Below are 495204 nucleotides of genomic sequence, written 5' to 3'. Positions count from 1 at the left end.
GCGGGCCAGGGCGCTGGAGCACCCGGCGCCCCCCTCGGCTTAAGCGGCTTAAGCGCCCTGGCCAGCCCCATCCTCCAGCTTCCCCCACCTTTTTTGGAGGAGACAAGTCCTCTCTGACACCCAGGAGGTGAGGCGCTTCCTGGCTCAGCCCCTGTGAACATCTTGCTTAGAATCTTAAGTGGGAGAGGCAGGACCCTTCAAGGGCACCCCTTTGGCTTCAGGGTTCTGGGGATCCATGGGGAATCAGTTCCCAAAAGGTTGGACTGGGGTGAGGTGCTCCCTCTCCCTAAAGGGCTAAGCCCTGGTCTGTTCTCCCTGCCTCCCTCTCAGCCCCGGGGCCCCCACAGGTTGGTAGGACTGGGCATAGGGCAAAGCACAAAGGAGGATCTCAGGTCCTCGCCCGTTCTGCAGCTGCCGTGACATCCAAAGCCTCCTACTTGCAAGAAAGGGCCTCTGCTTACCTCTGATCCCACCTCTCAACCTCCCTCTTACACTTTATCCCCAGAGTCTTCCTTAACCTGCCTTTTTTTTTCAGTTCACATGGGCCAGATTCCAGCTTGCCTCAGAGCCTTTGCCCATGCTGTTCCTCACCTTGTACTACTGCCCCCAACCCCCACCCCTCTGTCCCAGCTTCATCCTCCACTCATTTTTCTGCTCCTGCTCAATCATCATGTACTACTAACATTACCACTCATAGAGTGTCTTGAAAATTCTCAGGCCATGACTCTTCTACATGAAGTTTAGGATCAGCTTGCCAACTTCCTCTAGAAAACTTGGAATATTGGTTAGAATTATATTGAATCTAAAGAGTTATCTAGAGGGCATATCGGTGGCTCAGTCAGTTAAGCATCTGTCTTCATCATTAGTTGTGATCCCAGGACCCTGGGATAGAGCCTCACATTAGGCTCCTGCTCAGAGGGGAGCCTGCTTCTCCCTCTCTGCCTGCTGCTGCCTGCTTGTGTTCTCTCTCTCTGTGTTAAATAAATAAATACGATCTTTAAAAAGAAATAAAAATTAATCTGGTGAGAACTGACAACACACCCAAGTTCACTAATAATGATGTGATGTGTTGGAGTCACTGAAGATAGAGACACAAATCATACAGCTCCTTCCCTCAAAGAGCATATTTGCTCATTGTCTTCCTTTTTATTTCATTTCATTTCATTTCATTTCATTTCATTTCATTTCATTTCATTTCATGAGAATAGATCTCATTGGGCCCATTTTGCAGATGAGGAGACTGAGGCTCAGAGGCATTAGATGGCTCGCTTCAGGTCCTATGGTGAGGAAATGGAGTCTGTCTGACTCACAAAATCTACTCATTGAGTCAGTTTGGTCTATGGGTTTGGCTTATGTGTGTCTCTGTTTGTGTGTTTGCATGGAGGGTGTGTTTCCATGCACCCAGAGTGGAAAAACATCTATATTTGAAGATGGATGTGCTGTAAGGTTGAGTGGGAATCCAGACGTGTCTGCTCTGTTGGATGATGATTTCTGTTTGCGTTGATGTTGGGGTCTTAGGCTACGTGTGTAGTGTTGGGGGTTTTGGTGGGTGTATGGGGGAGGAAGTATGTGTTGTTGGGGAGACAAGAATGGGATATTTCTGTTCGCCTGTGTTTTTTTCTTATGTAGGATTTTATTTTATACTTGTGGAAATAACTCTTTTAAATTAAACAAAGGTTTTTTAAACCACATATAACTAAATTTTTTATCAAGTGCCAAAATCTCCAGTTTGCAAGGTGAATTTTTGCACATATTGATGCTGTGCCCACTACTTGGATGACAATATAAGGCAGATATAGCCCCTCATAGGGAGTTGCCTCGTGCCCCTGAGTGTAGCCACTGATCTGACTTCCGTTACCTTAAATTAGTTTTACCTGTTCTTGAGAAGTCTATCAAAGGAATCACAGTGTTTCTGCTTGGGGAGGTTAACAGCTAACATTGAATAAACTTTGCTTTGTTCACATATCTCACCTAATTCCTCATAATTGCCAAATAAGCTAGTACCTATTTATTGTTCCCATTTTACAGAAGAGGAGACTGAGGTTCCGAGAGCACTCAGAGCCAGGTCACCTGTCTGAAACCATAGCTCTGCTCCTTGCTCACTACTAGACCATCCTGCCTCCTCCTAGGTAACCTGCCAAAGAGGTGACGCTGCCATCTGGGTGCAGAGAGAGCAAAAGACAGATCTGGGAGCCCAGAGGTGCTTCTGAGTGTGCTTTATCTTTTGAGGACTCAGTTTCTCTGCATCTGTCATGAGGCCTCTCTGGTGCTGGAGAGGGCCAGGATCTACCACTGGCAGCCCAACCACCGCTGTGCTGCAGAGACACACCAAGCCTCATGGGCGGAGGCCTGGCTCCCAGGCTTTTTCACTGCGTGACTGTGGGCAAGTTGCCTCCCTCTTTGAACCTCACATCCTCAACTATGAAAAGGAGATTAAAATCCTAATGCATAGGTTAAGGTGGTAACAGATGGAAGATGTCACTGTATAAATGACTACTGTTATTTCTTAAAAAGCCTTTGTGAAATTTAAAAAGTACAGAAAGTCACACAAAACAAATGGGGACCCCATAAGTCAAATCACTTGTAACCACATCAGATCAAGAAATAGGAGCCTCTTGGGGTGCCTGGGTGCCTCAGTCTGTTAAGCAATTGATTCTTGATTTCAGCTTGGGTCATGATCTCAGGTTTGTGAGATGGGGCTCTGTACCCAGAGGCTCTGCATTGGGGGTGGGGGGCTTTGCATCAGGGGGCTCTGCATGGGCGGTGGGGGGCGGCTCTACCTCAGACATGGAGCCTGCTTAAGATTCTCTCTCTGCCCCTCCCCACCACTCTTCCTCTCTAAAAAAAAAAAAAAAAAAAAAAAAAAGGAGCCGCTCAGATGTCCCACCCTGATCACAGCCTGACTTTTACAGTATTTCTTTGTATTTCTTTAGTTTTATTGCCCAAGTACACATCCCTGAACCCTATAGTTTAGTCTTCTCTGTATAAAAAAAAAATATGTGTCTTTTAAGTCTCTACTGATTCCCTCTTCATTTCTTGCATTTTCCTAGTTTAACTTTTGGAAGAATCTGGAACATTTGAGGTTTTGAAAAGTCTGGGCGCCATCACTTATTTTTCATTTGTGCTCCCCCACCCCCAGCTCCCTCTCTCTCCTCCTTGGATTTGGAGTGATGCAGATCTGGGTTCCAGTCCCCAGTCTGCCAGTTGCTATGTGACCTTAGACAAGTCACTCTTTTTTTTTTAATTTTAAGATTTTATTTATTCATTCATGAGAGACACAAAGAGAGGCAGAGACACAGGCAGAGGGAGGAGAAGCAGGCTCCATGCAAGGAGCCGGATGTGGGACTCAATCCTGGGAATTGATGGGAATCGGGGATCAGGCCCTGAGCCAAAGGCAGATGCTTAACCGCTGAGCCACCCAAGCATCCCGACAAATCACTCTTTGAGTTTGTTTCTTCAATTGGCAGAGAGGGTGACCCAGACACTCTTTAAAGTTTCCAGCTTTCTCAGTCTCCTCCTTCAAACACCAGGCTTTTGTCCTACAGTCTCTGCTGAAAAGCAACTTGACAGTGTGAAGATCAGAGAGACCGGGCTCTGGGATCCAGCTTCCACTGGGACTAGCCCTGTGAACGTGGGCAACTTAATTAACCTCTCTGAGTTTTCACTTCCTCATCTACAGGATGGGGATTCTGGTACCCAATGCAGGAAACCAGACCAAGGCTTACATACGATCATGCCCTTGAATCATTTAGTGCCTGGCACCTAGCATGTGCTAAACAATCGCTGACTGTTACTGCTATTGTTGTTGGCTCTTGTTAAGGCTAACATATATTGACTGCTTACTCTGTGTCAGGCACCGTGTCAAATGTCTTAAGATGTATTAACTCATTTAAGCCTCCCAACAATGCCATGAGGCAGCCTCATTTTCTAGATGAGGAAATTAAGGTACAGAATGGTTAGGTGACTTGCCCAGAGTCACACAGATAGTCATGAACCTAGGCTGTCTAGATCCAAAGCTACTCTGCTAGCCACTGAGCTATCTTGCCTCAAATATTACTACTCTCTAGAAGAATTCCCCTTTGCTTGCCCAAGTCCAGAGGGAATTCCAAGAGGGGTGAGGATAGCTGAATCCAGCGTGATAAAATCCAGAAGGGAGGAGGTATTCTTACTCTAAAATGAGATCCCGGCTCAGGGCATTAATCTGAACCATCCCTGGTTATTTCCTGCCTCACCCCTACCATTTTGAATTTGCCAAAGTGAACCTGGGAACAGGTTTAGACAATGAGGACAGCAGAGAAGGTCCCACCTGGGGCCTTCACCCAGGGCAATCACCTGGGTCTCTGTGGATGTGTGGACATGTGCAGTAGGAGATGAGGATTTTGTGTGTGGAGCTGTCTGTCTGTCTCTGGGCAGAGGCAGCATGGCCAGCCTGCTTGGGAACCCATCCCATCTGTGCCACCCACTGGACATGTGACCCCACCAAACGACTCACTGTTTTGTTCCTTATTTTCCTCCTGTATATAAAAATTGGTATGATGACAGTAATGATACCAACCTGATAGGCTTTTCCTGAAGATTCAATGAGCTTATCCAGGTAAGTGCTTAAAATAGTGCTGGGCACCGAGATAGGAGCAGATATGTCCAACATATGTGTTTTATAGGATTAAAGATGTAAAGGGATGAGTGCCTATATATGCATGTGAGGGCACCTAAGGGTACACAGTGGAAGGGATCTAAGGTGCCAGGGGAATGAGCTTCTCTTTGGTTTGTAGGAGAAGGACGTGCTCGTGGGAGTGTGTGCGTGCAGGTGTGTGTGATGTGTGTACACTGGAGGCATATGCATTCTCTAAACATGCGAGGGTGTTCACTGCAGACCCCAGTTACCACACAAAGAAGCTCCTGGCCCCAAGACAAGTCATTGAGGCTCTGTGCACCTCAATATCCCCAGCTGTGCAATGGGTGGGGTTATTACCTCAAAGGCAGGCATGAAAACCATGGAGTCATGGATGTTGAAGCTCCACACCCGTGCAAGGGCCTGTGACACGGGAGAAGTTCCATGGAGCATGCTGACAGAGTAGGGTGCAATTGCTGGCACTCCTGGGTAAGTGCCAAGACTGCATGTGCCTCCCGGCGGTTGCAGAGTTCCCTCTGGGTGCCACAGACCCCAGCCTGCCACAGGCACACAAGCCCTTAGTCCAGTTTCTCTCATGGGACATCTGAGGCCCAGAGAAGGACAGGGCCTTACCTCAGGACACCCAGCACTCTGGAGGCAGGGACGGGGCTAGATTGGAGCCAAGCTCCCTCGTCCTTCTGGCATAGTGGTAAGGGCCTGTCCAGGTCAGGGTCAGCACCCCCGTCCCTCTCTGCCTCTGCCTGCCCCACTCCCCCGGCATCCAGCAGGAAGGTGTGTGCTTTGGCAGCAGGCACTGTCTGGGCCGGGAGTCTGAGGCCGGGTGGCTGCCTAGGCTGGGAATTCCATGTGTCTGGGGAGAACCCCAGCCCACAGCCCTTCGCTGCCACCTGGCTCAGCCTGGCACCCGGAGACCGCCTGGGAATTCTCAGAAGTCCCTGAAAGAGAAGGCTGAAGGCTTCAAATGCTTTGACTTTGTTTTTTTTCTATAACATCTTTCTTGTAAGTCTACCCCCTCTATTACGGAAATATTGCTTGTTCTTTGTGAGGAATACAAGTAATCAGAGAAGAGAAATTAAATTCTTTCTTTCTTTCTTTCTTTTTTTAACTCTTTCTTAACCTATAATTACAGCAGCTTGGAGACCAAAGGGGCTTTGATAATACACACACACACACACACACACACACACACACACGTATAGACATCTGCTTGCTTATGCATGTATCTGTACGAGAACACACACACACACACACACACACACACACACACTCATACACACTTAATGGAGAACACACTTGTGTGCCAGGCACAGTTCTAAGTGCTCCACAAGAGTTGTGCAATCCTCATGACAATGCTCTAAGGTAAGTACCATCACTACCCCTATTTTACAGATGAAGTACAAAATGACTGACTTGCTCAAGGACAGCCAGTTAGTGAGTGAAACAATGAGGACTTGAACCCAGAGCCATCACTTAATAAATGAAGCTGCCTAATGCTATGTTAGAGCAGCATGGTGGTCAATACCTTCCTAGGCTTTTCCCCTTTGCATTGATATTGGTTTGGTTACAAAAGTAGCATCCTTTTTACGTACTAACATGGACCTGGGGTCACACTTGAATTTGAATCGCAGACACCCTGGCTTGACTTGGGGTGTGTCCCTTCACCTCTCAGGCTCAGTTTCTTCATCTGTGAAATGGGGAGCTATAGCATCTGCTTCTCAGGGCTGGCTGAGCTTGTATGCACAAAGAGCTCAGCCCAGGCCTGGCACATAGTAGGTGCTCATCAGGCGGGGTCAAGTTAATTGCCTGCTCTGAGGCTGGACGGCTTTGTAGGGAAAGCAGTCCGAGAATACCCTCCCCAGTGCTGGGGTCTGGAAGGCAAAGAAAAGCCTCCGCATCTGGGGTGTCCGAGGTGAGGGGTGGCATTGCCCCCCGGAGTCCCTACCACTGTCCCATCCCTACCCGGAGCAGCAGCTCGGCCCCAGCCCCCGACACCCCGACACCCCGGTGGAAGCAGGAGCAGCCCAGGCACCAGAAGGAGGGAGGGAAAAGCCCACAACCAGGCAGGCGGAGCCTCCTGTCCCAGTCTGGCCCGGCTGGAAGGGGAGGGGGCTGCGGGGCCCGGACGTCAGATGCCATCAGCTCCCAGGGGACCATTAAAGTCGCCGAGCTGCCAGGCGGGCCAGGGTGTCTACAGAGGTCCCTGCGTCCTCGGCGCCTGCTGCCACCCGCCTGGGCTGCCCGGCCTGGGTACGCGCCCCTGGGAGGCTGCCGCCCGGTCTCCCGCACTCCCCTCTCTGGCTCTCTTCTCCTTAACTCCATCTCTCCCTCTGTCTTCTCTGTTCTTCCTTCCCCTGTCTTTTCCCCTGTCTTTCTCTCTCCTTCCCTCTGCTTCTGTCTCTCCCATGCTCTTTCTCTTTCCCTCCTCACTGTCTCCCATCCCCGCCTTATCTTTCCACCTTCCAATGTCCTTCATCCCTGTTCTCTGTACCTTTTTTTTTTTCCAGATGCTTTTTTGGTCTCTCTCATTTTCTTCCTCTCTGCTTCTCTTTTTCTCTTCCTCTCTCATCCTCTGCCATCTGGTTCTTCCTGTGTCTCACTCTCAACCTCAAAAATGCAGCACCTCAAAGACGAGAGGGTCCTGCCGCATGATGCCCCGGGGACTGTTGGCCCTGCGCTGCTGAGGGCATCGATGGAGCCCACTTGGGCAGGATTGGTGAAGAGGGTGTCCAGGCTGGAGAGGACTGGTGTCCGTCTCCTGGACTGGTGGGATGGAGCCCTGGCTTTGAAGTGGTAGTGCCATCTGCATCACATGGCCCGATCAGGATTAGCTACCATCCGGGCATTTCCTTCCATCCCTCAATACACTGAGTCCACTGGGGCAGGAAGGACAGTGTGTTGGGCACCAGGACTAGAGCTGAGTCGGGAGATCTTTGCCAAGTTCCCAGGGGTTGGCATCCTCGGGGTGGCAGTGCTGGAGAACACTCAGGGTTTGGTGCCCTCATGCCCACCCCCTCCAGGCAGCTGACTCTGACTGCACCAGGTGACGTGTGACCCTTCCAGCCAGCTATGCCCCTGCTGCCCAGCACCTTGGGCCTGGCAGGCCTACTCTTCTGGGCAGGCCAGACAGTGAATGCCTTGATGCCCAATGCCACCCTGGCACTGGCCCAGACCGAGGGCACAGCTGTGTGGCCTCTGAGTGGCCTGGGGGTGCCCCGGTACCGGCGGAAGCGCCACATCTCTGCTGGGGACATGAGTGCCTTACTGGATTATCACAACCACATCCGGGCCAGTGTGCACCCACCTGCGGCCAACATGGAGTATATGGTGAGTTCCCATGCCCTCCCCCGCACCCTTTCCAGCAACTGCCAGTCAACCCAGTGTGTTCTGGAAGGGCTGGACCATTTGCCAGCCTGGCCCCACTGGCCAGCATCTGGGGGTCTGTGTCCTGAGGAAAGGGCAGGAATTGATCTACCCATTTAATGGATGAGAAAACTAAAGCAGTTGCACAGGTCCTCTTGGGAAGCAGGGTCAGCTAACTGCTACGTGCGGAGCACCTACTGTGTGCCTACCCATAACCTACACACAACCCTGAGGGGACTCCTCTTCCTTTAAGATGGGGATTATCATCTCTATTTTCCAATAAAGAAATTGAGATACAGAGAATTAATTTGCCAAAGGTCATCCAACTGGGATTCTAACCCAGGTCTGCCTACTGCTAATGATTGTGGTCTTAGTGCTTGCTTCAGCAGCACATACACTAAGATTGTGGTCTTAACAGAAACAATACTCCACCCCAGGATTTTGGCTTCCTGCTAGAGACCTGCAGGGTGGGTGGCTGGAGCTTTCTGTGCAATTGTCTCTTTGCTTTAGGGTCTGATGGACACACAGACAGGAAGAGGATGCCAGTTATCACAGTGATGATTGCCGCTAGGAGGCAGAGTTTGGGGACTGGTGGTGGGGACTGGCACCTGAAGGTCTCAAGCAGAGGAAAACCTGCAAGTGACCAGCTGAAAAAGCTGAGATGTGTTTCCTTAAAGAGGCAGGGCCAGTGGCTGTCACCCCAATCCCCCAGAAGTCAGACTCTGGCATGGAGGAGGGGACCTTTCTCTTTATCGCAGTTCCTCCCCTAGGACCTTTGTCCCAGACCAACCTGGAGAGATAGGCTTCTAGCCCACCCACAGATTTCTTTAGGGAAAGAGGTTGCCAGTCCACCCCCCTCCAAGACAAATACATGCTACAGCCTGAAAATTCCTATGCTTTTACAATGTGTCTATTCACTTGTGTGCTAGCTGCTGCTCAGAGCCAGGTACCATGCTAAGCCTTGTGGACACTGCTGAGAACAGGATGGACAAGTGTCTTCCTTCAGGGACACGATAGAAAACAAATATCCACAACACAAGATATGGGTAATATAATGTCAAACAGGAATAAGGTGTTAAGATATGGGTAACATAATGTCAAGTAGGAATTAGATGTTGGAGAGGGGTGGGGATAGGAGCCAGAATGGCAGGCAGCTGGAGGTGGGGGTTATTAATTTGTTCATTGAAAGACTCATTCATTTATTAGCACAGTGACTGGCACGTGGAAGGTCCTTCATTTTTCAAACAGTGACACATTTACTGTGCATGCAAGTCACTCATCCTAGTAAGTGTTTAATTATCACATGTGTGGTAGAACAGAGAGAGTTAAATATCTCACCATGGATCCCAGTAGGGTCAATGAATGTGGATTTGATGTTAGCAGACCCCTTGCCTCAGTTTACCCCTTTGTTGCATAAAGAAAATATTCCTTCGCTTTTCCTAAGACTGTGAATCGGACAACCCTGAGGACATGTTTGGACCTGTGGCTTGGTATCCCTGTGTCTTCTTGGCTAGCTGGCTTCTGCCTGCAGGACAGGCATCTGACTAAGTACCCTTTGCTCAAGGAGCCCTTTTTCTCCCACAGCGTCCTCAAAAGTTCCAGTCCCCTGTTTCACATTTTCACACCCACCAGGATTGTAATGATTGCTTAATGTCTCATCTTTACTAGACTGTGAGTCCTGGGTGCCTAGAAATATTGTTCAATATTTGCTGAATGAACAAATAAAATGAATGCATGACTCATATCTCTGAAAATCCCAGGAAGTCAGAGTGGAAGGAAATTGGTATTTTTTTAAAGTGATGCTTTTTCAAATTATAAAACTTGGGGCATTCACACATTGGAAAATTATGAAGCTGTTAGAATGAGGAGGGCATTCTCTATGTGCTGATGTGGGATAACCACTAAGATAAGATAACCTGTTTGATTGAGCGAAAACAGCAAGGGGTCAGATAGACAGTTTGGCCAGCTGTCATTTGTGTGTGTGTGTGTGTGTGTGTGTGTAATATAAATATTATAAATATATAAATATTTTATATACTTATATACAATTATATATATTTATTAATTATATATATATACACACACTTGTGTGTGTATATATACTTGTACAGGTATAGAATATTTCTGGAAGAGGATGCCAGGAATCACAGTGATGGTTGCCTCTAAGGAGCAGGATGGCTGGAGGAACAAGTATAGGATTGAGATGAGAGACTTTCCACTTTTCCTCCTTTGGGCATCTCATATATTATATTTGTGCATGTTTTCACTATGCAGAAAAAAATATTTTGAATTTGAATATTTAATGTTAAAATAAATATGTTTTAAGAATACAATAAATAAAATAAAAAGCCAGTTCCGTCCCCATCACCCTGGGCTCAGCCACTTGTAGGGACTGCTAACTCCTGGACAAATAGCCCCGGACCTGCTCAGAGCAGAGAACCTCCAGCTTGAAGTCCAGTTGTGGAGGGGGAAGGTTGCTGGAAAAGGAGTCAGAGGTCTGGGTGTGGGTCTTGGCTCTGGTGAGGACTTGCTGTCTCCGACTCAGTTTCCTAATTTGTCGAGTGGATTTGGTGCAGGGTTCCGAAGAGATGGAGTTAGTGGCACCGGGGAAATGCGCATCTTTGGATACTGCTGGGATGTTGGTGATGTCCCTCCTGGGGAATTTCATGGCCTTTCTTTCCCCAGGTCTGGGACGAGCGGCTGGCCAGGTCTGCCGAGGCCTGGGCCACCCAGTGCATCTGGGCCCATGGGCCCTCACAGCTGATGAGATACGTGGGCCAGAACCTCTCCATCCATTCTGGCCGGTGAGTGACCTTCTGCCCTTCCTTCTCTTGGTCACTCAACAAAGTCCCCAAGCAAGGTGGTGGCAGAGCAGCTTCTCCATTCCCCAGCCAGCGTCTTCCATCTTCTCTGCCTCCCCAGGTACCGCTCGGTGGTGGATCTCGTGAAGTCTTGGTCTGAGGAAAGGCGCCATTACTCATTTCCGGCCCCCAGAGACTGTCAGCCTCACTGCCCCTGGCGGTGCAGTGGCCCTGTCTGCTCCCACTATACCCAGGTACCGCTTTGTCGGGACTGAGGGCTGAGGGAGAACAAATCCTGGTAGCTTAGAAGAAAAAGAATGTGATGGAACAGAAATTATAGAACATACAGGCCCTATGGACTTCCTTCCATATGATAAGTGTATTCCTGGAAAGTTGTGTGTATATTGAGTTGAGCTGACCAGATCTTGTTCTGAGTGTCTTGGGTGGGCTCACCAGATTGTTTGACCACCAAAATGGAGATGTGTGATCTGACAAGTTCAAGAATGCTTTTGAATTCAGTAGGCCCAAACCTATTTTCTAGTATTTTCTGTCTTCTAAGGATCCTACTATCTTCTCCTCCTTATTATCATTTTTAAATAGGTTCTACACCTAGCGTGGAGCCCAACACAGGGCCTGAACTCACAACCCTGAGATCAAGATCTGAGCTGAGATCAAGACTCAAACACTTGAGTGCCTGGGTGGCTCAGTCAGCTAGGCACCTGTTTTTGGCTTAGGCTGGGATCCTGGGATCCTGGGATCAAGCCCCACAGGGGCTCAGCGGGGAGTCTGCTTCTCCCTTTGCCCCTCACCACTGCATGTGTGCTCTCTCACTCTCACTCCCTCAAATAAATAAATAAAATATAAAATCTTAAAGAAAAAAAGAGTTGAATGCTTAATCAGCTGAGTCACCCAGGTACCCCTAGGATCCCAGTATCTTAAAAAAAAAAAAAAAAGAAGAAGAAAAGAAATGCTAAAATAAGAGAACAAAAAGTATAGTATATTTTGAGTACTAATATTGAATATGTTACCACTTGTTACACATAAAAATATAATGCGATATAATGTTGCAGGAAATGGGACCAAACCTTCCCATTGTAGGACAAATATTTTCTTTTGGTCTGTCCATCTCTCTGTGATTCATTCAGAGTTAATGTCAGAAATCTACTTTGGAGACCCTCTAGGAAATGTGAGGCCTAAACCAAATGTTCTTCCTGAAATTATTACCTTCGTTTTACCAAAGAAGAAACTGAGGCATGGCATGGTTAAGTGATTTGGCCAAAGTCACACACTAGTGATATTGAGGTTCTGACCCAAGCCTGTTTAACTCCAAAGTTTGTGTTTTAACCTCTAACACAATAATGATCTTCAAATGGTAGTTGCTAGGGAAAAAAGAAAGAAAGAAAATGAATAGAACAGTACAGAAAATAAGAGCATAGATCACATGTGAAAAGATAAATGTTGGTTCACAAAACTTTTGTCCCAAGTGCCTACGTGTTGTATGCTGAGCAACAATTCAAAATTTATTCCTTACTGGTGGGTTGTAGTAAAATAAATAAATAAATAAATAAATAAATAAATAAACAAACAAATAAATAAATCTTGAGAAACATTATAGCACAATGTGTCTCCAGGAACATTGGGACAGGCAGATTGCTTCCCCAGGAAGACCTCACCTAATGCATCCACCCTGAACCATGTCCAGGAGCCTCTCAGCCCCAAGGAACCTGGACCCCCACCCCGAGTCCATCTCAAAGCCTCCCCTGTCATTGTCCTTCCTCAGATGGTGTGGGCTTCCTCCAATCGGCTAGGCTGTGCCATCCACACCTGTGGCAGTATCAACGTCTGGGGCAACACCTGGCATCAGGCGGTGTACTTGGTCTGCAACTATGCCATTAAGTAAGTACAGCACTGAGATGGGGCTGAGGGGCAGGGGTGGACCCTGAGTGCAATGAACAGAATTCCAAGAGAAGGAAAAAAGCCCAGGACACCCTGCCTTCTTCCCTTCTAAGTAAACTTGATACCATACAATCTGTTTTATTTATTTATTTATTTATTTATTTATTTATTTATTTATTTATTTATTTATTCACGAGAGACACAGAGAGAGAGAGAGAGGCAGAGACACAGGCAGAGGGAGAAGCAGGCTCCATGCAAGGAGCCCAATGTGGGACTCGAATCCGGGATCACGCCCTGAGTCAAAGGCAGGTGCTCACAGGTGTCCCACAGTCTGGTAGTTTTAGAGTCAATGAATAATTCTTTTTCTTTACCGCCCCCCCCCCAAATTCTCTAATTTCCTTTTCTATTGCCAAAAGTGACTGGAAGATAGACAGGACCAGGTCAGGTGGACACGTAGCCTCGCTGATGAAGTTAACAGTAGAGAATGTGGTTTAGGGATCCCTGGGTGGCGCAGCGGTTTGGCGCCTGCCTTTGGCCCAGGGCGCGATCCTGGAGACCCGGGATCGAATCCCACATCGGGCTCCCGGTGCATGGAGCCTGCTTCTCCCTCTGCCTGTGTCTCTGCCTCTCTCTCTCTCTCTGTGACTATCATAAATAAATAAAGATTAAAAAAAAAAAAAAAAAAGAGAATGTGGTTTAGATGTGCTAGACAAGTGAGTTGGCAAATATCTTGCTCTCGAATTAGAGCTGCACACCCGTTGACTGGCAACACCTGACAACCACAGTCCTCTCCCAAAAAGTGTAGGTAGTTCCTCTAAGCTCATCACAGGAAGTAGGGCAACCAAGAACACAGGCTCCCTGCAGCCAGGCACATCCCAAAGGAAAGAAAGGAAGGTCAGAATGAGTGTGCTCAGCTCCTCCCTCCAGGCTCCCCAATCAGCTTGGTGGGAGAGAGGTCATGAGTGGCCTTTGTATGCAAGTCTCTTGGAAACATGAAGAAAGAGGGATGGGAGTTCCCATCCAACGTACAACACACAAATTTGCCAACATTACTGATTCTCATATAAAAATAAGAAAAGTTCTATGTAAACATGATATTAAGAATTTCAAGATTACATACTGATAACCACCTTTTACTCTCAAGTAGCCTTTCAGCACTTACAAAATATTTTTGCCTCCTTATCTCATTGAAGAGATGAAAGAGAAAGAAGGAAGGAAAGAAGGAGGGGTACTGGGAAAATGTTTTCTTTTTTTAAGAGCAAGAAACTGACGATCAGAGAGGTTAGGTAATATATAAAAGTCACAGAGCCAGGAGGTAGCAGAGCTGTTTGAAACACAAGTCTTGATTTCTAGTCTATGTTCTGTCTACTATACTATTTGGATGCTCTAGAAGTCACTGGTAGCTTGAACACAAATTCTCAAGCTATTTATTTATTTATTTATTTATTTATTTATTTATTTATGATAGTCACACAGAGAGAGAGAGAGGCAGAGACATAGGAAGAGGGAGAAGCAGGCTCCATGCACCGGGAGCCCTACGTGGGATTCGATCCCGGGTCTCCAGGATGGCGCCCTGGGCCAAAGGCAGGCGCCAAACCGCTGCGCCACCCAGGGATCCCTATTTATTTGTTAATGGTGATATCTATTAAAAAGTATCAGTCCAGCTTTATCAGATACAAAAATACAAAGCAAACTTTGTTACAAATAGCTTAGGAGGCTGTTCCAATTTGAGGATACATTGAATTTTTGCAGCATTGAGTATCAACACTACAGTTGTTAAGATTTTCATGCTCTGGAGCAAGACTATTAAGGTTCAAATTTGTGATTTAAATTCTCCATGCCTGTTTCTTCATTTGCAAAATGGGAATAAAATAGTAATAGTAAAAAATAGTAATAGTAAAAATAGTAATACTCACTGAATTGTTAAGAGAAGTGATCTGACCCAGGTAACACTCCCAGGCTCATGATAACATGCTGTTGCTTACTGCTATGACCAGATATGGGTGTGATGTCCAGCTCTCCCATGTGTGTATAAGGACTTTGGATAAGACGTTTCATCTCTCTGGACCTCGGTTTCCTCTTTTAAAATAGGGCTAATCCTACCTGTCTCACAGAGGATCACTGTACATAGTCACTGTACATTTATTCAGCCCATAGTACATGCTGAATAAATGGTGGCTGTTGTTATAACTGGGTTAGGAACTATTTAAGGGTGGGAAATAGATCTGATTCATTCCTATATCTTTTTACTACAGGGATCTCCCCACCCCTTTTTAAGCAAAACTTTTTTCCAAGTGGTTAAGTTGAACAAAAAAAGAATGGCTTTTATTCCATTACCCCCCAGATATTTCCACTTCCCATCTTCTCTGCCCTCAAATTTCTGGGAGCACCTTTTGAAAACTGCACTCACAGCATCTGGCACAAATCCTGAAGCCCAAAAGATGCTCTGGAAGTGTTTGTTGAATGAATGAGTGAATGAACCCCATATAAAACCAGAAATGCATACTTTTCTAAGGACTTTGGCTGAGTTTACTTACAATCATTCAACAACCACTTTTAGAGAAAAAAAAAGATTCCATATCTGCCCATAAAGAGTGTTCATATGAAGTGTGAGAAAAGAAGACCCTGGACTTGCAAAGATAACACTACAGGCTGGTGTGAGATTACCAGGCAGCCATGAACATGAGTTTGGGGGATGATTTTAGGCCTTGAGAAGAGGAGGGAGAAAAAGAAAAATCTGTGCACTGGGACAGAGAAGAGAGATGTGGAAAGGTGGGCTATGTGAACAGGATCCACGGCTGCTAGAACAGTCTAGAATGTCTGACCAAAAGCTACAGATGTGCTTCTGTAAGTGAGGAGATCAGCAAACTAGGACCCATGGCCAAAACTTCACCAGCTGCTTGTTTTAGTAAATAAAGTTTTATTGAAACACAGCCATGCCATTCATTTACATGTTATCCGATGCTGCTTTCAATGCAATAGAGATATCCGGCTCACAAAACCAAACATGTTTGCTATCTGGCCCTTTACCTGAAGAAATTTGCCAATCCTTGCACAGGTAAGGGGAAGTCACTAAAAGTTTTTGAGCAGGAGAATGTGATGAAGGTGGTTTGTTTGTTTTTAATAGCTTTCTTGAGGTGTAATTCACATCCCATACCACTCACCCATTTGATGTGTACAACTCAATGGGTTTGGGTATATTAGATTATTGATATGTTTTCATTATGCATATAGATATGAAATATTTATAACATAAAATTTGCCACTTTAATCATTTAGAAGGGTACACCTCGGTGGCAATTCATCATTTTGTGCAACCATTACTACTACCTACTTCCAGAACTATTCCATCACCCCAAAGAGAAGGTCTGTAACTATTAAGCCATCCCTCTCTACCCTACTTCCCCTAAAAGGCCACGGTCTGTTGAGACGACTAACTCAGGAGCAGGGAGGATGGAATTGGGATCTGGCCATCAAGAAAATGGGCAGTGGTGGCCATGACAAGTCTTCATGAGCATGTGCCCCCATGATCGGATTATACTCAGCATCTGATTATTCTAACTCCTATTTGCATAACACTTCTGTGAGGTCTAAAAAGTGCACATCATTTTTGTGGATACCATTTCATTTATTTTATTCAGAAGAAATAAGGTGGCTTATTTTGTCACCAGCTGGCTGGTGGCAAAACCTAGGACCAGATCTCAGAGCTGCCTGGGTCGGGGATGGGAGGGAGGGTGGAGGGAATAAGAAGATCAATACTTACTGAAGAGTCAGGTATTTGCCAGGCATGGTGCTAGGTGCCCACACACATGGCTCCATTATTTGATCTTTGCCTCCTCCCTGTGAGGCAGGGGAGTCTTCTCATGGTTTTACAGCTGAAGAAACCAAGGCTTGCAGATGTGACTTGCCCAAGGTCACATAAGCCAGTCAGCGGCGGTGCTAAGATTTGGAAACCTATATGAAGGTTGCCCACATTAACTCTCCTCTGTCCCTGTCTCCTTGGCATCTTTTCTCTTCCAGGGGGAACTGGATCGGCGAGGCACCGTACAAGATGGGGAGGCCATGTTCTGCTTGCCCTCCGAGTTACCAAGGTACCTGCAGTAGCAACATGTGCTTCTCTGGACTCAAATCCAATAGGCTTCTGTGGTTTTAAATTTTCCCTGGGCCCCGGTGGTGCCTCTGGCCCTCCCCCAAAGACTTCTTCCCCAAAGACCAGGTGAAAGAATAATTGTTTTTTTAAAGGACTTTATTGGGCTCACACCACCGATCTGAATTTTTCCTTCCTGGTTCCTTCCATTCCCGAAATGTCCAGCATGTGCCAGAAGAAAATAACCTCCTGGCCTTCTGTCTTTCTTCTTACAGCTTTCTTCTCTCTGGCTTCCGGGAAAGAGGCTTGTCTCTTTCGTTGACTAGGTGCTCAGAGAGTCAGAGCTGGATGGAGCTGTAGGGTGACAGCAGTTTTATGACTCTCAGGTCCCAAACCCACAAGTCTTTGTCCAACCAGTGAAGGGTATTTATTAAGCAATCTTTAGCCTGAAACCCACTTTCCTTCATCCACTAACAGCCAAACGTGGAGGACTTGTGGTTTGCTCCCTGGGTTGAGAACATTTCAGGTCCAAGCTTTTAAAAAAAAAAAAAATAATTGAAATTGACTTGTAGACAGACCATTCCCATTGCATGTTACTGGGGCTACTCCAGGGCTCAGGTTCCCCTTTTACAGATGGGTATATTGAGGCTCAGCAGAGGGGTGTGACCTACTGATTGCTACACAGCTTGTGCCAGCAGCACCCAGGTCAGAGCTCAGGCCCAGACATACCCTCTCTGAGGGCCAGGACTACGAGTGCAAAATCAAAGTTGGCCCGAGGGAAATGTCTTCTGGGCCTGTCTTTTTCTCTTTTTATCACTCCATTGAGCCTATCCATCTCTCTCTCCTCCACATCCCTGGAGGATCTCATTCTCATTCCCATAAACCATTTCCTCTCTCTCCACCCCACCACACCCAGATATCATGACACACAAAAGTCCTTTTGTTTCCAGAGATAGTAAAATCTCCCCCTCAGACCTTGCCCTCCAGCTGGGGCCCACTCCCTGCCTGGCCAGAGAGCACACCATTCAAAGACCTGGATGGAAAACCAGCCCCTTTCCCTGGAGTCCCTACACCAAGCTGGATGGAGTGAATTTCTCTTCCCTCTCAGTCATTCCCACCTAGGCCATAACCTGAGCATGTCAACAACCACCCCCTCCTCCCCGTTCCCCAATAAAGTCCTTTGAGATCTGATGCAGTGGCTCTTTCTGGTCCCTCCCTCTCTCAGCTCCCAGAGGGGGTCAAAAAAGGAAGGAAGGAAACTGAGTAGGGGGAGATGGAGTAAAGGCAAAACCAGCTCCAGAGAAAGGCCAGGAGAGGGGGCTCATGGCCCCTACTCTGTGCCAAGCGTGACAACTAGTTCAGTGCACACATGCATATGTGTGTATTACTATTCCATTTTATTGCTGGGATAAATGAGGCTTAGGGTGCCCACCCATTTCCAAATGCTGGAAATGAGTGAAAAGAAACAAGGATGCTGTTGTGAGTTTATTATTTGCAGATTATATCCTTCCTACTCTTTTTTTTTTTTGAGGGAGTATTTTCATTCATAAAACAATAGTGATAACACATGTTAGATTTTTTAAAAAATTAATAATGTCCTTATATTGGGGGGGGAAAAAGCTTGCTATCCGTGTGCCAATTTTCTAAAATTTTCTGGAGATTTAAGTAGCATGTGACCCCTTGAATTAAATGGTATACATAAGGTTATGTAGCTGGTAGGGAGCAGGCATAAAGTTTGAATTTAGCTTCATCTGACCTCGTAATCTTATTTTGACTGCCCACATTGCCTTCCTGTGTCTCGAGTACCAGAAGAATGACAATGACAACCACTGGCATCTATGAACTGCTTAGTACACTCTTAAACTCTTTGAATTATCACAGCCATCTTAAGAGATAGGTACCGTTCCTATCTGCCTTTTACAGGCATAAAAACTGAGGCTAAAGAAGTCAGATTTGAATATGTACTATGTGACTCAAAAGCCCAATGTCTTAAGCCCATTTACTTTCTGCCTCTCAACAAGGAAAGGAGAAATTCAGAGCTAGGACAAAGGTAAGGATGATTAAGCAAAAAGTGCATTTGTAGGGGTGGATGACTTCCCAGGTTCCCCACTTTTGAAACTGCCCCTGAGAAGAGAACATGTCAACAGAGAAATGAGCAGGTTGGGCTTGCTCATGGTAGTCAAGGCCTGGACGCTGCAGACCTGGGGGTGAGGGCTCAGGGGGAGGGGGGTTGCTCATAGCATCCTGCTTTGTTAAGCTGCTGTTCTAACTGAAGGAGAACATTTGCTGCAAGAAATCGGAAACAACATTCAAGCCTCTGTAGTATTTTACACTTTCTGAAGATCTTCATAGCCCAATCTCATTTTATGGTTTATTTGTTCATACATTCATTCACCAAGTAAGAAGTTTTAGAGCATAGACTCTGGAGCCAGATTGCCTAGGTACAAATTTAACTTAGTGGCTAAGTGTGCTTGGGTAGGTTACCGTGAACTCTCAGTGCCTGTCTCATCTGTAAGTGGACATAATGATAGTACCTGCCTCATGAGATCATACAAAACATTAAATAAATGGGTACATAGAAAGCACTTAGAGCAGTTTCTGGCATATAGTAAGTGCTATAAAAGTGTCAGCTCTGAGCACAGTGGTCACTAATATATATATCAAGGTGGATTCACAAGCCAAATCTGGCCCACTGACTGTTTTTTATGAATAAAGTTTTATTAGAACACAGCCATGCTCATTTGTTTATGTATTGTCAATAGCTGATTTCAGGCTTCCACAATAGACATGAGTAGTTGCAAGAGATCACATATCTAAAGCCCCAAATATTTACTATCTGGCCCTTTATAGAAAACGTTTATTGACCCCTGAGACCTATAATGTTCCTATGCTCCTGGAGCTTTTAATTCTAGTGTAATGGTCAGCATGAAACAGAAGATGAATATGAATAACTTACTGTAATGGCAGTAAGTGCCATCGGGGAGAAGAACCAGGAATTACAAGAGTGTGATCTAAACTAGAATGGATAGTCACGTGGGTCTCTTGCAGCTAGATGTGTGTTTGTGTGTGTGTGTGGTTTTTTAAGATTTTATTTATTTATGGGATGCCTGGGTGGCTCAGCAGTTGGGCACCTGCCTTTGATTCAGGTCATGGTCCCGGGATCTGGGATCGAGTCCCACATCAGGCCCCTTGCGGGGAGCCTGCTTCTCCCTCTGCCTATGTCTCTCCCTCTCTCTCCCAGTCTGTGTCTCTCATGAATAAATAAATAAATCTTTTAAAATTAATTAATTAATTGTTTGTTTGTTTATTTATGTGAGAGAGGGAGAGACTCCCAAGCACATTCTGTGCTGAGCAGAGCCCTATGCGGGGCTCAATTCCACAACCCTGAGATCATGATGCAGTGAAAATCAAGAGTTGGATGCTCAACTGACTGAGCCACCCAGGCTCCCTGCAAGATATGTTTTGATGAAGAAGAGAAGCTGGTCAGGCTCTGAGGCATTGATGATAATGAGGGCAAAAAAGCTGGGGGAAACAGCACAGGGCAGGGTCAGGTTCCAAAAGTGTACTGTGTGAGAAGGAAAGGGAGTGAACTGACCCTAGGAGGGGAGGCAGGGGCCAAGTCAGGAATAATCTTGGAGTTCACTCAAGGACAATGAGGAGGCATAGCAGGATTATAACAGTGGGATGACGTGTCAGATTTACATTTGAAAAGGTAATTCTGGCTGCATTCAAGCGGAATAGATTTGACAGGGTCAGAGTAGATGCTGCGATCCAAGTAAAAGGCTATTTCAGTCATCCAGGTAGGAATGAGGATGGCAGGGCACTGCGTGGCTCAGTCAGTTGAGCATCAGACTCTTGATGTTGGCTCAGGTCCTGATCTTGAGTTTGTGAGATAGAGCCCCGAGTTGGGCTCTGTGCTCAGTGGGGAGTCTGCTTGAGATTCTTTCCCTCTCCCTGTCTTGTGCTCTCTCTCTCAAAACAAACAAACAAACAAACAAACAAACAAATAAATAGAAATGAGGATGGTTTGAACCAAGATGGTGGCACTGAAGACAGGGAGAAGTAGATACATCTGTGACATGTTTAAGAAGTGGAATTTGAGGGGCGTGTGGGTGGCTCAGTTGGTTAAGTGTCAGCCTTTGGCTGGGGTCATATTCCCAGGGTTTTGGGATCCAGCCCATTGGGATCCAGACCTGAGTCATTGGGCTCCCTGCTCAGTGGGGAGCCTGCTTCTCCCTCTCTCTCTGCCTGCTACACCCCCTGCTTACGTTCTCTTTTTCTCTCTTTGTGTCAAATAAGTAAATAAAATCTTAAAAAAAAAAAAAGAAGTGGAAGTTAAGGGGTGCCTGGATGGTTCAGTCAGTTGAGCATCTGCCTTCAGCTCAGGTCATGATCCTGGGGTCCTGGGATAGAGCCCAGAATTGGACTCCCTACTCAGCCGGGAGCCTGCTTCCCATCCCCACCCCCCACCCCCACCCCTGCAGGCCTCTACCCCTCCCCCTCATCTCCTCTCTCTCCACTTGCACTTGCTCACTCTTGTGCTCTCGCTCTCTCTCTCTCAAATAGATAAATAAAATCTTTTTTTAAAAAAGAAGTGGAATTCAAGGGGACTTTGTAGTGGTTGGCTGTGGGTGTGAAGTAAGTGGAGTAGATGAGGCTGCCATTTTATCAAATGGGGAACGTAGGGGAAGGAGTTTCAATGGAAGTGAGGAGCAAGAGTGCAATTAGGGGCATATTATATTCGAGATAGCCGTGAAACACAAGTGGAGGTATCTAGGACGCTGCTGGATATATGAATCTGGCCTCCAGAGGAGAAATTTAGATTGGAGATACACAATTGGGAATCGCGAGTGTACAGTTGGCTATTGAAACCATGGTAATGAATGTGATTATGGGAGGAGATATAACAGAATGGAAAAAAAAAAGTAAATCTAGAATTCAGCTCTAAGGAAGTTTAGTATTTAGAGACAGATAGAGAAGCATGAAATGTCAAGAGACAGAGAAGAAGAAAAAAAGCAGTCAAGAAGGAAGAAATCCAGAAGACGATAGTAGTATGGATGCTAAAGGAAGATGAGTCAACTGTCAAATGTAGTTGCGGGTCCAGTAAAATGTCCTTTGAATGTTCAGGCATGGAGCCATTCTATTTCACTAATGAAGACTCAGTGGTGTGTGTGATGGCAGTGGGGAGGGGTGGAACAGAAACCAGACTGAAGAGGGAAGTGTCATAGGTGGGAGATGGGAAAAAGAGAGCCCTGGGTGTAGACAGCTATTTTGAAAGTTTGTCAGTAGAGGGAGGAGAGAGGTGATGTAGTGGCAGAGATGGGGAAGGAAGTTATTAGGGAAGGATTATTTTTAAATAAAAGAGATACTATAGCATATTTAAATATTGATACGGTTCCCCTTGTAGAAATTTGTCCTACAGATATACTTCCCACATGAGGGTCAGGACATGTGTAGGAAGGCATTCAACTGCTTGTAGTGACAAGAGCCTGGAAACATCTTAAATGTCTAGCAAGAGGGGATCCCTGGATGGCTCAGCGGTTAAGCATCTGCCTTTGGCCAGGGTGTAGTCCTGGAGTCCCACATCGGGTTCCCTGCATGGAGCCTGCTTCTCCCTCTGCCTGTGTCTCTGCCTCTCTCTCTGTGTCTCTCATGAATAAATAAATAAAATCTTAAAAAAAATATATCTAGCAACAGGACACTAGTCAAATCACTTATGGGACAGTCACACAGCTGGGTCAGTACTCAAGAGAACGAGGCAGATATGCTGGTATAGAAATAGCCCTTGGATACTAAGGGGGAAAGAGCAAGTGGCAGGAGAGCATGTTTAGCATGTTCCCTTCCCGTGTGTTTTGTGCATTTACATTTGTGTGTATTAGTCAGCTTGGGCTGCCATCACAAAATACCATAGACCAAATGGCTTAAATAACAGAAAATGATTTTCTCATGGTTCTGGAAGAGGGAAGTCCGAGATCTGGGAGCCAGAATGGTTGGGTTCTGGTGAGAGCTCTCTTCCTGCCTTGCAGATAGCCACTTTCTCACTGTGTTCCCACATGAGGGGGAGAGAGTAAGTTCTTTGTGCCACCGCTCCTAAGGACACTTATCCTATCAAATCAAGACCCCACCCTTATGACCTCATTTAGCCTTAATTGCTCCTTAGAGGTCCTATCTTCAAATGCAGTCACCTTGAGAGGTTAGGACTTCAACATATGAATTCGGTGAGGACACCATTTAGTCCATAGCAGTGTGTATGTGAGTATTATGTTTAAGTGCTGGAAATATATACATATACAAGAATTTGTTTAAAATTTCCTTAGAGTGAGATGTGGGAACTAAGGTAGCAGGAAGGCTAATTTTTCATTATATACTGTTTGTGCAATTTTCATTTTTAACATGTGAATGTATTACTTTTTTCATTAAAAAAAACTAATACAAATGAAAGCAAAAGGAAAGATCACATCACATGGTTAAGGCTAAAAAGAGAGACACTAATAAATAGTGATAGGGATGCAGAGAAAACGAGTTCTCTTACCCCATTGGCAGGAATGCAAAATGGCATGACCACTTTGGACAACCATTTGAGAGTTTCTTATAAATTAAACATATACATACCATATCAAGTGGCGATTCCTTTCCTAGGAATTTAATCAAGGGAATGAAAACTTATGTCTCCATGAAGCCTTGTTCATGACCATACATACCTGCTTGATTCATAATAGACCCAAACTGGCAACCCCAATGACTGTGACCAGGTGAATGGGTGAACAAATTAGTGTATCCATCCATTCAGTAGGCTACAATTTAGCAAAATGGGACATGAATGTAGATGAATCTCACCAACCTGCTAAGCAAAAGAAGCCAGACACAAAAGAGTAAATATTGTCTGATTCTATTTCTGGGATATTCTAGAAAAGGCAAATTAAATCTAGAGTGACAGAAAGCAGGTCAGTGTTGCCCAGAGAGGGAGGTGCTGGAGGATTAATGGCAGAGGAATAAAGAGAATTTCTGGGGGGTCATGGAAATGTTCTGTATCTCGATTAAGGTTATAGTTACATGAGTATATGTATTTTGCAAACTCTTTAAACTGTATACCTAAAAATGGTACATTTGATTATATGTTACATATACCTCAAGAAAGTTGATTTTAAAAGTCTAAAGAGGTTGAATATATAGGAGAAATCAGCCCCACGTGCTCACGCAGGGCTCCTGAGCAGGGGGAAGAGGCAGGTGCAGACCGGGTGGATCTGGATGAAAGGAGGTGAGTAAATTCTGGTGGGGGATTCAGGCAGGACCAGGTTTAAGGCTTCTTTCTTCTCTGCTGAGGATGAGAATGGAAAAGGTGTGAGGAGTGAAAATACTGGAAATAAACTGGAAAAGCCAGGAGACGGGAAACAGGGTAGAAGTTCTGGGCAGCATGGAGGGCTCAATCGGAGCAGGTGACTTCAGAATCCAAGTCAAGCTGCCAGACCCAACACTGGGATGAAAGGAATGGGACTGCTCCAAAAGAAGTCAAAGAGCAGGTGTACAGTAAGTATGCAAGAGGGCTGAGATGCGGAGAGGGGGGCTCTGCAGTCGGAGGGCAGGATGCGGATTTCAGCAGTAGGTTGCCTTCTGAATGGGAAGGAGGCAATGGACCAGGGGAGGGGGTGGGCAGAGTGCCTTTGGTGCATGGGCCTGGAGGTCAGGCCTGTGTCTCTCCATCATTCATAGCCCTCCCCAGTTTGTAATCATATCTGTGTCATAAGGTCTTTGAATAATCTTTAATATAGTCTGACAAATTCCCATCTCCCCCATTAGTCCACAGTTCCATGGGTGCGGGGATGATGCCTACTTTGCCCATTTCTCTATCTCTGGAGCCTAGGACATGGCCTGGCATACACAGTGGGTGCTCAGTAAATAGATATTAGATGCGGGGGAGATTGTAGTTTGTAATGCTAACTCATCTCCTCTGTTACCAGCTGTGAGACTGCAGGCAAGCAACTTCTCTCTGTGGCTCAATTTCCTCCTTGAGGTTTAATTTAAACGTGGTGATGCCTGTGTACAGCTCCCAGCATCGAGTAGGTGTTCAGTATGTATGGTCTTCCACCCCCTCCTTTTCTCTGCTACCCCTCCCTCCTGCCACTCGACACACCCATTATGTGGAGCCATAAAACCCAACCCAGGTTGGACTCTCACCTCCTCATCCCCTCCTGGCCAGTCCCCTTACCTCAAGTTGGGGTGAGGGGCTGGTGTCCTTTCTATCTGGCTCCAGGTGTCTTCAACCCCAGAGTGCAGAACTGGGGCCCAAGTGGACCTCGGCTCTGGCCAGGTTGCCGTTGTCATGGTAACAGTGACAGTCCTCAGCCGCAGGTTCCCTAAGTGACTGGTTACTCTTTAACGTATCCACCCACCTTGGGTGATTAGAAGAATCAATAAGATAACCAGGCGGTGGCAGCTGGCTGTGCTCACTGCCTTCCTGGTGGACTGGCTCCCGGTGGCCCTGCTGCCGTTGTGTGTGGAGCCCGGCTCCTCCATGCCCCCGCGTCTCTGGCTGGGTGGGCTCGGCCATGGTCAGTGTGAACGCGCCCCTCGGGGCTCCAGTGGAGAGTCCCTATGGTGAGTGGGACCAGTGGTGGGGCTGGGGGAGGACTGGACAGGGCAGGACCATGGTCAAATTTGGGAGGCCATGGGACGCCCCATTATGCATTTCTAAGAAGCCCAAAGACTACAGTCCCCTGGAGAATAGCAGGAAGCCCAGGGGATGCATGTGACTTGCTTCACTAAAGTCCCAAACAGGAGCATGCATTTTTGGTTTGGGAAGTGCTGGGAGGGGCTGTAGGAGCCCCGGAGCAGGGGCTTGCTCATTTTGCCTGCCAAGAGCCTGTTTTCCTGGGGCTAAATCCCAGGGGTCTTTCCAAAATTCCACAGAGGTTTGGGCTGGAACTGCCAACCCCAGGTTATCAAGGCAAGTCCAAGCCGACGGGGAGCTCGGCTGGGCCTAGCATAGAGCTGGCTCATGGTCTAGGCGGGATGGGACCCAAGAGGAGAGTTGGCCGATCCCTCTGATGAGGGCCGTTGGCTCTGGATGATTCACCAAAGGGAAGCAGCTCCAAGCAGCACACAGCATGGGGCGTCGGGAAAGGGCAATGATCTCGCGCTAGATGTTTGAAACTGAGGTGCAAGGCTAAGGAAGAGTGTGTTACTGAGGGTGAAAGCCCAGGCTCTGCTGCTGGGGTGACCCCACAATTGGAAGTAACCCAAGTGTCCCACAGTAAAGGATAGGTAAACAAAGCATGATGCATCTTTAGCAAGGAATGCTATCCTATTGTTGAAGGTTAAAAAATGCAGATCTGTGTGCAGATAGGGAAGGGCCTCCAGGTTACACTTAGTGAAAAAAATAAACTGAACTAACGTGTGTAGCATTTTACATCTCTGATAACAGAACGGATATACGCATGTGTATGTATACACATATTTGTATTTGCATAGAAAACCAGTAAAAGGACAGAAAGACCAGAAACAGAGTTTTGTTGCTGAGGAGGGAGGTTCAAGAAATCTTTTTAACCTTTTTTTTTTTTTTTAAACCTCAGGTGCATTTTATAAATTGATTTAAATCGCACGAACACACACAGTGCTTGGCCTCTGGAAGCCAGGATCTAGTTTTGTGACTTTAGACAAATTATTCAACATTTGTATACCTTGGTTGCCTTCTCTTTGCGGTGGAGAGAAGGTGTCTTATGGACCCTCACAAAGGATGAAAGAAGGCCAAGTGCTCTTGGCACTAGGGACATAATAAGGACTCAAGAAATATTATTTAACATTGTCATTAGCTGAGGATGGATGGCCTTAAGGAATCAGGGTCTGGTCTCTTGACTGGTCCAGGGGATCTTTTCTTTGATCTGCCATCAAGAAAAAGTATGTGATCGGGGAGAGTAATAGCAGCGGAGGCTGACCAACCAATAATAGCCTGGGGATGCACCCCCATACACCCCCTATATGACCTTGGGCAAGTCACTTCCCCTCTCTGCATCTATTTCCTCACCTGCAAAATAGAGAGACCTGACGGGACCTATCTCACAGAGATAGGAGAGGAGGGGAGAGGAGAGGAGAGGAGAGGAGAGGAGATAGCATAGCTGGAGGGCTAGGTATGTCTTAGTTGTTTCATCCAAGGTTAAAACACAATTAAGATTTGGTTGACCTGTAGCCAGAGGAAGACGCTGTCTGCATAGGGACCAGAAAGTCAGCTTCTGAGGACGGAGAGCCCCAGGCCACAAACCTACACTAAAGATGAATAGAAGGCGCCCCACATTCCTCCCAGGGGATACTGTTATAATCTAACCTGATAGCCTCTCACTGTCTCCCAGGTCTATGTACTTTGTAGTGTCCTTACGCCCCTTCATCCCGACCTCTCGGTGGTGCTCATCACAAAGCAAGCATGCAAAACATATTTGTTGGATGGTTGGGTGGATAGATGGTTAGATGGATGGATGTTCTATGCCTATTACTTCATTTAATTCTTGCAACAGTTGTTCCAGATAAACAATATTGCTATCTCCAAAGATAGGAGAAAAACTAAAGCTCAGGATTGTTAAAAAAAAAAAAAAAAAATCTGACTTTAGTCCATTTGTGACTCTCTTGACTAAAGCTACAGACCTGGCTGGGCAGAGAAAGGAGAGCTCCTATGGCCAGATTTGCAGCAAACGTCAACAGAACATTGTTCGCGTGGGACAGTTGGGCGTTTGTTGGTGTGTGTGTGTGTGTGTGTGTGTGTGTGAGAGAGAGAGAGAGAGAGAAACAGAGTGAGAGAGAGGCTAAAAGACCTTACTTTTTAAAGAAAATAAATCTAGGTTAGCATCCCCTTCCCTTTAAAACTGTGTGGCCTACCCTTCTCTGAGTCCTCATGTTTCACCTATAAAATGAACTAGGGAAGAGTACTAGGAAGTTCTAGGAAAGAAACAAGTGCCTTGAGGAGCACCCCTTCTCCTGGAGTTCTCTAATGGGGATAATACCAAACCCCCTAAGGCTGCAATTGCAGAGGTAAGTTGCAGGGTAAGGGATGTAGTACATAGCAGAGCCTCAGGAGAGGCACTGACAGGCAAGGTCGTGGTTAGGATCATGCGAGTTAAAACACAAGTACTCAGAATAGTGCCGGACACAGAGTAAGCATGTAATAAATCTCAGTTGCCATCTCACATTTTTTGAACCCTAGTAGGACAGTCTTTGAGGGGCTGATCTTTGGCGTGGTGATGCTGGGTGAACTTGACCCTTCCTTGGACTTGCAATGGGCTCATGGTACACTGGCTTCTTTATAGTTCTCATCATGACTGATCAGATAGCATTGATGTGCGTTGTAGAGTCTGTATCCCCCACTCAACTATAAACTCCACGAGGTCAGGGACTATCAGTGGTTTGTTCAGCCTTGCCCGTCTCACACAGTGGCTGGCACAGAATAAATGCTCAATAAGCATTTGTTGGATGAGTGAACTGAAGGGGGTTTTAAGAAACAACCCTATGATAATAGTCAATAATGTCAGCCAGAGCATGCTCTTCCCTCCTCCCTCTCTCTGTGCTCACTGTGGTGGCTTTACAGACCCAACATGGCTGGCACAGTAGCAGGCATCACATCTACCCTCAAGTGCCTGAAGCTGGAAGGGATACTCCTTGAAGCATTTGTTTCTTTTATCAAAAAGCAAATCTCCCCCAGAAACCTCCCAGCAGACTTCCCTGGTTCAAGGAAAGCTGAGATTAAGTATCCAGCAGAAAGAAATTTGAAAGCCAAGATTGGCTTAGATCAACGATATTCTTTTCTTGGAGTCTGGCACAATGCTGCTCCAAACAAAATCAGGGTTCTCTCAGAGTGGGTTTCTCAGCTTCAGCACTAGTGACATTTTGGCTTGGATGATTCTTTATTGCGGCGACTGCCCTATGCATTGTAGGATATTTAGCAGCTTTCCTGGCTTTGACTCACTAGAAGCCAGTAGCAACCCTCCCCATCAGTTGTGCCAACCATAAATGTCTCCAGACATTTCTAAATGTGCCCTGGGCATGTACAACACTACTGTGTTATGAGGAAGCAGGAATAGGTGCTGCATGGTGTCTGCCACAACTGAATATACTGTGACTCTTATGTGGTAGTGTTTGCTTTGGGTGCCAGGAACTAGCTCAGAGGCAAATCTGGAGCTGCCCTTAGCAATTATGAGTATAAGATGCACTGGTGTGCTTATCTGTGTGCTAACCAGACTCCTGGCTCCACTATTTTCCTACCCTTTCCTATCCTTTTTCTTTTAACATGCTTTTCTTACCTTCCCTTAATTATTTGTTTTGGTCCTTTGGGAGTTTGTCATTTTTCCAAGCATTTCAAATCTCTTGAGGGCAAGGTCTGTATTTTTCTGATCCTTGTTGTTTTACTACAGGCTACCCCAGGACCTGGCCCTATGTTGATTTTGATGGAGGTTTATTGAATGAATAAATGAATGAATGAGAAGATGGTTGGATGAATGAACAGATGTGATGGGTGGGTGGGTAGATGGGCAGATGGGTAGTTATGGTGGATGATGGATAAATGAATAAAGAAATAGGTGGGATGGATGAAGAGATATGTGGATGATGTATAAGTGGATGAATAAGTAACTGGATAGATGAGTGGATGGATGGATGGATGGTTGGATAGATAGGTAGATAGATAGGTAGATGGATAGGTGGGTGAATGGATAGATAGATGGATGGATGAGATATGCTGGGCTGGGCTGGCAGCACCTGCAAGTGCTTAGGACCAAACAAATGAGAAGACGGGGTGATTTGGCCACTGGTCAACATTCTTCCAGCAGGGTAGCATATCTAAGTGACAGATGAGCCTGGTTTTTCCTGGAGAGGTAGGTCTAGTTCCTTGACCAATAGTATCAGTCTCAAGCCAGTTCAGAGCTGTTGTCAGAGGCAGTTTGAGTATGTGGCTCTCCCATTGAAAGCTGTACAATGGTTAGTTAACACTTTGCTTCAGCCCTCTGATTCTGAGTTTCTTCATCCATCAAATGAAACTTGGTTGTTGAGAGGATTCTATGAGCTAATGAAGGAGAAAGTATCATAAACTATAAAATGCTCCATTTCCCTGAAGGGTTGATGGGCCCAAAGTTGGGCTGGGGTCAGATGCTGGCCAGCTACAGGACTGTGTTGGATGTCAGGCATGGCTGCTTCCACTCCTCGCTCCCCAAGAGAGTTCCCTCTCTTATCACCTCTTCCCATTTCACCTCAACTCAATTTCAGCCTCTATGATTCACTGGTTCACAAACCTATCTGCAAATAAAAGCCTCCTTAGAATGATTTGTTTTGAGGCTCCACCCTAGACCTGGTGAATTAGAATCTTTTGGGGTGAGTTTTAAGAATCCTTAATTTTTTTTATTAAGTTGCTTCTGTGATTTTGGGTCCAGATGAGCTGAAGTACAGAAACCATCATCTTATTTCATCCCATTTTATAAAGGGAGGATCTCAATGCCCAGAGTGGGTCCTATCTCCACCTGGGAGGCTCCTGTATTCGTTAAGTCACTGTTCCCTAGTTCATTTTTTCAATAAACCTCTACCTAGGGCTTATGGAATACAGGCACTCTGGTAGGCACTGTGGGGATGGAAGAGAATAAAATATGGCTTCAGATCTTGGGGATCACCTCATCTGGTGGGGAAGACACATGGCCCAGCCATCATCAAAGACAGAGCAACAAGATATACATAGATATGAAACTGTGGGGACACAAAGGGACTTAGGAGGAGGGCAAGGAATCAGGGACCTCTTGACCCTGGAGGAGTCGACTGATATCTAAATTAAAACCCAAAGGTTTCACAGGAATCAGCCAAGAGAGGGGAGGGAAGGAAATACCATATGCAAAGGCCTAGAGCCTGGCATAACACGCACAGATTTTACTTGCACTTGACTGCAATTGATTCTGTCCTTTATTGAAAATATCTTGGGAGTTTTCTGATTGTTCTGGGAATGATTTATTTTGTTCCTAAAATATTAGGAGATACTTACGTGTAGGAACTATGCCTTCCATTTCTTTCTGACTGACTCACATGCCTCTAGCATGAGGGTGGACCTGAGAAGAAGAAAGGAATCTGTTCCCATTGAAGCCCTTCCTATGTGACAGGCAGGACTCTGGCTTTACTTTAGAGATTTTATCCCCCTCCTTTTTTTTTTTTAAGTTTTATTTACTTATTTATTTATTCAAGTAATCTCTACACCTAGTGTGGGGCTCAAACTCATGACCTCGAGATCAAGAGTCGCATGCTCCACTGACTGAGCCAGCCAGGCACCCTTGTTTCTTCCCTTTTAATCCTTGCAATGACCCATCAGGTGAGAAGCATCATCCTCATTTTATAAACAGGGAAATTGAGATTCAGAGTCACTAAGTTTTGCTGCATCACACAGCAAACAAGTGATGAAAACCTAGTCAGTCTGACACCAAATCTTCATTCTTTTAGCTACAACTATCACCCTACAATAACATCTGAGGAGCTACCATGATTAGCAGCTCAGACCCCAGGGTCAGGCTGCCTGGGTTCAAATTGCAACCTTCTTCATCTGTCAAATGAGGTGATAATAGTGCTACCCACTTTGTAGGGTTGTTGTGAGAATCAAATGAGGTTTATATCTGGAAAGTGTTGAGTGTCAGGCGCAAGGAAACTGCTAGACAAGTTTTAATGATTATTACAATACCTATAGAGTGTGTACCTACTATGAGAAAAAAACTGAATGCTTACTGTGTGCTGGGCATCTTCTAGAAGCTGTGGAACACACTGAAATGAAGGAGGGCTATGTAACTGGTTTACAGGACTTGATTGTCCGGGTGGAGAGTCAGAACAAAGTTTACTTCCAAGCCTTCAGATGCCCTCTGAAGTCTGTCAGAGGGGTCTGTTCTCAGGGGCCTGGTTCATGAGCCTGGGGCTGTGGGAAGTAGATGGGAGGCATGAACATAATTGGAACAGAGTTGCCCTGGCCGCAGATGTGGGAAAAGGCTCTGGCCCCAGAGAGCTGTTTGTGATCCCACTCGCGTCCTTCTGCTGGCTCTCTACCTCCTCTTCTGAGAAAAGGGGGTGTGTTCCTTATTCAGGAGTCATCATGCAGTATTCACTAGACCTTGAGGAGTCAAGAGGGATGCCCCAGGGCTCACTTTTGAGGCCAATTTGGGTGTTCACATGGACCAGACTCCTAGCCTCCCCCACTCACCACCTCTGGTTCAACCAGAGAAGCTGCATGTTGTCTTTGCACAGAACATTTGATGAAAGGACTCCATGTTTCAACAGTGTTGGGAAAGACAGAGGACCAGTTAGTGTGTCAAGCTGCAATCTTGACCCGTTAATGGTTCATGCAATTTATTAGGTTTATTATTTAGGGCAGCACTAGGTGATGCAACCAAAAAAACCAAAATGGAAATTAGAAGTTTACCTCTGTCACATAGTCATCCAGGAACCCCAGAAGTGGCCCTCTCTTGGAATGGCATTTGCTATTTCTGCTCACATTCCATCGGTCAGAACTAGTCATATGACATTGGCCAAAAGCAGAGGAATCTGGCATGTGTGGTCTCTATAGGCCAGCTATTTTCCAGGAATAGCTCTAAATTATGGAAGGGGAAATATGAATTTGTTGCTACCCAGTTGACCATCTCTATCTTGGGGTCATGCACACACACACACACACACACACACGTGCACCTACACACACACACACACACACACAGTCAAATATATATAGCAAATGTGAAGATATGAGTTTTTTATTTTTTATTTTTTGAATATACAGTTTTTAACATCAAATATTTCAATAAAAATGTGCACAGACAGAAACATAGATGGTGATAAAGCAAATGTGAGAGATTGCTACCTACTGATTGGTGAATCTTGGTGAGGGATACGTCAGCTCACTGTGCTATTCTTTCAATCTTTAGTAGGTTTGAAATTTTTCAAAGTAAAATGTTGTGGAAAATATAATTGTTAAAATTTGCTAGACCTTTGGATAGAATAGAACAAGCTATACATAGAAAAAGATTTAGTTTAAGCTCAGGGGCTTTGAATTGTAACTTAAATACAGGAGCCGGCTAAGTTTTTCTGTAATGGGCCAGATGGTAAATATTTGGGGCTTCGCAGGCCAGATAGAACTGTGGCAATGACTCAGTTCTGTTGTTGGACGACTTGACTGCATGAAAGTAGCCATAGGCAACGTGTAAATGAATGAATGTGGCTGTGTTCCAATAAAACCTTATTTACAAAAATAGGCAGTGGGCCAGATTTGGCCAAGAGGTTTTAGTTTGATGACTCTTGCTTTAATATATGATTTTTAAAAAGCCTTTGAAGCACTATTTTTTAAAATTTTAAGCAGATATATTATTCCTGCTTAAAATATAATTAATTTAATTAAACAATCTTTATTAGAAATTATAGATCAGCATGTCCCAGCTACCCGGGACCCTGAGTCTATTAATGTTCCCTTACTATGCTAGACAAAATAATTTTAGCACATTTGCTGTTCATATAATCAGCTTTTTTTTTTTTTTTTAAGATTTTATTTATTTATTCATGAGAGACAGAGAGAGAGAGGCAGAGACATAGGCAGAGGGAGAAGCAGGCTCCCTACAGGGAGCCTGATGCAGGACTCCATCCTAGGATCCCGGGATTATGCCCTGAGCCGAAAGCAGACACTCAACCACGGAGCCACCCAGGCATCCTTAATCAGCTGGGTTTTTTTTTTTTTCATTTCTTGCCTTTTCTTTGAATAAAAATGTACTATCTGGGGCCCCTGGGTGGCTCAGCTGTTTGAGCATCCGACTCTTGATTTCCGCTGAGGTCGTGATCTCAGGGTTGTGAGATCAAGCCCCATGTCCTCTGTATCAGGGCTCCACACTCAGCAGGGAGTCTGCTTGAGATTCTCTTTCTCCCTCCCCCTCTGCCCTCCCCCCATGTGTGCTCTCTCTCAAAATAAATAAATAAAGTCTTTAAGAAAAACATACCATTTAAAAAAAGAGTTTCACTGAAGTATAACATTCACACAGACAAGAACATGAATTATAAATCACAATGGATAAGTGAAATTTCACAATGATCACATTTTAAAAATGAAGTAGTCGAATAGACAACATCCTACCTTGTCTGTCTCCTGCAGCTAGAGTAAATTCTGCCTATGTGAAACTTTGGTTTCATTTATACATGTTTATGGATGTGTGCGTGGGGTTGTGATCATAGCAAAATTCTATAAAGTACTTATGGAGCTTTACACACACTAACTCCTTATCTTTGCAATGACCCCCTGATGTACATGTTATTACTGATGTCCCTGTTTTATAAATGAGGGAATGGAGACACAGAGAGGTTGAATCACTCAGTGGAAGTGACACAGGTATTAAGAGGAAATGTTGAAGTTCCAAATCAGGCAGGCAGGCTTCAGAGTCTCTATTTTATAGGGTCATGGTCAAAATGGTTTCAAAGCCATGGACAGAATGTTCCCAAAGGTTCTTTATAGACCTAAAAATAGCGTCCTTCTCCTTAGGTGTACCCACAGGGTAGGGCTGATTTTAGGAGGACATGGACAAACATTTTAAAATCTTACTTACTTTATATTACTGTGTGTTAGAAAATTTTATAACCAGCATATTAAAGCACTAATATAAAATATACTTTTAAAGATTCATATATGTCTCTGGGCCATACATGGCCCATATCTGGGTCCATGTTCATTCATCCTCTAGTTCTGATTTATCACTTCAATAGTACTTACAATGGGCCAGGCATTGTTCTAAACAATTTTTTTAAAGGTTTTTATTGATTTATTCATTACATACACACAGAGAGAGAGGCAGAGACATAGGCAGAGGGAGAAGCAAGCTCCCTGCTGGAACCTGATTTGGGACTCGATCCCAGGATCCTGGGATTATGCTCTGAGCTGAAGGCAGATGGTCAACCACAGAGCCACCCAGGCATCTCTGAACTAAATAATTTATAACAATTACTTCCTTTAATTCTCACAACTGCCAATTGAGGTAGGTCCTGCTATCATACCCATTTCTCAGAAGGGCTAACCAAAGCCCAGAGATAAGACTTACCCCAAACCACACGGACTACAAAGAGTCAGAGCTGGGATTCAAACCCAGGCATTGTATTAGTAAGGGCAACGCTAGCTGGTGTAATGAGCAAACCCAAAATGTAAGATAGAATAGTTTATCTCCTTCACTCAGGGATGTCAGCTCTTTCTCTTGTGGCTGGAAGAGGAGTTTTATTTTAACCACTGCACTCCACGATGATAGGTTGCACTTTCTTTGTCATTTTGAGCTCCATGAATAATGCCAGTTCTGCTTACCTCTCAGGATACCTCTGCAGGTACAACCAATGTTGTTGGATGTAAAGTGTTAGTATTATTGTTATGTTGACCAACACATACCTGATAGTGTTATTGTGAAGATTAACTGAGAGAATGCAGGGAAAGCTCTTGGTTCATATACAGGACATTAGCCCTGGATAGCAGTAATGACAGCAATGTGGTTATATACAGGAAAACAGTGAATATTGACTTACCTCCAAACTGGGACATAGTTACCTAGGATCTCTCCTATTAGCTAGTTAACATGTTACGTCTAAGACTGAAAAATCAAGAAGTAGTGGTATAACCATGATATGTAGAAAAAGAGAGGAAAACTAGCTAAAGGAGTTGCAAGTGGTTGCCTCTGGGTAGTGGGAATTAGATTCAGGAGAGAGAAGGTGGACAACTCCTGTTACTGATTATCAGCTTTGTAAAAGTAGTTGCTTTTTTCCAACCATACACCTGCACCTATGCAGCTTTGATTAAACTTTTGAAAAGAAAATTTAAATTAAAAAGGAAAAGAGAATAATGAAATGCTATTTCAAACACCCTTGAGTGTACCTGAATAACAGAAAGCCCCAGAGGGAAAAAGCAGAGTTAAAGTTATAGGAGAAATTTATTTTTGTTCAAAATTGTGTGTTCAAAATCCCTGCTGAACACGTTTTGGTACCTTTGTGTCACCCAAGTCTTTTTCCCTAACCTAAGAGGCTCCATGCACTCCGATTCTTGTCTGCCCCTCTGCTGGTCTCTCCTGTCTTTGTCCCTTTGCTTACTCTATTTCAGCCACAGTGACCCTTTAACTATCTTTAAATCACGCTGAACATATTCCTGCCCCAGGGCCTTGATACTTGTCATTCCCTCTGCCTGGAACACCCTTTTCCCAGTTCTTCTCATAATGGATTTCTTCTTATAATCTGGGTCTGAGCTCAAAAGTTTCCCACTTCGAGTGGCCAGCCTTCCTTGACTGCCCAAATCTAAGACAGCCCCACCTCCACCCATCACTATCAATCCTCTTATCTTCTACAGTTCTGGAATTACAAATCTATCTCCTCCACTACAATGTAAGTTCCATTAGAGCAGGAAATCTGGCCTCTCGTTGCCTTGCTAAATCCTCAGCATGTAGAAGAGTGCTTGGCACACAGTAGGAGCTCCATAAAAATTCATGGAATGAGCAAATACAGCCAGGGACAGCTGAGTTAGTATGCTGAGGGGCTGGATGGGCCAGTGGCATGGGGTGGAAGCTGCAGCCCCTGCCTGGGCTCTGCCCTGGGTAAACAGGCCTCCCTCTGCCCAGACAGCCACTGTTTGACAACTGTCTGCTGTGGGACCAGCCAAGCCTGGGCCGCCACACTGCCAAGGCCCCAGGATTCCCTGGGACAAGCAACCGAGGCAGCCACACCTCAGGCAGAGCTTGTGAAGGAACAGGTTGAAAAGTTATCCAAACAGGCATAAGGAAGGGCGGAGTCTGTGGTGAGACACAGAGAGAACGGTTGGGCCCTTCCCTGGGCAGAGCCCAGAGAGGCTGGAGGAAGGCCCTGGCATACTCAGGGGGCAGTTTTCCCGGCAGGGCCTGGCCTCCAGACCGGGCCTCCAGGACCACTTCTAGTACCAGCTCGGGTGCTGACTTGCAGATGGACCACAGGCACTTGCTACCTCTGGGTCTCAGTTTCCTCCTCTGTAAATCAAGGCACTGTGGCAGGTCAGTGGTTTCCAAATTTAAACAAACAAACAAAAAATGGTGGCAGTCTCTCTTCAAACAGAATTTTACCCCAAAGTCAATTCATAGGAAAGATACGATGGAGACACTCGGTTTAAACCAAGTGTGGAGGTGCAAAAAGCCGCCCACACTGTAGCCCCCAGCCCCTTTGGAGTAGCTCTAGGGTAAAAACCACCAGGCTCCTTGGTCTCTGAGTTTCCTCAGTGCTGGGGAGTGGAAGAAGTATTGCCAGAGGCAACATCTAGACTCTTCTAATCAGAGACCCGAGCTTCAAAGCCCCACAGTGTGATCTCAGGCAATCTAATTCCACCTTTCTGAGACTTGGTTCCCCGTCTCCAAATCTGGTATCATAAACGGTACCTCCTTCACGGTTTCCTGGTTCAGCATAGAACCGGGCACCTAGTCCATTTCTCAGTAAGGATAGTAAAAAAAAAAAAACAAAAAAACAAAAAAAAAAAAACAATGTTGGTCAGTAGGAGAAGTAGCAGAAATGACCAGAAGAGCCAGTTCTTTGTCTTTGCTATATGAGTAGGGAAAATATTTAACCACTCCGAACTTAGTTTGCTTCTCTGTAAAACATGGTCAAGGGTTTCATGGAGATCAGAGGTTGCAATCCAGCCCACCCAGTTTGGGGTTTTTTGAATATGATTTGAATTGACCTCTCACCTTTAAAAATCCCAACTTTCTGCTCCTTTCAAAAAACAAAAAACAAAAAACAAACCAAAAAAAACAAAAAACGGGAGGCTCTAGTAACACTGGTCCCCCAGAGCCATGAGGCAAGAGTCGACTGGAAGAAGTTGGCCTGGGTGTGCTTTCTCTAACTTGCTGCAGTCCCCACCATTCCTTAATACCCCTACACTAAAGTTATGCTAATGAACATAAACCATTGTCCGCTGCCCTGGTCATCTTGCAGGGAAGTGTGAGATTGGCATATGTGCCATCTGCTCCATATACCATTGAGGGCAGTTGAGTTGGGGACCCCCGATTGCGAAGACCAAGGGAAAGCTCATTATTTATGAGAGCACTCTCCTATTTCATAGATTTGTCATTTTTTTACCGTGGCTGTTGAAACTTTTCAAATTACATACGTGGCTCCCATTGTACTCCTGTTGAACAGTTGCTCTAGCCCCCTGGATGCCACAGCAGTGACCGAGGTCACTGCTAACTCATTGTCTCCGTGTCCCATGGTGAAGAGACTGGTCCTAGCCAAACCTCTTGGGCTCCTGTCCCTGGCTGGCTCTTCTCTCCTCCCCACAATTATCTCCGGTGTCCCCACCCCTTGCTGCCTGCTTGTCCGTCTGGAGGACCCAGGCTCCAGGACTCCAGTCCTGTCTTGTGTAAGTCTCCACTTGGGAAATCTCACCTCCCAGCCCTCATCTGGCAGCCATTGTGTTTTCTTTATCAGACATTCACATAAAACAATAGTCAATTTGAAACTTAATTACACACCCATTCTTCTGTCTCCAGCCTGCCCAATTTACCCCAAATCCAGTGATTTTGGGGGTGGAGCTGGGGTGGGGAGAGGCTTATTTTTTCCCCTTTCTCCAGGGCAAGTCATAGTTTTCCCAGAGATAAGGGGGACCGGGTTGAGGGGGAGAGACATAGGTCCTTCTATGGCAAAGGCACAGACTTTGTTTTTGGAAGAGATAACATCCCAGCTCCCCTGGGGGGATGAGAGAATCCTGAAGGACTCAGGGAGTAAGAGGGAAAAGGAATCTTGGCAGGAATGAAGAACCCCCTTCCAATGGAGAGGCTTTGTCTGGTATTGGCTTTTGAACCTGTCATAGAGTCAGGAAGACTTGGGTTAGAGCTATGCAAGCTTTATGCTTTGGATAGGTGACCTCCATGACCCTCAGTGTCCTCTGTAAAATGGGGATAAGGACACACCTATCCTAGCACAGTGCTTTTGCACATCAGTGCTCCATAAATGCGGGGCTATCATCACACTTTTTGGGAAAAAGTCCACAGGGGCAAGGTGGGATCATTTTAATCATTTTTTATTTTGCATTTTCATAATTTTCCTACCATGAGTCTCCTTAAAACAAACAAACAAACAAACAAACAAACAAACAAACAAACAAAAAGTTAGTAGAGAGAGGAGGAATAAAATTAAGTGGAAATGTCATCCTAACACGGAGCTCCAATACAAGGTATTAGATCTGGAAATCGGTAAGATATCTTAGAGTCTAAACTTCACACATACCCATGTTATATCTTAAACCAAAGCTCCAAGAGGAAAAGTGATTTGGCCAGAGTCTACAGCAAGTTAGTGGCAGAGCCAGAAATAGAATGGAGACCAGGGAGGTCACCAGGTCAGACTTTCCCAAGGCCACTCAGACAAGACAGATTCTATTGTTAGTTGTTTGAAAAAGCTGGATTTTTCATTGGATTCATTTTTTTGTTTTAATGAGAAGTGAGATATTGTTCTTAGTGCTGAAAGAAAGTTGCACTGATTTCATTACTGAGCACTTCTCAGAGCCCTTAACACATGACAGTGCCTTGGGCACTCCAAGAGAGGCCTCTAGAGTGCCCACAATGGTTCATCACAGAGCCCCTTAAAAAACATTAACACCCATAAAAGCTCTCCCTGCCCACAAGCAGAGAAATGCAATAGCTTAGATACACTCCTAGATTTAAAAAATAATAACTTTTTAGGTAGTTTTTAAAAGGATTTTATTTATTTATTCATGAGAGATACAGAGAGAGAGGGGCAGAGACATAGGCAGAGGGAGAAGCAGGCTCCCAATAGGGAGCCCAATGTGGGACTCAATCCCAGGACCCTGGGATCAGGACCTGAGCCAAAGGCAGACACTCAACTGCTGAGCCACCCAGGTGTCCCAGCTTTTTAGGTATTTTAAATAGTATGATTTTAAAAAATTACATTCAAATCGTCTGTCGCTAGTAGATAGAAAGCTATTTTTTTCATAATATCCTTCCTTTCTTTTAAGTTGGAAATATTGCAAACATGCAGAAAAGCATAGAGAATGACATTGTGAAACCGACATGCCCATCACTCAGTTTTGTGAAATCTTACTGCATGACCATTTTTTCATTGGATTCACTTTTTTGTTTTAATGAGAAGTGAGATATTATTCTTAGTGTTGAAGGCTCCCTTGTACCTTTCCCTAATCCCATCACCCTGTCACCCTTCTATTTATTTATTTATTTATTTATTTATTTATTTATTTATTTATTTATTATTTATTTATTTATTTTTCCTGTCACCCTTCTTGGAGGTGACCACTGTCAACTTGTGCTGTTTAGCATTGCCAGACATGTTTTTATACTTCTACTGTATGTGGCTACATAAACAATATATACTATTATTCTGTAAATCCAAAAAATGTATTCCAATGGTATGTTGTCCGTATTCTTCAGCACGTTCCTTTTGTTCCCTCCTATAATAGCTTTTTGGATCTTCCCATGCATACACAAGTAGCACTGGGTCACTCACTGAAAATGCTGTGTCTGAACGTCCCAAGTATTGATTCTGGGTTTTGACAATGGAGTTGTTTCCATTTCTCGCTATTTTGAACAATGCTACAAAGAACATTCTTATACCCGTGGCTGTGGGTTTCTCTAGGATAACACGTAGGAGTGGAATTTCTGGATCTCCGGCCTTGGGCGTTTTCACTTTGATGAGAGATTCGTAAACTGCTCCATCTTGCCCACCAACTAAACACTTCAATAATGGGCAGCGTCTAGGGGCACCTGGGTGGCTCAGTGGTTGAGCATCTGCCTGTGGCTCAGGTTGTGACCCCAGGGCCCTGGGATCGAGTCCCACATCAGGATGCCTGCAGGAGCCTACTTCTCCCTCTGCCTGTGTCTCTGCCTCTCATGAATAAATTAATAAAATCTTAATAAAGAAAACAAAACGCGGCATCTAGGGTTTCTGGATGCTCCACATTCTCACTAGCACTTGATTCTGAGAGATGATGAATGTAATATGAGAATTTGAATTTACCCTTTAGAGAAGGAAAGGCTCTTTTTGTCATTTGAGTTTGTATTGGGAGTGTACTTGTTCATATCCTTTGCCCATTTTTCTGTTACATTATTCAACTTTTCTTATCATCTGAAGGAACTATCTATCTATCTATTTATCTATCTATCTATCTATCTATCTATCTATGATTTTCTTTTTAAGTAATCCCTTCACCCAATATGGGGCTCAAACTTACAACCCAGAGGTGGAAAGTCTCACGCTCCAGCCAGGGGCCCCAGGCACTGTTTATTCTTGATCCAAATCCTGTTTCAGTTATATTAGCTGAAAATATCTTTGATAAGATTGCAGCTTGTCTTTTCACTTTCTTTAGAGTCTCTTTTGTTGTACAGAAGTTTAGAGTTATGCGGAAGTTACATTCTGGTTAAACTACAAATCAGGTCGTTAAATTTCCTAATCTTTTACTTTATGGTTTGTGCTTATTGCATCTTGTCCATAAAATCTTGCAGTACCCTGAGACCATAAAGTTATTATACTAAATATTTTCTTCAAGTTCTAAAGTTTTCTTTTTCTTTTTTAAATTTAAAAAAAAATGATTTTATTTATTTATTCATGAGAGACACAAAGAGAGAGAGAGTCAGAGACACAGGCAGAGGGAGAAGCAGGCTCCATGCAGGGAGCCCGACATGGGACTCCATCTCCAGGATCAGGCCCTGGGCTGAAGGCGGCACTAAACCACTGAGCCACCAGGGCTGCCCCCTAAAGTTTTATTTTTCACATTTAGATGCTTATTCATAGGAATTGATTTTTGTGTGTGGTATGAAATAGAGACACCATTATATTTTTCTTCAGTTGGATAACTAATTGGTCCCACACCATTTATTAAATAAGACTTTCTCTCTCTCTCTCTTTCTTTCTTTCTTTCTTTCTTTCTTCTCCTTTTCTTTCTTTCTTTCTTTTTCTTTCTTTCCAGACATCCTTTCTTGATTGGCATGCAATGCCATTTCTTTTTGTCTCCCATTTCCAAATACACGTAGATCTGTTTCTAGGCTCTGTATACTGTTCCACTTACCTGTCTCTAATAGCCACAGTTAAACAATAAAGAAAAATTTTTTTAACCCAAGTGAGTGAATCCACAATTTACTAAAATAAAAAGTTTAATTTTTAAAAAAGCCCCCAAAAGAAATGGTTGGACTTATTGATTAATATATTTCATTTAATCCAATACAATCCAATATTGGGTTATATATATATATATTGAATTATATATATATTGGATTTTACATATGTATAATTTCAGTAATCATTTCAACATCTAGTCAGTAAAAAACAATGAGATATTTCTTGTTCTTTTTTAATACATAGTTTTCAAAATATGATGTGTATTTTATACATACAATGCATCTTAATTTGAACCAGTCACATTTCCAATGCTCAGTGGTCACATGTGGCTGGTGGGTAGCTACCATGTTTGACAGTGTACCTACAGCTTTATATATTGTACAGCATGTCTTTCTCATAGTATAGTTCTTTAAAAACTGTCTTGTCTATTCTCATTATTCACTTATATAAATTTTAGGATAATGCTGAATAGGACAGGAAAAAGGTTTGGGACCAATGGTATATTTGTCTCCTTCACTGGATTTTAGTAAAAGCAACTACCATATTTTGAGTACTTGCAATTTGCCAAGTACTGTGCTAAGTGGCTTTGTACTATTGAGCTTTTAATTGAAACTCCATTGAATTTATTGATTAATTTGGGAAGAACTGACATCTCTACATAATAAATCCTTCTGCTATGGATATGACACACTGATTATATCGGTCTGCTTTTATGTTTTTCAATAAAGTTAGATCATTTCAATAATCCAAAGTCTTTTGTTAGATTCATTCTTAGATAATTTATAATCGTTACTGTAATTTTTAAAACGGAATCTTCTCATTTCTTGATGTTAGTGTACACAAACTAAATGCTTTTAATGTATTGAAAATGCTAAATTCTCTTTTTGCATGTTTTTAATTTGTTTTATTGCATTGTAAGGGCCTCCAGTATAATATCATATAGAAGCAGTAATAATGTGCATATCAGATAGGGTTTTAGTTTGTCAGTGAGTAGCTGAGGCACAAAATAATAGTAGCTTGAACAAGATAGATTATTCCTCAGTTCTGTGGAAGTCCAGATGTAGAGTATCTAAGGTTAGGATGGCAGCTCTTCCCCACAGCAGCCCTCAGGAATCTAGGCCCTTCAGCTTCTGCTCTCTCATCTCTGTGAGGTCTTCACCCTCATGGTCCAAGATGGTTGCCACAGCTCCAGCCATAAGTCCTCGTTACAGAAAGACCAAGCAAGGGGACAAAGGAGAAAAGGGAGTAAAAGTCCTGGTGCAGCTGTCCTTTAAGAAAAGATCCTGGAAGCTGCCACATTACATTTCTGATTGTATTTCATTTACCAAAACATATGTGTGTGGTTTCACCTAAGTTGACGTTAATCTTTTGGGAGGGCATCTATGTGAAATAGATGGAGGGCATCAAATGAAAATGGAAGTTCTATTACAAAGGAAGATCAGGAGACTAGATGATATTGGACAATTCACAGCCTCTGCCAGTGGACAACCTTGTTTATTCTTCACTTTAAAGGGATTCTTTGACCTCTTTAAGCATGATATCTGCTTTGGATTTTTGGTAGGTAGCTTTTACGAGGTTTTAATTTTTTTTTTTTTAAGTAAGCTAGAAATTTTGTCTGTTTTTTAAGTGGTGTTGAGTATCTTTTTTTTTTTGTATTTATTTATGATAGTCACAGAGAGATAGAGAGAGAGGCAGAGACACAGGCAGAGGGAGAAGCAGGCTCCATGCACCGGGAGCCCGATGTGGGATTCGATCCCGGGTCTCCAGGATCGCGCCCTGGGCCAAAGGCAGGCGCTAAACCGCTGCGCCACCCAGGGATCCCATTGTGTTGAGTATCTTTAATTGCTTTTTGTGCACCTACTGAGAAAGTCACATTTTTCTCTCCCCAAATCTGCTAATTCATAAATAAATATTCTCAGGTTAAACCATTCTTGCATTCCTAGGATAAACCTAACTTGGTCATGATGCAATAGATATATATTTTATACATTGCTGAGACTTTAAAAATTGTGGTAAAATAAAAAAAAAAAACATAAAATTTGCCACTTTAGCCATTTTTTAATGTACAATTCAGAGGCATTAAGTATATTCATACTGTTATGCAACCATCCCTTGAATTCTTTCATATTCCCCTACTGAGTGTCTGTACCCGTTAGAAAATAACCTTCCACACCTCTCTTCTCCCCAGTTCTGGTAACCACCATTTTACTTTTTGTCTCTACAAATTTGGCTGTTCTAGGTTCCTCATTTAAATGGAACTTGTCATTTTGTGATTGGCTTACTTCATTTAGCATGAAGTCCTGAAGGTTCCTTCATGTTACAGCATATCAGAATTCCCTTCTTTTTAAAAGCTGAATAAGATTCCATTATATGTATATATCACATTTTTGGTTTGTGTGTACATCACATTTTGTATGTTTTTCACAAACACATATTTGTTTGCCATCGGTCAATTGACACTTGGGTTGCTTCTACCTTTTGGCTGTTGTGAATAACATTGCTATGAAATGGGTATAAAACATCTTTCAGACCATGTTCTTAATTTTTTTGGGTGTATGCTGAGAAGTGGAATTACTGAATCATATGATAATTCTATTTTTAATTTTTTAAGGAATTGCTATATTGCTTTCCATGGTAGTTGAGTTATTTTATATTCCTACCAGCTGATCAAAAGGGTCCTATTTCTCCCTATCTCTGCCAACACTTGTTATTATCTGTTTTTTTTTTTTATACTATCCATTCTAACGGGTATGAAGTGGTATCTCATTGTGGTTTTGCATTGATTTACATTTCACTAATGATTAGTAGTGGTACGGAGCATCTTTTCATGTGTTTCTTGGTCATTTGTATATCTTTGAAGAAATGTCTATTCACATCTTTTGCCCACTTTAAAATCTGGTATTTGTTATTGTTGTTGAGTTGTAGGAATTTACATACTCTGGATATGAACCCCTTATCAGACACATGATTTGCAAAGACTTTCTCCCATTCCAGCTATTGCCTTCTTGCATTGTTATAGTGTTCTTTGGTGCACAAAGGTTGTTAATTTCAATGCAGTCCAATTAATCTATTTTTTCTTTTGTTTCCTGTGCTTTTGGTGTGATATCCAAAGAAATCACTCCCAGATCCAGTGTCTGAATATTTTCTCCTATGTTTTCTTCTAAGAGTTTTAGAATTTATGTTTAGGTCTTGATCCATTTTGTGTTAGCATTTGCATATGGTGTAAGCTGAGAGTCCAGTTTCATTTGTTTGCAGGTGGATCTCCAGTTTTTCCAACACGAATTTGGTTTTGTTCAAATTTTATTTAAGACTTCTGTACCTGGGAGATGCTACTGTGATTTAACCTTTGGTTGATTGCTGGAATCCTTTCATTATCCTTCCTGACAGGTGGTTACTTAGCTTGGGCTTGATGCTTCCAGTGACAAGATGCTCACAACTTAATAAAGCAGCTTCTCTCCTGGTAGAACTACTGTATCTAGCAGAAAAATCTTAATTTGTGGCAAAAACCTTCCTCTCTGGAGCATTCATTTGTTGGTCCTGGCCTGTTTTCTGGGGCTATAAGAAGAGATAAGCATTCTTTCCCAAAGCAAAGTATTTTGACTTAAGTAACAGAAGTATATGATAGGGAACTATATGCCAGGTTATAATGTTTATCACATTTATTCCATGAAGTAATTGATTAACAAGTCCTATCACTGATTCCCATTTTGCAGATGAAGCGAATAAGGCTTAAAGAGCATATGATTTTCACAAGTCAGTTATGTAAATGGTAGCACTGATATTTCAAAAGCAGTGGCCTTGATCATTCTGTCATGCTTCCCCATTCCTCATCCCCAACAGCCAGCCCAGAACTCCTTTGGTTCTTTATTTATTTATTCATGAGAGATGCAGAGACAGAAGCAGAGACAGAGGCAGAGGGAGAAGCAGGCTCCCTTTGGGGAGCCCGATGGGGGACTGGATCCCTGGACCTGGGATCACGCCCTGAGCCCAAGGCAGATGCTCAACCACTGAGTCACCCAGGCGCCCCTCCTTTGTTTCTTTAATTATTCTTCAAGAGACATGGTTTTCTCATCCTGTTTCATCCTATGACACAGGAGGTCTTCATATATTTTGCATATTAATTCCTTATCAGATATATGATTTGCAAATATTTTCTTCCATTCCATAAGTTGCCTTTTCATTTTGTTGATGGCTTCCTTTTATGGACAGAAGCTTTTTCGTTTGACATAGTCCCACCTGTTTATTTTTGTTGTCTTTGCTTTTGGTGTCACATGTATGGTCTTTAAGGGGAGGATACAGAGGACTTCTTAGCTCCTTTGACCTGAGCACTACCTCCTCCCTGATGTCACATGAAACCAGGTGAGGTGTGGGCAGCTGCTGCCGAGTGAAACCTCTAGAACTTAGTCACGTCATCTGCCACTAAGGCAGCTCTCCCCAGCCACAGATGATTTATTTTCAACCAATGTGGAGGATTTCTTATTCCTCTTCATGGAGTTCAAACATTTCTCAAATCCATGTGGATCTTGATCCTGTCATTATTTGATAGCTCACACCTGTGCAGAACTCACTGTGTGCCAGGCATAGTTCTAAGTCTTTTCTGTATATTAGCATGGATAATCCCCATAATATCCCAATGACATACATATCATTATCATCCCTATTTTGCCAATTAAAAATTAGTCACAGAGCAGTTAAGCAACTCACCTAAGGTCACACAGCCAGTCTGTGGCAGAACCAGAATTCAAGCTCAGAAAGCCAGGCTCCAGATTTTGTGCTCTCAGCCTCTATACTGTGCTGCCTCCAAGCATTTGACAGTCTCAGCCAGCTTTTGGGGGGGGGTGTGTGTCCAAAAGGTTGCCACACACCTAGGGACCTCCTTTTTTTTTTTTTTTTTTTTAAACAAAGAGACAATAGACCAAGGGCCAAAAGTCTTGAAAGGCAACAGTATTATATAATATAATGGTTTATTTCATTCTTATTTCCCCATTGCTTTCTACTTATGATGCTAGTGTTTCATTTGGAAATAATCATTTCCTCTGAAAATAAATTTGAATTAAAGCAAGTGAGTTGATGTAAGAAAAATATTAAGTAATAGTACAGGTGGTTTTCAGATATGACAACAATCATAATGATCACAGGAAAATCAGTGATCTTTGAAAAGATCAGAGTCAGTCAAGTTAGATGAGGCTGGGTTGCAGTGACAAAAAGTTCCAGTCTCAGTGGCTTAACACTGCTGAGCATATCAATCACCTACAGTACCTGCCCATCAGAGGCCCACAGAGTGCACTCCTCATTCTGGTGACTCCATATCCACACTTGCTTCCACTATGACCCCGGCGCTGGCTCTTCAAGCTCCTGCCCAAGTGTGACACACCTCTTTCTGCTCTTGTTTCATCGGCCAGAACAAGCCATGTGGTCACATCTAACTTCAAAGGAAGCAAGAAAGTGGTCATGTGCCTGAGATGAGAGAAGTAGAACTGTTGAGAACAGCCCACAGATAGGCTATGAATAAAGGAGCAGGTCTAGAAAGGTAGACTGAGTCACCTGATTAGTCTGTCTTTGACCACTATGACCAGCCTCCCCAAGTGGCCTTCATATCTGTTCTCAGACAAGGGACTCCAGTCTGACAAGACTGTTCTGTTAAGCCAATACTGCTCCGAGGCAGAACTCAAGCTTTCTTTCAGATGGGAGTGCTGTTGTTTCATAAGCAGTGTGGGCTGAACTGTGTGGTCCGGTTTTCTTTGTTCCCTGAAGGTAGATGCAGCAGTGTGGGCTTCGGCAGGGATAGGATTTGGTTTTGTCACTACTTTGAAAAGCTATGCAGAGAAGGGAATTGGAAAGGAGAGGATTTCAAGGATAGGGTCCAAAGAACTATTTTCCAGGCAAAGAAAAAAGAATGTGCTACGATCCCGAGATGGAAACACGAGCAAATGAAAGGCCATTGTGGCAGCAGCCGCTGGGATTGGAGTGAGTGGGATAAAATGGAGTTGGAGATGTAAGGATAGAGACACAAGGTCATCAAGACCTCACAGTCTAGAGGAGTTTTGAATTGTACGAGTCTTATTATGAGTGCATGAGAAACCACAGAAGTTTCAGTAAGGGAGGGATCTGATCAGACCTGTGAGGATCATCCCTGGCCCTTGGGTGAAGAGTGGGTGATAGGGGAGCCAGCACCTGCGAGAACAGAAGTGCAGAGACTTTTGCAGACCCACAGAGATTATATTGACGTGGACCAGGTTGGCTGTGTGGGGATGACAACACGATGGAAATCTGAGATCCATTTGGAGGTGGCAAGAACTGGATTTCCTGATGATCCAGAAGGGATGGGAGGAAGAACACAAAGACAGTGACTCCCAGGGTTTGGGTTTGAATATCGGAGATGGGGATGGGGTGATGAACCATGACAACTGTAGGTGGGATTGCTATTGTTCTCTTTCAAAGACTGAGGAAAGGGGCGTGAGCGAACTGGCCTTCAAACCCTAGTGACTAAACTCCCAATTCAGGTGTGTCGACTCCAAAGAGCATACTTTCCCCACTCTCCCAGACAACTACCTTAATTTTTAGACTGGGGGGGGGGGGGGTATTGAATGCTTTTTAAATTTTTATTTATTTTTTTATTTAATGCTTTTACTATCATTCAATATTAAAATACATAAACGCCCCTGAATGTAAATGCAGACTTCCAATGGAGCCGGTACAAAGCTTGGGAGCCTGCTTAAAGACGCCGGCGCGTGGGGAATACACATTTCCTAGCTGATGAGACGTGGGGAGTGTTAAAGCCCGACTCCCGGGTCGGGGCGGTCGCCCAGTGCGGGTGTGATGGGCGGGACGCGAGCGGGCTCGGCAGCAAACCTCAGCGAGTCGTGATTGGTCGTCGGGCCTCCTCGGCCTGTGATTGGTGGGGTTGTGACGCTACTTCCCCTCTGATTGGCTGAGCCCGCGAGGGAGCTGAGAAGTTGCCGAGCGCCAGTCCAGCATTGGCCACTAGGTGGAGCCCGGGATGCGCAAAGCGAGGCGCTGCCGCGAGTCGGGGCCGCTTCCTCCCGGAGGCCCTCCGGTTCTGCGGCGGCGCTGCTCCTGGCGCTGTGCCCTCAGGCCACCGCGGGGCGGGCTGGGGGACCGTGTTAGGACTCCCAGCTCCAGCGCGGGTGGCCGCGCTCCTCCGCATGGCCCCTCTGACCCCTTCGTCTGGCTCCCAGCTCCGCAGAGGACTGTGGCTGAGCGAGGGTTGGGGTAGCGAGTTTGCGAAGGTTTGTGAAGGGCCGGATCCAAAATGCAAAATTGTGGGGTCTATGGGAGGAGACGCGGCCTCGCCCCTTCCGTCCACGGCGCCCTCGGGCCCCCGGAGCCCCCCTCTCTAGAACAGCCTCCACCGCGCCCTTTCGGATCCTTAAAGGACTTTTGCAAAGGAGGGTCTCGCTGGAGCTTAGGACTGTGCCCTGCGGCTCGGGGCCACTAGCTCTCGTCCCCAGGCCCTGGCGCGACCTGCTGTTTGATGGTCTTGCTACTGCACTGCATCACCATTTGAAATTCGAGTCTTTTAAAAAAATGTATTTCCTTGCTTACTATCTGGCTATCACGCCTCCACACCAAACTCCGAGCTCTGTGACGGAGGGAGGAGGGAGGCCCAGAGACACTCCACGTGCCCAGTGACATGTGCATTTGAGATAAACAACTTATTTTTTAAGTGTAAGTATGCTTCCTGCCTTATTTGGTACGTATTTATACTAAAAATGCATTGTTTATCTTCAGTGTCATTGGCCACCCTGTATTCTTATTTGCTAAAACCGCAACCGAGCAGGGGCTGGCTCTTGCCTGTTGGCTTCACAGCTGTGGCTCCACACCAGCAGGGCAATGGGAGGTGGTGAATACATGGTAAATGATGGCGTGGATGAGTTCCTGCCTTTCTTCCCTCATCCGACTCGCCCATTATGTGAAGTTCCAGCTGGGTCCTGGGAATCGCACAGTAAATGGGACAGTCTGATGGAGGAGGCAGGAGCCACCATTTGGTTACACTGTGATGATCTAAGGTGTTGGGGGCTGTGTGGGCACAGAGGAGGAGCCTGCAGGCCTGCGAGAGGAAGATGATGAAGATGGGACTTGGTGGGGGGAAGGGGAGAAAAGAAAGGTGTGACAGCTGTTCTGGGCAGAAGGCCTGGCATGTGCAAAGGCCAGAGCCAAGGGGAGGCTGTGGGATTCTGAAAGCTGCCAGTGGCTGGGGGGGGGGGGGGGCTGTCAGAAAGAGCTGAGGAGGGACACTTGTTCACTGAGCATCCCTACCCACCGATCAGGCACAGTGGCAATGCTTGGTTGGTATTATTGTGCCCATTGCACAGATGAGGGGACTGAGACTCAGAGAAATGAAATGCCTGGTCTGAGTTTACAGTCAGAATGAGAAAAGCTGAGCTTCAAGCTCATGTTTGACAGACTCTGAAGCCTGTACTGTTCTGGAAAAGCTCCTGGGTTAAGGATTGGAACCCTAATTGGAGGATGAAGAAACAGCCTCAGAAAGGTGACAGGGCCATCGCTGTGACTATGGCTCCTCCAACTTAATAGGAGAACACTGAGGTGGGATGAAGGGTATGGCTTGTCTCGAGCCCTCTGAGACGACGGGAGGGCTGGGGAGGACCCAGGAGTCGAGGCTGCTGTATTTCCTACTCCTGTTTGGGTTGGGTCTCCGGGACCCCCTTGCTGAGCCCTGTGGCTAATTCCTTGCATGGGTCCTGGGCGGGTCCACCGTTTCCATGGAGACCGCCTCCTCTCCTCCCTGAAATCTCATTGTGACCAGTATTAAGAGATTAACATTGCCTGGCAGCCCTCAAAGGGTACTGGGTGCCAGGGTGGCGGCAGGAGCCCCCTCAAGGATGAAGAGGTTGCTCACTGTGCGGGACCCCATAGCACCAGGAGGAGGATGTCAGACTGGGGCCAGGGCTTCCCCCAGCACCCCCCAGGTATGGTCCCTACTCCACTTCTACCTGGAGAGGAGGACAGGGTGGCAGAAGAGAGACATGGGACCGAGGGGAGGAGTCCAGATTTTGGAGCAATTAGAGGCCTGGCACCCTTCGCCCCCAACCCAGGAAGGCCCAGGGTCCTTGATGCCATTCTGATGGTGGCAGATCCAGGTGAGGGGAGCCTCACAGAGTCTTACAGCTAAAGACCAACTACCTAATCTTTGTTTTGCAGTTTAGGAAACTGAGGCACAGAGAAGGGAAGTGAGTGCTTGGCCAAAGTCAAGGAGTTAGTGAACAGAAGCAGGTGGACAATCCAGAGGCAGCCCTGAGTTTGCCTGAGCAGAAAACACTGGCGAAGACAGCACTGCTCCCTCCTCCTTGAATTCTAAATGTTCCTCCCTGACCTCCAGGAAGGGGGTCCCCTCAGTCTCTTTCCCCTGGGCCTGTCCCATTGGCCATGCTTCCCTCCCCTCCCTCCCGCTCCTCCTCCTGATTCTCCCTGCCTCTCCTGCACAGCCTGACTCTGGCACAGAGTTCCTGATAGGCTCCACTCCAAAGGAGGACATGGCCACCAGGTCCTAACTGTCCCCATCCAGGGGACATTTCCCGGCTGGGTCACCATCTGGATGACTTTAGACATTCTTTTGTTCCCCTCTGTTTCTTTGGGGTCCGACACAGTGAGGGCCCTGACAACCCACTCCCACCCCACCTGTTGCCAGGCCAGCTCCGGAGAGATTTAGGTCAGGCTCCAAAGCTCACTGGGCCAGGTTTCCTGGAAGGCCACATTGGGGCAGGGGATAAACACGGCTCCAGAGCCAGGTAGAGATAACTCAAACACTCAGCAATCTGGGCCTCAGTGTCCTCGCTGGTGAAGGGAGACAATAACTCTTCCTTCCTCAAAGCTTGTTCTCAACTGCTGCGGAAGAGTGTGCAGCCTGCTATGAAAGACCAAAGCAAAGTGCAGAACAGTGCGTGGGGCAAGGGTGCTAAGACACGGCCTCCTATGCTGCTGGGTTGGCAGGAAATGAGTGTGCAAGAGGCTAAGGAAGCAAGAGAAGTGGTGGCCTGTGGTGAGGAGGGGCAGTGGCCTGGTGGGCAGTGTGGGAGGGGACCAAGACCTCTCAACGTGCACCTTTTTGTTTTGTTTTGTTTTGCTTTTTGAGCCACGTGAATGTAGTACGGATTCAAAAAATAATAATTCAAAAATTTTAACGAAATAGGTAAAACATCAAGTGGTAATAATAATAATAATTGCACCTGCCTCAATAATATGAAAGGCATTCGGCCAAAGCTGAGAACAAAGTACGAGGACTTGACACAAAGAACAGAGAAAGCCTGCCCTCGAGTCTGAATTTTTGACCTGGAAAGGCCCTTTATTTTAAGTCAATCTCGTTTTATCGGTAGCAAAATAATGGTCCTTGGTACCAAGAATCAGGAGCTCCCTGCATCCGGCCACAGTGCCAGGTGCTGTCTGAATCAGGATTCAGTCTACCAGGGAATCGGAAATCTCACTGAATCGGGATTCTGTCTACCAGGAAGCTATCATCGTTCCCATGGGGGATGTTGGGGAAACTGAGCCTCATTGAAGTTGCAACTAGTGAGTCGCAGAACAGGGATGCATATCTAGGCCTTTCTAGCTCCCATAGTGTGTCTCAATCTTGGCTGCACATCAGAATCGCCTAGAGACTTTAAAAAATATGGATGCCTAGCACCCAGCCACCCCAATCCCAAGATTTGATCATTGGTCTGTGATGGAGCCTGAGCATCAGTATTTTTTTTAAAGGTCCCAGGTGATTCTGATTCACTGTCAGATTTGAATCTCTGCTTTATGCTAGACAACTTTTCTTTCTTTCTTTTTTTTTTTTTTTGAAGATTTATTTATTTATTCATGATAGACATAGAGAAAGAGAGAGGCAGAGACACAGAAGGAGAAGCAGGCTCCATGCCGGGAGCCCGACGCGGGACTCGATCCCAGGACTCCAGGATCGTGCCCTGGGCCAAAGGCAGGCACCAAACTGCTGAGCCACCCAGGGATCCCCGCTAGACAATTTTTCAAACAGGAGACCAAAGCCAAGGAGGGAAATGACTTTGCCTAAGGTCGCACAGTGGCTGGAAGCAATGCTGAGGCAGGGCTCTCATGGAGCCTTTGTGAAAATAAATTTAAGAGGCGCTCTCTTCTGGGCAGATAAATCTCCATAGACACTTGCTTTGGTAAATGGAACAGATTTCCACACTGATTCACTTTCTTGCACAAAGAACTTTTGTGCAGTGAGCAACCTGTACAACTAACTGTATGCAGCAACCCTAGCCTGAGTCTCAGGACTCCCAAACACTATATCTCAGTGACCTTCAGGCAAATCCCTGGGGCCCTTCAGTACAAGGGGCAGGGGGAGGGAAGGGTGGGCAGGGAGACCCAGGTGGTTCCTGGGATAGGGGTTCATTCCTTACACCATGACCAAGGTCTGGGCCAGGCAGGGGCTTGCTATCATCCTTCAGGCCCCATAGGGGCTGAGTAGGCCCCATCTAACTCCGAAGGTCACTTGTGCAGATAAAGTCAGGAACATAACCAGGAGGGAGGAGGGACATAAACAGGGGGATGACAACAGCCTCAGCCCAGAAGTCACAAGCCACCTGGCAGGAGGCAGCCCTCAGGGAGGCCCTGCCCACACAGACCCAAGTCCTCCTGGCTTCCCTCCTGATCATTCTCCAGACCATCCACTCTTCCCTAACTCTTGAGCCTTGTGGTCAGCGTCTCCCACAATGCCCTGCTCTCTGGCCAGAGCGGCTTCCCTGTCCTCCTGTCATCACCCACCACGTTGTCCCCTTCTGGATGTTCCCTCTGCCCAAGGATCCATCCCTGACCACCCCTGCCCAGAGACGTGCCCTCCTTCTCAGGGCCTCTCCAGCCCTCACAGTCCATGCACAAAGCCCACATGGGCCTCAGGATGGAGCCTATTTTGTCATCATCCTGGCCAACTTGCCTTGGGCATCGAGTGTCAGCCCTGGAAAGCCAGGGTGGCCCCGGGGTTGGGAGCACAGACTCTGGAGCCAGACCACTCAGGTTGGAATCCTCGCTCCTGTTCCTTATATGTTGAATGAGCTCAGACACATGGCCCAAACCTCTGTGCCTCGGGTCTGTAAAATGGTGATAAAACTATTGCCTGCTTTGTTGATTGGTTGTAAGGATAATGCACTGACCCGTGTAAAGCCCCCCAAACAGCTGCATCAACCCCAGTCGTGGCTGTCCGCGCTCCGCTTCATCCTCACAACCAGCCTGGGAGGTAGGTATTATTTTTCCCAATCACAGGTGAGGGAACAGATTCACGAGAGGTCCCAACTCAGGGAAGGGCCCTGCGTCTCTCTCTCTGTGGCCTGAGGCTTCCAGAGAGAGGACGTGGAGAGGAGGTTCTAACCTGGAGCCTCTGGTTTACAGCTCAGGGCTGCTCCTCAGAGGGCCCGCAGGCCCCGGGCCGGGTGGATTCCCCAGGCTCTAGGTGGCTCTGGGCCACCCTGCTTCCAGCCAGCCACGGGAAGGGGGTGCACGGCAGAGCAGGGCGGCTTGCTTACTCCTGTCCAGAACACACCACTGAGTCCGGAGACGGCCCCTGTCTTCCTCAGGCTAGCTGGAGACGCTAAACACCTGGGCAACCTCCTGTCCCTGGACCATCCTGCCCCCCTCCCCCCATCTGCATCGGGAGTGAGGGGCAGAGGCTGGCCCGGCACCCTTCCTGTCCTGTCATCAGCTCTGGCTCTACCTTTCAAAGGAAATGTTAAAAGGAGGACAGCAAAGAGGCACCAGTGTGAGGTGGGTCCTGGGCATTAGTCCCTCAGCTCCTGGGAGCCTCGAATCTCATTTATCTCATTTAAAGGCCGTGGGTGCACATCCTCCTAAGCACTCCTGGGCTCTGACCATGCAGGATTCTAGAATCCCGTGCTCAAAGCTGCCGCTCTGCATCTCTGTTGTAAAGCGCCCCCCCCCCCCGGCCCCCCCAGCTACCTTTATCTCTCTTTGGTAACAGAGCAAATTTGCTCAGGACCTAGAGCAGGGGCAACAAGCAGACTGTTGACTCTTGAGCAAAACCTACCCTTTGGAGAGCAGGAGAGGAGGCGCTGGATGTGCGTGGGGAGGCCAGCAGCCTCTTGCATAACCCGGGTGGCCTCCTGCCCACCCAGGCCTTTTCAGGGTTAGGGGTGAGGCAAACCGCAAACTCATGCCCAGTTAATTTTTTAAGGCAAAATCAACAGGCTCAGCAATGATTAGCAGGCAAGTAAGTTCGTCTTAATCGTGCTGAGGACAGGGAGGAAGGAGGCTTCTGGGGGCCCAAGGATGGGGCTGGGTTATCAGTTAACCACATGAATGTTGTTTCCTTCCAAATCCACTGGCCTTCAGCCCCGAGCTCCCTCATCTTCCTCTCGGAAGTCCTCCCGTGGCAACCCAGGGGCCATCAGCGACTGAGAGAACTAACGGTCTACCGTGCCGGGTCCCCAGGAGGCACCTGCCAGGGCTGGGATGAAGAACAGGAGTCCTCACAGAGCTTGAGGTCTTCTTTTGAAGGCAAAGCCCCCCTCCACCCAGCCCTCTACCGCTGTGCGGCCTTGAGAAGGTCCCTTCCACTCTCTGGGGCTCAGGGAGGGGCCTGAGGTCTGTGGCTCAACCTACAGCCAGCTGCCACTACCCTGGGGGCCTCAGTGTTTCCATCCACCGAATGGGTGGGTTGGTTGAGACACCCTTTCCAGTCTTGAGGTTCTGGGAGGTCATGACTGGATTAAGCCAATGTAGCCTTATCCAGGCAAGGAGGGTGGTATGGGCAGTGTTTTAGGAATTCAAGGGGGAAGAGAAGATGCCCAGAACAGGGAAGGGGCCTACCTGTTTTCTGCTGTTGCCACCAGCAAGCGACAGATCCCAGCTCCAGGAAGAGAGCTGTCTTCTCAGATGGGAGGCAGGGGTCCCTGTGGGGTGAGGCTGCAACCGGCAAACCCCGGTTGGCCCAGGACCCTTCCCCTGGACTCCAGCACTGCCAAGGGAAGCAGCAGGGCCACACCAGCCCTGGGGCCTGCTGGCTGCCTGGACTGGAGTTTGGTCAGTGGTTGGGGACCTATATTGTGAGAAAGTTTAGGACTTTGTCCACAAACTGGAATTTGAAATTTCAAAGGGGCGAAACTGGAGGGCCCTACCCCAGAGTGGAGATGGCTCTTGGCTTCTTTCCCCCACGACTTTTGTTCTTTGTCTTGATAAGTCCGGGTTCCCTGCACCACTCCCCAGGCGGTGGGGGCGGGGTGGGGAGAGACCAGAGATAGTGGGGTGGTAAGAGCCCAGAGGAAGCTGAGATGCCAGGCAGCCTGGGGTGGCCAGTGTCCGGAGGATGCCTCTGAACTTGCAGGTGACCAGGGGTAGGCTCCTTGGCTCCTCAGATCCCTGAGCTCCGGACAGTAATGTGATGGAGTCCCCAGCTCCAGCGCTCCAGAACTCTGGTGTTCTTTCTGGAATTCCCAGAGGGAGGCAGTACATAGGGGGTGAAGCCCTTATTAAGCTCTGGAGTCAGCCTTGGGCTCAGATCACAGTCCCCCTTGTGTGGGCTTAGGCAAGTCCCTTCTTTCTCTGGGCCTTAGTTTTGTCATCTGTAAAGCAGAGTGGATAAGATGGGAAGAGTGGAAGGTTCTTAGCACCGGGCCTAGCACAGGCTCTCTCCAGAAACATTAGCCATTACTATAGTTTAAAAGGAAAATGAAGTGGTCCAGAGTGGCAGTGCTCTTAACCACTGTCCACACCAGAGGCCTGAGCACCCTGCCCACAGCTGGGTCTGTGGCAACCCCTCCCCACTGGCTGCCCTAAATGAGCCCTCCTGCCCTTCTAGAGGCCTCCGTCTCTCCATCTATGATATGAAGGAGCTGGACCTCTCCATGAGCTCTGAAATCCTCTGTTATCTGCTAAGAGCCACCACATGTCAAGTGGGGTCAGATAGCCCACGGGGCAGGGCAGAGAGCAAAAGTGGCTGCTGAGCCGATGGCACCGAGGCCAGGGTTTGTCCACGGCTGGGCAGGCCATCCCCAGGAGTTCTCCTGAGCAGGGGTCCTGATTGCCACCAATTGTATGACTAGTGGGTCAAGGAGTCAACCACCAGCGATGATAATTGCCCCTGTTGCACCAGATGCCTACACTTGGTCATTTAATGTCTACACCATCCCTGCAAAGAAGGTATCAACCCATTTATCTAATGCCAAAACTAAGGCTAGGAGGAGTGGGACTTGATGTCAGTTTTGGGAAGTTGGCAGCACCTGGATTTTGACCTAGCTCCTTCTGATTTCAAGGCCTGTGGTTTACCCTCTTGAGTGGTGGAGGGGAGAGGGAAGGAGGGCTAACAACCCTTATATTATTTTATTTAACCTTCACGATAAACTACAAGTTAGGTTCATTTTGCAGAAGGAGAAACCAAGGCTTCAATAGAGTGACTTACTTGAGATCACAGAGCTAGTAGATCTTACAGGCAGTGTGTTGTTCATATGAGGGAATGTATCTAGAAGATACAGTTTGGGGTCGGCTGAGGGTGAAATAAATCATGTATGTAATCAATTATGGAAGCTCATGTGTCAGTAGTTATAGTCCAAGAGTGGATAGATTTGCATACAGAGGAGGTTGTGATGTGTGGGACGTGGGCGGGGTATGGAACAGGTTTCCAGACTGTAACTCAGAAGCAGGGGATCATGCGTGTTGTGTGTTTGGTGAAGTGTTCATGTCATGCTTTGTGTAGGTAGCTTGTCACATATGGACTGTCTACCTTGGTGGTTCTTATGTGTAATGGGTCCTGTGTGTGGCATGACATGACTCACCCCAGTTGACCATAGACTTTATTTAATTCAATCTAAAATGTCATCGATAGAGATTGAAAACTTGCTATTTTTGTTACCAGCGAAACTCTGACACACCAATAATCACATCTCACTTTTGGTAACGAGAGCGTGTGCCTCTGAGAACTGACGAGACTCTAGGTGTGTAGGCCAAATATTGCTGGCTTGTGAGAGGAGTAGCTGTGTCTGGCCTATCACAGGTGCCAGACAGGTGGCAGGACCTGGGGCCAGCCCCCAGAGCTATCCTTCCTCCTCTGTGTTTATCCCTTAGTCAGGTCTCTTGCCCAGCTGAGCTCTGTCTTGGCTACTGGAGCCAGAGTCAGATGTCCCCGAGTGGGCACAGGAGGGACCTGCCAGGAATTGAAGTCTCCGTCGGGCCTTTATCAAATCTCTAGATGCAGATTATGTGTGGAGGGGCTCTGTCTTCCTCCCTCTCTGGGTTCTCCCTCCCTGGGGGGTCTTGTTCTGACCAACAGACAAGTGGGCTAAGATCTCCCCATCTTACAGATGTAGCACTTGAGGCCCTGAGAGAGATGTGATTTGAACAAAGTCATCCGAATAGTGACGGAGCTAGCTCCTAAGCCTGAGTCTCCTGACACCAAATCGAGTCTCTCTTCTCTTCCAGAACGATCACTTCCCTATCTCAGCCCTGGAGGGGAAGATGGAAGGGGACAGAACAAGGCTACCCAGGGCAGAGAAGGGACTTCTAATAATTGGAAGAATGAGGAGGATGCCTCTGCCCACCCTTGAACACACACCACCTCTCCCCCTGATTTACCCACAGAGAAACCCTGCCACCTATTTACTCATTCACTGATTCATTTCCTTTCACTAATTCACTGGCTCATTCCTCCGTCCCCTCCATCACTAGCTCACCCCCTCGCCGCTTGCTAACCCGCTCACCCTAATTCATCCCCTCTTGCTCCAGCTGGCAGAGGAGGACAGGCTCCCAGGATCCCGAGTCTAGGCCCTTCTGCCCTTGCCCATGCTTTCTATGTCCTGCATTGCGACCTCACCTCCCAGGAACGCTCGTAGAAGGCAAGCAGGACCAGTAGCAGAACTTGCAGAAATCCTGAAGAATTGATTGCAGAACATTAAACCAAACATGGGGACCTAAGTGTGGGGCCCCGTGCGACCGCTCAGGTGACAGGCCCACAAGGAAAGGCTCCTCTGAAGGAGGCGATGGGTGGAGAGAAGAGGGAGATAGAGACAGAATGGTGGGGGGAGGAGGCTTGGATGCTTGATAAGTGCTGCCTGATACCATCTCCTTTAATACTCGAGCCATCCTTTGAGGTCGATTATGCCTTTTACAGGGGAGGAAACTGAGTCTCTGAGAGGAGAATCATTGACCCAAAGTCACGATTTGGTAGGGGGTAGGCGCCTGAGTGTAATCCAGGTCTCTGGCTGTTGAGGGGGGCGGGGGAAGGAAGCAGGAGTCGGGATGGCAATGGGAGATGGTATCTGGTGGGCCCTGAGAAGCAGGCTGCCGTGGGGGGGCAGGGGAGGAGAACCCCAGGTGAGTCCGTGCTGCCCCCCCCCCCCCCTGCCCGAAGGTGGGCAACTGGGAGTTCCCGGAAGGAGGATCTAGAAGATTGGTGTCTGGGGCCTGGGATTTAGGTCTTTAATTCATGTGCCACAAGGCAGCTTTATCTCTTCAAGAGATTGAGGGTAGAAGTCAATGATTTGGGAAGTTACTGAGTCAGGGCATCTAGGCGGTGGGCTGTCAGTGTCTGAGCGCATCAGTGAGGATGCCTGACTTGGGGTGACCGTGACTCGACGGGGGTGGCTGAGTCAGGGGCCAAGGGAGTGGCGGCGAGTTCGTGTGCCTGTCTTACAGAAATCCATAACTGGATGTCAGGGAATCGGGGCCCCAAGTGCTGTAATAGCACCCCCGTGTCCACCAGAAACCAACAAACAGCCAAATCCCGGCAGCCCCGCCCAGCCTATCCACCAGTGGGGGAGCCGATTAACCATTAACCCCCACCCCTCCCAGCAGAGCCTCCACCCCTCCGCAGGGGCTAGGCCAGGACTCCCGGCAGATCCTCCCAGAGGACGGTTTGAAACGCAGGAAGGCAGAGAGGGCCCCTGGGAGGAGGCGGTGGGAGGGCGGAGGGCGGGGGCCAGGGCTCTGCCCGAGCCTTTGGGGTGGTCATCCTGGGCAGGGCGAGCGGCTGAGGTGTGGAAGGGGAGGATGCGCCTCTCCAAAACCCTCGTCGACATGGACATGGCTGACTACAGTGCCGCGCTGGACCCAGCCTACACCACCCTTGAGTTCGAGAACGTGCAGGTGTTGACGATGGGCAATGGTAGGTGGGGGCGAGTGTGCCCAGGTGCGCCGCTCGGGAACAGGTATGCCCAGACATGGGAGCGGATCTGCGGCACTCAGTGTTGGGCTGGGAGAAGAGTGATCGAAAACGGCAGGTCGGGCCTGTAGGCCAGTACAGGTGTCTCCAGGTGAGACAGGTGTGCCCAGGTACAGTGACCAGAGGCATTCTGGGTGAGGGGAGGCCTGCGTGGGCAGCTCTCCAGCTAAAGTTGATCCCAGGTATTCTCCTGTCTGGCCGGGCTGGTCCCTGTTACCCCAAGGCTATTTCTGCTCAGCCTGTCCCTGGGAGCGGGCGGTGACATGATGGTGAACTCCCTCTTGGTGTCTGGCTCCAATAATTGGGCCCGACTAAGGCCCCTTCTTGAACCCTTTGGGCTTAGGTCCAGAGAGGTAGAAGGGTATGTTATGTCCTTAGAGATGCTGGATGGGGGCACAACTGGGTGTCTTTGGGACTTTCCTGGGGTGAACGCCCCACTTAGGATAAAATGGAATTCTTAGGGAAGTTTTGTTCAATGAGATGCCAATCAGCAGTGTGCGCTGTGGTGTCCCCATGGCCTCTCCTTGGAGTGCGCGCATGAGTTTTTGGGCACTAGTGTGTGGGTGGGGGGTGCTGTGTTGGCAAACACGTATGTACCTTTGGGGACCATTTGCACGTCTGTGTTAGTTTGTCTGGGTGTGCCTGTTCTGTGTCAGTTTCTACGCGTATTTGATTACCGTGTCTGTGATGGTCGGTGTCCCCGGGGGTGCCTGTGTGTTGGTCTTGCTTATGTATGTGAGCAGCAGTGAGCGTGTGTACGTGTATCTGTGGATGTTTGCACACATGTGCTGTGCTGCGGAGGTGGATCTGTGTTGGTGCGCCCTCTGCCTTTTGGACATGTGTCCTAGATGGGCATTCTGTCCTGGGCCCCGTTTATAGCTGCTTGTGTATAGGCGTGCGTTCCCGGACTGGGGAGTGATCAGTACTGTCCGGTAAACACGGTCATGAACACATGACGTGCAGGGGTTTGATACTGCCGTTTGCCAAAGGAGATTCACAGGAGCCGCACGTCCATTTCTCTCTGTGCAGATTTTGTTGCCCACGTTGTGTCTCTCCCCAGGTTTATATATTTGCTCCCACATCACCAAGAGCTCATCGGAAGCAGGGGTGGGAGGTTCTTCTCCCCAAGGAGGTAGGGGCAGGGAGGAAGCCTGGAAGCCAGGTAGCTTCCAGAGGCCAGCCTCAGAGGAGAGGTGGGGGCAGGTGGCCGAGGTCACCCTGCCGCCTGCCTTCCTTCTGTGGCTCAGCCAAGGTCTGTAATGCTTGTGGTTAGTTTGGCTTAGTCAGAAAGATGTGACTGCCCTGCCCATGTCAGCCTCCTCACCAGGTGCTAACCTGCCCTTGCCACCTACTCACTGTGTGACCTTGGACACGTCATATCCCTTTTCTTAGCCTCTCTATCTTCTGTAGAATGGGTTTAATCACTTCAGGCCTGCTGGCTGGCCAGCTTTTTGGGGTGTCCATGTAAGGGAATTGAGGGGAAAAGAAACAGGAAATGGTACACAAGATGCTTCTGTACTAGGCAGGGTGTTGTGTGACCCCACAGGGACATTATGTACTGTCACACTCCTGGCCACTGCCCAGCCCCAGACTACTCCCTGGGACCAGCCCCATCACCCCTGCAGAGCCTGCACCTCCCAGGAGTTGTGTGCGCCTGAGGTGGAGGCCACCGCTGGGCGTCCCGTAGATAGGACAGCCTCCAACTCAGGAGCCAGAAAGATCTGGGCTCAGATTCTGGCATGGACCCTTCCTTCCTGTGTGAACTCCACAAGAGGTTTTCCTCTCTGAGCTTCTGTTTCCTTATCTGTCAAATGGGAATGAATAATAGCACCTGCCTCCCAGAGCTCACCAGAGGATTAAGTAAGATGAAGCACCTGGTACTCAGCCCTGGTAACTGGTCCTGGCCCCACATGGGTCGTCTCCAGAACACTGGGCATCTGTAAGAAAGGTCTGCATTCTCCACTGGCATTGCCACCCCAGGAAGGGCAGCATGGGCCAGAATCATCCAGCGCACCTGGGCTGTAAACCTGGCACCTCTACTCAAGAGGAGTATGATGACCCTGGGCACATCACTGGTCCTCTCTGAGCTTTGGCATTCTCTCCTGGAGAATGGGACCTATCTGCTGAACACAGCAGTGAGGTGACACACTTGGCAGCACCCAGCCCCTTCTGTGCAGGATGTAGGAACGCCTGCCCCCAGCCTCCACCTGAATGGCCAGGAGTTGTGGGGTCATATCTCCCCCGGGGTTGAGGGAGGTGAGGCTGAGGGAGAAAGGGCACCAACATGGCTTAACAATTATCCCCATCTCCGGGAATAATTCACCAAGTGGAGGGGGCTGAGCTCTGGGCACCCTTAGGAATCCAGGAGATGTCAGCCAGGCGACAGCAGAGATGAGATGCGATGGTGTCTGTTTATTCCTGGAAGCTGAACATCATCTGCTCCAGGGGTTTGATTCTGCAGAAAAGATTTTCTTTCGTGAATGTTGATACTGTGCTTTTTATGTACCGAGCATGTCATATACATTGATTCAGTGAATCCTCATAACAGTCTTAGGGGATTATCATGCTTCCTATTTCACATGCAAGGAAGCAAAGACATGGAGAAGTAAACTCATACAGCTAACATCACACGGCTAAGATGTGGGCAAACTCAGACTTAAGCTTGGCGGAAGGACTACAGAGTGTGTGCTCTTGACTGCAGCATGATGCCCCCTCCAGTTCTCAGTGGGGTGTTCCCTAGGAATTCAAGGTCGGATTCATAGATATATGAAAACATGTGTGCATATGACTGCATGGTGTGCATATGCATATGCACGCATTTTTCTGAGGAGATGGTCCATGGTGTTTATCATCTTCTCCAAGAGGTCTATCCTTACTATGCTTACAAAAGTATGGTTCAGCTACTGAAAGTTAAAAAAAAAAAAAAAAGTCAAAAGGCAAACAACCAGACTAGTTGAACTGGTTGCCTTTTACAGGTAGGGATACTGAGGCCTAGGGGGACTTGAAGCAAGGAAAAGGAACTTGCCCAAGGTCACAGGTGAGTTAGGGGCAGCATCTGGACTAGCACCCAGGACCCTAAGCACCTCATCCACGATCTTTGCCACCTGCCTCTTATCACCCTTCTCATACAGATGCAAGCTTTTGCCTCTGAGACAGGTGGTATTTGAAAGATGCCCAGAACCTTGCCATGACCCTCCCAGGAGGACAAATGGGCCATTATGTGCGTCTTCCCATTCCCTGGGAGAGTTTTTGAGGCCTCTGGGTACATTGAGAAATGAGGGACAGGACCTGAGCAGGTTCTGAGCAGAGTATTTGTCCCTTCCACGGGACAAATAGGGGAGTATTTGTCCCTTCCACGGCACCCTCTGCCCAGTCAGTTGGGGTCCCTAAGAGTCAGATGCATCCTAGTGGGTGGCCAGGTTCTCATTACTTCCCAGAGGAAACGGCCTTGCAGCCTCTACCATGGAGAAGCACACCCTCGCAAGTGACTCTGAAGCCATGTCACAACCATCACTAAGTAATAGATGCAAAATAGGAGTTCCGAAATGCCAAGGGACTTGCTCAAGGTCATTGAGGGAGTGGGAACAGCACCTGGGTCTGGATGAGGCTGAAGCCCTGTGGTGGAGATCCCCACAATGCTCATATTGGCTTCTGGATCTAAGCCATCAGGGGAGCAGAGCCTCTGGGAAGTGAATTCCTGCCTGTCCTAAGGTGTTACTCTTGTTTCCTCTGGTGCAGACACATCCCCATCAGAAGGTGCCAACCTCAACGCACCCAACAGCCTGGGGGTCAGCGCTCTGTGTGCCATCTGTGGGGACCGGGCCACAGGGAAACACTACGGTGCCTCGAGCTGTGACGGTTGCAAGGGCTTCTTCCGGAGGAGCGTGAGAAAGAACCATATGTACTCCTGCAGGTGAGGAGCCCCTGCTTGGAGCCCGATTTCTCTAGCTGGGAAATGGGTGCACTGAGGCTAATGATGTTCCCCAGAATCTATCTTCTCCCTGACTGGGTCCCAGAAGCATCTGCCTTCTGAGGCCTTTAAGCTTCCTCTGCTTTCTTGTGCCGCAGGGATCCTGATGGGAACATCCTCTCTAGGAACCTCACTCATAAAGCTACCAACTGCCCTTTATTGAGCACTTACTATATGCCAGATATACTGAGTCTTTGCATGTATTTAACTGGCCCTACAAGCCCATCATTATTCCTCCTATTTATTTTTTTAAGATTTTATTTATTTATTCATGAGAGAGAGAGAGAGGGAGGCAGAGACACAGGCAGAGGGAGAAGCAGGCTCCATGTAGGGAGCCTGATGTGGGACTCGATCCTGGGACTCCAGGATCATGCTCTAGGCCGAAGGCAGGCGCTAAACCGCTGAGCCACCCAGGGATCCCTATTTTTCCTATTTAGCAAATGAGGGTCCATTTGGGATCAAGCTTCCTCTGAAGCTTCAGAGGATGGGGCCCATCCCCCTAACCTGGAGCTTTTCCTGGGGCCAATCTCTGATTCTTAGAGTCCATTGGGCCTTTCTACCTATCCCAAGGACTTTCCAAGGCTTCCTTTGACAACACCTCCCATTCTGAGTAACAACAATAATAAAATAATAGCACTCAGTTATGAGTAGTTGTCATTTACAGAATGATGCTGTGCCAAGTCCCATCCACATATTATCTCATTTCTACCCATCAACACGCCTCTGACATGGTTGCTATAGATGAGGAAGCTGTGGCTTGGAAAGGGCCAGGAATCTGTCCAAGGTCATCCAACTTGAGTCAATGGCAGACCCATGTTGACGCTCAGGGTGCCACCCTTAACCACTGTGGGGTACTACTACTGCTTACAGTCCCCTCCAGAGAGTCACTTCTGTGGACCAAGTATGGACTCTGAGCCATAACCAGGAGCCTGCTATGGGCCTCGCACTTTCCTAGAATGTCATAGAAAGAGTTGTCCCTGGTTCTCAAGGGGCTAGAGGTTCCAGCTCAGTTTTGCCATCAGGTTGCCATCCCAGACTTCATGTCACCTCTCCGAGCCTCAGCAGGACAGGGCTAGAATTTAGAGTCCATTGGGCCTTTCTCATGGTTAGCATAAGTCCTAAGGCAAGGAGGCAAGGAGGCTGGGAGTCAAGGCTGGGATGGCCAGGATTCCGTTCAGGCGGGCTGTCCCTTCTCCATCCAACCATCCACGCCCTCCCCAGGTTTAGTCGGCAATGCGTGGTGGACAAAGACAAGAGGAACCAGTGTCGTTACTGCAGGCTAAAGAAGTGCTTCCGGGCTGGCATGAAGAAGGAAGGTGAGCCCCGACCCCCCTTCCACCTCACTGCCCCACCCCCACCCATAGTCTGAGGACGTTTACAACTGGGGCCACACACTTTATGACTCGGTGACAGGCCCCAGGGTGAATGGCTAATGGCTGAGAGGAGGGAGGGCCTGGCAATCTGACCACAGGGAGGGGCTGGGCTTGGTCTTGAGAAAGAGATAAGCTCTCACTCTGGGCTACTCAGGTTCCCAGCCGCCACCACCACCATGGGCAGCCCAGTTGGGCGTTTGCTCTAATATACTATTTCAAACAGGAAGAGAGCCGAGGATGACATCGCCGATGCCCCTGTGCCCACCACCTACACTCAGCCAATGTGCACAGTGAGGTGTGGGTGGGGGGAGCTCTCTTCCTGAGCTTCCAGTCCCAGGGATAAGCGCCCCCCCCTTCCGTAGTCTTCACTCTTGAGTATCGGGTGACCCCAAGTTTTCACATTCTATGGCGTGGGAACGACGTGTCAGACTTGCCCTGGGTGGAGGCAGAGGGGAAGACCAGAGCTCAATAGTTGTGAAGGTCTCCCCAGGCCTCCCTTCTTCTACCAGCAGATGCCAGCCACTGGGCTGGGCTTTGATACCAGTGACCAGTGACGTGGCACCCTATGTGGCCACCACTATTGTCATTCCCCTTTTTCCTGGATGAGAGGACTGAGGTCCAGAGTAGTTCAGCAGCTTGCCTGAGGCCCCACAGCTGGTCAAGCCTGAGGTCTGCACCCAGTGCCTCGGACTAGAGTTCACAACCATCTGGCACTACCTCAGCACTGCCTCCTTTATGACCTCCAGACCTCAGGAGATTTAAAATGTTTGCAGCCTGAGCTCAAGAAGCAGGAATCCTCCAACTACTCCATCTCCTGCTCCCCTCTGCTCACCTTCCCCGCTCTGGCCCCAGACCTTCACTCCTCACCCACAGCTGTGGCACACCAGCCCAGCCCTTGGTCTAGTCCTGTTCAAACACCACCCCCACACACCCCACCCCATTTTGCCCAGCCCATCCCTAGGAATGTGTCTGTGGGTCATGCCTGCAGGGCCTTGCTTTGAGCTCCCAAGTCCTGTAGGGGACTTGGACTTGACTTCAATGAAGTGCTGGGTGGGCTCCAAGGCCCCCTCCTGCTGCCAACCTCACAATGGTAGCGCCCAGATCATGGGGGGGGGGGGGGGGGGAGGGCGGGGGCGGTGAGAAGCCTCAGATGAAGAAGGGGCTTTTTCAAAGCACAAAGTCCCCTCCTCCCCAGTTTTCAGTGGGGTCGAGTCTCTCTCCTCCAAACTGGGTACCACTTTGCAGAATGAGGAAGGTGAGAAATGGGACTGTGACACATGTCTGAGCCACTGGAGGCAAGGAAGAGACTGAGAACCAGGGGCCTCACACTCTGTGGGTCTCCCAGCCAGTGGTTTTATTCCCCAACAGGCTACAGTTTTGGATTCGAGAGCTGAATCTTCCGTGGTAAAATTTCAGGCCTTGTGACAGACAGGCAGGAAAAGGATTGGCCGCCTTCCTAGGCTGTTCGTGGCCTGGTGCCCGCATGTGGTCAGTCTTTATATACGTCTCTTGCTTAACATCCAGAGTCATTGACACGAGGGTCAGTCACTTGGAAGACATTTCTTCTGGGCTCCAGTGTTCCTGTCTATAAAATGAGGAGGAGACAATGGTGCCTTCCAGCTCTGAGTCCAGCTATGCACTCACAGATTTACCTGACCCCACGGGGACATGTGTGTCTGTTCCCTGGTCCTGCCCCCGAGCTGCCAAGGAGGCAGCAGACCCATATCCTGGCCCCTGCAAGGGGACAGAGAGCCCCAGGCCAGTCTGCCTTAGTGTAGCCTTGAAAATAGCCCGCGTTTCTTGGCTCAGGGAAGGAGGCTTTATGCCAGGAGGATAGGAGCATTGGCTGATGGTGAGTGAGTGTGAGCTAGTAAGTGTTAGTAATTTGCATGCCTCAGGCAACCTGAAGATCATGGCACCAGCAGTCACTTGGTTGCTTCCAGAATAGGTCAGGGCGGCAGAGTGTTCGGTTGTCATGGGGGCCAAGCTCTGGGAAGAAAGAATATTACCAGTTCTGCGGAAGTCTTGTAGTCTCAACACCCCTCATCAGCCTGGTGGCAAGTCCCCAAAGCCAAGAGAGATTTCTCGGTGGAAGCCTCTATGATCGGGGGAGTTGAGACAAGTTTCCATTTCTCTTCTTTGACAGCCTTAGGATTCAGGAATTGAAACCAAGAAGTGGTCCCCAACGACAGGAAGGCCTGTGCTGCCAGCAGGATTTATGGGCTGGCCGGGTGGAGGCAAGGTCACCAAATCGACCCCCTCCCTACTTTACAGATGGGGAAATTGAAGCCAGACAGGCGACATGATTGGGTGGAGTCAGGACTAGGACTCAGGCTCCCCCGAGCTGGGCACACACCAGTTGAAACTGGGAGGGCTCGGCCTGGAGTCATCTTTTCCTGGTCTAGATTCCTGAAACTTCCTCCTGACCACGGGAAAGGGCTCCAGGTCCCACAGGCCTGTGAGTCTCAGCCAGGGGACTCCACAGTGGCCCGGAGTGGGTTCCCTGGAAGGAAAGACTCTGGGGGTCAGTGGGCCCAACTGCGGGTCTTGAGTTCTCTCCTCTAACCTGAGATGACATTTACCTGGGGCTTGGCTGGCAGACCCAGGACAAATGCCCAGCCCCTGGACAGAAGCCTACCCAGGAAGCAGAGCCCAAGGGTGCAGCAGGTACAGGCTGGCGGTGGGCCAGGGACAGTCTGATGGGCCCTTCCTCAGAACCCTGGCCCACCCCGCCATGGGCCCCGTCCAGGGGTTCTCTGGGAAGACAGGCTTGTCCTCCTCTCTGCCTCTGGCCAGGTCGGTTAATATTCAATAGAAGTTACATTAGGTCCCCGACCCTGCTAATACTGAGCAAACATTTGGAAAACATCATTCCGTGACTGAGCTCGCGCTGGGCACTGATAACACCGGCTAACCTTGGGGAAGCCCAATCCGCAGCTGCTGACAGCAGCCCTTTTATTGGGCCCGCCTCCCCTCGGCGCCCTGGTGGGTGCGGGCCCTGGCAACCAGGGAGGGGTGTCGGCGGGCAGGGCTGCCACGTGCACCGGGGAGCGGTCGGGGGCTGGCCCTGTCCCGGCTGGTGGGTCTCAGGAGAGATCCCTGACCTCGGGACCCACTCACGCCGGGGCTCGGTTTAGACTGTCTGGCTTTCATTCTCTGATTTCAGCAAGGTGTGAAATCATGAGAAAGCTGAGTGGCTGCCCTGTGGATGTGCCATCGAGAAACAGGGCCTCAGGCCCACCTGGGAATCAGAGCTTCTTTCATGTGCACAGCAGACATTTCTTGAGCACCTACTGTGTGCCCAGCTCCCTTCTAGTCGCTGGGGCTACAGCAGTGAGCAGAAACGGAGTTCTAGGTTTCCGGAGCATTCCTTCCCATCAGGAGACAGAGAGGAAAGGAATGAACAAGAGATTCCATGATAAGGGCCCAGAAGAAAAGGAAAGCAGGATAAATCGGGGGCAGAGCACAAGGGAGGGAATGCTGCATCAGGCAGGGTGGTCAGAGGGCCTGACTGAGCAGGTGCCGTCTGCGTGGAGCCAGGCCGAGTGAGAAGCAGCTAAGCCGTGGGGGGAGCAGACCTCCCAGCAGTGGAGCAGTGGTAGTTTGGGGGACAGAGTGGGATGAGACAGGAAGGCCCATGGTGAGGGGTTGTGATGTCACTCAGCACGAGATGGGGCCTCCCTGGTCTTGAGCAGTGGGGGGATGTGACTTCAATCCGTTTTAGCAGGTCCTGTTGTCTTCGGAGAGCTGCCCAGATGGTCAGGGCGAGGCCAGAAGCAAAGAACCTGGCGGCTCCTGCGAAGAGGCAGCGGGCCCAGCCCGGAGTTGGGGGGGGATTCCAGACAACAGGTGGACATGAGCAGGGGTGGCCCCTGAGAGAGAGAGGGGCATGCTTGTAGGCGGGAAACAGGCCCTGAGAGAGGGTGTGATTCGTACCAGCACACAGAGAGTGAGTGGCCAGTTCCAGACAGGTACCCCGGGCTCGTGCTGCCTCGCCCTCCCTCCTACCAGCCTCAGCAAAGCCTCGTCCCACAGTGAGGCCTCTTGGACTCCAGGAGACAGGGCCAGGGCAGCAGAAGGTCCATCTTATATCTTAGGCCAGGACTGATGTGGACGGGGATGCACAAGCAGGAGTGGGGCCCTAGTAGGTGGAGGCCTGCGGCTCTGAGCTCCTGGGGGAGAGCCTGCAGCAGGGCAGGAGGGAGCCGGGGCTTTTTCTTGCTGTCTCTGAGAGGGTTGGCCTGGAGCAGATGCAGCTCCTGCTGATGGATGAGTGTCAGGGCAGGTGGGACCTCCAGATGCCCTTCTCCGGGCCTTCTGTCTCCTGTTCAGGAACACCCGGGCCAGATCTGTGTCACCCAGAGCAGTTCATTTTGCTTGTTTTACACACTTTCATCTGGAACAAAAGGGACCCTTTTCCAAAACAGAACTTAAGAATCTGTCATCTAGACAGATCTCTTACTCAATACTTAAGACCCATCTTGAACCCTCTGCCAAGGCATCACTGTGTTGTGTCCCTCCAGGGCCAGGTGGATCACTCCTGCTGCACCCCACTGTGTTGGGGGCAGTTCTGGTGCTTAGAAGTTTCCTCCATGCGCTGGGTTGTAATCCATCTCCCCTTAGTCCTACGTCCAGGCTCTGCCCCCCTGAACTGTACCCTCCCACACTCCCACCTCCAAATGTGTTTCCTTTACTCCAGATCAGCCCTGCAGTATTCCTTGTGGGTCAGACTCTCTCCCCTCACACCTCATCCACTCCTCAGCAGTCAGGAAGGGAGCAGTCTCCCCTCCCTTCCACTCCATCCCTGTCCTCCCTCCTCACCTCTCTCTGCCTCCTCGCAGCTGTGCAAAATGAGCGGGACCGGATCAGCACTCGCCGGTCAAGCTATGAGGACAGCAGCCTGCCCTCCATCAATGCATTGCTGCAGGCCGAGGTCCTGTCCCAGCAGGTATCGGGATGACCCTCTACCCAGAGAGGGGTCTCACCTCCACCCCTGTCCTCCCTAGCCAGGCCCTGGAGCAACAGCTGGAAGGGCCCTGGGATATCACAGAAGGGAAACTGAGCCAGTTTAGTACAAAGACAAATCTCGAACCCAGGTCTAGCACTCTGTGGCACTTTCTAGTTCATCCTTTTGCATGCATCTGCAGGCCCAGCACAGCTTGCTTCCATTGAGGGCCTGAGATCAGTTTAGCCCCGAGAGAACAGATTAGTGGACAAGCAGACAGATTGTCCCCATAAAGTGGAGACTGTCCCACAAAGAGCGGCTCAGGCTATCCCTTGCTATGTGATCTTGGGCGAGTCACAGCACCTCTCTGGGTTGTGGTTTCTTCACCTGTCAGATAAGAATGATGATTTATCCCCTGCTTCTCCTATAAGGCTGAGGGGTTCTTGGGGTTCTAAGGAGCTAGGAGAGGAGGAGGTGGGTGCAGAAAGCAGGTGGAGGCCCAGGGGGAGCCTTCTTTCCTCATATCTGCCTTCTTTGGCATCATTTCTTCTCTTCATTGGCCCCTGAGCTTCCTCCTGAAGTGGGAGGCATCCACAGTCCCTCTCCCCTTTTCCAGACAGGGAAACTATTGGGGGGGGGGGCGCTGTGCAGGGGACAGAGACTGTAGGGAGTGCCTGGCCATCCCCAAGCATTATCCTTCACTCCCCCCAGATCACCTCTCCCGTCTCCGGGATCAACGGAGATATTCGGGCGAAGAAGATCGCCAGCATCGCAGACGTGTGTGAGTCCATGAAGGAGCAGCTGCTGGTGCTCGTTGAGTGGGCCAAGTACATTCCTGCTTTCTGTGAGCTCCCTCTGGATGACCAGGTGAGAGAAGACATGGTCTGCAGGCAGGGGGAGCACTGGGCAGGTGGGTCCTGAGGCCCACTTAGGGTACAGCCTTGGATTGATTTGATTTTATTTAACAGAACACACATGGAGCTCATGTGTGCCCAGAGATTTTTAAATCACTATTCAAATATTAACTCATTTAATCCAGCCAGCAGCCTTATGAGTTAGGTGCTATTGTCATTCCCATCTTACAGGTGATGCAATTGGGGCACAGAGAGGTTAAGTAACTTGCTCAAGGTCACACAGCTAGTATCCAGCACAGCTGGGATTAGAACACTGTGCATGCAAGTGTACTTTGGTCGGCAAGCTCCAAAGTCCAGGCACCCAGCCACTGCACTCCTGCACCACACAGCTCTCCTTGGGGCATGTTGACAGGGACCCCCGAGCCAGGGATCATTAGATTTGAGCTTGAGCCTTGGTTCTGAGACTGAAATTGCTTCCTCTCTCCGAGCCTCAGTTTTCTTCTCTGTAAAGTGGGAATTAAAATATCTGTTTCAGAAAAAATGAAGGGCATCACCATTTGAAATGCATTAATCATCTAATAGAGCACTGACATTGTGACCCAGGCCACAGCTGGCCTCCCTAAATGTCATTTTCACTCTTGTATCCCACCAAGATGGTTTGATTCAGTGTTTTATTTCCAAAAGTATCTTCTTTGGAATAAAAAAATGTCCTGGGGATAGGGAAAGAGACTGGGGCAATGGAGGTGCACGTCTGAGGACAGATGAGTTTCCAAGATACTGCAAATGATCACTCCTGACCAGGCACCTCGTAGGCCTCTCCTGCCTGGTGAAGAGTTGCTGGACTGGGTCACCCTCTCAGCTCAGATGAAAGCTCGGGGGCGCTGATGGACAGCACCCCAGACCCATCAGTGCCTTTGCACATGTACACAACACCCTGGTGATGTATATTAGACAATTCAGGTTTCTGAGAAGTCCTTCAGGCCAGGAAGCTGCTGAACTTTGTGGGACCCAGGGCTTCTCAAACTCCGGTAACCCCCAGACTCTCTTGGAACACCTGTTGGCAGCCTATGGTGGTACATGCTGTGGAAATGCTGGTTTGGTTGGTCCCTCTCACTGGTTTGGCTGGTCCCTGGATCAGAGGCTTTGTCCTATGGATCCTTCCCTGCTTTGGGAGGGATAACAGGCCGGGGATGTCAGCCAAGCTGCCCTTGCCTTTCCCCTTGCTCCTGGTGTCCTGGCCCTGGTCTCCTCTGCTGGAGAGTCTGTATTAATATTTAATCCCTTCTGTTCCTTCCCAGGGGCTCAGCAGGGCAATAAGATACCCCCAAGCTGAGCAATTGTTAACCTCAATTTCCCACCCAAACCTCCCTGGCTGGGGCTCAGAGCATTCTTAGAGAGCAGTGATGGGTGGCCAGCAACACAGGACAATCATTAACACCCCCACCCCGCCTGTCCACCCCTGGAATAGCCGCCATGTCAGGAGGGTTCCCAGCTCCCCATTCATGGTGTATAAGGAGCCCATCTTGCCCAAGATAGTTGCCCCAGAAACCATCTTCCAGGTTTGTTCGATTCTTGATTTGTTTTGGGCCTCACCTCCATCCATGGAAACCTAGGAGGCTGAGTAGCATCGAATAAAAGGGCTGAGGTCTAGAGAGGGAAAGGGATCCACCCCAGGTGGCAGAGCAAGACAGCCACAGGTGGGGATTTGGTTCCCAGGCTTCTGCCCCTGGGTTTGAGATGAAAGCCCTCCCACAGTGCCTGGTGAGTGGGAAGTGCTCAGCATTAAGTGTCCTTGGCCTCGCTTGTCCTGGTCATGGAAAGTGGTCTCTCATCTGCAAGGCTCTTTGCCATTCTCCTCTTTCTTGTCATCCTCACAAGGTATAACCTGGGGAGAATAGATGAAGGGCTGGTGACTGCCCAGGAGGGGCTGGATCTGGAGAGGGAGTTAATGAGTTTGTCCATTCATTCATTTATCTTTTTTTTCATTCATTTATCTATTCACCCATTCCTTCCTTTCTTCATTCAAATAAATATTTATTGAATGTTTACTATGTGCCAACTACCTTTCGTGCCCTCGACAATGTCTCCTCCTTAGAGAGACATCTAATGTAGCCCCTCTTGTCCCGTTGCTCTTTATTCCATGACTCTCATCCCCCTCTTTCCCTCTCTCCATCCCTCCTTCTCATGCTTCCTTCCTAAGAAGTGTCTGTCACCTAGTAGCCGCTTAACATTTGACGACCAAAAGAATGAACAATCAGATGAATAGAATGAACAAAAGCACTTCTACTTCCTAGGTTAGCCTGCCAAAAGATCTCCAAAATTCTCTCACCCGATGTTGCAGACAGGATCCTTGAGGCTACCAGTCTGCTACTACTTTTCACCAGCTGCTATGTTTGCCTTCCTTTGGCCTGATGCAAGCACCAAAGATGATGGTTCAGAAAGGACAGACAGTGTCATCCTGGCTGGGCCCCTGCCTCGGACTTCAGGCTGCCAAAGCCACTTTGTCTTCTCTGCAGGGAAGGGATACGTCAGGCTCATCCCTTGCCAAGGACCAGCGCTCACACCTTGGCCTTGGAAACCAACATCCATGTCCAAATTCTTGGAATTAGCTCTCCAAACCCTAGAATCTTAAAATGTCAAGTGAGCAGGTGCCCTGGAGACCTTCCAGAGCAATGATTTCCCAGACCCAACTGCACATCAGAATCAACTGGGGAGCTTGTAAAATGCAGATCCTTGGGCCCGCCTCTGTACACACAGACTCAGAATCTCTCGGAGCAGGGCCTAAGAATCTGCATTTTATAAAGTACTCTTCATAATCTTCTGTAGCTGGTGGCCCATGGGTAGGAATTCAAGGCCACAGTTATATTTATTTATTTATTTTTAAGATTTTATTTATTTATTCATGAAAGACACACAGAGAGAGGTAGAGACACAGGCAGAGGGAGAAGCAGGCTCCCTGTCGGGAGCCTGATGTGGGACTTGATCCCGGGTCTCCAGGATCTTGCTCCAGGCTGAAGGTGGCGCTAAACCAATTGGCCACCAGGGCTGCCCAAGGCCACAGATTTAGAACTTTCTGGCTTATAGACCCTTTTGAGAGTCTGATGAAAGGCGTTGAACCTCTGCTGAAAAAAATACACTGAGAATGTTAAGTTTCATTAGGTGCAGAAATGAGGCCCAGAGGGAAGAAGCAACTTGCCCAAGGATGTAGCAGTTCACAGATAAAGTGAGCTCTGAGTACATGTTCTTTGCCCTTCCAGGTTCCTGCTGAATCTTTTCCAGGTTTTATTGGTTATGGGAGGAAGGCAGCAGTTTTCTGATGCCCATTTTATTGATCAGGCAGGTAAAGGCAAGGGAGGCATTAAGCCGACTTGTCCAGGGTTGGCTAGGAGCAACTTCCCAGGGGGTGCAGACACCTTTGCAGGGATGCAGCTGCCGGACACCATCCCTTCTCTATTCCAGGTGGCCCTGCTCAGAGCCCATGCCGGTGAGCACCTGCTACTTGGAGCCACCAAGCGATCCATGGTGTTCAAGGATGTTCTGCTTCTAGGTAAGGAGGCTGCCTGCCCCAGCCAGGGCTCCGAGGAGGGCATGCCCTGGGGGAGATGCACCCAGGCACAGGAGATTTCCAAGGTGGCATGCCGGGAAGAGGGAGAGAGATCAAGAATAGCCATTCTCAGTGCTCCCAACTGGATCCTCCCCTCAGATGCAAGGAAATGTGGATGCAAGGAATGGAAGTTCTCTAGCATTACAGTTAGAGCACAGTTGGGGTTATCCATGGAATTGTCCGTGCACTCTAGTCTGCTTTCTGGAGCAGGGGCAAGAGGCCACTAGGAGAGGCACAACCCCCCTGGCCTATGTCATTTATGCTTCCATGGCATGTTTATGTATTATTTTAAATGCTTATAGATGGGCAGCCCGGGTTGCTCAGCGGTTTGCGCCGCCTTCAGCCCAGGGTGTGGTCTTGGAGACCTGGGATTGAGTCCCACATCAGGCTCTCAGGCTCCCTGCTTGGAATGGAGCCTGCTTCTCCCTCTGCCTGTCTCGCTCTCTCTCTCTCCTCTCATGAATAAATAAGTAAAAATCTTTAAAAAAAATAAATGCTTATAGAGATCACACTACGGGCCAGATACTAGTCTGAGTACTTTGCAAACATTACTCTTTTAATATAACAACCCTATGAGGTAAGCTCTATTATTTATCCCCATTTTACAGATGAAAAGATTAAGGCACAGAAAGTAATTTATCCAAATATATATGGTTAGTTATGGTAGAACTGGATTTCTTTTCTTTCTTTCTTTCTTTTTTTTAGAACTGGATTTCAACCCCAGGCAGTCTAGTTCTAGAATCTGAGCCTTTAACCTTGATGCACTGGTGCCTCCCAAGTGGCCCTTGAATGTCACTAGTCTTACAGGTTGTATTAGAGAACGGAGTGTGAAAGGTTCCTAGAAAACCAGACTCCAGGCCCAGTCCAATGACTTCAAGCAACTCATTCCTTTAGTCTGGGCTCCATTTCCTCATCTGTAAAATGGGCATGACAATCCCCATGGGGCCCTCTCCCATGGGCACCAGTGGCATTGCAACTGCAAAGGGCAGGGCCTGTCCAAAGCTGGGGAGAAGAGTACATCCAAGATGGCATTGTCATCCCCTTTCCTTCCCAACCCACCCAGGCAATGACTACATCGTCCCTCGCCACTGCCCAGAGCTGGCCGAAATGAGCCGGGTGTCCATGCGCATCCTCGACGAGTTGGTGCTGCCCTTCCAGGAGCTACAGATCGATGACAATGAGTACGCCTGCCTCAAAGCCATCATCTTCTTTGACCCAGGTACAGTCCACACCCCTCACCCACCCCTGATGCTCCAGACCCTCTGTCAAACTTCTCCTACTGGGTTAAGTACCCAGCATTCCCAGGATCAACTGGGAGAGGCCGTTTGTGTGAGCTACTTAACAGATGAGGAAGACCTAGGTTCAGAGGGATGATGTGACTCAACAAGGCACACAGACTCCAAAGGCTTTGTTCTGTTCTTTCCCCCCTTTACCTTTTGTCCCCTCCTCCTTCCTATTCTCTCCTTACCTCCTATCTTCTTTCTTTTCTTTCCTTTCATCTTTTCTTCTTACTCCCAAAACATTTTTATCAAAATAAGATCTGCACATACTTAAAATGCAAACTGTCCCCCCACCCCACTTTCCCTGCTAAAGCCTACTCCCCCATGGGGGAGCCATTTCTGAGTCTTCTAAGTGTTTCTTCGGGCTCTACATAAAATGCTAAGTCTTCTCTTTCTGGATTTAGCTATTCTCAATCATATTTTTCCTCCTGCCTTGGTTGAGGATTTCCCTTTTCTCTGTCACGATTCCCATCTTTTCTCTCCCATCTTCTTCCTGTATTTGCACTGATTTCTACTGATTGTCTATGTTGTTGCCTCTCCTCTCTCCATTCCATCTACTGACTCTCCACCCGCATTTTTACAGAATGCCTTTTTAGCTATGTCTTTGTGCAAAGCCTGATTTCATTTCACAATATCAAGATGGCTGGACTCCAAAGCCTTGCTTGGTTACTTCCTTTCCTCCTGACATATCAGAGGGGACCTACTTGGTTGGTTGGTTGGTTGCTTCCTTTCCTCCTGACATATTAGAGGGGACCTACATGTGCCAGGCGCTGCCCTCCCTTAGTACTAGTCTCCATTTATGTGGAGAGGACCTCCGGTAATTATAGTAATGAAGAGGGAGATGACCATAGTTTATGGAACACTCACTAAGGCACCATTCTAAATGCATTATGTGGATTATGTCACTTACAGCATGGTACCTATGAGGTAGGAATCGTTACTATCTCCATTTCGCAGATAGGAAAGCAGGCACAGGGAAATTGATTAATTTGCCCAAGGTCACACAACCAGGAAATGGCAGAGCTTGGATTTGAACTTCAGACTATCTAGCTCCCAAGCCTATATTCTTACCTACCACACACTGTTCTCCATTTCTTGAAGAATAAGATTTCTGTTTCCAGTTTCCTTGAGAGCCTGACCCATGCTGTATCCCCTGTAGTGCTCAGCATGGAGCTGGACAGATACTAATTGTTCAGTAAGATGGGGAGAATTATTGATGCTGAGTCAGGGTCAGCAACCTGGCTTGGAACGGCAGGTGACCCAGTATAGGGCCTGGCATGTAGATGATGCTCCATACATGTTTGTTGACAGAATGAAGGCATGCACAAATGTGGCTCAGTGCAGGGAGCCCTGGACTGGAAGTGTGGGTGAAATTCTTCTTCTACCACTTACTTTGTCCATAAAAGAGGAAGTAAATGCATTACCTCGATGAAGACTGAGTTGAACTATTGGACAATCACTTGAATCCCCTTCTAGGTTAAGGATCTATGTATTGATTATGTATTGATTTTTCCCCATTGATTCCTCTTTCTATCCATCTAACCATCCCAGCATGTAGTTAGCTACTCAACAAATATTGATCATGCATGGTGGTAGGTGGTGGGTTTAAAATGACAATAAGACATGCCTGTCCATCCAGAGCTCACAGTCTAGTGGAAGAGACAGTTACATCCTGTGTGGCCAGTAGTGACAGAAGAGCTGCAGAAATCTAGGACATGATGGACACTCATAAAGCAGGCATGAGAGGATGGAACAGAGAAGGCTTCCTGGAGGAGGTGAAACCTGCTGAGACCCCAAGATGACACAGGCAAGGGAGGAGGGAAATGGGGAGACTCTTCTAAACCAGCAGAAGCAGGTGTGCTGAGGTCTGGTCAGTGGGATCTCAATTGTGATCAGGAGCCCCAAATCCCCATCACAGATCTGCCAACAACTGGATGTATGACCTGGGCCAAATCCTTTCCCTGCTCCCTGCCTCATCTTCCCTGTGGGTAATGAGGAGGCTGCCCGTGCCCTCCCGTTGCAGATGCCAAGGGGCTGAGCGACCCGGGCAAGATCAAGCGGCTGCGCTCGCAGGTGCAGGTGAGCCTGGAGGACTACATCAACGACCGCCAGTACGACTCCCGAGGCCGCTTCGGTGAGCTGCTGCTCCTGCTGCCCACCCTGCAAAGCATCACCTGGCAGATGATCGAGCAAATCCAGTTCATCAAGCTCTTCGGCATGGCCAAGATCGACAACCTGCTGCAGGAGATGTTGCTGGGAGGTCCGTGCCAGGCCCAGGAGGGGCTGAGAGGTGGGCGGGGCTCCCCGGCAAGAGAGAAGCCTCACACCTAGGCTCACCTCTCAGCCTCTGTCACCTCCTTCCTCTGTGGCTTTGGCCAGATCCCTTAACCTATCTGAACCTCAGTTTCTTCATCAAGAATGGGGACGATGGTCCATTTATTCAGGCACTGAGATCCTCATGTGTGCCAGTCACGGCTCTAAGTGCTGCAGATTGAGCAGAGAATAAGAACTCCGCCTTCCTGGAGGTTTCATGTGAGTGTGTGTGCATGTGTGTGTGTGTGCATGTGTATGTGTGTGTGCGTGCGCATGTGCATAGGGCTTATGGGAACCAGCAGTAACTAAGTATACAATAAAGGGAATAACTACAGTTTTGAAATAAGCAGGTAATAGGATAGAATGTAACTCTATTTTACACTATTTTAGTAAAAAGGGGCCTATTTTAATAGTTTGGCCAACAGAGACAGGCCTCCCTGAAGTGGTGGCTTTTGTGCTGGGTGAAAGAGAATAGAACATTTAAAAACCAAGAGAAAAATGGTCCAGGCACAGTCAGAAGTAACTCACGCAAAAGCCCTGAGGCAGGAGAGGTTTGTGTATTCAAGAAAAAAGGATAAGGTCGTGAGATGGGGCTGGCTTGAGATGAAGGTGGATCTGGGCAGGCACTAAAATCATGAGCGGAAAGCCTTGTAGGCCACGGTCAGAAATCTGGATTTCATTTTCATTGCAACCTTCATAAGAAGACTGAAAATCAGACTCCTGTTTTCAACAAACTACTCTGATTGTTAGCTAGAAAGTAAATTTCAGAGGACCACAGGAGAGGCAGGAGACCCCTGAGAATGTTATTGGCACCAGGCGGGATAGGACAGTGGAGGCATGCCTAGATAAACTGGATCATCTGTGCAGAGGAAGAACACGCAGGATTTGGTGATAGATCTGATATGGGGAGCGGGTAAGGGAAGAGTCAGGGATGAAACCCACTTTTTTGCTTTGAGTGACAGGCATGATCACAGAGTAACTTACTGAACTGAGGAAGACAGAGGGAAAACAGGTTGAGGCTGAGATGGTGGTGGCCGTGGAGATGAACCAAGGACCATTTAGACTTTGGCAAAGCTCGAGATGACTGTAGATATCCCCCTGGATATCTTTCATGTGTGAGTCTGTTGCTTGAGCACAAGCTCGAAGCTCAGGAGAGAAGGCAGCTCTGTGGTGCTCTAGCAATTAGGGACCATGGTGATAGACATTCAGAAATGGGGGTCAGTGAATTGAAGCGGCAGTAGGGTGGAAGAATTTTTACAGTGATAGTACTAGATGAAGTAGGCTGGAAGGATATGAGTCAGGATCTCAGTGAACATACTTGAACTCAGGATTTTGGAGGTGATGTGGTCACTGGTGATGGTATGGCCAAGGCCCCTCTCAGCAGATATTTGGGACTGGATAATCCTTTTATTGTGGGGGCTTTTGTGTACACTGTTTAGCCCCATCCCTGGCCTTTACCCATGTGATGCCACTACCACTCCCATAGGAGTGACAGCCGAAATTGCCTTCGGATACTGTCAAATGTCCCCTGACAGCCCCACATCTCCCCCAGTTGAGAACTACTAACTCACTTCACTTTTACTTTGACTCTGAATTATGAATCAAATGTCATTGAGATCAAGATCAGGACATGAGTGCCTGGCTGGCTCAGTCGGAAGAGCGTGTGACTCTTGATCTCAGGGTTGTGAGTTCAAGCCCCACAGTGGGTGTGCAGATTACTTTAAAGTAAGCTCTTTAAAAAGAAAAAAAAGTATGGAGCTTGTGCTCTGTTACCAGTAAACTTGGGTAAAATAATTAATCTCTCTGGGCCCTGTAATCTCATCTGTAGAATGGGACAATAATGATAACAATACCCACCTTATAGGACTGTTAAGAGAATTCAATTATTTCAAATGGGAAAAGTGTTGTAAAACAGTACCCAGCACATATTAGATGCTCAATAATTGATAGCTGTCATTGAAACTTTAGAGGCCTCTTGGAAGCCTTAAAATCCCATCATGGCACACCAGTGACCATGGCTATTACCAAACTATACTTTATATGGTGTTATTATTCTGATGCTTTTTTGAAGTAGTTACTGAGTTCTAGACACTTTGCTAGGCCCTCAAAAGGAAGAAAAGTACATCTGTAATTTTAATATTCATGGACAGAAAAGTAGATGTTCCCAAAAGATGGGTTAGGGATAAATTACAATAGGAATTCCAAGGAAGAAGAGGTTTATTTCCTCCTGGAGAATCAGGAAAGATTTCCCAGAGGTGGAACTCTCTGAGCTGGAATTTGGACTGGTGGACATGGGGGTGTGGAGAAAGCATCTCTTGTGGAAGGAACATATGAGCAAAAGCAGAGAAATAGGCAAGGACAGGGAACACTGAGGGGCTATGAATAGGTTAGTTTGACTGAAGCAGAGGTGTGGGGAGGGGGACGAGGCTAAAGGTGAGTTGGCACCAAATGCTTGAAGGACATACATGCCAAGGAGCTTTGAGAGCCATTGATTAAATCCATTATGTTAATATTTAATTGATACATTACTCATTTTTATATTTAGATCTCACAGCTTTTACATACTCCTTCTTTCTTTAAACTTTTGTTCTTTTGGTTTGTCTCAATACCCTCATAAAACCTATGGATAGGAATGGTAAGCCCCAGTTTACCAACCCAGAAATAGGTAGCCAACAAGCACTGTCAATATTGGATGCACAGGTTGATTGGCTACACCTGAGGAAGATGTGCCCCCAGGCCCGTGGTCTTTATCTTAGACTCTCCATCCTGATTGACTCCTTCTCTATCTACAGGGTCCTCCAGTGATGCACCTCATGCCCATCATCCCCTGCATCCTCATCTGATGCAGGAACACATGGGCACAAATGTCATTGTTGCCAACACGATGCCCTCTCACCTCAGCAATGGACAGATGTGTGAGTGGCCCCGACCCAGGGGGCAGGCAGGTGGGCAATTTGAACTCTACTCAGCAAAGGATGAGATTGGGGCCCAAGAGAGGAGCCAGGATAAGGATGGATCTAGAAGATGGGACCTGGGATATAACAGGCCTCTGTACTCCAGGGAGGATAAGGAAGAGGAGTGAGATTGTCCATTTGATAAGGCTATTTGTTCAGTGAGGCCATTTATTCAGTGAGGTAATTAACAGCCTCTACTGAATGAAGCTGTCCTTGGGATAAGGGATCCATTGGGTGAAGATGTCCATTGGGATAAGAATTTCAATTGGTGATGTTGCCTATCAGGTAAAATTGTTCTTTGAAGTAAGACTGCCAGATTAGGTAAGACTATCCGTTAGACAATTGGGTGAGACTACTCACTGGGTGAGGATGGCCACTGGTCAAGATAGTCCTCTGAGGTGAAATCTCACAAGAGTGAGTTTGGCATTGGGCAAAGTTCTCTAAAAAGTAGGATTATCATTGAGATAAGGTGATCCACTAAAAAGAGATTGTGTTTCATTAAGATTTTTCTTTGGAGAAGTTGTCCATCGAATAAAGTTGGCCAAGTGGGTCATGGTCAAAGTTAACTTTCAAATACGTGATGCTGTGAGGCCAATTAGTTTCTATTATTCATCTACCTAAATATCAAAGGAATGATATTTTTGGAGCCAGTTGGCCAGATCCTTGAGTCTCATCAGCTGCTGCTCCTTCTCTCCAAGAAAGGATATTGTTGTCACATGTCCCATTGTCCTTGAAGAGAGTCAGAATTGGGCCCTGGTTTGGGAGAAGCAGTCCAGATCTCCATGTTACATGGTGGGGGAGGTAGGGGTTGGTAGGACCTGGGCAGAAGTCTCTGACCACACCTGGCCCAGCCACAGCCTTCTAGACCTCACCAAACTTAGATTTCCTGATCTGGGACTCAGAAGGTTTGAGCCGTAGGAGACCTTAGACCTTGTCTAGTTTAATTCTCTCATTTTACAGAAAAGGAAACTAAGTCAGAGGTGGGGAAAGAAACTTACTCCCCAAAGTGCTGGAATTCTCAGTGGTCTCTGTCTGTCTCTCTGTCCCTCCAGCCACCCCTGAGACTCCACAGCCCTCGCCGCCAGGTGGCTCAGGGTCTGAGCCCTACAAGCTCCTGCCAGGAGCCATTGCCACAATCGTCAAGCCCCCCTCCGCCATCCCCCAGCCGACCATCACCAAGCAGGAAGTCATCTAGCAAGCCGCTGGGGGTCAGGGGCTCTGCTTGCCCTAGCCCCCTCCGAGAGCCCCAGTGGTCACTTGTTCACAGTGAAGGAAGCCATGACAACAAGGCCAGTCTCAGGGCAGCAGTGGAAAGGCCAGGAGACCAAGAACTTGGGCTGTGGGCCGCATCACATTGCTGTCCTCCACCCCCTGCTCTGGATGATGGGGCTTTGACTTGCAGAGACCCCAGCTGGAAAATCTTCTGGACAACTTCTCTCACTGAAGCCACTGCCTTCCCCTTCATCATACCTACTGCCAATTGCTTCAGCCCCGAAGGACAGCTGTCTGGAGACAACAGGGGACCTCACTTAAACCTTCCCCTTCAGACCGGTACTCCTTTTTCCAAGTACTGTCCTAGTCCCCAACACAGACCCCTTCCAGGCTGGGTCAGACCAGGGCATCGGACCCTTCCCTGTTCTGCTGCCAACCCTCTCCAATGCTCCCTGTACCTGCCACCTCACCTTCCTCTCAGCCATCCTAATTTCTCCATAGCCACCTCTCCAGAGGCTGACGAAGACTTGCAAACAATCCCCCAGTCATTCCAGAAGCATTCTTACAGCACTAGCTGGATGAGGCACCACGTGGGAGATTGTTGAGAAGGAAGACACCATTCCTCCTCTGACGCGTGGCTCCTCCCTTCTTAGGGAATTAGGCGGGGTCCTTGGGGGTGATGCTCCCCACAGGCTATCAACGAGAGGACGATCCCAGGTGGACAGCTGAACTTGGAGGGGCTGAGGTGGTCAGAGAAACCACTGGGAAAGGGGCAGAGTCTGCACTAGGCCTTTCAGAAAGGGCCGATTCCAGCTGGTAGAGCAGGTGACAAAGGACTTTCCAACGAAGGGCAAACAGTCTGGTAAGGCCTCAGGTTGGAAGAAGGGCCTGGGAGGGAGGCGATGGAAAGACCAGGCTGGCTGGAACAGCACAGAGGTCTTGAACGCCAGACTGAGGCACTGAGGTTTGGGCTCTGAGGCCGAGAGCAGCTGGGAGGACATGCAGGGGGTGGGGGTGGGGGGATCGGGGAGGACAGATGGGGGCTGAGGATGTGATCCAGGTGAGAGTGAGGAGACCTGGAGATGAGAATGGATGGGTGCATGCTCAGCTCAGAAGGAGGTTAGGGAGGAGGTACCCCCACATCTGTCCTCTACCCCCACCCCAGGGCCGATCTCAAACTCCGCCTCTTTTCTGGCGTTGTGTTAAGGCACTTGACAAGCAACATCTTCTTTGTCCTCTCTATTACCCAGAGACTGTTGCGGAAGAGGGAATTGAAATCCAAGTGGTTACGCGTTTTCCTGCAACTAGCACAGCTGATAAGGGGCTGAGTCAGGATTTGATCCTGGGGTGCCTGGGTCAGAACAGGAGCTCTTAACCTTGGGGGCTAAAAAAAGGGCCCCTCTGTCTTCCCTGTGATCCAGTTGAGGGACTTCCTGCCCCCGTCACCAGCCTCAGAAGCCAAAGTCTTATTCTTCCCAGGGCTCTGCCAACATCTTGGACTAAGATTGGGTTGGAGCTATACTAATGTCCAAGTAGGGTCCAGCATCCTGTCTGCTGAAAAGTAGGAGAATTCATAACTGCTGGACCCCTTTTCCCTCCTCACCCCCCAAGCCTGGGGGAGGGGCCGCAGGGGTCTCATTTTTGGGCGATGTGTGCTGGCAGTCCAGAAGTGGGATAGTTCTGGTGGGCCAGGGAGAGATGAGGCCTGGGTTTGAGCACTGCTCTGGAAATACTAAGCCCCAAGATGTAACAGCTAGTACATCATCCATGCAGAATTTTGGTGGCTTTGGGAAAATTCTGGAAAATGCCGCTAACCAGTGGGAATGAAAGAGATGTGTCCTAGGGCCAAAGCTGTGCTTAGGGAGGAGAATGAACAGTTAGACTGGCTGCCTATCCCTACCCCAGGCTGACCCTTTTGAGTGGACAGGGGCAAGACCCAGTACCCCCAAATTCCACTATTAGTGATCGCTCCTTTTTGTGAAAGAGGCACATAAGGCGGTTTGAGGGCAGTATGTCCAAGAGAGACCTCTCCATGTCCAGTGGTCCCAGGAGCAGCCTGGCCATGCTGCTTCACCAAGTCCCCAGGCCCAGGAGGGACTTTCCTGCTCAGAGCTCCCAAGCCTTCCCCAGTCATCCCTTACTCCAAGTCCCCAGAAATCCCAGTCAGGGAGACCAGACTCATCTGGGGCAAGGTGAGGAAGCTGGAATCATTCTGTCATTTTGGTCATTTCCTCTCTTTGCTCCTCCAGCCTCCAGTGTTGCTCAGCCCTCTGTTGTGAGAGTGAAGTTGAATAAGAATTTTCCGGAGGTTGGAGTAGGGTGGGGTGGCTTTTAATGGTAGCAGCCTTCTGGGTCAGGGGCTCAGTCCTCAACCCCAAATTAACCCATCCAGGAGGAGAAATCCATTCGATTTTAGTAATTTTATTGTAATGTACAAAGCACAAAACAAAGAGCAATTTAGTTTTCTAATTCTGAGGACATGGCATTGGAAAGTCTCTCTCTCTCTCTCTCTCTCTCTCTCTCTCTCTCTCTCTCTCCTCCCTCCCTCTCTCTCTTTCTCTCTTTCTCTTACAGCACATGAGTTCTGGTCCTAAAATATAAAATCTGGAGAACTAAACAAGGATTGGGAGGGTGAGCATGGACCCTACAGTTCTTCCCCGAGACAGCCTCTTCTTTGGGCAGCTCTCAGGAGCTTCCAGAATCCATATGACTCCCTGCAGCATGGACGGAGAAGGCTAGGAAACAGATGCTCCTGGGTTTTTTGTGATGACCAAGCCAATTACTTTTGCCAAATTGTTCTGTGATTTTCCCTGATTGGGATGAATTGTGAAATTTATACCAAGCAATTCTGGAAGCAGGCTGCTTCCTGCAGGTGTGAATGCACCGGCTCCTGTGCTAACCCCCGAGCCCGTCACTGCTACCCAATGGGGCAAGGAAGCAAAACAAAACAAAAAAACAAAAAAAAAACAAAAAAAACATTTCTTACTCTTGTGTGTTTTAACAAAAGTTTATAAAGCAAAATAAATGGCACATATGTTTTCTAAGTCCTTGGATGGGTGTCCTTTCTTCCTTGTCAGGTGTTGGAAATAAGAATGAGAATAGTCAGCTGGTCCTTGACAGTGTGCAAAATTATTACTTTTTAATCTCACATCAAGAGGTAAGCAGGTTAGACATTATTTTCCTTGCCTCCTGCCCACTTTTAAAGTCAAGAAAACAGGCTCAGAGTAGAGGTAGAAGCGGGACTCTAACTCTGATCCCTGATTCCAAGGACTCACTATGTAGAGAGCCAAGTCAATCCTCCCTCTTGAAGAGTGGAGGGATGTGGTGGGAGAGTGATGGAAAGATCTGGGAGACTGGCAAGAGGGTCCAAGATGGAGCCCTATCCTGGATCATTTCCAGGGACCTGAACCAACTGCCAGCAATACGGGATGAGTAGGCATGGGGAAATTTCATAAAGGCAAGTGTTGTCTTTTAATTTTTTTTTTAATTTTATTTATTTGAAAGAGAGAGACAGAAATAGCGGGGAGAGCATGAGCAGGGAGGAGAGGGAGAAGTAGGCTTCCCAATGAGTTGGGAGCCTGAGGTTCAGGGCTCAATCCCAGGACTCTGGGACCATGACCTGAGCTGAAGGCAGTTGTTTGACTGAGCCACCTAGGCACCCCATAAAGGCAAGTGTTTTAAAAATGAACAGAGGCAAGAACGCACTCAAGAATTTCTAGCCAGGTCTATAGCCACCTTGGTCCTTTCCCCTGATAAACTAGATAGATGGGCTCATGCCATGGGCACCCCACACCACAACCTCGTATTCACTCAGGGCTATACTGGAGAGCCAATTGTTAGGTTCCCTTCTTAGCCTCAAGTGTGGCAATGTGACACTGATGGTGGCGGTGGGAGCGTTTCCACCACAAGAACAGGTGAGAGCTACAAATCAAGGCATTTCCCCTGGTGAAAGCACACCGCGGCATTCAGTGATGGGGGGTAGGGCCTGCTGGGTGGCTGGACTCTGGATGCCAGAGTGGGGGCACTCAAGGATGAAGGTGGAGCAGGGCAGCCCTTTCAGCTGCCCCAAGGGAAGGGACAGCAGTTCTGGTCTGGGAGTCGCAGATCAGATCAGTGTGACCTTGATCAGATCCCTTACTCCTCTGAGCCTCATCTGTAAACTGGGAATGATAACTCCCTCCGGGAGTGTTGTCAGGATTAAATTGAATGAGTCCACAGTAACTGTTTAAGGCTGTTGGGTATGAGGTGCCCACCACCAGGGGCTCAGTGTGAACTCTCCAGACCATTTCTGATGAGAAGCTAATCAAGTTCTCCAGCCTCAAGAGCACCCCTTAGCTGCCGGCAGATCCCTGGGGCCCGCTCCTGCCTTCCCCTCATCTCCTCCCTCACCTCCTGAGCTCCAGGAAATGTTTTCCATAATGTTGCAACAGAAGTCTTGTCCATGTGGCAGCCAGCATGGACAAGGGGGTTAGAGGCCAGAGGAGGCTACTGCAGCCCCAGACTGTGCTTAATAAATCCATATCAAAACCATAAACCCTGGGCTGCCATAAATCCCTCTGGCCTTGGCTCCTCCACCTCATCAGCCCTTTGCCCCAGTTAATCTCAAATCTCAGTGTGGGCGGCCAGAGCTTCCAGTTTGATTTCCATTTCAGTTGCAAAACAACATCAGCTTGGGTGACAAACAGCAAATCCCATCATTCTCGATTTAGAGTTGATGAAACCAAGATTCAGGGAGGTGAAGGAACTTGTCCTAAGGTGCAGAGCTAGGGAGCAGTTGAGCCAGAACTGGAATCCATGGGGCTTCTACCAACCCATGTGGCCTCACTGAGAATTGGGAACTGCCCACCCCCACCTGCAGAGGTTGCTTCCAAAGCCATGACGCTCAAAGCTTTTTATCCCATTGTTCCAAATGGCACCCCACTGCTCAGAGTGGGGATGAGAAGTGGAAGGTGATAGGCTGCGTGAGGATCCATAGGGAGTTCCATGAAGTGTGAATGACCCATCACCCCAAATTGATGGGGATGCCCCACTCCCTCTTTCATAGAACCCAGATCACCTTTGATCTACATTTCTCAAATCAGAGTGTCATATGTAAATTCCAAGATGTGACCTAAGAGACCAGAATCCCAGGATCCTGGGATTGATGATGGTGGAACTAAAAACCAAATCCCGATTCCAAGGACAACATTTGACTCCTTCCTCTTCACCAGACTTTGCTGGACAGGACTTAATCCTCACAATAACCCCCTGAATTGGGCACCTTGTCGTTCTATTTTAGAAATGAGGAAAGGACTTGCCCAAGGTCCATAACTGATGCGACAGCTTTGATTCAAACTGCCAGTTGTCTGACACCAGGGGCCACCGTGACGGAATCCGGAGGACATCGATGACTCGGTCACTGCATGGTGGACACAGAATAGTCAATGGGCAAAGCCTCGTGCCAAAGCATCCTCGGGGTTATGATGAAGCAATACCACAAGGTGCCTAGCTCTTGGAACTTACAATTTTCCTTTGTAGAGGGGAAAAAACAAGTGAATACTAAGAACCAAAGGAGAGAGACTGATGGGCAGTGAGATGGTAGTTTGCGGGAGTGACTGCTGTGGTGGGGAAAGGGGTTGGCATGCTCTTGCAGGAGAAGGCTTCAGGGGCTGGAAGGCAGAGGAAAGACGGAAGGAAGCACATTCAAGGTTAGGAGACAGAGCTTAGCTGGCAGCAGGAAGTGCAGCCTGTAGGTGGGAGGAAGGGCAGGGACCACTTTACCCACCACAGGCATCATACACACCCCCTAATGTTGTCCCTATGTATCCCTAAAATCACTCAGCAGGCCACTGAAGTCCTCATCCCACACTGCGATGTGCATGTGCACTATGGTCGCTCACCCGCTGGCAAACAGAATTTCTTCTGGGGAAACAGGAAACCACTGGAGACTGGCGATCAGAAGAAGGCTGTGGCCAGATCTGTATTTTTTAAAGAAGTTTTATTTATTTATATATTTGAGAGAGTGAGGGGAGGGAGGTGTGGAGGGAGCAGAGGGAGAAAGACCAGCAAACTCCAGGCTGAGTGCAGAGCCTGATGCGGTGTTCAATCCCACAATCCTGAGATCATGACCTGAGCTGAAATCAAGAGTCGGACACCTAATCACCTGAGCCATACAGGCACCCCAAATCTGTATTTTTATTTTTTTTAAATTTAAAAAGATTTTATTTATTTATTCCTGAGAGACACACAGGGAGAGGTAGAGACATATAGGCAGAGGGAGAAGCAGGATCCCCAAGGGGAGCCCAATGTGGGACTCGATCCAGGGACCATAGGATCATGACCTAAGCTGAAGGCAGATGCTCAACCACTGAGCCACCCAGGCATCCCAGATCTGTATTTTTAAAGGATCATTCTGGCAGCTTCATGGAGGACAGATTGGAAGAGACGCAAGTATAGGCAGGGAGATCAGTGAAGGTGGGAGGGACCAGAGGACAGAGGGTGATGGAGAGCAGAGATGGAGGGGAGGGAGCCAATCCAGAAAGCACTCACGTCCTTTCATTCACTCACTCAACACATACTTAGTGGGTGCCTACCGTGTGCTGTGCACACGTGAGCAAGATGGAGCCCCCGACTCCATGAAGTTAGCTTTCTGCGGGGAACAGAGTTCCAGTGAATAGATACATGAAGCTGATTTCAGACAGTCGAGTGTCAGACCGTCAGTGAAACAGCCCAGTTCTTTAAAAGTGAAGTAAGGTAACATGAAAGTGTGCATATAAAATAAAGATCTCAAAACAGGGCAGTTTGACAGGACTGGGGATGGGATCGTATCAGGCTGGGAGGGGATTCTGGACTGAGGTCTGGAGGGTGAGAAGGGGCCAACCACACAGAGCTGGGGATGGGCAGGGAAGGCCTGCCAGGTGCAGGGACTGCAGGTGTGTAAGCCCAAGTGGGAAGCAGCTGAGCACACTGGAGGATGAGCAAAAGGGTCAATGCAGCTGGAGAGAATTAGGAGATGAAGTCTGAGAGGTGGGAAGAGCAGGACCAGGTGGGGCCTTCTAGGCCATGAGAAAGATCTTGGATTTTATTTTAGGTACAATGGGAAGCTCTTAAAACTTTTTAAACAGGGAGGTGAGGGGGATCCCTGGGTGGCGCAGCGGTTTGGCGCCTGCCTTTGGCCCAGGGCGCGATCCTGGAGACCCGGGATCGAGTCCCACGTCGGGCTCCCGGTGCATGGAGCCTGCTTCTCCCTCTCCCTCTGCCTGTGTCTCTGCCCCTCTCTCTCTCTCTCTCTCTCTCTCTCTCTCTCTCTCTCTCTCTCCCCGACTCTCATAAATAAATAAATAAATAAACAGGGAGGTGATGCAATCTGACTGTGTTCCTAAAAGGTAGAACACAGAGAACAGACAATATGGAGCAACAGTGGAAGCAGCGAGGCCCAGAGGTGGTGTGTGCAGTGGTCCAGGGGAGTGAGAATGGCAGCTTGGACAAGCACGGGGTGGTGGGCAGCATTCTAAGGGGATCCCAAGACTCCTGCCCCCTGGTCTATATACACTGTTTCTCAATGATTCAATCAGGAACTAATCCAGGTTCTTCTATGCAGAGATTCTGCAGATGTAATGAAGGTCCCAAACTAGTTGATTTTGTGACAAGTAGATTATCCCTGGTGGGTCTGCCCTAAACAGCTGAGGCCTTAAAAGCAGCTGCTGTCTTTCTGGCAAATGAAATGAGGATTGTGAGAGGGATTTGAGGTAGGGGAGATTCTCCATGGAGGGGGCCCCCCACCATGGCAAAGAATGCAGACAGACTCTAGAAATTGAGAGCGATGCCCAGCTGACAGCCAGCTGGGTTATGGTGACCTCAATCCTATAGCCACGAGGAACCGAATTCAGGCAACAACGTGAATGAGCCTAGAAGTGGATCCTTCCCCAAACCCTTCAGGTAGGAACACAATCTCATAAGACCTCGGGCAGAGAACCCTGTCCTGCCATGCCTGGACTCTTGGCTGGATACTGAGATAGTGAGGGTTGTTTCAAGCCACTAAATCTGGTATAATGCATTATATGACACTGAAGAGGAGTACAGGTGGTGGGAGGGCTGAGTTGGCCAGATTGGGATTCAGGGAAATAGCACTGCCAAGAGCTTGCTAATGGGTGGAATGTGTGAAACAAAGAAGAGAAGTAGCTTGGTGGACGGGCGGTCCTGATTATTGAAATGAGGAAGACTGGGAGAGCTGCGGTTTGAGTAGCTGTAGAGTTGGGGGCTACAGATTTGGGGGTCTAACATTTGGGGAGTCTGTAGATTTGAGGAGCTACAGATTTGAGAGGGGCTACAGATTTGGGGGCTATACATTTCAGCAGCTGTAGATTTGGGGGGATTGTAGATTTAGGGAGCTGTAGGTCTGGGCATCTGTAGATTTAGGGACTATAGATTTGGGGGAGCTATAGATATGAGGAAGCTGCAGATTTGCAGAGGTGTAGGTTTGGGTGTCTGTAAATTTGAGGGGCTGCAGCCCCGGTGGTGCAGTGGTTTAGCGCCGCCTGCAGCCCAGGGTGTGATCCTGGAGACCCGGGATTGAGTCCCACGTTGGGCTCCCTGCATGGAGCCTGCTTCTCCCTCTGCCACTCCTGCCTCTCTCTCTCTCCCTCCCTCTCTCTCTCTCTCTCTGTGTCTGTGTCTCTCATGAATAAATTAAAAAAATCTTTAAAAATTTTTGAGGGGCTGTAGTTTTGGGGCTATAGATTTGGAGGAGCTGTAGATTAAGGGAAACTATAGACCTGGGGGCTGCAGATTTAGGGACCTGTAGAACTGGGGGCCTATAGACTTGGAGAACTATAGATTTAGGTAGCTGTAGATTTGGGGAACTATAGATTTGGGGAGCTGTACATCTGGGACAGTATAGACTTGGGGGGATGTAGATCTGAGTTTGAAAGAGTACGTTGGGGATGTTTTGTTTGAGATGCCAATAAAACATCTGAGAAATCATTGGATATATAAGCCTAGAGCTCAAGGCAAAGTTGGGCTGGAGAGAAGAAGTCCAAGTCATAAGCATAAATGGAATTTAAAAGCCAAATAGAAATATTGCTCAGCAAGAAAAAGGAGCAAACTGCCGATTCGAGCAAACTGGATCTCAAATGCATTATTCTGAGAGTGACATGTAGGACCCCAAAGGCTACATGCAAGAGGATTCCATCTATACGATATGCTGGAAAAGACAAAATTGTTGAGTCAGGTACTGTGGTTGCCAGGGGTAGGGCAGGGGTGGAGTGTCTAATACAAAAGAGCTTAGAGAAGGGACACCTGTGTGGCTCAGTAGTTAAGGGTCTGCCTTTGGCTCAGGTCGTGATCCTGGGGTCCTGAGATAGAGTCTAGCATTGGGCTCCCCACAGGGAGCCTGCTTCTCTCTCTGTTTATATCTCTGCCTCTCTGTGTCTCTCATGAATAAGTAAATAAAATCTTCAAAAAAAGAAAAAAGCTTCCTAGAGGAGGGGGCTTGGGTCATAGAAATGTGCTGTATCTTGACTCTTGTGGTGGTTACATGGCCATATACACTTGTCAAAAGTTGCAGAACCCTGCATTAAAGGAGTTAAGTTTTAGAATACGGAAATTTATACCTTAATATAAAAAAATGAAAGGAAAAAAAAAAGCCAAGTAGTTGATGGATCTCATTTAAAGAGGGAGTGCAGCCAGCAGGGAAGCAGGTGAGGATGTCACCCTGGACCACACCCATCATCCAGGCCGGAAAGAAGAAGAGGCACAAAAAACTAGTGTGATGGAAATCTGATGGTGAGAGAAGAGGTTACAAGCAATGGTCCTTGCAGGCCTACTCCATGCCAAGTGCTGTGGGACACATTTGTCGTCTGGTGTAACCCCGTCACTGAGGCTGCAAGGCAGGTTACATCAGCTGTCCTTGTGGTACCCCGAGAGGAAGTGACCTGCCCTGGGGCCACACAGAGTGTAATAGTGGCAAAATCAGGAGATCCACACTGGGGTGTCCTGCAGTCAATTCCCTGTTTGTTGAATGACTGAGTGAACAAATAAATATCACCATGCCCCAGGTGCTGGAGGTTTCACCACTAGGTTCACATTGAGGATATGAGAACACGGTATTTTTAGAGAAGTTGGAGTCATAAAATTTGTTCCATTTCCTGACTGGTGCAATGCCCAGCCCTGCCCCCTGCAGCTCTGAAATTGCCTCCCGGCCTTGGGAAGGGCTCCCAGGCTTATCTCAGGGGGAGAGTGAAACTGTAAAAGCCTTTATAGCTTGAGATCACGTCTGGCAGGGACAGTGATTGTCGCCATAAACCTGAGCAGCCCTGTGAGGGCGATGTCCCAGGCCAGGAGATTCAGGGGACAGTTGAGCAATACCAAGGAACAGCCTCTGCTGAGCCCGGTGCCCAGCGCCCATGGTCAGGGCCTGTCACACGCTTATCACGTTTTGTCCTCACCTAAACCACAGGAGGCTTGTTAAACCCCAGTGGCTATTGTGATAGATTTCTTGGAAGCACCTTTCTTCACATTTTGTCTCTGAAGTTGGGATGTGTCCATGAGTCAATGGCATCTTGCAATCGCTGTTGGTGAGACCAGGTGGCAGTCATGATCTGGTTGGCTCTGGTCATGACTTGTGGTGGCCGGACTGGACAACTTTACACCCTGTGTATTTCATCCCAAATGATTTAGGGAACATTGAGAGAAGGATCCGTGTCCTGGTTGTTTTCTGAAAACCTGTTGACAACTTCTGATGAGAGCAAAGAAAGCACCAGCATCAAACTTGCAGAAGAGGAGCAAGCAGTTGGAAGAAAATCCTGGAGACCATATAGTGGAGCATTCTTTCAAGAAAGGCTGTGTGAGCCGAGCTTCCCATGGTACGGAGGACAGCACTGTGTGAAAAACAGGGACAAGGAAGATTCCGAGTTATCTAGATGAGCTGCATGCTGACTATGAGGAAGTTTTCAGAGTTCCCTAATTTATGTCACTTACATTTTTCCTTTGTATTTATGCACAAGGGTGACATGTGATTTTAAAAACACCGTCTACGGGTGACTGGGTGGCTCAGTTGGTTAAGTGTCTGCCTTTGACTGAGGTCATGATCCGGAAGTCCTAGGATTGAGCCCTGCATCCTGCATCCCTGCTCAGCAGGGAGCCTGCTTCTCCTTCTCCCTCTGGTATTCCCCTGCTTGCGCGTGCTCTCTCTCTCTCTCTCTCTCTCTCTCTGCCAAATAAATAAATAAATAAATTCTTTTTAAAATTAAAAAAATTAAAACACTAAGACTCTGAGCTCTCTACTAAATATAAAACAAAAATTTTAAATCACAAGACAGTATTATGCCATAATTTGTCAGTGCGCTTCCTTCCTTTCCTTTTTTTTTTTTTTTTTTTTTAAGATTTTATTTATTCATGAGAGACAGAGAGAGAGAGAGGCAGAGACACAGGCAGAGGGAGAAGCAGGCTCCATGCAGGGAGCCTGACATGGGACTTGATCCCAGGACTCCAGGATCACGCCCTGGGCCAAAGGTGGATGCTCAACTGCTGAGCTACCCGGGCGTCCCAGTGTGCTTCCTTTCTTAATGGTACCAAATGCTAGCGCCTCCTACAACTGAAGCATCTTAGGTTAGATTATACTCATTTCATAGATGAGAAAACTGAGAACACAGGGCACAGGTCAAACAGGTGGTGTGGCCAGGATTCTCTCTGACAACAGATTGTGTGCTCTTTCTGATACCCAATGCTGTCTTGGATACGGACATTGACTTCCCCTTCTCCCTCAAAGCCCTTGCCCCCAGCCAAACAACTCCAGCCTACCATCCCACAGGGTCTCTGGGAGGCAGCAAGCTGCCCTGTTGTTCAACATTCAAGCAGGAGACAGTTTGCAGGGAGCCTTCCACCCTGCGGACCAACCATCCCTGTGACCCATCATCCAAGTCAGCAACTCCAGTGTGGCCAAGCCCAGGACCCCAATCTTCGGGCTTTCCCTACAACTGTGGCACACATGCCCAATACAACCCCACTTCTAATCACCTGGTCTTGCGCTAAGCAGACTGCAGTCTCACCTCATTTTACAGATGAGGAAACTAAGGCCCAGAGAGGTTACATGCTCTTTCAAGATCGCACACTAGACTGTGTCAGGGAAGAGTCTGAAATCCAGGGCTCAAAATCCAGTGTTCTTTCCAACTTCACAGATTTCCTAGGTCCAGAAGAGACAGGCAGAAATGGGAGAGCAAGGGACCCAAAGTGAGTCAAAAGAAAGGACATTAAAACAAGAAGGATTGCTGAGTCCTGAACACAAAGCAAAATAATGCAAAATGTCATTACCTGGGTCTCCTTAATACCAACAAGTTCGGGACGTCTGGGTGGCTCAGCGGTTTAGAGCCTGCCTTCGGCCCAGGGTGTGATCCTGGAGTCCTGGGATCAAGTCCCACATCCGGCTCCCTGCATGGAGTCTGCTTCTCCCTCTGCCTGTGTCTCTGTCTCTGTCTCTGTCTCTCTCTTTCTCTCTTTGTGTGTGTGTGTGTATCTCTCATGAATAAATAAATAAAAAATCATAAAAAAAAAAGAAAAAATACCAACAAGTTCTAGGACAGCTGAGCTTAGAGGGGCAGCAGAAGCTTTGTCTTGCTTGGAGGATGGGACCAAACTACACCAGGCATATCTCCCATCCTTGCCAGATCCCACCTCTCCTTCCAATGGCTACCCACCATCCCTAGAGCAAGATTCAAACCCTTTACTGGAGCCCCCAGACCCTATGGGCCATGGCTCTGACTACTTCTCCAAAATCATCTCCTACTACTCTGTCCCTCAGTCACTCCATTGCAGCCCCCTTGACCTCCTCCTTGTTCTTCAATACACCAAACCTGTTCTCCTCTACCCTTATGTCCCTTTTTTCTGGAGCATTCACTCTTTCCCCAGCTCTTCCCATGGCTGCTTCCTTCTAACCATTTCAGGTCTCTGCTCAAATGTCACCTCTTGAAAAGGCCTTCCCTGACCAACCTAGCAAAACATATGAGGCTTTGCAGGCTATATGGTCTCTGGTGCAGCTGCCTAAATCTTCTGTTGCATAGTGAAAGCAGCCATAAACAATACATGAGTGAATGGGCGTGACTGAGTTCCAATGAAACTTTATTACAAAAGCAGGCAGCAGGCCAGATTCGGCCAATGACCGTCATTTGCTGACCCCTATTTTAATTTATTTTCTTGGTGATTTCCTTCATTGTGCTTATAATGATCTGAAAGTATCTATTTATTTGTATATTGATTTATTGTCTTCCTCCACCCTTCCCCCTAGACTGTTAACTCCAAGAGCGGGACTTTGTCAGTCTTATTCAACATGACTCCATGATGGCCCCCAATGAACCCCACTTCCTGGTATTCACAGATTGTGAGCTCCTCTCCCAAACTGACTAGAACTGCCCTGTATAATCCCCAGGATACTGTGGAAATGAAGGAGTGTGACTTTTAAGCCCAAGTTAGAAAAAGCATTGAGATTTTCCATTTGGCCATCCTGGATCACTTGCTCTGAGGAAGCCAGCAGCCTTGCTGTAAGGACGTCAAGCAGCCTTGTGGTGAAGTCCACGTGCAGAGGGGCTGAGGCCTCCTATCAACGGCCAGCCATGTGGATGAGCCATCTTGGCATGGACCTTCCAGCCACAGTCAAGCCTTCAGGTGACCATGGCCCTGGCACAGTGTGAGATACTTTAGAGTGCCAGACTTTCCAGCTCACCACTCCTGAAGTCCTACCACACAAAAACTGTGAGATAATACATTTTTTATTTCTTTAAATCATGATGATTTAGGGGTACCTGGGTGGCTCAGTTGGTTAAGCATCTGTCTTTGGCTCAAGTCATAATCCTAGGGTCTTGGGATAGAGCCCCACATTGGGATCCCTGCTCAAAAGGGAGTCTGCTTCTCCCTCTGCCCCTACCCCACTCATGCACATGCACTCTCTCTCTCTCAAATAAATAAATAAATAAAATATTTAAAAATAAATAAATAAATCATGATGATTTGTTATGTAGCCATAGACAAAATACAGTCACCAGCACTAGTATCTGTATATAGTATGTGTTTAATAAATATTGGCTAATAAATAAGTTTGGTGCTTAATACATATTATAGAAGAATACATTACAAAAATTAATATTTGAAAGACATGAATGTAATATTATATAAATATATGTAAAAATATAAATTAAATACATAGAAGAGCATAACTGAGACTTTCCTAATCCACTAACAGTCCTTGGACAAGTTATCTATACAAGAATTCTTTCAACCTTGAGATTCTGTTTTGGGGATTCTCCGTTTGTGTTTCTAATACTTTCTAAATTGCTGTTTATATGATTCTGAGATTTCAGGTTTTTGTTCCACCAAATCCATGATTCTCAAATTTTGTGACTTGGTGATTCTAACATACTATGATTTACTTAACAGTACATATCTTTGTTCAGCAACTGTTCTCTGTAGGCACAATGCCAGAAGCTAGGAGTTCAGTAGAGAAAAGATGACCCCTGTCTTTGCCCTCTTGTAGCTTACACAGGTAAACCCATGGGCATATGTGATACATAGTGAGTAGTCATATGGGTACTGGGGGTGGGAGGTGGAAGTGGAGAAGGAGGCAACCTCCTTCAGAAGGGTGTGAGTAGACCTGGCTTCCCAGAGGAGACAGGAAGAGAGAGGGAGGAGTCCAACCAGAGAAGAGGGCGCTAATGCACACTGAGGTCCAAGTGGAGGGAACAGCACGTGCAAAGGTCCAGGGGTTAGGAAGTGGGAAAGAGAGTGGATATCTGGTAAGATGAGGTCGCTGTGAGTTTGTGTAGAGTTGGTGAAGCAGTGCTGGAGAACAGCAGAGTAGCAAGAGTCTATGGCCAGGTGACAGAGGACCTAGTAAACCATGTCAAGGAGTTTGAACTTTATCCTGAGGGCAAAAGGGGAGCCAGTGGAGGGTTTTAAGGGGAAGAGTGGCATAGTGTACCTAGAGTTTGGAAAGTTACCTCAGCTGCTGCATGCAAGTTTGGAAAGAGGAGAGACCAGAGAGAAGGCTGAAACAAGACCCCAGGTGAGAGAAGAAGAGGCCTAAGCAGATGGGAGATGGGCCAGAGAGAGCTGTTTTATCCGTGGTGTGGTGAAAGGATGGGGGTGTGTGGATTTTACTGGTAACCTGTGAGTCTGGGACTTCTGGACTTCATGATTCTCTGATTCTTGGATTCTGTGCTCAACACTCCATAATTCTTTGTCATAAAATGCCTGTTGATATCACTGTACACTTACAATCCCTGACTTCACACTGCCCTGCATACCCCCCTTTTGAGCCTGTTTTCCCTGTTTGCAAAGTGGGGATCATCTACACCTTCCTTGCGGAGCAGCCAGGGGAGTGAGAGCTGGTGTGTGGTCAGCACACACACGAAGCAGGCATTTGGTCCATGGTAGGCACGTTTGAGCTAAGTGCTTGATATGCAGACATTGCCAGGAAAGAAGCGCTTCTTGAGAGAATAAGAGAGATAAGAATGGAAGAACAGAGGTAAGGAAGAGGCCTATTTTCATCTGCTCCTAGTGACCTGGGTTGTTCTGGCTTCTGGGCTTCTGGCTCAGCATCTGGCTCCCAGATTTGGTTATTTGCTCCCAGGCACTGGCAGGTGGACCAGTTGGCTGTGGGACGCCTCATATCTGTAGCCTGCTGGCCCTCCCAGCCCCTCCTTCTGGTCCTAAACTCCCCCCAAGGGCTGCAGACACCAGCTGGAGGTGGCCAAGTGGGATCTGGTGTTTCCTGGGCAGGTCTAAGCCAGGTCAAGTACCACTTAGCTTTCTTCCAACCCAGCCCATCCTGGAGGCCATACTCTAGTATTCCTCTCTTAGGCAACTGTTCTGTTTACTCCAACTAGAGTAGGGTTTTGGAGACAGAAACCTCACTTGTGTCCTCAGAACAAGAACATGTGGTCTCTGGAACCAGACCCAAGGGTATGTGTGCTCCTGTGTTACAACGTGCATCTTGCCAGTGGTTCAACTTTAATTCAGTTTGATCCATAAATCATCAGGTGAACAACACAACTGTGGGCAAACCCCACAGGGCTGGCAAGACCTGCGGAGACTCACTCCTTGCTTGGAGGAGGAAGAAATGGGAAACCACACAGTACTTAGTGAAGGGTTGAGCTAGAGTCCATAGCCAGAACTCCCAGTCCATTTCTCTGCACACAGTAGGAAGTCCACAAGCATCAGTGAAATTAAGTCTAATTAGGAGCTTAAGTGACACACATCCTATACATTTCCCAGCTAGCACCTGCCTTGACTCTTTCTAGAAAGCGCTAAAAGACTGGAGAGAAAGGTGGCCTCTGGGGAGGGAAGCTGGATAGCTGAGGTCAGGGGTGGGGGGAAAACCTACTTTTCATTTTATGCCCTTTTGTACTGTTCGAATGTTTTATTTTCACCCAGTGCTGATAGATCAAAGTCAATCAATCAAACAAACAATCATAATTAAATAAACATTTAAGTGAGCCAGGCTCTTTTGTAACTCCATGGCTTTTTGTACATGCCGTTCCCTCTGGTTGAAATGCCCTTTCCTGGTCTGCTCCACCCAGAAAACTGCACAAGTTGCAAGACTGAGCTCGGATGCCCAGCGTCAGGGGCCTGCGGCCAGCTCCCTGCGATGGCTATCTTCCATTTGCCCATCACCTCTGCGTGTCCTCATCTGCCCCCCCTCTGTGCCCCAGGAGGCATCCACATCTCCTGACTTCTCACTGGATCCCAGCAGAGGGAGGAGTCGGTGGTAGATTAAAAGGACGGGCGCCTGGGTGGCTCAGTCATGATCCCAGGGTCCTGGGATGGAGCCCCGCATCGGGGCTTCTCCTTCTCCACTAGGTCCTCTGCTTCTCCCTCTTCCTCTGCAGCTACCCCTGTATGTTCTCTCTCTCTCTCTGTCAAATAAATAAATAAAATCTTTAAAAAAAAAAAGGCAGGATGAGAAAGCAGTCGGGGTGTTAATGCCATCCATCTCCTTCCTGCTCTGCCTTCATCTTCACGGGTGCTACATTTCTCCAAGACCTCCACTCCTGTTTCCACGCCTTGTTTCCACAGTTCCAGCTCTCCCTGGAGTCCTGTTTCCTTTCTTGCCCCTTCAAGCCTTGGGGTGATAACAGCTTCCTGCTGTTTCTAGTCCCTGGCCGCCTCCATATCCCTTAAAGCTTTCCTGAGCCCCACGCCTCTGTAAATACTTCCTTCAAAATTTGCTTCAGTTAAGCCAGTGATTCTCTACCTGGAATAATTTTGCCCCTCAGTTGGAACAGTTGGCAATGTCTGGAGGCATTTTTGGCTGTCGTTGCTAGGGTGGGGGTGCTACTCTTGGCATCTAGTGGGTGGAGACCAGGGATGCTGCTAAACATCCTCTGGCGCACAGGATGGCCCCTCCTCCAAGAGAGAATTGTTTGGCCCCAAATATTAATGGTGCCGAGTTGAGAAACCCTGATTTACACCTTTGAGTTGCCAACCTCTCCCAGTTTGGAGCTGGAAAGTTCAAGGCTGGGGGTTCTGGACACCTGCAGCCCTCTCTGCACTGTGATCTATCTATTCTTTTACAGGCCTGCTGTTGGCTTGCTCTAAATGGCAGAGATGAAGAGACCCAGTCTTTGTCCTCAAGCTACCCCCTGTACTGTGGGGAGAGAACCTGGGGAGCTGAGTCTGAGTCCCTCGCCAGACTTGAGTCCTTGAGGGTAGGGTCCTGTGTCATTCACCACATAGCCCCAGGGGTAGGAGACATTTGCTCTTTGAATCAAAGAATACTTCTATAATGTCTTAAAACAGGCTACAGCAGACAAGGGTCTAGACTCACTAAACAAGACCCAGAGAACCTGGGTGGGGTTTTTTTCCCCTGTGACAGAAGTTTCAGGGAAACCACAGTTAGACAAATATGTACAGAATGAATGAGGAATGAATGGATGATAGTTCCAGAGATATGAGTGGGTGGGCAGGAGGGAAGGCAAGACAGCAAGAAGGTGTCTCACCTCTTAAATGGGTGTTGCAGCAAAAACAACTCCTAGGATTACTGTCAGAATCAAATTAAGGGAAAGCACTTAGTATGGTACTTAGTGATCAGTGAGCACAAAAAAAAACAATATCTATCAGCTATCCGGAGGAAGTGATGGAGGAGAATTGCCAAGGGGGCGCTGGGGAGGAGCTCTGCCACTAAGAAGAGGGGCTCCTTTGCATCTCTGGGCATCTGTAAAATGGGCAAAATGTAGGCAAGATTAGTGCTTTGCAGAAACTATCATAAGGGATGCTTTAGCTCCACAACAGGTGATTCAAATACTATTTTCAAAATCAAATCTATAATTTAATAAAAGTAAAAGCCAGGTCTGTTAAGTAACATTAAGGTAGAACTGTCAGGTAGGTTTCAAGTGACCAATTCATCTTTTTTTTTTTTTTGCCTGAGACTTGGCCAGTTTTAGCAGTGAAAGTCGTGTGTCCTGAAAATCCCCAGGCTTGGGCAGACTGAGATGGCTGGTCACTCGAGCAGGTCAGATGATCAGTCTGACCTTGTGATTTTTTTTTTTTAAGATTTTATTATTTTTTTCATGAGAGACAGAGAGAATGGCAGGGACACAGGCAGAGGGAGAAGCAGGCTGCCCTCAAGGAGCCCTATGTGGGACTCGATCCCAGGACCCTGGGGTCATGACCTGAGCCAAAGACAGATGCTCAATTACCGAGCTACCCAGGTGCCTCTGCCTATGTGATTTTTAAAAAGATTTTATTTATTTATTCATGAGAGACACAGAGAGAGAGGCAGAGACAGAGGCAGAGGGAGAAGCAGGCGCCATGCAGGGAGCCGGATGTGGGACTAGATCCCAGGACCCTGGGATCACACCCTGGGCTGAAGGCAGATGCTCAACCACTGAGCCACCCAGACGTCCTGTGATTTTTAAAATAAGTAGCTAACGTATATTGAACACTTATTCTGTGCCAGGTGCCTTTCTAATGACCTTATAAGTATTATCTTATTTAATCTTCATAATCCCAGTAAGATAAATATTACTAGCATCCCTCTTTGTACAGTGGCACAGCGAGGTTCTGTCATTGGCCGAGGCTACCCAGCTCCTGAGTAATAGAGTCATGACTTGATTCCAGGTTGTCTGGGTCCAGAGTTACCCATATATAACCATGACCTCTATGACACATCTAAACACATTTTAAGGGACGCCTGGGTGGCTCAGTGGTTGAGCTCTGCCTTCAGCCCAGGGCGTGATCCCACGGTCCCAGGATCAAGTCCCGCATCGGGCTCCCTGCATGGAGCCTGCTTCTCCCTCTGCCTGTGTCTGCCTCTCTCTCTGTGTCTCTCATGAATAAATAAAGTCTTTAAAAATAAATAAATAAATAAATACATTAAAAAATCTTTGAGATGCTAATGGTAATAGTAATAATGATGGTGGTGGTGGTGGTGGTGGTGGAAATCTACTTTTTAAACGTTTTTTGAAATAGTCATAACGATAATACATTTTTTGAGCACTCACATATTCTTTCCGAAGTTTAACCTGGTAGAGGCCGCTTCTTTTCTAACTTGGGCTGCTTATCTACAACTTGTGTAGACCTCAGAATAAAGGGCCACCTGTGCTGGATTATAGCTGGAGTGGAAGACTCAAATATTTACAGGACCAGGTGGGCAATGCTGGCGTGCGAAGTGGGCCTGGTTGTAATGCAACAGGGGGACAGGGCGTGGTGGGGACCGTGGCGGAATGGGACTGGAATGCACGTACTGACTGGGAGAAGTCAGGACTCAGCTCTGGGCCCGTGAAATTGAGGGTCCGGTAATAGCAGATCTTGCAAGAGAAGATCACCCACCTTTAACAACACGCACCTTCAACAACAACTAACCTAGAGAAGCCAAAACAAATACACTAGGTGCATGAAACAAAACCCGTCTGTGGATCAAACCTAACCCCTGCCCCCTATGCCCCATGAGCTGTTGAAAGAAAAAGACTACTTGCAATGATGTCATATTCATGTAATGGAACATAATACAGCAATGAAAATGAATGAACTCTAGGCATAAAAATATGGGTGAATCTCACAAACATAAGCCAGACATAAACAAATGCACGCTATGTCTTCCATTTCTATAAAGTTCAACAACAGACCAAATTAATAGAAGATGTTCGGAGTCAGGACTGTGGTTACTCTTGTCCAGAGCTAGCAGGGAGTAGCTGAAAGAGGACCCAAGCAGAGCTTCTAGAGGGCTGGCCGGGGGCTAGCTCTTCATCTGGGAGCAGTGACGCAGCGGTGATGATGCTCCCTTTGTGATGGTCATTGAAGCTGTCCACGTAGGCTTTGTGTACTTTTAAAATGTGTATCTTTAAAAAAAAATGTGTATCTTTAAAATTATATAAAACTTTCGAAGCACACATACAACACAGATTGTTACCATTTGGAAATATTTCTCTGGATGAAGCAGGATTGCTTTCGGATGGGAAGGAAACCAAATACCGAAGTAAGATTTTGGAGCCTGGCTTCCCTGCAGGAGGCATCTGATGGCTCTTTGATGGATAAATGCAAATAGAGCAATTATCAGGTATGCCCTGATTTGAAACTGAGGTGTTGAATAAAACAGCTTTGTTTTTCTTGAAGATTTCTTCAAATAAGAATATCTGTGTTGAGAATCGTGTCTGTTTAGTTCACCTCATTTATCGAAGTTCTCAGGTGTTTGAAGTGACAAAAAATAACTTTCCATACATTTTATATGTTGGACTTTCATGGGAAAAGGGTTTTGTGGCTAAAATTTTAAATGTGAGAACCTGGGGTGCCTGGGTGGCTCAGTGGTCGAGCATCTGCCTTTGGCTCAGGTCGTGATCCAGGGGTCCTGGGATGGAGTCCCACATCAGGATCCCTACTGGGAGCCTGCTTCTCCCTCTGCCTATGTCTCTTCCTCTCTCATGAATAAATAAATAAAATCTTAAAAAGAAAATGTGGGAACCTTCAGGTTCTAAAATTCTGCCTCTTAGAACCAGGCTCCACATGGTGGGTTGGGCTCAAGGGTGATTCACCAACGGGGATGGGTAGCAGGGGAGTGCTCTTGGGGGTGGAGGGAGCACCCAGGAGCCACTGTAGCCACTTCTCAAAGGGTGTGTCTCCATTTACAAAGGGCCTTTTCATCTTTAGTCATCCCTTCCGCAAACATGTCCAAGTGCCCACTCTGTGCCAGGTTATAGGGTGTAACGTTCATCCAACAATCACAAAGACGGAACTACCCACAGCAGCAAGTCACAAGAGCACATGGCCGAGGACCCTCGCTGGTCTGCACCCTGCCTCCCAAACTACCCAAACCCGCCTCTTCTCACAGCCCCACTCGGCCACCCTGGCCTAGTCTGCACCAACCCCAACTCCACAGTCATTAACTCACTGGCCTCCCTGTCCCAGTCAGACCCCTAAATCCAATCTCCAGAGTGATATTGCACCACCCACCGGCCCTACATGGGCCCCGATCACCTCTGCTCTCCTTTCTTCCACTGTCCAGTCATTGGGGTCCTGCCTCAGGGCCTTTGCTTTTGCCCTTCCCTCTGCCTGGACACTTCTCCCACATCTCCAAGAGGCTGCTGTTTCTCATGATTCAGTTGTTGCCACAAATGTCACCCGTCCTCGAGAAGCTGGCAATACAGGGACCTCTTTGGCCGGATGATGTGTAGTGCCTGAATTTTGTACCAAGGGCCTATTCACATAAATTGTTAGTTCAAACACAAGTGTCTCCTTAGAGAGGCCTTTCTGGAAAGCAACCTTCCCTGCTTACTTCCTCTTATGGCACTGTAATTTTCCCTTATGAAGTATATAATACAGTCTGTAATTGCCTTGGAGTTGGGTTTTTTTTTTTTTTGGTTTTGTTTTGTATTTAATTTCTTTTTATTGTCTATCTCCCCCTCATGAAGACACGGACTTTGCCTTGTCTTATCTACCACCTACTACAGTCCTGGCACATAGTAGGTGCTCAATAAATATTTATTGACCCAGTGATGAAAAGAAGGGAGTGGGGAAGGAAGAATGCCTGTGTTGATAGTGGAGAGTTAGCCTGCAAAGCTGGGGATGGGAGGGATGGGCTCAGTTCCAAGCATAAGGGACGGTCAGTAGTTTGAGGGCTTTGACAATACTAGGCTGATGGGACCAAAGACAAGAAAGCTGGGATGTGAGACAGGCAAGATTATATCCATTTTGGGCAGCCCAGGTGGCTCAGCGGTTTAGTGCTGTCTTCAGTGCAGGGGGTGATCCTGGAGACCCGGGATCGAGTCCCACATCGGGCTCCCTGCATGGAGCCTGTTTTTCTCTCTCTGCCTCTCTCTCTCTCTCTCTCTCTGTGTCTCATGAATAAACAAAATCTTAAAAAAAAAAGATTATATTCATTTTACACATGAGGAATCTGAGACTCAGAAGGGGAAGCGACTTACCCGAGCCACCCAGTATATACTGAGCACGTATATGCAGTAACTTATGAGATGGGTACTATTACTACATCCTCACTTGACTGATGAAGAAACTGAAGCACAGAAAGGTTAAGTGACTTGCTCTAGGTTGTACAGCTTGGAGGTAGTCAAGCCTCAGGCCTTTCTCCGGCTCTCAGTGGTTCCCAGTTTTCACCTCCCAGTTCTCCCACAGCCTCCGGCCTGACACAGAGTTCCGGCTTGGACTTGGAGGGGTTGTGACTTTAAACACTGACCCTCTCTGGAGTTTGGGGCAAAGCCAGAAAATTCTCTAAAATCTTCCAGGACTTGGGTTCTCCTAACTCCAAACCAAAAGAGAACAAAACTAACCCTACTTGCAAGGCTGCTGTGAGAAAAAAAAAAAAAGTGATAAAAAATAATTATAGGACTCATAAGTGATAAAAATAATTGTAGGGCTCCTGGCAAACAGCCTGGACTATAGAGATACTGAGTAACGACAAGCAAGAATTTATGGCCCTGTGGGCCCAGTCTTTTAGAGGCTGGGGTGATAGGAGCTGGGGTCATAAGTGGGGTCACAGGCAGAAACTCCCAGCAGCCCCTTCCTATCCTATCAGCCTGGGCAGGGCTCTCAGATGGCCATGCCCTCTGAGCTCAATGGGCCACCATGTGTCATCCATCTGGTTGGGTCTTATGTCTCTTGCTACTTCTAAAACCTGTAAACTCTTAGCAAGTTATGGTGATTTGGTTCATTCATTAATTATCAGGGTTCCAGGGGAAGGCCTGGAGCAGATCTGGGTGGTGGAGGTAGATCAAGCTCTAGGCACAGTTGGGTCGCAGAGCTGGGACTTGAGCCTCTAACATCTGGACTCCAGAGGCAGAGCTCAAGGCTGAGAAACAAGCACTGAGAAATTCAAAAGGGTTTGGAGTCAGGTGGACATGACTTTGAATCCCTGTTCTGCCAATACTAACTGTGTCACCTTGGGCCAGTGCCTTAATCTCCTTAAGCATCAGTTTTCACATGTATAAAATGGGACTGCTGATATGCATCACACAGCGATGTCACAGAGATTGCTCCAATCTGGCTAATAGCTGCTGTTTCTGGAACAGTAATGCAGGTGAGGCTCCATGTTAAGTGCTTTTCAGACAATATTTCATTTAACTAATAAGCACAGGTAAAGCACCTCACAGACAAACAGCAATATTAGCTCCCCTAGAATGTATGTTTCATAAGTGCTGGGGTTTTGGTTGTTTTACTGGCTTCAGGTCTCAAATAGTACCAGGTACATAGTAGACGTTAAACAAAAATTGTTGCATGAATAAATGACTCTAATTTCACCCATATCAGTAACAAGAGAGCTCTGTTACTTACTAGGTATGTGACTTTGAGCAAGCCTCTGTCTCTGAACTTCAGTTTTCTTCTCAGTCTAATGGGTACAATGATGCTGGCAACATTTATTGAGTGCCAACTGTGTGCTGGGCCCTATTCTAAATGGTTTATATCTCCCAACATTAATGTCTCCTTTAAACCTTACATCTCCCTTTGAGGTACTATTATCAGCCCACATTAAGGTTAAACTAGCTGAGGCACAGGGAGATTGTCACCTGGCTAAGGTCTCATGAGCAGTAAGAGGTGGAACTGGATTCAAATTCCCCAGGCATCTGACAGACCTGCAGACTGCAGCTGCTAAACATTACTCTAGAGTGTCTTTCAAAGACCCCCTTTCCTCATCAATAGTAGAAGTAGTAAATATATTGAGGTCTATCTATAGAGTGGAATGCTAAATAGTGATGAAAAAAGAGTAAATTACCAATAACTATAACAACATGGGTGAAGCTCACAATTATGTTGAAAGGAGCCAGGTGCAAAAAACACTAGAGTTGCCATATAAAATACAAGATATTCAGGTGAATTTGAATTTCAGGTAAACAGTGAATTTCTTTTTAGCATATTTCCCAAGGGAAATTCAAATTCAACTGGCATCCTCGGTTTTTATGTGCTAAACCTGACAATCCTAAATATTATATATGTATGATTCAATTTATACAAAGTTCAAAGATAGTAAAAGGAATAAATGATGATAGATGTTATAGGATAGTGGTGGCCAAGGGTGGGGGTGGGTGGAAAGGCTTCAAGAAAAGTCATATAACTTGATCTGGATGTGTTGTTACCTGTATACACACTTGTAACAATTCACCAAGCTGTACACTTAATATCTGCCCATTTTACAAGATTTGTGAATTGTGACTCCTTAAAAAATGTTTAAAAATTCTAAAGAGCAATACACCCTTTTTACAAAATCTTTAGTAAATGGTGTCTGATGGGGTGCTCGAAAGGATACAATGAGATAAAGGCTGTGGGTCTCTTAGCACATTTGAGGAGCTCCTAGTAAGAACTCAATAAATGGAAGCCATTGTTAAATGTAACTGTAGCATTCTTTCTTCTTCTGCTTCTTTTCTTCTTCTTCTTCTTCTTCTTCTTCTTCTTCTTCTTCTTCTTCTTCTTCTTCTTCTTCTTCTTCTTCCTCCTCCTCCTCCTCCTCCTCTTCCTCCTCCTTCTTCTTCTTCTTCTTCTTCTTCTTCTTCTTCTTCTTCTTCTTCTTCTTCTTCCTTCTCCTTCTCCTTCTCCTTCTCCTTCTCCTTCTCCTTCTCCTTCTTCTTCTTCTTCTTCTTCTTCTTCTTTCTCCTCCTTCTTCACTCCCTTTTGTGATTTTCTCTATTGCAGATTGATTAGAGTGCCCTCAAGTGTCTACATTTTGTCATAGCACCTCAGTTACTGCAAAGAATACCCTTTATCCAAGCTTGGAGTCTCAATTATAAAGGCCAGTGCTTTGCTTTTCCTTTGCTTCTGGACACAGAAGAAAGTACTCAAGTCCACTTCAGACTAATGAGTCCCAAGTCCAGCTCTAGCCCTGCCCACAGTAGCCCCCTGAAGTTCGTGAGAAGGCAGGCAGAAGGGGACGCACAGGTCTCTGTGTTTCGCTGGCCCAGCATTAACTGCAAACATCTTGTTCCCAGGAACTCACATGATCATATTTGAAAGTAACATTGGACAGGCTACAGAATGCTTTCACATAAACAATAATCGCAGCTAGCTTTCAATGAGTGCTTCCTGTGTGCCACACACCAGGTCAAGAGATAAATGTCCCCTTTCTCCCCCTCCCTTTTCATCCTTAAAATGACCTGTGAGGTATATATTGTTTGTAGCCTGCTTCCCATCCCGACCCCCCCCCGCCAAGAGTATGGGCATCTTTCCATGTCAATAAATATAGCTGGGGCGGTAAGTACTTGATTCAAAGGCTGAGAAACTTAAACAATCAGCAGCCACTGCCCAGGTGAAGATCAATAATAGTTAACATTTATTGAGTGTTTTATTACACACCAGGCCCTATGCTAATTATTTAACATGAACTATCTCTCATTTGATCCTTGAGGCAATCTCGAGGTAGCTTCTATTATTATTCAGATGAGGAATTTGAAGCTCAAAGAAGTAAAGGAGCCAATCCAAGGCTAGACAAACAGCTGGTTTGCAAATGGCAGAGCTGGGATTCAAACCCAGGTGGTCTGATTCTGGTCCTGAGCTCTCCACCAGCACATTTGAAGGACAATATGGGGGAGAATTCAAGGGGAGGCCCCCAAGGGGAGAAGGAGCCATGGATAAAATCCTGAAGGCATGTAGAAGGGCAGTGTGGTCATGGGAGAGGCAATATCTGAAAAGCCAGGTTTACCATGGTGGGGATGGAAGGCTTCCTGGAGGTGATGCCATTTGGACTCACTTTATGTCTCCAGCCAAGAAAGGAAGGCTTCTAATAACTCACCAATTCCCAAGAGGTTTCACATCAGACTCACATGGCTTCAAGTACTAATTGTGCCACTCTCTACTTTAAAAACAAAAAACACAGCATTATTGAGTCATAATTGATGTACAATGAACAATTCCTATTTAAATTGCATAATTTGATGAGTTTTGACATATGTACATACCCATGAACCATCACCACAATCAAGATGATGAACATCTTCACCATCCCAAAAGTTTCCTAGTGCCCCTGTGTAAGCCATCTCCTTATCACACTACACTCCCATCCCCACACCGCCATGGTCACTGTGGATTAGAATTTCACTATATATAGATTACACTATAGATTAGAATTTCATTTTACTTTATTTTGTTTTTAAAGATTTTATTGAGCTTATTAAGATTTTATTTATTTTATTTTAGAGAGAGAGAGCAAGAGTGGATGGGGAGGGGCAGATGGAGAGGGAGAAGCAGACTCCTTGCTGAGCAGAAAGCCCAATGTGGGGCTTGATCCCAGGACTCTAGTATCATGACCTGAACTGAAGGCAGATGCTTAACCGACTGAACCACCCAGGCACCCCTGGAATTTTATAGAAATGGAATCGTACAAGGTGTACCCATTTTGCCTGGCTTCTTTCATTGGGCATAATTATTTTGAGATTCGCCCTCATTGTTGTACATATCAATAGTTTGTTCCTTTTAATTGATCATTTATTTTTTATATGTATACCAGTTCATATACCACACTCCCCTGGGGATAGACATTTTCCCCTAGTTTTGAGCCATTAAAAATAAAGCTGCAAAGCACATTTACAAGCACACCTTCATGGACAGACGCTCTCATTACCTGAGGGCAAGCGTTGAGGAGTGGCTTTGCTGAGTCATGCAAGTGTATGTTTAACCTTGAAAAAGCCACTGCAAACCATTCTCCGAAGTAGTTGTGCTATCTGGTGTCCCCACCAGCAGTGTAGGAAAGTCTCAGGTGCTGGGGCATGTCTTTTTACTTTTAGCCATTCGGGCCAGATGCACTGGAGTCTCTTAACCTGTGGCCCCTACTGGTGGTCCCTTAGCCTTTTCTGGAGCCCAGTTTTCTCATGGGTAAAGTGGAAGTAATCATAACAGCCTTGAAAGGTAGTGAGCTCGCACAGAGGCAACATAGAGTATCGGGACAAGCAGATCATAGAAGTTTCTAAAAGATGGCTATTTTATTACAGTGGACCCCCAGCCATCCCATGGTCTGGGAGCCCCCAGTGCACCCCAGGACACACCTTCAAACCAGGTGGTAAAAGCTGCCTTCTTTGTGTGGAGTCAGTGCTCTGAACCTGGAGGAGTAACAGGACTACTGGTGACTGTGCCGGGCACTGTGCTAGGTGTTGTAAATGGTTCCTCCTTATAAAGCCTTGAAGAGAGTGGTTGGTTTTTTTTTTTCCCCCTCTGTTTTACATACAGGAAAACTGAGGTGTGGTAAGCAGTCATTGGCCACGTTGGCCACGGTCACACAGCAGTTAAGTGATTGTGTTGGGATTTGAACCTTGGTCCATCTGATTTGGGATCCAGAAGAATTGCTAGTAGAGTACTGGCTCAGGGTTAGCAAAATGGCCCAGTTACAAAATGCCTCCTGAGGCTCAGGGCTAACTTCACTCAGGTTCCCTGGAAACAGAGTCTGCCAGGGATGAAGTACATGTGATTTATTAAGGGTGGAACCCATAGGGAGGAAAGCAGGATAGGAAGGAACCCAGCAAAATGTGCTCTCAAGTGAAGTCCTACAGGGGCGCTGGCCTTTTGTATCACTTTGGGTCATTGGCCATGAACCACTCTGTGGATGAGGAGGATAACCTCTTAGGTGAGGTGACTTCTGAGGTCACAGTGCTTAGGACAAGGAGACACAATAAGCCATCAGACGCCAACCACTGAAGCATCTGGAGGGTGGAGGGTCCAGGCCCCATACAGGAAGGACTCAAGAGGTTCTCAGAGGTACCCACACTTCTTGCCTTCCTAATGCAGCAAGCTCTAGGGCATTCGGGAACATTCATTTCTAGGCTTGTTTTGGAGAATCGTCCATCCTGCTGCAACCAGCATGTTGAACAAACTAGACTTGTGACATAATCAACACACACCTTTATTTTTGTCTCCTAGCATCCCTTTTAAAATTTATTCAGTGCAGAGACATTTTCTCTGCCACGAGGTGAAAACTCATCGTGTTACTTTTTTGCTCATTCTCAAGAAACAGTTCCATAATTACATTAGGTCATAAACACAGTATCGATTTATAAATTGAATGTCCAGTAAAGCTACTGATCACAACTCCAAGCTTGATTTGGGTTTAAAGCTTCTCCCCGTAGCCTACTTGGTGTTGCTTTAGGCTGATAGCCTGCTGCAGTGGGGGAGGCGGTGTAGGAGGCTCCATTCTTTCTCCTCCCCTTTCCCACAGGTGGGGCTGAGGGGGCTGGGTAGAGATGGAGTGGGGAGAGGAAGGGTCTCACTTGACCTGCCACCAACCTGGCCAGAGCTCTCTGGATCTAGGAAACATTTTAAGTTGCCCCTTTCTGTCATGGGATGCTGCCGTGGGCTCATGGAGATGGCCAATGCCATAGGCCCTTCCCAAACTTGATGTTGGTGGATGCACCTCTCTAAGGGTGTCTAGAAACTCCTTTCTCAGCCCTAAGAATCTGACATCCAACTCTAGATTTTTGCTGCTACCAACCCTCTGCCCCTCCATGAGGTCCTGGGGGACACGACTGCACTATCCCAAGTGACCAAAGGGGAGGCTTGGATGCCTTGTAGATGCTATCAGCTCATGCTGGTCCATGGGAAACACTGAAAGAGCCTTTGCCTTGGAGCATCTGAGAGTGTGGACTGACCTCAGGACATGCACACACTCTAGCTCCTTCACCAGTGCAGCTGGGCAGCCCATTTCTCCCAACTTCTAGACATCCCTACCCACACAGGGGTCACATATTAACTCTTCACATTGGTTCCCCCCTCCCTCCTCAAGAAGCCTCCACCATTCTATTCCACTCTTCCAAGAAGGTGACCACCAAAGGAATGTTGCCCTCTCTCCCCACCATAGAACTATGGGTGAACGTAGGGGTAATAATACATATTGTGGTCATACAACTTTAGCACTTGTGGGCTTTTGGATTATGCTCTTGAAAAGTTATCGCTGACTGTCACAGCAGAGCTTTAGAGCAACATTGTACGAGTTACATCCACCTCCCCCAGACTCTGTTTTCTCATATCTTCATGAAGGCGATAATACCCACCCAGTGGGGCCATTGTGAGGGCCACATGACACAGATAGAGTATTGCCAGATCTGACTTTCTAAGATCCCACAATCACACACCTGCAACTCCATCTCTGTGTGATCACTGACAAGTGATTTCCTGACCTGGTCTTAGGTTTCCTACTGTCCAATGGTACTCAGAAGAGCCCCTACCTGATAGCATCTCCACGAGGTTAGTGGGGTGAATATATAGAGAGTGTGTAGCCCAGGGCCTAGCATTTGGTAAGGATTTAGTACTGCTGGATGTTAATATGATGAGGGCAGTCTGGGTGGGCTTTAAAGCTGGTCCTGGTGGGATAGGGGGTGCAGAGTCTACCCCTCTTGGTCCACTAGCATTCCAGGCCCTGTTTTGGAAATGCTTCAGCCCAGCTGGGATCCAGGGCCCCTGGGAACAGAGAGGACAGTCTGTACCTCCAAACAGTCATGCTGACTCAGATTTAAAAATCAATGTGTGACCAGAAAAACACAGCTGGGCTCTCACCTCGTGTGGGAAATCCACACAGCCAGCCCCACTCATGTCTTTATCTCAAGCTCGGAGAGGTGGCCGGCCCTATTCTGGGCCCTGATACTAAGGCTTATAAACAAAAAAAGGCTGGCACACGGAGTAACAGAAATCTCTGGCTTCTTGAGGAACACCAGGCCCATGGGTCACAAGCTTCGCATGACCCCCTGGTTGGGGTCAGGCATGTCTGGTGCTTGCCAAACCCTTGACTCTCCCAGCCCTAGTCTGGACACTTCTCAAGCCAAGTCAGGCTCTGGACGGCTGGTTGGGCAACCCATGACCTCAGACTGGGTCAGATCCATCAGATGAGCATCTGTTTAAGAGTATGGAACATTTTGTTCTTTAGAATCCCAAGGGCCAAAGAGTATGAACCCTCCCCAGCCACAATTTACCTTCCCCCACCCCCAACTGCCATTTATTTTGGGCAAGTTCTTTTGCCTCTCTGAGTCTGGTTTTCCCATCTGTCAAATGCAAACTAACAAGCACCTCCACCCACCAGGATTCTGAGATTCAGGTAATAAGGATAGAGGGATGGCACACACATTGACAGGCACTCAGTAGGGGGAAGTAATTCCTACAAACAGGGCACTGGACACTAAATGAAAACCGGTAAGTTATATATACAGTGGTTAGACTGTGGAGGCAGACTGCCTGGGTTCAAAACCAAGCTGCTTTGCCACCTTCTATGTGGTCACAGGTGACCTCTCTGACTCAATTTTCTTCTCTATAAAATGGGAATGATAATAATAATAGAATTATGAGGATGCTGTTAAATTAGATGCACTGGGAATGGTGCCTGGCACCTAATAATCACTTACTGAGAATTAACTATTTTTGATTGGTCACACAAGTTAGTGATGTTAGCAATGGTGCTGAAATCACACCAGTAAGGCTGTTCGACAGGATTAACGGTAAAGAGAACTCATAGGTATTGAGAACCTACTATGTATCAGAAGCCATATATTCAAACGTGTATATGCACATACACGTACACAGTGAGGTAGGCCGTTCTGTTTTCATCTTTTTTTTTTTTAATTTTAATTTTAATTTTTATTTATTTATGATAGTCACAGAGAGAGAGAGAGGCAGAGACACAGGCAGAGGGAGAAGCAGGCTCCATGCACCGGGAGCCCGATGTGGGATTCGATCCTGGGTCTCCAGGATCGCGCCCTGGGCTAAAGGCAGGCGCCAAACCGCTGCGCCACTCAGGGATCCCGTGTTTTCATCTTTTAAAAACTTTGTATTATAATACAAATCACAGATGTGGAAAATCATACAATTAAATGTGTGGCTTAGTGATTATTTGGGGGGCAAACATCCCAGTAACCACCACCCAGGTCAAGAAATAAAACTTTGCCAGTGACCCCAGGAGCCCCTCTATGTACCCCAACTCAATCAAACCCCTCCCCCCAAAGTAATTACTAGCCTGACTTTAATAGTAATTATTTCTTTGCTTAATCATTTGCATGTGCATCCCTAGATATTATAGTTCTATTTTGCCCATTTAAAAAAATCTTAATATGTGTTTTAAGCCATAGATTCCCCCTGTATTTCTTTCTTTTCCTTGTAGTTTATCTGTTACGCTTTTTGACCCATAGAGTTTCTCAAAGTCTGGATTTTGTCTACTGCATCCTTACAGTTCAATTCAACATGGCCCTTGCCTTCTGTGTTTCCTGCATATTAGCAGCTAAGTCAGCCAGTTTCCATCCCTCTGACATGATTATAGGTGGTTCTGTGTTCTTTTATCAAGAAACACATATGTGGTTAGAGTTTGCTCTTTTTTTTGTTATTAGCTGCTATTGTGTACAACAGCTATAAACAGTAAATTCATAGGAGGTTGCAAAATGGCAGTATTGTATAATTTTGTTTTCCTGTACCAATTTTAATAATTTTATAAGATGTTTTTCTTAATCTATTATTTGGTCACCCAATGGTACAGTTCATATAGGAAAGATGGGACAAATACTTGATTCTCCTGTTTTATTTACATAGTTTTAAGAATATAATTTGTTTCTATGCCATCCTCAGAAGGAGATCAGTTGGTGTTTTTGCTAAATATCATTATGAACTTATTGAAACATATTTGATGCACTTCAATCAATTGCAGTTATAATCTTTGTTACAACAGAAATTGTACCATCATTAGGTTGGTTTCTAAGTCCACTTGATAGCCTGGATGGCTTCCTTGTTATCTAGTTATGACAAGATGTTCCAGGCTCATTTCCTGCCACATCTTTAGAATCAGAAATTTCTCCAAGAAGTCCTTCTAGAAAAGGGCATTTCAAGACTATAAACTGAGGCTATGTACACTCACTGCTACTAGATTGATCATTGTTTTTAGTGAATAGAATTAATATTTTATATAAATATAGACATAGATTTTATTATATATTTGTTAATATAGATTATAGGGTATATATATACACACACCTCAATGTAACTTTGGTTTTCAAGGACACAAGAGATGAAAAATTTGAAAGATTCTGCAATAACTGATTTGCCACTTTATACTTACAACAGAATAGCAATGGTAAAACTGCCACTATTAACTAGAATACTGAAAATGGATAAAAAAATGTTTGCATCCACTAGGCCTATTCCCCACCACTTCGGGGGAATTGTATTATAGCTACATTGTTAGAGCATATAGGCTCTACAAACTTTGTTTCTTTATTTTTATTATTAAAGATTTTATTTATTTATTCATGAGAGACACACACACACACACACACAGAGAGGCAGAGACACAGGCAGAGGGAGAAGCAGGCTCCATGCAGGGAGCCCAACATGGGACTCAATCCTGGGTCTCCAGGATCACGCCCTGGGCTGAAGGCGACGCTAAACCACCGAGCCACCTGGGGTGCCCCTTTGTTTCTCTTTTAGCTATCTTTCAGTAAATATGCAATGCAATATTACCACCAGTCCTCATGGCAAAGTCTCTCCAGGCATGTTGTTGGGCTGGAGCTCATTCTCAGTAGACAACTCAGGAAAGGCTCAGAGAAAAAACACTGAGTGTTTGCGAGATAATAATGGGTCTTTATAGAAGATCAGTTTTGCTGGATTTAAATTCTTGGTTCGTACTTCCTTTGAGTGTCTTACATATATTATAGCATTTCCTCCCTGCTTAAAGCATTGCTGTTGAAGAGTCTGATGAGAATCTCATTTTATTTCCTTTTTGCCTATGTGCTCAGGGCACCTAAAAATTATTTTTCTTTATCTTTAAAAACCAGTAATTTTACAAAAGTGTGCCTTGGTATTGGTTGTTCTGAGACAATGATGTATTGCTGGCTTTGTTTGGGGGCTTTGTTGTTGTTGTTGTTACGTTGTTTTATTTTTCCCTTTAGTGACTCCTCTTATTCCTAGGTTAGATGATCATTTCCGAACTTTGATTTGTCCCTTTCCCTCAAGTTTTTTTATGTCCTCATTTACCTTTAATTTTTAAAAATTGCCCCTTCACTTTCTATTTATCTCAATTATCTGTTGATTTTATTTTTTTCATTTGCTCTTATATTCCATTTAGTTCACTTTTCATTTTAAAAATAATTATTTTTACCTCTGATTCTTTCATGACTTGACACCTGGTTTCTGAATTTCTATAATTCTGATTTATGTTGTTTTTTTTTGTTTAATGTCATGTTGTTCATGTTTTTAGCTTGCTTTCCTTTTCTTCTTTTTTAAAGAAGAAAATTTAAAAAATTTTTTTTCAAAAAAAAATTTTTTTTCTTCTTCTTTTTTAAATGTCTTTCTGGGCAAGCTATCATTGTCTATAGGGCTGCTATTTTACTCCTTCTACTTCTCTCTCCTGGTGTCTGTCTGTCTGTCTGTCTGTCTCTCTCTCCTCTCTCTCTCCCTCCCTCTCCTCTTCTTCCTCCTTCTCCTCCTTCTTCAAGCCATCTTGCTTTCCTAGGATTTGACTTCGGTACTTTTCCATTGCTCATTTTTATGTGAGATAGTTTTTCTGAACATTTGGAGGAGGCTTGGTTAAGAAAACTTTTGTATTTTCACAGAGCTCCCCCTTCTGTTGTTTCTGCATATTGTTAACAAAAATCTGGCTTTACCTCTGAGGTTTTCTGGCTCTGCTCTCCTCCCCTACATTCATCTAACCCACTTTTTCCCTTGATTTCTGCTTTCCCTATCCTACTCCATTGAAATTTCCCAGGAGTTTCTCAGCATGAGGCCTGTCCTGGAAGGAGGGTTCGGTGGTCATTTCTGGAAGTCATGGCCATTAAACTCCATTAGCCCTGAGGCTTCGTGGCAGACTCCTTGCACTCCTCTAGTTGGAGTTGGGAAAACCCTTCCCAGTTTTAGCTGCTGTTTTCAAATAGCCCTGCCATGCTTTCCATAGATGTTGCAGTCTGGGGACTCCAGTTTTAAGGTTTGTTAGACAGGTTGTTGCTTCCCTTTTATGTCTCCTCCACAGAGGCCCTGGTGGCACTCAGGCCTCAGAGCTGCTGCTGATGTGTCCTCATTCATTTGTTCAGGGAGTTCCTGAAAATACCTTGTTACCTAGGTCTGTTGTAAACATGGGTATCGGGGATCCCTGGGTGGCGCAGCGGTTTGGCGCCTGCCTTTGGCCCAGGGCGCGATCCTGGAGACCCGGGATTGAATCCCACATCAGGCTCCCGGTGCATGGAGCCTGCTTCTCCCTCCGCCTGTGTCTCTGCCTCTCTCTCTCTCTGTGACTATCATAAATAAATAAAAAATTTAAAAAAAAATAAAAAATAAACATGGGTATCGATTTTATTTTTGTTTTTATGTGGGGACTTGGGAGGATTTAAATCTGTGCTTGGCATCACTGCCATCATCTTCCCAGAACTCCCCTGCTGCTATCATTTTATAGATAAGGAAACTGAGCCCCAGGGTGGTTTGCTCAAAATCACATAGCTAACAAGAAGGGATAAATGTATGTGAGAGCACCTGCCATCCTGCATGGTACAAAGATGCTTAATACAGATGACTTTCTCCCTTACTTTTCCTCCCTGCTTTTACCAGTCAGTGTCCCTTCAGGATTCGTTATTGACAATTCAGTGAGATTATTCAGGCAAAGAGCTCATGGCACTGCCAAAAAAAAAATGGTGTTCAATCAGAGGTACCTGTTAGTAAAGAATTTATGATTAAAGAAACCAAGGTAAGTAATTGTTCCAAGGTTGCACAGCTGACTCATGTCTATTCAACCAGAAGCCAGTTTTCTTTCTTCTATACTAGTGGTTCTCAATGGGCGCAATTTTGTTCCCTAGTACATATTTGTCAATGTTTGAAGGCATTTTTGTTTTTCACCATTGTAAGTGTGGGGTGCTACTCTCATCTAGTGATTAGAGGCCAGGAATACCATTAAGCATCCTACAATGTACAGGTTGACATAAACCCCCACCCCTCAAAAAGACTCACCCAGCCCCAAAGGTCAATAGTATTGTGCATGAGTAACTAAGCCCTATATCATGGTGGTATCCTAAATAAGCCCTCCCTTAGAATCAATACTAAAACTGGTTCTAGCAGATTGTCTGAGGTCAGAATCACATGCTTTGAAAACAGTGACAGGTCAGGCATTTCTGGCCTCCTCTAGCAAATACCCAACAGCCAGATTTCTTTCTTCAGATACTGGATGAAGCTAGGAGGACGGATGCTAGGAGTCCTCCAAACCAAGATGCAGGGCAAGCTGCCCTCCCTCCAGCGACCTTTCTGCTCTCAAGTGGGGTGGTCATCACGAGTTAACAGACATGTCATGATCCAATGTACCAGAACTCTGCACACACCATTCTACTGAATCCTTCTAAGGACCCCCTAGACAATGAGACACATACCCCCATTTTGCCCACAAGGAAATGGATGTTTTGAGGGGTAGTTCTGAGTGTGTTACTTCTGAGTATCCAGTGCAGAAAGGCAAAAGACAGAAGTTCAAACTGCAGCTCAATCTTGGAGTCATCATGTGACTATGGGCAATTTCTTTTCCTCCTCTGAGCCTGCTTCTCAACCTGTAAGAACAAAGAGGCAAAGTAACCTCTAAACCAAAGTAAAAGTTGGGGCCGTGTTGTCATACAGACTTGGGTTCAAATTCAAAGCCAGCTCTTTCTTTGACTATCTTGAGCCTGTAGGTAAGTGACTTTCCCTTTTTGGGTTTCAGTTTTCCCATCTGTACATGAGACAATCCTAGCTTCCTGTTCACAGGGTTGTAGCAAGGTATAAATGAAATCATACAAACAAATTATTTAGCATAGTACCTGGTATATATAATCCCTCAAAAAATGAAAACTTTTTTGATTATCTGAGACTCTTCTAATCCTAAGATAACTTAGTTCCATGATCTGGGTGAAGTTTATTCAAGTAACTAGGACACCATGGTCTGTAAAGGATCATTCCTTGCCCTTTGCCATGAGAGCTGCCGTTTGTAAAAATATGGTTTGCCTGGCAAGGGGCAAGGTGTTTCCTCTTATGAGCTTATTTAATCAGCTTTTTGCTCATGGGGAACTAGAGGCTTTGGAAATTTGAATGATTTGGCTATGGTCACATAGTTGGACATAGGGTTGCCAGATTGTGGTAGGTGGAATAATGGCACCCCAAAGATATCCCTGTGGTAATCTCCGGAGCCTGTTACTATCTTATCGTATATGATAAAAAGAACTTTGAAGATGTGATTAAGTTAAGGATCTTGATATGGGGGAGATAATCCTAGATTATCTGGGCAGATCTAATGTAATCACAAGAGTCCTTATAATAAGAGGGAGGCAGGACATGTTGTATCTGTAGTCAACAATAATGTATTGTACACTTAAAAATTTGTTAAGAGGGTAGATCTCATGTTAAGTGCTCTTGCCACAAGAAAAAAAAATTTTTAATATAAAAGAGGGACACAGGAAGATCGGAGTCAGTAGTAGATATGCCAACAAAAGTAAGAGGTTGAAGTGATTTGAGGAATGAGCTATGAGCTGTGGAATGCGAGTGGCCTCTAGAAGCTGGAAAGGCAAAGGAACAAATCCCCTCTTTAAGTCCCCAGAGAGAATACATCTTTGTCAACACCTTGATTTTAGACTTCTGACCTGCAGAACTATAAGATAATAAATCTGTATTGTTTCAAGTCATTACATTTGTACTAATTTGTTACAGCAGCAATAGGAAACTAATACGTAGATAGACTGGGGGGGGAGGGGGACTCAAACAAACAAAACACAGGGTGTCCAGTTAAATTTGAATTTCTGGGGATGCCTGGGTGGCTCAGTGGTTGAGAGTCTACCTTTGGCTCAGGTCATGATCCTGGGGTCCTGGGAATGAGTCCTGCATAAATAAAATTAAAAAAAAAATTAAAAAAGATACGGTTTTTAGTATAAGTCTATCCCAAATGTCGCAGGAGACATACTTACACTTAAAAAGAAATTGTTGTTTATTTGAAATTCAGATTTAACTGAGTGCTCCGTATTTTATCCTAGAAATGGTGGAGCCAGAGCAGGAGTCAAAACTTATAGACTTCATGGCTCTTCCACTTTTCCCCAACAATCTGGGATCCAGCAGAAATTGCCATGTTCTCATGGCCTCCGTGGGTCAGTTCCCATCCTCCAGAGCTCCTCTTGCCCTCTGGGGTTGGGAAAGGAAGGGGTTGTTTAAAGTCATCTCTTGCATGCACCTTTGGGCTCTCGGTCCTCCCAGACCACAGAATTTCTCTCTACAGATTTGTGTCTTTGCTCTGCTTGAAAGAGCCACCCAGGGGCTTTGTCTCAAAGTCATGGTTGCGTAATAATAGGTATGTTGGGGCGGGAGGTGTGGGGCTGATGGCGCTGGGGGTGGGGGTGGGGGTGGGGGTGGGGCAGGAACACCTTTTTCAAGCTACCACTTTCCGAAGGGGACTTTATGAGCCCCAAAGCAGGACACAAGTCATTACTCAAGAGGGTGATTTTCAAAGCCAGAATCGCGGTGCATGCGAGGACCCTGAGGCCTGCGGCCACTGAGCCGGAGACAGACCGAAGTCCGCTGGATGGGCATCTCCCATGTGCTGATCCCGAAGTCCAGGTTGGAAGCCCCTTATATACTTCACTGCTTGCCAATTTCCCTTCCATGACCTAGGGGGGCTCCATAAATAGGATCGAGTGAGGCAGTGGATGTAAAGCCGCGGGCGCACGGTGGGATGTCCTGAAGCCGCAGTTTCCTGCCTTCTTCCTCGGGGTCTCATTTCCCGCCTCTGTACCGCCCGAAGCCTCCCGGGCTCCCGGATCCGGCCAACTCCCCTCTCCGCAGGCCCGACCCCGCCAGCGCGCAGGCCCGGCCGCTAGGTGGGGCCCGAGGGCCGGCACTGCGGCGGGAAGGTGCACATGCGCACTCGCGGGCGGCGCCGCGCCTTCCCACGCCCCGCGCACGTCACTTCCGGCGCGAGGGGCCGGGCCGGCCGGGCCGGGAGTGCGGGTCGGCTCTGTGCGCGCTGCCGGACGAGGCTCCCACTGCCGCTAGACCCGCGCTCCGCCCCGTATAGCCGGGCCGGTGAGTGCCCGCGAGGCCGCCCCTGTGTCAGGGGGGTCGGGGAGAGGGACCCCCGAGAGGGAGGGATCACCGGAAGTTGGAGGACTCAAGGAGAGAGACCCCAGGAAATGGGGACGCTGGGGAAGGGGTGACAGCCGGAAGTGGGGGGCCTCAGAAGGTGGTCGGCGGGACGCGGGGGCTCGGGGCTCCGGGGGGCCGGCTTCCTGGCCTCGGCGAGGCGGGGCGGGGAGGAGGGCGATGCCCGCGACGTGATGGGCTCCAGGCGGGGGAGGTTCCAGGCTTCACCGTAACAAACGGTGTTTGCACCGTCCCTACGCCCCCCATCACCTGACGCTCCAGACTGTCCTGCCCTGGGCTTGACGCTGCCGAGGCCCTGGAGATTACACAGGAGGCTCCAGGCGGAGGGTGAAGCCCAGTGTGGGGCCACGCACATCCACGCGGTGCCGCCCTAGGTGTGCACCCTCCGGCCCGTCACTTAACCTCCCATCGTCCGCTAATATTCACAGCACCGTCATGTGCCAGGCTAGGCCTATAGCCAATGGACACTACAGTCTGTTTCCCAGGTAAGCACTGGATTGGGATTACAGGCATCTGTCGGTGCCTCCCGTGGAAACAGCCCAGGGTGGGTCCCTGAACCGTGATCGTGGTTTCATGCCTCGCTTAGCATTCCTCCGCCAGGCAGATCCAACTCATTCAGCAAATATTCATGGAGTGCAGTCTACCCGTCTGACACTGGGTTAGGCACTGGGTTTAAGGCGACGAACGAGACATAAAGATGCTGCCGGCAGATTGCCTACAGACAATTAGAACAGAGGGAGCGTGCTATGCCAAGGAGCTTCTGGTGGGGAGGCTCCTACCCCTGGCCTGGAGTTGGAGAAGGCGTCCTGCGTCAAGCACCATCATCTCTTACCTGGCTTACTGCAGCACCCTCTGAATAGTCTCTTTACTTCTGTCCTTAACCCCTTAATCCATTTGCAAGACAGACGAGCAATCCTGTAAAATAGAAATCAGATCGTGTCACTCTTCTCAGATGGCTCCCACCAAACTCAGTAAAAGGGTTCTTACTGGCCTACAAAGCCCTGTATCAATGGGGCTCCCGGTATCTCTATCAACTCATCTGCTAATATTCTCCACCTTGTTCATTTGGCTGTAGCCACACACTGGCCTCCATACTGGCGGGTGTGTTCTTGCCTCTGGCTTTGCCCTTGTTCTCCCAGATATCTGCATGGCCTTACTCCCTCATCTCCTTCATCTTTCCTCAAATGTCATTTGGGTAAACAAATCATCCCTGACTACCCTATTTAAAATTTCAATCCCTATTCCCTGGTACCTCCAAACTCTACCCTGCTTTATTTCTCCCCCTAGCACTTTCATCTGGTAGACTATAGTTTTTTTCTTGCTTATAGTCTGGCTCTCCCATGAATCTAAGTTCAACACAGGCACAATTTTTTTGTTGTTGTTCACTGATGTATATCTTTAGTGCCTGGAAGAGGACCTGGTACATAGTAAGTCCTCCATGTTTGTTGAATGCATGAAGTGGCATCTAATTGGGACTTTCAGATGAATCAGTATTGGTCAGGTGAAGAACAAGCTTGCTAGAGGAAACAGGATGTGAACAAGACAAGAAAACACAGCTTTGGGAGGAACTGAAAGCAGCTGGGTGGGGCTGGAGGTTAGAATGCAAGGAACGGAGTGGGCAAGATGACGGTTTTGGGGGAGTGACCTGGTCACCAGCTACATGCAGAGACCCCTGAGATGGTCCCTGCTCTCCTTGAGCTCAGAGTCAGGGACCAGTGGTAGTCTGTGGACAGGAGCTTGGGCTTTGGGACTGGACAGCTGCTACTGCCTTACTCCTGGAATATCTAAAGCAGCTGTTTTTGGTTTTGTTTTTTTATTCAATAAATGTGTTCTGCTCTTCCAAGAAACAGACACGAGGTTGAGATGAGACATGCAAGGAATGAATTGGAGGCAGCATCTGTGAAGCATAAAATGAGAGGAAGCTGCAGAAGTCAGGGAGAGCCTTCAGACTCCAATAGGAGCTCAGCTCTCCAGGGAAGGAGGTTTGGGCAGGGAGTTGTGGACGGTAGGGCAGTTCCATGGCAGGTTCAGGCTGAACCTCGAGGCAAAGTTGCCTGTTAGTGGAGGCCCACATTTCACTCAGTCATTGACTGGGGAAAGGGTGACATCCACTGGATGGTGGATCCAGAGGGATGGCAGCTGGGGCCATCCTGTCAGTTATGCTCCATTCCCATGTGAGCGTCAATCAGCCTTGTTTCACAGCCATCATAAGTCCTATATGTATATAGTAAAAAGTCTCCCTACTTAAATGTCCAGTTATCCAGTACTCTTCCCTAGAGGGAACCACTGGTAACGATTTTCTTATATTTCCTTCCAGAAATTTTAGGTGCGCTCAATATATAGGTATAGATTTTAAAAATATAAATAAGGTTATTCTGTGCCCACTGTCCTGCAACTTGCTTTCTTTTTCTTAGTGTGTCAGTTCATAAAAATCTTCCCCTAGTATCCCATTGTTAGGATAATATCATTTAACCAGTCTCCAGCTGGTATGCAGTTAAAGTGTTCCCTGTCTTTTCCCATCATAACCAATACTTGAAGTAATTGTCCTTGTGTGTATATTTTGTGCACATGTACAAGTATATGCCCTTGAAATGAGATGCTGAGCCACGGGGTGTGTGGTTTTAAAGTTTGATAGATAGCGACAAACTGCCCTCCGATGAGGCTATGCCAGTTTATTCTCTGCCCAACAGAAAGCACATCACCCATCTTGTATTTTTGCCAATATGTTTCTTTAATTACAAGTAGGTCGAGCAGCCTATCTCTGTACAGAAGGCCACGGCGTTGCCTGAGGAGTGTGTGCATGTCCCACTGCAGTTGCCTGGGTGCCTTGGTGGGGATTTTCACTTCATTCGGTCGGGGGTAGGACCTGGCCCTATGGTCCAGATCCACTTCATTCCCCCAGCTGAGAACCGCCGCTCTGACAAAAGTGCACCTGCCCACCACCCCCACCCCTCCACATCATGCTGCCCTTGAGAGGAGCAGTGCCGGGCTTCGTTCACTTGGCTCGGGGTTTGTGTGTTGGCAGGGATCCTGGTAGCTAATGTCAGAAGAAAGTGACTCTCTGCGAACCAGCCCCTCTGCGGCCTCACTCTCGGAAAATGAGCTGCCGCCCCCGCCCGAGCCTCCCGGCTACGTGTGCTCGCTGACAGAGGAGCTGGTCACCAAAGCCAGGGAAGAGCTGCAGGAGAAGCCGGAATGGAGGCTCCGAGACGTGCAGGCCCTCCGTGACATGGTGCGGAAGGAGTGCCCGACCCTGAGCACCTCTCTGGACGATGCCTTCCTCCTGCGCTTCCTCCGCGCCCGCAAGTTTGATTACGACCGGGCCCTACAGCTGCTGGTCAACTACCACAGCTGCAGGAGAAGCTGGCCCGAAGTCTTCAACAACCTGAAGCCCTCGGCCTTAAAGGATGTCCTCGCTTCCGGATTCCTCACTGTGCTACCCCACACCGACCCCCGAGGCTGCCACATCCTGTGCATCCGCCCAGGTATTGCCCTGGCTGGGCCGCAGGTACCTGCCTGCGTGCCCACCTATGTGTGGGATGCACGTGCCCAGCACCCCGTCTGTCCCTTGCCTTTCCCTTTCAGCCCCCTCCCCATTGGAGTCAAAGCTCTTCTGGTTACAAATGACAAAAAGCCACTCAGCCTGGCCTAGGAGAAAAGGAAGGAGTTAAAGAAACAGGAGCATCCCTCAGAAGCAGCGAGCTCAAAGTGTAGCAGCTTTCCTGGGGCTCCCGGGCCCCAAAACCAGCATCCACTTCGTCCCCCCATCAGGAACTAAGCCAGCCATTCTCCCTGTCTCTGCTTCTGTCTGCGTATCTGCTTAGGCCACACGTTTCTGCTGTCCTGTGTATATCTTCCTTGCTCTTTTTCCTGGAGACTGGCTTTTGCCACTGCTTTGCACCTGTCAAGATCTTGTACTCCTTAGTGTGTAGGCTTCCTGGGCTACCCAGCCAAGTTCCTCTGTGCATAGTCCTGCCCTGGTCAGAGGGTACAAGCAAGCTCCCTCCTTTGTGAGGAGGTGAGGCAGGCATCTGGGGGGGCTGGGCAGATGACCAGAAAGGTGACAATTCACTGTGTGTCTCTTCCTCCTCTCCCTCCTTTCCTCTACTTTGTTAAGCCACTGATTCACTTTAGATTCACTTTTCCATCTCAGCACTTACTGTTGGTAATGAGGACATCTTACATTTCCTTGGCAGTGCTTTTAATAGGGGCACCAAATATGCTATAAACTCAAGAGTGTTGTCCACTAGAGTCCAACCCCCACGGCCTTAAAAATCTGTCAGGCCAGAGCAGAGACAAAATTTGAAAGTAAGATCTCAGTGTTCTTCCCAGCCAAGCCAGGAGCAGGAGAGGGCCCGCTGGCAGCCCTCCTTTGCTCACATACTCCTCTTGAAGTGATGTCTGTCAGGCAGTGGACACCTCCCTGCACTTTCCTCTCTGTCTTTAAGGTTCGCACTGCCATGTGCTTTGGTCAATTGCCAAACCCTTTTTGGAGACTAAACCATCCTCCTGAGCCTTTCCTGTGTACCAGGCACAATGTTAACTAACTGATTTACCTGCTGTTTTAGGCACTTTCCAAAATTAGGGTTGTTTATTTTAAAACAGGCAATGTGGTGGAGATTTTAGGGCACCAGGAGACCTAGGAACCAATCAGCAGGTTTTTTTCTGCTACTTCTCTGTACTGGACTCATAAGGATTTACAAAACAGACTAGCACCCTGGTTTCACCTCTTTGCCTGCACAGTTTCAGCCTTTCGCTTGTGAGATGAAATTTTTCCCCCATGTGTCTGGAGCAGCTAGACCCCTCCCTACCAATGCAACTTAGGAGGAAGCATACTGAGATGGTTTTGTTCTCAACTGGGTATTAGCTTTGCCTCTTTTGGGACATATGTTATTGAAAAGGAAGACATCCGGTTATGTAGAAGCAGGTTTGGTTGGCAGCAACATTCAGTAGCAAGCTGGCACAGCTCTTGGACAAAGATTATTTTTCATAGGAATTTTGCACATATTACATATCCCCTTGGTGACGGCAGTCATGTGGAATTTTATCGTCCTAAGAAAAGGACACACAGGTTGGTGGAATTTTCTTGAGAACAGCGGTTAACAGTCAAAAGTTGTCATTTCCATCTTCTTCCCAGAGAAAGGAAGGACTCCTTTAAACATATGGGCAATACTAAGAGAACGTCTGGCCCGGAAAGGGGATATAGCACAAAGCACAGACTGGAAAGCCATCTCCATCCCTGCCTTCCTTGACACATGCTTCATTTTCAGGCCAGCTCTTGTCACTTGGGCCCCAGAGTCTCAGGCTCCTAGCCTCACCACTACAAGAGGGGAGAGGGATCTCTTCTCTCCAAAGGGCCATGGTCGAAGAATTGAGTCCCCTTGGCTCTGTTTGATCTGGCTTGGATCACACAGTAGCCAGGATGATGTCGACCCCCACTGACCACGCCCATCTCTGCAGCTAGGAGGCAGGTCAGTGGTACCCAAAGTGTGAGGCTAACGTGGGAAGAGGTGGCTCAGGGCGGTGGTATGAAAATCTGATGTAATTAGATGTCCATTAAGGTATTACTAGCTTATTCTTCTTCTGAGGAGATGTGGGCTCAGAGTGAGGAGGTAACTCACACAGCTAGTAAGATTCAACACACACACACCCCTTCCGTGTGTGTCTGACTTCAGAGCTCAGGCTTTTAACTCCAGCACTCGCTTGCATTCCCATTTCCAAATGTGCTGCTACATTTAGAATTAACATCAGCTGCTGCTAAGGTGTCCCATTTACTAACCTAAATAGAGCCATGCCAGTAGAGTAGCTTTCTTTCCATTTTTTAAATAAGAGTTCGAGCAAGGAGATAAATCTTAGCCTGTGATTACTTGTTTTGTATTCATCTCTGTAACATTCTGTCCATTTCTTATGACCTCAGACAGATGGATACCGAGCAACTATCCAATTACTGAAAACATCCGAGCCATATACTTGACATTAGAAAAACTCATTCAGTCTGAAGAAACCCAGGTGAATGGAATTGTAATTCTTGCAGACTACAAGGGAGTGAGCTTATCAAAAGCATCTCACTTTGGCCCTTTTATAGCCAAAAAGGTGATTGGCATCCTTCAGGTATGGCCCTTGTTTGTCGTGTGCCTGTTTTGTGGTGGTTTTGGCTTTCCCCCAGGGGCCCTGCCTGTTTACCGCAGGTCCCACATGATACACAAACCTCACTTCTCATGCCTACAGTCTGAAAGATACAACAGCATTATGGGAAGAAACGCAAATGTCCTATTTACCATTCATTCTCAGCAGGTTCTCCAGTAGTTTCTAAGGTCCCTTCAGTCTGGACAAGATCAGCTTTAGGGCAAGAGCTCAAACAACCAGAGAAATACTTTCTGCTCATTTTTGTTGTTTACTTCTCCAGAAGACAGGGGAACAATTCTAACAAATGAAACTGAGAATTTGTGTTTCTGACGTGTTAGATAGACCCTGCCCTCTGGGACCTCAGGATGGGGATCCTGTCGGACTATCTTGGACAGATGCTTTCGTATCTCGTGTGTTATGTATTTATTACTATTTTTAGAGAGAGAGAAAGAGAGTGTACATATGTGCATGGGGGTAGGACAGAGGGGGAGAGAATCTGAGGTAGACTCCACCCCTAGTGTGGAGCCTGAAGCAGCGCTCAGTCTCACAACCCTGAGATAATGATCTGAGCTGAAATCAAGAGTCAGATGCTTAACTGAGTCAGCTACCCAGGTACCCCGTGTTCTGTGTTTTAGAACATAGTTGGGGGCAACCCTCTTGGGTCCCCTCCCTCTTCAGGAGCTTTGTACTATCACTTTGCTATTGCTCAGTAAACCTTGCTTTGCTGCCCCCCCCAAACAAAAAACAAAAAAAACCCACCACAAGTGCAGGGAACCAGAAAGTTCCATATGTGCACAATGTTCAACAGTTTGAGAAGTGCTTTTATAGTCGTCATAACTCATTCAATCCTACAAGGCAAAATTTATTTTTCCTTTTTAGTATATGTGCTGCTGAAGTGAGCATGAATCCTTTTTCCTTTTTGGTGGCTGGGGACACAGCCCTTGCAGGGGTAGCATGGCCTCAGTCTCAGGTCTCTAACAGTTTCAGCTCCCTGTTCCCTCTGACCAGCCCACAGGTACTGTCCCTTGCGAGCTGTAGGGCACCAAAGAAAAGTTTCCTCTGTGAATCCCACAACGTGTTTGAGCCCGCACTGGGTGCCAGGTTGATTAAACATCAGCGTCACATTTGGTCATTATCAGAAATGTGGAGCTAATACTCTGGCTTTCCTTTGCTTCCACTCTTCTTTTACTACCCTGCTAAGTACTGCATAGATTAAAGTGTTAGGATAGTGAGTTTGGATCAGTGTTTTCTAGTCTTCTAAGGTGATCTGAGGGGAAAAATCTCCAGGGTTAGATAGGTCTGGGAGATGTGGCATAGTATGTCCCTTTCTTGAGAATGTGACTGTAAACATTTGCATATGACAGTCCTGTGGTTAAGGACACCTGTATATACAGCGTGCTGTTCTCAAACTTATTTACCTACCATGGAACCTTTTTTGCATCACACCTAGTACAATCCTGAGAAATACCATTTGGCAACACCAGTCCTGAAGGTCCGATGTTTGTAAGATGCGTCCACACAGGCTCCAACCTTTTTTTTTTTTCCTTTGCCACAAGAGGAGCAGCTCTCCACTTGTTTGCCCCAAGAAAGACCCTCTCTCTGAGTCTTGTTTTCCAGGTTAGCCCCCACTTGAGCTGTCTTGGAGGAGGCCATGAGAATCAGACCAAACTGATATGGAGGCCTAAAGAAGATTTAAAGGAGGGAGGCAGACTGTGGAAACAGCCTGCGAGTGCCTCCCACATGTTCTAACATCTCCTTCCCTTCTCCTACAGGATGGCTTCCCCATTCGGATAAAAGCAGTCCATGTAGTGAATGAACCTCGAATATTTAAAGGCATTTTTGCCATCATAAAACCATTTCTGAAGGAGAAAATAGCAAACAGAGTAAGTGATGATTCTAACTTGATACTTCTTTTTTTACTCCCCTGTGACATCAATAAACTTCTCTTAGTTTATTATTTTTGCCCTGGGATGATTAATTTGGAAAGAACAGATTTACAGATAAAATAAATGATCTTTTCTGTGAAAGGAAAATAAAATTAATAGGACCATAATATGTGACAGTGGAGAGAGCAGGGAGGCAGGCAGTTCTAAGAGTTAAAATGCTATGTAGTCATTTTGGCTCTTCAATATCCTGGCCTGGGCACTGTGAACCAACATTGTATTTCCTATATAAGAGGACAGGGAGAAGGGTAGTATTGGGCAGGTAGTTAAAAAGTTATAGTGATTTCTTACCACAGCTCCTTGGGGCTTAAAAACGCAATTTTTAAGCTCTTCTATTTACCTAGTTTATTGTCTCGTGTATCAGGTTTGTGGAATATTTCAAGGTTTATGAGATAAGTGAGTTTTAGCCTACCCGTTATTTAAGAAAGGACAGATGGCCCTTGAAGGATGATCTTCCTCTGTGACCTAGAAGAGCCATTTCTCATTCAGCCTTTGCTAGGTACCATGGTTGCATGTAATGGATAGTATTTTTCTCCTCCTCCTCTAGGCCTAGGAACATCGTGGTCCCTCCAAAGACCGGGTCTTGAATTTTGTACTCTTTTTCAAAGAGGAAACAGAATCTCAAGGTTGCAAGGGAAGGAATTTAAAATACAGAGAGGTGCCTGGGTGGCTCAGTTGGTGGAACATGCCATTCTTGATCTCAGGGCTGTAAGTTCAAGCCCCATGTTGGGTAGAGAGATTACTTAAAATCTTAAAAAAAAAAAAAAAAAAAAAAAAAAATCAAATTTAGATTCCCAGGCCCTTTCCCTGAAAATTTTAACTCCAGTCCAGGGGTGGAGCCCAAGAGTGTGATTTTAAAATCTTAAAATCAGAATCTGTGATTCTGATGCACAGTCAGGTTTGAGAATTGCTAAGTTAGTGGCATCCCTGCCTGGGTTTGAACCTATCTTAGTACCTGAAGATCCTGTTTGGAACCTGCTCTTAAAGCCAAAGCAGTCTTTGGAACAGGCCTCATTATATCTATGACCTTATTTGTGGTCCATAATCTTGTTCATTTCATCCTTCATATGTTCATTCATTTGTTCAAAAATATCCATTAAAGGGCAGCCCCAGTGGCGCAGCGGTTTAGCGCCGCCTGCAGCCCGGGGTGTGATCCTGGAGTCCTGGGATCGAGTCCCACATCAGGCTCCCTGCATGGAGCCTGCTTCTCCCTCTGCCTATGTCTCTGCCTCTCTCTTTCTGAATAAATAAATAAATCTTTAAGTACAAACTTTCCATTAAGAAAAATATATATATCCATTAAACTGCTGTGTTTACAGTACGTTCTAGATGAGCAATATAGACCAAAATCTCTGCCCCCAGGGGAGCTTACATTCTAGAGAGAAACAGACAGTGGATATATGTGATCTAGTATTAAGATATGCTAAGGGCTGTGCAGAAAAATTAAGCAGAGAAAGGGGACAGTACAGAGCAGGGGCACAGGACTGTAGCACAGGATTAAAGCTGGGGCGTCGCTGAGAAGCTGGCCTTTAAGTAAAGACTGGAAAGAGGCGAGAGCATGAGCTCTCAGATATCTGAGACCAGCAGCTACGGTACTGGCCTGAGGTGGGAGCACATTGGACATGCTGGAGCAGCAGCAGAGGGAAGTGGGAGGAGGGGAAGAGAGGAGCAGCGGGGCCAGACTGTGACAGGCCCTATGGCCCAGTGTGCGGACTTGGCTCCTAGTGTGTGTGAGGTGGGAGCACTGGCAGGCCGTACAGAAAGGAGCTGGCACGACCTGAGCGTGAAACAGGCTGTGAGCAGGGAGGCCAGTGTGAGGCTGTCGTGAGAACCCAGGGGAGAAGTGGCAGCGGCGGCATGGTTCCAGGGTTCCGTGAGGCAGGCAGCAGAGTGACTGCATCTGGCTGTATTCTGAAGGACCAGCCAACAGCACGGGAAGGGAATTAAGGATCCTCAAGGTCTTCGAGGAACTGGAAGGGTCAGGTTGTCATCAGCTGCTCCTTCATTCATTCAGCAGGTGTTTGAGCACCTGCCTGCCTTGCAGGTTACTGATCCTGATTAACCTGAGGACACGTGTTTCCATTTCCCCTTCAGTTTTTCCTTCATGGGTCTGACCTGAACTCTCTCCACACAAACCTTCCAAGAAGCATTCTCCCCAAGGAGTATGGTGGCACGGCTGGAGAGCTGGACATCACCGCCTGGAATGCCGTGCTCCTGGCCTCAGAGGAGGACTTTGTGAGGGAGTTCTGCCCACCTGTCTCCGTCTGCGACAGCATCCTGGGCCAGGCCCTGCCGCCGGAGGGGCTAGCCTCAGATGCACAGTGTGATGATTCCCTGCGGGCCGTGAAATCACAGCTGTACTCCTGCTACTAACCAGTCCCCTGTGAGTGCCACCATCTTTAAATCCTTTCCTTTTTCTCTGGAGAGGCGCAAGGAGAATCTGAGGTGCCCGTGAGTCAGTCTTGCTCCTTGTAATTAAATTGCAGCCTGTACAGCTCTGAAAGTGAGCCATGGAGTAAGGCCTTCGTTATTGGAATTAATCCTTGGAAGACATGGAAAATGGTCCCAGTGATTCTCAAACATTTGGAATCCCAGTTGGCAACCATCAATCTGGAAGCTATGTCTGGTTCTTAGAGATCTTGGAACAAGAAAAATCAGGACCAAAGTCACTTTTGTCCCACATTCCAGAAGAAAACCACCAGTCAGCACACTCCTAAGAAAGAACCTGGCCGAGTCTCCAAGGTGGCCTCAGAGGAGACTTCTGGAGTTTGTGTCTTTCACCTGATTCCTAACTACAGACCTCTGTTGCTCATCAGGAAATTTCTAGTTTGAGGACCAGGCCCCAGCTGCCATCACTGGGTTTGGAAAGCACCTTAATTGAATCATGGGAGCATCAGGACATAAGTAGCACTTCCTTATCAAATTTGGGAGCCAGAGACTTAAAAGCACTTCTGAGATTCATTGGTTGACTCTTGCAATAGAAACTGAAGGTTTCCCAAACCCATAAAGCCTTAGCCCTGGTTCTCAATAAAATTATAAAGGATCCTAGAGGTATGTGATTTTACTCAACCTAAAACGCCACATGCCAGGCCTGAGTAGCTAAAAGAATTCTGGCCCAAGAATGAAGAGACCAGGACTCCAGCTCCAGAAGTGTGACTGTGGATAAGACCTGGGCCTCTGTGGGCCTCTCCTTTCTCATCTGTAAAATGAAGCTGGATGAAATGATGCCGGGGGCTTTGGCTGCTGCTGTTTGAGAATTTGGTTTAGTTACTAAATGCCAGACATTGGTTTTCTGCCCAGAAGAATGGCTCTCTAGAGGCAAGTGGGATCCTACTTTTTTTGTGGTACATCTGGGCCTTTCCAAGAGGCACATGTCACCATCTGGCCTACCTTTAAAAAGGAAAGTAGTATCTATATTCTTGGGACCTGCTGATAACCAACTTCCTTTTTGTAGGGAGAGTTGAACTGGACAATGGCAGGTGAGATGACCAGGGTTCGTGTGAATTCCTTCTATCCCTGAGGCTCTGGCGGGACACTGGAAACCCAGCAGCGGGGAATGGCTAAATTACTTGGGATTCTTAAATTTTGGTCTCTAGAAACAAATGCAAGAGTGTTTGCTGGATCACTTCTGGGACCCTAGTCCTCCCAGACATGCTTGTTTCTTTCTCTGATGTGGGTGGACAGACTTTAGCCAGCAAGTCCGAACGTTAGTTCTGCGTTTCAGCACTTTAGACCCTTCCTGTCAAAACGTTAGCCTTAGCCCAAGCATCTAACTAGGTGGTTCATCTGGTGGCATTTGACCTGTTTCCTTTCGTATTCATTCCTTGAAAATTACAGTGATAAAAAGCAACAAGTACAGTGTGTTGTGTAAGTACGTTCTCCGTGCATTTATGAGACCACCAGGCAAGGGAACAAAAAACAGCTCAGTTAGGAAGAGGACGGTGCTCTGAAATGCAAAGGCCAGTCTATTGTTAATAAGCTCTGCGTCTTCATAGTACTGTTTCAAATATCTGGAGAAGTTGGTGGTGGAAACGATTCACCTCATTAGTGCCAATTCCAGGGAAGGCTCTTCACCGTAGATACTAACCCTGGATCCCCTCTAGGGACCTGGCAGAGCTGGAAGTGCCAACACGCAGACCCCTGGCAGCCTCCAGGTCCATCTGCCAATGACAGCGTGACCAGCAATGCTGGAAAGATCTAAATAGCACAAGTAGGACAGCTATAGTAGAAGGTTCAGAACCCAACTGCTTGGATGTGGGAACTGATTAGAAGCATTCTTAGGCCTCAAAGAGAAAACAGACTGAAAGACAACCACTGCTGCCAAGCTAGATGGAGGGAGGCATGAACTGTTCAGCCCCACAGACTTTCCCCAGTTTACACTCTGCACTGCATTCCTGGCTGGTTTTGCCCATGTCTGTTGGACTTTAAAGCTTATGTATGTTTAAGCTCACCGAGACAAGTATCTCCCAAGACCAGGATGTTGCCCACTTCCTAGGACTTTCCAGTTGGCCCAAGGAGCTGATGCATTCAGCTTCTGAAAGGAGTCGGAGCCAAGATGTGTCTGCCTTCTGTAGCCACTGTGCTTTATTTTGGTTCCAAAGAGAGATCAAATAGTTCTGACACCTCAGGAGGTTTGAATCAAGCTGTGAAAGCAGGACCTCCCTGGGTGAAAATCAAGGCCATTTCCGTGTGGCTTCACCGGATCTCTGTACAGTCACCACAGCGGGGTGGGGGAATGACCAAAGGAGCACACAGTGAGCCTCAGTAGTGGGGGTACAGTGACGGGGCAAACAAGTGAACATTACAACTGGGAGGGTCTTCCTTCAGGGGAAAGTTCTGGCCCATTTCACAAAAATCTAAAAAGTAACTTCCTTAAATTCAGAGTACTGTGGTATAGGAAAGGGAAAGGGATAGTATCCAGGGGACCTGAGTTCTGGCTTTACACTGCTATGTGACCTTGGATGAGCCACTGAACCCCCCCCGAATCGCATGATAAAAGGGTCTCTGCTCTGAGTTCTGAACCCTGTATTTTAGGCATCATTTGGCTTCCTTGCCACAGGGACATTGTACTCTACCATTTAGAGGCCTTCTTCCTTCCCCCACCCCCAATCTGGGTTATTTTACAGAAAATGTAAGTCTGAATTGACATCCGAAGCTCCCAAATGAAATCTGTAAGCTTAGGTAATATGGGGATTTTCTTCCTCCTCTGCTCTTTACACAGAATCTGGAAAATTGTGCCTCTTCCTGGAATTCTATTCTTCCTTCACAGAGGAGAGGCTGGGAGAAACGTACAGAAGCACCTATGCAACTCTGGCATCCTCTCTGGAGTTTATGTGCTTTTTGGCAGAAGTGGCTTTAGCTTCCCCATACTTCATCTTGCTTTCACAAGGAGCCACTTGTCCTTAGAGGTTTACAAACACTTCAGCTTGTAAGATACATTTTTGCCAGAAAGGATAAGAAGAGGTATTTTCCCAGAATTCTGGAGAGATACTGAGTCTTTCTGAATTCTCCCAGAGTGGGCAGTTTCTCTTAAATGCCACCAGATTGTCAGATCAGTTGTGGGATTACTTTCCCATTTGGGTAGGCAAAAGCTGTGGCACAGTGGTGGTGTTATTATAATACTTAATTTTCAAGTATTTTAAGGTTTTTAAGTTTTTTAAGGTTTTTCCTTTGAAGCCTCTTTCATTTGGGAAGTGAAGTGTTAGCTTAGGTCATGATGCAAGTATGGCTGTTCTGTGGCATGAGATAATGTGCATATACCAAACAGAAACATCTCAACTGTTCAGGAAAGAGGGCTGTCTGGTGAGGTCTCTCAGTATTGGGATCTGTTATTTCTGTAAATCTAAAGTAAATTCCTTTCTGCTCTCCTGACTCAGTATTGGTTTGCTTGAAACGCAAGTGACAGGCATTGTCAGAGTCAAATATTCCTCCTTATAAGACTTGCTCCACTGGAAGGCCCAGTGTGACTCGTGGATGGAGAAGCTAGTGATGAATCTGTTTGCCAAGTGGCTGCTCGTCCTTGGTCGCACTGGGCAGCACATTAAGCTGGGGAGAAAGCTGCCATTGGGGTTCTTGTGGATATGCCTCCAGGTCTTGGCACATCAGGTGGTAACCTGTTATGGGTGGAATGCTTAAAGCCTCTGATCCTGCTCTGACAGGGTAGGAGGTGGGCTAATGTTCTGACCGGATTGGTTCCTCATTTCAGCCACTGGTCACATTCCTCACTTCAAACTGAAATTCAGTTTAGCTTTGAGTAGACCAACACGTGGTGGTGGATTCATCTACTTCAGTGTTTGTTTTGACCAAAAGTTTATTTTTCTAGTGCATTTTCTACGTCAAAGTGGTGAAAACATGTAATTTTAGTATGCATGACTGGGTCTTAAACAATAAAAATTCCTGTAAGGTTATGTGTGGAGTTCTTTTGTGACCATGACAACTTGGATAAAGGTACTGAAGTTTTATTATTTGTGGTACATCACAGCCTGTGCAGAGCCTCCCTCCAGGTCCGGGAGAGAGAGGCGCTGTCGCAACACCGTGTACCTATAGATTTGGGGCTGGCTACCTCTGAAGATCGTGTGCAATTAGAAGATACCAGTGTGGGGGATCCCTGGGTGGCACAGCGGTTTGGCGCCTGCCTTTGGCCCAGGGCGCGATCCTGGAGACCCAGGATCGAATCCCACATCGGGCTCCCGGTGCATGGGGCCTGCTTCTCCCTCTGCCTGTGTCTCTGCCTCTCTCTCTCTCTCTGTGACTATCATAAATAAATAAAAATTAAAAAAAAAAAAAAGAAGATACCAATGTGTACAAAGAATGGCACTTGATGTACACAGTGGTAGAGATGACATGCAAATTTTTCAGTTCTTAAGGCCCAGCTGTACATTCTGGACTGGCCTCGAATTCCTGAGTGCTTGTATGGGCTGGGCACCCACTACATTAAGTGCTTCACATAGATAACCTCATTTAATCTTTAAGCACACTTAAGTAATATTACTACCCCTGTGGGACAAATGAGGCTCAGAGAAGTTAAGCAGCTTGCCCAAGGACACACAGCTAGTCAAACAGTAGAGTTGGGCTTCAAAGCCAGGTAGCTGACTAAAGCCGCTCTCCTGATGGTTAGAGCCAGGTTGTGTTTGCCTTTTACTGTTGTTCACTCTCGGACAGAACACAGAAGAAAGGAAAGGCGGTTCCAGATTGTTTTCTGGCTTCTTGTAAAATATAAAGTGGAGGTTCTTAACCTCTGAGACCCAGGCTATACCTCAGGCTTTATTCTGGAAGCACTTGGAAGTAAACCCAGACTCCTTTCAGGGATTACTAGGTGTTGCTTGATCAACTCTGGTCCCATGCATCTTTGGCTTTTCTCTACATGCTCCCTTTTGGTTTCGATGCAGGAGCATGTAGTCTGCCCCAAAGGAGACAACGTAGGCCCCGCCGTGGGTGTGGTGCGCTGGTGATGGGTCAGCTGGGAAACAGTCTTGTGTAGGATGTCTGTACACTTACCAATGACCTCCCATGATGCAACAGGTAAATTCTTATACTGCAGCACACCAGCTCTTCAGGTGAACCCTCCTAAGGAAGCTGTGGCTCTAAACTCAGTACATTTCTCACATCTGGAAAAAAATGGACTAATGGCCCCAACCAGTGCAGTCAAGTTACAAGGATCAGCAGGTGCTTTTTACAAACTGTGGGAGTTACTTCCCATTAGGAGTCCACACTTTCTGGTTTGTTGTCTAAGATAACTCTCCCTGTTTTCCCCAAAGCCCACTCCTCACAGAGCATGGATGTGGCCCCACCTAGAATGATGCAGCAAATGTGTCATGCTACCGCATTTAAAGCTGGTGAGGAAGAAAATCCTTTAGGGTTGCCATTTTTCTGGAAACAAATTGTTTTAACCAAATGTTTACCTGATACGGTGGCCAGCCATCAGAGATATAGTGACCTAGTCAGATGCTGGTTACTGCCTTCAGGGGATTACTAATCTTCCCTCTTTGGTGGTGGGTAGTTTGACAGCCAGGTGACTCCTCTACACGTCTCTAAGCAGTCTCTGGTTATCTTGGTGCCTACAACCTTATGCTAAGAGACAGTAGGGTCTAACTGAAAAAAGAACTCAAAGCCTAGTTTCTATCTATGTTTTGCCTCTTAGTAACTACGGGCAAGTCCCTCCTTCTCAGCCTCAGCCTGATCTGTCAAAGAGGGAGAAGAATCACCACCTTCCAGGGGCGTGGACAGTGTCTATTCACAGCTGGGCATGTGCACTGTCTCATGGTAGCTATTCTTCACCTGAGGAGATGGCTGTGTGCAGCTTGCACCTCTCAGCAGGAATTAGGACACCACTCAGAAGGCTGCCTAGTTTGGGCTCCTAGGTAACAGGGTGGATAGAACTACACGAAAGAAGAAAACAATGAGCAGCTCTCGGTAAGATAAGCCTGGTACCCACCATCAATCTGCAGAGCTCAAGGGCATGACTCATGTTACCAAATACTCTCGCTTGACTATGTAAAAAGAAAAAGGACTTGTAATGGACAAAACCATGTGCTGGTGGTTTAAGTGAGGCCTGAGTTCTGGCTTGGTCCAGAACACCAAAAGCAGGAATAACCAGGCCCGTGGCCACTCTCTGGCAGGTAAGAGAAACTTTTATTTCCCAACCAAGTACCTTCCAAGATCAATCTAGAGAGTAAACATCCAGCAGGGGCCACGTGGGCCTACAAGCCTCCTCCCAGCTCGAACCCAGGAAAAGTGGCAGCCACTGCTGTTGCCTCTGAGGAATTCCTGACCTCAAAGCCAGGGCCATCACTCTGCAATCCTGAGGGACAGATGGGCCTGCTCATGGTGATGACACACCAGGTCACTTATCTGGAATGAGATGACATGACCATGAGGTCTGATAAGTCCAAATACTCTCCTGATTTTAAGTATGATTCTGGTCTTACTCGACCTGCTGATGTTATTTACGCTTGTGTATAACTCAGCACACTTGCTAGTACTTGCTAGTACGGTTCCCTTGAGTCTTGAGTGATCCTGGGTTTCCTGCCACCAGGCCAGCTTAACTTACAGTCAAGCAAACAGGGATACTGCTCCCTAATTTTCAAATCTGTCCTTTCAAATTAATATCAAAGTTATGAGAAAAAATAAAAACTTTATTGGATGGTGTTACACTTATTTTACAGTTTAGTATTGCTTTATTTTGCAAAACATAAGGTAGGGGATGGCACACCCTCATGTTTCTGAAGTTTAGGACCTTTAAAGGTCTTAATCTGGCTACCCCTGCTATTAAGGAAAGTAGGGTGGCTGCCTTACACTGGCAAAGTAAGAGGCTAAACTTCCCCTATTTGCCCTTCCACCTCCCTTGCAACTTTACCTCTGTACCCTGACATAAAGCACTGTTTTATCTTTTTTTTTTTTTTTTAATTTATTTATGATAGTCAGAGAGAGAGAGAGAGGCAGAGACACAGGCGGAGGAAGAAGCAGGCTCCGTGCACCGGGAGCCCGATGTGGGATTCGATCCCGGGTCTCCAGGATCGCGCCCTGGGCCAAAGGCAGGCGCCAAACCGCTGCGCCACCCAGGGATCCCTAAAGCACTGTTTTAAAACATGGTGGTTCCAACGACTCCTATCAAGCCCTGCTTCTCCCCCCTCCCCCCTCCCTCCATCCCAACTGAAACTGTCCCGTGTCCCATCTGTTTCATTTTGTAAGAACACTTCAAATCTAGCCTCCATCAGACTGTGGCTGAACATCTCTGACCTATGAATACTGTCTAGTCTCATTTTAGCCCATAGAGAGATTAGCAGCTACCTCCAGAGTGTTTAAATGGGTTCATAAGCATTTTGCAAAGCAACTTTACTCTGTAAACAAGAACATGGACTAGGTACTAGCTTTTATTTAAACAAGGAAAACACTAAGGCTCAGACAGGTGGTCACACCGTCATTCGCCCAAAGTAAGTCATAAAGCATACTATGTACTCAATAAATATTAGCCCACCAGTCTTGACGGAAACAGCAAAGCTGGATACAAACCCAGTCTGACTTCCAAGCCTATGTTCTTAGCCATTCTTAAGGGACGAACTCCATCATTCTGGCACAATGTTTCTCTTCCTGTCTCACCATATAAGCAGAACCTCCATCAACCCAGGTAATTAAACCAGCATCATTCAGGAACCTGCCTCTTCCTGATAGCTAATCAATTTCCAGTTTTTAAATTTTAATTACTATGTGGCTCTCAGCTGTCAATTTCCCCCCATCCTCATTTTCACTTCTCTGAAATGGTATATGGCCCACCCCCGTCTCCTTTCTAGATGCCCTGTCAGTGGCAGTGACTGAAGACCGTCTGATAATGTCACTATGCGCACGCTCCCCACTGCTCTCAACATTAATGTTCAAACTCTTCAGTGTGGTTTACAAATCCCTTCATGACCTAGTCTCTGCCCTCTTCTCCCCATGCCAGCTCTTCTGAACAAGTTTTCATCTCCCTTTTTGAACATGCGGTTTTGCTACCCTACTTCCCTATATCTCTCTCTCGGCTAACTCCTACTAAGTCCTAGCCCTCAATTCCACATTTTCCAGGGAGCCTACCAGGACAATCCCCAATTCATGACCCCAGGCAACTCTCCTTTGAGTTCTCTGCAATTCCTCAATCACAGCAGTCATCACACCAGGTGTGATGTACACCTGTCAGCTCATTTTTACCCTCTAAACTAGAAGTCCAGGATGGCAGAACTGGTGTCTCTTATGTTTAAAGCTGGATCCCCGAACCTGAGAGAGACTCAGTAAATGATTGTTGGAAGAACTGTTCTATTCTACCTCCTTGTGTGCTACCTCTCCTGATGAAGTTTCCTGATAGCACCTGCTTTTTCTCTCATTGGCACCAAGTGTCTTGCCCAAGGAAGATATTATTAGTACAATTTTTGGATGAGTTCAAGACTACTTACTAGCCAGACCTCAAATTTTAGAAGAGACAGGTGCACTCTGCTCGATGCTTGATAAACCTGACTACCCATGTAGGTCTAAAAATTACAGGATGGCTGTTAACTCATAAAAGCTGTAAAAGAACGGGCCTTAAAAGCTTAATAAGTCTCTATTTTAATCAAATACCTTTATAGTGCAAATATAATAAACTCACATGCATTTTACTTTTACATACTCATAACAAGGTAATTACATAGGCTGAAGTCACACTGTTTTCCCAAGTGAATCTTCATTATAACCAAACCTACAGAGCACTTATGGAAACAAACTTCTGGCAAAGCTGGAACTGCACGGCATCACTGCTGTAGTGTAGAACATTAAGTGGACAAACTCAAGCTGTAGAAGCAGTAGCCAAATCAGCCACCCTGCTCTTCTGGGGAAGGACCCATATGCACACACCCTTTCCCCCAAGTACTATGATGCTACACCTGGTAGGGGATTAAGGACTGAACACAGTGCTTCCATCACACGAAGATTTTCACAAAGGAAACCCATCACAGAAATGGTGGGGTTTTTTTTGTTTGTTTTTGTTTGCTTTTTAAGGATACTGCAATAGAAATATATTAATAATTGGCCTCAAATATCCAACATTTTCTTACACTTTAAATCAAAGTTGTAGGATCCTACACGTCAATAAAGAACTCTCTTCACAGCACAGCTGTAATTCACTTTAAAACGCAAAATGTTCCCTTTGCACTATATCCTTACAAATAAACATAATATACATATATATGAAAAGTTCAGATCCTGCATCAAGCATTACTTAATTTTGCCCTCTGATATAAACCTGGATATAGTCAAATTGGCAAAGTGTTCACTTAATATTTTAGTTGAAGCAAAAGTAAAATAGATAATGGGCTTTCAGCAAAGCAGACCTTTATGAATTCTCAGAGGTTCAGTTGAAGTCACGATTGGTGAGGACAAGTGGAGCCACAAGGGTCCAGACATAGAGGAGGAGGCAGACCCAGCTGGAGCTGATCTTGACCCACACAGCTGGCCACTTGCTGGTCATGCTCTGGAACTCTGCGTCAGGGCTAAGAAAACAAAGAGGTAAAGAACTGGTTATCTGCACCCACCAGCCCCCTGAGCCAAAGCCAAGAAAACTGGCTGACATTACACTCTAGTAAGGTTCTAGAAGGAACTTGTGAAAGCTGCTATTATTAGAGGCAAGGGACTCTGCCTCTCAAATAACTCTTATCTTGTCAGCACGAAGAACTGACTACTGCGTTCACTGGGCAAAGTTCTTCAGGAACACCTACCTGTTCTAGATATTGGGAAAGTCTAGATTAAAATGGCATCCCTGAAACTTTCCGTATCACATCATCACTTTGATCAGAATACTCTATATGGCCATCTCAAGACACAGAGGAAAATTAGTGAAGATGGATAAGACTGCTTTATGATTTTCTCTCTTAAGTAACTCAAGTCTGGAAGAACCCTCCATGGTTTGTACTGTAAGAATTCCAACTGGATTTTAAATCCAAGAGGAGAAAAAGTCAAAAGTATTTCAGAAAAGAGCACTGAACACAATTTCATTACATAGTTAAGAGAAGGGGATTCTGAGGTTAAGCATTGGATAGAGATTTTATAGACAGCCCAAGGGGGCCAAGTGGTCTTCCATCTGATTTGTCTGTGCCTCCTACCTGTACCAGCTGGTCAGGGTCATCATGATGTACAAAGAAGCCAAGGAAAGCATGAAGTGGAATAAGAAGTAGCTGTACTGCACTCCTTCTTTCTCATTGTCCACAGCCCGCCGAGGCTGTCCATCCTCTTCATCATTGCCACCATTGGCAGCTGTATCACGGAGGATCACACTGTCACTTCCTGACAAGGTCAGCTTACTTACTTGGCTATTGTTGGAAGTGCGGATGCTGGAAGGTGATCCAAAAGAAGACAAATCAGAAAAGAGGAATGAATTGATGAGATGAATTGCTGCCTTTGGCCTATATACATGAAGGTTATTTCTTTTTCTTTTTATAAATTTATTTTTTATTGGTGTTCAATTTGCCAACCTATAGAATAACACCCAATGCTCATCCCGTCAAGTGCCCACCTCAGTGCCTGTCACCCAGTCACCCCCACCCCCCACCCACCTCCCCTTCCACCACCCCTAGTTTGTTTCCCAGAGTTAGGAGACTTTCATGTTCTCCCTTTCTGATATTTCCCACTAATTTTTTCTCCTTTCTGCTTTATTCCCTTTCACTATTTTTTTTATATTCCCCAAATGAATGAGACCATAAAATGTTTGTCCTTCTCTGATTGACTTATTTCACTCAGCATAATACCCTCCAGTTCCATCCACGTCGAAGCAAATGGTGGGTATTTGTCATTTCTAATGGCTGAGTAATATTCCATTGTAAACATAAACCACATCTTCTTTATCCATTCATCTTTTGATGGACATCGAGGGTCCTCATGAAGGTTATTTCTGAACTGCCCCTATATGGGAACTGAAGGCCTTCTGAAGGGCTCTCCTTAAAAGTTCTCAACTGCTGCCTGTCATCACAAGACAGAGAGCACTCTCATCGGTTACCACTTAAAGTTTAACTGCTTAGGAGTTTCATTAGGTTTTCAATGTCTGCTTCCATGACTTCACAAGTGCCTCTTCCATGCTTAGAATGTACCACCTACCAACATTCTCCCAGCTATACTCATTCAATTCTCCATGTGCCATGTCTTCTAGAAAGCCTTCCCTGACACCAAGTCATCATGAGGCTGGGTTAAAGTCCTACAGCTCCTTATGCTTCCCTCTGTCATAGCACTTACCATTCCTGTCTTTCTTCCTAGTCCTAGAACTCCTCAACAATAATGACCGTAGTCATCTATGCATTTCCAGCACACGGCAGATGCTCACTGCAAGCTTATTAAATGACTGAATAAAAAAGTACACACAACTAAAGGACAAGAACCACATGATCATCTCAACAGACACACAAAAAGCAACCTGACCAAAATCTAATACCCTTTCCTGATAAAAAACACTCAACTTAAGAATAGAGGAGAAATTCTTCAAACTTATAAAGGGGCATCTATGAACAACCCAGAGCTGATATCATACTTAATATTAATAGTACAAGACTAAAAGATCTTCCCCTGAGATCAGGAACAAGACAAGTAGTCCACTGTCACCATTTCTATTTACTGTACTGGAGGTTCAAGCCAGAGCAATTAGGAAACGAAAAGATAAAAGGCACTTAGATTGGAAAAGTAAAATGATCTCTATTTGCAGGTGACTTGACCTTGTACATGGAAGATCTTAAGGAATATACACACTATTAGAATCAATAAATGATCTAGCAAAATACAAAATCAATATATGAAAATTCTATGTCTATACAGTAACAATGAAAAACCTAAAACATATGTTTGTTTTTTTTTTTTTTTAACCTAAAACATATATTAAGAAAACTATCTCGGGATCCCTGGGTGGCGCAGCGGTTTGGCACCTGCCTTTGGCCCAGGGCGCGATCCTGGAGACCCGGGATCGAATCCCACGTCGGGCTCCCGGTGCATGGAGCCTGCTTCTCCCTCTGCCTGTGTCTCTGCCTCTCTCTCTCTCTCTATGTGACTATCATAAGTAAATAAAAATTAAAAAAAAAAAAAAAAAAAAAAAGAAAACTATCTCACTTTTGGGCAGCCCGGGTGGCTCAGTGGTTTAGCACCGCCTTCAGCCCAGGGTGTGATCCTGGAGACCTGGGATTGAGTCCTGCATCGGGCTCCCTGCATGGAGCCTGCTTCTCCCTCTGCCTATGTCTGTGCCTCTCTATGTCTCTCATGAATAAAATCTTAAAACAAAAACAAAAACACCATCTCACTTCTAATACTGTCAAAGGGATCCCTGGGTGGCGCAGCGGTTTGGCGTTTGTCTTTGGCCCAGGGCGCGATCCTGGAGACTCGGGATCGAATCCCACATCAGGCTCCCGGTGCATGGAGCCTGCTTCTCCCTCTGCCTGTGTCTCTGCCTCTCTCTCTCTCTGTGTGACTATCATAAATAAATAAAAATTAAAAAAAAAAAAAAAAAATTTAATACTGTCAAAAATAACACTTAGAATTATTAATAAAACATGTTTAAGACTTGTACACTAAAAACCATAAACCACTGAAAAAAACTGAAGACCTAAATGAAACATCCCATGTTACAAACTAGAAACCTTATTAACAGTGTTGAGATAGTAATACTCTCTAAGTTGGTGAACAGATTCAATGTAATCCTTATCAAAATCTCAAACTGACAAGCTAAACCTAAAATTTACACAGAAATGCAAGGCCTTCTGAATAACCAAAACAATCTTGAAAAAGAACAAATCTGGACAAATTTGGAATAGGGTTATGAGTCCAGAAATAAACCATTACATTTATGGTCAAATGATTTTTGACAAGGATGCCAGGTCAACTCAACACAGTAAAGAATAGTCTTTTCAACAAATGGTGCTGAGACAACTAGATAGCCACACACAACAAAATGAAGGTGGACCCCTTACCACAAGCCATATACAAAAACAATAATAAGACAACCCAACTTAAAAATAGGCAAAAAATTTAAATACACATTTCTTCAAGATATACAAATGGCTAACCAGCGCATGAAAAGGTTCAACATCATTAGTCATTGAGAATATGGAAATCAAGACCATAATGAAATGCCACTTCACATCCTCTAGAAAGGCTACAATAAAAAAGACAATTACAATGTAATGATTAAAAAATTATCAAATTGGAAGTCTTGTACAGTGGGACTGTTAAGATGATGTAGCCACGTCGGAAAACACTGGCAGTTCTCAAAAAAGTAAACAAAGAGGTACCACATAGCCTAGCAATTCTACAACTAGGTATAGATAAAAGAGAACTGAAAATGTACATCCACACAAAAAACCTGTACACAAATATTCACAGCAGCATTATTCATTATAGTCCCATTATAGTCCCATAGTTGATTATGATTCCATGGTGGAATCAACTCAAATAAACATCCATCAACTGACGATGGATTAACAAGATGTAGTATATATATCCACACAATGGAGTATCATTTCCAACAATTAAGTCCTATATAACATGGATGAACCTTGAAAACATCCTAAGTGAAATGAAAGCAGCCAGTCACCAAAGACCATATATTTCATGATTCCACATAAACGAAACATTCAAATAAACACATTTACAGAAACAAAAGGAGATTAGTTTCTGCCACTGCTGGAGCGGTAAGGAATAGGGAAGTGACTGCTAATGACCATGAAGTTTCTTTTTGGTAAAATAAAATGTTCTAAAATGGATGGTGGTGATGGCTGCACGATCCTGAAAACACAGACTAAACTACTCAACTGTATACTTTAAAAGTGTGAATTCTATAGTATGGAAATTGTATCTCAAAAACAAAACAAAACACATTAGGCCAAAAGCAAAACAAACGAAAGTCACAGACAACTTAAAAACACATAAGTATAGCTGTGTTCCAGTACAACTTTACAAGAATAGACAGCCCAAGAGCTGTAGTTTGCCAACCCTTAAACAATCATTAAGAAAAAAAAAATCTACATATACTTGGAAAGTTGTCCAAATTATGACAAATTCATATTTGAGAATACTATATGTATTTATAATATGTCCCTAACTTATTTTTAAAAATTATTTTTATCAAGTAATATAAATACAATATTATATGTAACTACATATAGAATTAAAATTACATATAATTATAAGAAAATAAATAAATTGATAGATAAGTAGAAGCACAGGGGAAAAAAGTATGAAGTAATACGCACCAAAATGTTAACCATAGAAGAGGTAAATTTGGAGGGAGGATACTTTCATTTCCCACTTTACCCTTATCTCACTTATGTTTTTAATTTGTATAAATATATTCTTGCCCATTTTTAGCTCATATTTTAAAACTACATGCTATTATATACAAAATATCAATAAAAAAATGGGTAAGAGGATGAACGCAAAGTGCTAACACATATTATATCTGAGCTCTTGTATTAGAGATTTTAAAATTAGATGTATACAATTCTACAGTTCTAGAAATATTTTTTACAACAATCAGAAAATTAAGATTTTCTTACCAAAAGGGGAAACCAACCAATTTTCAGAGCCACTACCCTAGCAGATTTATGGTCAGGTGAAGACTTTATCTTCCTATCCAGGGAGAAGGTATCTCTATGTCAGTTTGGAAGAACTTATTTGATGAGAGAATTTACTAGGCTTTAAGAAATATATGTGGCTAGGTAACTGAAGTTGAGGACTTTCAATAAAAAAGAGTTAAGTTGTTTTTCTTACTTCCTCACACTTACTTCCTTTGAAAGCAAAATAGCTTCTTTGCTCTGCCATTAAACTTGATGAGATTCTTGTCCCAAGTACTTTTTAACTTACCTAGAATACAAAAGGCAGAGAACGAAGCCTGTCAGCCCAATAAAATTCTCTAGATCTATAAAATGCCCACCCTTTGAGGGTGGTGCAGAGGTAGGGACTATGGCAGTTGAATTTCCAGGAGCCAAGGTTGGTGCGGTCATATGCGTCACAATGGTCCATAGGCCAGGGTTGCAGGAACGATCTGAAAGTGGAAGACTTTTTATTATCTTTAGTTAGAGATTCTCTTGTTCCAGGAAGGGATGTGAGGGATGTGCTCACACATCATTCAGTCATGATGTAAAACATGGGAATGCTAGACTTAAAAGAACCTGCAAATTCAGCAATTAGTTACCTACTTGTGTTGCAATCAGGGACTTAGTTTTAGAAAAAAAAAGAAAAGATACAACAAAGCATTTGTCAAATTTCATAAATGTCTATCTTGACTTTACGGATTTTGACGTTTAACTGGCGAATCTTTTTGGGTCTGTTGTACAAAGGCTTTAAAGCACCGGGAGTTTTTCTGCTAGCTTTGTTTTTACAAGGTTATTAAAGAGGAGTACAATAGCAGTAAGTTGAGTCATCATTGAAGGGTCTGCTGTATAACCATTTTCCTTTAAAACAAGTCCATAGAATGCACTATTGAGACACAATGCAGTAACTACAGAAGGAGGTTTCTACAGCCATTTCCTCTAGAGCCTGTAACACCACAGTGAAATTCAATTACAACAATGCTACAAAGGGCCAAAACAATGGTGCCTTGTCCAACTCTTGACTAGTTGACTTATTCCAGGGAAAAGCCTAGACTGTGTAAGGACTGCGGTCCTTTAGGCTGTCGGCTATGAACAGCTACAGACAGACATGGAGAATAAAACTTGAAATGTGAGTATCTGCATCATCATACAGTGAACACAGTCCATTTAAGTGAAGCTTTTTGTTTGTTCGCCTGTTTGGTATTTGCTCCACCTCTAGTTTTTGCACCTGCCAAAGGAGTCATTTCCTACTTTCTCTCCATCAAATGAATGTGCTATTGACATTCCCTTACCGGGTTCATTTGACATGGCTGACCAGGTGAGGTACATGGTGTAGAGGGTGATGAGAGAGGACTGCAGGAGACCAGACCGAGGCTGGTGTTCCTATGGAATCAAAAAGAAAACAATGCCACAGGAACTGCAAGGGCTGACTTTCTAAAACCCAGTGGAATTCCCTGGGCCCCCCATGAAATGTTATTAACTGAGAACCTTCTTATTCTATTTGACAGTTGAAAGAGAACAAATAACCTTTCAGTCTGAGTTGGCCTGAAAAAGAACCAAGAAAGAGGAACCGTGTACTATTGGTTCCCAAGGCATTTGATAGCCCTGGAATGCCTGTGTATTCCGCAGAGGCTTTGATTTTAGTCCCTTGGTGGCATAGAGGCTAAGCTCAACGGCGGTGCTAACCAGCTAGGTGACCCATCATCTCTCTGGACCTTCAGTTTTCTCATTTTTGGAAGGAGAGGTGATGTGTACATCTCTTTTTCCTATTTCTTATATAAAGCTCCATGAATTTTTTTAAGGTATGGTATTTAAATGATGAAACTTGCACACATGAGTTTTGTTTTTAAATATTAAAAGCAACGATTCTCTAGTTTAATCTCCCTAAAACAGCTTGGTTATTGATTCATAAAAATCATTCTCATGACATAAACTATTTTGTAAGAGCTATAAAATTCTCAGGTTACCTAGGTGTTTTCTTTTCTTTTTTTTAATACACTAGGGAAATTATTCACTTAATTATGATACAGGCACTCAATGGCACATTTTACAGCTACTAAATTAGAATTATGAAGAATTTATCATAATATGGGAAAATGTTTAAGTAGATAAACATAAACTCATATAAAGGTTACATCGGTTCAAGTTTAGCATTCATTAAAAATCTTTCATAGGAGGAAGGAGCATAAAACCATACCTGAATTTTTGGGTGGATGGATATAATAGACACCACAAAACAAAGGATCAAGTTAATACTGATGAAGAACTTGTTCTCTGTGCAGCCATCTGGTTTGGTGTAGTACGTGTAGAGCAAGCCGACAAAGACGACAGACAGAATGTAGCAGATGCTTGTGACGGAGAGCAAAGCTGGAAAATGGGAAACCAACATGAACGCACGTGACTGTGGCAAACATTTCTAACAAAGAATTCTCTTCTTCATATAAAAATAAAGACACATTATTTTACTGTGATGGTGGTCCACATTTTACAGGGAAATTACAGAAGGGCCCAAGGTTGACGTTTCCGATCATGTTAGAGGTGGCTGGATTTACTTTATAGATCACCTACCTCAATTCCATGGGTTCAAATACCAGATATTTGATCATTCCAGCTAGAGTAAACTCTAACTGTATGCTACATAATGTGCATTATAAGCTTTTCTAGGAACTTGCACACCTTGTGGGCCCTCAAATTGGCCCAGTTCTAGCAAGCTAAATGCCAGGGATGGAGTCAGCAGAAAACAATGGACAGGCATCTTTTATGAAATTTGTCCTCTGCAGCCACTGGCTACATAAACCCGCTTCCTGCCATGATGAAACCACATCACTGTGGGAAAGTGGCATATTTGCTATTTTCAAAAACCTAAAATAATATTCCTTTATGTTCACATAATCAAGTTAGCTATATAACTCTGAAAATTAGAAAACATAAAAAAATAACAGTATGCCCAGCCAACTGTAGCAGTGGTGAGCTCAATTAACTTGTGCTTAATTCACAGCGTGGACTTATTTGAGAAAACCGGTTTCTATAAATTATCTCCATGGGTTCTGCATATTTAAAATTAAGCAATGTATATGATGTTACTATAAAATGATAATGTATGTTAAAGTACTAGCACAGTTCTTAATATTTTTCCATATGAATATGCAAGACGTATCTACTCTTTAGTTACTCCAAAATGACAAATCTGTAACTCATTATTAAATTCTTTTAGAGTTGAGTAATTCAAATGAATTATAAAAATTCATTTTTTATAGTAACTAAACAGAAGTAAATAGATAAAAAATTAATACATTTCTATCAGAAATGGGGAGGTGTTTCGGGATTTCCAACTCATTATGAGAAAACAATTTTTTTAAAAAAATATTCTATTTATTTATTTATTTATTTATTTATTTATTTATTTATTTGAGAGAGAGAGAGACAGCATGAGCAGGGGGAGGGTAAGAGGCAGAGGAAGATGGAGGGAGAACTGTACTCCATGCTGAGTGTGGTGCCTGATGTGGGGCTCTATCTCAGAACCCTGAGATCATGGCCTGAAGCAAAGTCAGATGCTTAACCAACTGAGCCACCCAGGCACCCTAATAAAACAATTTCTTAAATTTCATGCTAAAATAAATAGTTATCAACAACTGAAGTGACCAACAAAATAGGGCAATGGTTAAATAAATTATGGTCTACCATGCCACAGAACACCATGGAACCATATACCATTAAGTAAGATGTATCTAAACTCACTGATATGTCAGAAGATACTCATCATATAGTTGGTGAGAAGAGTAAGTCATGGAGAATATATAATGCGAACCTATTTACATTTAAGAAACAAAAACATGTGTACATGTGCACAAATACATACAGATCCAGTAATCGTGGTCACATCTAGAGACGAAAGTGGGTTGCAAGTGAGTGGAGATTGGCATTTGTATTTTTTATTAAGTTCCACCATCTTTGTATTCGTTTTGGGGTGTTGTTTTTCTTTGGTTTTGCTTTTGTTATTTAAAATGCAAGCTAGGAAAAAAAAATGCAAGCTAGGGGGCGCCTGGGTGGCTCAGCTGGTTAAGCGGCTGCCTTTGGGTCAGGTTGTGAGTTCAGCAGGAGTCCTGTTTTTCCCTCTGCCTCTCCCCCTCCTTATGTGCTCTATCTCAATAATATTTTTAAAAATTAATAAATAAATAAAAAAGCAAGCTAGATAAATAAGATGAAAAGATAACTGGGCAGTTTGATAATGTGTACTAAAATCCCTAATATATCCATATTCTTCCACTCTTCTACTTCTAGGATTTTTTTTTTTTTTTAAGATTTTTTATTTATTCATGAGAGACAGAGAGAGAGAGAGACAGAGAGGCAGAGACACAGGCAGTGAGAGAAGCAGGCTCCATGCAGGGCGCCTGATGTGGGACTCCATCCCGGATCTTCAGGATCACACCCTGGGCCGAAGGCAGGCGCTAAACCACTGAGCCACCCAGGGATCCCCTAGGAATTTATTCTAAGGAAAAAACCAAGTATGTGCTCAGAAATATATTATTAGGTATTTATTGTTACACAGTAGTCACATAGTCACAGGCTAGTTCTCTGAGTCAACTGTAAGCTATTCGAATGTATAATATACGTAAAAATTAAATAAGATACAAATATACATCTTTTTCAGTGACTCTTCAGGTACATATGCAAGAAAGAAGACTGGAAGGATACAGAGTAATATGTTAACAGTGAGTATAAATTACTATAGATTTGCATTACAGGTAATCTGTTTTCTTCTGTAATTCCTGGCTTTTCATTCTTCACACAAGAGCAGCTGTTATGTTAATAATTGGGTGGGGTGCAGAGGCTAGGGATCTCAACACTATTTTTTTAAATGGCTAGGTCGTTGCCCCTAATAAGTAGAGAACTCCAAAGTCCTTCCCCATTATTACAAGCTAGAAATCCTATTCCCACCCTAGAAATTTTAAGTGCCCTTTTTCCACCAGAAAGCTTTTACAAGGGATGTGGGCTATACTTTGAATAAAGCAGTAAAGATTGTTCACTTCTACCTGCCTGAGGGATGTGGGCAGATGACCCCTATGTATAACCTACCTGAGTACCCTGTCTGTGGAAACAAGGAAATCAAAACCAGAACTGTATCACTAAATATACAGATGTTTTTCCTTATCTGAACACATCTAGTTACATTACAAATTTCAAAATAAGTGAATTGAGAGAGCCAATGATTTCTATCACCTGTGCTTCCCCTTTCCAGTTATATGTATAATTCGGAATTGACTCAACTGGGAAACTAGTTTTTAAAAAGTCAGCTCTAATTTGGAAGTTTACACATTTAAATCAATGGAGATTTTTACTGTACATCCTGTTTAATATAGCATAATGCAATATGGCTCTTATAGGGGAGTTTAGATACTTACCGGCATACCAGCACCTTGGATTTCCTTCTTCCATTCGACTTACCCATGATTCATTCCAAGAGTGAGCAAAGTCTACCAACAGCACTAGCTGGATGAGGATGAACAAAAAGGCCCCAATCATGCCAACAATAAACCAGGCTACAAACCAAAAGAACAAAGTTATGCTTTACCACAAGAGTAACATTTCAGAATGTTACTATCCAATTTTAAAACGATTTCGATTCAAGAGAGAGGTGAGTAAAGACATATTCTGTCTCCAGCAGTATAAGATTATTCCAATTCCAAACTCAAAGGCTATTCTCTGAGAAGTGTTTTGCTGGGTTTCAGACCTTTTAAAACTTGTTCTGGCTGTGCCAAGGGCAGTCTGGGATCTGACATTCCAAATGGTATAATAAGCCTTTTACTTTAGAAGGGGAAAAAAAAATCACAGTGGAAATCCACAGCTATTTGACAGTGTATCTCTGTCTCTCATGAATAAATAAAAAATTCTTACCTGATATTATGGTAAGAAAGCATATTAAGATAGGGATAGTAGGACACATATGAGTACAGGTCCCCATGTTGACAAACTCTCAGATTAACTTAGTATTGCCAAGTGAGAAGGTAAGCGATTAAAATATTGGCAACATACGGTTCCAGAACAGCTGAGAAATGGGCTGAATACCTCCTGAGTATTCAGCCCATTTCAATTAATTGCTACCTTAATGGTAGTACCAAGTCATATAATTGAACGCCACCTCATTTAATTGCCAGTTCTGCAAAACCAGTAACGAAAATGTAACTTCAACTCTTATCATTTGTAAAGTTTGTATATATAATATAATTAACTCTCAGCAGTGAGCCATACCTGTGGTGAAATGGCCCCCAGGGATGTAGAAAGAGCCAACCATGATACCAACAATGGCAGCAATTTTGAAGAACCAAAACCTATTAAAATACAAAAGTGCATTTATGAAATGTTAACTTTCGTCCTTCCACTGAGAAAAGTGAATTCCTGAAATGCAAAAGACTCAGTAGCATTTTCAATATGATTTTCTGGGCTTATTTCTTCATTTGATATGAAGTTGCTTCACTGAATTTTTCAGACAATTTCAGGACAAACATTAACCCAGAGAACAAATCATTGATAGACATAATAAGAGATAAACCTACAACTTAAGAATTTCCCTACATTTAGCAACTGAAGATAGGAATTTTTCTAGAAGTCTGGAGCATTCAACTAACAATGTTAGCTAAATATAAAGCAATTCACTATTAGATGTAGGGAAAAGTTATCACCTAATCCTTCTTTCACATATAGGACATAAGTGCCTTGTGCCCACAGTCACACAGTTCATCACTGGCAAAGCTAGGACCAAACGTGGCTTTTAGTCCATGATCTTTAAAGGCTTGTATGGCAAAGTGGAAGGAATCAGGCTTTGGAGCTAGACAGACCCAAGTTTTAATCCCAACCCCAACTCTCACTGGCTCAGAGATCTCAGGCACTTTATTTAATCTTTCTGAAATTCAGTTACTACATCTACAAAAATGAGATTAAAATACATATAAAGTGTATAAAACTTCCTTCAGTCTCCAAATAAGAATTATATGTCAAAGGAGAACGGAGGCGGGGGCAGTCAGGAATGGGAAACAACAGATTTATAAATCAGTGGCCCATGTATAACTAGTTTATCTTTCTGTATGATGTTCAATAGATCAAGTCTATTTCTTTTATTTTTTATTTTTTTCATTTATATCTTTTACCAGTAAAAAGCATATGTGTTTGCGTGTGCATACAGTGCCTAGCACAATCCTTGAACTGTTTCACAGGTGTTTGAAAAAATCTAGGAACTTGAAACAAAGGTATTGAAAAAAAGACAAAACTTTGCTCTTCCCCCTCTACGCTACAGAACTCCAACTGAAAATGACACTGAAACAACTTCACATGTACAATAGGTCAGAAATATATGTGGGCCACTGATCCATATACTCTACTGCTTCCATGAGAATGGCAACATTAACTGCCCAAGGGGGGGATCCACACAATATAATATGGTAAGTAAATAATAAAATAAATTTACATACCCATTGTGTACTGCTGCTCTGGGATCTTTACTTGTTTTTACTTTTAACATGAGCAGAGAGAAGACAAAGAAAAAGATGGCCAAGGCAAAGTTGATCCTATATACAGCCTTATAACCAACCAGAACATCACAATCTTTATCCACCTTCCTATCAGCCATGTTGATTTTAAATCCCCCTTCACAGAATCCAGGAATCTGGAAAAAGCAATTTCAATGTTATGGGAATATCCACATTTAAACAAAGACTGTATCCTGTCATAAGAAGGCCTGAATTTATAAAACTGACTACTTCAACTGCAAGACTGTTTTGTGGGACTTTTCTCTTTGTCTTCCTTTTTTTTTTTTTTTTTTAATTTTTATTTATTTATGATAGTCACACAGAGAGAGAGAGATGCAGAGACACAGGCAGAGGGAGAAGCAGGCTCCATGCACCGGGAGCCCGATGTGGGACTCGATCCCGGGTCTCCAGGATCGCGCCCTGGGCCAAAGGCAGGCGCCAAACCGCTGCGCCACCGAGGGATCCCTTTCTCTTTGTCTTCCAATTCACTTACAATCTTATCCCCAAAGAGTAGAAACAATTTGCATTTCACAAATAAAAGTGTTCTTTTCTTTGCTCTTCTTGCTGATGAGGTTATCTCCCATTTTGACATGAATTTTCATGCTACAACCGTCTCTTTCCACAGGTGAAGGGCTATCCTAGTTAAATGTTTAACTCTAAAACATATGTGGAAAGAATTTTCTCGTGCCACTCTTGTAATATCTTTCTTTCAAATGCTAGAGTAGAGCCTGAAGACGTTATTCTGAGTACCCTGATTTCTGGAAAAGGACTAATACTTTTATAGTCTATGTCCTGACCGTACCCAAAAGTAATTTAAAAACCCAACAATCACAATGAATTTGACTGAGTTTTATAACAGTAAAGAAACAAGAACGTTAATTACAACTACAATTATGCAAAATAGAAAATACAAATAACCAGTCCATTAAGGCTACCGTTACTTCTACTCACCTTCTTCAGCTGCGTTTCCATCCCTTCCGTCAACATGATACAGGACAAAGCAGCACCCAGGAAGAGAATGAAAGCATAGATGAGGCGAGTCACCGTGGAATTCTTGCTATTGGGACAGCAACTACACAGCAGACATGAGGCACCGCTGCAAAGGCAGGGAACCTGTAACAAGCACACCACGGCTATTTGAGACCTCTTTCAGTGGACTCCTTCATGTCATAAAGGTCACAGAGTAGAAGATGAGGCAAACCAGACTTTAACAGCTTTAACTGAAAGAGTTATGGCTAGGGGATCCCGGGGTGGCTCAGTGGTTTAGCGCCTGACTTCAGCCCGGGGCGTGATGTTGGAGTCCCGGGATTGAGTCCCACGTTGGGCTCCCTGCACGGAGCCTGCTTTTCCCTCTGCTTGTGTCTCTATCTCTCTCTCCCTGTGTTATCACGAATAATTAAGTAAAATCTTAAAAAAAAAAAAAAGGTATGGTTTGGAGGAAGTGGTTAAAAGCAGGGGTCCTGGGGCGCCTGGGTGGCTCAGTCAACTGAATATGTGACTCCTGATCTCGGCTCAGGTCTTCATCTCACAGTCATGAGTTTGAGCCCCATGCTGGGCTCTGTGCTGGGCATGGAGCCTAGTTAAGAAAAAAAAAAGCATGGGTTCTAGAGTCAATATTATTTGTTTCTAACTCAGCAAGTTATATAAGCTAAGCTTATTTCTCCATCTGCAACTGAATAACGGAATCTTCCTCCCTCAGACATTCCTGTATTAAGTACTCAACACATGCCTAAAACATACTAAGACCCCAACAAATGTTACTTATACTCACACAGGATCCTACTTTATTTAAAAACAATATAAAAATCTAACTCCACTTGCTATTTAAGGGATCTTAGTTACCAAATTGGTATTATAGCATCAAGCACCATTACATGGAAACCCTTATACATAAAGATAACAAGAGCCATTTAGCTCAATTTAAAAATAACGTGGAGATTCCTCAAAAAAGTTAAACACAGGATCACCACTTGGCCCAGCAATTCCTCTCCTAAACATACACTTAAAAGAACTGAAATAGGTATTCAAACATAAGCTTGTACATGAATGTTCAAAGCAGCACTACTGACAGTTGCCAAAAGGCAGAAACAACCCAGATGTCCATTAATTGACAAATGGATACATAAAATGTGGTAAATCCACACAATGGAACATTATTCAATCACAAAAACAAATGAAGTACCGATACATGGTGCAACATGGGTGAACCTAAAAAAAAAACATCAGGCTAAGTGAAAGAAGCCAGATCTAAAATGTCACACATTGTATTTCATTTATATGAAATATACAGAGTAAGTAAATCCAAAGACAGAAAGCATTAGTAGTTTCAAAGGCTAGAAAAGGAGGGACACAGGCTGGGGAGTGACTGCTTAATGGGAATCAGGTTTTCTCTCTGGGGGGATAAATATGTTCTGGAACTACACAGATATGATGACAGCATAACACCGTGAATATACTAAATGCCACTGAACTATACATTTTAAAATGGTTAATTTTATGTTATGGAATTTTATCTCAATTGAAAAAAAAAAGAGTAACCTGGATCTCTGGTGAGCATTCTGGATGAAGGCATATTTGGAGCCATTTTTACTTGTAATTGCAACAGCCATGGGAAAATGATCACCCAGCTTCAGTTTCCAATTCTTAACTACAGTCTGGGCCAAAAGACCATATAGAGGTGAATAGCTGATTGCAGACAGAAACAGAAGTTTTACAGCCAAAAACAATGACACTAATTGCTTCATGTTTACTTTATCTGCATTCTCACACTCTTGACTCTCTTTAGCTACTTATTTTCTGCCCTATTAAATAACCTCATAATAATTGCCTAGTGTTTGTTATGGGCTGAACTGTGTCCCCTTACCCCCACAAACTCATATATTGAAGTCCTGTTTCCCAATACCTGAAAGTGTGACCTTATTTGGAAATAAAATAATTGCAGATGTAATTAGCTAAAATGATGTTATAGTGGAGAAGAGTGAGCACCTAATTAAACATGACTGGTATCATAAGAAGGAGAAATTTGGGCAAAAACATGAAGCACAGGGAAAACACCAAGTGAAGACAAAAGCAGAGATCTACGAGCCAAGGAATATTAAAGACTGCTAGCAAACCACCAGGAGCTGGGGAAGAAGCATGGAATAGATTCTCCTTCACCACTCTCAGGAGCCAACCCTGCTGACACCTTCAACTTGGGACTGCTAGCCTCCAGAAACTGAGACAAGTTTCTGTTGCTTAAACCACCCAGTTTGTGGTTTTTGTTTTTGTTTTATTTAGCCCTAGAAACCTTATACCCACTAACTTGTTTTTAAACATCATGAAAATATAAGTGCTTTTAAGAAGGGCCACCTACTGTTGTATCTCTTGTACCTTTAAAGTAGGCACTCAATCTGTATAACTGACCTACTATGTTAAGTCACTTCCCTATCTCAGTAAATGACAACTCTATTCTTCTGTTACTCAGGCCAAAAACCCTGGAGTCACCCTTGATGTTTTATTTTTCCAAAACCCTCGTCCAATCTGTCAGCACATTAGCTTTATCCTCAAAATATATCCAGAATCTGGGGCACCTGGCTGGCTCAGTTGGTAGAGCAGGGACTCTTGATCTCAAGGTTGTGAGTTCAACCCTCAGGGTGGGTATGGAGCCTACTTAATTTTTAAATAAATAAATAAAATAAATAAATATATCCAGAATCTGACTACTTTCTTAGCATCCTTAGCAATCATGTTGGTCCAAGCCACTACTATCATCTTTCACCCGGATAAAATGCAATGGCTCCAATTTCACTGCAGTAGCCACCCGATCAGAAACCAGAGTTGGTATGAAGATTATTTTAAGATGAAGACACTTGAAATTCAACAGATATGGTGAAGAAAAGGTTCTTGGAGCTTTCCTCATCTGACTAAAAGCAGCAACCTCTGGGATAGAAGGCTGCCATAAATTCTCTCTCCAAGGGAGTTTTATGGCCATCAAGAAGGCAAAAGCCCTTTGTACCTACATAAACAAGTATTACCACAAACTTTCTCATCTCCTGTTTGTTCTCCTAAAAACCCATTTGTCTTTCCTAAAGAAATCTATTTGTTCTTCCTATAGAAGCTCTTTTCTTTTCCTCTATTAAGTAAGGTATACAATAAGCCCTATTTTCTAACCATCCTTTGAGTTATTCATCACTGAACGATGAATAACATCCTGTGTGTGTGTGTGTTGCATGTGTACATAGTGCTTTTTTTTCTCTCGCTAATCTTTCAGCACTTTAATTTGCAGGCCCCCAACCACCAACCCCATAGAGGATGCAAGCAAAGTTTTTCCTCCTCTACACTGGTTTACCCTTTCTTTTCCACAATCTGTTCTCCAACACAGGTCAGATCACATCATTTCTCTTTTCTACAATGGATCCGCATATCTCTTGAGTTAAAGTCCTTAAATTGGCCTGTTAAGACCACACAATGGGTATCCACATGATTTGGCTCCCTGCTACTTTTCCGACCTCATTTCCCATTATTCTTTCCCTCCCTCATTCCATTCTCTGGTACACTGCACTCCTTGCTATTCCTGCTGAACAAGAGATTAATAAAATAGAAAAGCAGTTTACAGATAGAAATGCTTCGATGGCATTAAGTCAAATATTAGTTTTACATCAAGGGCAAATGCGTTTCAGGTTATTAGGATGAGCAAGACATCTTTGTTTCAATTTACAAATTTACTCAGTTACCCTAACTATATATTTCTTCTAAATCTACTTTGCAAGTAGTCTGACCCACTACTAGGCTGTAAAATTCAATTTACTGGGATTTATTCTGTGATAGAAAAATTGTACAGCAGATGCTAAAGGTAAAAATCTCACAAAACTTGTGTCTAAACGCGCGTATTAAGTAAACTATGTAAAATCTTTTTTTTTTTTTTTTTTTTTAAATTTCGGGTCAAGGTCAAAAAATTGGAAAGCCACTGCTCTCAAGGAACCTGTAAATGACCAAACGCCCTTTTGATTTGGGGCCAACAACCTTCAAGAACGGAAAATACACTTTGTCCCTAAGAAGTGGTAGTGCAATGAGCTGAGATCGAGTCTTTGGTCAAGGAAAATCAGTTGGGAAGTAATGAAACATATAAGTGATTTTAAAAAATCCTACTCCTCGGGAGGGAGAACGTGAGGAAACTCACCATAGTCTCTTCCACAGATCCTAAAATTTCCTTGCAAAATATGGCGTTTACAATCTACCGAGCGATTCCACCCATTTATTCACTCTATCCTCACAGCAGCTCTCAGGGCGATGAATGCTGGGGTGATTATCCCCATATTACGGGAAGGGCCAAGGCCTTCTTCTGTTCCTTTGCACAACTGCAAACTGGCCTCGGTTAAAATCCCAGCTCCGCCACACACTCAGTAGCCCGGGTAAATCCGCGCTATGCGATAACGATATCCCGTAAGCCACCCCAAATTAAACGACGCCACTTGAAGAAGGCCCCTGGAGATGAAGCAGAGCGCCCTCGCCCCGGAACTCTCATTCCCCGGTGCGGGTTCCAGCGCCCGAGGAACCCAGAGGCCGGAAACCCCGCGGGGGCGGGGCAATCGAAATTGTAAACAATGACGGCCTGGCCTCCTGCGTTCCCCCCACAAACCCGGAAGGCGAGCCGCCCGATCCCGACCCGGGGGCGGCGAGCAGCGGGCATCACGGATTTGGGTCTGCGCCCCCGGATACGCTCTGCAGCCCAGGGCCCGTCCCCACAAGCCCCCAGCCGAGGCCCGATCGGGTCAGAGCTTGGGACGCCCTATCGCCCTCTCCAAAACGACACGTCCCGCAGAGACACCAGACCCCGAACTCACCCAGCTGGCGAGAGAGAAGACGCCCAGCACAGCCCCCATGGTGACGCTGGTGATGCCGGCGGCCGCCCGGGAGGATCCTAGCGCGGTGGTAACTGCCAGTCGAGGCGTCGCCTCAGAAACGCGGCGTTTTCTCAGGCCGGAAACGCGCGGGTGGCGTCATTGCGTGGCCCCGCCCACCGCCCTCGGCCGCCGCTGCCGAGAGAGCCTCTGTCATTGGTAGAGGGAGAAGGCGGGGCTAAATCAGCGTGGCGCAGAGGGAGAAGGTGGAGCCAAATCGACCCGGCGCTAAGGGGGAGGCGGAGCCAAACCGGCCCAGAGGGGAGGGAGGAGGCGGGGCTAATGCGGCCGGCTCGGGGGAGGGGAGGAGGCGGGGCTAATGCGGCCGGCTCGGGGGGGGGGGGGAGGCGGGGCTAATGCGGCCGGCTCGGGGGGAGGAGGCGGGGCTAATGAGGCCGGCTGGGGGGAGGAGGCGGGGCTAATGAGGCCGGCTGGGGAGGAGGCGGGGCTAATGCGGCCGGCGGGGGGAGGAGGCGGAGCTAATGTGGCCGGCGGGGGGGAGGAGGCGGGGCTAGGCCGGCTCGGCGGGGGGGGGAGGCGGGGCTAATGCGGCCGGAGGGGGGAGGAGGCGGGGCTAATGCTGCCGGCGGGGGAGGAGGCGGGGCTAATGAGGCCGGCTGGGGGAAGGAGGCGGGGCTAATGCGGCCGGCGGGGGGAGGAGACGGGGCTAATGCGGCCGGCTGGGGGAGGAGGCGGGGCTAGGCCGGCTCGGCGGGGGGAGGAGGCGGGGCTAGGCCGGCTCGGCGGGGGGAGGAGGCGGGGCTAATGTGGCCGGCTGGGGGAGGAGGCGGGGCGAGGCCGGCTCGTGGGGAGGAGGCGGGGCTAACCCGGCCTGGCGCGGAGGAAGGAGGCTGGTCTCAGCCGGCTTGGAGAATGGGGCGAAAGCGACCCACAGCTGCAGGAGCTGTGAAGGCTTTATTCCTTCACCTCACCTGCATTTACTGGGAACCCACTATATGTCGAGATCGGAGGTACAGAAGTGCACAGAAATGTATGAAAAGAGTCTGAACATACATGCACCACGACACATTGTGATGGGTACCCTAAAGTAGTACGAGGGAGTACTCTTCAATAAAAGTTTATATAATGCTTACGATGTGAGGGGAAGGTAATGTAGTTGGGGGGGAGCTAGTCCCAGAAGGGTGTTCTGAGACGTTTATATTTAATCTGAGAACTGAAAAGACCAGTTTCAAGCAGCGAAGGATGGGCGTTGTTTCTGAAAATGTGAGGTGTAGACGCCACTCAGGGTACGTGAAAGGGCCTCGCGGTGCATGACACGTTAGGCAGAGAAAAGTCCTGCTTCAAACCTAAGAGAGTTTGACACCAGTACTTAGTTAACGTGTTCCTAACCTTTGCTTATCTCCCTTTTTGACAGGGCGAGGGCTTCATTTTCCAAATCTCTCCAGAAGGTAAGCCCATCTTAAACAACATTGTTTTGTCTTAGGGTTTGTGTGTGTGCTTGCAGAAATTCTTTCATTTCTACCAAGCGGTGTTGCTGAACCCCAAGGTGGGCTGTCTGTCGCACTCCAGGCCAATACGCAAGAGACTGAGTTTTGCTTGGAAAGGAATAAGGAGCTTTATTCAAAAGGCTGGCCACCTGGAGAGAAGGCACACTATTTTTTTTTCTAAATTTTATTTATTCATTCATGAGAGACACAGAGAGAGGCAGAGACATAGGCAGAGGGAGAAGCAGACTCCCTGTGGGGAGCCCTATGTGGGACTCCATCCCAGGGCCCGGGGTCACGACCTGAGCCGAAGGCAGGCTCTCAACCAAGAGCCACCCAGGGGGAGTGCTGAGAAGGCACACTCTTGTCCAAGGCCAGCTCTGAGGTTTCTGCCTGACTCAGGGATTTAGAAAGGGGTTTAGGGCAGTTAACCAGTAAAGGGAATGCAGTGGCCCTAACACTTTTTGGTTACGTGCCAGCTTTACCAACATTATCACAGGGCTGGAAGGTTGTGCAAGGGGGCCTGGTTCCTTAGTGCCTGGGGTTTGTGGAAGGGGGTCTGGTTTCTGTTTTGTGAGGTGCAGAAGTGCTATGTTACTTCTAGGAAAGAATGCACAATCTATAGATACACAAAGAAAGGTTAGTTCATCAGTCTTTGGGCTCTGAGTGTTTCTGAAGTTTAGATTATGAGGTTGGCCTGAGGGGCCAAGGCGGCTTCAGCTACGCTGGTTTTCCATTTAAGAAGTGATGTAAATTTCACTCTGGAAATTTAAGTAAAAACAGAAGGTCTATTTAAAGAAAAAATTTTGAGAAATGATTCACATAGATACATAAAAGTGCAGGTGGTATGCAGATATGGCAACAGTAATGAGTGTTGTACAGAGAACGAAGAAGGGAACATTTACCTCGGAATATAAGAACCTCTAGAGTTTGGAATCCTAGAATATTAAGATTAGAAGAAGCTTAGAAATATATTTCAATCTGTTTTTTGTTTTTTGTTTTTTTTTTACAGAAATGGAAAAAGGCTCATAGTGAAATGGTTTACCCCAGGCCACAGAAAGGGCTGATGGCAGTGGAAGGAGAATTATTCAAACTTTCCCAATTCCCACCTGAGCCCTTCACCCCACCCCCATAACCCCTACCACTGAATACCTGCTCAAGTCGGGTTGCTTCTCTATCACTGAAAGTAACCCTTCCAAGTAACCCTTAAAATTCTTATGTCTTCCTATTTGGGTACTGCTGGACTGGGCTGAAGAAAGCTAAGACTGCGATAAAGTCCACAATCAAATCCCATCAGGAGCGTACCTGTACTCAAAAAAGAATCAGATTTATTTATCTTGTTCAGCAAGGGAGAATTCACATCAGAGAAAACATGAGGTACCTTGCTAAGAGGGAATTGGGAAGCGCTTATTGTAGGATTTGGGTTTGTGGTGGGTAACTAGAAGGAGGGTTTAAGCAAGTGGGGAACAGTTTTGAATTGGATTACAGTCGCAGGGGCAATTCAATGGTTAAGTATCTTATTAATAATTTTACCCAGGAGGTGGGAGGATTGAAGTGGGCCAGAATTATTATTGAGGTGGAAGCAGGACTTACTCATGTTAGGAGGAAATTGTCATTATTTGTGGTTCCACAGTGGCCTTGTCCTTGCCTTGTTCCAACTACAAAGTGGCCTTGTCTGAGATTTGTTTATCTTCCTTGAGTGCTATATACGTTCAATAAGGAACATTGGGTCTGATAAAGTTTCATTTTCTCATCTGCCCAACTGTGGGATCCTGCCCATCTCTCAGTGTTTCTCACGCCAAGTGGTCGAGTGTACCTCCTCTAGGTGGCAAAAGTGGGGAAGCAGATCATCTGCTCCAATTTCCCACCTCATGCAGAAACCTCTCAGCAGCATCTCCTGTGGGTGAGGAGCCCCCTGCCAACCAACGCAGCCCCTCCTATCTTTACAAGTTGATTGTCAAAACTGGGTTGTTTTTTCCTTTGTAAGGGAGGAAATTTTTCTCTACCCCCTAGGTTCAGAGATGGGACAGGGGAGGCCTGGAGGCTTTTTTTTTTTAATTTAAATTCAATTAATTAACATATAGTATATTATTAGTTTCGGAGGTAGAGTTCAGTGATTCATCAGTCTTATGTAATACCCAGTACTCATTACATCACATGTCCTCCTTAATGTTCATCACCCAGTTGCCCCATCCCTCACCCTTTTCCCCTCTAGCGGCCCTCAGTTTGTTTCCTATGATTAAGAGTCTCTTATGGTTTGTCTCCCTCTCTGATTTTGTCTTGTTTTATTTTTCCCTCCCTTCCCCTATGATCCTGTTGTATTTCTTAAATTCCACATGAGTGAGATCATATGAGAATTATATTTCTCTGACTGACTTATTCCTCTTAGCATAATACCCTTCAGTTCCATCTACCTGCTTGCAAATGGCAAGATTTCATTTTTTGGTTGGCTGAGTAGTATTCCATTGTGTGTGTGTGTATATATATATATATATATATATATATATATATATATATCACATCTTCTTTATCCATTGATCTGTCTGTCCATCTGTCGATGGACATCTCAGTTCCTTCCATAGTTTGGCTATTGTGGACATTGGTGCTATAAACATTGGGGTGCAAGTGCCCCCTCGGATCACTACATTTGTATCTTTGGGGTAAAGACCTAGTAATGCAATTGTTGGGCTCTATTTTCGACTTTTTGAGGAACCTCCATACTGTTTTCCAGAGTGGCTGCACCAGCTTGCATTCCCACCAACAGTGTAAGGGGGTGCCCCTTTCTCTACATCCTTGCCAACATCTCGTGTTTCCTGACTTGTTCATTTTAGCCATTCTGTCCGGTGTAAGATGGTATCTCATTGTGGTTTTGATTTATATTTCCCTGATGCCAAGTGATGTTGAACATTTTTTTCATGTGTCTGTTGGCTGTATGTCGTCTTTGAAGAAATGTCTGTTCATGTCTTCTGCCCATTTCCTGATTGGATTATTTGTTCTTTGAGTGTTGAAAATCTATAAGTTCTATATAGATTTTGGATCCTAGTCATTTATCTAATAAGACATTTGCAAGTATCTTCTCCCATTCTGTCAGTTGTCTTTTGGTTTTGTCAACTGTTTGCTGTGCAAAAGCTTTATATTTTGATGCAGTCCCAAGAATTCATTTTGCCTTTGTTTCCGTGTCTAGCAAGAAGTTGCTGCAGTTGAGGTCAGAGAGGTTGCTGCCTGTGTTCTCCTCTAGGACTTTGATGGATTCCCTTTTTTTTTTTTTATTCCTTTTTCTATAAATTTTTCTTTTTTTTTTAAGATTTTATTTATTTATTCATGAGAGACACAGAGAGAGACAGGGAGAAGCAGGTTCCACGCAGGGAGCCCGACATGGGACTCGATCCCGGGTCTCCAGGATCAGGCCCTGGGCTGAAGGCAGGCGCTAAACTGCTGAGCCACCCGGGCTGCCCCTTTGATGGATTCCTGTCTCACATTTAGGTTTTTCAACCATTTTGAGTGTTTTTGTGTATGGTGTGAGGAAATGGTCCAGTTTCATTCTTCGGCATGTAGCTGTCCAATTTTCCCAACACCATTTGTTGAAGAGACTGTCTTTTTTCCATTGGATATTCTTTCCTGGTTTGTCGAAGATTAGTTGAGCATAGAGTTGAGGGTCCATTTCTGGGTTCTCTATTCTTTTTCATTGATCTATGTGTCTGTTTTTGTGCTAGTACCTTACTGTTTGATGATTATAGGCCTGGAGGCTTTTATATCATTCTGACAAAGGATGGTACATTTTAAACTTGCAGAGAAGCGATAAGATGATGAAAAGTTTAGGCTATGAGGGTGGCAGACTATGGGAAGGTAAATATGGGAGAAATTAATGGAAGATAAGGATTGTTTTACAAGGTTTGTTATATATAGATTCCTCTCACTGATAAAAGTCTAGAGTTGCTGCTTGTGATTAACTTCTGCTCTTCCTAAGTGGGAGAGGAGGGGGGCAACACCTTCGCACACAGAAATTTATAAGGGTGCAGGCAGAGAACTTTTCTGTCTCTACTTCTCAATTGCTTTCAGCTCAAAATAATCTTTATGCCAAAGTGGCATATTCTGATTCGTTACATTCTTATATATTGTTTGAAAAGATAACACATGTACTTGGTTTTTAAAAACACTGCATAGGGAATCCCTGAGTGGCTCAGCGGTTTGGCGCCTGCCTTCAGCCCAGGGCCTGACCCTGGAGGCCCCCCCCCCAGGATGAGTCCGCATGGGGTTCCCAGCATGGAGCCTGCTTCTCCCTCCTCCTGTGTCTCTGCCTCTCTCTGTGTGTCTCTCATGAATGAATAAATAAAATATTTAAATAAATAAATAAAAATAAAAACACTGCATAAAAGTATAGTGAAAATGTATTATCTTACTCGGTCACCTCCCAGATCTCTTTACAAAGCTCATATATGCATATGCCAGCATTACATGTATTATGTCATTCCCTTTCTACACGTGGTAGCATTCCAACCACATAGTGGTGCATATTGCTTTATTCACTTAATTTTTTTCATTTATTCAATAAATATTTACCAAGCTCTTACTATGTGCCGGGCAGTTCCCAGTGATGAGAAAACATCAGGGAACAAAACAAAATGCCTGCCCTTAAAAGAGCTTCTGCTGTGGTGAAAAGAGACAAGCAATAAACAAATATAAAATGTCAGATACCTGACAAGAGCTGTGAAGAAAATAAAACAGGTGAGAACAGAGTTGGTGGGCGTCTACTATCTTGAGTAGGCGGGGCAGGTGTTTTTGAAGACTTGGTGTTTAAACAGAGATACCAAAGAAATGACAAAGCAAGCTGCTCCAATATCTGGAGGAAGTGTGGTCCTAACGTGGAAGGAACAGTGAGCAGAAAGGCCACAAAACAGAAGCATGTGTTAAGTAACAAAATTCAACCAAGTAAATTTGAAGATCTAATTGGCTTTATTAAGTGATTCATCAATCTAGTAGCGCCCATCTAGCAGGTGGAGAAGCACTCCAAGGAATTACACAAAATGCAAGCTTTTATACAAGGAAAAGAGGAGCAAGAAAAGTCATTAGCAAAGGAAAGGGATTGTTCTAGGCCGGCCACTTTCTGAGGAAAAGCAAGTTTTCTTATCATGCAAATTACCTTGTTCTTTGGGGGATGGAGTGGTCCCAAGCCGCTTACTCTTTGGTGAGGATTGAAAAAATGAGGTTGAAACTGCAATTAGATTATATGTTGAGCACCCATTTGGGAATTCTGTCTAAGTGACACCATTTTGGGCCTGTGTTGTTGTTTTTCAAACACATGCTTTACTTAAAAACACAGCCAGTGTGACTAGAGCATGAACGAGAGGGAAAATGGTAAGAGATGAAGCTGAACATGGTAACAACTCTAGATTTTATTCTAAATGTGATGGAAAAACTGTTGAAAGGTTTTTTGTTGTTGTTGTTGCAAGGTTTTGAGCAGGGAAAGGACATGATCATACTTACATTTTATTTTTTTAGATTTTATTTGAGAGAAAAGGGAGGGGGGGGAGATAGAAGAGAGAGAGAAGCCCCATGTGGGGCTCTATCCCAGGCGCCAGGGATCATGACCTGAGCCACCCAGGCGGTCCCACACTTATATTTTAAAAAGGACATTTTGGCTGCAGGGTGGAGAATAGACTGGGGCAGGGTTGGGTAAGGTGGGAAGTAAGAGTAGAAGCACAGAGGGGACTCCTTAGCAGACCACTGGTGTAAGCACAGCTTGCAGATAGGTCTTGATCCAAACTGTATCCACATCTACTTCTGTCTCTCTTAATTCTTGCTGTAAGTAATTCATTTCATGGGAGCAATGGATATCCTTTGTGCTCGCGTTCCAGTATATCTGCTGCAGGATTATTTCAAGAAATATAATTGCCGGTCAGAAGCTAAAGTAGACTTGCCATATTGAAATGAAATCTGATGATTTAATTGTCACGTTGAGCCCAAAGAAACAAGTTTATTCATTCTTTGCCACACAGCCCCTTCTGAGATTAAAGGGAAACGCATCTGCCACTCCTCCCACATCAGTTTTCTCGACTTTAAATATTCCCAGTCTAGCAAGCTTCTGCCTATGGCCCGGTTCCCTCCTGGAACCGTCCCTGTATCTGATGACAGAGAGAGAAACTGAGGCAAAGACCGGCTCGGAGGTACAAGTCCCCACCCCTCCCCCGCCTTACTGTCTCCTTTTTCCTCACCGTTCCTTTCCTTTCCCCTCCTCCCGGGGCCCAGTTCCAGGCGGCCAAACCCCACGCTGGTCCCCGGGGGCCCAGGACCGCAACTCGCACCCCTTTTCCCTCCCCTGGCCGCTCGGGGGCCGCGGAAGAGGACGCGAACCTGCCCGGTCCCTTCCGAGCCGCCGTAGCTCCCGCCGCGGGTGTTCGGCAGCTCCGGTCGCCAAGGCAACGCGCTCCGCTGCGCGCTGCGGGCGCCGAGCAGCCCGGCGGAGGCGCTGCGGGCCGGCGGCCCGGGCTCGGCGAGGCGGCGGGGCGGCAGGTGAGCAGGGCCGGGCGGCAGTCGCGACCCAGACGCGCCCGCACCGGCGTCGGCTCGTCGGGCAGGCCGGGGGCTGGGGCGCGGGGGACCCCCGGGAAGGAGGCTGGGGTCAGACCTTTATCCCCCTCCGCCGCGCCGGGGCGGCGCCCCCTCCTGCCCTTTAGCCCTGCTTGGCTTTGGCTTGGAGCGCGCTCTAGACTGTTTTCTGTATCGGGAGCGCATTGCGTGGCCTGACCTCAAAGTTTCTTTTCTTTTTTTTTTTTTTTTTTAAAGCCCCTTTAGTTTGGGGCTCGGGGAATAACTCAAAACTGAACAAAATGTATGTCTGTGTGACTCTCCTGGGGCCAGAGAGGATTGACTTCATTGTGCATCAGTTTTCCCATCTGCTAAATGGGCATAATACTAGTCTCATAAGGCACACGAAATTCATATTTAAAACTCTCGCAGGTAAGTCCTCAATATCTTGGAGCTTTTTATAATTTCTACTACCACTACAAAGAAGTCCATCATTGAGCCTGTATTGTGTCATGGCCTGGGCAGATCGCCAGGGGTAAAGTGAATGAGACATCTTGTCCTCAGGGAACTCCGCAGTTCTAAGGTATAAATAAGAATTCCTTGCAATTTGAGCTATGGTTTTGGACATACAAGGGACTGTGAATGCACAGAGAAGGCAGTTAACCTAGATTTCAGGAAATGAGGCTAGAGAGGGTGGTCAAAGGGAGATTCTAAAAGAAGATGATTTCCAAAATGAGACATGAAGGCTGTCTGTGAAGGCCAGATGAGGCTGGTGAAGTGCAGTGTGTTCCAGGCAGGCAGAGAGAGCTGCTTGTGCAAAGCTCAGAGGATAAGACTGCATGCAGGCTTATGGGGCCTCTGCAAGGATTTCGTAGGCTGGGTTAGAGACGGGATTCCAGGAAGCCAAAGTGTTCTGGCCAAAGGATGTTTGAAAGATAAGCAGGTGTCCCTTCTGAAAGACTTTCTTGTATCTCCTTGTAAGTTTTGAAGAGTTTGGATTTTAGCTTGGGGGCATTGAGGAGCCCCCAAGCTTAAAATCAAAGGATTTTAAGCAGCCAGGCAGTGTGTGTTGCATGTGTTTGATCAGAGGTACGGTTTCAGAAAGATCAGGGTTTTTTTCTTGTCTCTTGGTCTTCATTACTTCAATCTGGTTTTCATTATGCAGCCATTCATTTATGGTGATTCAAAAAAATATTTATTAAAAGATTTATTTATTTACTGAGTGCTGTGTGCCAGGGATTGTTGGGGGGGGGGGGGGCGTAAGGACTCAGATCCTTGCCCTTATGGCATATATTCCAGACACGTTCCAGGGTATTTTTGTGGGGTACAGATATAAATCCAGTACCACTGGAACTTAATATTGGAAGAGAATCATCAAGAGAGATTGAAAAAAAAAAAAGAAAAAAGGGAGACCTAGGCCACTGTGTTGCACACTCTTGGATGAAGAGTTCACTTAGTCTATACTAAGAAGGAATGGCCAGAGAAGTAGGAGGAAAACTAGGAGGATGTAGTAATGAAAGCCAAAGGAAGATTTTAATTTTGGATTTTAATTTTGCTGGATGCTGCTTAGGTTTCAAGTAAAATAAGTTAAACATTAAAATGTGTCCTTTGGATAAATAAATATGGAGGTCACTGGAGACCTAATTGAGCAGATTTGGTGAAATGGTGGGGGCGGAATCTAGAATATCGGCAGCTTCCAAAGGTTCAATGTAATGTATCAGTGGGATGAGGAGAGAGTGGGATGTGAGAAAGTAAAGACAAAGTGTAGGCAGCTCACAGGAGTTTGGCTGTGAAGGGAGAGAGAGAGAAGGCTGGAGAGTGACTGGGGAATAAGGTGAAGTCTTAAGCATGAGAGAGATGTGAGCAGATTTAAATGCTGATGGCAAAGAGCCAGTAGTGAGGGGAGAGACTGAGAAAATACGCATGAAAGGGGGGAATCGATGACACTACTTTCCTGAGAAGGGAAGAGTGGATGACATCCACGGCACAGATCCTTTAGAAGGAGTCTATGGCTTCTCCGGAAGCAAGGCAGTCGCCAACAAGGAGTGCATCCCATGTAATGCAACAACAACTGCAAAATAAATAAATAAAAGGTCTGAGCGTGGAGAGAAAGTTGTATTTTCACTATCGTGAGATACTAGACATTTATTGAACTAATACATGTGTTAAGCACTTTTCATGCACTAGTCTCAATTAGCAATGTGATCTTGACAACAGTCCTGTGAGATAGCCTCTAGTATGATTCCTAGTCTATGCATGAGAAAATTGAGGGGTAAAATGCTTACTCCAGATCATACAGGATTTGAACACAAGTCTGCCTGAACCCAGAGCTTTTACTTTTAATCACAATGATATGAGGATCTGCTGAGAAGATTCAAGAGAATTAATTTAAAAATAATTAGATATAATAAGGTTAAGTAAACAAGCTGGTAGGACATAGACAAAAAGCAAGAGCTTTATACAAGCAGTAATAGAAGACGTATTGTAGATGACATGAAAATACCAACATGAAAAATAAATATCTGGGAACAAACTTTCAAATAAATGTGCCCAGGCTAGCCACATAGAACAAGAGTGGCTGGAGGGGAGGGTGCTGGGTACTGATGGGTCTTTGGATAAGGAGGAAATATTTTTCCTTTTGTAAACTTGGGGTATTGATATCAGAAACTGGTCACATAAAATGAATGTCTATAATAAGGTATAATGAGAAAATACGCAAGATGTTGACTGTGATGTTTATATTATACAAAAAGCTGAAGACTGGTTAAATTATGGTGCAATCATATGATATATACTGTAAGCCATTAAAAAAGAATGAGGTGGGAGCTATATATATGAGAAAGATGTTTGCATCATATGGTTCAGTGTGAAAAGCTCATTACAGTACAGTGTGTTCCTATTTTTGTTTTTTTAAGTATATACATATATACCTATGGGGAATAATGTCTAGAAAGATTAGTTCTTTTTAAAAATTTTGAATTGTGGCAAAATACCCATACCATAAAATTTGCCACTTAAACATTTTTAAGTGTATAGTTCAGTACTTTTAAGGATGTTCACATTGTTGTGCAACAGATCTCTAGAATTCTTTCTTCCTGTAAAACTGAAACTCTATTTCCATTTAACCTTTTCCTCATTTCCCCCCTCCCCAACCTCTGACAACCACCCTTCAACTTTCTGTTTCTATGAATTTGACTAACTTTACATAAATGGAATCATACAGTATTAGTCTTTGTACAACTGACTTATTTCAGTTAGCATAATGTCATCAAAGTTCATCCGTGTTGTATCCTGTGTCAGATTTCCTTCCTTTTTAAGGCTGAATAATATTTTATTGTAGGTACATATGCATTTTGTATATACACTGTACATATAAACATTTTGTGTATCCGTTCCACAGATGGGCACTTGGGTTGCTTCCACCTTTTGGCTGTTGTCAGTAATGGGGCTATGAACAGGAGAGTACTAGAAAGATAAGTTCTGTGTGTCAGGAGATCATGGGGAGACTTTTATTCCTTTCCTTATTGCCTCCTTTTTCTTTTTTTATGAGCATGGATTGCTTTTATAATCAGAAAAAGCAATAAGGATATGTCCTGTTTGGGGAGATGGGGGGAGTAAAGGTTAAAAAAAAAAAAAAAGGCCTGATCTTGGGCAGTGGCAGCAGATTTGGGAGACATTTCAGGAGAATTAACAGGACTTGACCACTAAAAGGTAAGATAAGGGAGAGGAGAGTGGAAGACTGGCTATGCCAGTGGTGAGAAGGGACATTAGTCCTGGCTGGGCTTAGACTAGGGGAAAAGAGAGGATGCAAGGCTGGAGAGCCACCTGAGTCTTTGTCCGGGAATTTGGACTTTTTCCTGAAAGCAGAGGGAAGCCATTGAAAGGAAGGAAAATGACTTACCCAGAAATTGCGTTATAGAAAGATCACCCTGATTCCCTCCAACTCATTCTGCAAACTGAAGCCAGCCAGTGCCAAGTTTCCCTTTGTGTTACTTAGGCTTGGACCTCTGCTAATTTCCTTTTATTTGAGATGAAGCATTCGTGTTGAAAGATATATATCCACTCTCCTAAAAGCTCCTGGAATATTTATTCAAAGTCCTGTTTAGATGACATTGATTTCTAATTGTGTTCAGTTTTATCTCAATAACACAGTCTCCTGTAAATTTACTTTCTACCTTTAGCAGAGGAAGTATGAATAATTGGTAAAGTAAACAAGAGGTATAATTAACTCAAGTTAGAGGACTTCAATTTATTGCTAATAAATTTTGACACTCTCCTTTTGGAAGAAAAGGGCCAATGTACAGTAAACATTGTCATATTAAGGAGATATGTACTAACAAATTTTTGTTTTGTAATAACAAAAAAAAATTCTGGAAAATTCTAATAGACTTGTCTCTTTACCTATTTCTACTCTGACAAAACTGATCTCTGCTTCCAGAGCATCACAGAGAGAGGGAACTATTATGCTAACATATGTAAGAATTTTGCAGTTTATAAGGGCTGGATTTTCAAAAGATGTGAATCCATGATCTCATTTCATTCCTCCTCACAGTTGTGTGAGGCAGGGATTATCATTCTCATTTTCAGATGAGAAAATTAGAGATCAGAGGATTCAGGAGACCTCCAAAGTCCTACATCTGCTAAACTCTGGAGTTTCAATCTGGTTTTTTTTTTTTATATTATAGTTTCTTAATATGGAAATTTTTAAATATATTCAAAAGTATATAGTTAATACCAGTATACCCATACCCCCGCTTCAGTAGTTATCAGCATATGGTCAATTTTATTCTATCTGTAACCTTCACTCCCTCCCCACCTTGGATCGTTTTTTTGCACCTTGTATTATTTTAAAGCAAATCTTAGCCAATTTATCATTTTGTCCGTAAATGCTTCAATAGTCAGCTAAGAGAGGACTCCCCCCTCCCCTGCTCCTTTCCCCCTATCTTCGTAAACCATTATCACACCTGAAAAACGAATAGTTGTAACTCCTAAAAAATACTAATACTTACTTGGCATTCAGATTTTCTCAACTATTTCATAAAAGTCTTTTTACAATTGGTTTGTTTAAATTGGGATCCACCTATTAAATCTGTTTGATAGTCTCTTAAGTCTTTTAATTTCTCCTCTCCTTTTTTTTCCTATTTCCCTTTTATTCGTTGAAAAAGGAGGTCATTTGTCCCGTACAACTTCTCTTTCACATTCTGAATTTGGCTGATTGCCACCTCTTTTTTAATGTGTCCCTCCCTTCCCTTTATTTTTGTGGCTGTTATACTTTATAGGTGGTGCTATGCATCTCATCAGCAGACAGTAAAGTCTAGTTTTCTCACTGGATGTGATTTTATGATTGATCATGGGGTTCAGGTGTTGTTAGCATGGTCCATTTGTTATGTTTCTCATCAGTCTTTTGCAGAATGGTTTTAGCAGCTATCCGTGGTCATCGTCCAGATCTGTTATTTCTTTGGGGGTCAGAAAATGAATCTAGGTTTTCTGATGCCAAGTCATATACTCTGTTAAATCCCACTGTCTCCTTAATAAGGGAATGTTTTGCACACTGACCTATATTCTCTGCTCTGATAGGTGGAGAAAAATCACTCAATTAATAATTCAGCTTAATATATATATGTGTGTGTGTGTGTATATATATATATATATGTGTGTATGTATTTAAATAGAGCCCATGTGCTGTGTCCAGTACTCATGGCTCACAACATTGCTTTCCTGGGCTGGTCTTATGTATTAGCAAAACCACTGATTGCCTACATCAGTGGTTTTCAAACTGCATGTTGTTCCACATGAATATGTTAAAGAATTATTTGGGGGATTTCTTCTTTTTTCAATTTTTTTAATTTTTTATTTATGATAGTCACAGAGAGAGAGAGAGAGAGAGAGAGAGAGAGGCAAAGACATAGGCAGAGGGAGAAGCAGGCTCCATGCACCGGGAGCCCAACGTGGGATTCGATCCCAGGTCTCCAGGATTGCGCCCTGGGCCAAAGTCAGGCGCTAAACTGCTGCGCCATCCAGGGATCCCGGGGGGATTTCTTTTTTAATGAAAAACCAGAACAGAAAGAACAGAAAAAAAAAATCAGAGTACATCTCATATAGTAAAAATAAGCTTTGGTTTGTAAAGTTTTTGTTTCAGCTCTTTTTAGGTATCTCTGAGGCATGATGTAGAATGTATTTCTTATTAAGGTCTTGGTCAAACCAAATTGTTCCAGTGTTCAGATGACTATCCTGAGTTATAGCAAGTTTCTCAGTCAAGGGTTGAGTTATGTTCAAATGTGTTACTTGTGAAATAGTACAGTATGTTGATCAATTTTAGAATTTCCTTTAAAGGCTTTTTTGGGGGATCCCTGGGTGGTGCAGCGGTTTGACGCCTGCCTTTGGCCCAGGGCGCGATCCTGGAGACCCAGGATCGAATCCCACGTCGGGCTCCCGGTGCATGGAGCCTGCTTCTCCCTCTGCCTATGTCTCTGCCTCTCTCTCTCTCCCTGTGTGACTATCATAAATAAAAATAAAAAAATTAAAAAAAAAATAAAGGCTTTTTGGGTGACTGCCAGTTAGCCAAAGTTACATTACCCCAGTGACCCAATCCTCTAGTATTGAGGTTGAAGAAATGTGAATTCTTCAGAGATTATTTTTTTTCTTAAGATTTAATTTTTTTTTTTTTATTTGAGAGAGAGCACAAGCAGGGTGGAGAGGGAGAAGCAGACTCCCCGTTGGGCAGGGAGCTGGATGCGGGGGCCTGGATTCCAGGACTCTCTGATCATGACAGTAAACCAAAGGCAGATGTTTAACTGATTGAACCACCCAGGTGCCCCTACAGTTAACATTTTAAAGCTGTGGAGATAGAGATGGAGTGAGTAAGTAGCTCAGAATTAGCCAGTAAGTGGAGGAGCAAAATTTCAAGGGTTTATCAAATCCTGGAAATATTCTGAATAAATGCGTAATGCTGAGTAGGTTCCTTAATAATAGTACCTACTGCATGGGATTGTTATAAGGTTTGAATATGTAGTTAAAGCAATGAGCATAGTACATAGTAAAAGCACTTAGCATAGCTTTCCACAAGAACCACTCAGTAAATATGAGCTATTATTATTTCTTTTTTAAAATAATGAACCCAGGATGCCTGGGTGGCTCAGCGGTTGAGCATCTGCCTTCAGCCGTAGTCCTGGGATCGAGTCCTGCATCCGGCTCCCTGCATGGAGCCTGCTTCTCCCTCTATCTCTGCCTCTCTCTCTCTGTCTCTCATGAATAAATAAATAAAATATTAAAAAAAAAAACCATTTTCCTTTATGTCTCTCTTTTTTTTAAAGATTTTATTTATTTATTCATGAGAGACAGAGAGAGAGAGAGACTGGCAGAGACACAGGCGGAGGGAGAAGCAGGCTCCATGCAGGGAACCTCATGTGGGACTATCCTGGGTCTCCAGGATCATGCCCTGGGCTGAAAGCAACGCTAAACTGCTGAGCCACCCAGGCTGCCCTATGTCTGTTTTTAACCTTTCCTTATTCCAGAAATGATTAAAGCTGTATGACAAGGATTCTTTTTTATTATTGTTTAGATTTCATTGATGTATATTGTTGTATTAGTTTTAGGTAGGCAACATAATGATTTGGCTAATATTATGAAATGATTACCACAATAAATTTAGTTAACATCCATCAACACACACAGTTACAAATTTTTGTTTTTCTTGTGATGAGAATTTTTTTTTTTTGTGATGAGAATTTTTAAGATTTACTCTCTTAGCAACTTTCAGATCTACAATACAGTATTGCTAACTATAGTCCTCATGCTGTACATTACATTTCTAGGATTTATCTTATAACTGGAAATTTGTGCTTTGACTACCTTTACCTGTTTTGCCATCCCTACTCCGTATGTCTGGCAACCACCAATTTGTTCTCTTTATCTATAGTTGTTTGTTGTTTTTTTTTTTAAGAAGGAAAGTGTTCTCCATATATAAGTGAGAATACATGGTTTTGTTCTATGGCTTATTTCGCTTAGCATTATGCCCTCAGGGTCCATCCGTGTCGTTGCCAATGATAGGAATTCTTTCTATTTTATGGTTGAATAATAGTGCATTGTGTATATATACCATATTTTCTTTATTCTTAGGTCAGTGAACACTTAGGTTGCTTCCATGTCTTGGATATTATAAATAATATTGCAGTGAACATGGAAGTGCAGATATCTTTTCAAAATAGAGATTTCATTTCCTTCAGATCAATACTTAGAATTCCTGGATCATATGGTAGTTCTATTTTTAAGTTTTTGAGAAACCTTTATAGTGCTTCCATAGTGGATGTACTGATTTACATTCCCACCAACTGCATAAAGCATTTTTTCTTCTCCATATTTTTGCCAAGATTTGTTATCTGTTGTCTTTTTGAGAAAAGGCATTCTAACAGGTATAAGATGATACCTCATTGTGGTTTTGATTTGCATTTCCCTGATGATTAATGATATTGAGCACCTTTTTATGTATGTGTGGGCCATCTATATGTCTTCTTTGAAAAAACATGTATTCAGATCCTCTGCCCATTTTTTAATTGTATTGAGTTTTTTTCTATTTAGTTGTGTGAGTTACTTGTATATTTTGCGTATTAACCCTTTATCAGATATGAAATTTGCAAATATTTTCTCCTGTAGGTTGCCTTTTAGTTGTGTTGATGGTTTTCTTTGCTGTGTAGAAACCTTTTAATTTGATATAGTCCTACATGTTTATTTTTGCTTTTGTTCCCTTTGCTTTTGGCGTTACATCCAAAAAAATCATCATCAAAGACCAGTGTCAAGGAGCTCACCTGCTATGTGTTAGGAGTTGTATGGTTTTAGGTCTTACGTTCAAATCTTTAATCCATTTTAAGTTGATTCTTGTGTGTAGTGTAAGTGGCCCAGTTTTATTATTTTATATGTGGCTGCCCAATTTTCCCAAAACCATTTATTAAAGAAACCATCCTTTCCATTGGCTCCTGGTTCAGCAGGGAGTCTGCTACACCCTCTTCTTGTGCTCGCGCTCTCTCTCTCTCTCTCTCTCTCTCTCTCTCTCTTTCATGTGAATAAATAAAATCTTTTAAAAATATATAACTCCTAAGTTTTCTTTTTTTTAAATTTTTTAAAAAAAAATGTATTTATGATAGTCGCACAGAGAGAGAGAGAGAGAGAGAGAGAGGCAGAGACACAGGCAGAAGGAGAAGCAGGCTCCATGCACTGGGAGCCCAACCTGGGACTCGATCCCGGGTCTCCAGGATCGCGCCCTGGGCCAAAGGCAGGCGCCAAACTGCTGCACCACCCAGGGATCCCAACTCCTAAGTTTTCATAAACCATTTAATATGATAACATTAGTTGCAAATGAGGTGGATTTGGGTGTTTTTTTTGTTTTGTTTTGTTTTGTTTTTAAGATTTGTTTTAGAGAAAGAGAGTGCACATGAGGTTGGGGAGCAGAGGGAGGAGTAGAGAGAATCTTAAGCAGACCCTGTGCTGAGTGGGGATTCCCACACAGGGCTCAGTCTCACAACCCTGAGATCATCACCTGAGCCAAAATCAAGAGTTGGATGCTTAATCAATTGTGTTACCCAGATGCCCATTGGCTGAGTCTTTTTTTTTTTTTTTAATTTTATTTTTATTGGAATGCCTGGGTGGCTCAGCAATTAAGCTGCCTGTGGTTTAGGATGTGATCCTAGAGTCCCAGGGTCAAGTCCCGCATCGGGCTCCCTGCATGGAGCCTGTTTCTCCCTCTGCCTGTGTCTCAGCCTCTCTCTCTGTCTCTCATGAATAAATTAAAAAAAAAGATTTTATTTTTATTTACTAGAGAGAGAGCGGAGAACATGAGAAGGGGAGGAGCAGAGGGAAGACTAGCATGCTCCACTGAGTGTGGAGCCTGATGCAGGGCCCCATCCCTCAACCCTGAGATCTCAACCTGAGCCAAAATCAATAATTGGGGACGCCCGGGTGGCTCAGCGGTTGAGCATCTGCCTTTGGCCCAAGTCACGATCCCGGAATCCTGGGATCGAGTCCCACATCGGGCTCCTCACAAGGAGCCTGCTTCTCCCTCTCCCTGTGTCTCTGCCTCTCTCTACGTCTCTCATGAATAAATAAATAAAATCATTAAAAAAAAAAAATCAATAATTGGATGCTTAACCAGCTGAACCACTCAGGTGTCCCTAAGGTGAGATGGGGTTTGTTTGTTTGTTTTGAGAGATTGTCTGTGGCCAGTGTAGTTTTGAGACTAGACTGTGTTTGTATTTAAATATTTATACCACAACTTAGCAATTTTACTGCTTTCTGATTGTATTTTACTGCCTAGTAAAATAAATACTATATGTGTAATTTTAAATCCATTTTTTCTGAAACACAATACCTGTTCCTTGTTTAAAACTTGAGGTATTAGGTCTTTTCAACTTAGGTTCTTTTGTAATGGATAATCTATTAAAGCCAAAGGTACCATGATTGAAAGTCACTGAAACTTAATTAAAATAATATTTCCAGGGAGAGGCCAATAAAATGGCGTAAGTTTCCTGTAGGCGTAGAGTCACTGTTCTCTTCTAGCCAACGTTTGAGAAATGCTTGACCTCATAGGAATGCAGAGTTATATATGAGAAGAAAAAGAACTTGGGTTTCAGGCAGATCAGGGTAACCTTGGGCAAAGTCTTTGAGTCTTGATCTCTTATCAGTGAAATAGCTCATAAGATCTTTTGAGAGTTAACCATTATATAAAACCTGGCCACTAGAAAGAGCTTAGAATGAGTTATGTTATCTTCTGTTCTTCTATTCCCATTTCCACAAACCTGCCTACTGTGTGCTTCTGCTTACCACCAAAAGGAAATTTGAAAAAAGGAAAAGTTGGTGGCCCCATCCTACTTTCAACATTAGTTAAACATGTGCAATTATATTGTTTTTTTGTGTGTATGAGGTTTAACATTCAGTGGTTCTTAATGATCTCTGCTTGTTTACATGTGGTCCATATGGCCACATTTTCGAACCAAAAATTGGCTTGAGTATAGTATACTCAGGATCGAGAAAACTTATATATTACTTATATTACTTAAACTTATATTTATATATATAAATATATATATATATATTTTAAGATTAATCTTCAAGAAAACTTATATATTACTTAAACTTATATTTATATATATAAATATATATATATATATATTTTAAGATTAAGTAATCTTTACACCCAACATGGGGCTCAAACTCACAACCCTAACATCAAGAGTGGCATGCTCTACCAACTGATCCAGTCAGGCACCCCTAAAGAACAGCATATTTTAAAATAGTGTAGTCTCAGAGAAATCCTAGATGTGTATTTACTGTATCCTAAGGAAGCAGTACAAAGTCATAGTGAGGCATTGGAATCCTTTGGACATGACTTCAGATCTTGGCCTGGGTACTTTTCTACTATCGTGCATGAGTTACTTAGCCTTTCTTTCTAAGGCTAAGCTTCTTTCTAAGCTCCAGCATTTCTTTGTTTGTAAAATGGATATAATGAGAGTTCCTTGTCTCATGAGGATTGCAGGAGATAAACGTCTCAGCACAAGGCCTGGCAAGTAGTACTTGACATGTAAATGTTAAATGTTGTCATTATTATGAGGTCTTTGAAACAGGTACACTTATTCAGTAACCTTTTTTTGCAAAAGCCTGTAGAAGAACAAAAATTTCTAAAGTAACTCAGTATTTGGGAACTTACTATATAATAGCAGGCTTTATCAGGCCTGCTATGGAAAAGGTATAGAAATATTTTGAAGACCTAGTGCCCAACTTGGCATGCCCCTGGGGAAGACCTGATTTTCTCACAGTATTTGAATAACTCTAAGCACCTATTCCATTGCCTCTAAGATGCTCTTGGGAATGTGGATATTTTTTGGCTCATATAACTTGTATTTGTTCCAGGTAGGACAGATTTCAACATTAACTTAATCCAGCTGAGCTTCTTTCCCTGAGATTGTCTTGGTTGTGCCCTCCCCAGTTTGTTGGCTTCATCCTCAGGCCAGCAGCAAAATAGTTGTGGCAGTGCTGGGTCCCAGGTCCGCATATGGCACCCAGCAAAGGAATTGAAAGATTCTCTCCTCCTCTGTTCTCCTAAGTGAGAATTTTTCTCAGAAGTTCTCAGAATACTAATCCTAGAGTCTCAGTGGCCTGAATTGGGTCATTTGCCCATTCTTGAACCAGGTCCTGTCAGCATTGTCATGCAATGCCTTTGGCATAGGCTTTGTTCTTGAATAGGTTATGAGGAGGATGAAATTATCTTTAGGCCAATCAGGAATAGAATTGTGTTTCTATTAAGGTGTTTTTCTGTGAGCATGAGGAATGGCCTCTGAATAGATTGGGTAGCTAGGAATTATCGTTGGCTGCTGACCACAGTGCTTTAAAGAAGACAAATTATTCTTCTTTCAAAAAACATTAAGTCCAAAGTAGGCAGTCTGTTGCTCGCATGGTGGTTCTACAGTGCCCTCAGGCCGTCTACATCATTCTCTCTTTCAGCTTCACCATCTTTATCACATGGCTGTCACTTTCAGTGGTCACCTGTGGTCACCAGTGGGCTTCTGGCTCTAACCAGACAGTCCGTCCTCAAGGCAGGAAGAAGCAGGAAAGGAGAAGGCAAAAGACATGCTTTAAAGTACTGGAAGTCCCGCGAACACATTCAGTTACATCTTGTCCTTTCTTATGGGTGAGGGATGCTGGTAAATGTAGTTTCTCAGCTGACACATTGCTATTCCCAACAATCCAGGGATTGTGTTGCTGTGGAAGGAGGAAGGGCTGTAGGCCTGGCAATGTGCAATGCCCACCACAGAAGGCAGACGACAACCTCCACTATACCCTTCATTTGGAGGAAACCACAGTTTTTTGTTTAAAGATTTTTATTTATTTATTCATGAGACACACAGAGACATAGGCAGAGGGAGAAGTAGATTTCCCACAGGGAGCCCGATGTGGGACTTGATCCCAGGACTCTGAGATCAAGACCTGAGCCAAAGGCAGATGCTCAACTGCTGAGCAAACCAGGTGTCCCAAAACCACAGTTTTGTATGTGTTTACTGTCCATGATTTTTTTTTTTTAGATTTTACTTATTTATTCATGAGAGATACAGAGAGAGAGAGGCAGAGACACAGGCAGAGGGAGAAGCAGGCTCTCTCCAGGGAGCCTGACGTGGGACCCGATACCGGGACTCCAGGACCACGCTGTGGGCTGAAGGCAGGTGCTAAACCGCTGAGCCACCCAGGGATCTCCTGTCCATGATTTTTTAATCAAATAATGAGATCAGGGCAACCCTGGTGGCACAGGGGTTTAGCGCCGCCTGCAGCCTAGGGTGTGATCCTGGAGACCCTGGATCGAGTCCCACGTCGGGCTCCCTGCATGGAGCCTGCTTCTCCCTCTGCCTGCATCTCTGCGCCTCTCTCACTCTCTCTGTGTCTCTATGAATAAATAAATTAAAAATCTTTAAAAAATAATGAGATCATATTCTACATGTGTTATAATTCATATTTTCCCTTTGATGGCATCTTTAGTATTTTTTCACATCAGTTAATATACAGTAGAAGCTTCTTTATCTCCACTTAACAGATGCTAGATTAATAGACCCTCTTCATTTTCATTGTAAAATTTAGTGTTTAATTCCCACAGCCCTCTAAATGTTCTTGGCCAATAAATAACTCTGTAGTATGCTGTCCACTAGGCACATGTGGCTGTTTAAATTTTAGTTAATTTAAATTAAATTAAAGATTCAGTTTCTCTATTTCAAGAGCTACATGTGACTAATAATTACTGTGTTGAACAGCCCAGATATATATAGAACATTTCCATCATTTCAGAAACTTCCGTTGGACAGCCCTGTCCACAGCACCAGCACCCTGCAGTTCTCGCCTGTTTGGGTTTAGGGAGTTTAAGTGTAGTGATTAGAATCACCAACTTAGAACCAGACCACCTGTGTTTGAATTCTCATTCTGCCATTTACCAGTTTTGTGACTGCAGTAAGTTCCTTAGCTTCACTGTGCCTCAGTTTCCTTATTTGTAAAATGTTGGTTACAGTGGTACCTAGACTGTGACGGGTAAAGGATTCAGTGTATGTAGAGTGCTTAGAGTAGTGCTTGGCACATAGTAAACAATTATACATATTTGCTATGATGAGGATGTTATGATGATGGTGGTGGTGGTGGCGGTGATGACCATCAAGGTTAGCTGGGTTTGTTCCCAAATCTGTTCATGCCAGTTTGACTTACTCTTATAATTTCAAAATAAGTGTTATGTTGGCTAATGAGATTTGGGTACATAAAGGGAAAAAAGGACATTGTTCTTGTGAAAAATAAGCTTAATATGTCTGAAAGACTTGATAAAGGACAAAAAGAAAGTTCTTGTCAAATTAGAGGTGGAAGAGACCTCTGAAGAGACTGAGAAAAAGAGTTCATCAAAAGATAGGATTTTACCCTGAATAGCCAGGGGAATATTGAAAAAGAAAACCAGAGCTGGGGCATCACAATGTCAGATTTCAGGTTGTACTACAAAGCTGTGATCATCAAGACAGTATGGTACTGGCACAAAAACAGACACACAGATCAATGGAACAGAACAGAGAATCCAGAAATGGGCCCTCAACTCTATGGTCAACTAATATTCGACAAAGCAGGAAAGACTATCCAGCAGGAAAAATGATGGTCTCAATAAATGGTGCTGGGAAAGTTGGACAGCCACATACAGAAGAATGAAATTAGACCATTCTTTTACACCATACACCAAGATAAACTCAAAATGGATGAAAGATCTAAATGTGAGACAAGAATCCATCAAAACCCTAGAGGAGAACACAGGTAACACCCTTTCTGCACTTGGCCACAGCAACTTCTTGCAAGATACATCTATGAAGGCAAGGGAAACAAAAGCAAAAGTGAATTATTGGGACTTAATCAAGATAAAAAGCTTCTGCGTAGCAAAAGAAACAGTCAACAAAACTAAAAGACAACCTACAGAATGGGAGAGGATATTTGCAAATGACATATCAGATAAAGTATCCAAGATTATAAAGAACTTATTAAACTCAACAGCAAAGAAACAATCCAATCATGAAATGGGCGAAAGACATGAAGAGAAATCTCACAGAGGAAGACATAGACATGGCCAACAAGCACATGAGAAAATGCTCCGCATCCCTGGCCATCAGGGAAATACAAATCAAAACCATAATGAGATACCACCTCACACCAGTGAGAATGGGGAAAATTAACAAGACAGGAAACCACAGATGTTGGAGACCATGTGGAGAAAGGGGAACCCTCTGGTACTGCTGGTGCACTCTGGAAAACTATGTGGAGGTTCCTCAAAGAGTTAAAAATAGACCTGCCCTACGACCCAGCAATTGCACTGCTGGGGATTTACCCCAAAGATACAGATGCAGTGAAACGCCGGGACACCTGCACCCCGATGTTTATAGCAGCAATGTCCACAATAGCCAAACTGTGGAAGGAGCCTCGGTGTCCATCGAAAGATGAATGGATAAAGAAGATGTGGTCTATGTATACAATGGGATATTACTCAGCCATTAGAAATGACAAATACCCACCCTTTGCTTCAACGTGGATGGAACTGGAGGGTATTATGCTGAGTGAAGTAAGTCAATCGGAGAAGGACAAACATTATATGGTCTCATTCATTTGGGGAATATAAAAAATAGTGAAAGGGAATAAAGGGGAAAGGAGAGAAAATGAGTGGGAAATATCAGAGAGGGTGACAAAACATGAGAGACTCCTAACTCTGGGAAATGAACAAGGGGTAGTGGAAGGGGAGGTGGGTGGGTTGGGGTGATAGTGACGGGCAGTGAGTGGGGCACTTGACGGGATGAGTACTGGGTGATATGCTATATGTTGGCAAATTGAACTCCAATAAAAAATATACAAAAAAAAAAAAGATAGGATTTTGCTTTCAGACTATTTCATGTGGTTGTGGTTCATGTAGGGACTTTTTTTTTTTTTTAATTTTATTTATTCATGAGAGAAACAGAGAAGCAGAGACATAGGCAGAGGGAGCAGCAGACTCCCTGCAGGGAGCCTGATGCAGAACTTGATCCCAGGACCCCGGGATCACTCCCTTAGCCAAAGGCAGACGTTAAACCACTGAGCCACCCAGGTGTCCCTTATATAGGAACTTTAATTACTAGAATTTATTTCAAAGAAACAGCCTTAAAAAAAAAGTTTTGGTCCCTTATCAAGTATTAGGCAGATGGACATACATTTTTATTGATTCTTTAACTGACTATTTCTGGTTTTGTTTTGTTTTGTTTTGTTTTGTTTTGTTTTTTAATGATTTTTACCATGATTAGTCCTGATCTCATCGGGCAGAGAGTGGCTGTTTTATTTTTTAAATTGTTTTTTAAGGATTACTCTGCAACAATTGAAATGAAACTGAACCCTATTGTTGGACATTTTACGTGCTTCCTTGGTTTTTAGTGTTGGTGCTCTGGTGAGCTTCTTTACAGATAAATCTTCTCCAATCAGCATGTTTTGATCTCAGGATTTCAGAGGAATCCTGCCCTTTTCACTGAGAGGCCTGAGTCTTAATCTAGGAACGATTAGAATACCATAAAAGAGGGCATGTGGGCATTCCAGCCCTAATTTTGCTTTTGGATTTAGCTCCATTTGTCCTTTTGGGCCACTTGCTGATTTTAGATAATGTTTAGTGTTTGATACACCAAGAAGTTTGGACTCCCCCAGAAAGTTCAGTGTAATGGAATACATCCTGATGTGACTTCTTTTTCCAATTCACATGGTACTTTGTTTGAACTTTGCTTTTTATAGCTTTTCTCATAAACAGTCTTCCTCTGTAATTATTTTTGCATTTGTGTTGTATTTGCTACTAAACTCTTGTAGGGGACAAGAGTACTTTGTTGGACCTTTATATATCCTAACATAGTTGGCCTCCACTTTGTGTTCAAGGAAAGAATGGATGAATCAACGTCAGTTTCTTGTATTATGATATAGTCATCTACCATAACACTGCCTTTGCATTCCTTGTTGTTGGAGGCTAGTCTTCTAGGCTCTTTAATAGGTCAGATTCCACATTAGAGCAAAACATGATAAATGTAAGGTAATTTTAAGATGTAAACAAAGGTGGAATAGCAGAAAAAGAAACTGCCATTACCCATCATCCATCTAGGTTATCAACATTTTAGAATCAGTTTTGATTTGGACATGAGGACCCTGGTGTGCCCATTTTGATTTTGTGGGGAAAGACACAGGCCAAGTATGATGGGCAGAGTGGAAAAAGGAGGTGATAGCCTAGGAAAACCTGCCTACCTCCCTCCTAGGATTGTTGTGAGGGTTATGTGAGTTGACAAATGAACAGTGCAAAGAACAGGGCGTAGCACAAGATGAATGCAACTCAGTGCTGCCATTGCCACACCAGTACTGTCACTGCTGCATAACTTGAGGGAGCAGAGTTTGTTGGCTGAGGCACTTATTAACTTGGTGACCGTGGACATCAGCCTTTCCAAGCTGTGGTTTCTTCATGTGAAAAATGAGAATGATAGTAACATCTTATATACCACATAAGGCAGTGCAATGAGGCATGTAAATGTGTTGTGGATCGATTAACATTAATCACAATTTTCTAGAGTGATGTTCTGTCCTAGAGGTACCATGCTTCTGGAATTTGGGGGGAGTCAAGCCTATTACTTGTATGAACTCTTGTTCTGAGACTATATGATATTAACAGGCCCCAGAGTCATTCGTCAGCCTAGCAGATAAATACTATAGCACAGAAAGCTTCATTTCCATTTGCAGAATAGTTGTTTCTAAAGCATGGAAATAATTTTACTTTATATAACTTGTCCATATATGCAGTGGAAATGAAATACTTATCAACCAAGTGGATAAAGGGATAAAAATAGTTTTCCTAAGGAACAGTTTGCTGGGAATTAGTGTTGGAAAAATATTGTGGCAGAATCGGTTTCATCATCTTTGAAATATAAACAGTATTTTCATTTGTCTTTATTTTTCTTATAACACTTTGCTCAATCCCTAATTAAAAATAGCTTTCCCGAATTCCTCCAGGATTCCTCTTTTAAAAAAATCAGTTTTCTTTTCTTTTAAACGAAGTCTAAGTTTGAAACACTTTGCTTTCTCCTTAGTACTGCAAAGAATTCTGTTTATGCAGAACATTCATCAAAATCACATGCCTATCTGTCTGAGATAAGAATTAGTAAGATACTGTGGGAAGAGAAGTGCAATATCCCTGGTGGTTATAATAAATTTCTGCAATGTTTGTTTGGATGGGACAATCAGCTGTCTTGTCTCCTGGGCATGAGAGTTATATAAATCCCAGTCCAAAGGTCAGTGTCCTGAACTTACATTCTCAAGAAGATTTTTCTTTTTTCAAACTACTACTTGCCATAGGTTTGACTTTTTAAAAGTTTGGTTTTTGTTGTTTTAGTTAGTAAAATTTGACCTGGTTACCATTTGTGATTTATAGCATCTTGTACTTTTTTAAACTTCTTCATTCAAACAAACTAAACTCCCATTCTGTACTCCCAAATAACAACATAAATAAATACAAAATGCAGTTTTGTCTCAAAAAGAGCAATATCCTAATTGCCAGTATTTGACCCCAGTGACATATGACCTCTCTTAGCTTTATTTCCCACAGACTGTTCTATTTAAATGTTTTATTACACGGCTTCTTTTCTTGGTGCTTTTCCCTGGGTTTCTAGTATATTTTGTTGATATTTCTTTTGAAAGGATATAACTTGGGGCACCTGGGTGGCTCAGTGGTTGAGCATCTGCCTTTGGCTCAGGTCATGATTCCCGGGGTCCTGGGATCCAGTCCCACATCGGGCTCACTTCAGGGAGCCTGCTTCTCCCTCTGCCTATGTCTCTGCCTCTTTCTGTGTCTCTCATTAATAAATAAATAAAATCTTTAAAAAAATATGAAAGTCCTTAAAAAAAAAAATCTACCTCACATCATCTCAGTAGTCATCTAGCCAATGTTTTTTTTTTTAAATATATTTTTTTAATTTTTATTTATTTATGACAGTCACACACAGAGAGAGAGAGAGAGGCAGAGACATAGGCAGAGGGAGAAGCAGGCTCCATGCACTGGGAGCCCGATGTGGGATTCGATCCCGGGTCTCCAGGATCGTGCCCTGGGCCAAAGGCAGGCGCCAAACCGCTGCACCACCCAGGGATCCCTAGCCAATGTTATACTAGAAGATATGCTTCTTCTAATTTTTACTTTTTTTTTTTTTTTTTTTAGGATTTCATTTATTTATTTGAGAGAGAGAGCACAAGCAGCCCGGGAGGTGGGGTACGGACAGAGGGAGAGGGAGCAACAGGCTACGCACTGAGCAGGGAGCCCAATATCTTAGGACCCTGTGATCATGACCTGAGGGGAGGGCGGACACTTAACTGACTGAGCCACCCAGGCTTCCCAGTGCGTCTTCTAATTTAAATCTAATTTAACCTTCTAGATTGGTTCTAGAGATGTTGACCAGGGAAAACGTTGGATTTTTATAATTATGGGAATGCTTCCTTCTCTGTAATATGTGTTTACATCTCCTTGAGTGAAAAGGAAGTTAGAAAGGGGCTGAATATACTCCTTGATCTAACTTGTTAATCACTGAAAAATGAAATTTGGAACTAGTTTTAACTTCTGAAGGGTTTGGAAGATTTCTATCCAGTTTATGAGGTGTACCTTCTTTTTTTTTTATGTAATAGAACTATGGGATCAATTTTTCCTTTCATTTCAACATATATTTAGCATCTACTATTGTGTTGAGCGGTGGTTTTTTTTTTTTTTTTTTTTTTTTAAGATTTTATTTATTCATGAGAGACACACAGAGAGAGAGGCAGAGACACAGGCAGAGGGAGAAGCAGGCTCCATGCAGGGAGCCCGACGTGGGACTCGATCCCGGGACTCCAGGATCAGGCCCTGGGCTGGCGGCCGCGCTAAACCGCTGAGCCACCTGGGCTGCCCTGTGTTGAGTGCTTTACATATACTAGTTCATTTAATTCTCAGAGAATCCCTGGGTAGGTAGATAGGATTTACATACCCAGTTGCTTAAGCAGAAAATCTTCCTTGATCCCTTATACTGTCCTGTCCATACCCAGTCCATTTGGCTACATTGCCATAAGAGCAAAACCCTCTGCTCACTCTGCAACCCGTGAGCATTGGCTGACTCTTCACATGTTTCCCTGATTCCCTTTTACTTTTTTTTTATTTAAATTCAATTAATACATAGTGTATTATTAGTTTTGGAGGTAGAGTTGAGTGATTCATCAGTCTTCTCTAACACCCAGTGTTCATCACATCACATGTCCTCCTTAGTGTTCATCACCCAGTTGCCCCATCCCCCACCTCTCTCCCCTCCAGCGGCCCTCAGTTTGTTTCCTATGATTAAGAGTCTCTTATGGTTTGTCTCCCTCTCTGATTTCGTCTTGTTTTATTTTTCCCTCCCTTCCCCTATGATCCTGTTGTATTTCTTAAATTCCACATGAATGAGATCATATGAGAATTATCTTTCTCTGACTGATTTCTCTTAGCATAATACCCTTCAGTTCCATCTACCTGCTTGCAAATGGCAAGATTTCATTTTTTGGTTGGCTGAGTAGTATTCCATTATATATATATATTACATCTTCTTTATCCATTGATCTGTCCATCTGTCGATGGACATCTCAGCTCCTTCCATAGTTTGGCTATTGTGGACATTGGTACTATAAACATTGGGGTGCAAGTGCCCCCTCGGATCACTACATTTGTATCTTTGGGGTAAAGACCTAGTAATGCAATTGTTGGGCTCTATTTTCGACTTTTTGAGGAACCTCCATACTGTTTTCCAGAGTGGCTGTACCAGCTTGCATTCCCACCAACAGTGTAAGGGGGGTGCCCCTTTCTCTACATCCTTGCCAACATCTCGTGTTTCCTGACCATTCTGTCTGGTGTAAGATGGTATCTCATTGAGGTTTTGATTTTTATTTCCCTGATGCCAAGTGATGTTGAACATTTTTTTTTCATGTGTCTGTTGGCTGTATGTCGTCTTTGAAGAAATGTCTGTTCATGTCTTCTGCCCATTTCCTGATTGGATTATTTGTTCTTTGGGTGTTTAATTTGATAAGTTCTTTATAGATTTTGGATCCTAGCCCTTTATCTGATAAGACATTTGCAAGTATCTTCTCCCATTCTGTCAGTTGTCTTTTGGTTTTGTCAACTGTTTCCTTTGCTGTGCAAAAGCTTTATATTTTGATGCAGTCCCAAGAATTCATTTTTGCCTTTGTTTCCCTTGTCTTTGGAGACATGTCTAGCAAAAAGTTGCTGCAGCTGATGTCAGAGAGGTTGCTGCCTGTGTTCTCCTCTAGGACTGTGATGGATTCCTGTCTCACATTTAGGTCTTTCATGCATTTTGAGTCTATTTTTGTGTATGGTGTGAGGAAATGGTCCAGTTTCATTCTTCTGCATGTGGCTGTCCAATTTTCCCAACACCATGTGTTGAAGAGACTGTCTTTTTTTCCATTAGATATCCTTTCCTGGTTTGTCGAAGATTAGTTGAGCATACAGTTGAGGGTCCATTTCTGGGTTCTCTATTCTGTTTCGTTGATCTATGTGTCTTTATATCCTTCGACTATACTAAATTCCTGTATGAGTTATAGCAATTTGGGGTGGGGTCTTTTGGGTTTTCCACCTAGAGTATCATGTCATGTGTGAAGAATGAGAGTTTGACTTCTTTGCCAATTCAGATACCATTTATTTTTTGTTGTTGTTGTCTGATTGCTGAGGCCAAGACTTACCTGATTCCCTTTTTGACTACTATAAAATTTATGGTTGTACACCTAAAACTAGTCCAATGTTATATATCAATTGTATCTCAATAAAACTGCAGGGGAGAGTGAGTATAGAGAGAAATGAGGGTCAATGTTAAATGCCCATGATCCAAGGCTTTAGGTATAGAACTCTATAGTTGTATTGTCTAGTATGATAGCCATTAGCCATATGTGACTATTTTTTAAAAAATATTTTATTTATTTATTCATGAGAGCCACAGAGAGAGAGAGGCAGAGACACAGGCAGAGAGAGAAGCAAGCTCCATGCAGGAAGCCCGATGCAGGATTCGACCCTGGGACTCCAGGATCATGCCTTGGGTTGAAGGCAGGCACTCAACTGCTGAGCCACCCAAGTGTCCCTACCACATGTTACTATTGAACACCTGAGATGTGGCTAGACTAAATTGAGATATGTTGCATATAAAATGGATTTCAAAAACTTAGCACAAAGATAAAAAAATATTAATAATTTGAGATTGATTACATGTTGAAATGATAATGTTTTAAAAATACTGGGTTAGGGACGCCTGGGTGGCTCAGTGGTTGAGCGTCTGCCTTCAGCTCAGTAAGTGATCCTGGAGTTCCGGGATCTAGTCCCGCATCAGGCTCCCTGCGTGGAGCCTGCTTCTCCCCACTCTATGTCTCTGCCTCTCTCTGTGTCTCTCATAAATCAATAAATAAAAATAATAAGAAATGATCTAAAACTCTTAAAAAAATACTGGGTTAAATAAAACAATAAAATTTTAAGAAACTATTTTATACATATATTACATATTATGTATATACATCTCCATATGGCAACCAGAGTGATTTTTTAAAAAAACTTTTGAGCTAACTGCAGATTCATATGCAGTTGTAAGAAATAATACTGAGATCCCATGTGCTGTTTACCTGTTCCCTTAGTTATTACTTAGCTCACCTGTGACCTCTTCAAGGCCTCTTTGACCACTCTGATACAGCCTGCTCTCCCCACTTTCATTACCCTGCCCTATTACTCTTAATTTTTTTCATAGAATTTGATAATGTCTGAAATTATTTATTTACTTAGTTGCCTTCTGTCCAGTAGAAGGTGAGGTAAAGAGAATGGAAATCTTATATGTTCTGTTCATTGCTTTATTACCAGTGCCTAGGAAAGGACATGTACATAGTAGGTGCTTGATAAGTATTTCCCGAATGACTGAACTTTAGGGAGGCAGAAACTAAGTTTCAAAGTGATTGAGTAACTTAACTATGATCACACAGCTAATAAATAGTGGAACCATGACTTGAAGCTACAGGCACAAAGACCCTAAAAGAGGGTTGGATTTGTCCTGTTCAAAGAACAGGTAGGACCATGATGCTGGAGGATAGGCAATGAGAGGGAGAGTACAGATTACAGTAGAGAAATAGTCCACGTGCAGGTCACCTCAGGCTTTGTAGACTGCTATGAGTAGAGTAGATCTCATTCTGAGTACAATGGGAGGCACTGGAAGGTTCTAACAAGGCAACAGTATGAAGAACATGGTCCAGCTTAGCTCATGGGAGTTCTGGGACCAAAGTCCTGGTCTAGAATGAAGCTTTCCTATTCCTTACTTTGCCCCTGTGTGCATACATTTCTCTTGGAGACCACTTCAGGAAAAGGACTATATCACCCAGTAATCACATTGGTCCTCCCAATAGAGAGTTCACGTAGAATGATGGATTTGCTGGGAGGGAAAGGATGACATGGCTCATGATGGCCTTTGGTGTGTTCAGGGAGGAGGCACCAGGTGACACCCAATCAGTTCGTCAGTGTACTCTGTCGTCTGTAGGTGTGGCATATGCAGCTTGGAATGCTTTGGGATCACCCTTGGTGTGATATCTTACGTTAGCACAGAAGGTATTGTTAACTGAAGTATTCTGTTTGGGGCAAACCCTTTGGATCCAGTTTTTATCTGAGACAGCATTAAAAACAAGGGCAGTTCTTCAGAACAAATGCAGCAGCTGAGATGGAAGAAAAATTTCCTCATGCATTTGTGGCGAGGGACTATGAGAAGTCCAAGAAAATAGGGTAGCAAAGAAAGATGTAGCCCTTGTTCAAAGAACTTAAAATCTGTTTGGAGAGACACCTGCAAATTGAAAGGTTGTTGACACTTCAAAGCAGTTTTCTACTACTTGCCTGGGAGGACTCAGAGGAGGTCAGCCAAATATGGCTGAGCCTGGTAAGGCTCACAGAGGAGCTGGTACTTGGCCAGCATCCTGAAGGGTGAGTAAGAATTTAGGAGGGACAAAGGAGGATAGGTGTTCAGGTGGGGTGTGAGAGAACAAGGTCAGGAGGCATCTGAGAAAAGAAGAGCACTAGAGTAGCCTAAGGAGGATCCATCTGGTGGGAACAGGTTCAAGAAGGGAAAGAGAGGGAAAGGATCTAATTGGAAGGAAGTAGTATGACAATGACTTTTGGTCAAGAATTTCCAGCCTTTTACTGTTTGAGCAAATAATTCAGAATGGAGAGATGGGCAGATGCATGGGTGGGTGACTATTCACTGAGGTATGATGAGAATAGCTGTCACTTCGGTAGCATCTACTCTGTGCCAGGCTCTGTTCTAAGCAGCTTCCATTTATTAACCTGTTTTATCCTTAAAACAGCTCTGGGAAGTAGTTACTGTTATGATCTGCTTGTTACAGATGGGGAAACTGAGGCAGTAGTCTACCTAAGGTCACAGAGCTCTAGAGTCTGTACTCTTAGCCTCTATTATGGCTTCCCACTTAGTGGGGGCCAGGTAGATTCCCCCCCTAGCTTTGTGTAATAAAACATTTCAAACATACAGGAAATAAATTTTTTTGAGGTACAGTGAGCGTCTGCATCAGATACCTAGATGAAACATGGAACAGTGCTAACATTTTGCTGATATTTATAGATATTTATCTATTATAAGTGTGTATTTTTCAGTTTTTTACTGGACTATTTAAAGGTATGGCACAGATGTGATAATTCACCCCTGAATACAAAACAGCATCATCTTCCTTTTAAATGGCATTTATATCCTTCCTTTTCCATGCATTCTTGGAAAATACATTGCCTCTAAAACCATGTGAAAGTATGCTGTTACAAGTGAAAAGGATTTAAGTTCTAGGCTCAGATCATTGTATTTTTTTCTTTTTTTAATTTATTTTATTTTTTTTATAATAAATTTATTTTTTATTGGTGTTCAATTTGCCAACATACAGAATAACACCCAGTGCTCATCCCGTCGTGTCCCCCTCAGTGCCCGTCACCCATTCACCCCCACCCTCCGCCCTCCTCCCCTTCCACCACCCCCAGTTCGTTTCCCAGAGTTAGGAGTCTTTATGTTCTGACTCCCTTTCTGATATTTCCCACACATTTCTTCTCCCTTCCCTTATATTCCTTTTCACTATTATTTATATTCCCCAAATGAATGAGACCATATAATGTTTGTCCTTCTCCGATTGACTTACTTCACTCAGCATAATACCCTCCAGTTCCATCCACGTTGAAGCAAAGGGTGGGTATTTGTCATTTCTAATGGCTGAGTAATATCCCATTGTATACATAGACCACATCTTCTTTATCCATTCATCTTTCGATGGACACCGAGGCTCCTTCCACAGTTTGGCTATTGTGGACATTGCTGCTATAAACATCGGGGTGCAGGTGTCCCGGCGTTTCACTGCATCTGAATCTTTGGGGTAAATCCCCAGCAGTGCAATTGCTGGGTCGTAGGGCAGGTCTATCTTTAACTCTTTGAGGAACCTCCACACAGTTTTCCAGAGTGGCTGCACCAGTTCACATTCCCACCAACAGTGTAAGAGGGTTCCCTTTTCTCCACATCCTCTCCAACATTTGTGTTTGGCTCAGATAATTATAAACAGGTTTTCCCCTTACATGAATGTCTTGGTATTTGCAAGTTAGGCAGGGTAATGGCAATTTTGTTTCTGTAAGACTACCTCACAGTTTGCTGGACATTTACTATCCTTGTCCCCACCTTCTAAATACCCATTTGAATGAGTAGGCAGTCAAATACTGTGAAACCAAAGATGCCCTTTCTTCTTCCCCCAATTCCCAAAGCCCTCTAGTGACTGAGCCTGAGAGCATTGACGTAACTGGTCTTCTAATGATGGGGCTGTAGGTTAAATTAAAAGAAAATGTACACTCACAGAACCCATACTTCTGTGGGTAATGATTCAGTGTTAAAGTAATGGAAGTTGTAGAACTTACCTGTAGTGTTACCACATATGTTCTATATTTGTGTAGATATATTAATTTAGTCATTTCTGTCCCCCACTACTGCCACCACCACCACTTTGTTCCAGAAAGGCTATATGACGTTCTTGATTCATTTAACCAATAAGAGTGTCTCCTCATGTATTGATCTGAATCAACTTAGGAAATATCTATAACTCTTGTGCTTTTCTGTATAAAAGGACTTGAATTAGACTCGGGGCCCACTCAGTTTGCTTTTCCAGATTTATTTTCCCTGTTTTGGTAGAGATAGAGATGCTGAAGGATTTATCTCAACTGTAGTGCTCCCTGGACTCCACCATTTCTTTACTTTTCACCGTTGCCTGTCAAAAAGTCCCATTTGTCAAGCTTATCTCAAATGCCATCTTACTCATGGATCTTCCTCAGAGCCCTGCATCAGATATAATCTAAACCTCATAGCACATTCTTACTCATGATGCTAACCACAGACTGCCTGTGTTACGTTTGTGTTGTTTCCCTTACCTTCCACATATATTTCAGTAATAATTCCCTAGGCCAGTTGAATGTGGCAAGCCTTGTACAAGGTTCATGAAATAGAGATGCATCTCCCATAGATGATCTCACTTTCATCTTTACTTTATTGATCATTGGAAGAGCCTCTTGTTGGTATCCCTTGTGATACCTGGTACCTTGTTTTGTACCTGGTGATTTATATGCATTCCTGAACTGAGTTTGGGATATAGGGAGACAAGCACTTCCAAGTTAGATCTGAGTTAAAATCATGGCACTGCCACTTAAATCACTTAACTTCCACGAGCTCCAGATTTTTTTTATCTATAAAATGCTGATAATAATAGGCATCTTACAGGATTGTTGCAAGTTTAAAGATGAATTATCTGAAGTGCAGGCACAGTTGAGCACAAAATAGGTGCTCATTCAGTGGTAGCTCTTGTAAGGGAGGCTCAGTCGTTCCTTTAGGTCAGTTGAGTGAGCAGTAGAAGTATTTAGGATCTCAATTGTCTTAAAGGAAATGCTTACTTAGTCTTGGGGCTTCTCCAAGAAGAAACAGGCCTTGGAGAAGGTCTGGCCAATCGCTGATTAACTGTTCCCTTTTTAGAGTCAGTGATCTGAGTCTCTGTTTTGGAACTACTTATATAATGTATACCACCTGTTATTTGTGTATTTTTAGCAATGGGAGTCGGGTAATCCTAATCCTGTCTGTAAAAGAGCAAACTGTTTACCAGAAGCAGAGCTTTTTTCTTAACACTGACTCACACTGACTCATCCTTCTCATTTTCCTTCCCACCGCTCATAACAACCTTGCAAGGGAGAGAATTTTTAGGGAAATCAGTCGGGTTACTTTTTTTTTTTAACTTTCCAAAGTTGAAAGCTTGAAGGTATCGTGTCATTAATTCCATCTCAGGAGAGGCTACTGCTTTAGAATGGCTGTAATGACCAATGCCATGTAGCTGAATGTTTCACATAAAACCTTGTCTAGACAAGCCAATTCTGTTGGCTGAGGGATTAGACAAGTGCCTGAAATGTACATGTTAATCGACTAAACACATGTTGGCACCTTAACTTGCATTCTGTTGAACCTAGAAAATTTCTTCTGAGATAGAAAACCTGAGCAGAATCAGAGTCAGACCTATGATACCTTAACAGTTGGCTTTGAGATGACAGACACATAAGTCAGGCAGCACAGTGGGGAGAGAAGGTTATAGATCAGATGACTAATACCCTCATGCCTTCATTTGATATACACTAAATGAATATTTACTGATCATCTGTGATATGGTAGGCGCTAATGCTGTAACAGTGAATAATAAAGACATGGAGCTTGCTGCCATGGACCTTATAATCTGACACATTTGCAATGAGTTCTATGGTGGTGGAAGTAGAGGATGCTAAGGGAACAGAGAGGTGCCTTGTCCTGTACGTGTGAGCATGTGTTTGTGTGTGAAGGTGAAAGAAGGAAAAGGTGCCCAGGCTGAGACTGGCAGAAGTAGGCATTAACTGAGGGGAAAGCAGGTAGAGTGGGGCAGGGGCAGCTGAAGACATTCCAGGCAGAGGGAGCTCCATGTGTAAGGCTTTGAAGAGGGAAAGAGCTTGCTCATGGAGGAACCAAAATAAGTTCCATGGGGACCCAAGGACAGTTGATGGCGGGGGAAGTTTGGCACAAGAAACATTTGGAGAAGTAGCAGAGTCAGATCATGCAGAGCATTGTGGATCAGCTTATTAATTTAAAAAATTTTTTAAATTGAGGTAGATTTTCCGTACAGTGCTCATGACAAGTGCATATACTTTTGTAACAATACTCTATTATTAGAGTAAGGATTTTTAGCTTGATGGTGAGGCAGTGAGAGGAATGGGTTTTGGGCAGGGCCCAGACTTGCTGCTAATTGCTAGCTTAGAACCCTCTGGGTAGCAAGGGCACCAGTAGGACAGGACTGGAATAGGTGGTTGTGTGCAGGTGGGTGGGGAAACCCAGCTTGGGAATGTACCAGGATCTCAGATTTCCTAAAATGTTTTTAGCAGAGGACAAACCCCTAAGTGCTTTTGTAGGATCCAAAGTATCTACACAGAGTACAGAATACTGTTGTTTTGCAAGGTCTTCCTGGAAAGACTCCCAGGCTGCCTGCAGTTTGGAGAAAGCCTCGCTAACTACAGAGGCAGTGTTTCTCCCGACTCCATTGAAATAAGAAAATAATCACCTTTTTGGTGTATTTTTGTTACCTACAATACATGTGACATTTTTCTTTTCTAAGAGTAGGGTATTAAAAATATTGTTAAGTTTTGGCTTTTAGGGATTTACTGAAGCTTTTATCATTTAAATGTTCTATTTCAATATCTGGATTTTTGATATGGTGCCAGAAATCATTTAATGTGTTGCTGTGCTGTTTTTGTTATTGTTGTTTTAAGAAAAAAAGATACCATGTATAGAACTAATTATCCTCAGTGTTTCCGATTAGGAATTTTTTTTCTATTTAAAACAAATAAGCAAACATAAAAATGTATTGGGAGATTTGGGTGTGTTCTCTACCTCCCTTTTTTTTCTTTTTTAAAAATTGTAAAGAACAGTGTGTAAAAAAATTTACTGCCCGGGCACTATGAAATATATCTTCAAGAAATTTGTTTCTCACCAGGTTTTATTTCTCCAGTGCTCAACAAGCTCTGCAGGTTTTATAGAAGTTTACTAAATATTTTTGTACGCATTGGGCTTAACCTAAATTGATCTAATTATCCATTCTGCCTTGTATCTCTCTGTGTCTAAATTCAGAGATACCATCTTGTTGGTTTGGGGTAGATTATGGAGTAGTTAAGGTCCACAGGGTTTAAGCTCACCCATAGTTCCTTAGTATATTTGAGGGCTTCCTCTGAAAAGCATCCTGCTCTAACTCTGAAACTATTTCTTTTGTTTTAGTGTGCCCACTTGTTTTGTATGTGTGTCTGTGTAGATTATTTTATTATTCCTTATATTTGTTATTGTTCCTCATGTTTAAATTTTTTTCATTTTTATTGAGGCATGATTGACAAATCAAATTGTATATGTTTAAAGTACACAATGTGATAATTTAACATATGTATATTTAGTGATTACTACAATCAAGTTAATTAACACATCCATCACCTCAAATAGTTCCCTTTTTGTGTATATATGTGTGGTAAGAATGTTTAAGGTCTTAGCGAATTTCAAACAGTGTTATTAACTATAGTCATCATGCTGTTCATTGGATTGTTAGAGCTTAATCATATTATATCCGAAGGTTTGTCTCCCCATCTCCAGCCCCTGATAACTATCCTTCTACCCTGTTGGTTTCTATGAATTCAAAATTAATGTCCTCTGCATTCATACATGCTGTTTCAAATGGCAGTCTTTACTTCTTTCTCATGACTGAATAATATTCCACTGTGTGTGTACACACATACATATATATATATATACATACATATATATATATACATACATATATATACACATATACATACCATCTCCTTTATCCATTCATCCATTGACAAAACCTTGGTTTGTTTCTGTGTCTTGGCTATTGTGAATAATGCTGCAGTGAACATGGAAGTATAGATATTTCTTTGAGTGTAGTGATTTCTTTGGATATATACACAGAAGTGGAATTATCATAGAGTAGTTCTATTTTTAATTTTTTGAAGAATCTCCATATTATTATCCAGTGTGGTTTTGATTTGTAAATTTCTGTGATGATCAGTGGTGTTGGTATCTTCTTCTATACCTGTTGGGCATTTTTTGTCTTCTTTGGAAAAATGTGTAGTCAAGTCCATTGTCTGTCTTTAAATTGGATTATTATTATTTTGATATTGAATTGAGTTCCTTATGTATTTTGGATATTAGCTCCTTATCAGATATATGTTTTACAAATATTTTCTTTAATTACACACGTTGTCTTTTCACTCTGTGGGTGGTGTACTTTGCTGTGCAGAAGCTTTTTAGTTTGATATGGTGTTACTTGTTTTGCTTTTGCTTTTGTTATCATGTCCAAAAAGGCATTGCCAAGACTAATGTCAAGGAGCTTTTTCCCTAGGCTTTCTTCGAGAAGCTTTATAGTTTCAGGTTTTACATTGAAGTCTTTAATCCATTTTGAGTTCATTTTCATAAGTGATATAAGGTAGGTTTAGTTTCATTATTTTGCGTATGGATATCCAGTTTTCCCAATACTACTTATTGAAGAAATTATCTTTTCCCCATAGTATGTTCTTGGTGCTTTGTCAAAGATTAGTTGACTGTATATGCCTATGTTTGTATCTGGGCTCTCTGCTCTGTTCCATTAGATTATGTGTCTCTTTTTCTGTAAGTACCATACTATTTTGACTACCGTAGCTCTCTATTATAGTTTGAAGTCAGGAAGTGTGATGCTTCAAGCTTTGTTTTTCTTTCTTAAGAGGATGTTGTTTATTTGTGATCTTTTGTGGTTTCATATGAATTTTAGGGTTGTTTTTTCTGTTTTTCTATTTCTGTGAAAAATACCAATGGAATTTTTTTGTAAGATTTTATTTAATAGTGAGAGACAGAGAGAGGCAGAGACATAGGCAGAGGAAGAAGCAGGTTCCCTGTGGAGAGCCTGATGCAGAACTCGATCCCAGGACCCCAGAATCATGACTTGAGCCAAAGGCAGATGCTCAACCACTGAGCTACCCAGGTGCCCCATACCAATGGAATTTTGATAGGGATTGTGTTGAATCTGTAGATCACTTTAGGTCATATGGACATTTTAATAACATTAATTCTTCCAAACCATTAACATGGGATATCTTTCCTTTCACTTGTGTCTTTCTCAATCTTATCAATTTCTTAGTTTTCAGTGTATAAATCTTATACTTCTTCAGTTAAATTTATTCCTAAATATTATTTTTGATGCTATTATAAATGAGGTTTTCTTAATTTCTCTTTCAGATAATTCATTATCATTATAAAAATTACTGATTTTTGTATGTTGATTTGATATTCTACAACTTTATTGAATTCGTTTTTTAGTTCTAAGTTTTTTGGTGGCTCTTTAGAGTTTTCTGTATATAAAATCATGTCGTCTGCAAACAGACAGTTTTACTTTCTCCTTTCCAAGTTAGATACTTTTCATTTCTTATCTAATTGCTCTGACTGGGCCTTCCGGTACTACGGTTAAATAGGGATGGCAAGAGTGGAGCGTCCTTGTCTTATTCCTGATCTTAGGGGAAAAGTTTCCAGATTTTCACTGATGAGTATGATATTAGTTCTGGGTATGTCTTATATGGCCTTTATTATGTGAAGGCAGCATTTCTTCTATACTAAATTGGTTGAGAGCTTTAATCATGAAAGGAGGAATTTTGTCAAACATTTTCTCTGTATCTACTGAAATAATCATACGATTATATCCTTCATTTTTATTAATGTGGTGTATCACATTCATTGATTTGTATATGCTGAACCATTCTGGCATCCCACAGATAAATTCAACTTGATCAGAATGTATAACTTTTTATTGTGCTGTTGAATTCAGTTTGCTCATAGTTTGTTAAAGAGCTTTGCATCTATATTCATCAGGCTTATCAGCCTGTAACTTTCTTTTCTTCTAGTGTCTTTGGATGGCTTTGATATACTGGCCTTGTAAATAAATTGGAAACCTTCCTTCCTCTTCAGTTTTCTTAAGAGTTTGAGAAGGATTTGAATTAATTCCTCTTTAAAGCGTGTGGTAGAAGTCTCCAGAAAGGAGGAATTCTTCTTCTTTCATTTCTGATTTTGAGTCTTCTCTCTTTTTTTTTCTTGGTTTCTATAAAGGTTTGTCGATTTTATCTTTTCAAAAAAAGCAGCTCTTAGTTTTGTTGAACTTTCCTGTTGTTTTTCTCGTCTCTCTCTCAATTATTTCTGCTCTGATCTTTGTTATTTCCTTCCTTCTGTTAACCTTGGGCTTACTTTGTTCTTCTTTTTCTAGTTCCTCAAGGTATATAAAAATAGATTAATTGAGATTTTTCTTTTTTTTCCTTAATGTATGCGTTTATTGCTTTGACTGTACTATCCTGCCCTGACCTAGCCTCTAAGTTTTCTGTGGAGAAATCTACTGATAGCTTTATGGAGATTCCCTTGTATGTGAGGAATTTTTTTCCGCCTGCTACTTTTAAAATTCTTTCTCTGCCTTTGATTCTCGAGGGTTTTAGAATGTATCTTGGAGAAGATCTTCTGTTAAACCTTTTTTGGGGCCTATGAGCTTCATTAACTTGGACATCCAAATCTCTCCCTAGATTATTTCCTCAAATAAGCTTTCTGCCCTTTTCTCCCTTTTCTCCTTCTGTGACTCCAGTAGTACATAGTTTGTCTTTTTTTCTCTTGATGGCATCTCAGAAGTCACAAAGGCTTTCTTCACTCTTCTCATTCTTTGTTCTTCTCTGGCAACCTAGTTTCAAATTGTCTTTGACTTCACAGATCCTTTCCTTTGCTTTAATTAAGTCTGCTGATGATGTTTTCCATTGCATTTTATATTTCATTCATTATGCTCTTCAGCTGCAGAATTTCTCTTTGGTTCTTTTTAATGATTTCTGTCTCTGTTAAAATATTCATTTTGTTCATGTATTGTTTTCCTAATTTCATTGAATTGTCTTTCTGTGGTTTTTTTTGCAGCTCACTGAGCTGCCTTAAAACAACTATTTTGAAGTCTCTATTGGGCAGATCACAAACCTTCATTTCTTTGGGGTCGATGATTAGAATGTTACTATGTTCTTTTGGTGATGTCATGTTACCTTGATTTTCCGTGTTCCTTGAAGTCTTGTGTTGCTCTCTTCACATTTGAAGAAGCAGTCACCTCCTCTAGTGTTTAGTGACTGGACTCAAGAAAGAAACATCTTCTGTCCACCCTACTAGGGATTCTGACTTTTTCTATGGATACATCTGCTCTGTACTCTTGTTGCCTTTTGAGGAGGAATTCTGAAAATTTATGCCTTCTCTTAATAGTGTAAAGCCAGGTGGGGTACTGATAGCCTCTCATTTGTTTTCCTTTGGGTGGTCTGAATACTTAAGTTTGTGTGCTTTTTCTCAATCCCATATTGTCAAGCTAGCTTTCTCTGCATGTGCTTACTAGCCATCTGTAAAGGCTTGTCCTCCCTGCCCTCAGGGTGTGTGTGCACTTGGAGCCAGCCATGGAATGGTATGTGTGTGAATGAGGCTCACAGGATTTGGTGGGTGCCCATGGGCTAGTTTGGAGGTCTTCAGGTAAGGTGTTGTCAGGGGCTTGTGGGCAGGCTTTCTGATGGAGTCCATGAAGGAGTAGTGTGATCTGTGTCCCTTTGATGCCTTCCCAGAGTCCTAGCTGCTGTTCTCTCAGCCCTTCCCCATCCTATGGTCATGTGAACACCTTAGTCTTCCGGATGGAACGAGAAAGAATTGGACCTTTTGACAGCATCTTGCACAGCTGGGGATCTGGGCACTCACTCACACACATTCTCTTTTCCTCATGGGAGAAATCATGGGCTGAAAAGGTCTCTCTGGGGATCCCTGGGTGGCTCAGTGGTTTAGCGCCTGCCTTCGGCCCAGGGCGTGATCCTGGAGTCCCCGGATTAAGTCCCATGTCCGGCTCCCTGCATGGAGCCTGCTTCTCCCTCTGCCTGTGTCTCTGTCGCTCTCTCTTTCCATGTGTCTCTCATGAATAAATAAATAAAATCTTAAAAAAAAAGAAAGAAAGAAAGAAAAGGTCTCTCTGGGCTCTGAGCTGTGCTGTGGTAGAGGAGGGATGATTCAGATAAAGCAGAACTGTTCCTCTTACCCTCTTCAGTGAGTCCAGTCTTTGGTTTTTGTTTTTTTTTTTCTCTAACAATATGCTGAAAAATTTCCACCAGATTCCTGGACTTCTACAAAGATAATCTCTTGTCCATGAGTGTATTGCCAAAATTATTATCGTTTGGGGAAAAGATGATACAACACTCCTTTTCTCCTATTTTGCTAATGTCATTCCCATACATTTTTTTAACAAAATATTTTTTGCATGATGAAATTCATCTCACAGAACCCAAGGTTAGAAGGAATATTAGAGACTTCCACCAGTTTCAAAATTTATTGTTGATTAATTACTATTAACAATTAAATCCTTTACTGCCAAAAATAAAAGATTTTTTTTTTTTTGGTCCTCATTTAATTAAATTTCCAAGTTTTTTTTTTAATTTTTTTTATTTTTTATTTTTTAATTTATTTATGATAGTCACAGAGAGAGAGAGAGAGAGAGAGAGAGAGAGGCAGAGACACAGGCAGAGGGAGAAGCAGGCTCCATGCACCGGGAGCCTGACGTGGGATTCGATCCCGGGTCTCCAGGATCGCGCCCTGGGCCAAAGGCAGGCGCCAAACCGCTGCGCCACCCAGGGATCCCCAAGTTTTTTTTTTTTTTTTAAATGTTTGTCACATATATTTCAGTTGATAAATACCTTGTCCCTCATATGTGACAATCAAAAGTTAAGTATTAGTCATAATTATACATTTTGGCTAGTAATAGTATTAAGTTTGTAAAGATCTGTACTAAATTTGGATTCCAAGTATATAACATTTTCATTTACAGGAGAGTATAGATTTGAAAGATAGGTATATTTTTATTAATTGTCTTAAGTTGGGATGTGAAATCATAATGGAAGTATAGGTTTAAGTCTCTTGTGTGTTTCCTTTCCACAAGTCTAAATACTCCCTATTATTCAAAAAGTCCCACTCACTATTTTTATGATAGTGTAATAAAAGTCTCTGGCTTCTCCAAGCTTGTTTGTCCTCAAGCCTTCAAGGATTGTTTGCACTTCCAAAATAAATTCAGGGGTTGTATCTATCTTGCAGTATCTTAGTTCATTAAAATTAAAGGGATCATTAATTTTATTTGTCTTGTTAGGGTCAGATATAAACAAATGATTTTATTGGGATTTTCAGTGTATTTAGACTAATCAATTCTTAATGAAATTGACTTTTTCATTTATTTATACTATTTTACCAGTCAACTTCCTCACCTGAATAGTAAATGTTTAAAAGAGGCTACACATGTATACCTTGGTCTCAAAGAACTTTAGCAGAATATAGAATATAAACATGAGATGTGGTGCTGCTTTGGATTTCCAAGACCTTCCATGTCTGAGACTGAAAGAGAATTAGGAGGACCCTTTGTGTAACAAAGGGCCTAGAAACTTCTCTATTTTTTTTAAAAGTTGACCAGCTTTCTGCAAGAGACCCCTGTAAAGCCGTGAGCCATTAGAAATAAAACTTTCAGTCTTTAAAGGAACCACAGTATCTTAATACAGCAAAATGAATATATGAGACCCATATTCCATTACGTAGATATGTTTCTGAAATATACACCACTTTGTATTATTTTTGCTATTTAAATTGTCATCTTCTCCATTGTATTAGTTCTAATAATAGTGCTAGTAGTAATTCACATTTCTGGAAGACTTAGTATATTTTATATGCATAATTTCTTTTAATCCTTATACCACTCCAATAAATTAGGTATTCTCTCCATTTTACAAGAGAACTGAGACCTAAATAGACTACATATAATTTAGTTGGTTGGCTGATTTGGTAAAGTTCAGATTCTTTTTGCCCTCTGTTAGGCACTCAATAGTAGGCATTCAGTAAGTTCTTGAGAAATAATTGTGTGAGATGTAAAACCATCTTGTCTTTTGCACGATTCCCTTCTATTTCAATCTTACTGCCAGCTCTCTAGTCTGAGCTCATATTTCTTCCAGTTTAATCAGTTTGCCTTTTTCTAGCCTCTCTTTACTTTAATGCATCCTCCTGCCAAAGTTATATCTGAATCCTACTTTGTACATGTCAATCTGCCACTTAAAATAATTCAATCATTTTTTATCGCCTATTACCTAAGGAATGATAATGGGCTTTGGCTTTGAATGGCCCTCAGTAAGAAGAATAAGCACCTAGAGATTTCAGTGTATCCCAACTTCAGAACAGTCATCTCCTCTGGCTTTTGTTTTCCTTTTTAAAATAAGCTGTTTCTTAAAATAAAAATTTGTAAGTGGATAATTTTTAGAAATAACTATTATAAATTGCCTGGATAATCTTTCCAGAAACTGTGCATCTCCCAGCAGAAATATTAGATCTGTTGGTTGCTTTAAAATTACATCAATTAGCTCATATTGAACATACTGTTCTGCCACTAGTGTTCACATAGATCCAGTTTTTTCTTTTAAAAACTTCATAATTGTGTCAGTTACAAACCTTTGGCTTCAAGTAACAAAAAACAAAGAATGTACCAGAGAGATGTAGGACAAAGTTTGGAAAATGGTCAGGACCGAGGCAGGCCTGAGAATCATGAAGTAATAGGCTCAATGAGCCTCTTTCAGCTGAAGCAGCCAGGCCAGAATGTTGCCATTACTGCCCTAGGACTCTGTCAGGAATGAATTCCAACTGTCCCTTTGTCTTTGTGTCACTGGCTTATGATTCAGAGTCCAAGTGGTGGGAAGTACGTTCAAATAGGAGGTAGCAGTTAGATGCCGGACAGCTTAAAAAATGATGAATTTCCATTTCAGTGGTATTCTGTTGTATAAATATGCCATAATCTATTTAACTAGCAACCCCTTGGTAGAGTTTCAAGTTGTCATGTTCATTTTTTTCACTAGCAAAAAACGGTTGCAAAGAAAATTAGTTTACATCTTTGTGAATTTTTGTTTAAGTGTATCTCTGGAATTAATTTCTAGTGGAAGATTGTGCTGTATCAGAGGGTATGTACGTTTTAAAATTTGTTGAATATTGCCAATTTATCCTTAGAAGTTTGCACTAGTTTACATTCTAGAGAGGGAACTAGCTTTCTTTTAATTTATAAGGTACAAAGTTATTTATAACCAAATACTCCATAAAAACCACAAGTGTCAGAACAGGTGGAAAACCAAATCTAAGTGGCTGGAGTATAGAATTTCAACATTAACCAAGCAATAAGTATATTAAGAGAAGCTTTTGATTAGCTAATTATATTTTTCCATGTAGAGGCTAATGTGTTCATCAATATACCCAAGGTATTCCAGCAGGCATTTTATGAAATACTGAAAGGTAAGTTGACTTCCCTTATTTTTTCTCCATTCCGTCTTTTTGTTTTCCTCAATATTGGATTATTTCCTCATTTTACTTCTTTCAAGGTTTGTTGTACTTACTGATTTGAACAGTCAATACCATTATATGGTACAGAATTCCCAAGTTACTTGAAAGATATGTGGTGGGAATTCTACTTCCAGTAATGTCAGACGAGGTCACTTGAATCAGCCCTGCTGATGACAATTTAGAAAGCTGTACAAGATACAGGGACATTTTCCTGAAAGCTATAAGAAGTTTAGAAAATATTGAACAATTGTAAGAGAGATAAGCCTAGCTAAGAGAGGTAAAAAGGTAAGAGTGGTAAGCCTAGATGCCAAAGCCATTTTTGTTCTGAAGGCATTTGTTTATCCTGAGAAAGCATCCATGAAGTTTAAGTGATAATTTTAGTGGCCTCATCTGTGAGGACAGAATTCACAGCTTGTTGCCTGCAAAAGATAGGGACTCCATTAAACCACCTTTCCAATTTGAATGGGACCCTTAAGGACATGAGGGGGGGAATCTTGAACTAAACCAGCCCTCATATAGCTTTGCAACCAAAGCTTTCAGGGAACATTTAACCTTGATGGTCTTAAATGAATAGCATCCTAAGGAAACTAGAAGCAAGCAAAAATCTTCTTTAAAGGAAGGTGTTATCCTGTATATCAAAATAGTCCTTTAGGGATGCCTCGATGGCTCAGTGGTTGAGTGTGTCTGCCTTTGGCTCAGGACATGATCCCAGAGTCCCAGGGATTGAGTCCTACATCGGGCTTCCTACAGGGAGCCTGCTTCTCCCCCTGCCTATGTCTCTGCCTCTCTGTGTGTCTCTCATGAATAAACAAAATGTTTAAAAAAATAGTCCTCTAAATAATTTGTTATATAATGATCAGCACAGAAGAAAACCAGGTTTACAAGGAAACAAGATACCCATGAAAAGAACTAGAAAAAACAATATACAGCAAAAGCAACCTCAAAGCTATGAGATATTGGAATTTAAGACAGGGGCTATAAAACAACTTATTTATTATGTAAAAAGAAATAGAAGCTAAGAATGAAAATATCAGGAGGTAACGACACTATCAAAAACAACAACAGATTTGAAAAAGAAAACAACATTGTAGAACTGAAAATATAGCCAGAAACAAGAACGCAGTGGATTTGAAATCACCAAAGAGAGAATGAGCGAACTAGAAGGTAGGTTAGTTAAGAGAAAATGATCCAGAGAAAACCATTAAGAGACAAAAATGTACAGACTATCAAAGAGATGGTAAGAGAATTAAGAGGATCCAGTGAGGGACGCCTAGGTGGCTCAGCAGTTGAGCGTCTGCCTTTGACTCAAGGCGTAATCCCGGGATCCAAGATCGAGTCCCGCATCAGGGTCCTTGCAGAGAGCCTGCTTCTCCCTCTGCCTGTGTCTCTGCCTCTCTCTCTGTCTGGGTGTCTCATGAATAAATAAATAAAATCTTAAAAAAAAAAACTTAAAAAAAAAAGATCCAGTGAGAACATCAAATGTATTAACTGGAATCCCAGAAAGAGAAGAGCAAGAATGGTGCAGAGGCAGTATTTGAAGAGGTAATAGCAGAGTATTTCTCAGAACTGTTGAAAGACATGAATTCAGATATCCAAAAGTATATAGCTCAGAATGCGTGTATTAGGAAATAAAAAGGCTAAAAAGTGATCAAGGATCTATCTTAAGTCAGAAAAAGCACAGCAAAATAATTCTAAAGAAAAAACAAATCAATGAAATATAAAGCAAATATATAATATAGTTTATCAATGAGAGTTTGGTTCTTGGAAAATATTAATTAAAAATGATAGACCCTGGTGAGGCTGATTAAAAAAAGGAAGGCAGGGAGGGAGGGAAGGAGAAAGGAGGAATGGTACAGATAACCAATATCAAGAGTGAAAAGTGAGGGGGATCATGTAGTCATTAGCAAGATAATGATATTGTGAACAATTTTATGCCAAAAATTTTGAAAATTTAGGTGAATGGGTAAATTTATTAGTAATATAACTATAAATAAAAATTGAATCAGCAATTTAAAAACCTTTCCACAATGAAAACTGCAGGTCTGAATGACTTCACTACAAAGTTATATAAAGCATTTGAGAAAGAATTAATATTACACAAACTCTTCCTGAGGATAGAGAAAGAGATTATCAAAACAAAAAAAAAAATGTGACAGTAACACTGTGAGGAAGGAAAATTCACAGGCTTTTTTACTCATGGCTATGGAAAATCCTAAACTAAACATTAGCAAAGCAAAATCCAGTTTTTCACTTACTATTGTGGTGTAAGAAACAAACCAGAATGTGGCTTAAAATAGCAATTTTCTAAACCAGAGTTTCTGTGGATCAGGAATTTGATCAGGGCACAACTGGGGTGGCTTGTGTCTGCTCCATTTTGTTTGGGCACCCAGCTGAGAAGACTCAAATTAGCTTGGAATCATCTGGAGATGTTTTTATTTCCATGTCCTACAGTCGATACTAGCTGTTGTGTAGACTGTCAGCTCATGTCGTGTAGGATCTCTCCTTGTGTAGGATCTCTCCTTGTGTTCTGTCTGCACTGGACTATTTTGAGCTTCCTGACAACATGGCAGCTGGGTTCTAAGTACAGGTGCTAAGTCAGTGAATTGGAAGTACTTAACATTTTTATGGTCTAATCTTGAAGTTCACATACTGCCACCCTGACAATACTCTCTTGGTTGAGATAGTTACAGAGGTCAGTCCAGATTTCAGGGAATGTGTCCCAGACCCTATACCCACTTGGAGGAGTGTCACAGTCACACTGTAAGAAAAACATGCAGGATAGAGTAGTATTGCTGAGGCCATCTTTGGAAAACATAGTTACCCTGTCTAGCAGTATGTGAGAAGGATAATAGATCGTGACTAAGTCGGTTTTATACCCAAAATGCAAGGTTGATTTAAAACCATAGACTCAATTAGTGTCATTTGCTAACATTAAAAGAGAAAAATGATGATCATGTGATAAAATGCAGCATCCATTCCTGATTAAAATAGCAGCAACAATGTCAGCCCCCTAGAAATAGGTAGAAAATAGGAAGGGAGCTTCCTTAATCTGGTGGCAAGAACTATAAAATATGTACAGCAAACATCATACTTAATGGTGAATTTTCAGTTTGACAAAGTTTTCACTTGGAGATCAGGAACGAGTTATTAATGTTATTACATCTATTCAATATTTGTTGGAGGTTCTAGCGATTGCAATGAGGCAAGAAAAATGAAAGAATTGGAAAGGATGAATTAATAACTTCTTATTTACATGATGATATGATTGTTTATATAGAAATTATAAAAGATTTCTACAAATAAATTATCAAAGTTAATAACAGTTTTTCAAGTTTGCTGGATACTAAATCAATACACAAAATCAATTCTGTTTCCACATATCAGTACAAATAGAAAATTAAATTTTAAAGGATACTCTGTAAAGCAACATCAAGAATCGCAAGCCTCTATGGAGAAAATTATAAAATTTTATTGGGAGATATTAAAGAAAACCACTAAAAGGAGATAGATCTTGTTGCAAATATTAGAAAACTCACTGCTACAGAGATACCAGTTCTTCATAAGACATGGGTGTTATTCTAGATTAGAAGGGATTTAAGAAATAAAACAATCAGATTCTAAGTGGGTTCTAGATTGGATCCTAAAAAGAAAAATCTTCCTGTCATCCTTATCCTTCAGCTACCCTGGAGAGACCATTTCCAGTTTCTCATGCATTCTAAAGATATTCCATGCATATAAAAGTAAATATGCATATTTGTTTCTTTTCTTATTATAACGTAGATAGTATACTGCTCATATTTTTCTTTTTTTTTTTTTAAATTTTTTATTTATTTATGATAGTCACAGAGAGAGAGAGAGAGGCAGAGACACACACAGGCAGAGGGAGAAGCAGGCTCCATGCACCGGGAGCCCGACGTGGGATTCGATCCCGGGTCTCCAGGATCGCGCCCTGGGCCAAAGGCAGGCGCCAAACCGCTGCGCCACCCAGGGATCCCTGCTCATATTTTTCTGCATCAGGCTTTGTAAAGTATATATTTTGGAATCTTTTTGCATCACTAAATTATCATTGTTTGTGTATCTGAATTATGGCTGCATAGGCTTCTATTTGGAAGTACCTTGAATTTATTTAACCTACCTCTTATGAATAGATATTTAGGTGATTTCTAAACTTTCGCTGCAGTGAATACGTATATCATATTTTTGGAAGTACATTTCTTTTTTTTAATCTTTTTTATTTTTTATTTATTTATGATAGTCACGGAGAGAGAGAGAGAGAGAGAGGCAGAGACATAGGCAGAGGGAGAAACAGGCTCCATGCACCCGGAGCCCGACGTGGGATTCGATCCCGGGTCTCCAGGATCACGCCCTGGGCCAAGGGCAGGCGCTAAACCGCTGCGCCACCCAGGGATCCCTGGAAGTACATTTCTGATACATTCCTAAAAGTGGATTTCCCAAGGCAGAGGATATGTGACATTTTTTATATTGATTGCCAAATGATACTACACTAATGTATGATTGTATCAGCGATGGATGAGAATTCCTGTCTTCGAACACCAGTGTGTTGGACTTTTTGATCCTCCTGAATGGTGGATGAAAAATAGAATATTAACTAAAGTGGAATACGTTTTATATATTCAGAGCCATATGTATATACATTTCTCTAAATTCCCTGTTTATATTCTAAGCTTATTTCCCTCTTAGATTATTGTTCTTTATCTTACCAATTTCTAAAAACTCTTTGTAGACTAAGGAAATTGGCTATTCATACTATGATATATAATTTTTCCCAGTATGACTTATGATTTTTACTTTGCTGATCATGACTTTTGCCATGCAGAATGTTTTTATTTATATACAATAAAATTTAGCAATCTTTTCTTTAATGACTTCTGGATTTTATTTCATACTTGGAATGGCCCTCCCCATTGTGAGGCTATAAAATGTTGTGCCGTGTATTTTTCTAGGACTTATGTGGTTTGATATTTTTGCATTTAAATCTGTAGATCCATTGGGAATTATTTTCTGTGTGAAGTCTAAGACTCTGCTATTAATCTTACCTTTCTCAGGCAGATGGAGAGATGAATTTTGACCTTTGGAGAGGGGATCTGATAGAGTCTTGATCATCTTTTAGAGTATGGAATTCCCTTCACTCAGAAAACCTGGAATGAGCATACAAAATCAGAGCTCCTCTTTCCCACAGCAGGTGGGAAAAATAGTTTTGTTTTGTTTTTTAAACTAAATCCTTTTTAAGTATTCCATTTCATTTATCAAAACTTTGAATTATTACAATAGCAATAGGCTTCATGATATGTTACAATTTTGATCTCGTTTTTGTTACATTTTAAAGTGGCTGTTTTCTGACATCACAAAAAGGCACAGCTTCATTTCATTTTTAAGCTCTCTCTAAATTGTGATGTAGCATGAGTTACAGTGAATTCTAGTCATTATTTTTATGATCATTGTTTCCAAGGGCTTTCCTTTCTGAATGCGTTTGCCTAATCCCAACTCCATCTCATCCAGTGATCTTTCTGTAACTCTCCATCCATGTATCACTTTATAAGACAGGTTATGAGCACAACCATAATGGGCCTCTTGCTCTTGCAGCTTCCTGAGTTAGGTGATGTTCTCAACAAGGTTCCTTTCAGACATTCCAGACCTTTCAGTCAAAAGCCCCAGCTGGTGTGCAGATATTTATTAGTGCAGCGCTTAGTGCTGCCAGCCTGTCTTTGTTGTTAGAGTCCAAAGGGCCTATTGGCTCTACTTCTGTAATTAAATCTTATTTTATTTTATTTGTTTTTTTGCCTTTTGCTCTGTTAAGGTCCCCCTCTATTTCTTAGCTTCAGACAATGGTATCTCCAGCTCACAGAGTATTCTGTTGTTAGAAGTCCAGTAAACTCTCTGCCATAACATATGAATCATTTTTGGATATGGCCAGAAACTAATGGATAATGACGGGTGCTTGGAAGATCAGTCTTCCCTGTATGTTAAGCCAGGTTAAATCAGAATTACCCTTGGTGATATTTGCACATATAGAGTTAGTAGTTGGGTGTAGACGAATTGTAGGGACTGTGATTCAGGTCTAACTTTTTTCTCTTCTTTGACCCCATGTAATATATTTCACCTACACTGAAGTCTTCTGTTTTTTGTTTTTTGTTTTTTATTTTTTTATTTTTTTATTTATTTATGATAGAGAGAGGGAGAGAGAGAGGCAGAGACACAGGCAGAGGGAGAAGCAGGCTCCATGCACCAGGAGCCCGACGTGGGACTCGATCCTGGGTCTCCAGGATCGCGCCCTGGGCCAAAGGCAGGTGCCAAACCACTGCACCACCCAGGGATCCCGAAGTCTTCTGTTTTTATGCCCCATCTTACAAGGCAGTAGCCTGATTCTCCTATCATGGGATCCACAGAATGGAAAAGTTCCAGTGTTACTGTGCCATCTGATTTTCTTCTTTCAAATTCACACTATTAATGAGCTTTTTGGTCAGTTTCCTCTAGTTTCTGTCTAATTTGTTGTTTAAATTACTCTTCAAGCACATCACCTTTCTTTTTGTTTTCCTTATTGGGACTTCTAAAAGCTTCAGCGTAAGTATCTACAGAGTCTTGTTATCTCTGGGCCAACAGCCCCAGTCCTCTCTGAAAGGGAGGAGAGAATCCCTTTTATCTTCTGTAAGCCTGCTCTCTCTTAAAGACTGCTCTGCTTCAGGCCTGGAATCTTCTCCCAGCTAAGAATTTTCATCTGTGGACACAATAGCTTATTCGCAGCTCTTCAATAAATAGCCTCTGTTTGCTGTAAATCATGGCATTGGTGCAGATTAGTTTGAAGTTACCTTTAGTTCTGTGGACTAACAGCCTTGTTCTTGATCTAATCTTTAGTTGTACTGAAATCCAGTGGATGTGTAATTACCATCAACATGCCAGGAGCAATGCAGTCAGTCATGGAAAATGAGAAGAAAGCTCTGGGGTCCTTTCTCTGTGATTTTCCCATCAAAGCTTTGGAAGCAGGATTCTGGCTGAGGAACTCAGAGACTTGCCCAGGGCACTTCCATCTCACAGATCCTGGCCCCTTCTCTCTCCTTATCATCTTGCTTTTTTAAAGTTCCTCCATTTTCTTCCATATTTTATTTTCTCTTTTCTTGGTATGCGTTGTCCAAGGAACTTAAAAACAACTTTTTATATTTTTTCTTTTTATAAAATACTGTATTTTTATTACAAAAAGCAACATTTAAAGTGCCAACAAACTGGGGCTCCTGGGTGGCTCAGATCATGATCTTGGGGTCCTGGGATTGAGCCCTGTGTCAGGTTCCACACTCAGTGGGGAGTCTGCTTCTCCCTCTATATGCTTTCTCTCACTCTTACTCTCTCTCAAATAAATAAAATCTTTTAAAAAACAAAATAAAATGCCAACATACTAAAAGAAGATAATAAAAGTTAACTGGAGTGTTACTTTTTTATGCAAAATACTGTTTTCCCTTATACAACCATGAGCCTCTATTATATACATCTTAACATTAAAATAAGATGATTTTTCTCATGTCATGAGATATTCTTCTGTAGATCGCATTGTAACTGCATAATATGCCATTCTGCAGGTGTACCAAAAGTGCACTTTGCAGTTCCTAATTATGACTTCTAGAATTATTTTCAGTTTTTCAGTCTTATCAGCATCGCTGAAGTCAACAACCTGTGTCCAGTCTTTGCACTCATCCTCTAATGATCTCTCCCAGGATAAAGTCTTAGAAGTCAAATGACCTGGCATGCATATATATATTTCTTAATTAGTATACTTTATTTTTTAGACTAGTTTTAGGTTCAAGCAAGATTAAGCAGAAAGTACAGAAAGTTCCCATATACCTCTGTGCATGTAGGATCTTAAGGATTTCAGCATGTGTTGTCAAATTGCTTTTTAGGACTGTTGCACCATTTTCCATTCTTAACCTATATTTTCCCATATCTCCACAGCACTGGGTGTTATCATTCAAAAGAAATCATTGGGGATCCCTGGGTGGCGCAGCGGTTTGGCGCCTGCCTTTGGCCCAGGGCGCGATCCTGGAGACCCGGGATCGAATCCCACGTCGGGCTCCCGGTGCATGGAGCCTGCTTCTCCCTCTGCCTGTGTCTCTGCCTCTCTCTCTCTCTCTCTGTGTGACTATCATAAATAAATAAAAAATTAAAAAAAAAAAAAAACAAAAGAAATCATTGATAAGGTACATTTATTTTTATTTTTTTTTTAATTTTTATTTATTTATGATAGTCACACAGAGAGAGAAAGAGGCAGAGACACAGGCAGGGGGAGAAGCAGGCTCCATGCACCGGGAGCCTGACGTGGGATTTGATCCCGGGTCTCCAGGATCGCGCCCTGGGCCAAAGGCAGGCGCCAAACCGCTGCACCACCCAGGGATCCCGATAAGGTACATTTAAAGTAGAATACCTATGCCAGTCATCATAAGGCTGATTTTTTTCCTTCTGAAATTCAAATTTATGTTATTCATCCCATTACTCTTCTCTATGGTTGGTGATGGCAGAGTTCCACCAACCTTCTTTCCTTTGCCAGTTTAACAAAAATTAGAAAAGTATTGCTTGTACATAAAAATAAACACTTCCATAGAACAGAAAGATACACAGAGAAAAAAAGGGAGGGGGAAGTCTCCCTCTTCACTTAGCCAGCTTCCTCTTGAAAGCCACTACTTCCTTACTTTAATGGTTTTTAGTGATTGTGGTTGTTACCTCCAAAATTATAAATAAGATTCCTACACACACATACGTATTTTTTCTTTATTTGTGTTTTTAGACAGTTAACTTTATAAGTAGCTTTGTATCATTATTTTTTTTTTTTTTTGCTTTTTTTTGCTTTGTATCATTAAACAGCAGATGTCTTTAAACGTTCCAGTGCTTATCTCATCTTGCTAAACTTGTGCTTCTTATTTGACCTCAGAAAACTTCCCATGCTGGCTTTTAAGCTCAGGATTACATTTGACATATTTGCTAGGGTGATGGCACCCATCATTTGAGGTGTTTTGGCAAGACGGTTTTGGGATCCCTTGTGTTGGCTGAAATGGTAGTCAGTATTGATGCCTTCGCTATTGTCTCTTGAGTCCCCTCTGTAAAAAAGTAGTTAGCACCCCTCCACTACACTCTACCTCCTGTTCTTCCCTCTAGCTTCCTTCATTCGGATGAGATAGATGCTATTATTTTCTTCATTTTACAAATGAGATCTCAGAATTGAGAGAGATCAAGTGATTTGCCTGAGGTTACATAGCTCCTAAGTGGAGGAGGGAGCCAGGATTTTTTCCCAAGTACATCTGATTTCTTTCTCTTTTTTTTTTTTCCTGAAGATTTTATTTATTTGAGAGTTAGTGACAGAGCTCATGAGCAGGATGAGGGGCAGAGGGAGAAGCAGACTCCTGGCTGGGCAGGGAGCCCAATATGGGACTCGATCCTGGGACTCCAAGATTATGACTGGAGCTGAAGATAGATGCTTAACCAACTGATACACCCTGGCACCCCTCAAGTGCATCTGATTTCAACACCCAGGCTTATCCTGGTGCCACATTAACATGTCCTCTCCACTCTAACTCTCAAGACTGTTACCTCCCCTGCCCTTCCTGTATCTGGCATTGCTGTCATTTTCCCTGCGAGTTTAGGAAAAGGTAAAAAGGTAGGTAGGTCTGTATTTTGATTTTGGCTGCAGGATTTACAACCTGCAAATTATCGAGTCACTATGCCCTTGAATATAAGCATTTACAAGATATTTTACAGAAAAAATGAGATAATCTTGTGTAAAAGGTCCCATGTAATGCAAACATCAGACATGATTATTTCAGAGCTCAATAAATATTTGCTGATTTAACAATGCAAACCAGCAATGTGGATTGTAGGCTTCTCTTCGCATAGATTTTTCAGAACAATCTTAGTTTGTCAATTACTTTTTCTTAAAGTGGCATTTTAAAAAATCTGTGGTTACTGTTAAAGAGAAAAGCTCTCGTTTTTGTTTTTTGTTTTTTGGAGATATTTTTACGTAGACGCAGAGAAATCGAAGTCCACAAAATAGCAGGCTGGCTATTTAAAATGGCCCCAGTGCCTTGGCATCTTGTTGCTTTCCTCTGCTTGTGCTCCATATTCATGTCACTCGTTTCCACCTGTTGTTCCATTTGTAGTTAGGGAGTCAGTCCTGGGGCCAAAAAGGAAGTTGAGGGGTGAGGTTAGTCTGAAATATACAGTCTGGCTTATCATACCCTATCATAACAGTCTATAGTCTTTCCTTCCCTTAGTAGATTATACCTTTGTGAGTAGACGTATCACTTTGCGTTTATGTTTATACCTTTAGGATTATGTGTATTAGGTTTCCAACAAATGTTTATAAATCAATAGATGTCAGCGGTGTTCTAGTACTTTCTGCATAAACTACAAGGTGGCTTGGAGTATCCATTGTCAACAACAAGCAATGTCAGTCAGTGCTGTTGCAGTTTTCCTACAGTGAGCATCCCAGAAATGGCCTCCACAGGTTCCACAGACCTCTTGAAATGATATGCATTTAAAGGTGTGCATTATCTAAAGAGCAGGATCTTTGTTTTCATCACCTTCTCAAAGGAATATGTGACCTAAAATGAGTTAGCAACACCACACAAATTGTGAAAAGCTTTTCAGTGGTGTGGAAGGGTAGATGAGTTAATTTATTTTTGTGCCCAAACACTATCAGTCTGTTCCTTGATCCCTTTTGATAGGTAAACCATATATACCTCTGATACGTTAGCACCTTAAGATGTAGATAAGATCAGCTTGACTCCTTGTTTACAGTCCTGTGGAAGTCTGAAGTTTCCCCCAAGATTCTGCAGATTCCTTGGGGGTGAAGGTGTTTTCTCAGTCATCTCTTCCTCCTCTCTTTCCTGTTTCTTAACCTGTCAGTTCAGAATTGAAACTCAGTCCTTTCTTGGTTTCCATCAATAACAAAGAATACACTCACAGAAAGCATTTGTCAGTGTTGTTACCAGCTTTGCTGGTGATTTGGGAGCCCCAGACCCTGGACCTCTGGCATCTCCCTGGCTCCTTTCTCCTTCCCCTTCCTTTATTCCTTACAGATTTCCCTTGGAATTCAGTTATCCTTTCTTTATTGTGCAGAGCTACTTGGCAACCTTGAGCTTTTGTTATTTTTTGCATGGCTGAACTCAGAAAGGTGACCAGTAGCTAAAAAGGCCTCCCATTTGACAGCCTTTCTCTTCAGAAGGCAGATGTGGATATAAATATTTTTTTTTCCTTTTGTATATATATTTTAACATCTTTTCAGATTTCTTGAATCCATCTGAATAATTCTGTAGGTCTATGTTCTTAATAAGAATCTCCCTGACTTACTCCACTGTGAATGTAGGCCTTTGCAGTGGGGTAGGACCTATAAGCCCACTGAAGATCTTGTTCTTAGATAGAACAAAAGTGGAGGAACATTTTTAGTTTGAGATCTACTAAACTGGCTTCCCTCACTGTCCCATAAACTAAGTTTCCTCCTCCACATTTCTTTAACTTTTTCTTCATATTCTTTTTTTGAAAAATAGTTATATATTTATTTTTTTATGACTGTGACATCAGTATGAATTTTATAAAAATTAGAACAACATGGAAGTACACAATTTAGTTAATGAAATAAAACAAAACAAATAAAAAAACACCCCTCCTGCCATAATCCTGCTGTCCAGAGATAGCCTCTGGTAACAATTTGTTATATTGTACATCATTTTAGAGATGTAAATGCATATAACAACAATAGTAAAAGACTGATTATGAGCCATGTGCTGGGCTTTGTCTCATTAAATCTTCACTGTGTCTCTGAGATGGGGCCCCTTGTTTACCAAAAAGTAAACTTGAGGCTTATAACTGAAGACTTGCTAAACATATTTCCAATATTTGCTTCTATAGGTAGCCTGCAGTAAGTAAACATGTGTTTAACCATTGTTCTTGTCTGATTACCTCCACCTAACAAATTTCCAGAACTATAATGCTTGGTCAAAAACTATGCACATTGAAACTTACGGTTTATTTTGAGGGAGGTAGTTAAGAGCATGGACTTTGTGTTCATGCATAGCAGTGTTTATATTCCTACTGCCACTTGCTAGTCACTCACTAGACTTAAACTGTGCCTCAGTTTGCTCATCTGTAAAATGGGATAAGAACAGAAACCTCTTGTGGCTGTGAGGATTAAATGAGATGATGAGTGAAGGCGAACAGTACACAGATAAATGAACAAGAAAAATAGCAGTACTGTGCAGGCAATTAAAGTAATGTGGGGCATCTGTCTTCAGCTCAGGACATGATCTCGGGGTCCTGGGATCGAGCTCTGTCAGGCCCTGTGCTCAGTGGCACAGAGTCTGCTTCTCTGTCTCCCTCTGACCCTTCCCCCACTTGGTGCTCTCTTTCTCTCTCAAATAAATAATTTTTTTTTAAGTGATGTGATAGGTAGATGGGTGGTTACCTGAGGTTGAGTGGGTTGGGGAAGTCCCCAAAAGGTGGCATTTTAGCTAAGGTCTGAATGATGAGGATATTCTTTCAATTCCTAGAAGTAGAGTCATGGGATCAAAATTGCATGCATTAAAGTCTTTGGTCAATATTGACCAGCTGACCAGCAAAAAATTTCTCAAATAATTTACATTTCCTCCATATTACAAACATACTTCATTCCTTCACCCTTACCACCCTTTTCTCCTGTGTGATTTTAAAAAGTGGGATTAATCTAAAGATTATCTTGGAGACCTTTCTATTTGCCTTCTAAAGAGCTTCCCTAGCGGGGAGCAAAAATAAGGAAACAAGTTAGTCTCTTGGAGGAATCCCTTAATTGTCCAGCATCACCCCCTATACTATAAACTTTTCTTCTCACTCAGTGCCCTTTCCTCTCTGCCAGTTCCTGCCTGCATCATGTGATAGGACTGGAAGCTGCCAGCATGTTAGCCAGTATACATGTTGATTAACAACCACGTTTCCCCTTTGGAATTAGCCAGTGCCTGGCTCAGGGGAGGTGGCTGATCAGCATTGCCTTTGCTATAAAAATCTAGGCAGCTTTTAGAGGTAGGCTGGTTTTTCCAAACAAATGTGTTGGCAAGGGTGTAATAATAACCTTCTGTGAGTTAAAACCATGCAGAAGGCTCTGCACGTCTTTTTGTTCCCGTCAGACCCCTCTCCTGTGTGGCATGTGCCAGGGGCAGGGTCATTGGGAGCACTGTCCCTGCAGCTGCAGCTGCCACGGAAGCGGTGTGTAGGACCTCTTTTGTTTGTTTGTAGTGTGTATATGATTACATATTGTTGGTGGATCTGTTCTGTAACAGCCTTTTATCGTTCTAAACCTGTGTCGTAAGAAATATTCTTTTTGCAGGTCTCAAGTGGGGCTCAGCATCATTATGGTGATAAAATACCTGTTAAATTACAAAGCTCATTCAGATATTGTTTTAATTTTAGTGATTTTTTTATAGAATACACATATATTAGAATTTAATTTCTGATTCAAGGCCTAAAGAAAATGATATAATGTGGTTTAAGTTCATAAGCAAAAGGATTAAAAGTCGCTTGTTCTTAAAATGTGATTTCTTTTTATGATCTTGATCTTTTTAAACTCAGCAACTTAAATAAAACATCCCGAGGGCAACATGTGTGAGCGAAGGGGTCCGGGGGCGGCGTGGGGAGGGAATGTGTTTGATGAAATTATCCAGGAGCAAAGCACCGCTCACTTGAAACCCAGAGATTTGTCATCCAAATATGTGCAGATTGCTGGTACTATAAATAGTTTGAACTCGAGTAAACAGCTTCTTCCCTCTAGCTGCTGCTTGGCCATTGTTCAGATGCCAGAACAGCCAGGGAGCAGCTTCTCTAGCCAAGCTCATGGCACTTGTGCCCAACTCTTAATCTCCTTCTTTGCCAGGCAGAGCCATCAGCTACCCAGGGTTTGAGATGACCAGAGGGCAGACATTCAGGCCCTTCCATTCCCCACTTTGGGCTCCCACCCTGACCCAGCCTGTCCTACGGCTTTATAAACTCACTCTGCTCTAGACTAGCACCAATCTGAGGTTCCTGGCAACTATAAAAAACCCTGGGGCCACATGGCCATTGACTTAAGTAGATTTAGGAGAACACAGACTTTTTTTTTTTCCAGGGCCGAAGCATGCATGGCTCATTCCTTTCTTTTGGAGCCAAGAAGAGTGGCACTAGCTGTCAGAACTGCTGCGGGCTGCCTATGCCAGCAGCTGATCTGCTTTATGCCAGGAAGACAGGCTGCTGACATTTTCAGAACCCCTTTGAGGGCTCAAGTAAAATGCTGACATTAGAGCAACTAAGGACATTCCATGGTTTATTACTATATTTCCTTTGGAAAAAATAAGTCTCTTTTTAAAATTCCTGCTTCAGCTGCATTCATTTACAGTGACTCTTATGTCATATGCCTCTGAGGAGGTTACGAATAACATTTTGTTTTTTGGGGGCAGATGGTAGGGTTGATACAAAAGTACTGAATTAAGGATCAGAAAACCTGGATACTCAGGCAAGTTACCTTTCTGCCAAGTATAGATAATTCTGTCTCTCCTGCTTCATGGATTGGATGACAGGGTAGATATTAAAGTACTTTCTGGACTATCCCAAACTAGTAGAGTATAAAGGAGAGATGGGGTAGTGGAAGGAGTCTCAACAAGCCTGCCCTTCTACTCTGTAATCTCAAGCACATGGTTGATGTGTCTCTCAACCTTAACCTTACCATCTGTAAAATGGGAATATGATATTGGCCTCCAAGAGTGTTGTAAAGTTTAGAGATAACATATAAAGCACTGACAAGTGGTAGATAATTATTAAATCACAGTAATGATTATTATTACATTTAGTGTGGAGATACTTACTCTGGGTTATTCAGGATTCTTGACCTGGAGAAACAGATTCAGTTTGTAGATGTCAAGATTAGCAAAAGGCCCAGCTAAAAGTTGATGGCAATAACTAATAAAAATAGATAACATTTTTTTAAAAATCATAGTAATATATTAACATCATTTCTTTAAAAATCTGCCAGGTCCAGAAAGGCACCAGCTTCTTGCTTGCCCCCTCACCTGAGGCAACGTCTGCTTTTAGCCCTTCCGTGGTTCCCTCCATTTCTTTCTTTCTTTTTTTCCCCAGTAATCTCTAAATCCAATGTGGGGCTTGAACTCACAACCCCAAGAGCAAGAGTGCATGCTGCACTAACCAAGCCAGCCAGACACACTCCTCCCACCTCCCATTTCTTTTTTAAAGTTAATTGTGTTGGATGCCTGGGTGCTCAGTTGGTTAAGTGTCTGATTTAGGCTCAGGTAATGATCTCAGGGACCGGGGATTGAGCCCTATGTCAGGTTCTATACTCAGAGGGGGGTCTGCTTATCCTGTCCCTTCCCCTGCTTGTGCTCTCTCTCTCAAATAAGTAAAATCTTTAAAAAAAAATTAAATTAATTGTGTTTTGGGACACTTGGGTGGCTCAGTGGGTTAAGTGTCTGACTCTTGATTTTTGGGTCGGGTCATGATCTGGGTGGTGGGATCAAGCTCTGCATCAGGCTCCGCACTCAGTGGGGAGCCTGTTTGAGATTCTCTCTCTCCCTTTCTCTCTCTCTCTCTCTCTCTCTCCCCCCTCCCCCCATTCTTTATCTCTCTCTCTCTCTCTCAAATAAATAATCTTTATTTTTTTTTTCAAATAAATAATCTTTAAAAAAATTGTTTTTGTCAAAATGGCACATTCTCATAGGTTTGCTTTATTCTTTTTAAGATCAAATACCATTATAAACTTGTACCGAAAAGAGCTATCTCCTGCCCCCAGCCTTTTCCCCGGCCTCCTGCCCTGCTCCCAAAGGGATACCCTTTTGATCCTGCTGGCTGTTTGTTCTAATATTACTTCCATATATCCAAATAATATGCTTATTCAGCTATCTCTCTCTGTGAACATTCTTTATTATGGAAATTTTCAGACGTATACAATATTAGGATAATAAATTGAGGTGTCATGTACCGCTCATTAACCAGCTTTAAGAATCATGACCTTTTGTTTCATGTATGCCTGTAGCCACTTTTCCTCCTGCTATTGGATAATTTTGGAATAAATTTTAGACATCATGTCATTTCATCAATAGCTACTTCAGCATGTATCTCTAAGAGAACAAGGGCTGCTTTTTTAAAAAACAACTACACTACCATTATTACACATAAAATAATCCCTTATTACTTGCAAAGATTGCTGATTAACAAATTCTAAGTATTTGTTCAAATCAGATTCAAACAAGGACCACATACCACCATACTGCTTTTTCTTTATCAATTTTATGTGTCACCTAATGACCCCCTAGGATGGTTCATGAGGCTTTAGCTTTTTTACATGCACCAGAGCCCCCTTTACACTTCTTTTCCTTTTTCTCCAGATATCACAGTTTTTTGCTTAAATCAGTATTCAGTGATTTATAGCATTATGGCATTATAAATATTGTTTACTGCTGAGCCAGTAACTTTTTGGTTGTTTTTCTTTTCTGTAGACTTTTCCTGGACTTAATAACAGCTTCTTAAAAATGGTCAGTTTTCCTTGTTTCTTACTGCAGAGGCTTCCCACACTTTCCTGTGGACTCTCAGTACAGTTTCCGGCAGGCCTGTCAGGGGGCCCCACAACTCTGGTTTCCTGGAGCCTCCTACCCTCCTGCTCTAGTCAGACTGGTGCCCTCCGGGTCTGTAGATCAGTTGGGGGTCTGGAGCTGTCCTCCTCTTCATCCTTGGTGTTCCTTACATCTCTTGTTAGATCCCTGCTTTCAAATCCTACTTTGTAGTTTAAACCCTCATTTAGATTAAAGTATATTCTCCAGAAGTTTATTGAGAAAACAGTACCCAAGGGAGAAACAGTTCTAAGTCCTTGCATGTCTCAAAAATGTCTTTATTTTGTCTAGCTGAGGATAAATTCTGGGTTCCAAGTCATTTTCCTTTAGAACTTTCCCCTTCGAAAGCATTGTTCCGTTGTCTTCAGGCAGCCAGTGTGGCTCGGAAGGAGTCTGATTCTTTTCTTTTGACACAGTTTGTATCTCTAGAAACATGTGAGATTTTTTTTTCCTTTTGAATTCTGAAAGGTTAGAAGACTACATGTAGGCATGATAGACTCTCCTCCTCAGCACTTGATACACTTTTCAGTTTAAAGATGTAACTTTAAACTCTGGGAAAGTTTCCTCATGGTTTCTTTCTTTCTTTCTTTCTTTCTTTCTTTCTTTCTTTCTTTCTTTCTTTCTTTCTTTCTTTTCTTTCTTCCTTTTTTTAAGATTTATTTATTTATTCATGAGAGACAGAGAGAGGAAGAGACAGGCAGAGGGAGAAGCAAGCTCCCTACAGGGAGCCTGATGGGGGACTCAGTCCCAGGACCCAGGGATCAATGACCTGAGCCAAAGGCAGATGCTCAACCACTGAGCCACCCAATTGCCACCCCCCCACCTGCCACCGCCATCCCCCCCCCCTTTTTAAGACTTCATAGTTTCTTAGATGACTTCCTATTGTACATTATATTCTTTCTCTGGAATTCCTCTTTTTTTTTTTTAAGATTTTATTTATTTATTCATGAGAGACACAGAGAGAGAGGCAGAGACACAGGCAGAGGGACAAGCAGGCACCTTGCAGGGAGCCCAATGTGGGACTCAGTCCCAGGACCCCAGGATCAAGACCTGAGCCAAAGCCAGATGCTTAACTATGGAGTCACCCAGGTGCCTCTCTTTCTCTAGAATTCCTATTTCAGTCTGTTGTTGAGCTTCCTGGATTATTGTTCTATATCAAAACTCCTTTTTATCCTGTAAATATTTTTTCCCTGTACTGTGTTTTGAAAGATTTTATTTTCCAGTTTTTCTACTGAACTGTTAATTTCAGTATTTATATTATTAATTTCCAAGAGCCTGGTTTTGTCAGCTTGTTTTGTGGACGTGGTATCTTCAGAATCTCTCTGATGACATAGAATTTTTTTAAAAGATTTTTATTTATTTATTTATTTATTTATTTATTTATTTATTTATTTATTTATTTATTTATGAGAGAGAGAGAGAGGCAGAGACACAGGCAGACAGAGAAGCACCATGCAGGGAGCCCGACATGGGACTGGATTCCGGGTCTCCAGGATCACACCCAGAGCTGAAGGCGGCGCTAAACCACTGAGCCACCCAGGCTGCCCGAATTTTTTTTTAAGGGTTTTCACTTGTCAGAATTTTCTTTCCCATAAGGGTCCATTTTCTCTGTATTTTAGTTTCTTTTCTTTCTTTCTTTCTTTCTTTTTTTTTTTTTTTTTTAGTTTCTGTCATGCTGTTGGTTTTCCTCAAATGCCCTGTGATACTTTTTCTTCCCCTCACTTGTAAACAGTAATAAAAACCTCCTTTTAGGAGATAGGCCCTTATTTCCTCTGGAATTGGTTGTCTCTTTGCCATCTAGGCCTCAGCCTTATGTGGAAAGCTGCTAGAAGCTCCATGTACCACACTGAACAGTACACTTTGATTTGGGACATCTGACTAGCAGTTAGACTGGGGGTCCTTCAAAGGATAAGAATGCCCAGTCTCATACTAGAAGGGAAGTATCCTGTGAACCTACCCATTTTTTAGGTACATACTTTCTGGGATCAAGCTTCTCTTCTCCTGCCATCCCTCCACTGGGCTTAGTGGCTGCATCAGCAGCTGTCCTAGGGGGCTAGGAGGTGGCCCCTCAGAACCGCAAACCCTGCAGAGAAAGCAGCCAAGTGTCCTCTAAAACCAGAAAAAAAAGTCAAATATTTCTTTTTCATCTTTTATGGTATTGACTTCTCTCTACCCCCAAATGACTTAAGTGTCTGATTTTATTTTATTTTATTTTATTTTTTTTTTAAATTTTTTTTTTTTTATTTATGATAGTCACACACAGAGAGAGAGAGAGAGAGGCAGAGACACAGGCAGAGGGAGAAGCAGGCTCCATGCACCGGGAGCCCGACGTGGGACTCGATCCCGGGTCTCCAGGATCGCGCCCTGGGCCAAAGGCAGGCGCCAAACCGCTGTGCCACCCAGGGATCCCAAGTGTCTGATTTTAAAACGTTGTTGTTGTTTTTCTAAGTAGGCTCCACGTATAATGCAGGACTTGAAGTAACCACCCTGGGATCAAGACGTGAGCTGAAATCAAGTCAGTTAACCAGCTGAACCACCCAAGCACCCCAAAACATTGTTTTCAGTGTAGATACGGTTCTTTTTTGGGTCCATATGCCAGCAGGTTAACTGGTTACTTCTGGGTGGTAAGATTATGGAGGATTTTCCTCCCTTCTTTCCTTTTTTATTTCCTTTTTCTTTTTTTTTTTTAACAATAAGCAATTATAATTGGAAAGAAAACAAAATCTATATTTACAACTGTAAGTCTCAATCAGTATACTTCTCACTTAGTCTAGAAAAAAATGGGGATCTTCTAGCTGTGTGACAGTGAATAAGTGAGTTTGAAATGGCATGACAACTGAAATCTACCTTTGATACAGTGAAAAGCTAAGTGCATTTTGCAGCAGTTGTTTGGACTAGAAGGTCAGCTGTGGTGCCCAAAATTTATCATGTACTCCTTTCAACAGATACCAGTCAGTTGCCAGCTGAACAAGTTACATGACTGATCTATGTCTAGAATTTCCTCATTGGTCAGGTGGAGATAGTAATGCCTACCTCATAGGACCGTCATGGGGGTTAAATGAGAATTTATGTAGAGTAATTAGAATATTATCTGGCATATGGTAAACGTCTGTTAGAAGTTTTCATTATTTATAGATTTCCTTATTTTAATCAGTGTCTCATATGTACAAAATGCTCATAAATTAAACACAGCTTTTCCATAAGAAGCTCAAATTCTAGCAGCTGAATGAAGTCTGCTCAGAAATAAATATGTCTCATAGAGGAAAAAAGGTTAAGTTTCTTGAGAGAGGAACAGATAAAGTACTAAGGAAATTTAGAGAGAGAGAGAGACCCCTTCCAGGCTAAGGGTGAGGGGTCAGAATTAAGGGCAGCTTTGTGGCAAAAGGGGTTCTCTGAGCCCTTCAGACCGGCTGTGTGCTCAGAAGCAGCTGGAGTTTCCTTTATCCTCAGGTGGAGCTGATACTGCTGGCTGTGAAGAACTCCAGCTTTCCTGGAGGGCAACTCTTTCAAGAGCAGTAGAGGAAGGGACTCAGAATACAGGCCTGGCCCCAGGCAGCCTGCTAGGAGCCCAGGCTCTGTCACTCACTCCCATGAGCCTTGTGCAGGTTGGTCAGCCTCAGCAGCACTGGTCTCCGTAGCTTTAAGAGGAGGGCATAGGGGGATCCCTGGGTGGCGCAGCGGTTTGGCGCCTGCCTTTGGCCCAGGGCGCGATCCTGGAGACCCGGGATCGAATCCCACGTCAGGCTCCCGGTGCATGGAGCCTGCTTCTCCCTCTGCCTGTGTCTCTGCCTCTCTCTCTCTCTCTGTGACTATCATAAATAAATAAAAAATTAAAAAAAAAAAAAAAAAAAGAGGAGGGCATAGTAAACCTCCTGCTCCTGATAGTTGTAAGGGTCATAGAAGGTGGTGTTTATAGAGTACTCAGCACAGAGCGTGACCCCAGTCCACAGAGTGTATCTGCCATTGTCAGAAGGCAGAATGACGTGCTGGTGTTGTCTGTTCTCTCCATGGATTCTGACATAGATGTACGTTATTCAGTCAGCAATGCAAGTGTTACAAAATATATGTGGTCAAAGAAAACAACATCTTTGTTTTTATTTTAATTTTTTATTTTATTTTTAAGATTTTATTTATTTAGTTATTCATTTATTTTTTAAGATTTTATTTATTTTTTCGTGAGAGACACAGAGAGGCAGAGACAGAGGGAGAAGCAGGCTCCATTCAAGGAGCCCGATGTGGGGACTGGATTCTAGGACCCCCGGGATCACGACCTGAGCCAAAGGCAGATGCTCAACCACTGAACCACCCAGGTGCCCCAATATATTTGTTTTTATGAATGGGCTCCCTACCTATTATTTTTGTTCAAATAACAAAACATGATTTCAAAGCATTGAGAGTGATTTTGGCAAACTGACCTGTCCAGGGCCCAGCTCATTTCCTGATGCCCACTTGAGCCTTTGGAGTAAAGGCTCGGCCAGACAATGGCCCCAGCCTCCACCTCCAGGCCTTCCAAGCTGAGTGTTGCTGCTGAGAACACGCCTGACAGTTCTCGGTGTCCTTATTCATTCTGACCTTCTAGAGAAATAATGGGTCCTTCTTCTGGTTTCCTAACATTCTTGACCTTACTCATTTACTGTTACATCAGTCTCAGGGTAGAGGATGGTGACACTGAGTCAGAATTAGAAAATAATGTCTTTACTTTAGGATGTCGTAGCTTATTTTTTTTGCAAGTTTTTTTTTTCCAAATATTTTTGAACCTGTATTATGTGCCAGGCACTTAATCCACACAAGAGCCTTGTAGGGTAAGTGCTGTTACTGTTTGCACTTTACACAGAAGTTGATTTGCCCAAGACCATCCACTGCTAGAAGGTCCAGAGACGGGAAGGAAACCCAGGTCTCTCTGAGCTGCTAACTGCTGTTCTCTATGACTTAACAGGCTGGAGTTCTTTTCATTCCACCACAGCCCCACACCAACTTGTGGGAAAGCCTTCAGATTGGCAAACTCCCTCCTAACATATAGTCTGTTTGCTTGGTCCTCCATTACAGCATCAAAGATTTTGAGAATTAAAATTTTTGTTGGGGATCCCACCGCTCAGCGGTTTAGCTCCTGCCTTCAACCCAGGATGTGATCTTGGAGTCCCGGGATCAAGTCCCACGTCGGGCTCCCTGCATGGAGCCTGCTTCTCCCTCTGCCTGTGTCTCTGCTTCTCTCTATATATTATCTCTCATGAATAAATAAATAAAATCTTTAAAAAAATAAATAAATAAAATAAAATTTTTGTTAAGTCACAAACTCCCACAGCCTTACCCCCATCTATAAATAGCTTCTTCTTTCCCAAGAGTTCCAATCCCAACTTCCCATCCAAGTAGGTTTAAGACAAATCAGATCTGCCCTTTGGAGGGAGGGGTGACTAATGCCCAGACTTCCTTCAAGTCATATGGTGTTTTGGGTAGCAATGCAAGCAAGTACCCCCTCTTACCTACTGGCCTCTAGTGTTTCCTTTAGGCAATAGATTGACTGCCTCAGTTCTCCACTGACCTGGCTGAACCCACCCCTTCCCCATTTGTTTGAATAAGTTTAGCTCATTTTTCTAAGTAGAAATGATCCCAATTAGAAATAAGGGCCATGCTCAGAGAAGTAACCATTTTGAGAAGTATCATTGGCATGTGTGTGGCACGTGTGCTGGCCTAAGTAGGAGTTAAAGACTCAGTTTCTAGGTCTGGGCCTTTAATCTTGAGCTTTGTTACCTTGGGCATATTACTTTACTTCTCTGTGTTTCATTTTCCTATCCAGGAAAAGCAGATTAAATAATTCAGCTCCTGGGTACTAATTCTCCTAAAACAAAAATCAGATGAGATTATATATGAAAACAAAGCTACCATCTATCAACACTTAGTATGTGCAGATACGTTCAGTTCCCTTGCATGTTTTCTTCAATTCTTACAGTCCTAAAAGGGAGCTCCTATTACCCTATTTTATAGTTTAAAAAAAATTCAGAGAAGTTAAGTCAAACAGGACTCAGATCCATATCTCTGGTTCCCAAATTGATGCCTATAAGCAATATACATGTAACACTGCTTCCCTCTGTATAAGAAGTACAGAGGTTTCTGTTTGTCTTCCCCTGGAAGCCTGTACAAATGCAAGAGATTATTATGGTCTCTTCTAATCATTGCCGTTCCATGTTAATCCCTAAGGACAGTTCTCATGCTCCTTTATCTTATCTGGTAGTTTATGCTGCCTCTTTCCATGTCTCCCAGGGCTTGTGCAGTGAATTCTCTGGGGTTTTCTCCCAGAGAAACAGTTCAGCTCCACCGCAAAGGGGGTCGAGGAGCCAGGCCAAACCTGGCATCATGGGCATTGGCCTCTGACCTGTCACAGGTTCTTCCCTCCCTCAAGCGTGTAGTCAGCCAGCTTGTAGTAAAATTTTTTATGTTGCATTTGTTGGTAAGCTCCTTAGTCACTGAATTTCAGAAGTGGGAGACCCCAAAACCATCATTTTATAGATGGGGAAACTGAGGTCCAGGGAGAGAGGTGACTTGCTTGAGGTCATTCATTCAGTTAGGAGTGCAATTGAGACCAGAACCCGAGTTCTCCAGGCAATAAACCAGCGCTCCTTCTGAGCCTTGCACTTGGATATGTGTCATCTCCCCTATGTGAGGGACAAACCTAACACTGTGCCCAGCATGCACCTAGGAAACTTGGTGGAGAAATTGAACAACTTGGAAAATTGAGCAGAAGGAAATGAGGGTGAGGTGGAGTGGGGATGCAGATCTCCACCCTAATGAGGGTATTACACACCAAAGAAGTGAATTAAAACCCAGCAAAGCAAACTAGATCGCCCTCCGTCAGCAGTGACTACAAGGCAAAGGGACTTAGGCCAGGAGCCCTGGCCCAGTGAGTGGATAGGAAGCCTTTTGTCACTAAGGCTGCGCTGTTGAAAATTGAAGGAAGGATGTTAGGCAAATGTGACGGCCTGGGATGCAGTTACAGCCCCCTGGCTCATTGTCCAGAGGAAATGGATCTCCCCCGTTGACAGAGAGGTGGAAACTGAGCAAGGGAGTTGAGTGGTTGACATCATCAGGCTGAGCATTGGGTTACAACAAATGGGGACTTACTTGGCTGGAGACGTGGGAAACACCCACTAAAACCTCGAAGTGCATTTCATTTAGAGACGCGGAGAGACAGAGTGAGAGAGGGAAGAAAGAATCCAGACTGCACTGCCCTGCCGGCTTGGTCTGCTAATCTCTAACCCTTAAAAGGGGAGGCATTTTGAATCCTGGTTTCTTAAATTCTCCCTTCGCTTGTGACTGAGGAGCCCTGGACTTTGGAGAAACTCTTTGGTCTTGTAAGTAGAACTTTATTCTCCACTGCCACCTCCACCCCCAGGGAGAGCAGGGCTTGGAGGCAGAGCTCTCTGGAGAACTTGGCTTGCTTTACAGCCTGTTGGTCACAAAGTGTCTATTTTTATATTGTGATATATTATTGCTCTGAAAATTATGGCTTTGTCTGAAATTGCCTGGGGCAAGAGTCTGAACTCAAGTTTCACAGATGGGCTCCATTCAATCGCTGTTTGACTTTTTTTACCCAGAGAACGATGACAGATTGGCTAAAGCTTTAAAAGCAGCTCCTTGCATCAAGATAGGTGAAGAATTAAGTCCTTCCTTAGACACTGGGATTTGTAAAACTTTTAGTTTTTTCTCTGATTATGAAGGTGCTACAAACAATTTTAAACGCTGTAGAGAAAAATGTCTCTGGAAGTGACAATTCCCTGAAATCTTCCCCTCCCAAATACAAGATTGGTATTCTAAATGTAAGATACAGGAGTGTTCGGGTTTCTGAAGTTAACTTATCACATGAGCCCCACTGCCACAGCAGCTGTGCGGACTCCCAAGATGGAAAGAAGTGTTGGAAGGCTTTAACTTTGGCTTTGTGGTCTTTTTATTCCTTCCTTTTTAAAATTTGCCATTGATGTCTAGAAAGTAAACAGAACAAACGTGAGTAAGCACTTCAGCATTTTATTTTTTGGGGTCTGTGTTCAGGATTTTCAACCAGGTGAGCCATTCTATGCAGAGGCCTTGTTGCTCCAGGCCCCTCACCGGTGGGCGCCGGAGCTGACCACCTGAGCTGACAGTTCTCTGGTGGTTGGAGGTACATGTCCTGCAGCTGCTGCGAGCGACCCACCTCCCCTGCTAGCTGGTAGAGATAGTTGGGAAATCACGGTTAAAGAAGAAAGCCTTCAGCTTTAAGAACCAAGGGGCCACCCACACAGGCTTTGTGGCCCTGAGCAAGTGTTCTACACTACCTGGGCCCTGGTTTCCTCTTTTCTACCTAAATGAGGGGACAAAACTAGATGATAGCTATATTTTGGAATTCAGCTTGAAATGAACCATCCTTATCTCTTGCTTTGAGGAGAATCTTTAGGGCTTGAGGAGCAAACTGCCCTTTATTTTCAGTATGCCAGAGTGGGTAAAAACTAGCACCTATAAGGACAATTAAAAGAGGCCATAAAATAGGTAACAGTAAGTTACTTTCTGAGTTTTTATAGTTTTGTAAGTTTGTTGTTCCTGAAGAAAGAAAATCTCAGTGTGATGTGTGTGCATGTTTGCACTCTCACACAATAGGGAGGGAGGAGAAATAACACTATTGAGTGTCTCTTAGGTGCTCAGCCTTTTGCATAACCTGAGGTGGTTAGTGTCTCATTCCCTGACTCCACTGATTGAGGATTAACCTCCAGGGTATGTTCTCAGATTATCCTGAAGGTGTGTTCACCTGAACCGTGCTTACATAGTTAGGGCAGGACTTCCTTCCATTCACCCCATTCATCCTCTCTCCTAACCACAGGTTCCCTCTCCTGAGTCTGTCTCTTCCATTACCATAATCCTGTTACCTGGTAGAAAGCCTGGCTCACAGGTCCAGAGGAGGCCTAACATATTCCATTTTATGGAGAGCCCGCCATCCTAGTCCCTAGCCTGGCTAAAAAGAGGGAGAAAAGGAAGGAAAATCTCTCTGCTGCTCTTCCACCGAGACATGGCCTCTGCTGCTTCAGGACAGCATGGCTGGAGCCAAAGGGCAAAGAAAAGCCAATGATGTTGTCAAATCTTGGATTTTTGAGTTGCCAGGGTTCTAGATGTTGGCAGTTTAAGGGACTTTTATCTTTACGGCTATTAGAGGCTCCAGCCCTTAGGAAGATGCAGTATTTAAAAACTGCTTGAATTGGGGTGCCTAAGTGACTCAGTCGGTTAAGTGTCTGCTTTCAGTCCAGGTCATGATCCTAGAGTCCAGAGATCAGGCCCAACGTTGGGCTCCCTGCTCAGCCAGGAGTTTGCTTCTCTCTCTGTCCCTTACCCCCTCATGCTCTCTCTCTCCCTCTTTCATAAATAAATAAAATCTTTTAAAAATAAAATAATTTTTAAAAAACTGCTTGAATTAAGATCATGGTTACTAGGAGGGTTCTCAAAGCCCCTTTGCATATCTGAGAGTTTTGGTCTTCACCAGCATCTCAACCCTTTGAAAGTGGACCATTGTTGCCATGTGCCATCTGCCTATGGTCATGGGCAGTGGGCTTCTGCCTCCGCCTCCGCCTCCGTCTCTGTCTCTCTCTCTGTCTCTGCCTCAGCCCCAGCCCAGCTACTCAAGATCTCTACACTTTGGCTAATTAAAAAAATGATCCCAGGGGTACCTGGTTGGCTCAGTTGGTTAAATATCCGACCCTTGATTTCAACTCAGGTCTTATTTTTTTATTTTGTTTTTATTTATTTTTAATTTTTTTTGGAGATTTTATTTATTCATGAGAGACACAGAGAGGGCAGAGACACAGGCAGAGGGAGAAGCAGGCTCCCTGAGGGGAGCCCAGTGCAGGACTTGATCCAGGATCCGAGTTCATGGACCTGAGCCAAAGGCAGATGCTCAACCACTGAACCACCCAGGTGCCCCAATATATTTGTTTTTATGAATGGGCTCCCTACCTATTATTTTTGTTCAAATAACAAAACATGATTTCAAAGCATTGAGAGTGATTTTGGCAAACTGACCTGTCCAGGGCCCAGCTCATTTCCTGATGCCCACTTGAGCCTTTGGAGTAAAGGCTCGGCCAGACAATGGCCCCAGCCTCCACCTCCAGGCCTTCCAAGCTGAGTGTTGCTGCTGAGAACACGCCTGACAGTTCTCGGTGTCCTTATTCATTCTGACCTTCTAGAGAAATAATGGGTCCTTCTTCTGGTTTCCTAACATTCTTGACCTTACTCATTTACTGTTACATCAGTCTCAGGGTAGAGGATGGTGACACTGAGTCAGAATTAGAAAATAATGTCTTTACTTTAGGATGTCGTAGCTTATTTTTTTTGCAAGTTTTTTTTTTCCAAATATTTTTGAACCTGTATTATGTGCCAGGCACTTAATCCACACAAGAGCCTTGTAGGGTAAGTGCTGTTACTGTTTGCACTTTACACAGAAGTTGATTTGCCCAAGACCATCCACTGCTAGAAGGTCCAGAGACGGGAAGGAAACCCAGGTCTCTCTGAGCTGCTAACTGCTGTTCTCTATGACTTAACAGGCTGGAGTTCTTTTCATTCCACCACAGCCCCACACCAACTTGTGGGAAAGCCTTCAGATTGGCAAACTCCCTCCTAACATATAGTCTGTTTGCTTGGTCCTCCATTACAGCATCAAAGATTTTGAGAATTAAAATTTTTGTTGGGGATCCCACCGCTCAGCGGTTTAGCTCCTGCCTTCAACCCAGGATGTGATCTTGGAGTCCCGGGATCAAGTCCCACGTCGGGCTCCCTGCATGGAGCCTGCTTCTCCCTCTGCCTGTGTCTCTGCTTCTCTCTATATATTATCTCTCATGAATAAATAAATAAAATCTTTAAAAAAATAAATAAATAAAATAAAATTTTTGTTAAGTCACAAACTCCCACAGCCTTACCCCCATCTATAAATAGCTTCTTCTTTCCCAAGAGTTCCAATCCCAACTTCCCATCCAAGTAGGTTTAAGACAAATCAGATCTGCCCTTTGGAGGGAGGGGTGACTAATGCCCAGACTTCCTTCAAGTCATATGGTGTTTTGGGTAGCAATGCAAGCAAGTACCCCCTCTTACCTACTGGCCTCTAGTGTTTCCTTTAGGCAATAGATTGACTGCCTCAGTTCTCCACTGACCTGGCTGAACCCACCCCTTCCCCATTTGTTTGAATAAGTTTAGCTCATTTTTCTAAGTAGAAATGATCCCAATTAGAAATAAGGGCCATGCTCAGAGAAGTAACCATTTTGAGAAGTATCATTGGCATGTGTGTGGCACGTGTGCTGGCCTAAGTAGGAGTTAAAGACTCAGTTTCTAGGTCTGGGCCTTTAATCTTGAGCTTTGTTACCTTGGGCATATTACTTACTTCTCTGTGTTTCATTTTCCTATCCAGGAAAAGCAGATTAAATAATTCAGCCCCTGGGTACTAATTCTCCTAAAACAAAAATCAGATGAGATTATATATGAAAACAAAGCTACCATCTATCAACACTTAGTATGTGCAGATACGTTCAGTTCCCTTGCATGTTTTCTTCAATTCTTACAGTCCTAAAAGGGAGCTCCTATTACCCTATTTTATAGTTTAAAAAAAATTCAGAGAAGTTAAGTCAAACAGGACTCAGATCCATATCTCTGGTTCCCAAATTGATGCCTATAAGCAATATACATGTAACACTGCTTCCCTCTGTATAAGAAGTACAGAGGTTTCTGTTTGTCTTCCCCTGGAAGCCTGTACAAATGCAAGAGATTATTATGGTCTCTTCTAATCATTGCCGTTCCATGTTAATCCCTAAGGACAGTTCTCATGCTCCTTTATCTTATCTGGTAGTTTATGCTGCCTCTTTCCATGTCTCCCAGGGCTTGTGCAGTGAATTCTCTGGGGTTTTCTCCCAGAGAAACAGTTCAGCTCCACCGCAAAGGGGGTCGAGGAGCCAGGCCAAACCTGGCATCATGGGCATTGGCCTCTGACCTGTCACAGGTTCTTCCCTCCCTCAAGCGTGTAGTCAGCCAGCTTGTAGTAAAATTTTTTATGTTGCATTTGTTGGTAAGCTCCTTAGTCACTGAATTTCAGAAGTGGGAGACCCCAAAACCATCATTTTATAGATGGGGAAACTGAGGTCCAGGGAGAGAGGTGACTTGCTTGAGGTCATTCATTCAGTTAGGAGTGCAATTGAGACCAGAACCCGAGTTCTCCAGGCAATAAACCAGCGCTCCTTCTGAGCCTTGCACTTGGATATGTGTCATCTCCCCTATGTGAGGGACAAACCTAACACTGTGCCCAGCATGCACCTAGGAAACTTGGTGGAGAAATTGAACAACTTGGAAAATTGAGCAGAAGGAAATGAGGGTGAGGTGGAGTGGGGATGCAGATCTCCACCCTAATGAGGGTATTACACACCAAAGAAGTGAATTAAAACCCAGCAAAGCAAACTAGATCGCCCTCCGTCAGCAGTGACTACAAGGCAAAGGGACTTAGGCCAGGAGCCCTGGCCCAGTGAGTGGATAGGAAGCCTTTTGTCACTAAGGCTGCGCTGTTGAAAATTGAAGGAAGGATGTTAGGCAAATGTGACGGCCTGGGATGCAGTTACAGCCCCCTGGCTCATTGTCCAGAGGAAATGGATCTCCCCCGTTGACAGAGAGGTGGAAACTGAGCAAGGGAGTTGAGTGGTTGACATCATCAGGCTGAGCATTGGGTTACAACAAATGGGGACTTACTTGGCTGGAGACGTGGGAAACACCCACTAAAACCTCGAAGTGCATTTCATTTAGAGACGCGGAGAGACAGAGTGAGAGAGGGAAGAAAGAATCCAGACTGCACTGCCCTGCCGGCTTGGTCTGCTAATCTCTAACCCTTAAAAGGGGAGGCATTTTGAATCCTGGTTTCTTAAATTCTCCCTTCGCTTGTGACTGAGGAGCCCTGGACTTTGGAGAAACTCTTTGGTCTTGTAAGTAGAACTTTATTCTCCACTGCCACCTCCACCCCCAGGGAGAGCAGGGCTTGGAGGCAGAGCTCTCTGGAGAACTTGGCTTGCTTTACAGCCTGTTGGTCACAAAGTGTCTATTTTTATATTGTGATATATTATTGCTCTGAAAATTATGGCTTTGTCTGAAATTGCCTGGGGCAAGAGTCTGAACTCAAGTTTCACAGATGGGCTCCATTCAATCGCTGTTTGACTTTTTTTACCCAGAGAACGATGACAGATTGGCTAAAGCTTTAAAAGCAGCTCCTTGCATCAAGATAGGTGAAGAATTAAGTCCTTCCTTAGACACTGGGATTTGTAAAACTTTTAGTTTTTTCTCTGATTATGAAGGTGCTACAAACAATTTTAAACGCTGTAGAGAAAAATGTCTCTGGAAGTGACAATTCCCTGAAATCTTCCCCTCCCAAATACAAGATTGGTATTCTAAATGTAAGATACAGGAGTGTTCGGGTTTCTGAAGTTAACTTATCACATGAGCCCCACTGCCACAGCAGCTGTGCGGACTCCCAAGATGGAAAGAAGTGTTGGAAGGCTTTAACTTTGGCTTTGTGGTCTTTTTATTCCTTCCTTTTTAAAATTTGCCATTGATGTCTAGAAAGTAAACAGAACAAACGTGAGTAAGCACTTCAGCATTTTATTTTTTGGGGTCTGTGTTCAGGATTTTCAACCAGGTGAGCCATTCTATGCAGAGGCCTTGTTGCTCCAGGCCCCTCACCGGTGGGCGCCGGAGCTGACCACCTGAGCTGACAGTTCTCTGGTGGTTGGAGGTACATGTCCTGCAGCTGCTGCGAGCGACCCACCTCCCCTGCTAGCTGGTAGAGATAGTTGGGAAATCACGGTTAAAGAAGAAAGCCTTCAGCTTTAAGAACCAAGGGGCCACCCACACAGGCTTTGTGGCCCTGAGCAAGTGTTCTACACTACCTGGGCCCTGGTTTCCTCTTTTCTACCTAAATGAGGGGACAAAACTAGATGATAGCTATATTTTGGAATTCAGCTTGAAATGAACCATCCTTATCTCTTGCTTTGAGGAGAATCTTTAGGGCTTGAGGAGCAAACTGCCCTTTATTTTCAGTATGCCAGAGTGGGTAAAAACTAGCACCTATAAGGACAATTAAAAGAGGCCATAAAATAGGTAACAGTAAGTTACTTTCTGAGTTTTTATAGTTTTGTAAGTTTGTTGTTCCTGAAGAAAGAAAATCTCAGTGTGATGTGTGTGCATGTTTGCACTCTCACACAATAGGGAGGGAGGAGAAATAACACTATTGAGTGTCTCTTAGGTGCTCAGCCTTTTGCATAACCTGAGGTGGTTAGTGTCTCATTCCCTGACTCCACTGATTGAGGATTAACCTCCAGGGTATGTTCTCAGATTATCCTGAAGGTGTGTTCACCTGAACCGTGCTTACATAGTTAGGGCAGGACTTCCTTCCATTCACCCCATTCATCCTCTCTCCTAACCACAGGTTCCCTCTCCTGAGTCTGTCTCTTCCATTACCATAATCCTGTTACCTGGTAGAAAGCCTGGCTCACAGGTCCAGAGGAGGCCTAACATATTCCATTTTATGGAGAGCCCGCCATCCTAGTCCCTAGCCTGGCTAAAAAGAGGGAGAAAAGGAAGGAAAATCTCTCTGCTGCTCTTCCACCGAGACATGGCCTCTGCTGCTTCAGGACAGCATGGCTGGAGCCAAAGGGCAAAGAAAAGCCAATGATGTTGTCAAATCTTGGATTTTTGAGTTGCCAGGGTTCTAGATGTTGGCAGTTTAAGGGACTTTTATCTTTACGGCTATTAGAGGCTCCAGCCCTTAGGAAGATGCAGTATTTAAAAACTGCTTGAATTGGGGTGCCTAAGTGACTCAGTCGGTTAAGTGTCTGCTTTCAGTCCAGGTCATGATCCTAGAGTCCAGAGATCAGGCCCAACGTTGGGCTCCCTGCTCAGCCAGGAGTTTGCTTCTCTCTCTGTCCCTTACCCCCTCATGCTCTCTCTCTCCCTCTTTCATAAATAAATAAAATCTTTTAAAAATAAAATAATTTTTAAAAAACTGCTTGAATTAAGATCATGGTTACTAGGAGGGTTCTCAAAGCCCCTTTGCATATCTGAGAGTTTTGGTCTTCACCAGCATCTCAACCCTTTGAAAGTGGACCATTGTTGCCATGGAATCACCCATGGTCATGGGCAGTGGGCTTCTGCCTCCGCCTCCGCCTCCGTCTCTGTCTCTCTCTCTGTCTCTGCCTCAGCCCCAGCCCAGCTACTCAAGATCTCTACACTTTGGCTAATTAAAAAAATGATCCCAGGGGTACCTGGTTGGCTCAGTTGGTTAAATATCCGACCCTTGATTTCAACTCAGGTCTTATTTTTTTATTTTGTTTTTATTTATTTTTAATTTTTTTGGAGATTTTATTTATTCATGAGAGACACAGAGAGGGGCAGAGACACAGGCAGAGGGAGAAGCAGGCTCCCTGAGGGGAGCCCAGTGCAGGACTTGATCCCAGGATCCCGAGTTCATGACCTGAGCCAAAGGCAGATGCTCAACCACTGAGCCACCAGGGTGTCCCTTTATTGCTTTTTTAAAATATTTTATTTTTATCTATTTGAGAGAGAGTGCATGAGCAGGTGGAGGGGCAGAGAGAAAGGGAGAAGCAGACTCCCTGCTGAGCCGGGAGCCCAACATGGGCCTCTCCCCCAGGACCCTAGAATCATGACCTGAGCTGAAGGCAGACTCTTGACTGACTGAACCACCCACGTGCCCCTCGGCTCAGGTCTTGATCTCAGGGTCATGAGTTCAAGCCCTGTGTTGGGTTCCACACTATGCATGGCACCTACTTAAAGAAAGGGTGGTCCCTCTTCCAAAGATGGTGGTGAGGAGTTGATACTCTGGAATGACAGTACCTGCCTTTGATTTTTATTTTTGTATGAATTTGAATGTCTTTAGCAGGTGTGTTCTCCAGTTCATTACTATATTTGCCATTTGCTTGCCGGTCTGTCACCATCTCTAGTCTCTCCCCTGCCCCTTGGCCCCTATGGACATTTACGTTTGCGCCCCTAGGCTGGTGGATGTCTGTAGTCCCTGTCACTCAGGCTATCTAGAGTTCAGTAAGAAGCTGGGGAGAGTAGCAGTAAGAGCTCTGCCCTCACCACCTCCTAGGGGAGACATCTTGAACAGATTACCTTGTAGAGCCTGTTTCTCTAAGTAAGGGGTTGCAGTTATACCTACCTCCACGGGTACCACGAGGATGAAACAAAGCTCATAGCACATTAGTTGACACAAAAATACATGCTTGGATTAGCTATTTTATGGTTTCCAGAAGGAGAATGTTAGCCAGTGTATACAGGCCCTGGTCCCCTTGGTCGTAGCATGGCATTTATATGAGGGACATGAGGTCATCTCTGAACTGATAACTGTCGAAATCCCTTGGAGCTGCTATCCTGGCTCTTTCAGCCAAGCCTTAGCACTGTTTCCTATCACTCAGTCAGGTGCTAAGACCAAAAACAAAAGTGGATCCTCTTCTGCTGGGACCAGAGGATGCTGGCCCGGCCACTTAAGGAAGAAACTGGTGGCAGGTGTTATTTTCTGTGTGACAAGAAGCTGAGTTCACCCAATTAACTCTGCTGAGTGTTTTCACAAGGGGCCAGAAGTGATTCCTAAGTGGAGAGAGATGTGGAAAATCTAAAGTTCTTGGAAACAAGTCATTAATCACAACTCAAGGCTGAGCTCACTACCTCCTGGAAATCTCTCAGAAATGCCTTGTGAAAACTGTGAGCACTACTCCTTCAAAGAGTGGTTCCTTTGGAAGCTGCAAGTCAGCTGCAATGCTGAATGATTCTGAACTGCAGATGAAAATGCATTCACTCTTACTTGAGGAGGCCAGCATTTCCTAACTTTATTTTAAAGAAGTCTCTTTAATCTTCCAAGAAATTATTATTCTTCAACTTGGCTTTTCCAAAATGAATAATGACCTTCAGGACACTATAGAAATAACGTATTGGTAGCTGATGTGTTCTTATCATGTCCCAGGGACCTAGGTCAGTCATTATGTTTAGTATGTTATAAATGTGGCCTCTGCCTTTCAGTAAATTACACTGAAGACAGACTAATACTGAGCACAAGGGTGGAGGAACAGGGCCATGAGGAGACAGCCTGTGGCCTTGTGAAGTTCTTGGTGCATCAGGAAAGACAGGATGGTGAATGTAAATGAACAGTTGCAGTGGTTTGGCTTCTAGTGGGTGGGGGTCCTGGTCTTGAGCTGGTTGTTTATTCCCACACTTCCCCTCCATTTCCTGATTCTCAGAGCTTTGCCAGTGTTTGCATTAGGGAGAAACGAGAGCTGCGCCCTACTAAAGCTTTCACTCCTGGCACCTTCCCATCCAAGGCTTCAGATGAAAGGCGGGAACTCTCCCTCACTCATTGCAGGGGCTCCACCTGGAGGACTCTGAATCTGCAATCCCAGGTTTAGTAAGGAGACATAAGGATGGGTAATTCTTCAGTCTAAGATCACTACTGGATTTTCTGTTGGCTTGTTTTTATAACATTTATTATGGTGGGTTTTTTTTTTTTTCCAGATTACAAAATTAGAACATGTTCATGGAAGGAAAGCTAGACAGTATAGAAAAACACTTAAATCATCACCCAGTGGTTTCACATCTCCAATTTTTAAATAAGGCATGTCTAGGTCAGAGGTGAACTTTGTTGGATCTCTTACACACATTCCACTTGGGTATCAGAAAGTTTCTGCCAGTGTAAGAAACTCCCATTTAGCAGTACATGCTTGTCCTGTCCTCCACTCCTCTATCTTCTCACCCATATACTACCACTGCTTTTCAGGTTTCACTTCTGATTCTCTTCGCCTGTCTCAGAAGTGCTCATGCCTTATGCTGCAGTCCCCCAGGTAGGAGAAATCATTGTCTATAGTTGGTGAGAGGCTGGAGCCTTCCTTTGTACTTTCCTGTGCGTGTACAAGAATCCATCCACTGTGCAGAAGAACCCTTGTGTTTAGGCATTATGCAAGGCGCTATGGGGAATACCAAGATAAATTAGACTTCTAAGTAGCTTGTAGTCTGATAGGGGAAAAAAGACTCAGATAACTCTCACACATGTCATTATGTGCCCCAAGAGAGGGACGGTGCCATGGAAAGCTTGAGAAAGAGGAACAGTTCAATACAGTCTTCATGTTTTCAGATAATACTCATTGAGCCCCTAATTATCTTCTAGGCACTAGGCAAGGTGATAGGTAGACAGTATTTCATAAAACAGGCATGATCCTTCTGCACATGGTCCTTCACGGCCACAGATGAATGGTGGTGTTATAAAGTGAATACACAGGAATGTGGTCAGGGCAGGCTTGCTTGAAGAGGCAGAGGTTAAACTGAGGTGAGGTGTCCATTAGGCCAAGAGCTAAGGCAGGAGGTGGGGAAGTAGGGCATTGTGGGAAGGTATAATCCAGGTAGGGACAGTTACATGTGTGCAAGAGCCCATGGCAGGAAAGCATATGCAATATCAGAGAGAATAAAGGGAAGCCAGTGTGGCCAAAGCATAGAGGAAAAGGAAACTGAGAAAGAGGTGGAGATTAGAGTTCAGAGAATTAGTCAGGGGCTGCCTGATGATGATGATGATGGTGGTGGTGGTGGTGGTAGTGATGCGTCAGTAAGGCCTTTGTGGGTGGTGGTTGCTGTGTGGGGGATGGGTTGAAGGGAAGTCACAGTAGTCATGGGGAGTGAGGATTGGCATTGGGTAGGACCATTGGGAGCCAGGGGTGGGTGGGATGAATGGAAGGAAGAGGTAGATGGATTTGAAACTATTAAAGGTAGAAATTTAGTGGCTTCTAGTCTGTGCCAGACCCAGGGCTAGACCCTGAGGGCATAGAGATGAAAGAGATACATCCTCTGTCCCCTGGGCTTTAGAGGTCTAATGGCATTGAAGGTTGGGTACAATGTGAGTGGGCAGACACAGGAATATGGGATTTCCTTTCTATATTTAGCAGCTCTATTCCAGTATATGAACAAAGTTTCTCTCTGAGATGGCGTAGGATATTACTCCAAGACTATAATTTTTTTCCTAAGGTACAGGAAAAACTGTTAGTCCCAAGAGCCTGCTTTTATTCATCGGCTTGTCTGTAATTCCCCCTTCTCCCTGTGATTTCATACCTCAGCTCCCTACTGGACTTGGATTTGGAGACTCAAATTTGAGTTGCAGCTCTGTTTCCAACTTGCCATGTGACTTAGAAAGATTCTTAACTTCTCTGAGTCATTTTCACCTGTTAGTGGGAATGATACTCATCTGATGCCCAGTCATTGTGAAGGTGAAATAAGAAAGGTACTTTAAAGTGCTCGGTAAACAATAAAGTGTTGTAGAAATGTGAGGTATCATTATTATTTCAAGGCAAAATTTATTGTCAGTGAAATAAAATAACAGTTAAAAACAAAGCACTTCACCAGGGAAGGCCAGAATGTACCTTGCACGTAACTGAAATGCATATTTGGTATAGTCGCTGTTCTTCAGGAGCTTGTTGGGAACACTGTTCCTCATCTCTTCTATTTCATCTGCTGGTATAAACCCTTTCCTCTCCTCCTTCCATCAGAATGGTTTGCAAAGCCATTTCACTTCTTTGGATTCCAGAACCCATTTGATGTAGAAGCCAAAGCATCTGCTTGGAGACCAAGAGAGCCTGTGAGCAGAGATGAGGGATTTACAGGGCTTTGGTTCCCAGCAGCCAGTTCACTCCCAGGAGTGTATTTAATTGGTTTGGGGGAGGAAGGCAGTCAAGGGCACTGAGCCATGGAAAACAGTCAACAGCACAGAACAAGCCGACACACCACCTAAACGGGGCAATTTCAAGCCAAAGGTTTAGGCTTTCTTTTGGGGTTTAATAGGGAAAATACTATTTTTTCTTAGAAAATATTTTGCCCCTTCTTAAATAAAAAGCATAAATGCTTAGGAATTAAAATACCTTTTTTCCCCTCTATGAAGCTTTATTTTTTTTTTTAATTGTTTTCCAGCTATTAAGATGTTCTATTTCGGACAAAAAAGAAAGTGACAGTAAATGAAGTTAACTATCCCATGTAAAGATAATACACGTAGTGTATAACATGCTTATCAGCGTTTTTCTCTGCTCTGATATGCTTGTCATTGTTTTTATTTTCATTAATTTTCCCAAAAATAATACATGTGCTCCTTGTAACTAAAGAATTTGAAGATGTTATAAAGAAAAAGTTATAGTTTCTCCCTTCCCCCTGCTTCCCATTTCCGTCCTTCTGAAATGAGTTTGGTGCATATCCTTTCACACCTTTCTCCCGTCTTCTGTTGAAATGGATGTAGGGTTGGGTAGATGTGTGGTTATTTGTTTTGTCAGAAGTGGGATCATACTTTTATTTTGCACTTTATTTTTCCCACTAAACAATACGTCCTGGGTAGGTATAAATCTAATGCATCCTTTTAAGTAGCTTCAGGGCTTTTAGACCTAGAGGTCCACAATATATTCAGCATTTCTCCTTTGATAGATTTTAAATCTGTTATGTTTTGTTTTCACTAGAAATATTGTTGCGTTAAATATCTTTATATACATATCCTTCTCTGCTGGTGCTTTTATTTTAGTTGAAGTATAGCTGACACATAATGTTACATTAGTTTCAGATGTGTGACATAGTGATTAGACAAGTCATAGGTGATGCTGTGTCACTATAGCCATAGCCGCCATCTGTCACCATACAACACTATTATAATACCATTGACTATACTGGTGCTTTTATCTCTATAGGTTACATTTTCAAAAACAGTATCGTACTTTAATAATAACGTACATGTTGTATATGTATTTGACATTTTAATAGAGTATCATCCAACTTTATAAAGAGTTTAATAAATTACATCCTTCCCAGAAATATGAGTACTTCCATTTCCCTACATCCTTGCCAATATTATTATTTTTTTCATCCTTGCCAATATTAGATATTCCTTCCTTTTTTCCCTCCTACCTTCTGTCCCCGCTCCCCCTTCCCCTCCTCCCTCCATCCCTTCCTCTATCTGTACTGTTTTTTTCTGTGACCAAGCTGATGTCAGAAAATGGTGTCCTGCCTTGTATTTTCTTTACTATTAGTGAGATTGAACATTGTTTCATGTTAGTTGGCCATTTTATTTTCCTCTTCTGTACATTGCCTTTACCTTTTTTTCTTAGGAATTGTTTACTTTTTTCTCAAGTTACAGGAGCTCTTTTTATATTTATGTATTAAGGATTCTATATGTATTGCAAATATTTTTTCTAATCTATTATTTGTTTACGAAACTTTTTCTATTTTTTTCTTCACAGTGTCTGGATTTTTTTGCCTTGTTTAGTAATAATTTCCCCACCTCAGAGTTATATAAATATTTTTCCTAAACGTTCTTCCAATTCTTTTATGGTTTTAATTATTTAATCCTGAACCTTTAATCCCTTTGGAATTATGTTTAACGTAGCAAAGAGGTAGTGGTGAAGCTTTGTTCAAGATATGTCAGCACTATTTCTTAAATAAGCCTTCTTTTCTGTTTTGCATTGAAATTCCATCTTTGTGATAAATAAGTTCCTTTCTTGTATCCATTTCTGAACTTGCTGCTTTAGTCCACAGACCTATTTGTGTATCCCTGCGTTACAACCATATCTTTTTCTTCAGTCTTTATAAAGTAAATTTTTATTATCTCTTAAGACAGATCCTCTGTTTACATTTAAAAAATAATTTCCTTTCTTATTTCTTGGCTAAATTTTGGGGAATTTATTATTCCATATGAACTTTAAAGTAATTTTACTTTAAAACCCCCCAAAAACTTTATATTCTTATTAAAGTTTAATTAAAACTAGTAATTTGGAGATGATTAATGTTTTTGGATAATTAGACCTCTCTACCCAGGAACATGCTAACTGCTTTGAAACTTAAATGTTCTATTTCTATGTTTTGTCATTTGACCTTAAAAGTTTTTAATATGCATCATGGATATATTGTCTCAATTAAACAGTATTTCTGTTTGTCCTGAAGTTTTTGTTCTGATCTCTCTTCCATCCTTGATGCTCTTATTGTCAAATATGTTATCATCAAATTTGTGTTTATGTCCCCACTTAGCTTTATTTCACTCAGTGTTTTAGATTTACCAACACGTTGTACTTACTAACTTTGCTCACTGTTGATTCCAAAAATCTCACTTTCTGTGTTTGGTTTCCCTTCTGTTGGAGAACATTCTTGGAGTCTGAAGGGCAAACTTGCTCAGTCTTTGTCTGAAAATGTCTTTTGCACTCACTCTTGATTTTTTAGAACTCTAGATAGGCAGCATGTATAATGATTGTGAAAGTTATGTGTGCCTCTTACAAAGTTTTTAACCAAAACAAAAATTATTCATGGAAAAAGTAAAAGTCTTTCACTCCTTTTCCCATAGTTCCTGAGTCCCAGAGAGACTGTTTATGGTTTGCTGCTGTGTAGATATAAAAAACTGTGTATGTATACAAATGTTGTAGTTTTCTAAGCATAAACAATCGTGTTCATATTTTTTATTAAATATGATGACATATACAGTTTGTAGTACTTTTTTAACAGAGCATGTACATTTTTCCTTGTCAGTACAACAAAATCTGTCTCATTCGTTGTAATGGCCACCTACTTTCTTGCTGTATTAATACACTGTAACTTAATTCTTCCTCTTAACATTTAACTTGTTTCCTATTTTCTTTGCTGTTACACAGTATATGTTACTGAGCATCCTTTTACTTGTGGGATCATACCTATAGCATAAACTCCTAGATATTTGACCCAAAGGATGTGTACTTTTAACATGTTACTAGATGTTAACTAGTAGTAGCTTAACTTGTCTTCCCAAAAGATTGTTTTAGTTTATAGCCATAGAGTGTGTCTGGCTCTAATTTTTGTTTTTCTTCTGGTCCCTTAGAATTTCCACACTGATTAGTCAACAGTGGAAAATCTGAAGAGATGCAAGTAGGAAAAAGAAACTAAACCAGGTGGGTAGTCACAGTGCTCATACCACTGTACTGTAGTATCCCAAATGTTTGTCTAAATACCTTTATTTCTATTTGAACAAATAGATTCCAAGTGAAATTAGAAAGGAATTTTGGTCCCATGAAGAAAAAAGCAGGATGGCCCTTTACGGAAGTTCTACAATAACACACTGCAGTTTACAGACCATTTTTTAAATAGCATCAGAAAAACAATTTGCTTCTAGTGGCTCCAAAAAGAATGAGTTTCTCTAGCCATCTACTTATGCTGATGGAATCATACACAGGAGTTATTAGCAGATTTGGGCATGATGCCAACTTTCCTGTCCACCAATTGTTGCAAAGCTATTTTCATAAAGTCTAGGGCACATTATGGGAATTTTAATACTGTGATAGAGGAGCAAAAGCAAGAAAAACCCAGCCTGGAGAAACAAGCACAGCCCACTAGTTTGATGCAGAGAGCTGGTGCAGGTCCCTTCTAGTCGGAAGAGAATTGTAGTTCATGAAATACGAATGGCCTGCTTGGAAGTATGGCTACTCTGGGCCTGTGTTCACATTGAAGCATTTCTGGCATCAGTTAATCATTTTTAACAGCCTCTGATCCATTTTTCAGTCCCCTCCCTTCCCCACAACCTGCCCACCATCTTTCAGCTGTGTCTCCCTGCAGTTAGAGCAGAATCTCCAGCCTTTATTTCTCTGTCCAAGACCTAGTAGTCCCAGGAGCTTGGGGGATTTCCACCTCCTTTGAATTCCTTCTCTTGGTCTAGCCTGCCTCTAGCTCCTAAGATTCCTTTTTGTTGGTGGCAGTGAAAGTGTAGTCTATCTGGCAGCTGCCCTAGGGCTGGGGCTCCCCAGCTGTTTATCAGCAAGGCTTTTGTCCTGTTCTTACTGACTGTCCCTGGGAATCCCCTGGATGCAGTTATTTGCAGTGACTAAGATGCAGCAATCAGCTCCCAGGACTGTTTATCTGGCTAAGGCCAGTTCGGGAGGGCATGCCTCTAGAAGGTCTCTGTTGCAGTTGCTGTGGGAGTACTGGGGCTCACAGCCACAGAATCTTGAGGATGCCAGGGTTATAGGAAGTCTGGGGTTGCAGTTTTGTTTTTTGTTTTTAAAGATTTCATTTATTCATGAGAGACATAGAAAGAGGCAGAGACTGGGGACCCCGATGAGGATTTGATCCCAGGACCCTGTGATCTGAGCTGAAGGCAGATGCTCAACCACTGAGCCACCCAAGCTCCCCTAGAGCTACAATTTTCAACCAGGGGTTTATGGTTAGTTTCTGGGATTCAGGATTCCTCTGTACTCATGGGTACAGTATTTACAAATATACTTTTCTGGGCCAAATGTCCATAGCTTTGCTCAGATTCTCAAAGGGATCTGTGACCTCTGAATTTTAGAAACCATTAGTCTAGAGAAAGCCTGCTGTATCCCCTGGGCACTAGCCTCCCAGATGCCAGGATCTTTTTTTTTTTTTTTAAGATTTTATTTATTAATGAGAGACAGAGAGAGAAAGAGAGAGAGAGAGAGAGAAGCAGAGACACAGGCAGAGGGAGAAGCAGGCTCCACGCAGGGAGCCCGACATAGGACTTCATCCCAGGTCTCCAGGATCACGCCCTGGGCTGAAGGTGGTGCTAAACCGCTGAGCCACCCGGGCTGCCCAGATGCCAGGATCTTGAGAAACCTTACCAGGTCTCTGGTATTTCTGTTTAAGGGTGAACTGGGACAAATTACCTAGTGTCACTGAAGCTGAAAGCCTTCCAATGGGATGTCCCAAAGTCCAATCCTGAAATTATACTCCCAGTGCCTGTTTCATCTTATTGAACACATCAGGTATTGAATACTCTAGGTAGTTTTTCTGGTTTCTAGCCCATAGCTCAGAAGGGTCCCTTTAGGGCAGCTGTACTAACAGTGGTGAGAATAGTGTTGATGACTGAAATTCAGTCTGGCTTCCCATTGCCAGAAACAGCAAAAATTCTTTATCCACATCATCTTTAACTCACACAACCCTCCAGTGAGGTAAGTACTGCTGTTTTACAAATGGAGAAACAGAGGCACAGAGAGATCTAGTAATTCACCAGAGATCATGTAAGTCAGTAAGTGATACATGACCCATGCACGTGAGCTTAACCACCAAGCTTTATGATGAAAGTAGAGTGCGTTGGCAGAAAAACTAAAGTAAACAAAATAAAGATGGTCTGGACGTCTGGGTGGCTAAGTGGTTGAGCTTCTGCCTTTGGCTCAGGTCATGATCCTGGGGTCCTGGGATCAAGCCCCTCATCAGGCTCCTCTCAGGGAGCCTGCTTTTCCCTCTGTCTATGTCTCTGCATCTCTCTCTGTGTCTCTCATGAATAAATAAAATCTTTAAAAAAAGAAAAGAAAAAATATGGGGCCATTTAGTGTAGATCAAACTGTCCTGTATATTGTAATAGAGCATTGCTGTATTATAGCAGATACACAGCTATGATCTCCAATCATTTAGAAAAGGTTGGTAACACATTAATGCATTATATGAGAAAAATTTCTGTCTGTTATAATTCAGATAAGGGCTTTTTTATAGCTTTATTGAGATATAATTCATATACTGTACAATTCACTCATTTAAAGTGTACAAGTCAGTGGCCTTCAGTGTATTTATGAAGTTGTTAGTCTATCACCATAATCAGTTTTAGAACATTTTCATTACCCGTCACCTTCCCAACCCCCCATCCCTCCCCAGTCCTAGGCAACGCCACTATTCAACTTTCTGTCTCCAGACGAGGTTTTGATACTTACAAGAGTAACAGTGGGAATCTTGGTGATCTGGAGTGAGTCATTCCCTGAAGGATAATTAGACAAATGAAATTTGACTCCAACGTATTTTATAAATGGCTTAATGGCTGAGAAGCTACAAGCGTGTCTTTGATATGCCCAAATTTGGGGTTGACGTAGGCAAGAAACAAGTTTTTTCTGAGTCATTTCCACTTGTCAACATTCCCTGTCAAGTAGGCTCTTCTTGGTGAGCAGCTGTAAAACAGTGGCTTCATGGGGCCACTCTTTCCCACTGGCATCAGAATCAGAGGCAATTCAGCACAGGATCTTTTTTTCTGTCATCCGAATCCCTGGTGTGGTTTCTCTCTTTGCCTTACTATAGTTGTCATTGTGAAGGCTGCTCATGTAGATGCCTGTCACTCTTTGAAATTCAGGAGACAGCATGCACAGGATCCTGCCAGGCCCTCGGAGGACACCCAGCTGCATGGCTCTCTCCAGCTTTTTCATGGTAGCGACTCCATTGTATTCTTTCCTGACTCATTCGTTTATTCATTCTTTCTTTGAGAAAACCTTTAGTAGGCACTGTGCAGCAGGCTCGTGGTAGGTGCTCAGGAAATCTGGGCTCTGAAAGGCTCCTCCTGCCCCTTGTTAGAGCGGGTGCCTTGTTTCACCCAGGTGGGGGCAGCCGTTTATGTAGAGAGAAGCCAGAGGGACAGCGAGTTTTGATAACAGAACAGTTCGGTGATGGGGATGAGACAGATGCGCTCTCAGCCACATCAGGACAAAGCCCCCATCACTGGCAGGCAGCATCCCAAAGAATGTGCACTGAATTAGGAGTGAGGAAGAATGGGTTCAATCCCGATTTGCTGACTAATCGGATGGGGGCCTTAGGTGGCTCTGTGAGTCCTGGTCTCTCCATTGTGAGGGTTAGATAATGCAGTGCCTCTGAGGTACTTTCAGGACCGTTGCTGGGAAGAGTATGCACTTAGTAAGTATTGAATGAATGACGGAAGGAATGAGGGAACGTTCTATGATTCTCAGTGCTAGAAGAGAACTTGAGCAGGTCAGGTGGCTAGGTAGACACAAATGTACATGAAGACAAAGGAGACCCTCCCTTTCCTCTCCTTGGCAGCCCACTCCTGCCACTGCCGCAGCCTCACCTATTCTGGGGGAATGGGGGCTCTCACGTCCTCTGCTTCCCTGAGGCCTAGGAGCCAACCAGTCCTGGGTGAGAATGCAGTCTCCAGTACATCCCAGTATATTTATTTATTTATTTATTTTCATCCCACTATATTTAAAAGGGATCTAGTTATACAGGGCTACCATGAAGGAACTAAGAGGTTATATGGAAAGCACCTGTTACCGTGTCCTGATGCACAGTATATATACCCCATATGTAAGAGCCATTTTAATTTTATTCTTATCGTTGTTATTTGGTCAGGAGCCAGGGCTCAGATTGTTATTTCAATCACTGGCTTGACAGTGTAGATGTTCTTAAGTTTCTATTTTGTTTACCAATTCATTCACATGACTATATTTATTGAGCCTCTTCCATATATCAGGAGCTATGCTGTGTGCTGGTGATACAGTGACAAACATGGAAAGTCAGGGTACTTGTCCTCTTGGAACCAGTTGGGAAGACAGATAGTGAACAGATATATCAACACTTGCATCATGAAAAAATAGAGAGCTTTTATCTTTTCTGCTGGGTCAGGGAAGAGGATGCTCTGGCTGAAGGGTATCTGTCCTGAGCCACTAGGAGTTACACAGGACACTTGGGCTGGGGGCCAGCCATCTCATGAAGACTCCATTCCTGGAAGTGGAGGGTGGAGGGCTGCAATACTGAATCCAGGGACTGGGAATCTGTGCAGACTGCTATTGTGGGCCGAGGACACAGGGGAATCCATATTCCCTGCCTTATTTTTCCAGGTTCCAAGGGAGGCCATTTTAGTTAGTATTTACCTATGTTGTGTCTTGCGGATTCTGATCTGACTTCTATCCAGACAGAGGCAGAAAGAATAGAATGAGAACTTTGTTTCTCTTTTAGCTTAAGACAAGAGGCTCCAAGTCCTGCTGGCACTACCTTCAGGCATACAGTGTCTGTGTTCTGTGAGCCCTGCGTGATGAGGTGGCCTCACTCACCCAAAGCTTCCCTCACCCCACACTAGCCAGAAAGCTCTGAAAATTGGTATGGAAGGGAACTATTAAAGCATCCAATTGGAAATGCCTGTGAAAGAGTAAAATCAAAATCACAGCGCAATCTAGAGGCACCTTTGTCCTCCAGGACCCCAGAAGGGGTCAGCCACCCTCAGGGTTCCTGCACTCCAGCTTTGTGACCTCCTGCCAATCTTTCTGCACACCAGGCAAGCCCCCACCTCTTGCATCTCCTCCCTCCACCTGGCACAGTTTCCCCAGGTATTTGCCTGCTTCCCTCCCTGCCTTCGGCTCTCTGCACCAGGGTCCCACCTATCAGAGGCTCCCTGTCCACTCTATAAAAAAATCCCATACCTCTTGCCCTGCTTTGGTTTTCTCCTTAGTACTTTTGCCACCTGCTGTTTATTCTGTTTGCTCGTTAGTATGAGTTGCTCCACTAGAATGTCAGCTTCATGAGAGCAGAGAGTCTGTTTTGTTCACAGCCAAATCCCCAGTGCCCAGTGAGGGATAGATATAAAGGAAGGAGGGCGAGTAACTTCCTTAAAATTAGTGACTGTGTATAAATGACTGAGCTTCCCCTGAGCCCCCCACTCTGCCTTACACATCTTTTCATTACAGGTCTTAACTACCAAGTTCTTTAAAGATTCTGAAAAATTTTAAAGGTTTGTATACAGAAATAATCCCTAAACTCTGTTCTGTCCCCTCACCTGTGTGGGCTCTGACACCCTCCTGGCAGTAGCAGAAGCCCATGCCCTGTGTCCCCATGTGGCACTACTAGAATCCCTGTGATAGGCAAGGGGTGCAGCTTGAAACCATCTCCCAGCGATCCTGGTAATTGTGCTATGTGCCCCCCACACTGTTTATAAGTATCGAGGTGTGAGTCAATCTCCCCAACTAGGCCATGAACTCCCCTCAAGAGCAGTGATGTCGTACTGTTCTTGCATTCATGGCGTCTGGTCCCAAGCCTAGTATACACTGAATAACAAGTAAAATTTTGTTGAACCAACAGATGGATACGTTAATATTATAGAAATCATATCTTGCTGCTTTTTATCCTCCACAGTGGATTTAGGGTATGTTTTTTATAGACTTCTGGAGGGGGGGGGCACATAGGCAGCTCAGTGGTTGAGATCTGCCTTCGGCTCAAGTCATGATCCCAGGGTTCAGGGATCGAGTCCCGCATCAGGTTCACCACAGGGAGCCTGCCTCTCCCTCTGTCTGTGTCTCTGCTTCTCTCTGTGTGTCTCTCATGAATAAATAAATAAATAAATAAAATGTTTAAAAAAAAAAAAGACACCTGGAGAGGGACCCCAGAGCTGACAGTAGCATGCTAGGGACCACTCTGGCTATCCATTGCTGAATAACACTGCAGCTCTGGTACTTAGTGGTTTGAAATAACAGTAATAATTTGATATCTCTCATGATTTCTGTGGGTCAGAAATTGGGGAACACCTTGGCTGAGTACTTGTGTCTTGGGTCTCTCATGCAAGAACAGCTAAGGGCCAGTGCATCTAGCAGCTGCCGGCTGCATCTTTTCACATGCCCTAGCAGGATTTCTCCATGTGGACACTTCTTTGGGCTGGTTTGAGCTTCCTCAGACCGTGGCAGCCTCGGATTCCTTATGTGCAGCTCAAAGCTCCAAAGACAAAAGTGTCCCGAGAGAGCCAGGGGGAGGCTGTGTCTCCTCCCCTTACCCCATTTTGGTGGTCACACAGCATCACTCCTGTTGCATCCATTAGTTAGGCCACATCATTCAAAGGATTCAAATTAAATTCCACCTCTTGATAGGAGGAGCATCAAAGTACTTATAGATATGTGTCAGAACCACCACAAAGACCCCAGCTTACCCACTTCATTCTACATTTGAGACACCCAAGGTCTGAGGGGAGAAGAACCTTACCCAGAGGTACTTAGCAGAGGTGGAGCTCAGGTCAGCCTCTGGACCTTTGGCTGGCCTGCATGGAAGTGATAGTACTTTCCTTTCCTGCCCTCCCTCCACAGTATGCTGGGGACTGCCAGTCTCTGGGAACTGTTTTAGCCAAGCCATCAGCAAGCTCAGATAGTGTAAACAGCAGAAGGCCTGGGGAGACCCAGTATGCCTGGTCCCCAAGTGGTAATCCAGTGGGACTTTCTGCCTCTTTCCAGAGACCTCTACAGAAGCACAGATGTTCATGGATTGAAGAGCTTGTATCACTGTCTCAATCCCCAGGCCCAACCCTCGCCCTGCCCTAGAGAGAGATGTGGCTGCTGAGGGAATGCGAGTTTCAAAATTTGTACCCCAAATAATTATTTTTCCATTGCTGTGAAGCTAGATGACAAAAAATAGGACTTGGTGGCTGAATTCAGAGAATCAACCTAACATCACCAAAAAAGATTCTGAAGATTTTTACCTCCAGCTGAAAATTCTAAATAGAACTTCGCTTAAGTGGGGGGAAAGTACATGTAGGTATATGTTTTAGCCAGCGGTGTAGAATATTTTCTTGGGACTTCATTGCTTTCTTGCTCTTCCCTCAGAAGTGCCTTACTCTGAGGTTGGAGACAGGAGAAAAGGGAATGGACAGCAGCATTTAGCAAACCCTTACTAAGTTCCAGGTAGATGCTGATTCATTTCTGTGCCTTCTAGCCAAATACCACAGGCTCAGTCCCACCCCACACTCGGTGGATATATCACTCTGGGGAAGCTACTTAACTTCTCTGCACTTCAGCTTTCACTTCCGTAGAACAAGACTAAGAACACTTTCCACCTCATAGAGCTGCTATAAAATTTAATGAGATAATGCCTATAAGATGCTTAGTGCACAGTCTGGCATGTAGTAAGGGCTCTTTAAATGCTGGCTCTAATTATTCCCCACAACCACCTTTTGAGGCAGTTGTCATACCCACCCAGCAACCCCCATCTTCCAGAAGAGGAATCTGTGGTCAGGTGAGTCTCCCAGCTGTAGGGGCAGAAGCCAATGACTCTGTAGCCCCTGTCACATCCACCACACTACACAGGACTACAGGTGGCTCAGCCAGGACTTACAGAAGCGATGAGCCCTGGAGGCTGCTGTGCCCTGTAGGTCCCTCTGGTCAGAGTCCCAGAGCAACAAAATCTGAAAAGGCAGGGCCAGGAATCCATGTACAAGGTGCTGTAAGGGGAGCAGAGAAACAGAGAATATTCCATGCAGAGAGAACAGTCTCGTGAAGGCCTAAGGTCAGGAAGAACTTAGTTGGTTTGAGGAATTAAAGAGTAAATGGACCACAAGATAGCGGGAATGTGAAGAAAGATCACAGAGGAAGGCAAGGCCAGGTCAATGCAGGACTTCAGAGTCTGGTGGGATGAGTTTGGATTTTGTCAGATGTCGAATGGAAACGCTTCCAAGGTTGAATGAAGCAAGGGAATGATCCAAAGTCTGATTTGCAGACCTCACCCCTGCTGCTCATGTAGAATATAGACCTTAGGCCAAGGGCAAGGGCAAGGGCAAGGGCAGAGCGAGGATCCAGTGAGGAAGCTCCACCAAAGGTGCAGGTGAGGCATGATGGAGACCATGGAGGGGGAAGGAGGGCATATTCAAGCTGAGCTTTGCAAGTGGAAATGACAGGACCTGGTGATTTTTGATGTATATGAGTGGAGGATGAGGAGGAATCCAGGATGACTTCAGGCTTCCAGCTTGAGCAGTCTGGAGAGATGGTGCCTTCACTGAGCTGGAGAAGGCTAGAGGGAGCAGGCTTATGACTTGACACATTGAAGTAGACAGATTGGCAAATCTGGAGCTCTGGAGAGATGCCTTAGGCTATGTGGGAAGTCCTCAATTTACTGTTAAGGGAAAGGATTAAGAACTTCCAGGGACCAATAAAGAGGAGAACCCAAGTCTGGTCCTGATCCCAGTCCTAGGCAGCCTGGCCTGTAACACAAAAGTCCCTAACAGAGGAGGCATCTGTGTGGAAGGGGTTACGACACGGCCCAAGAGGTTAGGGGAGGCCTCTGGAGGACAGTGATCCTAGTAAAAGGATGTCTACAGGGACTGGCAACCAGGAGGTCGCTGAGGACTTTGTGTGACTCAGCTCCCTGCCCTATCCTCCTTACTGAGCGGACTCCCAAAGCTTGTGTCTCCACCACCTGGCCCTCTGGGTGCAGAGGCCAAGGCCCTGTCTGACTGCCTCCAAGTGAAGCCTCCCTGGAGGCTCCTCCCGTAAGGCCTTGCCCTGGCAGGAGACTTCTCTCTGGTGGGCCAATCTGGGTGTGCCCCCAAGGCCCCTGGTTAGAATCTGCTGCCCTGCCCTTTCTCAGGTTCTGGCATGTGCTCTGTTTGGGCCCTTGACTTTCCTGCTGCTGGCCTCAGTGCCTCTTCTGGCCGTCCATCAGAGTTCAGAAGAGTCGCTTCCCTTTGAAGTTGAGGAATGCCAGCTCAGTAGGCCCTGGTATTTCTATCAGGTTTCCACAGCCCGTTCTTCCCTCAGAGAAGCCTTTAAGAACATTCTCCCCTGAGGAGGCCTCTCCCACGAGACCAAGTCTCACTCCGTGCCCTGTGTCTTTTGCAAAAGGGTCTGCTTTCTTTTTGTATGGTCTCTGCAAATATTTAATTTTTGAAAAAGAAAAGGAAAACAGGAAGTGACCTTTCTGGTATATTTGGAAAACAGTTTGGAGTTGTGCTGGAATCTGCCTGAGCAATGAGGGCTAGTAGCTGCAGTCTTGGAACAGACCATGGAGTTCTTGGCAGAGCCCAGGGCCTCTTCTGTTTATGGAGGGGGGGTGGGTGCTTAGAAACCGAAAGGAAAGGCAGCTTCCTGTGGGGAGCTTGACAGTGCCCAGAGCAAGCACCTGCAAGAGTCTCCGACCCTGGGTCACCAGGGCTCTGTGTCTAGGTCTGGGAAGCTGTTTACAAGAGTCTTCCCTTTCGTCCTGGGCATTTGGAGTCAAATGTCTTACAAGTGACCAGATCCCAAGAAGGCCCTTGAATCTCCTGAGGCTGTGGAAGAGTGAGGAATGTCACTCTTGAGTACTTCATGGGGCTGGAGAGCTGAGATGGGAGGTCTTAGATCACTAGACCCAGAGTGGCTGTTGGCTTTGCCTGGATCACACTCTGTCCAACTTTCCTGTTGATCTCAGGACAGGGTCACCTGCGTAAAGAGGCTTTCCCTGACCATACAACCCTTAACTAAATATCCACACACAGAACCCTGTTCTCTTCTTCCTTTGCACTTACCACTGTCTGTGATGATCATTAACCTGTGCATTGCCTTTCTCTCTTATCAGATGGTAAATGCCTTTTAAGTCTCCAATGTACAGTCTATACTGGCACAGTGCCTGGCATATAGAAGGCGTTTGGTAAACAATGAATGAACAAGAGGAAGGAGGGAATGAGAGGGAAGGAGGAAGGAAAGAATGTCAGGACTGGAAGACATGTAGAGAGCATATTTCAACCTTTGTTATATTCATATGGGAGAAAAGGAAGCTGGGAGAGAGGATGGGGATCACCCTTCAGCATGGAGATTGAGCCAGGCCTTTGGCCCCTTTTATGATCAGGGCAGCACACCCCTCGATCTTTCTGCCCTGGAATCTGGAACATCTTCTATTATTTACTCATTCATCAAATATTCATTGAACTTCAACCGTGTGCTAGGCCTTTCAGATATAGCAGGATACATGCCAGCCACGGCTGCCTCTTGTGCGGAACTTACATTCCCTTCATAAAGAACAAGAGAAGGGGGATCCCTGGGTGGCGCAGCTGGGATCCCTGGGTGGCGCAGCGGTTTGGCGCTTGTCTTTGGCCCAGGGCGCGATCCTGGAGACCCGGGATCGAATCCCACATCAGGCTCCCGGTGCATGGAGCCTGCTTCTCCCTCTGCCTGTGTCTCTGCCTCTCTCTCTCTCTCTCTGTGACTATCATAAATAAATAAAAATTAAAAAAAAAAAAAAACAAGAGAAGGAAGTATAAGTTTTTGGCCTTCTACATACCTACGAACTATGTTTTATCAAACATAAAGTAAAAACAAAGGATTTGAATGAAAATGTCAAGAAGACAGTTTTACTGATAAGACACCCAATTGAAACAGGCCATACTAACGACTTATTAATTGTGTGCTTCTTATATTCCACATACCTTGTAAGACTCTTTACACACATCGTCTCTGTCAGTCTTCGCAGTAGACCCCTGATCAGCAGGGTGTTACTGTCATCCCCACACTGCTGAGGAGGAAGCAAGTCCAGAGAGGTGAGGGGAATGGTCTAAGGTCTCCAAGCTAGTGAATAGGGATGCCGGACGGCATGTTTATACTGAGATGCCTACCAAAACATACACCACCACCCCCCCTGGGGCTCCTGAAGGGGCAGATTGGTATGGAAGAAAGAGCTCTGGACCAAGAGTTAGGACTCCTTGATGCAAGAAATTTGGGCAAGTGGCTTTTTCTGAGCCTCAGTTTTCCCAGCTATTAATGAGAGACTTCTCAAGATGGAGTCTGGGATCTCCTTCAGTTTAATTATTCCACAAATGGTTTTGAGGTCAGTGGAGAAAGTAATTAAGGTAGATCTCTAGCTCATACCTTAAACTCCAGATCAGAGACTTCAGTGTGAAAAATAAAGTCATGAAAAAATTAAAAAACAAAAACCCAAACCTCAAAAGGTACAAAGGAAAAGGCATAAGCACCCAGACACTGTCCCCAGGGCAAGCACTTTCTCTGTTTTTCCAGATATACCGTATGCAATATATATATTCCCTCCCTCCCTTCTTCCTTTTTCCTTTATATCAAACAGAAAGTTTGGCCTTCTATGCACATGAAAGTGTAAGAAATAAACGAGGGAGAATTCTTTACTAATCTCAGAATGGGAAAAACTTTTCTGAGCATGATCTTCTGAGAGTGATCCAGAACCTAGAAGCCATAAAATAAAATATGGATCAGCTTGATCACGTGAATAGAAAAATTGTGTGCATGGGGAAAAAATGCCAAAAATAAAGTCAAAGAACAAATGACAAGTAAAAAATACTTGTAATTCCTCATACAGTAAAAAGACTAATTTCCTTTATATGTAAATTCCTACAAATCAATTTTAAAAAAAGCTATAATCCAGTAGAAAAATAGGCAAAGGGATTTGAATAAACAGTGTACAGAAAAAGAAATAGACATGGAAAGATGGTCAGCTTTGCTCACAGGAACAGTATAAGCTAAAGAACCAGTTACTGTTTCATTCACCCTTCAGACAGAGGGCGGAGAAATGAGGATGTTGATGAGAGTGTATTGAAACAAAGTTTGGGCAGTCCCGGTGGCGCAGTGGTTTGGCGCCTCCTGCAGCCTGGGGTGTGATCCTGGAGACCCAGGATCAAGTCCCGCATCGGGCTCCCTGCATGGAGCCTGCTTCTCCCTCTGCCTACGTCTCTGCCTCTCTCTCTCTCTCTCTGTGTCTCTCATGAATAAATAAATAAAATCTTAAAAAAAAAAAAAAAAAGAAAGTGTTCCTCATATATATCCAATGGGAAATAACCTTTGTAGAGGCAGATTTTGGTGGTGTCTATTCACCACCCCTTTCCCATCCACAGATCCTTTAATGTGGCAATTCTCTTATGGAAGCAACCCCAGGAGTACCTGGCTGGGTCAGTCTGTAGAGCATGTGACTCTTGATCTTGAGGTTGTGGGTTCAAGCCCCACACTGGGTATAGAGATTATTTTTAAAAAATTAAATCTTAAAAAAAAGAAACAACCCCAAAGTCCATCAAGAGGGAAGTAATTGGTCTACAGCAGAGACAGCAGTATACCATACAGTCAATGAAAAAAAGAAAAAAAAGTTTTAGCTATAAAGAATTTTGGGTTTCTCACATTTTGATTGGTAATCAGTGCTGTGGCTTCAGGGTGATCTGGAATTGTTTCCAGGATACATTTTTAAATGAAAAAAAAAACAATAAAAAACAACTTTTGAGGTTTGGGTTTTTGTTTTTGTTTTTTAATTTTTTAAGCTTTATGTTACATGTTACACTTTTCAGAGTATTTTCACATGGGTATTACGTGCATTTTAAAATCTCTTTCCATGGTACTGACTTCAATATGAAATCTGAACTTAGTTTTAATTTGAATTTGTAACTATATTTGAGATTTAAGTGGAAGATGAAACCAGGAAGCCTTTGTCTTCACATGGTGAAGACATGACTTTAGAGGACAGTATATTGGGTCTTATTATTTTCTGGATATGGAATTTAAGTGTGTATATTTAATTATACATCTTTGAAGCAGAAATAATTGTCTAACAATATAATACACACAAGGTTTTGCTGGTCTAATTTTGAGCTCTACCTCTGGACCCTTAAAGTTACCTATACCAGTTTTTTTCTTATTGAACAACTTGTCTCTACATTGTTACCAGCCTCTCTCTCTGAAGTGACTGCCTCTGTGGACATTATTAAAGTCCATTATTGAAGTCCAGGCAAATGAGACAGGAATGAACCCACAGTTGCAATATATGCAAAAGCACTGCACCAGGAGTAGCCCCACTTTCTAGCTTTGTTGCCTTTTGCAAGTTTGTTCGTTCTTTCACTCTCTCCCTTTCTTATCTGAAGTATAGTTGACATGCAGTGTTACATTAGTTTCACATGTACAGTATAGTGATTTGACAAGTTTATACCTTGCACTGTGTTCACTGCAATGCTGTCATTGACTGTATTCCCTATGCTGTACCTTTTATCCCCATGACTTAATCATTCTGTAACTGGAAGCCTGTGTGTTCCATTTCCCTTCACCCATTGTGCCCATCCACTGCCCCCCTCCCCTGGGGCAACCATCAGTTTGTTCTTTGTATTTATAGGCCTGTTTCTGCTTTTGGTTTGTTTGTTTATTCACTTGTTTTATTTTTTAGATTCTACATGTGAAATTATAGGGTATTTGTCTTTCCCCTCTCTGACTTATTTCATTTAGTATGACACCTTCTAGGTCCATCCATGTTGTCTCAAATAGCAAGATATCCTTATTTATGATGAAAGAATACTCCATTGTATACATATACCACATCTTTATCCATTCACCCATGCAGACACTTGGGTTGCTTCCATATCTCGGCTATTGTAAATAATCCTGCAATAAACAGGGTACCTGGTTGGCTCAGTTGGTTAAGCATCTGCTTAACCATTCAGCTCAGATCAAGGTCTTGGGGTCATGGGATCAAGCCCTGCATTGTGCTCCCTGTTCAGTGGAGAGCCTGCTTCTCCCTCTGCTGTTCCCCCTGCTTCTTCGCTTACTCTCTCAAATGCACAAATAAAATCTTTAAAAAAAAATAATGCTGCAACAAACTTAGGAGGGCGTGTATTTTTTCAAATTAGTGTTTTCATTTTCTTTGGGTAAATACTCAGTAGTGGAATTGCTGGATCATATGGTAATTCTATTTCTAATTTTTTGTGGAACCCCTATAACTGTTTCCCACAGTGGCTATACCAATTTATATTCCCACTGACAGTGCATAAAGGTTCCTTTTTCTCCACATCCTCACTAATACTTATTATTTCTTGTCTTTTATACTAGCCATTCTGACAGATTTAAGGTGATATTTCATTGTGGTTTTGATTTGTATTTCCCTGATAATGAGTGGTATTGAGCACCCGTTTCATGTGCCTGTTGGCCATCTGTATGTCTTCTTTGGAAAAAATATCTATGCAGCTCCTCTGTCCATTTTTTTTTTGTTTTTTTTTTTTTCCTCTGTCCATTTTAATCAGATTATTTATGGGTTTTTTTTTGTGTGTTGGGCTATATAAATTCTTTTTGTATTTTGGATATTAGTCCCTTATCAGATATATCATTTGCAAATATCTTCTCCCATTCAGTAGGTTTGCCTTTTTATTTCATTGATGGTTTCCTTCTCTGTGCAAAAGCTTTTTATTTTGATGTAGTCCCAATAGTTTTTGTTTTTGTTTCTCTTGCCTTAAAAAGAAACATGCCTAGAAAAATGTCGCTTATGGTTAGTGTTAAAGAGATTACTGCCTGTTTTCTTCTAGGAGTTTCATGATTTTAGATCATACATTTAGGTCTTTAATCTATCTTGAATTTATTTTGGTGTATGGTATAAGAAAGTAGCCCAGTTTTCCCAGCACAATTTATTGAAGAGACTGTTTTCCCCAGTGTATATTCTTGCCTTCTTTGTTGTAGATTAATTGACCACGTGAGCATGGGTTTATTTCTCGGCTCATTATTCTGTTCCATTAGGATCTAGGTGTCTGTTTTATGTGTCAGTACCATACTGTTTTGATACTACAGCTTTGTTGTCTATCTTGAAGTGTGATACCTCCAGCTTTGTTCTTATTTCTCAAGATCGCTTTGGCTATTTGGGGCCTTTTGTTGGTTCCATATAAATTTTAGTATTATTTCTTACAGTTCTGTGAAAAATGCTGTTGGTATTTTGATAGAGATTCCATTGAAGCTATAGATTGCTTTGGGTAGTATGGAATTTTAACAATTAACAATAACAATTTAATTCTTCCATTAATGGAAGGAAATACCTTTCCATTTGTTTGTGTCATCTTCAGTTTCTTTCATTAATATTTTATAATTTTCAGTACGAGTCTTTCACTGCCTGGCTGTTCCTAAGGATTTTATTCTTTTTGATGCATGGTTGTTTTTTTTTTTTTTTGAGTTTTATATTACATGCACACATACTCAAAAATGAAATAATTTAAAAATAAAGTGAATGTTTTCACTATGAAGAATACAGAAAAAATTTTAATTGTAATTTAAATATGTGATGCTATCATTGAGATTTTTCTCTATTTAACAGTTGTGAACATTTTCCCATGTCTTTTAAAAATATTCAGAAACATGGGGCACCTGGGTGGCTCAGTCAGTTAAGCGGCTCAGTCAGTTAAGCGTCCAAATCTTGATTTCAGCTCAGGTCATGATCTCAGGGTCTTGGGACTGAACCTCACCTCAGGCTCCACACTCAGCAGAGAGAAGCCTGCCTAAGATTTTCTCTCTCTTTCTCTCTAAAATAAAATAATAAAATAAAATAAATAAAATAAAAATCACAAATGTTTTAATGCCTGAAGTATACTTCATTTGGCTGTAAATTAGTTAGATATGTATATATTTCTCTGTTTTCCATATAGGAGCTCATTTTGATATCTTAGTTTTTGACTATTGTAAGTAATGTAATGAATATCTTTGTACATTTATCCTCATGCACAACTTGGATTCTTAGAATCAATTATTATGAGTTGAGCTGCTCAAGGATATGAAAAAAGTTGAAGTTTCTTAATGCATCTGAGCAAATCACTCCCCAGAGAGGCTCTGGCAGTTTATACTGTCGTTAGCAGTCTGATAATGACCATTTTCTGATGCAGTTTCCAACTCTAAGGATTCATTTCCCCATTGCTATTGACTTTAAAGAACATAGAGCAAACATTCAAATGTTGAAGATAAATGAAATTGTGTGCTTGTGCTGCGGATCAGGGGGCTCCCCAGACTAAATCCTAAGACAGCTTTAGAATCCCTCTTCCCCAAGAGGATGAGGATGGGGCAGAGGCAGCCAGAGCACGCTGGCTGCATTGGTGTTTTCTAGGATTGGGCTTTGCACTTGGCACATTTCCCTCTCTGAGCTAGGAGGATCAGCTGTTTGCACAGGGTAACTTTGTTAGGCAAGTGCAGGAGCCAAAGCCCTAGGGTGTCTCTTCCAATGGGAAGCTGACCTTTTAGATGGAGCTTATAACTCCATCCCACAGTGTCAGACCCTAGAGATAATGGACAAGAATATCAGTAGTCTGCAATGGACAGAGACCTTTCCTGGCAGCAATTGGGAGTTGCCACAGATAGGGAAAGAGAGATGGAGGGAAGATAGATAAGTAGACAGAAATTTGAGAACTATTTATTGAGCACATAGTCTTTGCTTGGCACTGGTCGAGAATCTAAGGATGCAGCAGCCAGAGTGTGTTGGCTCTGCTGCCTGGATTAGGCCTTTTGGTCTGGCATAGTGAAACCCCTGTTCTATGGAACCAACATCCTAGTTGGAAAGAAGTTGAGGAGACAGAGCTTGGGAGGTGGTGTGGCCTTCCCAGGGCCTGTCCCTTGTGCTTGGCAGCAGATGTAACACAGAGGATGAGCCTGGGCCCAGGAGCCAGATAGATCCCCCTACCACCTTTCTGAGTCATGGTTATAAGCTCACCTCGATGACCTCAGAAGGCTATTGTGGCAATTTAGTAAGCGAGGTACAGAAAGTGTAGAATGACTTGGTAACTGTTACCTTTATTATTACTATTAGAATTGTCAGAAATTTTATTATTACTGTTACTGCAACAGGCCAGTCCCCTGTTCTGAAGCTTTGAGCCATTTCCCAAGAGGGAGAGTGCAGAAGTAAAACTTCTGTGACCTGCAGAAGGAACCACATCTGGGACTTCAGAGAGTTTGTTGTTTTGTTTTTTGCTGAGAAAACCAAGCACTGGGGCAACTTCTTTCTCTCAAGGCAGCCAAGAAAAGTAGTCTGAGCACACCCTCTATTGGAGCTTGGGGGGATTGCCTTAGACAAGCCCTGCCTTTATTTTACGGATGGGGTAACAGAGGCCCAGAGAGGGGCAGAGCATTCTCATATTCTCCCATGCTATATTCTGTAGTTGTGTCTTGATCTAGATGTTGTGGGGAGATGTGGGGCCAGCCCTCCATACTGGCAGACCAGCCCGTCCTTCCACGCTCACTCCCTCTCCACACTTACTAAGCCCCCTACGCCAGGCACCTTCTGCCAGTGTCAGTCACCTAATGAAAGCATCATGCAGTTGGGCTGATAAGAACTTCCACCATTATAGAAATAGTCTTAGAAGTAAAAGTTCCACTTAGTTACAAAGAACCACACTTGACAAAGTTTTTTTCCTCATATCTGCTCTTTCCCTACAGAAACTAGTTTCTATCTTAGGTGTTGTTTTGCAATTAACAGTTTATCTCAGAAACCTTGCTATATCAGTACAGGTCCATCTGGTATAATTTGAATGCCTTCAGAAAATCAGAGGTGCTCAGTGAGAAATGTTCATGTCCCTCTAGCAGATGAACATTTTTTATATAATCGCAATACTGATCGTTGGCAAGGGTGCAGATAAATGGGCAATCTTATGTGTCGCAAATGGGAATATAAATAGGAATAGTGCAGAATTTAAAATATTTTTCCCTCATTTTTTGTCATCATAAGTACCTATGCTATTCACAAAGGCAGCTTGGCAATGTGTCTAAACAATGTGCTTAAAAATCATCTCATCCTTCTCTTTAGCCCAGCAATTCTGCTTCTAGAGATGTACTCTAAGAAAATAACTAGAGCTAGGCACAGAGATTTACATAAAGATCTTGTACTGTCTATAATGGTAGAAAATTGGAAACACCTCTATGTTCATTTCTAGAGGACTGATCAAATCTTGGTACATCCAAGTACCTGTGTACAAAACTCATCTAGAGGGAACCTTAATGACATGTTCTAGAATATTCTACGGAGGAGGCTATAAAATACAGTATGAACCCCGATTTTTTTTTAAAAGATTGAGAGCGCAACCGAGTCACCCAGGCGCCCCGTCCCCGATGTTTTCAAATATATATGGCTCTTCTTTATATATGTGGTTTTCTTCTCTCTGTAGGCTGTATTATCAACCAGTAGAGCTCTTAATCATCTCTGTAGCAGTAACTTCTAATTTCCTTTCTTCCCCATACCATCCCCCATCTCTCTGTGAGTTCTAGGCCGTTAACTCCACGCACCTACTCTGCATCTCCCCCTACAGGGCTCACAAGCATCTCCAAGTTGGTGTGGTCAGATAGAACTCTTAATCTTCACCTCACCATCATGCCCCAAAATTTTCCTCTGCTGTTCATCTTAGTAAACTACACTTCAGCTTAGTTGGATCAGAAAGTTCACTTCCCCACCAGTCAGATACCAGGTCCTATTGATTTAACCTCCAAGGTAATCTAGAATCTGCACCACTACCTCCTCCTTCCTCCACTGACCATCTTCTTACACCTGACCTTCAGGAGCCCACAACTTGCCCACTTCTGGGCCCTGTTCAACCCAGGTGCCAGAGTCATCTTTGAAAGTGCAGATATGATCTTTCGTGACCTTTACAGATGTGATCTGGCCCCTTCCTATCTCAGCAGCATCCTTGGTGTCCCTGCGCCCTCGGTCAGCATATCCAGCCCATGGCTCTTTTGGTTCTTGCATCCCACAATACCCTTCACTCTCCTTAGCCTTCGTAGATGCTCTTCCCCTCAACTTCTTGTCTAGATAACAAGTCTTCTTGGAGCTCATCTAAAATGTTGCTTCCTGATCCCCAGCCTTGGTCAGACCCAGGTAAGTCACTCCAGCACCCTGCCTTCCTCCTGAATCCCTGAACACTGGTAGTCCCTTGGGTGATTTAGGCAATTTGTTATGGCCCCCAGAAGACTGCTGGCTCCTTGAGGGCTGAGACTGGCTGATATGTTCACGGCTGCATCTACAGCACGTAGCCAGTACTAGATATTTATCAGTAACTTTAGAGGAAAGACAAAGGATGTTTTTTAAACTATTGATAGTAGTTTCTTGGCTGTGAAATTATGGGTGATTTATTTTGTTCTTCATACTCTTCTGTATTTTGTCTTCAATGATCAAAGCAAAAACTATCGTTTTGTCAAAAGACATCCATGCTGGGGGCCAAAGCGGAGTCTTTGCTTTGGGATGCACTTGGACTCACCTGTCCCTCTGCCCCTGTTCCCACAGGTCTGAGGAGCAATGCGACAGGCATGATGGAGGTTGAGTCCTCCTACTCAGATTTCATTTCCTGTGACCGGACAGGCCGTCGAAACGCGGTCCCTGACATCCAGGGGGATTCCGAGGCTGTGAGCGTGAGGAAGCTGGCTGGAGACATGGGCGAGCTGACACTTGAGGGAGCAGGTCAGAATGCATGGGTCTTCATTCTTGCTCACGAGTCCCTCTTCCAGGCTCTGGGGCTGCCCTTCAAGTCCTAGACTGCTCACTTTAAATCAGGCCCCAGTCTCATGGTCAATGGCCAAGAGGCTAACCAGTTTCTAGGCTGGAGGGCACCAGTGTCTCAGGCCCTGAGAACTGTCTGGCCAGGCATCCTGGGCCCCTCCCTTTCCTCCCCACCACCTCCATCCACAGCATCCACAGGTACTGCCAGTTCCCTTCCCAGACATATCCCAGGTCCCTCTACCCTCAGCACCCAGAACCCCCACCTGGCTCACTCATGGCCCACACACTTGGCCTCCCTGTACCACTCCCCACCAGCTAGCCAGCTGCCAGCAGGCTTCTTCAAACCATCCTGTCCTATCATGCCTCTACCCCAAGCCCCGTCACACTCATATTGAAGCAGGAGTTGTCACAGCACCCTACGGTGTGACCAAGCCCTGCCCTCCTCTCAGATTTAACTGGGGGGCTCTCTACCCTCACCCCATTCCCACCATTGGTCTGTCAAGGCACAGGCATGCTCTCCCCAGAGCCATCTGTGTCATGGTTTCCTCTTCTGAAACCTTCCCACCTGTCCTATGGCTGAATTCCTACTAGGTGCTCAGAGGGGCCTGCCCTGACACTGATTGAATGACAAGATTTCATGAGTTTGAATGTGAGCTCCAGGAGAGCAGCTGCTTGGAAGCCACAGGCTGCCTGAACAAATGAGGGAAATAGCAGCCAGCAACCCCCATAGTGCCTGGGGAATTTGTCCTTCCCTTCCTGTCCTAGTGGACCTCCTCTGCTCAGTGCACTGGTCAGCCCTGGGACTTTGTTCTGGGCAGCCTTCCCTGACCCTCCTGCACTGGGTAGAGCCCTCTCCTCCCTGTCCCCATAGCTCCTCAGGGGTGATGTCTGTGTCACTTCTCACAGCAGACTGCAACTATAGGGTTCCAGGTATCTCCCACAGAGCTGTCCTGGAGGGCCACTGTCTAATCCTGCACCCCACCCCCAATGTAGTCTCCAATCTAGTGCCCTTGGTGCTTATTGGCCAGAACGAAGTATAGAGCACACTGTGGAGAAATGGACTCAACCCACTACTGTTATAGATGGACCAACAGGCCCAAGAGGCTGGGTGGCTTGCTCAGGATCACCAGTAAGTTAACACAGAACAGCACCCTGCCGAAGGAAGCACACCCCATATCCCTTCCCTTGTCCAGTGATAATGTCAACCCTCCCTCCTGTGGCCTGTACTCCTCACGGCTTACCTCAGCCTGCTGCCTCTGACCCAGCCAGAGGAGAGCACATGTGTTTCTCAACCCCTGTGGACCTTAACACACTGCTCCCTCGGGCTCCCCTCACCTGGCTCACCTGTCTCATTCTTAGAGACCAGACTGTTCTCTGCTGAGAAACCTTCCCTGACCACAAGCAGGAGGTGGCACCTCTGCTACCAGCCACCCCCATCATCCCATTTAGCATAGCACCCCTCCCCCAAGCTGTGGGCTTCTCTCACCTGGATCTTTGTCTTATGCACATGGTACATGGCATTTGGCAGGTTGGAGAAGTTGCCTAGTCAATGGCTACTCACTGACCAGCCTGCCTCACTTCCACACTGGGCGTGCAGCCAGAGGCCTTGCTCAGAGCTTCTGCACCCTTATCCTCAGCTCTGCTAAACTTTTCTGTCCCCCTCTACCTCTGCAGTGGTAGCCACTCTTCCATGGACCCAGGCCTTTTGAATACCTATTTTCTCTAATTTGGAATCCCTCAAGTCTCTGGGTCCTCTGGGTCTAGGACATTTGCCTGCTGGGATGACAGACATTTAAAAAGGGGACCTGGGGAAGGAACAATGTTCACTGCAAGGAAGTGAAGCACTCATGCTAGAGTTGTAAGCTGCCTTGGGCCCTGCACCGAGTGATTTCCACAGGCAGACCTGGGGGCTGTGCTCAGTCCCCCAGACTCACTGAGGGAGTGAGCCTATGGGCTTATAGAGGCCCGGCTTAGAATCTGTTTGCTTAATACAGCCCAGGAGGCAGATGCCTACCCAGATGGAAGGCGAGGCATGGCTTTGGCCTGTCCTAAAGGCTTGGCTGCCCAGTCCTCCCAAGTCTGTGGCCTGCTGGTGTTTGTTAACGCTAAGCAGAGCATACACCAACCTTTGCCTTCCCTGGTATCTCTTATGTGGGGAGCGCAAAGGTTTCCTTACTTTGCCTAATAATGAAACAGATAAGTCATAAAAGGAGTACACTGCCCAGCAGTACGTAATAATGAAACAACAGATAAGACATAAAAGGAGTACACTGCCCAGCAGTAGTAACCATGAAACATTTTAAGGTGTGCCCTGAAACTAGCTCAAGGGAGTGAGTCCCAAGGGTACTGGTTGGTGACGAAAGTGCTCAAGAACCTTCTCTTCCACGGCCCCTGGGTGGCTCAGTTGGTTAGCATCCAACTTGATTTTGGCTCGGGTCATGATCTCAAGGCCGTGAGATCTAGCCCTGCATTGGTTTCCACGCTGAGTGTGGAGCCGCTTAAAGTTCTCCCTCTCCACCTCCTTCCCCACTCACTCTCGTGCTCTCTAAAAAACAAAACAAAACACTTCCCTCTACTGAGAGAGAGCTGGGACTGGCACAGAGGAAGTGTTACCATTGGTGAAGACCTTCTACATGCCAGATGACCACCTGCAGGCCCTATACCCCCATCACATGTGGGCGGAGGTTTCACCATCCTCACTTTATAGGTCAGGAATCAAAGGCTCAGAGAGATGAAACAAATTGCCTGGGGTCCCACAGCAAAGAAATGGCAGAGTAGAAATTACCAGGGAATCTAACAAGAATGTTCCAGCTTGCCAGGACAAGAAGCTCAGGGTCAAATAGAACATCACAAGTTGGGAAATTTGCCCAAAGTGCAGACTAGTTTATCAGGCTTCTGGAGGGCCAGAAGGCCTCTCTGGGCCCAAGCTTTTGCTACAGGTGCCACCCCAGGGTAGGGAGTCGTGATGGGGGCAGGCGCCAGGTATCCGGTTCTGGCTGCACCACTCACTACCAGCTGCTCGCACTGCTACAGGGGCAGAACGAGGCAGTGTCGAGGACAGCTGGCCCTTAGAAACCCTGGAGTGTGCTGCTTTGTGGCCGAAGTTAAAGTCAGTGAAAAAGACATTGGCTCCTTCCACTGCTTCTCTCTGAGCCTGCTCTTCTCATCCATGTCATGACCCTAATCACTCCAGGCTGTGTGGACTGCATGGTAAAGTGCCTGCCAGTCCACAGCCTCTGGAGCTCAGGACAGGGTGTGGTCCTCGGCCTCAGTCAGTGTAGGGCTCAGTCTGAGGATGCAAGACAGAGGCCCTAGCAGGAGGGTGGGGATAGTCTGGTAAGGACACAGCAAAGTGAAACAGCCCTGGGCCCTGCCTCAGCCACACCTTGGTTCCCCACTGAGCAACCTTCACATTTGCCCTCTCCTTTTGGAGAACCCGCACAAACCTAACGCTCAACAGCCCTTCACTGAGGCTGTAGCTATCCTCCTCCGTGATCCTGGCCTTGCATTGACCTTAGTAGCACCACACGCATTTTCTTTGTAAACAGTAACGTGTTAGAGGCCAGGCTAAAGGCCCCTTTGGCCACCACCACCTGTACTCCAGCTCCTGTCCTGCGCCCCAGGGCTCATCCACTGTTACCACTTTGGTTGGGCCCTTCCAGATGGCCTTCTATCCTTTACGTTTGTGTATATGCTCCTCTTCTCTCCTCTCCAGAAGGACAGACAGAAGTGGGCACCCCAGACAAGGAAGCTAGCAACCAGCCCGAGAGCAGCGATGGGACCACCTCGTCTTGAGTCGGACTTTGCCCATGGAGGATGGAAAAGAGACCTGCTGTCCTCACCAGGACAGGGAGCCCTGGCACTGGCCTGGCAGTCTCTTCTCTGAGCCCCTGTCCCAAGCAGGCCAGGCCAGAGTGAAAAGGCACCCCCAGAGGCCACCGTGGCCCCTGCCCTGGGCAAGCCCTCCACCTGCACCCTCAGGCTGCACTGGCCCACCTCCTCCTCACTGTGCCCAGGTACACTTTCGAGGCCCTGTAACTGTGGGGTGTTATTTATTCAGCAGGCACCTGAGTGAGCAGCCCCCTCAAGAACGCATCTCCACAGGTGGCCTAGGCAACAGCCACAATCCAGCTCTGCCCCCCTTTCCAAGCCCAACCTTCTGGGTCAAGATCTTCACATCCCTTTTTTAAAAAACACTTTTAAACTTTTTAAAAACTTTAAACCTTTTTTCAGCAGAGAGGGAGAGAGCTGGCTTTTTTGGGGGGGTGGGGGGCGGGGGAGGCATTATAAGCTAAACCGACCTTCTATGCAGCTCTGCGTCCCCTCATGGAGCTCCACAGATCCATTTCTAGGGAAGGGGTTTTGTGCTCATATCTGTCTGACCAACTCTTTGCCCTTTCTACCAAGATAAGTGACACTTAGGACCCAGGAAATAAATGCTGATGATTTGTGTGACTGGTTTACAATTTCTCCTTTAAACAGCAAAAGTAGGGGTGGGCCTGGTTTTCCCAAGTCTGCAGTTAGCTGGGATCCCTCACTGCCCTGGGCTTCAGTGCAGGAAGTACCTGAGAAGAGGTCAGTCTTCCAGAGCCTGGCACTCTTCTTGGCCTGGTGCCTGATGAGTCTTCTTCCAGCTGTCCCTCTCACTCACCCCAGTCCACAACTTAATTTGCCCACATGGACAGGCCCAGCCCTTAAAACCTACAGTGGGAGGGGGCTAAGAGGGAGCATTTAAGCAGATTCACTCTTCAAGAGAAGCTTTGTTTCTTCTGGAGGGAGGGCAGACTATGGTCCCGTCTTTGCCCCCAGCCTTAGAAGCTCTAGCCTCCCCGTCATAGCCCCCACACCAGATCTCAGGACCCGCCACTGAGGAGGCTGCCCAAGTCTGGGAGCCCAGAGACTCCTTTTGTTCTCACTCTGCCCAAAAACCACAGTTGTTGCACAATACCAGCCATTGGCTTCTTTATTGAGCACCACATTTTCAGCATGCGTCACTATAGGAGGGAGGCTTCAGATTCAACCAGACTCTGGCCCGTAGTCAGGAGAGATGTGGTGTGCCGAGGTATTCCTGTGTAGAGAAAGGCACATGGCTTCAAGAGCAGCAGAAGTTGACTATGGTCATCATCGTCCTCCTTGAAAGAGTAAAGGTGAGTGTCGTTCAACCCCAGAGAATTGAGGCTCCATCCACAGGGGGAGGGCTTGGAGAGGTGGCCATATGTCTTCAGGGATGCTGCCCTGCTTGACAGGTAGAGACACAAAGGTTAGCACCTACCAATACCCAGGATGTAGAAGATTCCCAGAACATCAGAGCAAGAGAGGAACCCCTTTCTGCAGATGGGAAGACTAAGGCTTAGAGCAAGGGAATGTTTTGCCAGCATCACACAGGAAGGCAGGAGAGGAACTGAGCACCTGGGCCCAGCTCCCCCACCCTTGGCTTTAGACAGACATGGAGATGACCCAGGTTGCCAAGACCTTTGAGACTGAGCTTTGGAAAGTCTCCCCCGAGACCAGCCTAAAGATGGCATTAGAAGGTAAGGGGATCTAGTGAGGCACCATCAGCTAGAGCCACACAGCAAGGGAGGCCTCACACATCCTTAGTGCTGTCTGAGAGAAAGGGAGGGCTTCTTGTAGGAAATTCCACAGAAAGCCAGGCTGCAGCCCAGGCAAATCAACAGCCCAGAAGCTCAGCCAGGAACATACCTGCAGCATCCAAAGATGGCATCCCATAGGCTTTATAGAGCAGATCAAGAAGCTGCTTCTTTTCATCTTCTGGGAGGAAACTAGACTTTGCCGCATTGATGTTCTAGAAGGGCCAGAATGGCAGATAATATGAAACCAGAGAGCATGGAGGAAAGCCCTTGGCAATCGAGTGATGAGCCATCCTCTTCAATGAGCATGAGCAATTGATTAAGCTTAGAGTGGGGACGGACGTGTCCGGTGTCACATGGCAGCAAGTGCCAGAGCAGAGACCATGAGGTTCAGTGTTCTTAAAGTGACGACACACTTTAAGACATGACACCGTGATGGGAGAAGGAAGTTGGAGAAATTGGGAGACTGGGTGGGATATGTAGGGCCAGAGATTCCTGCAGGGATAGATTTGGGGTATCAAAACTCCTAAAATCAAGGGCTCAGCCTGGCATCTGTGAATGGCCTGAGAAGTGTGTATAGAATTTTATAGCTGAGCACACCTTTCCGGAGAAAGAGTCGACAGCTTTTAAAGGAATCTTTGCAGGCACTCCATGCAAGCAAAGCCAGAAAAACCTGGTCCTAGCTCGGCATGCCAGTCTGAGAGCTTGTCCATAGAAGCCACCTGACTCTAGGTCTGGCTTGGCTTGGCCCAGTGAGGCAAACTCCCCCCTGATCTCCAGAGGTTGCAGGCCTTAACCAAGGCCTGCAGGCCTCACACACAGGTCCGGGTCAAGGCCCTCAGGACTCACGGCCACTCACCAGTCTCTTAAACTCCTCCTCGGTAAAGTCCATGCTCTGTTTGGTCATCTGGTAATCCGTTTCCAGGGTGGACTTGAAGATGAGTGGGTCATCCGTGTTGAGTGAGTAGTTAGCCTGGTCATTTTTGAGCCTGGGGGTGAGGGAAGAGCCACCTGTGTTCACTTACTCCAGTGAATAGTCACCGCAGCCTTAAGCCTTGCAGCACCCCGCCCCCCACCCCGCGCCGCTTGCTGTACAGGGGAAGAAAATTCACAGAACTCGGGTGACTTGCACGATGCCACGTAACTAGCATCTTCAGACTCGAACCCATCTGAGTGGGCCAGAGCCAGGCAAAGGCAGAAGAGGAACAGGTGGAATGGGGGCCTGGGGAGGCCAAACAAGCAGCCCCTCCTCAGTTACCTCCCTCTCTAGCCTTCACCTTCACAGCCGACATCCTGGGAGAGTCATCTGTTCCCCTTTCACCCTCAATCCCACTGGGATGGACTCTTCAACCACCACCCCATGGAAAGGGCTCCTGGCACAAGCCCAGATCACCACCCTCTGTTGAAGTACAGTGGCTCTTACTCGACTTGTGTCCCAGGATTTTATACTGTCAGCTATTCTTAAAACCCTTTCTCTGGATTTCTCAGGCCAGTATCTTCTGTCTGTCCCCTTCAGTGTCACTGTCCTGGGTTCTCTCCTAGGCCGCCTCGCTCCATCCACCATCTCCTGAGGCTGTCACTTCTCCAACCACCATATCTGTGTAGCTGATTTGTGAATCTTTCTCCAGCCCACAGGCTGTATCCTCATGTGCCGGGCTCTGCAGGTACTACACACTTCCCCTCCCGAAGCTGACCTCAGGAACCCCGTAATTACAACACCAGAGCCCTTGTTCCTTATCCTGTGTCAGGGAAGGGTGGCTTTGCCCTCCTGAGGCTGAGGCCACTCCCAGGGCTCAGTCACAAAACAGCTGGAAGAAGGACCAAGGCCTCTAGTTTGATGGTGGATCAGGAGCAGAGTGGAGCACCCAGAGGTGCCAGGAGAAGGGACCACATGAACTAGAGAGACTCCTCTTCCAGATGCCCAGGAGACGGAATCTAGAAGCGTGGAAGCCCCCCCTTCTGACCAAAGAGTGCACGAGTGAGAGGCCCCCAGTCCTGCCATTTAGGAGCTGGGCTACCTCATGTCACAACACATCAAGCTTTGGCCTCCTTGTTTGTAAGTGGAGGACAACGGCACCTGCTTCCCAAGGACTTGAAGAGATTTCCTAGCAAGAGGCCCCGCCCAGGCCAGTGCCAGTCCCTGTACTTCCCTCCTGCCCTTGGCTTTGCTGGTACAGAACTGAACGGGCCCCAGGGACTGGGCCTCACCGAACCACCGCGTGCTCCGTGTCCGACTTCCAGGCGCCTGTGAGGTAGCTGGACCAGGGGCAGATCTGGAAGAGCAGGTGGGTGGCTGGCACGGGTACCCCCGCCCCTCTGTGCCCCAGGCCGGAGCCACCTACTCTGACATTGTTCTTGCTGCAGCCACACTGGCCTCCCAGCTGCTGAGTCCTGTGAACCCCCTCCTGGCATCTCCACCACCTGGCTGCTCTAACGCCCCCTGCCCATTCCTACCACGCTGGCCCCGCTTCTTCAGCTCCCGGGGCCCTCTGGGCTCTCTACTCTCTTCCTCCTGCTCCCTGGCCACTCACCTCGAAGTGCATGTTTTCCTGCCGCAGCCTGGCATAAAGGGCCTCGTCCTCCAGCGTGCGGTAGCCATGGCCCAGCCTCTCCGTCTTGAGCGTGTCCACAGCCTGCAGAGAAGTGGAGTAGAGCCCAGTACGAGGTGGGGACGAAGTGGGGAGGGGCCCCAGGCCAGCCCAGCAACCTCACCTCTTTGACCACCTCCGCTGAGCCCACCTCCCCTGCGTGCACAGTGCGGTGGATGCCTCTCCTCACAGCCTCCTGGAAGGGCAAGAGCTGGTCACAGGCGGCCTGGGGGGCCCCCCCAACAGGCCCGGCCTTCACCACACTTTGGGTCTAAGCTTTGGCAGGCTTGAACCATGCCCAGTCAGCTGGCCTGCTTCAAGATGGGGAAGTGAGGTTTTTGTTTGTGTCATCCTAATGCAAGTGGTAGCTACCAATTTTTTAGTTTTATGGGTCAATCATCATATGAAAGGGCTTGCATGTGTTACCTAATATCCACAAATATTCTAATACCCATTTCACAAGAGGAGAAACAGGCCCAGGAAAGTAAGAAGACAAACAGCTGGGAAGAGGGGAGTCAAGCTCTGAGACTCCAGAGCCCCATTCTAAAGCCTGTGCTTTGGCCACAGGAAGCACATTGTGAGGCTTTGAGATGTCTGCTCCGATTCCGTCATCCCAATAGATGAAAGAGAAGCCCAGAGAAGGGATAGTCTCCCCAAGGTCACACAGCAAGTTACAGGCAGAAACGGGCTCAGAACTCCCACCACCAAGGGGGATCTCCTGTGTATACCAAATCTCCAATTTTCAGCACCGCCAGGACTCAACTATGTTGCACTTGAGAATGGAGGCGGCCTCCCTCTCCCCGGGGCTCTCCCTCCAGGGTGGAAAGGCGCTCCTGTGGCTCACGCAGGGGCAGCCCCTCCTGCCTCCTCCACACTGGACCTACCTCATAGGCCTTCACGTGTCCCGGGAAGAGACTGCTCCCTTTAATGGTCTCGTCTCCTGCCAGGTCGATGGCCACCACAGTCTGCTGGTACTTCTGACACAGCTCCACCACCTCCAGGGACCAGTCTGTGGGCAAGACGCCCACCGGCCTCTGTTGGCAGCTCTGAGGAGAGAAGCCCCCCAACCTCCCCTGCTCACTGTCCCCTGACCTGAGGCCAGTGCAAGGCGAGGGGCCCAGATGTCTTCACATCCTAATGGCCGTGGCCTAAGCACATGGCCTTCAGCAAACTGTTCCATCGGGGCCTCAGAGTTTCCTCACTTGATCCCACAGCAGCCCTCAAGCGGGGCATAACCCCACTTGGCAGGGAGGAGACAGAGGCCCCCTGCCGTTTCACATTTAAGCCCCCAGTAGAACTCACGCTACAGTTACTGAACGTATTGCTAATGTACTCTGTCCTCTTAACCAATCAAGTCATCACGAAGTGTTTAAGAACGGACGGTCATAGGCTTTGGAACCAGAGGCCGCACCTCCCTCAGCCTCAGCTCCCCCACCCAGCAATGGCAGGCCCGCCTCACACAGGCTGCGGCCAGGATCGGAGGAGAGACCCAAAGTCACCCAGGTAGGCCCCGAGGTGGCGTGAACCCTGTGGCTCGCACTGCCCCCCAGAGCAGGGAACAAGTGCCATCACTGCCTGCGACGTGTATCTGGGGTCTGAAGAGGGGAGGGGCCTTGTCCAGTCACACCTTGGAAGCTGGGGCCCTGGACATCTGATCAGTGTCAGCCACAGGCGAGACTCCTTAGAAGCCCCGGATATCAGGCTACTCAGAGGCCCGTGGCCGAGACAGGAGGAGGCCTGGCCCACAGGGTCTCAAGGGAAGACGGGCTCATCAGAACGTGGCTTAGATGGGGGTTTTTCTACTGTTCAGTTTCCTTTGTTTTTATGCTTCCTGCATGCAGGTCACACGGCTGTCAGGCCTGGTCTCCCCGGGTAGAAGGGTCTCTCTGTCGCCAGGAGTTCTGAGCTTGCCCAGGGGAAGCTCCAAAGACTTCCGGAAGCCCCAAGCCTGCTGGTGGGCTCCACAAAGACCATGGGGTTGGGGGCATGGGGAGACCAGATGTGGCTCCGGTGCCAGACCGGGAGGCCGGGGCCAGTGTCAGAGGGCAGCCTGGGGCAGGGCTGAAGGTGTACTCACTGGGCTGGTGGCGCAGGCAGCACAGGATGGACCTCACTTTCACCTTGAAGTCCTGTTCTCCCTCCTGCAGGCTCTGGCTCACCAGGGCCACCACCTCGTCCGGGGTGAGGTCCCCTCTGTGTAGGGAGAGGAGTAGGGAATGGGCCAGGGATAAAGGAAGGGCTGAAGGACAGCCCTGGGCCTGGGACGTGGGCTTTGGGGAGGGGCAGAGAAAGAAGATGCTTCCAGAAGCAGCTCCACCCCCTACCAACCCACTGCCTCTGAGAAAAGACATGGTCCCAGGTCCCAGCACACCCCCTTCCAGCTGGGGAGGCCAGACACAGCCCTGGCCCTCGGATGGAGGGCACTGCTAAGCCCGCCTGGCCTGCTTCCGGCTCATCCACCGCTATCAGAGTCCTAGCGGCAAGGGGGCAGGGGGCCGAGTGACACCACTGCGAGATCTCTGCGGGCCAGGCAGAGGGCGGGAATGGGCTGCCCTCCCCTCAGCTACAGGGTTAGAACGGGACACACAGAAGTCCCTGGACAAGGGGACCCCTAAACTGTGGGCTCGTGTCCAGGACAAGGGGGGCAGGTAAGACATTGCCACACATGTTTTCCAAAGGTAAAAAAACTAAAAAAAAAAAAAAAAAAAATAAGCCCAGCTGAGGGCTGAGAACCAGGTCTCTTGTGACGGAATTAAACCCATCTTTCTGAGGCCACAGTCAGGACCAGGGAGCAAGATTAGGTCAGAGGCTCCCAAAAGTCCGCCCAGGGGGTCTCGGGTCAGGCCACCCCACCACAGCCCTGGAACGGCCCCCTCCAGGCAGCACGCACTCAGGCTGGTTCCAGGGGATCGGCTCCACTTTACAGTTGGCCAGCAGGTGCGGGCTGTAGCGCACCTCCACGTACACCACGCCCTCCTTGGCCTTCATCTCGACGAACTCGTAGGCGATCCTTTTGATGGCCTCCCGGGAGCCCCTGGGAAGGGAAGACGGGTTGGGGACAAGCTTCCCCGAGTCCCTTGGGAGCTCCGGGAGCAACAAGGCTGCCCCAACCCTTGGCAGATCAAACCCACTTCTGGCCCCCCAGCCCCAAGTTCCAGGTATCTGCTGGAGAAGATCCTAGAAACATGGCAGGTCCTGTCGGCTCTACCTCCAAACTACATGCCAATTCTTGCCCCCTCCACTCCAACCGCCGCCTACACGGACCTCCCGGGCCATGCTTGCCCCTGCAACTCTGTTTTCCACACAGCAGTACAGCAGTCTTTTTAAAATGTGAATCAAACCACAGTGCTCCTGCGCTCTGAACCCTAGTGGCTTCCTACCTCACAGAGTGACATCTCAGTTCCGTGGCCCCTGTCACTCTCCCCTAACCTTCCTTCTGACTCATTCCATGAGGCCACCAGAGCCTTCTTTCTGTTCAAGGAACAATCCAAGCTCCTTCCCATGTCAGGGCCTTTGTGTTTGCAGCTCCAGCCTGCACGGCTCTTCCTCTCTGGGTCATCCTAGGCTCCTTCTCTCCATTTAGGTCCAGCTCACCTGGCCTCCTCAGAGAGCCCTTCGGACCACCTTGCCTTGAAAGGACTCCTCTGCCATGGCCTACCTGTTCCCCGAGGCTTCACCGCCAGGGCACTTACCCCGACTTGACGTTCTTACCGCATGGCTTGTCAGTTATTTTGTATCCCCCCTGCTAGAATGTAGTTTCTGTGAGACAAGGGTCCTGTCATGGTCTGGTCATGGCTAGGACCCCTCAGCCCAGGACAGAGCCTAGGATGCAGCGGCCACTTAGATGTTTGTTGAGTGATGGGTGTAGGTCAGCAGGGGAGAGAAATCAAAGAACACACACAGGCAACACACACACAAAAAGATAAGTGGGATTGCATCAAACACAAAAGCATACGACAAGGGGGACCTTCAATAGGGTGAAAAGGCAACCTACTGAGTGGGGAGAAAATATCTGCAAATCCTCCCTGATGAGGGGCTAACATCAAAGCTACAAGGAACTTCTCCTGCTCAATAGCAAAAATACCAAATAATCTAATTTTTCAAATGGGCAAAGGACCAGAATCAACATTTCTCAAAAGGCATGCAAACGGCTAACAGTTTTATGTAAAGATGCTCAACATCACTACTCATCAGGGAAATGAAAATCGGAACCACAGGGACAGATCACCTCACACCTGTCAGGGTGGCTGCTATCAACAAGTGTGGGTGAGGATGCAGAGAAAGGGGGCCCCTCGTGCGCTGTTGGCGGGAATGCAAATGTGGGCAGCCACTCTAGATGACAGTGGTGGTGGCTCAAGAAAACTTTTAAAAAGTTACCTGAGGATCCAGCCATCCTATTTCCAGACCTTTATCCAAAGGAAACGAAGTCAGCATCTCAAAGAGATACCTGCACCATGATGTTCACTGCGGCATTATTTACAATTGCCAAGACATGGTTACAACCTAAAGGTCCATCGACAGATGAATGGATAAAGAAAATGTGCTACACACACACACACACACACACACACACACACACACAGTAAATATCGTTCCGCCTTAAGGCAATTCAGGCATGTGCAACATAGATGAACCTGGATGACACTATGCTAAGTGAAATAAGCCAGACACAGAAAAACAAATACATGATCTCACTTGCATGTGGAATCTAAAACAGCCCAACTCATAAAAGCAGAGAGTAGAACAGTAGTTGTCAGGAGCATGTTGAACAGGGAAGGGGGGAATGGGAGATGTTGGTCAAAAGGCACAAAGTGTCAGTTCTACAAGATGAGGTAAGTTCTGGAGATCTAATGTTCAGCACGGTGAACACAGTTCACCATACTGTAACATATACTTGAGATTTGCTAGGAGGGGAGATCTCAAGTGTTCCCACTAATTCTACCCCAATAAAATTAAAAGAGAGAGAGAGGAAAGGACACAGATGGACAAATCCAGAGAGTACCTGGGGTGGTGGAGAAACCAGCGACTTGTGAATCCTGATTCCCACACTTACCTGTTGCATGACTCTGGTTAGTCACCCTGACATTTACCGTCATATGTGACTGTGAGGACAAATATGTTAAACTTCATAAAACTCACCTAGGCCAGGGCTTGGAATAGAACAGACAGATACTTGAAGTATTTTAGTTGTTGAGTGTTGGCTCTAGACGCAAGGCACACATTCACCTGCCAGGGCTGCTCTAAGTGGTGATCAAGTGACAGTGAACTATACCTAGCTGGAAGTTTCCACCATGAAGAGTGAACACAGAATGGTCACCAGAATGCACCAGAAATTGGCCACCCTGGGAAAAGGGTCATTGCAAGTACCATGCTTTTAAAAAGAAAGAAAACAAAAGCTACTGGAGGGGGAGGAGTGGGGAGAAAGTACCATGCTTTTGAGGATGAGGATGGGCAGCCACTACCTTTCCCAGTGGGCAGGGGCAGGGCCTGGATCTAGGACCTCGGACCTGCTGCAGGGGAGCTGGCCACCCAGGAGGAGGGTGCCCTATCTCCCCGATGGCTGTTGGAACACATTCATTCCACACTATGACCAGCACTGGGGATACAGCAAACAAGGAAGACAAAATCCCTGTCCTCACGGAGCCTACAGTTTAGTAGGAGAGCCAGGTAAGTGAGTAAAACATACCATCTATAGTAGGTAGTTGGTGAAATGGTCTAAGGATACACATAAAACGGGAGGGGACTACGGTTTTCAGCAGTACAGCCAGGGAGGGCCTCACTGAAAAAACTTGAGCAGCCCTGAGGAGGAGGCGAGGAAGCTAGCCACAGGGCATCTATGGGGAACAACATTCCAGGCAGAGGGAACAGCATGCACAGAGGACCTGAGGTTGGGAACGTGCTTGTTGCCCCAGGTGCCACAGGAGGCCTGCGTGCTGGGAGACAAGTGAGAAGTGTAAGGGCAGAAGATGAAGGTTCTCATCTAACACCTGTGGATGGTGACAAGTGGTGGGGACATTAGTTTTGTGGGCCCCAGCCCCAGAGGCGAAGCAACTTGGAAGGAGATGGTGCCAAACAGCCTGGTCATCTTGGGCCTTCAGGGAGCTAGGCATATTCTGTTTTGTGGCCGAGGACAGGAGCTGCCTTGGGGGTGATGTGGGAGAGGTGTCTGGGCCTGCTCAGGAGCTCCACCCATCCGTATGTTCTGGTGTGAGGGTGCCGGGGGAGATATGACAGGTGCCTCCAGAAGGCACACGCCTCGGTGCATCTACTGACCAGGACCAGGATGGGGCCAGTCGGTGTTTCCCAGGCTGAGTCCACAAGCTTCCAGCAAGCAGCCTTGGCACACATCTTTCTTCCTCAGAATTCCTCACGCCTGCCCATCTATTTATCTACTCAAGGGCCTCCATCCGCCTCACAGACCTCCTTCACTGGTCTCCCAACAACCCATACTTGGAATGTGCTCCAAACTTTTCTTAGGTCTAGCCCTCTGGACGACATCATACCTTCTCCATCCCAAAGTCTGGGCCACGCTTCCTCCTCCAGGCAGCTTTCCCTAACTGCCTCCAGCCCATTTGCCTCTTCTCCTCCCAAGCTCTGGCAGCACAGACTGCAGAGGCCTGCCCCACCTGGCCTGGGGAACATTGCCTGGGAGGGACAGCGCCAGGAAGCCCAAGGTGGCCTCAGGGCGGGATGTGGGCTTCACCCCTTGCAGCTGTGTGGTCCTGGGCACGCTCCTACAATCCCCTGAGCTTGCATATCCTCTCTGCAAATGGGGAGCATGTCCCATAACAGGACTGTTGACAACTACAAAGTATAGTTGTGTGAGCTGCACACGTATTCTAGATCTGAGATATTGTTACAAGAAAAAGAAGGAACAGGGATCCCTGGGTAGCGCAGCGGTTTGGCGCCTGCCTTTGGCCCAGGGCGCGATCCTGGAGACCCGGGATCGAATCCCACATCCGGCTCCCGGTGCATGGAGCCCGCTTCTCCCTCTGCCTGTGTCTCTGCCTCTCTCTCTCTCTCTGTGACTGTCATAAGTAAATAAAAATTAAAAAAAAAAAAAAAAAAAAAAAGAAAAAGAAGGAACAGAAGGTAATATAGAAACACCTGGGCCTGGCTATCAATAAAGAGGGAGCCTGTGGAGGACAGAGCTGTGTCCAGGCCAAGCTCCAGCCCCAGGAGGTAGATAGGATCACAAGCCCCATTGTCTAGATGAGGGAACAGAGTCGCAGAGAAGCTAAGTTTTCCCAACGTGACAGTTATTTCCTGAAAGAATTGGGCACTAGGATGTGGGCTCTTGACCTCATACTCTGTCGCTTTCCTGTAGAAGTTGAAGAAATTTCAAGACGTTATACCCACTTTCCAGAAGGAGAAAATGAAGACCCAAAAGGTATGGGAAGAGTCAGCACACGTATACACGAGGATGAGCAGCAGAGCTGGGGTCTCAGAGCACCTTCTCCCACCCCACAGGGGGAGGTGCAGGCACAGGTCGCCGGCACAGGGTCTGGGGCCAGGGGTCGGGGGTCGGAGGTTGACTCACGCGATGGCGGGCATGTAGTAGTTAAACTTGGCCAGGAAGCCGGGGAAGCTGAGCGGCTTGTCCATGCAGATGATGTCCTGCAGCTCCTCTACGGTCTCAGCAGGGAGGGCAATCCCCCTCTTCCTGCGAACAAAGCAGTGAGGGCAGCTGAGGACGGGATCCGACTAACTCCTCACCGGGACCAGAGCAGGACACCCGGGATCGCTTCATCCAGCTCCTCCCATTGAACAGACAGGAAGACGGAGGCCTGGGGCATAGAGACCCCAGACTGGAAACCTTCCAGCATCTCCTGTCCCCAAGGCCGTGACCAGCCAGGGACTGTTGAGGAGGGGGGGTAACTGTGGTTAAAGTCTGCGATGTACGCACGCGTGCACACGCACACCCCTGCTCCTGGGAACAGGGAAGCTGCCAGGGAAGCCCACAGTTTCCAGCAGCGGGCAGGGCCAGCTGGTCGGCCAGGTCAGGGGTTACCAGGGCAGTTACTGCAGCACAATGCCCGGGGCAGGGGCAGGCACCAGACTTCCCTCCTCCGCCCTCCGGCCAGCACATCAGGGAGGGAGAGGGTGGGCGCGGGCTCCTGGGAGGGTGCTCCCCGGCCATCACCTCGGGGCTTCTGCTGCCCCCCAGGCCGGCCCCCCTGGCCCGGAGCCTCCTCGCAGCCGGGGCAACAGGGGCGACACCCGGCCTGCCTCCTCTGCCACCACCCGCAGGTCACCCAGGGCCTCGGGCTTCCCACTTTGAAGGTAAAAGGGGCAGGCGAGGAACACCAGACAGGCAAGAAAGGCTTCCCCCAGAAAGAACTCTCAGGAAACCACGCCGGGAACAGAAGAAAACCCGAAACCCCTACCGCGGGGCGCCTCACGGACCGGAGAACAGGTTACATCCCTGAAGTAGAACACCCCTTTCAGAAAGGGGGTCCCCGAGACGAAGAAATCGAAACCTAAAAGAATACGGTGCCTTCATCAGGATGTAATAAAATGAACGGACAATCTAGTCCTCCAGCAAGTAGAACAAAAGAAGATAAAAAAAATAGCAAATGATTAAGGAAATTGGGCGATTAAATCAGGTTCCAACATCTGGTTTTCTACAAAGCAAGAACAGAAGATGGAAGGGAGGGGTCGCCAGGGAGATGGAAGTTTGACTAGTGTGTTTAAGTCTTTAATGACTTCAGTGGCCCAAACACTAAAATGTTTCCCTCCATAAATGCCTGTCCCCAAGCCCCCGACACAGGCCCTCCTCCCCTTCTGGTGGCCCAAGTCCCTAGGAGGGCCCTCAGCCTGCAGGACACGGCTGGGGGGAGATGGCACCCCAGGGCGGTCCTCGCGCTCCGTGCCCCCTGAGCGTCCAGTTGCTGGGCAGCCCGCCCCACGGCCCTCAGGAGGCCACCCCCCCCCCCGCCCCCGCAGAGCCTCTCTGGCAAGGGCTGTGCTCTGGAGAGCTTTCGGGAGCTGGCGGTAGAAGCAGACGAGGGCTCTGGTGCCCTCATCGTCCCCGCAGGGGCCACAGGGGGTGGGCCTGCTGCACCTGCTGCGTGCCAGCCTCCTGGAGGTCCCCCGCCAGCGACCTCCACCACCGCTGCTGGCGGGGCTCTTCTTCCTGGCCATTCTTTCAGACTCTCCCCCTTACACCCCTGCCCAAGGAACTCCTCCCCTTTCGTGGTTTTCAGCCCAAAATCCAGAGGCCTCTACCGCTACACACCACCGCATGAGGACCCACGATGTGCTGGCTACTGGAGAGGGCAGTGACCAAGACAGACCCCGACCCCCCCCACCTCCTGCCACTTCTCCCCTCTGCCCCCATGTTTCCAAATCTAGCCCCACCATCCCCCCCAGCTCCCCAACCCATGGAAGGGCCTCCCCCCCCACACACACACACACACTGAAACCCCCAGCTCCAACGGCCTCGCCCACCACCAGCCAGTCGCCAAGTCCCACTTATTCTACTTCCCAAATGTCTGTCCCACTGGTCCCACCTTCTCCAGCCTCTCTCCTCGACAGCCGCCCAGAGATCTTTCGCCACCCAGAGCGGTCTGGGAAGGCTGGGCCGAGGAGCGGATATGTAGAGCAGAAATAAGAGAGAGGAGGGAACAGAGGAGGCTCCAGGCAGAAGCCAAGAGAGGAGGAGAGGGCAGGGCAGCCGGAGTTCCCGGGGGGTCAGTGGTAGGTGATGAGCCAGAGGGCAGGTGGGGATTTATCCCCCATAGCACCAGGAAGCCACTGAAGGATTTCAAGCAGGGAGCGGCGTGAAGAGATTTACTTCAAGAGCTTCTGGCTGCCAGAAGCTTCTGGGTAACAGATCCAAGAGCTGCTGTAGGGGTCCCGGCCCAAAACAAGCAGATGCTCTTCTGGATCTCACGCAGGCCTGGGCCTCCGGAAGCCGCTCAGACGGAGCTGTAAAGCTCTTGTCTGGGACCCACAGTTGAGGCAAGGAGTTTTCCCTAGGGCCCCCTGCCACCCCAGCCACGGGGCAGCAGAGCTGGGACAGCGCTTGCTTCTCGGATGCTCCCTACGCCCCCGGTCAGCCAGGCCCTGGCCAGTCCTCCTCTTGCCGCGGTGGCTGATGTGCCTACAGGGAGCCCGCCGCAGAGAACCCGGGTTCGGGAGCTCGAGGTCCATCTCCCTCCTGCGTGTATGGACGCCCAGGAGCCGTCCCACCCGAGGACCTTCACGTCCTCGTCAGTAGCACAGATAGTGCTTTCTTTGGAGCATCCAGAGAAGAAGAAATGAGGTGGTTTACATGCCCAGGGTAAGGCCGCCAACTCCAAAGCCTGACGGACTGGTTTTGAAAAGGCGCAAGATGTGTATGATCTAAAAAGAAAACAGAGTATTGGACTGATTTCGAATCCCAGCTGCATTTCTTTTTTTTTTTTTTTTATAAGATTTATTTATTTATTTATTTATTCATGATAGACGTAGAGAGAAAGAGAGAGAGAGGCAGAAACACAGGCAGAGAGAGAAGCAGGCTCCATGCAGGGAGCCTGATGCGGGACTCGATCCCGGGTCTCCAGGATCATGCCCTGGGCTGAAGGCAGGTGCTAAACCACTGAGCCACCCAGGGATCCGCCCCCCCCAGCTGCGTTTCTCAAAGGCTGTGTGACCTTGAGAGACTGACTCACCTTCTCTGTTTACTAGGTCTGGCAGGATTGAGAAACCTCCAGTGCAGACTAAGGAGAAGGGGGCAGAGAGGCAACACAGCCTTTGCACGTCTTTAAGGGGCATGGATGGACTTTGGCTTTGGCACGGAGCAAGCTAGGAGCGTGGGGAGAGTTTGAGCAGGGGAGGGACCAGTCAGACTAGGTTTTGACTACAGTACTGTGGGGACAGGAGATGGGGGGAGGCCAATCAGGAAGCCACTGCCATAGTCCAGGTGAAGGATGCTGGTGGCTCAGGCCAGAGTGGTGAAGGGAACGAGTGCCAAATCTAGAATGTTCTGTGGCCAAAGAGTTGACAGGCTCCTGAAGGAGATCGAGAGAGGCGCAGAAGCCCCGAGAGGACTGAATCCTAGGAGCAGACAGAAGAAGTGAGTAGGTAAGAACACAGGCAACAGAGGCCCAAATCACAGAGGCAGAAGAGGGGTGACTGGATTTGGCCGACGGGGAGAGGGTCTTCCTTCCTTCTCTCAGCCCATCTCCACCAGGAAGTCCTCCAGTATGGTTAGGGCATCCATAGCTGAGTCTGACCAACTCCCTGGTCCCCTGCCCACTGACTTTGGGCTCAAACTCTACCTGGCATTCGTAATACCCCTGCCCTGAGGCCCGTCCAGGGCTCCGGAGGTGCCAAGGTCATGTGGGAAACAGAAAATGGACCAGCCTCCCCACAGGGGTGATTTCCCTCCCTCCTCTCTCCACCCTCTCCCGGACTCCGGCCTTCTTCCTCCACTAATAAGTGCTCTCTGACCCCTTAATGAGTACCCAAGATGAGATGCCATCATGGTGCTGATAACCCGCCCCAACAGCCTCATTTGGGACTCTGAGACAGTCGCTGGCACTCAGCACAGGCAAAGGACAGGCAGAGATAAGCCAAGCAAGCTTCACCCCACTTTGCCAGAGCCATAGCTTATAATTAATAGCATTATTAAGTGCCCTTATGGACACTGTGCCTAGCCCTGAGCTAAGTGTTCTCCAAACTGCTTCAGCTAAGCCTCTAGCTGGCAGTAGTAATGGGCAGGGGTGTGGACTCGGGCTCACACCCATGCTTAGGAGATAAGTCCCTTCCTGGCGCCTGGGTGGCTAAGCGGCTGACCATCTGTTTTTGGCTCAGGTCCTGATCTCAGGGTCCTGGGATGGAGTCCTGCATTGGGCTCCCGGCTCTGCAGGAAGCTTGCTTCTCCCTCTGCCTCTCTGTCTCTCTGCCTCTAACGAATAAATAAAATCTTAAAAAAAAAAAAAAAAAAAAAAAGCAAGAGTTAAGTCCCCTCCTCCATAAAACAGAGGCGACAATAGTACCCCCTTGCAAGTTGTCTTGAGGGGTCAGTGCGGCAGCCCCAGTGCAGCGCCTTGTGGCACAAGGCACACAGTAAATGCTAACAGATGACTTAGGAGAGATTGGAGAATTAAATCAGTAGCAACTTCCCAAGGAGAGTGAGGTCTGCAGAAGCAGGACAAAGTGGAGGACAGTGTTCTTGTCAGAACTCAGACTCGGGGTTGGGAGAGATGCTCCTGAGGACTGAGGACAGACTGCCCAGCCTCACCAGTTCTGCAGAGTCGCAGTGTCTGGAGAACCCAGGGGACTCTGGCTTAGGGAGCAGGGTGCTCACATTCGGGTCTGGAGCTCAACTGCTCCAGGTGATGTGAGAGGTGGAGTCCTTCCAGCTCCAAGTGAGTGTCCAGCAAACACATGAGGAGCATAGTCTGTGGGGGCAGAAGGGGCCCCATCTCCTAGGTCAGCTCTGGGGGGAGGCCCTGTTTTTGCCCTCAAGCTACAGCCAAGGTGGCAGCCAGGAGACAGTGCGCCCGTATTTGAATATCTAGACCCGCTGACCTCTTAAGCCACCTGAGCAAGGGGCCGCCATGAGCTCTGGGGTGGGGAGGGAGGGGCCGGTGTCCCTCACTGGGGGGCACCGGGGGCCCTACAACCCCCTCGCATGCATGCAAGCCAAGCGGAAGGCACACTGTCCTGTGGAAGACGAAGACCGGCCCCCAGAGGGGGCGCTGCCTGTCTACCTCCCCCAGTGGGCTATTGGCATGCAACACAGGGAAGGCCTTGGAGATCCCGATGGCTCTGGGTCAGCTCTAGACTCTGCTGTTTATGGTCATGTGGCCTCAAGCAACTGCCTTCACTTTTTTTTGAGCCCCCAGCTGTCCTCAGTGGGATGGGCATCGCAATGCTCTTCTCTGGGGAGGTATTAAATTTGCTGAGTCAAGGAGAGGGCTCAGCCCAGCAGCCCAGCACCAGGAGATGCGCAGCAAATAGTCCTGGAATCCCATGTAGGGGCACCGCCTCTGCCTAGGCTCTCTGCGGAGTCAAAACACAGCGATGGGTGCAGCCCTGAGGACTGCCTCCTCTTGTATGTGCGTGTGCATGTGTGTGCTGTGAGCATGTATGCATGCAGAGACACCTGCATATAAGGGGGGTAAGCTCCTCCTGGCTCACTCAGCAGCAGGAGGACATGAGTCGGAAGCATAGAAAGCAGAGGACGTGGGCTGTGGATCTCCAGCTCAGAGCTGAGGGGCCACTATTTCCCCACAGACCACCTTCTTCTGGCCGGGGGGCTGGCTTCATTCCATGAGGATACTGGAAGGAACAAACACCCTGGAATTCTCTGAAGACCTCTGGGTTGAACTGTGGACCCCCAAATGTCCCCAAACGGGAGGAAGGTCTCTTATCTGTGGACTTACCGGCTGAAGTATAAGATTGTTTCAGGCTTGATGGCCCCATCGAGGTGGACATGCAGCTCCACCTGCAAGAGGGCAGGGAGAGGAAATGGGGGGTTGGGTAGAGAACAAACAGCCATCAATGTCTGCAGGACCTTCCAGAGGGTTCGTGTTCACAATGACCATGATAACCATTAGCCCCACTGACTGGACACTTAACCACATCCGCTCCCCAAACACACATCATCTTATTCCATCCTCATCTGTGGGGTGGGTTTAATGGCCCTCTCCTGCTCTCTCACGGTTAAGACCACAGAGGTTCAACCATAGTTGAGTTTCAGGGAGGTTAAGTAACTCGCCCCAGTTCACACACAAGCCACAGAGGCAGGAACCTAGCCCAATACCTCGGTTCTTAACCACAGCTGGTACACAGCAGAACCAGAACTCGAGCCTGAGGCTGGGGTTCTAACACACAAGGCCAGCCTGGGTGCCGTAGGAGCCCCGGCCACCACCCGAGCAGAGTCTGCTCTCTGCCAAATCACTGAACAAAATCCAACCTTCACAAAAAAGTATCGACCGCAGACTTCCCAGACCCGTGAATATCCACAGTGGCTTTCAAAAACCCAGGGTTCATTTTCAAAAGCAGGTGTTACTTAAACACAGTTACCAGGAATCACTAGGAGACAACGCAAGATCTTTCCAGTACTCCAGAAGGGTCCAAGTTACTTGGCCATCTGTGTGATCATCACATACACATACACACACACACACACACACAGCCCCCACAAACAAAGCCAGGAGATTAAGGACATGGGCTTTGGAGACAGTCCATCGGACAGACTCCCAGCTCTGTCCCTTCACTGGCTGTGTGATCTCAGCCAAGATGCTTGATCTCTCAGATCCTCTGTTTCCTCAGCTGCAAAGCAACAGGGTATTTCTGCCTCTTTGTCCAAGAACAATTGTAAGGATCACAAAAACAAAAAACAAAAACAAAAACCCCCAAACCCCACAATGTAGGTGGACATGTGTGGTTTACAGAAAGCAGGCCTGGCCTCTCAGCCAGTGCATCTTCCAGGAGCTGTAAAGCACAACAGGTGCTGGGAGAAAGAGGAAAAGGGACTTTTCCTGGGCCAGGAGGAGATTTAGAAAACTCCAGGGACATCTGCCCAATTGGGGTCTTCTCTGGAATTTGGGGACCTGGACAAGAAAGTAGTAGCTGTCCTGGCTAGGGATGGAGCAATGGGCCCATCCACTGAGGCCAGCAGGCAAAGAGCTACCAAGCTTGCCTCCCAGTAGGAGGTCCAAGTAATCAGACCTCTCCAGAAGTCGCCCAGCCTACAAAGGACCCAGGGGCACTCAGCCCAGGCTCAGAGGCAAGCGAGTTGGATTCCCTGACAAAGTAAGTTCAATGCCCACTAGCTAAAAGTTCATTGCCTTGAAAACATTGAAGCTTCCAGCCCACGGAACTGCCAAGGAACCTTGTGTGACCCTGGACAGGGGCCCTCCCCTCTCTGAGCCTATGGTTTTTTTGTTTGTTTGTTTGTTTTTTTTGTTTTTTTATTTATTCATTCATGAAAGAGAGGCGGGGGGGCAGAGACACAGGCAGAGGGAGAAGCAGGCTCCATGCAGGAAGCCTGATGTGGGACTTGATCCCAGGACTCCAGGATCACGCCCTGGGCTGAAGGCAGTGCTAAACTGCTGAGCCACCCAGGGATCCCCTTCTTTCTTTTTTTTAATCCTTAACCCACACATGGCCGTGCTAAGAATCTGGCCAGAGAGGGAGGATACTTTGTGGTTAGATCTGGAATCCCGGCTCCTCCACTCACTCATTGCTGACCTGTAGAAAATTACTTCAGGTTCAGTACCTTGGCACCCTCAAAGGATAACATGCCTTTCTCCTAGGGCTTTGTGAGGTTTGACCACGTTCATTCATGTTGTGTGCCAGCCCAGTACTTAGCACGGGGCAAAAGCTAAAACAGCATCAGTCAAGGGTCCTGCATTCACCAAACTGTGAAGGCCCTGCTGAGTAGTAGGAGTTGGAAAGGAGAGCTCAAGGGATAGAGTCTCAGTCCTGGGATGCGTACGGGCCAGCAAGGGAAGAGGCAGTAAATAAATGTCACAGTGACAAATGTGCAATCACAAGCCAAGACCACTCCTTGAGAGACAAAAACAGTCCTACAAAAGAGAACAAACAAAAGACCTTGCCCAGCTAGAGGACCAACAGTGGCTTCCTGGAAAAAACGGAGCTTGAACCAAGATCCAAAAGATGAAGAGGAACCAACGAGGCAGAGGCAGGGTGAGAAGGAAGGCAGGAAGAGCATTCCAGGCAGAGGGAACAGAATGTGCAAAGGCCATGTGGTAGGAGAACAGGAGATACAGGAGAGGAACTGAAACAGGACTCTGAGAAGGAAGGGGTCACGGAGCTGGAGAGGCTGCAGGCCTGCCCAGACCACAAGGAATCCAGTTTTAGCAGAGCACAGAGAAGCCACGGCAGGCTTTGAAGCCGGCTGGAGGGTGAGGCTGACTCAGACCACAACCAGCTGGAGGCTACTGCAGTCAAATTTATGAGAGATGATGGTGCTTTGGACCAGGGTGCAAGACAGATATGGAAAAGCAGGGGGACAGAAAGAGGGACCAAGGATAATACCTCAGGTTAGGCCTGGGTGGGTGTGGGCAGTGATTCCCACACTCTGGACGCTGTCAAGGAAGAAGCCCAAGTGCTATGAGGGAAGAATGGGCAGGGGTGCAGGGAGGGAGACACGGTCAGTTTGATCTTAGTGAGGTGAAGCTGGGAGCCCTCCAAACGTAACTGGACAGAGCCAGTGGATGGGCAGTTCTAGAGTGCTCAGACACCCAGGCTGGCAATGCAAGTAGGAATATGGGCAACTGAAGCCGAGGTCTTGAGTGAGCTCACCCGGAGAGAGCGGGTCAACCGAGGCGCTGAGGCGGAAGCCTTCACACAAGTGCCAGCACCCAGTGGCTCTACAGGAGACGGGGAGCCCAGAGAAGAGCTGCCAGAGAGGCTGGGGGCAACCCAGGAATGTGGTGTGCCCAAGGCAAGGGGCGATCAGATTGTAAGGAGGAGTGGCCCATTGGGTCAGCAGAATGGCAGCTCCCCAAACAGGTCTACATCTGAATCCCCAGAAGTTGTATTACCCCCCATGGCAAAAAAAGAGAGAGATGGTTTAAAGTCTTGAGGACTCTATCCTGGATTATCTGGATAATGCAATTACCCATTCCTTACGAGGGAGGGAGAGTTTTGAGCGAAACTCCTGTAAGAGGCAGCAGCGACGTGACCACTGAGGCAGATGGGAGCCACATGGTCACAAGCCAAGGGCAGCCTGGAACCACTTGAAGCTGGAAGAGGCCACAAATGGATCTCTCAGAGGGCGTGTGACCCTACGGAGAGCTTGATATCGGACTTCTGACCTCCAGAATGAGGAGAAAATTGTTGGTGTTCTAAGCTACACACGTTGGACTTCTGACCTCCAGAATAGGGAGAAAACTGCTGATGTTCTAAGCGACCCGGCGTGTGTGACAACTTGTTACAGCAGCTACATGAAACAAGTAGGTCCTGCCAGCGGCCAAGCACTAGGCGAACAGAAACACGTCCCTGGGGCTGAGGCCACAGGGCCCCGGGGCCCAGAAGAGAGGTGCTTGGCCCCGGCTGCCTGTTAGGAGCCCCTGGGAAGCTCTGGAAAGTCGCCTTGGCCTGAGCCCACCCGGGTCCATGAAGTCACAGTCCTCAGGCCCCGGGCCTGCGCGGGGAAGGGGGAAGTTGGGGGGTGTTGCTGGTTTTCAATACACGGAGCCAAGGCTGAGAACCCCTGTCTTACAGGAAATGTTCTGGGAGCCTATGGGGGGCAGAAACCATGCTGGAATAGGGCAAGAAGGAGGTAATGAAACAGAGAAAGTGCAGATTCTTCTTCCCAGAATTTCACCCCTCAAGGGGAAGAAAGCGCTGGAGAAAGGACTAGAAGTCAATGTGGGTGAAGAGTGGCTTCTCCGTGCGGTGGGAGTGACGGGCAAGTTGCAAGAGTGCTGGAGAAGAGGGGGTGCAGGAGAAGGTAGGAGGGAGCCCTCTGACAAGGGACAAATGGGGGAGGAGCCTGGAGGGGCAGCCAGGCAAGGGAAAGAGAGAGGACCAAGAAGGGCCCCGGGGAAGAGGAACCGCAAGTGCAGACATCTGATTGAGGTCCAGGGGGGAAAGTGGCCTGATGTGGAGAAGGAGCTTAGTGGGGGAGAGAGGAGGCCACCGAAGGCGAGGGGGTGGAAGGCAGGGACTGCTCGCAGGTCACAGTCCAGGGGGGTCCACTGAAGGGTTTGGGATCAGGAGGCACCATTTCAAAGCTCTTTCTGGCTGCCATATGCAAAATAGGGGAAAAGGAAGCCAGGACAGAAGACAAGGCTCCCCTGTCCCATAAGAGATAAGCACCCACGGGGAGTATCTGCCCGCAGCTCCGGACATGCTCCCTGCACATGGGCTACCCAGTGCAGCAGTGCAGGGGAAGAGGGTCTTAGATTGCTAGCCGCAGGAGGCAAGAGCACCCCTGGGGACAAAGAAAGGAGAGCCTGCTGCCCCATGTGCCCTACATGCCCCACCCCTCCCAGGGCTTCCTGGGAAGCTGCCCAGACACATTTTAGGGAAGAAGCAGAGGTAGCAACCACCCCTTAGGCAGCCCAAGCTCCCCAGGCAGCCCCAGCTACTCAGGCAGGCCTCCCACGGAACTTTCTGGAAAACTGCCCCTACCCATGAAGATGTCTGTCAGCATACCCCAGGTGATACTGGGGTGTAAGCTCAGGGACTGGGGTGGGGACCCTGCTCTACTGTCCCCATTCAGGGAAAAGGAACAGCAGTGGCCTCTGATCATTGAGCTGGACCATGTACATATATTAACTGATTTCATCCTCACAACCAGTAAGGCAGGAACTTCACTACCATCTTACAGCACAGAAACCAGAAAGCTCCAAGAAGGATCCAAAGACACAGACAGGCAGTGATGGATTCGAACCCAGGTCTGAGTCCCCAGCTCTTACTAGGCTTTCCCCACAGGCCTAGCCTCGAGAGGCTGTCATTAGCAATTCAGCAATAAAGGCAGCAGCCTTCTGTTATCAGGTCCTTTATCTCAGTTCAACTTGACCCCCAGGCAAGGTACACATTAGCCAGGGTGCTGCGGAAGGAGGAGAAACAGGCCTGCCAAGCTAAACTGGGAGGAACACAGCCACCTGCCCTGTGCTGCCCAGGCTGATAGCAACAGAGCTGGGTTAGAACCCGTCTAAGTCCAGGTCCTGCCCAGGCCCCCCACCCCATGCCCAGCCTCCTGGCCTCTCTGGCAGGGAGTCGCGCCCCTCCTCGCGTGCACATGCTCTCCGTGGGGCTGACTCAGCAAGCCTCTGACCGAACTGCAGGAAATCCCAGAGAGGAATAGCAAGCATCCAAGCATCCCCAGTTACTAAATCTTTACAAAGCCCCCACGAGGTGCTGGGCACAGGAAAACATGTTAAATCCTGCCCTCAGGTGATGCCAGCCAGCCAGCCGGCCCAGGGAGGTACACTCACCGACGGGTCAGAAGCAGAGCCAGGACAGGGACACGGGTCATGGACTCCTGGGCCAGACGCTCCCAGACGGAACTCCTGCTCATCCCTGGCAGGCTCTGTGCCTTCGAGGCACACCCAAACACCCCAGTCAAGCTACTTCTCCCCAGGCTCCCCAGACACACCATTCGGGTTTGTTTTCATCCCGCTGACTTTTTATATTCACTTACCACAGCTGTCTCCCTATTAGTTCCCTCAAAGTGGGGACCTTGCATCATGCTGCTGTGTCTTCGGGGCTTAGGACTGTGCCCAGCACAGCAAAAAGTGCTCAGGACACACCAAATAACCAAGTAATTGTTTTCTCCTCCCCTGTCCTAGGTCAGCAGTACAGTGTCCTCTCCTGGGGGGCAAGGAAGGGACAGACCCACCCCCTTGGGCCTGGAAGAGAACCCAGACAGGGCAGAGTGGCCCGGGTTGCTTGACTGGCCCCCAGAACCCGCATGAGCCACAGGTGGCCTCCACCCGCCAACCAGCCACCCTCTCCCTTCTTAGCCCTGCTCTTGGCAGTGATGCCCAGGGAGTCAGGGTCCACCGTGGCCTCTGAGCAGACTCTGGGGTAAAGCCAGGAGACAGGGCAGCCCTGGGCTGACAGGTTTTTTTTTTTTTTTTTTTCAATCACACTTCCACCAGGAAGTCCTCCGAGCTCAGCCCCATCTGAGCTGCTGCAGAGCTCAGGTACAGAGCTGAAGGGGCTGAGGATCTCTCTCGGTGCCTCTTGCTGCCTTTGGGCCTGACCGAGCTCTCACCTGCTGCGGTGAGCCTCCCCAGAGGTTTCAAAAGACGGGAAGGCAGGCAACAGCCCAGGAATGGCAGTACAGTTATTCCTCATTTTATAGGTGAGGAGACAGAGACACAAGAGATTAAGGAACCAGCCTGAGGCCAGACTAGTTAAGTACCACAGCCGGAAGCTGTGTGAGTCAAAGCCAGAGGTTGTAACGGCCACAATGCGCTCCCTTCATCCTGCCCATCAGTGCTGAGTCAATGCTGGTAAAATCTAAGCAGAAGGATTGAGAACCATGTTCCATAGCAGGTAACATTGGGTGTCCCCACCCCACCCCCGAGCCAGGCTTGTGCTTGGTGTTTTATGTAGGCTGGACACGAATCTGATTCCTCTGGTACAGACTGGAAAACTCACTGTTTTGCCTCCATGGCCACAAGGACCCCAGGGCTGGTTTCTTCCCTCACCTTGCTGCTCTGGGGCCTCAGAAAGCTAAGGGGTGAGAGCGAGCCTGACCCCAAAACGCTGAGCAAATATAGGCTGGAAGCTCACTCTGGCCCCCCCGGCCTGCTCTTCTCCCCTGTCCAAAGCCAGGTCCAGTGCTATCCTTCCCTGCCTGGGAGGGGCACCCCTCCTAGGGCAACCAGGGTAGGTATACAAGTTCCTCACAGGGCCCCTTCCCATATAGGCCAGGCCAACCCAAGGCCTGATGTAGCATCAGGAGTGTGACCACATTTCCCCTCTCTGGTCCTTGCTGCTTCTGTCAAACAAAAGGCTTCCTTGAAACCCAAGCTCATTTATTCCCTTCCCTCCCAAGTGCCACGTGTGTTATAATGGATAAGGAAAGCACGCTGAGGGGCTTTTTAAAAACAGGTGGCTCGGTGGGTTAAGCATCTGCCTTCAGCTCAGGTTCCTGATCTCAGGGTCCTGGGATGGAGTCCCAGGGGAATCTGCTGCTCCCTCTGCCCCGCTCCCTGGCTCATGCTTGCCTACATGCTCTGAAATAAAATCTTTTAAAAATAAATAAGTAAAATATTTTTAAAAATTAGAACAGGTGGCTCTGGTAACCAAAAACACCAGAAGCCCGAATCAGTGCCAATGGTGGCTTTCAGTGCCAATCAGGGCTTTACGGTGGCTTTGAAGCAGGAAGTCAAGAGGTAAGGCAGGGGAAAGGGGCTTCCCAGAGGGCACCAGGACCCCCACTACAGTCCCAGGGGAAGAAAAGCATACTTAAGGACCTGCTGCTCATCAGCCAGGGGCTTCACAGGTGCCACTCAGCACAACTTCCCCAAGAACCCATGACCTTGGTCTTAATGCATCCTATAAGAGAAGGAAGTGGAGTTGCAGAGAAACGTGAGCTCTTGTGGCCGCCAAGCACCAAGGCAGGGACCCACTCTCAATCTACCTGAGGCCCCAGGTGACTCTGAGTCCACTCCCTCCCCTCAAAGTGGGAATGGCAAATCGCCAAGACAACTGACAGCGTCCATTTCAGTTTTAGGTAGAACTGGGTTCAAGTCTAGCTCTGCTTTCTGGCTATGTGACTTTGGAAAATTCCTCTCTCTGAGCCATTCCCTCATACAGAATTGAGGATAAGAGGATCTACCTTAAAGCGATACTGTGAGCATTAAATGAATATATACAAAGCAGTGAGAACAGTGCCTGGTATGGAGTGAACATTCAAAAAGGAGAAATAAAAAAGTGATGTGGGTGGGTCGCCTGGCTGGTTTGGTCCGTAGAGAATGTGACTCTTACAACTTTTTAAAGTCATAAGTTCAAGCCCCACACTGGCTACAGAGCCTACTTAAAAAATTATGTGGGAGATTTAGCCCCAGTTCTCTGCATCAGGGAGGGACAATCTAGAAACTGTGCTCTTCCAAAATGGGCCAGTCCACTTGCTGGTCTACAGCTTTGAGATGTGCTCATTTTGTGTGGCCTTGGGCAAGTCACTTCACCCCTCAGCTTCCTGGTCTGTTAGACGAGGAAGAGATCTACCTTGTCCAAGTGTCCAGAGATTTGTGATGTAAATCACAGAAGGTGCCAGGTACCCACTGTTACTACAAAAACAGGCATGTGATCCGTGACGAAGAACTCCTGAGCACCATGGGATTTTCCAGCCTTGCCTCGTGTAGAAATACACTGATAAGGGCCACCTACCCCTCCACCTCCTCCACACCTCCTTGAGTGCCCAACAGGTGCTCAGAAAGCATTGGTTAGAATAACACAATCAAACCAGGGAGGCAGCCACCTAGGGCCTTGGTACTCAAAGTGTAGTCCGTGGTCCAGCAGTGTTGGTACTGCCTGTGAGCCTGTTAGAAGGGATCATATCAAGTCCCACCCCAAACCTCCCAATTCAGTGTCTGAATGTTAACCAGGCACTCAGGGGATGGGGTACACATTAAAGTTTAGAAAGCCTTGTTCTGCTTTCTTAAAACTGGCAGGTCCTGGGCCTCACCTAGTGGTAGCCAGAAGAAGTCAAACAGCCCAGCAGAGGCTCCTGTCCCAGAGGGGCCTACACCAGGGCCACAGGCACCTATACCCCAAAGGCTTCTGCAAAGGCAATTTTAGGAAAGCTGGCTATGGGATTTTTGATGCTAGCTCCCTGGGCTCTACCCTAGCCTGGCTGCTTCCTTGCTGTGTAACCACAGACCAATGATCTCTCTGCTCCTCTAGTCATCTGTTGAATGGGGTGCTACCCGCTACCTCAGAGTCATTGCTAGAATCAAATGAATTAATGAAAGTAACGCGTTCAGAATAGTAATAACGACTGTTATTAGCTCAGCACAGGGCAATAACGACTTAATTAGCTCCAGCTACTAATACTACTACTCATTATGATCTGTTCCAACCCACATGAAGGCAGAGAGCTGGCTCCGGTCACAGTGGCTGAGACACGCTCCTTTTTGCTTCTCCTGCCAGCTCAGGCATGTTCCCTCCTTGCAATATAAAATTTAATCACCTCATTACATCGTGGAGAATCTTTTCCCTCTCAAGCATCTTTTAATCTCTGGACATCTCTCCCCAAACAGGTGGAGCCCATTTCCCAGGTGTGGAAACTGAGGCCCAGAAAGGGAGAATAACCTGCCAGCTTGAAGCAGAGAAGATTGGGTGAGGCCCAAAAAGGGTAAAAGAGTCTCTTCCTCAGGGGGCTATTACAAGTGTTGCAAGGACAGATTTGGTGCACATCAGTTCTACAGAAGCGTTGCCTACCACTTATCTGGAAAATGACAATTTCAAGGGGCTTCCCAGTCAAGAGGCTTTGTTTACCGCCTCAGGATTCAGATCAGGGCAAGTGGTTTCCCCAGGCCAAGGGCCGAGGGAATCCAAAAGTATTTTAAAAAGAAAAAAGAAAAAAAAGCCTTCACAAGGAAAGCAGCACCAGTGATGGGGCATCCAGACAAGGCGTGAAGGAGGCATAAGGTGGGGTCCAGCAGGAGTGCTCCCCCGCTCACATCAAACAACGTCTGGAAGGGGGTAGCTGAGCATTTACCCTAGATGAGGGTATCAGCGGTGGGGGCCAGGCCTTACCTCCTCCGGTGCTGCCCACCCCTCCTCCAGCACTCCCACACACACGGGATTCTCACCAACACTTTTGTGATACCTGCCATCATCACTCACACCTATTTCTCAGAGAGGTAAATGGAGTCTGATTACAACTCACTCCTTCCCATCACCACCACCCTCCAGCAGTCTCAAACCCTGCTGACAGACCCCCGGACCCCTCCCGCCTGTGGACTGAACCTCCGTGCTCCAAACCTGATCCAGCCTTTCCCGGGAGGCCACAGCTGGTGGGAGGAGGGACCACGGAGTTATCCCTCCAGGCCAGTGGCTGTGTCTTGGCCCTAAATGAACCCAGGGCCTAAGGCCCACTCAGCCCCTAGCAGGGAGAGGGGTCGCCCTGCTGCCCGCCCTCCGCTCTACGGCACGGTCCTTCCGACTGGCACATCCACAAACCTGAGCTCCTGGGCGCTCCCAAAACCATCACAGTGTTGGGGTATACAACACAGTGTTTCCGCAACACTTGAGGTGCCTATGGGTGTAGACACCCGGCCCCATTTTACGGCCGAGGTTCCAGGGGTCGAGCCCCCTGCCTGGGCTCACACGGCGACCCAGCGCCGGCGGCGCCCCAGGCCCATTTGACAGGTAGTGAAACTGAGACTCAGAGAGGCCAAGTCAGGGGCAGAGGCAGAACACGGAAGCCAGCCGGGCGCCCGGGGATTCGGGACCCTCCCGGCCTCATTGTCTCTCACTCAAGGGCCAGGAGGCAGCGAGGGCCCGAGCCGAGGGAAGGAAGCGGCTGCAGGGGCCCCGATTCACTCCCGGGGCGGGGACGCCCCTAAGGCCTCCAGCCAGACCAGGCGGCGGCCCCCCCGGACCCCGAGCCCCGCCCGCTCTCACTTTGGGCTTGTCGAAGGCGGGCGTCTGGGTCATGGTGCCAAGCGTGCGCCCCTGCGCGGCTCCCTCCGCCGGTCGGTGCTCACCCCAGGACCTGCGGGGACCGCGGCGCGCCACGATCCTCTTAACGAGGCCCGGGGCAGGGCCCGCGCCGCCCCGCCCCGCCCCGCCCCCGCCGGGCCCGGCCCCGCCCCCGGCCCCCGCCCGGGTCCCGGCCTCGGCCCCGGCCCCGCCCCCGCCCTCGCCGAAGCCCCGCCCCCGCCCGGCCCCGCCCCCTCGTCGAAGCCCCCGCCTCGCCCCTCCCCTCCCTCGCGGACCTCAGTTGTGCGTTTCCCGGATCCGTGACCCGCGCGCCAGCGCCAGGCCCGGGACGCCGGGTTGGAGCCACCTGTGGGCTCAGGCTCCAGCCGCCCGGCCCCTGGCCTCCCGCCCGGCCCATCGGGCAGCCTTCAAGCCACCGCCGGGGCGCCCGCAGCGTGCCAGGCCCCCGCTGGAAGCTGGGAACCGTGAGCGTCCAGACTCCGTGGGACTTGCACTCTACTGGGCGAGACACACGTTCATCACAGAATCGCTCGACATGAATGTATAGTTGGGGGACCAGCGTGGCTTGCAGGTCGGGGAAGGGTTCTCTGAGTTTCCTAGGTGAAGGGTTGGGGTGGAAGAGAGCAGCCCAGGGGAGGAGGACGGCTCTGCGTGAGACCCCAGGAGCTGGGAAATGAAAGGCGAGGAGGGGGCCAGAGCAAATACCCTCCTAGGCATTCACCCTCCAGAAGCCTGCCTGTGTGCCGTCAGGGAACATTTCGAGGATGTTCACACCAGCACTGTTCCTAACAACAAAAGTATTGGAAACACCCCCAAGTGCTCATCCACAGGGAATGGGCAAATAAACTGGAATACTCACACCATAGAATGTTACACAACCGGGAAATGGAATGAATTTCTGCACGGCAGAGAAGCGAGATCTCAGAAACAATTTTTTTTTTTCCCAGAAACAATTTTAAATGAAAAAACAAGTTGCAGAACATATACACTATGGTGCAACTTTTAGAATGTATAGTGAAAGCAAAACCAAAAATATGCATGTTTAGATACATGCATGGGTAGAAAAAACTTTTTAAAAAAATATTTTATTTATTTCTTCATGAGAGACACAGAAAGAGAAGCAGAGACAAAGGCAGAGAGAGAGAAGCAGACTCCCTGTGGGGAGCCGGGTGCAGGACTCCATCCAGAGACGGTGGGATCACGCCCTGGGCCAAAGGCAGATGCTCAACCACTGAGCCACTCAGGTGCCCCCCAAAAAACTTTTAAAGGGAAAGACAAACACATATTTGAGAAGAATGGTCTATCTCGGGAGAATGGGGAAGGGGGAGGAGAGGAGCTTACATTTACATTCCAGTTATTGGTAATGTTCCAGTACTTGGGTAGTATGGTGGTTTTAGTTTATTTCATAATATTATAAATTAATTAACAAGTAAGGGGAAAAGAGAATGAGGAAATGGGAATGGAGTTAAATAGTCAAGTGAGAGCTAGGTCACACAGCGGTGCGTGTGGGACATGGTGAGCGATTGCTTGGTCTTTTTCCCCTGAAAACACTGGAACACTGGAAAATCAGTGGACAATGTAAATAGAGGCAAAACGAAATCAAACTTTTATTTGGGGGGAAAAGTAGTCTCCAGCTACTCAGAGGATGGTCTGGGAATCATTGGCATCGATATCACCTGGGACCAATCAGAACTGCAGACTATTAGACCCCTTCCCAGCCCATCTTTACAGATAAGGACACTGAGGCTCAGACAAAGGAAGAGTTTGCTAAGCAAGTGTTGGAAGTGGCAGAGACGGAATTTGAGTTTGAATCCAATTCTAGGGCCTTCACTCTCTGCCTTATTACTATCTCCCCAGCCCCTGTCATGACTTTCAAGTCTCTCTCCAACCTCTGTTCCTTGACTTCCTGGCACATGCCCCAAACACTAGTCAACCTGGATGACTGGCTGGGCAAGTAAAGGTGACCACAAGTTCTTTGCTATTCCTCCCATTGCAAGAGTTTCCTCATGTTGTATCTGGGCTCCATGGAGGGACTTGTTTGATACAACGCAGTGGAAATGTCATTCCTGGACTTTAAGCCTAGGTCATAAGCAACCTTGCAGTTTCCACTGGGGCATCTTGAACATTCTCCCTGGGAACCCCGAGTCACTCTAGTCTTGGTGAGCCGGGCTTTTCCGCCCCTCCCACCAAGAAACTAAACATATTCGTGAAGCCATGCTGGACTCGCCAGACCAGAATGGTTGCCAGCTGAATATGTGACTTCAGTCACACCATGTGGAACAGAAGAATTACCCAGCTGACCCCAACCCAAACTCTTGACTTACAGAATTGTATGTAGTAAAATTGTTATTTGAAGCCACTGAGTCTTGGGGGTAGACCATTCTGCACAAAGTAACAGGAATGCTGGTGCCTACTCACCCCATTCCTTCCAGTCTCTGCACCAAAGTTTACTCCATCCTGACACCTGGAAAAGCCTTTTTCAGATCCTGCACTACCGAAATTCTGCAGGTCAAAGACAAACAATCAGGCTGTATGCTGCATATCTGTTTGCCCCTCCAAATGCACACTCCCTACCCTCTTCCACGCTGCTGTGTGCCAGGCAACCTGACCACTGTGGAAACACCAGCAAGTTCTCTTGACCTCTGGCTTCTGGCTGCTTTGGTCAATAGGGGGCACCAGCAGGAGATCAGAAATTGCCGGGAGGGAGAAGTCAGGATGTTTATTCTTTCTCTCCCCCTGCCCTCATGTATAGTCACTTGGTCAGTTGTGTCTCTCCACCAAGGCCACAGATCCTGGCAGGTGGTCTTGTCCTCACCATCCTGGTCCCTCTGCCCATCTTCAAGGCAATGATTTCCTTTTGTTACTACCCCCAGGCTACTGCAATACTCCTTATTGCTCCCTGTAAACTTTGCTCTGGGTTAGGGTGCCCAAGAAGCAGAGCCTGGGGCAAAGATTCGAGTGCAAGTAGTATATTTAGGAAGAGATCCCAGGAAACAGTGGCAAGGCAGTGCAGAGAAAGACCGAAAGTGAGCCTGTGGAGGCAGGCTATGGGCCAAGGCACCTAGAGCCCAGTCCTCCGGGGAGCTCTGGGAGGCAACAGGTCTCTCAGACTTAACCCAGCTGAGGAGTGAGGAACCTGGGAGGTTCATCTGCCAACCTGCCCTTTGCCTTTGTTTGAGGGCTGCTTCCAGGACATTGGCCCTAGCACTCTGGGCTTGCTCAACGCACTGGCTAAGCTTGCATCCCTGGCCAGAAAACACACCTGCAGCAGAGAGTGAACGAGATTAGCAGTAAAGCTCCATGCAGAGATGATGCTAAGGGCATGTGGGGTGGACCCACCCACGGCTTTGTAAATCATTTATTTTTTCCACCTTTATTGAGGTATAATTGACAAATAAAACTGTAAATAATTAAAGCATACAATGTGATGATTTGATAGACGTATACATGTGAAGAGATTTCCCCCATCAAGTTAACGAACATACTTATCACATATTTACCTCTCTCTCTCATTCTCTCTCTCTCTCTCTCTCTCTCTCTTTTTTTTTTTTTGGTGAGGCCATTTATGTTCTACTCTCCTAGCACATTTCAACATTTCAGTTATGCACCGGTTATACATTAGATCCTCGGACCTTATTCATTTCATAACTGAATGTACATAATGCAATTCCCCTCAGTTATTCAGTCTGCATGTTTACCTGGTTCCTGCCAGGCTCCTGAGTGATATAGACAGGTCTGAAACTTCTCCACATCAATCAAGGGTGAGCCAGTGTCTACACAGTTGGAAGAGGGGTAGAGAGATAAAAATCTCACTCACAATCTAATTCCAGGGACGCCTGGGTGGCTCAGTGATTGAGTGTCTGCCTTCATCCCAGGGCGTGATCCTGGGGTCCTGGAATCGAGTCCTGCATCAGGCTCTCCACAGGGAGCCGGCTTCTCCCTCTGCCTATGTCTCTGCCTCTCTCTCTCTCTCTCTCTCTGTGTGTCTCTCATGAATAAATAAATAAAATCTTAAAAAAAAAATCTAGTTCTAGCCAACAATAACAATAAATGCACGAAAACAGAGAACTAAGGAATAAGAGTATCCCAATTGGAAACAACTGGTCAGGAGTATCATCTCCAGCTAGACAAAGAACTAAGCTGGGACCATAGCTTTGGTAACAGTACTACAGAGCCAAATGTAATTGTTCGAGCCGTGAAGCAGAAACGTTACATAACAGAGAATATCAGGCTTTAGTGGCAGATTATCAGTCAGGGTGATCCTAGCTACTATTACACACAGGGTGTTACAGATATCCAGCAGATATGCTAGAAATAGCGTTCCTGCTTATATAACAATTCTGAGCAAGTGTCAACTCTCTAACTGGTCCTTCTGGGATTCAGGTTGAATCTTCAATAGGTGGGTCTCAAGTGGCCCTGGGGGTCATCACTACTCCAGCCATTCACTGGGCAAAGAGAGTATTAAGGAGTGTTGGGGGTTTGAGGGGCAGGGCTCTGAAGTGGCACATCATTGCAGCCCATGCTCAATCATCAGCTGGATAACGTGCCCCATTGAGCTGGGGGAGAGCCTGGGAAATGTAGTCCAGCAGCACACCTGGGAAGGTGAGAAGACTACAGGTGTGGGTGAGTGTTAGCAGTCTCGGCTGGAGTGGGAATACATCTTCCTCCAGGTAGGTCTTCTCCTCCCCTTCCCATAAGAGTTGTCATCAACTGTGTGTCAGAGAATCCTGTAACCTCATCTAACCTTAACAGCCAGGTGGAGAATCTCCAAAGGCAGGACAAGGTCAACTTATCCTGGATCCCCAGCCCTACCCCAGGGCCTGGTGGAAAGTAGGAACTCACTACCTGTTGGCGGAGTCATAGAATGTGAGTGATAGAATGGAAGTCATTGTTCTCTAGCTCCTGAGATATATGGGATGCCCTTACCTGAGCGTGACCTTGTGTCCAGCCCTGTGCATGACTTTTTGTCCAGCCCTGTGGGGGGATCAGGCTGCCTTGGATTAAGGAAGGGCAAGATAATGCCTAAGGAAAGAATTTTAAGACGTAGGCAAAATCCCTCCCTACCTCACACACTCATACCAAACTTGTGTCACAATGATAACTACTGTTTAGTGAGCGCCTATTTTGTGCTGGTCACTTATTCACATGCAGATGCCTTCATCTAGAGATTCCCCCCTCCCCCAGTGGCCCGATGATGTAGGTTCTGTGATTAGCCCCATTCACTGGTGAAGAAATCAAGGCTCAAGGTGATAATAGGTGGGGGTGCCTGGGTAGTTTGGTTGGGTGTCTGCCTTCGGCTCAGGTCATGATCACAGGGTCTTGGGATGGAGCCGCACGTCAAGCTCCTGGCTTGGCGGGAAGCCTGCTTCTCCCTCTCCCCACTGCCCATGCTCTCTCCCCACCCTTCTCAAATCAATAAATAAAAATGAAATCTTAAAAAAAAGAAGTGGTAAAAGGTGAAGCTGGAATTTGAGTGTGAAGATATTAGATGCAGAGCCTGTGCTCTTGACTTCTGTTAGTATTCAAGAGAAAGCAGGATAGATTGGACAACAGCCAGGCCTGGGGGAAGAGCCCGGGACAGGCAGGCGGGAGCCCTGGGTTCATATCCGGCTCAACGGCTGGCTCTGTGTGACTGAGGATGGGCCACCTCACTTGTTTAACACGTAGTTCCCTAGGCTGGCTCTGTGCCAGGCATGAAGGATATGCCGAAAAAAAAAATCCATTCTCCCAATGCAGCAGAGGAACTAGCAGTATCAATTTGATAATGGTATGACAAGGGTCATTAAGTATTTCTTCTCCTTGGCTCTATTGTCTTCTGTGAAACTTTAAGCAAGGAGTTGGAAAGTCAAGGGTTGCAAACTCAAAGACTGACAGAGCAAGCATGGAATGCAGACAGACTGGAGTCTTGGCTCTACCACTTCCAGCTCTGTGACTTGGGGCCAGTCTTCTCTGGGCCTCAAATTCCTCATCTGTTGAGTGGAGATAACACATAATACATACCGAGCTCATGGGATAATGCATGGACATCCCTAATTCATAGGATAACCTACATAGATACCTAACTCCTAGGATAACCCATAGAATACCTAGTTTGTAGGAAAACCCATATACAAATCTAGCTCATAGGCAACCTATATACATACCGAACTCATAGGATATCATGAGCTAACATATACGTACACAAGCCTAGCTCATGGGATAGTACATAGACGTGCCTAGCTCATGCGAGAGCAGGGGAAGGACCATGCCACGGGACAGCAGATGTCCCATATGAATGCTACCGTGCTGAAGTACGGATCCAGTGACACCGGATGCCCCACTTATTCAAGAAAATCCAGAAACCACAATTTTAATGTTTAAAATGTGTTCAGACAGATGGAGATTATACTTATCATGGTGAGCACTGAGTGATTTATAGAATTGTCAAATCACTATGTTGTATCCCTAAACCTAATATAACATTGCGGGAGAAGTATACGTCAATAATAAAATTTAAAATTAATCAAAACCAAGAGGTATATTTCTAAAAATATTAATAAAAAAGCAACACTGGAAAAGAAAATGTATTCGGGGCACCTGGGTGGCTCAGTTGGTTGAGCACCTGCTTTCAGCTCTGGTTGTGATCCTGAACTCCTGGGACTGAGCCCTTCATGGGGCTCCCTGCTTGGTGGGGAGCCTGCTTCTCCCTCCCCTCCCTCCTCCTGCTCTCTTTCGCTACCTCTGTCACTATCTCCGTTTCTCTCTCTCAAATAAATAAATAAAAGGTTTTTAAAAATGTATTCAAATATCTCCTAATTTTAAAAACTTTGTATGAGCTAAGAAAAACATCAATGGACTAAATTTTGCTCCTGGCTCTGTGGACTTCATAACAACCAAAATCTTTGCTTATTCTGACCTCTGAATAGGAAAGAGGACAAGGGAGGTGTTGTCCTCAACTCAAATTTAAACAGACAGAATTAAGATCCATTGCACAGGACAGAAAAATTCTTAAAAAAAAAAGATTCTATTTATTTATTCATGAGAGACAGAGAGACCGAGTTATAGGCAGAGGGAGAAGCAGGCTGCCTCTGGGGAGCCTGATGTGGGACTCGATCCCAGGACCCCAGGATCATGCCCTGAGCCAAAGGCAGATGCTCAACCACTCAGCCACCCAGGCGCCCCAGGATAGAAAATTCTAAAACAGTAGCCAAAACAAGAACGAAGTTCATTTCTGTCATGTAAAAGAAGTCCAAAGGTAGGCAGTGCAGGCTGCTATGGCAACTCGGTGAAGATGGTTCCTTCCACCTCTCTGCTTTGCCATCCCTGGCATGTGGCCTTTATCCTCATTGCCCAGCATGGCTGCTGGAGCACTAGCCATCACATCTGCAGCCCAGAGAGCAGAGAGGAGGAAGAGCTCTCTTCCTTCAAAGATAATTCCTGATTTCCTCACAACATTCCCACTCCTAGAGTCAAATGGCCACACCTGAGTGAAAAGGAGACTGAAAAATGCCCGTAGCTGGGAGGCAAGGTAGCTAACTAGAAAGCGAGCTCTGGTTACTCAAGAAGAGGGTGGTAGAAATTGGGAGGCAACGAGCTGTCGGAGCCACAACGCAGCGTCTGATGCGTCAGGAGGGTATGTGGAGAGGCGAGGGCTGTGGCCAGGTGGCCAGGCCCTGCTGTCCACTTCCCCTCTCCCGCCCCCGCCTCTTTGAGGCTCTCACTGACCAACAGAAGGAAATAGGAGAACAAGACTGAAGGAGACCAGCCGAATATAACCACGAGAGCAGCAACTTACCAAGGGCCGGTGCTAGTCCAGGCCTTGTGCAGAGCCCGTGCGAACGTGACCTCAGATGAGCATCTGCCGGGCTCTCTCGTGGGTGAGCCTCCAGCCATGGTGGGGATGTGCCAGCCGGTCAGGGAGACCTGGAAGTCCCCTGGGATCACCCCCCCCCCCCCCCCCGCCTTTCTGCTTCCAGTCCTGTCCCTCACCTCCGTCTTTGGAGGTTCCTGGTGTCTCTCAGCCCTGAGCCTTCCTGAGGATCTTCAATTGTCTCATGTCCTGATGGCTCCCCGCCCCCCCCCAACAAAGAGTCAGGTTTCAGCTTTCTGAGTTTCTTCAGTCAGCCCCCACTCACCATCTGTTCCAGCTTCTAGAATTTGGTTGACGCCTCTCATCTGCTGTTAGTTCCTCACGTGGTCTCTTTCTCCCAGTGGATAGGTGTGCATTAAAAAAAAAAAAAAAAAGCTTTTATGTCATTTTATTCGACTTTCAGAGAACAGCAGAGGTAAAGAAATGTGTTTAGTCTACCAGGTTTAGCTAGCAGCCTCCAGCCTGCATTCTTGACCAGGGACACCCTTAACACGTGGGATGATCCCCCACGCCCACCCCACCAGCCCAGGCATGTTCCTCTCCTACCTCCATAGCCCAGACCTGCTCGTCAAGGGCAGGCACCTTGGCTCCCTTTACTTTGCACTTAGACAGAACTGGGCAGCCGATGGCAGGTGGTTAGAAGTCCCCGATGCGGCTCATTCCTAAGAAGTCAGGTGTGGGCTTTAACAGGTTAAAATTCCAAGGTAGGGATGAGAGCCAGTCATTTTCTGAATTGGAATATCAGAGTAAATGTCCCTCTGGAGGAATAGTCTCACTGTGTTTACAATGGATTCCAAAGTCAATGTTCAAGGCGTAGGCCACATAGAGTCACACTTGTCCTCATAAGCCCTCAGGCAGGTGCCAGCTTGCACACACACACACACACACACACACACACTGCCTCTCGGTGAGTCTGACGCAGCCAGCATTCGCTCTCGAGTTTTCTCCCGGTGTCTTGGTTAAGTACCTGCAGGAGATCCTGGTTTGGGTTGAGAAGCCATGTTATGTGACAATATGCATCTTCAGACCCTGGGATCCCCCTCAGTGGATCGTGATGTTCGTGACACTTATAAGAGAACAGGCACATGGTCCCCAAGAACTAAGGCGACCAACCATCCCAGTTTGGTGGGACTGAGGGATTTCCTGGGACACAGGACAATTCCAGGGAAGACTGGATGGTTGGCCACCCCTCGAGAACACCTATAATACAGATTTACTCCTCACACTCTCTCCTGGGCATACACTTGTTGCACATGGAGCTGAAAATGCTTATTCTCTGCTCTTTACCACCATACCCCAGGCAGAGAGTAGGGCAGTTCAGAGAGTAGGCTCCGGAACCAGGATGCTGGGGTCCAAACCCCAGCTCCAACACTCACCAGCTTTGAAGCAAGTCATTTCATCTCCCTCTGTCTCAGATTCCTCAGCTATAAAATGGGAACAATAGTAATAATGAGTTCTCCTCCACAACGTTATTGTAAGGATGAAATGAGTAAATAGATATAAAGCACTTGGAATGTATAAAGTCCACAACCTCTTATCTCAAACCCTGATGTCTCAGGGCCCTCACATGCTTTGGAGTTTGGGAAGTTTTTGGGTTTTAAGAAGCACATACCAGGGATGCCTGGCTGGTTCAGTTAGTGGACCCTTTGACCCTTGATCTCAGGGTTGTAAATTCAAGGGTAGAGATTACTTAACAATAACAGAAAGAAGAAAGAAGGAAAGAAAGGAAGGAAGGAAGGAAGGAAGGAAGGAAGGAAGGAAGGAAGGAAGGAAGGAAGGAAGGAAGGAAGAAAGAAAAGAAAGAAAGAAAGAAAGAAAGAAAGAAAGAAAGAAAGAAAGAAAGAAAGAAAGAAAGAAAGAAAACACCGTATGTCATATAACACATCAGTGGGGTCTGGGGTAGCATCCCATAGTTATAAACACGTTAATACTTCTGCAGAAAATAACGTGAATATTTATCTGTTCAGGGTAGGTTTTTCCACCAAATGAGTTTAGTGCTAACCTTATTTTGTTCAGAATTTCTTGGATTCAGAAGTGTGGGGAAGGGATTGTAGACACGTGTACAGGTTTGCTGTGTCATTGTTTAATGCACATCTAGTCTAAGTGCCACGTAATTGCCCCTTAAGGACAACTCAGGCTTTTGTGCCCAAGTTCCCCATGGGTTCATGAAGCTTCCTAGTAGGGCCTTTGCACCAGCAGCTCTGAGGGGACACTCTCTTTCCTTCTTTCTCTACTCAGACCCTCAAATGTAGTCATTTCTTTCTGTTCCTGTCAATATGCTGATGGTGGGTGGTGGTGGCAGTGGGGTGGTTGGTGGTCAGTGGTGGTTGTTGTTGGGGGGTGTGGGGGTGTTTGTTGGTGGTAGTGGTTGGCAGGTGGGGTATTTGGTGACTGATGATGTTTGGTGGTGGGGTATTTGGTGATTGGTGGTGGTTGGTAGTGAGGTATTTGGTGGTCGGTGGTGGTTGGCGGTGGGGTATTTGGTGGTTTGGGTGGTGGGATGCAAAATCAAGTCTCCAAGCACCTTTCCTGGTCTGAGCTGGGGAGTCAGCTGGGCCCCAGTGGCCAGCATCAGGGTTAGGGGTGGAGGGTGGTCATAAGCTATGGAGAAGTGATGAACAAGCTGAGCTTCTGGCAAAGCTGCCATGGGTTCTAGGCAGTGGCCTGGTCTGGGCAGGTGAGAGAGTAAAGCCAAAGGATTCCTAACAGCCTCTGGGCATCCACAAACACCTCCACAGCAGATGCTACTTTACTTACAGAAAAGTGTCAGAGGGGACTCTGGGAAGGTCCCTGGTTGGGATATGTTTTGGGCACTCCAGAAATGCATGCCTGGCAGGTGCTCGAGGTACTAGGGAGTTGCAGTGGCTGCAAGGGGGCAGGCGAAGCTCCCCAGCATAGCCACTGGGAGAGGGCTCACCTGGAATGTCCCTGCACACTTCACAGAGCACCCTCCCCACCCTCCTGACGGTGACATTCCTGGCACAACAACCTTGACATGGGATTGTTTTGCAAATCATTTCTTTCTGGAGTTGATTGTCTGGAAAGGAAAACTGGCTTCTGCTTCTTTGCAGTGGAGCTTTGGCAACCAAGGGCATGGGTCCTTGGGGCGGGGGGCGGGGGGAGAGAAAGAGAGAGAGAGAGAAAGAGAGAGAGAGAGAGAGAGAAAGGGAGGATTGAAGTCAGGCCTCCACACCAGACACAGGTCTACCCCTTGGGGAAAGCACCTGATTTCACCTGCTGAACATTTCTAAGCCTTCTGCAAACTGGAATCATAGAGCAATCATGGCTCCCTTGTTTTTTCACCCCCTCCACCATCTGGGGTGCCCCTTCCTCTCTTGGGCACTTAGCTCTCCTTTTACCCCAAAAGTGCCCTAGACTTTGAACCTCTCCCTCTTCTCACTTCCTAATCAAACCTCCTCTCTGCTCAGAAGTGAGAAAGATCTTGAGAAAGAACCCTGGAGTAGGAGCTGGGAGACTTCAGGCCAAGTTCAGCTCTGCCCCCTAATACACCGTGAATTTGAGGTGGTCCCCTGTCTTCCGTGTGCCTCAATTTCCCTGTTTACTGAGTTAGGCAGATTGAGGTCAGGGATCAGGTGAGCTGGAAAATCCAGGCTGGGCTACAGGGGGCAGCAGCTGCAAAATTCCAGCTCATGGTTGTCACATGGGAAAGTGAACCCCATTTCTGACTTTTCTGAAGAAGCTGCATTAGTCAGAAGAAGCTGCTGTAACGAGCAGCCCCAAAGTGCAAAGCTTTAATACTGCAAAGGTTTATATCCTGGTACTGTGGTCCAATGTGGGCCAGCCGTGGAAGGACCCTGCTCCTTTTATGTGATGGCTCTGTCCTCTCCTCAGGCCTGGGAGTCCTCCTCAACACCCACCTCCCCAGATCTTCTGTATCTGGTCAGCAGACAGGGAAGAGAGTGTGCAGGACCCGGGGAGGGGGGCAGGATTGGGGACCAGGCAGGAAGTGGTGCATATTACTTCCCCCCACAATCCGGTGACTGGACTATTGCCACGTGGTCCCAACTAACTGCAAGGGAGGCCATGTGCCGGGAAGAACAGGGCACAGGTTGGGTGACAGCTAGCCAGTTTCTGCTATAAGCTGGACACCTGGATTCTATGCAAAACCTTCTCATCTTTAAATGTTAGCAAATGATTCCAACTTGTAAAAGGAATTGTGCGGAATAAAGAAAATCTGCTTAGAAGCCAGAGAGCCTGCATGGTGTGGGTCTGTGACCTGTGGGTGGGGCAGCCTCCTCTTACCTGCCTGGGCCGAGATTCCACACTGGTGAGGCAGTGGCCTTCGCCTGGTTGTGCGCTCACACCCTCCTGCCACAAACGCCTGCTGCACTCCTACTCCACGCTGGGCCCCACTATCGGGAGGGAGGACGTGAGAACAAGGCAAAAAAAAAAAAAAAAAAAAAAACATTCCTTCCCTGGAGGAGCTCACAGCTGTTTTTATCTCTGGGTAGAAAATAGCATTCGATTTAAAAAACTAAATGTTAGAGTTATTTGCCATAGTGCTACATTTTAGCAGAGGAGCATTCCTTAATGGAAAAGAATGATTCCCAGAGGGGGAGATGCTAGGCCCGAGGACTGCCAGGGAGAGCAGGGGCGCGGTCAGCGGCCCTGGCCGCGGAGTCCCCTCATCATTCTGCAGCTTGGGGCGGGGGGGGGGGGGCACTCAGGCAAGCGGTTCGTCCTGCTGAGCCTCAGCCTTCACCTCTGCAAAATAGGGGTAATACCATCTATCTTACAAGGCTGTGAAGAAAGAGGAGGAGGAGGTAGAAATGCCGAGCATGGTATATGGAACACTCTGGGTACACGCTCTGTGGTCCCAGTGGCCACTGGGGTGACTCAGGGGTGACTACTCCGGGGCAGGTGTTGTGTCAGCAACACCTTAATTCCCAACTAGCATGTACAGCCTGTGACCCCAGGGCAGGCCCCGGGCTGAGTGCTGGGGACATGTGTGGGGAGGTCTGGCCCTGCTGAGAGGCACTCAGTCCAGGGGTGCTGCCTTCCCATCTCTGTGGGTGTGAGCCAGGCCCTCACCTGACCTGTGATGGAGGTGAGCCAGCCCTCGCCCTCCAAGCAGGAGGCGGGGGGAGGAATGCATGCTGATCCCAGAGTCACTTGACTGTAACAAGCAGGTTGGTCATCTTGGTTGACATCAGCAGGGCAGCATGAGGTCTAGCGTAGGGAGGACCACTGGGCTGGGGGTGGGGGTGGGGGGTGAGATGGTGGGGAGGAGGAAAAGCCTCCCGCTTAGGCCTCACCTCACAAAAATAAAGCCACCACTTGCTGCTGCAGCTCCAGGGCCAGAGCACGTCCGCTCAGCAAACATGATCGACAGTCCCCTCACCCCGTGGGAGGAGGTACGGCCATAAAACCCATTTTACAGAGAAGCACATCGAGGTGCAGAATGGCGAGGCTAACTTGCTCCAGGCCACGCGGCTGCTAAGGAATGGTCAGGAAGTTCAAACCCAGGTCCACACTCTTATCTCAGCCCTCACAACAGTGCCTGGGAGGGAGAGGTCTGTTGAGGGGCTCAGAGGACCTCCTCTCTGGGTTCCTGATCAGCTATTCAGGATGGAGGAAGAGAAGCAGGCCAGCTAGGGCTCTGAAGGCATCTGGCAGGAAGTGTACTCCTCTGTCTGCAGTTCATCTGGGAAGCTGGGGTCACTCCCTCCCTCCCTTGCTCCCTCCCTCCTTCCCTCTGTCCTTCCTTCCAGGTTGATTCCCAGCTCTGGCAGTTACTATCCGGGTGATGCTGGCAGGTGGTCACTTCAGCCTTCGGGGCCTGTGATTGTACTGTGTACCAGGCGCTGCTCAAAGTCTACTAAGGGCTCAGTGAGCTTTAGACGGACTTGGCCTCCAGCCTCCTGGGCCAGCTAACCTCCTGGGAGGCTCTGGAGGCCTCCTAGAAGCTGCGATGCTGCAGAAGAGGGAGACAAGACCAGCTGCATGCAGTTCACTGAGGTGGGTAGGGTGGGGATTTCGTGCTGGCGGAGGGGTGGGGTGGGAGGGGTGGATTTCCCAGGCTTACTGTAAAACTCACAAAGCTTAACTCTAGAGCCCTTCACTTCCCGAGTGTCTTCCTGTGACCTGGGAGGGGCCCCAGCAAGACACAGGATCACATGCTACCCTAGAGTTGGCCACAGTAGGCCAGTTAGGCAGTTAGGCCTTCTCTGCCTCCTCCCTGTCACATTTCCTGTGACCTCGGATATTGCTGGAGCTGCTGTGGCACTCGGGGGAAACTAGCAAGGGGAAGTTGTCACGGCACACGATGTCAATGAGGCTTGAAAACAAAACTCAAAACACACCAAGGCAAACAGGATGTTGGCAACAAACTGGTTGGTGGGTGGCATCAGTTCAAATACTTTTTAAGTTTAGTAATCAAGGAAAACAAGAAGAATCCTGAAGTCCTCTATGTTAAACCCTGGACCTTGATTGAAGTTTTTCTAAATTTGACAACAATTCTAAAACTTTTGATGCTACCAATAATGAGTTGTGAAGTTGAAAGAAACCTTTTGAAACTACTGACAAAGGGGGAAGGGCGTGGATAAGACATATCCACCTCCCTTTTGATCAACTGTGCTAGAGAAAATGAAGATAAAGAAAATGACATTATTAAATCAATGTCAAGTGAAGAGGTTATCCTGAAAGTAGATGACCAAATGTAGGAATAAAAATATTCTGGAAGCGTATCAGGTGGCCAATATAAATCTTACATTCTTTTTTCTGGACATTTCTGTATAGTGTTTATCACCTTTTTAAATGCTATGGTTTTGTTTCTCATTCTAAATATTCACATGTTTATCTGGTTGTGCGTTCTTTTTTTTTTTTCTCAAAAAGAGTTTCTCAGCTTTCTAAGTTTTAGACCCACAAGACCTGGATGCAATTCTATGGAGAGGATGTGGCATGTGCAAAGGCCCAGTGGTAGTGGGGTAGGAACATGGCTATGTTTGAGGAATAGAAGCATAGAAGCACAGAGAGGACAGACAGAGGAGAGGGTGAGAGGGTATTGCCCGTGAACCTGACGAGAACTCTCACTGGCTGTGTGGCCAAATAGGGGAAGGAATCTTGGGATCCTTATCCAGAAAGATCAAGGCCAAAGAAAGGACCTCCTAAGTCTTTCTTCAAACCTCCTACCCGTGTAGGAATCCTCTCCTTGCTGCCCGCTGATGCTGGCTCTGTGTACCTCCTGGGAGGCAGAGCTTATCTCCTCCCCCAAATCTTATGCTATCAGAAGGCAAAACTCTGACTATGGGAAGTTCTTCTGTCAAGCTGACCACTAACCATCTTCAGTTCTTCCTTGGGTCCTCATCTTCCCTTGGGCTCAGAAATAACTGGTTGCTACCTACTTCTGCCTGTCTCATTATAGCTCTGCAGACACTTGGGGGCAGGGTTCAGGTGCTGTTCTTAATCAGGATAACGTGGCTTCCTTCAAAGATTTCTCTTATAACATGACTTCCAAAGTCTTCCTTATCCATTATCTCAATGATTTCTTAACCACTCATACATAGATGATGATGATGATGATGATGATGATGAGAGTTGAGTGCTTAGCTGTGTATAGGCTCTGTGCTGGGTGTCGTTTATGCTTCATCATTAAAGCAATCCTACAAAATAGGTACAATTATGAAGCCCACCTCACATACAAGGAAACCAAGGTTCAAAGAGACTGAATAAGCAGCTGAGATTACAGAGCATACAGGTGGTATAATCGGACTCTGTGATTTTAGAGCTCATGCTTTGAACCACCACATTAAATGAGTGGAATTAGGAGGCTCCAGTCTGTGCAGATGAGAATTCTCCTTCAAGACTGTCACATTGGGGCGCCTGGGTGGCTCAGTCGGTTAAGCATCTGCCTTCAGCTCAGGTCATAATCTTGAGGTCCTGGGATCCAGCCCTGCATCGGGCTCCCTGCTCAGCCGGGGTCTGCTTCTTCCTCTTCCTCTGCCCCTTCAACGACTCGCGCCCTCTCTCTCTCTCTCTCTCTCTCTCTCTCTCTCTCTCTCTCTAACAAATAAATAAAATCTTAAGAAAAAAAGACTGTAACATAGACATCCTAAATTTCTAGTGTGACTGACCTGTCCAGTGGATTGTGGGTAACTTGTCTTATAATTGTATGAGCCAAGCCTTAAAATCAATCTCCTTCCTCTCTCTATATATACACACCCACATAAACACACACATAGACACACACCCACATGCACACATACACACACATACCTTCTATTGGTCCTGTCTCTACACCTCCAGTCTGTATGTGTCTTAACAGGCACCTAAGATCATCAGGCCCTATCAGCATATTATTATCAATAAACTGGACCAATGTGATCCTTGTGGGATGGCGAGATGATCATGCAGAGCTGGAGAACTGACCTGTTGAAGGAAGGTGGTGACAGTGAGCTACTGTCCCTGCCAGGAACATCAAACTGATGTAGGAAAAACATTGGGGTTCAGAGCTGATGGCTAAGAAAGATTTCTTGAGCTGTTTTTGGTGCAAACAGGTGGTTTTATTAGAACACAGGGACGGGACCCATGGGCAGAGAGAGCTGCACCGGTTATGAGGAGTGGCCCATTATGTACTCTCAAGCTGGGAGCAGGTAAAGGATAGAGTAAGTCTCTAAGGAATTTTGGAAGCCAGGTTTCCAGGACTTTGAGGGGCTTAGCTATCGTTAGGGAAATGTCATTTATTACTGTCTAAAAAACATGAGTCCTGAGACCCTTCAGATACATATCAGTGGGTCAAATGCTTGGGGGATGATTGCTAACGGGTATCTTGGGGAGTTTAGAGATAAAGGAAGCAAAGGATTAACTTCGAGGCAGCTGAGTCCCCAGGGGAAGGTTACTCTGCCTGTTTCAAGGACTTGTCAATGGTCTGTACAAAGTAAGGAAATTTAATTTTTTAATTTTTTCTTTGGCCTTTGCTCCTCACATCAAAACTACTCTGGTGTGGGAGTATTATTCTGCTAACCATGGGACATGGGGCAAGCATGAGACTCGCTTCCCTTTTCTGGGTGTCCGTTTTCTCTGTTAGAATGAGAGAGCTGGGTTAGATGACCTTCCAAGACCTTGTGATTCCTTCTAATCCTGAACTGGTGTGAATGACCAGACCGCTCTGTCCTGCCGGCTGTGGGATCTTGACAGCCCATCAACTTCTCTGAGGTTTTCTTCCATGAGAGATCCAGCCGGTAACCTACCTCTTAGTCTGCTGTGCAGCTAAAATGCAGCAGAGAGGCGGCATAAGCACTGTGATTAAGGGCACTGGCGTGGGATCCCTGGGTGGCTCAGTGGTTTAGCACCTGCCTTCAGCCCGGGGCGTGATCCTGGAGTCCTGGGATCGAGTCCCACATTAGGCTTCCTGCATGGAGCCTGCTTCTTCTCTATGTCTCTGCCCCTCTCTCTCATGAATAAATAAATAAAATCTTTAAAAAAAATAAGGGCACTGGCGCTAGCAGGTGGCTGGACTTTGAGTCTGAGATCCACCAGCACTTGGCTTTGGGGATACCTTGACCAATTCACTTCACCTCCCTCAGTCTATGTCCTCATCTGCTAAATGAAGACCAATGTCCCTACCTTGAAGGACTTTGCCAAACTAGATCCTGATTATTAAGTGCCTATCCCATCTTAGCTACCTGAGGAGTTTCTAGACCTCCTTTCTCCCTGAATCCATATGTTCACAATCTTTCAAAGCTTCGTGTCTTTACATATCAAGTGGGAATAAGGAACCCTACCCGCTACAGAGCTAGTAACCTCACCATATTGCTTTAATTTCCTGAAAGTTACCTACTAGACAAACAGGAATGAAAGGATTCTGTAGGGCAGCCAGTGAGTCTAGGGGAAGGACACACACTCCATTCTCTTAAGCACTGATCAGGGGGTCATGGTTGTAGGGGCAAAAGAACAGAGGGGAGCCCCCAAAAACTGATTATCTGGGGCCTCTGGAACCCTGTTGTTTCTTGGGGTCCCTTCTGGGAGGAGAGAATTTAAGTTTGTGGCAAAGGGAGACTCACTATAGGAAAGGCGCCGGGGCTGGTGGTGCCCTGCAGCCTGCCCCAAGCCCTCCTGGTTCAGGAAGGGGAGGAAGATCCACTCAGCAGACACCCGACCCCATGGACGCCCCTCCCAGCCTCAGCTGGGACCTGTCAGAGGCCAGGCTGCAGCTGGTGGCGATGAGCTCAGAGCAGGGTATGCGGAACCTACCCAGGTGCAGCCTAGGGCCAAGTGGGACCAGCCTGGTTGTGTTCCCTCCTTCCCTGCCCTACCCCTCCTGATGGCCAGGGAGCTAAGCACCGCCCTCAGCCCATTATAACAACAACCATTCGCACCTGCTCTGCCCTGCATGCTGCCCCAAACAGGCACCGCCCTGACCCCATGGGATCCTCTAATGGCCTGCAAGGGAGGAGACTGGCAGATGGCCACCTTCATTTTATAGTCGGGGAGGACAAGGCCCAGAGCAGGGCCAGTTTATGTATTTGCCTCGTCCAGCAGACCAATAGCAACTTGAGGAGGACTAGATCTCCATCACTGGGTCATTCATCCCAGGCAGATGAAACAGCAGATGCAAAGGTCCTGAGGCGAGAATGCACCTGATATGTTGGAGAACTATCTTGGCCAGTGAGCAGAGTAGTGAGAAGAGCCACAGATGAGTTGAAGAAGTGGGCCTTAGCCAGATCACATGAGGCCTTGCAGACCATGAAAACAAGTTCTGGCTTTTATTCTAGTTGCCGAGGAATTCACTGGAAGGTGCCCACTCTGAGAGTAGATACTGAGAAGACAATAGCCAGGAAGGCAATAAATAGCCTCCTGTTCCGGCCTCCAATGTAGGAGGCAGACAGTCCTCGAGAGGGTGACCACACTCCGAGGGGGTGCTCACAGGGGCTGCGGGAGCACAGAGGGGGTGCTGCCCCAGCCAGGGAGCCGGGGAGTACTTTCTGGGGGCAGTTTCTGCTGAGACTCAGGGCTGAACCAGAGTCAGCCAGCTGGAAAGAGAATTACAGGGAGGGACCAGAAGTGGTACTGCAGGCAGAGGGAGGAGCAAGTGCCAAGGACACCCACCCAACACCCCAAGCCTGAAGAAGAGAGGAAGCGGGGAGGAGGACTAGGGGGTGGGGTTGGGAGTGAGGACCTTAAGGAGTTTAGTGTGGCTAGCCGCTAAGAAGCAGCCAGGGGCTGTCTGGGGGGCGGCGGGGACAGAGCCGGCAGCTGGCAGGGGGCTGCTTCTCTCACTGTACTGTGAACCGTTCTCTATGCCCATCAGCTTTTTCCTGCTGGGGCTCTAAGGGCTGCCTCCGATCCTTCCTCTGCACGTCCTGTTGCATAGTAACCAGTCCTTAAATGTTGGGCATTTGGGTTCTTTCTAGTTTTCTCCTGTTTTAAACAATGCTGGGGGGGGGGAAATAAATAAATAAAAACACCAATGCTGAAATGGGGCGCCTGGGTGGCTCAGTCAGGTGGCCAACTCTTGGTTTCAGCTCAGGGCATGATCTCAGGGTCCTGGGATGGAGCTCAGTGGGGAGTCTGTGTGAGGATTCTCTCTCACTCCCCCTGCTCCCTTGCACACACGCATGCTCTCTCAAATAAATCTTTAAAAAAAAAATGCTGTGATGAACATCTTGTCCATATATTTTAGGGCACATGTATAATTATCTCCATACAGTAAAGATGGGAAGTCTTGGGGGCTGCCCAGTAGACTGGTTTGAGCTGGATCTTTTTGCCAAACCAGTCTCGGGGTTTCTCGGGCAGCACTTTGATGGGTGTCTGCTTGAAGGGCCCTGGACAGGGAGATGCTTCGAGAAGACTTGAGAGAGTGATAAAGAGCCCTGACCATGACTGACCACTCACTGCCCAGGCCAGATAAAAGGCAGGGAGGAGCCCCCGATCCTGGCCCCACATTTCCTGCTGCTGTACGTTTGTCTGTCCAGCTGGCCTGGTGCACCAGCTCCTGGCCTCTCCCAAGGAGGCAACAAAAGTACTCTAGGTGCAGGTCTTAAAAGTTGGGGTACCACATGTGGGGTTCACACCCTTCACTCTTCAGGGAAAAGCTCGGAGGTCCTGAGTTCCCTCATTTGTAAGTCTACCCACTAGGAGTAAGGTTTGTGGTGAGACTGTGTCTTAGCCTCTCCTACCTGCTCCGGTGCGGGTTCTCCTTCGCCCGATGTGTAGGAGTCCTTCAGCGAATTGTTCTGTATGTAGCTGTAGACCCAGCGTCCACGGGAGGAAGAGAGTTCAGAATCTTCTACGTTGCCATCTCGAACCAGAACTACAACAAAAGTACTTCACACTGAGCACGCATCTGGGTTCAAATCACGGTCATACCACTAATGAGCTGAGTGACCCTAGACCAATTACTCAAACTCTCTGAACCTCAGTGTCCTCATCTGTATAATAGAGAAAATAACCTAACAGGGTTGTCCTGGAAGTTAAGTGCCATTAACAAGTACCTGGCTCGCAGTGAACGACAGCGTATATTCCCATTGTCATCTTGGGTCTCCAGTCTTTTTGAAAAACCTGCAACAGTTCTATAAAGAGAAAATTCACATGCCTTACAATGTACTCATTTAAAGTGTGCAGTTCAATGGTTTTTCATATATTTATTGCAGTCGCTTTTGGAACTTTTTCATCATCTCCCAGAGAAAAAATTTACCCATTTATAGTCATCCCTAGGCCCCTGCCTATCTCTCTCCCCGAGCAGCCCTAGGCAATCCTAGTTTACTTTCTGTTTCTGTGTATTTGCCTATTCCAGACATTTCAAATAAATGGAATCATACAAAGGGAATCTTACAAAGTCTATTGTGCCTGGCTTCTTTTACTTAACATGAGATTTCCATGGTTCATCTATGTTGTAGCATGAATCCATACTTCATTCCTTGGTATTGTTGGACAATATTCCGTTGTATGAATAATGCTGCTGTGAACATTTATGCATGGACATGTTTTCATTTCTCTTGGATATAGGCTTAAGAGTAGGAATTGCTGGGTCATATGGTAACTCTATTTTTAACCTTTTGGGGAACTGCCAGACTGTTTTCCAAAGCAGCTGCATCATCTCACATTCCCACCGGCAGTGCATGAAGGTTGCAATTTCTCCATATCTTTACCAGCACTTGTTATTGTTTTTTTTATTATAGCCATCCTAGCAGGTGTGTAGTGGGATCTCATTGGGGTTTGGGTGTGCATTTCCCTGGTGGCTCATGTCTCCATCTTTTTCAATGGAATCCGCTTTGTTTCTAGAGACGGATAAATCCTGGGACATCCCTTTCCCAATATGGAAACACTAACTTTTTCCCAAAAAGGAAAAAGAATCTTATATGGAAAAAGTGTCCATTATTACTTCATAACATACTTTAATCTGGCTCTTCCATAAATGGATATTTCCCTGTTTGGGCACCTTGGATAGTTTCCAATTTTCTTCTGTTATCTCCAATAGTTATAAAGACGTTGTCACATGGGAAGTGTTCATGATAAGTAAATAAAAGCAGAATAAAAAAATACTCAATTTAGTCATCTTATCTTAGCTGAAAACAATATATACTTGTTAATTCATCCAAATGTGTTTTGACCAACATGCTGAGTTCCAAGCCCTGAGCCAGCTGACTGATGGACAAAGCCCAGAAAGGAGCAGTAAAGATGCAGATACTACTTGTGTGGGGGTGGCGGGGCCCTGAGTAATACATTCCCCACACTTCCCCACCTCTTTTTCCAAACTCTCTTGGCTGTTGTTATGGTCCCCTTGTAATGAGAAAACTGAGGGAAAGAAGAAAAAATTACTGATCTGGGAGTAATATTTCTTGATCCAGATATCCTGCAAAGCTATTGTTTTACGGACTCTCCACGCAACTTGGGAGGTTGATAATACAGTAGCTATTATTATGACACCATGTGTCTGGTGCTGTTCTACCAATGACATGATATGTTACACAGGTAATTGTCCCCATGTTATACAGGAGGAAGCCAAGGCAAGGCAAGGAGGTGCCCTTCCACTTTGGTGGTCTGTCTTTCCACATTACCCACACATGTGCAGAGCGGCACACAAACTCATGTTCACACTCAGATCTGCATCAGCATCCTTGGACACACCCAGGAGCGTATGTGCCACACCCAGACTCACATGCGTGCTCTCCTGCAGGACTGCTCATATCCGCAGGCATGCGCAGGGCACGTGCATCCATGTGAGCTCCATGCACATATATATCCATGTGCATAGAGGCTGTATACATTTGGACTCACATCTAAGAGTGGGAAAATGCATACAGATAAAGCAGCCAAAGTCCAACTCCTGCCTCCTCCCTGCACCCTCAAAGCACCTTCTGGTGTGTGTACAGCACAGCACTGGGTGAGGTGTAGACAGATGTCTATAGGCTCAAAGAGCAGAGATGACTTTGCACTAGAAACCAAGGGTCACCCACTAACTCTAGATGAGACTACAGCAACTAGAAGGCCTTATCTGCTGGGGGGCTGCAGGGCCTGACCTGAGAGCCCACATACAGTGTGCCCAACCCTGTACCAGGAGCTCCAAGGGCTGTACAAAAGAAGACATGATCCAGGTCCTCCAGGGGTGCCCAAGGGATCGAGAAGACAAGATTCACACCTAGGGGTGGCTTCACATAGTGGTCAATGGCAAGCATTCTAGTGACAGACTGCCTGGCTTAGAAATCTTGATTCTATCATTTACTCGCTGTGTGACCTGGGCAAGTTAGTTAACTGATGGGTGCCTCAGTCTTCCCATCTATAAAATGGGGGGAAATTCTAATGCTTACCCCTTAGGATTGTTGCCTAACAAGTACTACATAAGTACATATTTGCAAAATAAGCCGTTTGGGGCAAAGGGGGTTTAGGGATGAAGGACAGGCACTGAGTAGAAATTCCTCAGGATCCTGGCCCTGGGTCCTACTGGCTGGGTAACCATAGACAAGTCACAAAACCTCTCTGAACTTTAGTTTCTCATTTGTAAACTTTGCACAAATCATTGTTGATCACTAAACAAATATTTATTGAGGCCCTACTATGTGCCACACCCAGGGCTAGGCACAGAGAATATAGAAGTGAGCAAGCCAGACTGTCCCTGCCTGCAGGGAGCCTTCAGAGTTGGAGGGAGGATAAAGTAAAAACATCCAGTGCATAGTAGGTGCCCACTATCCCTTCTTTTCTCCCTTGTCTACCATTGTGAAGACAATGCATCAACAGTGTAGAGAGTTTGGAGAATACAGAGGGTGGGGGGACCTATCACCCAGAATCTATTCACCCCCAACAAAACTACTAATTTCATTTTTTGCTAATCAAGCCAGTACACGGCTTGCCTCATACTGAGACACTTTAAAAACCATTTGGATTAATCAATCCATTGCTTTTGTGATCAGCAGAAAACAGTTAATTCCTCTGCAGCCTATTTGTTGGAAAGAAACACAATCAATCATGGCCAGCCCTCGGCACACAGATGCCTTTCCCTTCTTGGGACCTGTAACATTTCCATCTCATGGAAAATGAAATTGAGGCTTAGAGAGGTCAAGTCACTTGCCAAAGGTCACACAGTCAGAAATGTGAAGAGCCAGCTTCAGAAGCTAGAGATCTTTGGCCTACATTGTCTCGGGCTGTGGGATGCAGCCAGGGATGGACAGTAGGGCTTTGGTCATGGTGAGCGGGCTGCCTTTCCAATTGCTGAAGTTCGGGGTTTGGAGAGTCTTTGTGGGCCAGACCTAAGAACATAGGATAATTGTCAGGCTCTTAAATGGTCTTGGGGGTCTCTTCTGAGCTCAGAAACCTCTCCCTCTTACCTCTTTGGGAGCTTAGGGGCCTGCTTAGCCAGGGTCCAGCACTGGAAACGTTTGTGATATCTGGTTCCCTCTAGTGGGCAAAAAGCACAAACCTCTGGATCCCCCAGGGACCTGGGATCTGCTTCCACCTTCATCCTCCAGCCCCAGCCTTGCCGGGTGGAAGTCAGCTACCCTTGCTTCTGCTAATGGTGGTTGGCACACAAGTGCTTACCGTGCGCAGGCACTCTGACACCTAATCTCATGTAATTCCTGCAATAACTCTCTCAAAGTAGGAATCATTACTACCAATCATAAATAATCTGAGACTTGGGAAAATGACTTACCAAGGGCACATAGCTGGTAGGCGGCAGAGTCAGGAGGTGAGCCCTTGGCACTCATAGGAGAGAGCATCGTCAAGGAAGTCTTCTTCTTCTTCTTTCTTCTTCCTCTTCCTCTTCTTCTTCTTCTTCTTCTTCTTCTTTTAGATTATTTATTTATTTATTTGAGAGAGAGAGAGCATAGGAGCAAGAGGGAGGAGCAGAAGGAGAGAGAGAAGCAGATACCCTGCTGAGCAGAGAGCCCCACGAGGGGGTCAATCCAGGACCCTGAGATCATGACCTGAGCTGAAGGCAGATGCTCAACAGACTGAGCCACCCAGGTGCCCCCAAGGAAGTCTTCCTGCACCAGGCAACAGCCCTGTGTGGTTGCACACGAAGTGTATGTGTGTGTTGGGGATTGGGGGGGAATTAACACTCCCCCACAAGGCCTTTGTGGGGAAAGGTGGGAGCCCAGGTGAGGCATGGGGTCATAGAGGTGTGAAGGTCCCAGGCATGGTGGCTTGTCACCCCTGCCGTGAAGTGAGGTGGCCATTCCTCAGGACAGGAAATAGAAGTGGTTGGCTGGACAGTGGTGCACCTGTGGATAGCCAGCTGCTCCTCTGTCTCCTTTACTAGCCTCTACGCCACCCTTTTCTCTTTCCTCCAGGAGTAAAAATCAACAGTCCCCCAACACCCTGCAGCTACCTTTAACTTAGCACTTGCTGTGCGCCACACCCGTGAAGCTCCTTCATGTCCCATCACTTGATTATTCCTCCAGGAAACCCGGGATCAGAGGAATGGCTGATGATTTCCATTTTACGCATAGAGGGTAGAGATCCCAGAGAGCTGATTGCTGACCAGGTCACACAGCAGTAAATGGTTAGAAGTGAGATCAAACCAGGCTCCAGGGGCCCGTCCTCCTCTCCTGGCCCAAGCTGCGGTGACGAAACTCAGTGCTGCCAGCAGAGGGAGGCATACCCTCAAACACAAGCCCCACTTCCCAGAATCCTGGCCAACAGAATTCTCCAGGCAGCAGCAGCCCCACTGCAGCCACTCCTGATTCTGGAACACCTGGTTCAGGTGGGGCCCAGGGAGCACAGGGATGTGTTGGAGGAATAGCAAACAGCCCTCAAACGAGGCCGGCCCAAGGTTCACAGAAAAGGAAACACAGTAGTTTTTAATGCATAAAAAGATTGAGCTCACTTCTTATCACTGAAACCTGAGTTAAATCTGAGTTAAATCCACAGCAAGCAGGGCCTTCTGATCTATCAAGTCGGCAATTGTGCAGGTGATGGCATGGCCAAACACGCCCTCACACTTTGTTGATGGGATTTATTATTTATTTATTTATTTATTTATTTATTTATTTATTGCCGATGGGATTTAAACTTGGTTTAACACGTTACAGTAGGTGACTTGATAGATCTATCAAAACTGCAAGTTTGCGTGCATCCGAACAGGAATGCATGATACATGGCTACACGGACTTGTACTCGACCTGTGTTATTCAGTATGTGGCCACCAGCCACACTGAGGTCTCAGTGTGTTGAGTCTGGATTGAGATGTGCTGTAAGTATAAAAATACACACCAGATGTTGTTAGCATGAAAAGGCAAAATAACTCTTTCATAGCTTTTTTTATATTGATGCTGTATTGAAATGATATTTTTGATAGGTTGGGTTAAATGATTTTTCAAGTTAATTATACTTGGTTTTTTTTTCTTATGCTTTTTACTTTTAAAATGCATCCGCTAGAAAATTTTAAGTTACACAGGTGGTCTACATTTGTGGCTTGACTTTTTTTTTTGTAGTGAAATACACATAACATCAAAGTTCTCATTGTAGCCATTTCTAAGGATACAGCTTAGTGGCATCAAGCACATTCACACTTTTGTGCAACCATTACCACCATCCACGTCCAGAACTTTTTCATCATCCTGTGCAGAAACTCTGTCCCATTAAACAACTCCCCATTCCTTCCTCCTCCCAGGCCCCGGAAGCCACCTTTCTGGTCTCCGCCTCCATAAATCTGACTGCTCTCGGTGAGTGAAACATGCAGTATTTGTCTTTTTTTTTTTTTTTTTTGTATTTGTCCTTTTGAGTCGGGCTCATTTCACCCAGCATAATGTCTTCATGGTTCATGGTGCAGCAGGTGTCAGAATTTCCTTCTAAGGCAGAGCAATATTTCATTGTATTTATGTACCACATTTTTTAAAAAAGATTTTATTTGTTTATTCATGAAAGACATAAAGAGAGAGAGAGGCAGAGACATAGGCAGAGGGAGAAGCAGGCTCCCTGCAGAAAGCCCAATGTGGGACTTGATCCCAGGACCCCGGGATCACGACCTGAGCCAAAGGCTGACACTCAACCACTGAGCCACACAGGTGCCCTACGTACCACATTTTATCTATTCATCAGTTGATGGACCTTTGGGTTGCTTCCACCTATTGGCTGTTGTCAATAATGCTGTGATGAACATTTATGCACAGATATCTAGTTGAGCCCCTGTTTTCAATTCCTTTTTTCTAAAGACTATTTATTATTTATTTATTTATTTATTTATCCAACTAAGAGAGAGCGAGCACAAGCAGGTAGAGTGGAGGGAGAGGGAGAAGCAGGCTCCCCTCTGAGCAGAGAGCCTGACTCGGGGCTCTATCCCAGGACCCTGGGATCATGACCTGAGCCAAAGGCAGAGGGCCAACCGACTGAGCCACCTAGGCGTCCCACCTGTTTTCAATTCTTTTTTTTTTAATTTTAAAAAAAATTTTTTTTATTTATTATTTATGATAGTCACAGAGAGAGAGAGAGAGAGAGGCAGAGACACAGGCAGTGGGAGAAGCAGGCTCCATGCACCGGGAGCCTGACATGGGATTCGATCCCGGGTCTCCAGGATCGCGCCCTGGGCCAAAGGCAGGTGCCAAACCGCTGCGCCACCCAGGGATCCCCCGGTTTTCAATTCTTGAGTGTATATTGTAGGATATGTTACTGAACAGCACTATACTAATAATTTCCATAGCAGCACTGTTTGAAATGTCCCCAAACTGGGAACAGCCCAAATGCCCATCAATGGCAGGATGGATAAATAAATTTTGGTATATTCACACGGAGCAGTGCAGTAAGAACGAATGACTAAGTGCCTGCCACAGTGTGGACGAAGCAGACGCACAATGCAGTACGTGTGGTGTGAGTCCACGTACATAAAGTTTAAGTGAGGCAGAGCTAACCCTGTGATGTTAGAGGTCAGGGTGACAGCTCCAGGGGGCTTCTGCGGGGCTGGTGGGGTTCTGCTAATCAGGCACAGGTGGCAGGAATGCAACTGCTTTGTGAAAATTCACCAAGCTAAACAGTTAGGATTGGTGCTCAGTTTTGTGTATACGTTAGGCTTCCATAAGAAGTTCCAAAAAGGGGCCCCTGGGTGGCTCAGTGGTTGAGTGTCTGCCTTTGGCTCAGGTCATGATCCCGGGGTCCTGGGATGGAGTCCCACGTCGGGCTCCCTGCATGGAGCCTGCTTCTCCCTCTGCCTGTGTCTCTGCCTCTCTCTATGCCTGTCGTGAGTAAATAAATAAAATCTTTAAAAAAAAAAAAAAAGCTCCAAAAAATGCACAAGCCCTTTGATCCAGCGATTCTAGTTTTAGGACTTAAACTACAGATATATTTTCACATGTGTGAAATAAAGCATGTACGAGGTTTTCCACCGCAGTTTCTTATCATAGCAAACAATTAGAGACATACCAACTCACACCGCTAGGATGACTACTGTCAACGAAAATACCAAGTACTGGCGAGGATGTGGAGAAATGCGAACGTTTGTAGCTGCTGTGGAAAACAGAATGGCAGTTCCTCAAAAAATTAAAAATAGAATCACCATGTATCATTCAGCAATTCCACTTCTGGTGACTCCCCAAAAGAATTGGAAGCAGAGTCTTAAGCAGATATTTGTACATCCATGTTCTTTCTTTTCCTACTTTCTTTCTTTTCCTCCTTTCTTTCTTATTTTTAAAGATTTTATTTATTTATTCATGACAGACACACACACACACAGAGGCAGAGACACAGGCAGAGGGAGAAGCAGGCTCCATGCAGGGAGCCCGACATGGGACTCGATCCCAGGTCTCCAGGATCACACCCTGGGCTGAAAGCGGCGCTAAACCTCTGGGCCACCTGGGCTGCCCAACATCCATGTTCTTAACAGCATTACTCCTAGGTGCCACATAGACACGGCCCAGGTGTTCGTTCATGGATAGATGAACAACATGTTTATATAATAACAGAATACTATTCAGCCGTACAAAAGAAGAAAATTCTGACACAGGCTGCAACGTGGATGGAGCTCGAGTTCACATTGTGCTCAATGAAATGAGCCAGTCATAGGAGGACAGGTGATCCCACTAGAAGAGTCCCCCCCAAGTGATGAAAGTCATGGGGACAGCAAGCAGAAGTGTGGGTGCCAGGGCCTGGGGGAGGCAGTGGAGCAAGTTGTTTAAATGCTACAGCTTCAGTTTTACCAGATGAGAAGAGTTCTGGGGATGGTGGTGGGGATGGTGGCACAGCAACGTGAATATACTCAGTACCACGGAACTGTACACTTAAAATGGTTGAAATGGCAAATTTTATATTATGCATGCATATTTTACCACAATTAAAATTTCTAAAAAGGGAGGTGTCTATAAGAAAAGGTGAGAAAATTATTTAAGATACAGCGGATCATAAAAGTCAAGGGGGAACAGAGTGTAAGGAATGTTTGCATTTGTTTAAATATATCAAAATGTTAAACAGAAGACACAGTGACAGGATAGAAGTGACCTTCCAGACTAGGTTACCATGTACAAAGGAGTCACAAAGGAAGAGGCCAGGGATACATCACCCCAGTCTTCACCCCTCATCGCTTAGAGAAAGGGGGAGGAGACTGTACAGGAGGAGGGGCAGCTCCAGCCTGAGGGACCCCCCCCCTCCCCGAACCCTGAGATGGCCAAACAGAGATGGCACGGGGTGGCCCGGGTGGCTCAGTGGTTTAGCGCTGTCTTCAACCCAGGGTGTGATCCTGGAGACCCGGGATCGAGTCCCATGTCAGGCTCCCTGCATGGAGCATGCTTCTCCCTCTGCCTGTGTCTCTGTCTCTTTCTCTCACTGTATCTCTCATGAATAAATAAATGAAATCTTAAAAAAAAAAAAAAAAACAGAGATGGCACATCCAGACGTTGGCCCCAGGGACCTGAGAGGGTTTCTGGAACAGATGGGGCTGGGGTAGGGGTTGCTGGCAGGAGTCATCTTGGGTCCTGTTCCAAGAAGTTGGAGATGGACGTGGGATTCCTAGCGCTGAGCATGGAGTGGCAAGTGACCCCAGGAGGAGAGTTGCATCCACCAAGGTCAAGGATGAGAGGAGCCTTCAGCAATGGCCAAATTCATGGAGCCCACACCACCTCCTATGATGGGAAAGGCAGCTTGAAATGTCTGCTGGTTACAGCGTTGGAAGTCAGCCAGGCCAGGGGAGCCTCTGGTAAGACCTTCCCTCTCCCGGTTCCACCTCTGCGCAGCCCCCTCAGCCCCACCCACAGGGGAGGAGATGAGGAATGGAGAAGGAGCTCCCCACCCTGCCCTCTGCCTGCCCCCCTGCAGGGAAGAAGCAGGGGAGAAGCTCTAATCCTAAATCCAATTGGGAGTTCCCCGGAGTATCTTGACTTGACATTGAAAATTTGAGTGCAGACCATGTTTGCATCTGAAAATGATAGTAGAACTGTTACCTAAGAGCTGTCGAGATAACATGGCTCCATTCCACATGCTCTCGGATTCTCCAGGGGGTTGGCAGAGGAAGGAGAGGAAGCAGAGAGAGAGGGAGAGAGAGAGAGAGAGAGAGAGAGAGGAGCTGGGAAGGTCTCTTAAGGCCACGCCCAGGACTAGCACAAAGTTTCTTCTGCTATGTTCTATTGACCAAAGAGAGACTCAAGGCCAACCCATATATGAGGGGATAAAGAATCCACCTTTTAAACAGAGGAACTAGGTCAAAGTCACATTGTAAAGGGGTGTGGGAACAGTGAGGAATGGAGAATTGGGTCCACTTTCATGACCAGTCTACCAAAAAGGCCTTGCGTCCCTTGCAAGGGAGGCTGGGAAATGTAGGCCAGCTGCATGTCCAGAAAGAAGAGGACGTGTGTCTCTGCCACACCTGCCCCCTCTCTTGCTGGTGCACATTTAGGCACAAGCCTCCTGTGCTCTCAGCCCAGCCAGGTGGCTTAGCAGGAGTCTCTCTTCTCAGGGATTGAGGTCCAGACTCCCCATCTGTGCCACCATTCACTTCTGCTCCCAGGAACTCCATTTTCTCATCTGTAAAACAGGGATATAACAATAATAATTGCCTCCCCTTGACGTGGTGGTGATGAAAGCACTCTTCAGTTCACGAAAGCCTCAGATTTTGCAAAGAACTAGATGACACTGTGCCGTCAAAAACATTAGGTAACTAAGGGACGCAAGAAATCAAGACATATGTGCAGACCTGGGGAGATGTGTTAACAGGGGCCAGGGGAGCAATCAGAAGGGCTGTTGCAGGAGAGATTCCTGCAGCCAAACCTTGACAGGTGATGAGCAGAATCGGAACAGAGCCAGGAGACAGGGAAAGGCATGGCCGGGAGCAGGAACAGCACATGTGAAGGTTTGGAGGCCAGAACACGCGTGGTGTGTTAAAAGGTCCCATGCCCTACTATTTAAAACAGAAATTCCCAAAGGGTGGGATGAATGCTGGCTGGCCTAGGGGCTGACGCATGCTTATGTGCTTGTTCCTTGGCAAGATGGGTTTGAAAAAGGGGGGAAAAAGAATGAGAGATTGAAAACAGATTATTGGGGAGAAAAGTACTTCAGGCTCGAGACAACTGTCTCTGCAGTCTCTGGCTCCTGTCCCGCCCATTCCCCAGCCCTGACGCAAGGCTGGCTGGAAGAAGGTGTTTCTCCTGGGATTGTTCAAGCTGAGGGCCTAGCTGGCAGGAGACTAAAGCCTACCCCATTCCTGCCTGGATGCCAAACTCTGCTTAATATACCCACGGCCTGACAGCATGCGTTAAGCCATGTGAAATGCTCCTCAAGATACATTCTGTTATTGCCCCCATTTCCCAGATGAACAAACTGAGGCTTAGAGAGGTTAACTGGCTTAGCCACAACCACATAGCCAGCCAAGGGTGAGTCTGACCAATTCCATTGCCTTTCCTGGGCCTGGAGTCCAGACAGAGCAGGGAATGTTTAGAACAGCAAGGAAGAGTGTTCCAGGGGGTACAAGGTTTAGTGTGTGAGGCGGTATGGTGCAGTGAGTAAGTGTTTGACTCAAAAGTCAGATTTGGGGGCTGTTTGTTACAGCAGCATGACCTAGCCTATCCTGACTGGTACAAGACATGATAAACTAAGTTACATGTCCTTTAAAAGGTTAGGACTTCCCATCTTCCTCTCAGAGGCAGCATATTTTCAAAAACTGTAATTTTAAAATATTTTCAAAGAGATTTGTTTATTCATTAGAGAGAGAGAGAGAGGTGGGGGAGGGGCAGAGGGAGAGGGAGACCAGAAGACTCCCCACAGAGCAGAGGGCCTATCCCAGGGCTCAATCCCACAACCCCAAAATCATGACTTGAGCTGAAATCAAGAGTCAGACACTCAACTGACTGAGTCAACCAGATGCCCCTAAAAACTGTAACTTCTAAATTTCGACAAACCACAGGTGACATAAAGTCTTCCATCTTAATATTGGAACAGTTCCGAGGCGTTAAGTGCATTCCCACGGTTAGGCTCCCATCGCCACCATCCGTCCCCAGAGCTCCTTTCACGCCGTGACGCTCAGACTCTGTTCCCATCTAACAGGGACTTCTCCTGCCCCTGCTCCGGGCCACCACCCGTGTACTTTCTGCCTCTGAATCTGACGGCTCTAGGTGCCTCGGGTACGTGGACTCACGCGCTACCGGGCCGAACGTGGCTGGCTTCCTTCACTCAGCGTAACGTCCTCAAGGCCCAACCACGTCGTAGCCTGGGTCAGAATGTCCTTCCTTTTTAAGGCTGAATACTATCCCACTGCACGTGTAGACCCCATCCTGCTTGTTCATTCATGGGCACCTGGGCTGCTACCACCTTTTGGCCGGTGGGAATAATGCTACAAATGTGGGTGCACAGGTATTTGGAGCAGCATTTTTAAGCAAGGTTGTTGGGGTTGTACCTGCACTGACCAAGAAGCCAGGAGACTCCAGGACTCCGGACTCCACCACGAACTTGCTGTGTCGCTTTGGACACATTACTTCATGCATCTGATTCAAACTTTGCTCACTTCGCTGCCTACCTCCCGGTAGCGTGCTGAGACCCACGAGACCGTGGAGTGTGGACGCTTTCTGTGAAGAGAAGCCACGAGGGACTGTTACTGCTATTACTCAGTGGGGGTGAGGGCAGTGATTTCCCAAAGGCATGAGTCACTAATGGTGGAATTCCAGGCATCAGGAGATGCAGTTCTGGGCACCAGAGCCCAGATTCCGCACAGAACAGGGATCCTGACCCTGCGAGGGAGCCACACCCTCTCTCCTTGGCCACTGGCTGTTGTGAGGAAGGAGTCGGTGAATGGCGTAACATATGGTCTTTAGGGTAGAGCCTGCAGTCTCATCACCTCACAATTGTTAAGGAGGCTCAGAAAGGGTGATACACTTGCCCAGGGCCACACAGCCAGTGAGCAGCAGAAGCCAAACTAGAACTCGAAGCTCCAGACTCCCAGCCCTGCACCACACTGCCTCCCACGTGGTTCTGGTTCTAGGAAGAGCAGTTGGGGCAGGGGGCGGGGAGTAACCAAAAGGCCTCAAGGGGGAAGTAGAACTTTGTTCTCTGGTGTCTCATGGAGATTGACCTGAGAAACTTCCATCCTACAGCCCTCTCTGTACTTTGCAAAATCCTGAGACCACTAGTGATACAATATTTGCTACTATTAACTGAACCCTTCCTAAGTCCCAGGCTTAGAGCTGAGCACGTCACATGCCCGGTCCCCTTTCATCCCTCCCATAAGCTAAGAACCAGCGTTTTACCATTTGAAAGCCCCCAAACCTTAATTCAACGGCATCCCCAAGGTCATAAAATGGGAAGAGGCCAGAGCTGGCTTTGAACCCAGGGCAAGGTGCCTGTGGACTCTGTGTACCGAAGTGCCCTGATTGATGGCTTCAGCTGAATTCGGTTACAGCTGTAAGGTAGAGGTGGTGGGGGCAGAGTGGAGGGGCTGACTGTACCCATTGTTTAAGTGGGAAAACTGAGGCTTAGAGCAGATTAGTGGCACGTGGGCAAGAGGTGGAATCAGGCTAGGCCTTGGGCAGGCTTGAGTCCAGCATGTCTGCTCCGGGCAAGAGAAAGCTCTTCCAGGAGGGCACCGGCCCCTTTCAGACCTCAGCAGGATGGGGAGGGGGTGGTGATGGAACCCACATGTGGTCCCCTCCACCCAGCTATAACCGCGGCTGCCAGCACTTAAGGAGTGCTAGCTGGCTTCGCGGTCTTGAGCTTGACACATCTTCACCCATGTTGAAGGCATCCACTTTCCTCCTCTGCTTTGCAGATGAAAACATTCAGGTTCAGGAGGGGGAGCTCACTTGTCCAGCTGACCAGGCTAGAAAGTTGTGGAATTGAGATGCTAAAGTCTGGCCTCTTCATCCACCATGCAAGTTCCCCTCCCCTTGGGAGGCGACAGCAGCGGCCTGAGCGAACCCTGCCCAGCCCACCACACCTGAGGCTCATGAGATTCCATTTGCCAAGGGTCCCCAAACACACGGTTCTCAGAAACCCACATTCCTCAAGTGGAGCCACCCCCACCTAGGTTCTCTGCGGTCCACAAGATCATCCGCAGGGTGTGGGCCAGAGGGCTGAGCCAACAGAGGGGGGCTGGTGACCCCACAGACGGCTGCTCAGCCGGGACAGATTTGGCGGCTCGCTACAGAAGCCTTCCCCTTCCTGTATGTGCTCCTCTTAGCAGAGGCCTGGGAGGGAGGCAGTGTCTCCTGGGCCTCATCCTTCTGGGGTGCTCAATCCAGCTCCAGTCTAGAACCCATTGCCCACTCTCTCTCCGGCCTCCAAACTTCTCTCTAGAGCTTGCCTTTGTTCTAGTATGGGGTGGGCAGTGTGTTCGAGAAATCTCTTCCCCAGCCCCAGGGGCTGAGCCATTCACAGTTCTCCAGTCCCCTTGGCTGGCTTTCAGGGATGGGCATGCGTTTTGGCTGGGTTAAGTCATTTTAGCAGCCGTAACAGATACCTCCAAGATTTCAGTGGCTTTCTGCCACAAAAGTCTGATTTTTTTTCTCACGTGCCGGGATAAGGAGTCTTGGCAGGAGGACTGTGCTCTGTGTGGCCATTCAGGGCCTGAGACTCTTCCTGTCTTGTGACTGGGCCTTCCTCATCCTCATAGTCCTCTCCATTCAACGGGCAGATGGGGAAAGACAGCAAGGACCCTAGGCCAGACCTGAAAAGGAAGCATTTATTTTTGCTCATATCCCATTGGTCAGCCACACCTAACTGCAAAAGAGGCCGGGAACTGTAGCCTTTCTGTGCACCCAGAAGGAAGATGGCTATTGGTGAGTGCTAGCGGGCTTCCATGGGTGGGTGACTCAGTTCTCACCAAGGAGACACAAAGTCTGCTGGGAGGGCTCTGAGGAGGGCTTGCCTTGTGTATGAGAAGCTCCAGAGGGAGCAGTTCCTCTGTTCTTTCCCTTCAGGTGGTTGTGTGAGGATATGATGTCTGAAACTTTGGCAGCCATGCTGAGACCATGAGGCGCTGAAGCCAGCACACTGAGGATGCTGGAGCTGCCGTATGCATCCTGGGTGCCATCACTGAGCCTCCGAACTAACCACTCCTGGCACTACCCAACCTGCGCATTTCTTGACCACAAAGGTCCTTACTGTTGAAGTCAGGAGTATCAGGAGATTCTATTACTTGCAGCCTAAAACCCCCTAACTGACCGATACTCGATAGTGAATGCCGAAAACACTCAAGCCAATGCACGTGGTGTTGTGCTTATTTTGGGGGGAAGAGGTGGGGAGGGTATAGCAGTTCAAACACAAAATGAGCATCTACCACATGTCAGGCCCTTGACATACATAGTGTCTATGTGGGGGCAAGCTGCCTGGGTTCAAATCTTGGTTCCATCACCTCACCAGCCCATGACCTTGGACAAGTCACTCAATCCAACTTCTCTGTGCCACAGTCTCTCCATTACTAACATTGGGGTGCTTATCAATACTCCACCTATTCAGTGGAAGATTAAATGTCCGATTCAGGTAAAGAGTTTAGCACGTTATCAGTGAATGTGAGCTACAAAATCCTGACCAGACCCTGGGAGGTGTGAGGAATATCAACCCCATTGGAGGGATGGGGAATCTGAAGTTCACGGAAATGAAGCCCAAGGGCATACAGATACAAAGAGGCAGAACCTGGATTGGAACCCAGGCCTAGTTGAGCACCTACTACGTGCTGGGCGTTGTGGCAGGTGTTTAGTTACGTTTTCCCATTGGATGTGCACGGCAGTCCTGCATGGGAGGTGGCGCTCTGGTTGCTGTGCCTGTTCCTGCTGAACAGAGGGGAAAACCGTGGCTCAGGGAGGTGAGGAAACTGGCCTACAGGCAGGCTCACGATGCCAGCACTTGAACCTAGGCCTGGGTCCAAGGCTTTATGCTTTCTGCTATTTAGAAGCCTTTCTCACGGGGACCCGCAGACTATGACAGCGGAGCCTCAGACATCGGAGGAATAATACAACTGGCCCCCAGGGCTCTTCAGGTTCTCCTGGACTTGTTCCCTAGTGCTGGCTGCCAGTTCAGCCTGTCTCCAAGGTTGTCCTGGTGATGGCTGCGCACCTTTGCTCTGCCAGGAAAATAACCAGGACCTGGAGTAGAAGAGCCTGAGAGAGGGAAAGTTGACTCATTTTATAAAGCAGAGCTTTTTTTTAAAAAAAGATTTTTATTTATTCATGAGAGAGAGAGAGAGAGAGAGAGAGAGAGACAGAGGCAGAGGGAGAAGCAGGCTCCATGCAGGGAGCCCAACGTGGGACTCGATCCCGTGACTCCAGGATCAGGCCCTGGGCTGAAGGCAGGGGCTAAACCGCTGAGCCACCCAGGGATCCCCTAAAGCAGAGCTTTTTAGGCTGATCCAGAACCGGGCAGGCTGTCTTGAGATGCGATGAGCTCCCCTGTCCTGGGAGAGTACAAGCAAAGCCTGGTGCCCTGTCTTCTTCTGTGAAGAAGGTTACAGAAGTAACTCCCGTTTGGAAAATGATACTGGATTCAAAGAGCTTTTTGGTTTTGAAAATCTGTGATTGTAAGGTTCTCAGCCTCCGGTCTAGGATTGCACAATACTCAAAATCTAGGAGTCTGGGATTGTAGGCATTGTTCCCACTCCGTGTTTTTTGCTCCCCTCTTGGTGATTGGACTGTGGAACACCTACTGACTCAGGGAAGGGACATTTCAGTGAAAGCAGAGAGTCACTTTTTAGGTTTCAAAAGCCCCCCTTTCTCCCCAGAAGACCATTCCTGAAGGGACTGGGGGCAGAGTGAAGACATCATGAGTCAGAGGAAGACATGCTTCGCTGCTTTCTCTGTCCCTCCACTCTACAACCTTCGGGACAGTGGCTGTTCCGTCGCTCCGGATCCTGGGGTGAGGGGACATGAAGCCGGGCTGCAGAGGCCTGAGAGGCCACGCAGCATGAGTAACTGAGAAATGAGACTCGGGGGTGGTTGTTACTGCACCATGACCTAGCTGACCCTGACGGATACACACCTCCCCCCCACCACACCCCCTGCTTCTCCTCCTCCCAAATAAGAAAGCTGGGAAGGGAGCCAGAGAAGCTCTGAGTGAACATTTTTTTTGAATTGTGTGGGTCAACATGACCCCAGACGGCTCTGAGGAATCCAAAAGTAGAGTGAGGAAGGCATCGAAAGATGAAACGGTCATGTGGTGTGTCTAAGCCTCGGGAGCCCGAGACGCCTTCACACCAAGACACAGCCTCAGGGAAAATGCTCACACACACGTGTGCAAATGCATACCTCTGTGTGTGTGTGTGTGTGTGTGTGTGTGTGAGAGAGAGAGAGAGAGAGAGAGAGAGAGAGGGAAAGAAATTGATCAGGATTGATTTTCTGCCACGTGTGAAGAGGGAGATCACAACAAAAATGCCAAATAGAGGGACACCTGGGTGGCTCAGCAGTTGAGCGTCTGCCTTCAGCTCAGGGCGTGATCCCGGGGTTCTGGGATCGAGTCCCACCTCGGGCTCCCCTGCATGGAGCCTGCTTCTCCCTCTGCCTGTATCTCTGCCTCTCTCTCTGTGTGTCTCTCATGAATAAATAAAATCTTTAAAAATAAATGCCAAATAGATTACATATCCTGCTCACCTGAATTTTGAACTGAGATTTGCAGCTGCTACACATAATTCTAAGATTTCACAATCCCCAGAGTCTTGGGTTCTGGACTTTTCCCACGACTCTTTCCTTGAGTGGAAAGAAGATTGTATGTGGACATGGCAGCACCATGGTCTGGGAACCAGAACTGAGCTCTACACCCAAATGTCACCTGCCCAGGGATGCCCCCCGCAGGCCACACGAACAAAAATGTGACTCCTACCATCTGGGCATTCTCCATCCCTTTTGTTTTTCTCCAAAGTCCTTAGTATCAACTGATATACTTCATATTTCACTTATTCCTTTATTATCTGTTTCCCCCACTTGATCATAAGTTTCAGAAGGGCGGAGATTCCTTTCTTCTTTCCTCCTTCCTCCTTTTCTTCCTTCTGTTCTTTTTCTATCTCACTTATTTTTCTTTCTATTAATAAAATATTTCAAACATACAGAAAGCATAGAAAACATATAATGAACACCCATTTGCTATTTGCCCATCCCCTAGATTTTATTACTGTTAATATTTTACCATATTTGCTTCATTTTGGGGGGGTACCAGCATTTTCTTTTCTTTTTTATTCTTTTTTTTTAAAAGATTTTTTAAAATTTATTTGACACAGAGAGAGAGAGAGAGAGAGAGAGAGAGAGAGCACAAGCAGGAGGAGTGGTAGGCAGAGGGAGAGGAAGAAGCAGGCTCCCCACTGAGCAGAGAGCCAGAAGCGGGGTTTGATCCCAGAGCTGGGATCATGACCTGGGCTGAAGGCAGATGCTTCAACAACTGAGCCACCCAGGCACCACCCACCCCGCTTTTTTTAAAGCAGCGTTTTCTAAAGTAAATAATATTCGTCATGTTATTTCCTCTTTAAAAGCTTAAAGGCAGAGAGTTTTGTCTCTTCTATTCTTGCTTTATTATTCACTGCCTAGAGGTTGGTAGGCCTTCAATAAAATAGCTGTTGAGTGACTGGATCTCATTTAATTAATCCTCATGCAAGAAGGGATTATTATCATTCCCATTTCTGGAAAAGGAAACAGGCACAGAGAGGTAAAGTAAGGTGCCCAAGGCCACACAGCTAGAAGGCAGTGAAAGGGGTCCTTGAGCTTGGGCGGGCTGAGTCCAGAGCCCAGGCATTTCCTGCACTAGAGCTCTCTAGGTGGCTTCTACTGGGATGTTCCTTCATCCTCTCTGTCCACCTGTCCCATCTAACCACCATCCACAGAGGACACCACAGAGGACACCAAGGGAGGGGGTTTCACAGGCCAGCCAGAAGCCCCTCATCCCCCTCTGGGCACCTGGGTGTTCTCCATAAAAGCTGGGGCCCTCTCTCTTGCCCAGGGGTGGAGACAGAAGGCTCCCTCCCAGATGAGTGACCTTTGGGGTTTGTTATTAGTAGAGATTCTTTCTGGGGAACGTGATGGCTGATGCTGGGAGCCTGGGTCCCCAGACTTAACCCACAGGAATGTGGGGAGGAATCTCCAGGCCTCTGCCCTGCAGGCCAGCTCTCTGGGCCGCCTTGGGCCAGCCAGAGGAGGGCGGTTCTAGGCAGCTCTCCCGGTTGCTGGGCCTTCTGGGGAGGTGGATCGGGACCTTTTATTCCTAGGCTGGGAGGCAGCTCCCCAGAGTAAAAAGAGGTCTAGGCTTCAAAATCTAAGAATCTGGAGATCTGCTTCTTCCTAGTGCCTCTTCCATGTGACACTGCACAGGTGCCCCACCTGGTGAAGGCTTGGCTTTCACATCTATCAAATGGGGATAATTATTATCCCAACTCACAGCAGATCTGGGACTAGGATGAGGCAAGCTGGGTGCCCAGGACACATGTAAGGAGGCGTTGGCTCTCAGGCAAGAGAGTCCTACACCCCTTAAATTAGGCCTGTCATCTGACTGCCAACTCTCGTCCTAGCCCTTCCTCTCAGAGCTGTCTTGAGAAAGAAATGGGATTCTGTGCAGAGCACATTAACACAGGGCCTAGCACACGCCTCAGGCTTGCTCTTTGGGAAATGCTGCTGCTTGTTTGTTATTCTTACTGTTCTTCAGAAGGAGGCTGGGCCCTTTCCCAGGCCCGGCCCTGTTTCCCGGCTCTCTCACTGGCCTGCATCTCCGTCCACCTGGGCATACTGCACGGTTTGCACAACTTAATGGTCCCTTTCTCTCGGTATTTAATTCCTGCCAATCTCATGACCTTCCTTGTCCTGTAGCTCCTGCTCCACGATAATTGTTAATATTTCCCAGGTGCTTTGCATATGCTGGGCCCTGTGCTAAGCATGTATATGCCACCTCTCTCCTAATCTTTACTGTGACCCTGTGACTAGGAACCATGATATGGCCATTTTACAAACAAGGAGCCAAGGCACTAGAACATGAAGTAACTTGTCCTGTGATGGGCCGTGAGGGAGGGCTAGAGCTCGGGGTAGGCCCAGGTGGTCTAACCGAAAACCCCGCGTGTTGGAGCCCAGACATGGTTCCTTCGGTCTTCCACCAGCCTGGCCCACGAGGTATAGACACATGACTCAAGCCAGGGGCCCCCACGCCCACTGGGGGAGACTGACCTCCCAGAGCTAAGTCAGGCACCAGGTGCTTAGGGGACAAGGGGGATGGCCTAGATGCCCTCGGAGGATTTCCAGGCCACAGCAGGTGGTCTCTGAGTTCTTCCCCAATCAGACAGCAGCTTCTGCCTTCAGGCTGCCATGGTAATGACCCTGAGCTCATATTTATAGAACATTCACCCTGAACCAGTGCAGTGCTCCATTCCCCATATTCAAGACCCCCATCAAGCCTCACAACATTCCTCTCATTCATGATTGTCCATGTTATGAATGGAAGAGACCCCAAGGCAGATGGCTGGGGGCAGAGCCCAAGTATATGGCAGGTCCAAGATCTGAACTCCCATTCAGCCACTGAATGCCAAGTGGGCTGGGGGCTGAAGGCTTGGCTGCTGAGGGCCTTGTGGGCACTTGCCCCCAGACAACTGCTACCTTCTGTGCCTCTTCCTGCTGCTGGCAGCCACTGTGGGCAACATGGGGTTAACCTTCAAAGTAGGTCATTGCTGGGGCTCTGGCTGAGGCTGGGCTGGGGACAGAGGAGGCAGTTTCTGGGCTGCAAGGAGTCCCAGCTCGGCCACTCCCTGCCCCAGGCCCTGGGCCCCAAATGCACGTACACATGGCTCCAGATCAAGTGGAACATAGGGCAGGTAAGCTTTGATCTGGGGGAGACAGCTTATCACCAGGAACAATGCTGAGGTTTGTCACTTGTACAAACCTCAGCCAACTCCTAACTCTTTCATTTGTAATTCATCTTTGATCCTGGTCACCAGAATGGTCATACGTCGGGCACATGCAAACTCTGCTCGGGACTGTCCAGGGGTTTATACCCCACAGGACAGTTTAGATCTTTCCCTGGCATTCCAGGCTGTTTGCAGACATCCCTCACTCCTGCCCCCTGGTGCTATCATCACTCACACACCTCAGCCCCACACACCACAGTCTTTGCTAGTCCACAAACAGCCTGTGCTGCAGAGACTAGTAGTACAGTGGCTTGACCCTGCCTCTTTCTCTCTCCACAGGCGAGTCCCTCTGCCTAGAGTGTCCTCCCTCCCCCTAGATCCTCAGGCCTGGCTAAACACAGCCCTGAACTCCCAGGCCTGAGGGCTGCTGTGCAATTTAATCCCACACTGACGATGGGGATCTTAGTGGTTAGAAACGCAGGCTCTGAACTTCGGCGTGGGTTCAGGCCTGGCTTTGCCACTTACCAGCTGTGGGGCCTTGGGCTGGCCTCTCTGAACCTCAGTTTGCTTCTCTGAACACATAAAGAATGACACAAGCAACTCCATCTGAGTGCTGAGGATCTGGAAGGATGTCATGCAGGCGAAGTGCTGAGCTCAGTGCCTGTAGCCTCTCAGGGCTCAGAAAGGATTAGGTGTCCTTCTACTCCTTCTGCAGCCAGGTTTACACACCAAGTGGGTGCTGGTCTCCATGCTGGGTGCTGGGATAGAGCGGTGACTGTAGTCATGTGGCCCCTGCTCTCACAGAGACACCGGACAGATGTTCACCAGTTCATTTCCATTGTGACAACAGTAGTTGAATGTATCACCCTAGACCTACTAACCCCCCAAACGCTCACCTTGATCAGATTTATCTCCATAATTGCAGCTCCTCAGTCACAGTGTGGATCTCAGCAAATATTTAAGTTGAAAAGATTTCTTTTCTTTAAGATTTTATTTATTTATTCATGAGAGAAAGAGAGAGAGAGAGAGACAGAGACACAGGCAGAGGGAGAAGAAGGCTCCATGCAGGGGAGCCCGACGTGGGACTCGATCCCCGGTCTCCAGGATCACGCCCTGGGCTGAAGGCAGTGCTAAACCGCTGAGCCACGTGGGCTGCCGGAAAAGATTTCCATAATAAACATCGCACTCGAGATGCGATAGCGACTGGTGTGGTGCACTGCGCACATATGAGATCATTTAATTGTACCAACATCTCCATGAAGTGTGTACTATTATCATTGCCCACATTTTGTAGGTGGGGAAACCGAGGCACAGAAAAGTTGAGCAAGCTGTCCAGAGTGATACAGCCAGTGAGGGGCAAGGTCAGGATTCGAACCCAGGCAGCCTCACTCCAGAGCCCACTGGGTGCTACATGCTTCTTTTAAATTGAGGCCATTTTCTAGGGGTGTCCAGAAAGGGCCTGGTCCCCTGACCCAGCTCAGGAAGCTGGACCGGGAGGCCTGAAGACCTCCCCCATCTCTGCCACCCCCTGTTCCCTGGGGGGGGGGGGCTCTTCAGCACTACACTCCCCAGGTGGGCCGGGAGGACAAGGCCTCAGCTCAGCCTTTCATGTCCTCTGCCAAGCTGGCACTTTGAGGCCTGGGGGTGCCTCAGGGGATCCCAGCCCAGCAGCTGCGCTGGCCTCAGGGCCAGTGTTTCCGTAAACACCCCAGTGAGCCAGCCCCACGTGGCCATCCGTGGGCTGCCGGCCCTGGGGGCCGAGGTTTGGCTGACCCTGTGAGGTTTCCTCCAGCATGGCCACTTCCACCCCTCCGCCTGGCTGGGCTTCCAGTAATGAAGTGTTTTCTCCAGGGCTGGTGGGGCTGGATGGCTGGGCCACCGGGGGCCCTGCTGCCCCACTTCCTGCACTGGGATCCTGGACGCTGGCCTGGATGCCCCTCGCTGCAGCCCTGGGCAGCCTGCATGTCCACCCCCGTGCCGAGGGTGAAATTACCCCTGAGGGGGCAGGTCTTGGGATCCTGAGAGATGGGGCTGCGCCCAGAGGGAGGCTGTGGCTGGTCCTTTCTGAGGGGTTGCGGGGTTAGAGAAACAGCCTCTCCTGAACACAGAGCCAGGCAGCTTGGAGGTGGAAGGGCAAGTCTCAGCTGTGACTCCGGCCTCCTCCCCACCCAAAGCCAAGGGCTGTGAGGGGTTGTGGGATGGGCTGAGACTGGGGAGGATGGGCTGGGATGAGCTATCCCCTGAGTGCAGCTAGCCCCCAGCCCTTTAATTCTCATGACAACTCTGCTTGGAAACTAAGGCCCAGAGACATGGAGTGACTTGCCCAAGGACACAGCAAATGACAGAGCCAGGTTGTGACTGGGTCTCTCCCTTCCTTCTGAATCACTTCTATCTTATTATCTGAATCCCAAATAGTAGAAACTGGGAGGTGCTTCTGGATCATCTTTTGAGAGGCAGTGTGGCACAGTGGTAGGGCCCTGGGGGCTGCTGGGGGGTAGAGAGGACCCAGGGCCCCAGCTGAGGGCCCCCACCCTCTGCTTCATGCCAAACCATTTAAACCACTTTCCTTAGGCCTGTTTTAAATATTAGAGTTTTGTATGGGAGTTTGTTCTGAATAGGGGTCGGCTGTCTTGAGAAGGGGGCTCTGGAGTGACAAGGAGCCAAGAGTGGGGCTCCCCTTCCTCTACCTGGGGACCCTGGGGCCCAAACTGGTGACTGGCTTATGACTCACTCCCTTCTTAGCACACCCTTCTGTCCCATGACTGAGAGCCCCAAGGAGGACCTCTAACCAGGGTCCTCCTAACCAATGCCCTCCCCACCCCCAACACACATAGGGACTGGGAACAATTAACTCCGGCCTCAGGCCAGGCCAGATGTTCACATGGGTATTGATTTTGCTAACCACATGTGACTCAAGGGCTCCTTCAGCGCTGGAAGGCTCCCAAGAGGCCACAGAGGGTCCCCCTGTCATGTCACAGTGGGGGATGTGAGGCACAGAGAGGGCAGGTGACTTCCTTAAGTTTACTCAGGGGTAGAGAGGAGGAAGGAAGCTGGCATTCTGATGCCTGACCCAGAGCCTTCCTACATCTCTGATAGTCCCTGGATGTCCCAAGGCCTCTGTCCCTATTCTTACCCCCAGTCACAAATGTCCTCCCCAGCAGACACAGGGCCCTCCGTGACCAGGCCTTTCTAGCTTTATCTTAGTCTGCCACCCACTTGGCTCTGCAGGCTTTATCCAGACTCAGCTCCTCACAGCTCCACAAACAGCTCCTGCTTTCATGGGTCCTCCCAGGCCTTTGTTCTCACACCCTCTGTTGTAATGGCCTTTTTGCCCGGACACTCCTACTTCTGCTTCAAGACTTGGCTCAGATGTCACCTCCTCCAGTAAGGCTTCCAGAGCCACCCTTCCCACCTCCCAGACTGGGTTCGATCCTCTCCTCTCAGTGCTTTTCCACCTACTGTGCTCTCATCACCCCCACTTGTCTCTCTCTGCCCCTCTAATCTGTGAGCTCACAGGGCAGAAATCTTATTTTAATTCTTTATATACTAGTAGGGTCTTACCCACTGCATTCAGTGTTTGTTGAGTTAAATGCATGGGTGGGTGGATATACAAATGGATGGATGGGTGGAAGGATGGATGGAAGGATAGATGGATGGAAGGATGAATGTATGTATGTATGGATGGATGGATGGATGGATTTTTTTTTTTTAGGTTTCTCAACCCCCTTTATTTTCAGAAAATTTGACAATTTAAAATACACTTGGACCAATAGCTGAATGGATGAATGTTCAAACAAACGAACCAATGGATCAACAGATGGACTGATGAAGAGATGAATGGATTAGGTATGGATATGGACATGTAATGGCACCTGTAGGGATTCAGACTGTGAGAGCTAAGTCCTTAGAGACTGGATATCCCCACGGATAAAGAGGCTCTTGAATGGGGAGTAACCAAATCCATTATCTACATCCTCCAAGACATGTCTAGCCAAGAGCAAGGCTACCTCTGCCCTGGCACCCAGTCCTCGTGAGCAACAACTTGTTCCAGCTCAACGAGGTCTCCTGAACTCTGGTAATTAGTCAGACATTGGTTGAATGAACCACCTTTGCCTCCTGATGTTCTAGAACTCTGTATTCCTGAGGGCCCTCCCTCCAAACTTCCCTCTGGGTCAGAGCTGCCACTCCCTGCTTCCAGGCATAGAAATAGATTCCTAGAGTCAAGAGGCCCTAGAAAATATGGAGTTTACCCCTCTTCCATTTAACAGATGAGGAAACTGAGGCCCAAGCAAGGCCAAGGAACTTACCCAAGAATGTACAGTAATAGAGCTAGGATTAGAGGTCCCCCAATTCATTCATTCATGCATGCATGCAACAAATACGTATCTCTAGCACCTCACATTTGCCAGGTTCAGCGCCTTCTCCTTGGCATACTAAGTCTGCAAATAAACCCCGGTGCCAATTTCCAAGCCCTTTCCATGTCCCATCATGACTTCCTCCCCAGCAGGCTTATCAATGCTTCACCAGCTGCACCCTTGGCACAGCCCCTGTGCCAGCTCCGCCCCCGCCCCCCCCCAGCAAGTGAGAACCAGTTCATTGCCAGGCCCTCCAGTTCACACTGCGATGTGAAGCCGTGCGCAGCGGTGGTCACATGCGTGTGCTGAGAGCTCCACATTCCAACCCCGCCTTGGGGAGGACCGCGTCAGCCCCTGCACGCAGACCCTTGCCAGCGCAGACTGAAGCCAAGTGTTAAACGGTTCAAGCCCCAGAGCTGTCCCAGGGCAGGGGGAAGGAGCTCATCGTGGCACCTGAGATCTCAGGGTCAGGAGCAGGCCTCCGACCCCTGGCCACACTGGGGAATGTGTGGGAGAGGAGGCCGTGGAGAGGCGCCTGGGGCCGGGCATCTACGGACCAGCGCGTGGGGGCAGGCGGTACTTGCACCAGCTCCTCCCAACAAGGTCATGGGCGAGGGCAGCGTGGAGGCGGCGGTCTTGGACGGAGGAGCCCAGACCTGGGCGAGCCGTGGCCATTCACTGGGCCCATCCTGATGGAGGTGACCTCGCTGGAGACAGGGAAGGACTCAGGATTTGAGGGCCCAAATGAGGTTCAGCTGCACAGTAACTTCTGGACACAAATCAATGAACTAGAGAACAAAAGAAGAATGTGGAAGAGCAGAACTAAAAGCTGCTCCTAGGATAAAATGAACACAACGCAGGCTCGTTCTGGCCGATGAAACACCAGCAGGAGTGCGGAGCACCCTCTGGTCCAAGGCAGCGAGGCCCCAGGGTGCCTTCTCAGAGGTGACCTGGGGCGATTCCCAAACTGGAACATGCGTGCAGGCAGAACACCTGGGGGTCTCATTAAAATGCAGATTCTGATTCTGGGCGGGCCTGGGATTCCACACTTGGGAACAAGCTACCTGGGTGATGCTGACATCCCAGCAGGCAGGTAGGGAGGGGGGAGCCAGAGGATCGGCCCCAAGACGGAGGAGACCTGCCTGACTCCATTGGACCATTCGGGAGCAAAGATAAACCTCCGTTGGGTTACACCACTGAGATTTGGGGATGTGTGACCTCGGCATAGCCTAATGCACCCTGATTAACGCAGTAGGTTGGGGGATTATCATGTAGTCAGGCAACCAGTATTCACTGAGCTGCTGCCAGGAGCTCACTGTGTGCCCCAGGCGCCTCCCTCTTCAGGAGGCACTCACTGTCCGGGTGGTGCAGTGCCAGGGGGCACCTGAGAGGAACAGCCCTTACATTCTGCTCCCTTGGGGCATCTAGGAGCCCCTCTTACCACATCCTAATCCAGGCACTGTGAGTCCTGGGGGAGCCAGGATTTGAACCCAAGATATTTTGATTTATGAACCTGTGTTTCCTTCCAGAAATGCAAAGGGCAGCCAGGCTCATTCTGGGGTCTTATTTGTGGGGAAGGCTTTAGCAGCAAGCTGAGAGACGCACGGGTCCCCTGGACTGTCACAGCCCTCTAGCACCAAACTTGGCAGTTTGGGGGGCCTGACCCACGTGTAACCAGTCAGCAAAGTGGCAGTTCCCACCGCAGGCTTTCAACACTCTGAACTGTGCATGGAAGGCTCATCTCTGACACTTCCATCACCAAACGCCCCGATGCCAGGCCGCGTGCTTCCAGAACTGGCCGGGCCCCAGGGCCTCCCACTGTCCACACGCTGCCATCCTCGGTTATGAGAGAGAACAAGTTCCAAGCAAACAGCCACACTCTGACTCAGAGAGGCCCTGGTGGGTGTGGGGGGGGGAGGATGGTGGTGGCAGCACTTCCACTCATCCCTTGTCGCCTCCCTGGCCCACGCTGGCTCATGCCTTCTTCACTCCCCTGGGAGCCCACTGCAGCCTCACATCCTAGCTGTTGGCGGAGGCCCTCCCTCAGATGCTGCCCTGAGCTGTGCGCCTCTCGCAGGCTCCTTCCCACACCTAAATTCTCCTGCCTTCCTTCTTGCCTCAGACAGAGAAGTGGCTCCACACTGTCCCTTCCAGGAAAAATTGATCAACGGTGATAGAGGTCAGAATAGTGAGAAGCTGGAAGGGGCATGAGGAACCTTCTGGAAATGTATTGTGCCCTGGGTGGTGGTTACAAGGGTGTGCACATATGTAAAGAGTTGTCAAGATGGGGGCATCTGGGTGCTCAGTGGTTAAGTGTCTGGCTTTGGCTCAGGTCGTGATCCTGGGGTCTTGGGACTGAGTCCTGCATTGGGCTCCCCACAGGGAGCCTGCTTCTCCCTCTGCCTGTGTCTCTGCCTCTGTCTCTGTGTCTCTCATGAATAAATAAATGAAATCTTTTAAAAAAAAAAGAGTTGTTGAGATATATACTTCCCAGTACACATTACCCCTCAATCTAAAAAATATATGCCACTGAGAGCTCTATTAGCAGTAGCCAAAATAAATAACAAAACCACAAGATAAGGTTTTGGAGTCCAGTGGACCTGCACTGAAAACCTGGCTCTATTTTCTGGCTGTGTAACCTTAGACAAATTACTTAACCTCTCTGAACTTCCCCTTTCTTATTGAGGCAAAGACTGTGAGGATTAGAAACACATTTTATAAAAACAAAAACAAAAACAAAAAAACCCTTAGCCTAAGGCTGGCTTCCTCTGTGTGCCATTTATGTAATCACTTTAATTGTTCTTAAAACCAGTGGTCCTAGCAAGGACGGCATGGGAGTGGTCTTCCCTGGGTGCAGGCAACAAGAGGGGTACGTTAAAAAAAAAATAAAAAATAAAAATAAAAAATAAATAAAAAAAAAAAGAGGGGTACGTTGTAGAGAATTTAAAGATAAAATGAAACTTATGAGAAGTCAGTATACAAATAGAAATACAAATCATGTCAGTATTGGGGCGCCTGGCCTGGGTGGCTCAGTCGGCTGAGCCTCTGACTCTTGGTTTCAGCTCAGGTCATGATCTCAGGGTCTTGAGACTGAGCCCCGAGTCTGGCTCACACTCAGCTCAGAGACTGCTGAAGACTCTCTCCCTCTCCGTTGCCCCTCCCCCTGCTCTCTCTTTCTAAGATAAATACATCTTTTAAAAAATAAATAAACCATGTCGTATATAAATATAAATCATGTCAGTCACAAAATACTTCATCCTGAAAACATTTTTTTGGTCCAAGTTCTAAACAATTGATGCGGTAACTGTTGAATTTTACTCATATGTACGTAAGCTTCAAATTTAGCACATTTTAATTCCTTATTGTTTTATTTTTTCTTTTAGAGAGAGAAAGAGCAAGAGAAAGCTCTCTCTTCCACAGGGGATGGGCAGAGGCAGAGGGAGAGAGAGAATCTCAAGCAGACTCCATGCGGGGCCCAATTTCACAACCCCGGAGATCATGACCTTAGCTGAAATAAAGAGTGGGGCGCTTAACCGACTGAGCCAGCCAGGAACCCCCTAATTTCTTACCCTTTAATAAACCTATCCTACATGGACGTGAACTTGGAGGTCTCTAGGAAGACAGCTGTCGAGCGCACATGAACTCAGGAACGTGTGACCAGAAGCAGAAGCTCTTGACGGTTCAGAATCCTGCACAGCCCTGTCTCCAACCCTGGGGGTGCGATTCTGTACCCCAACAGTAGATCCAAAGCAAAAACAGTCACAGAGTGATGGTGAAGACGAAGATATAGGTATTTTAATTCTCTCGTTCTATGTGAGTCCTTGGAGTTTGGGCTTGTGCTTAAAATTAAAAATAGTGAAACAGTGTGACTGCGAAGGGGGGCTGTTTTTGTCTGGTAAGTGCAAACTTCAGTTCATACGTGAAAAGTATTTGTCTCATCTCGTGGTTATTACTGAAAATAATCCTGTTGTGTGCAGGAGCGGGGTGCTCAGCAACGATCCGCTCTGGGTGTTTGGCACCCTAGGCACACCTTGGACTAAAACATAAGCATGTAGAGATGAACGCACACTGCATCGCCTTCCCTCCAGGCCTGGGGACACCCCCACCCCAACCCTGCCCTCCTCTTCCTCCAGCCAGAACCACCGAGCCTAGTGTGCATATCCACCTTCCTCCATCCCATCGCCTCCTTCCCTGGGGACTGCAGTCGGGAGGGAGTCTCCCCCTCAGTCACTCAGTCTGACCCTAAAGCAGGTCACTCTTCTTCCTCACCCCTGGCCCATTCAAGAACCCAGGGCCCTCACTTCGAGGTCTGGAGTACTGGTGGAGACCATGGGGGTCCAAGCCTTCCCAACCCAACTCTTGACACCACCTGTTTAGTGTCTTTACCAAATTCTATAGTCCAAGGCCTTGTCTTCACATCCCTCACCCCCCAGTGGCTGGACCTTTGGAAGTGCCCCCCAGAAATTGATGGTTTGAATTTGGGTGTCCTGCCCCACCCCCCACCCCCCCCTGTGTACAACACCACTCCCCACCTCCCTCAGCTCCGGCCACACTTTGGCTCCCAGAATAGGCACATTATCATGCTCACCCCCACCTCTAGACGTTTGTACGCACTGTTCCCTCTGCCTGCCACATTCTGCCTTCTGTTACCCTCTTTCTGTGGTTCTCTGTAAAGGCACCTCCTCCAGGAAGCCGTCCCTCACCTTCGGTCTGGACAACGACCCCTCCTCAATATGCCCAGGAAGTCCACCTGTCTTCACACTGCCGTCTCCCACTCTGGGTTTTGTCCAAAGTCACTGTTGTGTCTCCAGCTCTCACAGATGGAGGCCTCGGAGATGGTTGAATGAAATGAAATGGATTTGGTTTTTCCAGATCACCTGGTAGGGCCCAGCAAGTGCCAGCACACAGTAGGTCCAACCTGCACGGGCCCATCACCATGGGCCACCTTCCAGAGCCCAGGGAAGCAGGCCGGAGGGAGGCCCCTTGTTGCCAAAAGCAAACAGGCCGCCCAGGGAAGTTTTGCTCTGGGTCACACCCGCCTCTGGGTGGCTGCCAATCTTCCTGCCAGAAACCACAGGCCCAGCCGAAACTGCCCAGAGTCCGGGCCACGGGGCTTCGGAGGACGTGGGTCAGCGCTGCACACGGGCTATTTGCTGAGCTCTTCCTGGGTCCGCAGCCCCCCCAGGGCTCGGGCAGGGGTCTGGGGGCAGGGCCACAGCAGCAGCAGCAGCTCCGAAGGCCCCCTTGGGCTGGGAGGAGCTAGAGAGGCCCCTGCCAGCCTGTCACAGGCTCTTGGCACTGGCTCTGGCTTTCACACACGCAAACACAGACACACGCACACGCACACACTCACACTGGCAGGCACCCGCTTGGTGGCCTCCACGTCTCATCTTCAGGTAAATGGGCTCATCAGTGGGAGCATGAGGATGGAGAGAAGAGAAGGAATGTAGAGACCAGCGTGTGTGTGTGTGTGTGTGTGTGTGTGTGTATTTGTGTGTGTGTGTGCCTGGGAGTGACCTCACAGCCTCCGGAACATAAAGACTTACAGGTCCTGCCTCCCAGGCTCAAAGCTGGCTCCGTGGGGGACACAGTGACATGAGAGGCACACCACAGACCCTCCTTCTGGCCTTCTCCCTCCTCTGCCTCCTCTCAAAGGTAAGGGCTCCCGGGGCCCCAGGACGTCCTGCTGACTTCCTCGGTGTGGTGGGGGAGGTGTGAAATCCCGGCCAAGGATCCCCTGGGGGAATTCCTGCAGGTCCCTCAAGGTGGGCACAACCCAGCTTCCCCCCTGGTACCCAGACACTTGCCTCTGGCCAGCTCTGCTATGTGACCCCAGGCAAGTCCCTCCTCCTCCCTAAGCCTCACCTGCTTCCTCAGCTAAAGGGGCATAATGATCACGAGGCACTTTGGCAATTCAGCAGAAGTGCTCGGTGCAGGACCTGGGACATGGCAGGTGTTCAAAGAAGAGGGCCATGGCTATTAGCAGTCCCCAGGGCCCTTCTAAGCTGACGTGGGCGTCCTCACTATAAATGGGGAGACACAACATACAACCTGCTTTGCCTAACTCAGAGCCAGGACTTGAAGGGATGTTGGTGTCTCACTGATTGTAAAGTTCATACTGCAAGGGCATTAATGCTCTTGGCAGTGAGTGACCTGCAGACCCTGGCTGAAGTGGGACAGGGAGTCACCTCGTGGAATAATGATCTCCTCTTATGGAACATTTTCCAAAAGGTTTGTGAAATAGCTACCTTGCCTAACATATCCAATGACCTCCTAAGGAATTACTATTCCCTGTTTTTGGTCAAGCTCAGAGAGGGCAATAATTCCTAAGGAATTATTATTCCCTGTTTTTGGTCAAGGGCTCAGAGAGGGCAAGCAACTTGCCTAAAATCACACAGCAAAGAAACATCAAAGTAACAGAGGAGGTGGAGCCCAGGATCGGCTTGGGGTGGTGTGTGGTGGGGGAAGGGACCCTTCTATTTGCACCTCTCCTGCCCTGTCTCTTCCCCTACCTGGATCAAGGCCACAACTGCTGAGCCCTGTCATTCCCTCAGCAAATGCTGAGTTCCTGATGCCACGGAGATCGGCCCCAGCACAAGCCATGATCTCACTGTAGGTTCATGCTGCCTTGAGGAGCACGGCCGGAGCTTTCTCTTGTGGGTCCTGAGCAGTAGTGGGGGCAAGGCTGAGAACCTTGCTGGCAACCCGACCCCACTGTTTCTTCTCCCGAAGGGGCTGAGCAAAACGTGATGCCCGAGCAGGTGGCTTGGGGAGTTGGAGCAGGGGATTTGGGGTTCCGGGCCCAGGCTTAAATGAAAGACTGAAATGAAGCCATCCTGGACCCACTGTCCACCCCTCCCTTCTTCCCCGTCCCAGGGAGCCAGGCAGCATCCTGCACAGAACTCAGGGACTTAGTCATCGTGAAGGTGGAAAGCCACAACAATCCTCAGAGAGAGGACTCCAAGTCTTCCAGCAGGCAGTGGGCTCCTGGGCTCAGGCCTGTGAACAGATGCAGGTGGCAGAGACCTGGAAATGGACAAAGTCACAGTGACCAAGAGCTAGCCAGGAGCTCATTTAATCCCTGTCACAATTATAAGACAGGTGATCTCCACCCCATTTTACCGAGAAGGAAGTGGCTCCCTCCCCACGAGGCAGTTAAGCCTTATATTGAAGGTCACACAGCTCATCAGTGATACAACTTGGATTTCAACCCTTCCCTAGAATATTCCATGTCCAGGGCTCTTCCCTGTGGTGGCTGCAGCAAAGGTCTGGGGAAACCACATGTATCGGGTGATTAGGAAGGGCCTGGAGATCGAGGGAGTTCAGAGAGGGCCTCTCTCTCCTTGGCTGTGCTCCCTCGACCTGTCTCTGTCCCTCCTGAACAAATCGGTAAACTGAGGCAGAGGCAAAGCTGGCAACAGAGCTGCCCAGGGACAAGAAGTAGGTGTGGTAATAAAAGCCTGGTTCTTGGATTCATATGAATCTGAATTCTGGTTCTGACTCTACCTTTTATCGGTGATGTCACTACACTGTTTTAAGCATCTGTTTCCTTGTCTTTACAGTGGGCACAAAGCTGGTACCTCCTCTTATAGGGTTAGACAACATGTAACAGCTCACGGCTTGCCCGCGGTAAATGTTAGCCACAATCATCAATATCATTAGTGGCCCCTCCTGGGTATCAGGACCTGCACACCTGGCCCCAGCCATGCTCGCCCTGTAGAGAGCCCAGAGTGGGAACCTGGGTACAAAGCAGAAAGCCTGTGGCCTGGCACCCCTGCTTTCAGGTGGGAGGGACCCGAGAGCCAATTCTGGTCAGAGTTCCTATTTCCCACTAACCAAGGGAACCCAACCTCTGGTTTGAAAGGGAACCCCAGTGGCTCAGTGGTTGAGCATCTGCCTTTGGCTCAGGTTGTGATCCGGGGGTCCTGGGATCGAGTCTCTATCAGGCTACCCATAGGGAGCCTGCTTCTCCCTCTGCCTATATCTCTGCCTCTCTCTCTCTGTGTCTCTCATGAATAAATAAATACAATCTTAAAAAAGAAAAGGAACCCCAAAGTCCAGCCGATTGCTCCTCAGGTCCATTCCATGAGAACCATTTCTGGATTTATTAAAATACAGAATTAGGTTCCTATAGAGAGGCCCAAGATGCCACTGTAGACTTTCAGGCTATGCTGCTGCTGGTGGTCCAGACCAGGCTTTGAGGGGCAAGGCTAGGCCATCTTCTCTAGAATCTCTTCAGTATCACCCAGTCTCTGGCTTGGAACTCCTGCAGAGATGGCAACTCGCTCTCCAGTGAGGCTCCAGGCACTGAGCACCCACTTGCCTCATTGCCAGTGTTGTCTTAGGCTGGAGCCCCCTCCCCTGCCAGGGCTGGTCGGCCAGTTTGGGGCGGCCCCTGGTGGCCAGGGTGCAAGCTGCAGGCCACTGAATGTAGGTTTGCAGGACTAGGGGGTCCTAAGGGTGGGACAAAGTGGGGACCAGGGTGAAGGGCTCATTGCCTGCTTTGGGGCCACATACAAGTTAGGAGGTTATGTATTCCATTTTTGTAAACTTCAAGTCTTCCATTCTCCAAATAAAACCCTCTCTGGTCCTCCAAGGATCCTACTGACCTAAAGGTTGGTCTGTCACTGAAGGGGCCACTGGGAGCATCTTGAGTGATGTCTGCCTCTGGGTCCCCACCTTCAAATCAAATGGACATATGGGGAGACCATGGCATCTGGTTTCTGGTTTGGTTGTTTCTCTGTGCTGAGTGGGGAGGAGCAACCAGGGTAGTTGGGTCGATGCCTTGACCCTGTCCCTGGGAGGGGTCCCTGGCTCAGGCTTTTCTCTATTCCAGGATCCTTAAGGAAGTTCCCAGCTCTACAGCTAACACACTGTGACTTTTGGCAAGACCCTTTCTCTCTCTGGAGCTCAGTTTCCCCCACCTCACCCGGGCAGGGGAACGGGGGTTAATACTGGAGCAGACATGCTCCAAACCTAGCTGTGCACCAGAAGTCCCTGGACAGTCCGATAAAAATACAGATTCCAGGGCCCTGTCTCTGGAAGTCCTATTTGGCAAATCCCAGGGGAGGCTCGGGGATCGGTATTTTACCAAGTCTCCTGGCTGATTTGATATGTATCCAGAAATATGTTCTGGATTATTCCAAAGACCAAAAACATCTATGATACTATTTGATTGATTTAGCTGTCAAGATAAATATTCGCAGTCTACATGCTAGAAAATGTACCGTAGCTTGTCATTATAATCCTTGCTTTTGTTGCTTTTGCCTTTCTGAAAGCTTCTAGAGGGCAGGGCCTAATCATTCATCGTAATTTCCAGTGGTGATCATCATAGCTGAATGCACTGAACATCTACGGCATCTAGGCTGTGTGCTCAGGGTTTAATATGTACCATTTTATGTACTCCTGGAAACAATCCTCTGAGTTAAATATTACTTTTGCTCCCTTTTTACAGATGAAGAAACTGAGGCTTGGAGAGCTTAAGCAACTTGCCCAAGGCCACTCAGCTAATAAGGAGCAGAGTTAGGATGGGCTCTCTAGTCCAAAGTCCTTGCTCCTGACCACAATGCCACACTGCCTCTTAGGGAGGAGAGTCACCAGATGGCCAGGGTTCAAGGCCAGGTCTGTGTGACCCTGGGGCCCAAGTGTGGACCGCTCACTGCCCACCTTGAATGACCATGGCTGAGTGACATGCTCTGTCTCTGCAGGTGTGTGCTCAGCTGTGCCCAACGCCGTGTGCCTGCCCCTGGCCACCACCCCGATGTCCACCGGGGGTGCCCCTGGTGCTGGATGGCTGTAGCTGCTGCCGGGTGTGTGCGCGGCGGCTGGGGGAGCCCTGTGACCACCTCCACGTCTGCGACCCCAGCCAGGGTCTGGTTTGCCAGCCCAGGGCGGGCCCTGGTGGCCGAGGGGCCGTGTGCCTCTGTAAGCAGGTTTGCGGGACTCACGTGGGTATGTTTGGGAGGGTCAAGGCTGAGGGATCCCAAGCTGAAGAGGAGCTCTTCTCTCTCTACCTCCTCACTTCAGGTACACCAGCCCAGCCATTCCAGCCAAACCTGGGGATCCTGGTTTCCCTAGGCCCTCCCTCTGCTCCTCCCCTTCGACCACACCCACCACCTGAATGGATATCCCCCCCCACCCCCATTCCTACCTGCCCAAATCACAACCAACTGTCAAAGCCAAGCTCAAACACTCGTCCTCCCAGATTCTTCAAACCAGGAATCACTATCCTTTCTCAGGATCTTCACAACACTTCTGAGAAGATAAAAAATGCAACCATTTATTTAGGACACAGAGTATTATGTGTCAGGCAGTATGCTGAAACTTACTGCATGATCCTCCCATAAATCACATAATCCTCACAGTGATCCTATGAGCTATGTCCTTTCAGACTCACTTTGTAGGTGAGTAAACTGAGGCTCAGTAATATTAACTGGCACAGCTTGGGACCAGGTCACACAGTTTCTGAAGCAACATTTCATTCTGTCTTCTTCCTGGATTGGGAGCCCCTGGACCATGGTTTGAATCCTGAGTTTGCCATTTACTAATGACCTTGAGCGTGTGACATCTCCCACCATTCCAAGCTTTGGTGCCCTCTGATGCCTTAGATCAGAGTTTTTCAATTTTGCCGTTTGGCTCAGATACTTCTTTGCTATAATTCTTCATGGCAGTGTGTGGGGGGGGGAGATGCTGTCCTGTACATGGCAAGACATTCAGCAGCATCCCTGGTCTCTGCTCACTGGATGCCAGTAGCCTGTCCCCCACCTTCAAGTCGTGACAATCTGTTTTAGACATCGCCAAATGTCCCCTGGGGTACAAAATCATCTCCAATAGAGAACCACTTCTTTAGAGAAACAGAAAAACATGAGGGCATTTTTTTAAAAAATAAGTCTTGTAGAGCAATCTACCTCTATCATCTATTTGCATGCATCACTTTAAAAAATGAACAAGAGAGAGAAGGGCTCATGAGTCACCGATAATGAGTCCACTTATAGAAAAAAACAAGGTTGGAAAAAACCCAACAAGACTAATAGACATGAAGTTATCAATACTAAATCCTTGTTAAATGCTTTTTTTTTTAAGATCAAGGGAGTATAATCATGAGAAAATAGTGCTTTGTTTTATGAACTCAGATGATTGCTAATAAAAATGTAGCTAAAGGAAAAATGAGATAAGTAACACTCAGCTTACCAGGCTGTTGTTTTAATTAGCCAGGACACATGTAAAGCGTTTGGCAGAGTTTCACTTATTGAACACTTGCATAGCATTTACTGTGTGCCAGGCTCTAAGGGTTTCACAAATATCACCTCATTTAATCTCACAACAACCATATGAGGTTGGTACTAATGTCATCTGCATTTTATAAATGGTAGAGAGAGAGGAGAGAGAGAGGGGGGTGGGGGGTGGCACACAGAGAGGTTAGGCAACTTGCCCAAGGTCACACAGCTTATAAGTGGCTGAGCTGGGATTTGAACTCAGGGAGCTGGCTTCACAATCTTCATTTCCATCATTCTACTGCCTGACACTCAGCATTTGATTAGTACATATTGGCTGCTGTTGCCCCTGAGTCTAATAAGGGGCTTTTCTTATTCCACCTTGATCCAGACTTCAAACAGCGGGAGGTAAAAAATGTACTTGGTCTTTGCTTCTTCCTACAACTCCCAGCCCTGGTCAGGCAATGTAGTGGGTGCTTATGAGCCAAATCTGGAGGCTGATGAACCCCACAGGTGAGCCCGCACAGAGGCAGAGTCTAGGTCTTGGCTCTGGAGGGAATACGCTGTCCCAAACGCTCCTCTCAATTCCTAGGACAGACCTCTGACAGCGGACTCCAAGCTGTGCCTGTCCACTGTCAGCTCCAGATACCCTCCCCCACCCCAAGCGTGCAGCCTCCCCAGCTCAGCCCAGGGCATCTCCACCCTTCCTGGCGCTTGACGTCTCACGTTTTGCACACCCCACATACGGCCCACCAGCAAAGTCTTCACGATACTCTAAAACCTGACATTCTGGTCCCTTCTCAAGCCATCCACTGCTACCAGCCTGGTCTGACCCTCATCCTCACGTGCTGGGTGTTGCAGCAGCCCCGAAATGGCCTCCCTGCCTCTGTCCTTGCCCCCTACTCTGTTCCCAACACAGCACCCCAGGGCCCCTTTCAATACACATCAGATCCCATCCCTCCTTGTCCTCAAGGTCTCCAACAGCTTCCCACAACCTCTGAGTAAAAGCCAGTCCTCTCAGTGGCTACAAGGCCGCACGGGTCCTGCTCCTGTTTTCTTTCTGACCCCATCCAACTCCCTTCCTCCTTCCTACTCAATGCTTCGACCACACTGGCTTATTTCTTTCCTTAAATACCTCAGCAGGGGTGGGGTGGAGTGGGGTGTCCCACCTCAGGGCCTTTGCACTGGCTCTTTGCTCTACCAGCATTCTTTCCCCCAAATATATACATGGCAAGGTCCTGCATCTTCTTCCCATCTGTACTCAAATACCACCTTCCCCGATCACCACATTCAACACCTCTCTCCTGAACCTTGCCCTCCATTATTCTCGCTGTAATCACCACTGGACGTCACAGACTCCACTTATTTCCACTAGAGCAGAAGCTCCAAAGGGGGCAGGATTTACGCCTGTTTTAGTCACTGTTGTATCACAAGTCCCTGGAACAGTGCCTGGTGCCCAGTAGGCACCCAGTAAATAACAGCTGGCTGAATGATTGATAGAAACAGCTCTGGAGAGGGTAGCAGTAACAGGCACCATTCAGTAAGCACATCCTGTGGGCAACCCCTTGACACGTGATTTCATTTTACCCTTAATGAGGTAGGTCTTACTATTAAACTGATTTTGCAGATAAAGGAACTGGGGTTCAGAGGGGTGAAGTCACCTGCCTAAGGTCACATGGTATGCAAGTGGCTAAAGGTAAAAAAAAAAAAATCCTCTGTTATTCCTTTTCCTGTAAGGGACTCTCAGAGGGAAAGAGGGATGCAGAAATCACCAGATGAGAGGACTGGGCTCTGAAGTTGAGGGAAGTTGCTGGACAAGGGGGCATTGGAAGGGCCTGGAAGGAGAAGTAGAGTTTTGGCAACTATATGTGTACATGGTGCAGATAGGGAGGTGGACTGAAGGGTATGTTTGAAGGTGCCTCCTGGCATTTGGGACCATGTACAAACATGTGCACAGACCCCAGGGTGGGGAGTGGCTGCCCAGGAATCATTAGTCCCACCCGCAGCCAGCTTCGAGCTGGAGGACCAGGAGAGGTGCCAGGAAACCTTGCTAAAATTATCACCCCTCCGGCTGCCTTTCCCAAATAATCCCTCTGTTTACCAGGTCATCCCAGAGACCAGGAGGCCCCAGGGCTATGGCACCAGGAGTCTGGTGGGGGACCTCTAGGGATTAAGGTTTCCAGGAAACCAGCAGCACATGATCCAGGCCAAAAGGTCAGGGATTTGGAGCCAAAGGGCTATAGCCTGGAAGAAAGAGGGAGACAGTTGTCACTGGTCCCTGGAACAACCACCACTCACTCCTATTAACTGAGCATCCGCTATGTTCCAGGCTTGGGTGAAATGCTTTAAGTACACTAGTTCATTTAATCTTCTGGTGGCCCTGAGAGCAGGGTACAGCAGCTCAGAGAGATGCAGTAACTTGGCCCAGGTCCCACAGTTAGCAAGTGGGTACAGAGGCTGGCACCCACATCTGTGCAGTTCCCAAATTCCTGCATGGGCCTACTGGAGTTTTTTCTTTGAAGACCTGGGAAAACCTGCCTTCCAGTAAATCCTTCCTCAGACCCCACTGAACTGCCACCCATGTCTCCAGGACCTCCAGATTCCTCCTTGCAGTGCACTTTCCCAGCAGCTCACTTGTGCCTCTCCACAGTATTTCATTCTGTTTTGGAGATGGTGGCTTTCACATCTGTCACCTGCCTGGCCCTCCATCTCTTAGGACAAGGGTTGGGTCTTCGTCCTGTCTAGGAACCCAGCGGTTGGCACACAGGAGGGGCACTGTACATATCTCCAGAGCGATAAGAAATCAGAACTCTTTTATTAGTGTCTCTCATGTGCTTGGCCTGGCACGAGGCATTCATTCCAAGGGCATTTGCTGAGGGTCTGTGGGTCCCCTCCATGCTCTGAGCCAGTACAGGGCAGAGTGGGGGGAGGGCACCAGTATGAACACTCTCAGCCCTCGCCCCCCAAGGAGTGCTTGTCCAGTGGAGGAAGTGGGAATAATGCCCCTATCTTGAAGGGTGCATTTGAAGTGTGTTTCTTGAGCACCTACCATATGCCTTGCACCATGCTAGATGTTCTGTACATATTATCTCATGTACCTGAAGGTGCTGAGCTGTTCTCATCATTGCCATTGTTAAGGTGACTCAGAGAAGGTAGGTGACTTATCCGAAGTCACAAAGCCAGCAAGGTAAGCCCTGGCCAGACAGTGATGACTACAACATAGCAGATGCACACTGTAGGCTTGTTGCATGTACTCTCAGTGTGTATTTAAGTTATATATTATTAATATATAGTAATTATATTAATAGTAACAAGAGAACAGCTGGGATCTATTGGAGGTTTCTTTTATGTTGGATTCATTACATAAATCATTTCATTTAGTCTCTACCACAACCCTGTGAAATAAGTGCAGTTAGAACTCATTTTGCAGACAAGGAAACTGAGGCAAGAAGTGAAGTCGCTTAGCCAAGCTCCATAGCTAATAAAAAGCAGAAAAATTAAATAAAATTAAATAAAAAAAAAAAAAAGCAGAGCAGGAGCTCCAACCAAGCCAGTGGTCCCACAACCCCTGTATTGGGATGCGGTATGTCACTGTCTTCCCACGGGCGCCAGGGCAGGTTGGCAGTAGGGATGGGGTGCGCATCGCAGGCTGGAGCCCCTCGGCAGTGCTCAGACGCCTGTAAGGGCCCTGGTCTCCCGGCAGGTCTGGGCCAGCTCTGCAGAGAGACCTGGCTGGCACGGTCTTGCTCAGGGAAAAGTTGGGGGTCACAGACGGGGGTCCGGTTTCTCCTCCGCAGGGGGAGACGATGAAGGGAGCTGTGAGGTGAACGGCCGCGTGTACCGGGACGGGGAGACCTTCCAGCCCCACTGCAGGATCCGCTGCCACTGTGAGGACGGCGGCTTCACCTGTGTGCCGCTGTGCAGTGAGGACGTCCGGCTGCCCAGCTGGGACTGCCCGCATCCCCGGAGGGTTGAGGTCCCCGGCAGGTGCTGCCCTGAGTGGGTGTGCGACCGGGGAGGGGAGCTGGGGACCCAGCCCCTCCCAGCCCAAGGTGAGCGCGGGCCGGCCCAGGCCAGGGGCGGGGCCACCTGGGGCGGGGCGGGGCCACCTGGGGGCGGAGCCACCTGGGGCGGGGCGGGGGCGGGGCTTCGTGCGACACACCTGGACCTGTCAAAGCGCAGGTTTCCCTGACAGCAGCTGGGAGGGGCTGGTGGCTGAGGAGACAGGGAAAGCCCAGTGGGGAGTCACAAGACCTCTTTCAAACTGACAAAACGAGAAGGATATAATTTTAAATCATAAATAATGGAAAACAAAAACTGGTGGCAGAGCGGGGAAGGGAAAGGAGGACTGGGATACTTGAACGGTCGCATTTCATAACAGAGGTATATTATTATGATGTATGCTATTAATCTATTTCTAATATATCGCTATGTCTTAATAATATATTTACATAAATATTATATAATATTGTTAATATGTCATTCTTTGGGCTTATCCAAAGAGGAACTTAAAACTGAACCAGGTGAGGTGGTTGTCTCTAGGATGTGGGCTTAGAGGTGGGCAGAGGCAGAAGAAAGACAGCTCATGCTGTAAACTCTTTAGTTTTAGAGATTTTGTTACTGTTACATCACTGGGGTATCGTTATTAGATGAATGTGATCTTTTAAAAGAAAGGCATCTGAAAAGAAGGCATTGGTCCATTAATGATGGTGCCACATGAGAGTAGAACATCGTGGGTTCAGCATGAAGTCTGCCTGGGTTCTAAGCCCAGCCTCACTATTTCCTAGATGTGTGACTCTGAGAAAGTTGCTCGCCTTCTCTGTGCCTCAGTTCCTCCCACTGTAGGATGAGAGTAAGGGTATCTACCTTGCAGAGCTGCTGTGAGGACCAGATGAGTAAATACAAGAAAAGCAGTCACGGCAGTGGCTCGCACGCAGCGCTCCATCCACGGTGGCTGTCATTATCCCTATGATGGAATGGGACATATCCACTTAAATACAGAGGAGAATGCCAGTGAGTTCATCTTATGTATAAAAAAGCAGGATAGGACACTGTAGTTGCAATTTGATTTCCATTATGCGTGTACGTATGTGTGCATGCCCACTGCACACAGGTGCATACCACGCAGCCTTTATCAACCTCAGCATGAGTGACGGTTGAGCTGGGTGATGCTCTGTAGTGTGAGAGCTGGCCTGGGCACCGGAGGATATTTAGCAGCATCCCTGCTGGGTTCCAGTACCCCCACTCCCAGTCATGACCACCAGAATGCCTCTAGACATTGCCAAATGTTCCTGGGGGGAGGGACAAAGTCGCCCCCAGTTGAGAACCATTTGGTTGATAAGGACCAGAAGAGAGGACACCAAAATATTAACAGAGCATAATAAGATGTGAGGAGGAGGGAAAGCTAGATCGTGAACCCCTCCTCTTGTTCCAGGTACAGGCTTAGAAAGTCTAGCATCTTTGCCACTGGGTCACAGCATCACTCTACACTGGCCACGACCTCCTTCCTGGAAGATGCCATGGGGTGCAGAAATGAGAAACCCACCATTACTGGGGTCATCATGATGGTCATCATGGCCAACACCACGATAGTTGCCTAGTAACCAACACAAATGAGGTGCTTTGGGTAGCAGCACCATTCTAAGTATGTCCCCTCCATTATTTTATTCAGCCCTGACATCAACCATTAGAAAATTTACATAGGAAGAAACTGAGGTCCAGAGAGGTTAAGCAACGTGACAAAGATGGCACCGCCAGCAGCTGGCTTGATTTGGCTGCCAAGTCCTGACCTCACAGTGCTGACCTCCCTTTCTTCCCCAGGACCCCAGTTTTCTGGCCTTGCCGCTCCCCCACCTCCTGGAGTCCCCTGCCCAGAATGGAGCACAGCCTGGGGCCCCTGTTCAACCACCTGCGGGCTGGGCGTGGCCACTCGGGTATCCAACCAGAACCTCCTCTGCCGACTGGAGACCCAGCGCCGCCTGTGCCTGCCCAGGCCCTGTCCACCTGCAAGGGGCCGCAGCCCACGGAACAGTACCTTTTAGAGCAGGGCTGGGAATAGGGAGGCTCAGTGCCCACCCTCCCCAGCAGGCAACCCCGTGCTTGGGCCCTGAGCAGACGGCAGATGGCCCCTCCCCACGCCCTTGGCTGGGGCAATGGTATCCTGGCCCCGGAAGACAAGAATGTTCACAAGCCGTCTGGTCCATCTGGACCCTGACATAGAGTCGGGATGTATGCCCCAGTCTCCCTTCCTCTACCTCACAGCCTAGGGGCTGGCCAAGGTGTCCCGGGTCTTCTGGTTCATTCCTGGCCTCCACACAGCCTTTATCAAACATGCGCATGGGCAAGCTTTCCAGCAGTTAGGGCAACCAGCTGTCCTTTAATCAGTAGGCCAAGGCAGGTGCTGGGCTGGACTGGCTGTCTTTCTGGGGGTGTGGTGAAGAGGGGCACACAGATATTCTGAATCTCCTGCTCCCTTTCCTGGAGTGATGGAAGAACATCCCCGAATATGTGCCTATGCCAGAGCCTGTAGGTCAGGCTTATGCTGTAGAAAGCCCTCCCCATCCTGGGCGGAATTCACAGGCTGCATTCTTTGTGAAAATCACGAGGTGAAATCACAGTTTTGAAGAAAGTCAGAAAACAAGCCTGAGAGTGATTTGTTAAACCCAGCTTGTATTAATAAGAATGAACCTTTCTCAAGCACCTGCCATGTGCCAGGCACTGAGCTAGACACTTTATATATAGGTTGGTGCTTTGCGACATTTAAGACCAGAGGAAAGTAGGGGAGAATTAAGGATAACCCCTGGGGACTGGGGAACGTGGCTCAAAATAAACCAACCCAAGTGTGACATTCTGTCTGAAGTCTCATGTTTTATTATATTTTTTAAACCCTACATATAAATTTTCCATCCTCCTCTGTGATCTACACGTGTGTGTTTAAAAATAACAACTGTGTTCCCATCAGACTCCAACCAGGAAATTAGAGAACATGCTCCATATTTAAACAGGATTTCTTACTAAACTAATGTTATTGAGGCATGGTTTACACGCAGTGAAACACGCGGGCCTTAATATACTGCTTACCCGGTCTTTGCAAACATGCACACCTGTGTAATCAACACCTCAATCAAGGTACAGAACATTTCCAGAATCTCAGGAAGTTTCCTGTGGCCCCTTCCTGGTCATCCCCTCCACCCCTGAAGGCAACCACTGTTCTGAGTTTTACCACCATAGATGATGGGATAGCTGCCAGTTCTCGAACCTCTCCTCAGTAGAATCACGCAGTAGGTATTCGCCTATGAATAGCTTCTTTCACTCGGTACCAGCTGTTGGGATGGAGGGTTTGAGGGAGAGCCCAGAAGCTGGGGCCCGCCAGGGCAAGATGGCATCAGAGCAGGGCTGTCTTCTGGGAGCGGATTCAGCTTTGTAGACCTAACAAAATGCCGATAGAAATGGGGAGGTAGACCTGGCTTCCCCCAGTTTCTGGTAGTTCCTCCTATTGGTCAAACCCACTGGGAAGGTGAGAAATGAGGGAGCCCAGGAGCTTGGGGCCCTGAGATAGGAAGCAGAGCAGGAGAAGGGGTGACCCCAGCTCACAGGATGCACACGACCTGACCCTCAGAACACCTGCCTCCAGCACTTTGCTCCAGTACCACCTCCTCCAAAAACCCCAGATCGAGAATCACCGGCAGCGGCTGAGCCACCCAATCTCTACAAACAGAACTAACTTCAGTTCACAGAGGAGGAGACTGCTTGGAAAGGGGACATGTCCAAAAGCTGGTCTGCAGCTGCGGGGAGGTGTTAGCTCACGCCAAGCTTACCTGATTCAAACCTGGGTTGATGGTCTCTCCCAGGTTGAGGGTTTCAGTAAGTCAGGCTCCCCAAGGGTAAACTCTGAACACATTGCTGGGAAAAGTTCAGGTAATGTCTCTAGAGACGGTGACAATGACTGTGACAACAGACTTGCATTGAATGATTCCTGCATGTGGGGCCTTTGCTGCCAGGGGCTTTACCCGCCATTGCATGTTTCTCTTGGGACATCCCTAAAGGAAAGTGCAACTGATGTTCTCATTCTAGGGATGGGTAAACTAAGACTCAGAGCAATGAATGAGTTGTCCTAGGGGTGTGGTGCTGGACCCCTGGGCTGGCTGGCTGCAAGGCCTGTCACCTCACTACCAAGTAGCTAGGAACAGAGCCGTACAGAGTGTATATGTGAGGTATCTAGACAATAGGTGTAAGGAGGTCATCTCTATACAATAGGTGCTCAATAAAGACTTATTGCATAAATAATAAAAGAGCTAACATATTGAGCTCTAACCACATACAAGACTCTGTTCCAAGCATCTTCCATGTAATCACTCACTCGACCCCATAATAACCATTTGAAGTATAACTATGCCCATTTCCCAGACAGAGAAACTGAGATATGGCAAATTAAGGAAATAGCCTAAGTTCACAGAGTTCCCAGTTGGCAGAACCAGGATTCAAACCCAGAGAGTCCTGCTTCAGGGCCCATGCCCTTGGCCACCAGGCTCCCCTGAGTGCGGTTGCTGCAGCATTCAGGGGTAGGGCACGACAGCCTGGACAGGTGGCTGTGGGAACGGGAAAGAGGGAACGGATGGGGGAATAAACATAGCCCAATGTTGCCTGTGAGATCTGGTTTGAAGGATGGATGCGAAGAGCAGGAGAACTACCCCACACATCCCTGGGCTTTGTGCTGAAGGATGGAAGGATGGACGGGCCACACGGGCAGAAACCAGGGAGAGTGGGGGAGCCCCTAAAGGTGGGAGGGGGTGTCCTCGTTGTTTTGAGTTTGAGGAGGCAGTAGTCACTCAGGACAGTGTGGCTGGAGGCAGCTAGAGATCAAAGATGGGTTGAGTAGACATGGACAGACAGACAAGACTTCAGGTTGGGAATTAGAGTTGCTTGCACAGAGAGGAGTAGATCATCAGATTGCCCTGGCCATTTAGTTATGGAAACACAGACAAGTCCATGTGTACGCTGGTGTGTATAACCTCTCCTCACTCCTGTCCTCTCCACTGCTCCCCCAGCTGGGGTCCATCACCATCTCTGCCGTGATGACTTCAGCAGCCTCCTCTTGCTCTCCTGGCTTCCACCCTGATCCTTACAGTGTGGATCCTGTTAAAACCAAGCCAGACCATGCCACACAACCTACAGGGCCCTGCACTGTGCCCCAGTCACCTCTCTGCCCTCACCCCCTTGCTCATGCTCCTCTGTCCTCCCGGCTGTTTCTTGAACATGTCAGACACACTTCCACCTCAGGACCTTTGCACTGGCTGTTCCTGCTGCCTGACATCACCTTCCCCCAGGTACACCCCAATGACTAATCCCCTTGCTCTCTTTCTGGTGTGACTCATAAGTTAACACTTCACTGAGAACCCACTGAGAACCCCTCTTCCATTCCCCCTGATACATGTGGCACACATCATGGTGTGACATACTACCTGACTTGTTTGTCACATTTATTATTTGTTGCCTGACTCCACAGTTGCTGGCTGGGACTTATTTTCTGCCTTGCTCCCTGATGGATTCCCAGGACCTAAAACCATACCCAGGACAGAACCTGGCTTGGTCCTTACTGAATGAATGAAATAATATATTTTCCTTTTGAAAAAGGGATTTAATGGGGCTAAGAAAAGTAAATACATCGTTGTCAAATGGGAATGGCTGCCCAGTTGACAGTGATTGCCCAGTGGCCATGTCTGGGTGGATTAGGGCTCCCGCCCATCCCCACCCAATATTCAACCTCTATAGTTCTCAAAGTGGTGTCCCCAGACCAGAAACATCAGCCTCACCTGGGAACTGATTAGAAATGCAAACATCTCGTATTCCATTCCAGACTCACGGAAACTCTTGGGATGGGGCCAGAAGTCTGTTTTAGTAAGTCCTCCACCTCATTAGACTCGTGTAAGATTATTAGGGTGGGTAATAGCTCGCCAGGAGAATGAAGACGGCAGCGCGCTGCTGCCCCCTTGCGGCACTGGCGTGCACGAGCGGCCGGGATTCCTCCCTACTTGTGTCAGCCCTGCGGTTTGGTTTTCTTTACTGCAAAGACTTCACAGATGCCCAGACTGCACAGGTGCCCGTGAGGACCCCTGCACTGCCCTGGGGGAGAGCCTTCCATCTGTCCCCAGGACGACTCCTCTGGTCCTTCTGTCCACAGCCCAGTCCCTCCTCCCAGGGGCTAGACTCTGCAGCCAGAGGCTCTTTCTGGAGCACAGTTAAGGTTATGCCACAGCTTCAACCCCTCCAGGGCTCAGAGCTGCCCTCTGGGATGGGTCCAGACTCCTTCCATGACTCACCGGCCCTGTTAGGTCTTCCAGCTTCCTCTGTGCCCCACCACACTGGAGGGTTGGGGCTCCCCACTCCGGCCCAGGGGCACTCCTTTCCTCAGGTCTAACCTGGGCTGATCCCCAATTGTTCTCCATATAGTCCTGGTTATCATGTCTACCTGAGGTCAACCCTCCCCTTGTGCGCTGGCTCCCACCCCTCTTGCCTCCTCAGGTAATGCGGCCCTGCCAGATGCCCTTTCCACGCCCCTGTCTTCCATTTCTCCCTCTCTTCCAGATGATTCCCATCAACGTACACACATGTTGGCTACTCCGCTAACAAGAGGTAGGGATGTTCTCTTCAAGGGGCAACTCCAGCAGCCTCATTGGGGGTGCCATGTGCTCTCAGAAAGTCCACCTGCCTCTTGATGGACCAAGTCTGGTCTAGGGTCAGCCAATCCTCAGCAATAGGCTTGTGATGTAACCGATTCTCAAGAACTCTTCTGCTATGATTGATTATAACACCAGCGGGAACCAAGGGCAGAAGCCCAGGCCTCTGGGACACCCTCAGGTGAGCCAATGAGCATAGCTGTAAGTGGCCCTTAACACTGATCTGGTTCTTACCCGTGGCCCATTCACTGCCTCCTGGCCCCTCACTACCGGCTTTCACTAAAGTGTTCTGAATCTCATGGCTGGGCTGGGTCTTTTCATCCACTCTCGGTGGGGTGGGCAACATGAACACGAGCTGCTTCTCCGCAGCCCTGAAGCCAGCAGGCAGCCAAGCACAGGTGGTTGGCCTTGACTTTCACCATCTTCTCCCCTCAAAGACCAGACCTCCATGTCCAGATAACCCTCCTGCATCCCCAATCCCAAGATAACTCCTTCATATGCTGTCACCCTCCTATCCTCTCTTGGCACCTGCTCTGCACCCAGCCCTCATCCCCATCAAAGCCCAAGGTTTTGGAACCAGATGCATGGTGTCACCACCTACTCCAGATGGCCAGTCCAGGGTCCCGATGGGAAGGCCTCCCTGGGACCTTTCACTCAGCAGATTTCTCAGCTATCTGAATTCCATCTCCAAAAGAAATCTACATTTATTTTACAATTTTAGGTCAACAGTCATATTTGTAACGTTTCCTTAATCACTGTAGTGTACATATGGGTCTTCATCATATTACTACTTCTACCGTGATGTATGTCTTTAAGGAAAACCAGATTCCAGTACTAAATAGGCCCCAAATTGGGAGCATTCTTCCTGGGCAAGGAATATTTTAACATTGACAATGTTTAGATTTACTGGCATGTGGTGATGATAAAAAGCAGATCAAATTTAGCCAGTTTAAAATTTTTTAAAAAGATTTTATTTATTTATTTATTATTAATTAGAGAGAGAGAGAGAGACAGAGAGAGAGAGAGAGAGAGAGAGAGAGGCAGAGACACAGGAGGAGGGAGGAGCAGGCTCCATGCCGGGAGCCCAACTCGGGACTTGATCCCGGGACTCCAGGATCGCACCCTGGGCCAAAGGCAGGCACTAAAACATTGAGCCACCCAGGGATCCCCAGTTTTAAAAATCTTTAAAGACAGGGATGCCAGGGTGGTCAGTTGAGTGCCTTCAGCTCGGGTCATGATACTGGGGTCCCGGGATCCAGCCCCACATGGGGCTCTCTGCTTGGCAGGGAGCCTGCTTCTCCCTCTCCCTCTGCTGCTCCCCCTGCTTGTGCGCTCTCTCTCGCTCTCTGGCAAATAAATAAATGAAAAATCTTTTTAAAAAGTCTTTAAAGACAATGTACCTCTTTGTCACCCGCATCTGGGGGGGGGGGCAGACCACTTCACCACTATGACCTCCCCTCAGCCTACCATGGCTTACTAGCTAAACCACAAAGTCTATTCCTCAGTTACATAACATTCCTAACAGGTGGTTCCGGTTGGTGGTCTCCTCCACAAAACGATTAAGAGACTCAGGCTCCTTCTATCTTATGGCTCCACCCCGTCCCCACCTTCTCTGCATCCAGAATGGCACGAACAGGTCAGGTAGGCAGTTCGGCCATTCCATGCAAAGCCTCAAGACTGTTTCTGTAACAATTGGGATAGTGTTACCATCATTTTGACTCAAGTAGCCAAACTATTACAGGGTAAGCCTTTGATTGCCAGAGGCTAGGTCTGCCATCGTGAGAAGAGACTGCCTGAGAAATAAAATCACACAGAGCCAAGTAATTAAGAGAAACAGATGCCAGACAATAAATAGGTTTTGAACTGCTGGATCCAGCCATGCCTGAAGTTATATATCTCTAAATGTTTCGGTTATGTGAACCCCTAAATTCCATTTATATTTAAACAAGCCTGAGTTGGGTTTCTATCACTTGAGCTAAAAGAGTCTTGACAAATATAATCGTATATGCCAGTGTAATTACCGGTCTATTCTTGGCTTTTCTGTTGGGCTTTGCTCCCTAGAAGCCAAGTGGATTTCTGATTCATCCTTGTGTCCCTGAAGCCAGCACAGGACCTGGCACACTGTAGGTATTTACCACATGCCTGCTGAATGGTGACAGAGTTGGGTTCCAGCCTCAATTCTGCCTCTGGTTTGTGACCTTGAGCAACTGATTTTCCTTTCTGAGCCCTGCTTCCAACTGCAGTGGAGATGGTCATCTCTGACCTGCCTCGCTTGAGGGCTGTGGTGAGGACCACCTACCTAGGTAAGTCCAGGCTTATGAAAGTGCTTGGCAAACGAAAGTTCTACATACATGGGAGCTATAATTATATTTTCTTTCTTTCTTTTTTTTATAATTATATTTTCAAGGATATACATTTTGTCCTAATTTCACCAGTTCTGTGTTCTCGGGACACAAAGCAGACGGCATGTTGGAAGAACAGAAGGAAGATCCGAGAAGAGCAGCCTCAGCTGCCCTCAGCACCACCTCCCTGCAAAATCAGGCTTCACGCACCTGCATATGAGACAAGCAAGATGGGCCCCTGGTGCCCAGCATCCGTCTCCCACAGAAATCCCTGAGATGAGGGGTCCCAGTGCCTCCTTACATTTGAGTCCTTGTAAGTGACATGATAATGGGGCAGAGCCTGGCTTCTCGTTCCCCAAACTCTCTTTTCCTCCTGGGCACCCAGAGAGACACAGCATTTTCTGCCCAGGTAACTGAGGTCTGGCCAGGGGGGATATGATTATAGATCTGAACCATAAACCCCCTGTACAATCCACCACACTTGTCTGCTGGTCCTGTGTAGAGAACCCCAGTGGGGGACTTCAAAGCTCTAGAACATGAATCTTAACTGTTCTTTATGAGGCAAGGTCTCATCGGGCAGCTGGTTGTTGGGCGAACGCGATCAAAAAGACTAGACTGCAGATTGACCCCTGAGCTGGCCCCGGCACTCAGAGGCTCCCCACTCCCTCCCCTGTCCTTGGAACAGGGGTTCCACTTGCCTTTCCTGCTCCCAGAGACGGCTCCAAGGACACAGCCTTGAGATGGTGATGCAGCATTGAAAACACCTGCACAGCATACGTGACTAAGCCCAGGTAGGGCTTCTTTACAAGCTTTTAGAATTTGGCAGGCAGGTGCACGGAGCCACTGGTCTTGCTGCTGCCCGAGACAAGCCTCGTATGCGAATTCCCTCCACCATTATTAAAACTTCCACCTACCAACCTGGAGCAGCCTGCCCCTCCCTTTGGTCTCTCCCTGCCTGCGTATATGGGGGCCAGCTTCAGTCTACACCCGGGAAGCTCCCAAGAGGGTTGTGCGCCTCTGCTGGCAAAATCTATGATCTCCTTCTCACGCTAGTAATATTAAACGCATAAAACAAAACATATGGGATTACAAGGGAAACAAATGATCAAAATATCATCACTAAAACAAAAAAGTATGTGAGACAATTACATATGTGCCTCTTTTTTTAACCCGGTAAACAAGATTGAGTCTGGTTACCATAATTTCAGTGGTGAATAAGGAGGATACGGAGTACTTTGAGATGTCTGCAATAACTGCAGCGTGCTATGAAAATACCCGTGATCTCTACGGGCAACAGGTAGGCACAGCTAATACTACTTTAAATTCCATGCACAGACCCCTCGTCTCTGGGATAAGAGTCTCTGCGTCAGGGCACGATAGGACAAGAAGAAGCCTGGGTCCTTGGGTGACCTCATAGAACAGAGGCCCCTGCCAATATATTCAACCCAGAAGAAAAGACTATTTTCACCCAGGAACATTGAGACTCTGGGGCCAGGCTTGATTTACTGCACCAGCTGGGTGAACCGCAACAAGTCATCCAACCTCTCTGAACTCAACATCCCCATAAAGAAACTGTAGGCCCCAACTCCAGTCTTACAGGGTGCCCATGAGGACAGGGGACAATGGCTCTAGATGCTTGCAAGCTCTATGTAAAGTGTATCTGAGGTCTTCAGGCATCAGCTCTTGAACTGGGACTAAAAATAAGGACAACACAGTGGAATCTCCTTGAGTGAAATGGACACCATCTGTAGGAACGTCTTTTTAACCTGAACTGATGACCTTCCTAATGGGGGGGGGGGGCATGAAATTCATTCTAAGAGGATGATGATTATAAATAATCCTTGTGAATGTGCCCCATTGTTCTTACTCTGCAAATGGAGTTGGGAGTCTTACTGGGACTCCCACATATTTTATGAAATTTGGTAATTTATGAAGAGCAAAAGGCAGGAGACCACAAAAATAGCCATTCATAGTATCACTCCAAACTAATAAAGCTGAAAGAGGATCTGATCCCTGGCCTGGCAGAGGTTTGAATGACGTTAATACTTAACATGTCCCGAGGGTTCCAATGTGTCTCAAACTGATCTAACTACTTGGCCTGTATCATTGGTTTATCGAGTGATCTGAATTTATGAAAGACACGCAGAAATGGGTTTAGTTTCCCTTCAACCATGGTCTTTGAACACATTCAGTCAAACTTCTTGCCTGTGCCTCTCGGTCCAGCATGAACGCTTCTGCTGAATCAGCACTGACCCTACACCTCAAGAATGCATATTCTTTAACCTAACAAACTGTTAAGTAGCCTAACAAGGTGCACCTTGTCACACTATGTGGCACGTACTCTTGTTGATGGCATCTTACAGCTACTGAGGCCCAGAGAGGTAAGGTAACTTGCCCCAGGTCACACAGCTAGTAAGTCATACATACAGGATTCAAACCCAGGCTATCTGGCTCTGGGATCTTGCCCTTAAGCTCTGCATTATAGTTCTCTGCAGCACTGAGAGCAGTGGGAGAGTTCATTTCACACCTTTCTCACCCCCCCCCCCACTCCTTCTGAGTTTTAGCTTCTCCTGTTTGAGGCCTGAAGGGAGCAGGGAAGGGGAGGGAAGGGGATGAAAATATAGCTGGTTTTGCTTCAGGTCCTCTCAGGGGGGTGGATTCCTTCTGTGCGGCAAGTGTCCAAAGGCTGGTATCCCTGGGCCACATGAGGAGCTTATTCTGGGGCCTCTGTAGTGGTCTCCTATCTGTTGAGGGAGATCTGAGACCCCTTGACCTCTCTCAAACTCTGCCCCCAGAAGTACACTTCCCAGCCTCTTTCTGCCAGAGTCCTCTTTCCTGGAAAGCAAAAACGATCATCCCTTTTGGGCAGGATACTGAGCAGATGGCCCAGCACCTACTCAGCTCATGGGAAGCTCGCCCATCTTTGCATGGCCAAATGGTTGGGTATGCAGGATGCCCCCCCCCCCACTCCCCACCACCCTGCCATCTCTCTTGAACCACTTTCTCCAGGCTCACACAGACACTGTGGGCAGATGTGCAAGCCTGCCTGATAAATGGTCAGAAGATCAGGTACCATTCACCACTTCTGGCAAGAACCCGAAATCTACCAGCAGAATCTGTCAAGGGGATTCTGGGGAACACCCCTTTCTCCTTTCCCCCACGAAAATGGAAAAAGAAAAGGTATGTCGTTTCTCCTTGCTCTAGAAAATCATTCTCAGATTTGAATCTTCTGCTTATGGAGGCCGAGGGGGCAGGGATGCAGGAGGAAAAAAGCTCGTATGACATCCCTAAAAAGGTCCTACAGGCATGTGTCTTGTGGCTTTCTGGAATATGGGGGCATTTAGCACCTTGTGGTTTTAACTGGAAAGATGAGGCAACAGGAAAAGTTTCATTTAAGATTCTGTTACATGTATGTCGTCAAATTTCATCCTCACAACAGCCCTATATGGCAAGTTTATTGATTAGGGTAACGGTAGTTGCTATAACAAGCAAACCCCAAAATTCAGCTGCTTAACACAACAGAAGTTTCTTTCTTACTCACATAATATTCCAAGGCAGATGTTCCTGTTGGAGTTCCCTCGTGTGGGAGCCAAGTGGCTCACAGGTTATGGCTCCGGGCTGGGGGGCCTTCTGCAGCTAGATGGCAGGCAGGGATGGAGAAGCTCACCTGCTTCCTGAAGGCCCCGCCTGGAGATGACACTCACCACTCCCACTTATGTTCCATTGGTGGGGGCTAGTTACGGGGTCATGCTAGGCTGCAAAGGAGGCTGGGAAGTGTAGTCTCTGTCTGGGTAGGAGTCTTCCAGAGACAACATCGCACTAGCCTTTATAGTGTGACACAGAAGCTTGCTTTCTTTCTTTCTTTCTTTCTTTCTTTCTTTCTTTCTTTTTTCTTTCTCTCTTTCTTTCTTCTTTTTTCTTTCTTAAAGATTTTATTTATTCATTCACTTAAGATTTTATTTATTTTTAAAGATTTTTTATCTCTCTCAATAAAAAGCACAAGAGGAGAGAGGGAGAGGGAGAAGCAGATTCCCTCCTGGCTGAGCAGGGAGCCACCTTGGGGCTCAGTCCCAGGACCTGGAGATCACAACCTGAGCTGAAAGCAGATGCTAACTATCTGAGCCCCCCAAGTCCCCACAAAGAAGCTTTCTTTACCAAGGTCTGTTTAATCAGGCTAACAAGTGCTCTGCATTCTTTCCAAACACAACACTCCTGCCCCAAGCATAATAATGAATGCTCACGGCTGGTGGGCCACACCAGGCACTCTGGCACTCTTGCCTCCCTCTGTTCCCTCCCACAGAATAATGTTATAGATCGAAAGTTTGTGTACTCCTCACCCCCAAATTCATGTGTTGAAGTCCTAACCCTCAATGATGGTATCAGGAGGTAAGGTCAAGAGAGGGTGGAGCCCTTATGAATGGGATTGGTGCCCTTATAGGAAGAGGTATGAGAGGGCTTGCTTTCTCTGTCACCCAGGAAGAGGGCTTTCACCAAGAACCCGGCCATGCTGGCACCCTGATCTCAGACTTCCAGCCTCCATCACTGTGAGAAACAAGCCACTTAATCTATGGTATTCTGTTATAGCAGCCTGAGCGAAGACAAATGGCACATTTGCCAAGAATCTGTTGGGTTTGCTCCCAAACCAATTTGCACCGGCCACACTTGTTATTGTAACGATATTCCACAGGATGGTGAAATATGAGTGCAAAAAGGAAGAGATTTGTTTTTATGAAATTCGCTAGAGATGAGTTGCTAAAAAATACTGTTGATTTAGGCATGGAAGAAACAATGACAAGACAGCCAGAAAAAAACTGCCACAAGAATCTAGAGAGATTCTGCACTCAAGCTGCTGCACAAGGTCTTCAAATCCTGTTCCGCTTGAAAGAAACCCAAATCGGAAACCAGAAGGCAGATTCTGTAGCTTATGTGAGGAGGACAGGGTGAAAAGCCAATTAATAGCTCCACACTCAAAGATAAGAATGGCAAATGTTCAAGGTGTATGTCATTTAGAATAATTCCACGCTTTCGTTCACTAACCCTGGGCCCCACTGAGCTGGGTGTGTAGGCTTCCACAGGATTATGAGCCTCATCTTATAGGTGAATAAACTGAGGCCCAGCGTGATGGCAGCTAAATGATGGAGCCAAGATTCGAAAGCAGTCCGGTTGCAAAGTCTGTGCTGACTCCCTGTACCAGTGATGTCCAATGGAAGTTTCCATGATGATGGAGATGTTCTAACCTGTGCCTGACCCTGGCATGTGTGGCTAATGAGCAGGTGAAACGGGCTGGTGTGACTGAAGAACTGAATTTTAAAACTGAATTGAATTTTAATTAATTTTTTAAAAGATTTCATTTATTCATGAAAGACACAGAGAGGCAGAGACACAGGCAGAGGGAGAAGCGAGCTTCCTGTGGGAAGCCCGATGCGGAACTTGATCCTAGGACCCCAGGATCATGACCTGATCCGAAGGCAGATGCTCAACCACTGAGCCACCCAGGTGCCCCAAATTTTAATTAATTTAAAGACAAATGGCCACCCACACAGGGCTAGTGGTTACAGAGCCCAGAGCAGCTCTGTGCTACACTAACTTTAAGACCAGGCTTAAAGACCTGAGCATCGCAGGCTTTTTTAGGGTCTTTGCTTTGATCCTTTCCAGGCAATGATATCTTCTCAAATCAAACGCTGCCCTCTTTGATTCAGACGTCTCTTGATCCCAATCCATTATGGTGACTGGGGGATGGGAGGACACTAGCAGGAAGAGAAGGGACAAGTCTATCAGCAATGGCTGAACCCCAAATGCCACGTGGCTATGACCACTATCCTGTGCTGACACTCCGCTACGCTCCTCAGGGCAGGGAAGCATTGCCTTTAGGAGCAAGAGCTTGCCTGCAGGACGGGAGGGCTCCTTCCCTCCTTGACTGTGTGATTTCCTCGTCACTGCAGCCCTTGGAGCCTTGGCTTCCTCCCCTGGGAGGTGGGATGAAAAGTGCCCAGTGTAAGGGTGACATGAAGTGACATCTGCTGGGCCCCTAGATCCCCACTTGGATCCTAGTCACTGACCAGTAAATGTCCTTCCAATTCACTCCAACCCTCAGGGTAACCCTCCTGCTCAGAGCAAAGATAGAGTGGAACCAAAGGAGGTGGGGATGGAGAGAGAGAAATGGTTCTTTTAAAAAAACAATTTTATTGTGAAAATTCTTAACCATACATGAAAGGACACAGAATGGTTTAACAACTCCCCATACTCCCTTCAGTTCATTTTAAAAATTATTAACCAGAGTAAAGGTTTCAGTTTTTATTTTTTAAAAGATTTGTATTTATTTATTCATGAGAGAGAGGCAGAGGGAGAGGCAGGCTCCCTGCAGGGAGCCCAACGTGGGACTCGATCCCAGGACCCTAGTATCACGACTCAACCGCTGAGCCACCTGGATGTCCCCAGAGTAAAGGTTTTATTATCTCCATTAACCCAAAGATAACCATCCTTCGGAAAGTGAAGAACTCCCAGAGGCTCCAACTGAATGGCCACAAACTCATGTTGGGAATCCTTTGGGCGGCTCTGGTGGGTCCCAACAGTCAGAGACAGGGTCATGCTCAGACAGCTATGGCTTATCCCCCAAATAGTATCTGCATCAGCCTGGGAACAATGGTGCCCCCCACACTGGGAAGGGCTATGGCGTTTCCCTGCTCCTAGCTTCCATTTTTCTGGGTCCCTCAAACTATACAGTTTGTCTTCCAGTGCCTGGAAGATTCTGCAAGAACCCCAGATTCTACCTATAATGTTCTTTAAATTAGCAAGAGGCAGCTTTTTATTTCTTGCAGCCCAGATTCCTTAAATGATACTCAGGCTGCAGAAAGGTTACAGCTGTCATCTTCAAGGAGCTGGTACCCGAAGCCAAAATAATCCATTCTTTTAGGACATAGACGGGAGAGAGATCTTATCAGGAAAAACACCTGGGCTCTCTGGGCTTCTGGAAAATTACTGAACTATATTTTAACTCTAAAAAATCAATCCTTTCAGATCCCAGGAGGCCTGAGGAATAAGCAGTGCGGAAAAGGAAAAGAAAAAATTAATTTGGCATAAGGGGTACTAGCATTTGCTAGGCACCTGTGCTCCTTCACACTTTCATCTAATCTTCACAGAAGTACTGGGAGTCCGATACCTTCATGCCCATGTCACAGATGAGGAAACTGAGGCTCGATGGCGAAGCCGCTTGTCCAAGAGTGCAAGGCTCACTGAGTGAGGTCTGGCTCACTCAGAAATTCATGTTCTTTCTTACCTTCTGCCCCACCCTGCACCACCTTACGTGACAGCCACTTGTCACTCTCCCAGCCTGCATCTTCTCTTGGACACGGGAATGGCAAGGCCTGCCTGGCTCACAAAGCGTTCAGAAGGTTCTAGACTCATAAGGGATGTGGAATGCTTTGAAAGGCACCCAGGATCCAGCTGGGGGCTGGGACACCTTCCTCGTTGTCCTCAAAGAGGATCCTGGAAGAGGATCCAAGGCCTTGTGGAGGGGCTACGCATATGGCTCTGGCATGAAGGGACAGAGGAAAATCACTAGGTCCCCTGAGGTCCCCAAAGGAGGGAAGGGGGGGAGGCTGAGGGAGGGGCAGCTGAAGGGGGTGCCTCGGAGTGCTGCTGTTTTGGGTGACTGCTCAGCTGACAGTTTTGCAAGCTGAGAAATACACATACACAAACTCTGACCTCCTCTGGCTTAAAATAGAGCTGCTGAACCCAAAACACCAAGCACAGGGCAGAGTCACCTGCCTGGCAGGGCCAGACAGCTCCCCCAGGGCCCCAGTAAAACCCAGCCCCAGCGGGCACACCTGACAAAGCACCGCTCAGCTGTGTGTCACAGGGGCCTCACGACGGTGGGGGTGGCCAGCGAGCCAGGGCTTCTCAGCTCCATCCTAGAGATGAGGAAGCTGGAGCCTGGAGGGGCTGTGGGAGGGTGATGGAGACGGGGGCACGATGCCTGACGAAGCCGTGGGGTATAGTGGAAGGATCATGACCTTAGGGACCACACAGCCCCGAGTTCAAGTCCTGGCTCAGCCGCTGCCTGGCTGTGAGGACCTGGCAGGCGGGGCGTCTTCTCTTCTGTGCCTTGGTTCCCCGCACTGGAAAGCGAGCGCTCCGTTAGTCATGTCTGTGAATATGCCTAGCACAGACATGTGCTTCCAGAAAAAGAATTCTTGACATCTGCAGGCAGGCAGGCAGGCAGGCAGTTGTACAGAGGGAGCAAACGAGGCTACTGCTAGCGGGCACCTGGGAAGTGACACACATTATCTTTCATGATCCTCCCCATGGTCTTTGAGGTGGGCATTATTATCACCTGGGTTTCTCCGAGGGGGAAACCAAGTCCAGAGAGATGTCCTCCCCACATTCACCCACCTAGACAGGAGAGGAGCTGGAATATGAGCCCAGGCCTCGTTGACTCCAGCTTGTCAGTGGCCAGGACTCGTTAACTGTCCCCAGAAAGCTCTTTTCAGAAAATCATGGTGCTTCCCCCCCCCCCCCCCCCGACCCCGCCGAAGCTGTGGCCCAGGCTCCTGCTCCTCTGGAGGCTGAGCAGGAACCAGAAAAGAAAATTTGCGGATGCCACCTTTGCAAATGAGGCTTTCTGAGCCACCGAGATGCAGTCTGGCTTCCCACGGGAACAAGGGGTGCGAGGCCCCCGATTCAGCCCCAGAACTGAGTTCCAGAGCCCACGCTATAATGTCTCTGCGGGCCCGGGGCGTTCACTCGCTTGTGATATTTGAAACGGTGGCTAACACTTCTAGATGAGTCCTCAGGGCCAGATGCTACTTTTAGCGCTTCCTGCCTATGGGCTCCTCCGTCCTCACAACCACTGAAGTCACTCCCGGCTGCTGCTCAAAGGAACGATGGCAAATGTAGCAGCTTGAACAACACAAGTGTGCATCTCCCACTCCCGTAGGATGGAGGGCTACACAGGTGGCACTGGCCTGAAACTGAGGTGTCGGTGGGACTGCATTCCCTTCTGGAGGCTCTAGGGAGGCATCGCCTTGCCTTTTCCAGATTCTAGAAGTCACCTGCTCTCCTTGGCTTGTGGCCCCTTTGTCTCCATCTTCAAAGCCAGCAATGTCGGGCCAAATCCTTCTCATTATCTCTTTGGTTGTCCCTCTTCTGCCTCGGTGTCCACATATAAGGACCCTTGTGATGCCCCCTGGCCCACCCAGATAGTTCAGGATAACTTCCTGTCACCAGGTCAGCTGATTAGCAACCTCCACTCCACCTGCAACCCTCATCTCTGCTGTGCATCCTAACCTATTTATAGGTTCCAGGGAAAGAACGTGGGCATCTTTGCAGGGGTGGTGCACAGCACCTTATGAAACAAGAACTTTGCTAACCCTGTTTTACCAGGGGATGAGGGGGAACTGAGACATCCCAAGTTTGTACGGCGGTAAGCAGCAGAGGTGGGATATGAACCCAGGCAGTCATGGTGCAGAGTCCCTGCTCTCAACTTCTCCAGGCTGCTGCTGGTCATCTGTCCACAGTCACCGGGTGTGTGCTGTGCCAGATCTGGGTGCTGGGGACAGAGAGGTGACCAGGGGAGGCTCCCTGTCCTCAGGAGGAACACAGGTATGGGATGTGAGGATCACAATGCAGTGGGATGAAGGCAAGATGGCAGGAGCTCAGAGGCCTCTGGCAGCACAGAGGACGGCCACCTGCGGAGGGGCCAGGGAAGGACGCATCCAATAAACTGGGAGCTAAAGGATGTAGCCATGCCTACAGCGTAAGGAGACTGTCATGATAAAATGCATTGATACTTGCAAAGTGCTTCATCCTGGCAGGCATTCAGTAAATGTGGGCTGGTGAGTGTGATGGGAAGGGGACTGTTTTAAGCAAAGCAATTTTGTGCAAGGAGCTGATAGTTCAGTGTGGCTGAAGCAAAGCAAAACAAAACAAAATCACAAAGGGACTGTAGGGGGAGAGGCTGGAGTAGGGATTGGGGGAGAGGGGACGCGTGCCAAGGCTGCAGCAGAGTCCAGGCCACGTAGATGCTCTGGACACCTGCAGGAGAGGCTGCCCGGGGCTTGCCCAGAATCCCCACAAAGACCCACCCTGGACTCTGAAATGAGTCTCACCTCAGTGCAGGGCAGCAGGAGTGGATTCCTTGGGGAGTGAGGTCGATGGAAGGCTTCCCAAGCACCCAGCTGTTCAGGCCAAAGACCCAGGCATCATCTCGAGTCCCCCTTTGATCCTCCAGATCGGGCCCATCAGCAGGGGCTCCTGCTCCATGCATCAGGGTAACACCAGCTGGGGTAACGGACTGCCCCCATAGCCTCGGGGCTCCACACAACAGGAGCTCAGAATCGGTGCTCCTGGTCATTCGGGCACCCGGGCTCCTTCCACCTGTGGCTGTGCCCTCTCCTAAAGACTCCACCTCTCTGCATTCAGTCTGCAAGTGGGGGAGAGAGAGGTAGAGCATGGCACGGGGAGGGCCAGGCCTGGAAGTTGACATAGGTCACTTGTGCCCACATGCTGTTGGCAACAGTTGAAAGTGCAAGGGAGGCTGGGACATGTGGCTGGGCGTGTGTGCCCAGCTCCAGCTCCCCACCCCATCTCAGATCCATGGGCTTCTCCGCACCTCCGTCCCTGCCACCCACCACCACCACCATGCACGTGGACGACGAGGGTCTCCTACATAGCCTCACTCTTAGCCACTACCCCTTTCCCACAGGACAGCCAGGATGCTCTCAAAAAAAAAAAAAAAAAAAAAAAAAGTCAATCTGATCACTGGCATGTGTTTTCTGGATACAGCCTTTCTGGTCTAAGGGACTATAAGACCCTGTGTGAAGTTGCCACCCTACTGTCCTTCTGCTCCCTGCTGCTCCAGCCCCAGCAGGCCAATTCCCCAGCCACGCTGGTTCTCTGCTATGGGACTTGCACCTGCTGCCTGGACCCTCCCTCCCAGTCACTCTCAGGGAGACCTTTCCCACCACCTCCGCCAGCGTGCCCCCCAGGAACGGTTTCCCTTCTGTCTCCCACCTGTCTCCCACCGTGTGTCTGTTAGACAACCCTCCTTCCTAGGATACCAGCTCTGCGGACCCCAAGAAGCTTGTTTGCCCCAGTCGGTGCTCAGTAAAGTTTTGTTGGATGATTGAACAAATGAATGACTGGCCCAAGGTCCCAGCAGCACCATAGTGGTGGGGACCGGACACCTGCAGACCCGGGCTTCGGGCGCTCGCCCCAACTGTCACTGCGGGCAGACACCTGCGCCCGAGCAGGTGTTGGGAGGGGACTGCGGGGGGCAGGAGGAGCCCGCTGGGCGCTCCGCGCACCCCGCTCCCCGAGGCCCCGCCTCCACCCCCCACCCCCGCGCCCGGCCGTCCGCAGCCCGCAGCCCGCTCCGGCCGCGCGCGCGGGGCGCGGGGCGCGGGGCGCGGGGCGCGGGGCGCGGGGCGCGGGGCGCGGGGCGCGGGGCGGGGCGCGGGGCGCGGGGCGCGGGGCGCGGGGCGGGGCGCGGGGCGCGGGGCGGCCGTCGGGGCGCACGGCCGGGCCGGGGCGCGGGCCCGCGGCGCCGCCATGAGGAAGCAGAGCGTGCGCACGGCCGCGCTCGTCCTGTGCATCCTGTCCTACCTGCTGGTGGGCGCCGCCGTCTTCGACGCGCTCGAGTCCGAGGCGGAGCGCGGCCGGCAGCGGCTGCTGGCCCAGAAGCGCGGCGAGCTCCGGAGGAAGTACGGCTTCTCGGCCGAGGACGACCGCGAGCTGGAGCGCCTGGCGCGGCAGGCCGAGCCGCACCGCGCCGGCCGCCAGTGGAAGTTCGCCGGCTCCTTCTACTTCGCCATCACCGTCATCACCACCATCGGTGAGCGGCCCCGCGCGGCCCGCGACGCCCCCTGCCCTGCCCCGGCCCGGCCCGGCTGGGGGCTTTGGGCCGGTGCTCGGCGGAGGCGCACGCGGGCGGGCCGGGAGGAGGCAGGGGCCCAGGCCGGCGCGCAGGTGGCACGCGGGGTGCCGCGGCCACCTCGGGGGGGACCGTGGAGCGGGCGGCGCGCAGTGGCCGCAGGTGGAGGCTTCCCGGCCCGGCCGCCCCGCCCTCGCCGCGTGACCTCAGGCGAGCTGCTTAACCTCCTGAGCCTCACCTTTCCCCTCTGTAAAATGGAGCTTGCGCATAGGCCTGGTCTCAGGGCTGCGCTAAGATCATCATTGCCAAGGGGCTAACGGCTGCAGAAAGTTTTAGCGCAGGGTCTGACACATAGAAAGCGCTGAAAAGGAGAGATGGAGTTTTGTATTATAATTATGCTGCTACTCCATGAGAACGGGATCCAGTCTGTCTTAGTCACTGCAGTGTACCCAGCCTAGCGCATAGTAGACACTCAATAAATATTTGTGGAAGGGATGACTGATTATCACAAGCTTTGGACCTCACCCTCGGGGATCCAGAGCAGTTTCTCTGCAGCATCTGGACCGTCAGCCGTTGCCATGGCTACCGTCTGGCTGGTACCTGCTGAGCTGAAGCCTGGGGAAGCAGGAATGGAGAGGAGCAGGCTCTGCAGGGCTCCAGGCCGGGTGTCAGCTGCTTCCCGGGTCCCAGCTGTGGATGTCTAGGCACACACACCACACCCCCCCCACCCCGCGCCCTGCCCCAGGGCTTGGATCACCACTCTGAGCATTGGAGAAAGTTTTTTTCATAATGCCCCCAGCAAATGAGCGTGAGATGTGGGTTAAGAACCTGGCAATTACATAGCCCAGACTTCTGTTCTCATCTCTGTCACCTCCTGTCTTCTCTGGCAATTGGATGTACCTCTCTGAGTCCTAGTTTTCTCGACTGCAAATGCAGTTCTTGCTACCTCCCTGGGTGGTTGCCAGGTTTAAATGAGGTCAAGTGTGTAAAATGCTTGGCACGGTGCCTGAGGCTAATTAGGCACTATTAATTAGTAATAATAACAATTCATTGTTTGCCAGCTGTGGGCCCAGCTCCCATTTAGCCCTTTATGCCTCCTGTCAACATGGGCACCTCTGCTTCCCTACCTGGGCTCATGCTTCACTCCCTGTTGCCATGCCAGCGGGTGGGACCCCATCCACCTCTTTTCTGCCCACCCCCACACTATCCGGAGGCCTTTGATCTTCTCTGCTGGCAGCTCCTCTCTGGCATTTGGGAGCCTGGGGAAAGGGACTCAGTGGAAACAACCGGAGTATTGCCTTTTCTGGCCACCTGGGGGCGCCAGCTCGTGGCGTGTGATCGGGCTGCATAAACCAGCCTTGCAGAGAGCTGGTCGCCAGAACTCAGGAGCTAGAGTTCTGTGTGGATGAGAGAGGCCCTGAGCAGCTGTGGAGGAGAGTGGTTAATGGCTCAGGCCCTGGGATCTTGGGGCAGCTCCTCGCTCTGAGCCTTGGTTCCTCCTCTGCAAAATGGGGATCATAATATCATCTCCTACAGTTATTGGGGGGGGGCGGGTTACAATAATCTCTGTAGAGTACCTAGCATGCTTAGTTATTACCATCATTCGCTTCACTCTGTCAAAGCCTGACATAGCCCCAAACAGCTGGAAACAGCACTGCCCCGGCACCTGACTGCCAAAGAGGCTCTTCTGTCTCACACTCAGCACTCCCTTCGGTTAGATTTGATTACTGATGAGGAGGAGGAGAATTAATTATTAAACTTTCATTGAACCCTCAGTCTGTGTCCAGCTCTGTTCAGGACGCTGGTGACTAGGGACACAGGGAAGTGATTGGCATGGTCTCTGGCCTCAGGGACCTCACAGTCTAGTGGTGGATGGAGCTCCCCCAATAACAGATGGAGACAAACTGACATGAGGAGGCATGGGTCTTTAAAACATGTACTGTGTTGATATTTTGAATAAATTATACATGCACACAGCACACACTCCACGGGCTACAGAAGAGGGGAGAATGAAAAGGGAGTCTCCCTCTCACCCGGTCCCTCAACCCATAAATTCCTTTCCCTGGATTAAATATAGTCATCAGTTTTTTGTGCATCCTTCCGGATATATTCTCTGCCCATGTATTCCTTTAAAACACTTCCATTATATAGACATTAGGTTGTACCCACTGTTTTTTGTCTCTCGCTTTTTTTCACCTGATATTTTTTGGTGATTTAAAAAAAAATCCCTAAAAAGCTGTGTCACCTTGGGGTGCCTGGATGGCTCAGTCAATTAAGTGTTGGACTCTTGATCTCAGCTCAGATCTTGATCTCAGGGTCATGAGTTTGAACCCTGTGTTCCAGCCTACTTAAAAAAAAAAAAAAAAGAAAAAAAAAAGCTGTGTCATCTTTTCCGTGGCTGTAGAATGGGGGTTCTCGACCTTGGCACTATTGACGTATTGGACTGGGTAACTCTGTTGCAGGGCTGGCCTGTGCATCATGGGATGTTTAGCAGCGTCCTTGGTCTCTCTGCCCCCTAGAAGGCAATAGCACACAGCCACCACCTCCCAGTTGTGACAACCAGAAGTGTCTCTAGCCATTGGCAAATGTCCCCCTGGAGGACAAAATTACCCCTGGTTGGAGCCACTGCTATTGAGGGCTCTGTCATTCGGTGGGCACCATGATTTATTGCACCAGACCCTTCTTGATGGACTCTTGGGTTGTTTTCACCATAAGCAGCGATGCTTCAGTGACGACCCACATGCCTACCACACTTTGCACACATGTGTGTCTTGGAGGACTAACTTGCTAACTGTGGAACTGCACGACCCAAGGGTTTGTACATTTACACTTTGGCAGATGGTGCCCATTTGCTAGAGGAGGCGTATTCTCTTGGGCAAAGGCTCACCTGACTTTCCTGGGTTATGGACTCCTTTGAGAAAGCCATGAAAGTCTTCACTGCTCTCGCCAGGAATGCTCATTCCCTGCTGATGGCACAGTGGTCCAGGATTCAAGGAAGCCCACTCCTGTGTAGGTCCCCTGTGACAGTGAAGAATTGCTACACCAGACTGAAGAAATGCTTAGTGAGGGATGTGGGAAGAAGTGGGCTAGGGGGAGTGGGGAAAAGGGATCCAGGGGAGGGAAGAATCATGAGAAGAGGCATGTGGAGGTGGGGTGTGCTGGTTGGGGAAGCAACACGGGGTGAGGCTGGACAGGTTGGGGGGTGGGAGTCAGACGCCTCGTGAGAACTGGTGGGTGCTTTACCCTGTGGGTACTGGGGCATCATGGAAGATTTTGCTTTTTAAATCAGGGCATCATTTACACACAGTGAAACGCACCATTTTCCAGTGTAGCAGCCTTCTGCAGAGTTTTGACAAATGAGGGCCTGTCAGGCAACTGCAGCCACCACCAAGGCCTAGTAGGCTTCCATCACCCCCGAATTTGCCTTGCCTCTTTCTGGTTAACCCCTCCTCCATCCACAAGGACTGGCAACCACAGATCTGCCCTCTGTCCCCACAGTTTTGCCAGAATGTTTCCAGAATGTCATTTCAACCGAACGGTGCAGTATGTAGTCTTTTGAGCTTGGCTGAGGCAGCTGAGATCCACCCTTTGCTGGGCAGGTAACCCTCTTGGTGCCTTTCTGTTCCTGAACAGATGCACTGGGTGGATGTTCCGCAGGTTCTTTGCCGCCCCCCCCCCCCCACCGAGGGAGGGACGGTGGGTTGTTGACAGTTTGGGGCGATTAGGGATAGCGCGCGAGGTCCCGAGGCGGGGAGTGACCTAGTTCGGAGCAGCAGCTTCGGGGAGGCTGCGCCGGGGATGGAGCGGGGCAGGGCGGCCGCGGCGGGCGCTCACCGCTCCCCTTCTCCCTCCAGGGTACGGCCACGCCGCGCCGGGCACGGACTCGGGCAAGGTCTTCTGCATGTTCTATGCGCTCCTGGGCATCCCCCTGACGCTGGTCACCTTCCAGAGCCTGGGCGAGCGCCTGAACGCGCTGGTGCGGCGCCTCCTGCTGGCGGCCAAGCGCTGCCTGGGCCTGCGGCGGCCGCGCGTGTCCCCCGAGAACATGGTGGTGGCCGGGCTGCTGGGGTGCGCCGCCACCCTGGCCCTCGGGGCCGCCGCCTTCGCGCACTTCGAGGGCTGGACCTTCTTCCACGCCTACTACTACTGCTTCATCACCCTCACCACCATCGGCTTCGGCGACTTCGTGGCGCTGCAGAGCGACGAGGCGCTGCAGAGGAAGCCGCCCTACGTGGCCTTCAGCTTCCTCTACATCCTCCTGGGGCTCACGGTCATCGGCGCCTTCCTCAACCTCGTGGTCCTGCGCTTCCTGGCGGCCAGCGCCGAGGCGCCCGAGCGCGCCGCCCGCCGCCCCGGCCCGCCCCGCGCGGGGGCGCCCGAGAGCCGCGGCCGCTCCCCGCCCCGCCGCCCCCGGGCCCGCGCCCGCGGCTCCGCCTCGGTCTCCTCCCGCGCGCAGCGGCCGCAGCCGGGGGCCCGCGACAACCTGGGCTTCTCGCCTCCCTCGAGCCCCGGGGCCGTGGACGGCGGCGCGGCGGGCAGGCCCCCGGCCCGGCGGAAGTCCATCTGACGGGCGGCCCGGCCCTGGCCGCGGCCCCGGGGTCACCGGTCAGCACCCCCCCCCCGGGACTTGGGCGGGGTGAGCGGGGTGGCCAGCCCCCCCCTCTCCAAAATCAGAGTAAAGCCCCAGCGTAAGCCCAGACTCTCCGACCCCGGAGGTGCGAATCCCTGGTGGTCCCCGTGTTGTGAGAAGAGGCAGGTTCTCCGAGGTGCGGGGAAACGGGCGGCTTTCGACGGGGCCCCGGGCAGGTGAGGCCAGACGCGGCCCCTGGCAGGTGAGGCCAGACGCGGCCCCGGGCAGGTGAGGCCAGACGCGGGCCCCGGGCAGGTGAGGCCAGACGCGAGCCCCGGAGCAGGTGAGGCCAGACGCTGGCCCCGGGCAGGTGAGGCCAGACGCTGGCCCCGGGCAGGTGAGGCCAGACGCGGCCCCGGGCAGGTGAGGCCAGACGCTGGCCCCGGGCAGGTGAGGCCAGACGCGAGCCCCTAGCAGGTGAGGCCAGACGCGAGCCCCTAGCAGGTGAGGCCAGACGCGGGCCCCGGAGCAGGCGAGGCCAGCCGCTCACCCCAGGAGGAGCCTGAGAGGCGTCGGGCCTCAGGGAAGCATGTCCCAGTGCGGAGGGGTGGGCAGATCTGCACTGCTTAAAGCCTGTCTCTGGCCCACGCGTGAATGAAGCACGCAGCCTCCTCCTCTGGGCCCCGTCCCCCACAGTCTGATACTCTGTCCTTGGCCAGTGCCGCCTCAGGATGAGAGCGGGCCTTGCTGACACCCGCATCCCTGGGGCACCGGACGCAGCAGCATGCCCTGGGAGGGGCCCTCGTCTGGCGGCAACTGCGAGATCCGGGTCCTGCCAACTGCCCACCATGTGACCTTGGGGACTGTCATCCCCGACCTGGGCTTCGGTTTCCACGGCTGTAATAGGGCTGCGGTTCACCTGGAATCCGGCTCCCCACCCCCTGCATCTCTGGAAGGGTCACGTGCCCCGCCCCCTACGATGCCCATGGTGGCCACGCTGGCTTCCTGTAGCACTCTGCTCCTCCAAACACCAACTCCCCTTGGCTTCCCGGACAGAACTCTCCATACAAAGCAGAGCCAGCCAGGTTAGAAAAGCCAAAAACTTTTAATTTTCAACATGAGCTACATGGTCATGAACACAATGCAACATGGCCCACTCCAACCCAGGCCTCCCCCCGCCCCAGGGAAACCCTCCCTCCCCAAGGTCCCGAGCAGCTCCTGCTCCCGGAGAGGGAGTGAGGGAAAAAAATGGGTGGATGGAAAGGCCCCCAGCCCATGGACCCGGGGTCTGGCCTCCCTGCTGCTCGTTCAGGAGGCAGCCAGGGAGTGAAGGGGTTCCAGATGTCAAGCCTGAGGCCCCGGGTTCGAGTCTCCACTTCGCCCTCACAGAAGCTAGGAGTACAATGGACACGGTCCGCCTCCCCCCACAGGGTTGGTGAGTCAGATGAGCTCATGGACATGGCGGCTTTCCATCCACTCTTAGGTGCTGCTGTACAGACAAGGGGCCCTCCCAGAGAGCCAAGGGAATCATTACAGGGGAATGTGGGGGGGCTTGCTCCCCTGGGCCTGGCACAGTGCTGCTGCTCAATAAATAAATGCAGGTGGCCTTGCCTGACGCAACAGCTGTGCTCCAAGGTGGGGGTGGGGGGGCTCGGCGCCGCCTCTGGACACAGGTGCCCAGGAGCTCCTGGTTTAAGGAACTGGATGGTGAATCAGCTTGTAAAGTGTGTAACCACCCCTTAAACTACCTGCCTCACCTCCTCACATCACTCTGAACTGCTGCAGAACTGAGCTCTAGTCCCGGCTCCACCATGAACCCACAGTGGGACCTTTGAAGGTACCTTCCCCCCCAGGGCCTCAGCTCCCTCCTCTTTACAGTCGAGCTCCTAATACTGATCCCCTCTACTGCCAGGGGCTCTACTGAGGTTGTACGTGACAGTGACGTAAAAGCACTATAGGAAGGCCAGATCTTGTTACAGCTAAAGATCTTGTGAGGCTTTCCCTAAGAGGAGCTGTGCCACGGCCACCTCATTCCCACACAGCCCTAGACGGGAAGGGGTGCTTCTCATCTCCCTCACGTTGGTCCTACGGGGTTATGACCCCCTCAGTGGGAGCCCCTACCTGGACACTGGGACCTGAACCAAACCCTGTGCACCCTCAGTCAGCTGGGCCAGGCCTTAAGAGAGCAAAGTCTCTCTGGCAATTCTCTCCCCCAGACCTGGGCCCGCAGAGATGGAATCACACAGGCTGGGGGCCCCACAGCTTAAAGACCACAAGTACCTATCATGGCAGGTGTGCCCGGGGAAGTGGCTTCCTGTCCCAGGGAGGAGGGAAGCAGGACAGAGCCCCTGTCTTGTCTGTGGCAACTCTGCTGAAGGGTCTTGGGCAAGTCACTTCCTGACTCTGGGCTTTAACTGCCTCACCTCTCAGATGGGCTACAATTTGCCCTGCCCATCTTTTCTGGGCCACTGGAAATCTCTACAGAGAGAAGGGGGGAGGAAGTGTCGTGGGAAATGCAGCCCCACTGGTCCTGCTCTGGCTCAGCCTCAGGTGGGGGGAGGCCCAGGCTGGGGGTGCCACTGAACTCACAGGCGACCCCAGAGGCAGGCCTCGGTCCTCATCTATAAAATGGACTTCGTGAATGGTCCCCGAGGCCCTCCCCCATGTGTACAGAAAGCAGATTGTGGCAAAGGGAAATGGAGGCTTCCTCCCACAGTAGCCTGTGACCTTTGGCCCAGTGATTGAAAAAAAAGAATCAGCCCCTAGTGACCCCAGCTCCTGGCTCCCAGCTCTCCACAATTCCACTTCTCAGCTACTCTCCAGATGGAGTACGAGCTGGCAAAAGATCAGACAGCAGTAGAGACAGGCTGGGTTTGAAGGTTCCCCAAAGCTAATGCTGAGAACTGCCACCCCCTCCCCCAAACCCCCATCTCTTGGTGAGGACAGACAGTGGTTCCCACACCAAATGGTCAGAGCCCCTTGGAAGCAGGGCACGTGCTCACAATGATGATACAAAGAAACAGGGCTCTAGCCCCCACCCCACCCCACCCGGAGGTGAACTGAGATTTCACAGAACAAACAAGAAAGTCATTGAGGGGGGCCCTCGGTGACCACCCCCAGGATGTTGTTATTGCTTTGGAGCGCGCTCTCTCTCTTTATAAAGGCTGTGCAGACCCCAGAGGGTAGGCTCGGGCGGGAGTGGGGGGCGCGGGGGCACCGGGGTCTCTCTCCCTCTGTGTGGGACAGCCAGGGTCTGCCCCCCGTCTTTGAAAAGCTACCCCTGGACCACCAGAGCAGGGACGGCTGGAGAGAGAAGGCGCTCTCCTGGCTCAAAATATTCCAAATGATGAGTAATAAACGAACAGCAGAGAAATCACACTGGTTAAAAAAAAAAACAAACAGGGGAGGGGCTGATTCTGGGCCTCAGATCTGAGGCCGTCCAGAGCCCTGCTGCCTCCTGCCCCAGCCTCGGGATTCCACCCAGCACAATCCCAGGAAGCTTGGGCATCTCCGTCTCCCCTTCCCAGTGCAGCATGGGAAGTTCCATGGAGGCGGTATAACATCCAGAACTTTAAAGGCTCCCCAGGGCTTAGACAGGCGGAGGGAGGAGAAGGGAGAGAAAGGGAGGGAGATGAAGAGAGAGGAAGGGGTCCCAGGTGGAAGAAATTGCCTGGTCGATAGCCCGCAGTGAGACCAAGGACCAGGCGGGGCTGAACACCACTGGGCATCCCCAGTGGAAGATGACGTCGTCCCGTGGAGCCCAGGCCTCTCCACCAAGGCCCACAACCCTCCGGGGTCCTTCACAAATAAAACCAGTACCAAAGATAATGCATCAGAACATCTGAGTATAAGGGGCAGCTCCAGCTACAACCCTGGGGTAGGGGGTGTTGGGGAGGGAAGAGGAAGGGCTGGCCTCCCATGAACCAGGCTCCAGGCCCAGACCCAGACTAGTGAGGAGACAGCCGTCTCCTGGAATGTTCTGGTGCCTCCTCTCCACCCCCCGTCCTGGAACTCTGCAAGGACTATATGCAAGCTAAGAGCAGGCCCCAGGGCCTGGAACACTAACTCTACCCAGCTAAACTGGACTACGCCCTACACAGCAGGGACTGGGTAACGAGGGGTGGTGGGCTGCTGGGTGCCTCCCAGGGGAGGTGGCAGAAATGTGCTTCTATAAAGAGGGGCCAACCTGTGTCCTCCCAGCATGCAAAAGGGCTTCCAGAGGCCTCGGGGAGGGCCGGACCAGGAAGGCAGCTACCCAGGCCCACTTGAGAAGGAATCTCCTGATTCTTACACTCATGAGCCAAGGTAGTTGAGGCCGGGGCAGCGGGTTCTGCCCTTAGTACAGGATGGTTTGTTTAAAAAGACTAAAATAGGGAAGCTCTGTTGCCTCCCCAGACCCCTAGCCTGGAGGCAGAGGGGTAGACAAGAAGACCTTTGACCTCATCCAACGAGGAGGGCTTCTCCTATTTGGGAAACCCTTGCCTTGGCACCACCAGTCAGTCCCAATCCCAACTTTACTCAGGCTCCCTCTCCAGTCCGGCGTCCCCAAAATTCAGAGACGGTGAGTGCTCCAGACTTGGGGTTCTCGAAAGTCAGGGTCCCGCAGTTCTTCCACCAAAACACAGACGACCCAGTTCTTTCCAGTCCACTGTTTCCAAACTAGCTTGTTGCAGTCCCATGGAGCATGGCACCCTGGGGGGGTTCTGTGCCAGGCCCAGGGCACTGCCTCCTTTCCTTTGGTCCCTGCTGGACCCCCAAATTCCTAGAGCCACCGGAAGAGGGGCAGGCAGGAAGGGACAGACACGGACTCAGACACGCTGCGGCAAAGCTCCTTCCACAGGCAGGCGGAGGGAGGCCGAGCTCCTCTTCAAGCGGGAGGCTCTGGACCTCCCCGGAGCTGGCTCCGGATCCTTGCAGAGCTGCCCCATCGGCTCTGGGGCAGGAGTAGCTGCCTGAACCCGGTACCGCAGGAAAGACACTTGCTGGTAATTGGCACCATGGAGATGGCCGCTGGGTTCTGGACTTGGCTCCGGGCAGCGAGCTTCCGAGGAGGCAAAAAGGGGGAGCAGTCGGACAGTGTCTGGGACGGGAAGATGGTCTGCGCTGCCGCCTCAATCTTTTCCTTTCTCCGGATTGCAGCCACGTCCACCAGGTCGAGAACTGGCCAAGTCAAAAGTGCAGCCAATCCCGTTGGGAGAGGGAAGGTCTCAGGGGGTAGGAGGCAGAGAGGGGGTGAGGAGGGGCCCTGGGGGGGCAGGTTTCCCCATTCTGCTTCCCCGCTATGGGGGAGAACCCCATCCTCCTCTGTTCAATGTGCCCCTGGGCCTGGGGTCCCAGGTTGGGGCTGGGCATTCTCCAGGCCTTGTTGGGGAGCCCCCCCCACCCCATCCCGGCCCTAAGATCGCTCGCCACAGGGCCCCACGGTGCTCTCGAGGGACAACTGGGACGCCTGCCGGAGCAGGGGGCCCGCGGCGGGGTCCACCATGGAGGAGGTGGGGAAGAGCTTGTACCAGCCCACGGCTAGGGTGGTCAAGTCCAGCTCCTCCAGCAGCACTCGAGCCACACCCATGAACTGCTTCCGCTCCATCCGCCCGTAGTTTCCCCATACGATCACCTGGGGGGCAAGAGACGCTGCGGTTCAAATCCTGCCAGTGTTGCTCACAGGTCACCCCCGCACCTACTCCATCTCTGAGTCCCGTGGATGCTACTGCCTTAGAATGCCCCAGGCCTGACCGCACTTTCCTGGCTCTGGTGCCACCATAATCGCTCGCCTGGACCACTGGCTTCCTGCCTCCCAGCTAGCCCTCTCCATTCCACCCTCCACATCCTCCGTCTCTGAAGCCAAGCCTGGATGGCTGACCCTACATTGTGAGTCCCCTGCCTGGTCTGCCCCCCTCGAACCCCCACCTGGCCCCCTGCTTCCAGATCCTGGGAAACCCTCCACGTGAAACAAGTTTTAAAAGTGGCTGGTAGAGGTGCAGGTGCTAACTCCCTTCCTCTTCCCAACTGACTCCTCTACAGTGCCTTCCCTGCACTGTGGTCAGTACTCTCTCAGCATAGCCAGTTGGGTGATTCCAGTGGCTGCAGGACCCTCACGTGCTTACTCTTCTGTATCTCCAGTTCTAACTCTGTCTCCTTCATGAAGGTGGGCTGGCTCGATCATTCCGTAGACCCTGGTGGTTTTCATGCACAGCTTCTGGGGTCAGACACATGTAGTAGGTTCAAATCCCAGTCCTGGATGGGTGGTTTGGGCAAGTCATCTAACCTCATGGGGTCTCAGAGTTCTTGTTTCTAAAGGAAATTATCCCCAGTTTACCTCGTGCAGAAGGATCAGAGGGATGGATATAAAAGCTCACTGTAAACTCTCAGCTGCTCCTCAAGCATAGAGTAAGATGAAAACGGTGTGAGCCTATGCTACTGTGACGTGCTTTGTGGCGGGAACTAATCCAAAGCTACACTGGTTTCAAAGTCAATCTTCCCAACAACCCTACAAAATGCTCCCATTTTAGTTGTTCAAACCGAGTCTCGGAGAAATTAAATCATTTACCGAAGGGGGCTCACCTGACCAATCTTCAGTGCTCCTTGGGTAGCTGCTCAGAGGTCTACCTCTAATGCACGGATGGATTCATTTTAAACTGGGGTTATGAGCTGAACTGTATTTTCCCCAACTTGATGTTGAAGCCCTAGCACCCAGAATGTACCTGTATTTGGAGTCAGAGCCTAAGATTCAAATGAGACCATTAGGGTGACCCTAATCCAATCCAGCTGGAGTTTTAAGAGAAGGTTAGGACACATGGAGAGACACCAAGGATGCATGTGTGCACAGCAGAAAGACCATACGAGGACACACAGTGGGAAGGCGGCCGTTTGCAAGCCAAGGAGCAAAGTCTCAGAAGAAACTGAATACCCTGATCTTGGGCTTCCAGCCTCCACAACCGTGACAAATAAATTTCTGTTGTGCAAGCCACCCAATCTGTGGTACTTTGTTACGGCAGCCCTAGCAAACTAATACAACTGGTGATCAGATCTCGTGTCTGGTGCTGGTGAGTCTGTCCTGCTCTGACATTCAGAGAGCTCAGTTAGCAATGACCCCTTCCCTATTTCTGCTTCCCCACCCTCTCCACATCCTGGACAGACCATTCTCTGGAGCTTCCCCCAAAGATGCTCAGGCCAGAGGACAGAATGCATGACCTTCATCTAGTAGACGAGACCTGCCCCCTAGATGGTCGTCTGGTGGGTTACATTGTGTCTGCATGCCTCCAGGCTAGAAGACTTCCCAAACTTTTTTTGACAGGGATATACAGTAAGACACTTAGAGCGAGGCGCATACGTGGGATTCCCGATTAAGGCAAGTGCCTCTCACCAAATACGGCTTGCCTTACTAAGAATGATAAATGTTTTCTTTCCTATTCCATTTCATTAAACAAGCTAACAAACAAATTTGCTAAGAGGTGCTAACCTTATTTCACAGCTCACTAATGGGTCTTAACCCTCAGGTTGAAAAATCCTGCCCTGGACAGGCTCTGGGCTTCCAGGTTTGGCAAAAAGTCCCACTGTCTTGGCAACTTGTAACACTTTGGGCCTGTCCTCATTTGCTTTTCCTGTCCTGGTTAGAAGCAAGAAATTGAGGCACCAGCTAGAGGTGCCCGAGTAGCAGCTCTGCGATGACGGGCATACGGTTCCCGCAGGCATCTGACCTGGGCCCTGCCGACGCCCACGATGGGCAGCTATTTCCAGCTCCAGGTCTGAGTCACCCTTAGGACCCTCCTAATGGCCAGGGGGACAAATGCTTCTCTGGCTCCTCCACACCTCCCAGTCGATTATCTCTGTGCTCCAGGCCCAGCCCCGGGCTTCCAGAGGCTGTTAGTAATAACAAGAACAATGGGACAGCCATTTGAAGAACGTTTCCTATGGGCCAAACATATTTTTCTTGCATAATGCATACATTTCGTTGTCACAATAATGTTCTCTGGAGGGTCTCCATCTTACAGATGAAGCATCCCCATCTTATATAGATGAAGCAGCCAAGGCTCAAAAAAGAACTGGTGCCAAGCTGTACCCGTGGAGCTCAGATCAACCACAGAGTTCTACTTCCTCCAGGGGAAGCTCTCCAGAGACTTTCTCTCTTCCCAGGAGTGCCCTCCTCTCCCTCTGGAACTAGACACACAGACACACAGACACACACACACACACACACACACACACACACACACACACACCAGCGCCCCTCACCTGCAGGACTTTGCCCTGGGGACTCTCAGGAAACAGCAGCACCTGGTTATACAGCGGGTCCAGCGACTTGCGAGCAACTTTGGTCTTCTTCTTGGCAATGCAGACGCCGTTCTCCAGCAGGTAGGCCTTGATATAGGCCGCTGAGGACAGGCCAGCGGGGAGAATTCCAATAGGGCCCTCAGACGGTGGGTAAATGGCTGCCCACCCACTGCTGGGGGCCAGCTGTCCCCCTGGGGTTTGAGGAGACAGCCACAGAGGTGGGTGTGGTGGTAGATGTGGATGATGGGGTGCAGCCAGGGTTGCGCGAGGCCTACTCTACCCCCTTGGGGGGGTGGTCCTGCCTGCTTCCTCCCTGCCTTTGCTCACTGTGTACTTCCTGTTTCCTCTCTGCCCCTGATTTGCTCACCCCTTCCCCTGCTTACATATTCATCACTGACACATTCACTAGGCCTGGGTGTGAATGTGTAAGCACCTAGGTAAAGGGGTATAGCTATAAACAGGAAAGATGGTCCCTGTCCTCCAGAAGCTCAAACCAGTGGAAGACCAACAAGGTCAACTGAGAATCTCAAATGCGTCCCCAGAACAAACTGTAAACCACTAGCCCATGTGAGTCACTAGAGTTGGGACAAAGGGATCCCCCGTAGGCGGGCCTCATTTTCTCTTTTCTAGACCCAGATACCCATCAGGACCTCCTCCCTGACCTCCACCCCTGCCCTGCAGAAGGAAGGGTAGTCCCCACACCTGGCAGTGTCTTGGAGCCTGGCTTGGCCGTAAGCCCCCGAGCCTGGATGATGTCCACTTCGAGCTGGCCATTCCGCTCCTGCAAGCCAATCTCCACGTCTCCTGCAAGACACCCAAGCAAAGGGATGGGGAAATGGCTTAGAAGCTCGCCCAAGGGCTCAGCTTCTCCTCTCTACTTACAGATGAAACCCCCTTCCCCTGCTTCAGCTCCAAACAAGACCAGAAACAACTCCAACACAAGTCCCTGGGCTCTGCTGAGGGGTTGGCAGGTATGGACAAGGCTCTAAGCTGGGTGCTCAGTGGACTGCCAAGGTTGAGAGGACAAGGCGAAAGCTGCAAGGCTTGTGCCGCCCCCCCCCCACCTCGAACAGCCCTTGGGGCACTTACCCATTGGCGTTGTGGCCAGGGTCTGGCGGCCCACAAACTGCGCTGGCCCCATGCTGCCCAGGAAGTCACTGAACTGCGCGTCTGATGCCAGGCAAACTCCCCCATAGTTAAGGCTGCAAGAAGAAAGGATGAGACAAAACCAAATGTTCCAAGGCATGGACTGAGGACTCTGAGGACTCAAACAGAGCACCTCTCCGTCCCTGGGAATTCTGTCCACATCCATCACCCGGCTTCAGGCAGACCGGTGTCCTGTCTCTCCCTCCTCCCTTCTATGTTCATGGCTTTAAAAATCTCCACTTCAGCTCCAAAATTCCAGGGCTTATTAGCTTTTGTGTCCTGTACCATCCCCTCACCTCTCCTCACCAAGCCTCAGCTTCCACCTCCATGAAATGGGTAGGATACCTGCTGTTCTAGGCGATTGTAAGAAACATGGGAGGTGATGCTTGTCAGTGCCTGGCTCCTGTGATTCTAGGGCCACGACACTGTGTGGTCCAGAGACCAGCAGCATTGCCCAGGAGCAAATTAGGAATAAAACTACCAAAAAAAAAAAAAAAAAAAGGAATAAAACTACCCCCACTCTACCCCTACTGCTGAATCAGTCAGCCTTTAATTTTTTAAAGATTTTATTTGAGCGAGGGAGAAAGCACAAGCAGGGGAAGTGACAGAGGGAGAGGGAGAAGCAGGCTTCCCACAGAGCAGGGAACCAGATGTGGGGCTTAATCCCAGGACCCCAGGATCATGACCTGAGCTGAAGGCAGATGCCCACCAACCGAGCCACCCAGCCGCCCCTCATGTAGAGTCTGCCTTTTTTTTTTTTTTAAATATTTATTTATTTATTTTTTATTTATGATAGTCACACACAGAGAGAGAGAAAGAGAGGCAGAGACACAGGCAGAGGGAGAAGCAGGCTCCATGCACCGGGAGCCCGACGTGGGATTCGATCCCAGGTCTCCAGGATCGCGCCCTGGGCCAAAGGCAGGCGCCAAACCGCTGCGCCACCCAGGGATCCCCCTAGAGTCTGCCTTTTAACAAGAGCCCCAACAGACTTGTTTACACCTGACAATTTGAGAGGCAAAAGACCAGTGGCTCAGCCTCAGAGGTCTCCATTTGTTGTTGCTACAGGGCTGCCCAAAGTCTACTGCCCCCCCCCCCCAAAAAAAAACAAAGTCCTCTGCCCCTTCTGTTGGGAAGGATACCTCGAATCTCCCTTGAAGAGCCCCCTCTCCAAGGCACTGATTCCCATGGAGCAGAGCAGACCAGGCTCCTTAGTCTGGGCATGAGGTCAGCCTGGCCAATCAGCCCAATCCTTCTCTTGGCTGAACTGGCTCAGATACCTGCATGTGGCCCAGTTCAGCCCACAGGAATCTAGTTAGGAAGCTTTGTTTTAACTGCGGGGAGTAAGAAGCTCTCTTTTTCCAGCAGACATGAACCTCAGAGAGAAGACTGGAGCCAACTTGCTGCCATCTGGGAATCCATGAAGGAAGCCATCAGACAGGTGGCACTGCATGAGCTCCTGGATCAAGTTCTGCCTGAAGCAAGATACTTCATCTCTCTCTCTCTCTCTCTCTTTTTTTTTTTTTTTGGTTACATAAGTCAATAACAACTATTATTATTATAAATTATTATTTTCCTTAAACTGATTTTAGTTTTCTCTCTCATCTCTGAAATGGGAATGTTCCCATTTCCTGGGTCTGTAGTATTAAATGAGTTGAGGCACTGAATGCCATGCTTGAGGTGCCCTGCTATCTTTAGGAACAAAACACTGGCAGCCCACTTCCTCATCTGACCCTCACTCCAATCCCAGGAGGTTGGGTCTTCATATTCATCACCACTATTGAGATGAGGAAGCCCGGGTCCTGCTCCACCTGAAGCCACAGAGTTCACAGGGCAGTTAGCACTTGAATACGACACTTCCAATGCCAATCTCTTTCCACCTGGGCAGGTCCCAAGAACAAAAGTGAACTTTTAAAAGAAATGATTTTATTTATATATTTGAGAAAGAGAGAGAGATTGAGGGAGAACATGAGCTGGGCCAGGGAGAGGGAGAAGCAGACACCTCACTGAGCAGAGAGCCCAACTCAAGGATCGGCCTCACGACTCCAGGATCATGACCCTAGCCAAAGGCAGACAACTAACCGATTGAACCACCCAGGTGCCTCCAATAGCGGACTATTAACAAGTGCCTACTGTGTGCAAGGTTTCTTAGCAGCAACCAGGGAGGTCTCTGAGCAGGAGGAGGAAACCGCCTTGGGGCCTTGAGGGCACAGCATGCTTGGTTCACTGCCTGAGGGCACCCCACCACCACCACCACCACAACCACCAAAGCTCCCCTCTTGGGAAACCTGGTGGGATCTCAGCCTTGAAGGGGCAGGAAGAGCTACCAAGGAAGGTGCCCCGTCCTGCTTCTAAGCCACTCCGCTAGCCTGCCTTTCCAGAGTGACAAGACCCTATACACCAAGAACCTATCATTTTGTCAGGGAAACGTGTGGCTCTGGGAGAAATGAGTGAAAAGGACAATATAACAAGACACACCCAGTCCCCTCCCCACCTCCCACTTTGGGTTGGGTACTGCAGTACCAAGGGCTTACTATGTGCTAGCACCCTTCCAGGCTCTGGGGCTTATTTAAGTCCTGTCCTCATGGACCGTATCTTCTTCTTCTTCTTCTTTTTTTTTTTTTTTTAGACTTTATTTATTTATTCATGAGAGACACAGAGAGAGAGAGACAAAGAGAGGCAGAGGGAGAAGCAGGCGCCATGCAGGGAGCCTGACTTGGGACTCGATCCCAGGTCTCCAGGTGGTGCTAAACCGCTGAGCCACCCGGGCTGCCCCTAGGCCGTATCATCAAGGACACTCGGGTTCAGCAAAGGAAAGCCACTTGCCTAAGATCACACAGGGAGACAGCGGGAGAGGCAAGATTTGAACCTAGGTCTGCCTGTAAGAGGCACCTTTTAGGCGGCTGCCACAGCATACAATAATCGCCCCTTGTCCAGGACTGGTCCCAGTATGTGAAGTGGGCTTCTGGAGGCCTGGTACACTTTTCTGGTGAATACTGTGCTCATCTCTTCCTCCTGGAGAGACAGCTCAACCTGTCTCCCAGCCTTGTAACCAAGTGTGGCCAATGTGAGCTGAAGGCATACAGGCCCCTTCCACGTCTAACCTATACAAATCTCCTCCATACTGTCTGTTTTATGTCAATCTCAGTCTATGGACAGTAATGCCAAAGGCTAGAAATGCCTGGGGCATTCACCTGGGCCTCAGTGCTTGCCATAGACATCTCCCCTCTCCAAACCAATGTTACCACAGGACCAACCCTTGTGGATCTTATGATCATTGCAAGATACCTTTCAGCAACAATCATCAGGAAACTGAAAAAATAAAGGCTTATTACCTACAAGACCTGAAAATCGCACAGCACACATGTGGCTACATAACGAGGTTGTGGTAAGTGGGGCTTGAGACCACACAGACCGGGAGTTCAGCTTTTATTGGGGTCAAGGGTGAGGCCTAGAAGTTCAGGCTCACTCTTTATTGGTGAATTTAAAACATAGGAGTGGGAATTTAAAACACAGGAAGAGAAAAGACCAGTGGCCCAAATGGCCAGTTATCGAAATCAACCAAGATTTCTAAATCAAAAGAGCCTCAATTGTGGGGGAGGTGGCCTGGCTCTGTGTGGCTGACAAATTTGTTTGCCTCTTTGAAATGAATGCTTCAGCAATCAAAGCTTAAGTCAGGCACTGCATTACAGAAAAAAAACAAAACAAAAAAAACCCCTGCAAAACCCCAACTCTCAGGGCTCACAGGACACCATCTCACACCCAATAAAATGGCTACCATCAAAAACAAAATAAAATTAAGAAAACAAAAAAACAAGTGTTGGCAAGGATGTGGAGAAATTGGAATCCTTTGCACTGTTGGTGGGAATGTAAAATGGTACAGCCGCTATGTAAAACAGTACGGCAGTTCCTCAAAAAATTAAAAATAGAATTACCATATGATCCAGCAATTCCACTTCTGGGTGCATGCCAAAAAAATTGAAAGCAGGGTTTCTGAGACACAGTTGTACACCCATGTTCATAGAAGCATCATTTGCGATAGCCAGAAAGTGGAGACAACCCAAGTGTCCATCAGTGAAGGGATGATTTATACATACAATGGAATATTATTCAGCCTGAACAAGGAAAAAAGTTGTGATATATTTTACAACAGGGATGAACCCTGAAGATGTTATGCTAAGCAAAATAAGCCAGTCACAAAAGGATAAATACAATGTGATTCCACTTATATGAGGTATTCGAGTAGTCAAATTCAGAGACAGAAGGATGGTTGCCAGTGTCTTGCTGGGGGAGAATGAAGAATTAATGTTTTATGGGGACAGAGTTCACTTTAACAAGATGAAGAATTCTGGAGGTAGATGGTGGTGAGGGTTGCACAATGTGACTGTACTTAATGCCACCAAACCGACACACTTAAGAATTGTTATGATGGGGCATCTGAGTGGCTCAGCCGGTTAAGTGTCTGACTCTTGATTTCGGCTCAGGTCATGATCTCAGAGTTGTGAGATCAAGCCCCACAATGGGCATGAGCCTGCTTAAGATCCTCTGTCTCTCCCTGTGCCCCTCCCTAAATCCCCCTCCTCTCCAAAAAGAAAAAAAAAATTGTTACAATGATGGGTGAAGGGCAGGGGGTGGCCCAGGTTTTCAGTTATGGAATGAATAAGTCACAGGGATGAAAGGCACAGCAGAAGGAATACAGTCATCGATATTGTAATAGCACTGTGTGTGGGGACAGATGGTATTGACGCTTGCAGTGAGCAAGGCACAATGGACAGAGCTGTCCCATCACTATGTTGTACACTCGAAACTAATATCCTGTGTCAACTCTACTCCAATTAAAAAAGAATTGTTATGATGGTAAGTTGATATCCTCAGTATTTTGCCACAATTAGGAAAAAGAAAAGCCCTCACATACAATCTTCTCTCTTTACCCCATACAACACTCTAATGATGGCAAAGCCACAGGGAAAAAAAAAAAAAAAAGGAGCTGACCCCAAAGACCAGAAACATCTGCATTGAAATTGGCATGAACAAGAAATGAATGTTTTCATTCAGTCATTGATTAAAGAGGCTAGTTATGGCAACTGGCTTTACTTAAATATGGTGCCCCTGACCCCTAGCCCAAGCTCACAGATCCACAGATTAGACAACTGAACTGACTCAAGCTCGGTCAAACAAAAAATCTCTCTGGCAAACAATAAAAGAGAATCCCAGAGACCAAAAGTCATGAGGACTGAGACCCTTGTATGGTCCTCACCAAGAGCCCCAAACTAGCTCCCTGGTCTTGGCTCCGCAAGCTCCTCTCTCAACCCTGTGAGGTACCTGTGCAGTGTGCCAGTAGATCCTGTTTCTACTTAAGTTATTAGCAGGCTTGATGGTGGAATAATAATTTGACATTGTATGTAGCCTGAATATTTTTCCTTTTCATGATTTCCTACCATCCCTGCCACCCTATTCCATTCAGGCAGTAGTCTCGACAAGAGATAACCCAGTAGAAGGCAGTGAGCAAGCCGGTCAGATGCCTGGATTTTGAATTTCAAATCCAAGAAGAAACAGACTTAGAAGAATATGTGCAAAAACCAGGCTGCCCTGTCCCCAGATAACCAAATGAAGACTCCTCAGCCTGAGAGAGCAGTGGAAGTCAGGAAGGGGGGAAGGGGGGACGGTGGGGATGCTGGAGAGTCCTCAGGGAAGGTCCAGGTCCCTGCACTGGGCTGGTGGCGCTGACAAGAATCCCCGTGCAGGCCTGGAGAATCTGAAAGCAGAGGGGACATGTGCCCATCCTTCCTACTGGGTGGAGCTCAGAAAGCATGATGCTTTGCAGAAATGACTGCCTGGTGTCTTGTCAAGTGAACCTGTGTCTCTGAGGCTCTGTGTGTCCTTCTAAGCCCAAGAGAAGCATATGTTCCTGCCATACCCGAGAGAGGGCCAAACCAAGACAGAGGCAGAGGAGTACTGAATTCCAGCAGTCCGGCTTCTGAATCTATTATCTTAGCAATTATGCAACAGTCTCATAGAGAAAGTATGGGGAAAAGAACTTAAATATCTAGGGACAGAAATTCTTCTTGCAAAGACTCTTAGTTAATAGCACCAAAGCTAAGACCTAGATTCTCCCACGACTGGTAACACAGGTCTTCCTCCATGGCCCTGTCTCTTTGACATTCTACATTTGAGGCCATCTGTGGGGTCCAGGCTCCATTTTGCAAGGAGAGTCTGGGCTCTGAAAGCCCCAAACTGGTGGTACCTCTTGGGTTCCAAGTCACCAAAGGGCTCGGCCTCCCAGGCAGAGTGAGGCTTTCTGCAGCTTGAAATTGAAAGTTCCCTCCAACATCATCATTCTCTGCTCCTCAGTTCCTGGTGGGATTGTGAGCAGACAATGGGGAACTGGCAGGCCTGGTAATTAGCGGTAATTGTTTATAATATCTGGGCGGCTGCCTGATTTCCCATCCCAGGGTGCCTTGCTGGCTGCCAAGGATCCAGACAGACGCCCCAGAAACCCTGAACGGGGTTATCACATCCTCCATGGGCCTGGAGGAAGGAAGAAGAAAGTGGTAGTTCCTGCTGGCCTGAGGACTGACTGTATCAGAGATCCCACTCCACCTTGGGGATCCTCCCTGGAGTAGAACAAAAAGCAGGGGACACAAAGTCAAGCTGGTTCTAGTCACTGGTCACCTGCTTGCTGTATGATCTCTGACATGCTGCTGCTGTCTCTGCACTAAAATTTTCTCATTTGCACACAAGAGCACACTTACCTACCTCTTGGACAGTGTGCAGCCATGCCATTGGCAGGCGCCTGTGCTGTACCAGTTTTAAAATTTTCAAAAATCTCTGCTTATAGGGTCCATTCGCAAAGGGGTGGGAAAGAGCCTGCTAAATTAAATACCATACACATGCTACTACTTAGACCATGACTTGTATGCAGCAGAAACTCAATAAATGTTCACTGTTAAACCCTTCAGGTGGTCCCAAACTGGGAAAATACAGTGGCTGAGTCTGGACTTTGGCCTAAGACAGACCTTGGATTCCAGTGCTGTGCAACCTGGGGTAAGTTTTGTAACTTCTGAGCTGCTGTTTTCTCATGTATGAAATGGGGATAAAGCGTAGTAAGATAATGCAGGCAGGGTGCTCAGCACTGCACCCAGCACACATTATATGCTGGATGAATCAGTGCTGGCCCCTGCTGTTTGGCCTGGAAGAGCCTCTTCTCCCTCTTCATGGCACTTCTGACTCCAGACCTATTTGGAAGTACAGCATCTGGATCCCTGAACCAAGCCCACGCCATGGGGGAGAGGGCTGGGGAGGAGGCTGGGGAGCAGATGGGGGGCGGGCTGCAGCAGCTGGTTCCTCCTGGGGACACATGCCAGCCATGCAGGTAGAGCCAAGGCTGAAATGGGATTACAACCTGTGTGCCGCTGGCCTTTTATTTTGTGTTAATGGCAAAATAAGATTTCCTGCATTTCAAATCTTGTTAGTTTTGTTTGTGGAGCTGAAACCCATTTGTCTTTTATCATTAACCTTTGAGCTTGGTTTGGCCTGTGGCTTTTCTGTGCTTTTGACCATTAAAGAAGTAACTGGGTTACTTAGGGATGGCCTCTTCTCTTTTTTCAGATGGATCACCTGTCTCAACCACATCTGAAATTAAAAGGCTGCACAGCCCTCATGGTGATTATGGGTTATGTGGCTCTGAAAGGTTTTGGTATTTTATGGGTTCTCTGTTCTCCCATTCACTGTCGCCCCCATGTTTCCACCCATCCATCTGCCGTCCCACAGACCTGCGGAGCCTCCACTACAGTCACTTCTGCTATGATGCAAAATAGAGATTCCTAAAAATCACTCTGCAGTGCAAAATCCTTCCATAATAAATCACAGAGCTTCTGGGTTAGGGGCACGACGTTCAAACACTATGTCAGTATCTCTCTCTCTCTCTCTCTCTCTCTTTCTCTCTCTCTCTCTCTCTCTCTCACACACACACACACACACACACACAACAGGAATATAGTAAAAATGGTAGCACAGTCTTTATACACATTAAATGGTTAAGAAATGCATACATACTACAATAAATACAGTACTTTACCTAGGAGACAACTAAAAGTTTGCTTGTGGAAATAAGTGTCTGGAGGATTGCAGCTCATGAGCTGCTGCAGAGTGGTGGAGGAGGGCTGTCTGAGAAGGGATAGAGAGCTGACCAGATCCAGTGCTGATGGTGCTGAAGGGACATGGTACAGGAACCGCGGGAGTAGGAAGCGGCTGGAGGGGTGAGTTGTGTTTGGCATATTCCCATGTGGGTGCAGTTTTCTGCGTTCCCCTAGTGTTTCTCATGGATGAAACAAACCCAAGCAAAGGCAAAATCTGTATTGTGCTCAAATTCTTCCCTAATACTTTAACTGTGTTAGGACAAATTCATGTTTTCAAAACAAGTGGTGTTACAGAATTGACTATACGCCAGGAGATGCAGAATCCACCATCCCAACTCGGGCTTCTCAAGCACCAAGACATTTCCAAACCTGCCCCCAAGCACACAGAGTGTGGCTCACAGGCATGAAGCCAGAGAGTTGATTTACTTTTTCATTTATCAAATAAATAACAGAAGGGGAAACCAAGGCATAGAAATGGTACATAACCCAAGCAGGATCCCTCTGCTAGAATGTGGCAGTCTGGCTCCAGGGTGTATCTGCTTAACCACCCTGCTCTGCTGAGTCTCCATGCCCTGGGGAAACCTTCCCCTCATCCACAGCAGAGCACTGGGGTTTGCAATCAGTGCTCTGGGTGGACTTGAATTTGAATTTGAATTGTGGATTTGAATCCTGACCAACCCCCCAACACCCCCAACTTGCTAGCTGCAGAGACACATGCCTCACCTCTCAGAGTCTGGGTTTCCGTTTTGGTGAGGCAGGAATAAACGACAGTATACCCCTCAGTGCTGTTGTAAGTACTAAATGAGATGAACTTCTTAGAACTGAATCTGGCACAGTCAAATGTTCCATAAATACTAGTGCTTATAAAACGGAACAAAACAAATCCCCCTGTCTCCTAGCCCACAGCCACATCCAGTCCTGGTTTGTCCTTCAGGCAAGGACCATAATATAGCAGGGGTGGGCAAGAGAAAAGGGCTTCCAACCACCCACCAGGCGTCCGGGGCCTTTGGTGACTAGGGAAACAGCCTTGGCAAAGATGTGAGCCCAGGTGCCATGGCCACACACCAGCTTTCCAGGGCTTGTGGGCACAGTGACCTAGATGCCCAGGGAGCTGATGTTGGTGATCCAGACACATCAGGACAATGAGGGACAACGAGGGTGATCCAGACACATCAGGACAATGAGAGCCCAGGGAGCTTATGTTGGTGATCCAGACACATCAGGGACAATGAGGGAAGGAGCAGGAGGGGCTCTGAGAGCCAGCTTCAAGAGCTCCTGGGACTTTGAGAGGGTGCTGGGGCCCCGATTCTATGTGATGGAGGTTGAGGAAGTTCGAGAAGGAATGGAATGTGGGTGTGCTTCTGCTCATTGCACCAACCCACTATCCATCAAAATTCACAAAACATCACCTGTAGGCCAGGTCTTATGCTGGACAGGCACTGAACTCAGTGTCTAGGGGGACAGACGGACATACACATGACAATTACAAGACAGCAGAGGGCGCTGCAGTGGGAAGCAGCTGTGGAAGCCTCCAATACCGCCAGAGGAAGGGCAGACCTTGCCATTCTATCTCCTATGCCCACACCCAGGGCAGACATTGCTAATCAACCTCGACACTCCTGCCAAGGCTGGACTAATCTCCAGAATCCTTCTCAACATGGCATTCCAGGGAGCCACTATCAATTAACTGGAGTTGGCACAGGAGATGAAGCGTATGTGCCAGTTCTGAGCTGAGATCTGGAGGAGGAATGAGTCAGAGGCTGGAGAGGGAGTAGAGGTGGGAAAGGCAGTGCCAGGTAGAGGAAGCGAAGACCGGGAGACAGAGGGAAGCATAAGAGGTTCGGGACGCTGGAGCAGGGGACACATGGCCGGGGCCTGGGAGAGGGTGGCAGGGATCAGCGGAAGTAAATGCCAAGCTACGGACTATGGAGTTTAGACCAAAAGGAAGACTTGCATGCATCCCAGCAAGAGTGATGAGTGGCCTCACCAGGGGGGTGGGAGGGAAAGAAATGGATGAGTCAAAGATAGGAATAAAATGGAAGAGCCCAATGAGGGGCTGGATATGGAAATGGAGAGGGGAAGCCGCCTGGGAGAACCCCAGGTTCTGGTTTGGGCAGCCAGGAGACAGTGAGCTGTGTGCTCAGCAGGCTTTGCTTGTCCCCAAACCCCTCTACCCCCCAACCCTCACAGCAGCGCTCCTGGACCTCTCACTGCCAGTTCCTGTGTTCCTCTGGCCTCACTCACACTCACTGTGCTTGCTGCAGGGAGGGCAGGAAAGTTAATGCAAAGCAGCCACCAACCAGTAAGAGACAGAGAGTCAAGTATGAATATTCCAGCTCCCCCTACCGCAGGGGGGATGGCTCCCAGAGTCCTCATCAGGATCAGTCAAGCTCCTGCCTACAGTGGCAGCTAGCTTCTTAAAGCACATGTTCCTGGATGCCTGCTCTGTTCTGCTTCTCTCCCATGCTCCTTCACCACGGTTTTCTGGAATCATCTCCCAAGTGAATGGCTTGCACTCAAATCCACTTCTCAGGTCTGGTTCTGAGGAACCCAGACTAAAGCAGTCACCAGCGAGTATCTCAGGATCCAAGGGGTGTCTGGGGAGGCACTATTCTCATGGTCTTTCTCAGGGAGCTTGACCCCCTGCCCCTTTCCATAGGAGAGATGGGCCTGCTGGAGGGTAGGTGGGGAGCTTGGCTCTGCCAAACCCACAGCTGTTCCCTTCCATCCTTAACACAGAGAACTCCAATTTTCAACCAGGCAGAAAGGGGCTCAGGAGAGGAGAGCCCTTTCCTGGCCACAGGAGATATACCAGGATCAGTCTGAGGTGCTGAGATCTAGGGAAGGAAAAGGAAGGGGCTCACTGAGCCACCAAACCACCCTGGAAGCATCCACCTCCAGATCTCTTGATGGATCCAACCATTAAATGAGGGAAAGAGTCAAGTGTAAAAAAGGTTAAGGGTGGACTCCAAGGCCCAGATCTGAAGCCTGGCATTTGAAGCCACTAACTGGCTGAATGACCTTGGGCAAGTTAATTAACTTTTTTTTTTTAATTAACCTCTTTTAGCTTCTGTTTCCTGGTCCGTAAAATGGGGACATGAACAGCCTCAGTGTCATCAGGTTGTTGTGAGGATTAAATAGGCTAATATATGTAAAAGTACTTCACAGAGTGCCCACACGTGCTCTGTAAGGATTAGGTCTAGAATGTTATTACCACTAAGCCAGAGCTTCTCAACCTTAACGTGCACATGAACCACCTGGAGATCTTGTAAATCTTCAGCTTCGGATTCAGTGGGTCTGAGGTAGAGCCTGAGATGATGCATTTCTAACAGGCTCCCAGGGGATGCTGCTGCTGCTGCTGCACCGTGGGCCACACTCTAAACAGCGAGGGCTGACATCACTGTTGGCTGATATCACGAACCCTAGAACCCAAGGATCTTCAGTGACAGAATGGCCCCACCCCTACGTACCCCTTCCCCAGCCCAGAGACCTGGTTAGGATGCAGCGTTTTCAAAGTCCTCTATGCCTGTCCTGTGCAGCTCTCACCTCACTGCTAGTTGCTTGGTCAGTGCAAGGCAGGGTCTCCCAGGTGCCCAGCCCAATTGTCTAGCACACTGTGGGTACTCGATCATGTCTGCTGAAATAAAAAAGCCCTGTGCCCACTCGCAGGAAGACACATGCTTAATGATCCAGGGCACGGACAGGCAGATCCAGCAGTGCCAGGGGCTGCAGGCTCGCGGGGGCTGCTCAAGCACACTGGCTCCTCGTAAGCCTCAGCTGGGCTGGCAGGATCCCAAGGGGAGGACAGTCACACCCCCTCCTATTTCAGAGCCTGGCATCTGGGTCCCACCAGTACCCAAAATACCTCCAGAACAACCACAACTCCATGTCCCCTCTGTCCTTTCTATGCCCCTTCCTTGCCCAGGTGTTAGGTAGGGTGATAGAACCTGGCTGGGCTTCACCAAGACTCAGAACCTCTCCAGAGGGCAAGACTCTCCCCTCTGCTGGAACCAGCACCCTCCAACCCACCTGATCCTTCCTCGATTGGGCTCAAGAGATCTCCATACCAAACCTTTTGATAATCATAAATGTCACAGCCAACATCAATCCCATGCTTGCTCTGTGCTAAGTACTCTACAGACACGACTGCAGCTGGGGTGGCTCCTTGTATCCATTAAGATGCAAGTGGCTACGAGAAGCAAAATACCCAACAAACAGGGGCTGAATCAACAACAAATAACAATAATCACGGCCAATAATAATAGAATAATAGTGCATGCTATGTGCCAGTCACTATTCTAAGCGCTTGTACATATTTTAATTCATGTAACTTTAAGAGTAGTCTGTAGGTACTATTCTTGTCCCCTTTCCAGAGATGAAGAAACTGGGCTCACAGAGGTAAAGTAACTTCCCCAAAGTCACACAGCTACTAAGAAGCAGAAATGAGCCACAAACCAGGCTTGTCTGACTCCAGAGTCCTTGTTTGGAATCTCTCTAACATAATCAGATTCTCTGGTCCCTCAAAGCACATCGCAGCAAACGACAAGAGCCACCTCCCAAGCACCTGTCATGTGCAGGCATCAGCTCATTTCTCCTTCATCACACCCTCCTATGCTGCTCTCTCTCCTTGTACAAGTCACGTGGCTTCTCTGAGCCTTCTGTAAACTGGGACTCTGGGTTTGACGCCCTACTCTTGCTCACTGCACCACACTGCCCTCCCCCTGAGCTGCCTGTGAGACCAAGAGACAAGATGTTTACCAGCCTCCCAAAGCTTGAGAGGCCAAGAGATGTACCCAAGGCCACCTGGGGGTCAGTGCCCAAGCCTCCAGGCCCTCTGGAACTCGGCAGAGACCCACTGCTACCCTGATGCCTAGAATATCTTCCTCCAAGTGTTGCTGCCTTGCCAAGTTTCTCAGGTTAAAGAAAACACTTGTTCCCTTCCTCCTCCTCCTCTTCCTCTCCCTTCTGCCTATCCTCCTCCTCTTCTCGCCCTCCGGAAAGCCTCCCTAGGAGGTGGGTGGAACGGCAGCCTCTGCCAAGGCAAGGCCATTCACAGAGGCCGGAGATGCCCAGTTTAGGAGGGGCTGGGGGTGGGAAGGCTTCCAGCCAGCAGGAACCCCCAGCCAGGAGGTAGCGCCAGAAACGGGCAAAGAGAAGGTGGTAGCCGAGCCCCAGCCCTGGCCCCACAGTGGCCTGGCTGGTGTCTGCCCTCGGACAAGCCACTGAGCCAGCGCTGTCCAATGGAACTGTCTGCGAGGGCAGAGATGGTCTGTCTCTGCACTCTCCCAAACAGTTGCCACTGGACACATGTTGCTGAGCACTTGAAATATGGCCAGCATGATAGAAAAACAGAGTATTTCATTTTATTCCATTTAAATTAACCTACATTTAAATAGCCACATGCCTAGTGTCCACTGTACTGGATAGCACAGCTTTAACCTCCCCAAGCTCCAGTGTCCTCATGAGGGTGATGAGAATCCCCTGGCTGAAGATGGCTAAGACAAGGGAACAAAATGTTGCCATGGAATGAGCCTCCACCGAGAGTCAGGATTCCTGAGTTCCAGACCTGTTAATGTGCTGTGTGATCCAGGACCAGCTCCTCAACCTCTCTGAGCTCCCTGGGTCATCTGTACAATAAGAAAATCACTTGGGAGCAAAGTTTCTTTGCTAGGGATCCATGGATGGGCTCTAGGGGAATCTAGGAACCCTCTACAATTATGAAAAGAGTATGTACAACTATGTGTGTGTGTGAGAATGAGTGACTGTGTGTGTGTGTGTGTGTGTGTGTTAGGGATGTATGCACATGTATTTTTTAGTGGAAGGCAGGCCCAAAACTTGCCCAAAGTTCTCAAAATGGTCCATAATTCAGCAAAGACGAGAACCCCCAGCCTAGAGTAGTCTATCCTCAGGGAGCCTTTAGAAAATGGAGTTCCTGAGCTCCACTCCCCGAGACTCTGATTCAGGGCACAGAGCCCTGCAATCTGTATTGGGATCTAGTGCGTGGTGATTCTGATGTACTGTCAGGGGAGAGAGGACACTGGTGAGGAGGCCATCATACCTAATAGTTCATGGCTTGACATACATAAGACTCTTTATCAAGCATTAATATATATTTTTAAAAACCAATCATGATTTAAGAAATTAAGAAAGTAAACAGTAACACCGTGATAAAGCCCCTTTCAACCCCCTTCTTTATTTTGCAGCACTGACATGCGACACTCATGTGCCAACACTGTCCTATGCTCTAAATATTAACCCATCCAACTCCTCTGAGGTTGCTATTATCACTCAGTTTTACAGAAGGCACGTGCCCGGGATCACTCAGCCACCCTCTCCACCACACCTTTGGAGCTTCCTTGCTTTATCACCTCCCTTCTGAACTACCAGGAGCGCAGAGCCAATGCCCCACCAACCGGAGGCTGAGCCAGGGCTCCTGGAGGGTGTTGCCCTGCCTCTCCCACCCTACACCACAGGGCCTGCAAAGCCAGGAGGGCTGGCAGTGGGCGGGGCCCCACACTCACTTGCCCTCGGAGCCGTAGCTATTCATGCTGTCCTCAATGGACTCGTGGCTGGCCTGGCGCAGCGTCCGGCTGGGCATCTCCACCGCCAGGCCGGTCTCCGTGCTCCTCTGGATGGCCCCCTTCAGCCTCCGGCTGTCCCCTTCTGGGCAGAGAGGCCAAGAGAGATGGGGAGAAAGAGATACAGGGTGGGAAGGGACAAAGAACAAGTCATCTGGTTAGTGTTATGGTGGCTGGTGATTGCCCAGTGTCGGCCCCCAACTCCAGGCCACCAAACTCATCCTTCCACCTGCCTCACCAGTACCCCACTCCCTGGGGCAGCCCTGCCTTTAATACCCACCCAATAGGCAGTACCCCATGAGTCCTGCTAACTGTTGGATTCATTTCTAAGTACTTTCTCTCCCCCTTGAACTCATCTTTCCCTTGAAACTTTCTACAGATCATTTCTCCTCCTCTCCAGCTACTATTCATTGAGGACTTACTATGTGTCATTCTCTGTTGTGTGCTCTGCATGAATTTGGACCAGGTTTTCTCAGCAGCACTGGCAATTTAGATGGGACCTTGCTGAGTTGTCAGGGGTGTCCTGTGCATTGCAGGAGGTGTATCAGTATCCCTGGTCTCTACCTACTAGATGCTGGTAGCACCTTCCAGTCCAGTGTGGCAACCAAAAACGTCTCCAGACATTGCCAAATATCCCCTAGTGGGGAACAAAAGTCACCCCTAATTGGGGACTGCCGATTTAGACCACTGGCTCTGAAACCAGACTGTTTGGTTTGAACCAGGTTCAAATCTGGATTTCTTTCTCCGTGGCTATGAGACTTTGGGCAAATTGCTCAGCCTCTTTGTGCCTCCATTTCCTCAATGGTAAAATGGGAGAACAACAGGCTTGTAATGTATGGTCCTCTGCCCTTGCTAGGGCACTCTGAAACACCCTCTCCTCCACCAGTAGCTCACTCCTTTGCTTTCACTCCATGACCAAACATCATCTTATTCAAGACCTTCCTTGACCACTCCCTGCCCCTACCACACCCCACCCCTCTCTGTCCCATCACCCTGCTTTGGCTTTCTTCCCAGCACCATCCCAGACATGTTGTTCATTGTTGGTTTCTTGGCCAGCTTCCTCCCCATGGAAGACGAACTCTATCAGTGCATGGTACTTTGCTTTGCTGCCAGCTGAATCCCCAGGGCTGAGAGGAGGGTCCAGCCACAGTAGTTGCTCAATTAATAACTGATGGATGAAGGGATGTCTGCCTTGAGAGTCATCTTAACCCTCAACCACCCATGGTAGATGGGTCTGCTCTTCCACTTTAGCATCAAGGACATAGAGACACAGAGATTAAGTCAGTTGTCCACACCACTAGAGCCAAAAAGCAAGGGGGAATGACGGCACCAGGAATTGATCACAGCTCGGTGATCAGGGTAAGCTTTTCATTGCCTGCCACCCTGTAGGGACTGTGGGTTTGCTAGAGGTGGGGGTAAATCTTCAGGGAAATCTTCTCCATGTCTCTAGACAGACTGAGACGAACTCATATACCTCAGGGGCTTCCTCAGTGCTTGCTGACCAACTCCCTGGAGCAAAGCAGTGCCACCCAAATCCTACCATCCTTCTTTGGCAAAAGGTAGGGGAACCTGGGTCTGTGTGCCAGCAGACAGAGTAAGACCAGGATGCCTCCCACTGGCCTCCTCCTGGCCTCCCTCCTCCTTCCCTCTCTGACTTTAAAAGGCACGCACACACACACACACACACGCACACACACACAAAGAGACACTGTGTTTCTCAGTATGCCTACGTTTGTCTCCCACATGTATCTGCATTATTCAGGCACACGGATGTCCACCACAGAAAAACACACAGTAACATATAAACACACAGGATTATACATGCAACGACACAGAATGCCTTAATGCATGTCTGAGTGTTTATATTTATGCATTTCTATGAGTCTCCAGATACCTATCATTCTGTCTTTCTGAGGCTAAATGGGTACGTGCCAGTCATACACACAGACGCATATTCATAAGAAGTATACGCCAACCCACTCAAGAAATCACACAGAGAAACTGACACTGTGCATTTCTCCGTGTGTGTGTGTCACCTGGGTATTTCTGAACACACAGGGGAACACATGTGTCCCTGTCTGTGCTTCCTTTCTTTCCACAATTTGTTCTTCCCCTAGGCTGTATGTGCAACACACCCAACCATTTCTATGTTTTTCTGTGTATGGCAGGTGCTCAGACAGAGTAAGATTCAGAAATACACACATGCTCACTCAGAAGCACAGACTCACAAGCACAATGAGATATCCCCCAACTCACACATACACACACACACTGTGCACATATATGCCCAAGATATAAACCCACAGCCTGGCACCCTTCAGGCAGGCTGCAGACACCTGCCTGGGGTTTCTACCTCCCCACCGAGCCCTGTTCTAGAGACTCACACTTGTTTGTCTCCACCCACCAAGGTCTGACACATTTCTCCTGGAAGAGAGAGAATCAAAGTATGACACAACTCAGTCCCCACAGGGGCTAAGGAAGAGGTTTGGAAAAGTGTGCTTCACATCTGTCTGGCATTCTGCAGCACCAAAGCAGTTCACATCCAAGTGCCCTATATGGGCTTCAGATCAGGCTGGTTCTGCAATCAGCTGGGACAGGCACAGAGCTTAAGCTCTGCACAACTAGCTGCCAGACCTTGGGCAAGGCAGGTAGCACCTACCCCATGGAGTTGCTGGACATTAGCCACAGAGCCTGGCACATAGCAGGTGCCAAACAGAAGTAGCCACAATGACTGCAGAGTAAGACCTCCCAACCCTTCCCAAATTTGCTCACACCAACTATCTTGCATTTCCCCAGCATGCCACCTTCCCCACCATGGGAGTCCCCAATCTGGTACCCAACCACATCAACAAGGTCCACAACCTAAACTCAGCCAACTGATCCCCCATTGGCCATCTCTTACCGACTCAGTCAAGGTCCCCAAAGTGTCTGTGCCAATGCTTTCACACTCCTCACTCCATCACCCCAACCAATGACCTTTCTCCCACTTGGCTGAAAGATGTGTTTCTTTGACTTGCTCTTTCTTCCAAATTACACCTTCCTCTCAGATCTTTCAACATGCCCCTCAACCCTCCCCTCCTCTCTGGAAGGAAGGGGTAACCCTTCTCCTGGCCAAGGCTGATCCGCCACTTGTTCTCCTCATCCCATTTCCTCCCACCCTCACCAGGAACTCCTCCTACCATTTGTCCTCTCTGGGTCTTGAATCTGCCACCTCTCCATTTTCTTGTTCTTTCTACTCCTCCTGCAAGTCTGCTCATGGCTTTGCTTCTTCTACCACCCCCTTCAACCAACAAACTTCTTCAGGGAGCAGAGACAACCACACACTCATTTCTTGCACTGTGCCTTCCATTCCATTCACACAGCTTACCAAACCAGTCTCCCAGGACTGCTCATGACCAAGCACAAGGGCCTTGTCTCAGTCCCCAGCTCCTGAAATATGGTGCTTCCACTCACTCAATGAACATTTGCTGAGTTCCTTATTGTTCAGTGGGAAGCCTTCGTGGAGCTGTGGAATGTGCTTCTAAGTGCTGGTTTCCACTGATAAAGCACAGGTGGATGGAAGACAGAAAGGAACTTCAGCCTCTGCTTTGGGTCCATTGGGTCCCAGAAACAGACCCCCTTGACCCGCTGTAGCAGACAATGCAGACACTCCACCCATCTCTCACAGATCTCCCCTCTTCCTGCTCCCGTGAGGCCCCTCCACACTGGCTTCTGACAACCACCACCTGCCAACTTTTCATTTGTTTCTCAGGCTTCCTTTGGGCTACTAAGCCTATGATGCTCCCACACGGGCAAAGGCATAAGTGCCTGTGAGTTTATGACCCGTGGTCCCCTTAATCAAAGCCTAAATGGAACCCGAGAAGGAACCTTCAATCAGGTCCTTTGCCTCAGGACAGAACAACTCTGAGGCATGACACTGGTCCAGAGGAATCCCGTGGAACTGGCTGAAGCTGTGCTCTGTGGGATGTGCCTGACCCCACATTCCTGCGTGCTTCCTGCTTCCCCCTCTCTCCTGTGGGGATGCTTCCGTCACCTGCACGTGAATCTCATCTTGGGGTACTTGTTGGAGAAATCTAACTTAAGACACCTGTCTTGACTGGCACTGTAAGGAAGTCAAAGTTCAAAATATTTGCAAGGAGGGCTCCAGCATCACAATGGGAACACCATTCCCTTCATGAATGTGGTGCTAGAAAGAGCTGCTGCATAATGAATTCAGACTTGGGGAAGGGCATGCTTTCCAAAGGGATGGTTAAGGGGAGCAAAGGAGAAGCTACACTGTCCACCGTTATCACAATGCCCCAGTGGACAGGCTTGGAGTTTAAGTCCTACAAGCTTTGGGCACCAAATGCAGCTGGCTACTGTAATGTACAAATAAGTGGGAGTTTGGATGACCAAACTCTGCACAGAGTAGAGGAGGTGGCGTGGAATATGAACAGCTGGAGTCCTGCCAGGAGACAGCAACAACAATTTTGGTACCAACACCACTGTGTGCCAAACACTGCGCCTGATGCTGGAGATAGAAGAGTATGGGAGTGGCATGGTCCCTGCCTCCACGGAGCACACAGTTCAGAGGGGGAGGTTGGCACTGAACAGATGATCACATTGATTAATCACAAGTGTATTAAGTACTTTGATGACCAAGTACAAGATGTAATGACAGTACCCATTGCAGGGCCAGTGGGAGGGAGACTAACGTAGGCTACTGATTACTTCATTCTTTGAACAACAGTCACTTCAGATCTCTCTTTTGGCTTCCGTGACAGTAAATTTTATGAATTTCCTCCAGTCCCTCTGACCATTGCCTCCATCCCTATACATGAGGCCCTTACCATTCAGTCCACCCACCAACATGGAGCAAATGAATCCCACCCCCAACCTGGAGCCCTTAACTCTGGCCAGAGCAATATCTCCAACTGCATTCTGAGCATCACTACCTAGGTGATGAGCAGAATCCTTGAATGCAGTCTGGCCAAAACTAAACCCATCCCTGGTCCTACTACCCCCAGTCAACTCAGCCATGCAGGCTCAGAACCCCCTCAGGACCTCTCTGACTTTCCCCTGTCTCATCAAATGGCGGGTTTTTTTTTTAATAATTTACTTATTTATTTTAGAGAGAAGGGGAACATGAGTGGGGGAGGAAGGGGCAGGGGGAGAGGGAGAAGCAGATTCCCCACTGAGCAGGGTGCCAGAAGTGGAGATCAATCCCAGGACCTCAGAATCACGACCTGAACCGAAGGCAGATGCTTAACCAACTGAGTCACCTAGGTGCCCCCAAATTGCAGGTCTTATAAGGTCTTTGCCTGTCATAGCTTTTATCACTCCCCTTTCTTGTCCACTTACATAGCCAACTGCCCTGATTACCTCAAGTCTAAACTACATCAACAGCCTCCTAACTGGTCTCCCTGCTTCCAACCCACCCACCCAACAAGTCATTAACAGATTAACTATCTTAAATTACCACTTCAGACAAAAATATTCCACTCCTACCAATTCATTCTACACAAATAGTCACAAAAGTACACAAAGACATGCATGAAGAGGTTTCCCATGTATCATTTACATCATTGAAATGCTGGAATTAACTATCCATCAAAGGGGACCAGTTTACTAAATGACACAACCCCACAATGAAATACTGTGCAACAATTAAAAAGAATCATCTAGGGGAGCTTGGCTGGTTCAGTCAGTAAAGCATGCAGCTCTTGATCTCAGGGTTGTGAGTTCAAGCCCTACACTGGGTATAGAGCTTAAAAATAAAACTTTTTTTAAAAAAAAGAATCATCTAGATCTACATATACAATGACACAGAAAGACTGCCTCGACATATTGTTAACGAAGTACGTTGCAGGACACTATGTAAATCATAATACCATTTTTGTAAAGCTATAGATAGCTTATATATATTTGGGAGGAAATCTGGGAGGATCTGAACCAAACTGTTAATGGGTAAGAACTGTAGGGAGAAGGACTGTCAGAAGAGGGGTATGAAGGATGTGTTTCTGTGACTTTAAAATCTAAATAATGTAAGATCTAGACAGAAAAGTGCATGAACCCAAAGTGTACAGCTTGATGAATTTTCAGAAAGCAAACATACCTATATAACCAGCACCCAGATGAAGAAACAGAGCATTGTCAGGCCCCCCCCAGAGCTCACTCTGCTGTCTTACGGTCTCTCACTCCCCAAGGGTAGCCACTACCCTGATCTCTAATACCAGATATTAGTTTTGCCTGTTTCTGAACTTTATAAACATAATGGCCTTTCTGGGGTGGGTGGGGGGCAGCTGGCTTCTTCTGCTCACTGTTATGTTGATTCTCTTGGATCCACTCTTGTTGTGTATAGTTGTAGACTGCTTATCATTACTGCTACATAGTATTCCACTGTATGAATATACCACAATCTATTTGTCCATTGCACTGCTTAGTTTTGTTTTGTTTTTCCAGTATGGGGCTATTAGGAATAATGTTGCTGTGATTACTTCGGTTCTTGGCCTTTACGGGAGATTCCCACACGTGTCTCAGAAATACACCGAGGAACAACTTCTGGGTTATAGGGCAAGTATTTGTTCAACTGCCAAATGACCTGCCAAAGTAGTTGTAGCAATTTACACTCCAACCAGCACATTGGGAATGTTTTATTTCTCTTTTGTATGCTTCTATGACTTTTCAATTTTTAATACTTAAATGTATGAATTCTATAATGTAAATGAAGGTGAAATATAAATTTATAAATAAATCACTCCAATCATGCCATGATCTTATTTAAAGCTTTAGAATGGCAGAATGGCTCCCTGTTGTCTGCCAAATTAGGTTTAATCTTTGCATCCAGGCAAGCAAGACTCCATTATGTGATTCCCAACCCAACTGCTACGGGTCTCCCCCACAGTCTCCACACTCCAGCCCAGCTGGGCACCTTACTCTAGGTACATCCTCAGTAACTACTCACCTTGGTTTTCTCTCCTTTACTTCCTTTCCTTTTTCACCTTCTATATCAAAATTCTAACCATCCTCCAGAGCTAAGCTTTAAATAACACCTATAATTTATTCAGCACTCACCAAACTCTTAGGGCTGTTCTGAAGATTAACTATAACAATAAGGTAATATAATGATACAAACACTTAATCTCCAGGATGTCCTAGGTAGGTGGTGGCATACAGCAAGTACTTGATAAAGATGGCTTTTATTAATATTATTACCACTGGGTCAGATGTCATGCCTAGTGTTCTAAGTTGGCATCATATCATTTAATTGTCACAATAAACTGCAAGCTAAAGAGTTACTGCCCCATTTTACAGAGGGAAATAAGAATTAGGAAGGTTAAAGAACTTTCCCAAGGATACACACCTACTAATGGCAGAGCCAGAATTCAAATCCAGGTCTTTCTGACTCCAATAACCATGTTTTTAATAAACCACTAAACTGAACTCATGAAGCTCTACCACAGAACTCAAATGCCAGCTCTTCCACAAAGACTTCCCCGATCAGGCTCCCTGAGTCCCAGGGCCACTTCATCTTCACCTCTCCTAGGTATCTACTCCACTGCACCTCAAAACACAGTCCTCAGTCAACCTAGTTGGTACCTGTGTCTACAATGTAAGCTTGTTCTTCCCCTACACCCCTTCAGCACCTAGGACAGCACCAAACACTGCCCATCTCCATGAGGAGTAATTAATTGAATTGGCTTTATATTTAGGATGTGCCCCCAAGAAAAAGGCAAATTCTTCAATAAAGAAAACAGGTAAGTTTCAGTCAGTTGTTTATACCTGAATGTGAGTGTGTTTAATGTACCTTCTCCCAGGAGCAAGCATTCCTAAGGAACAGCATAAAAAAAATGATCATAATGATCAATTATTAGGGTAGATAGATAGCATTATTCTTAGCCCTTACCCTGTGCCAGGCACTAGAGATATAATTTAACCATAACTCTGAGAGTCAAGTGTCATTATCCTAATTTTACAAAAAGGAACCAGGCTCAGAATAGTTCAGCAACTCATCCAAGGTTATACCACACAAGACAGAGCTAGGTTTTAAATCTGTGTGAAACAGATCCTATACTCTTAACCATTAGCGATTCCAAGAATGTGGTGATGGGAAGCAGAGGAAGGAGAAAATACAACTATTCTCCACTTTGACATTTTATTGAAGATGGGTCTTTACAGCGTTGTTTTCCAGATGAGGAGCCCAAAGCTGAGAGAGGTTATGTGACCTACTCCAGGTCCCCAGGCTCTAAAACCCCTCACTGCATTGCTAACCAGAGTAATCTTGTCTCTGTGAATGGCCCACTACAGGTCCATATCACAGTTTGTGAAGTTCCCTGGACATAAGAGCTCTGGGTCAGTCTGTTATTTTAAACCAGGATCAGAGAAATATCATGGCTGCTGGGACGCACTGCTTCTCCTGCCCACTAGCACTGTCCTTCTTATTCCCCTGAGATAAATACCCTGGAAGCAGCTGCTCTTCTTCCTCCACAGTCAACCTCTTCCTGGCCTAGCTATTCCAAGTGACTTCAGCCTCATACATCTCCCTTGCCCACGCCTCATCTGAAAATCAAGGCTGAAATGACATGCAGGCATTCAGACTTCCTTAGCCCTGATGCTGCCTCTGGCTGTGTCTCCAAAAACAGGCCAAGGAAGCATATACCCTAATTGAGGGCCCTTTACCTTCCCCTCTTCTCTCTAGAGCTGTCAAAATCTGCCTTCCATTCAAATCAGAGAAGATTCCATTTGGAGGGAACTTAGAGGTCATCCAGACTAATGCCTTCCTGTGTAGAGGGGCAACTGAAGTCTACAGAGGGTCGTGAGTTGATGACTATGTTAAAATTAGAATTCAGGTCTCTTCATTGCCAACCTCTCAGCCCCTTTCCACCATAAACAGACAGCCATTTGCCATGGTTTCTGGAAGCAGCAAAGCCTAGTTACTAAAACCATGGACAATGTCACCTGATAGCCGGAGTTGTAGAGCTGCCCCCAGTCATTTTATTAGTAATGTTATCTTGGGCAAGTCATTTAACCTCTGTATCTTGGTTTCCTCCTCTTCAGGGAAATGGACAAAGTAACAGAAAATAATGGAGAAAATAAGTACCTCATAACATTTTTATGAGAATTAAATGAGTTAATATTTGGTAATAAAAAAACACTTAGAACAGGGTCTGGCACATAACTGCTTTTTATTAAATGACATATAAGTATTTGTTAATTAAGCAAACTGTGTCTCCATACGTCCTTCTAGGGACTCAAATTAGAGGCTTCTGAACACCCACCCAGAGGCCAGTGTTGGTTCGATAGTTTGGAATACATCGAGAACTTAGTTAAAACCCAGATTTGTCTGTCCCCTCTCCTGGGAATTCTGGTTCAGCAGGACTAGGGTGGGGTCTGTGAATCTGTCATTTTAGAAGATCCCCAGGTGCCTCGAATGCTTGGTCAGGTGGTCAGCCTCCACTCCAACTTGTGTCCCAGCACCAGAGCATTCTCTTCTGCCCATTCCCCACGTTGTGGCCTGCATGAACTTTCTAAAATGCAATCCTGAATATGTCATCTCTTTGATTAAAAACCTCCAATCATATACCTCAGTGCTTGCAGAATAAATTCCAAAGACCTTAACACACATTGCCTTTCGGATCTAGTCCCAATCTACATTCTCAGCCTATTTTTTCCCTCTCTCCAATATGCTCTCCATTCCATTCACACTGAATAATTCAGGTAATTCCAAACATCCCATGTGACCAACTACCCTAAAATGCCTTGCCAATCATCCTGCATATAAAATTCTTACCCTCCCTTTTTCTTCTGGAGAAAGATGCTTTTAAAAAACAACTGTTTGGGGCACCTGGGTGGTGCAGTCACTTAAGCGTTTGACTCTTGGTTTCAACTCAGGTTATGATCTTGGGGTCGTGAGGTCAAGTCCCCCATTGAGCTCTGTGCTCAGCACAGAATCTGCTTAAGACTCTCTCTCCCTCTCCTTCTGCCCCTCTTCTAAAATAAATATTTTTTTAAGAAACCTCTTTGTTGAAGTATTTTATGCACATACACAGAGAAAAGTATACAATTACATGATGTAAGTGTATAACTTGATAAATATCACAAAGTGCATTCATCTATGGAACCAGCAACCAGCTCAAGAAACAGAACATTACCAATACCCCAGAAGTCCCTCATAAGCAATGATTATTTCTCCAAGAGTAGCATCATCCTGACTTCTAACACCACAGGTTGGTTTTGCCTCTTTTGTATTTTTATATACACAGAATCATCTACTATATGTTCTCCAGTGTCACTTTTTTTAATTCAACATTATGTTTGCAAGTTTCACTCACATTGATTGTTTTAATGCAGTTCATTCTTTCTCATAACTTTATTGTCTTACATATCAACACTCTATTGCTGATGAACATTTGGGTAGTTTCTAGCTTGCAGATACTACAAAAAGCTCTCTGAAAGCCATTCTCATATGTGCCTTTTGTTGACAATTTGTGTAGTTTTTTTCTAGGCACAAACCTGGGAGTGAAATTGCTGGGTCATTACAGACATACATTTTAAATGCCTTTTAAAAGGAAGTATGATGTGGACTAGAAAAGTTAAAACATTATCTTTCAGCAGGAAGCAATGTTCTGAAGAAATGAGGCTCAGAACTAAAATATTTTGGGAAGAAGGATGGTGGGAAAACTGATGATGAACTGTGTATCTGGCTCACATTTATATTCCCCAAATGTAATATTTGTTAAGTAAATGTATAAAGGGCAGACAGCACCCAAGACAGAAGAGGAAGGGGTGAAAAAGGCCTGGAACTCAGTAAGCATTCAATTAATGCTGGCTATTAAAATTAACCTCTTCAAGGGTCATTGGCCAATGGCTCACTGATACCATCTTTCATATACTGTCATCATTTCACTGATTCTAGGACACACATTTTTTAAAGATTTTATTTAGGGATGCCTGGGTGGCTCAGTGGTTGAGCGTCTGCCTTTGGCTCAGGGCATGATCCTGGAGTCCCAGGATCGAGTCCCACATCAGGCTCCCTGCATCGGGCCTGTTTCTCCTCCCTCTGCCTGTGTCTCTGCCTCTCTCTCATGAGGCAGAGACACAGGCAGAGGGAGGAGCAGTCTCCCCATTGAGAGCTTGATGTGAGACTCGATCCCAGGACCCCAGGATCATGACCTGAGCCCAAGGCAGAGATGCCCAACCACTGAGCTACCCAGATGCCCCTAAGACACACTTTTCAACACCTTTGAAATTAAGGTGTGAATGACAACTAGTGGCAAGTCAGTCGAAGTCTGATGGTATATAAAATAAAATTGTGGTTAGGAATTGAAGACTTCTTAGACCTATTACTGAACAGGACCTGAAGGAGATGTGCTGGGAACTGTCCGTGGTGCTGACCCAAGTGCAGAGGCTTTGGCTTGCCTGGGGCGGAGGTGGCAGCTCACAGGGAGGGGAGACCTCAGAAAAACCCCATCCCTGTCTGCTTTTAAGCCACAATTTCTTTCCACTGGCTTAATGGTATCTCAAATCCCCCCCTTCCACATAAAGACTTCCCACTTACTGAGTTCCCAGAGCTCAACTTACGTTACCTTATTTAATCCTTAACTGCTATTGTCTCGATTTTCAGAAATGAAAGTTGACTCCGGAAGTTAATGAACCTGACCAAGACGGCAAAGCTGTTAAGTGGAAGAATGATCTTGGTTCAGGGCAGACGACAGTGTAATCTGTTCTTTAGGCTGCTTTACACTGGGGGGATGAGAGGACAGAGCTGTGTGTGAATTCCTCAGAACTTTTTCCAAGAGGATTTGAAGGGGGGAGAGGGAGAGGTCATAAAGATGCAGAATGAAATTGGTGGGAGCAAGGAAAGCAAAGGGCATGTAGTAAGAATCTGAGAACACTAGACAGGGAGAGTCTAAAGATTTTGAGAGAATTAACTGGGTAAAATATACGAATGTGCTTCATAACTCTAAAGAGTTCTGCCCCTGGAAGGAAATACTATTCTCATTTGTCGAGTGAAATATGCATTTACTGAGCTCATTTCCTATCCCATGCTTTTCCTGGCCTTGGAGATTAGAAGACGACTTGTCCTTAAGGAGCTTACAGTTGGTGGAAGCTGAGGGGAGAGATAACAGATAAGTAATTGCCATTCACTCAACAAACTCTTACCAAGTGCCTATTCAGTGCCAGGGTCTGTGCTAGAGATTCATAACACAGCTGAATTAAACACAGACATTGTTGAAACTCCCAGTCTATGGGGAGACAGACAAGTAAATGGGCAATTATAACACAAGCTGTTATAATTACAACATACAATAGTTCAAGGACTGAGATATACACATAGTACTATGGGAACTGAGGAGTAATTAATTCAGCAGTGGAAGTAGAGGCAGTGCTTGAGTTGTAAGAAGAACTATTTCAATACTGAATTACATGTGGTTGCAAATAAAATCACAGCAAGATTTTATTGTAGATGCAAGTACTACCTTCTAGGAGTTTATAACCAAAAGCCATATTGACACATATGTAGGGAAAATGCAAAAAAGGCAGAACCAAAATGCAAACTGAGGATGAGAAACTCTGAATGCAGAGTAAATGTCTTTGGGGCAGGAAGGGATCCTATACTTATCAGGGATAGTCAGGGGAAAGTCATTCACTCTACTCCTGCCACAGTTGGAGAACTTTCTAGAGAAGAGGCATTTCAGCAATCATTGGAGGGAAGACAATTTACAGTCTTCACAAGTGGTTGCCTTTCCCCAGGAAGCCATTCTAAATAGCCCTGGGGAGAAGCTGAGCAAGCTCTGGAAGAAGCTGGGTTGTGGGCAAAAAGATAGAGTCTACAGTCCCATCTGGCACTAGGAACTCTCAAATTCACAGCATTCATGGCTTCCAGAATCTGCTCAAACCTATACTACAAGTCTGACATCATGAACATACCAGGTGTTCTGTCCACACTGGATTACTCACTGTTAATCAAATACAGCCCACATACTTCCATCTTCTTAAGAGCACAGGCTTGGGAACCAGAATAACTGGTTTCAGGACTTACAGCATCATTCTGCCACTTTCTGAATAAACTAAAGAAAGTTACTAAACCTCTCTGAGCATCAGTCCCCTCATAAAATGGAAATAATAGAACCCATTTCTCATTCTTGTAATATTGATCTGCTATCACTGGATTATGCTACAGTAACAAATGATCCCCAAATCTCAGTGGCTCATAGATTAAAGGTTTAGTGTTTGCTCACATGAAACATCCTTCTGAGTTAGCTGTGGCTCTATCCCATGAATGCTTCTGCAATCCGGATGAAGGAACAGCCCTATCCGAGACATGATAATCTCATGGCAGAGGAAAATAGAAGTGATGAAACTAAAAGACAGCTCTTCCAGCCACTGAGCTTTTTTCTATGTATATTTAAACATTTTGAAGAATATACAAAAGGATAGATAAGAAATAGGTCCCCTAATAATGTGAAAAGGTCAAAGCTCTCTCCCCTGCACACACATTGCAAAGAGAACCCATCAAGCCAACAAATGATCTGTTAGAACAAGGCAGTGTGTTAGTCTATTTTAGTGCGGATTCACATTAATTGTGAAATAAATCCTCTTGTGCCCCTTGCGGGGCTGACCTCAATGACATAATATGTACAGTGACTGCCACGGTAAGATAAAGGCACTTGGTAAATTATAGGCACTATTCTCAACAATATTCTGAAATGGATACCAGCGTCCCCAATTCTCAGAAACTCTCAGAAAACCAAGGCTCTGAGAACTGAAGCAGTTTGCCCAAGGTCCCACAGCAAGTCAGTTGAGGGGCAAAATGCAAAACAAACCTGCCCTGACCACACAAAGAGTCAAATGTTCACAGCAGCATTATTCATAATAGTTTAAAAGTGGAAACAACCCAGGGCACCAGGGTGGCTCAGTGTTTGAGCGTCTGCCTTTGGCTCAGGCATGACCCCAGGGTCCTCGGATCGAGTCCCACATCAGGCTCCCCACAGGTATCCTGCTTCTCCCTCTGCCAATGTCTCTGCCCCTGTGTGTCTCTCATGAATAAATAAATAAAATCTTAAAAAAAACAAAGTGGAAACAACCCAAATGTCCATTAACTGATAAAGAGCTAAATAAAATGTATTATATCCATTTTGTGGAATATTATTCAGCTACAATAAGGAATGGAGAACTGATAAATGCTGCAAAACAGATGAACCTTGAAAACATGCAAAATGAAACAAGTCACATGAAACATGAAACATCACATATTCTATGACTATTTATATGAAATGTCCAAAATAGGCAAATCTGTAGAGATAGAAAGATTAGTCGTTTCTAGGGGTGAGGGTGAGGAGAGACAGGAGAATGAGTACTAGTGGGCACAGGATTTCTTTCCGGGCAATGAAAATGTTCTATAATCGGTTGTGATGATACCTGTATAACTAGATGTGCTAACAACCACTGAGCTGTACACTTTAAAGAGTGAATTGTAGGGTCTGTAGTTATAGCTTTCACTCTCTATATGTACCCATTTCCTTTCCCTGGCCCTGCTCTTATCCCCTCTTCTACACTCACCCTCCCCCACCCCACAGAGCCAGTAGCATGGAAATGGGTCAGGCGTCTTCAGGTCAGCGTTGGCCTCTGACAGGGGCAGCAAAGGGCTCCAGCTGAGCAAGGGGCCAGCATAGGAAGCCTGTGGCAAAGGCCAGGTGAAGCCTGGGCTGTGCACTCTGGACCTCAGACACGCCATCTTCAAAACACACACGTACACTCATATCCTCACAAAGGCACGCAGATGAATACATGCAGTGAGCACATGGGAGAGAGGGGAATCTTACTCCTAACCATACCAGAGTAAGCCTTCGGTTTGTGCCGCCAGCTCCCCACTGGCAACTTCCTCAGGATACATGTGGTCAGCTTCCTTCAGAGCCTACTAGACTCCAAAGAATTAACCAGGACCAGCTCAGACCAATTAGAACCAGCTGGAACCACCAGCACCAGCACACATCAGAACAAACTCACCTTAGATGAGCTGTTCTCAGCACCAGAGGCTGCTGGTAAACCTGGCTTCAAGCTCTCACTCAGCTCATCCAAATATCCAAATATCACAGTTGCTTAACATCCAGGCCCCCTTTGTACTACTCTGCAGGAGGGAAGCTAACTGACTAAGGCTTTCTAGGCAAGAACTTCCCCCCACACCTGCTTAATGCATGCTGGAGTCACATACTCCTTGGATAAAAGGGCCACCTCTTATCTTCAAACAGTTTCAACAAATGTCTTCCTTGATGTGGCCCAGCAGAGCTGCTGAGCACAGGTGGGCCCATCCTGGCCAAGAAGCCTCAGTTTCTCTCCCCTCCCTCAAATGAAGGCAGAGACCATGTCTACCTTATAGACTTGCAAACCTGGCCCTCAGCAGGCACTCCAAACACTTCAGGAAACCAAAGGCAGAGCTTCCAAATTCCAGCCCTGAGCTTCTCAAACTTTAATGTGCAAATGGATCATCCAGAGATCTGGTTAAAATGCAGACTGGATTCCGTAGCTCCTGGGTGGGGCCTGGAATTCTGCATTTCTAACTCCCAGGTGAGGTCCAGGCTGCTGGTCTGTGGTCCACACTTTGAATAGCACTTTAGCCCATTCCATTCACTTTTTAGATTTCTTCACATTTTTTCTTTTCTTTTCTTTTTTTTTACAATTTTATTTATTTATTAATAAATGACACGGAGAGAGAGGCAGAGATATAGGGAGAGGGAGAAGCAGGCTCCCTGCAAGGAGCCCGATGTTGGACTCAGTTCCAGGACCCCAGGATCATGACCTGAGCCAAGGGCAGACGCTCAACCACTGAACCACCCAGGCGGCCCTCTTCACCTTTCTTGATTGTGCAAGGAGCCTCTTGAGAAGCTGACAATAATTATTTTCTTTCCTTATAAAAGTACCTGTTAACACATATATACACAGTAAGCTCCATAAAAATTTTGAGGTTTGCAGTCCAGTGAAAAACCTTTCTTTTCAGATAGACACACTTTAGTTCTCGTAAAAAAAAAAAAAAAAAAAAAAGATACAGTAGAGGACAGAGAACAAAAAAGCCCCAGCAGAGTTAGGACTCCTGGGTCTGGTCCTAGCTCTACTACAGACTTTCTGTGTGACATCAGACAGGTTTCTAACCTCTCTGTGCAATCACTTTTCCCACCAAGAGGGGACTGGATTAGATGACAATGATAAATTGGTTTTCTCTTTTTTTGCTAACTCTGATAGCTGTTGTCTAAAATCCTCTGTGTTAAGAACTCTTAGACTGTGTCTGGACTTGGCAGAAAAGGGTGCTGTGATTGATTGGTGATGCCTGCCATGTGCCCAAGAAAGAGAGGCCTTAATTGATTGGTGATGTCTGCCAAGGTCCCAGGCCTGGAGGTGATGGGCTTCCTGCCAGGTTATCAGTCTACTCCCTGGAGTCCCCCCAGCTGCAACACTCCATGGCTCATTTAGAGTCATCCCAGACTGGGGAAAGAGAAGTCTGTGCTTGTCCTCGAGGGGGCAGGAAGGGATCATTCTTTAAGTCGCTGGCTTCTCAAACCTGCGGGCCCACAGCCCCCTTTGAGACGCAATAGCAGAATCCCGCTCCGTGGCAGAGAAGGACAGCATGTCCTTGCACTCCCATCCTTGGCTATTTTTAACTCCAAGGACAGAGGCCCAGGCAGAAGCTGAAATATAGAAGGGCTGCAGCGAGCTACCCAGCCTCCTGAGGAAGGGGAAGTCACCAACCTCCCATGGTTCCCAAGTTGCTGCATCGTTGGCCAAGTGAGACTCAAAGCAGGCTGCCAAGGGATAGGAGAACGTTCCTCTCCTTCCATGTGAGGAGGAGGCTCTGCTCCTCCTTTCTGCAACCACAGACCCTTGCTGGTCCCCATCCCACTACACCCTATATGTGCTCATTCATGCATCCAGTCCACATATGTGTGCCAAGTCTCATACTGGTGCTGAGGACACAGCATGGAGCAAGGTGTATGGGGGTCCTTGTCCACTGAGCCCTTCCAGGATAGGGTGGAAGACAGACCGCAGTGGTATAGCACAATTCCATAGTTACAACTGAGCTGACTGCTCAGAAGGGGACTACACTATGGTCACCTCCACACCTGTGAGCTCCTCAAGAGCTGAGATGTTCTTCATCTTTCTATCCCTGGAACCTAGACCTAACCTGGCACAGAGGAGGATTCAGAGGATATTTGTTGATTGAAAATATTACATGAAACATTTTCTGGAGCTTGAGGATCCTACAGGAACCTATCTCAGACCAAATGAGATCCAATCATTCATTCGCTCACTCACCAAGTATTTTTCTGAGCACTTTCTACATGTCAGGCACTGAAGCTAGATAGAACAAGGAACAAAATAAAGGAAACAAACTGCCCTCCTGAAACTGTCCTAGGCACTGGAGGTAGACAGAGCAAGGAACAAAATAAAGAAGAAAAACTGCCCTCCAATCTGGGAGAGGGAAGGAAACATGAAACCACCCAAATACATGAAGATATAGAGGGTGCTAGAAGGTCATGAGTGGAAGGATGGGTGGTCAAGAGAGGCCTCATTATCATATTCGGGTAAAGGCCTGAAGGAGGGAAAGGAACAAGCCAGGTGGATACCAGGAAGAACAGTGCTCCAACCACACAGATTCTGAAGCAGACTTAGTGTCAGGCCTGTCTGACGAACAAGGAGGCCAGAATGGCCAAAGAGCCAGCAAGGGAGAACAGTACAGATGAAGTTTGAGATGATGTGGCAGGTGAGGAAGGATAGATCTGGACAGACAGACACATCAAGCCTGGCATACAGTGGATGAAAACAATGGGAGGGCAGTCATAATGGTGGTGGTGGTAGTGATGATGGCGATGGTGTTAGAAGCAGCCAGCATTCACTGGACAATGATGACATGCCAGGTGCTATGCTACACAATGAACATGGATTCATTTATTTAATCCCTATAGCAGACCATGAAGGAGACCCTATCTTAACCCCATTTCACAGATGGGGAAGCTTGGAGGTGGCAGGGTTGGGACGAAATGCCGGCAGTCTGGGGCCAGAATCCTCTTGTCTTCCTGAACACACTAGCCCTACTGTACACGTAGGTGCCAGTTTCTTTGCCTCCCAGAGTTCTTAAACTTCTTGGACTCCTTTGAAATTCTTTTGAAAGCTGTTTATCTCTATTAAAAAATTCTGGTTTTCTCTAGAAAAAAATACAGATGCACAACGGCACAAGCTACATATATTTTCAAGAGGTTCAATCAAGGTGATAAACCTCTGGCCCTGAAACTAAGCATGTTTTAAACATTTGCAGCAAAAGCAAGAATTGTCAGAGTTGTCCAAAGAGGCAGGAGAAGAACATGGGCTCCTATAAAATCAGCTGAAACAACTGCTACTATTTAATGTCAAGAGCCTCCTGGGACTGAGTCACCTGTAGATTTGTTTTATCTCACTTAAACCTCGTCTGAACCCTGTGAGATGATTGTTATTATGCCCCTTTTACAAATGAGGAAACTGAAGCACAAAAAGGTTAAGGGACTTGCCCAAGACCACGCAGCTGGTTTTTTGACAAAGCTAGAATCTACCCCCAGATCTGGCTGACCTGAGACCTCAATCTCTATTCCACACAGTCTTCTTCTGGTTTCTCCAACTGCACCCCTTCATAATCCCAGAGAGGGCAAGAAACTTGCTCAAGGTCTCACAGCTCAGCACATGCAGAGCTGGGACTGTGCTGTCCAATATGGCAGCCACTGTCTACATGGGACCAGTTAAATTAATTAAAGTTTTTAACAATGAAGACTTTGGTTCCTCAGCTGTACTAACCACACAGCAAGTGCTGAAACAGCCACATGTGGCCAGTGCCAACCGCTTTGGGTAATACAGACAGAGAACATTTCCATCATCACATTTCTATTGGACAGCATGAGTCTACAGCTCAGCCTCCTGACTCTTGACCCAGCATCTTCCCACAGTCAGAGGCTACTAGAAATGAGATCTGCCTGATGAATGAAGTGGATGGACAGGAAGGCAGGAGCAGGGCAGCTGAAGTCATACAAGAAAGCAAGTGAGCTCAGAGAAAGGCTCATAGGAGGGAAACTTAGATCGGCACCTAATATGGGATAAAAGACATGTGAGCCACTGGCTTGAAATCCACCTCACCAGGCAGCAAACACGCCTGTGTGTCTATCATGGGGACCCTCTTCTAACTACAATGCTTCTCATTCCTGCATTGATGTCTGTGATTCCTCACCAGGAGATGGGGCCTTTCGTCCAGTGGAGAGAGGACGAATGGCAGCCCCCTGGGAATGAGAACTCAGTGTTCGAAAATCCTGCTCACCTTTCCAGGACAGTGAGGAGGCCGAGAGCAGGGGCATTCTGCAGCCAGCCAGGGCCAGCCTTGGACCCAACAAATGCGGTCAGCCCTGGACTCAGGGAAGCCATGCTGTGGGCACCAGACAGTGACTCAGGGTTGGGTGGGGGCTGTGGACAGTGGACAAGGTGTCGGCTGCACCCGCAGCTGCCAGAACAGATCTGAAGACCCTAACCACGCTCAGGCTGCAAACCCAACTCAGCAGAGCCAGTTGAGCAGCCAAATCCTACACTTCTCCCCAAGGACTCCTTTATGCCTACAAGATGCTCGAAGGCACCATAACTATATTTTCCCAGTGGAATATCATGGAGGAAGAGAATAAAGGACCATACAGCTATCCCTAAACTGCCCAGGACCAAGGAAATCATGGGGGCTAAAGTAGGGGTGTGGGTGGGGCTTAACCTTGTGCATAATGGTCCTTCCTTCCCTCCTTCCCTCCCAGAGGGACTGAAGCAAAAGCCTGCTGATGGTAGTAGAAGACACCAATTAAATTCCCTTCCCAACTCTTATCAACAGAGGAACTCCTCCAACCCTCAGAGCTTCGTCTTCCCATCCATAAAAGGTGCGTGATTTTACCACCTGCTCCAGCAACTTTAAGGTTCAAATGATACTGACAATACCGATGACCATTGCCAGTGAAAGAGAACTTTTTCACGGTGTACCACGTCACCTGCAGTAGTGCTGGGCACACATCAAGCACTCAATAAAAACCTCTATCTGCTGAATGTAAATGTCTCATATAACAGTGTAACAGTGGTAGTAACAATAATTGTTATAATTATGAAATCGGTGCCTGACTCCTACCCTGAGCCCAAATCACACACTACTCAATCCTTCCAATGACCTGATACTATTATCATGCCCATTTAAGGGATGAGGACACTGAGACACAGAAAGACTCATTTGTTTAAGGGCACAACCAGGAGGGCAGGACAAAAAAAGGGGGAGGAGGTTTAAATGCAGGTCTCTCTGAATTTAAAATCTATATGGTTTCTGCTTCTCAAATTAAATAAGTAATTTTGTAGACAACAAAGGGCTGTGCAAATTTGATTTTCAGCATCATTATTATATTAGGATTAATGGTGAAGGTGACTCTGAGCACAAAGGAAAGACTTTCTGCAGTTGAGCTGTCAGCAGAAGGAACTGCCCTGAGAGATTCAGCTTGTCCCTCACCGTCATCCAAGGGAGACTGGACAGGGGACCAAAGCAGGTCCCCAGATGGACACTGGATCAGTACAGCAAATCCCAAGTGTGCTCCACCATCAGAATCATGTGGGGAGCTCGTGAAGAAATAGATTTCTGGGTCCCACATGAGTAATCTGGGTTGGAGCTCCAGATCCTGGTATCAGATAGAAAGGCATGTGCTCAGCAGGCTAGGAATCACTGGACTAGTGAAATGCTGAGCACCCTCCTTATCCAAGACGTGAGATTCTAGAAGCCATAGAAGCCACCAAAGGAAGCTAGAGCGTGCCCTCAAGAGGCACACAATCACTGAAAAACAACAAAGCCGCACACTCATGGCCCCGGAGACCCCTCCTCCCAAGCCACCTCCTCTCTGGGGTTCCTGTCTCCTCCTGCCTTCTTTCACCTCCAGCATCCCATCCTCCAGGATGCCTCTCACCCCAACCAGAGCTGGGAACCCCTCTTTGGGCTTCCACAATGACAAGGTCTCATTTGCGGAAATCTATGTCTAGGTCTACCCCGCCACTCCAGGCTGTGACACAGCTGGGGCCTCACTTTTATCCATGCGCTCAGCACCCAGGGCCTGGCCCAGCCTCGATGTTCACTCAACACCTGCCTAGAGGTACTTGCACTGCTCCATGAAGGATGGGCAGAGGAGGCAGGCAGGAAAGCCACCGCTGCAGGAAGGAAGTAATCCAGGTCACCAGGTTGGGAGGAAACAGAACCTACAAATTCTCCCTGCCACTGTTCAGAATCGGCCTGCGCTATTTATAGCTCACAAGCCTTCTGCTTCTCGCATTTAAATGCGGGGCCAGGCATGGAATAAAATCCTGGCTAAGTCTGTCAGTTTCCAATTTATTTATTTATTTATCTTTTACAAGAACAAGAGCAAAAAGCAGGAACAGAAATGAGCTGTGGCCCTTCGGGTGAGCCGCCTTGTGCCGTCCCTGGGCCTGCCTTGGCCAGGCTGTGGTCTCTATGGACAAATCATACACAATTCGAGACCTGATCCTAGAAATCAGAGCATCCCTGTGGAGACCAGCCTGTGAAGGTCCTTTTAAGGTGATTTTTAAATAGTGGCTTCAGTTTACAAAACAGTATCACAGCATGACCCTGCCTTGGTTTAAACACTGCACACCCATGCACACATATACACACACATACACACAACTGGAGGGAAACAGCCCCAGTGGTTAAGCATTCTGCTTTTGGATGATAGAATCAGAGTCGTTTTTATTTTCTTTTTGGGTGTTTTCTCTGCATTTTCTCAAAATCTCCACCATGGGCACCCACAGCAGAGACTCCGAAGAAAACTGGCTTTGCTGTTTGCTAGGTTGTGACCTTGGAGGAGTTCGGGAATGGCAATAGGACTGGACAGGATTGAGGACTGTACAAGGGAATGTGCGTGAAATCTTAGCACAGCATCTGGAACATGGTACGTGCTCAGGAAATGTCAGCTAGTACAACTGTACAAGTGTTTGTGACTAGTGAAAGCATAATGTTGTTTTAAAAAATTAAAGTGATAAGCGGTGACTTTACCACTCCCAGCATACCAGGAGCCCAGTAAAGGGACTGGGCCACCGCCTGGGAGGGCTCAGAGGCCTGGGTCCCAGATCCATCCTGGCCAAAAACACAGCATATCACCCTCTAAAACTCACTTTCCCAGCTTTGCAAAGGATGGCGGTAGGGGTGGGCAGGACATCTCTCTTGTCCCTCGCAGCAAGGCCCAGTAAGTCTGAATAGGAGAGAAGAGTTCTACTCTCCGAGATGGGCCCCAGGCACTAGAGCCTTTCCCAACCATCCACCTGTTTCCTGCCCCACCTCCTCTTGAAGCACTTACCTCACCCCCACAGGACATCAATAAACCACAGGGAGCTCCTCCCTGACCACACAGCCTGATAAACAGCTTCTCATACTTCAGGGCCACACTCAGCACCCCCTGCTCAATGGGGTCACCCAGTTATCTGCTCTGCTCATCTTTTCTCTTCTACTGGGGGAGGCCCCCGTCCTATCTTCAAGTACCTAGCACACTGGAGCAGGGGTCAGAAGATACGTTGACTGCATCAACAATGCTTTTTTTTTTTTTTTTTTTTTTAGGATTTTATTTATTCATTCATGAGACACACAGAGAGAGAGAGAGAGAGAGGCAGAGACACAGGCAGAGGGAGAAGCAGCCTCCATGCAGAGAGCCCTACATGGGACTCGATCCCGGGTCTCCAGGATCACACCCTGGGCCGAAGGCAGGGACTAAACCGCTGAGCCACCCAGGGATCCCTCAACAATGTTTTTTTAAAAAGAAAATTATAAAGGGCTGTGCATAGCAGTGGTTAGGCTCACAGCCTCACATGCCAGGCAAGCCTGCTTGATCTTCCTGCTGAATGACCTTGGGCCAAAGACAAGCATTGCTCTCTGAGCCTCAGTTTCCTCATCAGTACAATGGGCATGACATTTCTACCATCTTCATATGTGGAGGTTTCAACAGGAGAGTCCAGGTGAAGTGCTCAGAGCACCTAGCATGTGTGAAACAAAAATAAACATTCGTTATCATAGGGGGGATGATGATTAAAAATGTAAAATGACATCATGATCCCAGAGCATCAGCCCTTTCCCTCTGGTCTTGCCCACGGCTCCTCTCTGGTTCAGGTTCATGGGGCCCTGTGGAATACTGGACAAGCTGCTACTTGCACAAAGGTGCCAACTTTGGGGCACCGGGGCAGAAATACAGCCTGTGTTCCCGAGCTGGCACTGGAGAAGAGGGGCCTTTTTCTAATCCATCCCTCTACAGGAGGTACCAGTCATTTCTTTACTCAATCACCCAGGGTGGGTGTCTGCATAAAGGTGCCACACAAGCCACGTGTACCAAATGGGACCTTGAGAAGGGCCATCCCTGGGCTGTTCTTGCTCTCAGTTCAGAGGATGGCACAAAGGCAGCCCACCCGCCGCTCCCCATATTGTGGGGCCCTGGACAAGAGTAGAGGCCCTCATACTTACTCTAAATATTTAAAAGTTACAAAATTAGGCTATTGAATAAAATATGTTCTATCCTTTTATCCTGACAAATATACCTACATAAGGGTATGAAGGCCAGCACAGGTTCCAATTTAGAATACACAGTGTTTTGTGGCTGAATATGGAGTGAGGAGGGAGCAGGTCCTCAGCTGCAGCCTGCCTCCCCTTCATTCCCACCCTCCTCCTATAACAGGCCCACTTTGCATATCTGTGTTCTGTTCTCACCTCCACAAACAGCCACTCTGGACCACTTACGGGGACACCAGCAACGGGCAGAGTCTATACTCAGATGGATGGACCTGAGGAAGGGTCGGGACACTGGGGTGGCTCAGTGGTTGACTGTCTGCCTTTGGCTCAGAGCATGATCTGAGGTTCTGGGATCAAGTCCCACATCAGGCTCCCTGCAGGGAGTCTGCTTCTCCCTCTTCCTATGTCTCTGCCTCTCTGTGTCTCTCATGAATAAATGAAAGAAAGAGAAAGAGAGAGAGGAAAGAAAAAAAAGAAAGAAAGAAAGAAAGAAAGAAAGAAAGAAAGAAAGAAAGAGAAAGAAAGAAAGAAAGAAAGAAAGAAAGAAAGAAAGAAAGAAAGAAGAAAAAATAAATTCTAGGATCCCACATACATAGAACATGGCCTAGAGAGAGGGGTCCAGGTGAGTATATCCCTTCATCCACAGATTCCTCACCCAGTGAGAAGGGCCAGAGAACTGCCCAGTAATGCTGCAAGCCCCCAGTCAGGGCCCTTCTGGCCAGGTGTAAGCAGGCCACAGGCCCACAGCTCTACCAGCAGCCAGGTCTGCCATTCACCACACAGGTATGAGAAACCTTGCCACAGATTGATGTTCCATTCTTTCGGGGACTGTGGCCTGATTTTTACCAAACCCTTTCAAAAGTCAACAAATTTGCAGACTACTTGGGGGTAAGGTGAACCTGAGGCTTCTCTCACCTTTTTTCCCTGGCAAGGCCCAGATTTAGGGGTTTAAATTTCTGGGGCAGCCCTGGGTGTCTGTAGGCCCAGTCCCACTCTGACCCCTTTCTGGGCCTGGAGACATACAGATCCTAAGTCCCAATTCCTGGTTGGGGGCTGGGGTTTCAGACAACCCTTTAAGTCCAACCTTTACCTGAAACAGTGGTTTTCCTTTATTTTTTTCATTTTCTTTCTTTCTTTTTTTTTTTTTTAAGACACAGACATTCACCTCTGGAGAGAAATTATAGGTTTCAAGAGTTCTTGACAAAGAGCTTCATTCCAGAAATGTAAAGCCCGCATTTTAAATTTGGTTCTTATTCACTGCTGGGAAGTATCAGAATGAAGATTACAAATTTAATAATGTAACACGGCAGGAATTGGCCCAGCCTCGTCTCCAGGAGAGTAATTTGTTTCTTCCTTCAAACCAGCACTTCCCAGCCTCCCAGCATCACCAGACCAGCCTGGTGACACACTCCTGACTTTTTCGTGTCTTGCGCACTAGCCCACGCAGCCAGCCCAGACACCAGAAGATCATCATTGCCAGTCTGAGGATTCAACGCTGGAATGGTCAGATCCATTTGGGGAGAGTTGTTATAACCAAAAGGAGCCATCCTTGTGCCTCTTGGCTCTATTCTTCCCACTTGCAGCCAGAGAAGTCTTTGCAAACTTCAATTTGAGTCTGTGGCTTCCCTGTTAAAAACCCAGCAGGAGCTCAACTGTCCATAAGCTCAAGTCCAGGATTCTTGACCTAAAAGATCTAGTACGATCCAGTCCTGATACTTTGCCAACTACATGCTCCCTTCCTGAGCTTTCAAAACACCATGTGCCTTTCCTACCACAGGGCCTTTGCACAGCTGTCAATAATAACATGAGCTAATATTTACAGAGCACTAACTATGTGTCAAGCATTATGCTAACAGCTTGACAAGCATCCTCTCATTAATTTTCATTCCTGTCCTGTGAAGTAGGTGGCATAGTCAAGTGATTAAACTCAGACTTTGGCACACAGCTAGGTTTGAATCCTGTCTCTGACTACCAGCAGTGTGATCTTGGGCAATACACTCCATCTCTCTGTACCTGTTTCCTCATCTATAAAACAGGCATAGTGATAGTATCCACCTCACAGAGTGGTTGTGAGGCTCAAATAAATTAATGTAGGTGAAATGTCCAAACGTGATGGGCACCATGTGTTAATCATCACTATACTGTCCCCATTTTACAGAGAGGAGGAGAAGCAGCACGTGATTAAATTACACTGTCAAGTTCACACAACTACCAGTGAGAGTGTGGTCTTCAGACTCTGAAGCCCTCAATTTTCACTATGACACATCCATCATAGAAAATTCAGGAAATACAAAAAAAAAAAAAAAAAAGCACTAACTAGAAAGCAAACACTACCCATAAATCTGCCACGTAGAAGCAATTACAGTTAATATCTCCCTTTATGTGCATGTGTTAACAGGGATATAAGAGAAAAGAGGAGACAGCCATATAGATTGAGAAACTCCAGGATTTAACCCCCCACTCCCACAACTGACTCCCAAGTCTGTCCTCTCAGCATATGGCATCCTATCTCACTCCCACCTCCCCTACTTGGCCAACTCATCTACTCATCCCTTAGGTCTCAGCTTAGCCATCTCCACCCCTTCTCCTCCCAACCAGGACAGGTCGGTTCTCCCAGCTACAGTCTTTCCTGGCACCCTTCTTCTCTTGTATGGCACTTATCACAGTGGTGATCAAATTACTAATTGTTCCTTTTGGTAATCTAAAGCCTAACCCGTCCCAGCATCAGACTGTAAACTCCACGAGACCAGCAAAGACCGGGGATTTCTTAGGTCATCACCACCTAGGACAGGGCCTGGCCCTATGCAACTACTAGTGGAAGAAAAGAAGTGGAGTGGGTAGGGAGCATAGGAGGGAAGGAGGGGTTTGGGATTCAGCTCCACCTTTCCCAAATCAATGCTTCTCAGGTGGGATGCAGACAGGGAATCACACAGTCCTTAATCTGGAGGGGTTCTCAGTGTGGCAGTGGGAACATGAAAGAAGCCACACTTTCAAATACTGGTGAGAGGGAAGAGTGAAGTGCCAGTGATTGCCGAGGAGGAGTGATCTACTCCGTGTGAGAGAAAAGAGGTATGCTTCCTGGAGGCAGTGGCATTAGAGCCTTAGAGGAGGGGAAGGGCATCCCAGAAAAGGGAACTGCTGAAGCAGAGGCAGGAAGGTAGACAATGCAAACAAAACTGCCAAGACTAGAGGAGCCAATTTTTGCCTAAAAGTAACAAATGGCTGGAAAATCTAGAAATATGAAATTAAATAATGTAGCCCTACCCAAAAATGTGATTTCCTGTTCATCCTGCCACCTTCTTTCTAGTACACTCTCCAAAAGCCATGCCCCTGAGTTGGCATGAGTGATGCTGGTGGTCCCCTGTCCTGTATCCCTCCATCTTTACTACTGTCAGTGACCACTGGTCTGGCCTCCTGATGCCAGCAACTATAATTCCTGGCCTGAGAGCTGCCTCCTGGTAGCAGGCTAGAAATACTGCAACAAATACTCCCTAGCCCAGCCCCGATGGCCCTCGACCAACAACCAACAGGAACTGGAGTATAAAAACCCCAGCTCCCTCACTCCTGGGTGGGATAATCAAGGTGCATGTTCTACTCTAGGGTTCTGCTAACTACCGCCCAAGAGTTAAAGTGGCTCACAGCTTATTGTTGTAAATAAAGTTTTATTAGAACACAGCCTCACCCATCTATTTACATATCCTCTGTGGCTGCTGTGAAGCTCCAACTGCATAACTGAGTAGTGGTGAGACCCTAAGGTCCACAAAGATTAAAATATCCACTGTCTGGCCCTTTACTCAGAAGCCCCCAGCAAGACTCAACTCCACTTGCCCTCGGTCAGGGGTAACTTGGCTGACAACATACTGTTCCCTCACTCCATTCTCTCGACTCACTTTCTCTCATGCCTCTCCTGCAGTTTAATCCATCCACTTCATGAACCACACAAACCATGTACAATTGCTTTGTGACTGTTCTGACTCCTAAAAATGGCAATTTCATGTGGCCCACCCAAATACTTTACTCAAAGCCTTGTTTCAGGACCTGCTTCTGGGGGAACCCAAACCTGGTCAGCAGGGTAAGTGTCACTGTGTCCATTTGACAGGCCCTACTTTAGATGATTCCCCATACACACACTGCAGAGGTCATCTCTGGTTCTGAACTCCCAATCCCACCCAGTCAAAGCCATCCCAAGTCTTTACAGTATTATTAGAATACCTGCAGGGTTACCTGTGGCTTACAGCCATGGACTTGTTTGTCCAAAGAGAAAAGCAAGGCTCAAGAGGAGAATGACTTGCCCATGGCCACTCAACTGGCAAACTGGGAGATATGGGGTCTCAAATCCAGTTTTCTTATGACAAATCCAGGGTTCATTCCACAACAAATCAGCTACCCCTTCACCTGTTCCCTCTGGCAGCCTGTTAGGGCCCTTACCCACCTGTCTGGAAACAGCCAATTTTCCGTGAGGATTGGGTGAGATCAAACAGTCAAAAATGTTCTGTCAAACACAAAGGACTTGAACATCAAGACAGACACCCTTCAAAAGCATACTTAGAAGCCCACTAAGCAGCATAAACTATACAAACATATTCCCAACAAAAAAATGAAATACAGTAGAGAATAGAGAATGTTGGGAAAGACCACAAGTGTTGGAGTCAGAACTGGATTTGAAGCCTTGTGCTACAGTTAGTTCCCTAGCTGTGTGACTGTGGCCAAGTCAAGGATCCATCCAGATACTTGATTCCTCCAGCCCACCTACTGCAATGATCACATACACCTTGTGGGACTGTGGAGAGGGTGACTGCAATTAGGGGTAGACACTGCTCAGCTAGAAGTTCCCAGGCCAGCCAGATTCCCTTTACCAAGCAGGATACCCATTCCATAGCTGCTGTGAGTAGCTGCAGGTCCTGGCTCACAGCTGCCCCTTCTTTGGAGAATTTCTCTTAGCTGATGGCAGCTCCCTGGCCCCCAAAGTTTTGTTCTGACCTTTGGGACCACCCATAGCCAATGACTTACACAGGAGTACAGGAGGCTAGTCAACCCTGCAACGCCATCCGCTCCTAAGAGCTTTCCCCGAATCAGGCTGAGGCTAGGTTGTGGCTGACTACCCACCTTTACCTGCTTGTTTTCCTGCATCTCTCTCATAGGCTTCCCCTGAGAGTACCACACAGCACATCACCTGCACCAGAGCCCATGTCTCAGGCTGAGACAGCAGCGACAAGAGGGAAGAGTTCTTCCCTCTCCTGTATTCTTTTCTGCTTGAAGACTCCTGAGAGGAGCTTGAGAATACTCCTTATGCTCATTCCTACCGAGTTAGCGGCAACCACCTGATTCCCAAAAGGGCCAGGGGTCCCTTTCCCAGAACTCAGCACACCCAAGAGACGCTGGGCAAAAGTGGCAGATTCCTGGGGCCAGATGGCTTGGTGATGAGTTGGCCTGGGCCTGGGCGGGCCCCAGAGGCACCTGGTCCAGTCTTGGTGTTGGGCCCAGGCAGATGAAAAGATGGTTCTTGGGACATTTGCTGAGGAACTAATTAATTTCAATTACAGGCCCCAGTTAGGGACACAGGCTCCCACCCACTCCCCAGGCGGTTCCAGGCAGCATTTCCCAGGGACACCAAGTACTGGAGATTCAGGGTGAAGTCTTAAGCTTCAGGTGCCGATATGGTCCAGGATGGTCACTTGGGGTCCCTCATGGGAGAGGTAAAGGCTCTGGCTGGGAATCCAGAAACATCAGTTCTATTCCTGGCTTTGTCACAGATCTGCTGTGAGCCTTTGGGCAAACCATGCAATCCCTCTCTGGATCTTGAATGAAGATGAGCAGATGACCTCAGATGGACTCCCAGCTTGGAGGCTCTGAGACAGCAATACCTAACATTCTTGATACACTTTTACTGTGTGTGGGCTCTCTACAAAGCACTTTACAAATATTTACTCACTTAATCCTCATGATACCTCCAGGGCAGGGAGGGGCTATTATTCACCCACTTTAGAGTCATGAAAACTGAGGATCAGAGAAGTTACTAACTGGCTCAAGGACACACAGCCAATAAGCAGCAAAGCCAGTGTTCAAACCCAGGCCATCTGACTGCAGTCTATATCATAACCATCACCAAGCTATACTGCCTAATCTAATCTGACTACTCTCAAACCTGCACAGTGGCTGGCACAGAGCTAACCACCACCAGAAGTGCCTAATAAGAATTTGGTGACTGGAAAATAAAGAAAAAGCCACAGGCCTAAAAGACAATAAAATTGGTGGTGTTGGGAATAGGCCTGGGTGGCTGAGGTAGGAGGGAGGTTGGTGCTTCCTTGAGCATCCACTGGTGCAGTCTGGCCTGTTTACTATAACATATCATCAGTAACAGCAGAAAGAACTGGAAACAGTGTTTGTCCCAGGGAGGGCACGGGAGTCAGAAGACAGAGGTGCCTGGGATGCTTTTCACTAGATACTTTTCATGCTTTTAACATGTTATACAACTGCATTTATTACCTACTCCAAATAGCACTTAATCCTTTCAAAAGTATTCAATGACCAATCAGCCAATAGCCAGAGAGAAACCATGGCAGGACACCCTGGAGACAAAAATGACCACAGAGGGGCTACAGCCGAGTGGGGGAGGAATCCAAAGGAGGAGATGGGGGGCCTGGATAAGTGTCCTGTTTTCTGGGAGACTCTTGTTGTATGTAATAAACAAGCCCACCAGACCCTCTCTCTGCACATGGGAATTCTGAGGCCCAAAAGACAAAGGGAAGCGGCCAGAGAAGACACTGAAATTCAACAGCTGAAAGGAGACCCCTTCTGGTCCCTCATACAGCTTCTTGGGCTCCACTAGGCACACAGTGAACACCAGCCATCCAGACCAGAGGCATGAGTCCCAACCCCAGGTGTGTGCTCCCACCATCTGCCCATCCTGCACCTGGGATGCAGGAACGGCAGCAGCTTTCATTTCCTGGATGCCCCACGGGTAGTAAACACATTATCTCTAATTCTCACAAGGTGGCAGTTATTCATTCCATCTTGCAAAGGATGAGGATGAGCAGAACAATTATATATTATAGTCAAAAGACTCAGCTGGGAGGCACCTGGGTGGCTCAGTGGGTTAAGCATCTGCCTTCAGCTCAGGTCATGATCTCAGGATCCTGGGATCAAGTCTGGTGGCATCAGGCTCCCTGCTCAGGGGGGAGCCTGCTTCTCCTCCTCCCCCTGCTTGTGCTCTCTGTCAAATAAATAAATAAATAAAATCTTAAAAGAGAGAGAGAGAGAGAGAGAGAGACTCAGCAGGTACAGGGCAAAGACTTAAACCCAAAGCCTATGCTCTTTTATGACCCTGAGCCACCCTCTTAGAAAGTGTTTCCCATGAGTTTAGGACAAGTCCCACCTAGAAACTATTTGTAAATGCCTTTATCGTCAGACTTAGAGTTTCATGGGACTGGGGTGGGAGGAAATCTTAACACAAGGTTGCCCCCCCCACACCTCCAACCTGAGTTAAATCTCAACCTTCTCTAGAAAATTATCAGTGACCCTTTTCTTAGAAACATCTAAATTAACTGACTCAGTAAATTCCCTTGGTAGCATTTCCCAGCATTTTGCCCCTTTACATCGATGATTCTTTTGATTTACTTCTTCCCAGCAGAGGCTTGTCCTCAAATGAACCTCCCGGTTTTAAGACATAGCCCTGCCTGCCTTTCTCCAATTCAGGAAAGGGACTGTGTCCTGTTCCCTCTGGTAAAGGTGCTAGACTTGAACCTCTCAGAATCCCCAGAACTGAGCCTGATACCCCACAAAAGGATATTAAGGCCTGATGTGTTATTCATGTCGACTAATTTATCATTTATATAGATGACTTCCAAAAGGATTTATGGGGTCCCAGACATTAAGCCCGGTACAAAGCAGGGCAGCATGAGAGGCTCATTTGATATAACACCATGTCCTGGTGACAAGAATGCCTGATGACTATTCCCAGCTCCTGATTTTGGTACCCAATGTCCCAGCAGCTAAGACGCAGGTAGCCAGGAGACATCCTAGGTTCAGAAAAACACTTCAGTTCTCTCTACCTTTCTTCTCTAACCCAATGGTTCTCAAGGTAGGGTCCCTGGACTGGCAGCACTGGGATCAGCATCACCTGGGAACTTATTAGAAAGAAGATGCTGGGATCCCTGGGTGGCAGAGCAGTTTAGCGCCTGCCTTTGGCTCAGGGCGTGATCCTGGAGACCCGGGATCGAATCCCACGTCGGGCTCCAGGTGCATGGAGCCTGCTTCTTCCTCTGCCTGTGTCTCTGCCTCTGTCTCTCTCTCTCTCTCTCTCTCTCTCTCTCTCTGTGTGACTATCATGAATAAATAAATTTTTTTTTTAAAAATTAAAAAAAAAAAAAAAGAAAGAAGATGCTCAGCGTCTACTCGAAACTGAATGAGACACACCAGGGTGGCAACCCAGGCAATCTGTGTTTTAACAAGACCCTTAGGTGATTCTGACCCACTGAAGCTGATGGGACAACCACAATTGCAGCAACTACCCCCTAACTGAGCATCTACTATATGCTCAACATGGAACACACGATCTCATTCATCCCTGTAACCAAGGAAACCATGCCACGTGCCCTGCTCTGGAATAGGTGCGTTCTGTGCATCACGTCATGTATTCTTCATAATAACCCTTTGAAGAATGCTCCCCGGTTATACAGATGCGGAAATCGAGCCCCAGAGGGTTGAAGCCACTAGCCCAAAGTCACACAACTTGGAAGTGGCAGAAGCAGGATGAGAATTCAGGTCTGTTGGATTCCAAAGCCATGTTCTTTCTGTCCCACAACAGAAGCTCCCTGAGGTCTTTTACAGCTACGTCAGCCTGAGGAGCTATAAAGCTGGGTCAGGCAAGATTCAAGAAGTAGAGGTGGGGGGGAGGGGTGCAGAAAGAGCCCTGCCCAGACTACAGCATGACAGGAAGCCACAAGATGCATTTAAAGGCACAGCCAAAAATAAAAAATAAAATAAATAAAATAAAGGCACAGCCACCTATGTCTAAGGAACAAAAAAGACAGGGATTCAGGAGGTATGAGTTCTCGGCTTCTCTCTGACTTTACACAGCTGGGGAGGCCTTTACTTTTCCCACTTTAGAACTTGCCTTCCCCCACCTGATACTCCTCATTGTCTGCAAGGTTGAGTGATCTGTCCCCAACTTACATCTCTGAGCTTATCTCCCTTCACCCATTCTCTCTAACCACACTGGTCTGCTTTCTGTTCCATAAACACCAAAACTCACACTGACCTCAGGGCCTTTGCACCAGCAGTTCCCTCTGCCTGGATCACACTACCTTCTCATATTCCCTCAGCTGACTCTTGGTCATTTAGGCCTCAACCTCAATGTCACCTCCTCAGTGAGCCTTCCCTGAGTACCTTACTTGTTGTTATCTGCTATCCCATCAGTTTTATTTTCATTTCACTTGACACAATCTGAAATTACTTATTTTTTTAATTGCTTCCCTGTTTATTATCTGTCTCCCCCATCACAGAACATAATCCCATGAGACAGAGACTATATCTGCCTTGTTCCCCAATATATCCTCAGCACCTAGAATACTGTGTGGCACTAAGCAGCTAATTAAATATTAGTTGAATAAGTAAATACCAAAGAAGAAAACCTGGACTCAGAGGCCAGAGCCCTAGATCCTTAACACATGACCTTGGCAAACTGCTGCCTCTCTGAGCCTCAGTTCCCCTCCCTGCCTAACAAGGGGAATGGACAAGATGCTCTCCACGGGTCCTTCACAGACTGGCAATCTTGGGAAGCCAGGCCTGGAACTCGCCCAGTGGGTCCGTCCAGAAGAGGCAGCCAGCCAGGGTCCCCGCAGCAGCTGCCCCCTCCTCACCCCCACCGGTGTCCCTGCCCAGGCACGCAGTCATCTCACTCCCCCATCACAGAAACTGTTAATGAAGTGCGCACTGCTAAATGCAGTTACAATTACGGGGGCTAAGAATAAGGCGCTGACATCAGCCACGTCAGTTTCCGAGTGAATCAGAAAGGGAGGAGGGAGGAAGGAGAAAAGGGGAGGGGGGATGGCGCTCTGGAGCTGTCAAGTGGAAATAGCACAGCGTTAAATATAATCCAGCACTGGCCTACATCGGTCTGGAGAGGCAGGTGATGGCTCGGCCCCCAGGGCCAGGGCAGACAACTGGATTCTTCAAGGAGGCCAGGCAGCCCCATGATGAGGATCATCCAGGAAATGATGGCCAGGAAGGCAATCTAGCAGGCTGGGGTCGACTGGAGTGGACTGGCGGACCCTGGAGGGCCACAAGTGAATCTGGATGGGACCCCACATCCCAGCCTCTGGCACTTGCTGTTTTGTTAGCACAAGAACAGTCCCCAGGGCACACAGGTTCCTCTCCCACCTGGAATCTCATGTCATGCAAAGAGGCAGAGGGTGGCCTCTGGAGTCAAACACACCTCAGTCTGGATCACCACTGTGCAACCCAAGAAAGTCATTAAACTACTCCAAGCTGCCCGGCTTTTCCTCATCGGCAAAATGGGTATGTCTGCAACAGGAGCTACCCCTTCTGGTTGCTATAGGATTCAGTAAGATCATGGAAAGCGCAGAACACAGCCAAGCAAGACTTTCAATCATTTTATTTTTACCATCTTGAGAGATGCTCAGACAAGGATAATTAACCCTTTTTTCCAGAAAAGGAGACTGAGGCCCAGGAAGCTTAAAGGACTCGTCTGAGGCCCCAGAGCCACAGTGGCGGCCAATCCTCACCACATAGGATAAATGAGGGGAGAGAGGGGATTGCAATGTGGTTGCTCCAGGTGACTGGAGGTGAGGGGAACTGAGAGTAAGATAGTGGGATTGTGAGTAGCCCTGGAGAGGGTGGGGGCCATAGATTACAGTGCAGGACGTGTGTGTGCACCCTTGTGAACATATTCTCCAAAACTGGCACCTTTCCAACAATTCTTAAAAGAAATGTTGAAACGATGGTTGTTAATGGTTGTTAAGGCCGAAATGAAAAGACGTTAGAGGAGGCAAAGTAAAAGCCCAGAGCCCCGGAGGGCAGGTCAGCTGACACGGAGGCGCGCTCACACTTCAGCTCTCCCGCACACCTCCGCCCCGCCCTCACTCAGCCTGCCAGGAGAACCGGCTCCGCTGGGGCCCAGGTGGGTGGGGAGGGAGGCAGAGCACCGCGCTCAAAGGAAGCCGATGTGCCTGGAGCCCTCCTTCCCACTTCCCACCAAACAGAACCAGACAGGCCTGCAACTGCAAACCCAAGGAAGCCAGAGCCAGGAGTCTGGCTGCTTGGGGACAGGGAAGGGAGGTGGGGGGTGGGGGCTGAGGGAGAGTGATTTAAGGAGAGAGCTCTAGAGGCATCGAAGCAAAGCTGTAGGGCAGTGATCTGGGTAGTGGAGGAAGGGGTGCATTGCCATGTACTCGATTTTTCTGAGATGCCTCTTTCAGGATAATTTGATTAAAATAAAGTAGTTTTGGTCCATACTTTCATCCAGCCCCACGACACGAACCATGGGAACACTGGCTCAATCCTTTACCATGCCTCGGTTATCCCAATTTAGAAGAGTTCTGCCCAACTTCCAAAGCTAAAGGAGATGACAGCACTTGGCAGTAAGTTGGGGGGGGGGGGGGGACAGGAAGTGGCCTGCCCTAGAAAAGAGGGTGGGAATGGAGGAATGGAGGCTTCAAAACCTCTGCCTCACACTTCAAGTGGACCTAATCCCAAAGGATATTCGAAGGCATCTTCCTCACCATCCCCCCTTATGCACTCAGCCCCAGCCCCGCTCTGGGGCTGAAGTACTCGTTCCCACCCACCCTCTTAGTGCTGGAAGGACTAAAACAGCAGGACATTTTGTGTCTCTGAAAAAGCTCAGGTCAAATTTCAAGGACAAAAGTTAGCACTTGGTCTGGGAAAGAAAACTCTTGCCAAATGGAGTAAATTGGGGGTGGGGAGGGAGGGCCAGGGCTGGCATTCCAGGTGCCTTGGCTGCCGGCAAGAATTAGAGCTCTAATTCCCCCTGCTGGGATCTGTCTGCCAAGATATAGGCATCTCCACCCCACAATCCAGGAGAAGAAACTCAGACAACCCCCTCCATTTCCCTCTGTCCAAAAACAGAGGGAGTGGGCTTTGGTACTAGCTGGAGAGGGGGGATCCATCCACCGCACCGCCCCATCCACCAGATTTGGCCTGAGCGGAAGAGGGTGGTGCAGTGGAGAGCTCTGCAGCCCAGAGACGTGGCCCTAACCGCTAAGAGAGGGACCGGTAGCCGGCCCGGTGTTGCCATGGCAACTTCCTCCTGTGCTGGATCGAAGCATCCTATGGGCAAATCAGAGCTGGCTGCTCCAGCTTCTCCGCCCTTCTCCCAGGCCAGGGAGAATTGGATGCTGAAACCTCTAGATCAGACTCAGGGACACCATCCTCAATTCCAGACCCTGATGGCAGCAACCCCCTTTTGGCATTAATTGGAAAGTGACGACACCCTTGCTCCCCAGCCATGCCCCAGTGTGTTAACTGTTAAGGAAGAACGGGGAAACAAGGAGTTGGACTGCTCCCACCCTCTTGTTCCACACACAAGTCCCCCAAATCCCCATCTTTAAACCACTGCCAAGAAAGAGGGCCCAACTCGGCCTTAATAGCCACAACAATGTAATAAAATTAGCTTATAGAAAGTATAAAAGCTAACATTTTGAGAATCCCACAGATTCTTTTTTTATAGTCATGCTCAGAAACAAGTCGTATTTGATAATTAGATAAATAGCTAACAGGTATGTGAGAGACTACCTGGTGCCAGATACTGTACTAAGTCCTTTGCAGGGCGCAAACAACATAATAAACAAAAGCATGGATGTTTCAGTCAGACTGCTCAAGTTCAAATCCTAACTCCCTCAGTTCCTGGCTAAGTGACCTTGAACGAATACTCTCTGTGCCTCAGAGTTCTTATCTGGAAATGGGGATGTTAAGATGTTCATTTTTTATAGAGTTGCTATGAGGAAAGAATTAAAATAATATATTTAAAGTACATAGGAGGATGCCTACTGGAAGGTAATCATTTTTAAAATGTGGACCCTATGTGGTCCATGCTATTATTTTCTTCCTCATCCGGATGAAAAAGCTGAGGTCATGTATCTAACTCCCCAAATACAAACTCAGTGCCACCAAGGCTGAGCAATGAAGATACCTACACAATAATGCCCCCAAGTCCGGGTCTCTCTAAAGCCCCAGCGTCTTTGGAAAAGGGACAAAAGCAGCATAAGACATGAGTTCAGTGTGTACACAGAGGAAGATGCTCCTTGGGAGGCATACTAGGAATTTACAATGACCAGTACCCTGAGCCTCAGGGTGGCTAGAACAGGGTGGGGGAAAGGAGCAGCTTCCTATGCCCACAAAATGCCCAAGGCTCCCAAGCCCAATGCAGAAAAGTATTCTGGCCCAGTTAAGATTAATGAAATAGACCTTTCCGCACACAGTTTTTCAGGAAACCAGCTGAAGGGGCAGGTAAATCCTGCAGATGGATCTGGCTCTACCTGGGCGATGGACAAGATGCATTGCACAAAATTTGGAAGCAGCATCAAAGAGAGGGCACCTAGTTGAGCCAGAAGCCATCAGGGACACATCTCTGAGCCATAAGACTGCATGGCATCAATGGGCCAGGGGAGGGATCAGGGAAGTGTAAAGTGGAGCAAAGCCAGTTCTAGTAGCCCTCCTACTGAAGCAGTCTCTGTCCAGTATGTGACAGATTAGTCCAACTGCTTTTAGAAATTAGTTCAGCACGGTGCTGTTCTAAAAGAATAAATCCAAAAGGCTTTTTTTAGGAGAAAATTAATGACTTTGAGAAGAACGAGAGAAATTAAGCTCCAAGACAACGTTTCCTACTTCCGATTCTTACCAGACACTCATTAGTCTCCCGGAAATGAAATTTCACTGTCTCCCTCCCCCTCCCAACCTCAAAGCATCCCTTAAGATGAGCAGACCATGAACACGAGATGCCCAAACCAAACTCCTGGCTGTCAGCCATTCCCTAGGGACCCCTCACCTGGGAACCATTTTCTATACAGTGAGATTTGGCTTTTTAAAAAATTCTTTCGGACAGAAGGCTAGTAGTTTACTGGAAAGAGAACCGGAAACCTGATTGTAGTCTCAGCTCTGTGCCTGCCTCATTGGGTGACCTTGGGTTACACACACACACACACACACACACTCACTCACCCACTTGAGGGCAAAAAAGGATCAGACAGGATGATTTCTGGGTCTCTTCCAAGTACAAAACAAGAATTTGAAGAAACTTGCTGGAAAAAAACATCAGGTGAATCATTAAAAAAAAAAATCTCTAATATTACATGAAGTTCCCTATTCTGACTTAAGTGAAATCAGAACAAGTTGCTTGCAACCAGCAATGATAACCAAGACATCTGACCCACGACATGGAGCACCACTTGGGAGAAAAAACCTAACTGTCCCTGCCACTGTTCCTGCTCCTACAAACCCATGCTCCTGCTTCACCTGCCTCTTGAGACCTAAGTGGCCTGTTGAACTTCAGGAGAGTCCCTGACCATTAGGCAAAGGGTGGAAGAGTTAGCTCACCTATGCCCCCACGAGCATAGTCCTCATGCTAACCTGATTTCCTCCAGTGGAGGCCACTGTGTTAGACAGCTTCTCTATTATTCTCACCTTGCTTTGTCCAGAGTAATGACCTCTCTCAGCTACATCGAGGGGGAAGCTCCTGATGCTCCAAGCCTGTTACTTTTTTCATAAAATGGTGATTCTGTAAAATGGCTCTGCAGTATCTTTACCATCTTTACCCCACCCTTAGCTCTAGGTCTGCCAGGAGTCTGCCTCACGTACCCCCACACATTCACTTGGCCAACAAATTCTTCTGGAGAACCTTTCCCCCACCTGCCTCCTGCTCCAGCAGGAAGACGTGAGCACCTATTACCCACTGCTCCATCCCATGTCTCACCAGATAACTTGGAGACCAGATGAGGGTCCCTGAAGGCAGGGAGTCTTCAGCAGGACCCATAAACTCCCTAAAACTACAGACAAAATTTTGAGGACGATTCATATGTGTATTTTTTGCAGAGAGAGTCCAGGTTTTCATCAGGCTCTCAAAAGTGTCCATGAACCCATTCTGCCCCTCCCCATCACATACACCCCTCTCCTTTTTTGTCCTCCCACTGAACTCCAATACTCTCAGATGTTCAGCTTCTGTTACATCAGATTTTCAGAAAACACTTTTAGCTGCATGCTCTGAGACACTATCATCCCATTTTACAGATGAGGATTCGAGGCTAGGGGTGACGTGACTTGCCCAAGGTCACGGCTAACAAGTAGAGGAGCAAGACTGGAACCTGATTCTGACTCCCAATCTGGCACTCTTTGGGGAACTCTCACCCAAGCCCTCTAGCTACCCCACCTGTTGGTGACTCGCTTGCTCCCCGAAAAAACATATCTGGAGCCCTCATGTGCCCCCTGCCCGGTCCCAGGGCCCCAAAGAGCCCGCTTCCCGACATTTCCCCGCCCCCTGGGCTCCGGCGGAGGGAGGCTGCGCGCAGGCCCGGGAGCGCGAGGTTCGGGCCGCTGGCCGGTGGCCGGGTTCAGCCCACCCGAAGGGCTGCTCCAGGGACAGGAGCACCCAGGATCCGGGCCCATTCCGGGGTCGGGGGCGGGGGGGCGGTGCGCGCAGGTGAGGAGTTGGCGCCGCCCAACGCCTCCCTCCGGGACCAGCTGGGAGGGGAAGGGAGGAAAGGCCGCACCCGGCCAGGGCCCCCGCGGGCCGCCCCAGTCGGACAGGAACGAGGGGTCCGGACCCCCAGCCTCTGGGGGAAGGGGAGGGAAGCCAGATGGGGACGCTCCAGGCCTTGGCGCAGGGCGGGGGTCTCGGGCTGGGAGCCTCTGGATGCAGGCAAGACAAAGATGGAGAGGCAGGGGGCGCGTCGGAGCCCCAGGGCGAGGCGGCCGAAGCCCCGGGGCTCGAGGTGTGGGCGCCACGAAGACTCGGAGAGGGTGGCGGGTCGGACCCGGGGCACGGCGGGGCACCCAGAGGCTCAGGTGAGCGAAGAGAGCTGGTCCGGACGCCCCCAGGGGCCCACCTGCGGGCACGGGGTGAACGCGGAGCAGCTGGGGTCCCCGGAGGCGGCCGGAGCGGAGGCACCGCAAGCCCCAGGCCCTGGCCCCGCGGGTGGGGGCGTCCCCGGGCGGCGCCGGCGACCGGCAGGACAGGGCGGCCGCCTCCCGGGGCGCACCGGGTCGGGGGCCTCTTGCCCTGGCTCCCGGGACCCCCGCCCCCCCGGGGCCGGGCACGGGCCGCGCGCTCACCCGCGTCCTCGTCGTCGAAGGAGTTCATGCACGGGAAGTAGATGGCGAGCGCCTCGAAGGAGGCGGACAGGCTGAGGCGGCTCTGCGAGCGCTCCATGCCCGCGCCGGCGCCCGGAGCCTCGGCCGCGGCGGCGGCGGCGGCGGCGGGCGGCTTGGGCAGCTTGGCCGCCCCATTCTTGACGCGGAGTACGGCGCGCGGCGTGGTGGCGGCGGCCCGGGCTAGGCCGGGGCTCCGCGGCGGGGCTGCGGGCGCGGCGGGGCCGGCGGGCGGCGGCGGGCCGGGGCGGGCGGCGCGCGGAGCCCGAGGCGCGCTGTGCTCCCGGCGGCGGCGGCGGCGGCGGCGGCGGCGGCGGCGGAGGAGGTGGCGGCGCAGCGCTCTGGCCCGCGGCGCCCCCAGCCGGCCGCGCGGGGCGGGCTCGGAGCAGCCGCCGCAGCCAATCGGCGCCGCCCGGAGGAGGGGGCGCCGCGCGCGGGGGCGTGGGAGCCGCGAGGGCGCGGGTGGGGCCGCGCCTCGCCGCCCCCAGTCCAGCAGGTGTGCGCGCCCCGCGGGAGGAGCGGGCCGAGCCGGCGTGGGCCCCCGGCCCCGGGCCCCGGGCCTCCACCCCCGCCCCGCTCTGCCCCAACCCCGCACCCAGCCCCCAGGCTCGCCCCGGATGCGGGCGTCCAGCCACCGACCGAGACAGGCCTCACCCGGCGACACGGTCAGGCTCAGAGGAGACCCGCTCTCAGAGCGACCTGCGCGCAGCACTCAGCCTCCCGCACGGAGACCCTCAGATTCACGCATGAAGCCGCAGAGGAGCTCAAACCCGCTCCCACGCGAGTGCATTCGCTCTGCGAGGGGCACACAGACGTCCTCAGACCCACACACACACACACACCCCCGCAGAGGTGCACCCACAGACTCGCTCACTCCTAGAGACATTTGCAGTATCCATCCACAGACACCCTCTGACAGTCTCCAAAGACCCACACAGGTAGATACACCTGTGGACACCCTCGGACTCACACAGGCCACCCAGAGGTAGATACACCCACGGACACACACTGACTCACATAGAGACCTGCAGACACTCTGAGAGTGAAAAGCAGGGACCCCCACCCCACCTTGGCCACACAGGGAGGCCCTCAGATCCCACACAAACCCACTGAGAAGTTCAGACAGGCACACACACTCCCATGCACCCACACTACTCACAGTCATCTTAAAATTCACACACAGAGACACTCATGCCCTCTGATGACGCACTCTCTCAGACCTGCGCAGAGACACTCAGTAGCCCCCCACCATTGACTCCCAGAGCACTGATTCACACATACACACAAATGCTAGCAAACCCTGGCCGATTCATGCACAGTTACCTTCAGACACAGACACAGAGAGTCATTCAAACACATTTCAGTGGACACACACATGCTCACACCCAGACACATAGAGCCTCATCACTCCCTGGGCATTGGGAGTGATGGATACACTGCCCAGACACCCCCACACATACACACACACACACACAGAGACAATTAACACACTCCAGGATCACACACTTGCACTGACAAAGCCCCAGATATGCCTCTGGGGACCCATAGTCTTCAGACTCACACGTGCATGGGTTCACTCAGAGTCCCCAGGATGAACACAATCATGGTCAGAAACCCAAACTCCATTCCCTAACCCAGGGCCTGAGGTTCCCATCCAGCCAAGCCCCAGGTGTCTAACCTCTGCCAGCTGCTCTCACACACTCTTTGCAAAGCGGCCTGGGGAGATGGCAAGAGCCCAGAGTTTCATTCCCAGCTGTGGCACTGTCCTTCTGTGTGGCCTAGGGTAAAACCCTTCACCTCCCTGACTTGTTCCCTCCTCTGTACAATAGAGAGACCCTCTATTTTGGATAGCTGTGAGGATTAAGTAAGATAATGTGTGCATTAGTTTTCTGTTGCTGCATAACAAACTAAGAGGCTTGCCAACATCCATGGATTAACGTACAGTCATATAGGTGAGAAATCTAAGCAGCTTTGACAGGGTTCTTCGCTTGAGGCCTCACAGCATATCAGCCAGATGAGGCTCTTGTCTGGAGCCTCTGGAAAAGAATCTGCTTCTAAGCTCATTTGGGTTGTTAGTAGTATACGGTTTCTTGTGGCTGTGGGACGAGGCCCCTATTTCCTTGCTGGCCTTTAGCTGGAGAGTTGCTCTTAGCTCCTAGAAACGGCTCTTGAGTTCTTGTTCATAGCCTCCTCTGTCTTCAAGGACAATATCAGGATGTCAAAAACGGAAGTCAGAGGCTACTGCTCCTCTGCCAAAAACCGCCCCATAGTCTCATTTCACTCGAAGGTAAAGGTCCAAGTCGGATGCAGTCTTAACTCCTTTGGCCCTGCTCCCTCTCTGCTGCCTCTTACCACATCCCTGGCTCACTCAGCTCCAGGCCCACTGTGCTGAGCTTGCTGTTTCCTCTGGATGAAACACTTTTCCTTCCAGAGAGCTGTGTGGCTCACTCTCACAGACCCATGCTCAAACATCACTTTCTTGGTAAAGTCTTCCCTCACCACCCTTTGCAAAGTGGCAACTTTATGACTACCTCCCCACCAAACTGACAGATGAAGAACGGAGGCTTTCAGAGGGAAAGTGATGCACTCAAGGGCACAGCGAATGGGGAATGCCAGTGCTCTGTCCCCTGCTCTACTGGCCTCCTAAGACCACGCAGAAGGAAGACAGGCCAGAGGGAGAGCAGCACTCAGAGGTCTAGACAAGAGACAGGACACCAAGGAGGCCAAGGAAACACTGTCCTGGAGCTGGGGAAGGAGTCTCAGGAACCCATGAGGAATGTCTGATTGACCAGCAGTGAGACTCCCAGGAACGAGGCCTAAATGTTGAAAGTAGACATGTGTGCCAGTTAAGCATGCAAACCCTGCTTGGAGGTTCAGATTCTAGCTTTTACACTAATTATCTGAGTTACTATGGTGGTTTTAAAGCATGTGTGTACATTCTTTGACTGTTCTCCCATTGAAAAGTAGGGTCTATGTTACCCTCCCTTAAGTCTGGGTCAGCCTTAGTACCTAGCTTTTCACCAAAATAATGCAGAAAAACTGACATGCATAACTTCAGGAAGTTTCCTGTGGCTTCTTCCTGGTTCACTTAGCTTACGCACTCTGGGGGGATGCCAGCCTCACACAAGGACCCGGACTACCCTGAACCTCACTTGCTGGAAAGGCCACAGTAGGCCTACCGGAGTCCCCAGACAACAGCCAGCATCAACTACCAGACATGCGACTGAGTGATCTTAGGTGTCTAACTTGGATGCAGCCCCAACTGACATCTGATGGCAGGTGCATGAGAGACACACAAGCAGGGACTGCTCAGCTGAGCTATTCCCAAATTCCAGCCCACAGAATAAGCAGTGGCTGTTTTATACCACTAAGTTTGGGAATAATATTTTATGCCACAATGGAAGAGTGACCTTGAGCAAGCAAATTAACTTCTTCTGGGGCTGTTTCTTCAGTTGTAAAATGGGGACAATGCCTCCCAGTGTGAGTGTCATCATGGAGTGAGTTATAAATGTGGAGTTCTTAGAACAGTGCCCGAACACAGTACGTGCTCTGCAAGTGTGAGCTCCTACTACTCAGAACCGGACAGCCCCATCTGTCAGAGGCAGACGTCCAGAGCTGGGAGGAATCTGAAAGGTCATCCAACACCCCCCTCCTCTGGGACAGAGGGAAACTGAGGCCCCAAAAGTGCAAGGGACTGCCTAAAGCTGCATAGCACATTGGAGCAGAGCTGTTGCCATGACAGAAGCCTCCTGACCTGGGCCAGTACTCTTCCTGCTGTGCTCCAGGTTGCCTGCTCACCTGGCAAGAGAGGCAGGGGGTCCCTGGGGTGAATGCAGACAAAGCTGGCAGTGTAGAGGAGGAAAGGCAGCCAACGGAAACAGACTTGGCCTCTGGCCAGCAATATAGGCAGTGGACTCCTGGTGTGATTTCTCCTTTCTTGGTTAGCTCATGCCTAAAATTCCCCCAGTAGGGTTTGGGCCTGTAAGCTTAAATCTTTGATCCCTTGTAACGATATAATTTTCCCATGGGAAATCTGAGTCGTCCACTACTTGTACCTGCATGTGAATAATATGTTCTAAGAACAGGTTTGATGGTGGGGGATGCTCGAGATGGTGGGTGGGGGAAGTGATGAGTCCGGAATAGGGAACAGTGGGGGGTCAGGAACAAACTCAGAGGTGTGGGCTTCAGAGCCCAGGGAGATGGAGGATGCCAAGGGCCAGACAGCTCAGTAGAGTAGAGTCGAAGAAGAACTGCCTGCCTTGAGTTTGAGTGCCTATCCTTAGTTTAGCTGTGTGACCTTGGGCAAATGCCCTCAGGGTTCCCAACAAAAAAATGAGTATAATTCATATTCACTTTGCCAAGCCATGGTGAAGATGGGATGTAAATACAGTGCCTGGAAGATAGTGGATACTTAATAGACACATTCATTGAGTAATTTGGAGTGCTCATCCAGTCTAGTCGCTGTACTCAGCCCTAAGCTCACAGAGATGAATAAAACAGACATGGTCCCCGAATTCATGGAGTTCACAGTCTGACAACATACACAGATGATTATGCCAATATAATTATTTAATTATAATATCATATGATAGTTTTATTGTAATAATAATTTTAATTACAAGTGTGATGAGTGTCATACAGGATATATATTTACGTGCTTTTTAGTGCATATTGGTGCTTGTCTGCACCTGCAGTGTATGAGAGGGTAGGGAGGATCTAATCCAGGCTGAGAGAATCTAGGAAGACTTCCCTGGGGAGGTGGCATTTAAGCTGAAAATGGCACCTATTTTGTGTCCAGCACTGTTCTTGGCCCTGGGGATATGGAGATGATAGATAGATAGATAGATAGATAGATAGATAGATAGATAGATAGAGTAAATAAAGTCACTGCCCTCACATTTGCATATTAAAATGATCCTTGGGACTTCTCTGGAAGGAACAGATTAGAGTGAATTCAGAGTTGCCTTCCTCCTTCTCTTCAGATAAGTCCTAATTTGAACCAAGAGACCACTGATGGTTTTTAGAATGGGAAGGGGCGGGGAGGCTGAGAAGGAATGCCCTGTGGAAAGGTGACAGGGCCCTATTTGAGGCTTTGTCGAGAGAGACTGATCCTGTCTGTGATGTGTTCTACCTACAGGATGTGTGTGTGTGTGTGTGTGTGTGTGTGTGTGTGTGTACACGCACACATATAGAACATCCCCGTTTATATATGCATGTCTCTGAATAGATGGGCATTTCTGTATATCTGTGCCCTTGTCTGTGAATGACCTTGTCTCTAAATATGTCCTTGCAAAGTGTGTGTTCCTATGGGAAGTGAGTCCAGTCTGGCTTTTTTTTTTTTCCAGTCTGGCTTTAAATGCAACATGCATCCTGGTCTTTGCAGGTCCTGGTGTATGTGTATAACTGGGTTATGTTAGTTATATTTGCATATCAATGTAAGACTGTTCTTGTGCACGTGTGTATCTGCCTCTCTGCATCCTGCTTGGTATGAATTTATCCTTGACTGAGCATGGATGCAGCTGTTTATGAACTTGTCCGTGTAGACTGGTAGCTTGAGAGAGGACGCTTGGATTTCCTTGGCTTACTCCCTGCCTTTAGGTGGCTAATATTTGGCTGAGCTGATGGGGACAGAGATATTAAAATCCTTTATTAACTCCAAGTCCCTAACCAACTGCCTAACCATTAATTTATTCTTCCAGCCAGCCAGCCCTCCATCCGACCACTCACCTATTCATCTCAATAGCACTGACATTTATTTACTAGTTATGTGGTTTTCTCTCTTAGGCAAATTACTAAATTTCTGTGTATCTCAGTTTTCTTACCTATGAAATGGGGATGATATAAGTATCTCCTGAAAGGACTAGGAGTAAGCGAGGTGAATTAAGTGAGATAGGGATCCTTGGGTGGCACAGCAGTTTAGTGCCTGCCTTTGGCCCAGGGCGCGATCCTGGAGACCCGGGATCGAATCCCACGTCGGGCTCCCGGTGCATGGAGCCTGCTTCTCCCTCTGCCTATGTCTCTGCCTCTCTCTCTCTCTCTCTCTCTCTCTCTCTCTGTGTGTGTGTGTGTGTGTGTGTGTGTGTGTGACTATCATAAATAAAAAAAAATTAAGTGAGATATTGCATATAAAACACTTAGCACATTGCATAGCACAAAGTAGGTGCTTACTATATTAACTATCATCATCATCATCATAGTGGTGGCTGGTATATTTCAGCAAATTCTCAGCAGCACTTTAACTAAGGGCCGCCCCTGAGCTAGAAGCTGGTGAGGCCTTCCTTATAGCAGAAGCCATTAGGTGCCTCTACCACCACCTTCTTGAGTGACCTTGGATACAGGCTATACTCTCCTTGGGCCAGTAGAATGGACAGAGCTCCCTTGCCATAGCATCCCCCTTGTGGTGATTCTGAGTGCACCTGTACTTTAAAAACTGCAAAGAGCTCTGCATCGTTAGGTAGCGGGCCAAGGGACACCCAAAAGCCTTAGGATGGCAGTCCTGGGTCATCTGGAGGGCTAGCCAGAGCTGGGACAAAGCCAGGACTGGTTGCCACTGCATGGCTCAGTCTGTTGCTTTCTGCTGCTTCCTTCCTGACTTCTGGCCTCTGTTCTTCCTCTGGGGAAGCGCCTGATGTGCTCTAGTGGCAGGGAGCAAAGGGGACAGGAACACACCTGTTTTGCTTCTTCAGGAAGAGCATCTTCAGATACTATTTGGTCAGGGACATTATGGTTTAGAAAAAGAGAGAGAACTGGGTGTGGTTTCTGCCCCAATAAACCACCACTTTGGACAAGAGACAGAGAAAAGAAGAAACAAAGGGTCGAAGGGGACCTCCGAGCCCAGAAAAGAAAGAGAGACACAGTAACAGACATGAGAACAAGAGGCAGAAGCAGAAGCAAGAGAAAGGGAAGGAGATCATTGGCAGCAGGAAGACAGAGGGAGCAAAGTTGGGCTCTATTGCAGATCCGGTTTGGGCTGCCCTGAAGCAAGGCTTCACCTGTAGCAGCCCTGGGATCAAGATGCTGCTGTTCATCTTGGGTCACCTTCGACCGGCACACATGTGCGGGCACACACGCACATGTGCACGCACACATTGGCCCAAATTGGGCTGTGACGTAAGCAAGAGATAAAATTTGTTGTCTGAGGTCACTGAGATTTCAAGTATGTTTGTTACAGCAGTTCACCTTCCCAAGGTGACGCATTCACTACCGGGTGTTTGCATTTTTTTTTAAGATTTTATTTATTTATTCATAGAGATGCAGAGAAAGAGAGAGAGAGGCAGAGACACAGGCAGAGGAAGAAGCAGGCTCCATGCAGAGAGCCTGACGTAGGACTCGATCCCTCTCCAGGATCACGCCCTGGGCTGCAGGCCGCGCTAAACCGCTGCGCCACCGGGGCTGTCCCGGGTGTTTGCATTTTAACTGGGAGGAGAGATGACGTTGAGGCTAATGGAGACTTGTCTGGGCTGTGGACCATGTGAGTGAAGAAAGCCAGATTGTCCAGAGAAGCAGGGAGTGAAAAAGAAGTCTTTGGAAATGAACAGAGCAAATCAAGCCATGGGAATAGGAAGCAGGTGACCCGGATGCCTGATACTTCAGTTCTCCGCTCCATTCAGTCCTTCATGAGGTCATTCGAAACCTACATGATAGGTGGCCTACCCTTCCTACCCCTTCCTCTGTTTTAATTTGAATAATTCACCCTCCATGACAAGCCCCACACTCCTCTTGTTTGGTGTATGCATAGGACCCAGTTCTGACCATTGCGAAGTGAGTGACATTTGGGGGGCAAGCAGCTACTTGGAAATGTGTCCTCCCTCTTGAAAAATGGACACTAGAGACAAACACTACCTTTTCCATGGCTGGACATATTCTTACTGCAACCAAGAGGGAAGCTAAATTAGGACAAAGCTGAAGTAGTAGATGGCAGAAAAGGTAAAAGAACCCAGATCCTTAATGATGTCATTGAGCCACTGAATTAACCAACCTTGGAGCTGCCCTACTTAGTGGGTTGGTGTAATTGTTAGCATATACATCTCATTATTGTTTAATACATTTTGCTTTGGGCTTTTTGGTTTCGATTTTTTTTTTTTTTGACACCAGAAGCATCCCACGGACATACTTATCTGACTCTATTTCCTGCCAGTGACTCTTTGACATTCTCCTGCATCTCTTCAATATGTTTTGTTGGATACCAAGTAACCCCAGACTTAGCCAGAACTTCTCCAACCCACATCTAAATGTTGATTTTCGTGGCAGGTGTCTTTGTTTCTGATGTGGGGAGAAAAGGGGCAGACAGGAAGGAGGAATTCGAGTGCAGGTCCTGGACCATGGGAGAAATGTGTGGGAGAAGAGTAATGTAATGACAGCCATCTCCCCAGCCTTGTACCTGTGAGCCAGGCTGACTCACACACACATCATAGAGCCCTTGGAGAGTAAGTATTTACTGAGCACTTCCTTTGAGCTAGGCACTGTTCTAGGTCCTGGGGAGTACAGAAAACAATACTCAAGCAGACAATGAATTCTGTCCTCCTGAAACTGCTATTCTAATGGGGAGAAACATAGAATAAAGAAGAGAAATAAGCGACAACAACAACAAAATGCTTATAGTGTTTGGATGGTAATAAATGCTGTTGAAAAAAATTATATGAAATAGAGAAGGATAATTGGGAATGTCCAGAGTGGGACTGATGATGCCATGGAAGATGGCCAGGGAAGGCATCATGAGAAGGTGACATGTGAGGAAGGGCCTGAAGGGATGACTCGCGCAGACAACTAGAGAAAGAGTGTTCCAGGCAAAGGGAACAGCAGGTGCAAAAGCCCCGAGGTAGAGAGTTTGTCTGCTGTGCTGGAGAAAAGGCAAGGAGGCTAGTGTGGCCAGTGTGAATGAATGAAGGAAAAAGTGGCATAACTTGTGGTCACACCGGTGCTAATGGGCAGGAGTGGCAGGTGGTACAAGCCTTCTGGATTTGTGCAGTGGTCATCAGCCACAAATATTATTTTCCTGCTATCCTTTAAACTGACTTTTTGTTAGGTGCACTTATTTGAGATGAAAATCTTATAACACTATTATAAATGAAGAACCCAGCATCATTTGCCATAAATAGAAGGTAACCAAATAAGTAAATAGGACAAAACTGAAACAACCTTAAGTTATAGGGAGATACCATGGCCTACAGAAGGCTTGGGTCTGAAGCCAGGGTTCTCTTTAATAAAAGGCTGGTTGATGGTCTGAGAGAAGTGATAAGACACCTCAGTGCCAAGGGAAGACTTTGTCCATGAAACAGAGACTTTCTACATTGGATAGTGTGACACTGCCTAACATCTGTGCCCCACTAGGTAGGAAGACCAACCATTCTGGTTTCCCTGGGACAGAGGGGTTTCCCAGGATGTTCCTTCAGGGCTATAACTGAGATGGTTCTGGACCTCCTATCCCCAAGGACCCCATCCTATTCCTTAGTCTCATCTCCTCTGGTTTCAGCTTGTTCTCCGGGTTGCCCTTTCTGTGAGCTGACTCTAAGATGATCCTCACCTCCTGGATCTGTGCCCATGCACTGGGTACCCATGAATATCCTTGAGTGTGAGTGCAAACTGTGACTTTCTTCTAACCTGTAATAGGAGACTAAAGTGATGAGATGTCATGCCCATGGTTAGATCACATTTGATGGTGACATCCACATTGCTAACATACTCTCTTTCTTGCCCTTCTACATTTGCATGCTTGATAAAGTAAGGGGCCATGTCAGGCAGGCCGAAGGGCCGCCTCTGGCCAACAGCCCACTAGGGATGAAAATGCTCAGTCCAAAAGCACAGAGAAATCAAATGTTGCCAACAACCATGTGAGCTTGGCAGCAGATTCTTCTCTTGTTGAGCCTGCAGATGAGACCACAGCCCAAGCCAACACCTTGACTGCACGTCCCAGGAGACCCTAAAGCAGAAAACCCAGCAGAGCTTTGCCCAGACTCCTGACCCACAGAAATTGTAAGCTATTATACGTATGTGTGTGTGTGTGTGTGTGTGTGTTTAAGCCCTGATATATATGGTAATTTGATACTCAGCAACACATGTATTGCAATACTCAGCAATACAGGAAGAATACTAAGACATTCTTTCTGGCCCAGTGCTTCTCCAGGTCCTGCCCATTTGGATGGCTCATTTGTGCACCCTTTTGGCTTGAGGCTATTACATGTGACCCTCAAGGAACCCTTCCCTGTCTCATTATGGCTGCACCCAGCTGAGGCTGACAATGGCTTGAGGTTTCCCATGGTGAACAGAGCTCCATACTTGGGGGATTTTCATTCCCAGTCTGACAAACAGGACAATGACAACAGATCAAGGCCAGGATATGGTGGATTCCAGGCCACCAGGCATCTGAAGACTCACAAGCTGCCTGCAGGAAGTAGGCTGGGTCAGGGCCAAGATTCTGTACCTTGACCACTCCCTCCTGGCTAAGCCTCTAGGCTGCAGAGTTCCTGTGAGACACCACCAGACGCTCTATTCTCTAGACTTTCTCCTTGCCCTCCCTGCTTCTGAGCTTCTTGCCTGTCTCCTACTTTCCCATCCTGATAGTTTTGTGCCTTGATCTCTCTTCTCAACCTAGTTCCTTCCATTTGACAAATTGTCTGGATAACCCGCTCAATTTTTAAATCAAAATAATGAATTTTATTACAAAAATAATTTTGCACATTTTAGGAAATTGTGGCAAGAAAATAAGCATAAAGGCAAAATTGAAAATCATCTTCATCACACTGCCCAGAGACAGCCACTTTTAAAGCTGATATGTTTTCTTCCTTTCCCCACCCTTGACCGTGTTTCATATAAGTGCTTTTTTAATGGTCTCATACTGTAAGTAGTTTCATGGCCTGTGATCTGTTTTTATCCACTTAGCTTCCTATCATGAACATTTTCCCACAGCAATAAATATACCCCTATGTCACTCTTTTAAATTACTGAATAACATTTCATATGATTTAATGTTTTTGCTCTCATGTTAAAATACAAAGAAATACTCTTGCAGTTCAGTTGCTGGACACATGCGTAATGGCTTCTCTAGACATAGAACCACTGGTCAAAAAGATGCATGTTTTCAAAGCTTTTAATAAGTATTGACAAATCTCCCCAAACAATATTGGACCACTCTTCACTCTCCAGAAGCACATGACATTATTCTCCATTCTCTCAAATTAGCTCTTCTCTTTTTGACTATATTTTTGTTGTCATCACAGTCCCATTACTGCATAGCTCCCACTCCCCCTCACCACCGGACACCCACTCTTACTTACCAGATGTGTAGGCATCAATGATCCACTATCAAAACCTTTGTTTATATATGTATATATATAAACATACATATATATGTATATATCCCCAAACAATATATGATACTGCTTTGGAAGGGTGTTTATAAAACCTCATGTAGATGCTATTGTCCTATGTATTACATTCTATTGCCTCTTTTCTGTTCAATTAATACCGGTGTTTTGTTTTGGTTTTTTTACTGAGATCTGTGTTAACTTATGTAATTCAAATTCATTGAACAACTGTTTAATTTTAGTCCTCATTTTTTAGATTCATCTTCAGACTAATGGAACTTATTGCCATCACATTGCTGTTATAAACAACACTGTGATGAACATCTTCATACCTGTCTCTTTATCGCTGCTAGAATTTTTTTTTTGAAGATTTTAAAAATTTATTTATTCATGACAGACACACAGAGAGAGGCAGAGACATAGGCAGAGGGAGAAGCAGGCTTCCTGGGGGGAGCCTGATGTGGACTCAATCCCAGGACCCTTGGATCACAACCTGAGCCAAAAGCTCACCCACTGAGCCACCCCAGCATCCCTATGCTAGAGTTTCTAATCAGAAATGGGATTGCTGGGTTACAGGGTTAGCAGTGTCTTTCCAACTCTTTTAATTATGACACATTGTAAGAAATACATTTTTTACACCAGAATCTGGTAAGCCTCCCTCCATGTACACAAATGAAACAAAAGTTCTGTGAAATAGTGCTTATCCATATCATAAGAAAAACATTCTGGTGTGTTATATTCTATTTAACTCAATTTCCATTTTTAAACATTGATCACAATTCACCAATCTAATTTTATAACCTGTTAATTACCCATAATTTGAAAAATAATGGATTAAAATGTATTCAGTTTCACAAAATACTTTGAAATTACTCTCCAGAGTGGCTACACTAATTTAGGGCATTAGGTTCTCATTTCCCTATGTCCTGGCCAGCATTTTATTTTTATTTTTATTTATTTTTACCAGTCTGATGAATCTAAAGCAGAATGTTATTATTTTGATTTTGCTTCCTCTGATCTCTAATAATCTGTTTCTCTTCATATGTTTATTTACTACTTGAGATCTTCGGAAAGTGAATTCACCTATTTTCCTTTTGGATTGCCAGATTTTTTTTCTTGCTGATTTAAGTTTCTTATATAATTGAGATTTTAATTTTTTATCATCTGTAGTTGTAAATATGCTGCAAATGCCTTTTTAATCATTCATTAACTTTGTGATGTCATTTATTGAATGTAAATCCATCAGTTATTTCCTTTATGCTTTTGTATCTTATTTAAAAAATGCTTCCCTAACTCAATATCATAAAGATTTCCCTTTCAATTTTTATAGCTTCTTAAACCATCTGAAATTTGTCTTTACACAGTATGAGATAGGATGTTATTTTATTGTTCCATGCAGTGGAGTCACTTTCCTAACACCATTAAAATAATCCATCCTTTCCCCACTGATCTGTGTTGCCCTCTCTATCACATACCAAATATCCACATGCATGGGTCTCTTTCTGGATTCTTCTCTTCTGTTCCATTGGTCTGTAGTGCTTACACTTCAAAAAACTAGACTTTATAATATGTCTTAATATCTAGTAGAATGAGATTCCCCACTCATGGAAACTTATTCTTCCATGAAAATTTTAGAATTGGTTTATCCAATTTCTTTCGCCCAAATATTAGAATTATATGAGTTGACACCATTACAATGCTGTGCCTTGCCTTTCACAAACATATATCCATTTATCCAAGAATTAAACATCTCCTTCAGTGAGCTTTCTCTGACAGGCTTGGCTTAAGTTGATTTCTAGATAATTCATTTTCTTACCTTCTCTTTTTTTATATTCTCTAATTTAATAGATGGGAATGATATCGTCTTCCAAGACAGCCAAATTTTTTTATGCACTTCCCTTCATGACCCTGTCTCCTGTTTCACCTCTTTGGCAAGGAATGACCCCAAATATCTTAGAAACCCAGGCCCCTACAAGGACCAGACAGAATCAGGAAAACAATCATCAGGTGGGCAATTGCCAAGAGTTCTAATCTGTCAAAGGTGCTGTGCATCTTAGAGGCTCTAAAACAACTTTACATATGAAATGATATGGAAAGAATTATACTGACCCAGATTCCTTTCGAGGATACCCCCACACTTGTTTGAAGGGGAAAATTAAACTGCTTAGGTATCTCAAGAGGGAAAAGAATGATTTGCACTGTTAAACTGCCTTCTAAGGAAGATGGGTCTGCTGAGCTGCAGGGTGCTAGTCTCATTAAGGCAGTTGTGCAAGTTTGGGGCCAGAGCTGAACTGCTTGTAGCCACAAGGATTCTTCCTTCCCAGTTCTTTTCTCATGCTTCACTCAGTCTCTCTTCTAAACATATGTTGAGCAAATATGCATTTAAAGGAAAAAAGAGGGCAGCCCTGGTGGCCCAGCGGTATAGCGCTGCCTTCAGCCCAGGGTGTGATCCTGGAGTCCCAGGATCAAGTCCCAAATCTGGCTCCCTACATGGAGCCTGCTTCTCCCTCTGCCTGTGTCTCTGCCTCTCTCTCTCTCTCTCTCTCTCTCTCTCTCTCTCTCTCCTTCTCTCTCTGTCTCTCAAGAATAAATAAAATCTAAAGAAAAAATAAATAAAGGGAAAAAGAGACACTGGATATTAGCTGCTCTGGGCACTATGCACCTCAGGCTGGCAAGATATGGGAGAGTGAGACAGCAAGAGATCCTAGCAAGAATGAATCAGAAGCCCAAACCTTTAGGAACCAGGAAATCAGGTAGACCACCAAGGTAAGAACTTGGGAATGAGGACCAAAGCCAAAGCCCTATCACGGAAACTGCAGCCCATACAAGGGGGAACAGGACTTCTTGAACTGTCCAATTATGGAAACATAACAGTCCAATTATGGAAACATCAGCACATGTTCCAACAGAAAAAAAAGATAGCAAAAGACCTTACCAGGCAAATCTTCAAATGAAGAAAAACAAATGGCCAATATAAGAAAACAGTCAATCTCACTAGAAAGCAAAACAACAATAAGGGGTTTTCCCTCCTATCTGATTGGCAGGGTTTCTTTTTCTCTTTTTCCTTCTCTTTGTTCTTTCTTGCTTGCCTCCTCTCTTCTTTAGGATGATACTCATTGTTGAGAGAGATTGGTGGAAGGGCGCTCTCACACACAGCTGGTAGTTCTGTGAATTGGCACAGCTTATCTGGAGGGCAATTTGGCAGACTGTATTAAAAACCCTAAAGACAAGCACTCTTTGATCCAACAATTCTACTTCTAGGAATTTTTCCTAAGGAAATAATTAGAAGTGAACACAAAGATGAATAATAGCAGCTTAACATTTACTGGGTGTTCACTCTGCGCCACGCAATATGCTAAGCTCTTTACACTTACCTCAATTAGGCCTTGCAGCGACATCCAATGAGATTGATTTGCCATGTCCATCTTCAGGAGGGGAAACTGAGACTCAACAAGGTGTTGTAAATTTCACAAATTCAAGCCTGTCGACCAAGTGATAGGCTGAGGCTCAATCCCCAATCTCTTTAACTCCAAAACCCATGTTCTGAACTACCTCACTATCCTACCCCCCAAAAGCCTGTATAAAATGATGTACTGCATAGTACTGTTTAGAGTAGCAAAAATTCAGCAATCAATTTAATTGTGCAAAAATGGAAGGATAGTTAAATAAATCATGTAGAATCATATGATAAAATACACAGTCATTAAAAAAAGTTTTGAAAAAATTATGATAGGGAAATATTCATGGTATATTCGTTGAAAAAATATGTAAAGCAGCTATTTTAACTTTTAAAAGGCACATATGCCATTTTTATGAAGTTCAAAAGTAGGAAAAGACTAGAATGTGGTGATCAAGATCCGGGGAGGAGGTTGTCAACTGGGAGGCCTGCTAGGGTGCTGGAACTGTTCTAGATCTTGGTCTGGGTTGGGGTCATACTGTGTGTACATACATAAAAATCAATCCCATTGTGTAATTAACATCTGTGTGCCTTATATAAGTTTATGTAAGTTATGTTTTGCTAAAAAGGAAAAAAAACATAAATGCATAGAAAAAGTCCTGTAGGAAAGGAACAGAAGAAAGTTAGTAGTGATTTTTGCTAAATATAATTTTCATTTTATTCTTTATACTATTCTGTGCAGTTGACCCTTTAACAACAGGTTTGTTCAGTGCACAGGTCCACTTATACACAGATTTTTTTCAGTAAAGACAGTCTAGTACTGTGAGTGTATTTTCTCTTTAAAAAAATTTTTTTAAAGATTTTATTTATTTCTTGACACAGAGAGAGTGAAAGAGCACAATCCAGGGGAGTGGTAGAGGAAGAGGGAGAAACAGGCTCCTTGCTAAGCAGGGAGCAGGGAGCCTGATGTGGGTCTGGAATCATGACCTGAGCCAAAGGCAGGCGCTTAACCCACTGAGCCACCCAGGCATCCCGTATTTTCTCTTTTTTATGATTTTCTTAACACTTTCTTTTCTATGACTCACTTCAGTGTAAGAATACAGCATATAATATATATAACATGCAAAATATGTGTTGATTAACCATTTCTATTATCAATAAGGCTTCTTGTCAACAGGCTATTAGTAGTTAAGTTTTGGGGAAGTCCAAAGTTATACATGATTTTCAACTGCTCAGGGCTTATCAATGTTCAAGAGTCAACTGGTACTTTCTTCCCTTTTCTTAAGATTTTATTTATTTATTTATTTTGAGAGAGAGAGAGCACATGAGCAGGGGGCAGAGAGAGAGGGAAAGAATCTCAAGTAGACTACACACTGAGCACAGAGCTCAAGGCAGGGCTCCATCTCATGACCTGACTGAAATTAAGAGTTGAACACCCAACCAAATGAGCCACCAAGGCACCCCTCTTTCCTTCCTTCCTTCCTTCCTTCCTTCCTTCCTTCCTTCCTTCCTTTCTTTCTTTCTTTCTTTTTTTTTTTTTTTACAATATCTGTATTAGCTTCATAATTAGAAAAAATAATAATGTCAAGTTTATCATCAGAAGGGATGAAGGGAGGAGAAAATGCACTTGAGAGCCAGTTGTGATCCACACCTGGCACTCTGAGGATAGACTGAGCAGTTCTGGAAACTCCAGTCCCAGAATTGGAGTCTGGTCTTACAGGCAGGACCCCACAGTTCCAAGGACAGAGAGGAGGAGAGAAGCCCAGTGCCCCGCCCTGCTTGATAAGTAAAGCTGAGAGAGAGGCTCTGAGGAGCCTCAAAGCAATGCTCTTAAGACAAATTCCAGCAACTTTAAAAGCCTGCTTGGGTGGTGCTGCACAGGGCCATTCCAGTCACAGCAACAGCTCCTGGGCTTCTCATTCTGCTGCCAGTCAGATGCCTTGTTGCTCACTGGTGATGACATCAGACCTCCAGGGAGCATGCTGGCTGTCAATCAGAAGCCTTTTCTGGCAGCAGTAAGCTATCTCTGCCTCCTCTCTCTTTTAAAGGGACAGCTTCTGCCTGGATCAGGGAGCTGGGTTTGGGCCCCCTTGGCTCTCTCTTTCCATTTAGAGTCTGATTCCAGGGCAGTGGAGAAATGAGAGTGTGCAAGGCAAGTTTTTGTGGCTGCTTCCTGAGCCTCAGCTCATCCTGACAATGAAATCCTGCCAACGAAGAAGTGGATCAAAATAAAGACTTTAGGTATAAAGAAGCTTTGGTATATACGATTACTGGTAAATATTAAATATGCTTAAATATAGAACAAGAAAAAAATAAGAATTAGCAGCTCTTCCTTCTTTGCTAAAAGATACCAATTTTTTTAGGTCCACCAAATGTCTTTAATAAAAACATTCCACATTACCTAACCTCTTTTGCAGCCAGGGGCGGCATAGAATATAGTAATGGCAAATGAGATACAGACTAGGGACTTGTGGAATGCTTTCTTGATAGACTCATTTTCTCCTCTTTTAGTGGAATAAGGGCATGGTGACTGGCGCTGTAGCGGCTGTTTTGTAATCATGAGGAAACCCCCAGGAGACTTGCAAAGACACCCCACCCCAGTACTGACATCCTTGAGGCCCTGAACCAGAGGCAGCAACTGTCTAACTCTTCACTACGTGTTTGTTTAAGCTATTGTCCAGTTTTCTGTAATCGATGGCTAAAAGCGATCGTCAACTGCTTCACCCAACAGTATAAACATAATAATATAACTAATGCAAAATGAGAAGTTTGGGAAGAAGAGATGGGGTGGGGGGGGGAAGCATAACAGTGCTAATGATTCACTGCAGGTAGTCGCCACCTGAGATTGAAATATTTAGCTGAAAACAAGGATGGGTATAACCTCCTGATGTTTTCCGGAGGGATCTTTGATGAGCCAATACCGCTTTTGGGAGAAAAAGAGCTATCTAAAGTTCAGATAGTCTTCTTTCATCTTTTCATTTACAAAAATTCTGTTAAATCTCAGTCAAATAAGTGATGGAAATGATGAAAGATATTTAAAATATCTTTCATAATTGAAGAAGAGTGTTATAATATGAAACCGTTTTGGTTAAATTATTTTTGATTATCTGTGTACATGCATTGAAAGATGGTTGGCATGACATGTATCTCATGTGAATTATGCAGATTTGAGGCTTTTTGTTTTTGCTTTTAGACTTTTAAATTTGAAATGATTATAGATTTGCAGAAGAGTTGCAAAGACAGTGGCAGAAAGTCCCATCTCCTTTATTCTTCACTCAACTTGTTCTAATGTTAACATCCTTACGTAAGCTTGGTGCATTTATCAAAATTAAATTAACTTGATGATATGTATGATGTGATTAACTACACTACAGACTTCATTAAGATTGTCCAATTTTTCCACTGATGTCCTTTTTCTGTTGCAGTTTCCAAACCAGGATACCATGCTGCATTCAGATGTCATGTCTCCTCAGGCTCCTCCGGCCTATGACAGTTTCTCTGTCTTTCTTTGTCTTTCATAGTCTCGACACTTTCAAAGAGTAGTGGTCAGATATTTTGTAGAATATCCTCAATTTTGGATAGACTTGTATTTTCTCATGATAAGACTGAGGTTATAGATTGAGGAGGGGAGCAGTGATGTAGTCTGATCACATCACAGCAGGGGCATATCAACATGACTTACCATTCATGATATTGACCTTGATCACTTGACTTTCTTACTTTCTTTTTTGTACTTTTCCATATGGCCTTACCTGCTATAATAAGTATGTGAAACCAGTGAATCTGGAAGTGCTCATAAACCGAAGAACTCCAAAAATGTGAGGGTTAAATTTTTTATTTGAAAGAGAGAATTGATGTCCAAGTCTTGGGTGGAAGAGGGTATTGGAGATAAGTATAGCTACACCATCAATGTTTAATTGGTCTGGAGGCTAGCCAGGGTGGCAGGGAAAGATAGAGATGACTTTGAAATTTATGTAACTGCTAGCAGAACAGAGAATTAGGGCCTCATCTGGATATTTTTAATATGATATATTTCCCTTCCCCTTGTATCCCTGGGTAAGAGTGGAGGCCACTCTACTAGCCTAGTCAGAAATGACCTAAGAGAAGAGCTGATTCTGCTGGAAAACCAAGTGGATATTCGAACTCACACTGACTATACACCATCTCTGGTCTAGGTGCTTCACTTTATTCATTTCATCTTCACAATGCTGCTAGCTAAGCATAATGATCACCTCCAAGTCATAGATGGGTAAATTCAGATTCAGAGAAATAAAGCAACTTGCCCAAAGCCACACTACCAGTGAACCATCAAATATCTCTCAGGCAATGTATTGGGTGGGTACGGGAAAGCCAGTATTTGAATCTAGATCTCCAGGACACCAAACCTACACTCTCTCACTTCCACTTCACACCACCTGCTGCCTGGGAAGAACTGTAATCAAGTTTAGGAATTCCAATCACAGGGAAAGATGATGAGCTACTAAAGATGATGAAGACTCTCCACTACTATCCATGAGATTCTTCACCTTATAATCTCTTCATCTCCTCATTGATTAGCAAATGACCTGGCATGAATTCTGGGTTCAGGACCCCACTACCCTTTGGATGCCTTGGACAACTACCTTCTGCAATCAGATGGAACCAAAGGTTCAGGGTAGCTGGGACAGCCCTTTCCTAGGATGCATCCACCCAAGAGAAACAAAGAAGAGAGGGGGAAAGGGAAAGAAAGGGGGAAGAGGGAGAGAGAATGCAACTAGCATCTAATGTAAGGAAGTTATAAGCTATCTCAATGGTGTGTGTGAAAGCATAAGGCCAGAGGCCTATACTTCATTGATTGCTTGGTTTGAGATTCCAGACTCCTCTTCCAGTCTGCCCTAAAGCCAGCCCCAGTTTCGTCTCTGCTAAGGATAGATTTGAGCCATGAAGATTTTTTTTTTTATTGAAGCTTATTTAAGTTTAGTTTTTGCAACTTGAAACCAAAGTATCCTAATGAGAACATTTGCCTTATTCTAGTTTCTGTTCACTCTTAACATCACTGTGCCTGTGGCTTCTGCCTACCTGGGCCCCCAGGTCTGTTTCAGGCTCTAAAGTCAGAAAGACTGAGGGTCAAATCCCAGTTCTTGCATCAACAAACTATGTGGTCTTAAGCAAGGACTTTACCTCCTTGAATGTGTTCAATCTGATAAAATGGAGTGATAGTATTCTTGCAAGGGGAGTTATAAGACTTAAACAAGATAATGAATGCAAAGTGCCTAACACAACACAAATTTAACTTAGCATTCAATAAATGGCAGCTATGATTATTAGCATTACTCAATCCTCCTTGCCAACTGGCCACAACTTATTGATTTCCCAATTCCATGAGACACCTGCAGACCTAAGCCATTTTTTTCTCACCACATTATTCATGTCACTGGAAGCCTATGGATAAGTCCCCTTGGGGGAGGAGTCTACCTCAGCCCCCTAAGTAACAATTCAGAGCTGGCATTCCAACAAAGGTTTGGAATTGTGTGGTTGACATATGTCCTGTGGTTTGCCAGTAAATATTTCACAACTAGCAGTCCAAAATAAACAATAACAAAAAATGTGGGGTTTTTTCCCCCCAATTTCCATGGTGTAAATTCTCCTGCCATGTCTGATTCCAAGCTATCAATGCGATGTCATTCAATACAGAGTTGAGGAGTATGTGTGCAATTGACCCTCATGAGCTAGAGCTGGCCAGGTCCAGCACACCACTGCCTGTGCAAGGTGGAATTTCTCCAAAAAGAGAATATGGGCAGGGAAACTATTCCAAAAGATGTCTACTAGAATAGTGATTAAAGGGGTGATAGGTGTGTCTTAGGCTGGGATCCCTGGAAGCAAGGTCTGAAATGGAGTTCTTGTTCAAGTGATTTATTGAGGGATCTCTTGGGTGAAGCCTTTGAGGGGCTGAGGGAAGCAGAATAGGACAAGGGAGAAAGATAGGCAAAAAATGTGGGTTCGGCTCAAGTCTTGCCTCTGTCTAATTTCAAAGACAGCCTGAGGACATGAACACTGCCATCAAGTTATCCCAGCCTGAAGTTCAGTTAGTCAGTCATCGGGTATGAGCTACCTTCAAGCAAGGCAATTCCACTGGCAGAGGGGTATTCTCAGAAAAGAATAGCCATGATCTGTGAGCAACCAGCTCTCAGCTCCCAACCAGCAGCTGGGAGATGAGAGCACCTGCCTGGTAAAGGGCATCTGGGTGGTGCCCCGGGGCTGATATTTTTATGGTGAAGATGAGGGAGATGGAAATACTAGAAGTGGTAGATGTGCTGCTGCTGCTGCTGCTGCTGCTGTTGCTGCTGCTGCTGCTGCTGCTGCTGCTGCTGCTGCTGCTGGCAACACTAGGCTTGGATAGGGTTGGTGGTGGCAGTATTGATGGCAGTTGATGGCATGGTGGCGATAGCAGTAATGATGGTGGTGGTGGTATAAGAGCAATGGTAAGGGCACCTGGGGGGGCTCAGTCGCTCGGGTGTCCCGACTTTTGGCTTTGGCTCAGGTGATGATCTGATTAAGGGATTAAGCCCTACATCCGGCTTTGCACTCAGCAGGGAGTCTGCTTCTCTCCCTCGCTCTCTGCCTCCCCCCTACCACCACCACTTGCTCTCTTTCACTCTCTCAAATAAATAAATCTTTTAAAAACACCAGTAATGGTAAATTATGGTGTTGATGGTAACTGGTAGCTTGGTGGGGATGGCGGTGGTAGTAGCAGCAGTGGTGATAATTGCAGGCATGAATGGCCAAGCTCCTGAGGGTGACAATGAATATGGCAAATTGGTTATTGGGAGGGACCAAGGATACCAAAATCCCTATTTCTTCAAAGCTTGTCTCTTTCTTCTTATGCTTTGTATTTCTACAGTGGCCCTGGGGAACAAAACTACTCAGAATTTCATCTTGTCGAGACTGGTGAATGAAAACATGACTGAGAAAGTTGAAATGCGTTCATTTCACCAGTGATGTCCTGCTGTGTGTGTGCTTTGTTTTGTCTTGTTTTTTGGAGAATGCACGCATTCTCCAGGGCTGTGATTTATTCTGTTTGCCCCTCTATGTCATGGTTCACTGTACAATGTAGGGGCGTGGTGACTGCAGACTTCTTATCCCATCAAACCTATCAGCAGAGTTTAACACGCCATTATACCAGGAAGTCCTGGAGATTGCTAGAATGAATCCATTCTGCACTCGACATGGGATTGTTGTTTTCTGCCAAAGAGCCTGGCTTGTGAGGATGAGGGCAGAGTGACTGATGTAGTAAGCAGGTCAGCGTGCTGGTGGGGAGTGTGTCAGGGGAAGAGTCTGCGGAGTGGACGTCCTTTTATCTACCTCAGTGTCTGCCTACATTTCTCTTCCTTCTCCTCCCTCCCCGGAGGGAAGCAGTGAGGCAGGAGGGGGTGCTCACTTTCTACTCTAAGCACCTATCACGTTATAGTTTCAACAAAGTGGCTCCCTACAAAGGAGGTATTCTGGGACAAATGTAGAGTCCATTTGCTCATTCAATAAATATGTTTTTAGCATCAGCTACAAGCCATGCACACAGCCAGGTGCTGGGGACAGAGCATTTGGAAGGGGGAGGGGGACAAAAGTCCTCACCTTCAAGAGTTTATATTCTAGTTAGATTAAACATGTCTCATTCTCATCACATCTCAACACAGATGAGGAAATGGAGGCTTAAGAGGTGAATTGGTTTGACCAAAGAGTAGAGCTAAGATTTAAACTAAGGTCAGCCAGCTCCCCAAACCCATCCCTCTTGACCAATTCTATACTACCTGCAGTGAACTTTTTTTTTTTTTTTTTTTTCACCTCCCAACATCCTCTTGCTATTCTTCTGGTACTCGAACTCTCAAGTTGTTTCAGGAAAACTACTTTTCCAATACCATCTAGAGAGGTCAATCAAGGCACCTTGCCCTCCTTAACTGTGGAGTGGGTCCATGACTCAAGTTATGCCATTCCAGTGCTGGTCTCTGCTATCCAGACCTCCTGAAACTACCGTTCCCTTTGTGTTCAAGTTACCTGAAATTCTGTGAGCCATCCCATATTCTTCCCCCAAACTATTTTTTTCTCCAGCTAAACAGAGTCCTTTTCTGTTGCATGCAACCAAATGAGCAGACTGACATGTGGTCCCTTCACCCTTTGAGCCTGTTTGGACCTCATGCAAATTTTGGCATCTGCTAACTAGGAGGTATAATACTCACCTTATAGGAGACAGGAGGGAAGATCTTGCTAACATTCCTGTTTTCCAGCACCTTCTTTAGACTCTAACCTCCTGGGAAAAGCTTCCCCATTCTTCACTGGGGCTGCCAGACATGCAGATGCTGCATACTCAGCAGAAGAAGTGAAGGAGCCTGAGCTATATTTGAGCTTCCTGAGAATACACAGACACAGCCTCCTGTGCTCTGGCTGGCCAAGGAGAGTGTAATTAACAGACTTTTCTTCAGAGCATGGACTGAACAGGTGATGGCTCAGCAAGTTCAGAATCACAGCCATGGCCAATTTCTCCTTCCCCAGGTCTATTTTTGAGTCACCACAGGTGCTTAGGAAGGCCACATGTCAGGACTACAGGGCAGGGGAGAGACTTTTCTTGGAGAACCTGTCAGTTAGGATTGCATGAAGTTGACAGAACAGAAATCCGACCAAATAAAGCTTTGTTTCTCACGTAGCAAGAAGTCTGGAGGTAGGCAATCCAGACTGGTACAGAGGACCGATTACAAAGAAATCACTAAGGACTGAAGCTTCTGCCTTCCTGCTTTGCTATCTTTAGCAGGCAGCTCTCACCCTAATAGTCACAAGATGGCTGCTCCACTTCCAGAAACCTCACCTACATTCCAGGCAATAAGACTGAGGAACAAATTTCCCTCATTCCTTTAGAATGAAGAAGATCATAGATTCCTAAGAAGTCCCATCCAAATGTCCACTTACATCTCATTGGTCAGAACTGGGTCAGGGGACCACCCTTAGCTGCAAGGGGGTATGGGCAGGTATTTTTGACTGGGAACATTTCATACAAACAAAGTTAGGATTCTGTTACTAAGTAAAAAGTAAAGACCAGACATTGGTTCAGCAACTGGGAGTGTCTTTCACAGAAGGTGAAATAGGGAATGGATGTCTATGGGAGGCCTCTGAGAGGCTGAGTCAGTGGTTCTCAGAAACACAAGAGGTGGACCCAATTCCAGAGCCTTCAAGTGGAAAACTACAGAGAGCCATCCTCACTATGACAGACAGAGAAAACCAAGCGCTGCATAAATGTTCTGTATAGACAGTGTTGACACCTGAAACATGGAAAAGGTAGAGGGGCTTATCAAGAAGAGCTAAAATGTCCTGGTTTTAAATCTCAGTCCTGCTAGATATAGCTCTGTGACCTTGGGCAGGTCACTTAACCTCTTTGGGGCTCTCAATTTTCTCAACTATAAAATGGGGAAGATACCTTGCACAGTTTTTGTGCTGCTCGAACAAGACCTCACGTATAAATTGTACATCATGGGCATCTGACAAATGAGAGTTACTATTGGTGTGACTCTCATTTTCTAAGTGGCAAAGATGAAACCCAGATAGGGGAAGCAAGATGACCTAAGTCACACAGCCAGACAGAGGCAGAACTCAGACCAGGGCCCAATTCTCCGACTTTCGACCTGGGGTATGTTCCATTTCACAACTGCTCCCCCTGTTAAAAAAATTATAATTTTCACCAAATGTAGAATTAGGCTTGAGTAGTAGAACAAAGTAGCTGGTTCAGAATTCCTTTTTTTTTTTTTTTACCGAATAAAGTGCTTTCAGATGCTTCCAATGCCATAAGTTAAGCAGAAAAGGAACGGACATCCTTATATACCGCTTCTGGTGAATTATGGTCTTCATTATTTTTATTGTGATGAGTGTTCATTGAGCACACTAACCACGTGTGACATAAGGCTGACGTCCATCCCCCAACAGCCAGAGCTAGCAATGACCAGTACACTGTGTTAGCTTTCTATCGCTGCTGTCACAAATGAAAACAAACCCCCACGTAGTCACTGAAGTCTCTGAGCCTTTAGCTCCCGCTCCACTGTGTTTCAACAGAGATGTCCTCGAACACCAGGATCTAAAAATGAAACAAACCACATCTCAGACTCAGTGGTCACCAGAGAGGAGAGGGATGGAGAGAGGGCACAATGGGTGAAGGGGAATGGAACACACAGGCTTCCAGTGACGGGATGAATAAGTCACAAGGATGAAAGGCATAGCATGGAGAATATAATCTATGGTGTTGTGATAGTGTTGTGTTGGGGACAGACGGTGGCTATACTCATGAGCAAAGGTTGAATCACTGTGTTGTACAGCTGAAGCTAATATAATGTTATGTGTCAACTATACTTCAAGTACACACTCACACACACACACACACACACACACACACACCCTGCCTGGTATCTGCAAACTGGCTCTGTGCTGGGGTGCTCCTCCAACACTTAGCCAGGCAGCTCACAACTCTGCCTTAGGAGGCACCCCTGCTTGAACTGAGCCATTTTTTAAGTTGTTTTTTCCTTCATTCAGCATTCATGGGTTGCTCCAAACCTTGATGGTTTTCCAGAGTTCTGACAAAGTTAGTTCTGACAGTTTCTGCTTGTGTTTCCAATGTTTTCATGGAGGATCTCAGAGTGCCTTGTCTTAGCAGCAGCTTGGACGGCTCTAACAGAAACATCACAAACTGGGTGGCTCCTGAACAACAGGAATTGGTTTCTTACGGTCCTGGGGGGGGGAGGGGTAGAAGTCTAAGTCAGCACAGTCAGGTTCTGGCAGGGGCCTTTCTAGGCCGCAGACTGCCAGCTTTTTGTCCCTATCCTCACATGGCAGAGAGCAGAGAGAGGAAGCACACCTCTCTGGTGACCCTTGTAAGGGTGCTGACCCCATTAAAGGGCTCCATCCTCATGACCTTATCTAATCCTCCCAAAGGCTCTATCTCCCACTACCATCACTTTGCTGGGGGATGGGTAAGGTTGCCACACATAAAGTTTTGAGAAGACACAAACATTCAGTTCATAACATCCTTACTCTGCCATTTCTTTTGTAAAGATTTATTTATTTGAGAGAGAGAGAGAGAGAGTGCACAAGCTGAGAGGAGGAGCAGAGGAAGAGGGAGAAGCAGGCTTCCCATTGAGCAGGGAGCCCAAAGCAGGGCTCCATCCCAGGACCCTGAGATCATGACCTGAGCCTAAGACAGATGCTTAACCACCCAGGTGCCCCATCAATTTGTGTTTTAAAGGCTTCCCTGCTGATTCTAATGTATAACCAAGGTTGACATCCACTACTCTGGGATCAGAACCCTGGTATCACTACTTCCAACAAGCTCCTTAAGTGATTCTGGTATAGCCCATCCAAGCTTTGGGATCCTGCAGATTAAATATCCCCAGGAACAACCTCAGGAAGTCCACTTTCTCTCATCTTCCTCCAGTTCCTGGGATCCAGACAGGATGAAGAGGTTAGCCTTTGTGCGCATTGCCTTCCATCTGCCCATTGCAGCACACTATGCCCATGAAGACATCCAGTAGTGACTTGTTGCAGTTGGGGTTAATGAGAAGAATTGTCCCTGTTTGCTTCCCCAAGGAATCAGAATGGAAATAAAGAAAGGAATCCAGGATGTGCCAGATTCCTGCCTCCAATTGTGACAGTTCAACGGAAGCTTCTCAGCAGATCTCTGTTGGGACTTGGCATATGGGTCACCTCCACTGGAGCTAGAATCCCCCGGAAATCACTAAGATTTCGGGTCACAAGTTTTCAGGTCAATGCAGCTGAGGGGATGAAGCTCTCTCAGTCCAGCTCACCTCCAGGGCCTCCCCCCTCACAGACAGGAGGTCCTTAAAGAGTAAGTCATTCTGGGATGACCAAGAGATTTCCTCCTTTCTCACCAGGTGTGACCATGGACAAGACTCCAATGATCTGAGTCTCAGTTTCCTTGTGTGGATGGTGAAAATAATGACCTATCTCAGTTCTTGTTATTGCCATAGAAGATAAACGCAGGGGGAGAAACACAATGATAACAAATGTGTAGTAAAAAAATAAAATAATGATAAATGTGTACTTTGATCCAGTGTTTGTTAAATATTACATAGGTCTATTTCTATACATTTTGGTCTTTATGTGTTTGTGTGGGTATGTATGTATGTTTACATGTGTATGCACACTCCTCTGTCTAGAACAAATGTTCATTCATCAAGTAGGTAGTGGGATTGGAGGTGATTTTTGTTCTCCTCTTTGCACTTTTCTAACTTGCTTATGATGTGAATGTACCTATTCTTACAAAGGAAACTGAACTTTTGGGTCAAGAGGGCTGATTAAGTCCCTCTATTCATCTCTCCTCCCTCCAAATATCCCAATGAATGACAAAATGAGCATGTTAAAGTACTAATGAAAGATATCGAAATAATAATAATAATAATTACTCTTAGAATTATGAGGTTTATGGGAATCCCTGGGTGGCTCAGCGGTTTAGCGCCTGCCTTCGGCCCAGGGCGTGATCCTGGAGTCCTGGGATCAAGTCCCACATCGGGCTCCCTGCGTGGAGCCTGCTTCTCCCTCTGCCTGTGTCTCTGCCTCTCTCTCTCTCTCTCTCTCTCTCTCTGTCTCTCATGAATAAATAAATAAATAAATAAATAAATAAATAAATAAATAAATCTTTTTTAAAAAAAGAATTATGAGGTTTAAAATCTGACACAAAAAAGAATTATGAGGTTTAAAATCTGACACAAAGTGCTCAATGATTATCGTCTCCATCCCCCCAATTTGTGGCCCTAAAGAGAACATTACTACAAGCGTTCTTAACCCCTCTTGTGCCCTGGACCCCCTGCAGTCTGGTGAAGGCTGTGGACCTTTCTTCAGCATAATATTTTTAAATGAATAAGCTTCCATGCATAGGATTACAAAGGAAATCATTTATATCAAAAGGCAGTTATCAAAATATTTAAAAAACAAATCTGTCATATAGTAACATATGTGCTTATGTATTAGAAGATTTAGCAGTGTGTCTAATAACTACCATCATTTCAAAGTCGTGACGAGCATAAATGATACTTTGAAATGACTTCAACAATAGCATTATGATAGGAAAATATCAGGTTTCTATGGGTGATGAAGTCACTGGAAGTGCTAATACTATTATAGTTTGTTGCTTGTGTACATTAGTGAAGAAAATGCTGCATTGAAATTGAGCTTGGTGAGTGGCTCAGTTGGTTAAGTGTCTGCCTTCGGCTCAGGTCACTATCCTGGGGTCTTGGGATCGAGCTCCCCATCAGGCTCCCTGCTCAGCAGGGAGCCTACTTCTCCCATTCCCCATCTCTCTCTCTCTCTCTCTCTCTCTCTCTCTCTCTCTCAAAAAAAAATAGAATCTTTAAAAAGAAAGAAAGAAAAGAAATTGAGCTTGGTGAAAATAAGGACCATTTCTCTCCTCCAGCATCATAGACCTCCAAACTTAATAGAATATGTGTTCCCATAGATCTTTCCTTAGATCTGTTCATCTGTTTGTTTGGTCTCTCATTTACATTTTTCCTCAAATGTACGAGGGTCCTTGGCTGTCTGCTCATATGGATGCGTGGGACCTAGACTAAAGTTTATTGGATGCTATGGGATTGGCAGGAGGGCTTATTCACTGCCAGCTTTGGAAAGACTATTAGAAAGCCCCCAATGTATCTTTTGGTTCTTCCTCCTGAGCTGGTCAAATTCCCCAGAGACAGTTCTTCTAGTTTCTTTTTAGGAGAGCATAATTCTCCCTGCCAGCTTTCTGGAATCTAGGTCAAGAAAGAAGCCTGTAAGGAGAAGATTGGGTGGGGCATGTCAACCCTCCATATGTGAACTTTTCCTTAATCCCTCTGCTTTTAGAATGATGCCCTGTCTTCCACGACACGTGGTGTTTCCCAACCCAGATACCCTCCTGTTATAGTCGACCGCTATGCCGACCAATATAGCAGCTTTTGCCACGTGCAGCTAGTTAAATTTAAATTCACTAAAATAAATAAAATAAATGTTCAGGTCCTTAGTTGAACTAGCCATCTTTCAAGTGCTCAGTAGCCACATGGAGTGAGTGGCCAGCTACTGTATTGGACAGTGTATGACATTTCTTGTCATTGCAGAAAGTTCCATTGAACAGTGCTGCTCTAGAGCTAGGGTTGGCTCTTTTTTTTTTCTGTAAAGGGCCAGATAGTAAATATTTTTGGCTTTGCACGCCATATGGTCTCCTTCGCACCTACTTAACTATGTCATTGTAGCATGAGGAGCAGCCGTAGACAATACATGGAACATGCATTGGAACACATGGCTGCATTCCCACAAAACTTTATTTATGAACACTGAAATCTGACTTTCATATCATTTTCACGTGTCACAAAATGTTATTCTTGTTTTGATTTTTTTCTAACCATTTGCAAATATAAAACTATTCTTTGTACAGACTGTACCTAAATAGGCAGCAGGCTAGATTTGGCCTGCGGACAATAGCTTGCCGACCTCTGTCTTTGTGTATTGCCTTAAAAAAAAAATCCCTGTACTGTTATTTTAGTAGATTCAAGGAGAAAGCAGAAGCTAAGGTGTACAGTCGTTTTTACCCAAAAGCCTCATTACTATTCAGGGCCTGTCTTCTCTCAGCACCTTAGGATCTGTGAGCACAGAGCCCTACCTCTCTTATTCACTACTCTCCACCTAGTGTCCAGCACAATGTTTAACATGCAGTAGGCTCTTCATTAATAGAGCCGAATGATCAAATGCTCACCAAGCCACCTTCTTTGTATAATTTGGCTTTTCACTGAGATCTGTCTTTAGGAGAGAATGTGCTGGTCATGCTGATGAGAATATTCCAGTCTGCTGGGCAATTATATTTCTCGTTATCAGTGAATACATTGACGTTCTGACTTTTCACATCAGTCCCGTGAGCTTGGTAAATGTAATTCCACCTCAGAGAGAAGACATCGGCTTCTAAGCCCATGTAGAATCAAACAAATCTTGGTTACAGAAGTGTAAGTCTCAACTGAATTTGATAAGAAGACTTGTAAAGAGAGGGGAAGTAATCTGGCGGACATAAGTACTGGGAGGTTTTAAATGCGGGACTGAAATTACCTTCTAAGCAAGATAAGAGAGAGAAGGTTGCATAATGTTAACATTGCCAAGATCAGAAGAGGACAATATGCCAAGGGCATTGTCGGAAACCAATTGGATGGAGCAACAGCCACAGGTTAGATTAAAGGTATATGTATCCTAAACTCCTAGAAGATAACAGAAGAAAACCTTGGGTCTGGTGATACATTTTTAGATACAACACCAAGGCCACGATCCATGAAAGAAACCATTGATTAGCTGGACTTCATTAAAATTGAAAGCTTCTGCTCAGCAAAAGATAATGTGAATGGAATGAGAAGACAAGCAACAAGTTGGGAGAAAATTCTTGCAAAGGATGCATCTGATAAGGGACTGTGACCCAAAATGGGCAAAGAACTCTTAAAACTGAGGAACAAGAAAACAAACAACCTGATTAAAAAATATGTCAAAGACCCTACCAGACACCTCACCATAGATGACATATCCATGGCAAAAAAACATATGCAAAGATGTTCCACATCCTACATCATTAGGGAAATGCAAAATAAATGAAATGAGATGCTACCACACAACCATGAGGAGGGCCAAACTCCAGGGTATCTATGACACCAGATGTTGGCAGGGATGTGGAATGACAGGAATTCTAATTCTTTGTCACTTGCAGTGTCTGGAGAAAATGTCCCTCTTCCTATCTAGTGGCTTTCCACCTCCCAGTCTGCCTGACATCAGATCTCAGAACCATAAGTTGTCTGGTTAAGTGACTATATTACCTTTTTATGCCATAATTCCACCAGAGGTAAGATAAATATGTGAGAATGGCTTGGGGCACAACGGGTCTTACAGATTTAACAAACACATACTAGGCATCTATAATCTAGCACATTCTTTCAGTTGTCTCTCATTCTCAATTTACAGCTGAGGGCACTGGAACCTCAAGAGGATAAATGACTTGCTCCGTGTATATAGGTTTTCAAAAACAAAAGGAACTAATTGACAGTGTTAGAAGAACGGGTCATCTCTGGGGATAAGGGGTGAGTAGTGATTGGGAAGAGCACAGGGAGCCGACTACTTGCTGGTAAGAATCTATTTCTTGACTTGGTGGTGTTGTCTGGCTGTGATAATCCATCCATTTGTACACTTGTGATTCGTGCTTTTTTTGTTTGATATACTTACATATACATGTATTAAAATTTCTCAAATAGTATTGCTAAAATGAAAACTGATAGATGGTTGAAAATCAAAATTGAATTAAGTCTTCCTAACATAGAACAAAAAGACAGAGATGGAAAAGACAGAGAGAGGGGCACCTGGGTGGCTCTGTCAGTTGAGCGGCTGACTCTTGGTTCCGGTTCAGGTCATGATGCCAAGCCCCCATGTCATGATCCATGCTAAGCATAAGCCTGATTAAGAATCTCTCTCTCCCTCTCCCTCTGCTCCTCCCCATACCACTTGTGCACTCTCTCTCTCTCTGAAAAAAAAATTTAAATTAAAAAAAGCAAAAAATAAGGGAAAAAATTAAAAGACTGTCAGACACGATACATTTTAAAGATTGTAAGAGTTTAAAAGTTTTTCATGAATTAAAAATATATTCATCTATGAAGAAAAAATTTCCCCTCATAATGGGGTACCTGGGTGGCTTAATTGGTTAAGCGGCTGACTCGATCTCAGCTCAGGTCTTGATCTCAGGGTCATGAGTTTGAATCCTGTGTTGGGCTCCACACTGGGCATGGAGTCTACAAAAAAAGGTGGGGAAGGGGGATCCCTGGGTGGCTCAGTGGTTTAGCGCCTGCCTTCGGCCCAGCGCGTGATCCTGGGGTCCCGGGATCAAGTCCCACATCAGGCTCCCTGCATGGAGCCTACTTCTCCCTCTGCCTGTTTCTCTGCTCTCTCTCTCTCTCTCTCTCTCTCTCTCTTTCTCTGTGTGTGTGTGTCCGTCTCTCATGAATAAATAAATAAACCTGAAGAAGAAAAAGAAGAAGATGATGATGATGATTTCTCATCAGAAGTGAAAAGCCAGATGCCCCTAATGGAGTATCTTGAAAGTTCTGAGATTTTTAACCTAGAATTTTATTCCCAGCCAAATGTAATCAAGTAGGAGTGTAGATAAACACAGTTGCAAACTTGCCAGGACAGAGAAAGTTTGTCTCTTTTTTTTGTAATTTGTTTATTTAAACAAGTATGGACAAAACACTAAAGTCTTGGTTGTATTTGCAGGACAGAAGTAATAACGTTCACTGCATCAGTTAGAATATGCTTGATTATGCTACAGTAACAAATAACCCCCAAACTCTCAGAGGCTTAGGACAACAAAGATTTACATCTCCCTCATACTACACATTGACTGTATATTAGTTGGGGTGCTCTGCTCCCCAGGGACCCAGACTATTGGAGGCTCTCCCATGTGGAGTGTTGCCAAGTGTAGCAGCAGACAGAAGAGCATGTGTGAAATACTCCAGCCTAGGGTAGCAAAAGTCACTCTCTCCCACAACCCATCAGCTGGCACTGGTCACACACTGGTTGCACACAACTAAATGGGGTGGGGAACTTTTGAAATCAGACAGGCTGGCTAAAGGTCAAAAATAAAAGCAGGGAGGAAAGATAGAGAAAAAAGATTGCTCTTGCCTTCCTCTTAAGAAGCAGTGTCAAATGGGACTGTCCATGTGACGGAAGAAGAAAATAGAGGTTATGTTTATCGAATTTAGGGGGAGAAATGATAACTGTAAATATGTAAATATCAACATTAGGAAAAAGCAGGGAGTATAATTCAACTTTAGAGACAATAAATGCTGTCTAGCTGTTGTTCATGTTTAGGGAGATAATCACCAGAAAATCAAAATGATTGAGATTGCCCCAAGAGAGTTGGGAAATGGGCATGAGAGTTTACTTTTCATGGTAAACTGTCTTGTGCTGTTTGATATGTTGTCATGTATATGAGCATATTAGCAGGGCTCTCCAGAGAGCAGATATGGATATGTGTGTGTGTGTGTGTGTATGTGTGTATAAGAGAGAAAAAGAGAGATTTATTGCATAATTGCAGGTCACACATGTGATCTGATGTCTGTAGGCTGGAGAACCAGGAAAGCCAGCGTTGTAACAGCCCAAAGGCTTGGGAACCAAGGGAGCAAATGGTGTAAGTCCTGGTCTGAGTCTACAGACCTGAGAACAAGGAGTGCCAGTGTCCAAGGGCAGGAAAAGATGGATGTCCCAGCTCAAGCATAGAGAGCAAATTCACCCTCCCTCTCTGCCTTTTTATTCTATTCAGGCCCTCAACAGATTGAGTGATTCCTCCTGCCCCCCCCCCAACATTGGCAAGGTTGAGTGTCTTTACTTAGTCTACTGATTCAAATGCTAATCACTTCCAGAGACACCCTCACAGACACACCCAGAAATAACATTTTACCAGCTCTCTGGGCATTCCTTAGCCCAGCCAGGTCGACCCAGAACTAACCATCACAATGAACTACATTTTGTGTCAAATAACATAGTCTTTGAGGTGCACATACGAGCTTCATCACGTTGGGCAACTTTCCTAGACTTCAGCTTCCTTTTTTATAAAGTGGGGTAAGACTTTTATGAGGATTATATGAAATCATGTATGGCAAGAGTTTGGCACAGTGCCTGACGTTTGCACACACTGGTTAGATTGGCAACACATCACAGACATCAGGTCCAGATTGAATCTGTGTACAAGAGATTTGGGCCCTCGGTCCTGATGGAAAAGGTTCTGGGAGACCATCCAAACCACCTGCTTTTGCAGGTTGGGCACAAGTGGCCTGCTCTGATCCACAGCCACACAAGGCATCAGTCCACAGGACCAGGACTACAATGGACTCCTGTCTTCCAGCCCAGAGTCCTGCTGGCCACCCCTATGGTCTCTGAATCAGAACTGCATCTGGCTCAGGACACAGAGGATTCATTTGGGAGGAACGGAATCATTTCCTCCTGTGCAAATTGTTTCTTTTTGTACTGGCAAGTCCAAGGTGTTCTGACAAAGGTCAAAAGTATTTATTTTCTTTAATACTGTAGGGATCAAAGTGAGGCACAGATGAGGGTGAGCCAAAGCAGGAAAAGGAGAAAGAGGGGTGTTGCCAACTTTGAGAGCAGAAAGAGCTTCCACTTATAACAGAAAATGGCCGTTTTTGGGGTACAGACACAACCTCTGGTTTTCTATCAAGAACAGGAGAAATTACAATAAGGGAAAACTAGGAAATTGTTAAATATAGATGATGCAGTTAAGGCCGCCTTCCATCTGCTCCTGCCCACCTCCCCAGCTTCATGCCCCCTGTCCCCCACCCCATCTGACACCTGAGCTCTGACAGTCCACTGGGCCCCTGAACTCCCCTGTCTCACTCCCCCTAACTAGATTGCCAGGCCCCAGTTCCCTAGCCAGTTGGGCCTTCTTCTAGATCTCCAATCAGGTGTCTTCTCCTCCTCAAAGACCACCCCCCTGCCACCAGCTCTTCTTCTGTGCACCCATCACATCACATCTTACCTTCTTTTTTTAAAAAAAAGATTTTATTTATTTATTCATGAGAGGCGTAGAGAGAGGCAGAGACACAGGCAGAGGGAGAAGCAGGCTCCTCTCAGGAAGCCTGATGTGGGACTTGATCCCCAAACTCCGGGATCACGCCCTGAGCCAAAGGCAGACGCTCAACTGCTGAGCCACCCAGGCATCCCCATAATTAAGTCTTAATGCCAGACCTGAGCCTGAGGGTTCAGTGTATGATCTCTAGTCCAATTGGAAAGACAGATGGGCGTACAGGCAATTTCTACACAGCTTGCTAAGTGTCAAGATGGTAAGATATGGGACACCTGAGTGGCTCAGCAGTTGAGCGTCTGCCTTTGGCTCAGGGCATGATCCCAGAGTTTGGGGATCGAGTCCCACATCAGGCTTCCTGAGAGGAGCCTGCTTCTCCCTCTGCCTGTGTCTTTCCCTGTCTCTCTCTATGCCTCTCATGAATAAATAAATAAAATCTTTTAGAAAAAGACTGAATTATGTTTCATTTGACCTATTTTATGTGGGCCCACATGGTGTTTTTACATTTTTTAAATTCACTGCCACAAATTAAAAATTAAGAGATTGCCTGTAACAATCCAATTCCTGGCTTCTCTTGACAAATTGGAAATCCAGTAAGATGGGTATAGTTCTCCACTCTTGTGGCAGCAGTCCCCTTTGGTTAGAGCATTATTTCTCTATTTCTTCACAGTCCCCACCATGCCCTATTGTCTCTGCATTAAAGCCTCATATCAGAGCCATTTGTCATAACTCTTGCAATACTGTTTTTTAAATAATATATTAAAGAAAGTAAAATATTTATTTTACCCGTGCTCCTTCTTCACACCTTATCCACTTTCCTCATTTCTGTCACCAGACTAGACCCTGTAGGTACCTTGGCTTTCCTCCCTTGCACTAGGAGCTCCTTGAAAACAAACAGGATGCTTGTTCATCTCCTTGGCTCCAAGAACAAGCAGAGTACCTGACTCAGAGTAAGTCTCCACTTACACTTGTTGAAATCATGAACGTTATTCTTGCTGTTAGAAGAGACTCCCCTGAGTGGCCCGGGTTGCTCAGCAGTTTAGTGCCGCCTTCAGCCCAGGGCCTGATCCTGGAGACCTGGGATCAAGTCCCACGTCCGGCTTCCTGCATGGAGCCTGCTTCTGTGTCTCGGCCTCTCTCTCTTTCTGTCTCTCATGAATAAATAAATAAAATCTTTAATTAAAAAAAAAAAGAAGAAGAGAATCCCCCTTAGCCATCCATTCAACAGATTTTACTGAATTCATCTGTGTCCCTTTCCCTGACTTGGTGTTTTCTTTACCTTCAGAGTCCTGGATCCTCTTGTAACCTCCAAATAATCAAATCTCTCTGTAGATTGCCATTCCAGATGCCTCTTATAAAACCTTGCTCTGAGCAATTATATCAGAGAAGACCATCAGAACCATTGATTGGTAGTGGTAATATTATCATCAGTAATAAATATCATTTAGTGAGAGCTACTCGGATAACCAGCAACTTTACATACATTTCCTCAATTGAGCTTGATGACAACCCTGTGTGGTGACCTTCAGGAAAGTGCTTTCCCATACAGTTCTGGAGCACGTTCGAGAAGGCTGAGGTGGGCAGCTTCTCTCCCCACCACAGAAATAGACCTCAGCCAGGCCCTGGGCTGGTGGCTTCCAGGGGTGCCTGCTGGCCTGTCTGCACAGTTGAGAGACCAGCAAAATTACTGCAATCTGGAGGTCCTAAATACAGGCCAGCTAACCCTCTCCTCCCAAGCACTCCAACACCTCCTTTATGGATTCTTTCTTCTTTCTCCTACTTGGCACTTTGAACCCAGCCCAGGGACCAGGTGTTCTGTCCTCAGATCAATAGCCCTTGGAAAGGCCAGTGGATGGTTCTCCAAAAGCACCTCAGCTGCTCCTACAGAGGGACCATTGCCTCCTGCTTCTGTTTCAGGCATATTATGCTGCTTCTGCTTTATTAAAGCAGCCTCCTTGCTGAACGGGTTGGCAACAGACCAGTGCCAGTGCCTAAAAGTTATCTTTTCATCTCAAAATCCAGCTTTTCAGCAGTGGCTTGAAATTTTATTTCCTTTTGTTGTTATTTCTTAGTCACGGTGATGTTTTAGAAAAGATTTAAAACTGGCCTTTGGCTGGAGTAAGTGCTCAGTAAGCATTTGTTGAGAAGGGATGAGAGAATAAATGATAGAAAGGTCAGCACTTGGGAGATGGTTGATGAAGGAGACTCAAATGAGCGAATGCATGGGAAACGGATGCATAACCTGTGAGCAGCGGCAATTGGAAGGGAGCTGGACAGCACTGCAGCCTTGTCCGCTGTCGCCATCTGCTGGAAACAAGGTGGCACAATGGGTCTATTTCTGCTCTAGTGGGGACGCGGGCTTTTGGAAATGCCCGCAAGGAGCTGAGAAACAGGGGTGATTACATTTCAGCTAAATCTAACAGGCCCCATATACCGTGTGAAGTGCTTTACATGCACTATTTCTCTTCATCCCCTGCTGTATCTAGAAGAGGCAGATACTACTATTATTGCATCTTTAGAGATTAAAAATCTGAGACTTACAGAGGCTTACAGTGGATTCATAATGTCTGAAGCCATATAGCTAGTGGGGATTTGAGATAAGACTCAGGCCAGCTCCGTGTGAAGTTAGAGCCTATTGTGGGTTAGGTTCCCCAGGAATCAGACTCCAGCGTGGAGGGGTGCATGCAGAAAGCTTACCGCAGCGTGCCCTCAGGAGCACAGGTGGAAGGGACAAGTCAAACTGCAACGCAGCCTCATCAGAGGCCCCAGCTGATGCCTGCCCTGGGGGAAGGGAGGAGTAGTATGGAGCGGGGATGGCAAGGAGGCTGGACCTTGGGACTTCCACTTGGTTCAGTCATTGGATGCCATACTTGGGCTAAGTTGCACTCATCAGCCAAGGGAAGTTTCCACGAGGGACTCAATTGAGCACTGTCCCACAGCCAATGTTCCCAGCAGCTAGGGGAATAGATTTCTTGGTCCCGGAGTTGTGGTTCTGGGCAGCATGCCACCGTTTCCACTACAGAGCCAGATACCTGTCTCCTCTGCAGTGCTGCTCAAATAAGAGGAAAGCTAGTAAGTAGACAATGTCAGTGTCATGCATAATGGGAGGGAGATTTAAAGCGTGACCGTGGTTCTGCGCACTACCCACTCAGTGAACCTGGGCTCAGGCCATGCCTGCCATCCAGCTGCAATAACTGATGTATTTTGGCCAATTCATACAGAAATAACATATAGATTATTTTATGGGTTCCAAGCCATTAACAAAGAAGTAAAATGCAATGTTCGACTAGCTGGGCAAGCGTTTAGTGATGGATTTCTTGACACCCTCAAATCAGGACAGAAGAATTGAGGGCCACAAATTGACTAATGCATTAGAGTAACTGATTTTTTATCTTTTTTCAATTTTTTAATAAAATTTATTTATGATAGTCACAGAGAGAGAGAGAGAGAGGCAAAGACATAGGCAGAGGGAGAAGCAGGCTCCATGCACCGGGATCCTGATATGGGATTCGATCCCAGGTCTCCAGGATCGCGCCCTGGGCCAAAGGCAGGTGCCAAACCGCTGCGCCACCCAGGGATCCCAGTAACTGATTTACTGATTTTTTAAAAATCACTTCATGTTGGGGTGTCTGGTGGCTCAGTTGGTTAAGCATCTGCCTTCTGCTCAGGTCATGATCCCCAGGTCCTGGGATTGAGCCCCACATCAGCTCCCTGCAGGGAGCCTGCTTCTTCCTCTCCCTCTGCCCCTCCCCCTTGCTCCTGCTCCCTTTCTCCCTCCTCCCTCTCTCTCTCTCTAATAAATAAAAACTTTATTTTTTAAAAGATTTTATTTATTTGAGAGAGAGAGAGAGCACAGAAGGAAAGAGAGAAACAGACTCCCCACTGAGCAGGGAACCGGACACGGGGCTCAATCCCAGGACCCTGAGATCATGACCTGAGCTGAAGGCAGACACTTAACCGACTGAGCCACCCAGGTGCCCAATAAATAAAATCTTTTTAAAAATAAATTAAAAACCACTTTGTGGTAAGTCAAACTGTTTAAAAATATTTCAATCTTTCCTGCAGGCGACCTCTGTGGAAGAAAAGAATTTTTGATGCTGGAGACTGGTGGGCTTGGTTACACTACTTCTTTCGCATGGTGAAGAGCCGTGCACTATTTTTTTCTCCACCTACTGACACTAGGCTTGGCCATGTGACTTGCTTTTCCCAATGGGATGCTAGCTGTTTTGACACAAGCAGAGGTTTGAGATGTGTTTGCATGGTTGACCTTGCCCTCTTGTGCCTCTGCAATTCCAGAGAACATGGCCTGGCTAGCCTGCTAATCTAAAGATGAGAGACACGTAGAGCAGATATTGACCTAGTCTATAGCTTGGACCCAAGCCCAGGCAAGCCCCGCTGAGCCCAGCCTAGATCAGTCAACCTGCAGAAGTATACATGAAAATAAATGATGGTTGTTTTATACCACTGAGTTTGGGGGTGGCTTGCAATGCAGCAATAGCTGATTGGTATAAATCCACAGAGATATAGAGGATAACACACATGGAGTTGAATAATTTCAATTCTATATGATCTTTCCAAGAACTATCTTTAGACCTTAATCTCCACATAGGAGACTCATGCCCTTAACCATGGAAAAAATCAGGCCAGACGTTTTTCTTAGCATCTGTGGCAGAGACCACGAAATGTCTCCTAATAAATGTCTTCCTTTCTTCTACAAGGCAACGAGAAGATCCAGGGTTCCCAAATCATTGGAAAACAGGACTCTGAAAATCTGAGCAGGTTCCCCAGAAGGTGATAGATTAGTGTCTATTAGATATGGCCATGAGGATTCTGGACAAGGCAGAATTTCCCTGAAGGAAGAGCCAAAGGTCATGGAGGTCAGAGGACAGGGACACTCCTCCTAGAAAGCAGGACCAACTCACCTGCCACAGAAAAATGAGTGTACAATTCCTGGAATCTGAATAGTATTTAGAAATTATCTCCCTTGTGCCTAGGTACATGGTCCCCCAAATGAATGCTAATCTTCCCAAATTCCCTTATAGTCAAGTATGGCCATGTAGCTGAGTTCTGCCCCATAGGATGTATATCAGATAATCACATAGTAGATTCTAGAAGCTTCATTAAGAGACAACTGTGTTGTACCCAATACCTCCACCATCCCCTCCCCCCATCTCTTTCTCTTTTCTGTCTGACTTGGATGCAGATATAATGGCAGGAGTTGGAGCAGCTATTTCGGAATATGAGACGAACTTGGAAGTAGCAGCTATGTAGAATGAAGCAACAAGATTAAAGTTGCCTAAGTCCCAGAAGACTTAATAGCACAAATCAATGCCAAACTTCTTGTCTCCAACTTTTACAGAAGAGGGGAAATAAAACAACTTCTAACTTGTTAAAGTCACTGATATTTGGCATCTCTTTTATTCACAGACAAACCTAACCTTTACTGATATAGCATCCAACTATCGGCAATTCATAGCCCCAACATTTAATTAGAAGGGAAAAGATCTTTTCTTTGATGTAACTGTTAGTAGAAACAACAGCACTCTAAAAATTTATATCTGGAAGCGGTTCAATGTGCTGGAAAAAAGACTACACTGGAGTTAGACGACCCAAGTTTTAAACCCAGTACTGTTGCTGATTAACTGTGATCTTTTTTTTTTTTTTTTTAGATTTTATTTATTTACTTATTTGAGAGAGGGAGAGTGCATGCACACACGACAGGTATGGGGGCCCAGACAAAGGGAGAGGGAGAGGGAGAAGCAGACTCCTGGCTGAGCAGGGAGCCCAATTTGGGGTTGATCCCAGGACCCTGGGATCATGACCTGAGCCAAAGGCAGACCCTTAACCAACTGAACCATCCAGGCGCCCTGAACTGTGTGATCTTTGTCATATTTTTTCCATTGATATGGTAAAGAAATTGAAAGAGGAAGCGGAATCATCAATAAACATAGGAAAGGATGCTTACCTTCACTAGTAATAAGGGAAATGCAAATTAAGACAAGCAGAGACAATTTCACACCAATCAGATTGGCAAAATCAAAAAGCCTAATAATTCCAGATGTTAATGTAGGTATGGAGAAAACAGGGATTTTCAAACAATGCTAGTGGAACTCTAACTTGGTACAATCAATGTAGATTAACCATTTGTAGTAAAGCTGAAAAATGTACATATATTGTGATATTGTAGCTCAACTTTTAAATACATACCCGAGACATTCTTGCGAGTGTGGCCCATGAAGCATTCTAGTATGTTCATTGCAGCATTGAGGAATCAACCTATCTCAATGTGTGTTATAGAAATAAATAAGTACATTGTGATATATTCATGCATTAAGCACCATCAGAATGGTGAAAATGAACCATATCTGTAAGTACGAGCATGTTCAGGTCAGCCCAGTAGGAGACCAGAGGGAAAAGAGTGGTTTGAGGCATTTGTTCTCTCAGCTTCTTCCTTGTGGGGCCATATTGGGCTAGCTTCACCCATCCCATTCCACATGACTCTCCTCCCAGGTCTAATCCCCAGTTCTCTCACTTCGCTCCTTCTGGCCCAGGGCCGGTGATAGCTCCACTGTTACCAGCCCTGGGGCACCGCACTATTCTCTGTAAACAGTCTTTATTAAGCTCTCTTTGGAATTCTCCTGCGAGTATGCCATATTAGGATTCAGAGAGAAAACTGGCACAGGACATCCATCAGCAATTCGACTTCTCTGTACCCACCCTAGAGAAACACTTGCACATATGCCTATGGGGCAAGTGCAAGGATATTTGCTACACCCTTGTCCTTGTCTGCAATAATAAAAAATTAGAAACAATTTAAACGTCTTCAAGTAGGGAAATAGCTAAATAAACTATAGTACATCCATATTATGGCATATTATGCAGCTGTTTGAAAAGGAGATGGATCTATTTGTATAACATGCAAAGACTTCTAAGATATTTTTTTGCATGTAGAAAGTAAGATTCAATCCCATAATAAATTATATTAAAATGTTATGTATTTCTATAGTTTTAGGAATTCTAGAAAACTATGGGAACCTTTTCACTGCCCCTCCCTATGGAAGGATTATACATCTCCACCCCTACTGGAGTCAGGCTTGGCCCTATGATTTGCTTTGACCAAGGAAATGTGAGTGAAAATGCCATACTTCTAAGCAGAAGCTTTTAAAGCTTCCACCCTTCTTTCTTTCCCCTCTGCCATAAGATTAGCACATCTTGGCTGCTCCTTCAACCTATGTCCAGGGAAATAGCTGAAGCCAACCCATGACAAACATGTAAGGATCAAGAAATAAACCTTTGTTGTTGTAAGGCACTGAGAATTTGAGGATGTTTGTTATTGCAGCATGACCTGACCTACTGTGACTAATGTGCACTGCTATATAATTGCCACTTGGTTACTGTCTGGGGAGGAGAAACAGCACTGGGGGGCAGTGATCACAGGGGACTTTAATTTTTAATCTTTAATATTTTAGTTTTCTTACAATGAAAGTATATCCACACAACACCATGTAATAAAAATACACTATTTCAAATGAATACAGCAGGTGTTTTCTTACTTAAAATTAAATGCTAAAAAATATCAGTCTTAAAATACACACACAAACACCCAACAAATTAATAGTTCTTTTTGCCCAGCTGGCACCCTGAAGAAACAGACTGGAGGCGGATAGCTCTGTGAACCTTCCAAGGCTAGAGGAACTACTGGAGCATGACGATGCCTCCCCACTTTCTCTGCAGGTAGAAAACTGCAAAACCTAGACACACTGTGAAACTTATTTCTGGTTCAGTTATCATGAAATTGAAATACAGACTCATAATCTTTTTTTTTTAGGTTAATGATGCCTGCCTTTCCAGTAACCTCATTTATATGAGAGCAAAGGTGATTATATGACCAAAATTCAATTCAGCGATCTTGGAGAATACTGGTCTCTTGCCACACAGTCTACTCTTCTGTGGAAAAGTAAGTGAGGACCATGGGAGCTGTGTTTCTGATTACACCAACAGATCTCTCTAAGTCAGGATTTCAGCTTTTGTTCCATTAAAACAAAAAGCCAAAAAGGGTTGGATGAATACCAAAGACCTCACTGAGTTGACATGTCATAGACTACCCCACGATTTCAACTTCTTACTCAAGCCAGACAACAGCTCTCTGGCCTTTGAACTCTCCTTTTGAGCCAACTGTCAATGGCCAGACTCTCCAATCCAGTACCCAGTCCCCAGCTTCATGGGATCAGGAAGCTAAGGTGGCAGCTGCAGGAGTAGCCATAACAACCCTGACTTCTCAATCGCAGCTCTGGTGACTTTGAAACAAGAGTTGTCCTTCCCTTCCCACCCCCTTCCTGCCCTCCCCAAGTTGGCAATGCCAACTCTCTCAATGAGTATGCAAGCACCTAATTTCCTATATTAAAGTTCTTTCTGCTTAAAAATATCTAGAGTGGTTTCTGCTTCTGTCTCCTACACAGAACTCTGACTAAATACAGGTTGGAAAATGATATTCAGAAAGGAGACTCAAACACACACACACACACACACACACACACGAATCATAGAGAAGGAGAAAAAAAACAATAATATTAGAAAATCACTCCAAGAGCTCAGATGTCTGAATAATTGGGAGTTCTAGAAAGTGAAGACATAGAAAATAGGAAGCTAGAGGAAATATATCTTCATAGAAAAATTCACAAAAATATCCCAAAGTTGAAGGAAATGGGTTTTCAAAGGGAAAGAGATCATTGAGAAAAATTAGACATCATGTGCCTCCCGATAGGATGCAATAGGAAATACATAATCTCACCTGTAAAATATTCTTGCCAAAAACTGAACTGGAATCTAATACAAGATATTCAAGGCATGATGTCACATTTTAAAAACACCTCAAGGTAAAAAAAAAAAAAAAAAAAAAAATTAAAAAAAAAACAAAAAAAAACTGGGTGGCGCAGCGGTTTGGCGCCTGCCTTTGGCCCAGGGCGCGATCCTGGAGACCCGGGATCAAATCCCACATCGGGCTCCCGGTGCATGGAGCCTGCTTCTCCCTCTGCCTGTGTCTCTGCCTCTCTCTCTCCCTCTGTGACTATCATAAATAAATAAATTAAAAAAAAAAATTTAAAAACACCTCAAGGGTCCAATCAGCCAAATTCACATTGTGAAAAATTCTATAGGATAATTTACCCAGTTTTTTCAACAAATAAGTCATATTTAAAAAAAAAAAAAAAAGGAGTGGGATCCCTGGGTGGCGCAGCGGTTTGGCGCCTGCCTTTGGCCCAGGGCACGATCCTGGAGACCTGGGATCGAATCCCACGTTGGGCTCCCGGTGCATGGTGCCTGCTTCTCCCTCTGCCTATGTCTCTGCCTCTCTCTCTCTCTCTCTCTCTCTCTGTGTGTGTGTGACTATCATAAATAAATAAAAATAAATAAAATAAAATTTTAAAAAGGAGTAATTGTTACAGATTGAAAGAGAATTAGCTGCTAAATGCAACTGATAGACCTTGAATCCTGACTTAAGTAAGCCAATGTAAAAAAAAAAAAGTCAATTTTTGAGGCAATTGGGGAAAATCAAACATGGACTATGTGTTAATTTCCTCAAGTGTGATCACAGAATTGCGATTATGTCATTATTAGCTTTTAAATTTTTTATCTGTTAGAGCTACATACTAAAGTATTTACAAATACAATGATATAATATCTGGGATTTTGTGTAAAATCCTCCTGCAAAAATGGGGGGAGGCTCTCTCTTCCTAGGTGGCTTACTTAAGAATTCGACTCTGATTTCAGCTCAGGTCATGATCTCAGGCTCCTGAGATGGATCCCCACACTGGACATGGAGCCTGCTTTAGATTCTCTCCCTCTCTCCCTCTCCCTCTGGCCCTCCTCATGCATGCATGTTCTCTCTCTAAAAAGAAAATGGTATGAAGGATAGATCAAATATTAAAATAGAGCTAGGCAATGGGTACATGGAGTTTACTGTACTATTCTACTTTTGTGTTTGAAAATTGTCATAATAAAAAGAGAAAAAAGAAAGAAAGAAATAAAGAGAAAGAAAGAAAAAAGAAAGAAAGAAGAGAAAGAAAGAAAGAAAGAAAGAAAGAAAGAAAGAAAGAAAGAAAGAAAGAAGGAAGGAGGGAAAGGCTGGAGGAAACAAAGAAAGAAAAAAAGGGTAGGGAAGTGAAGAAGGAAGGAGGGAGGCAAGGAAGACTACTGGATGTCTCAAGACTACTAACCATGGGGTCGCCTGGGTGGCTCAGTGGTTTAGCATCTGCCTTTGGCTCAGAGCGTGAACCCGGGGCCCTGGGATCAAGTCCCAAATCGGGTTCCCCTTGAGGACCTGCTTCTCCCTCTGCCTATGTCTCTGCCTCTCTCTATCTCTCATAAATGAATAAATAAAATCTTAAAAAAAAAAGACTATTAACCATGAAATTTCAAAGTAATAGGAACAAAAATAAACTTTTGGAGAAACAAACTAGGTTCTTACTCTACATATCTATGTAAGAATGGCTTAAATAAAAAAAACCTGATGATAGCAAATGCTGACATAAATATGAAGCATTCGGCACTCGATTTCACTGCTGGTGGAAATTCAAAACGGTACAGCCACTTTGGAAGACAGTTGATATTTTACAAAACTAAACACAGTTTTAACATTGATTTAGTGATCATGCTCCTAGGTAGTCACTCAAATGAGATGGAAACTTATGTCCACACGAAAATCTGCACACAGAGGTTTATGGCAGCTTTATTCATAATTGTCAGAAACAGAATTGAGATATCTGACTTTCAGCAGCATATCTGTTTGCTGGGGCTGCTGTCACAAAGTATCACAAACTGGATGGCTCAAAACAACGGGAATTTATTGTCTAACAGCTCTAGAGCCTGGAAGTCTGAAATCCAGGTGTCAGCAGGGCCAGCAGGGTCAGAGGTTTCTCCCTCTGAGACTCTGGGTAAAGTCCTTTCCTGCCTCTTCCTTAGTTTCTAGTTTCAGGTGGTGCTTATAAGTCCTTGGTGTTCTTTGGCTTGTGGCTGCCTCTGTCATCACCTGGCTTTTTCCTTTTTTTTTTTTTTTTAAAGATTTTATTTATTTATTTATTTATTTATTTATTTATTTATTTATTTATTTATTCATGAGAGACACAGAGAGAGAAGCAGCCTCCCTGAGGGGAACTTGATGCAAGACTTGATCCCAGGACCTGGAGATCATGCCCTGAGCCGAAGGCAGATGCTCAACCACTGAGCCACCAGGTGTCCCAGCCTTTTCCTTTTTTTATGAGGACATCAATCATAAGGGTTAGAATCTACCCTAATGACTTTATCTTGACTCGATTACATCTGCAAAGGCTTTTCCAAACAAGGCCATGTTTACAGGTACCATGGGCCAGGACTTCAATGTATCATTTCTGGAGGACATGAGTCAATTCATAACAGCAGATGAATGGACAAGCTGTGGTGCATTCATAGAAGGGAATATTACTCAGTGATTAAAAGAAATGAGCTATCAAGCCATAAAAAGACCTGGAGGAACCTTGAACTGATTAGTGAAAGAATTCAGTTGGTGAAGGCTCCCTAGTGTATGATTCCAACTATACAACATCTGGAAAAGGCAAAACTGAAATGAGTGTAAAAGAGAAGTGATTGCCAAGGATTGGGGTGAGGGCAAGGGGTGAAGGTTGAATGAGTAGTTTCTTGTGGGATTGCTTTTAGCCTAAATGTTATTTATTGAAAAGAGCAGAGAGAGTACAGGCCCCCCTCGGGACAGGATGGAGCAAAACAAGTAGCGCAACTCTGCCTCCTGCTCAGCAACTTCTCTCCTTGCCCCACTGGGCAGAAGGCACGAGGGAGCTTTAAGACAGTGAAACTGTTCTGTATTATTCTGTAATGGTAGATACCTGACATTATGCATTTGTCAAAATCCATTGAACTGTACAACAAAAAGAATGAGCCCTTGGGGCACCTAGGTGGCTCAATTGGTTAAGCCTCTGACTCTTGATTTTGGCTCAGGTCATGATTGTCAGAGTTGTGAGACTGAGACCCATGTTGGGGTGCACGCTGAGTGTGGAGCCTGCTTAAGACTCTCTCTCTCTCTCTTTTTCTGCCCCTTCCCCCACTCACATTCAGGCTCTCTTAAAAAAGAAAAGACCCTAATGTAAACTAGAGAGTTGAGTTAATAATAACATACCAATATTGGTACATCACTTATAAATGCTGTGCCACACTACTCTGTTAATCTGTTAACATTGGGGGAAACTGTGGGTGGGCAGAGTTTCGGTATATGGCAACTCTCTCTGTACGATCTTTTTAGCTTTTCTATGAATCTAAAACTGCTCTAAAAAATAGTCTATTAATCTTAAAAAGTCCTTTCTGGGGACACCTCGATGGCTCAGCAGTTGGGTGTCTGCCTACAGCTCAGGGCGTGATCCTGGGGTCCAGGATCGAGTCCCGCATTGGGCTCCCTGTGAGGAGCCTTCTTCTCCCTCTGCCTATGTCTGCCTCTCTCTCTCGGTCTCTCATGAATAAGTAAATAAAATCTAAAATAAAATAAAAAAATAAAATAAAATAAAATAAAATATAAAATAAAATAAAATAAAGTAAAATAAAAAATAAAATAAAATAAAATATAAAATAAAATAAAATAAAATAAAATAAAATAAAATAAAAATCCTTTATGGAATCCCTTTCAGAAAGTCTCCTGTTTCCCTACCGCACTCCCAAGACGGATTGGGGCCCTTAATATCCTAGGCATGTATATTCCTATGGCTGCATTGGCCACATTGTATTTTAATATGTTTATATCTGTCAATTAATAGCTGTGGTTTGCTGTCCTCTGGCCTAGAATGTAGAGATGATGAAAGCAGGTAATCCATACAACCAGTTAGTATACTCGGGAATGTTGGCAAAGGGCACTTCTGTTCCTTCCATGTGTTGACGACATCATTTGGGTATAATTATCATGAGCCCTCTGACCCACCAAGGCATTTTCTGGATGGGGCAGAAGGCACAGATTCCACTAAGTCATATTCCAACCCGAGCAATCTCTAGATTACTGATCTTTTTGGTTTCCAAAGATGGATCCCCATGGAGAAGTTTTTGCACAGGGAAACTCTTCCACAGCTCAAATCCTGTGATCTTTAACTTCAAATCCATGCTGTTTACGTTACATAACCCTCTCTCTCGCTCAGGTTAAACGCGTAGGGGTCACTGGCACAGGACAGATAACATAAATAAGAAAAGCAGAGGGATCCCTGGGTGGCGCAGCAGTTTGGCGCCTGCCTTTGGCCCAGGGCGCGATCCTGGAGACCTGGGATCGAATCCCACGTCGGGCTCCCGGTGCATGGAGCCTGCTTCTCCCTTTGCCTGTGTCTCTGCCTCTCTCTCTCTCTCTGTGACTATCATAAATAAATAAAAATTAAAAAAAAAAAAAAAAAAGAAAAGCAGACTCAGGTCAGGAGGGGACCCTGGAGCTTTGAAAAGTCTATGCCTGACCTAGCCACTCCATGGCTTCAGCCAGTTGTCACCGCACAGAAATGTGGACACAGTTTTGCCAGTCAAGGCCCGGATGCAGATTTCTGTTTGCACAGAAATCATGGTCTTTTGTAAAAATGTTGGCAAGGAACACAAATTGTTTGGAAATATTGGAGCTGGCGTATCGGGGAGGGTAAGGCATCATCCAACTGAAATAGGATTTCATGATGGAGGGAAAATAGGCAAAGGTGGAAGGTTAGGGGCAGCTGCTGGAGGACCTCAGACTGTCACACTCCAGGAGCTTATCACTGGTCTTCCAGGTCTCAGTAATCACCAAAAGGATGGGAAGATAAGACCGGCATTCTTTCAAGATCGCTTTGGCAGTTGGATGGGGGCAGGGCTGAGGGTTAGGGTGATGAGTTAGAGGTCTATCATTCAGCTAAGGAAGGGCAAAGCAGATGACAAAGGCCTGTTTGACTTTGTTCTTTCTCCCACCGGACTGTAAACCCCCAAGACGGCAGGGCCGGGCTGTCTTGTGCTCGCTGCGTCTCCAGCACTCAGCGCAAGGCCTGCTCCACAAATATTTGTTGAAAGAATGAATGAGAGGGAGGGAGAGGAGGTGAGAGGCATTCTGGAGAACTGAGTTTAAATGGGCTGTGTGTGTGTGTGTGTGTGTGTGCGCGCGCGCGGAAGAGGCCGGTTTCCTTTCCTGAAGCTTCCCCTAGGAGCCTTGGGAAGGGCGCGCCTCCACGAAGGGATCAGGGGCACGGGCCTCAATGAACACAAAAGACTCGGCCAGTCCCAGTCGAGGCCTGCAGATGCCTGGCGCTTCACGTGGCCTCTCCTGTCCACAAAAGGAGAAAACGACGAGCGCCTTCCAAGGGCTGATGGGAGGGTTAAGCGAAGGTTGAAGGCTGAACAATCTCTGTCCTTCCCCGGGTCCCGCATTCCCAGAGCGCTCAGCCACAGGGGACTGACCTCCGCCTGCGACCCGGTGGCGATTCCTTTTGGAGGAGGGAGGGAGGCGATGACCCCGGCGTCGGCTCGGGTTCCCAGCACCCCCGCACCCCCCCAGCTCCGCCCTCTCGTCTCCCACTGCCTCTTTCCGCCCGCCGCCTCCATTTCCGCCCCCGTCCGCCCGCTCCCTCCTCGCTCCAGTCCGCCGCGTC

General features: G+C 46.7%; 10 protein-coding genes and 4 long non-coding RNA genes across 30 annotated transcripts; 8 read left to right on the top strand and 6 right to left on the bottom strand.

The window, feature by feature from the left end:
* The first annotated feature begins 7649 nt into the window (after window positions 1-7649).
* R3HDML (R3H domain containing like) lies at window positions 7650-16843 on the top strand. Its single transcript, XM_041733078.1, has 5 exons — window positions 7650-7957; window positions 10679-10797; window positions 10916-11048; window positions 12575-12690; window positions 16711-16843. The coding sequence occupies exons 1-5, from the start codon at window positions 7700-7702 to the stop codon at window positions 16841-16843; spliced, it is 759 nt and encodes a 252-aa protein (XP_041589012.1). The 5' UTR covers window positions 7650-7699.
* LOC121478181 lies at window positions 10118-58021 on the bottom strand. Of its 2 annotated transcripts, XR_005984429.1 has the most exons (3): window positions 55688-56057; window positions 16454-17310; window positions 10118-10950 (listed from the first exon to the last, which is right to left on the bottom strand). It is a non-coding gene; the product is annotated as an uncharacterized LOC121478181 (long non-coding RNA). The 2 variants fall into 2 exon arrangements; XR_005984428.1 differs by lacking the exon at window positions 10118-10950 and having other exon boundaries at window positions 15591-17310; window positions 55688-58021.
* On the top strand, window positions 25233-85578 carry HNF4A (hepatocyte nuclear factor 4 alpha). Of its 5 annotated transcripts, none has more exons than XM_041733077.1 (10): window positions 25233-25372; window positions 63768-63942; window positions 65221-65315; window positions 70214-70320; window positions 71029-71184; window positions 74631-74718; window positions 75839-75994; window positions 78079-78345; window positions 81161-81313; window positions 82375-85578. In XM_041733077.1, exons 1-10 carry the CDS (start codon window positions 25324-25326, stop codon window positions 82515-82517), a joined length of 1389 nt encoding a protein of 462 aa, XP_041589011.1. In that variant the 5' UTR covers window positions 25233-25323; the 3' UTR covers window positions 82518-85578. The 5 variants fall into 5 exon arrangements, with proteins under 5 accessions (XP_041589011.1, XP_041589010.1, XP_041589008.1 ...); XM_041733076.1 differs by lacking the exon at window positions 25233-25372 and adding an exon at window positions 59704-59972 and having other exon boundaries at window positions 78079-78315; window positions 81161-81283; XM_041733074.1 differs by lacking the exon at window positions 25233-25372 and adding an exon at window positions 59704-59972 and having other exon boundaries at window positions 78079-78315.
* Window positions 85579-97458: 11880 nt separating this feature from the next.
* LOC121477931 lies at window positions 97459-101086 on the top strand. Its single transcript, XR_005984386.1, has 2 exons — window positions 97459-97562; window positions 99079-101086. It is a non-coding gene; the product is annotated as an uncharacterized LOC121477931 (long non-coding RNA).
* Window positions 101087-120383: 19297 nt separating this feature from the next.
* On the top strand, window positions 120384-135509 carry TTPAL (alpha tocopherol transfer protein like). Of its 5 annotated transcripts, none has more exons than XM_041732496.1 (6): window positions 120384-120490; window positions 121295-121518; window positions 124059-124518; window positions 126951-127144; window positions 128932-129042; window positions 131197-135509. In XM_041732496.1, exons 3-6 carry the CDS (start codon window positions 124074-124076, stop codon window positions 131473-131475), a joined length of 1029 nt encoding a protein of 342 aa, XP_041588430.1. In that variant the 5' UTR covers window positions 120384-120490; window positions 121295-121518; window positions 124059-124073; the 3' UTR covers window positions 131476-135509. The 5 variants fall into 5 exon arrangements, with proteins under 5 accessions (XP_041588430.1, XP_041588431.1, XP_041588429.1 ...); XM_041732495.1 differs by lacking the exon at window positions 120384-120490 and adding an exon at window positions 120854-120955; XM_041732498.1 differs by lacking the exon at window positions 120384-120490 and adding an exon at window positions 120855-120955 and having other exon boundaries at window positions 121462-121518.
* Window positions 135510-137715: 2206 nt separating this feature from the next.
* SERINC3 (serine incorporator 3) lies at window positions 137716-159666 on the bottom strand. Of its 2 annotated transcripts, XM_041732489.1 has the most exons (11): window positions 159508-159666; window positions 154637-154798; window positions 153629-153822; window positions 152412-152491; window positions 151565-151702; window positions 148360-148529; window positions 147455-147545; window positions 146434-146614; window positions 141705-141932; window positions 140937-141095; window positions 137716-137952 (listed from the first exon to the last, which is right to left on the bottom strand). In XM_041732489.1, the coding sequence occupies exons 1-10, from the start codon at window positions 159544-159546 to the stop codon at window positions 140957-140959; spliced, it is 1422 nt and encodes a 473-aa protein (XP_041588423.1). In that variant the 5' UTR covers window positions 159547-159666; the 3' UTR covers window positions 137716-137952; window positions 140937-140956. The 2 variants fall into 2 exon arrangements, with proteins under 2 accessions (XP_041588423.1, XP_041588422.1); XM_041732488.1 differs by lacking the exon at window positions 137716-137952 and having other exon boundaries at window positions 138957-141095.
* Window positions 159667-166239: 6573 nt separating this feature from the next.
* On the bottom strand, window positions 166240-247925 carry LOC121477831 (translation initiation factor IF-2-like). Its single transcript, XM_041732366.1, has 3 exons — window positions 247796-247925; window positions 167222-167724; window positions 166240-166872 (listed from the first exon to the last, which is right to left on the bottom strand). The coding sequence occupies exons 1-3, from the start codon at window positions 247923-247925 to the stop codon at window positions 166723-166725; spliced, it is 783 nt and encodes a 260-aa protein (XP_041588300.1). The 3' UTR covers window positions 166240-166722.
* On the top strand, window positions 167454-268902 carry PKIG (cAMP-dependent protein kinase inhibitor gamma). Of its 3 annotated transcripts, XM_041732501.1 has the most exons (5): window positions 234504-234674; window positions 239528-239591; window positions 244607-244676; window positions 264235-264408; window positions 268163-268902. In XM_041732501.1, exons 4-5 carry the CDS (start codon window positions 264258-264260, stop codon window positions 268240-268242), a joined length of 231 nt encoding a protein of 76 aa, XP_041588435.1. In that variant the 5' UTR covers window positions 234504-234674; window positions 239528-239591; window positions 244607-244676; window positions 264235-264257; the 3' UTR covers window positions 268243-268902. The 3 variants fall into 3 exon arrangements, with proteins under 3 accessions (XP_041588434.1, XP_041588435.1, XP_041588433.1); XM_041732500.1 differs by lacking the exons at window positions 234504-234674; window positions 239528-239591 and adding an exon at window positions 167454-167519; XM_041732499.1 differs by lacking the exon at window positions 239528-239591.
* Window positions 268903-269392: 490 nt separating this feature from the next.
* Window positions 269393-304887, bottom strand: ADA (adenosine deaminase). 3 transcript variants are annotated; one of them, XM_041732492.1, is made up of 12 exons: window positions 304837-304887; window positions 286000-286061; window positions 280164-280286; window positions 275514-275657; window positions 274701-274816; window positions 273508-273632; window positions 272748-272819; window positions 272567-272668; window positions 272244-272308; window positions 270895-271024; window positions 270148-270250; window positions 269393-269685 (listed from the first exon to the last, which is right to left on the bottom strand). In XM_041732492.1, exons 1-12 carry the CDS (start codon window positions 304837-304839, stop codon window positions 269669-269671), a joined length of 1062 nt encoding a protein of 353 aa, XP_041588426.1. In that variant the 5' UTR covers window positions 304840-304887; the 3' UTR covers window positions 269393-269668. The 3 variants fall into 3 exon arrangements, with proteins under 3 accessions (XP_041588426.1, XP_041588424.1, XP_041588425.1); XM_041732490.1 differs by lacking the exon at window positions 304837-304887 and adding an exon at window positions 296684-296832; XM_041732491.1 differs by lacking the exon at window positions 304837-304887 and adding an exon at window positions 296684-296832 and having other exon boundaries at window positions 269393-269682.
* Window positions 304888-310357: 5470 nt separating this feature from the next.
* On the top strand, window positions 310358-332682 carry LOC121477932. The gene is made up of 3 exons (XR_005984387.1): window positions 310358-310550; window positions 322639-322690; window positions 331349-332682. It is a non-coding gene; the product is annotated as an uncharacterized LOC121477932 (long non-coding RNA).
* Window positions 332683-346670: 13988 nt separating this feature from the next.
* On the top strand, window positions 346671-359643 carry CCN5 (cellular communication network factor 5). 2 transcript variants are annotated; one of them, XM_041733416.1, is made up of 5 exons: window positions 346671-346981; window positions 347148-347240; window positions 351293-351509; window positions 356596-356850; window positions 358619-359643. In XM_041733416.1, exons 2-5 carry the CDS (start codon window positions 347181-347183, stop codon window positions 358837-358839), a joined length of 753 nt encoding a protein of 250 aa, XP_041589350.1. In that variant the 5' UTR covers window positions 346671-346981; window positions 347148-347180; the 3' UTR covers window positions 358840-359643. The 2 variants fall into 2 exon arrangements, with proteins under 2 accessions (XP_041589350.1, XP_041589351.1); XM_041733417.1 differs by having other exon boundaries at window positions 347126-347240.
* Window positions 359644-377350: 17707 nt separating this feature from the next.
* On the top strand, window positions 377351-382552 carry KCNK15 (potassium two pore domain channel subfamily K member 15). The gene is made up of 2 exons (XM_041733203.1): window positions 377351-377646; window positions 381540-382552. Exons 1-2 carry the CDS (start codon window positions 377364-377366, stop codon window positions 382250-382252), a joined length of 996 nt encoding a protein of 331 aa, XP_041589137.1. The 5' UTR covers window positions 377351-377363; the 3' UTR covers window positions 382253-382552.
* A 789-nt stretch (window positions 382553-383341) lies between these two features.
* RIMS4 (regulating synaptic membrane exocytosis 4) lies at window positions 383342-446554 on the bottom strand. 2 transcript variants are annotated; one of them, XM_041733296.1, is made up of 6 exons: window positions 446248-446554; window positions 406329-406470; window positions 391616-391728; window positions 391229-391330; window positions 390488-390627; window positions 383342-387869 (listed from the first exon to the last, which is right to left on the bottom strand). In XM_041733296.1, exons 1-6 carry the CDS (start codon window positions 446342-446344, stop codon window positions 387651-387653), a joined length of 813 nt encoding a protein of 270 aa, XP_041589230.1. In that variant the 5' UTR covers window positions 446345-446554; the 3' UTR covers window positions 383342-387650. The 2 variants fall into 2 exon arrangements, with proteins under 2 accessions (XP_041589230.1, XP_041589231.1); XM_041733297.1 differs by having other exon boundaries at window positions 406329-406467.
* A 24283-nt stretch (window positions 446555-470837) lies between these two features.
* LOC121477798 lies at window positions 470838-483368 on the bottom strand. Its single transcript, XR_005984378.1, has 2 exons — window positions 483287-483368; window positions 470838-471073 (listed from the first exon to the last, which is right to left on the bottom strand). It is a non-coding gene; the product is annotated as an uncharacterized LOC121477798 (long non-coding RNA).
* Window positions 483369-495204: the final 11836 nt, after the last annotated feature.

The sequence above is a fragment of the Vulpes lagopus genome, chromosome 18, assembly GCF_018345385.1.
Source record: "Vulpes lagopus strain Blue_001 chromosome 18, ASM1834538v1, whole genome shotgun sequence".
Classification (NCBI taxonomy): domain Eukaryota; kingdom Metazoa; phylum Chordata; class Mammalia; order Carnivora; family Canidae; genus Vulpes; species Vulpes lagopus.
The sequence above is the reverse complement of the archived record's forward strand: the minus strand, read 5'-3'. Positions and strand labels throughout refer to the sequence as shown.

What these genes read in the sequence shown, in the direction of transcription:
- RIMS4 (XM_041733296.1), bottom strand. Translation starts at nt 446,344, where the DNA reads ATGGAGCGCTCGCAGAGCCGCCTCAGCCTGTCCGCCTCCTTCGAGGCG. An exon ending in AGCTACGGCTCCGAGGGCAA is followed by an intron (nt 391,729 to 406,328) that starts GTGAGTGTGGGG and finishes TTCTTCTTGCAG; the next exon opens with CCTTAACTATGGGGGAGTTT. An exon ending in CCTGGCCACAACGCCAATGG is followed by an intron (nt 391,331 to 391,615) that starts GTAAGTGCCCCA and finishes GGTGTCTTGCAG; the next exon opens with GAGACGTGGAGATTGGCTTG.
- KCNK15 (XM_041733203.1), top strand. Translation starts at nt 377,364, where the DNA reads ATGAGGAAGCAGAGCGTGCGCACGGCCGCGCTCGTCCTGTGCATCCTG. An exon ending in CACCGTCATCACCACCATCG is followed by an intron (nt 377,647 to 381,539) that starts GTGAGCGGCCCC and finishes TTCTCCCTCCAG; the next exon opens with GGTACGGCCACGCCGCGCCG.
- CCN5 (XM_041733416.1), top strand. Translation starts at nt 347,181, where the DNA reads ATGAGAGGCACACCACAGACCCTCCTTCTGGCCTTCTCCCTCCTCTGC. An exon ending in TCCTCTGCCTCCTCTCAAAG is followed by an intron (nt 347,241 to 351,292) that starts GTAAGGGCTCCC and finishes CTGTCTCTGCAG; the next exon opens with GTGTGTGCTCAGCTGTGCCC. An exon ending in CCGAGGGGCCGTGTGCCTCT is followed by an intron (nt 351,510 to 356,595) that starts GTAAGCAGGTTT and finishes TCTCCTCCGCAG; the next exon opens with GGGGAGACGATGAAGGGAGC.
- LOC121477831 (XM_041732366.1), bottom strand. Translation starts at nt 247,925, where the DNA reads ATGAAAAAGCTGGAGAGAGCCATGCAGCTGGGTGTCCTCCGAGGGCCT. An exon ending in CCTTCACAATGACAACTATA is followed by an intron (nt 167,725 to 247,795) that starts GTAAGGCAAAGA and finishes CTCCCGATACAG; the next exon opens with AAAACAGTCTAGAGCGCGCT. An exon ending in GAGGGGAAAGGAAAGGAACG is followed by an intron (nt 166,873 to 167,221) that starts GTGAGGAAAAAG and finishes ATAATCCTGCAG; the next exon opens with CAGATATACTGGAACGCGAG.
- HNF4A (XM_041733073.1), top strand. Translation starts at nt 59,858, where the DNA reads ATGCGCCTCTCCAAAACCCTCGTCGACATGGACATGGCTGACTACAGT. An exon ending in AGCTCCCTCTGGATGACCAG is followed by an intron (nt 71,185 to 74,630) that starts GTGAGAGAAGAC and finishes TCTCTATTCCAG; the next exon opens with GTGGCCCTGCTCAGAGCCCA. An exon ending in GGCCCAGGAGGGGCTGAGAG is followed by an intron (nt 78,346 to 81,160) that starts GTGGGCGGGGCT and finishes CTCTATCTACAG; the next exon opens with GGTCCTCCAGTGATGCACCT.
- R3HDML (XM_041733078.1), top strand. Translation starts at nt 7,700, where the DNA reads ATGCCCCTGCTGCCCAGCACCTTGGGCCTGGCAGGCCTACTCTTCTGG. An exon ending in CTCTCCATCCATTCTGGCCG is followed by an intron (nt 10,798 to 10,915) that starts GTGAGTGACCTT and finishes CTGCCTCCCCAG; the next exon opens with GTACCGCTCGGTGGTGGATC. An exon ending in GTCTGCAACTATGCCATTAA is followed by an intron (nt 12,691 to 16,710) that starts GTAAGTACAGCA and finishes TTTCTCTTCCAG; the next exon opens with GGGGAACTGGATCGGCGAGG.
- SERINC3 (XM_041732489.1), bottom strand. Translation starts at nt 159,546, where the DNA reads ATGGGGGCTGTGCTGGGCGTCTTCTCTCTCGCCAGCTGG. An exon ending in TCTTCTCTCTCGCCAGCTGG is followed by an intron (nt 154,799 to 159,507) that starts GTGAGTTCGGGG and finishes TGCTTGTTACAG; the next exon opens with GTTCCCTGCCTTTGCAGCGG. An exon ending in AGAGCAGCAGTACACAATGG is followed by an intron (nt 152,492 to 153,628) that starts GTATGTAAATTT and finishes GTATTTTAATAG; the next exon opens with GTTTTGGTTCTTCAAAATTG.
- TTPAL (XM_041732496.1), top strand. Translation starts at nt 124,074, where the DNA reads ATGTCAGAAGAAAGTGACTCTCTGCGAACCAGCCCCTCTGCGGCCTCA. An exon ending in AGGTGATTGGCATCCTTCAG is followed by an intron (nt 127,145 to 128,931) that starts GTATGGCCCTTG and finishes CTTCTCCTACAG; the next exon opens with GATGGCTTCCCCATTCGGAT. An exon ending in AGGAGAAAATAGCAAACAGA is followed by an intron (nt 129,043 to 131,196) that starts GTAAGTGATGAT and finishes TTTCCCCTTCAG; the next exon opens with TTTTTCCTTCATGGGTCTGA.
- ADA (XM_041732490.1), bottom strand. Translation starts at nt 296,716, where the DNA reads ATGACCCAGACGCCCGCCTTCGACAAGCCCAAA. An exon ending in CCGCCTTCGACAAGCCCAAA is followed by an intron (nt 286,062 to 296,683) that starts GTGAGAGCGGGC and finishes GCCCTCTTGCAG; the next exon opens with GTGGAGCTGCATGTCCACCT. An exon ending in TACTACATGCCCGCCATCGC is followed by an intron (nt 275,658 to 280,163) that starts GTGAGTCAACCT and finishes TTCCCTTCCCAG; the next exon opens with GGGCTCCCGGGAGGCCATCA.
- PKIG (XM_041732500.1), top strand. Translation starts at nt 264,258, where the DNA reads ATGATGGAGGTTGAGTCCTCCTACTCAGATTTCATTTCCTGTGACCGG. An exon ending in GCTGACACTTGAGGGAGCAG is followed by an intron (nt 264,409 to 268,162) that starts GTCAGAATGCAT and finishes TCTCCTCTCCAG; the next exon opens with AAGGACAGACAGAAGTGGGC.